Source organism: Eulemur rufifrons, chromosome 17, assembly GCF_041146395.1.
Source record: "Eulemur rufifrons isolate Redbay chromosome 17, OSU_ERuf_1, whole genome shotgun sequence".
Lineage (NCBI taxonomy): Eukaryota > Metazoa > Chordata > Mammalia > Primates > Lemuridae > Eulemur > Eulemur rufifrons.
This window is the reverse complement of record NC_090999.1, coordinates 47,607,830-48,184,545: the sequence shown is the minus strand read 5'-3', so window position 1 is coordinate 48,184,545 and position 576,716 is coordinate 47,607,830. Positions and strand designations below refer to the sequence as shown.

Sequence of the window (576,716 nt, the reverse complement as noted above, 5' to 3'; positions counted from 1 at the left end):
ATCATAATACTCATAAAGAGCAGAGACTTTGTAATGGGTTCCACAGATGTGGACATCCTAATGCCAGAGAGTCTCCCTGCCTAAAAGGGAATTGCAATCAACCAATATGTTTTCCCATCCTCTGGCCTGAGATTGAGTTGTCACGGGGTCCAGACACTGCTCCAGGCACCCCAGATGGTATTGGCTGATACACTCTAAGCACATCATTATGAACACATGCAAACCACATGAGGGTTACCAGCTTCTGGAGACTAAATGCATGCTACTTCCCACCCCCAAGGTCCCTAGGACACTGCCAGGAGGAAAATAGGTAAGTGCTGGGAGGTCTTGGGAAATCTGAGGACCCGTGGGAAACCCAGGACCCGTGGGAAACCTATAGGGAGAGGAAGCCAGGCAGACGTTGGAAAATTCCTCTAACAATGAGTGAATGTGATAGCAAAATATTTTTAAGTTCTGGCACTTTCTTTCCCTTTCTCTTTTAATTCCAACACATTTGTTTAGTTTAGGAAGCATTTTTTGAAATCAGGGTAGAACCATTAACTTTTCATTCTATCAGAGGATTAAAAAAATGATTTTATATATTTATTTTGCCAATGGTATGATGACTTTGTCTAGTAATAAAACAAATGCAAATGCTAATGCTAACTTGGAATGGACAAATTACTTAGATAATTAATTTTCTTTGATCTAATTTATTTCAAAAATCTAAGAACCTTATTAATCAAGACTAGTTTCACTGGCTCTGATTTTGAAAGTCGAGCCTATCAGAATCTGGTTCTAGAAGATGAAAGTCAGCATGTCTGCACCAGGCCAGCACTACCTTGATGCCTTGGTTTGAAGAGGAGCCATTTCCATTATCCCCAAACTCAAAACACAATCAAGAAAAAAAAAAAAAAAAAGAAAGAAACCAAAAGCCCATGCAAAAGTGATTTCAGTAGAGTCAGGACAGTCTCTTACCCCTGTTTCCCCTTCCACTTCCTAGCTGGCCAAGAATTCTACAGTCAGAGCTCAGTTTAAAGTTCTGAATTCCAGTAAGATACAGATAGCAGTAGAATGAGTAGAATGGGGAACGCGTTTAAGGGCCTCCAAAAGTGAAGCATTTTGCCAAGAAGAAAGGGAAAATCACAAAGGCCCAGGGACCCCACAGGGCACCAGTAGAAAAGAAGAGGGCACAGAAGTCTTGAGACAAATGTAGCTGGTTTTTAGGAAGATGTATGACTTTAGGAAAGTTGATGCCTCATAAGAATGAAGTTTATCCATCTGACAGATCACCATAATACCCCACTTCTTATTCTCCCTTCCAAGGCCACTGAGAGAATCGAATGAAATAATAGTTTGCAAGTATTTTGAAAAGTTGAAAGTCTCCTACAATATGAGCTACAGCAGAGGCCAAGGTAATTTCCTTGTTTGGTGTAAGGTAGATCTGACCTTTCGAGGAAGATCAGGTACCAACCAATAAACTGGAAATGAACTGATATGCTTTGAAAAAGAAGACTGTTGTCTATAAACAGCACGTGCATTCTTGGGAAGTCTTATCTTCTTTAAGATACAACAAAACACAGTGGTTAAACTGTCAGATGGTAATCCAGGAAGCTGAAGGGCTGTGATGTTTGCAGTATCAGATGCTTAAGACGAAAGACACTTTATGGTACAACCACAGTAGCCCAAACCAGCTCTAACCCAGTGAGTTATTTTGGTTTATTTGAACCCTGACTTTTATGCTGTCTTAATTGGCTGCCTTTCCAGAACTTCACCATGTGCAAAAACATTTTGTTTGGAATTGTTTATTGAATTATTTAAGGTGTCAGAATCAGAGGGAGACAGCCCTGGAAACGATAAAGATTAGAAAGACAAGTCTTTGAACATGTTAGCCGTTGATTCCTAGAGTTTGTGAAGGTGGGTTTATTAGACTCCAAATCCCCCCAATCAAGCCATGGATTATCTGGACAATTGGAAGACTGGTGGTGAATAGTACAAGAAGCATGTTTAACAGAAAGATGTTTCCACCTGGAAGAATGGCTCAGTTCCAGCCCTATTCCTTGTGGATTTGTTAATTGGATTTGTTCTTACAGTTAAAGCAAATCAGCATATATTCTAGTTAGTGGTTTCAGGCACTGCAAAATTGAAATTCTGCTCCAGGAATGGTGGCCAAGAAATAAAAGCACTTTCTCAAGAGGTTTAGTCCTACTGGACTGAAAGAAAATTTACATGTTAAGCAGAGCCAGAAAGGATAGTGAAAGTTCTATATGTCTAAATTTCACGTTTTAGGATGGAAAATTCAGATGCAATGTATTTAAGCATTTCAACATATTCAAAACATGTTGGGTTAGATGGCCCTTTGGAGAGAGTACATCCATACAAAGTTGTGTGGCTACAAATCCAGCAGCTCGTGTCCCACCTGAACACTATAGTCGCATAATCTTCGTCCATGAATCATAATGCTGTCTGACTTACTAGAAGATGGCGCTACTGGCATTGCCATTAGTGAGTGCAGGTGTGCTAAAAGAGTCCTGTAACCAAGAGTTCTTTTCACACTGGATGTGTGAAGATTGTTCTTCAACTTGCAGCTGCAACTGTTATTGTATGGCAAGTGCAGCTGTTGGAATTAAAGTGTGACTGGGGCTGCATACTACTTGGGAGGAATCACCTGCCCCTCATGGGCCTGACAGGACCTGGGGAAGGTCCAGAACAAGGAGGCATGAAGTAGGCAGCTTAGGTCTGCTGTTCTAGACCAGTGATCATACACTTAAAAGGACACAGGGCTAAATGTAACATACAATCACAGATTGGATCCTAGGAAAGAAAAAATGACTTTTGTGGAAGAAATGATAAAATCCAAATAAAGTCTGCAATTTAGTTAGTAGTATTACACCAGCGTTAATTGCTTATTTTCGGCAAATGCACCATGGTTTTGTAGGATGTAAACATTAGGAGAGCTGTGTAAAGTACATGGAAAATCCCTGAACTATCTTTGCAATTTTTCTGTAAATCTAAAATTACTCTAAAATTTAATTTTTTTTTAAATAGTCTATAGCAGCTAGCATGTAATATGGAGGAATGAATTGGGCCAGCGTGGGGTAGTCATAAAGTGGTCAGCCCTAGACCTGTCTGGCCAGTTGCTGCCATGTGGAAATGCGGGTCCTAGCTTTATAGGTTTTATGACTATTTAAAAGAGTATCTATTAATAAAAATCTCTATGTGTGTGTGATCCAAATTTTAAAACAGTGGCTTGAAAATTTTAAAAAGAGAATATAGCTGCCGTGTGAGTACCAGTGGCTCATGCATATGACTTCTCTTCTGGACACCAGAGCAGCGAGTGTGCAAGAGAATCATCCTAAAAAATGCAGATTCCTAGGTCCCAACCTTAAAGGTTATGATTAGGATCAAACCCAGGATTCTGCATTTTTAATAAGCCTCCTGGCTGATTTTGACTTAAGAGATTCATGAATTCCACGCTAAGAAACACTTCTTTAAAGAGATGAAGTCCTTTTTCCTTGAATTCAACTTCTTATTCTTTCTCTCATCATTAGCAATGCAACTTCAAGGCCAGTGTTAAAATACAGGTCCAGAACTGCACTTTTTGATACAGTAACCACTAGCCACACGTGGCTAGTGAGCAGCTGAAATGTGAGGCCCTAAAGTGTAAAATGCACACAGAATTTCAAAGGCAGCACACATTTTTTTATTATAAAAATTATTTATTTCTGCTCCTTTCGTACATCTTATTACTCAGGAAACAGTCTTATGTGTATCTCTGAAATAAGGTATCATTGCACACTCTGTTTAAAGGCAAAGCACCACAGGTAAAGCTGATCAACTGTCCAGGGTTCTCAGCTTATGGCAACTTGCTTCCTGATTTTACATTAATTTCTGAAAATCAGAAATGTCATCTCTAAAAAATGTTAAAGGGGGAAGATAGTACAAAATTTAAAATGTAAAACATCTTATTAAAAAATCCCAAAGCAACAAATGCTGGCGAGGATGTGGAGAGAGAGGACATTCTCACACTGCTTGTGAGACTGCAAATTAGTGCAACCTCTGTGGAAAAGAATTTGGAGATACCTCAAAGAGCTACAAGTAGAACTACCATTTGATCCAGCAATAGCACTATTAGGCATTTATCCAAAGGAACAAAAGTCATTCTGTAATAAAGACATCTGCACCCGAATGTTTATGGCAGCACAATTCACTATAGCAAGGATGTGGAAACAACCCAAGTGCCCGTCAATACATGAGTGGATTAATAAAATATGGTATTTGTATACAATGGAATACTACTCAATTGTAAAAAAAAATGGTGATCTAGCACCTCTTATATTTTCCTGGATAGAGCTTGAGCCCATCCTCCGAAGTGAGGTATCACAAGAATGGAAGAATAGGCACCACATGTATTTGGCATCAAACTGGCACTGACTGGTCAACACTAAGGTGCTCACACAGTAGAAATGTTCTTTGGGGGTAGGGGGTTGGGGGTGGGTAAATTCACAACTAATGGACATGGTGAGCTTTGTAGTGGGGGACGGGCACATCTCAAATCATGGTTGGGATGTGGCAAAGTCATAACATGTAACCAAATGTTTGTACTCCCATAATTTCCTGAAATAAAGAAAATAAATTAATAAAATCTCTTATTAATAAATATTCAATATTGATTAAATGTTGAATTGGTAATATTTTAGATCTATTGGGTTAAACAAAATATATTATTAAAATTAATTTTACCTACTACTAGGAAATTTAAAGTTACACAAGTGGCTCACATTTGTGACTCACATTATATTCCTATTGGATGGTACTGGTCTAAGAACCTTTGGTGAAGAGGGTTGTTTTCCCTTCAGGCCTTAGCATATAGTAGCAAAAGGAGTGCTTAGTGTTTATAACCACAGTTCTGCCCAAATCACCAGGACCAGGGATTTCACATGCCATTTGGGGAAAACGAACACTTCATGCCTCAGCATTACCCCTAGGGAGACAGCAGCAGGCAGCCGGCTGAGATTTGGGGCCCCCAGGTTTCTGGCTATCTCTGCCTCTGCCATCAGAAGCATGCCTAAAAGACATTCACAGAATTAATATGTCACAAAAGGATAGGACATGTGCAGTTCATCAGAGGTACAGTTTCCAAGAGGTGCAAGGAAAGCTCCAAATCCTTAGTTAGGTATTGAGTGGGCACAGATCAAGGCAATGCCCCTGGTCTAATTTCAGGTTAAGCAATAGTATTTTCAGAAGACAATGAAAGAGGTTTTGGGAAACTATTAAGACTGATGTTAGTGTCATTTGGTGACAAGGAGATAACAAAACATGGACACAGGTATAGGATAGAAATCCTACCTGACAAAGAAAGAGTATGAGACCCCATTAGTGTTTGGGTTGAATAGAATATCTCAAACTCTGTTTTCCATCCCATTCATTTATCAAATTTCCAAATGCATTATACCACTACTTTCTCTTACTTCTTTTTTATTTTTAAATTGTTTATTATATGTATTTAAGGTATACAACATGATGTTTTGATATAATTATCTTCACATACATATACATACTGAAGTGATTTTTATAGTCAAGCAAATTAACATACCTATCATCTCAAATAGCTAGCTTGCTTTCTTTCTTGCTTGCTTGCTTTCTGTCTTGTCTTTCTTTTGTGGTAAGAGTACCTAAAATCCACTGTCTTGGAAAATTCCTGGAATACAATATTATTAAGTATAGTCCTCATGCTGTACATTACTTAGTTCTCTAGATTTATTCATTCTTTATAACTGCAACTTTGTACATTTTGACCTACATCTTCCCATTTCCCCCTACCCATGGTAACTGCCATTTTATTCTCACTTTCTATGTGTTTGATTTTTTTTTTAAGATTCCATATGTAGTAAGATCATACAGTATTTTTCTTTCTGTGTCTAGCTTATTTCACTTAGCATAATGTCTTCTAGATTCATCCATGTTGTTGAAAATGGCAGGATTCCTTTTTTAAGGCTGAATAATATTCCACTGTGTATACACACAGAGAGTTATATACACACACACACTACAACTTTTTTATCCATTCATCCATCAGCAGACACTTATATTGTTTCTGTATCTTGGCTATTGTGAATAATGTTGCAATGAACATGGGAATGCAGATATCTTTATGAGGTTATAACATCATTTTCTTGGGGTATATTCCCAGAAGAGGAATTGCTGGGTCATATGCTAGTTCTATTTTTAATTTCTTTAGGAACTTCCATACTGTTTCCACAATGGCTGCACCAATCTACCTTCCTACCAACGGTGTGCAAAGGCTCCCTCCTCTCCACACATCTGCCAACACCTATTTCTTGTCCTTTTGATAAAGCCATCCTAACAGGTATGAGATGGTATCTAAAAAATCTCATTGTGACTTTGATTTGCATCTTATTGACAATCAGTGGCATTGAGCACCTTTTGACATACTTATTGGACATCTGTGTCTTCTTTGGAGAAGTATCTACTCAGGTCCTTTGCTTATTTTTTAAATCATGTTATTTGGTTTTTTGCTATTGAGTTGTGTGATTGCTTTACATATTTTAGATGTTAACCTCTTGTCAGATACATGGTTCACAAATATTTTCTCCCAATCTATAAGCTTTCTTTTTATTTTGTTGATTGTTTCTTTTATGGTGCAGAAGCTTTTTAGTTCTTTAACATCTATGTGCTTCAAGAGAACTTTTTTCATGTGTTTCTGATTCATCCATACTTAAGTAATCAAAATGTCATTTTGTAAGAACCAGTTGATATTTATTAATATTCCTGATCCCCATTATAATTCTATTTTCTTTCAACCTGAAGGTCCTCTTGTGTCTATACAGAAACCTACATTCAGGTCTAAAGTCAGAACTCATACAGTTCAAGTTGTTTTAAACTTGGGAGGATGAACTTTCAGTTTTAGAGAGCTGTCCCAGAATCTACATCTACTTGCTCATTCTTTTGGGGATCTTTTTCATGGTCTCACCTGTCTGGGTCGTGTGTATTGATCTGTTGATTTTTAAAAATTAATATTTCTATTCAACATCTCCTTTGCTTTAACAATTACTTCTCTCTTCCCTGCTTCAACCTTTTTTCTGCAAGCGTCCAAGCCCCAGCCTCTGCTTTTTGTTTCCAAAGCTCTTGCTATTCTTTGCTCTCCCATACTGTCCACCTCTCATCCAATTCAGCATTCCTTTCGCTTGTAAGCTTCTGCCTTTAATCTAGGGTAAAGGCTTTCCTCTGCCTTGCTTTAATTCCCAAGGTTTTTCAAGTATCTTTCAGGTTGTTCTTCCTTTTTCTCCCTCCACTCTATCTATGTGTAGTTCAGGTATGGAAAATCTACAGAGGCCCCATCTTTCTGACCACTAGTTTCACACCCCTGAAGAAAGAACTGTATGTTCTTAGAAAGAGAGATGGGCTTGGACACTTATCCACTGGGTCCCAATCAGAAGACCGTTTAAGGCTATTCAAAACCAATTGACCTGGCAGCACATTCTGATATAACTATTCATAGCTCTGCCTCTACTTCTGATTTGTTAATGAGTGGGAAACAAAAAACAACATGCCAATAATAAGTATGGCTGTGGTGACATTGAAATACATGGACGTTTCAGCAAATGTCATTTTTATAAGATAGAAGTATGTGTAGTCTATATATTCCAAGTCAGAGATGATGGTTTTAACAGACACAAGATTACAAATTTATCTTCAGGATTCCTGTCTTTTACCACATTGATCCATTCAGTTCCTTGGCCTCCGTACTCAAACAAAAGATTTTCCCAAGATGCTTAGTACTCCTACCACAGCCTGTTACTTGGGCCTAGACTCCTGTGGGAGATCCCAAACCCTGTGAAAACACACACAATTTGCATCTTGGTCTTTTGGGACCTTGCTTTGGAGAGATGAAAGCTACCTGAGCCTAGGAGTCAAGACACAAAGTAGTGGGGCTTAGATGCCTTAGCACACTTCCAAAATTAACACTTTACAAAAGAAGAAAGGTGCATTAGAACCATAAAATAAAGATCAAAATAGGTCAAAAGCTAGAGATTAGAAGGGAGAGGAGATAAACACATCAGAGGCCTAGGTTAAAGAGAATTGCTACAACTGAGCACTAAATTAAACTCTAAGCCTTATGGCAATGAAAGGAAAGGCGAAATATGTTGAGCTTTAGAGTTTTCAGTGTCTGATAAAGGAAGCTTATAAGTTCTTTGCTAGGGACTTGTTTTCTTCTGGCAATAAATTCTTAGAGGTTTTTGTTGGATTGATTTTTATATAAATGACAATAGAGACTAAAAAGTGGCTTACAGAAGACGTAGAAATGATTTTCTTACAGCCATTTCTTACACTGACCTGCAATAAACACTGAGGGCAAGCTGTTTATTAAATCATAACTCAGTGAAGATATTTCTTTGGGGAGTTTAGCTAATCTGGTCCAGACCCACAACTTTCTGGTGATTTATCTTGACGTACAGACAGAGCTCAGAGGGCCTAGAGAAAAGGATGGTTAGCATAACTCAGAGATGCTCGCTCTTGAGAATTCACTGTTGATCCTTCGACAGAAGCTGGAGTCCAGTCCATGTGTTTGAAAGCAAAGTGAGCCATATGCTCTGATTACAGGTGTCAACACTGAGATTTTATCATAAGATGCTGTGGTTTGAATGTGTCCCCTCCAAAATTCAGGTGTCACCAATGTCATAATATTAAGAGGTGGGGGCCTTTTAGAGGTGATTAGGACATGAGAATTCTTTCCCAGTGAATGGAACTGGGTACCCTTATCATGGTGTTTGAAGGGAGTTTGTTCTCTCTTGCCCTTCCACAAGAAGGCCCACAGAAGATGCCTTGATCTTGGACTTCCCAGCTTCCAGAACTTTGAGAAATAAATTTTTGTTCTTTGTAAGTTGCCCAATCTATGTTGTTTTGTTATAGCATCGCAAATGGACTAAGACATGAGATAAACATTTCTTTATCTGGAAGGTAGGACTATCCCACTCTTCCCTAAAAATCCCACATACTTAGATACTTAGGGACAGAATTTACTATGGGTAAATAATTATCTTAATAGTCATCTATTAAAGCTTGAAATTTCCCACAAAGATGAGACAAGTTTGGTCTGGAAAATTTTAAAGGCAGGTATTACCTGTGGGCTGTTGCAATCATAAAATATGTACGTATGGCACACCCAAAGGTAGTATTTTGAGCTGTTATTCCTCTTATAGGATAAAAAATGTACCCTCATTTACTTTTGTTTCTTTTAAATAGAGACCTCTTCAGCAACAGAAATGGTAAACAGTTTCCTGGAGAAAGCCAGGTGAAGATTCTAATCTGCAGGTGGCACTGGTTGGTATTAGCCTGATACAGGGTGTTGGTCACTAGCAACCTCTGCTTCTTGGGCATGGATATGTTGGAGGAGCTTGTCACAGCCCATCAGCACGCTGCACCCCTGGAGTAGTCTCTGACAATGGCAACAATCACCAGGGCTCAGGAGAGAGGTGGCATTATGACCTCATGTCTCCAGTGTGGGACCCTGAATCAGGTTACTTCTCTATGCAGCCCAGGCCAAAAGCCAAATAAGTTGCTGATGCCTAGTGTAGGGAAGTGAATTTATTTGTGGAGTAAATAAATAAATAAAAGGATGAATGCTGCTGAGTGTGAGGTCAGGCAAAGCCCTGGGGCTGGAGCCAGCTATCCCAGCTTGACAGTCACGCTGAGAGGAGGTAGGGTATGACCCATGACTACAGCACATAATAAAATTAGTCTCTGGATTCCTGGCATCTGAGAACCCTGAAATACTCGTGGCAAAAAGAGAGAAGATGAGGAGACCAAATCAGCTGGTGGGACTGTGCGCAGGTCAGGTTTGGTTGAAGCCCTCCTGTTTGTAGGACAGCAGAGGCCAATGGCACTCTCCCTTGCCACCTTCTCTTTCCCCAGAGTGCACGCCTTGTCCACTTTTGGGCATTCCCCCCACCACTCTCATCCACAGGGCAAGTGGACAAAGCAGGCAAGTGGGAGGATCTCCCAGGCCAGCGGTTCTCAAAGCTTTAGGAATATACCGATGCTGAGTCACCCCAGAGATTCAGATTTAATTGAGTGGGAGGACCCCAGGCAAGTTCCCCAGGTGATTTTAAAGAGCACCTGGGCTTGAGAGCCAGCATCCAGGCCAACCTTTAAATCCCCATTCTCCTCCAGCACATATTTACTCTCTCACATGCATAGTTGAGGTGTACTTGAGCTGACTCCTTTCTCTCCTTTGAGGAATCTGAAGGGCTATTTTCTCACTTACTCTACAATCCCCCTTGGTATCCTTGGGGGCTTGGCTCCAGGGCCCCCTGCAGATACCAAAATCCAAGTATATCCAAGTCCCTTATATAAAACGGTATAGTATTTGCATATAACCTATGGATATTCTCCTGTATACTTTAAATCATTTCTACATTATTTATAATGTCTAATACAATACAAATGTTGTTATATTGTATTTTTATTTTTAGTACTTTTCATTGTTGTATTAATATTATTATTTGTTATTGTTTTTAAAACATATTTTCAATTCCCTGTTGTTTGAATCCAAGGATGCAGGCTCTGCAGACACGGAGGGTAGACTGCATTGCAGAGGACTGCTTGTCCAGATTGCCTGAGGTCTGACTTAATTGCTAGCAAGGATATTTCTGGTGTTTAGGTAGCATAACATCAAAAGAACACTATGATTTTATAAAGATGTTTTTACGTAATATTTTTGCATAATTATAAATTAATGCTTTAAACCAGTTATTACTCCACTGGTTGCAAATCATAAGTAACCAAAAACTAAAAATAAAAAAAAAAAAAGCAGTGAAAGCTCATGAATAATCAGTAAGATTGCTTTGACATCAGCATGAACTCAGTCACGAACCGGCTAAACCCGCTGACCTAGCCCATGGATCACACCATCACCGTACACCATGCACCGCTTGGAATCATTCCTCAATTATTTCAATGGCAGGATTCTTTTATAAAATAGTTGATCTTTTAAAAAATCCATTTAGAATCATTTGTTTGTTTGCATACTTTCTGAGATCAGACTGCCAGATCTTACATTGTTTTTCAAGGCAAATTAAAGAAATGAGGAACAGGCTTTTTCTCCGAGTAGTGGCGAGAAGGAGAATTGCGACACTGATCAAGATGTTTTCAGATTTTTTGTGTGTGATTATATTCCCACTGTCTTCATTTTCCCAGAAGTGGACAGTCTTTCCTTAGTCATTTAGTTCATTAAAAACCTTTCATGTGTAATTGTGTCACCCTTGAAGATCGTCACTAAATGTGTCAAAGAGAAGAAGATTGGTGGTAGCATTTCTCAATTAACATTTCCAAACAACAACCAAATTTTAAACATACACCCAGAGCAACAAATGTGTACCTGCATTAGAAACACAAACTCCTCCACAGGATATTTTGGATGAGTTCATTCAAAAGATGTAAGATGGAGAAAACATTTGTCTCCTTTTACAGCTGCAGGACATCTCTGAGTTCCTTGGTGAGATGTTTTTGGATGAGAGGTTTTAGTTCAGAGAAAGAACACAACCTCCCTCAAGTACTTTCAGGAAAAGCTGGTAATCCGCAGCTGGTCCTTTGGCCCTATCTGGCTCACAGCCCTGCGACCCTCTTTGCTCCCCATCAATAGGCACCAGGCAATGACAAGACAGGCTGAATGAGCTAATACCCCCAGCTGGAGCATTCAGTTGCATCACCGGGTAGTGGGCAAACCTTCCTCTTGTGACCAGATTATAATAACCGTGCTTCTGCCTTGCTCCCCATTCTCTGAGCATGGCAGAGACTGGCTAGATGGCTACCAAAACTATTTCTTCTTCCTCCTGGACACATAGCTTGCCGGACACACAGCTAGATTTACTGAGTTAATGTGGTCATGTGATCAATTCCTGACCAGTGGATTTTAGGCGGAAGTGATAAGGGCCCCTTCTGGCCGTGATCCATTAAAAACCTCCCATGTACAATGCCCTATGCTTTCACCCCTCATCAGTGATCTTAAAAGTCACATTTTATGATGGCAGAGTCACAAGATGGAAGGAGTCTGTGTCACTGGATCACTGAGTCTCCACTTGAGGAGAGCCGCTTATTTGATCAAGAGTACCTGGTTTGAAATTTATGTTACATAAATTCTTACTGAGTTGAGTCAGTGTGACTTGGGGTTTATCAATTACAGCAGCAAGAGTTACCCTAACCAATGCATTGAATTCTTTTTTTTATAATCTGCTTGCTTTTTCCAAGTCCCTTTAAGGACTAGGACCCTGCAATACTCTTAGTTGTCCCCACAGATTAGGAGCCCTTCCCTGAACTCCAGCTGGGTGACCTGAGCCTTGACAGCTGCTATGTTGATGCTAAACACCCATCTGGCCTGCAAGAATTTCTTACATTTGTATTCTCTCATCACTGGACTGAGAAGCTTTGGCAGATGTGATAACCCAGTGCGAACTGCTTATATGCCTTCTTTTCAGATTCCCAGCTCAGTCTCACTATCTATAAACCTGACTTCCCCCCTCAACTTGTGTCCCCTCAATCCCTTGATACGTGTGACACCTCCCAGTGTGTTTCATTTGATCACTGTTGGACATCTCCTGCCCAAACTCTAGGCCAGTGGTTCTCAGAGTGTGGTTCCAGGACCAACAGTATTGGTAGAAATTCAAATGCTTGGGTTGCATTCCAAACCTGCTGAACCAGAAACTCCAGGGGTGGGTTCAGTAATCTGTATTTTAACAAGCCCTCCAGGTGATTTTGAAGTGTGCTCAAGTTTGAGAACCACTGCTTTAGAATTTAACATTCTGGAACACGATCCTCAGTCCTGGCCACCAGGGCCAGCATTATAAAGCAGTTGTACTGTAAGTTCTTCCAGCAGGAAAACATGTCTGGAACTTACCCAGATAATCCTGGCTTTTCCATTTGGTAGAGATCTTCAGATAACTCTTTGAAATAAAACTTCAAGTTCATAGCATTAAGATAATGCATTTAAATTAAGTACATGACCATAAATTGAAGTGCTTCCCCAAAATGAAACAAGCAAGGCTTTTCAAATCCTTTTATTGTGTGTTTTCTTTTTAATACAGCCATGAAAATTAGATCACTGCTGGAAAGCCAAGAGCAAGATCCATATTTTCTGGAAGAATATGCTGAGCTTAAATCTCAGTGTGTTGTTGATGAGGTCACCTTTCATTTCTAAAGGGTATTTGATGCTGACTAAATAGTGATGTTTACACTTGCAGAACTGACTCTGAAAACACCAATTCTCCTTTTTAAAATGTTTTGTGAAACAGTGGTCCCTAGGGATAACAATTCAATGATGAACATCTTAGTTCCTTCAAAAAGTCAACATGTAAAATATGTGGTAGGTCGCTTTGCGACTGGTTTCCTCACTTAGGAAGGTGACAACTTGGTGAACAGGAGACACTACAGCATTGTCCTTTTCCTCTCACAGCCCTAATTACTATGGAATGTTTCCTCAGAGTGTTTGCAAAATTAGAGACTCCCTGGAGAAAACGATATTTGAAAGCCAGGTAATCTTTGGAAAGCAAGCTGCAAAGAAACTAAAAATAAATATATTTTTAACTACATGAAAAAATGGACAGTGTCAACATGGAGAAAACGATTTCACACTCGCGCACTCATGACATGCGCCGAGAGTTGAGAGTTTTCAGTTTGTGTTTTCAATACTCGATCGTGATTTTGAAAGATTTCTAAAACTCAACAAGGTGCAAAGCCAATGTTTCTATATCACTTTTGGGTCACAGCTAGGGTTCGAAGCATAACTAGTGCCACCCCATGGAGGGCTTGTTGCAGACCCTAACAAGCCCCAATCTTCCTGAATCCCACCCAGGCTTGGTCACTGCCAAACCACATTGATGGGGAAGGATTTTGCATGCAGGGATTTCAGTTTGGCATTCATTTCCCAGCTCTAACTGTATGACAAGAGCTGAGAAGTAAATCTGTTTAGACCTGAGCACTGGTTTTTTTTGCACATGTTGGAGCGATGATGCAGATTCCCATGAAAAGAAATCAAACAATAAAGGTAAGAGAAGCGAAAGGCCGGGGACATTCACCTTATTTAAGACATGCTCAGCAAATTGCAACCAACCCCTTCAGATTTCTTTTCAGACAGGAGCATGGGGGCCAGTTCTTATTTACATGGTCAGCTTCCAGTCCAGATGTGTTTATTTTCAAAAAATGTTCAGATTCCTTCAAGTGAAAGGTTGAGATCATTGTCATCGGCAGCAGCATTGCCAATCTGTGTGAGATGTTTATGCTCTTTTTTAGTTCAGTTAATCCCCTGGAAAGTGTGACCAAATGCTTTTTTATACTGTGCTTCCATCTGTTCCCAGAAAGCCTTCACCTTCTGGCAGGAGGAACTCCAGCAGCGAAGCCACAGCCTGGGTTCAAAGGCCATCTCAGCATCTGTCCCTGAAGTTCCTGATAAGTTATCACCATCATCATCATCATCAAAATTCATTTTTAACACTGTGTTTACATAGGGAGCTCCGTGCTATGTAACAGACAACCAAATTAGCAGGGAGTTGTATTTTTGAAAATATTAAAACTTGAGATAATCACTCGCAAGGATGGACATTAGAGAAATAGGTACTACCAACCAAACAGTGTTTAGAAATAAATATTAAAAAAGCAAGCATCTAGAGGAAATATTAATATTGTGAACAAGCAAAAGGGTCATCCATGATGTGGTATAAGGAGCAGTGGTGGGTATTACAAGCTTAAGAGGAATATCCTCTCTAACAAACACACACACACACACACACACACATACACACACTTCCTAGTTTCCCAGTTTTAGCACTGCATGGAGAGCCTCCTTCTAGGCAGGTAGGAAGGCGGCTCAAGGTTTTTATATTCTTGCCTACCAGGTTGGCCCTCAGGAATGCATTGCTACCTTTTTTGGTTCAAAGGTCAATCAGAAAGAGCCTCTTTCCAGACAATAAGTATTTAAAGGGCTTCGTCCATGAGCTGAGCTTGAAAATGGCACCAGTCAGAGGATGCTGATTTTCACAAAGACAACCATGAGCCCTCGAGTTAGAGAAACAAAGGGCCACCATATCCCAGAGTGACAGTCACTATTTTGCAGAGCATATTAGAGGGAAGCAGAATCTTCCATAGAAATAAATTCATAAAGATATCATCTTTAAAGCCCACATTTGGACAAATTATAAGCCAAAAAAGTAAAATTTAGTCATAGGGACGCTAAAACAAGAAGCAGACATGTGAACATGGATAAGATGGCTTGAAGCAAGGTCACCAAGGAACATTTGAAAGGATCCGGACCAGAACAGCACAGAGATGGCTCCCACAGCCCCACAGGTCCAGGGTGGCCTCTGGGTCTCAGTGAGAGAAGGGATTCAGGAATGACATGAAGCTCAGAGTGTACCTTTCCATTAATTGCATGCACTTAATATCTGCAAGTTATGTTGGCTCTTTCTGCAGAGTATTGGTCTAATCACTCTCATCAAGCCCTTTTATCATCTTTCATAAAGCCTTAAGATAAAAAAAACTTAAGCCTTAATATAAACCAGGGGTGAAGGACTGTCAGTTTCACTATTTGAATTGTTATATTGAATATGCACCTTCAAAATTCAAATAACTGAAATAAAATGTTTTAATCATAAACAAGGCAAAAAAGGGAGGGAACCTACAGAAATAAATATAAAGAGATTCCAAGGTTGGGGGCCACTTGACTGCTACAGTGAAGTTATGTGTGAGGAATGGAGCAAACCAGATGAATGATCTCCTTACAGACGCCTACCTGGGTGGGCCACAGATTCCATGGTGCACAAATTAGTTTCCTTGCTTCTTGGCTCAAACCTCCACAGAGCGGCTGCCATGTGATTCCTGCTTTATGGGAACTGCCTCCCATCCCCTTGTCTCCTCCATGGCAATCCTGACTTAAATCACATGCCTGCTTCTCCTTTCCTTAGGAAAATGACTCCTCCCCTTCCAGTGAGACCCTGCTCCTTCCTCTTACAAAACTCAAGTAAAGCAATGCCTTCAACATGAAACAAACACACTGTCCATTTGGCAAGTATTGCTCTGCTCGTGTGTCCTAACAGGAGCTTGGTCACCAGGCTTATCTGGCCCAATGAACACAAGCTGTACCGCAAAGAGAGAAATGTAGTAACAGGAAGGGGAAAAGGCATTCTGCACACAGCCACAGGGAAGTTCGGATGTTTGTTCATTCATTCAACAAATATTTATTAAACTTATACTGTGTCAGGTGTTCTGCTAGTCAGTGGGGAAACACAGGGGGAAAAAAATCAGATAAACAACATAGTGCAGATGGAAAGGATCTTTAGGAAAGGGATAGGAAGCCCTTGAGATGGAGAATGTCATCAATATAGCCCAAACAGAGCAATACTTCCTCAGTCCATTAAGGATTGATCAGAAGAAAGGGCTGATGAACAGCAAGAGAGGTTGGGAGATGATCCAAGTGAAGATTGCCTGTGGCTTGACCACTGACTGGTTCTCAGTGCATCTTACCGCATCTTTCTGCTGCAGTAGTCATAACACGTGGCATTCACAATGGGCTGTGTATCCTTATGGATATGACCAGGTACATAATATTTGGAAATCCAAAATAACAATGGCTTAACAAGAATAACCTCTCTACTTCCATGTTGGTCATGATCTCTAGAGTCCAGCTCTCTCCCTAGAGTCCAAGGTTGGAACAAGGCTCCATGGCCATCACTAACACAGAGTCCATCTGTCTCTATACTCCACCGTCCTGGAATGTGACTTCTACCCTAAAGTTGCCTTGTGATCCCAAATTGCTGCTGGAGAACCAGCCATTGCATCCACAGTGTAGGCAACAGGAAGAAGAAATCCAGAGTAAGACCCAGCATCCCTTCCCAGTGAAATCTGCTCCATTAAGCAACCTTTCTGGAAGTGCAGACCATATCCTCTTCTATTTCATTAGCCAGAACTTAGTCACATGGTCATACTTAGATGGAGAAGAGGCTGGGCGCATTGCCACCACAAATGGAACAGAAGTTTTGCTAGGAGAGGAGAGGAGACTGGGGGAGGCACCAGGTCCGCCTCTACCGTACCAGGATTCAACACAATTCCCAGTGCACTACCACCTCCACCTCTTTCTCTCCCCTCTCAGGTAAGTACATGAAGCTGAGAGGATTATTATTATGGGGCCAACCTTGAATCCTCATTTGTGGGCTTTTTAAAACTCATGAACCATTTGCACACTTTGGGGATTTATGTGCTATTATCCAGGCACACCTCAAAAGCCACTGTAATTTACCAAGACATTACGGTATCATGACTGAGAACACTGCCTATATAAAGTAGGTAGCTATGTCAATGAAAATAAAAAATGGGCTGCGAAAAAGTGAAGGAAAAAGTGACAGGACAGATTTTACAGCTAGATGATTTACTTTTAGACATGAAAAGAAATGATAAGTGAAAAATTGCATAGAGTCTTCTTTAGGAGTGTCAGCAATATGGTTGCGTGGCTGTAACGGAGAACCTTTAACCAAATGCTCTTGGCCGCAGCGCCTTTCTCAGGTCGGGAAGGGCATCAGCTATCCTAGTGGCCATGCCCCCTGGAATTCCTGCTTTGGGGTAGCCCTTGCCCTTGAGTCTGGACTGTCCTGAGATCACCTAACCCAGAAGTGAAACTGTGCCAATGGTCAGTCTAGCTTTAAGTCCTAGAAGTTTCTGTTTTGGCTTCTTGGATATCTTGAGCCACCATAAAAGAAGTCTAGCTACCCCACTGAAGAGACCACATGGAGAAGCCACATAGAGAAGGAAAAGTCCCGAGACTATCCAGTAGCCCCAACGTCCAGCCGTGTCCGGACCCCAACCTCCTTGCCAGCTGAACACAGGCATGCAATGGCTGCCAGCAAGTCCTCATTGCACAACCATGAGCAAATAAAATGGCTGCTCTTTTTTAAGCCACTATGTTTTAGGGTGGTTTGTTAGCGAGCAATAAATAACTAAAACACCACTACCCCCCAAAATATCTACAGGCTTATGAGGGGACCCCACCCAATGTGGCCATCACAGCTTGTGCTGCTACTGCTGGGACTGCCAAGACAGCCCCAGTTGTCCTCTGCAACCACAGTCAAGGGAGTCAGTGCCCTCGGGACCCCTCCACTCTCCCACCAGGCCATACCCCCGAAATGCACGTTCCTCCACATCCCTCTTCCTGACTCCAACAGGAGCACGCTTTACCCTGTCCCCCTGCCCAGTCTCCCAGCAGGAACTTGTGCCATCCCTTCCCCATCTTTGGAACACGCCTCTCAAGACTGCCAGTCCAATATATGCACGTGTTGCCAGGTGGGAGAGGGAGTTCCAACCACACGTGGGTCATGTCCTGTCCTGGAGCCATGGCCAGAAAAATGAGCTCCTGGCATCTTCACTTGGAATCTGGAACACATTTTCTCATAAAAGCAATATTATAGATGATTTTAGGTCCTGTAGTACTATTAGAACTATAGTTCAACTATATTGCTAGTTAAATAGACATTTGGGGGCTGGTCTGGGAACACAACTACCCTTTATAACATTGTCCTAATGAGAAACAAGATCCAAATAACTGGCTGAAGAATGAACTTTTGGAAGTAACCTGATTACAAGCCAGAAACTCTCATCCTATACTGCACACCAATTATATAGTAGACACTGTAGGGTAAATAGGAAAAATAAGGTTGAGACTTCTTCCCAAGAAGTTACAGTTTATTTGGAAGACAAAGACACGCAAGAAAAAAAAAAAACAGGCAAGGCAGTATGTAAGCAAGTCTTAAACTGTGTGGGACTGACAATTAAGTGCTTCAGAGTTGCAAAAGCAAGCCCAGAAGTTGTCTTTTCCATTGTTTATTTGCATTGGCTTCCAGGCACCTGTTTTGAGATGTCTTGTGGACACAGTGCTATTCACAATAGCCCAAGTGCTGTTTCATTGTTAATGGGAAATGGGTGGGCAGATATAGGCGGCACCTGTATTCACCTGGCTATAGGGAATAGGTGAGTTCCTGGGCTTAAGTATTAACTATAGGAAGGGAACAGTCAGGTGGCTGTGTAGAAACCAACGGGTCCTTGGAGCTGGCCTCATCAAGGGCCACCAAAGAGGTCCCACCCCTCTATATCTCAACATGTGGTCTGGGAACACTTGTATCAGAATCACACGGGATGCTTACTAAAAATGCTGATTCTTGGGCCCCCTCCAGATATAAGGAACCAGAATATATTGAGGGTGATGCTTGAAAATCCACATTACTGCTAAACTCCCTAGCTGATTCTTATGCTAATTAAAGTCTGAAAACGGCTGTTCCAAGCAAAGCCATCCCAGGAAGAGTCCTGCTAAGACACCCAGGAGTGTTTTCCCCTGGGAAGCTGTCTCACATCAGGATCGCTAGTCCCTTGCAGGCTTCAGTTCTGTGGCCCTTGCTGCTGCCAGCCAAGTTTCTAAGAGAAAACAAATATGTTCAAAGAGCCAGGCAGGGGGAGGCGAAGGCCTTCACATACTCTCCCACCATTTTTTGGCTCTGTTTCCACCCCAGCCCCAGCACCACACTTACACTGAAAACATGTCTCAGGCATCTGGACTGAAACCCAGCATCTGTTGTGAGGAAAATGAGATTTTCGAGCGGAGCCTCTTTAGAGAGGGAGGGTGCCAAGTGGGATGGGGCCTCCCAGGTAGAGGCCATCCCGTGGAAACTTACGAGCAAATTTCCCCAGGACTGGAAAATGTGCTCTGAGCAGGATTCCAGAACTCGTGCGAGAATATGTTCCACTCTTTGCCCGGGGCTTCTGCCTCAAGCTCCTGCCATCGGAATCATCCTGCCCCCTGGGGGGCATCTGGGCCCTTTACCGTGGTGCTGTGCACCGTGCCAGTTTTATCATTCAGGGTCAAATAATTTTAGAAAGAATTTTTAGAATCAGGCATACATGCCAAAGCAGCGGGATAACATTGAGGTAACTGTTGTTCCCACTCTCCCACATCCACCCCCACCTCACAGCAATTTGAGCACCTGGGCCTTTTGTCTCTGTGGGCTCTGGGAAGGGACGCTGCAAGGACGCTGTCACTCAAGCAGGGGTGACAAAGGAACCAAACTCTTGGCTTCTCCCTTTCAGAGGCCTAGGCCCAGGACATAAACACAAGATTTGGATAACTACGTCATTGCTTATAACTATTTTCTGCTCCCTCCAGTGCCATTTTTTACCCATGGACTAGGGGAAAGTTGTCCAGACTGAGAGGAAGGATGGTCAGGGGGAAGGAAGATGCCAGTCCAGCAGGTCACTGTGGGGGGCCCTTCCCCACAACCGGTCAAGTCCCAGCTGAGTTTGGGAATCTCACTGGAGATGGAACCTATGCCCTTGGCCCTGGTAAAACCAGGGAGAAGACAAAAACATGAAGGGCTTTGGCAGCGTCCCCTGTCTCTTTAGCGCCGCCCCGTACTGTGGAAGAACAACAAATATTTCCAGGCACAGGAAATGGCTAAGAAGTGAACTGTTTGGATGGATGTCAGATGTTTGGATGGTACAACATACATCTCAGGGAACGTCAGCCTGCAAAAACAACAGGCAAGGCTCAGATTCATTTCTCCCTCCTCCGATGCCTTAGAACTATGTAAACACCTGGGGCTTAGACACAGCCCTGGGAAAGGAGGTCAGGGGACTTGAAATTGACTGCAATTTGGGGGCTGAAAATGGAAATGAAGTTCAGATAGGTTCCGAAAGTTTTTACATTTCTGGGATATTTATTACTAGCTTTAGAAAATTTCTAAATGGCATTTGAGGGCTATCCTGAAAGTATTCAGCCATGGATACAGTGGATACATGGATACAATGCTCAAATACTTCCCAGACAGCCCTCATATAGGTCATGCTAAAAAGTATGTCTTAGGCTAGGTATGATGGCTCACAACTATAATCCCAAACTCAGGGAGGCCAAGGTGGGAGGATCACTTAAGGCCAAGATTTTGAGACCAGCCTGGGCAACATAGTGAGAACCTGTCTATACAAAAAATAAAAAAAATTAGCCGGGTATGGTGGCATGTACCTGTAGTCCTAGCTACTCAGGAGGTTGAGGCAGGAGGATCACTTGAGCTCAGGAGCTCACTGCAAGGGTGCAGTGAGCTATGACCATGCCACTGCACTCCAGCCTAGGCAAAACAGCAAGACTCCATCTCTAAAAAAAAAAAAATATGTCTTAGTCCATTTAGTGTTGCTATAAAGGAATACCTGAGGCTGAGTGGTTTATAAAGAAAAGAGGTTTATTTGGTTTACAGTTCTGCAGACTGTACAAGAAGCATGGTGCCAGGATCCACTTCTGGTGAGCACTTCAGGCTGCTTCCACTCATGGGGGAAGGTGTAGGAAGCCTGGTCGTGCAGAGATCACATGGCGAGAAAGGAAACAAGAGGTGGGGGGAGGTTAAACAACCAGCTCTTGCAGGAACTCGCAGTGAGAATTCGCTCATTACCTTGAGATTGGCACCAAGCCATTCACAAGGGACCTGCCCCCGTAACCCAAACACCTTCCCTTTGGCCCCACCTCCAACATTGGGGACCAAATTTCAACATAAGGTTTGGAGGTTTCAAATATCCAAACTCTATCAAAGTATACAAGACAAAGTGCTCAGGTTGGAAAACCCTTCCTCCTAGATCCCTTAGGACCTTGTCAGTTCAGAGCCATGACCTGCCTGTTTGGCTTTGAAAGGAGCCAGAGAAGGAGCTGGTATAATCCCTATCAGATTACTCATAATTTGACATCTGGTGGCATGGCTGATTTGCTGAAGAATTTCCTATTGAAATTCAATGTTGTGAACATGATGGTTACAATGAGTCTAAGATTCAAATATGTACATTGTTGAAACACATTCTGGCTAGACGCACGCATTATGAAAATATACTGTTATAGCTCCCATATTAAAAAAAAAAGAAGAGAAGGAAGGAAGGAAGCAAGCAAGCTTTTTCTTAACTCCTCTTCCTCCTCCAGCTTCTGTCCATTTCTTTCCTTACCTTCAAGACAAAGCCCCCCCCAAAGACTTATTTTTGTGCTCTCCAATTCTCTCCACACCCCACCTCTTCTCTCTTAAACTCGGTTCATCAGGCTGGTGTCCATACACAACTCCACCAAAGCTTCACCTGCAGATGACAACAGTGACCTCCACGTCGTGGGCAATGTAGATGCTTGATGGACAGGTCTCAGGAGCACATGATGCAGCAGATGACCTCTCCTCTGCTTGTCACACTTCACTGGCCTGGTTCCAGTACATGGCACCCTCTGGTTTTCCTTCTCTTTTCTGGCTGATTCTTATCAGATTCTTCCTATCTCCCTATTTCTAAACTAGTGGTTCTCAAACTTTAGTAGGCAAAAGAGACACGTGGAGGGCTTCTTAAAACAAGGTATAGGGCCTTGCCCCAGAAGTTTCTGATTCAATAGGTGTAGGTGGGCCTAAGAATTGCATATCTAATAAGCTCCCAGGTGATGCTGGCGCAGTTGATCAGTGGGTCCTAATTTGAGTAGCACTACCTAAACTTTGCTGTCACTATTCACTTCAGTGATGATATTACACACTCTCACGGTTTTAAATACTTTCTACATGCTGAAAACTGTATTTATAGTTATTACATCTCTATGCAAGGCCTTTCCCCTGACTGCAATAGTTGAATATCTGTCTAATTGACTTCCCTCCTTGGATGGCTAATGGGCAACTTATCATCAAGAATCTGGGAGTCATCCAGGATTCTCCTTTTGTTTTTACACCCCACTTCAATCTTTTAAATAATCCTAATGGATTTAACGTGAAAATATATCTGAAATCCAACCACATCTCACCATCTCCATTTCTGCCCCCTTGGTTCAAGCCAGCATCATCTCCCTACTGGACTATTTTAATCATGTCTTAACTGGCCTCTAAGCTTCTATATTCTTTACAATCTATTCTTAATAAAGCAATTGGAATGATCTGGGTGGCTACAAGCCCTTTTGCTCCAGGACGGCATTATCAGATAGATGGTCCTCCTAAAATAATGGGAAGTGCTTCCTGGTGTCACCACTGCTGGAAACATTCATATGTCCTGGCTTAAACTTTGCTGCAACTTATTTGTATACAGTGTTTACTTTTTGAAAAATTTTTAACAAGTGGCCATTACATGGATAATGTATCACATATAAAGAAGTAACAAGCTTTATTGTAAAAAGACCAGCAAAGCATAATTTCTGTATGGGTTTAGAAATACTTTCTTTAGGCTGAGGCTTTACTGTCATAGCGTTTGAACTTGGGCCAAGTAGTTACAAGTGTGTGGTCCACAGACAGACTGGAAGACTTGAATCTTTGTTCTGCTATTACATTGGGCAATTAACTCTAAACTAGTTTCCTCATCTGGTTGCAAGATTGCGAGTTAATTCATATAAAGGACTTAGACCAGTACCTGACACAGTAGACACTGCTCAATTATAGTTATGATGGTTATTTATTGTTCAGTTCAGAATACTGCAGAATGACTTGTGCATCCTTTTGTGTTTACTGTTTGGCAGACCAGAATTTTTTTTCCTCTCTTAATCATAAGGGAAATTTCTAGTTGAGCTTAACCATGAAAATGTCAACTCTCTCAAAAGAGAGAGTTTACAGGGACAATTATTTTTAAATGAATTATTCAGTGGGGAAACAATCTGCCTTCTCTCCCATTATATACCCTTTCCTATGTATTTTTAAAGGGAAATTCTTGATGTTTCAAGGATTTTTTCCTCCGGCAGTTTCTTTCATGCATGTCCTGGTTTCTGTATGTGGAAGGCCATCCTTCTCTCTGAGTGACAGCAGTCACTTTGTACTCTAGACTTCCTGGGCCAAATATTCAAAAAGCCTGTGCAAACAGAGCCAGCACAGTCATGACAGTGTCTACCTGCGTGCACCAAAAAACAAGGGATCCAGCTTTCAAAATGAACTTTGCTGCCTAGATAATGTCTGAGAAGATGTGCTTAGAAAATGTGTGAGCTCACTTTCTCAGATTTATGGAAAACCTGACCCCTTGAAAGCAGGCCCTCAAAGTGTGGGGGCTTTGATGATGCGTGGCTGGTACCTCACCTGGGCTTACTTAGCTTCCAGCAAAAGTTTGATTGACACTTACTACCAAGATGATTCTTATGCAAATGATGTTTATTTTACAGATTAGCAGTTCAAAGTCATTTTGCCTAGTGATGCAGAGTAAAGCTGCAGACAAGAACAAGAGGACACAGAAAAACTTTGCTCAATTCCATGATTACTAGATCTTCATCCTATTGTTGTTTTTTAAGGATGAGTTGAGCTTGAACTGAATTTGGCTGCTGCTGACTTTGGAAAACTCCTTTTTTCCTACCTAAAACATAAGTATTTATCATGCTAAAGCAATTGCAGGCACCTCAGTCGACTCCTCGTTGCCAGGTCAGTGTGAGGCTACACACCCAGTGCTGGGACTGGCCAGCAGCCCTTTCAGAGGCTGAGAGTCACAACCCTCCTAGGACTGAGTATTCCTTTATCATTGCTTCCCCAGAGACCCACATACCCACATCCATAAACATGTCTGCAATATGTAATGTTATATATTCTTATACATAACTTATATTAATTGACTCCCGACTCTGCCTCAGGCGTTGTACAAAGAACTTTATATGTATTATTATTTTTCAGGGCTGGAGTCATAGGTGAGTGCCCAGTGCCTTTACACAGGGTCCCATGCTCGGAAGAGCCCAGCACTTGAGCGTTTAATCTTCTGCATTCCTTTGAAATTCTTACTAATTTTATCTTTAAATTTGTGTTTTTTAAGTGAAGTCCCATGGGACAAAGGTGCATGCACTAGAGTCTGAGAGACTCAGCTCAAACCCCACTCAGCCTCCACTGTCTCCCTGCCCACCTCTGTGCCCCCATATAGCAAGCACCGAGGTCCTCCAGCCCGAGGAGGGACATGGCACAAGGACGGCTGGGGTCAGGCACATGTGCCCCATGGTGTCTGGTAACGCTACGAGCATTCATCAGGTGACTTAGCTGGGGAGAGTTTGTCACCCCTGCCCCCTGATGCAGGTACTGAGTCCCTTTGAAGAGGTTGCAATCCCTTGGGGATCACCTGTCTGCCGTGGGTTGGACAGCAGGCCCACAAGAAGGGGAGCTGCCTGGCCCAAGTACCCTACTTCCACCTGGCTGAGGGGCAACCCAGCAGCCGGTGGGCCACGTTTATGTGCCAAGTCGCAAGGAAGGTACCCAGGTGTCTGTGAGAGTCTGTAGTCGCCCAGCGAGTATTCTGCGCTCAAGAACCACAGAAGAAAAAACAATTTTGATATTTTAATACCTTTAATGGCAAAGGACCCTGTATTTTTATTTTGTATTAATCCCTACAAATTGTGTAGCCAGCCCTGTTCCTTTTAATTTTATAGTAACCCTGTTATGGTGAAGGAAGAGGTCACAAAGCCACAGTGATGGAGGTGGTATTCAAACCCAAATAGACGCACTGAGAACTTGTTAGTGACAACTCTGCTACACCACTCGCAAGTTATGGCCCAGTGGGTTGGACATTAGTCCTCGGTTGTCTATCCCTGTCTCTTTGCACAGCCTGAAGCGTCTTCTCATGTATACACATCATAAAATCTACTCATGTTTCACTTTTAAATGGAGACTGATAGAAGTGAGCAGCTGGCAAGATGGGAAAAGAAGTAAGATCGCATTAAAGCCATAGGAGTTGATAGGAGAATAATCAAAAAGGCACCATGATGTGTGGAAAGCTAGAGAGAAAGCTGTTTGGAACTTGAAGGTCTTTCAAATCGCACCCAAGTGCATTGCCAACTGTCAGCAGCACTGCCTGAGCAGATGGGCAGGTGCAAAATCGTGATGGTGAGGGATGTAACGACGGTACCATGCCAGCCGAATTTTCCTCACAAGGTGTCCTATTCATCTGTCAAATAGCTAAGCACTTTTATTAAGCATTGCAGAGATTTTTTTCCTAAGCTATTGAAGGCATTGAGATTTTACGTCTCTGCACAGATGGCACAAATGGAGGGAATGTGTATGTTATGGGGTATGTGCGGGGAGGGAGGGTGTGGGTGAGGAAGCAGAGGAGGCTGCATAATACTGAGAGCAAGAATGAGAAGGTGCAGCACGGACGGCTGTCCTTTCTTACCCATCCCTTGCTTCGTTATTTGTTATCTGTGTTGTAATTTTCAACTTGGAGAAACTTAACATCTAAAAGTTTGAGCTCTAAATGTGGAATTCCTGAAGATGTTCAAATCCTCGTGATAGAGAAGAACTGCGGTTGGAGACAGGAATCCTTTTACTTCTGGGTGCTCTGCATTCTGTGTCCTTCCCTGGAAAAACATGGGGTAGAGGAAAGATATTAGGCAGGAAGAAGGAACTGTTCAGTCTGTGCTGTCTCATGGCAAGAAGGAAAGGTTGCTGCTTGAGAGATTTTGTAAGCATGGACAAAACCAAGTTGATGGGTAGCATTGAGTTCTCTCAGAATGAATGAATTCAACATGCTTTGGGCTGCTGTTTAATAAGCATTGATTGAGACCCTGTTATGTACTTGGCAAGTGTTAGACACTGGGGAAATAAAACAATAAGATAGCAGCTCTCTTTCCAGTAATGATAAAAGAGTCAATTCATCAGAAGGACACAATGGTCGTAAATATGTATGTTCCTAATAACAGAGTCTTAAAATATGTGGAAAAAAATTTTAGACTTAAAGAGAAAAATTGAAAATTCTGCAGTCATAGTAGATGAGTTTTGCATTCTTCTCTCAGCTATTGCTAGACAACTATATTGTAAAAATCAGTAAAGATATGGATAATCATTGGAACAGCCCCATTAATCCTCCTGATGTAGTTGATATTTATAGAACACTATACCTAACAACTTCAGGAAAGACAATCCTTTTTAAGCCCAAATAATGGTATGAGGTAAATAGGCTGGACCATAAAATAAACCTTGGTAAACTTTTAAAGGATTGAAATGATGCAGAGGATGTACTCTGACCACACCACAATTAAATACAAACCCATAATAAGATTTCCAAGGAAATCCCAAATATTTGGAAAGTAAGCAACATACTTTGAAGTAATCCAAGGATCAAAGAATAAATATCAAGTAAATATTTAAAAATTTTGAACTGAATTATAATAAAATGACACATAGGAAAATTTAACTGTGGAATTTGGTTAAGCAGTGCTTAGAGTGAAATTTCAGCTTATACTAGAAAAGAAAAAAGATCGCAAATCAAAGATCTAAGGTTTTACCTCCAAGATAGAATAATAGAAAAGTAAGTAGAAGTAAGTAAGCAACAGGAAATAGTCCAGGCAAAAGCAGAAATCAATAAAATAGAAAAGAAAAAAAGCATGAAGAAAATCAACAAGGCCACAAAGCTTTGAGAAGATCATTGGTACATCTCTAGATAAAAGAAACAAGAAAAAAAAAAAGAACAAATAAAAGTCGCCAACATCAGGAATGATAGAACAATTATCACTACAAGATGCTATAGGATACTACACATTAAAAATTTAAGAGAGGCTGGGCGCGGTGGCTCAAGCTTGTAATCCTAGCACTGTAGGAGGCCGAGGCAGGTGGATCGTTTGAGCTCAGGAGTTCAAGACCAGCCTGAGCAAAAGCGAGACCCATCTCTACTAAAAAAATACAAAGAAATTATATGGACAACTAAAAATATATATAGAAAAAATTAGCCAGGCATGGTGGTGCATGCCTGTAGTCCCAGCTACCTGGGAGGCTGAGGCAGGAGGATCGCTTGAGCCCAGGAGTTCGAGGTTGCTGTGAGCTAGGCTGACACCACGGCACTCTAGCCCAGGCAAGAGAGTGAGACTCTGTCTCAAAAAAAAAAAAAAAAAAAAAAAAAAAAAGTGTAAGAGAATATTATAAGCAACTTTATGCCAACAAATTCAACAACTTAGATGAAATGGAAAAATAGCTTGAAAAATAGAAGTTATCAAAATTGACATAAGAAGAAACAGAAAATTTGAGTATAGTCATATGTTCCTTAATGACAAAGATACATTCCGAGAAATGTATTCTTAGAGGATTTTGTTGTTGTGTGACCATCGTAGATTGCATTTACACAGATGGTATAGCCTACTACACACCTAGGCTATATGGTGTAGCCTATGGCTTTTAGGCTATAAACCTGTACAGCTTGTTATTGTACTGAATGCTGTAGGAAACCGTAAGACAGTGGTAAGTATTTGTGTACCTAAACATATCAAAACATAGAAAAGGTCCAGTAAAAATGTTATTATAATCTTATGAGGCCACTGTTGCATATGCGGTCTGTCACTGACGGAAACATCTTCGTGTGGTACATGACCGTATTCCTGTATCTGTTAAAAATTTCTGTCATCAAAAGCTTCCCATCAAGAACACTCCAGTCCCAGTTAATTTTCCTGATAAATTCTATCAACCATTCACAAAATAAATAAATGGCATTAATCTTATTCAAACCTTTTCAGAAAATAGAGAAGAGGAAGCACTTCCTAGTTCACTTTATGAGGCAAGCATAACCCTACTATCAAAACTTAACAAAGATATTACAAAAAAGAAAATAACAGACCAATATTTCACATGCTCATAGAGGCAAAAATCTTAATAAAATGTTAAATAAATAAAATAAAATCCAACAATATATGAAAAGGATAATACCTCATAAGCAAGTAGGATTAATCCAAGGAATGCAAGGTTAGTATAACATTAGAAAAGCAATTAATGCAATTCCCTTATTAACAGAATAAAGGAGAAAACAATATAATCATTTAAATAGATACAAAAAAGCATTTGACAAAATTTAGCATTTACTTATATTTAAAATTCTTAAATATTATGAATAGAGGAAAACTTCCTCAATCTTATAAAGGCATTGACAAAAAACCTAGACTTAATATCACACTTAAGAATGACATATTGAATTCTTCCCTCCAAGATCCAGACCAAGGCAAGAATGTTCATCTTTATGACTTCTATTCAACATTGCACTGGAAGATCCTTGCCAATACAAAAGAAATAAAAGACATACCAATCAGAAAGGAAGTAAATCTGCCTTTCTTTGCAAATGATGTTGTTTACATAGAAAATCCTAAGGTATCTACAAAGCAACTACTAGAAATATTAAACAAATTTAACAGATTGCCAGACACAAGATCAAGATGCAAGAATCAATCGTGTTTCTACATAATGGCAGCAAACAAATAGAAAACGAAATTTAAAGAAATTTCATATATGATAGCATCAAAAATTATTTATGTAAAAATTTAACAAAAGGTCTGTACTACTTCTTTATTGAAAACTATAAAACACTGCTACAGAAAATGTTCCCATGGATTGAAAGCCTCAGTAATTTAAGATCAATTTTCTCATGTGATTCTATAGATTCAATGCAATCCAAATAAAAATCCCATAAGACTTTTTGTAAAAGTGGAAATATTCCTTCCAAAATCTATATGGAAGAACAAAATACCTACAATAGCTAAAACAATCTTGAAGATGAAAAACAAAATTGGAGGACTTGCACTGCCTGGTTTGAAGACCTACTATAAAGGTACTGTAATCAAGATATTCTGGTACTGGCGAAGGATAGTTCACTAGATTGATAGAACAGAATAAGGAATTTAGAATTAGACCTGAGTGCATATGGTCAATCAATTTTTTTACACAGTTGCAAAAGCCAGTCCCTGGGGGAAAGTTGAGTTTTTTATAAACAAATAGAACTAGGGAAACTAGATAAATGTATGGAAAAAATTAGTTTTTACCCCTCCCTCATACCACCCGAAAATTAATTCAAGCTGAATCATAGAGCTAAATATAAAGCAGAAGCTATAAAGCTTCTATAAGACAATATAGAATATTTTTGATGGTAAAATATTATGAGGTGAGCAAAGATTTATTAGAGGACTAAAAAAATACTAAACATAAAAGAAAAAACTTGATAAATGAGACATCATTGAAATGAACACTCATATTCATTGAAAACATAACATTTGTGAAATGTTATTATGAAATAAGCTATAGACATGGAGAAGATATTTACAATACACATATCTGACAAAGACATTGTATCTGGACTGCACAAAGACAATAACAAAAAGACAAACAACCCAATATAAAATCGGCAAAGGACTTTAACAGACACTTCGCTAAAGATATTCAAATGACCAATAAGCACATGAAAAAGTTGTCAACATCATTAATCAGGGAAAAACAAATTAAAACCACAGTGTGATACCATTACATACTCACAAAAGTGGCTAACATTAAAAGGACTAACACCAAATGATAGCTAGGATTTGGAATGATCAGGAGTCTTACACATTGCTCGTGGAGGTGTAAAATGATGCAACCACTTTGAAAAACTGTGACTCAATAATTCCACTTGTAAGTATTTTATCCAGGAAAATGAAAATATATGCCAATAACAAGTCTTATATAAGAACGTTCATAGCAGTTTCACTCATGGGCTCCAAACTGGAGGGAAAAAAGCTTAAGTGTTTATTAACAGAAGAGTGAATAAACAAACTATATTTGTACACCAGAATAGTACTGCTGAGTAAGGAAAAGGAATAAACTACTAATACGTAGACAACATGAATGAATTTCAAAGACATTCTGCCGAGAGAAAGAAGCCAGTTACAAAAAGAGTGCATGCTGTATGATCTGATTTATATGAAGTTTTAGAACGGGTAACACTAATATATGTGATAGAAATCCTAACAGTGGTTGCCTCTGTGGGTGGTGGAGGGGGGATTGATTGGGGAGAGACACAAGGACACTTTTTTAATTTCTTTCTCTATTGTGGTAAAATATAACATAAAATTTACCATTTTAACCATTTTTCAGTGTACAGTTCACTGTCATCAAGTACATTCACATTGTTCTGCCACCATCACCACCATCCATCTGCAGTTTTCATCTTCCACAACTGAAGCTCTGTGTCCATTAAAGACTAACTCCCCATTCCTCAACCCCTCAAATCCCTGGCAACCATCATTCTGCTTTTGGTCTCTATGAATTTGACTATTCTAGGTATGAAGAAATTTTCTGGAGTAATGAAAATATTCTATATTTTGGTAGGGGGGTGTGTGTGTTACATGGGAGTATTTATTTGTCAAAGCAGATTAAATTGTACATTTAGGAGCTGCACATTTCACTGTATGTAAATTCTAAGTCATTGAGAAAAACACAACAGTAAGACAAATGACATGTCTTCGAGTTCCTCTCCGCCTGGTGAACGGAGTACCAGCTGTGTGGCTCTTATGGCTTCTCAGCCTTTGGCTAAGATCAAGTGTAGAAGTAGCACCCTATCGACTGCCTCATAAGGAAAGCTTCTCTTCCTGCAGCCCTTAATGGGGGCACAGAGCCCCTTTAGTGAAACCCAACTCGCTCTGCCTGACCACATGGGCGGCCACCCTGCTTATGCCTTATCCTTCAACTGCATGGAGGAGGCAGTTAGTGGGACAGTTAGGGGACAGTTCCATCTAGAGTGTCAAGCTAGCTCAGATCTTCAGGAGCTTTGTGGGCTGTGTTTAGGGACTTGTGCTTTATCTCACATGTGGTCAGTGTGTAGAGGAGCCACTAGGAGATGTTTTTAAAAGTCACAGGTTTTCAGATAATCAGGGAAAGTTCTTTTTTGATCACTTTGATCTCCTCTTGGTCTGCAATCATCCTTTTATCAGTAATGATTGCATCCACCCAATGCTCCAAGTCATGGGTCTAATGACAGGTTTTCCTTAAACAAGTGGGTTCCTAACCCTGCAAGCACAGCCATTAACTGACGAGTGCCTCAGTGCATCTTCTGAACAACTAAAGAGAACCCTTGCCCATACACCAACCCAAGATCTGCTTTCCAAGCTTGCTTTTGTGCAGTGCTACGAAGGTATTGAAGTTCTGAAATTCTGTCCCAGTTGTTCTAGCATTGAAGGGCAAATGGCTTTGAGATTTTGGTTGGGAAAAGTTTTACACGATCACTTGATAATTACCTAATTTATTTGTTCTAGAAAACTCATTCTGGATCCCAAATAGGACATTAATTTGGAGTTGGGTTTGGCTTCAACCAGTGGTCAAATGAAACTCAAGATTCTCTAGTGAATACCCTCTTCACTTTGTTCTCAGTAGAAATAGTCCAAATCAGTCCTAAATTATTTGATTTCAGAAATATCACTGTTAGGCTTTGCTGTGAGAATCAATGAGCAGGAAATGAATATCATGTTAAAGATTCCATTTATTGAGTTAGACATGCACCTATAACATAAAATAATATTTAAAAGAAGGCTTTAGTATCTACCGTGTGCTTAGAAGCAAAATATCACACTCCCAAGGGAAATAAAATTATTTAAAATCCATTAATTTGAATTTCGTCTGCAATGTCATTATGAACTCTTTGTTAGTGTACATGGGAATTGCATCTTTTTGAAAGGCATGTGTTATTTAAAAACATAAAGGGCTCCAACCTCTTCTAGGAAATATGACATATATAATTAACATATATGTGGGAAAGCCAATATATTCAAAGGCAAAATAACTATAAAACTGGCAGCCCTCAATATTAATACTAATTCATTATATAAACGTAAACACAATTAACTTCTTTCCTGATTACAGATATTAGCTCCAGTTTCTTTTGGACCACATAAGAATTTTTTTTAAATGGGTAAAGTTTAGTATTCCATTTATATTGCAATGTGACATACCAAAACTATATTATAACCTGTATCAGGAAAAGTGTGGTTGGAAGCAAACATGGGAGCATAGCTTTTCCTATCTCACTCTGATCTACGTGCTGCTGTAAGGCAGGTAGAAACTCCTGTCCTTCTTGCTGACCCTACTTTGGGCCTAAAAGAGCTTAAGGTGAGCTTCCTTATGCTCAAAGGCTGCTGGACCTAACTCAAGCTGTTAGCTGGGTGGGAGGCCCCTTTCCTGCCACACCACATAGGGAAGACCCAGATGAAAGATTTATTGTCCTAATTCAGGGCTGGTATTTGTCTTTGACAACTTAATTGCATTTGCAGAGAAGTTGGGGGCCTTTTTCTTCCTAAGCCCTCATGGGAAAGTCTCACATCTTGCACCACCAAGAAGTCTCATGGATTCAAGAGCTTGCCAGGGGGTCTTTGCCTCACTCTTGACTGAAGTAGTGAGTATCTCTCCGTAGGTTAGGTGCTGAGGGGGAAGCAGGATCCTAAGATCCTCTTCCCTTGCCTTGCCTTTCCATAATTAAAACCTCAAATTCTCAGATTGTAGGATAAAACTGCATATTTTCTGGAGCGGGGTGGGGGATTGTTTTTAATTACTTAAAGGTTAAATGGTTTGGAGAAATAGAATGTCATGTGTGATTTGAAAAATATTTTCAAGAGGTTTTTATTTTTTGACTTTGTAACTGAGAATGTGTGGGCTCCTTTACTTTTGACTCACGTTTTAGAAGTTCTGTTCACTTCTGGGTCCTTAGATTGCATTCTAGCTTCTGTCTGAAGTCAACAGTGTCTCCTTAAAAACAACGATAATAAGTAAAATTTCTTCCATGAGTGTGGAGTTGGCAGGGGAGCCTGAAAACCAGAGAGCAGTTCTCTTAAAAATGAGGCACATCCAGATTTTCCTGGTTGGAGTCCTTCTGTGGAAATTCTGGCTCCACTCTCTCTGTGCATGTTGGAGGACAATTTATAGCAGTCAGTAAGGCAGCCAGAAAAGACATTCAGGTTTTCTCTTTCCTATCCACACAGCATGATCACTTGGATTAACTGAAGATTGTTTTTTTCCTTTTGGCTAAACTTGAACACATAAGAAAGCCAAACAAATTAAAATTAAAAAATCAGTGACCAAGTCAACAAAGAAAAACAGCCTTCAGGTGGCAGGCTGGCAGCCTGCCTTGTTCCAGGCACCAAAAATGAAGGGGTTGACCAGGTGGCAGTTTCCAGGCTGTTCCCTCAAATGGGACAATCTAAAGAGTATGGTTTTGATCTTAGGCTCTGATTTTCTTTTCTAAGCTGTAGCAGAGGCATAGTCAGGACAAGGCTCTTGGTTCTTTAATGTGTATACATGGAATCAATGCTCAATGCCAAGCCAACTCAGAATGCACTAGCAGAACTGGCACCCAGGTACACTTTTTGTCACATATTCAGCAAAGTTCTTTTGAATATTAAGCAGAAATTCATAAGACCCATTTATGTCATGTGTCACTTTTCCCTTGGACCAGAATGAGAAGTGGTTCTCTTAGAAAATATATTCATCTGAATCAAAGTAAATGATACTTAATTATCCAGGAGCCATTGTCCCACCGCTTGAACTATCTGGCACACTAATACACTAATAAGAACCCTGAAAGAATTGAGAGGAGTTTTCAGTACCTAAATACTCATATTACATAGTACATCCACTCAAATTTATGGTACGAATCATGGACAAGGCCCTTGAACCCTTGCTCAGAGCTTATGTATTCATGTTGTAGATATAATTCTATTTAAGTTTTATTAGTTTGGAAGATGAGAGGAGGACAAGGAAGAGAGAGAAGGCTAAAGAAGACAGGTGGGCATTATCTGCCCAGTGTAAGCTCCATGAGGGCACAGACTTGGTCTGTTTGTTCACTGCCAAAGTCCCAGTACTTAGAATAGTGCTGGGCATGGAGTAGGTGCTAAGTTACATCTGCTGAGTTAATTAATGAGAGCAAAGGAAAGCACTGGCTTTTAGGGACAGTCTGCCAGGACATCACAGAAAGAAGAAAGGGAAGAAGAAAGGAGAGGGAACAGAAAGAGGAGACCTCATCAAGCACATTGGTCTAAGAACCGTTTAAGGTAGCATCACGCAATTTTACCTACTTTGAAAGTTCTTGATAACATCATTTTCTTATAGCTTAGATGATGATGCTGGCTATTATCATGATAATGCTAAATCATCAAGACATCAACCTAAATAGGAATCAAAATGCTTTCATCATCCCCTTTTCAAGGCATAGAAAAATGCAAAACATTTGAAAAGTACTTTCCAAAAATACATTTGTAATTGTTTTAAGTTTTAAATTTTTAAAATGTAACATTTTTACATCCACAAATGTAGAATACAACTTACCCCAACAATAGCAGATAAACAAAGCTAATAGAAAAGTTATTATATCAGCAAAGGCACATATAATATCTGTCACATTATCATCAACTTGTATATAGTGAAAAAGGTCAAATCTTCGGACATGCACACACCCCTGGTATTTTGTAGGTGTGGCTCAACATTATGCGACTGACCTTTGACAGAGGTGAGCAGTGCTATGTCCTGCATGGGACTGAAGGTTTCTCTGAACTTTGCATGTACAGATCAAATTCCTGAATTTCTTTTAGCCAATGTGGGATGTCATGTGGTATCAAAGGCCAGAGGCATAGAATTGGGGAAAATTACCCAAAGTTAAGTCACAGGTTGGGGCTGCTTTTCTATTGCTTTGGGCTTTGCTTTCTCTAAGAAATGCTAATGATACTTGAAAGGAGTTTTGGTAAAAAAATTTTAATGTTAAAAAAAAACTATGAATTATTTTGAATCCCTGGAAAGAATAAGCAGAAGTCAAAATCTAAGAAAAACCAGGGTCTTCCACAGAACACAGAGGGGCAAATATGTATGTATTGCTCAGTTTACCAATCAATCTCAGTTTACTAACAGTTTGGGCATATCTCCTAGGGTCACAGTGCAAAGTGAGGAGAAAAGCAGTATTAAGAGATAAATTTCCTAAATAGCAATTTGATATGAATTTTCTCTATGTATTTACTCGTATCCTAAAAATAGCCTTTGGAAAATCTGAAAAATCAAGCATTTACTGAATTGTCTGAAATTGAAATAGAAGAATGAGCGAGCTAAGAGGACTGTCGTGGGCGAGTAGCCCAGCCTCTCCCCACTTCAGTGTGTCCATGCCAGGGAAAGGAGAGTGGAGACTAACTGTCTAGGAACCTGGGATGCCAGGACAAAAAGACAAAGTGATTGTGGCCACCTTGGAATTGGGATCCTGTCACCTAACTCTGAAAGCGGGGGAGAAAGAGCAGGGCTTTGGTGCCAGGGCATGAGAGTAGCTGAGGAGACTGCAGGTCTCTGTTGCTTTAGTCTGGCCAAAGCTTTCTTCCCTTGGGAGAAGTGTCTCACCCACCCCATATGGCCCTGGAGGGGCTGAACTCAGGTTCAAGGTGTCTTAGGTTGAGATTTCCCAGAAACAGACAGAGACAAGGATTGACGTGCAAGCAGACACTGGAAAAACAATGGAGACCTGAGACAGGAGAGGGAAGGAATCCAGTGAAGGCTGTGTCTGCACGCTGGTTGCCACCGTAGGCACCGAGCTAAAGTTACGACAACCCTGGCGAGCAATGAATGTAAAGCATGAGACTTGGAGTTAGCCCACAGGAGGGGCAAGAGAACTGGGGTTTTCATACATCAGCTCCCTGGCTGAGGGCTGATCCCAGGTACTTCTGGCCTATCTTGCACACAGCTCAGACAAAGCAGAGCCCTCTGGCAAAGAGACGTAGGGGCTAATATTTGGATGTGTAGCAGGTGAGCACGAAAAGAGGAAAAGACAAGGGGATAATATTGGAGTATTGACAGCATCTGCTACACCATCCCTCTTTCCTGCTACAAGCTGGGCCCTTAGAGCACAAACGATTGGGCTGGCCTGGGCACACGGCCCATGCAGTGCCAGTGCAGATCCTGCTCTGATCTCTGGGCATGAAAAACTAGATACTCTCTCTCCACCGTGGTTGCTGAGTGGGACCATGTCAGCCTAGAGTTGCCACTTGGGTACCTCGCTTGGCCCCATGGGAAAGCTTAGTCGCAGGGAGAAAGAATGAGGCTAACAGAAAAAAGAGATGTAAATTTTATATACATATAGAGAGAGATAGAGAGAGAGAGAGAAATCACTACATCATTTTCATTTGAACCCTTGAATCCAGCTTGGCCTGAAGTCAACTTATTTTCTGGACATCCAAAATATGAACCAATACATCTCTTCTGTCTTCTTACTTAAGCCAGTTGTTATTTATAACCAAAAGAGTTTGGCCTGATATAGGGATGGTTGTCTTCTACCATTTTCCGCCCCTATGGCACACACACAAGGAGTCTGGGTAGGTCACTGGGTATAGCCCTGGTAGAAAGCTGAGCTAGTTGTCTCTAACCATGTCATCTGGGAGTGGTTAAACAATGTATCCCAAATTGAAAATGGGGTGGGGGAGACACTGTAACAATGAGTGCCCCAAGCAAGGTAAAGGATGTCCTGGAGAGGAATTGAGAGAACACCAGATTCCGTTCTGTCCCAAAGCATAGCACTCAAGAGCCAAAGCAGGAAAAATAATTAGGGATTCTTTCCAATTCCGTAATTGTTGAGAGAACAGAGCTGACATGGCCAGTAGGAAGGAACTCAGGAAGAGCAGAGCAGGGGTTTGAGTTAGGCAGAAGGGACAGGGCAGGGTAGGGCTGGAAGGACAGGGTGCTTGCTGCATGGCGAGCGCTTTTGCAGGCTGTGGCAATTCAAGGCAGAGCCAGGTGGAGCATGGAACAGCTGAGAGGCTATCCAGGGCCACAGCCCCAGACACTGGCTGGGCATTCAAGGTTGATAACACAGAGGAGGTGCTTGGTCACTGACAGGTGTTTCTGTGCTTGTTGGTGAAGGTCACCATAGTGCAGGGTGGCAGAGAATACAAATAATATGCTTTGGCAGAGCCCTAGACACAGGCTGTAGACTATGGGGAATGCAAGGGGGTGGTCAGGTGTGCTGGGTGTGCTAGAGCCAGGTCTCAGCACCTCCCAAAAGCCAAAATTGTTGAATTTTCATAAATTTTGCAAGATGACTGTTAAACATAGAAATTACTAAAATTAAATCATTAATGAAGTCATTTTAAAAGCAAAGTTAATAAATACTCAAAACTCATTGTTTCCTAATTATTTTACTGTATTTTAGTAAAATTATTACCCACGTTCTTGAGGTTATTTAATTCTTTTGTACCTGCTTGATGGAGGTACTATATAATGGTGTGCTACTGCTCATGTCCTCTCAACTCTGTGTTTAGTGACATTGTTGGTAGTTTGAAACCTGCCAGGATAGGAATGGAGATTGCTAATACCAAAAACCAGGGCTTAACTTTTTGTTTTGTTGGTTGTTTAGAATTAAGAATGTGATAAAAAACAAAATGTTAACAATGCAAATGAAGCTTAAAAGTACGTCATGTCTGTAGCCATTACATTGTGAATGGCACAAGACACTGCAGGAATATTCTTCCAGTATTGGAAAGTCATGATCTGATTCAGCAAAGAGGTCACTCACATCATTAACTGCGGTGATGTTCCACAATGTCTTCGTTGTTTTACTTTCATCATACTCCACACACATGAAGAACAACATTCATGTAGAAACTATACTTACTTGTCAATTGCAAGCAACTGATAAATTGGTTTTATCTGTAGGTTGACTATAAATAAAAGAGTTCAGCAAAAAGCAGAAAGCATTCTGCAAGAATAAATTGGCTATATGGAATTTAGGAAAAAAAGAATATTGAGTATTTTATTGTTCTCAAATTGTGTGCTATATATTCTTTATACCATTTAAATTTAGAATAGACTGTGTACATATGCACGCACATCCATTCTTTGGGGGCAGAGCCAGTCATTAACCAGGTACTAGCTCACCACTGGGTTTGCACACCATACCTTCTCTATCTGGTGCTCCTGGGGGAGCCAGTAAAAGGAAAGGAGTTTGCTCAAAAACGGAGCTCCATTTCTTCCAGCATGGAGTGAGTGCCTTTATAATAAAGAGTAAGGACAGTTAGAATATTTAAAAGGTATATATGAAGACCACGATGGGAGAGAGACCCCTGCAGATGCAGGACTAACTGCAGTGCCGGTTCGCCCCCCACACCTGACATTTGCACATTCCCTGTCCCTTGGATTTTAATTTGTGTTTCTAATTCAAGTCACATGTGTAACTTGAGAACCTATAAATCACAAAGGGTCTTTCAAACAAGGTTAGTATGTAAATATAAAATATAACATTAAGTTCCCATCATTAATATTGAAGAGTAAGTCAATATTTGATAAAAATCGCCTCGGGGGAATGTGCCTTTCTGCCTGGTTTTATGCCTTGCAGACTTATTCAATTATTATTTAATTACCCGGTTAAATGTCATGGCTTACAAAGCAGGGATTATATTAATAATAGCATGAGGTTTATTTTAAACCAGCCCGACATTAGATAGAGCTGATTTTGTTTTACCCTCTCACGGAGCACAGAATTTACATTAGTCCTCTGCACCTGGTTTTGAATGAATTGCTTCTATTTAAGCTTTTTCCCCCTCCTGCTCCTTTTAAAAAAATCATCCTCCTGTATTTGTCATATTTTTCCAGTCTTTCAGCTATTCTCCACCCCACCTCTTCTTCTGCCCTCTGGGAGTCTTAATTCCATAGTAAATCAAATACCTTAACAAAGGATTGTGCCTGAAACCCAGAAACAGAAAATAGATGCTGGGTCACAGGGAACAATCTAGTTTCAAAAGGAGGTGGCGCGCCACGCAGAGCAGTTTCCGAGCCAACACCTTCTGACTGAATGGTTCGCTGTTTAATTCATCTCTATAAAGTCGCTATAGCAACTGCTCTATGGGAAGGATTTATTGGCACCTTAGATGGACTTTATTTCCCTGGCACTCGAAGAGGAGGGCAAAGACACCTAATGAGAGGACCGAGTGACATTAAATCGGTCCCTTTTCAGCTTTATCATATTGGACCAACATTTGGGGTATTTTGAGCATGGCCTTTTGTCAGTCCAGAGTGGCAGAGGTGCTCTCAGGAGGGGAGTGGAGAGGGGGAGAGGAGAGGACCCGGGAGGGCTGGGGAGAAGGCTGGGAGAACAGCTGAAACGTGGTGGGCCACTCAGGCCTTTTGTTCTCCACCATCTGTGTGCTGTGGTTTTGGGAGTGGAGCCAAAGCGACGTTACCTGTATTGTGCTCCCCGGAGCTGGGGCGCCGCTGCAGTCCCGCCTCAGACACAGGGGCCTCACGTATAATGACAGGGCCATAATAGCCGGGCAAATAAACTATTTGAACATTTGGCTTTATGAATATTGAGCAAAATTCTTCAAATAAATTATGAAAATGACTCTAAGTGAATAGACATCTGAATCCCATCGCAAGCCTAGGGCCACTGATTTGTAATGCTAAGTATGATAATAGTTGTATAAATGAGGAATAGTTTTCAGAATAACTGATGAGCTGCAAAAACTGGTGCACTAAAAGGGGTACCACTTACTGATTGCTCTTAAAGAACACCAGAGCCTAGGACGTTTAGCTGTGTAGCTGAATGGAATATATGCAAAATATACATACATACAGTGCCTTTCAAAGTGCTGAAAATAAAAGTCAAATTATGCAGCCTTAAAAATTATAATTTACAAGGTATCATATAGCCTGTCAGGAGGTCAGTTTGGCAAGAGATATCGAAATCTTTAAAATTTTGAATAATCTTTGACTCAGCAGTTCCACCTCTGGTAATTTGTCCTAAGGTAATAATTGTGATATATACAAAGTCTTAGCAAAGAAAATCAGTCACAGCACGCATAATTATTTAACCTTCAGAAATCCTCTAAATGTAAGCCATGGGGAACTGTTTAAAATAAATTATGGAATATCCATGTAACAGAGTATTTTTTAGCCATTAAATATGTTGCTGAAGTATATTTGATAAAATGGAAACATATTAATAATGCAGCACTGAAGAAAAAAAGCAGGTTACTACAGAATATATATGGCTAATCATATTTTTAGGAGCAGATATACATAAAAAAATCTGTTGAGATACAATAAAATATTAATAGCTGTTATCTCCATGCAGGGGAATTAGAGATGATTTTATTTTACTAACTATGCTTGCTTATATATTTTCTGGGTTTTCAACAATGAATTTGTTTTCCTGCTGTATTAAAATTTTGTAGAAGTATTGTACAAAGCAAACTTGCTCTTTTTACATTTCTATCCATCACTTATGTAATTATTATCCAAGTTATTTTAGGAGAAGGAAAATCCTGGCCACATGCTCCAGGCTCATGTGTCCCAATAAGCTCACATCTACTCTGGGAATTAATGGGACACAGATGTCCAGATTTTCTTAAATGCAGGGAGATGAGGTATCAAACCCCTACACTGGTCTTCATTCTGAGATCCATGGTTCAGGGACCCCTCTCTGAATTTGGGAGAATTCTGGGAGAATCAAATTGCTAGAAGCAGTGACCCAGGATGGCAGGGAGAAGGAAAAATGAAGGTGATTCTACAAACAGAGCAGGAAGTATTCTACATGTAGTGCAATTATAAAATAAGAAGATGGGTTTCATAGCTGTCCTGGAGAAAACAGCCTCTCCATTTTATAATCCTATCCAGTACATTATAGAAATAGCCCATGGAACCTCTGCAGAGCCTCACTTTTGGGCAGGAAGACTACCTGGGGGTGACAGCCTTTCCCCTCTCTCTGGCCATCCCCAGGAGTCAGGATACAACAGAGGATGCCGGTGCTCTTCTCTCACCTCCCTCCCACCCCAGCATAGGCAATCACCAACAACCAATCAATCAATCAACTGGAGTTCACATCTGAGTGGGGACCCAGCATCATTGCAAAGGATGATGCTCTAATCTACCAGGCTTGCTCTGCACGATGACAAACAACAATACACAGAACCTGGAACACCTTTACAAATCAGGTATTTTATTATTACTAGAACTCAAAAAAAATGTGGTGCATTCCTTGCATTTATTGTTCTAGGAATAAAACCTCATATATTAATAAGTTTATCCTAACCTCCCCAACCCCTGAATAAAGGGTATTACATACATATATATAAAGAATTTTCAGTGGTTTCTATAGTTTGTTACATGTGTTTATATTAACATTGGCAGCACTTGCATAAACTTATTATATTAATAGAGTTACATGAATTTGATTTTAGAAAAATAATCTATCCTTGGAAGGAAAGTGTCATCACCTCCATGTAAACAATATTCCTCTGCAAACAATGCCCTTTATTTTGGCAGCATGTCTTTCCTGCCATCTGCCTTGCAAAGCACTTGCCAGAGTTGCAATAATAATTGAGTTACAGAGGGAATTAGGTGTAATGGAGGGGAAGGAAATTGATTGCTTAATTTTTATTAACAGAAAGAGAGAAAATTGTGGTGCCCTGCTGTGAACCGAAATGAAACAAAGAGGAAAGATACAGAGAGATGACTCCAGGTGGCAGGAATGTTCCTGCACACACATTAGCAATCCTACAGGGAGATTGAGAAGAGGCCAACGCTAGCCTAGCCGAGCAGAGGAAACTGGAAGGGAAGCAAGAGGGCAAAGGTACAGCACAAAAGGACACAGGCACCTGGAGACCATGCACTTCTGCTGGGAAGAGTAGCTGAGTTTTTACTGCATTCTGCCTGTCTGAAGGTCAAAGATTACATCTCTGCCAGGTTGAAGCTGGAGACTGGGGTGTGTGTGCACATGTGTGTGTAGATTAAGCAACTTCTGATTCTTGCCTCGCAGTGAGGCAGCATTGCCTCTGAGGGAACCGAAAGTCTGTAAAGCATGGGATGGATTCCTGGGGGCATTCGGACTTCACCAGGGCTAGGCTACAACCTCTGAGCAATCGTACACTGGGCTGTGAATTAACACGGAGGCTGCTTGACCTGAGTTGTACCTGCCCCACTCCACCTTCCTGTGAGGTCAGTTACCTTCCTCCCTGGGGCAGCTGCCGACCTGCTAGCCTGTGGCTCCCTGGAACTCACTCTAATCTGGATATCAGTTTCATATGTTTGGTCTGCGGGATGTAGGAAGGAAGTGGACCTCCTGGATGTCGGGTGAGAGGAGCAATCGGCTTAGGGAGAGAGGCTCAGATGATAATATCATAGTATCATCCAGTTCACTTAATACGATTCCACACTGTCAGCTGAACACAGGATGCGGCAGCGTTTGGTTCCTCTGTGAGAGATGCACAGGCCTGGGTGTGGAGAGGAGAGCTGAGACATTGCATCCAGCCCCTGGGGCAGGGGTGGGGAACCTTTTCATGTTGGAAAGCTGCATTTATTTTGCTATAATCAAATAAAGCCATATTCAAGAAGCTTCAATTAGATATACTTTAAAAGGTACATTATTTTGCAAAAATCTAACTACTATATACTTAATAATTTCAAAAAATGAAAACTATTTGTTAATTTTAAAGGTAACTAACCTTTTAATGACTTTATTGTGCCTGCTTTTTGTTGGAGAGTATTTGAATATTTGGTTGCGACATGAAGGTCCACAGTTTCAGTTTATCATCTAGATTAGTAGCCCCCAACCTTTTTGGAACCAGGGACCAGTTTCTTGGAAGACAGTTTTTTCCATGGACTGGAGACAGGGGTAGGGGGGTAGTCTCAGAATGATTCAAGCACATTACATTTATTGTGCAGTCAAACCTCTCTGCTAATGATAATCTGTATTTGCAGCTGCTCCCCAGCACTAGCATCACCACCTCAGCTCCACCTCAGATCATCAGGCATTAGATTCTCCTGAGGAGCATGAGATCTAGATCCCCTGCAGTTTACAGCAGAGTTTGCACTTCTATGAGAATCTAATGCCACCACTGATCTGACAGGAGGCAGGGCTTATATGGTGCTGCAAGTGATGGGGAGTGGCTGTAAATACAGATGAAGCTTCCCTGGCTCACTGGCCACTTATCCCCTGCTGTGTGGCCCAGTTCCTAACAGGGCACAAACTGTACTGATCTGCAGTCCAGGGACTGGGGACTGCAGCTGTAGATGGATATCAGTCATTTGCGATCTTAAGGGCATCTTGATTTGGGTTAGGTAGGAGAATGTAGATTCACAGCAATGAGTGGTTGAAAAGCAAGAAGGCATTTTTCGGGTGTGTTACAGAAGGCATGGGTATTCTACCGCATTTTTCCACATTTCAATTGGATCTTTCTCAGCATCAATGACTTTAAAAGGTCATCTACAGAGAGCTCAATCAATTCCATCTGCAGTTTTTTAGGTGCCTTGGTGGTATCAACTGGGTGAGGCTGAAATGCTAATTTGAGTGTGATGTCATGATTCTCAAAGTCAGTGAACCTTTCGCTGTATTCTCCAATTAATAGATGTATAACAGCTGCATATTGATCAAATGATTTGCATATATCATCCTGCTCATCAGTGACCTTTCCTAACTGGGGAAAATGTTCATCCAACATTTCCTTTTGAAAAAAATAGCTTTTTTTGAAATGCTTGGATTTTTTTTTTTTTTGCCCCATATCACATATAGACTTAGTTTTACCTTGCAAAGAAATATTCAAGTCATTTTGATTTGACATGATATCACACAGAAATGCTGCATTCCTATAGAAGTCTTCTTTCAATAATTCAGATTGCTGATTCTCTTCCTCATAAAATTTATCTATCTGTTCTAGCAGAGAAAAAATTTTGGCTAACACCTGTCCCTGTGATAGCCAATGCACTTTAGAATGATATGGAAAATCCATACTGAATATTTCATTGTTCAACTTTAGCATGTTATGAAACTGAAGATGCTGTGCATTTGCACAAATATAGTTAACAATACTTATAACTTGTTGCAAAGTGTCACTTAAAATAGTAGCTTTAGTATAGAGATTTTGCTGATGCAAGATACAATGAAAAGAAATGAGAGCATCTGGGTCTGTTAATATGTTTTTTTATCTGTGCAATAAACCCTTCATGTTTTCCTGTCATGGAAGGTGCACCGTCTGTACATACATTCATTAAATTTACCAAATTCAGTCCAACTTCACAACATTTATCTTGAAAGTTGTTGAAGATATTTATTTCCTGTGTTATGTTCAGGAGAGTTCCCAAAGTGAGTAACTCTTCAGAGCAAAGAAAATCTTCTGCTATGACCTGAATGAAGTATAAAATCTGCGCCGAGTCAGTAGTATCAGTTGATTCATCCAACGTGTTTGAATAATATATATTTTCCTTTTGAAGTACTGCATGAAGTTGTTCTGTTAAGTTGAAGGCTAATATATGTTGCCAATCAGTTATGGTACTCCTTGAAAGAGACAATTGTTTGCACTTTGAAATGTTATCAGGGTCTAAGCATCCTACAACTTTGACAGTGCATTCTTTCACAATTTCTACAGCACTGGATGGCTTCCCTTTTTTCCCCCGAGTATATAAGCTACTTTATAAGCTGCTTCAGTGGCATTACTTCCAGGTCGTATTGATGCTTGAAAGAATTGTCTTTGCTTTTGCTTTTCATCTTTTAATTTTTGCAACACGTTTTCCTCCTCTCCCTCTAATTTAAAATATTTATGGTCCTTAAGAGTGTTATAATGCTGATGACCATTGAATTTCTTTAATGTTGATATTGCAGTATTACAAAGCAAGCACATCATCTTATCTTTAGCAGAAACAAGATAATATTGCAATTCCCAATCCTCATTAAATAATATGTTTTCTTCCTTCAGTGTTCTCTTGGACTTCTTTGACATGTTGGGCTATTGAGCAGACAGAATTTACAAACATTGTCAAGCTGTTCAACCATGCACAAATTCCACTTTAAACAGAAATGCCGTGCACCGTTGTCAAAAGCTGGTAACAGACTGGCGTGCTCGACCCCTATAAACTCTCACCAGCTACCCTCATGCTATAGTGGTACCAGTTAGGCAGGGCAAGTTAGAACTAAATCATGAGTATAGCAGCTGTCAGTTTAGCCCTTATGGCTGACTAATGTTCTAATTGTACCAGTCAATCTGAGAGGATTATTTCATTGAAACTTATTTTATTCTTTGGTATTCTAAATATGTCCATTTTAAAAATAAAATAAAAATATAAAAGATGAATAAAAATGTACTAATAAAAATAAAAGGATTTGTTCTGTAAAATTTGGATTCAGTCAAAAGGCTGCACTTAAGGACCTAGAAGGCCACGTGTGGCCCCTGCCCTAGGGATTCTACCCTCCTGACCACCCTCCTGCAGGCATCTTGATTCTGGGTAGCAAGTGTGTAGGCTTTTCAACTGAGAACTGTAGTAAGTAGACTCTCACCACAACTGTGAGCAGACATGTTTGCCAAAGAAAAAGCCATTAATCACAATTTACCTCCCTCAGAGAAAACAGGAAAGAAGCATAGAGCTGCATTGTTTACTAACTAATGGGCATCAATTTCATATGTTTAAATTATAATTTGGGGAAACTCTGATAAAGTAGAACCCAGCGATCCAGTAAGATAGAAAAATTACCATCTGTAAAATGGGTTGGGGGGGAAGTGAAATAAATTTGACACATCCATGTGATACATTATTAGATAGACAAAAATAATGCTTTTGATGTCTGTTTAAGTACATGAAAATTTTCATGATGTAAAAGTGAGTTATAAACAGGATTAGAGAAAAGGAAATATAGGTGAGAATAAAGAGGACTGAGACAGTATACAAAATGTTAACAGAGGATAACTGTAGATGATGAGATTACAAGATTAAGGGTGTTTTTTATCTTCCTCTTTATATGTTTCTGATTATCCAATTTTGCTGAAATGATCATGTGTTACCTAAGCACCAGAAAGCAAATTTTAATGCCATTAGGTCGGAGAAATTTTGTACTTATTACCACTTTTTTTGAAAAGATGGGGAGGGCAGTGAGGGAAAGAAAAATTAATTAAATTACAATAACTTGAAATATGTAGTCCTGTTTCAGATAGTCATGTACATGCTTCAGGTAGTTATTAGGCTTCCTGGGGCCTCAGCTGACAGTACTCTTCTCCATGCTCAGGTATTATCAGACTCTCCAGCTCAGTGGGTTTTATCTGGCTTTTCTGAACACGATCAAGTATGTAATTGGATATTTTCCAAAAACTGATGACCTTTAGAATATCCTTTGTTTATGTAGTTCTTACTTATCATCTATTCCATAACTTAAAATATGTAGTTTAAAATGCCGGCCATCCAAGGTTGCCTCCAGCCAAGCCTTCCCAGAAATGTTTACTGCAGAGAATAACACTGGATTTATGGTCACAGAGTTTTACCTCAAAATGTAATCCAAGGACCCCAGGATCCCCATCTTCCAACTGTGTCATGAAATTTGAGTGATCTGGGCCATTAATTATAATGTTCCTAATTGTCTCAAAGACTTCTGGTGGTAACATGGTCTTCCCTGTGGGACAGAGACCAACAGGATTATTGGCCTCCAGAAGACATTGGGCTCCCACGATTTTTTGGTAGCATCTCAGGGCACGAGCTGCCCCATATTTCTTCCCTTCTAGGCTGGATAGCTGTCTGAAACAAAATTGGCACCAGGGGCTTCCTGAGACTCCCTGACTTTACCTGCTAACTCTGAGCATCCAGGTAAGTCCCGCTGCCTCTAGGACAGAGGCAATTTTTCCTGCCTGAGTCCTAATCACTCAGCACCTGCGGTGAGGCTTTACCAAATAATTTCTAAAAGTTAAGACATACAACTACTCCTAATAGCCCCCGAATGGAAACCCCAATGTGCACCAACTGAAGAGTGGATAAATAAAAATTTCTATTTTCACACAATGGACTACTTACTTGATATCCATGAGAATGAATATCTACAACTTTGTGCAACACTACGGGTGAATCTTGCAAACATGATGCTTAGTAGAAGAAATCAGATGTACTAAAACACATATGTATCAGTCTACTTATATATACTTATAGTGTACTTATAAAGTGCAAAACAACCAAAACTGATCTGCAGTGATAGAAGTCAGAACAATGGTCATCTTTGTGGATGCCGAGCAGAATAGGGCTTCTGGGGTGTTATTGATGTTTGGTTTCTCAGGCTGGGTGCTGCTTAGTACAAGTGTGCTCAATTTGTTAAAAGTTCTCAAGCTGCATACTTAGGATATGTGCACTTTTGTGTGTGTGTGCGTGTGTGTGTATACACATACATACTGTACTTCAATAAAAAGTTACTCGAAAGAAAATATTAAGATCTATGGAAAAATCTGAGATTCAGGAAGTAGAGGCTAGAAGGCTAGAACAGAACAGGTGCAAAAAAACTGGGTTACTTCTTCCATGGGGCACTTGGCTCCAGCCCTGTAGGGTTTTCCTACAGCTTGTTTTAGGGACCATTCTGCACGATGAAGGAGTACTTTCTACAGCAGTTTCATCAGCAGGCCCGTCTGTTCTCCAGCACTGGGAGGTGCTTATATCCCCTCAAATTACCTCAAACAGGAGCTTGGTAAGTACTTTCAGGTGACTGAACAAGTGAATCAACAAACACAGCAGGGCACTCTGGCATGCCCTGGGTAAAGACAATAAGTGTCTATAAAACGAGACTCCCCGTGGTTCCCTGGCTGCAGGTTGTCTGTCCTGTAAGCATCAGCTCCCGCCATCAGTACCTTCCCTCTTGGCTTTGGAGCTAGACTCACCCTAATTCAAATTCTGATTTTGCTACCTATGAGCTTTGCATCTTTGAGAAAGGCATTTCTCCAGGCCCTTGGTTTTCTAATCTCTAACACAGTGATCATATTAGGAGTCCTTGACCCATAAAATGTTCAACCTACAATATGCTCAAACAGAAGTGACTCTTAGTACTATTATTATCCCACTTTCTTCCCCCATCAGAAACTGAAATTTCCAGTCTGAAAAGCCCAGTATTTGGCCTACAGGAAAGCTGGCTGTTGGGAGATCAGGAAAATTGGAATGCATCCTCTTTCTGCAGTGAACCATGAGAGAAAAAGACCCAGCCTCTAAAATCTGTGCAGAATTATCCCAGGACATCCCCCTTAAAAACTCAGAATACAGGGAAAGCGGCATTTTGGGACAATGGATGTAGACTTGCAGATGACTGGCTTTCTTCAGCTTCTCCCTTATGTGATAGATTCCTGAGAAATGGTGGCACATGACCACGTGCAGCTCTGAGAGACAACTGCAGGCATTGTCAGGGTGCATGTATCTATGCCGAGGAGAGCAGAACTGAGCCTCCAATGTTTTCAGAGAACAGTTGCGTGATTATACTACAGTTAGAGGCTACCGAAGCCAGCTGTACCTTTGCCTGGAAGGAGAATGGAGAAAGGCCCTTACAGAAAAGAGATCTTGGAGGCAAATGCTCGGCCAGACAGCCATGCCATGAGCTCACTGCCTTTGGCAACCCACAGACACAGGGATCCAAAAACAGCAGCTGCCAGGAAGCTCTGCAGGAAGCAGCACCACCCACAGCATCAGGGAAAAGCCAAGAGGGTCGGGTGGGCCCAGGGCAGGATCCTCAGCCTTGGTACAGTCGAGACGTCTCTGGCTGCTTCCCTGTGCTTCCTTTGGGTCTGAAGATGCCCAGAGCAGTGCTTGACTATCACTTGCTAAGGGGGCAAAACTTGCTTAATAGTGTTTAATTACAAAGAAGAAAGTTCTAACATTAAAATCTCCTCTAATTTAATAAGATTTTAGGGTCACTAGGAGTCATCTTCCTTCTGCAAAAGCGTGAACCCATGGAGAGTCTGCATCAGAAGGGGACTTCAGGGTTGTTCCTGTCTGACCCTGCCTTGGGAATGAGAGCTGGAGAGGTTGTGTGATCAATTGCACCCAGTCACGTGAGTAACAAGGAGGGGACTCAAATCCAAAGTGATGACTGGTTCAGTTTATACTCTATTATCCCCCACTGCCTCTTTCTCACTTAGCAAATAAAACACCTACAATTAAAATGCCAATTTTAGGTATAAAAATTCCTCAGTGCAAGTGGGACCTCCAACTATGGTGGGCTGTAGGAGCAACACAGCTGACTCAGTCAAGCCCTTTCTGTCCCAGTTGGATCACGCTATTTCACTTCTTGGTGCCTCCGCTGGAAAGCAAATATGCCCTTCAACCGTAGGATTAATAAGCTAATGCGGAGGGCGATGAACGAGGCTTCATGGTGTGTGGCTTTGTAAGTGAGCTAAATCAACATCAGCAGGCACTGCAACCGCGGAACATGAACCCTGATGAGATAATTTCCTTCTTCACGGAGAAGGCCCTCCAACCTAATGAAAAGCTATAGATCCCTCCTGGAGACAGCACAGTCCACAAAAATGCTATAGCACGCATAAAATTTGTAATGACTCTATACACATTCACTGAGAACATTCCTTCTCCTCCCCGACCCTGCCCCATTATTCAGAATACTGTCATATTTATTAAGCACTATTATGTGTCAGGCACTGTCCTAAGGGATTTACATGTGTTTTCTCATCTAATCCTCCCAACAGCCCTGTTAGGGAGGTAGTATTTTTATTGCCATTGTACAAATAATAAAATGGAGGTTCAGGAAGCGTAAGCAACCTCCCAAGGTCGCAGAGCTGCTAAGTGATGACCCCCAAATGTGAATCCAGCTCAAGCATGAGCTCCCATCCAGGAGGTTCTGCTGCCTGCTGTCCTGTTCCCTTCCAGCCCCACAGTGGGACGGGATCCAGGTGCCACATTATGCTCCTTACCAAGGCAATGACCACCAGGTAGACAAGCTGAGGCCCCAAATCCAATGGCAGGGGTTCACAAATGGCCTTCAGGCTTTTATATTTTTTAAAAAGCTGGATGAGAGAGCAAGAGGGACGATCAACTTAGTAAAATAATGACAGAACACAAGTACATGGGAGGACGGTACAAAGGGATATAGCTCAGGAGTTTTGACATTCATATCCTGTTTAAAACCAATATACTTCAAGCACATTTCATAGTATTAAAGCCACAGAAAATAAAATCCAATCACTCTTGTGGACAATTGGATGAAATGAATACAAACACAGCATATTCCCTGAACAAACATTCCCCACATGGTGTGGTTCCTGTGGAAACAATAAAAATAATCCAATTTAGTTATGCAGAGTTCACCTTCCCCTGCCTGTAATTAGCGCTGCTACAATGAGGGAAGTGGGAAAGAAAACTGTATAAACTGCCAACGTAGAATTGCATCTGGTCCCCAATGAGGACAAATTCTCTCTCATCTACAATTTCCAACTCCATCTCTTATTATGGATATTTAACCTCCGTTAATTGACTAAGGTCCCTCGCCACTAATCCTGTGATACTTTACGATTTTCATTCCATAGTTTAGTGCTTAAAATTATATTTGTTGATTGATCTGGCCTGTTTTTGTTTGTTTGTTATTTCATAAAAGGACCCTCTGTCCAAGAATAATGGCAAAAGCCTAAAGCTGAAAACAAGAGATTCTAGGTGAAAGTCCTACATTCTAGGGAGAGCTGTTCACAAAGGTAGGCACTTCCCTGAAGGTTTTACTAACAGCTGGCAGAGCAAGCCCTACCATCACCAGTCAAGAATCCCTCCCAACACGTAAAAGAGACTGGGAAGAGAGAGAGTTGCTGGAAACCTAAACTTTCTGGGGTATGAGTGTTTCACAGGGAAATGAATTACTTTCCTTAATTCAAGTGGAGAGTGGGAGAGCCCCAAGACAACTGTTTTTAAAGACTTTGGGGTACCTACAAGAAGAAGTGGCTGGCATTTCGTATCCCAGATGGGACATGTGCTTAGCCAGTGGGCTGGCTGGCCTGCCTTTGTGTCATCACAGCAGAACAAAAAGACTTGGAGAGAGATGGCACGGAGCAGGGGGACCTCAGGGACACAGCAGGAGGGACCTAGACTTGATCTACATGGTTGGTCTCCCTCCTAAGAGGATCGTCTGCCATTCAGGGCATTCCAGCAGCAAAGGGCTGATAAGCTGAAGGAGGTGAAAGTGATCAAGCTAGAGCTAGGTCCTGCATGCCCTAGAAAGGCCTCACAAGCTTCTGTGGGACTCACTGTGCAACTCCCTGACAGAGGCGGCCTTAGACATTGGACATGGAGACAATTGGTGACAAACCAGTTCTTTCACTTCTACCCCAACTGGGGTGCACTGCAATTCAGTTCTGACGTTAACCATCTGGAGTTAGCATAAAAGGGCTTGGTCCCCAACAACACTTCCTTTACTTCAGATGTCAGCCACATGTGGGGTCTCCAGGTCACTCACATTTTTGACCAACTAGCTACAAATTAGAGGGTTCTCACCACTCCTTCAGGTATGATAATTCACTAGAGTGACTCACAGAACTCAAGCAAGCACTCTACTTACCATCACAATTTTAGTAGAAAGGATACCCATAGGGCAAGGTCTGAGAGGGAGTGGAGTCAGCACACATCACCCTCCAGCCACATGGATGTTTACCAACTAGGATGCTCCTCTGAGCACTGGTGTCCAGAGTTTTTATTGGGGCTTCATTGTTTTAGTCATTGACCATGTGATTTAACTCAATCTCCAGCTCCTCTCCCCTCCCTGGAGGTCAGGCAGGCTCAAAGTTCCAATCCCCTAATCATGGGATTGGTCTTTCTGGTGACCAGCCCTTATCCTAACATTATCTAGGAACCCACCAGAGTCACCTCATTAGCATAACAAAGATATTCCTATCACTCAGGAAATTCCAAGGGTTTTTGAGGCAGTGTATTTCACAAACCAGGAACAAGGATCAGGTGTATTCCCCATTATATCATGCTAGTGGTAGCCAGAGAAGTAGCCACATCCAAGCGGAGATGATTCTGACTACACACAGCTAATTAGCATGACTTTTTTTTTTTTAATTCCATCCCTCTTCCCTGCCCCCTAACTAGAACTAGAACCTAGACAGGGGAGGAGAGCTTAGTCTGTAAGGAGCAGACCACGTGCCTCTCCACTCCAATCCCCTTAAGCCACAAGTCTAGTCTAGACTGAAGGAGAAAAAGAGCTCTGAATCAGAGAGAGATTGACATTTTAAATTGAACCAAACTATTAAATATGTTTAATATCTGTAAATCATCTAAAATGTATGGGATTTTCCCCCACTATATCATTAAATGACTAGAAAATAGGATTTAAAAGTATGGTTGAAAGCGGATGCTAGAAAAAACTGCTTCATGTTTAAATCACATTGAGCTTAACACTCATTTATAGCCATTTATAGCTGCTAGAATGGATAATATGGAAAAGATGGAAAATATCAAGTGTTGGCAAGGATGTGGAGCCACCAAAACTCTCATATACTTCTGAGGAGTGTAAATTGTTGAAACCGCTTTGAAAAAATGTTTGGCAGCATTTATTAAAGCTGAATACATGTATACCACATGAGCCAGCCATTCCACCTATAGGGTTGTACCCAATAGACATTCGGTCACATGTTTATCAGAAGATATAATATCCTATAATAGAAGTATATAATATACTACATAATATACTATAATATTCACAGCAGCACTATCCGTAATAACCCCAAACTGGAGATTATCTAAATAGCCACCATCAGTAGAATGGGTTGCATTCACTGTTCTTGACTTCATCATGCTTCCATGTGCATACATTTGAAAAATAGTGCATGTGTCTATAGATAATATTGCAGGAGGATTACTTATGGAGTTGCAAAGACCCCACTTATCAGCGTTCTTTTCTCTGGCCTAGATATGGCCATGTATTTCCTATTTTCTCTGTGTATTAATACTTTAAACCTTTTTTATTGTCAATTACTTTCATCGGTTTATCCTCAGGTGAGGCCTGCACAGCCAGGGTACAATCCACCCCGCCCCCGCACCTGTCACATGGCAACTGCCAGCAAAGGCAACAACATTCACATGTGTTCAGTTGATGATTCACCATAAATCTCGAGGTGTTTCCTCAGCCCCCACTGACTGCTGCTCTGCTGTAAATTTAATTATTCTTTTCTTCACTAACATTGTGTAATTTGTCTTTTTGTTACCTCAGTTTACTGGTTTCAGTCCCTTTCTCTAATCTATCAAACATAAGCTGTATTTAACCTAAGCTTTCACTGCACAGGTTTCTCTTTACAACTCTAGGTAGAAGGGCTCATTAGGTTCTTTTCCCAGTTAATTTAGTGTTATTTGGAATGGCATCTATGGGGCTTCTATAGGCTGCCACTTAATTCTCCACTCCAGTTGACAACAGACCTCTGACTTCTTGCTGATCAACTTTAACACTTTGACGTTCAATCGTCTATTCTTACGTCCTTATGAGAACCCAGAGCCATCCTCACATTTCATGTGATTATCAGTGTACATTTCTGACAGTGGAAAATAGTTGCTGTTTTCCCCAAACCCCTGACTGTTGCTAACCCTTTAGTATTTCCTAACAGCAATATTTCAGATTATTTTTAAGGTGTCTTGCTGGTAACTGAGGTTCTTTTCCATAAATTTGTTTGTTCCAACTATAATTCTACTCTTAAATTTCTTACTATGCAAAAAAGGTAACAGTGTCAGGATGGTGTCTTAGTTTCCTCCCAATAAAATGAATAATTAATCTATTAATAATTACACTTAATATGGACTAGCTTAATGCTTCTGAAATAGTTTTAGGTTGGACATTTTTTTGACTGAGTCAGATAAAAATAATTCTTTTACTTAACAGCTTTTTCCAACAAAAGATAAAAGATTTAATATAATTCTGTGCCTTAGACTTGCCTTATACCCTGTAGGAATTAAATAAATAATGGGTTTATAAAATTAGCTATTATATCTGAGATTCTAGAGTTGATATGACCCTTTCCTTGCCTACCATCCCAGTAGGCTATCAGACTGATGTCTAGTGCACAATCCCCAAACATTTGAAAGTCTCCCCGCAGGAAGTTAACCTAATTAGCTGGTAGGCTTAAGAGACCTGGCTGCAGTGCGTGGTGGGGTTCAGGCAAGCTGAGTCTGAGCTGAGCTCTGGATTCCTGCAGCCAGTGTGCTGTGCTAATTTATACTCAGGGGTAAAAACCAAGTCTAGTCCTTGGTAGCTGGCCAGACTGTTGCACGGGGTAAAAGCTGTGGATGCAGACTGCACAGCTGAAAGTATGCTCTTCCTGTTGATGCTGTGGAAATTGCTTCCGGGGCTTCTCACCTGAACATTTGTCTCAATTGTACTTTTTTGTGACTTTTAGAAGAAGGTACATTCACAAAAATAGGTGTAAGTGGCTATTACGTTTGAGGTCCAAATTAATACACACTTATTTCTCTACTCTATTATACACATTTCAATATCTTTGAGCATCCCATTTCTCTGTGAGGTTAACTTTAACTAAAACCATTAGCTTTCAGGTTAACCCCATGGTACATCGGATTCCATTACAATATACTCAAACTCAAAGTAACCAAGCATCCATTGTGAGAGAATGTGGCAGAATTTTCTTCTCTTATGCTCTCTTGGCTTTTTTCTTGTGTCCATATTTCTAGTGTCCAACACCTTCTGCAATTTTCTCTTTCTCTCCATTGTGCAGCTGAGTTAGAGAAGGGCCCAGAAAGATATCTGTGTTGGAAGGTTCTATGGATGCACAAAGAGCCTCATTAAGTCAGGCCCTGGAAATCTGAATGACTGAAGAGGCTGAGTCATGTACACCAGCATGGTGCTATGCTAACTTCATCATGCTGGGACACTATGACAGTGGCACTGTGCTTCCTTATCTGACTCCTCAGCTGCCAGCCTAAGTGGTTGGAACCTCTTGTCTCATATAGATCATTCTGCAACTCTGGACGACTATGGTGATGACTAAGATAGTCTGGGAGAGCTGACGATGAAAACACCATCCTTGAGATATGACCTGCACACACATCACAAGTTGATAATGACAAAGTACAAATTTGTGTTTCCAGATAGAATAAAGTGTTTAAAATGACAAAAGAATGACCTTGTTTCTCCATCTGGGAACAAATCACCCATCAAAAATATTCCAATTAAATGGATTCAACTCATTTGAAAGAAAATAAAAGAGCATCCAAAGGGCCATTTGATTACTATCTATGATAATGTTCTTGAGAAGTTCTCAGAAATAGAAAAAAGTTAATGAGTAGTGTTAAGTCAATAAATATAAGTACAAAAATTTCTAACCAGCCATGAAAAAGTATATCATTATGTGAAATATAATATAATAGCAAAGGTTGCAGAATGAGGGTTTCATTTCCCATCACTGATGATTTTGAGAAATAGTTAAATAATTTGAATGTCATAGCTCAGGAATTACATCTGGTTTGGAGTACATAATATTTGCTGACTGAATCTAGAATGGAGACGCAAAGAGATGTCTCCAGTTATGACAGCAAATCACAACTTCCGATCTCCTCAGGGTCTAACTTCCATACCAACCTTTTTGACATGCCCCTAGGACTGTGACTGAGAAGGGACCCAAAAGACTGCCCCACAGCTAACATCTGCACAAGGGAGAGTAAGGGGCAATTCAAGAGAATTTTTTGAGGAGCAATAGTGGTAAGGTTTGAACCCAAGAAAGGTCAAGGAGGAGCACAAGTAGAGCAGATAATGTTGTCCTTGTACAGTGGTGGCGTCAGTGAGTCTTGTCTGCATCAGTTTTAGCTGGAAAGAAAGAGATTTGTAACCAAACATTGACTTTAGTTCACGCCAGGAAGGTGAATCCTGGCAAACTCTGGACATAAACTTTTGTTTTTAGCACTGAGTTCTACTAAAATCAATCACATATCAGCTTGGTCTGATGCTATAAGTCATAACTTCATGGTTGTGGCATTCCTATAATACGTGAACCGATTCTAGGATGTAGTTAGTGGCTGCCTTATAGTTATAAAGTTGGACATATTGCATAGCCTTACCCATTTTACTCAAATCAAACTTATAAAGCAAGTATAAATAAGCCAACACTGTTGTAAGATGATACCTTTCTACTTACAATTGTGTTTTTAGTTATTTACTCATAATGATGATGGGTTTTCATAATAATTCAGGTATACTTTTTAATAATAATAATTCAGGTACACTCCTCTTTCTTTATGATAAATGGTCTACTTGTGCAAGGTGGTTGGCTTGATTTAAGTGTATTTTCTGCAGTCATAATATGTGACTGGTCCAATCTCATTAACTTGTCCTCCTTAGGCCAATGTCTTAACCAGCCCAAAACTTGGACCATCAGAACTAATTGCTACCTTATGTCCACCAAAGATTCCAGGCAATAATTAGCCCAGTGAAATATGTAGCTTCTAATACTCAGTGGCTGAGGATAGAACTTGAAGAATTAATTGTCGTAGTTAATTCCATAATTCAATTTTATTTTCAAGGGCCATGTCTTTCAGCAGCTGTATCAACAGCTAAGGTATTTACCAGAAATGTGGCCCACTGTGATTCTCCTGCCCCTCTGCTGCAGGGTCTGTGAATAGCAAGCTGGGAGATCTGGGATGGAGTGGCGGTAAAGTGAAGAATTTGCATTTGGGAATTATTCAAGCCTTGATTGATTCAGAGTTGATTTTTTTATGTAAAGAACATAGAGCAGGACTACTCCATATCTTCCCTAAGAAGGATGCAGTTTTCAACGGCTGTTGCATTCTTCTTCTATTCTTCAGTGAGGATCACACACTCAAAGCCTATGGGTCCAGGCAGGTGATGCGACCTGTGGAAGCAGCTGAGGAGGGGCTGTGGCAAACTAGAGAACCCATATTCCACCTGCACCTCAGCTCCTGCTGGTGGCTGCCATGCAGCTATCCGGTTCGCTGTAACCAGACTTTCTACTGTTGAGAAGCTAGACATCTTAACTTTTTGATTAAATCACCTGACTTTAAAATGCTGGTAGATAATTTTAAAACATTTTAAAGGCTCTCTGGGCCAAATAAAACATAAATGTAGAAGAGATTCAGCCCATAGGCCACTAGCTTGCAGTCTCCACCTTAACATATCCTTGGAATTTGTGTTGACACCCACATTTTGCACTCTTTATTTTCAGAGTTGCCGTAAGTTGTTATTTAGTGTGAAGAAAATGAAATCCATTGTTACCATGGTACCCTCAGCATTTTCAATAATGAATAGAGATGATTTATATTTAAACAATGTGGATATAGAATAATATGGAACTCTATGAGTTAAAAATATATCAAATTACTTTTTTTTTTTTTGGAAAAGCAAGCTATTCTGCTATAATTCTATCCAGCATAGAATCAGCCTTAGAAACATTTTAGATCCAATAAAATCAGAAACCCTATCTGTAAGCATTTCCCCTTTATTTTTAAGCCCTGTGTACATCTGAAGGAAATATAATATATCCATTTCTGGTTCATTTACATTAAATTATTAAAATGTTGCTTTATATAACCCTTTTGATGTCTAAGATGCTTTTGGAAGTCATTCAAAAATGTTCTAATCCTTTTCCCCTGCAGTCACATTTTGACCAAAATAAACAAGTTCACACACCAAAGGATTCTACTTCTAGGCTAGAACCCAAAACTTGCAAATTCTGTGAACTCTACAGAGAAAGAAATGATTCTTTTCCTAATTATCACTATCTCCATTTATTCTATCCCATAGAGATGATAAAATAAATTCATCAAGCAAAGAACTCCCATTTTACAAATGCAAGATGTAGAAATTATCAATTTTAAGTATGACTCTGAGCTAAGGTCAAACTCTTAGATTCTTAAAATAGCATGAAGTTGGTCATACTGCTCAAAGCTACTGCTTGCTGTTCCTCTCAATGTACACATAACCAGGGCTGAAAAGACGTGCCATATGGGAAAGGAATATATATTTATGAGATGATTCTTTATGCAGAGAGGACATGCATTGCTTTATGTTCATATTCAAGCAGACAAAACAGATCTTCTGTAAGAGGTGGAGCTATCCCCACATTACCACGAGCTGTCACTTAAAATACAACTTTGATTAATATCATTTGCAAATTGAATACTGACTGGATTCTTTTCCTTCCAACAGGAAATGCAGATCTGTAGGGATATAGGCAAAGAACATATGTAAACCCTTGGGAATGAACAATGATGAAATGACCCAAAACATGATTATTCCTTGCTACTTCCTGAAATCTGTTCCTCAAATCCCCAAACTAACAGTTCTCTGAATTTATGGTTCGCAAAAGTGTTCAAGGGTTTTCAGACCCCTCGCCTGACTCCACAGAAAGTGCGGAAGGGAGGGATTTCAAAGATGTGCACGAGCAGGTCAGCCAAGGTTCACTCCTTGAGATCTTCCAGATATTTATTGGGAGTTCATAGGAGGGGATGTTCGTTTCTGTAGACACAGGATGGATTTTCCAAAACACAAAGTGCAGGTACTTTTAAGTCTGTGGCTAGACTAAGATAAGCTTGTCTGCTGATGACGGGACTGTTCAAATGTTAGCCTGTCTAGTTTACCCAGAGGCCACCAAGCAAAGCAGGAGGGGCACTGGGAGACATGCCAGGAAGTTTACATTGAAGGGACTTTCCCAGGCTCGAGAGGCAACATCAGGTGAACGCATTGTCTCTATGAGGAGGGCTGTGCTGTCCAAAGTGCCGCCAAGGAAGTGGCCAATCTGAGCCTGGCACCTGGCCCTGCATGCAGGGGCGAAGTCCCTTCTAGGGCAGCTTGTGAAATAAACTGTGCACATTGACGCAGTCAGGCTTGTTTCCTTAAGCTTTAATGGGACCAAGTCTGCTTATAAACACTCAGTCAGAAAATTAGCAAATGTCTCCTGCGTGTATAGAGCACCATGCGAGGCGGTGGGGCTACCCGGGGCAGCCCGCCTAGGGTTGTTTTCTTCGTTTGCCTTTCAACCACCTATCCTGGTACATGCAGGTCTCTCCATAGGTGTCAAGAAAAAGCAAGTGTGTGCTCTTTTCTTTTCCAGACTCCCCTGTTTGTAGCTCTTCTCTAAGTCAGTCAGAGGTGTTCACATTTCTTGGAGAAGAATTAAAACTGTTAATAAAAAGAAAAAAAAGAGAGGCAAGAATGTGATGTTTATCTTTTTAAATTTCCCAAATCTACTCTTTTCTCCTCTTATTATAATAAATTGAGGTGTAACATGCTTACAGTAAGTGCACTGATTTCCAGTGTACGATGCAGTGGATTTTGACAAACGTGTATACCCATGTAACCACCGCCCAGATCAAGATATAAACATTCCCACAAACTCCAGGAGGCTCCCTTGGCCCCTTCCCAATTAACACACAGCCACTCTAAAGAGTAACTTTTATTCTAACATCTATCATCATAGAGTAGTTTGTCTGTTCCTGAACTTCGTATAAATATAATCTTACAGGATGTACTCTTTTTTGTTGGTTTCTTTCACTCAACATAATGTCTTTGAGATTTATCTATGTTGTTTGATGGAGCAGTAGTTCCTTCTTTTTTTTATTGATGTGTAGTGTTTCATTGTATAAATATATCACTATATATCCATTGCACTGTTGATGGATATTCAAGCGATTTCCAGTTACTGACTCTTATGAATAAAGCTTCTGTGGACAACTTTGTGAATGTTTTTGTTGGATGTAAACATTTATTTCTCTTGGGCATATATCTAGGAAAACAATGTATGTTTAGCTTACGTAGATGTTGCCAAGAAGTTTTCCAAGGTGATTGTACCACTTTATACTCCCACCAGCCATGTATGAGAGTTCCACTTGCTCACAACCTTGCCAACACTTGCTTTTGTCATCTTTTTAAAAATTTCAGTGTTCTGTCAAGTGTGTAATGGTATTTCATTGTGGTTTTAATTCATATTATCTTGATGGCTAATAGTGCTAAATACTCTTCTATGTCGTTATTGGCCCTTTATATAGTATCTCTTTTATGTAGTGTGTTTTCAAGTGTCTCTCTGTTTCTTTCTCTCTCTCTCTCTTTAAATTCAATTATTTTTCTTTTTCTTATTGATGCATAGAAATTCTTTATATATCACAGACATTGATGTTTTATCTGACATGTATATTGCAAACATCTTCTTCCAGTCTGTGGCTTTCCTTTTTACTCTCTTACTCATGCCTTTTGGTAAATTTAAGTTCTTAATTTTAATGAAATCCAATTGACTAGCATTTTCTTCCATACCTAGTGCTTTTGGTGTCCTGATTTTTAAAAACTGTTGCCTGTTTCAAGGTCATGAAGATACTCTTCCATGTTTTCTTTTAGAATACTTATTAATTTATTTCACATGTAAGACTATTGTCCATCCTGAATTAATATTTAAGTATAGCGTGAGGTTGGGGTTAATTTTTTTTTCATATAGATATCTAATTGTTCCAACATGACATATAAAAAAAGATCATCCTTTTCTTATTGAATTGTGCCTCTGTCATAAATCAAGTGACTCTATATGTGTGGGTCTGTTTCTGGAAATATCTCTAGAGAGAAATATTTGATGTGCAGTTTTCATCTTCCAAAGTAAGCTCTTGCAGCTTTTACCAGAAATAGTTGTTTTGAAAGCCAACATTTTTTATTTGTTAGAGCCAGGTTTTGTCAAGAGAAGAAAAGCCTTTGAGACCTAAAAGAAAATCGGGCTCTGTGTTAGCCTGGAATGGGAGCGAAGACAGAGGGAGAGCCCTACCCCTAGAGGCTTACGCTGCACTGGGGCGGGAGGAGGGGGGGGGAAGAGGGTTACCGGGGCGCGTGCACCTGGAGACTGGGAGACTGGACTGAAGTCCCATGAAGGGAGGAGAGAGTCAGCACAGAGAGAGATCAGCAGGAACCTCATGGAATCAGGTGCTTGTTTCTAAATCACCATTCACAGGAATAGGACCCACAGCCAGTGCTGAACAGCCACATGAGCAATGCCCATGTGAGGGCTTTGCCCTGACTACAGCTTGCAAATCGCCCACCTATTTACCATCTATCACAAGTGACATCTCAAGCCCCAGGATCTTCTGAAACTCAACTGGACATTCTCCTTTATAGGTACCCAATACATGGAGACAGTGTTGCAAAAGGAATACATCTGTGGAGTTTCAATGCCATTAAGATGGTGACCAAGGGAAAACTTTTAGTCCCTTTACTGGCTCTGAGGAAGAGAATCACCTCCATTGTTAGGCATTTTACAAATCCATGGGAATGTGCTACACAGTGTTTACTGATACTTGGCAAAGTCCTTGCCCTTCTAACCCTATTCCCTTGCATCACAGAGCTGGGTGCCTAGAAACCACATTTCCCAGACCCCTTTGCCAGCAGAGTTCTGGTTCAGATTCAGCCAGTGAAAGGTACTGTCGTGAGATGCCTGCGGAAGAGAGCAGGCATCATTACCTTCCCTCTGGCAGCAGTGGGTGGACTTGTGGAAGATTCGAGTGAGGTTTGCAGTGAGCTCCCATGATCTGCCTGTTTCAGAGCTACTAGAGGCATGACTTCCTCAAAGGCAGGAGAGGTTCTCTGCCTTTTACTTCCCCTGTCCTTCTCATCATTTTAAAGGCTCATAATTCCCTGAATTAAATCCCCTTTCTGTTAAATTATCTAGAATGATTTTCTGATTTTCTGACCAAAACCTGACTGATTTAGGAGGTCACTTTCTTAACAAAAAAGTTTCTTTAAATAGTAAGCTTACCCAATCCGTTATTCAACTTACAACAATTAAATTGTATACAAATGAAGAGGACAACTCTTGGGTGAATAGCTATGTCAGTTTCCTACCCTGAGTCATGTTGTTGGCAGCTACTGTTTCATCACACCCCACAGTATTTTACCTGTTCCAGTACCAAGTCAGCACACAACAAATATTGATTGAACGGATCAATAAAAATTTGAAGCAGCTTGACATGGTAGAAAGAACATAGAATTTGCAGTCAGAAAGCCTGTAATATAAGTATTGACTCTACTATTTAAAAACTCTGTGATTTTAGACAAGTTATTAAAACTTACACATTAGGTAAAAACAAAAACCCCGGTTTTACTTATTTCACAGGATTTAGTGAGATAGTGAAGGCACCACCTTAAAATTGTAACATATGTTACAACTTAGCTAACATAAATGTTATTGTTAATAAACACCTCTTTTAGAAATGATAGTATTTCAACTGTGGTAAGGATCACTGCTGCGGAGTTAATACCTTTTCAGTAATAAAAATGATAATAGCTAACACTTGTTATAGGCCAAGCACTAGTCTAAGTTTTTTACACATATTAAATCATTTAATTCCCACAATAACCTTTTGAGATAAGAACTATTATTATCCACTTTTAATAGAAGAAGAAACTGAGGCACAAAGAAGTTAAGTAATCTGTTCAGCATTATATAGCTCATAAAATGGTAGGGACAGGATTTGGCCACAGAGTCTGTGTTCTCAGCCACTAAGAGAAATTTAGAAATTGGAAGAATAATATAAAAGGAAAAGTTGGGATAGTTCAGCTCCCCCTAATATGTTCCATTCAACGAGAAGACAAAGAGCCAGTCAGTGTCAGCTGTCAGTCCACATTCTCACTCTTGACATTGGCATGGAAAGAGACCATGAAGAATAGGCTGTGACCAGCAGCAGCTGTAGCCTCCCACTTGGGGGTAAAAGGGTGGGAGAAGGAAAGCATGGTCTGGAAAAAGCCAGAAAGCACAGAATGTGCTCCAAGACTTCAACAGAATGTGCTCAGGCCCAAGCCAGGCTGTGAGCAAAATTCCAAGGCAGACATTGCAGCAGCTGCGCTTGGTGACATTGACTGCATTCTTACTGCTCATCTGCATGTGGCCATGCTGACAGGAGACACTTAGCACCTCCAGGAGAGGTACCACACCTCGCACCCTGCTACTCTGGGATGCTGGGAATGTGGGAGCAATGGCTTTAAGCCACTGACCCCATCCCAAAATGGCACCTGGCACTGGAATCCTTGCCCAGTCACCATCTCAGCCAACAGAGATAGGAGCTTCCTTCCTTCAGGGTCTTTCCTGCAGCCACCAACATCTTCTGCTTATCTTTCAGCTTTGTTCCTGCACTCAGAAGAGCAATGAAAGAAATGGAAACACTTCTACCTCAGTAGTAGGGAAGAAGCAAGTTTTTTTGAAAGCCTCCCAGTCCTTTGAAAGATATTTACGAAGTCTCTTATAATAACTGAAATTACAAAATAGAATGACGGGCTGAAATGAACAAGTCTGGAGACAAACCTGGTTTGGGGAGAAGGAAATGAGTGAATCTGGTATGAGACATTGTGCTACTGAGCTTTAGATAAAGGGGGAAGGATTGCTAGGTGTGGTCCCGAGAGTCACATAGCCAAGGTTCAGCAGATATCAAAGCTTGAGAGACAGACTGAACTCCTATATTCATAGGAGTGATAGTTGAAACCATAGATGAAGGTAAAATCTTAAGGGGAAGATTGTAGCTGGTAAAACCAAACAATCAAAGACAAGTTCTAGGTAATTCTTTTTCTAGCTCCCTAAACATTCCAAGGAAAGCCTTCTTTGAAGATGAAGGGTAGGAGGTGGTGCTCAAAGACTTCAACTTGTAATATTCTAGTCTCCCCCTAATTATTTTTCCATAGCTCTCTTGGAATGCTATCTAAATAAAGATTTGGGAAATTGAAATAAACTTGGAATTAAGAACTTTAAGAAAAATACATACTGACGTATTGTATTATTTTATATAATATCCATCTTAATTTTAAAAAATATTATCCCAACAAATGTGGGTTCTCTCTATTAGTGTTCCTAGAGTAGAAGTCTATAAGTACTATAGAATGAACCTTGAAATTTATAACCTCACTGACCTAGACTAAAGAAAATGCTAAAATGAATCTGCATATAACAAGGGTCTTGGCTGGGCTAAAATCTGAGGTTACTAAATATGTATTTGATTGTGAGATGTGCTGGATATCATCGTATGTTTTCCTGCCCCCATTCCAGCCCACCCCAACCCCCAAATCCATTGGCAGCAACAGATTAACATGGGGGTGAGTTGCTACTGGAACAATGTCCTCAATGAGATTCAAATGTGAGCAAACATATTTGGAAAGGTGAGGCGGTGGTGGGTGTGTGGGGAGAGGGGAGAAAGAGTGGGTGCCTCAAGGGAGAATTCACTATCTGGAATAAAAAGATAAAGATGGTCCAGCCAGCCAGATGCAGTGACAGGATCTGTCTACAGTTCATAACGAAGTTGGTATTTCTGGACCACACAGCATGGGGGTATCTGGGTATGGAGCCCTCCTTGTCCCTGCTGCCTGGTGTCATTTGTCCTTTCCTTGAAGAATAGGAGCTGGACATGTAAACTGACAGGTGCTGCAATAAACCTGGTACTAATCCGAGGCCCAAGGAACCATTCTGCACGACTCCCCCATCTGAAAGTGACATAGAGGGAGTGAATGTTTTCCTTTCTAATTTATGAGAGACTGTGAAGCTGTCAGGGTCCCATGGTGACTGATGGCACTGGTGGCCAGGGTGAATTAGCTGAACCTGGGCCAGGCAGAGACCCTCTGGAAAGGGCCTGGGTCACAGGCAGGAATGTGGTTCAGGGAGGGAGGGTCTGTGGGAGACTGCAGCTGCAAACAGCAGGGGCCCACGCAGGTGATGGAGGTCAGGGCCATGGTAGGGTGGGGGCAGCAGGCCCTGGGGCTGAAGGCGGAGAGCAAGGGCAGCAAGGGGTAAGGGCCCTCAGGCAACTCCTGGGTGGATGTAGGCCACTGTTTGGGAAGCTCCAAGTATATGCAGAGGACCATGCTAGGTACTGTATGAACATCTGGGGGCTTGGGGTTTCCAAAACATGGGCAGTAGTAGTCATGTCATTTCATCCAAATCTATAGGCTGATATGTTGAGGATGTTTGAGATAGAAATAAAACGTATGGATCACAGACTGTTGAAAAGCAGTTGTTTCCTTATTTTAGCCTCATACACACACACACACACACACACACACACACACACCCGGTCCCCAACAAAGCATGGCCTGGTGAAATGCATTTGCAATTAATTTTAAATTACTTAAGTATTAATGGATGACTTTAAAATGCTTGAGCACAGTTTGTCCTCAGCATTTTAACATTTAAGCCCACTCCTTACCTCCCTTTAATCTTATTTACACTGTGAATTTGCTTAGCAAATATTCCCTAGCTAATGTCATATTTGTAAGTGCTCCTGAATTATGCAACTGTAAGGACTTAAGCTCTGCTCCAGGGTAAATACCAGACACCTGGAGACCAGAGAAACAGGGCCATGTGGCCTCCTGGAAGTCATAGTTTCTTAGAAAAGACAGGATGTCCATTGTGTTAGTCAGTGCTCTCCAGAGAAACAGACCAAAAATAACTGGAGACTGACTCTCAATCTCTCTCTCTCTCTCTTTCTCCCTCTCCATATATATATTTTTCCAACTGTTCTCTGATCTACACATTTTATTTCTATGTGTGTGTGTACATGTGTATATGAGTGTGTATGTGTTACATGTGTGCGTATATGTATGTATGTATGTTTCTCTCTCTCCCCCATGACCTGCTGTATGCAAGTTGGACACCTAGGAAAGTCGGTGGTGTAATTCGGTTTGAGTCTGAAGGCCTGAGAACAAGGAGAGCAGATGGTGTAAATCCCAGTGTAAGGGCGGGAGAAGATGGAATGGGACGGGATGTCCCCCCTCAAGCAGGCAGGGGAGAAGAAAAGGGGGGTGGATTCATCCTTCCTCCGCCTTTTACTCTATTCAGGCCTTCAGTGGATTGGGTGGTGCCCCCCACACTGGGAAGGGCTGTTTGCCTTACTGAGTCCACTGGTTCAAATGCCGGTCTCACGTGGAAACACCCTCACAGATACACCAAAAATAACATTTATTCTGGGCATGGCCCAGTCAAGTTGACCCATAAGATTAACCATCGCATCCATCCCACGCGGACTGATAAGGCACCTGTTTAAATGAGGCCACAACTCATGCTGGAAAGGAATGAAACCATCCTGACCAGCCAAGAGCCTCTGTAGTTCTCACCCCTGCCCACACATCGGAGTCACTGTGGAGTGTTAATATGTCTGGCTCTATGTCAGGAGTCCTGTGACAATCCTGTCTGGTCACCTGCAAAGTGACAATGTTTCCTCCTTGGTAACCTGCCATCAGCAGCACGTGGCTCTGCCAGGCTTGGAAGAAGGCGAGGCAATGAAATCTTCAGGTGTTCTTCACTGTTTACATCTCACTCTGGTCATGACAATTTTGGCATGCTGGCTGCTTTGTAATATTTCTGCATGTAGAAAGAGGAAGTCTGACTCTCAGTGCCAAATGGGAAGGGAAGAGTTGTGATTGGATTTCATCAATGTCAATCATCTTCATTTTTGATGAAGGAGGCTGGTCACCTTGCAGAGAGAGAAGTTCTGCTAAGGTTGTGTCCGTGGAGCACGGCCTTAAATAGACCTATTTCTCTGAGACCTTTCTTGGGAAGGAGGATTTTCCAGATCTGTTTGGATCTTTGAAATTATTCAAGAAAAGGTATCTCACCAGCAGAAGTTTGAGCAATTTTACCTAATGGTATCTTGAGTAGAAATGTAATCTAAGACAGTTTGTTGAAAATACATTCTGGCCATTTTCTTTTTCTTTGAATTCTGAATCTTGTCACTTGCTACCTAAAAAAAAAGAAGGAAGATTCTTCTCAACAAGGCTGGTTCTTTTGGCCTTTTATGGAACAGAATTGGAAGTAACTGGGGGAAAAAATACGAAAGGCCTGAGAGTTAAGGCTGGCAGAGGAATTGAGGGATGTTTGAACCAAGAAAAGAGAGGGAACAGCTATATATATAAAAAAATGAAGAAAACAAAATATTTGCTTATTTTTTAAAAAAATATTTTTGTACTCTATTATCCCTTTCATGGTGTTTAAGAAATTCAAGTACAGATCTTGAGTACCTTTGGGTGGCTACACTGTGCTTTATTGGCTACAACTCTGCATTAAAACTGATCCATTAGGATGACAGCTTTATAAAAGTTCTTCTAAATATCCACCAGCTAAATAATCTATGCATTCTATAGAGTTCTATGTTTTCCAATCAGTTATTTACTTAGCATTCAAGGAGTTCTTTATATTCAAAAAGTGCAATCAATCAATCAATCATTTCAGATCCCTCTTTCCATGAAAGGAAGGAAGGAAGGAGGAAGGGAGACAGGGAGACAGGCAGAAAAATAAAGCTATGAGATTTTTGACTTCCCTTGAGCCCAGAAACAAGATTGTAGAGCAATCAGCTTTAAATAAGGGTTCTGGAAAAGAATTAAGCTGGAATTCTCAAAAGCATCCATTGTATGTGATGAATTAATTTATCTCCTATGCATTTAGATTGCTACTGTGTATGCATTATAATTCTTTGTCATGGGGGCTGTTCCATACATTGTAGGATGTTCAGCAGCATCTGTGGCCTCTACCTAGTAGATCACCAGATTCCAGTATCTCTCTCTCTCTCTCTCTCTTTCTCTAGCTCTCTCTCTTTCTCTTACACATACACAGAGTCATAACAACCAAAAATATCTCTAGACATTGCCAAATGTTCCCTGGGTAGCAAAATCCCCCCTTGTTGAGAACCACTGGTCTAGATCCTTGCTATTCAATGTATAGCAATACAAGCATCTCCTGGAAGCTTGTTAAAATTGCAGAATCTCGGAGCCCACCTAGACTTTCTGAATCATAACCGGTGTTTTAACAAAATCCCCATGTGATCTACAGACACACAAAAGTCTGAGAGGCACTCCCAATTTTGCGGAGGCCTGCTTAATCAGAGCACTACTCTATCATGAGCATGTTAAAAGACAAAATTACAACAAATTTAGTTTAAAGTTCTCAATTGGATTTTATTTGCAATTCTAGAATCGAGTAACACTATAAAATAGAATGAATGTTCCGATGAGCCGAGCAGAGGAGTTGGGCTTTACAGAAAAAGGCTGAGGAAAGCAGAAACAGACATTAACGAGCAGATTGGTTGTTTCAAAGTTACTTTTCTTACAGGGTTAAAACAGCAGGGACTTCCTGAGTAAGCTGGCTCAGGTGAACTGGGCCTCTTTTGATTGGTTGCTGCAAATCTTCCAGTTGGTTTGTTTGTTTGGTTGTTTGGTTTAGTTTTTTTTTTTGAAAGGTGTCTTGTTTCAGAGTTCAGTTTGATTAGGGGGCACCTAACATGAGTGACTCCTGGTTTGGTCTGGTCTGCTGGAGGGCCTGGTGCAGGACGCTAGTCCGAAACAATGGCCTCCTGTCCATTTTATTTAACAAGCAAGACATCTTGGCTTGCTCTGGGGGTAAACTGATAAATGAAATAGACATAATCCCAGGTCTTGTGAGCAAGCAAACACTTGTTCAGCTAAGCTAAATGTATTATACAATTATTCTCACGAATGTCCTTATAATCAATTAATATGTAACCAAAACTTAGCATGCAGATCTGTATTTATTTACATATATTGATATTCATAACATATCTTGTTAAGTAAAGAAGCAGATTTCAAAATGGTATATACCATACAGTATAATCTGTTTTGCAGTTACAAATTAATTTAAATTATATGCACATAAGAAATCTACCAGACTATATAAACAAAAAAATTTTTAGCATATCTTGGGAAAAGGGATTATTGGTGATTTTTATCTTTTCCCTTAAAATATTTTTAGCATGTTTCTGAATTTTTACAATGAGCACATATTATTCTTATAATTAGAGAAGACAAAAACGCTTTTTCAATTTTGCAAAAGATGACCTTAACAGCTACATCTGCTCTGCCTCACAGTCTGTTCTCACCATGAGGAGGTCCAAGATTCATAAAATATGTCTGCACTATTCCTCTTCTGGCTGAAATTCACACATTCATTCACCCAGAGTCCAGGATCAGTACTAAGAGTAGACATGATTATATTACAGTCCCTCTGCTGGGGGGCCCTTATAAGCTCTAGGGTGGTGTAGCGGGTCAGAGTGCTGTAACATTCAGTGCTTTGGCTAGAGCTGAGGTGGGGCAGAGACCAGATCATGGTTCACCAATCCCATTTCCTCTTCCTGCTGGGCACAGAGCTGGGCTGCATTTCCTAGACTTTTTTATGGTTCAGTTTGTCTCTCGGCTACAGAAATATGAACAGAAGTGGTATGTGATGCTCCATTCCTCCTGGCGCTTTAAAACTTCACAAGGTAACTTGCCACACTCTGTCTTGTGCTGGGTTGATATAGAGGACCGTGTGGGACGGATGGCAGGGCTACAGGTGAAGAACTCAGGGCTCCTGCATCAATATGATGCAGACAGTGCAGACTGCCAATTGAGAGCATATTTTGGACTTCAGATAAGCAAGAAATAATGTACCTTGATCACATTTGAGCCTTTACACATCTTGAGGGCCTGTTTGTTACAGAACATGAATGAAGTAGTGTTGGTATGCAAAGGAACGAGAACAGGAAATAATTAATCTGGGAGTAGTAGCTCTCAGAAAAAAGACTAGTTTGAATAAATTTGATCACTGTTAACTCGAGTCTCATATCTAAGCTTATGAGAGCACTTATTGGCACAGATTATATAAATGGAAAAGGCCAGATATTTGGACCCTGCCCAGTAACTACTGATGAAGAGTGAATTAAAACACACTTTCCCTTCTCTAGGAAGATGGTCTACAGCAGCAATCTAAGTTCACTGGTCACTAGGCAGAGCTATGCTGTCATTAGAGCAGCAAGTTGTGGGCAAAAGGCTGTCAGGCAATTCCATTAGAAGCCTGAGTTCTCTTGCTTGCCTGGACATAATAGCTCATCCGTCTGAAATCGCACCAGGTTCAAACTTGGCAAGAGGCTTGTCAGCCCAGATGTGAAATTTTATTGTCAAACAAACAAAAAAAGTTAAGAAGTTTCCAAGGATCTCAGGTTGTTGTGGTTTAAGGGTTCTTTTATTGAAAATTGAGCCAATAGATAGAAGCTTCAATTTAAAATATAAAATTCTGCAAACAGTTACTACTTAAAAAAAATATGACTCTGTGTATACATTCAAGAGCCTTTGAAATAACAGCCAATAACAAAAGAAAGAATGTGCACATTAATAAACTGTTTGGGTGGGCCTGTGTATGTTCTTTTCCTGTCTTCCCACTAAAAGGAAACCTTGATGTTGAATAAGAAACCTTGACCTGCAAATAATTTCTCTATTTTTCATGGTTTCCTTTCTTGGCTTTTACTAGGCAAGAAAGGAGAACAGTCTGGAGGATATTTTGACAACCAGCACTTCCCTTTGGATGAGAAAAACAACTGTTGTTCTAACAGGAGATGACTTCTGCGCTAACCTTTCTGAACAAAGTCATGCCCAGTTGAAGGCCTGAATTCAGCATTACAGGCTATCGTGTTGGCCAAAAGCCAGGATGAACCAGAGAATCTAACACTTTAGAATAAAGGGCTACCTTGTCAGAACCAGAGGACACTCATGCCGTCTAACACGTTCAATAATTTGGTGTCATAAAATGAGAGAGAGGGTGGACATGGACAATGTCACAGAGGAAACAAGAAGAATGGTGTTAGAATCTGGCAAACCATCAGAAGGCACAGCTTTATGCTTTTGAAGCATGAGCGGGGACAGTGCTATTGAGGAAGCACGACTGCTCCAGGAGACTAAACCACAGGCCCCTGGAAGTCCACTGCAGACCACCAGGGAAGCTGGGACCACCCCTGGAGGACCCCTGGGCTGGCGGGTAACTCTGGGAGCCCAGAGGTAACACTCATTTTATTGCCTGAAAGACACAATGATACTTACAGCCCATTCTGACAGTCTGTAGGGCTCAGTAAGTTCATGTGCATAGGCACCGAGAAGCTTGGATAAAAGACTAAAATTATATTATTCCTGGCTGGGAATGTTCCCTTTAAAATTCTTTCTAATTACAGTGCCACCCTTGTAGACATAGACCACAGTGAGGTCCTGAGCTGTATTATAAACTTATTACCACCTAATAAACCTTCTCTCTTGGCATTTCCCTCCCTGAAGTGTTTTCTTTTACCCCAAAACTTTCTATACCCTGGCCTACCAATTTCAATAGAAGTCTCAGAAGGCTAAAACTGGATGGAGACCAATAGAACTTCAAGTCTAACCACTTTATGTTACAGATGAGGATCTGAGCTCCAGAGGAAGGACACTGCACAGATTTTGAGATGTAAATAGCACTCACTGAGTCACCTGAATGACTCTTAGGCCCAGCCATTTTTCTAGTGCTTTCCAGAACACTGGGCTCCTTCAGAACACTGATGCCTCATGGGCTATGCCTGCCACACAGTTAAATTACAATAACATGGACATTTTTCCATTCTCAATCTCTGTCTCAATTTCTCTCTCTCTCTCTCTCCCCCCCACCCCCCACCCACAGTGCTAATGAGTTGAATTTCCTCAGTTATAAAGAGTTTGTGTGTGTGTGTTTGTCAGCATGTGCTTTAACTCTGTTTTCTGCTAATATTAGTCAGGATGAGACTCCAAGAAGATATATCATTTAGCAATATCATAGTATTTAGTTACTTTAAGTCTAATATATCAATAACTCACGGGTTTTCAGAGCTCACAGGAAGCCAGGCTTCCTGGCCCTCTGCTACCTAAACACATGTGACAAGCTCTGCACGCCTCTGGGCGTTCTCTCCCTGGACTTGGGCTCATAGAGAGAGGTGTTTTGGCTTAACATGAAGGACAGACATTGTGAGACTCAGGACACCTGAGTGCTGCTTCAGGGGCAGGTTCCATGTCATGGGCTTTGGGGCCATTCTCCTGGGCTCTCCATAGAAACCAGCGCCAGCTGAGGCCCTCAGGGCTGGAAGCTGAGAACTGAGAGGCTACACCCTTATTTTTCCAAAAGTCCCCATTAACATCACCAACAGTGTGATTCTCCCCAGCAGCTTCTTACACAGTAGAGGTTGACAAAACAAAAGATAAAAACTGTGGGTATCTATCTCTCATGATGGCTATTGGCTGACTTGCAGGCGTGTTTGAGATCTATGTAAGCTGATCTTCGGAAATTTCAGGAAGTGTTTATGTGTGCATGGGGGAGGTGGGGTAAGGGGTAGTGGTGATTGGCATTACTGAAGGAAAGGCATGCTGAAGAGCCTGCAGACAGGGGCAAAAACAGGCACTTTGGGTTCTTAATGTCAATCATAGCTCATTGGTCGTTGCTGGCTGGGCTGGTGGAACCTGGGACATGTAACATAAAGTTAACATTTTCATCAGAGATCTCATTCTCTTGTTAGCATAAAATAATATCCCAGGGACTGGGAGTGCTACGTTCATCCCCACAGACCCAGCATATTGTAAAGAGTTACCTGAGCTCCAGAAAACTTTAGTCCACCTGATGCACGCAAAAGCAGTATTTTGGTGTATTGGAAAACAATCTGGGTTTGCATCCTGGCTCTTCTTGCTATGTGGTTTGGGCCAAATTACTTAACCTCTTTGATCCTCAATTTGCTATCTGTTAAAGGGGCATAATAATACCAAACCCATAGAATTGATGGGGAGATCATTCATTTTATTTAATCAACAAATACTCACTGAGATCAACAATGGGTCAGGCACTAGAGATAGAACAAAGAGCAAAAAGACACATTTCTTTCACTTTTGGAGAGTATCTTCTGATAGAACATATGAAATAATGTATAAAACCACATTAGCACAATACTTTGAAATAAAGGGTGCTGAATAGACAGCACTTTTGTTACTAATTGCTATAGCTAGTATTACCATTAGAGCTTTCATGCCTATGAGATAGAATCTCCATAATGACAAGAAACTCTATTCATTTTGTGCAGAGCTAAATAGCACACAGTAGGAAATCAAGAAATGTTTGCTAAGCAAGTAAGTCCAAATATTTCTTATCGCTTTTAACAAACTTTTTTAGCTCCTGCCATGAAGAAACACATTTTTAACTGCAAATGCATTCCTCTACACATTAGGCAGGGATGATTTGTTAGTGATATTTGCTTCTGAAATATTTTCCTTAAAATGTTTCTATACACATATACTTATTTACATATCGATACTTAACAACCCAGTTTAGCAATTGCTGAGATATATTTTCCCTGAGCTCTGAGTAAGCTCTACAGCTGGGCAGAGTCCCCAGCACAGACTTGAATGTGTTCTCAGCAGTGACTGTGCCCTCCCCGAGCTCCTGAGTTGAGAGTGTTCTGTGCCGCGTGTCATTCCCTCCACTGCTACCTCTCTCTCAGCCATTCATCTTGTGTTCTGGGGGAAGAGCTTTGATACAAAATCTAGGAAAAAAGATGCACAAGTGCTGGATCCATAGCTGCCAAGTGGAAGCCAGGAGTATTTTACTGGATGATAAAATGCAAGTAGGACCAAGGACCTTCAAGGCAATGGTTGTGGGAGTGGAAAGAAAAGAGCAGAAGGCTGTTGGGGTCTGGCAGAAATCCTTAGACATTTTGCAAAATATCCAAGCAGTTGGGAGGTCTGGTGGATAATTGTAGACCCAGTCTTCAGAGACCATGGCTAGAGGCATGCATGCCTTCAAGAGATTTGAAACAATGGAAGAGCCATTGCTGATGATGAGAAAAGACATCTCCATACAGATGATGTTCTAATGGGCAATGGCGTATGGATGCCTTAGTGCTCCAACCTCCTAGAATGTAACCCCGTGGGTGCATAGGGAGCTGAGAAATGACTCATGCTGGCTTAAACTAGGAAAGAATTTATTTAACAATATTTCCAAAAACCCAAGGGCAAGCATGCAGTGGATCTCAAAATAAACTAGAATCAGAGGGACAAAAGTCATAAAGAATATGAATCTTCTATCTCCCTTCATAATGGATCTGCTTTCTTCTCTCTTTTACATCCTGGCTTCCTCAGCTTCCCTGGACAACATCGCTGAAAATATAGCCAATAATGGTGTCCATCTATCTGGAGAAGACTAACTCTCCCTCCACTTCATTCCATATTCCTAAGAAGACATATTCCTATTGGCCCAACCTGGGCCGAGTGACTATTGCTGGACCTGAGGCCTGGGACTGACTGATATCTTACAAACACGACCATGGTGGGCAATGAGGAGGAAAGTAGTTCCCAGAAAAGGCTGGGGTGAGTTGGGGTGAGTTGCTGGACACATAACCCAGTAGGTTTCCCCCCCCGCCGCCACCCCAGTTCCTGATTTAGGATATATCGACTAGCAGTCTGTAAGCAGGCCACAGGGTCCCAGTTGGATCCAGGCTGAAGTGGCCTTATGGTTGGAGACATGGGTTCTTGTGTCTGCTTTGTGGCCTGAGGCAGGGTCCCCTCTCTGGATGTCCATTTCCTCTTCTGAAAAAACTGAAATTGCATTAGACCAATTCTGCATAGATTTTTATATAAAAGACCTTTTACAAATTCTATTGTTTATAATCCATTGACAACAAGATTGCTTGGATTAAACTTAATTAGAAGTGGTCTTTACCTTTCTCTGAAGTTGTAATAATTGATGTCTTAGATGAGAAGTTATTAATGTTTCTGGATACTAAAAGTAAGGGAGAGTAAATTCATTACTAATTCATAAATGCAATTTTGTTGACAAACTCCTTCAAAATAGAATTCATTCATGGGTGAACATCATAATAACAACAATAATAGCTACCATTTTCAAGCCAATCATAGCATTGACTGTCTGCTAGGCTCTGTATGAAGACTTCATTTGATCTCTCCTTTAGTTGTCATAATAATACTGTAAAGTAGATACATTTTTAATCCCCATTTTACAGATAAAGAAATTGAGCTCTGGCTTAGAACAATAAGAATGTGGCAGAACCAGGTTTCAAACCCACTTCTGTTGTAAAATATTGAAGACTACTGCATTAGCTAATCTATGTCTCTTAAATTAACCTAAATGTGGTAAAATTAATAAATTATAAAATTATACAACATGATGTGTGTATATCATAAACATTCCCTTTCATTTCTGATATTCCACACATTCAATGCATGTGTTAGAAAGGTGTAGGTGTATATAAATGTTTAAATATTACCTATTCCCTTGTCTGAAAGGCATGACAGTGCTTCAATCACAGAGCCGGCGTGTGGGGGATCCTTTGCAAGCACAGGCTCAACTATATGAGGATGCAAAGTTAAGTTTTTATTGGCCTAAGTACGGTGATTCAAGCCTTGATGTTTTATGGCTCGGGCCATGTGGTTTGGGAGGCGCTGTTGTAGGGTGTGTGGGTTTGTGACTGCTCACGTGTGCACACGTGTGTGCATGGTTGGGTGTTTTCCAGAGTGGAACAAGAAGGATTAGCTTTCAGGGTTTGGCTCACCCTAACCTATAGCAGATGGGCACTGGCTTTAAGTTCTCATAAAGTCAACCCCTGGAGACTTGTTAAGTAATTTATCCTCAACTTTGGAAGAGCAAAGGAATAAGGTGATTAAGAAAAATGGAAAGCCACATGATAATGTGCCGTTGATGGAGTGGGGTTGTCTTTCACTGTGGTACATGGTGAACACGGTGGTGAATGGATTTGGAAGGTGGGGGAGAATTGGACTGGTGGGGGGACCCCTTGGAGCAGACAGCTCCTGACTTTATCCCCAGCAGCTGCAGCAGAGAAAGTGAGAAAACCTCCATTCTCTACCCAGGGAATGGCCCCAACTTTAAGACATATTGAACCACGCTAATTTTAAGGCCTCCCAATATAACCATTTTATTTCATCCAGCTGTGGGGCCTGACTTTTGGCTGGAGAGGAGAGCCGGAGAGAGAGGGAGGGCAGAGCTGGAAAAATAAACCCACAGGATGCCTGTCAGTACCTGCTCTTGAGCCGGGGGTGTGGGAGCTGTAGCAAAGTCACATGGGTGATTTAACATAGACCACCCCCTCCTGATGGCTTTAAATGACCTCCTTTCCTGTCCCCCATGCCAGCAGCTGGAGAAGGAAAAGTCCTTCAAGCTTCAAGCATGTCGCTCTCTCTCCCTTTTAATAAGATGCCATGTGCATAGCTCCCTCCTCAAATACCTCCACTGAAACAACTATAAGGAGGTGGGGCTAGTCAGGTGCCGTGGTTGCAAACAACAGAAACTATTTCTACTTAATTTAAGTGAAAAGGAATTTATTGGAAGGGGATTGGATAACTTGCAAAACAAGTGAGAATGCTGCATGGAGAACTTGGGTTGGGCAATGTACAGGTGCCCAGGATGTCTGGGTGCTGGAAACACAGCCAAGGTCATGCCACAGGAGGGTCTGGATGTCACTGTGGCCGTTCCTGAAATCCCTACCCATAAGCAACGCTTAATGTTCTGGTTCTGCCAGAATTAATCCTTAAGTACCCCCTCCCTATTCCCCTGCATCACCTGCTTCAGAATCAGAGTCCAGGGCAGTTGCACCAGTCCCACACACCACCGGCCAGCTTGCTGAGAGGAACCATCTGACCTGCTCCTGCTTCGAGCTAAGAGGAAAGCCTGCCTCCAACATATCCTTGGGGGTTCAGATGCTGAAAGGCAAAATTGCCAGATGTTCACAACAGAGTTTTCCCTAAAATATCCCTTTCCAGAGAGGGATAAAGAATGAGAAGTTCCTCCTTATACGTGGATGATGGGAATGTAAATTAGTACAGCCATCATGGAAAACTCTTCCTTAAAAAATTAAAATAGAGTCACTATGTAATCCAGCAACTCCATTACTGGATTTTTATGCAAAGGAAACAAAATCAATATATAGAAGAGATATCTGCACTCCTATGTTTATTGCAGCACTATTCACAATAGCCAAGATATGGAATCAACCTAAGTTGTCCATTAACAGATGAATGGATAAAGAAAATGTACTGTATACATACACAATGGAATATCATTCAACTATAAAAAAGAATGAAATCTTGTCATTTGCGGCAACACGGATGAACCTAGAGGACATTATGTTAAGTGAAATAAGCCAAGTGCAGAAGGAGAAATACTGCATGATCTCACTCACATGTAGAATCCAAAAAAGTTGATCTCATAAACACGGAGAATAGAATAGTGGTTACCAGAGGTTGAGGAGGATGGAAAAAGGAAGGGATGATGGGGAGAGATTGGTCAATGGGTACAAAATTACAGTTAGACAGGAGAGATAAGTTCTGGTGTTCCATTGCATAGTACAGTGACTATAGTAAAAAATATTATCGTATATATTTTTTAAAAACTAAAAGAGAGGATTCCGAATGTTCTTACCACAAAGAATGGATAAATGTTTGATGTGATTATATGATAAATACCATGATTTGATCATTATACAATGTTATCAAAACATCACATTATTCCCTGTAAATATGTACAATTATTATACATCAATTAAAGACAAAATAATTTAAAAAATTTTTTTTAAAATAAGAAGTTTCCAACATCATAATGGGTCCAAAACCTGATATAGATGCTTTGCAAGAAGTCTAGATTTCTCTGACCTAAGTTCAAAGGAGAATTGCTTTTAAGGTAGGTTGTCCAGGGAAAGTTAATGTCAAGGTTCTGTGACACCGGCAGGTGTGGCCCTTGTTGCTATGACAGCCTTTGAAACAGGAAAGGTAGCAAGAGCTGGAGAAGTTACATGCCATTTATTTTTGTAACCTGAGTGATTTGATCCTATGGGAAAAAACAAAAACAAAAACAAAAACAAGTGTTTGTTTCTTTAAACACCTCACCAGACATGGCACGCATTAGGTTGGCAATTTGCAGACAGAGCCCAGGATGGGGTCTGCTTGGCCTCTCTACTCAGCAAGTGTTGATACCGAATCCACGTCAGCCAAGACGGGCCCCCAGAGCCACTCCTTCCACCACTTTCGGAGAGGAATCATTCCCAGCTCTTTGTCAAGCCCACGTCATTCATTATCATCTGAGAGGTGCCGAGGACACTCCAGAAAGAAAACTGCCCTAGGAATTGGAGACTCGGCCTCAGGTGAGCGAGGTGACCCTGGGCATATCACCAGACCTTTCTAGGCCTTGAATTTAGGGGTGGGAGGAAAGAAAACCCTTGCAGTCTTACAACTCATGGAAGGACTGTGGATTTACAATACAAAGCAGCTTCTGCTGTGGCTAAAAACCTTGGTAGCCCTAACGAGAATCAGGGGTAAAAGTAAACTCTGAGTGTCGCCCTTTTGGGGCCCGTCTCTCGGACAAATACAGACTTGTTCTCAATTGTTGAGGTGTGTCTGACATGGCAAGTGCCCCAGTGCCACTCACCTGAGACTAATTCATTTTGTGGGGGCACTTCTCCCCCAACCAAAGAACGCACATGAGCTAGGACGGCCCTTGTGCTATAAGCATGCCAAATGTGGTCCTGATTAATAACAAAGATGAAAATCCAACAGAGCAAGTAACAAAAAAAAAAGTTCACTGAGACAAGTGAGCTTCGTGTATGACTAAGTGCAGGATGAAGGGGGGGCATCTCTCCTTCCTCACCATCCATTCTGCCCAGTGCCACCCCCAGCACCAGGCCTCCCAAAGTTGGCCCATCAACCTGTTTAAGAATACAGCTGGGGCCGGGCGTGGTGGCTCACGCCTGTAATCCTAGCACTCTGGGAGGCTGAGGTGGGAGGATTGCTCGAGGTCAGGAGTTCGAGACCAGCCTGAGCAAGAGTAAGACCCCCATCTCTACTAAAAATAGAAAGAAATTAGCTCGACAACTAAAAATATATACAAAAAATTAGCTGGGCGTGGATGTGCATGCCTGTAGTCCCAGCTACTCGGGAGGCTGAGGCAGGAGGATCACTTGAGCCCAGGAGTTTGAGGTTGCTGTGAGCTAGGCTGACACCATGGCACTCTAGCCCAGGCAACAGAGTGAGACTCTGTCTCAAAACAACAACAACAAAAAAACATGTTTATGATCTCATTCCTACATCAGAGTCCTCAAGCAGCATAAGGGACCATGGGGTCGGTTTGTAATCTGCCCTCTGATTACAGAAAAAGATGTTGACAAACTTTCAAAATAAAGGTAATTTGTCTTGAGTGACTTCTTTCTTCCCTTTCTGGATTCCCACCTCCCAGCACCCAATGCCACAGAGTGGAGCTGTTTTGATAGGTGGACCATTCTAGGGAAGTAGAGAGGCTAAGGGGGTGGGCAACAGGGGAGTTAAGAGAGAGGAGTGGGGGGCTCATCCCTCTCCCCACCCCACCCAGCTGCCCCCAGCAAAGCCCAGAACCACCCTCCTGTCCAGCTCCTGCAGACCTCCCTCTGGCTGCCCCCAGCGCCTACCTCCAGGAGAACGAGGAGGCAGAGAGGAAGGAAAGTCTCATTACAATGTAATTTGTAAGCAAATTCTTTAAATAAAGCCCTTTAAATCCATTTCAGTGTTCAGGTTTAAATCATCTCTTAAAACTGAATTTAGGTGATAAAATTATCACAGCACCAAGTGCCTTGATTTTTCATAAGGCAATTTCTTGCAGTGTTTCAGGGTTTTAAGTTACAGGATGTTTTCAGCACTGTTTGGAGTTGGAACACAATTTCATTTTACAGCTTGAGAAACATTTCGTATAGTAACTATTCTTCAAAGAAGTCTGTGGAGTGAGTGAATGTTAGAAACAGCAGATGTGGTGGGCAAGGGAAGAGGGAAGTAAAGTCTCTGCAGACCCTTCTGGAAAAAAGAAAACTAGCAGAGCAGGCCCTGGGAGGCTGAGGAGTCACCCTAAAAAGAGAAAAAGTCTTCAGCGGAAAGAAGCAGGCACAGCCCGTGGGACCTGAGGCAAAGTCTTGGGGCAATTCTATGCACACATTGAGTCCATCACTTAGTTTTGCTCTTATTGAACTCAAAGTAGGAGAACAGTGTGAGCAGGAAATAAGAATGAAGAGGGTTTTCTCGGCCAGCGTGGTGGCTCACACCTGTAATCCTAGCACTTTGGGAGGCTGAGGAGGGAGGATGGCTTGAGGTCAGGAGTTTGAGACCAGCCTGAGCAAGAGTGAGACCCCGTCTCTACTAAAAATAGAAGGAAATTAGCTGGACAACTAAAAATATACAGAAAAATTAGCCAAGGATGTGGTGCGTGACTGTAGTCCGAGCTACTCGGGAGGCTGAGGCAGGAGGATCACTTGAACCCAGGAGTTTGAGGTTGCTGTGAGCTATGATGATACCACTGCACTCTAGCCAGGGCAACAGAGCAAGACTCTGTAAAAAAAAAAAAAAAAAAAAAAAGAGGGTTTTCTCTAAAACTCTGAAAAATAAAAGGGCTCAGGCAGCCCTGCTATGAGACCTCGCCAACTGAGTGCTATACAGAATTGACCGTAAGATGACACCCGGTGCCCTGAGTGTGCTTGTGGTGCCCAGGGCATGATCTGGCAGAGGATAATGGTCGTGCCCATCAGGAGATGGCAGAATAGTAACAACACCCAGTGACACAGACCAAAATATTGCAGGAGCACATAACTGAGCCCTTCAAGAACAAGTGAGAGCAAGAGGTGGTGGGATTGGGGTAATAACTGGTCATGGGCCCTTAGGCTGGGGAGGCCTGAGTTACACAGTTAGCTCCAAGCTCCCACACTCAATGCCCTATCCCATTCTCTCCCCCATGGGAAAGAGCTCACACTCAAGCCGACTTTATCAGAGTCACACACACACACGAAGCTTATGAATATACAGATCACACATTTATTCAAACCAAAAACTCTTTGAGGGCATCAAATTAACAATGCCCTTGAGAATAGGGACAGATCCCATCTGTGTAGGGCTCATTGGGTCAACATAACAAGCCGGTGAGGTAAGCACCGAGTGAGAAAGGCTGATGTAAAACCAAACACAAGTACAGCCAGGTAGTTGAAAACCCCTCTGTTCGGGGGCCTCAAGCCCCCACTAACAACTACCAGCCTCTTAGCAGAGCCAGGTCCCACGCCGCCTGTGAGCCAGGCTGACGTGATTGCTTGAGATCGTATCAGTTCTGGAAGGGGAAGAAGTTCAATTCGCGTGGCCTTCTGGAGAGGATCAAGTGTTTTGCCTTCTACCTGGAGATTCCATTCTTCCTGACAGGGGGCTGAACTCACGCGCTAATGTAAGGCACCAGTTCTTACAGACTCGCTGTGTTTGGAATTGCGTTTGTGAGGTTTGTTTTAAGAGGTGTCTACCTGCCACAGTGACATATGCCAGTGTACCAGTGCTGAGGCAGCCCTTTTAAGAACCTTCCTCCCAAAAAGGGCCTGGAAACTTGGTAGTTAACCTTTAGCCCTACATTTGAAGCCACACCTCTCTGTGTGCCTCTAATCCTGCCTCCAGCCACAGTCAGGTAATTTTGTAATGGGAATGACAAGAACCCCCTGGGACAGAATAGAATCCTTTAACCTCAGAAGGCTCCTCAATCCCCTGGGCCTAAACCTCCCCCTTCTGAAGTGAGGGGGGATGGATTCCACAATCTCTAATGTCCCTGCCTCAAACATTAATTCTGTAATCCAGTGGGGCTGGGTCTTTGCTGTGGGACTTCCAGGGAAATGTCCCTTTGGGCAAAGAATGAATGAAATGCCTGAAAGTCTCAGGAAGCCCAGAGATTCTTGCCCGTCTGTGGGAGTCAGAAGAATCTCTTCTTCTACTACAGTCACATTTAGTAAATATCTTTGCCTGTCCATGGGCTATTCTTAGGGACCCATTTTGTGGTTTTTGAGCTCTATTTGTGACTTCAATTCACCGGCTTTGCTGCATCTCTTATCCATTCACTGATACCCATTTCTTTGAGTAACTGTTCCATGCACCAACCACTGTTAACTAAATACTAATATTCCGTGTGTGTTTTTAAGTGGCAGCTACTGTGCTAAGCATTTTACATATGGCATCCCCTACTCCTCCCAACAAGCTATGAGGCAGTTACCATTAATATCCCCTTTTTATAGGGGAGATAAAAGACGCCGAGGGAAGTTGGAAGAAACAGTGAAGCAGGGATCCCACGTTAGACGGTCTGACTCCAGAGACCAAGATCTTGACTAAGACATTATACTGGCTCTGGGGAAATCAAAGGTGAGTCCAAACATGGTCCCTACCCTCATGAGCTCATGCTTTAGAGGGAGAGACAGAATTGTAAAATAAGCGCAGTGAAATATAAATGTAATCCTAGAGGAATGAGTTCTTAAAATAGCATGAAAAGATGGAACCTCTAACCCTGCCTGGTTGGGAGAAATGGGATCTGAGACTACCGGTGATCAAAGAAAACTGAGCTTCCAAGCTGAGATACAGATTTCAATGACTGTCAAACTTTCTCTAACAGAGCCATAAAATCAAGCCCAAACCATTGTCTGTTAACAGACTCATATCCTTTGTAGCACAGGTGAACCCTCATTGGCAAGAGAGACACGAGCTTCTTCCCAGAAACTCGGAAATGAAGGATTTATAAAACCTTGTCTTTGGTGAATTAAAGTATCAGACATAAGAACTCAAATAGAAATACACAATATCCATGTGACTCCGACTCATAGGGCAAGACCTATCTGAAAGTGTTAACAGGGGATAAATAAGGGACACTCAGACCAGAAGGAGGACTGGTCAGCCATATGTGATGATCTCAGACTGAAGGTCAGTGTCCTATCCAGCACTCTTTAGGAGAGTGGGCCCTTTCAGGCCAAAGCCAGGATTCATGTTTACAGGCATCTGGCTATCAATTCCTGATGACATTATAAAATAGGCTTCCCTATTTCTGATTCCATAACTTTGCTTCCCCAGGGGAGAGTGCTTTGGCCAGCTGATTTGTATACCTTGAACTTGACAATAGTATTTCTCAGCATAAAATATTAAGTTATCCTTCTAGCAACACATCAGCCAGGTGAGAAAACCAAGGCACAGAGATATACTACAAATTCTCAGGGATTCTTTCTGTAGAGGCGGGGCGTGGTGGTCCATGCCTCTAATCCTAGCACTCTGGGAGGCCGAGGGGGGAGGATTGCTTGAACTCAGAAGTCTGAGCAAGAGCAAGACTCCGTCTCTGTAAAATAAAAACAAAACAAAACAAAAAGAATTCTCTTTGTAATGCTTCTTAAACTGTCATCATCAAAGACATCATCACAAGCTGCCTCCCCTCGCGCCCCTCCCCCACACTGCTGCCACCATTGCTAGATTTCACAGGGCCCCTATTTACATAAACAATTTTATTTAGAAATATATTTAAAATTCATGGGCTCATGCAATATACTGTGATTTATTAATGGAGATTTGGAGTAATAGATAGAAAAGAGGACTGTATGCATTTGTTTATGGTTCAATAAGTGCAGGTGAAGATTCTTTATAGTGTCCAGACACCATCTCTTCCTGTTCAAGTCCAGGAACTAAGTGATTTCTTTGTGTTCTTTATTGTTAAATGCACTGTTTCTGGCTAATTTCATATCTGCCACCACAAGAAAAAGGTAGCAATGCTGTTATTACTGACAATGCTTCCACTCTTTGGGCCCTGTGTGTATTGAAACAGTATAGACCTGCTTGCCTTTGCAGTTCCCCAGGAATGCTGATTTAAATCAGTTACCTCTTTATTCATGACACTGCATCATCCTTCAAGGTGTTTATAAATATTTAGTGACACTCTCAAATGTTGTTCCTTGGTTTCATTGATGATGACCACAAATGCAAGTCTTGCCCAGAGTATGCAAAAAAATGTGAGCAATAATTCATTTTCTTGTCATGTTAAATTTGCTGTTTTATAGGATAAACACAGAACAGCATATATTACAAGAATGTTGTCTCTTGAACTCTTTAGGCCCTGACTAGTGCCTTCCTAGAATATGACCTCTTTCAATGTTGACCACACACCTCCATCAGTGGAGAGGATGGGAGAGGGTCTTGGGCAGCTAGAAGACTCGTCCATTCAAACAAAGAATTTCCATCATTTATCTGGCAGGGATTAAGACCCATCAGGGAGGGCATGAGGTCAACACATCTCTCTGAGTCAAGAGAGGGTATTGATTGGAAAGGTCTGCTAGCATCATGGAGCAAAGGTCTTGCAAACCCCGTGGAAACAGGTGTGACCACCCCTGGAGGACAACCTGACACATGGCACAGAGCTTGTGGCAGGGAGGGATGACTGCCGGGGACCAGCAGGAAGCCCACTGCCACCCCTGCTACTTTGGGGGGAAATCCTTTTAGACTATGTAGATACCCTGTTTCTCATCAAAACTTTCATTCTCCGGTTTTAGCATCCATTGATAATTTTATAAATGTATAATTTCTTCTATATTAATTAGGTGGCATGCTAGTTAAAAAACTTTCCCTTCTCACCAATTTACTTGCTTATTTATTTATTAATATCAGCATAGAATCAGGATTTTTATTTTATTCATTCAGTTATAATGTACTTCCATCACTTATTTTGATTCTTAAATTGTCCCAGAGTTAAGAAACATGGATTTTAATAACATTTCTGACTCTAAGAAGCTATGTGACCTGGGGCAAGTCACTTTGATTTTTGAGTCCCAATTTCTCATTTTGCATAACAAGGGAGCTACACTAAAAAATCTGTAATTTCTTTTTCTATGTGTAGGTCTAAAGAACCAAGGTACATAATTTGGTCTCTCTTCTTTTTTCAAGGGCCTTTTAAAAAATAGTTGTTTCTGTTTTGAGAGTATTTTTTTTACTCAACTTGAATTTTAAAAAATCATTTCAATAAGCCGTAGTCATTATTAGTCTAAAGCAACAGTTAATTAGTCTAAAGCAACACATGATTAGTTTATTCATTTATTTTTTTTTAGCATAGGGAGAAGGGATAGAGTATGACCCTTTGTATCAAAGGATGCAAAGGATGGAATAATTTGAAGACCCCTGACCCTCAGCAGGTAATATTTGCTGCTTCCTCTGATGATGACAGCTCTTCTCAGATGGGTCATTGTTCTGGGAACTAATGGCCAGAGAGGAAGCAATTCTCACCCACCTTATAATCTTCTCTGATTCCTCCCACCATGTCCCCACCCACTGAGATGCCCAACACCTATTAAATAAAACCCTAAGGTTTTCTTTCCCTTACATGATTTTACAGACTGGATGAATGTGATTGTATTAATGAGAATTGGCAGGGTGATTTGGAGAGGAAGAAGTTGCATGTGAGTTCCATTTTGTGTTCTCCACTGATGCTATGATGGGCAAGCACAACTGTGTGGTTCGGGTGTTCTGTATGTTGTGTGTGTGTGCAAACATCCCCATGCACATACTCTGGAAGAAACATCATTTAATAACTCCAATTTTTCATGTCGGCTTTTCTTTAAAAAAATTAGATACTCTGGAATGTAAGCTGCTATTTAACTGAGCTTTCATTTGACTTTCTTTGGGATGCTGATGAAACCATTAGGAACATTTCTGAATAAGAACTAAGGCCGATGGAACAAAGGTAACAAAAATGAGGAACATTTATATGATCTGTTTAAAAACATTTCATTGGGTCATTTACTGTCAAGGATTTCTGGCTGTTTTTTTCGTTCTCATTATTCGAGCTCACAGCCAGGTCAATAATGGAGCAGACCAAATAGAAAGGGTATGTTCTTTGTTTGTCTGTTTTAAATATTTCTATCAGCTTCCTAGTGCAATATAAATCTCATTGTCACAATAGCTGTCACCTCGTCTTTCCAAAGGTTATGATTTGGGTGGGGAGATTATTTATAGACCCTGAACAATATATCCAGGCAAAATTAAACCCAGTACAAATTTTCCTTCAACCAGATTCGCTGTTGCTTGCAAAATACAGACTTTTTGTGTTTGTCAACATCTCTAGACATTCCTTCCTTTGAGGAATTCCACAGAAAGATTCTATGTTGAACTAAATCAGTGGTACACAAGAGTTTACACTGACTCAACTACAAATCAGAAATGAAACCGTATCTTAATAGGTTAAGAAGAGGGCAAGCGCAGAGGTTGTATTCTGTTCACTTGGCATATTCATGCAGCGGGTCCTCTGGCTTTGCCAGCAATCTGCAGAGGACTTTCTGAATGGAGAAGTTTCTAGAGTCTAATGACTCTGAGGAAATGAGTTATTCTTGTTACCAATCAGAGACAATTGCCATTCATGCTAGAGAAGAAAGCAGATCTACTGCAGGGCATGAAATTAAATTTTCCAGGTAGCAGCAAGTAATTGATACCGTGGGGTGACCTTTGCCCACGGCAAGCAATTTCAGTGTGCAGAGGACAGCAATAGGGCCGGCTACCCTGACTGACCTCCACAAGCTCAGCTTGAAAACAGCACGCCCCTGCAACTTCTGTGTCTTTCTCACAAGTGCGCCCCATTTTCCTTACCTTTGTTCTCTCAGGCTTTGTTCTAATTCAAATGTCCCTGATGGTCTCATACATTTTTTATGAAATTATTAATTCGTCCACCTGAGACACTAAGTGGGAATCAGATTGATCAACTAACTGTGTAGTTCAGGATTTGCATTTTTCATTTTTGTTTTTAGGCACACAACATTATTTTTTCTGGGTTTTCAGGTCTTACCTTTAAAAAGTTAATCATCAGAACAGTTTTTGGAAAACAGAAAAAGGTAAGACCATATATGCAACATCCCCTTTTTCTCACTGACGACTCATTTATATAGTCAAAATTAATTGATTTCTTCTGGATTGAGGCAGAGCAGCTATCACCAAGAATGAGTTTTAGGATGCGTATTGAATTTATTTAAATAACAGGTTAGGATAGGAAAGGCAACCAATAGGAAATAAAGTGCCTGCCTTTTGGAATTGCTCAAAAATTAAATCATTTTGGAAATTCACTCCATAACTTACTCCATAACACTGAGTATGCAAGAACTTCCAAATTAGGATTATTTGGTTCAAAGCTCTAGATATTTCTAAATGCCTTAGGTAAGGAAAATGGACTGAAAGTCCGAATGTAGTAATTTGGGATGTAAATTATGTAACTGCAAAGAGCAGACCAAAAGATCATGGCTCCTTGAGTCAATTTAGATTTTAATCAGGTTTTTCATTCCAACTTTAATTAAAGCTTTTGACTTAGAAAAATGACCATGAGAAAACTGACTGCCAGTAAAGCAAAAAGAGAAAAATTAATTAGAAAAAAATGTACCCTGACTGCTATGAAAATTCATAGCGTATGCTAGGGACGGGAGCAAAGAAGCTAATGAACTAGCATAACATATAGTAGTAGTTCTCTTTCTAGACATATAGAAAAATGTGTGTCATATTTTTCTCCTTTGATGCTGATGTAAGTGAAAATAACAAAAATCCCCTTTTTTAGTTTAAAATCTAGTAATAACCTCTAAATATCAGGCTGTAGCTTATCATTAACTTCTTCTGTCTTGTTTGGACAGGCTAATATCTATAGCTATGAATCAGTCACTAATATCTGTTGGATTTTTACTTGCCCAGGCACTAGGAAGATTATTGAAGAAATATCGCACATGACTACTCATAGAAAGCTTGTAGTCTCATCGAGGGAAAAAATAGGAAAAGCCTAAGACAATCAGATCTCAAGACTGAGAAATTGGGTGGCACATCCTGATGCTAGAAAAGTTGAGCTAAGGGAGCATCTGAACAGGGAAACTGCAGCCTTCTTATTTCAGGATTGTTCTTTTCTAAGCATCCAAGGAGGCAAGAAAAGCTTCATCTTTCTCTGCTGCACCCTTTTAATAAAAGGATTTATTCTGTAAAATTTGGGTTCAGTCAAAAGGCTGCAGTCAAGGACCCAGAAGGGCACAGGTTCCCCACCCCTGCATGGCAGGGTGGATGGACAGCATTTGGATAGGGGCAGGGGAGCCCACAGTTACTGCAGTGGAGGGGACAGTGAAGCGGGCTGAGGCAGGAGCCAGGGAGCCGAGCCAGACCAGAACAGAGTTTGTGTGAGGTAGCAGGACACGGGAGTTAGGCTGAACTGGACCTTGAACACCAGACAAAGGTATTGACGTCAGATATGACATATCTAGCCGGGTGTGTTGGCTCATGCCTGTAATCCTAGCACTCTGGGAGGCCGAGGTGGGAGGATTGCTTGAGGTCAGGAGTTTGAGACCAGCCTGAGCAAGAGTGAGACCTTGTCTCTACCAAAAACAGAAAAAATTAGCCGGGCATGGTGGCACATGCCTGTAGTCCCAGCTACTTGGGAGGCTGAGGCAGTTGGATTGCTTGAGCCCAGGAGTTTGAGGTTGCTGTGAGCTAGGCTGATGCTACGGCACTCTAGCCCAGGCAACAGAGTGAGACACTGTCTCAAAAAAAAAAAAAAAAAAAGATACAACGTATTATGCTATCTTTTCCCTATAGAGAGGGTGATATTTTTAAAGAGCAGCCTGGTGGTTGTATGCCAATTGTATTGTCTGAAGGAGACTGGTGACAAAGAGGCTGAGGTCACTGTCCTGTCCAGGGCAAGAGGGCCATTCTGGGCTGGGATAGATGCAACAATGATGGACACAAAAAGGAGAACCCAAACCACCTTCATTCAGCAAACATTATAGGACATTTTGCATGGGCCAGTCCTGGAGATAAAAAAAGAAAAAAAAAATCAGTATGACTTGACAGAGGAGGGGGAAATTCGGGGTCAGTTCCTATCCAACTAACAAGGACACAATGTCAGGACTCTAGGCAGTGCAGATGGGGGCTCTGTACATCTGGCTTGAGATGGCATGACTGGCATGGCAGTGTGGGCAGATGTGGCAAGAAAGGCTTCACCCAGAAGATCACATTTATCTGGGCTTTGAAGGATTAGTCAAATTCTGCCAGGCAGAAAAGAAAAAAAAAAAAACATAAAAACAGAGGATCAAAATTAATTAAAAACATAGGCCAGCAAATTAAAGACAGAAATTTAAAAATTGAATTAAAGAGCTACCACCATCTTCTTTAATCCTATACATCCTATCTCTGGGATATTCCTAAAGTGGAAAAAAAGAGAAGGGATCACATACTTTGGCAAACACAAAAAAGTTTATAGAGACAAAGAGGAAGACTATTCGGAACTGTCCTGGAATGTTTAGGATGTATCTTAGCAGGTGCTCCCTAAGAAGAAAGCCTGGGCGAGGGTAAGTTCTCTACTGGGAAGTACAATCACAGCAAAACCGCAGTGAGTGAAAAGGAAGTAAAGGAAGGCTGGGAATGGGAAGCCAATACAAGGGCATGCATGGTGACCTTGGCCGCTGGGTCACAATACACCACAAAGTGACACAGCCAGTTGCTTGACAGGTACAGGATGTCTCCAGACAAGAATGAAAACCACACCTCAGAACAATGCATCAGAGGCAGGAATAGAGAGAAAGGCGTGCTGACTCCCTCTCGTGTCCTCATTCCCATGCATCAAAATGTACCCCACGGAAGTCAATCCTCCTGTATTTCTGGGTTGGGTCACGTGGCCCCTTTTGGCAGCAGGCCTCTTTGGGGGAGATCCCGTAACCTATGGAGTGGCATTTTATGGGATTAGAAGTGGAGGAGAAGGCAAAGACAACACAGGGGGAACCACGAGGTCCTAGATGGAGTCTTTCCTTCCATTCAGCGGCTTGTCCAAGGGACAGGTGAGGCCAGGAGAATCTCAGGAGGCCACAGGATGTGTGGTACACTAGATATGTTATTACCACACATAGATCTCATAATTGTGGTCAGTCCTTCTCTTATGCCAAGAAATTTCCAGACCTAATGCTTCTTTGATTTCACCATTCTGTATCCTTATTGTGTCCAATTATTTAGATCTTCTAACAAAGGCAACATGAGGAAAGAAAGAACAAAACTCATGTTGGTTAATGCTGTCACTGACAAGTTCACTGGCAAAACTGGTTAAACAAGATAGAGATGAGTAAGGACAGTTGGCATTAAATTGAAGGATAGGGAGAAGTAGGTTCCTGATCATGTTTGCTTAAGCTTGGTTTTCACAAAAATCTTTCTTTTTTTTTTTTTTCCTCAAATGGGGCGGTGGAGTGGGGGAGATTGTGCTGAGTGTGTCCATTTCCCTGAAACTTGATCCTCTTCTCAGGTGAGGAGCAGGAACAGCAGGTAAGATTGACCAAGAAGAGACACATAGGCAGTGTGAAACACAAATGTTACCATCAGCGTCATTGGGAAACTACGAGCAAGGCTGCCCTGGGATGTATAGAGCTGGAATAACAACTGTTTCTATCGCAGCCTGATCTGATAAATTCATAAATTTGAAAACGACTTTGGGATCAACACTTTGAAACAAAAGAGATTTTTTTAAAAACCCAATGCTTTGAGTTTATATGCATAAATGGTCTAGGTGGCAACCCACCCATGAAAGCAATCACAAGCCTTTCCTGGAAAATTGCTCTTAAACTTGAAAATGATGCTATTATCAGCAATTGACTGGAAGCTTCAGGTCCATCTGAACTGTGGCTCTGCTGGCCCGTTCCTAATTAACCTCTGTCCTGCTGACTGGGTAATTCAGCAAGGGTCTGCAGATGCTCCGCTTTTATGTTAACAGAGCCTGTCTGCTCGTGGAAGCTAATCCTGATAGTGCCTTAGCAAGAATGAAAAGGGAAAGATTAGCTGTACCTGAAGCTACAAATAAGAAGTCTGTGTGGGTGGAAGAAGAGGAACCATTATTTTCCCCTTTTCTCTGTTGGAGCTCTCTATGTTTTAAGCTGTCTGGTGTAACTAATTAGAAGAGAGAATTCTGAATGCACATTTTTGCCATGCTTGTAGTCAAACAACCAATTTGATTATTATAATTTTTTTTGTCTAAACATATTTGGTAACATGTCAAATTTTTACTTGATATTTTATACCTTTTTCCAAAATCCAATTATTTTCATACCACCTATACAATTTTTGCTATGTCTCAGGATCACTTTTAAATTGACTTACTGTGAAGAAAAAAAAAATCTACTCTAGCCTTGTCTAGGTAAAAATATTGTGAAATTACAATTTTGATGTGCTCTGTGTGTGTGTGCTTGTGCATATATCATCTTTAAATTGTACATTCTCATATCATCAAACTTTCTAAAGACTTGAAGAATAATAAATTATGGATGTGGCACTTTTTAATTACAGTATTGAAACAATAAAAGGGAAAGAAAAACAGTATCAGAGACCTTTTACATTCTTGGAAATATGTGGGAGTCTAAACTGGTTTATTTGTTTTTAAAAGGGAAACATTGCCATAGTTGCCACCTGTCATGAATCTTTAATGTTTCTGTATACTAAGAAGCACTCTTTATATAAATCTCTATCTATATTCACATTTATTTTCCTTTTTATGTAAGTTCTTTCTTCTAGTAAGCCTATAAAGTAACCAACCAAAAAATGGTAGTCCTGTACCTTATAAAATCACCCCGTGTTCCACAGTTTGTAACAAAACGTTCAACTGAAATTGGCTGGTTAATTTGGAAGGAGTTGGGGAGAGCTCTTTGATGTGTGGGCTCAGTCCGGTGGGTTTATACCACTGAATTCCCGACCTTACTGCTCCTCATGTGTTAGAAATGCAGTCACTGAGCATGGCACATTGGGGGATTATGTGGATAAATCAGAACAACCTGGGTAGACACGGCACCGCCAGAACTCACATCTCCTTCCACTTTCCTCTGTCAGGAAGTTGGCCCTATTTCATTGTGCTGAGATACTGATGTACAGAAAATCTAGATTTATATCAGGTGGGTAGACAGACTCCTAAACACCAGAGAGTTCATGAAAATAAACTATGCTATATGCCCAGGGTGAGAAAATAAGAGCAGTTCCACTTTGAGAGTATGGAGTGAGAAGCTCCGTGGAACTATTCCCCAGCAAAACAACCATAACTAGTAAAGATTACTTTTTAAAAGCAACTATTTAAAGTCTCTGGAAATTGTCCTTAGAGCATTCAGCAAATTAAGAAACACCTGTTCAAGAAACTCTACTAAATCTTAGTAAGAACAACGAGAGTCTGTGGCACTTGGGCCACAACCTGCTCTCCACCAAAGCGCCACTCTGGGTGGGTGCGGCCAAGAACAAGGGGATCCCTTTTCCCTCCGCTCCAAGGTAAGGGATACAGTATCTCACCAAGAGGGCATGGCCACCAACATCTCTCCATCCTTTTCAGCTCCAAGTTGCAGAGACTAAATTCCTGCCAGGTGTAGCCAAGAGGTTACTCTCTTTTTCCCCACAACCTGCACTCATAAGGCAGAGGTTCTACTTTGGACATGGCAGTCCAAGAATACTGGAGCCCCAATTGCTCTGGCCTCAGCTTGCCCATAGGGTGGATATTCCATGCTAGGACAGGCAAGCCAAGGACACTAAAGGTTACTGCTTCTGTCCAGCACTCTGCTCAGAGGGCAGGGGTGTCACCCTTATCCCAGCTCTGGAGCAGTGGCTCAGAGATTTTACTCAGGAGATAAGGCAGACCACAAGAACAGAGAGCTCTGATGTTCTCCCCGAAGGAACTAACATTATTTGAAGCAGAGTAGGGGGAGGAAGTTCAAGCCTAAGGGTACTTTCAAAAATAATGGAGATTTCAGTGCCAGTCAATTAAGAGGCAGCTGGTAGCTCTGTGACAGCAGCAAGCTAAAATGTAGGCCCACAAGTTTACCAGAGAGAACAAGGGAAAGAGATAGCTAAGAAAAGCCCTCCTAAGGTTAGAACAAACCTCAAAACTGTCCCTGCCAAGGGGACTAGCTTTAATAGGATCAGACTGTGGTATGCCCCAGGCATTATCAAAACCAATAGTGTAATTGGCCATCAATTAGAGGAAACTATCAGCAGGGTGGGATACCAAATGAAGTAGACACCTTGACAGGTAGATCAGGGGGAGAAAAGACAGTCAAAGAGAGCCTTGCTTAAATCACTGTGATCCCAGAGTGACCATGTGCATGACCAAGTCTCCACCCTCTGAGAAATGACATCATAAGCTTCACATTAAGTGGGAAATAGACTTCACTACAATGGACCAACCAAATAAACAAGCAAACAACATAAAAACAAGCCCCAAAGAGGGGAAGCAGATTGGTATCCAGAGTTGCTACAATGTATTACCTAAAAATGTCAAACTTTCAACAAAAAATTATGACAACTGGAAAGAAACAAGAAAGTGTGACCCATATACAAGGAACAAAGCAAGCAACAGAAATAGCATATGAGAGGGCACAGATGTTGGATTTAATAGACAAAGACTACAAAACCCTAAAGGAAACCATGCTTTAGAAAGTAAAGGAAGGTATGATGACAATGACTCATCAAATAGAGAATATTAATGAAGAGATACAAATGATTTAAAAACTATAAATTATTTGGCAAGGAAAATTTGTCTTTTCTCCCTCATTTATTTATTCAATCATTTATTAATATCAATATGGACTCATGAATATTATTTGATACTTGGGTTATGATCCAATACTACTTTTTAATTTTATTGCTCAAATTTTTCCAGCCTTGGCTACTGGGATCTATGTCAGTTGGTTCCTAGGTCCCTGTGATATGTCCCCGTGAGTTTAGGGTTTGGTGAGTTTTGCACCTGTTTTTTTGTTGGTTTTTTAAGCACTACTCTACTTGCTGGCACTACAAGATGCTCTAGGCTGACCCTGTATATTTCCTGCCCAGTCCTAAAATCAGCCATTTTTTCCCAAGGACCCTTGGACCCTTTTATTGGAGAATATTCTTAGAAGCTAAGATCTAGGCATTAGATTTCCTGAAGGATTTCTTTTTAGAGTAATGAAAATGTTGTAAAATTGATTATGGTAATGGTTGTGTAACTGTGAATAGACTACAAAGCATTGAATTTCTCACTTTAAATAGGTAACTATGGTATGTCAATTTCAACAATGTTCTTATTTTTTAAAAAAGGAAAAAAATAAGATGATTCTGAGAGAGTACTCTATTTCATAAAACAAAGGAGAAAGACATAGGCAAAAACTGTACATAATGATACATTTTTTGCCAATTAGACTCAAGCATGTGGCCCTGAGGTGACCATCAGGAAGGAATACACTTGGAATATCATCTACACACCAGGGACTACTGCCTACAAATAAGAAAGTCATAAAAACTTGTGAGCACTTTTTAGAGAAAATTAGGTCATCCCAAATTATTCAAATTATATCTTTTTTAAAGCCTGGGTAGTATTATATGTGGCATTATTTAGTTAGAGCTCTGGAACAATAGGCTAGAAAGAACAACAGATCAAAAACCCCTACATTCCTGGAAATACCTGGGAGTCTAAACTAGTTTATTTGTCTTTGATGGGAAGCATTGCAGTAGTTTCTAGGCAGCTACTGTGAACGTTTAATGCATTCTGGCTGGCAAGGAGCCCCCTCCACCCACTCTCCTGAAACAAAGACCTAGGGCCATATTGTACCTCTAAAGCTGTCAGAAAGCATAAGGCTAAACAGGTGTGAGTGTTGCTTGTTTCCTGAATGTGCTCAGAAGCCCAAGGCTCCCTTATTGCATGTGTGGGGGACTACTTATTGGTGTGGAAAAGGGTGGCAGAAAGGAAAGACGAGAATTCAGACCCAGGTAGTTGTATAGCCACCTCAGGTGTTTATTATCACAGTTCTCCAGGAGATGACCTACTGACCTCCATTTGTGTCCTCACTTTATATTAAACTTTGTTCAAGAGCCAAAGCATGTTCTTAACTGTATGAGCACATGTGTGTATAAGCACAAATATGTATAAAGAATTAGGTAAGGACATACACACGTATATATATGTGTGGTGGTAGACAAATGTAATGGTTAAGGGTGTCTCTCTATAGTTAGACTTAGTAGGTCCAAAATCTGGCTCTGAAATTTACCAGCATAGGACCATGAGTGTTCTACATCTGTGCCTTAGTTTCCTCATCTATAAATAGGGAAGAAAATAATGTCTACTTCTGTGATCATTATAACCATTAAATGAGACCATGAATAAAGTATTTGGCATATAGCAAACACACAATGTTGGCATTATGTATGTCTACTTATCATTGATTGGTGACAAAATTTACAACATCCAATTTTGAGTGTACACACTAGAGAAAAATACTTCCAGCTGAGATGATCTCGTAAATACTTTTCAATATCTTCTATACTTTGGAAAGTATTTTTAAAAATATTTACTTTATTATGAATACAAATCTTTATCCTCAACAAGGATACTTGAAAATAAAAGGATTAAGGAGAACTAAAAATCACCACTATTCCATCAGACAGATGTAGGTAATAAAAATTCACATTTTGATGTTTTTCTTCCTATATTTTTCTGTACATTTTAACCTGCTTGAGATCACACTGTTTATATGTTTGTATGTCCTCCTTATACTATTATAAAATTATCTGTTATTAACATTATTTATAGGCTTCTCATTAAATATGACATACTGACCACATGTGTTTATATCCTCTCCCTTCTAAAACCCATTTAAAATGAGACCGAAGGAATTTAAAACATATACAATTATAGGGACAAAAAGAATGAGAGATACAAGAGCAAATAAGACACTGCAACAAATGTTTGGAAGCTGACAGAGAAGCAATGTGATGGTTTTTCAGAGCAGAGGAGGCTATAGCCCCAAGGTCTGCAGTGGTAGACATCGCAAGAAAGACTATTTCACCCTGCAGAACTCACAGATATCACTAAAGGGAAAAATGTGATGCAGAATCAAAAACAGGAGGATTGATTGAAGTCTTAACATGGAACTGCTGGATTCTCAACCCCCATCTTCTCTCCAACAGGAAATTGGAAGTTTAATCTCTAGAGAGAATCTGGACTCAGGGATACCAGACACAGAAGGAGTGAAGGAGAAAGAAGCATGGGCATAAATTCAGGAGAAATAAGTGAAATTCTGGGTATGAATTGGAAGAACCCTCCCTAGCTCTCTTTTCCCTCTGCTTCAAAAATGCTAACAACCAGGTGTGTACCTCCAAAGAGAAGAGTGGAAGGTTATTCCCTACAAAAACAAAAACAAAAACAAAACAAAAGCACCCACATGTCCCTGGAGAAAAGAGCTTCAGATGCTGATATTTGAGGGTCCCCCAACAAAAAAGCCAGCTTGCTACCACATCGCTTTCGGTTAAGGAATGACATGTCCTGCCTACGCACACAGGGCTTCCAAAAAGTTTTCTGGTGCCTCACTCTTAAAAATGGATGGAGAACCAAAGATCATCTAACACCAAGCAAATCCTCTGTGGAAGAGGCTGCTAATGTTGTCCTCTCTTCCTGGACAGCCCAGTAGATTACACTGTCCTCCTCACATCCACATGCAGGTGTAGTGACTGGCTGTTCCCAGTGGAATGTAAGCAGGGTGGTTGGTGTCACTTCCAGGCCCAGCAGTTTAAAAGCAGATGTGCTTTTTCCACGTCAAGAAGATACAGCATCCAAAAAAAAAAAAAAAAAACCAGGAAATAAGGGAAAAGAACAGAAGGTCTTGGAAATTAGGAATATGAGAGCTGAAATGTGAAATTCAATAGAAGAGTTCTACAATGAAGTCATGAGAATCTCCCAGAAAGTAGAATTAAAAGGTAATCAAATAGAGGACAGAGGAAAGACAAGAAAATTAGAGCATCAATCTAGAAGGTCGAATGCTTAACTAATTGTACTTCCAGAAAGAATAGGAGAACAGAGGGGAGAAAATTTTTGAAGAAATAATGAAAAAAATGCATCCCCAGATTTAAGAGGGTCATAAAATTCCCGGCACAATGAAATCAAACACACCCATACCAAAGCACGTCACTGTGAAATTTGAGAATAGTAGAAATGAAAAGAAAAGCTTCCATAGAGAAGGGGAAAAGATCAGGAATGATATTTACATCAGACTTAACAACATCAACATCTGAAGGTAGACTATATGGAGGAAGGATTTCAAAATCCTGAAAAAAAGTTATTTTCCACATAGAATTCTGTAAGTGTGAGAGTAGAATAGACATTTTCAGACACACATTTCAAGATACTTGCCTGCCACACACCCTTTCTTATGACACTAGTAGACTTGTTCTTCATTAACATGAGGGACTACATGAAGAAAAAGGAAATATGGGATCTAGGGAACTTAGAAACCCAACACAAGGGCCTGGCAAAGGGAAGTCCCAGGCAGGCAGCTGCCCCTCAGGCCGAGAGGGCACTGGATGCAGACAGAGCAGGTGGATGAAGGACAGGGACTTAGGGACGTGGCCTCCCGGGGAAAAATGAACTGATATCTGATGTTTGGGGTGTCTGGAAAATAAAATGATACTTGAAAGATCCATTGGAATTTTATTTTATGAATATCAACAAGCACATAGAAAACAAAGCAAAAGAATGGCAATGCCATAATTAACTCAGAAAAAAAATATTCCACAAATAAGGAAAAGTAATCATAGCTTATTATTTGGCTCACCAATAAATAATATTTCCGTAGTATAATAAAGTAAAATTGTATTTTACTTAAATGAATAATTGTGACATAATAATTCAGGGAATTAAGGAAGAGGACATCATGGGAAAAAATATTAAAGAGAGCTAAATCCTTGTTTAGTGTGAGAGGAAGACAAGAATTAAGCCTAAGATTAATAAACCAAGAGACAGCACTAGCAGGCATAGTATTTAGAAATACGGATGTCTGCTATAAAACAAGCTGCAAAGGTCTGCCCCTGGCGTGGGGTAAACTGCAGTGAGGAAGGACAGGAACCTGCTGAGGTTTGCAGTTTCCTGGAGACTTTTAATGAAATTGAATTTTTAAAATAAGTGTATCTATATCAAATAATTTTAAATTTTAAAAAGTATTCATAAATAAAAATTTAACCACTACATAATATATTTTATCATAGGAATGAACTAACCTATTTTCACATTTCTTTATTGTAACTACAATGCACTTATTATACATACAGCCTTTGTTAAACAGTTTGGATTATTTCCCTTAGAGTTACTACAAGTTGAAAACTGGGGAAAAGAAGTGAACATAGTGAAATATTATTTTATTTTACTTATTTCTTTTTACTTATTTCCTCTACTTGTGTGTTAAATTACTTTGTAAAATCAAGCTGATAATCTTCAGGGACATGAACATGTCCATCTCACTATGCTATTTTAAATACTCTTATTTGTAAAAGTGAATTTAATAAATAGAAAATGGTAACACCTTATTGTCTCAAGTTCCATTACTTTTATTACTACTTAGGTTGCCAATTGTTTATCCTCCTTCGTGAATTTTCTGTTCATCTACTTTGCCTAGTTATTTGGGGGATGTTGATGTTTTTATTATCAAATTGTATGACCCCTCTAAAGAATTTGGTCAAATCTCTAAATCTTTCTTCCAGTTTATTGTATTCATATTGGTGTTCTTTATGCTGTTTTGGCATGAAGATATTTTAACCTTTTTTTTTTTTTTTGCAAGTAAATCTCCACTTTTTTGTGTTGTCTATTGCTTTTAAATTTAGCAATCCACATATTTGCAAATTATTAATATATTTCTTTGTATTTGATATGAGCTGAGTCTCTAAGTTTGGCCACCCTTCCCATAATAGGCGTTCAGTTATTCAGGACTACTTCCTCCCCTGATGGAGTGCAGATGTCACCTTAATCGAATGCTAAACTCCTGATGCACAGGACTCTGTTTCTGGACTATCTCTTGTGGGTCATCAGTCTGTGGCTCTAGTTTTGCATCAGTGCCACACTGCTTTAACAGCTACAGCTCTATGCTATATACGTAACACCTTGCAAGATAAATACTCTCACTTCTTTTTTGAGTTTGGGGGAAGAGAGACTTTGGGTTTAGAGGACTGGGATCACTTTCTTCCACAGTTCACAACACACTATTATTGTTCTGTGCAAGGTCACTCTCTCGTTTTATTTCTTTGTTCCATAGTATCTCTTATTCTCCTGCTCCCCCCATAAACAACAATTTTAATGTATTTGATATCTATACTTTTATTTATATGTACTCTTATAAAATATGTATTCATATTTGATAATCATATTATCTTTTATTATAGAAAATTTTAAAATATACAAAGAAAACAGACTAGCATAATGAATACCCATGTAACAGTCACCCAGCTTCAAATAGTATCAACACTCTACCATCTTAATACCGTTTCTTCCTCTATTCACTCTCCACCTGAATTGGATTATTATTTTTTGAGTTCTTTTGTTTTTTGAGGCAAAATTGATATACATATATTATAATGTACAAACTGTAGCCACACAATTTTGACAAGTGTATACATTCGTATGACTCACACCCCCGCTATCCTATAGAACTGTGGTCCCTAATGCCTGGACTGGTAACAGTCTGTGGCCTGTTAGGAACTGGGTTGCACAGCAGGAGGTGAGCAGTAGGCGAGTGAAGGAGTCTTCATCTGTATTTATAGCCGCTCCCCATCACTTGCATCACTGCCTGAGCTCTGTCTCCTATCAGATCAGTGGCAGCATTAGATTCTCATAGGAGTGCAAACCCTACCTTTGTAAACTGCGCATGTGATGGATCTAGGCTGCAAGCTCCTTATGAGAATCTAATGCCTGATGATCTGAGGTGGAGCTGAGGCACTGATGCTAGCTCTGAGGAGTGGCTGCAAATACAGATTATCATTAGCAGAGAGGTTTGACTGCACAATAACTGTAATGCATGTGAATCATCCCAAAACCATCCCCCCCCCACCCCAGGTCCGTGGAAAAATTGTCTTCCATGAAAACAGTCCCTGGTGCCAAAAAGGTTGGGAACCACTGCTTTAGAACATTTTCACGTCCACAAAATGTTTTTTCTTATCCCTTCCCAGCTCATACCCCCATCCGCTACCCCCATCAGAGAAAACCACTGGGTTTTTTTGTTTCCTGATAAATATATTTAAAGCTGTATATCTAAGACCTGCTTTACCTATGTCCTTTTAAATCCTTAGAAAGAAGTAGCATTATTAGAAGGCAATTTTTAAAATATGAAAATTCACTAAATTTTGCGATATGAAAAGAGGGGAAAAGAACAAATAACCCTTCATCAATTGCTCATTAGGGTTTTTGCTGCCCTGATATTATTATACCAGGACATCAGTACCCTGAGCTGTAAAGCCTGTTTCTATGGCCTTAGGGTAGATAAGAATTTTTTTATTATTATTTCAAAAAACTTGGGGTATACAAGTGTTTTTTGTTATATGGATAAATTGGATCATGCCGAAGTCGGGGCTTTTAGTGTGCCCCTCACCAGAGCAGTGCACATTGTACCAGACAGGTAGATTTCTTTCCTTCTTAGTTTCCGATGTCCATTACACCTCTTTACGACCACATATATTCCTCGTTTAACTCCCACTTATAAGTGAGAACATGTGGTATTTTTTTTTCCATTCCTGAGAAACTTCACTTAGGATAAATGGTCTCTAGTTCCATCCAAGTTGCTGCAAAAGACATTACTTCATTCCTTTTTGTGGCTGAGTAGCACTCCATGGTATGTATATATATACCACATAAATTCTTTATTCACTCATCAGTTCATGGACACTTAGGTTGGTTCCACATCTTTGCAATTGTGAAGGCCAGAGAGGAAAGCAGAACTTTGTTTCTCCAACCTGTCCTGTCCCAACTACCACCGATTGCCCTGTGTCCCGCCTGCAACCATTATCACCTCCCCCAGCCCTCCATGCCCAACACACACACACACACACACACACACACACACACACAGACACATATACACAGTTTTCAGTCCACACAAGTTTGTTTGTTTCATGCTTTCTTCTTACTTCAACAGTTATTCCAGGGTTAATATTGGAGGAGGAAGTAGTAGCCAGGGGACCCTGGTAATCCTCTATCTCGACAGGAGCCAGAAATATTCTTCATTTTCCACATTTTTTAGCTATTCTTTACCCTTTATACCTGCAGATCATCTTAAAAATAATTTTGTCAGTTTCTTCCAAAAACATTTCACTGGGATGTTAATCACACTTTGTCTTGCAACTATAATTTGTGAATAAGTGACATAATTTTGACAGGCAATATTGCCATCTCTAGCATGTGGCTTGAGATACTCAATTATTATTTTACATCTCCCAATAAAGTTTTATCATTTTATTTATATAGGTCTCACACATTTCTTGTGAAGGTTTCCTAGTTATTTTGTATCTTTTACTGCTATTGTGTGGGGATAATTTTCCATTTGATTTTGTAACTAGTTATTGCTGATATACAGAAAAGTTTATTGACATTTGTAGACATTTGTAGAGGATGGCTCTACCATCCTCTCCTATAAATTCTAATAATAAGGGGAAAATGGATTTTAAAATATTCTCTCAAAGACAAGTAAAATTTATTATAATTCACTTTCTTTTCATAGTAAGGAGAGGAAAAGCATATTTGTATTCATTTTGGGGTTTGTAATTTTCTTTCAGAGCGTATGGTCATTATATTTAATCTTTTTCTAATCAAACTGTAATATATACAGTGGAAACTTTTAAAAGTTAATTAGCTAGAGAAGGATCATAGTACCAATGTTTATATTTTTGAGTAAACACACACATATACACACACACACACACACCCCTCAACATATTAGGAGATTGACTTATGTCTGGAAAGTTCTCACAACTAAGTTTCATACATGGCCTGACATGTCCAGTAGTCTTATAGATAGCCAAAATGTGTAATTTTGTGTCTGTTTGTTGAGGCAGTTTGGAAGGCAAGGCTTGAGCTTTCTTGAATTTTAAGGAATATCTCTTGGGGACAAAGGAGCCAGATGTGATAAACTCATCGGGTAACAAAACCTTAGTTAGACAGGACCTGAGTGATGCTGAGTCCAGAATCATGTCCGTCACCCAAATCTGTCCTCAGCCCAGTACCCTGGGTGCATTTTTAGGTCCTATGAAGAGAAAGAGCCATACATTTCCCTACAACTCAGCAGGACGTGGGCACCAGAAACACTGCTCAGAGGCTCTCTAGCAGGGAGCAATCCCAGAGGAGTGTGGCACTCTCCCCTGCCTGCCACATATGACCACATAGGCTGTCCGTGTCCTCCAGGACGCTTAACTGTAGGAGCACATGTGAGACACACTTTGTGGACCCCAAGTAGCACTTAGGGCAACACGGGGGAATTTGGATATCCTAGATAGGGAAAAAAATAGTGCAATTGGAGTTTTTAAATGTTTGTGTGAGGCCTGAGGGGTCTTGGATAACTTGCATGTATTTTTTTACCCTGGAATTTGGATCATACTTTACATATTGATGCATTAACCTATACTTTTAAATATTCTCTAAATACATAGAAAGATTGAAGTAAGACTTTCCTATTTCAAATACTTAGAACTACTTTATCAGTTGTCCAAATAATTTTGAAAGTCATCCCGATATATAATAAAAGGTACTTCAAAATATTATTGATAAAAGTTTATCAGGCCCTTAAAAGCAAAACTTTGCAAGTCAAGGTCTTCAGCTTCTATTTGCTATCCTGTGAATTTTAAAAATTATTTTTGAATGGGAATAACTCCAATTTTACTATCTTATCAAAAAGGGGGAACCTTGGATCTGAGGGGGTCTCACTTTAGACTGCAACCGATAATTGAGGAGGAAGTTCCAATTTCAGCCATCAGATCTACTTATCACTCAGCCCTGTGAGGCTGACAACCACCTCAGTTTTAAAATGATAAGGTCTTCACCGTTTATCCTGTAGCTGGACTTCAAAGAGTTGGTTCTCTCCGATACAAACACACATACTCACAAGTATATATAATATATACAATTCTACCTATACACAATTATAGATCATATACTCACACAAATACACGTGTATACAGTGTATACATTGGGGGCTCAGAGAGAGATAGAGAGAGGTACATTGTGAAGCAGGAATAAAACTCTGTATCCACCATCTAACCTCAGAACCAGACCTTTGTTTTAGCACAGATTTATGTACAGTTGATTCTCATTATTCACAGATTCTTTATTTGCAAATTCATCTACTAGCTATTAATAAAATGTACTTGTTACCCCAAAATCAATACTTAAAGCGCTTTTGCGGTCATTTGCAGACATGCGCAGAGCAGCGGAAAAGTTTATGTCGCCAGTTCCCAGGAAGGCTCCAATGCCCCGCTGGGGTCAAACAAGGTGATGCTCATTCCTGTTGCAGCTCTCACACAGAGAGGACCGGAGGACAGAGACCAGGGCGCGGTGCCGTGCAGTGCAAGAAGCTCGGGCTCGCAGGGACACGTGCGTGGTGCCACACCTGTTAGTGAGGGCCTCAGATAATTCACTTACTTCTGAACCTCATTTTCTCTTTTGTAAGATAGCAGCAGTCCCCAGCCTTTTTGGCACCAGGGACTGGTTTCATGGAAGACAATTTTTCCGTGGTCGGTGGGGTGGAGGAGTGGGGGGCGCTGCGGAGCTCTGTGGGGGTCCCCTAGGGTTTGGGGACTGCAGAGATAAAGAAAACAGAATCTACCAGGAGGAGTTGTTCTTAGAATTTAAGATTATAATCCATGTGTGATATGTATGTATATATAAGTCGTCTCTTGTTATCCATGGGGCGTTGGTTCCAGGATCCCCCTCGGATACCAAAATTCTGCAGATGCTCGAGTCCCTGATATGAAATGGCACAGTACTTGCATATAACCAGCACACGGTACCATAAACTTTAAATCATCCGTGGGTTACTTATAATACCGAATACAATTAAATGCTATGTAAATAGTTGTATTTTTTAATTTGCACTATTTTTTATTGTTGTATTTTTAAAACTATTTTAAATCAGCAGTTGGTCGAATCTGCCGCTGCAGAATCCATGGATGCAGAGGGCGGACTGTATATCTCCATGTGTATAAATGTACGCATGTGTGTATGGATACATATAGATGTGGGTATAGATACAGATTTCCCCTAGGAGCAATGGTTCAATATTTGCTAATTCAGTGTTTGCAGCAACTTTATAGAACATAACCACTACAAATAACCAGAATCTAACTGTATTTTTAAATAAGATATTGTTTTATTTGCTTGATTTGGATTTTAGAAAAACGGCATCATCCTGCATGAAATCTTGTAAAACTTGTTTTTCTCCACTTCACTCACTATTACTTGTGAGACTCTGCATAATGCATGCAGTTCTAATCCAGTCATTTTTCCTGCCGTATAGTACTCCACTGTCACAACTTATTTGTAAATTTGCCTCTTGATGATCTTTTGGATTAATTGGATAGTTTTTTGCTATTACGGTGTGTTACAATCATTCTCATACATGTGCCAGAGTTACGTAGGGGTTGTGTCCAGGAATAGAATTCCTGAATTAGTCAAGAATGTCAAACCATTTTCCAGTATTGCGGAACCAATGCATACACACTCCAGAGCGTACAAGAAATACCTTTTGCTGCATCCTCATCAGCACACGACATTGTCAGGCTTCTCAATTATTGGCCAGTCTAGCAAATGTAAAATAGGATCTCATTTGGGTTTTAATTTGCATTTCCTGCCTATTGATGAAGTTGTATAGATACATTTTTTTCATGTATATATTCATGATTTGTGTCTCCTTTCTCATAAGATGTCTATTTCTGTCATTTACCCAGATTTTCTCTTGGGTTATTTATTTTTCTCATATTGATTTCAAACCTTTATTAATTCTTTATTCTTGATATCAAACTGTTTATTGGCTTATGTGTTAGAAATCTCTTCTCCAAGTTTGGAGTTTATTCTTTATTTTGATGGTCCCAGCACTTTAATATCTATTCGCATTCTGCCAGTTCTGTGGAATTATAGCCCAGAAATGGCAGCACAGGCCAAGACATCTCCCTCCATGGCACTGCCCAGAAACAAGCTTGAAGACAGCCCTCTGGTGGGAGGTCATCACAGCCTCACTGCTCAAGGGGCAAGAAAAACCTACTTGACCCAACTTATGAGAATAATAACAGAAAAATATATTTCGCTTAAAAAAATTTTAAATCAGCTTAGCAAACCCAGCTGTCTGTCTACTTGAAGGACTCCAACCCATCCTGTGTTAATCACTTGCTTCGGCTCCTCCGACTGGCTCCTCATTTGGGGTTCCCCGCCACTTTTTTTGGCCTTTGCACCCACTCCAGCAAATCATTTTCTTAGGACTTTACTGATGAGGAATAAGCTGGTGTATCCAGCTCTTTTCCCTTTTTAAAAAGTTTCTTATCATTGTTATAGCCTTAAGTTTGTCACCATTAAGTTTCCCAGTCCTGAAGAAAAAAAGCAACATTCTTTTTCACACTTATGTAATCCTCATTTCCAGTAATTCTTCATATGTATGTGTTAAGGAAAAAAAAAACGATTATTTTAGCACCTTCTTGAGTTAAGGATTTCCTAGAATTTATGAGCAAGCTGCCCTAAAAGAGAGTACAAAGGAGCTGGGAATTTGGCAGGCCAGAGAGACAGATTCCTCAAAAACAAACAAACAAAAAGCCCGTGTTTATCATATGCCTCTTCCCCTTCACAGCGTGCTGCTTCGCGGGGCAAATGTGAAGCCTGGATTCAGACCACTCCTCACACGTGACACCTCTAGCTTCAGGCAAATGTGAAGCCTGGATTCAGACCATTCCTCACACGTGACACCTCTAGCTTCAGGCAAATGTGAAGCCTGGATTCAGACCATTCCTCACACGTGACACCTCTAGCGCTATCTGCACAGATAAGTGCCGATGAGTGTTACCTTAACCTGAGGTCTTTCAGAATTTCTAGCCTTCGTGGGTTTAAAAACAGCTTTCCACGTAGTACCAGAGATGCTGAGAAAGAAAATAAAGGGGTTCAAAGAACCAGTTCTCACAGAAACCCACCGTCTGAGACGTTGCTCCTCTTCCGGCTGTCCAGGGACCTCGTGTTTCTAGAGGCACAGCTCTTGTTTTCCAGAAGAATGGATTATCCCTAGTCTCCGACTCCTCCAAACTCTGACTTAGGCTCTGATGTGTTGAAACAATAAACATGGGAGAGTGGGGGTGGGTGGGGCCGAGGACAGGAAAGGGGCTTCCCAGCTTTGTGAGAGAGGTGAAAAGGAGGTGGCAGCTTTTGCAGACCGATTCCAGCCCTTTTCTTCCTGCCAGAGTGCAAGTGCCAGCTGAGGCCCGACACCTTGTTTTATTGTGTGAAGACAGGAAAGAGATCTCTCAATTATCTTCAAATTAACTGCCTCTTGCCATTATCTGCTCCCTGAGGACCAATCAGACAGTGTGTTTGAAAAAGCTGGGAGGCAGCCTACCACTTCATCCACTCTCTGGGACCCTTCCCACCCACCCCCTCCCACACACACCCCCCCAGCCAAAATCATCTGTGGCTGCCATTTCTCATGACAAACTTTAATGCTTTAATTAGGAGGCATCTGTGTGTCCACTCTTCACAAACACCATATGGTGCTCAGTAAGAAATATGCTTCATTTTCATGAAGGCAAAGCCTTAGGAAAGGGCAGCGTTTTGAATATCAATTGTTGTTCCCACACTGAGTGAAGAATAAATTCGCTGTGGTTCAAAAGCGACCACGGTGTTGAAAAGAATGAAGGGGGTTTGTTCTCTACCTGGCAAAACTTGGCAGAAAAGATGTCTTATGTTAGAATAAAGCAGAATTCTACTTTTAAGGCTCAGAAATTCAGAACCCTTTAGAAGTGTATTCCAAGAATCCTCTAAACGTTCCAAAGATTTAAGATAAGAGAAATTTTAAACAGAATGGTAAAATAGCCATCTCTTTCGAGATGAATCTTTAGAAAATCTGGGAGCCGGTCTTTGAATGCTGAAAAGGCACCCACTTACCAAAGCATTCTGCCTAGACCTGCTCAGGAGAATGGCTCTTCAAGGGCATGCTTTATGCGGAAAATCAACTACTTTGCTTCTTTGACAGCCATAGACTGACTTGGGAAATATGGCCCGATGGGATACAGTCTTTGGGTTTGTTTTCTTTTCAAATATTGTGTCCTTGAAATAACAAATCTAAGTTTTCCAAAGTTCACATTTCTCTAAAAATCAAGGGCTTAAATGAGGCCAAGTTTCAGGATCTTTTCTCCAGCGAGGAACGAGGGGAGACGCAAGCCGAATTCCGACATGGGCCTTTTCCTGCTTGTATGCAAATCACTCAACATGCAAATGATTAAATAATTAAACCATTATGGTGTTTAAACAAGCCATTTATATTTTCTTCATTGCTCAGGTCAGCTACCACTCTTTTGTTGGAGGCAGTAAGAAAGGGTTAGGAAAAGTCCCTGTGGAGGGTAAGGGATTGGACCAGAAAGGGCTGTAATTAGTCATTTTTGTTTTAAAATAAATAAAGCAGTAATGCTATGAAGTGAACACCAACCCCCAGTCCCCAAATGAGAGGACTGGTTTCTTTCTTCTCATCACCAGGGCCCCTGGTCTTCACTTGGCCCGTGTGTCAGTCACCTCAGTTTTCTCTTAGGCTGGACTACATAATTATGAGCTACCACATGTGGCTTCTGAGACACAACTTTAATTATCCAAACTCTAGCACACAACAGACTCTGAATGGAGTGAACAAAAGCCTATTAGAAGGTGATCCCCTGTGGTCACATTGTAATTATTGTCAGGGGCCACGATGGTTATGGAATCATCTCTGCAATATCTCGCTAACCTTCTATGCTAGAGTCATGTGACTGATGATTTGTGCCATAATCTCATTTCCTTTAATGGTGTGACACTGAAAATAAAGAGGGGGGGACAGTGGGGGAGGAAGTTGCTGCCTGGCTTTGGCCTGAAACTCAATTTAAGAGGCCACCGCAGATGTGCAAACACAGCACATCCAGCAATTATTGCTATCATACCCTCTCTCCTTACACCCAGCAAGCAGGGAGCAGAGGGTGTCACCACTCACAAAGTTGGCAAGTGAGGCACCGAGCAAGAGCAGCAAAAGGCCCCTGGCAAGAAAGATAAACAGGAAACATCCAGTGGAGTGGCTCGGTGTGTCTTTTCCAAAGAAGATTTTCATAAAAGCATCAAGGATTATTCCACTGCAACGAGGAGTTTTGAAATAAAGGACGCTAATGTGATGCTCACAGGCCTTTTGTTTGCTCTAAGAATGCTTTGCCCCCACAAGCTGCTCAGGTTCTATCCTTTGGACTCCTTGAGCAGTACATAATGCAACTCAGCACAGAGTTCTCACTTCTTAAAAAGGGGAAGGAGACCGGTCAGCTTCTGCTCAGAACCCTCAGGTCATCTTGATCATATAACTTTTAATGTAACATATACAGTAAAAGCATTAGGTTCAGAAGCTACTGCTGTTTTAATTGCATACTTAATATCATTGTTTTAATGGCTTTCTTTGCATTTTATTGGCTGGGCAGATAATAATGATTTAATCACAGCATAGCATCCTACATTACAAACATAGGAAAACTCTGATTTGTCATCATAGAACTTAAAGACAAATCATATCATCACATTATCACAAATTCTTTTTTCTTTCCTGCAATTTCAACATTTTTCTTAGACCTATAACATTTTTGGAAGATGTGCTTTGAACAAACCTACCCTCACCCCAAGCCAGCTTCTCCTCATGATTTACCTGTGTCTGTTGTCACTTCCAAGTTAGCAAAAGAAGACATTCAAGGACCTGCGTAACGTGGATCCAGTGTATGAATCTCGTTTATTTTCCCTTACTCGCTCCTACATGCAACATAAGCTATCTACACTAAATTCTTCAAAGTGTTCATTACTTCCCACCCTGCTATGTTAGTTCACTCTGTTTCCTCAGACTGGAATGTCCTTATTTATTTCCCATCCCACCCGCATATTGTGACATCCTATGTATCCTTCCTGGACCATCTCAAGTACCATTACCTCTGCTTGTTTTCCCAGGAGTCACAGTTCTCACCTTCTTTGAGCCTAAACAGCGTTTCCTTTAGCAGGTTCCCCTCTAACAGTACTTACTAGCCCTTTCCACCTGCATTGCAATCCTTCGTGCTTCTCTGTGCCTTTTTCAAGGGTGTAATCTCCTAAAGGCAGTAGTTAGAAATCACTCATTATTTATGCATTCATTCCACCATCTATCCATTCAGTAGTTATTAGTCCGTTATTAGTCCAAGAACATTGATTGAGCACCTATTAAATACTAAGGATTGTTTCAGGCATTGAGCATCTAAGGATGAGAAAGACTGAGTAAGGCGGATTCCTCACAGTCCCTAACAACAAGGAACTCGAGAGTTCAGTCGTGAGAAGCATCCTTAACATCACACACAGTGCTCCCTCAAAGCAAACCCAGCACAGTGCCTGATACAGGACTGTTTCCCATATTTGTTGAATTCACTCAGAAGCCAACTGATTGAGCCCAGTTCCCCCCCCCCACAACTCATTGTTTAATATGAATAGCTTTACCTAAATGTGTAATCCATGACGGTTCCTAAGCTGAACATTTTTAGAAATACACACCTCCCTTCCTATAATTCGAAAGGAAAGTGACCCAACACAAAGTCTTCATGCATAAAACCTTCAGAGGTGCTTTCTGAAAGCACTTTAGGTAACACGTGGGAGGTGGCAAGGCGTGGGGGACGGGAGCTATAATAGTTGCTCCTTGAGAACACTGTGGTCCCATTCTTTCTTTCAGCTGGCATTTGAGTGTCTGTTAAGTACCAGGCAACACAATGCAGAAAGTGTTATAGAGTTTTGTTCTCAATGTGAGCAGCACTGGTGAAAGGCAGGGAAGGCTTCATAGAAGAGGTGCCCTTTGATCTGCATTTTAATGATCACAGTTCATCTAAATGTCCACGCTGGGAAAGTTCCTGGGTCAATAACACCGTTTTGTCTCTGGCTGTCTTTCTTCCTTATGGCTACTCTCTCTACAAGGATAAGGTTCATCAATATTTTTCAACAAAAATGAATAGATGCTTTGAGACTTTTTTTTTTTACACAATTCTTCTGCTGAAATTCAAAGCTACAGAGTGAAAAAAGAAAGCCAATATAAATTTGGAATTGAGTTAATAGTGTTACCAATGTTGATTTATTAGTTTTGACAAATGTATCATAATTACTCATACTTAATGGAAAATTGGGTGAAAGGTACACAGGGATTCTCTGTATTATCTTTGCAACTTTTTTGTAAATCTAAAACTATCCCAAAATAAAAATGTATTTAAACAACACATAAGCAAATATACCTTCACTAAGTAGTCAGTGATAAATAGGAATATCATTTGGAAGCAGAAAACAAATATATTTCACCCTTGCCCATATCAATCTCCATTTATGCTTTTATACATCCTTTCCTCAAGCTGATCTGATGAAACAAAGAATGGACCCATGTCCCCCATCTGTAACCTCTTGAGCTCTTGAACCCTACGAATGCAATTAGAGGTCAAAGTCTTCTTAACTGGATTGGAGAAGGTGGCCCAAGTGACATTTTGCCTTGAGGTGTTAATGGTGACATAGGCTACCCCTGGGGTTCTGACCACAGCTCTGTCATTAGCCGGCTACCATTGTTTTGTTAATCTAATGAATGGTTCCATAGGAAATAAGAGAGTAAAGGCTTATTAAAGGTGAAGGCTTCATCCATTAAAATGTTCTTTGTCCTTAATGAAGGTCAGTGGAAGACTGATTGTAGGAGGAAACCTTGCTTTATGCTCACCCATATGTCTTAATTAATCACCTTGTCAAGCAAGTCCTCACAATGGATTTGTGTTTGCCCTTATTCATTCTTTAAAAGTTGTTGGAGAGGGGATTATAGAAACAATCTCAATGTGCTCTGTCATCAGAGAACTGTGTGTGACATACAACATCCTCCAAAATCCTTATTCAGTTTATTTTCTAAAATAAAATATTTTCAAATATATGTTTTTCTTGTAATCTCTAATCTCACTAAAACTTTTAGATTTGCACTGTCCAATATGGTAGCCACTAGTTACACATGGTTATTGAGCACCTAAAATGTGGATAGTATAACTTGAGATGTGCTGTAAGTGTAAAGTTTGTACACTTTATTTCAAAGACTCAGTACAAAAAAAGGTAAAATATCTCGGAGATAATTTTTGTATTGATTATGTGTTGAAATTATAATATTTTTAATGTATTGGGTTAAATAAAGTGTATTATTAAATTTTATTTTACCTACTTCTTTGTCCTTTTCTTAATGTGGCTAGCAGAAAATTTGGAATTGCATATGTGATTCAAATTACACTTCTGTCGGTTAGTGCTGCCTTAAAGGATTCAGAAAAATATGTTTAGTGACTGCCTGGGCCTACCTTCCCCACAAACTTATTTTGAACCTGACCTCTGGGCAACGGGGACATGATGAAAAGTGTGATTTTCCTTTATCCTCCATGGTATAACAATTTCATCAAATTAGGCCTAGCTTCTCCACTTTGCTCACAACTAAAAACAAAATACATGCAATTAGGAATCTTCACACCACTCAGCTCTACCAAGGAAGGAACTGTCTGCCTCAGGCATTGGAGACATACACACAAGATACCATCTTTGCTCTGTAGGCAATTTGTTCCTTTCTCTGCTTGACCCTTTCTTTCCTCCTACCTCCACTGTTACTTACCACACACTGTGACAGCTTCTTCCCATGTCTTCCCAGATTATCATTTACAAAACAGTCCCTGCAGCTCACCTGGAAGCCTCTTGAGCACAAAGCCCATATCCTAGTAAATGCTCTGTCTTGCTCTTACCTATGGACTAGACACATATTAGCTATGTATCAAAGGAATAATAATAAGGATAATAATAATGGCATCATTTATTGAACACTTATAATGTGTCTGATTTTTTTTTCTAGATACTTTTCCTGTGTTCTCTCATGGATCCCACTCAGCAACCCTATGAGGTAAATACCAAAATGAGCTGTATGTTCCAGCAGAGGAAACTGAGGCACAGAGAGACTACAAAACTTACCAGTTCTCACACAGGTAGCAAGTAATAGAGCTGGATTTAAATCCAGGCAATCTCCTTAAACAGTCAGCATGCTGTGGAGGTGGGCAGAAGGACAATCGATGTGACCCAGCTGGGGATACCATACTCAATCTGAAGTGACAGTATAGAAAGGGTGAAACTGGCTCTGGACTCTCCTTCCAACAGGAGCACTGGTCCCTAGAAACAAAGAAGCCACGTTCCAGCCTTTCCATCTGTTACTCTGATTCTGGAAAGATGGTTGGATGAACACTAATTTATTTTAATTTAGGTAGCAATCTGTCCCACACATCCACACACCAGAAAACACACATCGCTGGCACAATGTGTAGAGCTGCTTAACATGGCGGCCCGTGCTCCTTGGTGAGAACAGGCTGAGGCCTCCGCTCACACTGGTGCCCGGGGTGCTAATTGGCCGGGTCAGCCAGGCAAGCTCAAACCCTCATCAATCATGCTGACTGCAGAGAATCATGCCATTGTTCTCAGAAAGCATTATGACGGGCCGTTCTTTGCAGCTACGAGTTGAGGCTTCCACAGTCCACTTGACAAGCTCGAAAAGAATATTTGGGAAAAAGCCAATGATTACAGACACATGGCATTACAGAAACCCTCCTCCTTTCCTACCGTAAAAAGTTATAGGCAAAGGGTGTGTAGTGGTGAAGGAAGGAGGAGATCGAGGGAGGATCAGTGTGAAAGGACAAGGAGCATCAGCGTGAAATGGCAAAACGCCCACTGAGGGTCACAGGTGACAGTGAATCTCCTTCCGACTCTGATGTTAATTAGCTTTATGACCTTAAACAATTCACCTTACCTTAGGGTCTCAGTTTATTCATTATTAAATGAATAAGGTGATTTTGTCCCTAGAGTTCATCAAACAAAATATATTGGTGTATCAAATGGCATTGCAAACATATTTCCATTTTTTAAAAAAAGGGCAAGTGCATAAATTGAATTCACCTTGGCCAATTCTCTTGCCTATAAATGGTACATGGAGCAAGTTACTACCAGGAAGCACGTTGGAAGTGTAGAACAAGTAGCATATGCATGCTTACACTTCAACCTGCCAACATAAGGCATTAAAACAAAGGTTAGTTCAATTTTCCAAACTGTGGAAATGGTTTCCTGGTTGCTCTTGAGGTAGTGTGTAACAGTCTCCTACATGATTCTGGGTCTCTAAGAAATTGGCTTATCATTCATAGCACATGCTTTTGAAAATTTCTTCCTCCAGTAGCAATAAAATTTTATATTGTGCACCATTTACAAGATATTTTCTTTTCATAGCCAAATCCCCTTAACCACAGAACACAAAAAGACCTTATCTGTCACAAGATCTGAAATAAGAATACAATGCAGCTGTCCCAGACTTTTAAAAAACTTCATGGAAGTGGCATTTATACAATATTTCTCTCCTGTGTACATAAAGTTACATTATGTACTTTCTGGAGAGTGTACATTTCTAGTCTCATGGGAGTAAAGATGAGTTAGGAGGGTACATAATACGAAGCACTACATCTGACCTGTCTGGGATAGTCAGTTCTTTCAAAAAGCGTTGCTATTTATGGATGTTAGCATCTGTCTAATTTTAGACGTGGCTGTCTAATTTTAAATAGTAAGCCCTTTCGCCATCAACCGTGACTAATTGTATGTTTTGAAGGATACTTAGCGCATGGTTGGTGCTCAATAAATGTTAAATAATTGAAAATGTTAACAATAATCGTATCTGTAAGCACATGGAGCAGAGACTGTTCCTAAATATGTTTCAGTGGGGAGCTCAGTGAGGTGTTGGCAGGCAAACAACATGGAATGATAATAACACCAAATGGTCCTCTTGTTTTTTCCAGAAATAAAATGGGAATTTAGTGACACTCAAACTGATTTTAGGGTCTGCAGTAGACAGATAATGGCCTCCCAAAGATGTCTGTGTCTGAATCCGTGGAACCTGTAACTATGTTAGGTTACATGGCAAAGGAGAATTAAGGTTGCAGGTGGAATTAAGGTTGCTAATCAGCTGGCTTTGTGATGGGGAGATTATCCTAGACTTTCCAGGTGGGATTAAAGCAATCACAAGCATCCTTATAAATGAAAGAAGGGGATAGAAGAGTCAGAGTCAAAGAGACATTTGAAGACACTACACTGCTGGCTCTGAAGATGGGGGAGGGGCCATGCACCAAGGAATGCAGGTGGTTTCAAGAAGCTGAGAAATGATTCTCCCGAAGAGTCTGCAGAAGGAATGCAGTCCTGCTGACACCTTGATTTTAGGACTTCCTACCTTCAGAACTATAGGATAAGTCTGTGTTTTTTTAAGCCACTAATTTTGTGATAATATGTTATAGCAGCTATCCAAAACTAACACAAGGTTTTATTAGCATGGAAACATGTGCTGACCATTGGTGTTAGTTGTTTATATGTGCTCTGGATACCACCTGGAATATTATTCAGCATTACCTATAAAAGATAACAGGAAGAAAAAATCGGAACACAAAATCTCTGGGTTTACTAAGACCACCATTATGCAGAAGCATGTATATGATGATAGAAACTTTGGAGGCAACGTGGACAGTTGTTTGTAGTTTGTATAAGGCCCGTAAAGTTGTAATGTTTTTCTTTTTTTGAAATTCCCTTTAATTCTGTTTAACAATAAGTTTTGTAAAAAAAAAAAAAAAAAGGAAAGAAAGAGAAAGAATAAAAGAAAGAAAGAAAGAGCCATTCTTAGAAACAAACAGGTAATGTAGATCAGCGTTTTCAGATAGGTACACGTGCTTTCTGAAGGCTATGTGATCACAAGTAGTAGAGAATTTTTTCCCAGACCTTCAATTTCTGCCTACACTTTCTCCTAAAATTAACCTGGCCTGAGAATTAGAACTTGCCTATGTTCCTAAAAGCCCTGCTTTGGTCTATGTAAAAGAAAAGCAAACTCATTCATCTGATTCTGGTACATAGCAGCAGTGGCAGGACTTTCCATTCTTTGGGTACCAGAAACCCCCAGGGTTCCAGTCTCCCCCAGCCATAGGAGCATTTTGGCCCAAGTCTGGATGTTCTGAATTCAGGTCTGTGATGGAACAGGTGGATGGAATAATGAGCGTTTTTGTCACCTCTCTTCTTCTAATCACCAGCTATTGTCAGTATCACTCTCAAGGAAGGGTCTCAAGACACCAAACCAAAGAGAGCAAAGCAACAGTGAACTCTGAAAACAGCGTTTTCCCCACATATTTATTTTTATTTATTTATTTATTTTTACACACGCGCACACACACACACACACCTCCCCACATATTTAAGTAAAAGTTATAACGTTCAGTTATTCTCAAAGTCTTCCCTGGAATGTGTTACTACCTGGAAAGAAAAGCACAAACAGTCAAAATAGTAGACTTCTAATGTTTAGTCTTTAAAATGTAACTGCAGTATTTTCTGGGATTACTATAATTTGCAAAATATACTAGAAAAAAATCTCTTGAATAAAATTTTTAAATAATTTTTTTCATTTGATGTATATTATCAAGATATCTAAAATCTATTTTATCAAATTATGGCATGAGCTCTATATCCCAGCTATGGTCAATCCTTATCTCATTTCATCTAATAAAATGTTTAATATATTTTCACATCTTATTTTAAAAAAATTAATTATATGATAGCAGCCAAATAATTAGCATTTATTGGTATACACCTTTCTCTTTAAATACAAGAGGGAATGTCTAATGAAATTAATGTCTAATGAAATTAATGGAGTTATTCTTAATTTTTATGCATGATTCTATCTTAATTGTCTCCTAAACCAAAATCCAGAGTTTGGTACACACACAAGCACATAAGCTTACCAAAAACTTACCATGCCAATTACCAAACTACCAATTACCAATATATTTGTTTAACTCCTTACTTTGTGTATAACTTATTATCTTACACATTACCTTGCATTATTATAAATTAGAATGCCATATTCATTTATCATTCTGTCTTTATGACATTATAAAAATGAACTAATTATATTCAATTGTCATCATTTTAATCTTGACCTGACTTGTCTTACAAAATGCATTTGATAATTTATTTCTCTTTAGATCTTACAATATTTCTCAAAACACATATTAACATGTGTATTTCAATTGAAAATTAAAGTCATAGTTTTTCTGACAGGAAGTAATTCTAATTTGTTTGAAAATTAATCTAGGCTTTGCTAGTTATGGTTTATGGCCAACATTTCCCACAATTAAATGAGTTATATCTTCAGCTTCTGAAAAAATATGTGTTTAAAGCATACGATAAGAAAAGAGAATTTAGCAAAAAATAATGTAATGGCAAAGGTATGATAAAATTAGCAATATATTCCGAACTTTATAAAAAATATATCAGGTTAAATAGAGTACCTTTAAGTGAAAAAGTTTAACTGATAATCATTTAATAAGTCTTGGTATGTTTTTGTTATACAGTACTCCCCAGAAATTGAGAACATGAATGACAGTAATGTCCAAATTATTTTGCAAGCCAAGCAATTTCTAACTCTTTGATTTGAACGTAATTAAAGGAGTGTCTAATAAAAGTATCAGCTACATTATCCTTAAATAGAAATTTCGATAATAGATTATTATCTGATTTTTTTGGCTCAGAAGTTCAAAGAATTAACTGAAATGCTGTGACAAAAATTTGCAGTATTTCCTTATTTGTATGAAGAAAATTTCTCAATGCTTCCATCTATAAAATTGAAGAATAGGAATAGAATTGATGTTGAACTCTGTCGCAACCTAGGAATAAGTCATGGAACACATGAAACTCTTTAAAAAAGACACACAAAACACTGCTCCATTTATTTGATTATCAGACTACAAATGTTTAAAATGTTTTTTCTTTGCGTTTAATAATTATTTTTAAAATATTTCATATGTTTAGGTTGTTTTGAGCAGTTGAGTACTTATAATAAGTGTAATAATAAATGAATCTAGAAGACATTTCTAACCTTTAGAGTAGAACGTTCTACTCTAATAGAACGTTCTGCATTGATAGTAATGTTCTCTGTCTGTGCCAATAGAGCAGCCACTGACTAGACACTGTGGCTATTGGGCACTGCAGCTAATATGATGGTGGAACTGAATTTTTAATTTTATTTCGTTTTAGTTAATTTAAATTTAAATAGTCACAGGTAGCTAGTGGCTACCATATTGGATAGTGCAGACGTAGAGCCTTATGAGTACAGAGAATAAAACAAATTTCCATTTCATATGCATATTTTTCTCATATGTATAAAAGAAAAGTATGATAGGATAATAAATACTTTAAATACTTTACTATATTTTTACATAAAAATATATTACATTTGGATAAAGTTCTTTGTGGGTAATAGGATGGAAATATAGCTCCAAGGGGGAAAAAAACATATAAAATTTCCAAATATTGGGGTAGATCTTGCTCACCTATATTTTTCTAACTGGACCGTGGTGGATATTAAACCCTTATAATATTTAGAATCTTTGGATACATTTAAAAGAAGAATATAACAGTTTTTTTTAAATGTCAGTATTTACAATATGTAAGGAATTATATCCTTGATAACATCTGCATTTCAATGAGAGACAGTTTTCTTCACATTTTAACATCACTTGAATTGGGGTATCTCTTACAATGATGGTGGGTCATAGTTTAATTCAGAGTATTTATTCTTTCTTAGATGTACATAATATAATGAAATAAATATGATGCATAATATCTTGCAATCATGGACTCTTTGAACCTTTTCATGTTGGAGGCCACATTAATTCAGGTATAATCAAATAAGGCTACATTTAAGAAACTTCAATTAGATATACTTAAAAATGTACATTATTTTATAAAAATCTAACTACTATTAATATGTACTTAATAATTTAAAAAAATGAAAACTATCTGTTAATTTTAAAATTAACTAACATTTTAATGACTTTATCGTGTCTACTTTTTGTTGGAAAGCATTTGAATATTCGGTTGCAGCATGGAGGTCCACGGTTTCATTTGATCCACTAGATGGGTATCAGTCATTTGTGACTTTAAGGGCGTCTTGGTTTGGGTTAGGTAGGAGAATATAGATTTGCAGCAATTAGTGGATAAAAAGCAAGAATGCATTTTTCTAGCATTTTGCCAAAGGCATGGGTATTCTACTGCATTTTTCCACATTTCAATTAGATCTTTCTTAGCATCAAACAATGACTTGATCAGTTCCATCTGTAGTTCTTTAGGTGCCTTGGTGATATCAACTGGGTGAGGCTGAAATGCCAATTTGAGCGTGATGTCATGATTCTCAAAGTCAGTGAGCCTTTCATTGTATTCTCCAATTAATAGGTCTATAATAGCTGTGTATTCTTCAAATGATTCACATATGTCATCCTGCTCATCAATGACCTTTGCTAACTGAGGAAAATGTTCATCCAAAATTTCCTTTTGAAGAAATGTTTTGAAAAAAAAAATATCTTTTTTGGAAGTGCCTGGATTTTTTGCCACATATTATATATAGACTTAGTTTTACCTTGCTAAGAAATATTCAAATCATTTTGATTTGACATATCACAAAGAAATGCTGCATTCCTCTAGAAATCATCTTTCAATAATTCACATTGCTGATTCTGTTCTTCACGAGATTTAACTATCTGTTCTCACAGAGATAAAATTTTGGCCAACACCTGACCCTGCAATAACCAATGCACTTTAGAATGATATGGCAAAACCACACTGAATAGCTCATCTTTCAACTCTAGCATGTTACGAAACTGACAATGCCGTGTTACATTTGCTCAAATATAGTTAACAATGGTTATAACTAGTTACAAAGTGTCACTTAACATAGTAGCTTTAGCACAGAGATTTTGCTGATGCAAGATATTAATACAATGAAAAGACATGAGAGCATCTGGATCTGTTAATACTTTTTTTATCTGTGCAATAAACCCTTCATGTTTTCCTGTCATGGAAGGTGCATTATCTGTAATACACTCACTAAATTTATCAAATTCAGTCCAACTTCATGATATTTATCTTAAAAGTTGTTGAAGATATCTATTCCCTATTTTGTTTGAAAGAGTGCCCAAAGCAAGTAATTCTTTGTAGCACAGAAAATTTTCTGTTATGATCTGAACAAAGTATAAAACCTACACTGGGTCACTAGTATCAGTTAATTCATCCAAAGCAGTTGAATAATATTTTCTTTTTGAAGTATTGCATGAAGTTGTTCTGTTAAGTTGAAGGCTAATTCATGCTGCTGATCAGTTATGATTTTCCTTCAAAAAGGCACTTGTTTGCACCTTGAAACGTTATCACAGTGTAAGCATCATACAACTTCAACAATGCATTCTTTCAGTTTCTGCATCACTGAATGGCTTCCGTTTTTTCCCAAGTGTACAGCTACTTTATAAGTTGCTTCAGTGGCATTATTTCCAGGTCTTATTGATGCTTGAAAGAATTGTCTTTGCTTTTGCTTTTCATCTTTTAATTTCTGCAGTACAACCTTTCGTGCCTCTCCCTCTAGTTTAAAATATTTGTGGTCCTTACAAGTGTTATGATGTTGATGAACATTGAGTTTCTTTAATGTTGATACTGCAGTATCACAAAGCAAGTAAATCATCTTATCTTTAGCAGAAACAAGATAATATTGCAATTCCCAATCCTCATTAAATAAATCTGTTTTCTTCCTTCAGTGTTCTCTTGGTTTTCTTTGACATCATGGGCTGTTAGGCAGACAGAATTAAAAAATACTGTCGATCTGTGCAACTATTCACAAATTCCACTTCAAAGAGAAACACAGTACACCATTTTCAAAAGCTGATAACACACTGGTGTACTTGGCCCCCACAAACTTTCGCCAACCAACCTCATGCAGCAGTGGTGCCAGGCAGGGGGGTTAGAACTAACCTATGAGCATAGCAGCTGTCATTTCAGCCCTCATGGCTGACTCATGTTCTAATTGTGCTGGTCAGTCTGGGAAAATTATTTCTTTGAAACTTATTTTATTCTTTGGTATTTTAAATACATTCATTTGAAAAATAAAATAAAAATATAAAAGACTAACAAAAATATATTAATAAAAATAAAATTTGGATTCAGTCAAAAGACCACACTTGAGGACCTAGAAGGCCACATGTGGCCTGAGGGCCACAGGGTCCCCACCCCTGGACGATGATATTTAAACTTAAGATTAAAATTTTAGGTTTCAACTTTAAAATGTGTAGGGGTACATAGTTTTTCAAAATTCTGCAACTATGTGAACAAAAACATTTGTCGTAGACCATTTTCTGCTGAAGTTCAGTGTTTTAATCACAGCTTCTTTGCATGCACAGAGCAGAGAGGATTGCTCATGCTAGTCAAAGCAGGGGCTGGGGGTTGGAGAGTGATAGTGTAAGAATCTGGAGATCTCAAAGGAATACAGGCACAATGTGTTCAGCACAGGCTGGTCTCAGGAACAGGAAATTTTCTTTCCTAGGCTTTTCACCATTTCTGATGGGCCATATAGTTTCTCCTCTCTGGTTTTCTGTCATTTCTGTCTCTTAGCAGGAAAGCTTTCTCCATTTCCCCATCAAGGCACTGTGAGTAGACAGGCAGCCGCAAACATATCAGCCAGGGGCAGCAGTTATAATAGCAGACACTGATGTAATTCTTACAGGCACCATGCTAATGGCTTCAAATATATTAACTCATTTAATCCTCAGCACAACCCTAGCTAGGAAGGAGGTATTAATATCCACATTTTACAGATGAGGAAACTGAGGCACAGAGTGCTCAAGTAAATTGCCCAAGGTCACATATTCGATAAACGGCAGAGCCTTGATTCAAACCCATTGAGATAAACTGCCCCAGCAGTTTCGTCTCTTTGTATCTAGGCTTGTGTATGGCAGCAGCGCTAAGCATAGAATGTTCTGTATCAGGAAATAGTAACTAATAGGGAAAATGGTAGCAACCACCATTTATCATGTGACTAAAAGCCATGGGAATTAGAAGGCAAGGAGAAAGAAACAATAGTATTTTTAATATTTACTTTATTCCATGCACTTTGTATACATTATGATAGTTTATATACATTGTAATAGAAAGCAGTATTAAAGTCCCATTTCACTATTGAAAGAAGAAACTGAAGTTCAGAGGATTAACTTGCCCAAGGTCCCAGAGCTATGAGGTAGCAGAGCCAGAGTCCTGACCCAGTGCTGACATCTGGACCTGTGGACTTTCTTCCATGTCTCTCTGCCAGATTAGTGTCAGGACGAATAAGGCGACGTGCAAGATAGAGAATAATTCACTCAATCATGAAACAAACCAAATAAGAGTCAACTTCCTCAAAGCAAAGTTGTTTTTCTAAATTCACTTACAGATGTGTGTTTGATTAGTCTGATTAAATATACTTACTCTCTCTTTCCTTTTGTCCTTTACAAGTATTAATCTAGCTGTCTTTTAACTCTCTGTTGCATTGAAACTCCATGTATTGAAGTTTCTACTGAAACAAGGAAGAGCTCTGGGCAATTCTTTGCCTAAGATACAACTACATGGTAATGTTTATTTTTGCCCTGCCCTTCCTTGTAGTTAATTCTTTGCTGTTGACTTAAAATAAAATTTTAGGGGCTCACAGAATAAGGGGAATTTTAACTCTAAATTCTAAACCCCAAAGGCAGGATCAAATCTTTCTAAAATGTCTTGTTTAATATTGATACACTGCAGGGGGGTTAACAAATGGCAAGCAGATCCAGTTAGGCCATTATGCTGCTAAGACACCATCTTGTCTTTCTCTGCATCTCTTGAGATGAAAAAACCCCATCTTGCCATATTCAGCCGAGTAGTTATAGCAGATAAAACATATCCTCCTTGGATGGAATAAGCACAAACCGTTAAAGCTGGGGGTGCTCCAAAAGCATTTCTCAATTTGCTTACACATTTTTCTTATTTGTTCAATCTTGCATTCGCTCAGCTTATAGTAGACCACCTGCTCGGCTGCCATTGAGATGTCTCACCAATAAAGGAAGGACAGGGATTCATTCGGACACTGGGTTTAAATGTAAAGTCAGAAAGTGTTTGGGCCCATTTGTGAGAAAGAGGCAGAGGAGAGGCGGCTCCCGGCCAGCTGGGCTCTCTCTGAACCAACTGCTTCAATGAAACTGCCCCAAAGTGGGGAAGGACTTCTGTGTACCAGGGCTTCCCATGTGCCAGATGCTGTGCAAGCCTTCACCTGTCACCTCACTGAATACCCCCTCACAGCAACCCTTCAGTGGAGGCCTTAGTGAGCCACGTGTTCCAGATGAAGAAACTGAAGCTAAGAGAAGGTGAGTAAACTGAGCCGGTTACACAGCTAATAAGCTGCTTGGCTGTGAGTCTAAGCCAGTCCTGAACAACTCCAAGAACCACATTCCTCCACTTCACCATGAGACCTCCCACTGATACTACACTAATGGGCTGCCCAGAGTAGCAGGCAACTAAGAATTATTAATCAGCACTTCCTAGAAGAACCTGCTTATGGTGTGTTAAACTGTATTTCATCAGCAGAATTACATCTCATTCCTGGATTCCCTGCCTCCAGGTGCAGATTCACCAACATATCTTATACCAGTCGCCAGAGTGCTCTCCCCAAAATGCCATCAGTATTGTGTTACCCCCCCTACTCAGACCCTATTGCTGATATGATAATATTCTAGGGCCTTACTCTGCATAGCAGAGGAAGGAGATTGAAGAGACTTGAAAAAGAAACCTTGAGAGGACAAGGTTCCATAGAGGACCAAGAAGATTCAAGTCAAAGTTACAGGAGGGAAATTAACCTGAGAAAGGGGAAGGTCACCTCCTTCCTCTGAGATAATGAAGGAAAGATGAGAAAACGAATGTAACGTTAGACTCTTGGAGGTGGAGTAAACTTAGAAGGGAATCTCATACATGAGATAATATATGTGAAAGCCTTTCAAAAAGATCCTCCACAGACATAGGCTCTTTGGGCATCTGCCAAGAGTCATAAAAGAAAATCTGGCTCAAGAGATGAAAGTAACATTCTGTAGTAATGAGAACACACTCCATGCTGGGCTCCTGTAAAACCAAAACCCTCCTTCTGAAGCAATGTTCATGTGGAGGACACTATGATACACCACCCGGATCTCCTTGGAATAATGACTTGTTGCCCAGCTGCTGGGAGTCTGTTGGAGTCTGTCGGTGCACAGCTTTAAGCTGCCAGCCCCTTCCGGGAACTGTCTTGCCCATGGTCACGCCCCTCCTGGGCAGCCCATATGTAGTGACTGAGCCATGACGGAGTAAGACCTCACCATCTGGCTCAACTCGAGAAGGGCCATGCTAGCTCAAGAGCTCCCCATGAGGTTGGCCAGGCTGTCACTGGGCCTGTATCACCTCAACCCAGTCCTCTACCCAGTCCTGCTTCAGTCCCCTCCCTTTCCACAGGCATGGATCCCAGGACGCTCCTTAATAAATATTCTGCACACAAAATACAAGCTCAGAGCCTGCTTCCACGGCAACCCAACCTGCAAACAGTACTACTTAGAGCAAGGGGCCAAGTGCAAAATAGAAAACTGGGGTCCTCTTGTCCTAAACTTATTAAGACTATCCTAAAACAGCACAAAATCACTTATTCTGGGGCTTGGGTAACTGCTTAAGCAGGCTTGTCAGTTAGCTGAGTTATTACCAAAACAGCCTCTCATGGTGCAGTATTCTTATTTTCAAAGAACTCATAATGATTTATTCTTATTCATAAAACTTTGTGAGGTCTGGCAGTTTCACCTTTACACATATTTACTCAACAAAAGACTTATTAAACACCTACCCAGGCACTGTACTAGGGGCGGGGGATACAGAAATGAAAAGTCCCAGCCATTATGGGCTCCCAGGTGAGAGAAAACATGAGCTCCAGAACTCATGAAGAGAGCTACAGTGGAAGCATGAACACGATCTTTTGTGAGTCTACATGATGGTGTAATTGGAGTTTCAAGATGGCAGAAAGGGAAGTGGCCAGAACACACGGAAACTACTGCCTTCATTGCAGGCATTTGACCATAGCAGTAAGGAACACAGACCCTGGAGCCAGACTGTGTGGGTTTGAATCCTGCCTTGTCACTTTGTAGTTCTTACCAGGTAAGCTACTTAACCTCTCTGAGTCTCCATTTTCTCCTCTATAAGACGGTGGTTATATTCGTCAGCTCAGGCTACTGCAACAAAATACCGTAGACTGAGTGGCTGGATAAACTAACATTTGTTTCTCGTGGTTCTGGAGGCTGGAAAATCTGCAATGAAGGTGCTGGTCAATTTGGTGCCCTGTTGAGGGGCTTTCTTCCTGGCTTTCAGATGATTGCCTTCTCACACGGTGCGGGGAGAGAAAGGCAGGGAAGCAGGCTCTCTGGAGTCTCTTCTTATAAAAAGGCCTTAATCCCATCACAAGGGCCCCACCTTCATGGCTTCATCTCAACCTAATCAGCTCCCAAAGGCCCTATCTCCAAATGCTGCCGCATTAGGGCATCAACATATGAATCTGGGCATCGCAATTGGGTCCATAGCAGCGGTACAAATAGTGCTTTCCTCGTGGGATTGCTGAAAGGCTTAAACGAGCCAATACACATAAGGTGCCTAGAACAGTGGCTGCCACATGTTAAATGCTCTATTGGTAAGTGCTAGTTATTATTATTATTGTCACATAAGCTGAGTCAAAAACTGGGTAAGGTCAAGTGTGTCAAGGCTTCCCTTGCTGGGGCACAGTTTCTCCAGGTCAAACTGTTTCTCCGAGGAAGGGGGAAAATGAGCTTATTCTTGGGAATTAAGAATGGGCCTATTTTCATGCAAATACTGGCTTGTAGAGACCCTTGGCAATCAATTATTACTAAGGTGAAAATCTTGAACCTCTTTATTCTCTTTGCTTTCATACCTTCTCTCTCTTTCTCGTCTTTCATTTGTGATCAAATGCCTGACAATCTCAGAAACATGTCCACTTAGGGGATTACTCTTGTTAAAGAGTATTTAGCTTTTAATCCCTCAGGGCAGAAGCAGTTTGAAATATAAGACATCATAGAAAAAGAAGAATTTAGCAGGGTTAATCGAGAGGTGAGAGGTGAAAAGGGGTGAAATGGAATCCAAGGAAAACCCATCTCAGTGAAAATACGAGTTAGTTTTAAGAAGGGCAGACAATGGTCAATTTTTTCAGCCTATCAGTAGCTCTGGCATTATGTACAAAAATAATACATTTTATTTAGCTTTTATACCTTCTTTACCTACTTAGGGCTTCAGTATGTTTTCCACTGGAGGTAGGCTGTTGGATTCTGCATTCAGGAGCTGTGGCATTAATGTCCTTGGTTAAGCAAACAAAAGGAGATTTCAAAATCGTTTAGGCTGGAAGAAATGCGTCCTTCATCCCTTCTTGGAATTCTTAAGTCTCATTCCTTGCTTGTGTTATTTAGGCTGCTGAACTCACTCGCAATTGTTGACAACTTGACTGTTTTGATTGTTGCCATTTTAGACATTTCCATTGTTGTTAGACTGTGAAGTTGACAGCCCAAATCCTAAAATCCCTGGTTGGCCCTTTAAATCTTTCTATCAATTTCCTGCTTTGTCCTCCTCCTTTAAGAAAAATGGAGAAAGATGTTGTAATTAGAATGCTGATGATGAAAAAGTGTAAACATGCACTGTCAACGGAGACAAGAGGGGAACAGCTACTCTCATCTATTCTTTTTTAAATAACAGCTTTATTGAGATAAAATTCACATATCAAAATTCATCATTTTAAAGTATACAATTCCGTGGAGTTTAGCATACTCATGGTTGTGCCAGCATCACCACTATCTCAAGTCAGAACATTTTCATCACACCAAAATGAAACCCTGTGCCCATTAGCAGTCATTCCCTATTCCTTCCCGCCTCCCAGCCCCTGGCAACCATTAATCTATTTCCGTATGGATTGGCCTATTTATTACATAGGAATCATACATAATGTGACTTTCTGTGGCCTGCTGCTTTCGCTTAACATAATATTCTGAAAGTCTCATACATTCTTGATAGGGTGTAAGTTGGCTCAATATTTGGAGGAAAATGTGTCAATATCAATCAGAACTCAAAATGCATGCACTCTGACTCAGAAATTTTACATCCAGGAATTAAGCTTCCAGAAATACTCCCACGCACATAAAGATAGTTATACAAAGACATTTATCGCAGCATTGACAAAGATTGGAAAACATCTAAAGTCCATCAGTTGGGGGCCTAACTGAATACATTATGGTCCCACCATAATAGAGTGCTGTGTATTCACAGAGTGAGTCAGTCCTGCGTGGAACGGTATGGAATGATCTGCAGAATCAATTGATAAGTGAATATGAGGGAACATAGCAAGGTACAGAATAGTATGTAAAGTTGATGTCTATCTGTGTAAAAAAAAGGTATATGCATGTATGTGTATATATGCATTTATACATATTTATATGTGTATGTGTGTGTGTATATATATATATAGAGAGAGAGAGTGTGTGTACAAGAGGAATATCTATTCCTGGTAGGAGATCTAGAAAAGTACTAACAATGATTGTCTCCAGGGAGAGGAAACGGGGATCTAGGGGATGGGGAGGGGAAGAGAGGAGGGCTCACTCCTCACTGTATATCATTTGGTATCGTTTGATTATTTACCAAGTATATATATATATATATATATATATCCAAACAATTTAAATGGAGATCATGTTGATTAAGCAACTACGAGGGCATATTAGGGTCTGGGGACTACACAGGGAATCCCACAGCCTCTGCCCTGCAGCGTTTGGTGGTCAGTCGCAGTTGGGACTGACACCCCAGACAGAGAAGATCAGTTTCAGTGAAGCATAAAGATCTATGATCTGAAGCTCAAAGATTCCTGTTCTTATCTTCCCAGAGGCCTGTTGTCACCTGCACAAAATTTTTACCTGCCAATTAAAGGAGAACACATGCACTTTGATATCAAAGACCGACTGGAAAGGTAACTTTAGAGATGCTCACCTACCCTCCCCCTGTGCACTGTCTCTCTCCTGAATGCTCCTGACCTCTTCGGGCCTTGTGGGAGCAATTCTGAGTCTGCATTTCTACCACTGACCTCCTTCCAGAAGCACTGCCAGCATTCGGTCTGGGATGCAGACCATTATCTTAATGCCCCCCCTTGACCTCTGGTGGAAGCGCTGTCATTTTCTGTCCGGTTTCCTCAGCTTCTCTCTGCATCTGCCTAAACACTGACTCCAAGACAAACACTTCTCTGCAAGCAAGAGAGAAGATACAGTCAAATTCTCTGCCTTAACACTGTGGTTCTCTGCAATCAGTCACTTTCTATTTTGATTCCAACCAGAGCTTATTTCCTCTCACTAGGGTTGGGAGAAAAGTCAAAGATGAAGTGAAATACAGATTGTGTAATTTTTATTTTTAAGGGGGTGTTTAATTATCAAAGGTATGATTAATATTTCGAGACTGCTTATAATGGCTTCATTTATTTTTTTCAACCAATGAGAAGTGAGAAATCCTATCTCCATAGCCAAAATCTGCTATAATTCCTCCCCAGCCATACAAAAGTCTCTCTGTTGTTATCTGGAATAAAAATGTCAAGGCACATCATGTATTAAAATTCACCTATATTTACGTGACACCTCTTAAGCTATCTCCCAAATTGCTTCAGCAACCTCTGGCATCAAGCACTGGTGAGAATGTGTGGAGTTTTCCTTCCTGTCTGAGTAACATCTATTAAGAAAGGTAGCAATTAAATGCAAATTATAATTTTTAAACCTAATGTTAAACATAATTGCAATGTTGCTGAGGATATTCAGTTATTGGGATGTTAGCTAATACGCACACATACTGTTTTTAGTCATAAAACAGCAAACTCCAGTCGACCTTAAAACTCTACCTCTCCCTAAAAAATTCGCACATGTATGTGAAGTGTCATCCTTTCTCTACAGTTGCAGCTCTCTGCCTTGCCGGTGCTGCCGGTGCTGCCCAGCACTAGCTCACAGGACATTTGGAAGGAGGGCAGTTTGCTCCTGCAGCATCATTGCACTCCAAATGTGCTGAGAATGGAAGCAGCCTCCAATGCTACAACGCCAGCTGCAGCTTTCACCAGAGAGATCAACAGAAGCCATTGCCCATTCCTCAGCAAATCTATATGTAGTGCAAGGAAACCCAATAAAGCTAACTGTGTGGGTGTCTTAAGATTAATATCCTTTTCAGAGATCCCATCCCTAAAATATAACTTGGTCCAAATCCTCTTCTCCTTTCTGACTGCCATTGCCCTAGAGGGTAGTGGGCTTATCTCTGGCTGCACATTCTAGAGTCACCTGGGGCAGAGGAAACATACCCATGTCAGGGCTCCATCCCAGAGACTTTAAATTAATTAGTCTGTGTTGTGCCTGGAATTAGTACTTTTTAATACTTCCCTAGGTATTTCTATAGCCAGAGTTGGAAGCCACCAGAGTCCAGCACGAGCCTTCCTCATTTCTTCCCTGCATTATGGCAAATGCCTCTTAAATGCCCTTCATCTTTTGAGCTGGAGGCTAATCAACTTAATGTATTGCAATAATTGATTTATTACTCTTCTATTAATCCATGATTGATGTAGAACAATAAGAAAATATAAATGGGCTGAATTCAAAAAATACTAACTACAAATAATGACACAATATTTTGTTATTTTTTCTCCTAGGTTTTTTAGGTCTATAAAATATGTATTTTCAAAAATGAGATCCTGCTCTAATAGTTCTCCATCATCTTCCATTTTCCTTTAACAATACATTGTGAGCAAATTTCCATGTCAGTAAATACAGATCCGTATTCTTTTTAATGGCTGCATAGGAGTGGGTGGCTGTCCCTTTGTGTTTTTAACTTATCCTTTACTTTAGGGTTAGGCAATTTACATTGTTTCCTTGTGGGGTTTTTGTTCCCCTTGTTATTTTAGGTTTTTTGTTTGCTTTTGTTTTGTTTTGCTATTATGAACAACATTGGAATGAACCATTTGGAAAAAGCATTTTTATGAGTTGACCTATTTCTTTAGAATATATTCCTAAAACTAAATTTGTTGAGTCAGTGTATCCATTCGTTTTTAAAGAATTCTGATACATGTTACAAATTGTTCTTCTAGAACACATATATACAGGTAGTGCTTCAAAGTGTCTGTTCTTCTAGTCCTTCACAAACACTGATATTATTTTTTAAAAAATTCCTTGTTCAATGTGGTAAGTGAAAAATGGTATCTATACCTGTTTTAATTTGTTTAGACTACTCTTGAGTTTTAATATTTTTCATGTGTGGTTTTTTTTTTGACATTTGAATATCTCCTTTTGCAAATGTCTTATGTTCTTTGCCCATTTTCTAGGAGGTATTCTTTTTTTCTTATTTATGAGTAAGAGTAATTAGCATATCAAGACTATTAAATATCCTCTAATTTGTCCAATTTATTTAAAGATTAAGCAATTTTTGTCCTTTTAATTTTAAATAGTGATTTTGTGGTATACTTTTAAATCTTTACATATTCAGATCTGTCAATCTTTTTCTGTATGGTTTTGACTTTTTGATGCTTTACATCGAAAGCTTTTCCCCAAGTTAAAATTGCATACCTACCTATTTTTTCTAGTACTTTTATGTTTTAATTTTTTATATAATTAAATCTTTGTGGCTAATGAACTTTTAAACCACAAATATGATCATGCCACTCCCTTCTTTAAATCCTCCTTGTCTCCCATTGCCTATGTGATTAAATTCAAGTTTCTTCATGCCCCTCACCCTATCTGGTCACCCTTCAGCTTGTATGCCCCTTCATCTTTGACCTCCCTCCATCCCCCGGAATACACTATAGGAGTCCTCTTCTCCCTCTATAGATAGCCTATCATGTCAAGCTTCATGAGAATACAGACCAAGACTGCTCTGATAATCCCACCACCCAGTACAGTGTCTGGAATAAAATACACACCGAACATTTGTTCAAAGAATAAATAAAACACTATCTCCCCTGGGAACCCTCTTCCCATGCAGAGGGTAGAATCTGCAGGGGTACCCTGAAACACATCATTCTGATCACAGTTATAGAGTATTATGTCATTACATTGTATTATAAGTCATTGGACCCATGTCTATCTATTAGTCAGGCTCAACTCACATTTTATCCCTTGCTCCTCTGCAAGAGACAGGCAGCAAAGTACTCAGTACATGCTATTGAATTCAGATGAATGAGTTCCAATGGGCTCTCCCTGGCTTGTAGTTCTGCCTTTGGTGTGCCCTGGCATGTCTTGGTATTTAGAAGTAAAGACCCTGACAGTCTCTAGAAAGATAACTAAATTATTAGGTGATCATGTATGTGCCCAGGTAAAACTTACAGACATTAATATGAGGTCAAAGTAGTGCACTGTGAAAATGGTATCTGAGTCACGGTGCAGCCATGGTAGCAGTGCCTTCTGGCGCCCCCTCCTGGGAAGTATCCATCATGTCATTAAGAGTCAGAGCATCACTGCTGGCCCCAGAGCACTTTTCTCTGGGTAAATTAAAAAACAAAACCAAACAAAGAACTCTGGAATCGTTGGGAAATAATAGTAAGCTAGCCAACTAACTTTTCTCCAAGAATGTTGTACCTAGAATTAACATGCTTCCTTTCAACAGATTATGAGAATTGAGTTACCCATATTGTTCCCCTTGGCTGCTTTTAACTTAGGAGTTTTATAAGGATTTTTCCTGCCCTTGACATTTTTCCCTTTTTTAATATTTTTAATACCTTTATCATATGCCTCCCTTTCATTACAAGCCACCTCAAATCCTTTTAGACAGTGAGGTGTCCATTATAAATAATAAAAAACATTTCCTCTGCCTTAATTCCCTCTGCCTAGAGGGCTCAATGTGGGAACAGCATATACTGAGGCTCTGACTAAGAAATAGGATTTAAGCCCTTTGAGAAAGCTGTATTACAAATTGGTTCCACTTAATAGCTTGGGACAGAATTGGAGTTTTCTTTGGGTAACATCAGTGATCACAATCTCTGACATTTAACTGACCTTGGGCATGTCATTTTACCACTTCAAGGTTCAGTTTTCTTATCTGCAAAGCAACAATGTGGGTGGGTCTATATGATCTCTAAGTTTCCTTCCCACCCCAGAACTGTATCTAATCATCTTTTCCAGGAAGACAAGAACAAAGAGACCACCCAGGCATCACGGGGAGAGGCATCTCTCCTTCTGTCTGGCCCTGTAACCCTACCTTCTGTAGATAAGGGGTAGGAGAGTCAATTCCTGGCCCAGCCACATAAGGCACCAGGCCTGCTGAGGGCCCCGAACGCTGCCATTCACACCGGCTCCCCCGCTCAGAACAGCCAGACTCTGAGCAGACCAAGTGTGTCCTAACTGGTCCCCTGTTTAATGACATTGTGCTTTCATTTGTATGCCCAAGAGGCTACTAACAGTGGGTTAATTTGGTGCTATTACAATGGAAAGCCGTTTGCTTTTCTTTCTAAACTGTATCTTGGGTTTTAATGGTCAGACATGGGGCTTTAAAGCGAAGTGTTTTGGACCTGGGAGCTGTTTACCCTCACCTTACTCAAGGGGCACCGTGGACCCAGGCTAGACCCTGCCAAAGACAGTGTTCTGTACCTATGGGCCAAAGCATACCCTCTTCGTGAGTTCCTGGTTACCCCACAGCTGCCAAAGAGACTGCAAAGAGTGTGCTAGCAGGACTGGGACCCTAGGTCTCCTGGCTTTCCCTAAGCAAGCAGGCATGCTCTCCTCTTTACACTGAGGATACAGCAGGCTTCTCTCCCTTCCACATCTGGCCAACAAAAGCAGCCCAGGTGGGGAAAGAGTGGAAGTGAACGTCCTAGTGGTTCCTCAGCTCACCTTACATCTTCTGGATAAGTCACTGACACATGCCTCAAGGCTCATATCCTACATTCTAGGCCCCTACCTCTGGGAACCAGCCTGCCCCACTGGGCTGTACTCAGGACAAAAGATGTAGCCCAGCAGGTACTTAAGCAGACACAGAAGTTAGCCTCATGGTTAAGAGCACAGGCTGTGGTCCTGGACTGTCTGGTTTTGTCACCTGGTTATATGAACTCGAACAAATTATTTAACCTCTCCCTGCCTCAGTTTCCTCATTAGAGGAATGGGCCTGTTGTAATAATTAAATGAGTACATACAGAGTGTAGAGAACAGTTCCCAGCACAGAATAAGCCCTCTAAAAGTTAATTACTTTATATATCAAATAAGACCATACCACCACTTTTGTCCTCCTAGGTAAAGCTCATAGATTGATTCATACTGATGTTCATGTTTAACACTTTTAAATTTTCTCAGACTTCCTTTCGTAGTGTACATTTGGATGGTATCTGCTGGAATAACAGTGCTGGCAGTTAGTGGGGTTGAAGGCAGTAGAGGAGAGAGGGAGGAGAGATAACAGCCATTAACTGCCTAAGAGAGGTCTCTGAAAGAACATGTAAATATTGAAAAATGATTAGATTTTATCAGCAAAACACATAATAGTGCCTCTTTGCAGCAAGGTTGACTAAAATCATCAAGGCTTGAGAGTGAACTCATAATCCAAAAATAATGCAGACTACTGAGTCGTGTGTGTTTGCTTGTTTTTGCAGATATCTAGCCCAACTTTTGTGTTATTTCAAATGGTGCTAAATTTGCATATGTTTGCAAATTGAATAACATCAACATGCAAAACTGATGCCTTTTTTTTCTAGGGGGAATATAATCTCCCAAAGCAGATCCATTGATGATTCTGACTCAATTTATTTTATTTTAGAGACAGAGTCTCACTCTGTTGCCTGGGCTAGAGTGCCATGGCATCAGCCTAGCTCACAGCAACCTCAAACTCCTGGGCTCAGGCAATCCTTCTGCCTCAGCCTCCCGAGTAGCTGGGACTACAGGCATGTGCCACCATGCCTGGCTCATTTTTTCTATATATTTTTAGTTGTCTTTCTATTTTTAGTAGAGACAGGGTCTCACTCTTGCTCAGGCTGGTCTGGAACTCCTGAGCTCAAACGATGCTCCCACCTCAGCCTCCCAGAGTGCTAGGATTACAGGCATGAGCCACCTCACCCAGCCAATTTTTTTTTTTTTTTAAATCAAGAAATTTGAATAAACAAGTAAGTCGGAAGGGTTGACTACTGCTAAACATAACTCACTTACATTTAACTCTGTCTTGAACCGTGAATGCATGAATTTGAATTCGCAAGCCTTTTTCTCCATAACTAACCAAGTTTAGGGATGTTTTGAAGGAAGGACAAGTAAAATCCTATGCTAATAAGGAGGAAAGGCTTTTACAAGAGGCTGCTGCTTAGTTGATTAACTATTGTAGAGTCTTCATCATATTCAGTTTGCTCTAGAGATTTAGGCCCATTCACACAGACACCTAACACTTTCTCCACCCTAGAGTTGCACTTTCCAAGGGGTATACATGGGTATGGAGCGCTAGAAATGTGGTGAGTGCTACTGATGACTTGAAATTGTAATTCGATTTAATTTTAATTAGCTTAAATTCAAATAGCATATGTAGCTAGTGGCTACTGTATTGCACAGTGCACAGATAAGTATAATACATTTCCACTCAAATCTCCATGATGATATAAAGGGCTGCAATTAATGCTTGATGGCATAAAAGACAAAAATTGCAAATACAACAGGTTGATATTCTCTCCACAAATCTTCATCAGATTTATTTTAAAAAACAGTGAGCATATCAAGATATGTTTGAGTTAACCTTCAACCTCTTCTTCAAGGTCATTAAAATGTTGGGGAAAGAGATAAGCTTAGGAGAGAATTTTTTCTTTATTTTTCAATTTCTTATGATTCTCAGATGTTAGACTGACTTTCTCCAGTGACTGATTTCTAGATCAAAGTATCCAAAAATGAATATGCAAATACATTGTCAACGATTTCAATTCAGGAAGAAGCTGCTACAGGATCTCATTACTCTGAATGACACGGAAGAATCGTGTACACATTGCCCATTTCCTCTCTCTTTGCTGCTGTAAGAACGGCGAATCCCATTAGCAGACTTCCCCTCGGCCCCCTGAACAATCTGTGAGTGACTCACGCTTTCGAACATCTTTGCTGCTGAACTACTTTGCAAGGCAGAAGATGGGATGGTGTCGAGGGTGGGCTGAGGATGAGAGGAATAACCAATATGTGCCTCGTTTGCAACTTTTCATTTCACTAGTTTAAAAAGCAATTAAGGAAAGGAAAGAGAGTCTCCACTAGATAGAATTCAATTCCTCGCTTTTATGAATTCAGAGGATGAGGAGACATAAAGGTAATCCATCACTGCATGACTGCCATCACCAGGGCTGTCTATATTTCAGAAAGCATTTATTTCCTTCACCAGGAGGACAGAGACCCCTCTGCGCTGATTTGAGTGTCAAAAAAATAGAGAAATGATGAAAGTAGGGAATTGAAAGCAGGAACTCTGTAGAACAGAGCTAAAAATGTCTGCTCTGTATTCCGTGGGTCTTTGCTTCTTGTGAGTCCAGACACCTGTCACAAAACTATGTGGCTGTGGGTGGCCCTATTTGTAGGATTTCCAAGCTCATCTGACCTTAGATAAACCTTGGTGCTTTTTAAGAGCCAGCTTAGGTGCTGGACCGAATAGTGAAAAATGGCTTCCTGACTAATTGATGAGCCAGGGTCCTTTGATGTTACAAGTGTGGTTGGAGCTTAATGCAGCTGGATCGGGAGGAACTTTGTATCATCAACGGGATGTGGCAAACCGCTCCTCAACTGCTTACCAAGAGTCAGACCATCAGTAAGGAGATGGTTTTGAAGCTGAGGTTATGAGTCATTAATGTAGATGCCAGGTAGAGCCTGGTACTGGGCCCTCAGTGACACAGATATAAAAAGCATGCTTATGAGCACGTATTTGAGGATAATTCTATAAAATAATAGCAACCATTTATTGAGCCCTGGGTATGCTTTCCGCACATTATTTCTAATCCTCACCACAACCACTTTTGATAGCTTGAAATATTTTTCTTATTTCCCAAAGAACTGAGGCTCAGAGAGGTTAAAAACCTCACCCAAGATCACACAAGTGACAGAGCCAAGAGTCAAACTCAGGTCGTTCTGCTCCCAGAGCCTGGGCTTTTTGTGTTTCACTGTTTTGGCCGGTTGTAGAGAGATGCATGTCTCAGCTCCGTTTTCTGGCATATGCATCCAAAGGGCAAGAGGAAGAATTTCAAGAATATGTCCAGCTTCCATGTCATATAGCCTTTACAGAAAAGTAAGAGAATTGAGGGCCAAAGGTAAAGCCCTGGAGATACCTGCTGTGATGAGTAGCCTTGGGCCCAACTCCGTACCTACTGAGTTCTTAAAAGGAACAGAGCTGGGGTCCTCATTAGTTAGGTGTGTCCTTGGCAAGCCAACTATTATACCATGGTATGAGTATTTACAGTGCTTTATGTCTAGTTTATTCCTCCCAGAAGCAAGGGTGCAGGCTCCTCTAACCCTGACCCACTAGGTCATTGGCTATGGGCTACACCCAGTAGGGTGGGGTTGGGAGAGTGCATAACACGTGTCTCCAGCAAGACAGCACCTGTCAGCCAAGGGCAAGCCTCTCAAGAAAGGCACAGGTATGAGCCTTTAGCAGCCCAAACCTGCAGCAGGTGAGGCCGGGGGTAGGCGCTGTACAAAAGGTATCTGCATGAAGTACCCACAGCAACTGTTGCAGCACTCTGCCTGTGCTAAATTATTTAATTGCCACATCGTTTGAGGTAGGTTGCCATTATTAGAACCCCTATTTTACAGAAGAGGAATCCAAGACACTGGGAGAGCAAGTAACTTGATGAAAGTCCCACAGAACCATGACTTAAACCAGTCTGACATCTGTGCCTAGCCTTCCTATGAACCTGCTCCTTGTGTTGGAAGATTTGAAACAGCATAAATGGGCAAATTCTTTTCCTTACGTACTGAGTCATTTTAGTGAATGGCCACATCCACTCGGGCAAAATGACCACTACACTTCATGAGCAGATATTAACTGTCTTTCATTACTGCAATATAAAGATTGACCAAGACCAATACTTTTGAAAATGGAGGAATAAAGACTTGATGCCAATGTTATTACACCAAAAACCATACATACACATGTGATAATGCATGCTACTTACTCCAGTTCTAATTTTAAAGCACAGCTCATTCTCTCTGTTTTATTAAATCTACATTTTTCATAATCTTCATGAGCATCTTGTTTTTAAAGCCCCAAATAAAAATTGAAGACAGTGGGAAATAAACCCCTCATATCTGTGTTATAACAAGGTTTTGAAACCGTGACTTAGAGCAGACGTTCCTGCCCCACCTGCTGTCTTCATAGTCACGTTTGGCCATTTTATTTCTCCTGACATCTTCAATTTAACATGAAAGATGACATAGAGTTACAAGTTCCAGTGCTCTGGTTGTGTAAATGGTATGGAACAGAACTTGATGTTTAAGAAAATGTTTTAAGAACAGAGATGAATGAACTTCTATGAAAGGTACAGAACACGTTTCTGTCGCTCAAACTAATGACATGCCCTTAAAAAAGCATTAGCATGTGGACCAATGCCAAGGTGAGATTAATAATGCCATAGTACTACCTGAAAATAATACAAAAGCTGAGAAGCAAACACATTTTATCTATTTCTCATGCTTAGTCACAGAGCTACTCCCTCTCAAAGAAAATTTTAGAAAACAAGAGGACTCTTGAAATAAAACCCTAGAGCCTTCTATTCCAGACGGCTTTGTACTCTGTCTGTTTAGCATTATTCTTTGAGATATAGACAACCTCTCTGGGACCCCAGACCATGTGTTTCCTGCGGTGTCTTGGCTGAGCTCAGCAAAGCCTAGGACTTCACTAGGTGTTAGGTAGTGAGATCTACTGTGACGGGGTGGACTTCCCCTTAAGGGATCTATTAGTAGATCGGAATACCTAGCAAGCCGTCCTCAAAGCGGTCCCAGAGGAGCCGGAGAAGGTTAACCCAGAGTCAGGGGGCTGCAAGGGACTAGCTGAGATAAAGCAGCTGAAAGTTCCCGCGGGGCCCTTAGCTTAGATAAGCAAAAGCTAGGAAGGGAAGGAGAGAAATAAGGTCTATTTTCTGACTCTCAGAAGGGAAGGAGGAAGTTGGCTAATTAAATTTGGGATCCAGGTGAAGGAAAAGACTCCTTGATTTGGCTAACCCAGGAAGGAAATAAATTTGCTGGAAAATTAGAATACTGACATTCTAATTTAAACTTTGGTCCTTTTTGAATGCTTGAAAGTGGAGAGAGTGATCTTGGGAAAAAGCAGACACCACCTCTGTATTAGAGAACCGGAGCTGTGTGAGTGCCACCATGCTGTTTGCTTTAGTAAAAGGAGAGTCTTGGTTGGACCCCATCCAAGGCAGTCTCATTGCCAGAACACCCAGAGGACGTCAATTTAAAGTGGTCCTTCCGTCCCATAACTTTCCGGCCCACCCTCTGCTCACCCCCAGACCTGCGGCATCCATCATCTTCTCTCTTTCTTACCTCTTTAATCTTTCCCTCTCCACTGGCTTTTCCCCTTGGCTTCCACACACGCTCAGTCCCCAGATCCTCAAACGACAACAAAACCCTCCCGTGACCTTGTCTCCCTCTCCAGTTACTGTCCCATTTTCTTCCTGTCACCACTCAACATTCGCTTTCTCCACTTCCTCACTCCTACTCATTCCCTGCCTCTGCAGCCTGGATCCTGCCCCACCTTGGAAAGTGTACTCGGGATGGTGTCTGTCCACACAATGGCTTCTCTTTCCTCCCTCTCGGCTTCTATAGAAGTTAACTATGATGAGCCTCTACCCTGCAAAAGTCTCCTCCTTCATTGTCGTTCTGCACATGGCATTCAACCGCCTCTCCACAGTGGCACCTCCCAGACCATTCCCCCTGAGTCTTCCTCGCTGGCTCCTCTTCCACCAACAACCCAAATGTTGACACTCCCTAAGATTCGGTTGCCCACGTCCTTCTCTCCTCACTCTTTATGTGTTCTCGCTGATAAAGTCATGTACTCTCCCTGTTTCCACAATGATTTCCATGTGACACGCTCAAATACAAATGCCCAGTGCCAGACTCTCTACTGAACACGGGCTTGCAAATCAAGCTACTATTAATACATAACTTGCAGGCACCTCAGATTCAACAGGTACAAAATCAAGGTCATGATCTTCTTTGTTAAATCCTCCTTCTCCCTAAAACCCCTTTCTCTTCCACTGCCATCGGTACTCAGGCTCCACTCCCTGGGATCCTCTCTAACTTGTTCCCCTCTCATCTGCCACACGCAATTTAATTTTAAAATCCTGATGATATTCCCTCCACTTTGTCTTTCCTGTCTAAGGCCTTCTTTCTACTCCTACTGGCTAAAGTTAGGCTTCCAGATGACCTCCTTTTCCCTTAAAGAATTTTAAAAAACCTATGGGCCACCTCATCTTCGCAGTCTTCATCACTTCCTCTAATCTGTCTCACACACAGACATGAGGCATCAGGTCATTGAATTGATGACATTCTCCCCATGCTCAAAATCACGTGGGAACCCCTGTCATCTACAGAATAAGCTCAGCCTTTTCAGCCTGAACACTTAGGTCTCTAGAAACCAATGCCCTTCCCCAGCACACACACACACACCCTGGTATTCTTTGGCTTGCTGAATGTATTCTGCATGTTTTCTGACTTTCTAGTATTCTCTCTATGTGAAAACACTTCCCCTAGTTGCTACCTGCTGAAATCCTACCTATACTTCTAGGCTTTGCTTAAATACTACCTCCTCCATGAAGTCACTCCAGATAGAACGCTTCCCCCCCACACAAAAAATTACCCTCTCCCTCTTCTACAAATAACCCCATAACTTTTGTCTTCTATTATAACAGTGTTACTCAAACAGCTAGAAAACAGCAGAGCAGCATCCCTGGGAGTTTCTTAGAAATGTAAGTTCATGGGCTTGATCCTTGACCCTGGATGGGAGGGGATGGGGTCTAGGACTTGTGTTTTAACAAGTTCACCAGATGATTCTGAGACAGGATAGACTGCATGCGTGCCTAGACCCTAGTGCCAACATTGTGTGTTTGAACATGTCTTTCCACCTAGACTGTGAACTTCTCGAGGGCAGGACTTGTCATGTTGGTATGCCATGTTGTAGTCCTATGTAGGAGCTTAACACAAACTTGTTGAGTAGCTGCCAGTGGTATCTTAGTGCAGCCCTGGAGTACTGCTTAAGTACCATGGATCTGTAAAGAATGTGCTACACATCAATAAAAGAATCGACCCTCCGGTTGCAGTTTATATATTTTATTTGTCTTTCTTTGTCTACTAGATTTGATATCAGGGGTGGGAAAATAGAAAAAAAAATTTTTTTAAATAAATGCTCAGAAAGGGTTTCTTGACCAACCATGGACCTCACCTTAGCTTCCTACTTAGTGTTGAGGAAGAAAGTGAGTACCATTGAACGTTTATTACCTACCAGGCACTATGCAATTTTGTTTAATCTTTACAACAACCTATGTAGTATATACTATGCTTATCTACATTTTAATGATGAGTAAACTGAGGCTAAGAGAGGCTAGGAACTTGCCCGTGATCGTGCAGACAGAAGTAACTCAGCTAGGAAATTTGAGGCTATAGGTCCCACTTCGAACTATCACACTAAATCCCCTGTATGGTTTCACGCCTGCTAACTAGGTCTGGACTTTTCCTGGAAGCCTTAGGATTCTCTGCCGGGTCTCATGAGACCATTCACTTTCCCAGCCCAGTTGTTAAACCAGGCTTTACTGCATCTCTACGAGCCCTAGCTCTGCTTCCACTCTTCTCAAGCACTGAAAACTCCGTAGCTGCCATAGCATTTTCTTGCCAGTTTTCAGTAGACTCAAGGTCAAAGTAATTATCACCTGGGCAGAGCCTTCCTCCCCTGGTAGTGAGAGGTAGTGAGATAGTAGTGAAAGGAGATGCTCCTGAAACCTATTAAAATCTGCCTTAGTCGTGACTCTGAGTCATGACCCCTAGGAGTCGAGGAGCTCTCTGAGTTAGAGTTGGCTGCAGGGGCATTGGTTTTCATGGCAATATACTCAGTACTCCTAGGGTTACGTTAATTAGCCTTTTAAGGCCCTAGACTCTAGAAATCACCAGGTTTGGCATGGGAATGGTTATTCACAATTGTCCCCCAGATAGAAGGAGACTGATTTCTGGAAGATTCTTCCTGCCAGAGCACATGCCCAAAGCACCAAGGACACACCCCTGTCTAGATCTCTGGGCCAGGTTTTATAGCCTTGGACTTGAGAGCTGAATAAAAAGAAAAGTCAGACTCACAGTCCTCCTGTGGGCTTTTCTCAGGCACAGGCTTACCAGGGCACCAGGGAGCAGACATGTGTTTGGAACTGGGAGCTCAGAATTCTGGCTTGGACCCCAAACCCAGTCCCAGGTTGCCTTTTATTGTGGGGCAGAGGGGAGAAAAGCTGTCGAGGGGTAGGGGACAGGAGGAATTACTTTGCTTTGGCACATTCTCCCACTTGGTATCTAGAAAGAAAAACTCTACCTGCTGAGCAGGCCAGCTTGTGAGGACTTTTACCACAGCATTTAAAGAGAAAGTTCACAGAAACATCATGTCTTCACTCTTCATTCAACCACCATTTATTCAGCACCCGCTGAGCATTAGGTGTTGTTCTGGGGGCTGAGTTACTAAGAAGACACCGTGGCCCAGCCCTCAAGTCATCCCTAGTCTGACAGGGTACCTGAATTATGTATGCAGTGGCTCTCTGGTCCCTTGGAGTCATTGCACACCTGCAACCCATGACTCACAATCCCCAGAAGTAGGAAGGAAACATCTTCGCAGCCGGGGCCGGAGAGGCTTCTGGCCTCAGTCCCGCACCACGCCAGCAGGCGCAGACACAGCCTCCCCAAGCCTGGCCCCTCTGCCCCTGCCCGGGCCCCTCTGATGTCTCCTCCAGCAGACACAGCCTCCACTAGCCCTGGCTTCTCATCTCTTCCCGAAGACCCCCTCAGTCTTAGCCGAGAGGATCCCTTGCTTTTCCCCAGCTCTCCTGAGACCCCTGCTCTAACTCCATTAGAACCTCTCCTTTCTAGAAAGCTGAAGGGAAAAACATTACCTCCTTGACAGATGTGGTTCTCCATTCCAGATCCCAGTCTTAACCACAGGCTTAAGAGACTAGCAAGTTCAAAAGTGGTTAGGGTCAGTTACATCTTTATTCTGAATCCCTACAGACTTTAAGAACCAGAGAAACAAAAGGATCCCATCGACCTGCCCCTCATGCTGTCATCTCGCCTCTGTGGAAAAACGCGAGTGAGAGGAGCAGAGTGGTGGGGAGCAGAGTGGTGGGGAGCAGAGAAGGGGTGGTGGGGAGCAGCCAGATTGGGGGGGCGGGGGGTGGGCGGGGACGGTGGACCTCAGGCAAAAATGCACCCGGCAACTGCCCTGAGAGGATGCTCTTCTCTCTGCTTATGGCGACTCCCTGTGTAAATGACACAGGTGAGCAAGGTGAGCAGGGGCGGACAGAGGACCCGCAGGCAGGGCACACGGGGTGAGAAGAGGCCGTGAGGCGGGCGCCCCTGCTGGCCCCCTCCGGCACTGCAGATATCTGCCGCCCTCAGCACCTGAGTCCTCCTTGAGCCCCGCCTCCCTGTGGCACCCAGAGCCAGCAGGCGCCGTGCCCTCCCCCTTGCAGGTGAGCGATGGGGTTTCAGGCTGAGGAGGAGACCAGCAGCGGACCCCAAGTTTATGGTCCATGGGGTAATAGCCGTGCACAGGACCGAAAGCCAAAGTGTAACAGACCTGTGCTGTTCCTTCCGCTGGGAAGGGGAGGGAATCCCTTAGAACCCTGCTGTACCGTGGGAGGTGGTGGGGAAAGGAGTCGGTGCCAAGAGCTGTGAGGCCTGGGGTGGGGGTGCGCGGGGGGAAGTAAGATTTCAGTAGAAACAAGAATAATTACCTCTCAAAAATCAGGGGAGGAACAGGAAGGTGGGAGTCAAAACTCCTGCATGCTGGTTCTTCCTTTTTCTAAAACATAGCAGCTGATGACATAGAAACAGTTGTGCTCTCTCTCCTTACTTTTAAGCTAGTTACAATCTGCCCCAATTTTGCTAAGTTTTTCACTTCAAATAAGAAGTTCAGCAGAACTACTTTAAACTACATCTACTTATTACAGATAAAGACGACATCCAATTATTTCCTCCCCTCCCGACAACATGACATCACCTAGTTCATTGAGCTGGTTTTCCTGTCTAATATTCCCTCCCTAGATCCATTCGCCTACTCTTATACTCACCTGACTCTGAGCTAAGGTCGGAGGATCTGACCCTGTGTCCAGCAGCACTGGGACCCATTCCTCTGGCTTTGATTTGTTTGGGGCCATGGGAGTGACCAGGAGGAGACTGGAGGGAAAATGGGCCTTACCTTAAGCTGTGTTCAGAGTCCTAGCAGAGCACACCTTCAGGTTCCGGCCAGGATGCCGTCTGATACACCCACATGCTGTGCGGACGTCCTCTCGCCCCGGCAGCAAGGCCATCCAATGGTTCATCTAGGTTTTTATTAGGTATTTGATAGGAGTTCAGAAAGCTTACATTTGCAAACAAAGAGACTCTGACTAGATTCCACGGGTGGTACCTTTATTTGTATTGAAAGAAGAGGTTTGAAAATATAGCATAGGTGGGGGATGGAGAAGGTCTTCTGTATACAAATAATAATACTTTACAATTTTTTCATATTTTTCATGAAGGCCTCATGTGCTGGATACTGTGCTAGGTCCTGAGGCCACCAAGACATCTAAGGAGCTTACAGTTCAGTGGGGGAAGAAAAAGTGTAAAGAAATAATTATAATAGAGTATGGCAAGAGCCATGTCAGAGATTTGCATGGGTCTGGGACAAATACAGAAGACAGTAGCTAACTAGAGAATTGGGGAAGGCTTCCTGGAGGAGGTGATCTCAAATGTGAGTCTTAGTTGTGAGTGGGATTTAGATAGGAGAGAGATGCATAGAGGGGAAATTTCTAGACAAGGACATTCCGGGCAGGGCTGTATGAGTTACCACATGCTTTCACACTCATCCGCTGGGGTACCAACCTTAGGATTCAGAATCTACCCCAGAGATTCTTACTCTGGAAGCATGCATGCTGGAATCACTTGGGGAGATTTTACAACATATTGATGGCTGAGCACCCCTAGACTTACTCGGAAGCAATAAAATTAACCTTCAGGGTCATTCACTCGCATATAGACTCTTCCCAAGGCTCTGGGATGGAGGAGACCCTAGCAATATGTTCCCAAAGTCACACTTTTGTAAAATTTGCAAGAGTGAGATATCATTTTGTTCTTCTTAACAAGGGTCCTCAAACCGTATGCTCCTCAGGAGCCACAAACCTGGATCTTCCCCTGGCCCTAGGTCGTAGCCCAACCCAATTCAATTAGAATCTCTGGGGATGTGGCCTGGGCATCGGCATGTCTGGAAAGCTGCCCAGCTGAATTTAATGTGTGCCCAGAGTTGAAAACATTACGCATTTTAAGAGCTGGAAGAGATCTCAGAGTCCTAGTAAAATTCTCTCACTTTGAAGCTGAAATAACCAGAGCCCAGAAGGCAGAAGTGGCAGGTTGAAGGTCCCACAGTTCATCACTGGAGAACTAGTGTTCAAACCTAGTTCCCCTAGCTCTAAATCCATGCCCACTCCTGCTTAGACAGCCAGCTATTTCCGGGAACAAGTGCCAGGTACCAAAACACATTTGCCAGGGCTTGCCCCACCTTCCTTCAAAACCTGGGTCTCACAGCCCTGAGTCCGTCAGCAGTTCGTGGAGCTTGCTGGACCCAGGAGCCTAGCCCACGGCAGCGGGGCAGAGAGAGCCCTCAAAGGCTGAAATCGTCAAGGAGTGCCTCTGGCTAATCCACTTGAAAGTCCCCAGGGTCAAAGAGAAAAGGCAGAAAATTATAGCTGTTCTAGCCAGAATATCCCAGGAGAGGCTTTTCCAGAGCTGGTTTTTACCACACTCACAGTCTGTGTAATTATCACCTGGACAGCACCTCCCCTTTTCAGACAACCCTGTATTGTGAGAAGCCCAAGAAACCCACTGAAATATGCCCAAGGGCCCCACTGAGTCATGCAAAATGCTTTACCCTAGATCTGTAGGGCTATTCATTTCATAATAGTGCACTTCCCAATGTATTCATAATTAGTCTTTAAAGGATTCAAAATGCCTTTTAAAAAAGTACTCTTGTACTAAATAAAGATCACTAGGGAATATGGAAATCACGAGGCTATTTGGGGAAACCAGACTAACCCCATTGTGCCTGGGAACGACTGTAGCCCCTGGGCATTTTCAGACCAGGGGACACCAGGAGAGATGGAACTCCAGGCCTGTGTGGTGGAGGAGGTGGCAGCTGGGGCTTGCACCCTTAGGAGCAGGCTGTGTTTAAAAACCCTGTCTATTCATGCAGGAGGTAGAGAAACTTTTGAGTTGCGACAAAAGAGGGGGAATGAGGAGCAGGAATGGCCACACTAAGACACACACTGAAAAGTGTCTCCCACTGTCCTCCAACATGATGGCAGGAAAATGGCAGGATGTGGGGCAATGTCTCTTGGATGCTAATTTACTCTTTAAAAGATATAATTGGTATTACTACTACAATGTTGATGAGACGTGGATACTAGTAGTTACTCCTTTAGACACTTGGAACTTCTGCTTCTTCCCACCCACCACATCCATGCGCCCCTGACTGGTCCTGGCAGTCCTGTGGGTGTTTTGTGCCAGTGCCGGGTTGCTCGGGGCCTGGTCTGTCCATCGTGGACCCAACCTTGGATCTCTCAGCACCCATAGCTTTAGACTCGAGTTCAGGACAGATGCTTGCTTGTGTTCGCGAGGGAAGAGGAAGAGAACCTGCTGCACTCAAGAGACATTTTATAGGGATCTTTTATTCAATGAAAAGTCTACATTTTAAAAAGAGGATCTCGGCCACCGAATGTCATCTGGCCTCCTACCACAGATGACTGATTTAGTATGTGTTTATAGAATTATTGAGCCCAATAATTAAGAAATACAGAATACCTTAGCTTCAGAAAATTATGGTCAGCTGTGCTTCTTGGTGTGTGACTAAAATCAGTCTCGGGGGCATCTAAATTACATGTTTGCTTTGTGACATCCTAATTGGCAAAATATAAGTATAGACTTCAGCGTAGGAGCTACCATACGAAGATTAAGACACAGTTTCTGTTCTTAAGAAACATCCATCTAGACGGAGGGAAAAATAAACTCATGGGTAATACCCGGAGAGCCCCCCAAGCAGCAAACCTGCATAGTATAGGTGAGTTGGGAGAAGAGGAAGATTCACACCCTTTCAGGGATTGAAAAAGGAAGAGAATGAAATGAATTTGGGGAAACACAATCTTCACAAAGTTATGTCTTCACTTTTAAGTTAGTCATTCTGATTTTCTGATAAGAAAGGCATTTACAAATGAATGTCTTCACGTTCATCATATTTCCAAAATAATTCACAACAATCTCTTATTTCTCTTTCTCCTACGATAACTAAGGTCAATTAATGTAAACTGCATTGAATAGAATTAATGTTTATATTTTCAATTCTGTATTTAAAAAATGCAAGTTGGCATAAAATGTTTTAGGGAAGGGATTTCAACCATTCAATGTAGAACATTTAAATTTTAAAGGTGTATCATGTCTTTTGAATAATAACTAAGATTTATAGGAAGCTTGCTGTGTGCCAGGCACTCTAACAAGTATTATCTCTTTTAATCTTCTGCATGCTCCGTTAGGTAGGTGCTGTTATCACCTCTGCCAGAGACACACACACACTTCACAGATGAGAAAACAGGCACCGAGAAGTTAGAAAATCTACCTGTCAGAGGTAGGCTTTGAACCAAGGCTGTCTGATCCCCAAAGGGATCAGATTAACTCTTATGCTGGTGGTAGTTATAGAGATGTATCACCCACATCTCCCTTCAAGGAAGAACACACTTCCAAGCTTGAGGAGTGCAGCCTAACCTCCAGCTCTTAGCACCTCCAGGTGCTGCCTCAGTTTCCTTGAGCCCCTCACCTGAGGTCAGGCCCTTCTTGTGTGTATAAAGAACGGCCATTTCTACCCAGTACCGTGCAACTCTGATGGGTGCTGCTTACCCCAGACTAACAAAGCCTTTGTCAGGTCCAGATCACAGATACCTTTTCCCTCCTCTCATTCCTGCATCCTCACCTTTCCTTTCACAGCTGTTGATCCCTAAGGAACATCTTGCAAACACCATCTCAGTCTCTGCAACTGGAGAACCCAGACTGTGGCAGCGCCATGCTCCCACCCTAAGACTTTAGTGTAGGTGTAGATACACACTCAAAGTCTAGGCATACATGCATGATATCCTGTTTCTCATGTCACAACTTCCCCACTGAATCTCCACACAAGCATTCAATTCAATTTCTCTGGCTACTTAGGGGAGGCAATAGAGATTAAGGCTCAAGACCATTCTTTTGGGATCAAACTTGGCTTGAAATCACAGCCCTGTCATCATTTACGAGAGTAAAATGTGATAATGTGTATAAAGATCTTCAACAGTTTCCAGCCCTTAGTAAGCCTTTAATAATTGGCAGCTACTATTATAGCTATCCAGAGTTTCCAAGACTTTAGTCCAGACCAAACATACATCAAGGAACTATTTCCCCCTCTCACAGTGGGACAATCTCTACCCTCAGCTTCTCCTCCTCCACTCTCTGCTGATCTACAAGGAATAATTCAACACACCCACCCAACAAAATCTCAGTTCAAACTTCCATCATCTTTCCCTTGGACTATTGCAATAGCTTCCATACTGGCATTCCTGCCTCTTGGATTAGATGCTCTATTTCCAATCCATTCTCCACTTACCCAGAGAGTGATGTTTCTTAAATGTAGATGTGGTATCTACTTGAAAACCTTGAATAACTTTCATTTCCTGCAAAGAAAAAGATTATGTAAAATATGGAAGCTACTGAACATGCTCCCTGCCTTCTCTCTGACTGCTCTGTCATCCTAAACTTCAAAAATAACAAAAACACTTGCAGTTTCCTAAACTTGCCATGCTGTCTGTCGTTTTATGGTTCCTGGTCTTTGAATGCTAATCCCTCTACCTTCACACCCCACCATGAATCCCCAGTACTTCTGGGAAAACCCTATTTATTCTTCAAAGTCCTTGCTATGGACTGAATATTTGTGTTCCCCTGAAATTCATATGTTGAAGACCTAATCCCCAATGTGATGCTATTTGGAGGTAGGGCCTTCTGGAAGTAATTAGATTTAGATGAGGTCATGAGAGTGGAGTCTCCATGGTGGAATTAGTGCCCTTATAAGAAGAGATAAAATCCCTCTCTCTCTCTTTCTGCCTCTCTCTCTCTGCCATATGAGGAAACAAGAAGTTGGCCATCTGCAAACCAGGAATACGGCTGTCACTAGACATTGAATATGCCAGCACCTTGATTTTAGACTTTCCGGCCTCCAGAACTGTGAGAAATAAATATTTGTTGTTGAAGTCATCCAGGCTAAGATACTCCTCCTAAGTAATACCTTCGCAATGCCCTTCATTCTTCATTTATTTACTCATTCATTATACCTCAACTGACCATCAAGCATGTAGCAGAATTTTGCTACATTCTAGGAATATAAAATATATCTCTGTCAAAAATTAATTTGAACTTTATGTTAAAATGAAATTAAAATTATTTTATTTTATAATAATTTAGATCACATATATATAATATAGCATTTTTTAAAGAAATTACATTCAGGGTAAAAATTTTCCAAATAAAATTTCTGATAGCATCCATGAGAATGTTGTAATTTTAGGGTGCTATTGTGCCATAAATAGAAGGAATACTTTTGAAAAAATATTTAAAGTTTTGTCATCTTTCACTAGGGTCTCTCTTCATAGTTTGATATGTAACTCATTGCATTTAAGTATGCATTTGGTTAATTTCCCTTCTTTAGTTCATAACTGACCAAAATCTCTCACATCTTTACTTGTCAATGGTTATGTGTGTGTTTGTTTGAACAGTAGCTCAACATCACTTTCATCAATCATAAAATCTTGTATCCTTTGCAAGATACAAAGTTTCACTCTGCCTTTTGTTTAAAATGAATTTTATTTTCTTTTAGGTGTTTTCAACAAAAGGCAATAAGTGGTCCAGCAATGATATTGACCCAGTGGGCATAAATGGACCCAGCGATTTGATGATAAATCTTTAACAAGTTCTCAGAAAAACAAATAGCTCTGATTAAAATGTTGGCCAATTGCCATAGTTTAAATACTCTATTATGGCCAATTCCAAGCTACCAATGTGATGTTGTTGAATTGGGAGTTGGAAAAACTCCCAACTACATGTTGACTCTGAGAGCCCCTACAAGCCAGCTTCAGCACACCACTGGATAGATTTTAGTGTAAAGCTTAGTGTAATGTTTGAGTGGTCATAAACTTCTAAATTGTTCAGTTTTTTGGTCGATATGTACATGCTATGATGACTTTTATTTTCCTACTAAACTTTGTGACCTACAGGATTCAAAAATTAGGAAACTCATGTACATCATTTAAGGCTCCCTAGAGTTGCCTTAACGAAGTAAATAAGGGGAGGGGAATAACACAACCTAATGGGTACTATGAACACTATTTGGGTGATGGGCACACCTATAGCCAGGACTCAAGCATTACAAAAATGATCATGTAACCTAAAACATTTGTACCCCCTTAATATTTTGAAAGTAAAACAAGAAGTAAATAAAACCATAATAAGATTCCATGGTATCTTTAGAGGTAGACCTTGGATTCACTGAAGTCTCCTGTGCCTTGATGAATTCTCTGGTTCCCAGACCCACCACTACTCCTATATTCAGGGGTCAAAATAGCAAGACTCTCATACCTTCTTAGTAATATTCTTCCTAGAAACATCAGGAGAGCTGAAACTAAGCCTGAATTCTATGTTTCCTATCTCTCCAAAAGCACGAGAGCACCCTTATAAATTGTTAGGGACTGAATTGTTCCCCTCCATTCCCCACAAATTCATATGCTGAAGCCCTAATCCCTAATGTGACTGTATTTGAGATAGGGCTTTTAAGGAAGTAATTAAGGTTAAGTGAGTTTATAAGGGTGGGACCTAATTCAACCAGACTGGTGTCCTTAGAAGAAGAGGAAGAGACACCAGGGAGGCGTGCACACAGAGAAAAGGCCACATAAAGACATAGCAAAAGGGTGGCCATCTGCAAGCCAAAAAGAGGGGCCTCAGGAGAAACCAACTCTACCAGCACCTTGAACTTGAACTTCTAGGCTCTGGAACTGCAAGAAAATAAATTTCTGTTGTTGAAGCCACCCAATCTGTGGTATTTTGTTATGACAGCCTGAGCAGACTAATACACGAATGAATCACTGAAATTGCCTTGACCATCTCCTAGTTCTTCATGGCAAATGCACAGACTACAATAATAATGGCCCTGGAATATGTGTGAATATGTTTGTATGCATATATCTGTGTGTTACTCCAACCCTGTAATTTGGTATACAGATTTCTTGTTTAAAGATAGTTGAGAAGTTTGATACTGGACAGTCCGCAGATAATTATAACTTGATCTGCCAAATGAAATATAACTGTCAGTTTCATTGAAAAATATGTGTTCACTTTGAGAATTGCCATCATTAATATAAAACATTCTTGTAATACTGTATTAGATTCAGTGTAATCAAAGACATGTAGGCTATTAAAAAGAACTTTGAAAGTTTGTTGAAGTGAACCTGTCAGATACCCATTCTCTGCTTGTCTGCTTCTGAGGCAGGATGCTGGGGGAAACCAACTAAATTGTAAAGTGCTTTTCCCAATAAAATGGGCCAGAGAATGAGCAGAACTTTATTTTAAATAAGGAGTTTTATTGTCCCAAGCAGACACTAATCTGAGTTTTCTCAGACCTGACCAACACAGCTCTATTTGCCAAAACCCCCCAGCACTTCCACAGGTTGCCAGTAAATCCAGATCGCTGGTTACCACCTGCAAACACACACAGGCAGTCCACTGTTAGAAGGAACTGTGAACAGAGTTTGGTTCTTGGACCTTAATTACACCTCTGCTGTTAACAAAGAGCTTGTTAGTTTATGTTCTGGGTTAGGTAACAGGTTCTTTCTGGCTTTCAGAGCACCTTGGCTTAACTTCCCCACCCCACTTCACCCCTCTTCTTGTCCCACAGCCCCTCTGCACACAGAGCAGAAACAGGAATCTGAGTGCTTGGCCTCTATGCCTTTGGCACGGCCTCAGATCCCGTTAGTACTCCTTCAAACTAATGAAAATATGATAAAGACTATGAACAGTCAATACCACCAAAGAGGAAATACAAATGTCAGATAAAGAATTGAAAGTACATTATATTTCACTGGTCACCAAAAGAATGGTATATTATAAATGATATTTGCCATTTTTAATAAAATGGTAGCCATTGAAGATCAATAACTTTGGGTTCAACAGCTCTGTCATTTATTATCTGATATTACTGAAGAACTATTTGGTAATATGTATTAAAAACTTTTAAAGTATTAATGTGCATCAGCTTCCAGCCAAGATGACATAAAAGGTACTATATTTATTCTCCTACCTGAAATTACCAAAAAGAAAAAGAAAAAATATATTAAACAATGATTTTCAAGACACTAGACCACAGGCAATGAAAGACAATTGCCCCTTGAAAGATAGGAAACAAATGAGGTGAGCCCTTCAATTGCTTAGCTTACTGTCTTGGGAGTTCCAAGCCATGGTGCAGGGAGGAGGAACCCAGGTGGAGCCCAGAGACCTCCCAGAGTTGGGGAGATGAAGCTAAGGTTATCAAGAAATCAAAGCAGCTAAAGTTCTCAAAGCAAAGTACTGCAGGTCTCCCTTGAATATTCAGCTGAGTAGCGATCAGCAAATGCATGTGAGGAAATTATTAAAACCAAAGATTGAGAAAAGAACCACCTAATAGAATTAGAGCAGTGGTCCCCAACCTTTTTGGCACCAGGGACTGGTTTCATGGAAGACAATTTTTCCATGGACTGTGGTGGGTAGGTGAGTAGGGGGGTGTAGGTAGAGCTCAGGCAGTGATGCAAGTATGGGGAGGGGCTTTAAATACAGATGAAGCTTCAAAGCTTCACTCTCTGGCCCGCAGCTCACCTCCTGCTGTACAGCCCAGTTCCTAACTGGCCACAGACTAGTACCAGTCTGCCACCCAAGGGTTGGGGACCACAAGATTAGAGCTCAAAATGCTTGCCACTACACAGGGCTGGAACAGAGCATGTTCCCACAAGGAAGACTAGAAAACTTCACTATTTGTTAGGTAGATACACAGAAAGGTCTTGCCTCAGTAGGGGAAAATAAAAAGCCCTAGACTAGTAGAGTAGTGCTCACACTCCAGTCTTGCTTGGAAAATCTTAAAAACAAGAGTAAAAAGGATCAGGTTGTTTCCAACTAACTTAACCACATCCCAGAACACAGTTTATGAATATTGATAGGAATACAAAAATATCCAATACTCAATATGGTAAAATTTACAATACCTAGAATACCATAAAAAGTTAACAGTCATGCAAAAAAAAAAAACCAAGAAATTATGATCCATAATAAAGATGACAGGCAGTTTTGATTGACAGGCAGATTGATCAAAACTGACCAAGTGTGAAACCATCTGGTCCAGGATTTTTCTTTTTAGGAAGGTTTTTTATTGCTGCTTCAATTTTGGTACTTGATACTAGTCTGTCAGTAATTCCATTTCTTCCTGTTTGAGCCTAAGGAGGCTGTGTGTTTCTAAGAATTTGTCCTTTTCCTCCACGTTTCGAATTTATGTGCATAGAGGTTTTTATAGTACTTACAGATGATATTTTGTATTTTTATGGCATCAGTTGTAATTTCTCCTTTTTCATTCCTGATTGAGCTTATTAGAATTCTTTCTTTTCTGCTTCTCATTAATCTAGCAAGAGGCATGTCAATATTGTTTATTTTTTCAAAGAGCTAATTTTTTGTTTTATTAATCTTCCATATAGTTTTTTGTTATCAATTTCATTTTGGTCTGCTCTGATTTTTGTTATCTTTTTTTCTGCTGGGTTTGGGGTTGGTTTGCTCATTCTTTTCCAGTTCTTTGAGATGATTCATTAGATAGTTGATTTGTGATCTTTTTGTCTTTTGGATGTAGGCATTTGTAGATATAAATTTTCCTCTCAGGACTGCTTTAGCTGTGTCCCACAGATTTTGATAACTTGTAACTTGTATCTCCTTTATCATTTAGTTCAAAGACTCTTTTGATTTTCATCTTAATTTCCTCCTTAACCCAATAATCATTCAGCAGAAGGTTGTAAAAAAAAAAAAAAAAAAAAAACCAAAACTGATCAAGAACTGACATAGATGTTAGAATTATCAGTCAAAGACATGAAAACAGTTATTGTAACTATGTGCCATATGTTCAAAAGTTAGGTAGAGACATAGAAGATTTTTTAAAATCCAAATCATACTTTTAAAGGTAAAATCTATAATATCTGAAATGAAAAATATCCCAGATGGTATTATGACAGATTTTTACATTGCAGAAAAGGAAATTAGTGAATTTTAAGATACAGCAAGAAAAACTATTGAAAGAAAATAATTTTTAAAAAAATTAACAAAAGCATCAGGGAGCTGTGTGACAACTGCAAGTAACCTAATATATGTGTAATCAGAGTCCCCATGGGAGTGGAGGAGTACAAAAAAGTGTTTGAAGAAGTAAAAACCAAAATATTGCTAAATCTAATGAATACTATAATCCCCAAATGCCAAGAAACCCAACAAACCCCAATCACAAGAATCAAATAAGCACAACTAACCAAAACATTGATAAAGAGAAAAATCTTCAAACTAGAAAAAGTAAAAGGATACATTATATGTGAAAAACAAAAATAAGGATAACATCAACATTCTTGTAAGAAAACAGAACAGTGGAGCAATGTCTTTTAAGTACTGAAAGAAAAAAAGCTGCCAACCTAGAATTCTATAACGAGGGAAAATACCTTTGAAAAGCCAAATTAAAATAAATACTTTTTCAGACATACAAAAGCCAAAATAACTCATCACCATCAAACCCCAAATGAAAATATTAAAGGATGTTAGATAGAAGGAAAATGATATTAGATACAGATCTTCACAAATGAAATAAAAGAACCAGAAATGCTACCTACTTGGGTAAACATATAAAATGTTCTTGTTATTAATTAAACATCTTTAAATAATAATTCACTGTTTAAAATAATAATAAAATATGGGGTTTATAACAAACATACAAGTAAACTGTATGCCAACAATATCACAAAGGTTGAAAGAGAAGAAATGGAAGTATATTATTGTCATTTTTATACTATATGTGAAGTCATATGATATCACTTGAAAATAGAGTATGGTAAATTAAAGATGTATACTATACATCCTAAATCAACCACTTAAATAAAAAACAAATAGTTGTAACTACTAAGCCAATAAAGGAGATAAAATAGAATAATTAAAAATAATAAATTAATACAAAATAAGACAATAATGAGGAAAGGGGAAACAAGAACAGATTGGACAAATGCAAAATACCATTATGCTAGATTTCAAAATAACCATATAAATAATCACTTTAAAATAAGTGATATAAACACTTGAATTAAAAGGAAGAGATTGCGAGGTTATGTTAAAAAAAAAAAAAAAAAGACCCCAACTCTGCACTTACAGGAAACACATTTCAAATATAAAAGCACAAATAGGTTAAGAGTAAAAAGATGGAAAAAGATATGCTGTGCCAACACTAATTAAAAGAAAGCTGTGCTGGCTATATTATATTTAAAAAGCAGACTTCAGAGCAAAGAACATTACTAAGGTTCAAGAAAGTCATTGCATAATTACAAAGAAGTCAGTTCATGCAGCGAAATTAACAATCCCCAATAGTTTATGTACCTACTAACAGAGCTTTAAACTACATGAAGCAAAAACTTATAAAACTAAAAGAACTAAAGTCCACAGTTATAGTCAGATATTTTAATATCTCATTCTCAATAATTGATGGAACAAGTGCACTAAAAATCAGTAAGAATACAGAATATTTGAATAATATTGTCAACCAACTTGACATTAACATTTATAGAACACTTCACCTAATAGCATTTCACCTAGCTGTACACAGAACATTTATTAATAATAAATAACATTTATTATTCTGAGTCATAAAACAAGCCTCAATAAATTTAAAATGACAAGTCATACAAAGTATGTGTTCTGACTATGTCAATAGCAGAAAGAGCTCTGGAAAATCCTCATATATTTAGAAACTAAATAACATATTTTAAATGCAAAGTGTGGGGTCCATAACATACAAGTAAGTTGTATGCTTTTACATAACACAACAAAAAAGAAATTAGAAATTATTTTGAATTAAGTAATAAAAATGAAACACATAAAAATTTGTAGGATGTCACTAAAGCAGTACTTGGGAGAAATTTATAGCACTAAATGCCTTTATTAAAAAAGAAGAAAGTTCTTAAATCAATTACCTCAGCTCCCCCTGGGGAAATTAAAAATGGGAGAGATATGAAATCCAAAATAAGTAAAGAAAGGAAATAATAAAGATCAGAGTGGAAACCAATAAAATAGAAAACAGAAAAAAATAGAGAAAGTCAATTAAATGAAAAACTGCTTCTTTGAGAAGATCAATAAAATTGATAAATTGTTAGCCACACTGATCTTAGGAAAAAAAGAAAGAAGACACATATTACCAACATCAGCAATGAGAGAGGTGACATCACTACAGATTCTACAAATATTAAAAGGAAAATAAAGAAACATTATGAACAACTTTATGCCTGTAAACCTGACAACTTGGATAAAACTTTAAAGACACACATGACCAAAACTTAATCATGAAGAAATAAATAATCTGAATAGTCCTGTATCTATTAAATAAATTAAAGTTGTACTTAAATACTATCCCATACTCACACAAAAAAAACCACCTACATTTAGATGGTTTTACTGGTGAATTCCAGCAAACGTTTAATGAAGAAATAATACCATTCCTGCACAAACTCTTCTAGGAAATTAAAGAGAGATGAACTCAATTTTTGAAACCAGCATTACCGTGATACCAAAACCAGACAAAGACATGGCAATACAACTAAGGAACAATATCTCTCATGAATATAAATAAACATAGAGACAAAAATTCTAAACATAATTTTAGCAAGTAGATTCTAACAATATGTAAAGAGGATAATACATCATCACCAAGTGAGGTTTATTCCAGGAATGCATGGTAGGTTTAATTGTTCAAAAATCAAAATTAATTCACCGTATAGTTAATTCAGGTATCAACTTAACTGTGTTAAAGGATAACCAGATAGTTGGTAAAGCATTATTTCTGGGTATGTCTGTGAGTGTGTTTCTGGAAGATTGTCATTTGAATCAGTGGACTGAGTAAGGAAGATCCACCTTCACCCATTGTGGCCAGGCACCATCCAAGAAGTTGAGGGTCCAGATAGAAACGAAAGACAAAAGGAAGGCAAACTCACTCTTTCTTTTGGAGTTTCTTCTGCCTTGGATGTCAGAACTCCAAGTACTCCAGCCTCCGGATCCCGGGACTTGTACCAGTGGCCCTACAGTTTCTCAGGCCTTTAGCCTAGACTGAGAATTATTATATAGGCTCCCTGGCTCCCAGGCCTTTGGACTTGGACTGAGTTACACCACTGGCTTCCCTTGGTCTCCAAGTTTGCAGATGGCCTATAGGGGACTTCTAAGCCTCCATATTTGCATGGGCCAATTCCCATAATACATCCCCTCTCATATATCTATACATGTATATTCTATTGGTTCTGTCTCCCTGGAGAACCCCGACTAATATACCATATTAACAAACTAAAAAATAATAATTTGATCATCTCTATAAATACATTGAAAGCATTTGACAAAATCCAAAAGCCATTCCGAATAAAAACTCTCAGCAAAGTAAGAATAAAAGGAAACGTCCTCAACCTGATAAAGGGCCTCTACAAAATCCCTAGAGCTAAAAATTGTTTTTGTAAAAATTAACAACCTGATTCTCAAATTTGTGTAGCAATACAAAGGACTTAGAACAGTCTAAACAACGTTGACAAAGAACAAAGTTGGAGGACTAACACTACCTGACTTGAAGACTTGTTATAAAATTACACTAATCAACACAATGTGGTATTGGGTCAAGACAGACAATCAAGGGGGCAGAACAGAGAGTCCAGACATAGATACCCACCACCAATTTCCAGCAAAGGTGCAAAGGCAATTCAGTGGAGAAGGGATTGTATTTTCAATAAACACGCTGAAACAATTGGTTATGCACGTGCAAAAAACTAAATCTCCCAGCACATACAAACATTTACTCAAAATACCCAACAGTTGACTCAAAATGGATCCCAGGGGGAGCTAAAGTGAATTAAGGCAGGTAGCTTCTCAGTTATTAATTTGCCCGAGGTGATTTGTTTTGGGTCAGGAGGGCTGAGAGATGCTGTTCTTAAGCACACTAGCTTCCAAAAAGAGATGGGAATCTACGAAGGCATGGGGTAGAGTGCAGGTATCAAAGTCACTTCTGAGCAGGCCATTTAGAGGGCTGGGGAGGCCCTAGCATCTCTTGACACCAGGAATATTTTGCGCACTCAAGGTCCCAGGGGACAGCGTGCTGGGAAGGAAAGCAGGGCTGCTCTCCCAGAGAGCTCCGGGTCCCTTGCAGGGATGACCACGTGACCCCCTCAAGTCTCTGACCAGGGGACATCCCCAGTGCAGAACAGCAGCCGGTGAGTATGTGGGACCCTGAGCTACCTCGGGCTCTCCCAGAGATGACTGGCAGAGAAGTTGGGGCAGCACTGGAGAGTCCACAGTCTTCTAGCAGGGAGGAGTGAGAGAATGTATTAAGTTTTCAAAATGTATGATCCTACAAGTTGGTGAGGCAGAGGGACCTTTGGGTTACAAGGATACCATAGAAAAAAATTGAGAAGAAAATAAATTAATATTATCAGTCATTATCTTTGGATGGGGGAGTTCCAGGTCATTTTATTTTCTCTTTATAATTTCTATATTGTGCGAATGTTTTATAATAAACACATATTATTTTTATAGTCATAAAAAAGCAATACAGCCATTTTTAATTTATTAAAAAATCTCTAAAGCAAAACCAGAATTTAAAAATTTTATAATATGATCCCATTATTGTGAAATACAAACTCATAATAAATGTATAGAAAAGGGGAGGAAATATACCAAGATATTAATGGAACAAAGATTTGAGTGCTAGAATTATGAGTGATTTGTTTTCCATTTGCTGTTCTGTTTTTTTTTTCTCATTTTGCTCCATTGTTTGTTACTTTTAATCAGATTATAAAGTTATTGTAAATATTATTTTTAAAATCTTGTGAATAGAAATGAAGGCTTGCTGGACACATAAATAAATGCATGTGAGTCTATTTGGCTCTCTGGGATCTCACTTTTTCTATCTTATAAAATGAGGAGGTTAGACTAGATAAATTTTAAAGCCAATAAGATTTATTTTCACTTAAAATTTTCAGAGATATATGGAAAATGTTGGTATTCTTATGTTAAAAATAAAAATGCTTTTATAAAAACTTAAAAATACTATTAGAAGAGGTTTTTAATTTCTCCAAAAGCTTTCCCCTTCCTCAGATTGTCCACTTAGCTAGGCATTTTGCCCTAGATTTTCTTCTTTGAAACTGAGTCCCTTATTGGTTGAAAGGAGATTAATTCCAAAGTTCATGATTGCTAGGCCTGCATGTTTATTTATAAGCTCCTTATTGAAGCACATAACTCGTACTTGCTCAAAAACTGATGCAGCCTTTTCCATGCCATACTGCCCATAAATTACCCAAATACCAAGTTTCCAGCTTGATGGTTTTTCCTCCTCTACCCCATTAAATCATCATATTAATCACTCCAACATTTTCCTTCATTGAGGATGTTGATGAATGGGAAGTAAATTAGCTGTCAATTGCATATTCACCAAAATATGTAAGATTATTCCAGACTTCTTAAGAAGTCGCTACCCAGGACTGCTCACTAGGAATACCAGGAGTCTGATTTCTTTTGAGTTACAGCAGCAGATGTGCTGGACTTTCCCTGGAAAGGGCAACGCTCAAGTAATCACATCGGTGCACACGAATCTGATTTTATTAGTTGCCATTATTATTTACGGTTTGCTGAGGAGCAGCCATGCATAGCTTTTTGTGGGCTCGTGTCTTAGCTCACTTACCATGGCAATACTGGGCCCAGGATGTATTTTTCCTCCACAGATACCTACTCCTTAAAGGCATTGGTTCACAAACTCAAAACTGAAAAAACAAATCTGGAACAACTGTAGGATAAGATGCAATGTATTCCTATCGCTCTTACAGCTGTTGACCTCCTTTTGTGGGGTACACATTTTTATTACCTTTTCAATACAGGTACCCTAAAGGCTATTGGTATGTACCACACATTATTGTGGAAGGCACTGTGGCATCATGGTCACAAATACGAGCTTTAGAGTCACATAGATCTGAATTAAATTCTGGCTCTGCTACTCATTGGCTATCATCTTCAAAAAGTTACTCAACTTTTCCAGGCTTCTCTTTGCTCAGCTGTAAAATGGAAATAATAATACTATCTATCCCTTGGGTTACTAGTGAAGATCAAAAGACATAAGGTACTATAGACCCCTTAGGAGAGTGCTTAGAGCACAAATAATATCCAATAAAATTACACAAGTATGATCAAGAAGATAAAGACAGGGTCTACTGCAGAGGTTCATAGTGAATTGCAGTTTTCTGTAATTACCTGTTCCAAAGAGGTTATCTCACTTCCCAGGCAGCTGTTTCAATATTTCCTGTCCACTGGGTTACTTTTTTCCTAGGCAGACCATGTTCATTATTCCCTGTCTTTTCTGCTTTTGTTTGGACAAAGATCTCGTAAGCTCCTTTGTGTTGTGTTTGCACTGCCTGCTTAGTGTTCCTCTATGTTGACACCTTTCTGGACACAGATTTTGGTGGTGACCTAATGACTGAATGATCCAGCTTCACACAATAAGCTCTAATAGCAACTCTTTCCCTTCCAAACATTTTACAGCCCACTTTTTTAAAAGAGACACTAAAAGAAAAAAAAAAAAAAAAAAAGTCTATTTTACCTGTATTGGTGGCAGGGAAAAAAGTCTGAGCACTTTCATGGCTGGGAAGAAAACCACAATGATGATACCTTGCATTTTCCTTTCCAGAGTGTTTCGCAAAAATTATTTCATTTTATTTTTGTAGAAAACCAGGGAGAGGGGCAGAGGTACACATACTTTAAACATGTTTATCAACTAGGAGGTTAATGCAAAAAGATGGTTAAGGAATGTGTTTTCTGTTGCAGCTGGTCAGCTATTCAGAAACCAATAGTCCATGGTACCATGAATCACCTCCTCGTTTAATGTCCTTTGCTCATTTGGGGCAACCAGAGGCTTCTATTTGCAGTTTACTGTAGCTACTCTGATCAACATCATAACAATAATAATAATGATAATGATAATAATGGCTAACATTAGTGAGTCCATATTATATACCAGATGCTGTATTATGTACCAGACCAGTTTTTCACAGCTATTAACTCGCTCAATACTTCAACAACCCTAAGAGGTAGATACAATAATTATTCCCCTTACCAATGGTGAGGAAAATGTACTTATTACAGGGCACACACTGGAGTGCAGTGTAGTGTCATGGTCAAGAGTCTGGGATTGGCAAAGAGAACCCCGATGAGCAGTTCTCCAGACCCTTTGCTTCTCTTTTCACTCGTCCATCTTTCCATTGTGCTGCTCTGCCACTGTGAAGTCTGAGCATGGCGTCATTCCGAAGGCAACTGCTTCAGGGTCCACGACTTGACTAATATTACTTTAAATGAAAGAAACTTTAAAAGAAAGGAGAGTATGGGGCATGGACCCAACCTCAGTGTTCTTTTTCAAACATCTTACCCATAGTCATGGGTGATTAGAAGGAGGAAGGAGCATGAACAAGGCTATGGGCAACTGGAATAATAAAAGAAACAATGTTTTGAGGACTGGCTATTCAATCTAATACAAACTGCACATCGAATACCATCCCCAACAAACCAGACTTTCATGACATATTGAATATTAGAATTTCCTCTGTCCCCATTATCAAATGGACATGTCTACTATCTTCAAGTTGCACAGATATTATCATAACTCTATCGCTCTCCCATCACTAACAGGCGGTCAGCCTTCAACAAATTCATGCCGAGGCAAGAGAGGGGAGAGAATGGCTCTATTTCATTAATAGTCTCAGGTTGGGAGCTGATTAAAATCATGAGTCATTATCAAACCCAAAGCCTGACATACATTTTGGAAATGAAGCTACTCTGAGAAGTGCTCTTATAAGCCTCTCGAGGCAGAAAACATCACGTTCTCACTTGCAAAAATCAAACCTGTAAGTAAAGGATTTGCCTTTGAACAAGTCCCCACATAAATGATGAACTAGTTAATGCTGGGAGCAGGGGGAGAAAGAAATTGGGAGGTTCCTTTGTCTGTAGGCCCACCAGGGGGCTTGCTGGGACCCCAAATCATTTTCGAGCAGGAGAAAAAATAGGTTAGTGGGAGAAGGACCAAGTAGGTGAGAACTTCACCATTAGGAATGTTGCTGTCCACCCGGACCCTCTGGTCCATGGAGATGCTCCACATCAGCCTTGTAACACCTCCCCAGAACATGCATTGTGTAAGATATGAAGGATGTGGAAAGCCAGGCACAGTGACTCACACCTGTAATCGCAGTCACTCAGGAGGCTGAGGTGGGTGGATTGCTTGAGGCCAGGAGTTTGAGACCAGCCTGGCCAACATAGCAAGATCCCATCTCGTATTAAATAAATAAATAAATAAAAACTTTTAAAAGGATGTAGGAAGAATGAAATGATGCTAATGGCTTGACTCCAAAGTTTGCTGAGGATTTGAGTTTCCTTGGGGGAGTCATTCACATATGAGCTCCTGCTCTGTCAAACAGATGGGCTGTTTATGCCGTTCCTCTTCCATGAGGATTCTAAATTCATGTGAGGACATGATGAAGAGAAGATAATAAGTAAAAATATTCCTTAATACCTAAATAAAGTTGTTGGGTAATAGGTGTATCCCACCTCTACAGAAGCAGAATATATTTTGTTCTACAGGAGTCCTGCACCCCAACACTGTCTGGAAGGCCAGCCACTCTGAGAGGTCAAGAAGGGCTCCTCGAGATGGGCGATGTCAGAGTCGGAACAATGGCGGGCAGAGAGAAGACTAGGGCATGGGCCTACCATCCAGGGGCACTTAGTGTTGATTATCATCATTCCTTTACTCACACATTATTAGGTATTCTCCTGGTATCTATTTGTTCATTCAAAACATACTAAGATCCTAATATATAAATGGAAAATTTATAAAAGAAAAAATACAGTAGTTAAAAAATTATAAAATGTCAAGTACCAGAATTTCAAATTAAAACCATAGGAAATCAGCATTTTTCACTTCCAAAATTAGCAACGATGTAATTTATAATGTAATACCCATTTCTTATAAGAATGTATTAAAAAGAACCCTTTCATCATGATGAGGAAGAAGACGAGGACGGTTAGGAGGATGGAGCTGTTAGAGACCTGGGATGTGTTTGGTGCTCCCTGCCCAGCCTCAGTCTGTTTGACTGTCTTAAACCACTCTGAAAGGGACACCTATTCAAAACCGAGCAGGACCACAAATGGAGCAGTTGAGTTTGAGGACCTCCTCCTTGCCTCAGAGAAACAGACGCAGGGCGTGGCTTATACACCTGCAAAGGAGGGTGGGGAAGTTGGGATGGGCACAGCTTGCACACCTGAAAAGGCTTAGAAGCTCCTCTCAGGGGAACTAAACCAGAAGCTTAGTTCATGGGAGGTAGGAAGAAGGTAGGAGTAACAAGGAGGGGGTAGTTTCTGTCCCAAGCACATTCAATAAAAGTGTCATTCTACCTATGGACATAGTAAGATATGAACCTGCATGAAATATATGATTAAATCACCAGTGGGCAGACCATGGGACAGAGAAACTGGAAAACATGGTGCCTTTGTCACGTGCTCTCTCTCACCCACCAACCAAGGTACAAAGCCCCTCACACTCCAGCCCACCGTAGGCAGATGAGTTCCCCAGATGTTAAATCCCACCGAAGCTTCTGTTTGGAAAAGCCTGAAGGATGTTGTCTTTGTTGTTTGACCACTCTGAATGGAAATGTTGTCTATTTGGAGTTAAACGGGTGCTTGAATATGTCCAAAGTAGCAGGAGGAAATCTTCTGCTCCTAAAGCTTTCAGGTCCAGATCTCATTTAGACTAAGCTGTGTGAAACCCAGGCAGAATCTGGGGGAGATCTGGACAATTCTGTCCACTCTGGACACCTGAGAAACAGGAAAGAGGTTGATAGATTAGAGTGAAAAGGGAAAAGAAATAGAGTGATTTATGGAGAAAAATTAAAGCAGTTGAAAGATAGTTTGGCCAAGGCATGATTACAATTGGGACAAAGGTTAAAAAGTTCATAAATATTTGCATCAGGAAAAATTTTCTGACACATATACACACACGCAAACATACCCAAGGGAGGGTTAAAGGTCTTTCCTTTAAGAGCTTTAAAATACACCAGTGGAAGATTTACTGCATACCTGAAAAGGTCTGTTGGCTCCTCTCGGAAGAACTGAACCACAGTATTTAAACCAGAAGTTTAGTTTGGGGAAGACAGAGGGGACTTAGGGGTGAAAAAGGAGTGCACACTCTCCCTAAATGTCATCCTCTTTTGTGAGTGGGGTACACAGCCATGGCAAGGTGTGCAGCATTAGAATCATCTCTCATTACTATGGTTTGGTGCTTTTGGTGCCATAAGACATGGAAAAAGTTAGGAGAAGGAAGACCCTGAGATAACAAATTGTTGTCACTGCCATGTTCCTTGAGATAATGACATATTGGCTGCCATGTTGCTGGCCAGCTACCAGCTGAGGATTTGCTGCGGACTTGATTGCTTCACTTGAGATTTGCAAAAAACTACAAAAAGGCTTCTGGTAACGTTGGTTTCTGCCCTTCTTAGAATACAGTGACTGGTGGCCATTCCTGCTCATAGGTTTACGTCCCTTGGAAAATGGTGTAGCATTCCAAGTACATTCAAGCATCCCAAGATACATGGACTCTCCCCACTCGAGGGGAGTTTAATAAGAGAAGATGAGGCCTGCAACATTGCCCAAATCAGAAGACAAGTGCTTCCCAGAAGTGTCCTAAGGACACTGGCGGAAATCATGACTGGCAGTTTGGACAGGAAGTACACTCTCCAGCCAAGCCAGAGGAGTACTAAGCAAAGCACCACTGCTCCCAACTCTTTGTTTTATCATCCATCTTTCTGAGGAACCACACATTAAATAATAAGATTTTTATTTCAAAAGTAATATGTATTCACGGTGGGGTAAATTAGAAAACACATTTAAGTTGTGGAAGATCACATTATAGTTCCTAAACTTCACCACTTCCTGTATCCACGCCCTTTGCCATGTGACTTTGCAGACCCTTCCACTAGAGATGGGGTCTATTTCCCTCCCGCACTGGTTTAGGCTTGGCCATGTGGGCAGAAGGGACAGTGTGCCAACTTCGAACAAAAACCTTAAGAGACAGCACAGGTTCCCACTTGTCCCCTTGCACTTCTGTCATCACCACAGGAAGAACATTCCCTGGTTAGCCCACTGGTCCACAGGAGATGGGATACATAGAGGAGACCTGGACCCAGCCTGCAGTCTGCAGCCGAGCCTAGCTGAGCTGGGTTCACTGTAGACCCATGGCACATGGTTGTGAGTGAGAAAAAAAATGATTGCTATTGTATGGCACTAAGTTTTGGAGTGGTTTGTTACATAGCATTATTGTGGCAAAAGTTAACTGCTGCAAGTATAAAGAGGAAAATGAAAAACACCCATAATCCTACCATTCAGAAATAACCACCATTTGGTGTGTGTTTTTTCCTATTTATTTGTATATATGTATATGTGTGTTTGTGCTATGTATATGCTAATTTTTATAAAGCAATATATATACTGCTCTGAAACTTGGTGGGGTTTTTCTCACTTAACAGGGAAACTTTCCCAGATCAAAAAGTATATCTTACAATATATTTTAACATATTTAATGACCATACAGTGTTTTACAATGTTGATGTAGCCTATATTGTTTAATTTAATTGCTGAATTTGAGTAGTAGCTGAATATGTTTTCTTTTTTTTGAGCATATTTAAAGTGCATAATTTGAAGGTTTTGACATATGTGTACACTTGTGAAATCACCACAATTTTCTTTATAAACAATACAAAAGTATGTAGACCAAAACATAACTCCTCCTTTAGCAAATGTCCTCCCCAATATACTCCTCCTTCCCCAGAGAGAACAACTGTTAAAAATTTGATTTGTCTTATTCCAGACTTTTTTCTGTGCATTAATATGCATACACAATTAGAACTATACACATGCATAGGATTTGGAAAGTTAATGGTATTATAATGATTTTATGATCTACAACTTTTCTTTTTCACCAAACAGCTTCTTTTGGAGCGTGTTCCATGTCAGTCATGCAGATTTGCCTCATCATGTTAAAGTGTTGAATAACATACCACAGTATGGACATGCCAGTACTTAAACTACTTAAGCACTCTGTCATTAGCAGACACGTGAGTTGTACCCAAGTGTTTGGGATGTTCAGTGAACATACATCTTCATGCCTCTTTGATTGTATATGCCAGTGTTTCCTCAGGATCATTATCTTGGAGTATTAACAATTTTAATTAATACTGTCAAAATGCTCTCCAAAAAGCCTGTGTCAATTTATCATCTACCAACAGCACATGAGGACCCATCCTCACCATCACCCACCAAGGCCTCTGTATATGTTTCCAACTAATTTTGCAGCTTGTCTCAAAACTTCAGCATCCTGAGCTTTAAAATGTCCATGATAATTCTTACTTCATCATGTAATTAAAGGAAAAAGTTTACCACTATCACTCACTATCATTAGTAGCAGCATTGCTTTCATTTTTCTTATTACTGTCTGCTAGCATTTCTCCATGAGAAGCTTTCATTTCATCCATGCCATCGCATCCTCTTTCCTGTCCTGAGCTTCATTCATACATTTCCCTAGACCTCCTCCCCTTCCTACTTCTCAAAACCCAAATTCTCACTGTCTTTCAAGGTCTGTCCTTCGTCACGTGGCTCACTGGCCACTCTTTTGAACTCCCAGACACCTCCTTGCTGTGCCATTTTTGGCTTCACCTAGAATTAGCGGCCATCTAATAACAATGTTAAAATAGCTACTATTTATTGATTCTTAACTCTGTGTGAGCCTCTGTGCCAAATGCTTTTGTAGACATTATCTCACTTGGCATCCCTACACTATTATTATTCTCATTTTACAAAAGAAAATCCAGAGACTCAAAGAGTTTAAACAACCTGCCACACATAAGTGGCAGAGTAGGGATTCAAAGTTCCATTTCATGCTGCAAATCCTATGCCATCACCCACTCCACCATGTGGACCTTACTTACCACTTCAATGCTATTGGTTATTATGGTCCGAATGCTTGTGTCACTCCCCGCCGAATTCATGTGTTGAAACCTAATTCCCAATGCAATAGTATTACGAGGTGGGGCCTTTAGGAGGTGATATGGTCATGAGAGTAGAGCCCTCAAGAATGAGATTAATGCCTTCATTTTATATGGCCTCTTATAGGCCCAAGGGAGTTATTTGTCCTTTCCACCATGTGAAGGCACAGCAAGAAGACACTGTTTATGAGGAACAGGGCCTCACCAGACACTGAATCTGCTAGTGTCTTGATCTTGGACTTCCCAGCCTCCAGAAATGCGAGCAACAAATTCCTGTTGTTTATAAGCCACCCAGTTTATGATATTTTGTTTTGGCAGCCCAAATGGATGAAGCCAATGGGACTAGAAATTCCTGAAGGCAGAGGCAGAATCCTGTCTTTCTTTGCATCCTCCTCACAGCACAACACAGTGTCCTGCATAGGGCAGATACTCAATTATTTAATATTACGTTGATTGGTTGAGTTGCTTCCTTTCCGGGCCCACGTTCTAGGGATGAATAATCATCATTCCTATGTGACATATCCCAGCATCTACATCATAGGAAGAGATCTAAGACTTCATTGAGTACATACTATGTACCCTTCCCACCCTGAGGCAAGAACTATTTGGGCTACACAAGAAATAAATTACACAGCCCCTTGGCTTATGGAACTTCTATTCCATATTTGAAGGATAAAATGAAAACAACTGGAATAAATTTTTATGAATCAAAATGTCCCAAAACACCTACCTAGAAAACAAAGAGCTAAACCACATCAAGAGTCATATGGCATGCAAGAAGTGGACGGGAAGAGAAAACCTCCATAAAGTTGAGGTCCCATGTAGTGGACTTGAAGAGCGGGTGAAATGGCGGGGTAAGGGAGGAGGGCACTGCCACAGTGAGGAATAGCCTGAACGAGGGCACAGGTCCAGGTTTCCAACTCCTCCTTCTTTCCCATGCTCAGGGCTTCCTGCATTTCCCTCTCTATAAAGTGGAATAATAATACAGCACATCATTCATAATTTTAAAAATAATAAAAATGATCTAATTAAGTTATGACTATAAAGCACTTTGAACTCCATTACAGAAGGGAAGTGACTATAGACAGGAAAGTTATCATTAGTGGGAAGGTGGGATAGCCCTTTTTACAAACCAGAGCAAATGTCCTCTCATAACTAATTTCAGCTCTACAAAGCAGTGGCCTTGCAGATTCCTGCATAGAGAACCGTCTCTGGTTCTAGGTTTCAGACAAGAGCATTGGACTGGAAATAAAAATTCTACCCTGAAAATGGGAATAGTCAAAGATAATCAGGCTCTGCTGGTATTAGAATAAGTTAAAAAATCCATATATAGGAAACAAAACAAACTAGGAAGGTGATAAAGATGATTATGAACAAGTGATTCAATTGTAAGCCTGAAACCTGGCCAGTCTGGCCTTGGGCTGCAATGACCAAATCTCATACTTAACGCCCATTAGAACATGTTTGCACAAAACTGTTAAGCAATGCTGGTTGTTTGTGTCCAAAAAACAGTCCACACAGTAAGTGCATTGTTCCCAGCACAATACTAAGACACATCTTCCAAGATTGGAGCATTTTTTCCCAGAAAACAAATTTTGAAAAGGAATAAATTGCCAATTACCTAAACTGTGCTTAGGTGATATCTCCCTCTTGTGGGAGAGGGGAAGGTGGTGCTCCGTGTTGCCAGGAAGGCAGGACTAGGGCAATTTGTAGATTTTGTTAGAGGGTGGCAGATTTCAGATTAACCCAGAGAAAGAATCTGTAGCATTTAGAGCTAGTGGAAAGTGACACAGACTTCATTCTGAGACAGTGAGTGCCCCAGCATTGGAGTTATGAGACAGACTAGAGAAGAGATTCCTGAAACAGAGGACGTGGACCCAGATGGCTTAGGGTTGCCTATTTACGTCTGTGATCAGCATGTTTCTTCATAATCCGAAGTGGTTCTGCTGAATATAACATGAGCCTGGACTCAGGACTGAGGCACAAAATGTTCCCCAGCTGCAAATTATTCGGCATCAACTGCAAGTGTTGAACACAACCCTGACTGCAACATTTTGTAAATGAGGATTAGCAGAGTTTGGGGCTTGGAGATCTTTTTTCCTTTTCCAAAAACTCTTTAAGAAAACAAGTATGCCATGATGTGACAGGAAAGACAGTGTGCCTGCTCGGGGTGGCTTCTGCTCCCAGGATCCTCTCAGTCCTGGCATTAGCATGGCCCAAGGAAGTCAAAGTATGTCCTCAACTAAGACACATAACAAAGCTATAATAATAAAATTAAGAAAAAGAGTAATGACAATAAAAACAAGAACAACGCAACTGCCACGGAGAGTATGCTTACTGAGCTTAATACTGTTCTAACTATATTAATTCATTTAAACCCATTTTGCAGATAAGTGGGATGTAGAGGTAAGCAGTTTGGTTCCAAGTCCAGGCATTTAATCATTACGCCATACTTTTTTTGTTTGTTTGTTTTTTGAGACAGGGTCTTGCTCTGTCGCCCTGGCTAGAGTGCAGTGGTGTCATCATAACTCACTGCAACCTCAAACTCCTGGGCTTAAGCCATCCTCCTGCCTCAGCCTCCTGAGTAGCTGGGACTACAGGCACACGCCACCCTGCCCAACTAATTTTTCTGTTTTTAGTAGAGACAGGGTCTCGCTCTTGCTCAGGCTGGTCTCAAATTCCTGAGCGCAAGCGATCTTCCCATCTTGGCCTCCTAGAGTGCAAGGATTATAGGTGTGAGCACCGCACCCGGCCTACGCCATACTCTTAAAATTTTCAGTTTCTTTTTCTATCTTAATGCTATTTATTTTTTTATGATTGCTTTATGGATCTGAGAATCAATGTTATTTGTTGTATGTGCTGTGTTTCCAGCATCTTCTCTCTGCCCTTTTCAGGGTATATGCTCCTGGAGTCCATACCAGTAGCCCTGGTGACAGGCAGATTGGACCCTGTCATCTCTCATCCCTGTAACTTAACAGCTGTGTAACCCACTTATTCTCACCTAGCCTGCTTCCTAGTCTAGAAAACAGGGGTCAACTATCTACCTCTCCCATTGACTGCGAGGATGAAGAGTGGTCATGTCTGTGCTGGCCCTGCCTGATGGGCAGCACAGAGGGCGCCCTCAGCTCATGGGACGTCTCACCAGGGAGCACCCTGGAATCCTGTGTCATGTGTTTCCAAATGTGAAATTTTTCACAGGGCATTATATTGATGACAGAGGCATTCCAGTCTGTAACTGCAGGTCACTTGCCAACATTCAGGCCTTCAGGATACCAGCCTGGTCTGGGCAGACAGGGCCCACCAGAAACCTATAGTTTGATTGATTCAAGACCCGAGACATGTCAGAGCAGAGGCCAGTCTCCTTGGTGTTTACTACAAAAGCTGCCAAACATGCTCGGCGAGCAGGAATGACTGCCTCCGTCTTTCCACGGCTGGATTCAGGAGCCCGTGGGAAGTCAGAATCAAATGAGATTCCATGAAATCCAGTCGGGATGCTCGCAAGAGGGAGGGTGCTTCTGAAAGTTACACGTTAATTTGGGTAAATTTGGATTTATCTCACGTCTTTTTAAATGGATTGGAATTGGAATAATAGGACACTTCAAAGAGCTCTGATAATCTTCAGGTGTTGGGAATTACTTAGTAAAACCAGGGCCATAGGATAAATCTGCAGATCCAGACTGGTGCTTGCATCTTTATGAACGACAGTTATGCCTGCACCGAAGTGCACAGCAAAGGGAGCATAGAGCAAAAAAGCAGAGATGTACATTTGTTTTGCCAGAATTCAACTGGAATGGGATTGTTTGTTTCCACGTAAGAACCACATGGTTTTAAAGTGTTGTATAAAGAGAAGTTTTGCAAAGAGCTCCATTTCCCGTGGACAAAGATTGTCACTTAGGAGGCTGTTCTTTACCTAACACCTCGCAGTGTATTAGGGTGATCCACTGCCCTAGTTTGCCTAGGACTGAGGGATTTCCCAAAACACAGAATTTTCAGTTTTCAAGCCAGGACAATCACTGGCAAACTGGGTGAGCTGGTCACTCTATAGTGCTCCCTAACTCTTTAGATTAGGGCCCTCTCCTCCCTTCCCTCCTCCTTTCCTATCCAATCTAAAGCAGAAGTTCTCAAGCCTGGCTGCATGTTTAGACCGTGTGGGAGCTTTTGAAACTCCGGATGCCCAGACCACACCTTCAGGTCCCTTACAACACAAGCACAGTGGGGTGGGATGGGGGTACCCAGGCTGCCGGCAGCAGGGTATGGAATCATCGCTCTAAGCTAATTGCACCAAGTTAAAATTGGTGGAGAGGAGGTGGAGAGTGACAAAACACTGTGCTACAGTGGAGGTACCTGGCAGAATTGGGCCTCAGCAAAGCTCTTTGATGTCTAATCCATTAGAAACACAACCAAGCTGGGCAGGGCTAACAGGGGCCTCTCTGCTGCCTGCCCAGGGCACTCGCATTCCCCATGGCCTTTCTCCCTACTCTGAGGATAATTTGTGCAACATTAGTCCCTTTCTCTCTTGCACCGCTCACCATTCAGACAACATTGTGCAGTGGAAGCAGGGCAGGCTTCAGGGCCTGAGCTCAGTTTCTTGTTAGCACTTTTAAGCCTCAATATCTTCATCTGCAAAAGGAAGGTAATAGCCCTCCACAGTGTTTTCTCAGGATTAAACGAGATGATGGTGAGGAACATTGCTCACAACGCCTGATGCACGGCAGGTGCTCATCCTGTCCATCTCTCTTCAGTTGTTTCCAGCCTCCTACGATTACCATGCCCGCCTCGTTAAGCAATCAAACAAGAGCCATGGTTTCTGTCTCCTTTCGTCATTAATATTGGCATTTCTTGACTGTAATATCACAACACATAAGCTGAGAGGCGAGTTGCCAGCAATACAATGGGAAAATGGACAATGGACAGAATGGACAATAAGACGGAGGGTTCTGGAGTCCAGCTGCTTCAGCTCCTTCCTATCAGGGTGCACCACTGACCAGCCTCGTTAAGCAAATGACTTCTAAGCCTCAAGTCCTTCTCCGTAAAAGGGGATCACAGTGCCTACTTTATGAGGTGTTGTGAACACCAAAAAAGGGCTCATATCACAGCACTTAGTAGACTTCCCAGAATATGGTAAATGCTCAGTGAATTTCAGCTGTCATTATTACTATTGCCACTTAGGAAAACTAAAATTTATAGATAATTTAATTTTAAGAAATCAGCCCTAGTTCAAACTTACCCATATAATCGTGTCACTTTTCCTTGCATTCTGAAATACTTCCCTGAGTGAACGAGAAAGGAGCAGAGCCAAAAAGTGCTCTGAATCCTAACAGTGCTCATGGGAGTGTCACACATGTGCATGGCATGCGACATCTGCTGTCCTAACCTAAATATTAATAATAGCTAACACATACATTAATATAGTGTTTATGAGATGCCAGGCATTATTCTAAGTGCTTCACACATATTAACTAATTTCATCCTCACCCGCACTCCGTGAAGTAAGTGCTGTGATTATCACCATTTGGAAATGAGGAAAACTGGGCACAGAGAGGCTAACTGGCTTGCTCAAGACTGCACAGTTATTTAACGTCTGAGTCAGGATTTGAGCCCAAGGAGTCTGGCTCCAAGGTCTACCTTCTATGCTGTACTGGCTAGAAAGAAAAAAGGGTAAAAAACTAGTAATTTTAACATTGTGTCCTTCATTCAAGAACTTCAATTCCGACAACTGACTGCCTAATTGAGCTTTAGAGCACAACTGGTGTATAAAACCAAGATCATTCACACTTTCTGTACTCCATTTGGAATTCTATTTCTGCATTTATTTAATCACATAAATCCCAAATAAAGAATAAGCCTTTTGACCCAACCCTCCCTGGCAGCTGCACCTTGGGGAAGAGCAAGAGCAGAGCAGCCGCTTCCCCATCACCTGTTGTAGGCAGGACTCCAAAATGGCCCCAGCGGGCCACACCCACACGTAATCCCCTCCCCTTCAGGGCATGTGGAACCTGTGACTGGCTTCCAGCCAATAGAGAGTAGGAGAAGGTGATGGACGTCACTCCCATGATCATATCACAGATGAGAGCGTCTCTTGCTGGCCTTGAAGAAGTGAACTGCCAGGTTGTGAGTGGGTCTGAGGACCACAGGGGCTGCCAGATGCTGACAGCAGCCCCCAGCTGACAGCCTGTGATAGACGGGGGCCCTCAGGCCTACAGCTAAAAGGAACTGAAGTCTTCTGACAATCATGTGAGTTTGGAAGAAGATCCCAAACTCCAAAAAGGAACACATGCCACTGATACCCTGACAGCAGCCTTGTGAGACCCTGAGAACAGGATCCAGTTAAGTGGCACCAGGCTCCTGACCTACGAACCCTACGAGATAATAAGCATGTCCTGTTATAAGCTGCTAAGTTTGTGACAATCGGTTATGTTGCAACAGAAAACAAATATGCACTGCTTTTGTCCTCTTGCAGGTGAACATGGATTGACAGGGCTAATACCAGAGGGATTAAAAAACCTTCTGACTAACTAATCTTACTCCTTAACACAAAAGGGTGTTGTCTAGGCATTCAATTAAAAATATAAAAGAAGTATAGGCAGATTCCCTATCTAAGATCATAAATACATCAACAGAGAGGTGTTTCTTCCCTTTGAGTTAATTTTTTTCTTAAATGGGCATTTTTCCTTCTTCTGTGAGTTCGTAGACTGGAAAAGCACAGTGCACCTCCAAAGTCTATCTCCTTCATTTGCCTGGCTTCAGGAAGGGCCCATCTAAATCAACTCTAATAAAGAGGTGTCTCCTCTTACTTAAACTTCTCCCTTGACATTCCAGTGACTTAAAACCTTCAACCTCAGAAAATTCTTTCTGTCCACTCAGAGTTCTCCTTCCTAAGTCTGCCTTCCTGTGGCCCTTTCTCAGAGGGGCTAGAAAGCAGGCTGTCTGCATCTTATGCACAGTAACACTTCATATATTTGAAGGCAGATAAATCCCTCTTAATGCTTGTCTTCCTGAAGCCAAATCCCTTCGCTCCCACCCCATCTCTCCAACTCCCTGATGGCTTCCTGCTACCTGTGTCTTTCCTGCACTAGAGTGCATGAAATCCAGCCACATGGAGTAACAATTCTCTATCAGGATGGGGGGGATCAGCGATCCTTTTTTACCACAATAGAGCTGAAGAGAGCCCCCACGGATTATATGGGGGTAAAAAGATCAGGAACAAGAATCAGGCAAGTATTAAGAAACCAGGAGCTAGTGAAAATTCTTCTTAGGGAATTAGGCAGGTGCTGGCAGATGCAAGTGGGAATTACTCCAGAAAGAAAATTTATCATGGAATTATAAAGAGAAATAGAAGTTGAGACAGAAGGAGATGATCTATTAATTTGATCAGTGGTTCTCAAAGTGTGGTTCCAGGACCATCGACATCAGCATCTCGGTGCATTATGCATTTCCTAGGGCTGCCATAGCAAATTACCACAAACTAGTGACTTAAAACAACAAAAACTTATTCTCTCACAATTCTGGAGGCTGGAAGTCCAAAATCAAAGTGTCAGCAGGGACATGCTGTCTCTGAAGGCACGAGGGGGGATCTGTCCCATGCCTTTCTCTTATGGTGTTGCCAGAAATCACTGGCATCCTTGATTGGTGGCCATATCAATCCCATCTCTGCCTGTCTTGTCACATAGCATTCTCCCCTGCGTCTCTGTCTCTGGGTCTCTGTGTATAAGAATGCCGGTCAGATTGGATTAAAGACCCACCCTATTCCGGTATGGCCTCATCTTCACTAATTATACCTGTAATAATCCTATTCTCAACTAAGTTTCCATTATGAGGTCCCACGAAGGACATGAATTTTGGGGGTGCTATGGTCTGAATGTTTGTATCACCTCAAAATTCACATGTTGAAATCAAAGCCCCCAAGGTGATGGTATTGGGAGGTGGGTGATTAGGTCCTGAGCGTGGGGCCCTACAGAGATCCCAGAGAGATCTCTTGCCCCTTCTGCCATCTGAGGTAACAGTAAGAAGGAGGCCCTCACCAGACACCAAATCTGCTGGCACCTTGATCCTCAACTCCCCCGTCACCAGAACTGTGAGAAAGAAATTTCTGTTGTCTATAAGCCAATCAGTCTATGGTATTTTGTTATGGCATCCCAAAAGATTAAGGCAGGGGAGGTACCATCTAACCCAGTATCTCCAGTAATTAGTTGGGCCTCACCTAAGACCTACTCAATCAGGAGCTTAGGGGAGGAGTCCAGCAAGCCATTTTTAACAAGCCCTCCAGGTGATTCCAATGCTGGAAGTTTTGAGAACCATTGATATTGATGCAACTGAGGCATTTTCCAAAATGTACCGAAATGATCCTGACTCAGAGTTTAGAAATTCCTAGAAACAGGGGCATATCCTCAGCAGTAAGCAAGGTTTCGTGGAGTAAACCTCTGGGCCACTGCATTTGAGAGCAGGTCTGTGAATGGGGAAACATTATTTTGCTATGAGTTCATTTAGAGCGTGCCTTGCACTTACAGACCGGGGGCCTACTATGACTGTTTTTTGTCATCATGCACTCAGGGGCAATTGAGAAAAGCTCTGGGTAGCACAGGATTCTGACCATAGGGCACAGTTCATAAAGTCCCCTCACCGCTGCAGAGGGGAGTCATCCTTAGCCCGTCAGAGTCTGAAAGGTCCTGAGGACAGTAGCCTCCAGAATCCAAATGAATCCCCAGAAAACTGCTCTGAGATCCAGAAGTGGCACAGTCAGAGATCAAGGCAGCCAAGGAGGAAAATACACCAACTCTCAGCCCACAGGAAGAAGAGAAGCCATCCTCAGAGGAAACATTTCCAGCTTCCCCTTCACTGAATAAACACACCTGCCTGGGATGCTAGATGAAGCTCCTGAATTTTAGTACCGTCAGCAGAACTTCCTGGCCGTCTGGGAAGCTTCATGCTATATCCTTCAAACTTGCTGAGTTTTTATTGCAGAGTGTGGCCTGGAGATTTTGACTGTCTCTTGGGGTGCAGTAAATGAAGGGACATGAAAAGAGAGTAAGATAGCATTCAAAAACACCCCTTGCACAGTGTGTAATGGAAAATAATCACACCGCAAATAAATGGCAATGTGTCCTTTGGGGACCCTGCGCTGCTGCCTTGAGCCTGGGTTTCTATTCTTCTGGAAGGAATTACGCAGTGATGGCGGCTCCTGCACAGGCTGCAGGCTCAGGTTTCCCAGACAATATCCTGACTTTGGACACATATGTCTTAGCAAGATATATGTCCATTGGCTTGGGAGAGTGCAATAGCTGCTTGTTGGCTTATTAGAAGAGTGAATATATTAAACAAGACAGCATTTTTTATTTTTAAAATTCAGGCCCTTTTTGACTCAAACATGCCTGGAGGAATAATACTGCTTGCTACCTTGATTTTTACGTGACCTTATTTCTCCTACGAGCCCCTTAAGAGAGAAATTGGGCCTTTTAGATAGGCAAGCAGTGCTCGGATTCTGCGTTTTCTCTTTAATGTGCTTTGAGATTTGGGGAATTCACAAACCTTATGGGCTTTGTATCTAAAACTAACTGGATGCCACCAGTTAGTTGCCACATGTGCAGGCGTGTTTTGGGGGACTTGATTGGGACCTTGCAGTGGCCAGAAGTAGGAGATGAGACAAGACTTCATGTCACTGAGACCTGTCACCCCTCTGCATGCCTTCCTGGGTCCACCTTGCTTGCCTATGTCCACAAAGGAAACTCCCACACATCCGACCCTTCCCCAGCCCCAACGCACTCACCCTTCCTCACTCCCACTCCCTGCCGGTCCCCAAACTACACAAGGAGGGAGCAAGTTTTGTACTCTGCCTTCCCCACGCACCATTTGTGTTTGTACTCTTCCCTCCTGGGCAACATCATTTGAAACAAACAGAGACACAATTTCCGTTTCCAGCAGGTGGGCATACAGAGCACAAGAAGAAAAGGCCACTCTCCCCAACCCACCTTTGACCCTCACTCCTCACAGGAGGGAAAGTTACTTGGTACTACCCCTAGAGCCAAAGAAGGAAACCAAGCCCAGTGGGAGAAATCTCTTCTGGAAAATAAACGAGCCCTTCTGATGAAAGGCTCAAGTTGTTGCACCTTGATATGCCAAGTGTTGACTCCTAGTCCAGCCAATGCTAGGGCTAGTCCCAAAGCAGCTGCATGTTAAAATACAGGAAGTGGTTATCCCATGAAAAAAATCACTAAATCCACAAGAGCTGAGATGCCTAGAAGATATGTTGAAAGATTAGCCATCAATGACCTATGTCGAAGCCAAGCAAAATTGAAAAAAGTTCCCCAAAACAGAACTCAGTGCGTACTGTTCTCTTTAATTTGGGGTTGGGAGTGTGGGCGCTGGTAGATAGCTAGTTTGGAAATGTAGCAGTATTAGGCTATGTCTGTTTTCTAATCAGCTTCATTAATGAGCAGATTTATTTAAATGCCATTAAATTATGGTATAACATAATAAGTATTATGCACACAAAATATGAAGCACCTGAAATCTTCCTGGTAGCACTGTTGAATGCCCTCATAATACTGTCAACAGTACAAAAATGAGGAATGCTCTCATAATGTTAAAGATAAGGGATTCCCCTCCCAGCTACGATACACAGCTTGATTAATCTTTTTAATTAGAAAACTTGAAATATAATGCATAATGTCTCTAAGAAGTTCCTGCCTGAGGCAATATTATGGGTAGATTTTTCTTTTTAAAAGATCCTTTTGAGTCTCACGCTGTTTTTGCTTCTTTTGCAATAATTATTTAACATCTCTTTTTGCTTCAGTCCTTGTGCAAACTTTTTTTTTTTTTTTTTAGTGCTTTTTTTATGGGCTTGTCTCTCTTTCTCGCATTTCCTGTCATGGAGTAGGAGGATACATTTTTATTTTGTAATAAGGTTGCTTAAACCCTTCCTCAGCCTCTCTCTGGAGAACAGAGTTTCAATAAAAACATTTCATGGGCTCTTAGAATGTCTTTCCTTTGTTGCTCGCTGCTTGGGTGTTGGGGAGAAAATGGAAACAATTGTCATAGATCCGGGCCTGGCAGGGAAAGAACATACAGTGCTAGGGAGATTAAGTACAACTCGGGGGGCGAGGGGTGCTCAGCACTTTCAACAGCAGCCCCCATCCCCACCCTCCACCCCCACTCCGGAGCAGACAGGAAAGCCAAGTGGCTGTCCCTGTCAGGTTACCCTTCCACCCTCCCCTGTGGCCCCTGTCTCTGCTCCCAGGGCTCAGCTGTATGCAGAGGGGTTAGTGTTAGAGTAACCGCTTTGATCCCTCTTGAAAATATTTATGGCTAAACATTGAAAATTGCTCTGGGAAGCAGCCCTATAAATTTCCTTGTGACTCCTACCTTTTTCTATCTTGAAATTCAAGATGAATCAATCCTAGAGTGAAAAAGGGAGGAAGAACTTTCCAGGGTGAAATTTGATAGCAATTTCTTATCTTATTGGCAACTCTCAGAGGCTTACCTGAGCCACTTTGGCCCGGGTGACTGATCACTGGCTGGGAAAACACAATTCCTGTAGGGAGGTTCAAAGCCTCCCCGCAGGAACTGGAGACCCCACCCTGGTTTGGCGATGGCGACACCTCATTCTGCAGGGTGACATGCCTGCAAGCCTGGCAGGAAAAGAGGTCACCTTCTCCAAAACTGCTCTGGGGAAAGATATGAACATTTAGAAAAGTACAAGCCGCTGGCTCACTGGGGCTTTGTTGAAGTTCAAATGTGAGACCTCCTTTGTCTTGTGAATGAATTTTAGGAGATTCCCTCTCATCTGACCCAAACTGGGTACTAAATGTCACATGGGGCAAAGAATGCAGCGTAGCATTCAGACAGGACTTAATATCAGAAGCTTCCGAAGCTCAGGGTGCCCCTGAGACTCCTCATCCAGCCTGGTGCGGAGTGAGTTCCAGACGCTGGCTACAGGGTCACACACATCTGCCTTTGCCTTTTGGCTCTGCCTCTAATCAGTTGTGTGAGGCTGGAAAGTTTCTTAAACTATCCGAGCCTCCTTTTCTTCATCTGTAAACTAGAAATCATCATGTCTACTTCATAAAGTAACTGTGAGAATTAAATAAGACAACGTGCATAAATCTCTTGTACGATATCAGGCACAGAGTAAGCCCTAATGAAAAGCTAGTTGTCATTGTCATTGGTATGATGAGGATGTGATGGTTTCCTGGCCACCTCTGGGCTCTTGACAATTTCGGTCTTCCCAGGCTGAGGGAGCTGGTCGGTGCCTACTGCAGAGCCCACCTCTGGTGCCTGGCCCAGGCCAGGGATGGTCCAAATGGCTTGTTAGGAAATTGAGCCCGCCTTGATATGTAAAGTGCTACCGTCTCCCATCAATGCTCTCTTAAAAGAATTTATATCACAGACAGACATCCCTGACATGTAAGTAACACATGCTGAGCACATGAATATCACTTTCTGACTGCAGTCAGGTAACATACAGTTAGTCTCACACTATTCCCGGCCCTTGTTGTGTAGCCCAGGCATGAGACCTAGATGGTAAGAGGCTCATCTACAGCACTGGAATCAGAAATTTCAAGAGATGGTAAAAGTCAGACAATGCTCTCAACATTTCTAAGACTTATATAACCATTTCCCCACTATCTCCAAGGCCAACTGGGCGGGACTTCCCAGGCTCCATTCCTTGTATCTTCCCAGACAGCAAGCTGAATTTCTTTTTACCTTTAAAAGCTTCTCTTGAAGTTCATTTCTACCTGACTGCATACAGAGCTTCTGTGTGTGTGTGTGTGTGTGTGTGTGTGTTGGCGTGGGGGAACTTCATCCCCCCAAGGAAGATCCTGAACATTATCTACTCTCCTCCCTACTCACCCCTAGGCTGTCCCACCTCACCAGAAGGACCAGTGCCTCACACTGCTGTATGCAACTCAAAGGATGTGTAATATTCCCTAATGCCAGTTGCCATGGCCACCAGATTCTGTGGCCACCAGATGTTGTGGCCAGAGTTTTCTACCTGCTTCACAGGCCATCCTTGACCTGCTCAGGTCTCATTTATTCACCTCCAGATTAAGAACTGGTAACAATGTCCCCAAACTCACTGCATTCCTAGGAGGAGATATCCAAGGGGTGAACAGACAGGAAAGCCAGCGAGTTTAGTCACTGGAAGTTAGAAATTGGTGCTGCTCACCTCCCTGGAAGGAAACTTGTCTTGGGCACTGTTGGGGGGGGGGGGGTTCCCATCACAAAGTGAGAATGGAAACCAGCAGCTCAGGAGGCTCACCCTTTTTGTTCCTCAGCTTAAGCCCTCAGCCTGCTAGGCTCTGATTGGTCGTAAATGAATTTAGGTCAATAAATTCCAGGAGATTTTTTTTTCCCCTAATTTCCCATCCCCACCCATGACCAGAAATAAAATCTCTCTCTGGGAACCAGTCCCATTTTGAATGGCATGTGGTTTCTAACACCCTTTCAGTGGAACAACATTGAAAGGCTCTCCGTCATATCCTAAGGTCCTTGAGCCTATAATTAAATCACTTATGATCAAAGAACATTCTCATATTACCACTGAAATATACAATCTTTATATTCCTAGACAGAGCAATCATCGGTTACCACCAAAGTAATGCCCTTAAGCAATTGGGACAATCATTTCCATCTTAGAATTTGGCTTTGGCTTCCTTTAGCTCATATAAAGGCCCTACCCACGGTGTACTCTGTGCTGTGAAGCATTCTAACGCATGGCTGCCAGAGATTTCTGTACAAAATCAGGATGCTTTTAGGAAGCAATAGGGAGGGTGGGATGGATTTTGGGTAGGCAACCAGCAATGTCTACCTTTTATGGGCTTACTCCTCATCACATCCCCATAAATTGGATGAAAATATGGGTGGTTGCTAATTCTATATGGAAATAAACTACATGGAAATGACCTACTATAAATTTCAAGGTAAGAGCATAACAGAGACCAGGATACTGCCTTCTACTGCCCCCTTCCTGCTTTTCCTGAATAAGCCCTCTTTGGATGTAAAACTTCTCTGTGCACCGTCCTATATTAACTGTGCAGCTCTTTTGCCTACACCTCCTCTATCTCACTTTAGAAGGGACTTGATACCAGTAAAAAGGTACACTTCTTTCTCTGTGCTCCCTTGTCATGCAGTTGCTTCTTTAGAGATAGCCAAGATGAAGTTGAAAGGATTGCAGGTAGAAAGGGAAAGCACATTGTATAATAAAAACAGGCTTGTCCCAACACTATGTGGCCAAATGGCTGAAGAGTCAGAGAACTTGGATTTAAAAGGTCATTGAACATTTCTGCCTTCCCTTTTACTCATATCAATTGCAAAGTTCAAATCCTCTTTTGTCTTTCTCCACTCAAGAATGGCTGATCTATAACTGGGAAGAAGTAAAAACCCAACTCAGTTGCCTTAAACCGAAAAGAAGGTTGCTTGGGTCATCTAAGTGAAAATGTAGGGAGACCAGTGACCAGGTGTGGTTCATTCACAGTCCTGGCTCTACACTTGGTGATTCTCTTGGCTATGGATAGGTATGGAAACTCCATACATAGGTTTCATTTGTAAGCTATTATCAATATAGTTACAGGAGTTCTGGACCTTATATCTGTACATGACAACTTCCATCCTAACTTTCCAGGTGAGAGCTCTGAAATTCCTCCTGAGTGGACTACTTTGGTCACAGATGTTTCTCCACAATAGATGACTATAATCAGGGGAATAGAATGCTGATTGTCTTAACTAGGCATAACCCCTGGACCATGGAATATTAGGTTGACCCATATTAAACTGCTAATAGTCACTGATTTTTGACCTTGAAAACAGTAATTTCATATGGTTCAGCCAATACATGAGCTGTGTATGGGAAAGTTGCAAACCAAATGAAAACCCAGGTGGTTAAGAAAGCAGGAAGGGAACCAACATATCCAATGTATAAGCCTCGTGGGGCTGTGGATGGGGCTGGGAATTCTTTCCCGGTTGGCTTCACTGTGTTCTAGCTGTGTGAACTTGGATAAGTCTTTCAATCTGTGTGCCTTGGCTTCCATGTTTACAAAATGGAGATTACAACAGTACCTCCCTCATAGGGTTGTTGTAAAGATTCAATGAGTTCATGCACAAAAATTTTAGAATAGTACCTGTCTCTTGGAACATATAAGCCATTATTGTAATTATTGTTTTGTTGTTATTGCTGGGCAAATGGGCCTCCCTTTGCCATCACCATGGTGCTTCACCCGTACTTGGGTGATATTCGATCTTGTGACTATTATTAGTAGCTGCGCTCCCAGATTGCTAATGTTCTGGGGGGTTATTAAAAATTGGAGTCACCATGCTATTACATCTTATCACAACAAGGCCGTTTTCATTTGTGTGCTCGCTTACCCAGAGGCTCTGCAGTCACCACACTTTCAAAGCCAACTGGAGCCAGTGGATTACCCAAAAATGTAAAAGGAATGAAATTTTTGACATAATTGTTTTCTAGACGCACAGGGTAGTTAGAGAGGCACAGATTCAAGATAACTAGTTTCATGTGCTTCTCATCCCAAGGGAAATGCTGAGCTTGCTCATTCTCCCCGACCCTCTTAAAGAGGGTTTACTTTTTGTTTGTTTGTGCATGCGTGTGTGTGTGTGTGTGTGTGTGTGTGTGTGTGTTTAAAATCCTGGTCCTCAGTGTTACCAGCAGCACCATAGGAAAGTCATCTTGTTTCATCCCTCCCCCTCTAGGAGGAATTGTGTCATAAACATCAGGCTGGATGGGCAGCCACACTAGCCCTGGAGAGCAGCCCAAGCCCTGCAAAAAGCCCACCCCCTCTAATTCCTCTGCTCTGCCTTCAGTGGGAACAGGGGCTGCATCACCTGTGCAGCGGGCAGTGGAGGTGGGGGTGGAGCGTTCAGACAGTGGAAGAACTTCTCTAAAAGATAAGTGACACAAGCCAACCCCTCCCCAGCCACCGCCCCTGCTAGCAATCGCCCCTCTGAGTAGCCTGAGTTGAGGCGAGCAGATTTCTTCATCTATAAAATAAGCTGTTCAGACTTTTATGATCATATTCAGCTCCAAACCTTTAGGACTTGGATTTGGGGGGCTGTGGTGATGTCCCTCCTATTCAGTTCTATTCTAAATTCTTGGGGAAGCCAGGGGTTAACACACTTTCCAGGGGCAGACACAGAATGAGGCTCCAAAAACACAAAACCACATCAGGTCATACCCTACTTTGTACCCCCCAGAGACTCTCCATCAGGAGTGCCTTCACAATACAATTCAACGGTACAATTTGGGACAGATATTGTGATTTATATCAATAATAAGGCCATTGTGTGGGAACCACCTCTAATTCAGTCTTTTGTGTAATGCCAGTTGTCATTGCCACAAAATACTAGCCAAATTTAATGTGTGGAAACTCTGTACCAGGCAACTCTACTGAGCTCTTTTGCCTGTGTTGTCTCATTGAATCCTGCAGTAACCCTTTGGGTTAGGATATAGAAGCACCATCCTATGTATGAAGACACTGAGGTTCAATGAAGTTACGTACTATGCCCAGTGTCATATATGACGTAATGGAGTTGGAAACTGAAACTGGGTGTCTGTTTCCATAGTGAATCCTCTCAATTTTTAAAGTGCCCATGTGGGCACACACAGACCACTTAGATTTCTTTGGGCCCTCTCACAGAGCCCAGCACAGAGCTGTGCACCTACTGGAACCTCATTTGCCCCTTCCCATCTGCCCGTCATTCAGGCAGGAGCCTATAGGTCAGCTGAACTCCACTTTTGACTTCCAACAGCTGCCCTGTCCATTTCTGGCTTTCACCCCATCCTATTATTCTTGTCATAATGTCATCCGTGACTACTGTGTACCAAACAAAAACAAACACTATTAGTTTTGGAAGCTATCACAGGTATGAAATGAATTCAGAAAATTTGGCTCCTAGCCTGCTGAAACTTGAGGATTCAAGCAAGCACATGTTGTCGGTCAAGTTTGGGGATTTTTCTAAAGATGTGTGGCTCCCTTAGCTTTCGTTCCACATTCTTTGGGTGCTTGGCTGGATGTTCAATGTGCAGCATTAAATTTAACTTCCCAGGCTTGATAACATCCCAGGGTTGTTAAATGCACCAAGGTACTTGGTAATTCATCTTACTCAAAATGTTCACAGCTCGGTAAGCATGCATTCATTATCATAGAAATCACTTTAGTGTTTAACAAACATATCTGGCATATTCTCACCATTTACATTTTGCATTTTCACCTAACCTGTCATGCAACATGCTATGCGTATACAAATAAACAATTCACGAAGAGATGATTTTTCATGCGTATAAGGAAAGACCGTCAAGTTTCAGATTCTCGTAGGAAAGAAGTTCCTCATTCCTCAAAAGACTCTGTGTTCTGCCTCTGAGTAGCTATTTCCCCAGCTTGGTGGGTCCTCCTTCCATTTAAGACTCAGTTTAAGGTGCACACCCTGCATGAAGGTTTCCCTGAGTAATACCGTATCTTCTCATTCCCTCTGGATGTATGAATACCGTTTGTGCAACACTCTCGTGCTCCTGTTTATAGTCTATGGTGGCTGTTCCCACCAGGTCACTTGAGTGTGGTGCCTTCCATTAGACTGAAGGGATTTGCTACAGTTTCTTCACTTTCTTTTTTGTTTCTCCTACATTCTTTTGTGTTTCTCACGGTGGTGTGCCCTCTGTTAACACTCTATAAATGGGCGTCAGTGGTGGGTACCAGGATATTATGTTTCCACAAAAATCTACAAAGATCCAACATAGATGGCGAGTCTGCTCTGTTGCCAGCCACAGGGAGGGTACCCTAAAGAACGGGAAAAAATGCAGCCCAATCCTTTCTTTGAGGTTACCTACAATTGGCTTGGAAAGAGAGGATTTTACAGATGAAATATTAATAACAACAATGCAAATTAGTACAGTAGAGACTTGGTGTTCCAATGTTCAATTTCAATGAGTTTCTCCATGGGCCACGATAGAAGATACATACCTGCAACCAGCCAAATCATCCAGGCATACGTGTATAGCTCATCCTTTACATTGTTGGCTCACAGAATATTTAAAAATGTATAAATTGGTTTCCAAGAAATTTGTAAAAATAGGACAGACATACCACCAATGTCCATATTTCTGGCATCTCTTGAAAAATCTCCCAGTGTAACCACTAATGTCCACCTCAAAACTGGACTTTGCTTCCTTTTGTCATGTCCTATGCAGCAATGTTGGAGAAATAATAAAATTTTATTTCTTTGTAAGAAATGGCCCTAAAATGAAAGCCAACCAGCTTTCTAAGTAACTTAAATTTTATTTTTATAGAGTCATTAAGAATTTGAAGGAGTACTTAAACTTTTCTACCATACTTTATTACATTGTATAGAAAATACTATTATGTTGTAATAATATTTGTGATTTGGGGGATTTGCTAAGGGTTTAGGATGTATCTCTGGTGAATTTCAGGAGTCCATTGTGTATAATAAGCTACTAACTGTGTGGCAGAGATCAAAGTGCTACCCTTAAGGAATCAAGAGAGGGACTAAAGTGGGCTAGACCAAATAGCTAATAAACACACAGGCAAACTAAGTTAAAATGATAAATTAATTTTTCAATATCACAGCAACGTATCAATTAATAGTAACCTAGACTTCAGATGTCCTGTAACTTCTCCTGTCTAGAACACTTTGGGGAAACACCAAAAGGACACTAGAATATCCAAAATAGGTCTCATGAAGTTTCAAAGTATATTGAAATGCACATATTTTATTCCTAAGAAAACCTCACTTAGAGACTATTTATTTGTGCTTTACTTAAATGTCCACTAAGACTAGTTACTGGTTTCTTCATCCAAAGTTAAGTATTATAAGAATGACTAGTTTAAGGAGAAATCATAGAAGTACACCTACTGATGGCAGCAAGAAGTTACACCAATAGAACGACAGCAAGGAAGAATACAAAAAATATTCTATCCATCAGAACCAAGAATTCCAAAGGCACTGCTACCCAGAGCCATCTAGTGACAGAACCTGGATAACACTTAGGCAAGTCTTGGACCGGAATAATGATGATGGTTTTTAACAGTCACCCCAACTTGTGGAGAAAAGGTTAACTGTGTTAAGGATCACTGTTGAGGAAGTAAGAGAAATATATTATGCATTTCAATAAGGATTTTCATTTAAATGATTAAAATTAATACATATTCACTCTTAAAGGATATAAGTTTCAGTTATCTGAAAATCCTTATTGTGGAGGACTTAAATCCCTAACAATGCTGGAGAGAGGTGACTGTATTATATCTACACAGGTGAAGGTATGTGTATATGTTCAATTCGTAAAACATAAGAAAACAATCAACATTCTGAGAGATAACCATTCTTTTTTAATTATAATCCATTTGATTCAAACTGTAAATATTGCCATACTTGAACACAGAATGAAATAAACATGCTCAAGGATATTTATCGGCTCACACTGACTCCGTAAGTCAATTTGATTCCAATATGAATTGCCTCCAAAGTACTCCCAACCCCCTTCCTCTAACATACAACACAGGCAGCACTGGACATTACAAGACAGAAAACAGAACAACCAAAGTAAAATGCTCATTAACCACAAGCATATGGAACACTCAAGCATGTTTTAACCAGTGTGGTCCAATTGAACCACAATACTGAGACTCATCATTTCCAGTAAATGGACACTAAATATTTTCCATTAAAGAAGTATCAAGTAACAGTCTCAAAATCAGGCCTTTCTAAATCACTCTTCTGTTCAATAACCTGCCATCTAAAAGGATAGGCATTATATGGTGTTTGATACCCCAGTAGGAAGTAATGCAGATTTGCTTTGCAGTTGGTTCCTCTCCATCATTTTGATGGAGAGAATGGTTCTCCAACTCAAATGTAAGAAGAGTTTGGCCTAAGTGAGCACCTTTTCTCAGGTGTTCCTGGTTAGATCAGGTAACACCATCTGCCCCGGGAGTGGGACAGACAGCAAGGAAAAGAACACGGCTCTGGAGGCAGTATGAAAAAAGAGGAAATGAGCATCTTTTCTGCATCTATGGGTCCACTCTTAGGTCCAGCATCTCAGGAAAACCAGTTTTTGGAGATTATCTGTAGAGCAAAAAGTTAAACATAAAGGAGAAACAAATAAGGTTCCTGAAGTAGAAAACTAAAGCATCCTTTTTCGTTATCCACCCTGACTCTCAAACTCAGCATCAATGTCATCGTCATCATTATGTAACTTATTTTTTCAGTGTTTCATATGAATGAAGCATTTTATAAATGTACATGCTCCTATTTAATTCTATGAGATAGCTATTTTTTCCCATTTTTACTGTTAAGAAAATGGAAGAGTAGATAAAGAGACCTGCTTAAGTGGTACAAAGTGGTAGAATTGGGATTTGAACCCAGGCATCTGACTCCAAAGCCCATTCACTGATCAGTGTTCTTTTGCTCACCAAAGTAACCACATCACCCCTACAACCTCTTCCACGGCGTCAGGCTTAAGGAAACTCTCCCATTTCTGCTTGGAGGAAGCGGCCAAGTCCAAAAGGAATATCAGTATAGAAAGCAAGGGGCTCCAACTCTCTGGGGCTTGCACGGCTGGGCTCAGAGTCTGGTCATTACTACTCTCTGGCCCCCTACACCTCCCAAATAAAGTTTCTAGTCCCCCACTGTCCCCTAGGTCTCGTTTCACTGCCATGCTCAAGTAGTGTGACCACAACCCATCCATGTAGTTATCCCTCAGAGAAGCCAAGAATGATTAAACTGTAGGGAAAAGACTTTCTTCATTGTATTTGTCTTTCAAGAGGCATCAGATCAGTTGTCTAGTCCTAGAGCTGCCAGGTATTAAATAAGCCCTAGGTGAGTTTACACAGCACTTTGTGGTTTCCCATTAGCCACCTGCCAATCATGCCAAATATGTCTACCATGGTCCTTTTTATTTTCCCACAAAGTTGATTAGTTTCTTTCAAACAATCTTTCAGTATCACCTTCCTTAGTTTCCTTGTTCCCAGATCTTCTTTATAAATTTACACCCCTTTAATTAGTGAGCCCATGGAGATGAAGCCAAACACTTGGGCTGGCCAGCAGGAAGAAATATTCCATAAAGAAAGAGTCGACCAAACAGCTTGATCTCCCCTTCTGCACGCCATCTGTGCCATCCCTAGTCACCATTTTTGCTTAGAGAAAGTGGATGACCTAATACATTTTCCTTTGCAGTTAAACGATGAGAATCAGCTTCCTCCTCCTGCCACCTCTCCCAGTAGGTGCATTACCTGCTTGTTTCTTTTGCCTGGTTGATGGTTTCCTCTAGGAACTGTGAAAGTTGTCAGAATAAAAATGGAGTCACTAGTGTTGCGGGGGGAGAAAAACAATCTAACAGAGCCGGGGAAGGCTATGAAGAGAGGGTTCTCATACTTATATGCCTGATAGCAACTATCACAAAAGACTGCAAAAACCACAAAGGCCATCTTCCCCTTACAGAAAAAATACTTTTGCAAGGACATCTGCCCAACAGCTGCCTGTCCAACCTCAGACTGGCGTCACCCTTGTCATTGACCTTTGTAGCCAAGGATAATTATTTCAAAATAATATGTAATCCTCCTCATTTTTTCCTTTAAAAACCTTTGTCTTCCTTTACCTCCCTGAATACACACATAGTTTATTATGGCATTGCAATGCTCTATTCTGAAATAAATGTCTCCTTTAAAAAGGGAGTCTCTCTCTGTTTGTTATTCAGGTTGACAGAACTAATCTGCTGAGTGATTTGCATTTGTGGATAGCCAACAATACTTAATCCCTATATGTTTTTCTTCTTCTCTCCCCATCTACTATCATACCCTTTTATCAGAGCTATCCTTTCCCTGAAACCATAAATAGCCATCAGCTTCTCATGGCCTTTGCCAGAGTTGCCCACTCTCTGAAGAGCTCCTCCTACCCGTGGGAACCACACACAGCTAGCTAACTTTCCCACCTCCTCCGAACTTATCACCAAAACCTTCAAAGCCTGTTGTGTCCCAGCCCACACAATGAGTTGGGGGAAAGGGAGGGAAGTTGGATCAGCTGGAGTCTGGAAGAGAAAAGTGGCCGGTGTGGAAAACCGGGAACTAAGGGAACGCCAAGGTCAGCCCCAGGCTGAGTAGCTGCCCAGGCAGGGCTGGGCCTGAGAGCAGGAGCCAGGAGCCCGGAAGGTTAGATCCAGAGCAAAATACATGGGCCCCGCTGGCAGGGGTGGGGAACCTGCAGCCTCAAGGCCACATGTGGCCCTCCAGATCCCCAAGTGCGGCCCCTCGACTGAATCCAAACTTCACAGAACAAATCCCTTTATTAAAAGGATTTATCTGTGAAATTTGTATTCAGTCAGAAGGCCGCACTCAAAGGATCCAGAAGGCCTCATGTGGCCCCAAGGCCGCACAAGGCGAGAGGTGGGAACCAGGAGAGGGCATGAGTCACACGGAGCAACATAAAGCCTGGGGCCAATCCAACGGAGCAGCCACATCAGAACAAGTCGGGACAGGAGAGGCACAAGTGCGAGGTGAATCCCAGGGCAGGAAGCAGGGAGTGCCGCAGGGAGCAGGGGCAGAGCTACAGGGAGGCGGAGGAGCTGTGTGTTAAGCAACAAGAAGATGGGGAGGGGTGTGGGGTGTGATAACCATGGGCTGAGTCTGACTTCTGCTGCTTAGCAGCCAGCCATCTTCTGTGTCTGCTCATTCCAGAAGCGTATGTCAGTCCACGTGCTGTAAAGCCACCGTGAGTGGTTTCTCGTAGTTTATTCTTCTCTGATCCAAGGCATTGTTTTCATTAAGGACAATTGAGCCCAACTGAGTTCAATTTTGCACTGTAGACTATTCTTTTGCTAATTAGTTAGGTGGCAGACTCAAGTTCCAATTTTGCTAGGTAATAGGAAGTTCAACTATATTGACTCAGTTTTGACCCACAAAAAGGCAATTTCTTATGGTTCAGCCTAATACTGCATCACCTTGGACAGGTTGCATTACTTTTCCAAGCCTCAGTTTTCTTTCCAGTAAAATGGAGATAATAACACCTACCATTTGGTCGTGATTAGATGAAGTCAGGTATTTTAAGGTGTTGGTATAATGTCTTATACCTGATAAATGCTCAATAAATGGTAGATAATATTATCCCTAGTTTGCAGGAATAATAAACATTTTAGAACTGAATTTGACAGTAAAACACTATGAATGTTCCCTAAGCAGGTAGCCTTAGACATACACAACACACTTGGTGTTCTGTAGTGAGCTGTTTTCTCTACCTCTAAACACAACGGAGCATATGCTTAAAACCATGCATGGGCTTTGGAGCCAGTCGAACTTTGGTTGAATCCTAGCTTCACCGCTGAGTGACCTTGAGCAAATTAGTCACCCTCTCTGAGTCTTAGCCTACTCATCTGTAAACTGGAGATCCTAACAGGCCCTGTAGAAATATTGCCAAGGAAGTGCTAGCACAATGCATGGCACATGGTGAGAGCTTGATGAACGGTGGTCCTTATATAGTGACTAGATCTCAATTCTGACCTAGACTTGTCCACAAATTCCAGCTGCAGTATTGAGCCACACCAGCCCTTGTGTAGGAAGGAGAACGTTAAGCACACTCTCCTGTCCTTCGTCTATTTGCCCGTGTCCCACCTCCATGCCAGGGCTTGTCTTGCCCGGAGGTTCTGGATTTACTGTGCTGCCTGCCATTGGCTAGTTTTGTTGGGTGGCTGATTGATTCATTTCAGGTAAATCTGGGAGGCAGTCTGGTATGATTTTGGAACAACGCTTACTTTGCTTGTGGTTTTTGAGTTTCAGTTTGGAAAAAAACTTCTTGGCAGAAAGAAACTTTCTTGTTCAAAATAAAACAGCTTGTTCTAAAAAAAAAAAAAAAAAAAAAAAAAAAAAAAAAAAAAAAGGCTCATGAGGTTTCCGAGACATAAAATGGCTCTTATGAAGGAGAATATTAATTGGTTTCAGAAGAAGAGTCATACAGAAGCAGAGAAAGAACATTTTCTTCTACATGCAGATGGAGTTCAGAACTTGGTGCAAAGAGCCGGCGAGGCACACACTGAGTGCAGTTAAGGCCAAAATATCTGGAGGCGTTTGGCTGAGCCTGGTCCGCCTGCTGCTTTTCCCAGTGGGAAGCTGAGCCGTACCAACAGCATTGCAGCCAGATTGCATGTTGCTACTGGGAAACATGTCATGTCATCTCATAGAAAAATCTGCACAAACATGCCAACTTTCTTTGGTTAAAATCAAAGGCCCATTCCTCTCTTTCATCTTCCGGGCTCTACATCTCCCAGGCTCCCAAGTTGCCCTCATGGCTCGCTCCTTGCACTGGGCTGAACAGAGTTTTTCAGCTCAGCTAGAGTAGAATGAGTAACTCATGCTGCATAAACAAACTGCAGTGGTAACATGGAAGCTGCTAAAGTTGCTAAGTCTACATCATCCCGACATGGGCATGGTGGGGAGAGATAACGAGGGCCATTGGGCAACTTTATTGTGGGGTAAGAGAATGAGATATTGGGACCCTGTAGCACAAGGGGGTGATTCTGTTGGATTTACTGACTTCAGAAAAGATACTGGGTTCAACTAATGAATCGATCAAATTTCTGGTGTCTTCTTTTCTTTTGATATTATATAATCTATGGATTCAAAGTGGTCTTTATGGAGTCTGGGGGAACAAGGCTAAGCCTGGGAAGAAAACTAGCAGTGGATGCAGTTAGCCGCTAATCATCTGAAGAGGTTCAAGGAATCTTTCTGTCTCATTCAGCAACACATCACACCAGGCCCAACAAATTGTGACTGATAATCCACTGGCTGAGAAGACAGGATCAATAGGAATTTCTATGATATCCAAACAGAGACATCCACAAGCCCCTAGTAATGAGAAATGACTCCTTTCTCTCCAAGTCTAGTCTGGGATATATTAATCTTGGCCCAGGAATATGGATCAAAGCCAAATTAGTCTCGTGTCTTAAACTAACAGCCAGCATCACACCCCTCTTGGTTATGTGTAATACACTGGAACAATAAGGTCATATTCCTCCCAAAGTTACCATCTTGCCTGGGAGGCAGCTTTCACCAAAGCAACAGCAGATGCCATTCCCATTTCAGCAGATGCCATTCCCATTTGCTCTGTGGATTTTTGTGGTGACTCTAGCAGAAGTTCCTGAGTGGAAAACCAAAAAACATCAAACTTAAGAAGCATCACTCAAATGATGACAACCTGAAGCTCTCTTCATACCTTCTTCTCTTTATCATCCCTTCCTGAGGGGTAGTGATTAGCCAGCAGCACTTCCCAGGTGAACCACGAAGTTCATGATGCCATGGTGAGAAGAGAAACAGCAAACAGCCAGTGAGCCAGCCAGCTGGTGGTGGCCTAGGAACATGCAACACCATTTTCCCATCTTTGACAATGATCCCATTAGAAAAACCTCTTTCCTTTTCCACTGCGGGAAAGTGGCTTATACCTGTTCTCTTACCTACTTCATGATGATATTGTGAGAATTAGTGAGGGGTCTGAAGTCTACTTCTAACTTCTCAGATAAAAAAACCTCTGTGAATAAGCCATATCAAGGGAGTGGTAGGGACGGTGAATGCCATTATACAAATGAAGTTTTGGAAAGTAAGCCCCAAATAACAGCTATTAATATAATCATGGAAGGTTACTGAGGGTTTGCCATGCATTCTCTAAGAGCTTTACATATAACTCAAAATAACCCTATGAGGTTGTCTTAGTCCGTTTGGGCTGTTATAACAAAGTACCATAAACTGGGTGGCTTATAAACAACAGGAATTTATTTTCTCACAGTTCTGGAGACTGCAAGTCTCAGATCAGGGTGTCAGCATGGTTGGGTGCTGGAGAGGGCTTTCTTCCTGGCTGCAGGTGGCCAACTTCATGTTGTATCCTCACATGGTATAGAGCAGAGAGAGAGATCCCATGTCTCCTCCTCTTTTTATAAGGGCATTCATTAATCCCACCATAAGGGCCCCACCCTCATGACTTCATTTAACCTAATTACCTCCTAAAGGTCCTACCTCCAAATACCATCATGTTGGGAGTCAAGATTTCGACATGAATTTTGAGGAGGTGCAAACATTCAGTCCATAACAAAGGTAGATAATATTATTATCCCCAGCTGATGGATGAAAAATTGAGGCACAGAAAGGTTAAGTAATAACTCAAAGTCATACAAATAGTAAGCAGTAGCACTGGGCTTCAAACCCAGGTAGCCTGACTCTGGAACCTCGGCTCACAACCACCAGTTTGTGCTGCCTTTTATGTTTACTTTAGGTCTGTCAAGGCCCCCAGTTCTACTGCATCTTATTTCACTATTTCTATGAAGTAGAGAAAATGATGTGGATAAATTTCTTTTTCCAAGGCTAGGATTCTCTCTGGCACATTCCAGCTGCTGAATTCCTATCTAATGACTTCTGGATGAACCTTAAACCACTTTTGCCCCCCAACCCTTGCCCCTACTAGCCCCAGTGCCTGGTGGGCATCTTCAGACTGCTCCCCCTGGAGGAGGAGTACTTTGGAACTTCAGTACAAACTCTGTTGAATGGATTGGAGGCAAAATGTCTGCACTGGCAGCATAAACCCTAACCCTGTGCATAAGCAGGGCCAGCAATGAAGCTGTGCTTGCAGGAATTATGCCAGTCATTTCTAGACGCTAATTTGTAACGTGATGTTGCCCAGATGGGTCCATTGGCAGGGTTGTCACTGGCAGTTGTTAGGCTCCACAGTCCCCCAAAGCCCTTTCTTCCTTTGCAGTCAGGGATGGAGCAAAGGGCGGGACGGTTGTGCCCAGTGGGCTGCACGAGGCTGCCAGCCAGGGTGCAGAGCCTCTGGCAATTAGCACAGCTCCCACAGTTCCTTAAACAATGTTGATGGACCCTTGTCTTTCATTAAGCTCCTTGAAAGTCAGTCTCTTGATGGATCCCAGAGGGAAAATCTGGGAGGAAAGAGTTTATTTTCAGACACAGTTTAACAGCAACGAACTCAAGAAGCACCTAAAAAACGATAATTAAATATTTCTCCAAGGAGCAAATTAAGATAAATGCCTTAAGAGGTATTCCACATAGATCTGTTTAGAAAGTGTCCAATTAGGATAATACATACCACATTTTAAGGACCAAAGGGACTGTTTTGCTTTCACTCCTTTTTTGCCGTTGTTGATATTCCAGGTTTCTAAGGAATTTTTTTTTTTAATACATGTTCAGGAGCAGCATACCCTCTCAAGGGAAGGACCGGTAAATAATTCAGCAACACAAGATCTTGTTCCAACCCTGACTTTGTGAGTCAATGGCTTCTTAAGAAGAGTCAAACTGAAGTTAACTTAGACCAATAAATAGAACCTGATTAAAAGGACAAACCTCGTTATCAACCAAATTTTGTGCCTATTGACGTGACTCTTAGGATAGCCTTGTGCTTTCATCTCCCTTTAACAAATAAAATGAGCATCTACTTTTTCTGAAAAAGAAACTAAGGGTTCTCTTCTCCTGTAAATTTTGACTGGGCTTCCAGAAGGCCTCTGTCAATCTGGCTTCCAGATAAATATCTCCTGGAGTAGTTTCTTTCCGAAGGATTTAAAGTACTTGGAGTTGATCCTTGAGTTAAAGTCCTTTATAGGTTTCACTTCATTAATCTTCAGTGCGAGTGTGAGCTTTACTCTTAGACCATTTTATGGATGGGGAAAACTGAAGCACAAGGGTTGTTACCGCACCCGGGAAGGGCCTGCCACCTGTCCTCAGTGACAGCCTCCTCCTACTCACAGCCTCTTGGTCATGCTGTGCCTCAATGGCAAAGCGGTGTCAGCACTCTCCCCAAAACAGATGGTAAATTTCCAAAGGAGGGTGGGTCAGTTTAGCTTCCTGCCTGAGGTTTGCAAACCTCCCACATTGAGCAGGTCAAGGCAGGACCAACCTACTCACAGAATCCATTTTTGCTTGGCTGTCTACAAAGCTAGTGTGTCTAAAGCATATGGGGAAATTTAAGAAAATAACCATCAATGTCTCTGACACATGAAATGCCTACCAGGATCTTTTCTCTCTTTCATTATCAAGGTTAATAGGAAAATATTGCTACAGTGAGCAGAAGAAAAGCAGTGTTTGAACGACTTTTAGTCTCAATGCCGTGCAAATTCCTGCTGTTCAAACGCAGAAGCTGCCTCATCTTCTTTGCTTTTGGCCAGGAAGAAATCATTTATTACCCATCACCAGGAAGAGCATGGCAGAGCCCTCATTATCTCGGATCCATGCTTTCCAAATCAATCAGCTCCCTGCCACACTGCTGGGCTTTTTAATTTAAATGTCAGCTAAAGTTAGAATGTGTTCTCTAAGAGTGTCAGGGCCTCGTTAACTTTGGCTTTGTGTTGGTCCTGTCTTTCAGTTTTCGGTTGGCAATGTTAGGGAAATTATTTTCCTAAGAATGCTTGCACTAAGGCTCCTCTTTGAATTTTGATGATACCCTCCTTGAAAATCTGAATTCTGATTAAAAATCAACATGCTCCAAATTCTTGGTATCTATAAATAGCCGCTTTTCAGAATGTATAAAAGATTTCGAAATGCTTTCTCACCTTTGAATTCACATTGTCAAAAATATTCTAAAAGCTGAAATTGGATGAGGGTTTCTCAATGGGCTTTTGGGGTTTGACAACTTTTTTTGGAACAGGGCCATCCATTGTAGGACCTTTAGATTCCCTGCTTCTCCTGTCCACTAAATGCCAGTAATTCTTCTCAGTTATTGTGATGTTGGGGCTCAGAACATGACACTCCAAAGTATGGCACCTTGGTGTGCTAAGCACTTTAACTGAGGGAGATTGGAAGGGCCTCAGAAGACAGTTCTAACTTTCTGCTATTCTCCCATCTCCAGACCTTCTTCTTCCCTCAAAGCAAGTCATACCAACTAGACTTCCTCTCCCCCAAAGCAAGCCATAAAACCTAGAAAGGTTGCTCTCACCCTTCTCCCTTGAAGACCCTTATTTCAGAGGGATCCTGCCCCATACCCGGCAGGAAGGAATCTACAAGACAGACCAAGAAGAACTCGAACAGGCAGACTGGGTTTCCCCTCAATCTATCACCATTAGATTATACCCTTTTGTCCAATCACATTCCTCCCAGCTGTTCATTCTTCATGGAACTTAAACATGAAAATTGACAGTTTTCCCTAGGTCTCTGGGTCTTCATTTCTGAAGACTCCCGTGTTACATAAAATTTTGATTAAATAAATCTATTATGCTCTTCTTTTGTTAACCTGTCTTTTGTTATAGGAGTGACGCTTACAATGGGTGAAAAAAGGTATCACACCTTTCCATCCTTGCAGTGACAACCAAAAATACCTTTACATATTTCCAAATACCTCCTGGAGGCATTTTTTTGCCTCTGTTGAGACAAAATTAAATGAAAAATTTCAAAATCCTAATGCTGGACAAAAAACAAGCAAAGCACTTGCCAGCCACAAAGTCTCCACACATCTTCACTCTCAGAGCTGTCCCCATGTACCTCAACTCCTAAAACTGTATGTGTGCTTGGGCTGCTCATTCTCTTGTTGGGTTCTACTGGTTTGCAGTGCTGCTTGAACTATGTTGTTCTTTTCTTGCTGATATAGGTCTTAATTGACTCCATAAATGGTGGCCTTGGGGATGGTGGATCCTCTAGAGTAGACATCTTCTCGTGTTCCCATGTCAAGCAGAGTCCTGGGCATGGTAGATGTTCATTACCTTTATCTTGGATGAGTGGGTGATAGACGGATGACAAAGAAGACAATTCTGGACCACTGGCCAATGGCTTAGTAATAAATACATTATACTGTTTCTAGGCTTCTTGTCTTCAAGGCTTTATGGGTGACATGGTATGAATGTTTGTGTCCTCCCAAATTCATATGTTGAAAACCTAATCACCATTGTGATAATATTAGGAGATGTGGGCTTTGGGAGGTGATTAGATCATGAGAGCTCTGCCCTTATAAAAGAAGCCCCAGAGAGCTGCCTTGCCTCTTCTACCATGTGAGGACACAGTTAGAAGTCACCATCAGTGAACAAGGAAATGGGCCTTCACCAGACACTGAGTTTGCCATAGCCTTGATCTTGGACTTCCCAGTGTCCAGAACTGTGAACAATAAATTCATTGTTTATAAGCTTCCCAGGCTGTGGTATTTTGTTACAGCAACCCTAAAGACTAAGACAGTGGAATGGTGGATTGTGTCTAATGCATTGCAGCAACTTGGCAACTGAGTACTTTTGGTCTCATACTAACATATGGAATGACACAATGTAAGGAAAATAGTAAAGTTTATTTGCTAGGGTAGCAAGTATACTGAAGTGACCACAAATAGTGTGTACATATACAAACAGGTATGCACGCATGCATGCGCCCCCCACACACACATATACGCGCGCGCACAAACACACACACACACACACACACACACGCAGAAAGAATGCATGCTAACATTTGTCAACAATAAAATACTTCTCAAAATTTGATGATTTAAGTGGAAAGTAGATATTCCTCTTGAACTAACTCCCTATATAACTCCCTATACTGGCTCTATTTTTATTCATTTGTCTCAAGGTTTCCATTGTTGGTCTTTTACTAAAGCGTTTAATAGATGTCCTTTCAAAGGCATTAAACTTTTGTTGTTTTTTTCTCCCATCCCAATTTCTTTTTCAGTAAACACATTACCCAGAATATACTTTCTCTTTTCTCTATACGTGGTGGAGAGAAAGAAAAGACTGACAGAATTATATTTCAAAAGGTCATTTTTCTTATTAATGACCAGAGATGTAAAAACCAATCACAGTTGATTCAAAAAGCAAATACTACTCTTTACTCTTTTCTATTTCTGTAGCCTCACTAAGTACTTCCCCCAACAAGATAAATAGAGATAATCCTAAATAAGAGGAAAAGTGGAAAATACAACAGATTTAACAGTTAGGTTTAAGGGTGAATGAACTTCAGGTCACATCTGCGAGAGGACAATGCAGAAATGAAGATGCAAACTTGAGTTTTCTCCCCACATGGTGATAAATTCACATTGATCTAATTTGTCCTTCTTTCCTTGTCTCTATGGCTCTCAATAGCACAATTGATAGGTGTCTGATCTTCTCTAAGATGGAAGAGAAGCAGCCTGCAGCCTTCACCTAGTTAAAAAAAGAATAAAAAAAAAAAAAATCTGTCCCATTCATAGACTGAAGTCTTCACAGAACCAGGCTGTAATTAGTGACATGTATGGGCATGCATGGCAAGATCTGGAAAAAGTTATGTCTGGGGGTGCGCGAGACTTGTTAGAGGCATCAGACACAAGCTTTGGTTGAGAATGTGCTCTCTCCCTCTCTCTCTTACACACACACATACACTCCTGACCTCCCAGGCCACTCAATTCTTCATTACATCATCATATTCTGACTCACCCTCCATGGTCTGCAGATGGGAAGAGGCCAAGTTTGGGCCACTAGGACACAGTCCCCCAGGAAACAAAGTACCTCTGTGATGCTTTTTGATTCCCCATTTTCAGACAACCCCACCTCCGCAGCTGCAAGACAAAGCAAAAACCATTATGCTTCAAAAGCTACCAGTTCAAGCAAAATTGCTGCCAACCCAGCAGAAAAGTCTTCAGACATTTTCAAACCATTAACTACTTCCTGCCAACCAGAAGGAGGCAAGGCAGGAACACTCCTCACTGGGGCCACTAAGCAGGACTCAAATGGAACCCAATTTGCTGAACTCAGACCTAAACCTAATATTAATATTTTACTCATGGGAAAAGAGAATACAGTATTTTAAACATCAAAGAATTAGTTCAAACTGAAACAAATATTCTTCAAATTAAACTCAAGCCATATTGATGTTTCATTCACTTTCTAATCTTGAAGGCATTCCCCTGACAATTTCTCCATGGCAGTTGGGCAGCCAGTCTCTCTCTTGGCTACCAATTCACGGATGACAATACTACCAGCAGGTTGGACAACTAATATAGCTCCACTCTGCAAACTTGGCCTCCCTGCCAGGTAGTTTAAAGACCATTTACACAGTCCAGTTTGATTTTTGAGTGTTCAGACAGATGGGTCGTTTGAAGCCGCTGATCCAAGAACATGTTTTTGTATGTTCCCATGCCTCTTATAAATCAGACCAAAAAAGGAAGACTGGATGGCTGCTTGGCCATTACAAGCAATTATTCTGTCTGGCATGGGTGGAAGAGAAAAGAGAGTAGTGTCAGCAGAGTTATCAGCAGTGAGTTTTACTGAAGGAAAGGTTACATCTCCAGTGCCAACACATCTGTCTGTCTGACTGCTTTGTCTCTGATTGTCTCTATTTTTTCTCCTCTCTCACGTACACACATAACCTCTTTAATTACTAACAGAAAACAGTGCGTTCTGCACACTTCACAACATCTGTTCGGGCCTTAATTAATCCAACTCTCACACAGTCTCCATAGCAACGATGCTTAACAGGCTCAGACTCCACATTAGAAAATCTTCGTCTAAGTGAGTGACTCAAAATATGGCCATTACCAAAATAGGTTTACATTAATTCTAGTGTCAGATATAATGAGAACTTTGCACGGAGCGTGCTTGCATGGAAATAGCAAATTATACGATCACATTCAGCATCACCATAGGAAAAACAACTGCCCCAAACTAGGAACAAAAGTTAACACTAATTTTTCAAGCTATTGGGGGAAAAAAAGGAAAAAATAATAAGAAAAAAAATCCCATTATTACCTTTATGTTACAAGCCATTCCTGCACTACACAAGATTCATGGCCACAGTCGCCTTGATGGAGTATACAGTTATTGTTTGTAGGGCAGTTAGAAGAAACGGGAGTGTTTAAAAGAAACTCTTCAGGAGGTGTTTCCTGAGCTTTGGCTCTACAGACCTTAATTAAAAGCCTATTGTCCTTTGCTGGCACCTGCCAGCGTCTCACCCAAATCGGAGCTTGCCAGCAGCGGAGAGGTGGCCCAAGGCTTTCCAAGGAGGCTGTGAAGCTGCCAAGGGAAATGTCAAGCACATTTCCGAGAGCCTGTTTTAGCTCTGTGGCCTGTGCAGATGCTCTCGTCGATGCTGGCTATGTTTGTGTTTATATTCGAAGCTGTTATGTTAGAGATTGTAAAAATAAGCACTGGCAACTATGCAGAAAACCGGCTCAGACATACATGGTGTGTGTGTGGCGGGGCAGGGGGCGCTGGGGCAAGCAGTGGTAAAGAGAGCATGGAGAAATGAAGCCAGGCATTTACCCCCAAATGGCATCTCAGTCCACACCGGCTTCTACCATTAAATGTTTAACTTGGGTCGCTAACAAGAAGTAAACCATTCATCAGAGTTCTAGCTCCTTTCCCCTCACTGCTTTCTTCTGTGAATAGGCAAACAACACAAAACTGGCTGAGGAGAGAGAAGAAAAGAATCTGGACAAGCTCTTGGGCAAGTAAAAGTGCATATTAGTAGACAAATCAGATCCCTTTTATGAAATAAAATGGGGATGTTCAATTGAGCCTCTGAACAAGAAGGGACCCTTTCCAAACTTTCCCCGGTGGCTCTGGGGATGATTTATCCCTGGATTGCCTGGAGACAGAGCCAGGTTGAGCCAGAAGGCTGTGGGGGTCGCCAGGCCTGTGAATAAAAGAGGTATCGCTGGAGGCGGTGGCAATTAGGGCTCTTGTAGAAATAAAGGACAGTTCTCTAATGTAACTATAGAATCTAGTGAGATTAGCGAAGAACATATCATCCTGCTTTCTCACGGAGTTCATTCTTTTTCCTTGGGCAATTGTTACGAGACCCTTGGCTGCTGGTAGTATGTAAAATTTCTCACTTTCTGCTATTCAAAGAGTTTTATTGGTAGGCTAAACTAGGATTCAATTAATGGCATGTCGAAATTTCTCAGCCATGAAGCTTCTACAGAACTACTGAACCATGGTTCCCCTTCAATTTACTTCATTCAAAAGGAAGTTCAATCATCAACTTGAAGTGACTGCTTTGAACTCACCAGCCAGAGGCAAAGAAATGCAATGGATCAGTGTTCTAGTTCTAGTTCCATGGACTGTTTGATCTCAGATTTCCAAGACTCATTCATCTACTCATCCCTTCATTCACAAGTGCCACGAAGCTCTCACTCTGAGCCCAGCATCAGAGCAGGCTTTGACCTTGGGTGTCTCTCAGGACACAAGAAAATGGATTGTGAAAAACTGAAGTAATGATGCCCCACCTGTTTTGATTCTTGAGCATGTCCAAGCCTGCCTTCTTTCCACCTCTATCCCCACTATACAACTGCTATCATTTTTACAGTGCTTACTGTGCGCCATTTACTGTACTGGGATTAATTCATGTCATTCTCACACAGTCCTGCAGGCCATAACTATCATCATTATCATCCCCATTTCATAGAAAAGCAAACTTAGCTCAGAAGTGAGGTTGTAGGATTGTACAGCTCCAGAAGGTTCTACTCACATTGGCTTCCACAGCATGGGTGCTCTGGGGCACGATTTCCTACAATGTAAACAGTGCCCCTGGTATTGTGTAACCCTGTAGCCCTGTAGGAGATTTGTAAGCAGAGCCTGAGTCAGTTTGGCTTTTCCTCAATTTTTTACTGCCTCTCTAACACTGGTAGACGGTGATCTGTGCATGGGAGGCAGTCAAGGAAAGAACACAATAAACTCTTCATGTCAATCATAAGATCATTTTGGAATCTTCTTTCTGTGTGTCCCCCTTTCTTTCCTTTCCCATTCTCCACACAGCCCTAAGTGGTAGATTAAAATGGGGAGCTGGGGGCAGAAGAGCAACGTGAGTCCACCTTTCTCTCTTTCCTTCTCCACCTACAATCCTGTCTTGTGGGTTCTAGGTTTGTTCATCATTGCAGCCTTATTCATCTTTATTTTGTCCCCAGCAGATTGCTTGGCTTTTAGCAGACAGTCAATAAATGCTTATTGAATACGTGAGTTAGGAGGAGATTTAGAGATGCAAATAAATTGAAAGCTAACCTTGTGGAACCTTAGCCCAGTCTTGTGCCTAACAATCTCCAGGCATTCAAATTCCCTATTCACTGTTTCTGGCTATGCAGGAGCAATCTGCCTAAAGACCAAGACCAGGCTGAGCAATTATTAAAAGATTTTTTTAATGATATCATAATAATATCTAGAATATATTGAGTGATCACTATGCCTCAGGCTTTGTTCTAAGCACATGGCATGTATTAACCATTTAATTCTTGCAGCAATTCTATAAAGTGATCATCCCTATTTTATAGATGAGGAAACTGAGATAGAGAGAGGTGAAGTAACATGCCAAGGACACACAGCCAATAAATGGCACAATTGGCTCCAGAATCCATATTTGCAACTGCTGTGCTCTGCTGCCTCTCAATGGGAAAGACAGAGGGGTTGACCATTAATAACCTCAGGCTGGTTCTGAGTTTGAAAGGTGGCCCTAGGTCACAGGAGGGAATACATATTACATATTCCTTTTTACTTGTCATCCCATGATTTCATTATGCTCACATTCTTCCCCTTACATAACTCACACACACACACACACACACACACACCCCTTTGCTGTAAAAACAGCAAGTGTTTTCACCTTTTCTGAATGAACAGGGCTTCATCTATGAGTGGGCTGGAAAGTGCTGCACGATTCCAGCAATTATGCAGTCCTGAGGAAATGCAGACTAGCTCGGACTCTAAATGAGACAACGCATAAACTCATGTAGCTTGGAAGGGACAGAGCAAAAACGTTGCTTTTCTTTCCAGGACAAATCTCTAAAGGACGAGTGATTTTTATAAGTTCTTAACTTGGTGGGAAAAGTAGATCCTTTGAGGTAAACCCATCTATGATCTCGGGAAATAGAGTGGTCTTCTCTTAGGCTACGTACATTTATACTCAAGTCACATAGTGACTCTCTCTTGATATCCGTCCTAATCTGTTTGGGCTACTGCAACACAATACTATAAACTGGATGGCTTCTAAAGAACAGAACTTTATTTCTCAATTTTGGAGACTGGGAAGTCCAAGATCGAAGCAGCAGCAGCTCCGGTGTCTGGTGAGGGCCAACTTCCTGGTTCATAGAAGGTGTCTTCTTGCTGCATCCTCCACACGGTGAAGAGGCAAGCTCTCTGGGGCCTCTTTTGTAAGGGCAGTAATCCCATTCCTGAGGACTCTGCCCTCATGATCTAATCACTTTCCTAAAACCAATGCATTGGTGACTAGGTTTTCAACGTATGAATTTGGGGGGACACAAATGTTCAGACCATAGCAGGATCTGAGCTCATGACATAGTGAGGACAAAGTGAAAGGAAGAAATTATCGAGAAAGCTTTGAAATTTAGTTATGTTCGATTGAAAAGCCATATTAAATAAGAGAATTACCAAGAGGAATCTATGAATACAGGTATCTCAAAAAATGCTCAGGCTTCCCCAGGGGGACTGTGTGAAGACCTCAGATTTGTAGGACTTGAAAATTGGCTGAGCACACATATTTTTAAAGAAACTCGTAAGGATTTTGAACATGTTTACATATTTTCACTATTTCTATATCCACTGTCACGAAAAGAGGGAAGATATTTATAACTATGGGAGCAAGGGTTTAGACTGAAATATCTATATGCTTTTCATACAAGAGATATAGGATTCTGGAATAGATTTTATTAGAGAAAGAGGAAAGACAGAGTTCTCTTTCTAGATGTTTTTAGAGATGGAAGATGCATCTTATAATTTAAGAGTTCAGCTTGGAGATGAAGTGATTGACTAGAATTTTAATAAGTTATATCTATTCTGTGAAAAGATTACTCACTGAACTTTTTAAAGATAATTATGACAAAAATAGACAGAAGCAGCAAGAGTCAGAAAAAGAATGGCCCAGAAAAGGCTTTTTTAAAAACTAAGATTTGACTTTGCCTAAGTGAAAATATAATGTAGATATACAACTTACAAATTCAGTAGAAGAATAAAAAAAAAACACTGGGATCTGGGTGAATTTTTTTCCCTTCCTAGCACATCTCTCTCCCAGTAAATGCTACAATTCTAAATGAATTTACTAGTCCTCCTTTATTTTCACTTTTCATAAGAAGAGATTGTATGTGTGTATGAAATGTTTTATTATGGTCCTATGCTTACTATTAAAGTTACAAAGTAAAATAATGAGGTAAAAGATATTTATTGACACCAAAACATATACAAGTAATTCTGAACAAGATGAAAATATTTCCTAGCTTCTCACGCAGAGACCAATATTACTCTGAAGGTAGGATGTACCAGTTTTCCTTTGCAGAAAAGTGTATCCAGGCAGAAAGCTTCACCAAGAGTGAGCAGTTTTTGTCCTCAAAAACCTGCAGGGAAGAGTTTCTTCCAGTGAGTGGTGGTTGTTGGTGCTCTAGGTGCCAGCGGGGACAAGCCAGCTGACAGGAGTGAGGTCTCTAATGGAGTTTCACTATTTACATCACAATTGACTTGCTGGGGGCTCTGGACGTCTGGACTTCTGGGCTGTGTTGAAATATGATGCTGAACTGCGGATTGACCCCACCACCACCAGCAGCAACAGGACTGAGAAAGCATGTCTGCGAAGCACACAGCTCAGGTCCTAAGTGTGTCCGGACCGTGTCTCTGGCACAGTGGCTGACCAGTCACAACAGGTGCCCAGGCAGGACACCTTGGTTGAATGGTGACTGTAAGAGATGACCCCAAAGGAAATTAGCACATAAAAACTAGCCAAGAAGAGGCCTTTCCCACATCCTCTTCTGCCTTTTTGGACACTAAGGCTGCTCTTGATAAGCAACTGCTGGGACCGTGAAAGGTCATCCGATGTGAATATCACTCCGTAAATCCAAATTGCATCATTGAAATCTTAAAAGACATTTTGAAATCCAGATGATCCAGTAGAAAATGCAATGTGGAATTTTATTGTAGGGTCAAAACAACTTTTTAAAATGCTTCAGCTAATTCAAGTTAGTTTCTCCTCCAGAAGTCTGAAGTTAGGTGTGATAAGTTAAAGATTATACGAACAGGGCTGCTTTCAATAATTTAATTATTAGACTCATGCCCCCAAAATGAACTTGCATGAAATATTAAATATTATTCTTAAAGCAATTTGGACATAGACAATCACACATACATAAGGAATGGAAAAATTTCTCCCAAAAGTGCCAGTGTTTTGTTTTGTTTGGAAAAATGACAATACAATTAGAGGTAAACAATATTTTCTTCAGCTCCATCTCCAATTTCCCCGTCTTGTCTGGTCGTTGTCTGTAGATTTAGCTTTGCTTCTGTTATGAATGTCTGCAGCTGAGGGTGGTGTGAATATGAGTCATCGGGGGTTGGGGACGCAGCCTGGGAGGTGTCCAAATCTGCAAATGACAGACAGCACAGGTTACAGGAGAGTTATGGGACTTGCAGGTAGATGTCTCAGACTCCGAGCTCTGTAAGATTGGGAAATGCATTGCCCATACAGTCAGCCATAGAGAGAACGGCCGAGCCCAGGGAAAAAGGACCACGACTGCTATCCAACATTTTCATCGATATCAATCAAGATGTGTTCAGCTGTGTGCACAAGTGTCTCCTGTGGCTAAAAATTACCTTTACAAAATACTCCCAGAGAAGTGTCAAGTGAATAAAGACCGGTTACCACTCACGAGAGGTTAAATCACTGCTACTGCTGAGAAAGGGGTGCCCATTTAATTTTTAAAATGGGTGGAGGCCTTGGAAATACAGTATATACTCCCGCTCTGTGTAATAAACCATATCTACATCTGCACAGCACCTTCCCTCGGAATATCTCAAAGTCAAGAATTGACCTCAAGACTCAAATAACATATCTGGGACTTTGCAGACGTAGGCAAGGAGTGGGGAGAAAGAAGTTGAAAAATGAAAGAGACCCTCCAGCCTCACCATTATACAAATCTGTTAATACTACACAATGTAAGTACTAAAGCAAGAGTACAGAAAGCAAGAGTAGCCGGGTTCCTAGGGAAAAATCATGCCAATATCGACTATGACCGGATTTGGTTTTTTTTCTGGTTACCTAGCAACAGCAGGGCACTGTGTATTCTCCCCTTTTTCTCATAAAACGTTCTGATATTATGGTTTAAAGGAGAGACAAAGGGGGTTTGATTGAAGAAAGAAAAATACTTGCTGTAAACCATTTTCTCTGCACTTGTTCCACTGACCGTGCTCCCTGAGGCTCAGGCACATAGAAAAATTACAAATAACTAGCTTTTGTTGCAGCAAAATGCAGAGTGGGAGTGGAGGTCCAGGTGCGTAGGCAGGGTGGATAGCCCTGAAGCCCACCTGTTCTTTTCTCAGTCATTAAGGAGAGGCCATGGCAACCCTAGCCACGTTTTATTCAAAGCCTCCATTATTTACACGAATATACATACCGGCTGGCAGGCTAATGACAAAATTGCTCATGAGCTTTGCCCTCCTGACAAGGATCTTGGGTTGCTAGAGAAGGTAGTAAGCAAGGCTTGGCAGGAATGAAGGCAAAACGTTCCTACCAGGCTCCATCTTTGGGGAGGTGGTGGCCTCTGCTACACCTCATGCTTTCTGACAGGAGGCAGGGGAGGGATGGCCAGGGCCAGGGCCACAGGAAGTACACAAAGGTCACCTGGAGGAAGATCTCAAGGGCTGACCTGTGCTCCAAAGCAAAAGAGGACCCTGGGGGAGGGGAGGGTAGGAAGGAGGAGGTGAGGGGTGAGGCTTCACACCAGCTCTGCTCAAAAGCTTAGGCCATCCCTGACCCTTCAGATGCCAATGGGCACACACAAAAAATCCACCACAGTGGGGTGACTGGATTCTACTTACCTTGATTCCAAATCCTGTACCTCAAATACCAGGAACTTGCTAATGACTGAAAACATAGCTCCTGAAGATGCCTCTAACTACCCCCATTTATAGAGTGCTTTCTCTAGGCTCATGGGCTGTCCCAGGTCTTTTATCTTCATCATCTCATTAAGCCTCAAAATGTTATAACCAACAATTTACAGGATGGAAAACTGAGGCTCAGGCTAGTTGAACCCTGCATCATACAGTTAGGAAGTAATGTAGATCTGAACTCAGAGGACCGTTGCCATGCAACTCAGACGCTTTGCTCCTCTGACCAAGATTCTTGGGATACTTATTTCTCACTGTGCCGGAAATGCCTTGACCATCTTTTCTGAATTAAGAGACCCTGCATGTTTAATAATAATTTCCCTTCCTTAAATACTACATCTTGAAGAGTCACACACATACAAAAAAAAAAAAGCAAGCAAAAGTGAAAAAAAGGCATTTTAAGCTTCTCAAAACTGACACAGCAATTGTTACAGAACTAGGAACCTCCCTCATTTAATCAGGCAGACACAAGTATCCCCAGGCAATGATTTCACTATCAGGGCAACACTACAAATCAAGCTAGAATGCTCTCCATCCTATTTTACCACCTTGGAGGACAAAGTATGCCTGTCTGTAGTCACGACACACGTTCACAAATTCAATTCCTTTTCCCAGCCATTGAATGAAGCCACTTTACCTCTAAACACAAATATTTCCAGTTAAACTGTTGATGTTTAATATTACACAACTTTAAAAAATTCTCCAAAAGGTCCATCTAGCTGATGCTGATGGAATGAATAGGTCACCTAAGCCACTACGGTGCTGCCCCCTTGCCAACACAGGGTCCAGCCAGGCACAAGAATTACTACATTGAGAATGAAAAATCATTCATGGAATGAGGCAGCCGGGAGGTGACTGCTGACAAATGGGACAATTCCAGGCACACTGGAAGCCCTTAATCCATGTAAGTTTCCTTCCTCTGGGGTGTGAAACATGAAGCAAAAAATCCAAAACAGTGGTGAGTCTAGGTATCTGGAAAGTCCCCTTAATGACTTCAAAGGAAGATTTGTTCAAAAAGAGCCAAAGAACACAGTGTGTGTCAGAAAGAATTCTTTTAAGTTAAATTGTAGGCTCTAGTTCAGGATGATAGAGAACCAAAAATGAATGGGGGTTAGGGGGTTGGGTATTGTGTGTGTGTGGGTGGGTGTATAGGTGGAGTATAGAGGTTTAATCAGAACTTTTTCAAATGAGAATAAGAATACAGAAAAAAAAAACATTTCTGGGTGACAGCTTGTTGGGCCCTAAGGTGAACAGCCCACATTGTAATTCCAGATGTATTACTGGATATTGCTGTGGTTGTGTGTCACCTGGACGGGAACTCAATTTCCTTCTCCATGTTCCTTCTTGGTTTCTACCTGAACTATGTAGGCAAGGTCAGGCAGTCTGTCTTTGAAATTAGAAACTGTTCTGTGATTTCTGATTTTATTACTACATTTCAACTCTGAAAGAACTCCAGCACAGCAATTGCGTATTTCTCAAGGCCAGCCACCTTTTTCCACACTTTCTACCCTAGAGAGTAGGACCATCATACAGAACCCTAAATTGAAAAATCATTTGTTAAAATTAAGCCTCACTGATTCAGAAAGCAGAATTCTTGGGGAGTCAAATTAATCATCCAATTTCACTTGTGATCAAAATGCCTATAAAATTGATGGTCATAAAATGGAATACCTTATTTTTAACAAGCATAGAAATATTAATACAATCATAATTTGGTCAACTAAAAACCAAATACTATTATAATAAAACAAAACTTCAAACTACAAAGAACCTCTCAACCAGGTGTCTCAACACAACTTTCACTCTTGGCATAAAAGAAATAATTTGATCTTTACCATATCTCTGGAAACTAAACAGAGTGAGTATTACTAACCTTAAAATAAGGAAAAATAAGCTGAAACACATAAAAGACCCAAAGCCTGGCTAACCCAAGTGGAAAAGTAGAATCTTGTTTCAGGTTTTTTTTCTGCTACATAAGTGGGCTCTTGTTCACACACTAAAATGTTAGCCTCCATAAGAAATTTCCATATTCACATTATGAGGACTACTGTGGAGGTCTAAGTTAGTCTTCTAATACAGTTTTTAAAAATTACAGGTATACACATTTTGGCTGGCACCAGTCCTTTTTCTTGTGGGTCTATGGGGCAGAAAATACCCATGCTATTAAGGGACATGCATGCAGGAAGGCAGTTCTCTGAATCTTCCAATCTTTAACCCTGAGTTGCAACCTGTTGGTCGACATTGTCGTTTTATCACTTTCACACGTTGCTCACCCAAAATTGAAATTTCTAACTAACAGTGAAGAGATTCAGCCTTCCCTCCATCAGGAAACCATTTTTATTATTCTTTCGACTAGATAATTGGCTATAAATGGTGTGTAAAATGCAACTATATGTCATATTTAAAGTGAATAAAGTGCTTCCTGAATATGAAGTGGATGAAATCTTTTAAACTACAAGGTGAAATGTAACATTCAGCAAATCATTTTCCCTCTCTGGGCTTCAGTTTGTGAATGATTGAACTGAAATCAACCTTAAGGCCTCTTAAACTTCTTATATTAAATATGAATTTTTACATTTGTGTTTGGATCCAGTGATTCACCAAATAATATTCTAGAGGTACAAAAAATGACAGCATTTTTCAACTGCTTTATACTCAAGAAATGCAATCAAATTCATCACCTGAAGTTGCATTTAAAATTATGTTTTTAAGGTAAGTGTGACACTTGACCCAGCCCTGTAGCTTGAGTCTTCCCAACAACACATATTTGAGGTGAGCCCACACACAATCCTCAAAGGACAGTGTTTGGGAAAGTTAACTAATGACTGGAAGATAACATCCACAGTCAAAATCTGCACTTGGTCCCCCCCTCCGAAGAACAGCAAACTTAGAAGTAACTTGTCATAAAGAACAGGTTTGTGACAAGCAGAAAAGGGTTGTCTGTATTTTTAAAATATTTAATTAATATCATCTTTGCCTTTTTGTGAATTTTTGAATAGAAAAGAATTTTAAATCATGATCATTTTTAAATGAAAGTTTTATTTAAATCTAAAAGCACCAGTATAACTTTCATCATAAACATCAACTGTCAAGGTCTGAATTTAGCTCACCAGCGTACCCAATGGCCAGACACCCAGAGCCCAGAGCTGTGGCAAGCGTGTTTAGTCTGCTGTTGAGATCATTGATGACGCATTGTTCCACCCTCACTGTGTCTTATCCCATTCCATCCTCCCCAACAAAGGTCACAAAACAGAACTTCGTGTCTTCTGAGCCTTGGCTCTGTTCTTGCTTATTTCAATCAAGCGTTCTGACTTGTACTTATTACTATATCCCTTGTGCATGTTCCTAAAATTGAAATTCACACTTTCCTAGAATAACTCTACCTTAAAAAAATGATTTTATCATTAATGTCCCAACTCTGCAAAATCAGTCGTGTATTCCCTATTTAATGATTGACTCATGCTTACACTTTGAAACATTTAAAAAATCGTTTCCTGATGGCATTACTGGCAATCGCTATTTTGTCTCAGGAGCATTAAAGCACAACATTTTCCTTCTAATGGAAAACATTTATTGTACAGAGCTCAAGGAATCCTCAGAGCAAACGAAAATTGGTCTCTGTCCCTAATTTTGCTCAACTCAATTTTCCATAGTGAGCCACAAACAGGATGTGAGCCTCTGGCATGAGTATCAGTCTGGAGTTAACATCTGAAACAAACAATCTAAATTAGTGTTATGATTCCCTTTTCTATTCCTCATGTACCAATCCTGCACCTGAAACAAAATAACTGAAGTGTGCTTTGGGCTGTGCATGTGTGTGCGTGTGTGTGTGTATGTGGTGTGTACATGTATAAATCTGTAAAGAAGCAAATTGTGTTAATTTTTTTAAAGTTGTGAATGTGAGAGTTAGAATTTATTTTCTTAAAAGTATTTAACATATTTAGAGTAGTCTATATTGGCTAGATGAGTAATGCTGAGTAATGCTGAGAAGTAATACTGAGAAGAGACACAGCAATTAAAACAATCAATACAACGAAGATGAGATTATATTAACAGGTGACATGCATGACACGACACATCAGTCCTCTCTGCTCTCTGAACTTTAATTAGCTCTCACACTCTTGCTTCTCCCAAGAAGCATTGTGCCCCTGTTACAGAGCCAGGACCTGCACATCAGCAGGCCCCCCATGAATAAGGGGGAGTCCTTCTACCTTCCCCTCTTCCTTGAGATGCATTTCAAAGTGTGTTCCTGTCATCAGGATTCTAATAGGTATTAATGAAAAACAAATTGCATTGGTCAAATAAGTTGAAACTCTAGATAAATCAAGTTTCTCAACTGACAGGTCTCTCAGAACCTTTAACGGACTCACATGTATTCTAAATCTCTCAGAAGAAGAAACAGTGGGCAGCATCCCCCAAACTCGGGGGGCCTTTTCTCACAGTATACCTCAGAGCGCTGTGCACCATGTAACATACTTTGTAACATACTTTGGAGAATAGCGTGTTAGAGAATCATAAATCTTTTATAGATGAATAAAGAGACAATAAATGACCAAGGTGACAGAACAAATCAGGAGTGAGAAGCTGGAAATAGGTGCCATTTTCCAAATCCATAACTCATAACCCTGTCTGTGATGTCTATAGTGGACCCAGCCAATAATCATCAAGGGCTGCTGAAAGCATTAGGAGAAAAGCTGACAGGAAGCTTTGTAATGGACGGATCAATCTTAATATCACAAAACGAGAAACAGACATTGTGTGCAGGATGGGATGAGATAGGAAATTTACACCATTATCTATGGAGATTTTTTCATGTCAAAAAATAAAGCCTGCATCTAATCAAAGGTCTATTCCCAACTACCAGTTTACAGGAAATATGGGGGCAGAAGAATATGTGAAATGACACCCTGGGAATGCAATCAGCAAAATCCAGAATGTGGGAACGTTTTTGGAAAAATATGACCAGGTTTTTCCAACAAATAAATAACCTAGTCTTTTAAACCAATAGTTCTAAGATTAAAAAAAAAAAAAAGCAGGAGAATTTTAAATTAAAAGAGACTTAAGAGATGTACCAAGTGCAATATGTGAAATTATTTGGATTTCAATTCAACAAACCAAGGGGGAAAAACATTTATGAAACAGAGAAATTCAAGTATTAACAGTATGATTTTAAGTAACAATTGTTAAATATTTTAGGTGTGTTAATGATATTGTGGTTATGTTTTTAAAAAGAGTCCTTATCTTTTCAAGAAAGATATTGAAGTATTTTAGGAAGAAATGATAGAATGTCCTGGATTTTCTTTAAGATAACTCAGTGTGAGAGAAGAGAGAAAAAGCATTGAACTGTGGGTAGACGGGACTGCATTAAACAATTCTCTCCACTTTATGTTTGAAAATTTCCATGGTAACTTTTTTTTTATATCCATAGCTTTCCATATATTTGGACTATAATCTTATAAAGGGCTCTCTGTGGTTCCAACAGCCTAGCTTCTACATATCTGATATAAATGGAACACTGTGGCAATAAATTAGAGGCCTCCTCTGGACGCCAAATATATTTAGGTCAATTTTAATATAACTGTGTGACAAGTCATTGGCTAGTGTATGTATGGGTTTATATCTATTTAGACAGACACACAAATTGTGTGAAACTATGCCATAAAATTGATAAGGTTCATTTGAATTTATAGCTACCCATAAAAAAAATGATACTGATTCAGGTATGGTCTTTGCTCTTGCCTAGAAAAATCTAATAACATCTTCTAGGTAAAATATAACTCAGAAAATATCTCATTTTATACCCTGGTGTATTTGACCTTAGCAATGAATTGACACGGTTCTCTTGGAATTTAGATTCCTATTCTTTAATCTTTTACATTTGAGTTCATTTAAAGCTTAAAAAAAAAAGAGTAACATTTAAGAAATAGGAAATAAAAATAGTGCAGCAAGTCCAACAATAGCAAAGTAAATTTCAGGTCATAATCATAGATTTCAAAATATACCGTTAAATGAATGAATTAGTGAATGTCTAATTTGAAAATTCTATCTACTTTAGCGTCATAGAGAATCACCAATTTGAATTCTTATGTTTCTAAAGGACCTTAAAATTTCATTTAGTCAAATCCTTGTCTTCTTGGCAGAATCAAACTGAAAATATATTCAAGAATAGAATTGCATTACAGAGCTTCTGTTAAGCTCCTACCATTGTTTGACCTTGGGTAATAATCACATCTAGAACTTCTATCTCCTCATTTGTAAACTTCGGCACTTGAACTAGATAGCAGTCAGTCCTTAACTTTTCCCCACCATGACACTCAGGATGATTTTTGCTCCCATAGATTTACCCAAATTATAGAGTGTGACACAGGTCAAAATAGGCTATAAAGAATTAGCAATGCTGGAGCTAACACAGTAACTTTAAGCTCTTCTCTCCATGTAAAAGTATGTCAGAAGGCAAATGAGGAAGAGAATTGGTACTATGAGGACAAACTTGAATTTTCTCTAACTTATAATGATATATATCAAACATTAGTAGTTTACAAACTGTAGTAGTTGCCCTACTATTTCTAATATATTACTTGGGCCACTTCTCAAAACTGATTGAAATAGATGAAGGTACAAAAATTCTTGAACTGAAAGATTTCTCAGGTTTCTTAGAACACTAACCTTTTATATTTTTATCACTTTCTCCCCAAAACGTTCAATATTTACATTTATTTTTAAGGTGTTTCAAGGTGATCTATAAATATAAATAGCCAGGCTGTGGAAAACCTTTAAAATTACAAAAATAACAGAAGGTATGGAGTACTTACTAAATGCCAGGCAGTGTTCTACGTACTATGTACACATCTCATTTAATTCAACCCCACACCAATCCAAGTAGGTTTACTGTGAAATATGAACATGGGAGCCTAAAGTAAACACAGAGACAAACCTAACCTGGAGAAAACAGAACACAACTCAGAAACACACAAAACCGAAGAAAACTTTCAAAAACCATAATTACTGTGTTCAAAGAAATATATAAAAGGTATTTCAGCCCTAAAACAAGACTCCATAAAATAGAAACCATAACAAAGAAAATGTCTTGGAAGTTAAAATTATGCTAGCTAAATTAAAAAAAAAGTCTATGGAATAGTAGGAGGTTAAGGACATAAAAATTATCAGAAAGTTAAAAAAAAAAAAAGAAGAAATGAAAATAGAAGGAAAAAAAAATCAGAGGATCTAAGAGGTCCAACTTCCAACTAGAAACAGTTCCAGTAAGATAAAACTGAAGAGAAGCAATATTTTTTAAAAGAAGAAAAAAAAAATTCCCAGAACTGAAGGAAACATGTCTCTAGATTGAAAAAGCCTAATAAATAACCAGTAAAAATGATTTTAGCAAAAGACCACACTGAGGCATATTATAAAGTTCAGACGAGAGAGGATAAAAAGACAATTCTAAAACCATCCAGAAGGTGAGAACAGGTTACAAAGGATCAGGAATGGGAAAGGCATCAGACTTCTCAACAGCAATTCTGGAAAGTGGAAGAATCAAATCCTTTAAAACTGAGAAGGAAAATAATTTTTTATCTAGAATTCTAGGCCCAAATTATGAAAAACAAGTGTCAGAGTAGAAAAAATAAATAAGTGAAATGAAAACGACATTTCAGCCAATCTAGAAAAAATTTACCTTCATTAGACCTTATGTTAGGGGAGTCCTGGAGATATGTCCCATCAAATAAAGGGATTTATCATACAGGAGGAAGCACGGGGTTGAGGGCACAGAGGACTCAACGCAGGAGAGATGTGAAGGGCTGGCCCAGGGAGTCCATAGGGGAACAGGAGGACAGAGGATCCTAAAAGCAAAACTTCCAGAAAAGAAAAAGCTGACAGATACTGGCTGTATTGAGTGTGTATAAAATAATATTGGTAAGTTATTGAGAGATGTACAGGAGCTTTGGAGGAAAATATAGTGAGAAGTGGGAAAAAAGTATGCAAATGAGAAATCAGGCAGATGGTTAAAGTCTCAGCAGGATGGAACAGTGTAGTCAATAACAACATTTGGAGGACTTTCTGTACTTGTAGTTGCTTTTTCTCCATCTTGAAAGAGTCCAGCTCCCACAAATGTTTTTTTCCAATCTCAAAGTGTCCACATGTACTTGTAAATATGATTTCTCTGAAAATCTCTTAAAGTACAAAATATATTGAGCCCCTTCAAAAAGACTTAACTTGTTTATATAATTAAGAGTGGACATTTTTGAAATTCTAAAATCTGCTGTTAGAAAAAAACTTTTATAAACAGGAAATTCACAGAAGATGAACTCTAGAAAGGCAATAAATGCAAAATGGTCTAAATCTCATTGGTAATCAGAGAAGTATGAATTGAAAGAATGAGTTGCCATTTCATGCCCATAATATTGGCAAAAATTTTAAAAGCCTAACAATACTAAGTGTTGGGTAGGATCTGGAGAAAATGGAATTTTCATATATTGCTGGTGATAGTTACATTGTGCAACAAATTTAGAAAGAAATCAGTCATAACAGGCAAAACTGAAGATATCTTCACCATTTCTAGGTGTTACACTCTAAATAAACTCTCATTCGTGTGCCCAAGGAGATGTGCCTAAAAGGGTGTTTACTGAGCATCATTTGTTATAGGAAAAAATTAGAAACATCCTACATGCACATTAATAGGGTAATGAATATACTGGTATTTATTCATAAAATGGAATAATATACAGCAGTTTAAAAGGAACAATTTGTTCTATGTGTATGCATATGTATGTTGGATGAAAAAAGCAAGTTGCAAAAAGATATATATATGTATATTAAACAGCTATTTACGTAGATGTTAAAAATACAAAATGATGTATCATTGTTTATGGATATATATATGTGGCAATAGCATAAGAACATACTGTGGAAATGATATTCACCAATTTTAGGATTTTGGTTAACTAGGAGTAGGAAACAAAGGAAAAAGGGGGGAGGGACTTTGGCTGTATTTACAACACTTTATTTCTTTGAGAAAGCAAAAAGGCAAAGAGAGATCTGAAGCAAACAGGGCAAAAGGTTAATTTTTGTTAAGTGCATGGCTAATACATATTTTCTATACTTTCCTGTAAGTTTGACATTTTTCATAATTACAACTGTTATATCAAAAAATGTATTGAACTACAACAGAACTGTAATGTGTGGTCTTTATTTGGATCTGAGACAAAAATAACAAATTGGAAAAAGTACACACACACAGGACATTTATGAAAGAATTAGAAATTTAAACATATGACTGTATGTGGATACTATAAAATTACTGTTCATTTTTTCCTAGTTGTCATAATGGTTTTTAAAAGAGAGCTTTACCTTTTAGAGATAAATACTAAAATATTTATGGATGAATAAATATTTTACAGATGATTTTTAGAATTTGCTTCAAAATAATACAGGATGTATTGAGGGGTTAAAGTCTAGATGAAACACAACTGGTCTTAAGTTCCCAATTTTTTGCAGTTGAGTGATGGGTATGTGAGTGGTTGTTATATTTTTTTTAATTTGGTATATGTTTGAAATTGTCCATAATACATTCAGGTAGGCAAAAAATATATATCAAGTTCAATTTTTAAATAATTGAAACAAATTAAGATATTCAAATCTTGGAGTTCCTGTTAAGAAGCAGGGACTTTTTAAGAGCGTGCTGACTTAAATGACATGTAGGTCTCCAGCTACAAGGACAGGGTGGTGTTCTCGTGACACTGAATTCCTCTTAAAGACCTAGAGACCAGGCCACAGCAAAAAAGCCGACTTTCTGGGAACTGCCTGCCCCATGACCCTACCCACACCAAAAGAGTTATGCCTCTCATTTTGCTGAGAGGAGAAGAATCAAATTGATTTCTCTGCCAGCTGAATAAGGCTGGAAATCAACCTAGGAATTTTAATGCTGCATTTATTTCTCACTGGTTCAGTAGAGGGAAAAACAGCTGTTAAAATTCTTAAGCATACAAGATGCAGTGTTTTTCTTTAAGCCAGAGAGAGGCAAGCAATTAAATATAATACACCCAAGCTAATTAGTTCTACCTGCTTCTTAACAATTATGTTATTACCGAGACTTTTTAAAAATTGGCATCCAATTCTTTACTTTAAAGGTCTACAAATGAGTGTTTCTTTCTCTTGATCAACTACAAAATTATGAGATGTCAAAGAACTTACAGGCCTATTCTGTTTTAAGAAATTGGTATTTACAGTTTTCAGGGCAATATAAAGATTTTTCTATCTTTTTAAAAACAAAAAGCATTGATTTTATAATTCTTATTTGTTTGAAATAACATTTGCTAAGAAACCAAACCCTGAAATATCTTTCCCAACTATAGCTTTAAGTTTATGTCACTCAGAAATGATTATAATTTTTAAAGTACAACATAATATACAGAAAATGTTTTGTTCAATGCGGATTTTCATGCTCTTGGATGTTCTTTTTACATTTATGTTTGTTATCATAGTAAAGATCACTCTATTACATTTCTGGAAATTAAACTTGAAATATTTTGGGGAATTTTACGATTGTAAAAGTAGGCAGTTTGTAGAATAGAGGCAAAATTAGGACTTTACCAAAACAGCAATCAAAAGAGAACAAACAGCTAGGCACGGTTTAGCCCCAGCTACTCGGGAGACTGAGGCAGAAGGACCGTTTGAGCTCGGGAGTTGGGGGCCAGCCTGTGCAACATAGCGAGACCTCATCTCAAAACAAAACAAAGCATGTATGTCACAGGATAAACTGCTCTACTCCTTGTAGCCATCTCTCCCTGTAGGAAATGACTTAAAATTGGTATATGGAGCTACTCTAGCTGTCAACATTTGTGCTTCCTGACGACATGTGAGACATGTGACCTGTGACTAAAGAAAGCTAATGTCCTTTACATGTCCACCAGGTGACATGAATCCCCAAGTTTGCATAATAGCCTCCTCTTTGCATATAGATTCTCTTCTGTAAACAACTTTTCTCAAGAAAGAACCACAGCCCTGCTGTAGAATTTAACTTCTCTTTAGTGGAATCAGCCACCAAGAGCAAGGATCATGACGAGTAGCCTTAGCTGCTCTCTCAGTGACCAGCAGCCACAGCTCCTACCAGACTGCTAAGGGCCACTGAGCACGTTGACCCAGACAAGCCTGTTACCCCACAGAGTCGGAAGATGCAGACACAAATAAGTACAATAAAGGCAGGATATCCTGCTAAATGGCTAATGAACACTGTTCACAGGTGGACACCACCTCACAGAGCCTCCAGAGAGGGAGAGCTTGCAGACGGGGTGAGTGAGGCAGGCTTCAGAGAGGACAGAGCATCTGACCTGAGCCTTGAAGGCTGACCAGGATGTCAACAGGTGGAGGCAGCCACGTGTGGGAGCTCTTCCAGGTGAGTCTGTGACCACTGCAAAGGTGAGAAAGTGCTCAATGCCATGAAGAAAGGAGAGGTGTCAAGTTTGCTGAAATAGGGTTCGTGCAGGTAAACCAAGGGGTAGCGGGGCTGAAAAAGTAGGTCTGGGAGGGTCTTGAATGGGAGTGTTGGGAGTTTTAACCGTAGGAAGTGAGCTTGGTGGCTACTGGTGCTCAGGACCCTTCTGTGGCCCATGTCAACCTGTACACCTGACCCGCACCTGCACACACTGTCTCCTGAAACAAGGGAGGCAGGCCCAAAAGCAGGTGAGAAGGGAGCCCTGTTCTCCCTGGTTTTTGCCTGCCTACAATGAACCCACATTTAGCCAATAAAATTTCTATCTCCTTGATGGACAAAACATTCAGTGATGAGTGAGGATGTCAGAATGAAAACTGGTTTGAACTTATTATCCATTCATTCTTCAATAAACACTGAGGGTCTAGTGTGTGCCCTGCGCTGGGCCGGACACCAGGGAAACTGAGCCGAACAAGACCTGGTCTCAGCACCAGGGAAGTCTGTATCAGGACAATGACTGTGAAAGCTGTTTCCCAGTCCTCAGCTGCAATTCTACCCCTAGGTATTTATCCAAGACAAATAAAAACATAGTTCACAAAAAGCCTGCACAAGAATGTTGAATGCAGCTTTATTCTTAATAGCCCCAAATTAGAAACAAGCCAGGCGTCCATCAACACAAGGGCTACGGAGACTGTGCATGTTCCTCAATGGAACATGACTCAGTCATTCAGGGAACCAACCACGGATTCGTGCAACAACATGGCGCTGTCTCCAAAATAGCGTGCTGAGGGAGAAAAGCCGGACACACAGAAAGGTACAGAGTGTCTGATTCCAGCCCAGGCCTTTTTAGAACAAGCAAAATTACTCTGTGGTGATGGAAAGCAGATGACTAGCTGCTCTGGGGGTGGGGGTCGATTGGAAAGGGGTACAAAGGGAGATTTCAGGGGTGACAGAATGTTCTGTGCCTTGATATTCTTTTCACAACACTGACTGGGCAGTAGATTAATATCTGAGCATTTCACCGTATGTAAATTATATCTCAATAAATAAACTGTATAAAGCATTTTAGAGTCTAGAGGGAAAACAAGTGAGAAAAGATTGTGGAAAATAACAAAAGCTTCCACTGGGCTCTACAGGGTCGCACGGGAGAGGCTCCTCCCCCAGACTGAGCGGTCTGCGTAGGCTTCTGGAAGCAAATGGTCCTGGAGCTCAGGCTTGACAGATGAGTAAGAGGGAACCAGGCTGGGAGTAGAGGGTGGAGGACAGGATATTCCCGACAGAGGAAACAGACGTGCGGAAGGTGCCGGGGGTGGGAGGGAAGCCTTTTGCACAACCGAGAGAACTTCACATGGCTGGACCACAGGGTGAGAAAGGAGGGGACAGCCTGAGATGAGGCTGCGAGATTAGAGGCCAGACTGGGCCTCAAGACACAAGCACAGAACCTCCTGTACCTCCTCAGGGATGACTGACTTCCAGCACATGGGGGGCTTGAATAAGCCCTGGAAAGCTGACCCACAAAAGCCCTAAGATCCACAGGCCCAAATGCTGGCCTGGGGGCTCAGCTGAAATCTGTGGGTTTCAAAATATTGCCCATGTGGTAAATCATGCTGGGATATGTCATTTGGATTCCAACTGTTCCGAAGGGAGGAAAAACGTATTTGAAGGGTGTGCCACATGCAAGGAGTTTATTTCAACATCCCCTGACATCGGTGTTTCTCCCAAAGTGTGTTTCCAGGAATCGCAGTCCTGAGAGATGCCGGGGTGGGAGGAGGATGCCGTGTTTATGCAGGCCGGGCAGTGCCACTGCTGGAGACTGACGGTGCTCAGGAGCACAATACACGTTTGGAAAAAGTCACACCAACGCCAAATTATCTGATTATGGGAACTTTTCATCACATATACCTAATAACAGCCAAATTATGGAACATTTTTTGAGACATGTTGACTTGGGCAATACCCAAATGAGGCATAACGAGTATCTCTGGTCGCCAGAGCGACCATTTTAGGAGCAGTCCCGTGGCTCAAGTGACCCAACGCACTTCCTAGTAATTGACTCCTTTCTCACCAGATACAATAGTACCAGTGATTACAATAACTATGTTTGCTGAGTACTCACAAAGGCCTAAGAATTTTACACATACTGTCTTATGTAATCCTCACACCACCTATAAAGTAGGTACTATCAGAAGCCCAGTTTTACAGATGGGGAAACTGAGGCTCACTGAATAAGTTTAAACACCTGCTTAAAATTTCAGATAATAAATGACAGAGTTGGAATCTGAACCCAGGTCAATACCCAAGCTGTCTGTCTTCACCACTGTGCCAGTCTACCATCTCCACTGTTCTATGCTAGTCAAGTGCATCCTCTGTGCACTCATTTACTCATTCCTTCAGATCCCTCACTTAAAAGTGCAGCACTGATCAATCAACACAGGGTTCATTACGTTGGAAAAGGGTGTCTCTAGTCTATTTTTGCTGAAACTTGACTGCAGAGGTTGGGGTTAGATTCTTTATTTTCTCATCTTTGAATGGCAGGGAAAAATCTTATCACCTGTTTTCCTCACAGGAACATGTCTAGTCTGATCCAGTTCTTGGCCAGTCTGGTAATGAAATGATATTGATAAGCAGGTTTCAACCCTACTGCTATTTCTGGGTCAGTGTTGACTCAACCATTTAATGAAGCCCTCATGAAGCACATTCTCTAGAATTTTCCTGAACCATACATCCTCAAAGTTAGCCAGTAGTCTCTCTAATGCAAAACAAAAACTGAAAATACCATCACCATAAGTACTACAAGTTTGTTTGAGAAAATATAAGTTTTACCTTTAAGCCCACCCTGATTTACAAAAGGAGAATTTGTGCCCCTCTCCTGTGGCCGAGGGTGGGTATGGGATATCTTAGCAGGCAAGAGATTGAATCTGAAAAATGTATCTGTCATAGCTATGTATCCACATCGCTTACCTGACAAATATAAAGAGCGTATGTTTTAATTTAGTGGCAGCAGCATTTGAAAAAAATCCTTCTATCTTCTCGCCAGGACGAGTAACTTCTATGAGTAGGATACTTTGAACGTGATTTTTCTCAGTACTTTGTTTGCCCCCAGCTCACCCAGTTCAGCATTAGGCATTTCGCCCTGTGTTCATTAAGGTAACCAACTCATAGCCAGCTCAGAGTAGAGGGGCTCAAAAAGAAAAACTTAGCATTTGCCTTTTCATGATGCCTTGCCTCAGAATGCTTTTTCAGCATGAAATAACTAAATTAAAAAAAAAAAAAAGAACAAGCTATGTAAGTAGTTCAGTGGAGTACCCTAAGAGAAGGCTGAACACCCCCCTTGCAGTATTACCTTTCAAGGTGGATATGGCTCCAGTCCGCAGTCCCAAGAGAGACGTCAACATGCAACTGCACTTTCTCATACTGGAGCCCATGCAAAATACGGCCTCATTACCAGATGCTGACTAACAGACCATCACATTTTGGCCAAACCGCTCGTTGTGTTTATGCCCTCCAATCTACGTGCTATGAAAAGTAGTTTGCACTTGGTGAGTATATTTTGGGGCTCATACTGAACAGAAGCACCAAGCACCTAAAAATATAGAATGAGCTCAACTTGTGTAGAACATGCCAATCTGGATAAATTAACAAGTAATCAAAAATAGTACAACTTTTTGATAGGAATAAATTCATCAAAAGCCAGAAGTTTAACCTACTCATTGGAAGCAAAACAGCTTTGAAAACCTTTAGTTTCTTTAAAGAGGGTTCAATTTTAGGCAGATGGAATATATATTAAGCTTCCATATTCTTGTTATAAGAACATTCCAAAAACAGAACTACATGAAAATGAATAAAGACAACACAATATACATCCACCCAAGGACTTAGGCTTATATAATTTTAAGAATATTTAATAGCTCCATATTTACTATGCTAAAATTAGGGGGAAAAATCCATCATAGCTAAACAGTTAACTGCAAGGGCACATCTGAAATGACAAGAATACAAGCTAAGGATCCTGAACACGCAGATTCAAGAAGCTTTTGGCAGAGCCATGTATGCGAAGTCTCCTTGATGTCTGATGTCACACTATCCCATTTTCTGCCATCTGCCTCTAGCAAATGTCAGTGTATTTTCAGGATGGAAACATGCTTCTTTTCTGAATCATTCCTGCAAAAACTCGCCAAAATATGGTCTCTTATAGTTGAGCATGATTGCCCTGAATTTAGGGGAAAACAAAACCATGGCCTTCTTTCCAAAGAATCAAGAATTCCCACGGTCTAAACAATCAATGTCTAAATTGAATGAGGCTAAAACTTATAGACTCCTATGCTGACAACACAGTAAAGGGTCCAACTGTCTTTGAGAAATGGGAACTTTAAAATTCAGAACCCATAAGAAACTACTAAGGCTTCTGAGGATACATTAGAAAAGAGAACATAAAACCCCCTTCTCATTTGGGGTTTTGCATGAAGAGGTCTTTGAACATGCAATTCCTCCCCCCCCCCTTTTTTTTTTTTTTGTTTCTGGTGGATTTACGAGACCCTTAGAAGGCAATGTCCTTATTGCACTGTTACCACATTCTGTATGATTAATTGATTGCAAATCACTGCACAGGGTGCCAAGATCACTGGTAGGAAGCCGGTCATTAAATAAAATTAAAACCCTGCCAATGTTTTGCTTGTAAATGTTTCTTCCAAAGCCTTACAGCCCCATTCCTAAAAAAATGGCCTCAATTCACCAGAGAAGCATAGTCTCCTGTATTTCTCATGGATGATCCAAATAGTCTATATTTAATGCAAACATCCAGCATGTTATGTTTTAGGAAGAAAAAGCTGTAGTGTAATAAAATTTGCACAAAGAGTGCTATGGAAAAGAGTCACCATGAAAATAATTCCATTTTGAACAGCTTTACTGTGAAATTGTTCAGTGAAAGGCTCAGAATCCTATCCTGTATAACTAGGTCCTTTGGAAGCCTACATTTTTCCTTGGGTAAATCTTCAAACCAAGCATTAACATTTCAAATTAAATTGAATTAATATCTTATCCAGAAGGAGAATGAATACCCTGGCCCCTTATCCAAGGAAACTCAACAGTGATTTATCGCAGCAAATTAACATCTCCACAGATCAAAACTCAGGCCCAGGCTTATTTATCATCTGGCCCAAGGTCTGAGCAGAACAACTCCTCCTCCTGAGCCAGCTGTGTGTCTAAGAAGTGATCCGCTGAGAACACAAGTGTGTTTCAGTCCGTCTGAGGTAAAGCAAAAGAATATCTTTCTTAAGATGCCATTACATGTCATTTTAGGATTGCCATAATAAATGTGATATTTCAGGCAACATTTTAAGGCTGACAAGTAGAAAAGGCCACACCAGGGAAATTGGTTTTATTTAACTAAACAAATACTACTTGTTTTGCCTGGGGAGATACACTGGACTGTTAAATAGGATTTAGCAGAAGAAAAGGGGTTTAAGAAAGTGTTTCATTGATGTTGAGCTAGCCACCCATGCCTAATTTACTGGTATTCAAGCTACTTTGTGGTTGAAAAAGAAATATTCTGGTGAACAGAGAAGCTAATTGTTATTGATATAATAATTAAAAGGTAAATGTGTCATCTTCCTAAAGTGACAGCAATGGATTCATTTTTATAAGTTTAGGCTAACTGAAAGCATTTTATGGGAAAGACATTTTAACTTTTTAAGTTTTCATCTGCTGCACATGGCCATATGGGGGCTATAAGTACAATGTCCTAAACTGGGAAAATAACTCATATAAAGAGATGCTCTCTAGAGTTGTACAAGGAATTCCTACATCAAACTGATAAGTAGTGCTGTACATTGGTAAACCAATTTATCTCAATATTAATGAGGAGGAAAAAAAGTCCATCATTTTTAAAGTCTGTTACCAAGAATGCAGTAAGACATTAAAGGCAAACAATCTTGCAGTTATGTTAACATTTTAAGAATGCCATGTAACACACCCATCTTTTAAAAAAAGTCTTGAAACACTCAATCCAAGTATCCATCCTGAGGCACCCATCAATCCTGCCTGAGTTAACCACCGTCACACCCATAGCTCTGCTGTTTTTTCTCAATGTCTTTCAATGCCTCAATAAACAGTCAATTGGGTGGCTTAGGCTCACAGTTGCTTTCTGTTAGAGTGTGGATCTTGACTACTTCATTCATTTCATAAATGTTTATCAAACGTTCATCATATGCCAAACACTGTGCTTGGTGCTTGTGATAGAGCAATTAACAAAGGAGACATATGTAAGGCTCTCTAGTGGGCAGACAGATATCACATCAATTATTACACACATAATTAATTCAAGTCCTAGGTACTAATAAGAGGTGTTCCCTGGTGATTCTGAACCTTAATTTTTATCTGTTTATCCAGGACTAACAAGGACAAATTGATTCAGGATAACCAAACTCAAAAAGAGATTAAGATCAGAAGCCAGAACAGAATTTTGAAATGGTTTACAGCAGAATACTCCTGGTGGCTGCTTTCAACATATTCTTTCTAGTAGAAGAGCCCACTCAGAGAACCAAAGTACACTTAGAAGTCTTCCTGGGGGCGTATTTAAACAATGTAACCAAGAAGCATTGGATGGTGTATAGTATGGAAGCTCTCCATCCCAAATAGAGATGTTCAGTTTTGTTGTCAGAATACCTTACATTTGGGTGCTTACATTTAGTTCTAAAAACATGGTTGAACGATGTAACTTGCTCCACTATAGAGGCGAACAAAGGAAAGTGAAATTCTGTGCTCTAGGGCTTCCTCCCCAGGACAATTTTGGTGACTGACTAACAAACATCTCCTTTGAGACCAATACAGAGAGATAGAGACCCTTCTAATATACTGCCATTCTGAGCAAAAAATTCCCCAGTTTACAGCTAATTTTTTTTTAAATCACATTTTAAACTATTGGCTTTCTAATGACATTTAGGAAACACTTTCATTTTATTAGCAGGCCACCCCGAATCACAATTAGAATAAATTATTTCCAGAATGTAGGAAGGAAGCTGATGTTCATTGGATCCCCAGGACATGCTAGGCATTTCTGTAAAAATTCTGTTATTAATAACACTTCCTTCCCTTTTGTACAGATGAGGAAACTAAGACTTAGGGATCAGGCGGCAGTAGGAACCAGAGTCGGGTTTGAAGTAAGGTGCTCTAACATCAAGCCCAGTGCTCCAGGCCATCAGTGCAGGGATGCGAGCCAGGCTGGCTGCTGCAGGATCACCTAAGGAGAATGTTAGATACACAAGTTTGCAGGCCCCAGCGAAGCCCTGATTCAAATCAGAATCTCTGAACGGGGGAATCTGCATTTTTACTGTATGCTGCAGGAAGCTCTGATGCGCAGCCAGCTATGGCAATCATGGTTCTAGCAACAAATCCCAACCATGTATCTTCTCATTAGCTTCACAGTTAGAGCATGGCCTTCCCCACACCATCACAGGATTTGGAGAGAAGAGTCTCTCCAAGTTTTAAATCTCTGGCCTTAAATTCCATCCTGTAAATTCAACTATATCTTTCTAAATTTATGTTTTTATAGAGACTGAACAAAAGTGAAAGAGAAAATTGCCACATTTGAAAAAGAGACAGTAACCATCATCTCACAAGACTGTTGTAAGAGCAAATGTGATCATAAATTCAAATGTGCTTTTGAATGACATGAAGTGCTACATAATATTACGTTATTAATTCACCCAAAGGTGAATTAATTTGCGTGAATATTCCAAACAAGAAGAAATGTAATCTTCATCACTCCTCAACTTAAGTAAAGGGAAACAAAGTTTAGATACCAACTTCTGGGGTAGGCAAACTATAACCATCTGTTTTTACAAATAAAGTTTTATTGGAACACAGCTAAGCTCATTCTTTGCATATTGTCTATGGCTGCTTTTAAGCAACAAAGATCTCATGGCCTGCAAAAACTAAAATATTTGCTAGATGACCCTTTAAGTAAAAGTTTGCCACTCCCTAAAACACATGGTAATATTCTTCTTAAGCAAACAAAATAATGGTACTCAGCTGAACACACCACATTTTAAGCAAGCCCTAAAATCAGAATCGCCATGGTTAGGGATGGGGATGGGGTGAGGGAGGAGATAGTCCCCAGATTCCGATACATGGAGAGGGTGATGCTTCCTTTGCTGGTGTTGGATCACTGCCCACGATCCACTGTGACTGACGGGAACAAGTTCTATCCTGCAGGTATGTTTGGTACATAAATGGTTACAAACAGTTTCCCTTCCAAACCCAACCCTTAATCACTTTGAGAATAAAGTCATACCATAGTACAGAGGTCAAACATGCAGCCCACAGACCACATATGGGTGTGTGTATATGTACATGTATATATACATATATATGTGTGTGTGTATATGTATACTTTTTTTTCCCCTTTTTTTTTAAGCTAAGGATGACCCAAGGCCAAGCCTAACCTCTGGAGCCGTTCATACTGAGTAGACTCCCACTTCAGCAGCTTGTCCAAACCAAACTGGAACCCAGGGCGGGGATGAACAGGCAGCCACAGGGCTGGCTGGCTGCCTCTGAATCCACCCACCTGCTGGTTTTGCTCTCCTGCTGTGTACTGGGCTCTGTGCGCTAAGGCGGGATGGCCCTGGCCCAGCTGGCTCACACAGCCAACCTGCCCCCAGAGAAACATGCAGTCAGGAAGTTGGCAGTAAGCACTCGTGGCTCACCAGGCTCTACAAGCATATGTCATGTTTCCTTTTCCTGGTATAAAATCTGCAAAAGGCTAAAGTCAATCATCTACACTTGTCGATGAGAAAAATTAACATTAAGCCTTTGAGCCCCATACCTTATACTTTTGTCATGACGTAGATTACCAAGAGCAAGCAATGTTATGGTTTCCTTTAAAATATTAACATCACCTAAGGTGACAGTCAGGATTCTAGAAGATAAAGAGTTGCCCAATGATTTCCTAATTTTGACTTCTTAAAACTCCTATAGATACATGTGGATAATAATTTGATGCCATAATGAATGTTCTCAATGCTTTGGCTTCAGTTTCATTTAAGCAATCCAAAATACAGGCACCTAAGATCTCTCCCAATCATAGAGAGAGCTCAAAATTTCCAAAGTCCCTTAATTAAGGCCTAGGTTTAGACATATGGCCTAAATTTCGTAATTAGGTATTACCAATAGAAGTAGGAAATGAACCTATAGACTCAATATTTTCTGCCCTAATTTCAATAAATAGGTAATGAAACCATAGATTCAATATTTTCTTCCTTCATTTCTACGTGTTGACATAGGCTTAGTAACACAGATACCTATAAATATAAATATACAGATATATTTACCATAATTTTACTATTATATAATTATTATTATTTATTTTTACAAAGTTCAGTTCACTTCTCTAACCAAGTCAAAAAAACTAACATGCTCTTAAATTATAGTTTAACTTTGGTAAACTTTCTTAAAAATTAAGGCTTTTATGATACCTAAAACTATTATGGGGAGAAAAATAATCATTTTATCCCCCGTTAAGGGCTGAATTGTGTCCTGTCATAATTCACACCTTGAAGTCCTAACTTCCAGTAGCTCAAAATATATTTGGAAATAGAGCCTTTAAAGAGGTTAAGTTAAATGAGGTCCTTAGGGTGGATTCTAGTGCAATTTGCCTAGTGTCCTTAGAAAAAGAGATTGGGACACAGACAGGCACAGGGGGAAGACACAGGGAGAAGACGGCCATCTACAAGCAAGAAGAGAGGCCTCAGAAGAAACCAGCCCTGCTGATGCTTTGAGCTCAGACTTCCAGCCTCCAGAACTGTGAGGAAAGAAATTTCTGTTATTTAAGCCTCCCAGTCTGTGGCACTTTGTTATGGCAGCCCTAGCAAACTAATCATCCCTCCTCTTCAAATACACTTTTGTCACTGAAGTTTATGTTGTCTGATGCCAGCTTCAGTTTTATGGGAAACTGCCTGAAGGTCTTTTGGCAAAGCTGCTCTCCACACAGATTACATAAATAAGGTGTCAACTTCTGAATTATGGAATATTTTTAAAACATAAGAAATTACCATCTTCTCACTTCTTAAAAGACTGTTATTTGAATACTAACTCGCATAGATTTTCATTTGGAAATTTTCTTTTTTCTCGCCTTATGTAAAACATTTGTCATTGAAAGTTTAACACAGCTGTCTGTATTTTTTAAAGAAATATTACCAAGATGACGTACTCTAAATACAATGCTTTGAATTTTGAAAATAGTTTGCTTGGCACAAAATTCTAATATGTAGTAAAACAAAACACTCTTTTGGATCCCAAACTTAATAAAATTACTCTTTTTTATTTAATATCTACATGGTGAACATAAAATTTAGCTCTTGATTAAAATTCTATCATATGTATGACAAAATCATAATTCTTTAAATTTAGGTAACGTACAAATATTGAGGTATATAAAAATACAATAGAAAAGGGAGGCTAAGAAGATTTCATATTTTTATGCCATAAAATGTTTTCTCTGTTGACTAATCAAAAAGGCAACTAAAATTATGGATGCATTCAATATAGAGTTTTAGAATTTTAAAGCTAAGGGAAAAAAATAACAGGGATAATACAGTTTTACTTTTGGGTTTTGGAGTTTGTTTGCTTAGCCTTGAAGAGTAATATTGTTGGGCATCTCATAGGGCCAATTACATGGCAATTGTCCCATAGGGAATTTATTGTTTAAAGAAATTCAAATTTTCTGTAATCTTGTCTGTTGTCCCTCAGAGGAATGCAGATAAAGTTCTTAAACCAACCATCTCTTCTACTGTAAATAAAATCAAATACCAATTTGGATTTAATGCTCAAACATCCAGGAATTTTGTTCATGAAATAACTTCCAAAACTGGAGGGTAAATAAAATTCTTTAAAGTGCTATCTTAAAAAATATTTACAGATAACATGGGGTTATTATTAGGTAACATTAGAGAAACAAAATATCACAAAGAAAATGTGCCTTATGGGGAAAAAAAAGTGAAGCTAAACAGTATTTATGATATTTGAAGATTCTTAGGCCCCATGCAAGAGTTGGCTACAGTAATCTAAAACATTTAGAAATAGCCTCCAAATGCTAATATTCAAAAGGTAAGAAAGGAAGGGAAAATATCAATAAAAACAAAAACCTGGCCCTTAGACATGAATCCTTAGGTAAAACAAAACGATTAATTCTATATCTACACTAGCTTCTTTAGAAAGTACAACTTGAACCAGCTTTCTAGAAATTAACAATTTATAGTGTAATGATTGAGAACATGGACTCCAGGGCCAGTATTCCCAGGGTCAATTCCCGGCTCTGCCATATACTAGCTGTGTGACTTTGGACAAGTCACTCAACCTTTCTGTGTCCCAGTTTGCCCTCTCAAATGGAAATAATAACAGAACCATCTCAGTGCGTGGTTGTATTAAATGAGTTTCATATTTCACACAGTGCCTGAAATATGATAAGTGTCATAATTATTGGTGGCAAGGGTGGGATAGAACAATTCAAAAGCTAATCACAATCAGAGCACAAAGTGCATTACAACGTCTGATGAGGCCTGAGTGAACAAAACAATAAAAATTCCAACCAGGTGACATCTAAACACATTCGAGAATTTTATTTACATACAATGTTTCCCATCCAGAAACTCACATACCAGAAATTCACATTTCCACTGGTCTGAGCTGGTCATACACACACATACACACACACACACACACACACACACACATATCATACTGGACCAGGCAAAAGAGCAAAGCATTCTTTAAGGCATTCCAGCTGACCTTATGGCCTAATAATGAAATAATCAGCACAGCCTTAATGAAATCATGGTGAAATAAACGTTGAGCTAAAATAGCAGCCCAGAACATCACAGGCAAATTGTGTTAGCCAGAACACTGTGGACTACAGGGATCCTCAGCAGTGGTCACCGATGCCCACTCACCGGAAGACTGGGCAGCAAAAAGTGAAAGGAGGGACAACACTGCATTGTTCATGGTTCTGGCACATTGTCCTCACCACCCAGCACATCCTGGAGCCTGCTTCGTCCAGCCCAGGCCCCTCAGTCACTGCCCCCCACGAGCAGGCACGGAGAGCACACAGAGCCTAGCTAAGACCACCACCAGCAGCTGATCTTACGCAACTTTCAATGGTAAGAGCTATGAAGGCTCTGGAGTGGTTTGAACAATTTTATCTGGCCCTGACCACCCTCTGAGAAATATATCCAATTTTTATCCCACTTCCCTATCACCTCCTCTTCTCTTTCTTTTCTTTCCCCCAGAAATTGCTTATCATGCTTAAGTAAACACACACGGTTTTCTGACTAGTTGCAAAACTCCAGTGGTTAACAGTGCACACAGCATTTGTGATCTAATCCCTGCTTATACACACCAGGATGTTCCTGAGAGATTTAGGCCATGGTTGATTTTCCTCGCTCCTGTCAATGTCCTGAGTGTCCTTGGCCTACTCTGGACATACAGTTTCCTAAGCCTAAGTACATTTTCTCAGCATTTCCCTCGGCTGTATCTAATTCCTTACATGTGGATAGACTGGTTTTGTGTATAATCACTGTTTATTTCCTTAGTACATTTTCTATCTACTGCAAGTATGCTGCCAAATGCCTAAAAGCTTTCTACTTTGAAGCACGAATCAGTAGAAAAAGATGGGAGACACACGAAAGGTAAAAGAGAAATACTTCTTTTAAACAAAAGCTGAATGTGGTTTAACTCAAACTGAGTTTTTCAATTATACCAAAGCCAGTATGCAAAACCACACTGACAAAAACATATAAAGCATTGCAAATAGCAAGTTAGTGAATCAACATAGCAAAGCAACATGTGTCTAGAAAAAGCATTCTGCAATGTGGTCTCCATAGCACTGACATTGCACGATAACATTTTACAGGGGTTACATTTTCTAAATTTTGTCTTGTCTTTTATTTTTTTTTTTTTGTCCAAACTATTTCAATGTAACTTTTTCTTTATTTAAAGAACATGTGAAATGATACTTTAAAGAACTATTTCATTCTCTCCTATATGCTGACAAGAAATCAGAATGTTACCACAGTGACTAAGTGATGTAAAGAATTAGCCACTGCTAAGAATCAACATCTTTTGGATTAGTCATAAATCAACTTGCAGGCAGAGTCAGAATTATTATTCTCGAATTGGGAGAAGTTGAAAACCTTCAAAACTTTTTGTTGCTGAAAAATTATCCTCCCAACTGACAAACTAAGAATATATATTAAGCATGGAAACAAATCTGAGTCCAGTACTGAAGACCTCTATACTACTGCTTGTTTTATGTTTCTGAAACATTTTGCTGTCGGTGATTTATTTCACATCCATGTGGCCAGCCATTTGTTTATTCTATTGCCTACCATCTGTTTTTCAGTAGAGAGGTTTCAAGTTCTTCTCATTCCCTACCTCATATCCCACAGAAAACAATTTATAATAGATATAGATTTAAATCACTTGGATTCATGTGGAGTCGGTAACGTGAGCTGCCTTTCATTTATATTTGGCAAATGCTTTAATGGGATTAGCAAATTGCGTTATTACGAGGTACTTATAGAGAGACACCACCTTTTTTTTTTTTTTCAACAATGACAAATGATGTTAACAGTTTCATTTTGGGTGTTTAATAGAAGTACAAAAGATTTTACTAACATTACAGGAAATTCCCCTGATAGACAATAAAGTCCTACCACAAACCCTGCCTGTATCTTTTATTTCTGAGAGTCAATGGGTATGTGTATCAGGACGTGGCAGGGTTTATGATAGTGGGGAATAAATATCAAGTTGCCAATATTTTAAAGGGGATGTTATCATTTAACCTACAGACCAGAAAATTCTGTCTGGTTCTTACATGTTCATGGTATTCCCTAAGCCCTACAACCATGGTCTTGCTTGTCTCGTATTCATAAGTGAAGGCAGTCCCCAGACTTCCCAAAGAACAGTTAATGCCACAAACTCCAGCTCTTCAGACCAATTTATTCCCATTCTATCTCACTTTGATTTGTTCCATAGAAGAGCCAACCATTCAGAGAGACAACTTTCTGCTGAAACTATACAGATACGTTTGAAGAGTGTTAATTACCATTTTTACAAGAATCCTTGCTGCTTTCGTGGAGAGGAGGTATCTGATGACAGGACCCAGGGGCTGTCCACAGTTCATGGTTGACATCTGAGGGCTGGGAAACGTCCATCTTGAGGTCTACTTGATTTTCACTAGTCCTTACCAGATCAGAATTGGACATGTTTGGGGGAGAAGTGGCATCTTGATGGATCCCTGATGGATTCGGTTTGTTGAACGTGTTAAGTGACATTTGTACTAAAGCTTCATTGATGAAGAATGAATTTTCATGACATAAACTCTCAGATCGATTAAGTTCCATTACCTGTATAAAGAAATACAGAAAAAGTAGAATAATTTTTCTAGCAACTTACAAAAGTTTCATGAAATATTTATTCCTAATAGAATCCAGCAATCAAGATTTTAGTAAGAATAAGGTCAGGAAGAATATTACCACTTACTCTCTCCTCCCATCTCCTTTCTAATGAGCTAGTACCAAAAACTTTAATTGGTTATACATAACCTATCTTAAAAACGATAACAGCAACCAAAAAAAAACAACACACACACAAAAAACAAGTAGTATTCTATGACATTACAGTGTTTCCACTTTATTTTAATCAGAGAAAGTAGCATTTTCATTTTTCCTAAATAAAAAAAAGCTGAAGACATGGCCATATACACATGAGGAATTTAGCCAATTTGAAAGAAAAACAGATGCAACATAGATCTTTCTTATAATTGTACCAACTTTTATAACTTTATGCAGTACCAATAAAAGGCATACCTGCACATAGCACAGAAAAATAAACTCTTGGGACCAATGGAATTGTCAAGCATGGTCAGAGAGGATGCACATAAATAAATAACTCTTATTTATGAAAATGGATTTTGAATTTACTGTATCAAATTTACAAAAAGAGAGCTTGGCATAACAGAATAGTATTATTTAGTTATGCTTGCTATACTTGCTAAATTCAGTATCTACAATATATAGTAATAGCTAATCGATCTACTAAAAGGTACATCTACATAGAACTCTTAAGAATAGATGTGATAAAGAGGGTTCTTAAAGTGCTGGGAAAACAGCATGCTCACAGTGAATGCGCCTACAGGGCAAACCCTCACTGGCCTTACTGGGACAACTCGCTTCTGTGTTTCTTCTTAGGTAAGAGTGTCTTGGAGTACAACGATCCAATGATCCGATAGGACCTAGGCCTTTAACTTTTTCATATTTTAAGTCAAGACGCATATGCATGGTCCCTGAAAGGTCCCAGCTTTGGCTACCTACAAACTGAGAAACCCTCACGAGCTCTTACCCAAGAACCAAAAAGGCAGACATTTGGTGAACACCCCAGGAATGGCCAGGACTGGCGCCGTCTCTGAGAGGCGGCCTTACAACACTCCAGAAGATCCGTACCTCCTTGCTGCCCAGAGGAAAGGCTGCGGGGAGGCTCCTCTGGCGGCTGTGCTTCCAGGGGCCCAGCAGGCCCCGCTGGACCCGCACGCTCGCCCTCTCCCTCTCCACCAGCCGCTGGCCCTCCCTCAGCCGCTCCAGGCTGTGCTGGTACTCCTGCAGCTGGTGGTCCAGCTCGCCCCGGCCCCGCAGCAGCAGCTCCTCCTGCGACTGGCACTCCCTCTCCCGCTCCCGCAGCCAGCTCTCCTTGGCCGCCTGCGCCCGCTGCTGCTGGTCACACCTGCGGAGCCAGCGCCGCTGCTCCTGCTGGAGCTGGTGCTGGAGCTGGGGCACGTTGGCCAGCTCCTCGCGCTGCTTGTCCGCGTCGCGGGGCTTCTCCTGGTCCTGAAAGGGGCTGCCTCGGAGGAGAGAGTGGCCGAGGGACAGGCTCTCCTGCTGCTGGAGGACCAGCTTGTGGATCTCAATGTGGCTGTCCTGAATGGTCAAGGCGGCCTGTCAGGGGGACGAGAGGAAGGATGACGAAACACAGGCCTCCATCTTGTTTGCCCTTTTGGTTGGAACTACCTCTAAACACAAACCCATGCTTAAATTATTTTCTGTTAATATTTCTGCCCTTTTTCTAAGTTCCCTCCGAAGACAGACTTTGGCATTGTAAATAGGCTTGTCTACATCTCCCAGTGGTATGACCTGGGAATTTATAGAGAAGAGAAACAAAGTAGAAAAGCCATACTCCTCCCCTCTTGTGGAAACACGGTTTGTTGCTGGTTACTGGGTAACACTTATGCAGTCTTCTGAGTAAGAACTCAGTACATAAACCCACAAGGCCCTGCACTCGTGTTCTACATCTCAGTCTCTTGCTGAGATCTTCCCAGCCAAAAATTCATGAGAATTTAAGAGCCTATATAAACCTAGCAGTATCTTTTCTTTGAGCCCCAAACCAGAAATTACTTGAGCTATACTGCTTCTATGAAGACATAAAAATAAAAGCCAACTATTTGAAGACTTTTGGTAAGTAACCTTTTTACAACACAATACCCAAGGATAGCAGTGAATACCATTTTTAGGAGATATATAAGTGCCTAAAGCTAGTCTCATTACAGTTTTATCTTTATATTATAGCACGAAGGTCACGCATAAAAAAACTAAGCTGAAATTTATTTGTTTAATAGATCACTAACAGGAGGCTGGAATGATTAAGGGAAAATAGATACTCTAAAGCCCAGAGGACATTACCAACCAGATTAAAAAAACATTTTGAGTTACCATATCTGCCTGTGACAAGTTTGGCAGCATCACAGGAAATAATTACCAAGATTTGGAAGGATCCCACAAAACCCAAAAAAAAAAAAAAAATCTCTGTGAATGCCCTTGGAAGCTTTTCATTTTAAAATTTCCCATTTAAAGTGCAAAGAAGGACAGAAGGAACAAATTGAAAATGGACACATACTGGGGATGTGTGTATGTTTTGACTCAATATGAGAAATCATTACTCTCCAAGGGGTAAATTCACATTTTTCCTTCCTAAGAATTTTTTTAAACTTAGCCATGTTACAGATGTTGGGAAGATGGGGATTTGACCATTAGTTCTTTGTGAGATTGGCAGTTTCCTATATTTTTGAAAGTTAAATTCATACTTGTCTTGAAATAAGACTTAGAAATGTGTTCACTGGGGCCTTTTGAAAGAAAGTTCATATTGGTAAATTTGAAAATTAATTTCTGGACGTTCAGACTCACTTGAATATTTGATTAAAGGTTTTTGGCAGTTGTTATGAAGAAAACAATGATTACCATTGAGAACAGGTACTAATTACAGTGATCTTTAAATATGAAATAATTAGCACATAATAATAAACCATTCAGACTCTGCTGACCTGGCTACAGAAAACTATGGACTGTACATCACCACCTAATTCTAAGAAAGCCTAAAGGCATCAGTATGGTAAAAACAAACAACAATACAATATTTTATATGTCAAAACTACCACAGGCAATAACTCTCATGTAACAATTAACAATTAGAACAATTAAGTGCTACCATGAAGTAGTCTTCATGTCTACCTAACGTCTGGGAAAAGATCATTCTCCTCCCTGGCATAGAAGTGGAATTTGAAGATTGAATATTCATTTAAAGTTAAATGAATATCCTGTCTTCACACTTAAAGTTTACATCTATATTTAGGACAGAGAACAGCACTTGTTTTTCAAGTTTAAGGAAATTCCCAACTCACTCTCTCTTAACTTTACTTTGCTAGAATAGTCTGTGTCCTTTCCTTTTGCTCTGCCTATGCCCCATTTCTAATTCTACTCTCCTAATATAGGGATCAAATTTCATTTTCATCTGATTCAAAAATGCTCGTGTAAAAACTTCAATCATGCATAAGAGATTCAGCTTCAAAAGAGATGATTGTGCCATGAACAGAAATCTCTCAGAGCCCCTGGCCTTGGACCAGCTCAAAAGCTTTGGTGAGGTTAAGCGAATCCACTGTAGACTTTGATATTTCTAGTGTTGCTTCAACGCTAATGTGTTGCAAAACTTAGGTCATTTAGGTCACCGGGCTTTTCTAAACCTTGAATCCACACAGGGCTGTATTCAGGGTTGAAAAGAAGAGACATGACCTTGTGAGTGTTTTCATCAGGAACATGAACCAGGATTGCTCAGTGTTTTCATCCTCCAAGAATTAATGGACTATACTCAAACTGTACGCCTTTCTTAGTTGACGTGTAAAAGAAGGAATATTTGTTTTACACTATAAATGGATCTCTAAGAACATCTACCCCAGAACAGCATATCTAATATAAGACTCTGAAGGCATCCTCACTAAATCTTGAACAAGACAAGGAGCTTACTATCACTATCATTTAACACATTTTCAAAAGTTCTAGCCAAAGCAGTAAGCTAAGAAAATGAATTTGATATAATTATTGGAGAATAGCCATAATATCATTATTTTCATATTTTTTTTTCTACCTGGAATACTCCAAAGAATCAATGGAAAAACTATTAAAACAAAAAATAAAATTCAATGAGTTGGCCAGTTACAATATAAATACATAAAAATCAATACCTTTATACCAGCAACAACCATTGGGGAAACATAATGAAAAAAAAATATTCCATTCACAATAGCAAAAAAGAGACATAGGAATAAACTTAGTAAAAAATATAAATGTAGTACCTATGTGAGGACAAGTACAAAGCTTTCTAGCAGAACATAAGAGATGACTGATCCACGTTCTTAGACAAAAGGACTGATTATAGCAAAAGTGCTAATTCTTTCCAATTTAACTTATAAATATAATGAAATTTTAACTTAATGGTGTTGGTAAGAGATAAGAAACTTGACATATTCAAAAGCTCTTGTGGAAGAATATATACATACGTATAGAAAAATAAATAAGAGATTATCCCTGTCACATAGTCAAATGTAACCCAAAGCTGTAATAGGTAAGATAGTAGTACTGCAACAAGAATAATATAACATGAGAGAAAGAAGTCTTGATATAGTCAAGGTATAAATAAGAAAACATCAAAGGTAGCATGACTTTATATTTCTGGTGAAAACTGGAGCTTAATTTTATTTCCTTTTAATGTTCAGCAAGATATGAAGTATGAATTAATAATCAACCAGTAGGGAAAAAATGTTTTCTTTCATCAGTAATCAAAGAAGTGCAAATAAAAATAATCAGGTACCTTGATCCATTTTCAAATTGAGGAGAAAAGAAAGAGGATTAATGGCTTTGATTATTTTGGCAATGTTTGTTAAAAACCTGAAAAAAATAATTCTAGTAATTTATCCTGAAGAAACATTCAGATATAATCAAAGAGATTAGTGTACAAGGATGTCCACTACAGTGTGGTTAATAATACAAAAGTATAAACAACAAGGAATTGAATATATGAATTCCATAGACTTGATTATTATACGATCATTAAAAATCATGCTATAGAATAATAGTTGATGACAGAGAAAGTTACCTGCTACGGAAGAACATACGTAAAATGATTCTAAAATCTGGAGGGACATACCCTAACATGATCATTGTTAGTTCTCTGTCTGCAGAATCAGAAATCATTTTCTTTCATTTACTCATATTCTCAAAATTTTCTACAAATTTTCAACAATTCTAACATTGTGTATATATAATTCCAAAATAATTTTAATCAGTCAATTAAGCAACTGAATGCACTGATCCTCTTTCTTGTGCCTAAGGGATCATCCAACCCTCTAATTCTAACCGTTAGCACAATTTTTATGCCTATTTCTCCTTGAAAGACGGTAAGCCATCTAAGGGTAGACTTCGTGTGCCAGCCCTCAGCATAGCGTCCAGCAGAGGGGGTACAACACAAATGTGGAATGGATGAACAAGCACAAGAGTGAAGAAGGCTATGAGTTATTTAACTGCTCCAAAGGCCTATGGCCACATGTGGAAGTGGAAAAAGTTTAGGTGTGAATTTAAGTTTTCACCAGAAAATGTGAAGTCATGCTACACTCACCTAAGAGTTTCATTGAAAATGTCAAGCCAGATCATACTCATCAATATTTTTTAAAGATATGATGTGTTTTATGATTTCAGAGAACTGCACAAAAGGCAGTGGTGGTACTGCCATGATTACAAAACCAGGTGAAGTTCAACATGTTGCACTTAGGAGGTTGGCATTCTTTTAAGATCATTCACTACCTCTCAAGTGTTCTAATTTTTAAAGTCTGGTAATCATCAAAGTGAATTGCATTAAGAGAAATACTCACAAGGTCAAAGATTAAAGGAGGATAGTTACCTGAAGGCTATATAAGAGGCGGGTTAGATTCTGTATAGCTTGTATAATCTGAAAAATAAGATCATAAGTATCAAATTCTTGAAAAAGCTTTCATCATCCACAAATAAAGAGAGGCTAGTGATATATTTAAGACATGCGTAGCTCACCTCTGACTGTGAAGAACCTGGAAAACTTCTATATTCCACCTAAAATACATAAAAACATAAGAAAATGAATAACCATTTTACTTTTGAAAAGCTGCACTGTAGTGTTCCAAAAGGTATGACCTTAGGTTAATCACTTCACTCTCTCTAAACTCGATTACCTCATCTACCAAGACTCAGTTTCCTCCCAGAAATAAAAGCCTATAGAATGAAACAACTACTTGACAATGAGACCCCCCTTTGTGCAAACTTGGTGTTTGAGATACATGACGATTCTTACCCAAGCACCCCTTAAAGCAACAAGGGATGACAGCATGGAAGTCCCGAAAACTCTAAGTGACAATGTTTACCCTGTGCAAACCACACTGCAAATTGAGCTCTCTGTGCTCAGGTTGAAGGGACTCCTGAGCCAGGCCAACCCCTCACATCCTGGGAGGCCAGATTTGGAAGTTAGGGAGCATCATGCCTGACCTCTAACTCTCTGTCTTGATGTAGGAGATTCATAATGCCAGAATAGCCAGTGGCTGGGGAAAGAAACCCAGACCCAGGGATGGCCCAAAGGGGAGCCCTTAGCTGGGTTCACTGGACCAGTGACTGCCTCAGCAGAGGTACCGTCAGCAGAGGCTGAATGAAGTCACAGGAGACCATCTGCTCCTTAGGGACGGGGACTAGGCCTCCTTCCTCGTCTCTCCCATAGCACACATTAGGGACACATGTGGATAGTGAGGGTTTCCAGTCTCTGGAATTGAACTATACATTTGTTTGTTAATTTACCGTCTGCCTTCTCTCCCTAGAGTACAAGCCAGTGAGTGAGCAAGACTTTATCTGTGTTCCATACCTTACATCTTCAAGCCTGAGAATGATGCCTGGCATATAATGGACACTCCACAAATGAATGACTGTAGGTTGCATTGGATAGCACCCCATTCAATAAATAAATATTAATCACCCACAATAAACTTCACATCTTACCCTATGGGAGAGCATCAAATTCCCTACCCTTTGAGAGCCTACAGTCTCCTGTATGCTGCTTGCTTTTGTCTGAGCAGATATAATTTTAAGTGGTTAAAAAAAGGTTTATTCTGTAAAATTTAGATTCAGTCAAAAGGTCACATTCAAGGACATGGAAGGCCACATGTGGCCCCAAGGCCATAATAGGTTCCCCACCCCTGACTGGTTCTCCTTGCCCGTCAATACTCCACTGCTTTCGTAATAAGAAGACCATGTGGTATAGAGTTTTTATACTCTATAAAAATTAGAACCAGAGAAATGAGTTGGATTGTGCTACCTGTGGTTACTTACGCCACAAGTTTGATACAAGACAGGAAAGTTCACATAATCTTTTTAAATGAAGTTGGTCTGCCACCTCGTGGTGAACTTGCATAGCTGCAGTTGGTCATTCACAACATTTCTAGCATTTGGGTTACAGATCGAACTTTTTTAATTTTCAGAAATTTGTTTTAGCCTTACCTTGTTAAGGAAAGTAATGACAAAATATCCATTCCATACTTTTTTAAAAGTTTGATTTCAAGTGATCCTGCCCTATATCTCAGTTCATTTAGTTTCTCAAAATGCCTTGTTAAGGGCAAATTTTATAGACAGGTTAATCCAACAAAGAACCCGGTCACTTACTCTAACTTACCTACCTGTGACTAAATTATGGGGGGAGAAGTCTTTAGGGGTAGGAGCTGCTAAAACTTTCCACACAAGATTAAACTATCACTGACCAAACTTACTCTTTCTTTTCTAATAATACAAAAGCAGCTGGAAACTACAAACTTGAGACTTAAAGGTGAAGTCAGCATTGAAAAGCAGGAAAAGCAGGAACATCTTAGGAAGAAAGAAGTTAGAAAGCTTACGATTAAAAGAAGTGGAGTAAAATATTGCATTTCTATAATCGCTTTGGCCTGTGAAGTTTAAAAAAGAGTACAAAGTCACAGCTGTCTTCTCTACAGATTTTTTAAAATCCTTAGACTTGGTTTCTCAATCATATGTATTATGATAGATACAAAAAATATGATATATAAAATATGTTAAATATGTAAGAGAAGATTTGACATTTGTCATTTTTCCACATTGACACATATTGGTAGCTGTAACGTACTAATTTGGTTTTGGAGAAAGCCAACCTCCTGAGCCCCAGACAAGCCCGAGGAGGCCAACTAGACACCTGCCAGAATCGTATGCTTATTCCTTTTCTCTGTCTGACGTCTCAGTTTCATTTGAAGTTAACAGACAGTTTTATGCACTTAATTTTTAAAGAGAGCGTTATCACTTACGTATATAGAAGTTAAGTCAAAAAAGAAGCATGTGGAACTGCTCTCCCCAGCAAAAATTCGTGAGGTTAATTAAAAATCTACCACAAAAAGTAGGTGAACTGTGGGTGGTGACAGGAAATCAACTTTGGAAGGAGAGAAAGTTTAAGGAAAGTGACAGAAGAATATTCCAGAAAAAAAGTGTTTCAACTACTTTGGCACCATCTGGTGGCATAGGGGCCATGACGCCCAGGACCACCGCTCAGCCAGAGCTGCCAATACAGCAGGCGAGAAGCAAAGGTTTGCAGGGCGGAAAGCAGGAGAGCGCAGACACACACACACGAGAGTTTTCAATCTGCTTTAATAACTTTCCAATCATTTCTTTGTTTACACCTACACGACATAGGGAGAACAAGCACATTTGGAGAAGGAATAAGAAAGTTTCAGTAGGAATATTTCAATCCATTGAGAAGAATTCAGAAAACACTCTCATCCCAGTCATTCCCACAGGCAGAGCAGGACCCGAGGCTATTGTGTTACACACAGCAACCCGTGCTCGTTACTAACAAATCGGTGCACAATACCTTCTCCCCCGCATCAGAGACCGCCAAGTCGGTTACCACACCCTGGAGCCCGGGGTCCACATCCCAACAGTCTCTTCCTTCTCTCCCTTCTGTGACTAGTGCTGGAAGCACACCATCGAGACAGAAACAAAAAGGACAGTATCAAACATCAGCCAGCCGACTGGGTTCTGCACACAGCCGACACGTGTTTTGAAATAGGAGACATCACAAGATAATACATATTGAACCCTCTTGTATGAGGTGCTAAAACAGCACAGAGCAAAGCACGCAGTCCCTGCCCGCATGGAGCTTACACGCTAAGAGATACCACAGTAACAAACAGCATAAACGGTCACTCCTTTTTTTGTTTTCACTTCTTTCTTGCGCAGACGTGTTCGTGTGTTGTTTATGGTATAGAGGGTAGGTTCTACATCTCGCTTTCACTTTATAGGAAAAGGCCTCCTGGGGAGGGTGAAATTTCAAACAGGCGCTGTAGAACAAAAGCAAGGTCTCTTGGCAGACCCGAGTCTGTAGAAAGGCTCCCTTGTGGCCACTACGAGAGGTTTAGAGGAAGAAGGAGTCCAAAGGCAGGAGGGAGAAGACATCTTTCTAAGGCGGCTGGAGATGGCTAATACTTTATGGTCTCTTAGTCATACAAACGGAGAACCTGTCTCTATCTCTGGGTGATTTACTTTTTAACAATTTCCAAATATCTTTTATTCTCATATTTCTCACTTAATGCTTCACAAATACTATAAAATTCTGTACATTTAACCTATGAAGACACAGAAACCCAGTCCAGAAATATTTTTAAGTACCAAATGCAAATTTCCCTTTGTCCATTAACTCTCCATTGGCAGAATTTTATTTATTTCTTTATCCATGTCAACTTGGTTAAAACATCTACTATACCCACCCTGCATTGATGAAAACTAGACTTTTCAAAGCCCTTTCACACATAGTATTTCATTGGAACCATGTCTACTGAGGACCCTGATAAAATACTCACTCTGTGACACGGTTTATAAAATTTTTTATTCATTGTCTTCTTGAAACTTTATTTCAAATAAAGGAAATGTTTTTAATCCTTTGAATTAATAAAAATACTTATGTCTTTGGAAAATGGAAGTCCTCTAGGACTCCAAAGGCCTCTTCTAATACAAAGAAGTTTCTATCTAAATGGAAACTGCTTCAAATTATATGAGCTAAAAACCAAGTTCGTTCTAAGCTGATCAATACTTATTCACTTATAGCAAAGAGACATTTTATAGAGATTTTTCTGTCATTCAAAAAAAATGGTTCTACTACTGAGTACTATTCTTAACTCTTACAGAAATGCCAAAGGCATTAGCAAAGAATTAGCCTTTCTCTTTCTGCCAAATAAAGGCAGAAAATAGAACACAGAGCTGCCCCTGCATTCAATTCCAGGGTAGGTGAGAGGGTCTCCAATGGACAGAGCTTCCCTGGATGTAGATTCTACTCAGCCATCTGATTAGCCTGTTGAGGACTGACTATAGAGGACTTGCCTTACTGATGGCCTCAGACCTGACATCAGCCTGATTTGGAAGGACCCAGGCCTCAAAGTCAAGCACAGAACTGACTCAGTTATTGACCTTCCTTTAGGAATAATCTTCTGCCCTGAACAACTTTATAAAGAAAATCAAACTCTTATAGCACCATGTTGCAATTCAGCCCAAAAGTGAGGTGGCCTTTAGGGTACAGGACCCCACCAACCTGCCCCTGTACCTCTCTTCTACCTGAATCTCCCTATCTGACCAGTCTGTAAAGAGCCCTCAACGGTTCTAGCAAATGCCACGAGTTTCCCTTTGGAACTCTCCCAAGTCATGGGAGATGCAGATACAGACGGGACAAGCTTCACTGCCTGGCCTACAGGGAGAGAAGGTACGGACGGCCGCACGCTCCAGGCAGCTACAGGAGTGGAGCGGAGCCTCCCCAGCTGTCCCTGGGGTGAGGCTGACAGCAGCAGATCCCTGCATGTATTTTTAGATAGAACTTCCTCAATGGCATAATGAGGTTCTTCTTTTAACAGGAAATCACCCAGGGCAGTACAACTCCCCTGATGAATCTGGGCTGTGCCAAAATGAAAAACATGTGTGCACATTCTGAAAATAGAAACCCAGAATTAGATAAAACAGAACTCGAGAGGGGAAAATAATTATTGGTGCTGGTTAAAAAAAAAAAAAAGTATGGAATTAAAAAGCCATATTGCTCCTATATATCTTAATTAACCAAGGGATGTTGTTAAAGAAGTTCTAAGACAATTTAACCTTCCAATCTCTAGTTACTAAAGACATGTTACCCTCTGCATATAAGGAGTTGGGGAAGTAAAGTTTTTACCACCCATGCACAATGAAAAATATACTCTTTACGCTTGTATCTTAGAAACCTTTATGGAACTAAGCATTTAGCTTACAACCATACATGTAACAGTCTAAGCGGGTTCTGAATCTAAACCAATTCTCTACATTCTATTTTTCTGTATTTAAAATATATTGAAACAGTGTTTTAATAAATGAATTCTGACCTGAAATAAAATGTAGGATGATCAAGAAATTTTCTGGCACTTCTGCCTTTAATTGCAGCACCCAACAGAGTGTGTGTATGCTGTGTGTATGTGTGTGTGTGTGTGTGTGTGTGAGAGAGAGAGAGAGAGAGAGAGGCTTGTGTACATTTCCATTTTGTGGGTTGTTTTCTCAGGTGATGTGTATGAGATTAAGTTTTAAGCACTTACTCTCCAAAAGACTGCAGGGACTTTTAAAAAACAAAAATGTTAAAAAGTTCTTTCAAAACTGTACTCAATAAGTCATGTCAAAATTGAGGCAGGGTAGGGTTTGGGGCAGGTACAACACGCGGCTGGGAAACAGAGCAGCATAACCCACCAATTACTCTTTAGGACCTCCTCCTGGGAACATCAGCGTCATTATTTTATATATAATATTTATTTATGGCTAGCGCATTTATTCTAAAGCTTTTTTTCTAATTTAAAAAAATACATTCAGTCCCCTCCAAATAGGGACAGAAACACTGCCTTCATTTGAGGTGACCACTGTAAGCTCTGGGCACGGGGTGCGGGCCCATCGCCAGGGCCTGCACTTTCACTTACAAGCAGTAGGCGATCCCGGGACATCGTGAGAACCGTGTGTGTCCGTCAAGACAGATTCTCCACAACCATCCTCGGATGACTGACTGACATCGCTCATCTGTGAGGCCTTCACTGCAACTTGTAGGCTCTCAGCTAAGAATAGAAAAATTAAAATAAATTTAAAAAACAGATCTATGTATGCAGTTTAATCTATACCAGGGTTTGGAAAACTGCATTTGCCTATGTCTGTTTTTACTGGCCCAGGAGCTAAAAATGGTTTTTACATTTTTAAAGGACTGTTAAAACACACATATACACAAATATATCCTAGATACTGTGTGATCTGCAAATCCTAAAATATTTACTATCTGGTCCATCACAGAAAAAGTTTACAGACCTACAATCTAGAACAAAACTTGTAGCATCATTTTATGATAGCAAATTAACTCAATAAAAAAGTATAAACTTATTTTATAAAAATATCTCAAATGCAACTTTCACTACATTAATATGCTGAAAAACTTCCCATAGTTCGATGAATTCAAATACAATATCAGACATTAGAATTTTAAAACCTGTTATTCGGAAAAATTAGTTATTCTTCAAAAGACTATTTCCCCAAACTAGCCTTTAAAAATACACATTCCCAATTTTCACTCTAGACTTGCTGGACCTGATTCTCTAGAGGAGAAAAGAAGATTCACATTTTACACAAGCACCAAAGGCTACTCTTAGGATCCCAAGCTTAGCTTAGGTCAGCTTAGGAAACATCATCCCACAGGATGACATTTTTGTTTACAATAAAAGATGTTTGACTAGCAAGTAGAATAGCATAATTTTGAAGACCCTACAAATATTTCTAAAACACCTTGTTTGATGATTCAATTTTGAAAATACTCATGGAACATCTACTCTGTTCTAGGGGCTATTGAGTACTTGGTAACTATTAAGGAGAGTTCACAGATTGGAGAAGGAAAGAGACACAACTAACTATACTACAAAGCAGCATGTGATCAGTTCTTAGTTCTATCCTCTGGTTATTAGAGGATTATAAATCTACAGTAGCGTGGAGGTGCAGGAGAGTTATGCTAGCTAGTAGGATTAGGAAAAAGCTTTTAAAGGAGGTAAAAACTAGGCAGGATCTGGAAGGATGCAGGGAATCCAAGAGGCACAGACAGAAGAATAGAAAGGAGGGAAGAAAAACAGTCTAACAGAGAAAACCGAGGGAGACCATTCAAGGTACATTGCCAAACGCTGTCAGAAGATGATTACCTCACCCTGCTATATCTCTCAGCTGCAGCCCGGGTGTTCGTGGCCAATGACTTAGGGTAGATTACCCAACCCGTGGCTCCTGCAGTGCACCGCCATTGCTCCGGGGCCACCGTTGTGCCCCGGCACCTCTCTCACAGTGGGCCAAAGGAATGGAAGCAGATGGACTTGCAACTCAGCGTAGTGGAAGTTTTGGTGGGGGAGGAAGTTAAAGTCACTGGCTAAAACTGAAAGTGGGTGACTTTTTCCACCAAAGCTTCATCAAGTATAATGAGGTCACTGGTTCTTGTCAGCCCACTTGAAAATACTTCTGGATTTATTTCTAAAATGTACTTTCAATCTGTCTACTTCTCTCTACTTTCATTGCCAATATCCCTGTTCTAGACCAACATCTGTCATCTCAACTTCTATAACTGCTTCCTAACAGGTCTTTAGGCAGACTGAGCTCTTCCCAACCTGGTCTGCATTCAGCAGCCAGCGTTCTTTTTAAGACATAAATGAGACCATGCTACATGCATGATTAAAAGCTTCCAGAGATTTTCCATCACATTTGGAATAACATCCTTTGTGTGTGTGTGTGTGTGTGTGTGTGTGTGTGTAAACCATGGCCTTCCATGACCTGGTCCCAGCTCACCAACCTCATCTCACAACAGTCTCGCCTGACTTCTGCCACCCTGGTCTTCTTACTTTTCTTGAACATGCCAAGCTCACTGCAGCTTCAGCGGCTTTGCACTTATCTCCTCTCTGCCCAGGAATGGTCCTCCCCAGATCTTGAGACAGTTTGCTGCTTCTCATCTCTCAATCCTCATGCCAAAAATCGCCCTCCTCAGAGACGTTGTCCCTGACCTCCCTAAAGCAAAGCCTTCATCTCTTCCCAGTCCCATTATCTTATTTTCGCATGACTTTCTGAAGTTATCTTGTTTCCTTGAGTATTGTCTGTCTTCCCTCATTAGAAGTTTTATGAAAACATTGCTGCTTCCTCAGCACCACCAACACCACACAGGGTTGATGTCAGTGAGTATCTCATGAATGGATGAACGAATGATTCTATCAGGAAACCCCACGTCAGACAACCTCTATGTCCTTCTCAATACCTCAGTTTCCTCAACTGTGACATAAAATGACAGATCCCATGATTTCTAAATTCTCTTCCATAGCTAATATTCTGAGATGCTAAACCAGAGTTTGGCAAACTTATTCCGCAAAGGACCAGATAGTTAATATTTTAGGTTTTGTGGGCTGTACAGTCTCTGTCTAAACTGTTGTCTCTGCCACTGTAGGAAAAAGTAGCCATAGACAACACACAAACAAGTGAGCGTGGCTGTGTTCTAGTAAAACTATATTTACAAAAACAGGTGGTGGGACGCATGTAGTCTGTGGTCTGTAACTGACCAACCCTCCTCCCTGCCACTCTCTCAGGCAGTGGTTGTTCTATCTGCCAAGCCCTTTGTCCCTACTGTCACCTCCAGACCATTATCCCTGTAACTCCTTTCTCCCTTGAAGCGCCTGCTCCCAGATTATACCACTCGCCACCTCTCCCTGCTGTCTTTCATCTGTGGACCCCCAGTGCCTTGCCTGTGTTCCCTGAATGATTTAGCACCTGGCACAATTTCTCCCCCTCCCTCCAATGCTAATCGGGTCAAAATTCTCAGTCATTTCAGTTCTGTGAACTCCGTCCTTCCTCCCCCTGGCCTCTCTCATCTCCAGCGATCTTGGCCCCCACCCTCCCTCAGCCACCACCACCCGCCACTGTTACGCCCTAGCCCTTGTTATTACCAACATCTGCACTTGGCCCCCTTAAGTCTACCCTCCACACAGCAGTCAGTGGGTTCCTTTCAAGCCACAAAGCAGTCACTCCTCCACCCAAAACTCTACCACGCTTCCCTGCCACTCAGGATGAAATGCCAAGTCCGTACCTCGGTCCGTGTGATCTCAGCCCTTGTTAACTCTGAACTCGTCTCCTGCTACCGCCCAGCCCAGTGCTCATGCAGTCTCCCCGCACTGTCCTCCTCGTGTTCCTCAGACAAGTCCCCACTGCTCCCTACGCTTGCAACACACGCCCCCAGACATCACTCGGCTTTCTCACTTCCTTCATGTCTGCTTAAATGTCATTATATCAGAGGCCCCGCCGGTCACCCTATCTAAAATAGAGCTGCCCCAACTCCATCACCCTCTAGTCCCCTTACCTGGCTTATCTTTCTCTGTAGTACTTGATACAACCTGACATATTTATTTCTTTGTATTTTGCTGTTTCTAGAATATAAGTGCCAGGACAGTAAGGACTTTGTCTCGTTCTGCTGTATCCTCAGCACCAAGACCACAGTGCATGGCACATGGTAGGTGTTCAACAAACATTTTCTGAATTTGTCAACCTGAATCCTTTTCAAAGCAATTTACCTTCTTTCAGTGCTGCTGTCAGTAACGAGGCTGCCTGGGGAGGCTCTCCTGGGTCGGGTTTAATGAGGAGGTGGGGCTCTAGATGGACATCCTCAAATCCACTCAATTCTCCAAGCTCAGCATAGATACGCAGCTTCTCCTCCAAATATGTGCAAATTTGTTGGTCTTGGTTAGTGAGTGTTTCTATGAAATAGTAGTTACCATGTGAGGCTATAACTTACACAAATACAACAACTATGAAAATCGAAGTTCTAAGGTAAAGATGTTGCTAATCAGCAAGGAGCAAGATCTAAAAGGTAAAGACCATGTTGTTAGGTGGAAAAGACCCAGGTTCAAATACTGACTATTCCACTTAGTGACTGTGGCTTCCAGCAAGTGACATAGCAACTCTCTGAGCTTCCATTGTCTTTTCTGTAAATACGGTTTCTTTCCCGTTCTCCTAATTCCAGAAAAACTTGCAAAGCTATTCTTTGTTTATTCAGGCTGTTTTCTATTAAGACTAAACATCAAGCTCAGGAATGAAAATTGAGACGGCATTGTCCATGATGAGTGAATACCCACAAGAGAAAACAATGCAAAGGCCTGAAACCACTCAGGCTTCAGCCAGTTTTGGTCAAAACCAAACATGCCGATTTATGTTTTTGTTTCTAAACATCCAATTTGTTTGACCAATCTTTGCATGCATCATTTTCCTCTGATTTCAACATGTTACAGAATTCTTAAAGCTCAAAGGGACTTTCGCATCTAATCCAGGAATTCTCAGTCCTCTCGGTACCTTGGAATCACCTGGGGAGAGTTTAAAATACTGAAGTCGACAGCCAACCTCCCAGACATTCTGTTTTCATGGGTTGAGGGTGGGGCCCAGGCATCAGTAACTTAACGACCTCCCCGCTAAGTGATTCCAATGTCAAGGAAGAGTGGAGAATCGCCAAACTCATTTCTGTACTTCACAGATTTGGAAACAGAGAGCCGGACCTATTGGGTTCCTTGTCCAAAGTCATACAATGATGACATGACAGTGCTGAGACCTAAAATTAAACCATCAATAATTCCAATGCTCAGATGCACCACACTGCTCACATTTACTGTTTCATATATGTCATTTGTATTTTTATGTATATTTTAATCACTAAGGTGGAAGAGGAGAGAAAGTCATCTTATTTGAGTATTTCCAGTGCAAATAAATTTGTGGGAGGAGGATGGTCAGGGTGAACCTTAGGTGTACAGAATTAATGGCTTAGTCATAACCTTCTGTTCATGACACTTGGGCTTTCCCAATACCCGAAAAGAACAGCACACAACCGGGGAGCCAGAAGTGCCTGCACTCTACCTTGACATTGCTGAATTTTGGCCACTCTGGCTTCAGCTTTCTTCCTTTCTTCATCAGATTCACTGGTCCTTCCCCCTTCTTCTTCTGGGCAACTTTAAAAGACAAAAGTCAAGAGACATAACTGAAGCTAAATCCAAGTCTCTGTAGGTTCATTAGAAAAACATGGGAACTTGGCATTAGAATTATTCATAAAGGAGAAAAATTCAACACAGAGAGAATTCATCATGCTCCCTGGCCAAGAGACTTGGTTTTCTTGAGTATGTAAATGACTTTGCATAATATAACATGGCCCTCAAAGTCAACAGTACAGGATGACTCAAATATTCCAACAAACACAAACATATTCTCTCTCTCTCACACACACACACACACACACACACACACAAATACCAACACTGGCATTAAGTACAACTAAAATAAAAAGTTTTGCTTTTTACTACATTTGGGAATTTCAATTCCTAATGGGGCTAGAGTGGGAGGGTTGTAGGGGATAAATGTCAGGTACCAGATCGGATGGGGTGCAGTAGAGGTGGAGGAATTTTCTATAACTTCAAGATCTAACAGATAAAATTATTGTTAAGAATGATCACTCCCACTCTTGCACTCTCATTTATAAAAATTATACTTGCACAAGCTATCAGGAATAAATTGACTTAGAACACTTAGATCCACCACTTTAGCGACATTTATTGAAAGATTCTTCAGTACTAGGAGAAACATAAGACATGGTCCCTGCCCTCAAGGAGCTTCCAATCTAATTAAATAAATATACACACACACACACACACACACACACACTCACACACACACATCAAAAAGGTAATAGCAACAGGGCAGTATATGACAAGTACCAAGTAAATGCTTCAGAGAGCAGGTGTTAAAGGATTTCAGGTAAAGGAGAGACCACTTGGACTGAAGAGGTCTTCACGAAGGAGAGGGGGCTCAAGCTGCACCAAAGCCAGGCGGGGCTCACGCAGGCAGAGGGAGGCGAGGGCGTTACATGCAGGGAGGTGCGGAGGCCAAGGCTGTAGATGGGGGACTATCGCAGGTGGGGGCGGGGGGCAGGGAGCAGACCGCTCTGGCAGAGGAAAGTTTTCATGCAGAGAAGACATGGTTAGAACATTGTTCCCAATTGAGCAAGTCTGTTCCATAGATTATGGACAGAAATGGTACCTTTCTACTGCCTGCTGGATCCGCCTCATCCAGTTGTTTCGTTCCTCCTTGGAATTAGTGTGAATTTCATACATCTCGGGCCCAGCAGATGAAGCACTGATCAGAAACATTCCTCTCTCCTCATTAGCAACTTCTCTAGCAATAAGCTTTTGAAGGGAAATAACTGATGGCTTCTGATCCTGCATAAAACAGAAAAATGTGCAGATGAAACAGCATCCTATCTAAAGTAAGGCTCTCACGAAACATGAGCTAAAGAAAGCAACAGTACTTTTTTCTTTTTTCACTTTCAACCTTTTCAAAAGAGCTGCAGAAGCCAGTAAGATCTCTAATGGAGAGATATGGAGAAGAGAGGAGAGAAAAACAGGATTTAGAGGAATGTTGGTCCTTAAGAATTAGTGGTTTAAACAGGCAACTTTTAAAAAGATAGAATGAGAGAAGAAAAAAATATAGAAATGCCATAGTTAAGGGAGGAGGAATTTTTCTAGGAGGGCATGGAATAGGAAACAGCATATCAAAAATCACACAGAGATTGAGAAGGATGGAGGACCTAAAGAGTCCATTGGATTTGGCAGTTTACAGCAACTCCATTTCAATAAGGTGATAGGAACAGAAGTCCAGAAACCAAAGGTAGATTGTAAAAGCGGAAGGTAAGAATAGGTAGGGCATAGCCAACCTCTTCTGCTATTGTCATGCAGATCGCAGCAACACAGCTTCTAGAGTTCTACCTGCAAAGGCCTCTTCTCACCAACCAGATGAGCCCTTCATGGGTGGGAATGGGTCTAATTCATCTGCATATGCCTAGCACATAGCCTTGCATAGAGTAGGCACTCAAAACATGTCAATAGTTAGAACTACTTTTATATAATTCTACCAGAGGGGAACAGGAAGAAAGGCTACAATCTGGCAGCTAAGCCACGATGAAAGCCCCTCTTCTACCAGTATTTACTGTGATCCTCCTGTGTCTCTTTCTAAGCACGGGGGATTCAAAGATGAACACAACACTGGTAACACTGACTTGCTAGGTGGCAGTAGTTAAAAGAATGGTCGAAAGAATGCCCTCAAGATGAACAGTTTTGTGAGTAATATGCAAAATCTTCTTTGGTTTGTGGCTTCCACCACCATTTATAGAGTTGGTTGCACTGAGTGGTTTTGTGTCTCCCTCATGGACTAAGCGACGCCTTGATCCAGAACATGCCATTCTGTGCTCAAGTGTTGACTCTTTGGTGCTGGCTTGTAGCTTCCCCAGCATTACACAGCTTGAGCACATCTGACGTTGTGTGTCAGGGTATAACCAGAGAACTCCTCATCCCACTCTTCTTGGAGTAGCACCAGAAAAAACACGATGGGACAAGACCACTAGTCTATCCAGTCCTGTGCCCTGCCTCTCAAAACGCAAGCAAAAGCAGCATTGTGGAAGAATTGTTTGCATACTACCCTCTCTAATTAGGGAGATCCTTTGAGCATTATCAATATTCCTTATTCTATTGTGAATCTACTTTCCAAGACCTTATCTCCTTTCCCTGACTCAATGTACAGTTTTAGCTTCCTCTTACAAGGTAAATGGTCTTGGTACATAAAAAGGCAGAGTGGGTTTGACTCACTTAAGGCATGAGCAAGAGTAAAATTATTTGAACACTGGCAGTTGGTCAGTGTTTCCAGGGGAGAGGAAGTGGCAGGATAAGATCTTTTAAAAGTGAAGAATAGGTAACTGGGTAGAAAGTAGCACTCATTCAATCACCATCAGACCAGGAAGCTTCAGAGACGTGTCCATCAGTGTTCATAATAATCATGCACAAACACTAAAGATGAATAAAAATTCAAATGAAATCTCCAGGAAGGGAAGTCACACATCTGTCTGCTTTGGAGACAGATGTCAAACATCCAGCCTGAAGAGATGCTTGTTTGGTGTCATGGTATTTAATAAACAAATTTTTAAAATAAATTCTCAGAATTTAAAAACTGGGCGATTCCACTTTTTAAAAAACACTATATTTCTGGGTTCTTGGGAAAAGCAGAAGATTGCAATTGTGGGCCCATATTCTCATTTAAAAGCCCTGGCTATAGCTGAGTATCCCCTGCTCTCCTTGAGACAGATGTGTACTCACTTTTCACTACCATCCCTACCACTGTATTGTTTCCTTGATACCAACACTGTTTCAGTTGACTCATTTACATTTCCTGCCCAACCCCTACAGGAATTTGGAGTTGAAGACCTCTGATGTAGGGGAAGAGGAATAGAAGCTGCAATCCTCAGCCCTATTATCCATTTGGTGCTGACTTTTTAGTGAGTGATTCCACTGTGATGAAAAGATCTTAGGGTTGCTTCATAGTTTGAACTTGAAGATCTATGTGTTCACTATGTCTACTTTATTGTTTGTTCCTTTTGAAATTACCTTCTTGATGTTCAAGAGATTTTTCCTAGACTCAGTATTCCAGGACTTAGTGAACACACCTACTTTTTCCCATAAATTTTGTAGGTTTGAGTCCTATTCCCATTTCCTACTGAGACCTCTTTAAAACAAAAACAAAACTTTCCGGCCGGGCGCGGTGGCTCACGCCTGTAATCCTAGCACTCTGGGAGGCCGAGGCAGGTGGATCGTTTGAGCTCAGGGGTTTGAGACCAGCCTGAGCAAGAGGAGACCCTGTCTCTACTAAAAGTAGAAAGAAATTATATAGACAGCTAAAAATATATATACAAAAAATTAGCCGGGCATGGTGGCGCATGCCTGTAGTCCCAGCTACTTGGGAGGCTGAGGCGAGAGGATTGCTTGAGCCCAGGAGTTTGAGGTTGCTGTGAGCTAGGCTGACGCCACGGCACTCTAGCCTTGGCAAGAGAGTGAGACTCTGTCTGGAAAAAAAAAAAAAAAAAACTTTCCTATAGGGATGTTACTCCATCCTCTTGGTATCTTATCTTCTGGCTGCTGCTGCTTATCTTCTGGCTATTTCCAAACTTACCATGTTTCCATAACATGTAGCAAGACAAGCAACTACTAAAGAAGTTTTTTCTAAAGGGTATAAGAAGTGGAGAATCTCACCTGTGTGTACTAGGGTGAGGATAATGTTCTAAAATACGAGGGTAGGAACTAGAAAATCCAGATACGTGTGTACCCCTAGCTAATGCTTCATTTCCCCATGATATTACACTGTGTCTAATTCATGATCAATCAGCAGGACACTGGCCTATAATATACCAAGAAGCAGAATTTGCTTCTCTTTCAGGTCTTTGGTGTTGAAGGAACATTGGTTTCTATAAAGATGTGATGTGAATTTTTTTCCTTTGCTAGCATGGCCCTCACCATCCCACAGGTTAAGCAAAATGATGCACACCTTCCCATTATTTTCTCTATGTAGCAAACCAGATAATAGCATAGAGAGGCCACTGGACAGATCAGTCAGTTTTCATGACATTTACAATAGATACAATTCAAATGGATTGGGGACATGTGGACTTGTTTAAGTTTTCTTATCATCCTCTAGTATAGCTCTGTGAAAAAGTCTTTGATGTTTATACAGCTCAGCATCATTGTGCCAATGAGAGGCAATGTGCCCAACAAGATGAAGAAGGTTCTCAAGCCGACCTGACAAGCACAGAAAGGCAGATGTAACCCTGCCCCAGCCTCTTCCCCCAGAATCCCACCACTGGGCAGACTTGCTTCTTTGCTTTAACAGAAGCTTCATTAAGCTTTGAATTTTCAAAACCAGTTGGAAATAATGATATCTGCTAATGGCACCCAAATATCCTATCATCCAATGGATGATAAACACCAGCATTGTAGAGAGCCACCATTATACTGCCCTCATTGGTGTTGTGTCTTGGATTCTTTCCTCTAATAGGGCCTGATTCTCTATGATGCTAACAAGGAGTTCATTGCTGACATCTTCCTTCTCCAAGTAATTTTGGACCACACAGATTCCGTGTAAGAAATGCTATAAAATGCTGGTTTCATTGCTAGTCTAATTCTAACTATGTGCTGGCAGTGAGATTAATCTAACACACCACAAAGATAAGTGTTCCATGGACACCTTCAGTGATTAGTAGCCATTTTGGTAAAAATAAGAAAGAATCTTCTTTAAATTTTAGGTAGCGGGATGGCGTTCTCTTGTTTGGCATAAGGAACACCATGGCAGTTACGAACAGGGATAACAAGCAATACAGCAAGAGCAATGGGGATGGAGATTGCCAGGTGCTGGGAGTGATCCGCTGCACCCAGCATTAACGCTTCAGTTGCTAGATCTGAGGGAGGGGAGTTTGGGGTCAAGGCAAGGGTGGTTCTGGAGGAAAGACTGAGATAGCCAGATGACAAGGGGGTACTTGCAAGGATCAGAGAAGTACCTCTTCACAAACTGGTACCAAAAGGTTCCAATATCTTCACAATTAGTGAAACTGTTAGACCAGCTGACTACCAGCACTGGCTGTGATAAATCAGCATTTATCATACCAATTCGACCCAATTAGAGACTTGTTACTAAATACTGCAACCACAAATAATAACGGGAATATAGCAGAAACATATGTTAATACTTGCCTGTAACCATTTTATTTCACTAGGAATTTCAGGCATTTTTCAAGAAAATGTATTATTAAACCTATTTTTTAAAATGTATCACATGGTCAAATACTTACAACAGCTGCAAAGATGTACTTCTGGTCTTTTTCTTGTAAAAACAGCAGCACATCAGTTAGAAGTAGAGCTAGGATATCTTCAAAGAAAAAACATTACTAGTATTAATGAAGGAAATTACAGTTCAACTGCCTTCATTAAATATTCTGATTTCATACTTGAAATTTAAATAAATTTAATAAAAATAAAATGACTATGAAAGTTTATGAAAACTTTTTATAAAAACACCTGCATTATGATAGCAAAAGATATATGCTATAGGTAACTTAGTAGAAAGCTGTGTTTAAGTGTGTGTGTTTGTGAGTATAACTGCAGGTATATCTAAATCGGCAGCAAAATTTAATACAGTAGCTTTTAAAACAGAAGACAAATATTCAAAAAAGGGAAGTTCTCATAGAATGCAGCAAGCCCTTACCTTTAGGGGGCAAAAGTGTTTAACTGAATATGTAAGAGGGCAGCTTCTGCCTCAACTTATATATGCAAACCTGCTATTTTGTGTCATCTAGATCTGAGTGAGGTTTAAGATTCCACACTTCCTTTACCAATTGCACACAAGAACTCATCTTCACTACACAGTCTAACACACAGTTACCAGACTGATTCTACTAAATGGATAAAGAGAGAATGACTTGGAGCCATAGATCTACAGATTGTGGTTAACATTTTTTCAATACAACATTGTAAGTTGCTGATCAACAAATCCCATTTCAGACACTAGTTGCAACCTCCATCAAAATTTGATCAGCCTCCCAAGGGTAATCTTTGAGTAACTAGAATTTAACCACCTCTCCTTCTCATCGCTTACCTAAGGAAGTTATTAAGATGAAGTGCTAGAAACAGTGGTTCTGACCCTGGCTGCATGGCAGACTCATCTGAAGAGCTTTTCAACAACCCTTGGGCTAGGGCTTCATCCCTACATCAAGAAAATCAGAATCTCTGGGGGAAGACTTGTGCATCAGCAATTTTTTTAAGCTCCAGAGGTGATTCTAGTGTGTGGCCAGGGTGAGAAAGCCTGCATCAGGCAATGTGCCACACAATCAGTCCTTAAGAATTGGAATAAGCTGGTCTAGACTCTAACTAGAATAACAGAGTCGAGTTCATGCCCGTTAACAAACAGTAGCACTGAGGAAAAGTTACACCAGTGTCAGCATGTAAATGGATAAATTCTGTTACTCAGTAACAAAGATGACATTCAGAGTTCTTTTCATTTCTCCCCTCCATGTTCTGACAGCCCCCAGGCTGGCTTGGCATGCAACAGACCCTAAGTGTGTAGGTGTACTGCCTTGCTTTCAACACAACACGTTTGCCAGAATAATACTTCTGTGCCAACAATTAGCAGAACTCTCAGTTCCTTTGATTTTAGACATCATAAACTTGCAAATTCATAAAATATATATAAACGTTTTAGCTTGGGGCAGCAAACTCTCACCAAAGATTTATATTATTGTCTATGCTTAACTATTGAAATTCACAAGGCTTTGTGTGTGTGTGCCTGCACTTCTGAAACATTTTTCTTTTGAAAATCTATCCTCTGTTGAATAACATGTAGGAAAGAAGGAGAAATTGGTCTGGTAGAACCGTAGTACCTTTGAAACGACCTGTGGCAGTTTTCCAGTAAACAAGGCCATCGTATAACAGAGTCCTTTCTTTACTTATCAGTGCCTGCTTCCTAAACACATGGCCATTTTTGAGCTTTGTGCACGTTTTGTTTTCAATTTTATTTAAGATCTCAAGCCATTTTTGGTTTTTCTCATATTCGTTGACTTTTAAATCCACTGTTGCAATCATGTCTTTGATTAAGCAAAGAGCTTTGCATAAGTCTTTATGTTCTTCAGTTCCTTCTGCATGAAAAAAAGAAACAAAGAACACTGTACAATAAGCCAGAGTGCTAAGGAGGAAAATTTTTTCTTTAGTCTTTAAATATACCTAAATGTATCAATACAAATAACAAAATTCCCATAAGAACAATGTTGGAATAAATTCAATTACAATACTATCACTCTGCACCTTCTCCCTCCCTCCCCCCCAAAAAACACACTCCATTAAAATATCTGATTTGCATTATTAAATGTATTTGATTTGCATCGTTAAATGTAAATAAAAGAGTTGCATCATTAAATGTATTTCAGCTGACAATAAGATGTCTGAGTTCTAGGGATGGATCTGACCTTCCCCCTAGAGCAGGGAATGGGTCGTATACTAACTTACGCCTTCCTTCCACCTTCCCAGACATGGGTAATCAAGTCATCCTCACACCGAGTTTCTTAGAACTTAACCCAGCTGCAGGGCCAAGCCAGCAGCCTCTCAGAAACAGAGCCACAGTGTGACTTGAATGGCCCCAAACTCATCTGCCTTTCTGGATCCCTTCCTCCACAAAAATGATATTCAAAATTATATTTTATAACTCCATTAGCATAAATATGAATATATTACTTTTATAATTAAGCCACTTTCCTTGACCTAAAATTTTTCTCTTCTGATTGTAAAAGAAATTAAAATATTTTCTAGGCATTGTGCTAATGGGTAAGTCGTCCATGCTCATGCCAAGAGCAAATAATCATTGATTTCGGTTGTTATTCTTTAAAACATTGGCCACCTGTTCTTATCTCTAGATTAGCTTAAGAAAATACTGTGGAGGAGTTTCTGGAACAGATGGGATGAATTTAGCTATTTTCTCTATTTGATGATAAAGACCACCTAGTTGATGTTTATTGAGATGACTGGAACCGAAAAGTAAAGTTTCAGGAGGTCATAGGTACTAGAAGGAGAGGAAAAAAGAAAAACTGGCAGATAAACCAAAGGTTCCCAGAACGGCAGGAAAAAAACAGTTAGAAATAACAGTCAAGTGGAAAGGGAATGAGTCCTCCAAAGGGGCTAAACATTTCCAGGTTCTAAATGTTGCATGAGGGTTTTATCAGAAAATCTCAAGGAGCAGATCTCGATACCCACCTTTCATATGGAAGACCCTTTCTCACTGCCTGTCAGAGAACACACTCACCACTTCACTCTCCCTCACCCCCACTAAGCCCCTCCCCTCCAAAGAAAGGTTTTCATATCTAAAAACCATATGTCATAGACAGGAAAGCTGAGTAGAGAAAATATCAAAGTTGAGCTTCATGTGACCTGGGCTAAGGCAAGAAAGGGCTCAAAGTCTTTTGACCTTTGGGGGCAAATTACTGTCTTACCATGCCTTGCTCCTCAAAAAGTAGCAGCACTGACCTCACCTGGGAATCTTGTTAGACGTGTTTACCTTGAGCCTCATCCCTGAGCTACTGAATCAGAATCTGATGTAAACCAGATGCCCAGGTGAAGGGCACGGCCAATAAGGTTTGAGGAGCACTGCCCTAAGAGACTGATGTGAACCCATGTCCCCAGAAGCCCAGGGAGTGACTGGCCACTGGTACTGACCAAAGGAGGAGGTGGCCATTCAGCTACCATGCTGATTATGCCCATGGAGCCAAAGTCACACTCGCAGTTTCTGACACCCAGTGCCCAGCAATCGTTAAATTATTCTACCACGAATCTTACATGGGATGACCTTTGGAGTAGCAGATTTTAGTCTTTGAGGTGTTGTGAAAAGAGAATATAAACATATTGCAGATTGAAAAGCTTTAATTTGTTTGCATTCTTTTGCTGAGAACAAGATTTATGAGGCTTTTCTTTTTATACATTTATATTCTCTTGTATATTACATTATAGAGAACAATCAGTATGGGACATACGGAATAGATACTACCATTCCTGCCAGAACTTAGTCCTAAATGTGATTAAAACAATGAAAAGAATAAATCATACATGTCTATTCACCTAGACCCCTTCCAAAAAAAAAAAAAAGAAAAGAAGTTGAGTTTTGTAGCATGGGCATTTAAGACCTCATTACCATTTTAATTATCTCTAAGTCAACTGATAATAATAAAGGCAATAAAAACAGCTCCCACTTATTGAGCACCTTTTTTATACCAGGCTCTACACTGGGCACTGCCTGAGACAATCACATTTAATCCTCAAAACAATTCCATAAGGTTAGGATTATTGTTCTCATTTTGTGGTAGAGAAAACTGAGGCTCATTTAATTAAACTTGCCAAACTAATGAGTGGCAGAGCCAAGTACATACAATGGCAATACACATTTACACCATTCCAACCTAAGCCCCTGTTAACATAACACACTATCACCCTAACAATTATTTTTACTCAAGAGCAATACTCTAGCTTGAGGATTAGACATTTTTATTTATTCATTCATTGCACTAATACATTTTTTATTATTGATAGTCTTCTGCACCAGCCATGGCATTAGATATTGAAGATCCAACTGTGAACCAGAAACAGGCCTTACAGATCTCACAAGGAGCTTATGGTCCAGCCATGTGCTTTAATAGCTTCTTAAAACATGGCCAGATGTTACTCCCTGGAACTTAATGAATGGACAGGACCAAAATAGCTCCTCCATATAATCCTTCTCAATCTAATAATTTATTGCTTTGGAGAGTTGACTTTGGTGATAGGATTGATAGCAACATGTTTCATCAGACTGTTGTGAGGGTAATAGGAAGATGAGGATGGGGAGATACATTAAGGAGGTCCAGATATAGGGAAAATATAGAGAGGAAAGGCAGGGTCAAAGTATGAAGAAGCTGCTTGGCTTGGGCTACTTGTAGAAATTTAGACTATTAGCCAAGCTGTGTTATATTATAAAAGACAATTTTTTTAAATGAATCCAAATTCTAAGGCTTTAATAGTTGAGCCATAATGAAATTGTTTATGACTCAGAGGCCAAAAACATGTATAGCTGTTTGGGACATTAAGCTATGTTTAAAACTAATAAGAGAGTCAAATGTTTATCCAGAAGTCATAACTCACCCTTTGTGTACTGCAATATCCTTTCCACCAAGACAGGGTATTTTGTGATGCGCTGAGTGACCAACAGAATGCACTCTGGAATTCCTCGGCGCCGAGCCAAAAGATTACTATTTCGGAGCTTAAAAATATATATATATACATTTTTATATATACAAATTCTACCTGTGTTTACTTTGTAGGTGTGAATTTAACTATATAAAGAATCTGCAACAGTACAATTCTACTCAGACTTAACATAATATTGTCATTTATTAAAATGATGCATTGTTGTTAATTTAAATTATATGCTTTGTCATTAATTTCAATACCCTAACTCTCCAAGATTTCAAAAAGTTTCAAGTTACTCTGACATGTTTGTAGTAATTCAAACAGTGAGCAAGTTCTAATACTTTTAAGTGCTGGAATTCATGAATAGCAAAAGTTTTTGAAAAATAAGCAGAGATCAAAGTTAGATTTTGAACATGAGTTTGTAGTGTACCATTTCTTTCTTCAACAGGTCATCCCCTACATTTGTTATCATTCATTATAACACTAAAGTTGCCTCTAATCTGAGCAATTTTTTTCTAAAAATCTCAAAGTATTACTTAAGTTTTCAAGTCCTCAACACACACTTATGTGGGAAGAAGAGGGAGTAGAATCCGGTATTATTCTTAAAATGGCAGATAAAAATTCAGAATCCAGGAAACTTTATAGGACAAATTTCTTCAACAAATAAATTGGAAGCGGAGGAAAGGAGGGAGAGCATTCAAATTGAAAGAGATTTTAGAGGTCTAGCTACCATTATACAATATGTGAACCTTCGTCAGATCCTGATTTAAGCAATCTAATTTTATGAGATAATCAGTGAAATTTTGAAGATACCAAGAAATTATTACTAATTTATTTTGTGATAATGTCATTGTAATTTTTTAAGATATATTGTTTGGAGATTAAATATGAAATTTTATGATGTCATGATTGCTTCAAACTAATTCAGTGGAAGTTGGGTGGATTGTTTATTTTTACTTTGGTTTTTCTGATACGTAACTTGTCAGGGCATGAAACAGCTTCCCAGGATATGACCAATATTCTCAGAAGTTTATAGAGCATAATCTCACAAATCTAAGACACAAAAGGAAATGATATAGGAGAAATATTTTACCAACACCGAAAAAGAGACTTTTCCGTCTCCTTTCCCTGAAAAACATCACCTAGATATGAAACTTGTTTAAGTCTTATAAGAAACAAGCAGAAACTATTTCTCCATGCTGGTTTATCACTTTGTAATAAAGTTTTAAAATACTTGCCTTAATAAAATTCTGAAACTTTTTATTCTGCTGGAGTTCCTTAAAGAGGTTAACAGCTTCTTTGTGGTGGCTACAGAATTCTCCATATATTTTCTTCATTTTACTTGCATTTTCTTCCGAAAACTGAGAAGAATAACATTTCAATAATGGCTTATAAATTTAGTACGTTCTAAATGCAGAACAGATCATGCAATTTTTCACATATTTCAAAATGTTCTTTGCAAATAAAGAATAAGCATCATGGGCTTTCTGAACACAATCACTTCTCTTCCCCCAAACACTTTTTAAATTAAAATAAAAGTAGCTGAGTGGTAAGGGTCAACCAAACATGTGAATATTATACTGAACTAATACAACTAGCAAATAGCCAAATGAAAAACATTTGATGTCTTCTATTCTCTCTCACTTGTTTTTTAGCTTTTGTGCAAATATATCATTTCAATTTGTAGTTTTAATACTTTTATAGATTGAAGAAAGGGTATGTGGCAATATTTGGGACCTTCAGGAAGGTCTGGCCTCCCCCAAAAATCACCAGTTGTAGTTGGTATTTACATTGGCTACTGACCAACGTCCATGGACTCAATCCTCAGTAGGGAATTTGATTTTTGTTTGTACATTACAAGTGGATCAAGATGCAGCCTATTGTTAGCTAAGATGAAACCAGAATGTCAATTTATTAACTAATGAAAAGAAGTAGAGACGTGCTCTGGATGTTTCAATAAGCCTGACTTATAGAAAAATATCCTTAGAGAAATCTACACAGAAACCAAGTTAGAATCACAAGGTGGTGTGGAGAGAACTAACGGAATGATTTGAATACCAATTTTTTAGATATGATAGCCTTATATGCACAGATCACATCCACCCTGACCCTTGAAAAGAACTTAGAATTTTATATCACCATCACTAGTCTTTTCATCTTTGCTTACAGTTTTTTATCTATGCTTGGGGTAAATATATCTCAAAAGATGATTCTTATACTACTTACAATCACTCAAAAAAAATTAGGTACGAGTCTATCAAAACATACGCAGGACTTGTATGCTGAAAAGTATACAATGCAGGTGAAAGAAATCAAAGCTCTAAACAAATAGAGAGTTACACAACGTTCATGGGTTGGAAGACTAGAGATAGTAAAGATGTCAATTCTTTCCAAATTAACATACAGGTTTAATGTAATTCTTCTCAAAATCACAGTAAGCTTTTTGTAAATATAGACAAAACTATTCAGACTATTCTTGAATTTATATGAAAAGACAAAGGAACTAGAATAGCTTAAACAATGTAAAAAAAAAGAATAAAGTGGAAGGACTCAATCCTCTAGTTTCAAGATTTATTATCTAGCTACAGTTATTAAGGCTGTATGGAAAGATAGGCACATAGATCAGTGAAACAGAATAGGAATCCAGAATGCCCCCGTGATTTTTGACAAAGGCACAAAAGAATTCAATGGAGGAAGGATAGCCTTTTCAACAAATGGTCCTGGAGCAATTAGACATCCAGACTCCCTCCAACCAAAAAAAGAACCTCAACCTATTTAGTCTCATAGCCTTGTAGAAAAATTAACTCAAAATGGAACATGAACTTAAGTGTCAAATATAAAACTATAAAAATTTTAGAAAAAGAAAAACAAAATCTTTGGGACCTGTGGCTAGACAAAGAGTTCTTAGACTTGAAACCAACAGCATAGTCCTTCAAAGAAAAAACCGACAAACTAGATTTCATCAAAATTAGAGAATGAGAAGACAAGTTACAGACTTGAAGAAAGTATTTGCCAATCACACATCAGACATGTAAAGAAATCTCAACATTCAACAGTAAGAAAACAAAAATCCAATCAGAAAATGGGAAAAAGACATAGACATTTTACCAAAAAGGATATACAGATGGCAAATAAGCACATGAAGAGATGTTCAATATCATTAGCCATTAGGGGAGTGCAATTTGAACCACAATGAGATATCACTTTATATCTCTTAGTATAGCTGCAATAAAAACAACAGTGACAACATCAAATGCTGGTGAGGATGTGGAGAAACTGAATTACTTGTACATTGTTCATGGGAATGTAAAGTGGTATGGCCACTCTGGAAAACAGTTGGCAGTTTCTTACAAAACTAAACACACAATTACCATACAACCCTTCCTGAAATGAGCCAACATAATGTCTTGGAGACATTAGTGAAACCATCACAGGCCCAGTGGGGGAACCACGTTATTGGAGAGCCCAACACATCAAAAAGTCTAAGTAGTCTTTTCCTAAGGGAATTACTTTATGGCTGTGACTCTTGGTGGGGACAGCAACAAGGCCACAGACGATCCACCAAGTCCTGGAACACACAGAGGAGTCAGGCACTGGTTGTTAAAAGCTCTTAGGCATCAGTCCTGAAGACCAATGTCAAATAAAAGAAAACCAAATGCATCTGGAAACAATCACAGTGAAATCAATTCCATTTCTCTGTAAGTTTTTAACATTGTAGAGAGTCTGACAACCTTTAGATTTCTGAGGTCAGGGCCTTTACACGTCTCTTACCTGCTGTACCAGAATATCTCCAATTCGGTTGATCACAAAATTCCTGTCATTGCCAGCACAGGATTCCTGTCTTCGCTCCTTCATGCTGTAGAAGAAATGCCTGTGGATCTCAAGCAACTCATCTAAACAGGGGAAGATTTTATCCACGGTGCTGTGGTCAAGCTGCAGCTCCTCTTTCATGCCCTTCCTGAAGATCTCGGACATGATGAACAGGGTCTGGATGTGATGCATCTCTGTTTGCATTAGCTCTGAAACGTGTGAGTAGAAACATGTGTTACACAAGCTTTAAAAAACAAGTATCCTTGAACCTAAATTAGTAACTCAACACTATAGGTTACACAAATAAAAAAGAAGGAGTATTTAGGAATAACAAGAATATTTCTTCCAATATGAAAGCCAGCATTGACTAAACATTTAAGTTTAAAATACTAAACCATTTTCCTTTTTCCAGATTTTAAGAGGATATATGTATATCAAGTCCAATAGGTAAGAATCTAACATATCTGAAACTCTCGTAATATACGTAGCTAGCATCTTTAGCTACCTTCAGCTAGGAACTAAATGCTCTATGAAATATAACTTAGTCTGCTGGTTTTCTTTCTTTCTGTGGTTTTTGCATTGAGTGGGGGCACAATTAATTTGGTGAATTAAATTGAACTAAACATAATAAAGTTCCTCAATGCAGACAACCATAGGTCCCTTCTATTGCAGGATCTGTCTCCAAAATTCCAGTTTCTCCAGGGGAAAACAATGCATCACAATCAAAGGACACCATCAAGAAATTGAAAAGACAACCCTCAGAGTGGGAGAAAATATTTTCAAATCTTATATCTGATAAGGAACTTCTATCTAGAATATATATGTAAAAAAACCTCTTACAACTCAACAGTAAAAAAAAAAATAACAATTCAAAAATGGACAAAGGATTTGGACAGGTGTTTCTCCAAAGAGATGCACATAAGCCAAATAAGCACATGAGAGATGCTCAACATCACTGGCCATTAGGGAAATACAATCAAAACCAAAACGAGGCACCATACACTCTGATAGTGATAATAAAAAGCTGGACAATAAACAAGTGTTGGTGAAGACATGGAGAAATGAGAACCCACAGACATTCTTGATGGGAATGTAAAATGGTACAGCTGCTTTGGAAAACAGTCTGGCAGTTCCTTAAATTATTAAAATTGCCATATGATACAAAAAGTGGAAAAACCCAAAATAACCATCAACTAATCATTAGATAAACAAAATGGATTATTAGCCATAAAAAGGAATGGATTACCTATATACATTACAACTAGGATGAACCTCAAAAACATTATGCTAAATAACAGAAGGCAGGCACAAAAGATCATCTATTGTACCATTCATGTGAAATGTCCAGAATAGGCAAATCTATAGGGACAGGAAGTAGATCAGTGGTTGCCAGAGGCTGGTGGGAGGGGGAAATGGGAATTGACCTACAATGGCTACAGGATTTCTGTTTGAAGTGATGCAAATGTTCCGAAATCAGACAGTGCTTAACAGTTGCACAACATTGCGAATACACTAAAAACCACTAGGTTACACACTGTAAAGGGTAAGTTTTATGGTGTGTAAATTATATCTCAATTTTAAAAATGCATCATGAGAGAAAATAACAATTCCAAAATTTATGGGCATACCAGAAGCACTGGTTCTACATTAATGGATATTTCCAAACATATTGCATGTTTTGAGAAAGAATCTGAATATCAGCCACAGAAAGTAAATAAGTTAAATATAGTTTTATAATTTTATCATAAACAAAAACTTCTTTCATTCAGAATCCACTAACTTTGAGGTATCATTATTTCCTACAATGATTTTAGTGCCTACTTTGTGCTAAGCCCTTACCCATATCATATCATTTAATCCTTTAATCGATTTATCCATGATGACCCCCCAAATAGGAATTACTTTCCTCATCTTTAAAAGGGAAACAGTGAGGAAGAGAGGGGGAAGGATTTGCCATGGAACACAAGGCTTTCCAACAGCAAAGACCACGCTGTGTGTGATAAGTCATCCCCAATGGGTGAGATTATTTTTAATAACACATGAAACTGTAAAGAAATGAAGAAAAATGACAGTGTAGTATAAATTGCTTGGGAAATGATAAAAGGACAGCATCTTCCTTTCCAGAGTAACTCCCAACTATACAGCCCTCGGCAGATTTCAAAGCATGCTGGCACACCGTCTCGCCTGACCTGCAGAACCACCGCCTGAGGCAGGTGAGAAGGTATCCTCATTGCCCAGGGATATTTTGGCCCATACCTGCATACACAGGATTTGTGAAAACTAAAAGCTGGTCTCATCTTTAAAGTTGGATATCTTCTTGGAACCCCTTTTTAGCATCTACTTTGTACTTGAAATTTTTTAAAACTTCATTTTTTTCCCCTAATTAGTCTATAATTTAACTTTCCCTAATCCAGATTGCCTCCTCCACAAATAGCATGAAATCGTCAAGTCTCATCACAGTTGAAGTCTGTACTCAGGACTGCGGCACACAGGGGAACTCTGCCCTAGCCCGCGCGTGGCTGCTTCCACTGCAGTCTCTATGCATGGCCCCCCGTACATGCAGCCAAACTCTAGGGCCATGTGCAGGAACCCTGTCTACCCCACATTGAAATGTGTGAAAGTTCACTGTGATTCTGATATAGAAGAGGTAAGAAAGTGTAGGTCAAACCTAAGTAAACTTGACAGGGATATGAGAAATAAAATTTGCTCTGTAGCAGGTATATACGATGCTTCATTTAAGCCTCACAACAACGTTCTAAACCTGAGTATTATTATCCCCATTTTACAGATGGAGAAACTGAGCTACAGGCAAGTTAAATAATTTGTCTGATATCAGGTATATAGTAAACAGTAAACTAACACCTCTTGTATTATCCAGGAGCTGGATTATCCAGGAGAATGTACTGGAGCCCATTCTCCTAGGTGAAGTATCATAAGCATGGAAAAATAAACACCACATGTACTCACCATCAAATTGGTATAACTGATCAACACTTACGTGCACATAGGTAAGTATCATTCACTGGGTGTTGGGCAGGTGGGAGGGGGGAAGAGGGGATGGGTATATTCACACCCAATGGGTGTGGTGCACACTGTCTGGGGGATGGGCACGCTTGTAGCTCTGACTCGGGCAGTGCAAAGGCAATATATGTAACCTAAACATTTGTACCCCAGTAATTATTCCAAAAAATAAATGAATGAATGAATGAATGACAAAAATAAAATGGTAGAACTAGGATTTAACCCAGGTCTATATGGTTTCAAATTCCATGCTTCTTTTTTCTATGCCACACAGCTTCAGCCCAAAGAGCATATTTGAAATGCTTACCAAAAATGACATCCTGTCTTTTGATGACATTCTTCTCCTGCCTACTACAAAATGAAGGATCCACCACAAGACTCCAAGATTCTGCTTCAAACTCCTGGGCATCACTGCTGAGGTCACTCCACAGAGAGGAATCCACGACATCTAATATGTGTTTAGAAAAGAAAAGCCCGAAGCAGTTACGCACAGCAGCAACAGACCTCCCTAGGAGCCCGTGTCTCCGGATTCCTCACACTGAATAAACCCGCCATGAACACGGGAGCAACTAGGCCAAAATACGATTGATGTGGAGTTGAAACATCTGAAAACCAGGCTGACAAAATGGTCCAAATCAAGACAGCTTTCGTGAAAGCAGAGAAAAATCAGACATGAAAATAGTGATTGTGTATACGGGCAGGGAAGACATTTGAAGATTCTTTTGTTTGTGTGTTTTGGCTTGCTCTATTTTTGTTTTATTTTTGGTAACCTTCAGAGTCCATAATGTACCTACAGATTCTTGAGCCCACTGATTTCTTCTGCCCCAGGGTATTTGCACTGTTTGCTCAAATCTGAATTTTGTACTTGTCCACTAGATTTGCTCGCAGCTTGGCAAGACATGAAGCAGAGTGTAAAGACTCAAGTTGGAAGAGAGTGCAGATTTTCTTTCAGAATTGCTTATGCACACACACACCCCTTTCATGAAAGCTAGACTGTATTTACCCAAATGGCACTCATTACACAGATTCTAGCTCAGAGCAGTAAAGATGAGATGATAATGAATTTAAAGGCTTAAGATTAAAATTTTAAAAATGGGTTCCTGGGGTAGAGTCCCCACTCCTCTCTCCTGTCACTACTCTCCTTCCATTTGGTTCTCCCTCACTTACTGATGCAGCTTGGATACAAAGACCAATTCCCCAGATCAAGTCCTGTCCTACAAAATACTAATTTAGAAGTGTTCTTATTTTTCCCCTAGAAGTAGCAGGCAAAAGATGAGAATAAGTATCTCAGAGATTCAGGCAAGACTAGTCTTAACTAACTAAAGTCTATGTTTTTAATGTAGGTTTCTATTCCAATTCATCAATAGCTGTAAAACATTTTGTAATGATAAACATACAACATATTTCATTCTCTTCATTATGCTTGTGACATATTCCTTCAGTAATGTGTCCATTTAAAAATTGCCTCTCATTTTCTTGGTCACTATCGGTTGTTTCCTTTAGGGCTAAATTTTCATGCTTTTAAAAAGTAGAATCTATACCAAAGAGACATCATGAAACAGAATTCTTTTAAAAAGAACAAAAGAACATGCTTCAACTTTATATGCTTCATAAAATATTCCTTTTGACAAATGCTCACAGAAATACAAATAAATGCAAATGTGTCTTCTCCTCACCTTCCATTATGAAAGACTCCGTGGAGGGAGAAGAACCCACAGACTGTAGCAGCTCATCCGAATGAGACCTGCTTCTGCAGTTGTTACTGTCACTCTCAGACTCCAAGGATGTCACCGACCTCCTGAAGCTAGGAGGGAGGAAGGGGAGAAAAGTCAACCCCAGCAGCCTCTCTGAGCTGTTAAGATGTAAAAACACACTAAGCCTTACCTTTCCAAGGTAGTGCCCGGAACACTTCTGGACAATGGATGGACCTGCCCTGCAGCTTCCTTCCTTCCCGCTGGCAATCCAATAGGCATGGAAGAAGAAGGGTGCAGAGAGAGGCCAGGCTGTGGGACGTCTCTAAATGAAGAATCTGGAAATCAGAATGGATGCTTCATGTGGTTTCCATAGAGGATAGTAATTACAAGTAAAGGCAGTCACTTAAAAGGCAGAAAGCTAAGCCCTTAAACAACCACTTCTAATGTGTCACATGCCCAGCCTTGAAACGAGTCTCCCTGCTACGGCCTGACACTGGCTGCAAGTGTCCTTCCATTGCACAGCCTCCCGATACTCATGCTGGAGACTGCCAGTGTTTGGGATTGCACACACAAACAAGAAAATGGAATGGGGAAACACTGGGCCAGCTTTCCCATAAATTACTGCTGCACTCCTTCGAGCCAGCTGTAAATAGAGGCAAGGTGTTATTAGCACTATTACTAGAATGCATATGGTGTATATAAATAAGCATACACACACAGAGCATGTCAGTGGAATGGAATGATGCTGGGGAGTCTATTCTTTATGGTATAAGGATCTCAGGCAAATGAAACCTGTAAGCCAAGCTGGGCTGTTCTCACATATGGAAAACTACATAATGCTTCTATGCTTTTCTGGTCGGTTCAAAAATGTCTAGGCATAGATGCATTTACATCTCAGAATGACTGTCAGAAAATATTTCAGTCCCATATTATAGCTGTAGCATATACATTATCAATCAAAAGGGAAAAAGATTTAAATAGATCCTAAGGTGTTACAAAAGACTTTACACTTACATGTATGATTTAATTTTATTCTCATAACTCCCATGTAAAGAGGCCAAATATGTGGTATCTTATCAATTCAAAGATGCTTTTTACTTTCATGCTTAACCCTGAAATAGAGAAGTGCCCTATAACTGATATCTAAGAGACTGCTGGGGTCAAAGCAGAGGAGTAAGCAATGTGACAGATGGGAGGCCTGCACTCACTTTACCTAGAATAACATCACACCCAATAGCATGTGACCATGAATTTGCATACCCAATTGTCCCATGATTGAAGTGGTTTTTAAAATATCAGTCACACTTTGTTACAGCATTGAAATGAAAGTTGCTATGTACTTAAGATTCCTGCCACAGTCAAGCAATGCAACTTGAGGCAGAAGAAATTGCAAAATCTCTCCCAGGAAAGCAAAGAAAGGATTTTCAAACCTAGGAGACAATGGTGTGACCAGTTCTTGCATGCAATGTAAAAAAATTTCAAATGCCACCAATTATTTTCAAGAGTAATTGCTTGAATTTCAGCAATATATGATTCAGGAAAAAACAAGGCCACCAAATTTTAAAATATGTAAACAAAACCCCAGCATGCCTTGACACTTCACTGTCATTCTAAAGATGCTAATGAGATTACAGCCTCCAGCACAGCTAATCAAGGTACTAGGTCACCATGGTACTGGACAACAGGGACTGATAAGAATCTACAGGCTCCAAACTTGAAAATTTTTTCCACCAAACTTTGCGATTCTTAAGAAGAATGTGGTGTATATTTGTATACATAAATATGTGCTACTGCCAGGAAAACATGAAATTATGTCCATTTAGTGGGCTTCTCTTTTCCCCAAAAGATCGTTCGTAAATCAAGAGAGCATATTCTTCTGACAGCATCTTGGAATTGAGGTAATTGGTAATACCTTCTCCTTACAGCCCTCCCTAATACAAAGATCATATGGTCCATACGATGCAAAAGCTCTTAGGCTGGCGGAGAAGTTTATATCCTTCTTGACCTCTTTATAAAACTAAAAATTATGCCAAGCATGTGTTATAAAAGAAATAATTGGGCAAATGAGAAAACAAAAGGAGGTATTTTTACAACGGAAAAATGTGTGGTATGTATTAAATTCTAAAAAGTTCTTGTCGTTTTCCACATCACTTACTTCCAAGGATGGTCTGCGGTTTGTTCTTGTTATATTTCTCTTGGAATTTCTGGTAAAGAATATTAGAAACACATCAAGTAAGATCAAAGCGCCAGTGGACTGCAAGAATGTCCACATAGTTAGACAGAACAGGATTCTTATCTATATCGTTTTTCTTATTTTATTTCAAAGAGGAATTCAAAGAAAAAGACATTAACTGCAATGAGAAACAAAATGTGATGATAATAAAATGTGCAAGTTTTAACGGAGGGGTGACTCATGAATATTCCTGGCCTCATTAAAAGCCTCAGGGTAACTAGAAATCTCCAGCTCGTGTGCGCAGACCAGGCTGAAAGGGGAGTTCCTATCAACGCAGCTTTTCTCCTTCTTGCTTTTTCCTGCTCCTTACTATTCCTCCTGCCTCCAGGAGACAGCTACTTTGAGCACTGAAATGTCACCATCTAGAAAAGCCCTCAGTTCTGCAATCTGACGCAATATGTGTTTGAATCAACACAGAGGTTTGTAGGTTTGTAACTCCAAGTTTCCCTTTGAAGGATCATCATGCTCACTCATGGGCATCTCTGACATCACCGTAGAGTGGAAAAGAAAGGGACAGAATCCTAGATGCCTTCATCTACTCAAGCCCATTGCCAAATACAGAGAACATTCTTCTAGGCCAGTGGTTCTCAAAGTGGGGTCTCAGGACCAGCAGCATCAGCATCGCCCGGGAACCTGTTAGAAACGTACATTCACAGGCTCCACCCCAGAGTCTGATGGAATCAGAAATTCTGGGAGTGGGGCCCAGACACTTGTTTTAACAGGTCCTCTGGTGATTGTGATGTTTGCGATTTATTATTCTAAGCTTCATTTACGTGCACTCAGGGTTTGCGCTGGTAAAACAAGCAGCTCTGTACAGAAAGCCTAACCTACCACACCATATAGCACAAGTGGCCAGACTTGAGCTTTCCTGCTATTCCTAAAAGCGTACAGCTAAGTAACTACACACTGTGAGCATGTGTTATCACTGCAGTGATCACTTTAACAATGAATCTAGACAGCAATAGAAGAGTAAAAGCTCAAACAGATCATATGAAGTAACCAAGCAGGATATACACACGTAATATTCACAGATGACTGAGAGATTACCTTGGTACATGAAGGCGTGGCATCTTTACAACCTTTGTGTACATTTGCATTACAGTCTGAAATAAAGGAAAAAGATACAAAAACATCCATCTTATGTAAGTTAGTGTCAAATCAGTAAGACTACATCATGCTTTTACTGGTCATTATAAAAACAACATATAGACGTTACAAATATTTAGACAATGTAATAAGAAGGAAAAAAAATATTTAAATCACATGTAGCCCCATCACTCAAGCACAAGCACACTGTTGATATTTTAATTTCCTTGGAGATGTTTTTTTCCCCTTCTGCACAGGGTCTTATCAATTAAACCTGAAATCATGCATGAAATACACTTCTGTGACATTTCTGTGTCTGCCTGAAAACTCATTCCCTATTATGTGTGTTATACTGTAAGAGACCCCTGACACCTGGCTGGCAGCAAATCTCCACTCCCATACCAGGTAAAAGGCCTATGACGATGAAAAGAAAGAAAATGAACTCAAAACAATGCTGAAAAAAAAAAATGTATTGTCAGGCTCTGGCAAGAATTCCTACTAACTGGAAGTTTGAAGTAGCCAAATTAAATGAGAAAAGTTAGCCCTGTGCCCATGTTTTATGTCACAAAACAAGGCGCCTCATCTCACTGGAAGAAGGTAAGGGAATACTTTCCCTGTCCCTCTCTGCTGACGGGCACGGAGACCCAGGCTGTCCTCACTGAAGGCTGTGCGGTGTGGGGCTTGCTCCCTGCCAGGGTGTCATCTTCTTGCCCCCGCTCCCCTCTAGCCTCCACACCCCCATCCCCACACACTGTGTCACAGACGGAGGAGCCTGGGAGTGTTAGAAACTTTTGTAGAAGGAAGATCCCGTTTAGGTCCATCAAAGCCACGATGGGTAAGTACCGATGACCCACTGAGACCTGGGCAGGAAGCTGAGCCCTAGAACGGCCTCCAGCTGCAGGTCTGAGGAGGCCGTTTAGCCAACACCCCAGTGGCCAGTGAGCAGAGCCTGAGGCTAATCTACCTACTGGCCCTGCTGGTAAACATCCAAGTTGGATGGCTTTCTCCTCATTCTGGAACAAGTAAATAAAAGGAAAGGGGAAAAGTAGAAGCTACGAGATACCACAGAACAAAGTTACACTGAAAACTCACTGGAAGAGCAAGCTGCTGAATACTAAATCCAGACACAGAAAAGAAAATTTAGACATTAGAAAAGTATTCTCCATAAGAGACAGAAGACAGAGCTTCAATAAAATAGACCAAAAGGCCACAAAGAGAGAACAGGATGTGAATGAAATTAGGCCAATAGGATGAGAGGAAAATGGAGCTTTGTGAGACAAGCAAGGCCTGCAAGGAAGCTAAGGGGCAAAAGCAGAATCTCAACTGAACTGAGAAGAATCAGGGTGAGAAAGACACTAAAGCAGGGCTATGAACTTAAACTTGAAAGATTCCCTCCAGAGTGTGGAGAAGACAGATAGAATTATACAATAGAAGTTGTCAGACAAAGAAGACATATAGCAGAGATCGTACTTAGCCAAGGAAGAAACCACAAAAATTAGATCAGAAGCAATAACAGTCAAAGCTACAACAGACAAGAATTTTAAAAAGCTGAAAAAGCACTCAAAAAGGAAAATCAAAAGGTCTCACTGTTTTCTAAGAAAAATAATCAAATGGCACCTATTCTATAGACACACCCTAACAATATCCATATGTTTAAAAAACTAAAAGTCTTCAAGTATCTAGACAGAAAAAAGGGATTACCAACAAAAGAATAAGTCAAACAGGCCCTAGACTTCTCCACTACAACAGTAAATGCCCAAATATATCAGACCAATGCTAACAGAGTAGTGCAGCGAAAAGATTTTGGCCCGAGAATTTATTTAGCTAGATAAGTTGTTTCTCTTGTGTGAAAGAAGCAATGATATATCCTTAGGTAAACAAGGTTTCAAATCAACAGATCAATCTTATTTTAGGGTACTGAGAGCAGAATCAAAATTAAGGGTTCAAAAATGGATCAGCTATTGTAAAAAAAAAAAAAAGGAGTTAAAGTGAGCAGTAAAACAACTAAACAAAGAATCATATCTAAAAAATTGTACATAGAGACACAGAACTGAATAAAAATGCTAACTTTTTCTTGAAATATAAATTTATCCTGAAAGATTGAACATAAAATATAAAAAGAATAATTTAATAATTAATTCAGTGCATTAACAGAGGCTGGGAGTAAGGGTAAACAGAAGGGAAGTAAAGGAGTATTAAATTACTAGCCTTTCACAGCCTTAAACCAATCATTAGTTGATATTAAAAGATCAGATCTTGCCAAATCCCTGGAGAAGACAAAAGCAAACAACACATGGTCTAAATAGCTAAGTCAGACATTAAGAAAAACAGCAAGGAACTATAAAAGATAGTTAGTAGCAGTAAAATTAAATATAAAATAAAACCCTTGTTATAAAACAAGGTCTTTCAGTTACATTATTACAGAGTACCTTTAGCTAAATTAAAGACACACACCCCAAATCAAAAACACAGAAATAGTTAAGGGAAATATTAATACAATTAATAGGACCAAGAAGAATATTAACTTTAGACAAAGTCAAATTCAATGCAAGAGGCATAATGGCATTAAAAGGGCAATTTTATTTGATTAAAGTTAAATCTGCAATGACAGTGTGATTTGTAAACTTTGGTGCACCAAATAATGTAACACCAAAATATAAGCAGTGAAACTCATTTATAAATAAGGGGAATTTGATAGAAGTACAATTTTGTGGATAATTAGCAATTCAGGCTATAACAGAGGAAAATTTTATTACTCCATGTAAAAAACTTAATATTAATAAGCAAAGTTTAAACCACAAACATTCCCCCTGAAAAAAAACCTGTAAATCAAAGCCCCTTCTCTAAAAAATTGTGGGTTAAAGAGGAATATCAAATGTACGCTTTGACCCACTCACAGTGATACAAGAATTTGATCTGGCCAGGTGAGGTGGCTCACACCTACAATCCAAGCACTTTGTGTGGCCAAGGTGGGAAGATTGCTTGAGGCCAGGAGTTTGAGACCAGCCTGAGCAAGACCCTGTCTCTACAAAAAATAAAAAAAATTAGCCAGACGTGGTGGTGCACACCTGTAGTCCCAGCTACTTGGAAGGCTGAGGCAGGAGGATTGCTTGAGCCCAGGAGTTTGAGGTTACAGTGAGCTATGATGACCCCACTGCACTCTAGCTGGAGAGACAGAGCAACACCCTGTCTCAAAAAAAAAAAAAAAAAAAAAAGAAAGAAAAGAAAAGAATTTAATCTAAGGCAATGATCAAAGATGTGGACAGTGGTACGTAAAAAAGAATGCTCATTGCCACATTATTTATGTTGTGAAAAAATTAGGCAAAACTTAAATGTACAATAAGAAATATATTTGATGTTAGCATAAAATGAAGCATCAGCATTAAAAGCTGATATAATTTTTTTATGGTAAGAAGGGACTCCACCAAAATATTAATAGCAATTTCTTCTAGGTGGTAAAATTTTGAATAATTTTAAGTTTCTCCTTAAACTTTCTATCTTCTATGAATACTATGTTTTTTTAAAAAAAGTAATGACCATTTTAAAGCTAAATATATCCTAGGTACTTTCAGAAATTTCCATCTTCTACTACAACTTCTATCACAATCCACCTAATCAACTCAATATGAACCAATGTATTCTTTACCGTGAACGTTTAACTTTCAGTGGGCCCCCAATCCTGGGCTTTGTCAGCCAACAACCACCCATGAGTGCTGAAGCCAGCTTTGTGAGAGCTGCTGTCGGGGCTACACAAGGGTCATTGTAGGATTATAGTCCTTAAAAAACTTAAAGTCTATTTTAGCAGTTAAAACCCAAAGAGATTGTACATAACCCAGTACTAAAACAGAACAGGATAAATAGATCATAAAAGCGATGGGCAGGAATTTGGGCTACAGTGGTCAGGGAAGACCTCCAAAGAGGAGGTAAAATATTGGATCCACTAGAGGAGTAGGGGAAACTGATAAAGGAGATCACTACAAGCAAAATGGCAGAGGCAGGAAGTCATATGCGGCCGGAAGAAAGGGCAGCTGCCTGACACAGCCTTGGCTTGTACCCTAAAGCTGAAGAGGCAACTGGGGGACTAGTTAGCAGGTCACAGACAAGGGACCTGGACATCCATGGAAAGAACTCAGGCTTAGCCAGGAAACACAAGAGAGAGGAACCCTCACATTTACGTGGGCTGATGAACATGGTGTTTTACAAAGATTAATGCGGTCAAAGTTCTGATCATTCATCGTGTGCGAAAACACCTGGAGAGAGGGAAACCAGCACAGTTCACTCTCAGCAGTCCAGCAGGTGGTGATGAGAACCTCCCAGAGTGGCGAAGTGAGAAGGGAAAGGAGAGAGTGACCAAATGACACTGACTCGGGGGCAGGGGAGGGAAAGGGAAGTATAAGCGACATGTCCAAAGTTGAAGCTTGTGGTGCCATTAACACAAGCAGGAAGGTACACTTTTGCATGTTGATTTTGTAGTCAGCTTCAGACATGTTGGGTCTGGGAGACAGTGAAATCTCTGGGTGTCGATGTCCACATGTAGGTCACCCTGGGAGCCCCTGCGCCTGCAACAGTCTTGGTTCATACCTGTCATTCTACCTTAACTCTCAAAAGTGACCATAAATTACATGGTATTCAGCCTCTAGACAACTGGAAATGCAGAGATTTAAAGTGTGGGATGAAGACATTCATCTGCAAGGAATAGGTGTGAATATGGTACTTTAGAATATAAGACTAGATGACCACACTTAGAAACAATAAAGGGAAAATGAATCAATGCCCAGGAACTAAGTTTGGAGGGCACCCAGAGTTAAGAAAAAGGAGAAAAATCCAGGTGGTAGAACAGCAGAGCAGCGTGCCATGGAAAAGAGGGAAGCACCTGCCTGAAACAAGGGATGTCGACATGAAAACAGGAGAGAGGCCAGTGAGTGATGAGAAAAGACCCCAAGTGTCTGTCAAAAGCAGAGCTTCTGTTAAGCAGTGTGGATAGAAGCCAGAATGCAAATGGTGAATGAAGAAGTGGCAGGGACGGGTATTAAAGCAGGCAATGGAGATTATCCAACCCAAGGAGTCCATCATAAAATAGGGGAGAGAATGTCCTTGGCTGTGGCCAGGGGCACAAGCCAAGGGGTCATGTCCCATAAACAAGGGTGGAGCAACAACTTACGAGACATAAGCTCACTGCACAGATAATCTGTGCTGAAACATAAGGCCACCACACAGATAGCTTGCTCTGGGGTGTGGGCAAGCCAGAGACAAGCCACACACAACACCTAGAGCAAATCTCTAAAAACTGGCAAACTAAACCACATCCGAGCAGCTTGATCCTATTTCAGATCCAGTAAAAAAAAGAAGTCAAGTCTTCCAGGAAAGCAAAATTCAAACATCCCATAAAGTTGGCATAATTAAAGACAGTGTCAACTATAAGAAGAAAATTCTCATGTGCCTTTAATGCCATATGCAGATTATATTTTCATCAGATGTACTATAGACACAATATACTAAAATTTTAATTCAATCATGTTCTAGGAATTTAACTAGGAACTTTACCATCCCCTGCTCTTCTCTTCCCTTTGTGCTCTCATCCCACCTCCCAAATATTCCCCCAATTCTGGTTACCAAAAAATACCATGAAATGTATTTCACCTGCCTGGGCCTGAATTTATTTTCTCTGAATTATTCTTTCATTCAATAAATATTTACTAAGCACCTACTATGTACAGGGCATTGTTCTAGCCACTGTGGACACAGCAGAGAGAAAGTTTTACAGACAAAAATCTAGCCCCTATAGAACTTATGGTGAAGGAGACAGACCACAAAATCAGTATGTAAGATGTATACTAAGTTAGACGGTGGTAATGCAGAACAGCAAAGATGCCAGTGAGGCTGGAGCAGAGGGAGCGAAGGGGAGAAGGCACAGATCATGTGGGGCCTTGCAACTATTGCAAAGGCTCTGCCCTCTCCTTGGGGGAAGGGAGTCGCTGGAAAATTTTGAACGCAGGGGTGTATGCCTTATCAAGCTCACTGTGGCTGATGCTCTGAGAACAGACAAGGAGACCAGTTGGAACACTGTGGAAATGATGGCTTTAGACCAGAGTGGTATCAGTGGAAGCGGTCACAAGTGGCTGGATTTTATATGTTTTTTAAAAAAGAGCCAAGCATATTGCTGATGGACGTAGGATGTGAGGAAAATGGAGGTATAAAGATGTACTCCAAAATTTTTGGCATGAGCATCCGGTTGGAATGATGGAGTCGCTATTAACTGAGAGATCAGCTTTCAGATGAGCACAGGAGGGGGAGATCAGGAGCTGGGTTTTAGACACATGATGTCTGAGATGCTCTTGAGACACTCAAGCAGAGAAATCAAGTAGGCAGTGAGTATACAAGTCTGGGGTTCAGGGAGGCCATCAATTATGGACAAAATGTACTAACAAGTATCGTATGTGTGGCACCAGAAAGAAAGTTTATGTAAATGTATTTAGCAATGACCTCATTCTCGGGAAGCTTACTGTCTGGGGGGACAAAATGCAAAGACAGCACACACTAGACCTGAGAACTTACTGGAACACTGGAATGACTCTTTCCCCGGGAGCGTTTTATCACAAACGGAACACTGGAGAACCCCAGAGAATGTTCCAGGGACAAACTGATGTCGACTCAGTTTCTCTTTGTCTTTGGCATCCTTGCTTTTTGTCTTCAGATCAGCGGCAGCAGCAGGAAAGTGCAGGGAAATGATAAAAGGGAAATGCCGTGAGCCAACCTTCTTACAGAAGTCATACAAGCAAACTCTACGTTTTCTCTCAGAATATAAGGACTGCACACTGGGGAGCACAATGGCACCAAAACGCAATATTTCCCCAGATGTGGTTGTCCTAAATTTCTAATGACTTGGACAATATTCCATAAGAAATTGGTGCACATGAAATCTAAAGTAAGTGATTTTAAGGGGAAAGTGGAAACTCTATTAATTGCTGAGGAACTAAGCCATCTATGTTTTACAGAAAACAGGTGCAGAACCTTAATTACCTTAGATTTATTCCGAGGACTAGTCATCCTGTTCATGAGGAAGCTGAAAGTTCTGCTCACTTTATATTTTTCAGACTCTGATTTTGCAGGTATGATGTATTTATCCCATTCTTCTTCCTGGATTCTACAAAAAAGAATCTGTTATCACAGCTTATAGGACCTAAAAGAGAAAGCAAAGAACAGCACATATATGTGTGTGTGTGTGTGTGTGTGTGTGTGTGTGTGTCTGTGTGTATATATATATATATTTTCAGTTTTTAATGTTTGTTCTAGAGAGAAAGAAACTCTCTGTTAAAAATATACCTTATAGATGGATGGATAGATGAATAGACATGTGATAAGGCAACTATCTCACAATGTTAACAATTGTAGAATCTAGATGGTAGGAAATGAGTATTCAGTACATAAGTCTTTCCAATTTTCTGTATACCTGATACTTTTCATAATCAAAAATTGGGGAAATAAAGAAAATCTTACACTTATAATTTTATGCTGAAAACACTCATCTTCCTCTTTACTATGCTAATAGAAGTTCCCTAGGGCACAGAAAAGCCAAATAACCAATAATTTGAATGTGGATTTTATTTGCTTTTGGAACACAGAGATAATACTCAGTAGACACATATTTCCTTTGTTGATAAAGCCTGAGAAACAGACTGTTTGCCTCCTGGTTCAGTCTCTCTTGCTCAATCAGGCTATTTGCAATCTGAGACTTTCTAGGTTGTAGAGGAAAGAAAGCTGTGGATAATCCCCCAAATAAGAAGCTAGAGGCAACTGTACCCAGTCCATGAATACCCTGAACACCATTTATTTTCTTCTAACCCATATAATCATGGTCTAGAAAAAAAAAAAAAAAAACAACCCAAACTGTGAGTTACATTTCCCCCTAGAGCTCCCTCTGATTATCTCACATTTCTAATATTATTACTGAGAGAGAAAATGTATTAAAAAATCAACCTAAGTGTCATGTCAAACCAGATAATACTTTTGTAGACTGAGTATTTTGATAATGAACATTTCCTAACTAAAGTCTCTCCTATCCCCCAAACTTCTCAGTTTTCAGCTTTAGTGGCTAACATACTTAACTCTGGGAAATATTTAAAAGCAATCATATTATTAATATATACCAAAGTACATACGATTACATTTTATAAAAATGTTCCTTTCAATGACAACTCTCTAGGACTTCAGTTTTTCTCATCTAATCAATGTCAGGCTTAGACTAAATTATTTCGAAAACCCCTTCCCACACTTTAATATTCACTTACCTAGCACATATGATAATAAAACTTTAAGTTATTTAAACTCTATATTAGGTACTTTAGAGTACAAACCCACGAATGCATTTAGAAAAAAATAATCAATGGCTTCAGAGTTGCCTCTTGACCTTGTGAATCTAAAGGCGTAGTCAGGAGAGTGTGTGTCCTGCTACCCAAAGCCTGCACAGTGAATGATATTGGGTTTACTACCTAGAGGAAACATTTGAAAAGTTAGAAGAAAAAGGAAGTGAATAGAATTGAATGTACCCTATGAAGACGGAGAGTACTGAAAGGATCTCAAACCCTCTTAAATTTCTTTTTCCTTTCCTACCACCTCTAGTCATTTTTGCCTAAGATCACTAGACTGGTTAATATAATCTGAAATTTCCCATAGCCTCTGGTTGTTAGGCATCCTAATTTGTAAACCTCATGTCATAACATTCAGTAGGCTCACTTTCGTAATTTGAGAGCTTGGAAGGAATCTTCTCGTGAAATACCTTCTGTGACCCCACCAAATAATACCCAGTGTCTGAGAGAAGTATGGGGAGGAGACCTAAATCTCAGAATTAAAGAATGGTCAGGTCAATGTGGATTTTGAGGTCAAGAAGCCTCTCCCCTACTTTCCAGAAGAAACACAACCAAACTGTCCCAAATAAGAAAATAAGTATTGGTTATCCATCTTTACTCCCAATTCCCCTGCCACAGAAGAGTATATCAAGAACAACAGTTTCTGTTTTGATTAAAAACCTATAAATGCACCACAATTTACCATATATCCTATGTACTTCTGCAAAATGACATAAAACTATATCACTTAACCTTTAAAGCTCAAAGGTGGTTGGTAAGACCAGAAAGATAACAAAGTAAACATAAAAATGCTGTAACATTAAATAATCAAAAATTAGAACCACCACCCAACCTAGCAGAAATATGATCCACTATCAGATTACAAGAACGGGTAACACTGCATAGCCTCTGGGCAAATATAGAAGGTTGATTGATTCCATGTTTCAAATCTAATTTAACTATGTGGTATCCATATATATATATATATATATATAAATTAGGTACTTTAGACAGAAACTGAGAAGAGGATAATCCTCAAATGATTTCACAACAAAATTTAGATAGCTTTCAAATTTGTAAGAATCTGGAAAAATTAATTTTTTTTTCAACATCCCAGAACAAGAAGGTCGAATCTCTATTATTAGTTTGATGAGCAATGGAATCACTCACAATAAAGTTTTACAAGCCCCATTCTTCTCCTGATATTTCCTTTTTGATAGGTAACAGATATTTAAAATATATTAAGAGGCATATGGATCCTCAATATTTTAATCCTTAATCTATTATATCTATAGCCTTCTATTTTTTAAATAACTGAGCATCTAAAGCACTAAAAGAAGTTTCTACCATGCAAATTGAAAATCGACACAGTGGAAGTTTTTTAAACACTGAGATATTCAAATTTAAAAAATACGAGGAGGAGGAGGATATGGATATAATAGACTCAAGGTAGATGGTGACAATAAAATAACTAAGTCATGCCATGCAATCTCTAAGAAATTGGAATGGATGGAGTGTCTACTTAAATGAGGCTGGGGTGAGCCGCCTTTTACCTGGATGTATCATTTTCTAGAAACTCGGTGATTAATATAAATAAGAAAATTTCAAATAAGGCAATTCCCTAGGTAACTATTACAACATGACCAAATGGAAGCACTAAGTATAGCTAGGGATTTTATTGGTATATCCAACAAGATATCAGGAATCAAGTAAGTGAGATGAAAGATCCACTCTACTAGATACACCTAGGGATATGACTGAGAGTCAGATGCTTTTGGATGTAGACCAAGAAAGATTAAAGAATAGAAAAGAAAAAACCCAGGAGGGATAGAAATGAAGAATCAAAGAGAAAGAGATTCCATATACATCCCATCCAAGTTAAAATATCTCATAGGCTACTATTTAACCAAGTGTGACATTGTCTCCTCCAGTCTTAAATCTTTCTCCTAATAGAAAACAAATATTTTTCATTATTTTTTTAAAATCTTTTTAATCAGTCAGTTTCTTCCCCAACTGTGGTTTTGTTTTTTTGAGACAGAGTCTCACTCTGTTGCCCAGGCTAGAGTGCCATGGCTTCAGCCTAGCTCACAGCAATCTCAAACTCCTGGACTTAAGCGATCCTCCTGCCTCAGCCTCCCAAGTAGCTGGGACTACAGGCATGCGCCACCATGCCCAGCTAATTTTTTGTATATATATATATTTTAGTTGGCCAGATAATTTCTTTCTATTTTTAGTAGAGACAGGGTCTCACTCTTGCTCAGGCTGGTCTCGAACTCCTGACCTCGAGAGATCCACCCACCTCGGCCTCCCAGAGTGCTAGGATTACAGGCGTGAGCCACCGCACCCGGCCTCTTCCCCAATTGTTAAAAAGATGGCAGGGAGAAAACTGCTAAGAAAAATAATGACTAAGATGATGATTAAATTCCAGAATTAGGAAGTAAATTGCTTAAATGAAGTAATAAATGTAGGCTGCTTGGAACAGTACAAGGCACAGGCAAACATCCAATAACTGTCATCATTGTCACAATGTCATCATCATCCTTAGTTTAAAGGCATTCTTAGTCTTCATCTGTTTATATTATTTGAAAGTTTCTATTCTAGTTTCAAAAAAAATAGAAATGAACCAAAAGAGGCGATTTTTAATTCATGCTTTTATTCTGAGATTTAAAACAAAAAATCCATCTTGATCTATATATTAAAAGGTTTCAGAGTTTTAGCATTAATATTAGCAAAACTAAATTCCATTTCACTCTTTTTCAGACGTCTCTCAAAACAAACATTTTTGCCATTTCTGGCACTTGTTTTGCACATAACCCCAGGGCTACTTCACAGTGTGACGCATGAACAGTTAGTTATTCATTCAGGACTGAGAGAACCCAACAATCAGGCTTGTACACTATTCTGCTTCCCAACGTTTATTCCAGGAATGATTCTTTACAGGAAAAAGAGAAGCTTAAGTGGCAAGGTTTTAAATCTGCATATCAACCAGGAAACTAATCATGCTTGAAAGTATTCTGCATTGTGTATTCTTTGTTTCAAATTGAACACCACTAAGCAAAAATCCGTAAAGAGAGACTCAGGGGCCTGTTACTGGATTAAGTCCTCTTGTGATGGCAGAACGGACCTAGAGAAAACCTGTTGTTTTTCTAAAGCATGTGATCCTCACACTGCTCCCCTTGGTCCTGTACGTTGGAGGTATCCAGCTTTGAAAATAACCCAAAACAGAGCATCCTGTCCCCAGTCCTGAGGTCTGCATACCTGAGGACTGAAAGGAGAGGGCTGGCAGGTCTACCCTGATACAGATCACACAGGGAGCAAAGGGAAACTACTCACACACTATTAAACAGATATCAAAAACAATGTGCAGACATTTCCAAAGATGGGTCAAGCAATCCCTCAGAAAAATTAGAACAGTTAAAGTACCTTTTTTCTCTCGGTGGCTCCGGTAAGCTGTAAGCTCTTTGCTCTGTAAGACACAGAACAATAAAATGAAAACTAAGGCAGACAAACTAGCAGTCACGTGTTAGTCTGAAATGCACACACTCAACCTTATTTTTCATTATACGCTACACACTACTGGTTAGAAAATAATGAGAAAATAATTTATCTTATTTAAGTAGGGCATTGCTCTGGATATTTTTATTACTTTTTCTAGTTTGGAAATGAGGAGGAGGAGGCCAAAATATGGCAACATTTAATGACTTTAAGAACTAAGTTAGCATCAGCAAGAGACAGCAAACATTTTCAAAATCGCAGATAAGTAGGTCTATCTTTTTGGATACTTTTCACCAGAGCTTCATCCCTTATTCAGACCACTAATCCCCCAACATAAAGAATCAGTAAATATCTTAACTGCTTTTTAGCAAAGCTCAAAGGAAGAGTCCTGAAGGCCAGCATAAGAGAGTCCATTTTAATATAGCTGCAACGCCTTTATAAAATCCTAATGGCAGCCAGTTCAGAGATGCGCTTTGTGGCTCGTGGGAAAGGGAGAACGGCCTTTCCCATTGGGCTTGCGGGCAGGTAGAAGGGCAGGCTCATGCAAGCAGCTTAGCACCATCTGGTTTCCAGAATTGGGGTACTTACTACGGGGATGGAGCAGAGACACTGATCTAGACAGTGAGAGAGACTGAAGGAGGGAACGGCCACTGTGGAGCACACCATCTACAGAGCAGGGACAAATCCTTTACCATTACAATCCACAACAGTGAAGAGGCAAAACTAGGTTCCAAAGGGAAATGGACCAGATATATAAGGAAGAAAACAAATAAATACCCCCTGACATATGTAAATATCAATGCCATACCTAAAACTATCTTGTATGTAATAGAAAATCCACTTTGAAGAACTTGAAGGCTTTATTTTATAGCCATTATTAAATGTTCCTCAAATTAAGTCCTAGGCAGAAATCATTATTCTTATTATCAATAGGCTGAGGTACCAAGAGAATAAGCCACATATCCAGGATAGTCAAGCTATATATAGAACAGACTCAAGCAACTGGTCAGAATCTAATACTATGCTATCCATCAGCTCATAATAACTATGGAAAGCATGTATACTTCACTACTCAAATTCTTAAATGTAGAATGTTTTTAACCATAGGTTGTAATTACATTTTAATATTGACAATGTGTCTTTCTGTCTAAATCCACAACACACCATAAAACTAGATTTTGTTTTATGTATACAAACATTTAATAATAAAGTTGCCACCATTGTACTCTTGGCTCCAAAAAAAAAAAAAAAGGCATGAGAAATGATAGTAACCTTTGGAAGTGACAAAGAAGAAAGAACATCACAAATAAAAAGGACCAAAAAAGCACATTATCTTTGTATATCTGCATTACAGCTCATAAATGCGAGCTGCCCACTGAGGCAAAAGGAAATTTGGACTCTGTTCAAATAGTAAAACTTTTTAAGACTATTGAAAACTCATCAAGAGAGGATTTACAGCAACACAAATGTCAATTTACTTTTTATTAATCTAAGCAAACTAAACAAAGAAGCATTGGAATATATCTTTGAACTAGGCAAGCTTTCACACCTATGCTTTGATTGCATAAACACACTTTAAATTATTCCTTCTTCATCAAGAATCATTCTTCATAGCCCTGTAGTTTTGACTGACCTAAATGGTATCAATCCAAATCTTTGCAACCATACAGTTCTGTCCATTTGAATCTTTGTATATTTAGTGTGTAGCCTCAACGCAAATTGCCAGGTTGTAACTCTTAACTTGTGGATAGTATCAAACTTCATTAAAATAGCACTGTCTTTAAATATATGGTCTAAAGGCAAGGTTTTATTTAATGAAAAATGAAAGGAATTGATATTGGCTTTTTATTCTTTTTAACTCAAATGCAAAGATTTAAGGTTTAAATTTTCTTTTTTTCTTTTTCGCTACAGGATGACTAGTCAAGATTTAAGGTTTATATGTAAGATGAAGATACCCTTCCTTGTTCATTAAAGAATAAATAAATTAGAGCTCTTTTGCTTTATAAATAATCAATATCCTCTCAGTGATCTGGTTAATAATTTCAAACTTTAGAGCCATCTGGCTTCACAAGTAAGGAACACCACAGATACACAGGCAAGGCCATCATTTTACACACTCACTACACAGGAAACTTAAATAAGTTTTCCAAATAGTAACAGTGTAAAGTTAATTCACCAGCTAGGACTATCAGTGAGAAGATAACAAACTGCTATTAAAAGGAATCTCAACCTAAACTAAGGCTGGGGAGACCTGGAGACCCCAGAAAGGCTCACGAAATAAAAAAGAAAAATTCAGAACAAATTCAATTTATCTTCTTTATCCTGTCCTCTCAAGGTAGTTGTATCCTTTCTTACTTTCTCTTAGAACTACTCTCTAACTCCTCACTCCAAAATAAAAACTGACATTTATTATGAATCTTGCTCTCTTCTCCTCTGACAATATATCCCAGAAAAAGAAGAGAAAACATACAGTAGCATTCTTTTGTATTTTATGTATCTGGTCTATCATAGTCACTCAACAAATATTCATTAAACATCTACCATATTTAAGACCTTGTTTAGGATGGCAGTTCCAAGCACAAAGATTATGTTTTCAGTATTGTTGCACATAGAATAAACATACAAAATAATAATAACAATGTAAAAAAGCAAGAATAAGAAAAAAGAGATGGGGGAATAAAATAAATCTCATTTTAATCACTATATATTGAGAAACTGAGAATACCCAAGCACATCTCTTGCTTTCTGAATCTTTTAAGACTGTTTAAGATAATAGACAAGAAAGGCATCTAATGCATTAACAAAAATTTTATTATAATGCTATGCATTATACATCAGCATGAATACTTTCAAATATGCCTTTGTATTTAATTATTACATACTTTTATTATTTCATACTTTTCAATACAAAAAGTATGAAATAATTACATTTTAATAATTACATTTTAAAATATAGTTGAAAATGGGTGCAGCAGCTGAACATGGCTACAGGGGGAGCTCTAAGTTGCACATAATTATTCTATTTATAGAATTCACTTGAAAATCCATCAGCCTGTATGCTTATGATATGCACCCTTTTATATATATACTGTATTTAAATTAAAAATTTATTATATAAGAGTTATATTTCTAATTGCTTACGTTGCCACAAAAAATGTTGAGATATATTTACTTGTGTTGCAAGTACGTTATTTCAACTCTCAAAAGTCCCTTGCTAAATAAAGAAAGAAAAAAATCCATTTTGCAATACTTTGGCTCTGAGGAATTGAATTATTGCATCAATTTATATATAGGACAAAAGTAATTTTTATAATTTACTTACATAAAATCCTATAAAGCCCTCACAATAATGTACGTGGAATCAATTCTAGTTTACACTATCCTTGAGGAAAACATTTTATTTAAAGAATGAAGCAACAGAGAGGTGTGTATATATTTGTAATTTCATCAAACTCAAATCTATAACTTGACTGATATCCAATGAGAATAGAATTTTGCAAGCTTAAAAAAATCAATTATGAAAATAGAATTGAAAATTCTTGCCTTCTGTTCTTGTATATTTTATGTACTTAAACTAACTGAAAATCTGTTCTGGAATAGAATGTTTTCAAAGCAAATGGTAAGTAATGCTCACCTTCACTTGAATTGCACACTGTAAAATCACGCACCAGCTGAGCTTTTCCTAAAGAAATTTTGGGTGATGAGCAGGAGTAAGAGCGTGAACGGACTCCGGAAAGCAATGATTCCTAAAAGTGATCAAAATAAAGTTTAATAAAAATCTACATGAGACTTGAAAGTATGTGTTCACCATGAATGTTACCAAATCACCATCTTTGAAAGAAGATTCAACTTGAACATTTCTGACACGATTTTATTAATCATTGGTTTCTGTTTGCCTCTCCTAACTTTGAAAATGTTATTATCTTTTTAATGCTTTAGTAAACTTGAGTTTTGGGAAATAGTTCCTATATATACATTAGAATTTAATTATAATATTCTAACCAACTTGGTTAAAAATGAAAAACTATGTCAAATGACTTTTTCTCTGCATATTCAACAATGAGTTTGACTTGTTTTTACCTGAGTTGTTGTTATTTTGTTATTTTATACTGTAGCATTCAAATAAGATTCTGTATTAACTGAGAGCTCTACATTTAAGGATTATTAGAAGGTAGAAAAATAGGTACTTACAATTATAAGAGTTTTTTTAAACTTCCAAATACGTATTTAAATTTATAGTGTTAGCTGGAGACTCTAGGGAAAAATATGCCCAATCACTATACAAATCTTTCTGGTCTGTGCTCATTTTTCAATAGAACTTCCATTTGGCACTTCCCAAGGTGATGTATGAATATCACTGATTTGTATATCTTTAATATCATTCCTTTTAAATGACCTGCCATTTTTGTTCCTGTTTTCCGAATTACATATTATTTCTATCATATTGGCAACATACATGAAAAATGGAAGATGGCAAGATCATTAAAACATGGTTTTCTTACATGTTCCAGAAAATTTTAATGAATATGCAACAGAACTGCCTTAAAGCCATTATGGTACCCAACTCCTATCCCATAAAGGTCTTAGGATTGATACTACTCAGGCATTTTTAAGATATCACTTAAGGGCTAAAAGAAAATAATGCAAAATTCTTTACTAAAATTAAGTCTTCAGAAACTGTCCTTCATAAGCACTGGTCTCTTCTGTTCCCCCTAAGTGAAGACACATGGTTACCCTAAGTTCATTGGTTTAGTTAAAGAGCCTAAAGGAAAGTAGAACATGGAAGCCTGACCTTGCTTCAAAGGGCCTTGGGCTGTGGCTCTCGACTGTCTTATCAGGCAGCACTCACTGGGCCTGGATGTCAAGGCCAGCCTGAGCTGTCCTACAGCCCTAACAGTGAGCTGGTCACAAAGGGCCCTGGCCAACGCCATTCTCTCCATTTAAGTCATTTATGGTAATCATTTTTTCATGACAATGGAATGTTGAAAATTGTCCAAAACCCTTTGGCAAAAAGTTATACTAGGTAATTACACAGGCAAGGCAAGATATATTTATAGGACAGATTCTTGTTAAAAGTGAGCAACATGAAACTGTTTCACAAAAACTAAATTATTTTTCATGTCAAATAATGATGTGTGTTTCACAATTCCATTCAAAATGTAAAACTAAGAAGTGTCTACATTAACAACTGTACCCATTTCTTATCATCTAGAGCTATCACATGACCTTGAGGTTGGAAAGATTATGACAGCTCTACAGGCTGAGCGGAAAAGGACCCAGGATCTGTGGTCAGAAGACCTAAATCTGAATTCTGACTTCATCACCAACCTGAGGCCACCTGGACACAACTCTAACCTTTCCAGACCACATCTGCTCAAAATATAAAATAAAAGCACTACTTATGTTCCAGGCAAGTTATGAGAAAATCATATATTTTGTATATTTATAAAACAAATTTTGTATATTGTGGAACATGCTATAAAAAATAAGGCATTATCATAACAACTCTGTATTCATAGTAAAAGAAGTTTTCCCATAGCACACATTGTTTTACAAATAAACTTTTTAGGTTTATTAATTAAATAAACTTAAAAAGAAAACAAATATATAATAACAGAAATAAAATAAAAACATACATTCAAACATAAAAGGGCTTTCCTTGCAAGATTTGAAGAATGTATTTAGTTTAAAAAAAAAAAAAAAGCACAATAAAGTGAAAATCTAAGGTGAAATTGCCAACAGGAGAAAACCTGACTGTTATGGAAAAGCTGTCAAAGTTTATGATGTTCCAGATTAGTTTGCACAGCTAGGAATGCTTAACAAACATCACCTCTACCTTACTAACATGATTTACCTCATCACCTGGAACAAGTAAAAGTTTATGTGAGCAAAACAAGTTTGATCACTTAAACTCATTTAATACTACCAGTTTTTGTCCCTTTGTTTAAGGGATGATGGTAGAAATCATTGTATAAAATGGTAAAATTTGCCAAGTCTGTAAAAGATGGTATGTACTCATGGTAAATTAATGACAACATCAGTCAGCCACTGTAAGGACTATAAAACTTAAAACAGAGTGGGAGAGATTAAAAAAACAGACTCAACCAGATATCATGTGGGTCTCCAAAAAAATAATTCATATGTGTGAATAAAACACAATTTGTCTTTCAGACAGAGAGGGATAGCCTTAACATATTCTCCACATTTAATAATAAACCAAATTAATACCAATGAGAATACCTTTGACTGCAGATTACTTGACAGAGAAAGTGATTCAGCCCTGGAGATATTAAAATCCGGTTCCGCGTTGGCCTCAAAAGAATCCAATTCATCCCCACTAGGAATGCCAGTTCTTGAAGAACTCTGAGACACTGGGGCGTAGCAGATGTGTGACTGCTCGGAATGCCCTTCCCCTTCACTGTCAGCATCCAAAGCATCAAGGCTAGAACTAAAGGACAAAGCAAGCTAGTGAATAAATAAATAATCAACCAAGTAAGCAGACAGTCACTGGTTTCTGTTTCTCTGAATTCAGATTCTCTTATTGCTGTGAGGTGCAATGGGTATTCATTTAATTTCCAAATAATATTTAATTAGTTTTTATTATTTTACCTCCCTCCAAATCTTTTTAAACAAAAACGTTATATTTCCCAAATAAACATTTTTACCTAGCAAAATCCATTTCAATTACCTTAAGAAAGGAAAGCCAGTTTGAGTTAGCACTAACCTCACCATTTCTGTTTTGTAATTATTACAAGTCCCCAATAGTAACCCCTCAAATATTTAAAATGCAGACCAAACAGCCACTGGGGGGATTTGCATGTGAGAATATGCAGCGTGGCATTCTCTCCCGTGTCCCCCAGCTGGGAAGCTCAGGAGGGCAGAGGCACAGGAAGGAGAGACCTGTGAAGGACTCGCCTCAGAGCTGTGTCACAACACAGTTCAGAAAGGAGTCTTGCACAAGGTCCCAAACATGTCATACTAAGCTATCATTTGTAGAGATTTTAAAAAATGGTTCCTGTGAAAAATCCACCTCAGAACCAGGTAGTAATTCTGCTTGACAACAACTTTTCTTTCCTCATTTAACTTTCATAACCATAAAATTAAAAGAAAAGAATCTGACCTTCTGCATTCCAGTTTCATTCTGTAACATTACATTTTAAACCACTCAAACCAACAGCTTTCATGGGCACGTTAACATACAATGCACTTTCAAATGTATTTTTTGTTGGTTGTTAACAGTTCTGGGTTAAAATTTTAATACCAACAATGAAACTATCTTGATTTTGAAATACAAAGAACCAGAAAATGAAACTTTGAATTAACTCATTTGGGTTATTTTTCTTTAAAAGCCATAAGCTACTTAATGGACATAGAATATCAATTTAATAAATTATATGACTCTTGGAACAGAGGTTTTCTTATAGGTGCCTTTAATACAAACACTTAGATCAGTTTCCAATCCATGAACCATTTCATGAGCACTCCTGGGTACCAGAAAACCCTGCAGTAAGTAAAGGCCTCAAGTGGTACCACTATGGATTTCCAAAGTGGGGTTTTCTCCTTCGAGAACTCATGTAGGGTCTTCACTTTGGCAATGAGAAGAAAAGGACAAATTGGAAGTGGGCTTCAAACTTTATCTCATTTGAGCACCCAAATACCTTAGCATTCATTGGATTATGTTGCATTAAAAAACTGAAACTTGTCAAGAAAACCTTCCTGGTAAATGTTGGTGCTTTGAATGTTACAAAAATATAATTACAGATATTTCAAGATGCTATGTGGTTTCTTAATACAACAAAAATCTGAGGGTAGAAGAACACATGGGGGGGGTGGGCAAAGCTTGCTGATGTCTTATCCTTCTGCATTTGTCTTACAACTTGTGATCTCTATACTGATAAAAATTAGTTCTTTAAGTCATTGGTGGCCTACAATAACATCCTATTCTAACACAAGCCTTTCCAGCTATAGACAGCATTTCTCCATCACTGTGAATACAACCTATAAGTACCAGTATTTTATTTTTCATACTACAAAATATTGTTTCCTATTAATCAAATTGGGCTACTACTATTCTTTGTTAGCTAGTAACCTAAAATATTGGCAGCAAACACAATATTCTTCAGGATTACCTCCAGGTTCTCATTTTACAATAGTGTTTTCCTAAATCCCATGAGTGGGATATGAAATCAATTCATTAGGTTATAACCAGAATTTCCTTTTAAAATAATAAAGAATAGGAAATATCGGAATACATTCCACATGTTATTTCATAGAACTTCACTTAAATTCCGTGGGAGTTGGGGGAGAGATTCACAGTGTAACAGGCATCTCTCACTGTGGACTATAGTAAAACAAAGGACTGAAAAACGCAAGTTTTAAAATAAAACAAACACTTGTCTTCTATCACCTAATTTTTTTTGTATAGTATTTCTAAATAGATGTTTTATTGCTTATTTTCCCTTGGTGGCTTCTCAAAACAGTTAGTAAGTTTAAATAATATGTTACATATTGTGTATATTTTCATTTCACCAAAATATTGTTTTAAATCTTAGAAAAGTTAGGACTTAGGTCCAAGTCTGCCTTGTCTTTATATTAATCCCCATTTTTATTGCATGCTCCCAGATTTCTCCTTCATTAGAAGTTCCCAGCCTCCCAGGCTATTATTCACTTATTAACGAATTAGGTGCATGTCACTTTCAGTTCATTATCAATTATGCTACACACTCCCACCATGACATCCACTGAAGGGAGGACCCACAGCCATCTCTGAGCCAAGTGGGGCTTTCGGGGAATCACCACTCCTCTCCCCTCATTCCTACATTTTTCAGAGAGGAGGGAGTGCACAGGAGATGAAATCAGCGTGTGGGACCAGCCAGAGGGTTTTTCTGCAGAATGGTTTCTCCTTCCTCTCCTTATTTCGTCCCTTCCCCCTGAGCTGTGACATCTTTACAGAGGCTTCTAATTATCTTTACTCAGAGTAGATCACTTTTCTTATATTCTAAAGAAGAAAAATTCTATCTGTAGCAATGAAATGTTTAAACTTCCCAAAGCAAGACCTTGATCGGAAAGTATAATTTACATACTCTGTAAATGTCTGCGTAAGTAGAACAGAGAGACCATTTGTGCCTTTTCTGTCCTGTATTCCTAGAGGGCCTCATCTAAAACACGTATTTACTTCTCAAGATTGGGAGTGGGGGTCACACACTTGACAGATCTTAAAGATCCTGCCAGAAGGTACTAATCACACACGGTTCAATCCATTTTTGTAGAACTGTATAGAATCTTGGTCAGCAGCCTCTTGTCCCAAGCAGACATGTGGACAGTTCAAAATAGCCTATCAATTCAATTTATAGTAATGACCACCCAGCATCCACAAAACTGTAATTCACAATATATAAATCTAAAGTAAGTCTTTTATTATTTATGAATGAGACATAACACTTGGTACCAATACCTATTACTTAAAGTTTTACAACCTCCAGTTGTATATCAGTGCAAACTACAGCACAGTGATGGGCACCTACTGATTGCTAGTTCCTCCCCCTTTCTCTCCTTTCTAATAAATTAATTCTTTGCTGAATATTCATTCACCTATGTGCATGTTCATTTAAAGATAAATATTTATATACACACTCACATATATGTATATATTCTATGTTCATTTGATTCATGATTTTATATGTGAAAATGAACATATAATCATGGAGCTAGGACATAGGGGGGAAAACAGACTACTCCCTAAGAAAGTGGTAAGTAGGATTAAATGAAATCAGTGGAAATTAGCCTATTCCCTAAAGAAAATAGACAACAAAGTGGATGGACAAATACAGATATGCAGATATGGAAACACACATTCGTGCACACACACAAATATATGTAATCATATCAAATACATATAAACTATTGTTTTAATGACATTTTTACATATCTAAGAAAATATATGTAAGGTAACAAAGTAAAATAAATATAACTTTTTATTTTTTAATATTTTTATAATATTTTATAATTTTATTTTATAATATAAAATAAATATATAAATAAAACAATCGCCCAGGAGCCCACCCAACTTGAAACTTGAACCTTGGCCATACCATGGAAACTCTTATGGTCCAATCCATTCCTAGTCACCTAATTCCCTCCCTAGATGTAACAGTTATCTTTTTTTTTTTTTTTTGAGACAGAGTCTCACTTCTGTTGCCCGGGCTAGAGTGTCATGGCGTCAGCCTAGCTCACAGCAACCTCAAACTTCTGGGCTCAAGCGATCCTTCTGCCTCAGCCTCCCAAGTAGCTGGGACTACAGGCATGTGCCACCATGCCCGGCTAATTTTTTCTATATATATTTTAGCTGTCCAGATCATTTCTTTCCTTTTTTTTTTTTTTTTTTTTTGTAGAGACAGGGTCTCGCTCTTGCTCAGGCTGGTCTCAAACTCCTGACCTCGAGCAATCCTCCTCCCTCGGCCCCCCAGAGTGCTAGGATTATAGGCGTGAGCCACCACGCCAGGCCCAGTTATCTTGAATTTAGGGATTTTTTTTCCCCTTTCCCCTTCATTTTCTCTTTTATTTTCTTTTTAAAAAATGAAATCTAACTGAACTATTTTGTGGCTTACTTTTTTATACATCTAAGATCCATGTTATTATGCATGTAAATGTAGTTAATTCATTTTCATTACTGTATAGTATTCCATTGTGTAACTATATATAATTTATTTGTTCCATACTTGAGTTATTTTCTGCTGCTATAAATACTCACATATATGTCTTCTACTACACAGGAGAAAAATTCATATTCAACTTTACAGGATAATGTCAAATTATTTTCCAAAGTTGTTATACAATTTTCACTCCTATCAACTGAATATAAGAGTTTCCGCTGTATGCATTCTCCCCAAAATATAGTTTTATTAGACTTTATAATTTTTGCCAGTCTACTAAGTGTAAGCTGGTATCTCAGTGTGGTGTTCCTTTATTATATTTTAGTCGGTTTTAAGTGTCTTTACTTTCAAATCAATGAATATAGGAACCTAAAAGGGGGCATGTTTTGATACAGAAATAAGAGTGATGGGGACAATAAAAAGTTAAAAAATAGACTTTTCCAAGTCTAGCTATGAGGTTCTTTGATTTTTCTACAGTTTTCCTCTAGAATACAGTATCTCACCTTCTTTTCTTTAGATGACTTTGTTCCTTTTCAAATCCATGCAGACCGAAAGAAAGATTCAAGTTGGAAGTGCATGAGCTAGACGGAGACATGAAAGACGGCTGGGCTTCAATCTTCGCTGTGTTTTCACTGTTCTCACTTAGTGGGGACATCCCGGGCCTGGCTTCAGTAGGAAGGACATGCTTGCAGCTCCGAGGCCCCATAGTGGAACCCATGGATTCAGGGCTGGTGTTGGCAGTGATTCCCTCTATATTAATATAGTTGATATCCAAATCACCAACCTAGAAGTTGAAAGAAAAATATTTCCTGAGCAAAAACAGGAAAGATTGGCTTAGCTAAGAATAAAATCTTTACAATTTAAAACCTTCCACTTTATCTTTTTTTTGTTTATTCTTGTTTTGCTTTATGTGAATAGATAATTCTTTCATGATGTGTTTTTGTTCATGTGGCTGCTATCCCATAATTCACAAAAAAGAAGACCAACTGTTTTATAAAGTTGTTCTTTATTACAAAACTATGCCTCCTGACTCAAAATGAGGGGAAATGTTTGAAATACTTGAGAAAAAACCTAAAAGGTACATAGCTTTATTCAAAAAGTAGTTCATAGTCATCCGGGTAACCAAGGTAATAGTGGTCACATAAATCTGAATCTCCAAAAAAGCACCACCAAACAAAAACAACAAATAAAACTACATAAAGTACATGTACATAGCATAATTAGGAGACAGAAAATACCCCAAACTTCAAATTACCTGTAAATAATAAAATAAACATCAAATCCAGCAAGCAACCCCTTGTACTCCTGCCATAAGACTGCAGAGTAAGGGCAGCCTGGGAAAATCTGAATGGCAGAGAGGGGAGGGAGACAGTGCAGAGCCTAAGACTCATTTAAACATCATCACCAGAAAGAGAAAACCCAGCTTGCATGTGTTATTAAGAGTCCTGGTTAATCAAAGCACTTGCTCTAAGAAAGGGGTTTAAAAGTACTCGTGATTTGAGGTGGTGGTCATCAAAAGGCATCCCTTCTGGGGAAGAAGACAGAAGGGAAGAGAATGATGTCATCTGGAAATAGGGCAGTGAAGAGGAAAAGAAGCAAAAGGGGGAAATTTTAAGAACCTAAATCATCAAGCATCATCATAATAATTTACTACAGCAAAAACCATCAATGAATGCTCAAAATAATGGATAAAAGTCTAATGAGTAAGAGGACATTTAGAGAGACTCAAAATATTTCTCAACAAGATACTTAATAATTTTTTAAAAACCAGTACATTTACTAAAAGGAAACTTGGTAGATCAAAGATAAAATCACCATTAATAGGAGCAACTGATGTCATGTGCCTCCTGATATAATGCACTGAGAAGGACACATCATCACTTCTGCAGTATTCTTGCAAAAAATGCATAATCTGAATCCAATTCTGAGGAATTATTAAGACAAACCAAAATTGAAGGACATTCTAGCAAAAACAAAAAAAAACTGGTGTGTATTCTTCAAAAATATCAATGTCAGGGGAATGAATAGAGGTTGAACAATGGGTACAAATATAGAGTTTGATAGAAGAAATAAGGCATACTGTTTGATAACAGTAGGGTGACTATAGTAATAGAAGTAATCTATTACTTATTTCAAAATAACTGAAAGAGAAAAATTCAAGTGTTTCTACCATAAAGACAAATACTTAAAGTGATGGATATCCCCATTACACTGATTTGATCTTTACAAATTATATAAATGTATTAAATTAGCACATGTACCCTGAAAATATGTACATCTATTACATATCAATAAAAAACAAAATTCAAAAAAAGACGAAGACTGAGACACTGTCCCAGATTAAAGAAGACTAAAGAGACATGACAATTAAAGGCAATTCATGTAATGGAATTTTCTTATGTTGCAAAGAACATTATTGAGACAACCGACTAAAGTTGAGTAAGGTAAGGTCTGGAGATAGCTAACAGTATTGTACTAGTGATAAGTTCCTGATTTAGGTAACTATACTGTGCTTATGTGAAAGAATGTCCATGTTTTTAGGAAAATACAGCATGAAAGATTAAAGGGGTAAAGGGGCACTATATTTTCAATTTATTCTCAAATGGTTAAAAATATTTACATACATATTTTAACCATTTGCATGCACATACACATTCTCAGAGAATAATAAAGTAAATATGGTAAAATATTCACATTTGGGTATGGAAATTGGGGCAAAGAATATATATGGAGATTCTTTGTACTGAAATTATGCCCAAATAAAAAGTTTTTTCAAAAGCAGTTTATATGACAGAAATTTTCAAAGTAATTTCCATCATGTGAATTTTCTCATCAGGTAGGTTAATAATCTTGAGAATTAATGAGAAACAACAGAGCATATAAACTAGCTATGTTTTTAGACTTCTGTGCCAGGTTGAGGGAAACAAAGGAAATTAGACAGGATTCTTTCCAGATATTGCTAGAAATTATTTTAAATATACAGAATTTGGGCGCCTCACATTGTCCTTGTTATTCATGCAGACACTCGAATAGTATTAATAAAAGAGACCATATGATACCATACTACACTGATACAAAGAACCTTGTGGTTTCTGTGCAGATTTAGTTTTATTTCTCAGTATTGATTGCACAAATTTGACAATCTTCTACATTTCAGTTTATTGAATTAGCCTGTTTGAGTTCTCTTTAAAGGTATGCTTCCCTTTTTTTTTTTTGCTTCACATTATTAAAGCAATGTATCTCTCTCCTAAAATATTCCCAAAGAGAAATTATATCCTAACCTTATCTTTGGTTTGGTAAAATTTGCATTTTTAATGTATCTTAGAACACATAAAAATGTTAAGTTGTCCCCTTGAGTCATTTATAATTTTAGCTACTTCAGGTAAATGAAAATACTATAGTACTCACTGAGGCTCAGAAGAAAATGAAATAAGGACTCAAGAAGTATTTCATTTAAACTCTTCACAAAATAGGGCAAGAGAGTAAATCCATTAAAGTCAGAATTCTGTATTTTCTATTCTCTCACGTAATAATCAGTACAGAACACGTCTGTGACCAAATGTATGGGAAGGTTTTTCACCCACACACCAAAATACCAAGCCAGCAAGTCCTCAGCTGAGTGTCCTCCAATTCCTTTCAATTCTGCCACTAACTACTTGGAGACGGAGCCAGATCCCACAGGTTGAGGGCTCAGTCCCACAAGACTGCCCCCACTTCGGACAACCATCGCAAGCCCCAGATTGTATTACCTGCGCCTCTGACCCACCAGCTATAAATTTGGGTTTCCCCAATCCCTCTAGTAAATTAATTTACTAGAGCTGCTCAAAACCTCGGGGAAACATGTCTATTAGTTTATTGTAAAGGATATACAGATACAGATGAACAGCCAGAAGGAAGAGATGCATCGGGTGAGGTACGTGGAAAGGGGCATGGAGCTTCCACACCCTCCAGGAACCCTACCTGTTCAGCTCTCTGGAAGCTCTGGAGCCCAGTCCTTTTGGGTTTTTATGGAAGCTTCATTATGTAGGCAAGATTGGTTAAATCACTGGCCATTAGTGATCAACATAACCTTTACCCCTTGTCACCTCCTCCGAGGATGGGGGTGGGTCTGAAAGTCTCAAAGGCTCTAATCATGCCCTGGGCTTTCCTGTGACCAGTCCCCACCCTGAAGCTACCCTAGGGCTGACAGCCACCAGTCATCTCATTAGCATACAAAAAGATACCACTTTGGAGATTTCAGGGATAAATACAGTCATGTCTGACCTAATGATGGGGATATATTCTAAGAAATGTGTCCTTATGTGATTTTGTTATTACATGACCATCACGGAGTGCATTTATACAAACCTACATGGTATAGCCTACAACACACATAGGCTATGTGGTGTAGCCTATTGTTCTTAGGCTACAAACCTATATAGCGTGTTACTGTACTGGATACTGTAGGCAATTGTAACACAACAGTAACTACTTGTTACACAGAAAAAGTATAGTAAAAATAGAGTATTATAATCTCATGGGATCACCACCATATATGCAATCTATCATTGACTAAAACATCATTATGCCATGCGTGACTGTATGTATTTCACAATATCACAGATTTCACACACACGCACATATAAATATTATTAAGCCTTAAAAAATAAGGAAATCTTGCCATTTGCAACAACATGGATTAATCTGGAAAACATTATGCTAAATGAAATAAGCCAAACAGAAATAAGCCAACAGAAAGACAAATACTGCGTGATCTGACTTATATGTAGAATGTAAAAAAGTCAAACTCATAGAAACAGTGAGTAGAACGGTGGTTACCAGGGATTTAGAGGGTGGAGGAAATTGTGAGATGTTGATCAAAAGGTACAAATTTTCAATTATACCATGAATAAGTTCTGATTCCTAATATACAGCATGGTGACTATAGTTCATAATACTTGAAATTTGCTAAGAAAGTAGATATTAAGTATTTTTACCACACACAAAAAAATGAGTAAAATATGTGTGCACTAACAACAACAAAAAAAGCTAAAGTGCCTTATTGCCCAATGAGTGTACATATAGAGCATCTCATATAGAAATTAGATTTTAAAATCAGTGGATAAGGCAGAAATTGTTTATTGTCAAAAAAAAAAAAAAAAAACTCTTGAAAGTCCTTTAAATCTCCCATAAATTAGAGTGTAGAGAAATCTTCAGATCCATAACTATATTTTAATTTTTAAAATTAAAATTTGAGGATCACTGAGCTAGAGAAAAGAACAAAAGATAAGTAGATGCTGACACACTCAAACCATCTGCTTTTATCGGATTTAAGTCACAAGGCTCTATCAGGGAATGGGTGGAAAATCCTAAAACGCTCCACCTTCCTTGTAACATGATACTATTCTGTTTTCATGTTAAAGCTCTATAACCTTGGTACACATTAATTGATGTGTTGTAAGAATTAAACAAGTAATTGATGTGACGGTACCCTATGAAGCTGGGATCAAGCGTTTGCTTGTTACTATTTTTTGGATTTGAATGCAAATATTGCTTACTCGGGTCATACACACACTTTCTGAAAAGCTGTAGAGAAGATATTGGCCACACAGTTGTCATTTCCTACTTTGGCCCCACTGAAGAGCTCACACTCCTCTTACCTGGCAGTGTCTCAAGACCCCTCCCTGCTGGTGCTTCTTGGTAGGGTAAGGTGTGTTGTATTCTGAAGTTAGGACCTAAGTTCAACGCTCGTAGGATGAGACTCCACAGCAGCATCCCCTGTGCTGCTCTCAGGCTGCCATTTTCAAAGGAGCACAACAATGCCGAATATATGTCTCACATGTTCGGGTTCTGGAGAGAGGCACCGATCCCCCTTGTAATGTCAGTCGTGCCTTACCTGATCGATCACCATACAGTTAGCATAGACTTCGTCACCTCCATTCAGCATGTCAGAAAGCCGGCCTGTAGCAAGCAACATTGGGGGATGTTGGGATTTTTTGAGGACATCAAAGGAGCGATCTAGCAGAAAAATAAAAACAGGATAAATAAAGTTAAAGGGATTTATTCTACAGTCGAGCTTTACCTTCTTAGTCAAACCATAAGAAAAAAATCCAGAGTGCATTTTTTAAGGTGGCATTTTGCTGTCTTCACGTTTTAAGATCCACATGCAAGTATCTTCTCTTCTACATCCAAATCTTCTCAGTTACTTAGAACTTTCATGTAGAATAAATAGTGGCAGATAGATAAATATTTGCCCACTTCGAGCACCGTTTTCCCCATCCATAGAGGTCCTTGTAAAATCAATTAGGTATTTGCCTTCAATTTCTAACAGATTAAACTTCATTTCCCTTTATTAATAACTTGGAAGCATTAGTGATTGAACTCAGGTTCCACTGACATGTTCAGACTCAATGACCCTTTACGAAAGGACCCGAGAGTGCAAAGCCCAGCTGTTCTGGCTCAAAACTGCCTGCTGAACATGCAGAATCGTACACAGAGTGTTGCTTGTTTGAATTACAGAAATGTTTCTGCTTGCTTCCATGTTCTCAGCTTTATTCCAAATAGATGAAGTTGCTCAAAGTTGAGTCCCAGAGAGCTGAGATGTCACCATATTTGTAGGGAAGGAAGAGACAATAGTAATAAAACATACTCAAGCTAGAATGCCTGGACTCTTATCATTATGCTTTCCTCCTCATGTGGTTATAAGGATTAAATGAATTCAGACATGTAGAGCACTTGACACATGCCTGGCACTAAGTGCTCAATAATGTTTGTTATTATTATTATGAATACTTATTTTAACCAGGTCCAGTGTGGGGTACAAGGCTATTAATACCAGTCACAGTGTGTTATAATAGATTGTCAATATCCGTAAGTGACTTTGAACAGGGAAGATTCCATGTTACATCCATAACAAATGCCACCCTCATTTACATTTCAGGACATTTTCTTGAGTAGGTACAAAAGAGATGATGTTTGTCACTATTCCATGAGAAATTGCACATGTCCCACTGCCTATCTTATCTATACCAAAGCATAAAATCTGGGAGTGATTTTAGGAAATGAAACAAGATTAATAACTGTTGGGCTGATGTACCATGAACAAAAAATTGTATTCTTTCTTAGAAAGTCCTAGAGCTGTGGTCCCCAATCCATTACTGGTCCGTGGCCTGACAGGAAACAGGCTGCACATTGCCACTTGAGCTCCGCACCGCACCCCCTGTGACACCCGACACCCCCATCCCCAGTTTGTGGAAAAACAGTCTTTCATGAAACTGGCCCCTGGTGCCACAAAGGTTGGGGACTGCTGTCTTAGATGACATTATGAAAGGTCCAAAGATGTATGAATTATATAAGCCACATAGCTCTGGTTTCAGAGACTGCATCTAAATTCACCTCTTACCCACAGAACACTCAAGTGAGATTTTATTAAGCTTCCGGAGGAAATATACAATGAAAAAGGAAAACATTTTCTTCTTATATCCATGATGCATTCTTTTATCAACTTATGTAAATAGCTAGCAATATAATAGACAAAGCCAACAAATACTTCACAAAGATAACCTTTATGATCAATTACTATACAATTTTCATCTAATTACACAAAAGAAAAGCGAGGTTCCAAAGGTTATAAATCAAGAACCTGACAAAACACTTTCAATGAGTTCTGAAGAAAATACTTGTTCACTTGTCATTTTACATAATGTTTTAAAAACAATCATAAATAACTCAACATGGTCCTCTGAAGTGTAATTAATCCAGCTTAACTGCTCTGCAGAGTCCCAGGTCCGCAGACTGTAAAACACCTGGCATTTCTGCCACCACATTTAGGAAGCTGTTCATGCTCCTTTTTAATCACTGCCAAATTAAAAATTCATTGATAATTAGACTAAGAACTAACAAGATACTCAGCAAGACAATTGCAAACAATTGATGGATTTCATTTTAAAAACACAAAATCAAGTGAAATATTACCCCAAATATTAGCAGCAAATGTATTGCCCAGTCACCGAAAGCCATGCTCTTAACTACCAAAAGAGAACTCAGTTCGAGACTGACCATTCGCTGCAAGGAGGAGCAGGACCAGAAACTACTGCTATCTTCCTATACACAGTTATTAATAAAAGGCACTTAGATTCAACTTTCACAAACAAACATGCCAAGGCCCTATATGCAGGTCCGATTCTACATTGAGATCACATCCAAGCAGTAAAATAAACTAAAAGATGGCCAAGTCTGGTTACCTCATCCAAGCTGGGGTCTAATTTGTTTTCTGCATGAGTAATTGATTAGGGTTTTACAAAGTAATGTAATTTAGTTACGAACACAGGTCCACAATCTGTTCGCTGCAATTCTGAAATGTAGAAAGCTCTGAAAATCAAACTTTTTTCCATAAGTTTGGCTTAAAAATATATTTGGTGGCAAAATCTGACCTGAGCTTAATTGGACCACATACAGTCTTTTTTTTTACTGTACTTGGTGTGACTGTTCATATATCTTGCTGCAGAAATATTAACATGCCTGATGATGGCATTGTTCCAGTGTCTCCTATGGGAGTCATATCATACACAGTATTAAGTACACAGTATTCAGATGCCAAAATGATCTGAAAATTCTGAATTCCATAACAAATCTTATCCCAAGAATTTCAAAGAAGAGATGGTATATCTGCACAAAATTACCCATATCATATATTAGACCAACACTTCCCAAACTTTCGTCACTCCTCTGCCAAATTCACTATTTTGTCCTATCTACATATCATCTGTATTATATCCTTTAGTATTCATCTTCAGATTGACCGATCTTTTTTCTTTGAAAAATATTTTTATTTAAGAAATACCTTTAATTTTTTTTATTGGTTTCTCCCTTTCTCTCTCTTTATCCTATTGTCCTATTTCCCTCCACTCGTTTTCCCATCTGTGTGTGTCTCTGGCTTTCCTGCTTCACTGTTTTCTGCCTCTGCTCTTTATGGGTACCCCTGTGAATCCCCGAAATTCTGACACTCATGCCAGACTGGGAGACCACTTGATTCTTGAAATGACAATGGACAATTTCAGCAGATACATATACATGTTTTATAAAATGATGGTTACGTAGGACCTTAAAAAGTTCACCTTAAAATTCATCACGTGTCCTCTGGTCTGGATCACAGAAAGTACTTTGTAGAATCAGTAGAATGAGGGCTAAGCCTTACTATATCCTCTGCGGTGTAACCTCCGACAGCCTGAAAACTCAGGCCCCATTTTATGCGCATTACGCAGCAACTGAGTCTTGTGTTGTGGTAGAAGCCATGGGAAATACTTAAATAATCAGGAGTCAAGATGTGCTTCTTGGGGCAGCTTTAGAAAGTCATCATATAAATTTAATCCCCTCATTTTACAGCTTAAAAAACTGGATGCAGAAAACTGTGATTTGCTCAAGATCCAGTGACCGTTGAGGTCCACCCCCTTGCAGAAAGGTGTGAAGGAAAGAATAAAAGAGAGAGGAAGGGGTGGGGAGGGAGTCATTACTCCTAACGAAGGAGGATTCTGCACCCTTCCTGAAGTTGGGGGAAGTAGAGAAAGTATTTCTGATGTAAAAGAGTATGGGGGCCAAGAGAACATTTCCCCTTTGCCCTTTGATGGTTTGCTGAAAACCAGCTGCCAAAAGGCAGAGGAGAAAAGACATACAAAATTTTATTTTAATGTGCATAGCACAGGGGAATCACAAGACAATGATTACCCCAGAAATACCTTTAATATTAAGAATTACCTTATTCGCACTGTACATAGAAAGCCAGTATCCCCTGTCAAAAGTAGAAGGAAACCATATGTACTAAAACAAGGAAATTAAATTCTGACTAAATACAGTTGCCTATCAAAGCTGAGAGTCTGAGAGGCCTGCTCTCTCTTTGTTATACAGGAAGATTCTGAAGGATTCAAGAAAGAGTAAAAATGCAGGGGTACCACACCAAGTCTCTCCTTCAATTAACAGAAAGATCAAAAGAAAAGTGAAAAGGAAATATTTGCCTGACTCTATTATTCATTGTCATCTAGTGTTATGTTGGCCATCTCCAAGATGGACTGTTCCCAGAGGAATCCACCCTACACTCTGGAAAAGTGGCCTGGCTGTGTGTCACAATCCTGTCATTCAGGTAATGACTCCACTGAGACAGAATCTAGTCACATGGGACAAGACTGCAAGAGCATGACATCGCAGTGAAGGGAGAAAATCTGTCTCCTCTCTAGTTCTGTCACCCAGAACCGGCCATGTAAACTTAGTGGGTCACTTGCTGCTACTATTTATAAAATTGGCACAGAGTCCTTTTGAGTGTTTCTCTGGAGCATCCATAGCCTCCACTTATCAAAGGACACCTCAAGATGATAGGATCTAGAAGCAAACACAGACTGACAAACCAGAAAATGACACAGACGAATAGCACCGTCTCTCCTTTATTAACTTCACCACTGGTCACTGCAAATAATGGGCTTCAAACCAGCAGAATACAACCGATTGTGAAAAGAAAATAGGCCTTAAAGAGTACATTCAAATAAACAGCAGCTATGTATATTAAAGTGGCTAATTGCTCTACTGTGTTTCAGCCCATTCAAAGAAAAAGCTATAATAGCTGCATTTTTTTAAGAAAAAGATTGATCTCAAAATTTTCAAGAAATATGATGTTATTACTTCCATATGTAACTATTTTAGAAGTAAATTAAGTGAAAAATTATTGCCCTCCAAAAATGTTCTTCAGGTCCTTTTTCAAAGACCATATAGAAATAATGCAATAAGAATACCAGCTCTTTGTCTTAAATCAATGCTTTCCTATAAAAAGTTTTTTCTTTGCAAAAAGTTAACTTGACAATTCTGTTGATAGCACTGATTTTTAATATTTGGTAAACTCATATTTCAAAAACACTATTAAAGTAACCAAGGCTCAACTCCCATAAAAATGGCCAGAGATTTTAAATTAGTGAAGAGCAGTACATTGCAATGCTTAAGAGCATGGGCCCTGGAGCCAGATTGCCTGGGTTCAAATCTCTACTCCACCATCTATTAGCTGGGTGACCTTGGGTAAGTTACTTAACCTCTCTGTGCTCCATGTCCTGATCTGTAAAAATAAGGACCAATAACATATGTATCTCATAGGACTGTTACGAGAATTAAGTGAGTTAATATTTTAAGTGATTAGAGAGAAATCAGACACATAGTAAGCACTATGTAAATGCTTGTAATTATTATAAAAGCAAATGAGGTTGTGTAGTTTTGATACTTTCATGTGGTTCTGATTCTTTAAAAAAAAAAAATAATTTCAACCTTGGCTATAACTTTATATGTTTAAAAACAACCCAAGGCCACTGGCACACACAAAACATTCCATTTGCTTCACAACGAGCATTTTAAATGTTGTAACTTTTATTTCAGACTTAGCTCATGTTAAGAAATTTTGAAAAGTCTATCCTGGACATGGTAACTGAAAACATAAAATGTGAAGAGAAAAGAAAAGCTGTTAAACTGCCCATAGGATTTACCTCCAATGACTCAAGGATGAGATCTCATGAAATGAGAGGGATTATAACCACGGAACGAACAAAGAATAAAGTCAGACAATCAGAGACAGCGTTTCTCAAGAACAAAGGGAGGATTTCAGAAACGAAGATGTCCTAACATGACGAAGTGGACGGGGGCCAGCTTCTCACTGCAGAGTGCCTGGAGGATAAACAGTAACTCCGAGGGGATTCCTAGCTCTCCCTTGCCCATGAGTTTCATTGTTCTGTAATGTGATCTAAAGAGCTCCCTAAAGCCAAAATTTTCATCAGCATGTCCTTGCTAGGTGCTCTAGTTGGGTGACAGAGGAGACAACTGAAAGTAAATATATTTCACCTACAGAAAGCAGGGGAATTGGAGCCAGCAAGGGGAAAGGAGAAGGCAGCTGCAACACCTTCCTTCCCTCTGACATTCACAACTACCCTAAATCTAGCAGGAAACAGACCAGCCTAGGACCTCTGCAGCCTGATTTCTAATGCAATCCAGCTCTCTCCCAAGAAGCTAAGGGCCTTGTAGCTAAAGGAAAATGCGGCCTACTTTACTGGTTATGTAAGAGACTCACACCCAAACATAAACAAATCCGGCTAAGGCAGTTTTCTGCAAACCTGCTGCTGACCTGGTTCGGCCCACTCTGTGTGCCAAACTCTCTCCTGCAAAGTCAGGTAAGGGCCTCTCGGTCCAGAAATCTCTTAATCATGGCCAGGCAGACTGGTTTCATTCATTCATCCATCATATATTGTTTTAAATCTAAAACTTTATGAAAACAGCAAAACAATTGATTGCAAATGGCAAACCACAACAAAACGAGTAAGACTTATTTTAGAGTTCAGTTCCCACCATCCGATGAAACAGTGCCCCCCGTGGTCATCGGTGACCCTCCTATGGCAGAACTTAGGCTCAGTCCTCAGTCTCAACGTCTGTGACCCACTGCAGCGTTTCCTACAGCTCATGGCTCTCTTCCTGCCCTTAGCCTCCAGGACATAACTTGCTCTCAGTTCTTCTCCCACCTTACCCGCCTTTCCTTCTCAGTCCCTGAGGCTGGTTCCTCCGCATCTTCCAGATTTGGGCAGGTTGCATTGCTCTGGGGTCAATACTCAAGCCGCCTCTCTCTCTGCACTCATTCTCTGACCACATGGCATCACACACCATCATATGATGGTGACTCCCAAATCTTCATCTCCAGTCTAGACCTCTTCCCTGAGTCACAACTATCTCCCTGACTTCTCCACTCAGTTGTCCGGCAGTCGTGCCAAGCACCACGGATCCAACACTGAACTCTCGATTTCCCCTCCAGATTCAGAATCTGACCTTTTCTCATCACCTCCACTGCCAGCCAAGACAAGCCACCCCAGTCTTCTTCCTAGACTGTGGCAGTGGTCTCATAACTGGTCTCCCTGCTTCCACTCTTGGCCCTCCATGGCCTGTTCTTCACAACACAGACAACGCGACCCTTTTACAAAGGAAATCAAATCATGTCACACCTCTTCAAAATTCTCCAATGGCTTCCCATCTCTTTCTGAGTGAAAGCCAAACTTTACCATGACTTACAGGGCCTCCCATAGCCTGGCCCCTCCTCTGCCCTCACCAAGGCTCTCTGCAGCCCTGCCTACTGCTCTACTCCAGCCACACTGGCCTCCCTACTGTTCTCTGCCTCAGCCCATTTGCACTTGCGGCTGTCTCTACCACCATGGCTCTTCCCCTGCATATCCAGATGCCCTGCATCCTCACTTGTTTAAGGTCTCTGGTCAAATGTTATCTTATCAAAGAGGCTGTCCTTGACCATGATACGTAAAATGTCAACCCCCTAACCCTATTTTCCCTTACGCTACTTATCATCACTGAGCATATTATAGAGTTGCTGATTGTATATGTCTGTTTCCTTCTACTAGAACGTAAGCTCCATGAGAATAGCAACTTTGGATGTCTTGTTCACTCTGCCCCCACGCCTAGAACCATGCCGGGCACAGACAGCTAGCAGATACTCAACAGATATTCACTGAAGGAATGAATAACTTCTCGTTAAGAAAAGAACAGAAACCTCACACGAGGTACAACTAGGAGAAACTCTCTTCAGGTCTGGAATGCTGTCTCAGATCTGGAGGTTTCTTGTGTTAGGCCCTGCTGTTCTTGCTCTATTCCAAGTTTCGATGGGAATGTCACGTTCTTATTTTGTTCTTTCATTCATTCACTCACCCATTCATTCATTCTTTCTTTTCAACATTTACTCAGCATCTACGGATGGCCAGGCACTGTGTGACCTGCTGGACCCAACCTAGGGCCTCAGCTGCCATCAGCGACTCTTAAAAACATCCTCACAGCACAGTCATTACTGTCTGTTCTCCGGGAGGTCCCCTGACACAGCCAAGGGCCTTTCCTTCTTCTGTGAGCTCTTCCTGCCTGTTTCCTCTCCATTTTGTGCTATGTTATCTACCACACTCTGATGATAAAGAGTTTTATTTTGCTCCTCATGGGAGGATAAATAACTTCCTGGTTAGAGTCTAAGCTCCAAACAGATTTTGTAGATGCCAAACACGATGCCAGGCAGTTCCTGTGCCCTCTGGTAGCAGTAGCCCAAGAATATTAGTGTTTAATCCCTTCGTTTAAAACATCAGATAGGCTACTCTTCTGCTAAAGGAATAATGGGGTGATCAGGCAGATCTGCAAAAGAGTCGGCATCTATTGAGCATCTATTGTTATCTATTTGGTAATCATACTGGATACTCCTACTGTGACAACTAACATACATATGGTGTTTAGTATGAACCAGGCACTATAAGATTAACACATATTAATTCCTTTCATCCCCCCAAAACAACCCTTTGACCTGTATTATTTACTATTTCCATTTTACTTCTATTTTTACAGATGAGGAAACTGCAGTGCTATTTAAGTAACTCCCCAAGGTCACACAAATAATAAATGACACTCTGATAGAGTAGTTCAAAGCACTTTATTTAATCATTGGGGTTACCAAGTATCCTATTTTGAACCAAAGAAAATGGTATTTGAGCAATGTCTGGTATTTTTCCATTAAGTAGTCTCATTAATGTGTTACCATGTGACTTGTACCTAGCTAGGTATGTTTGTCTACTTCCTGGGCCTGTGTTATTCACCCCTGGCAATTTGCTGCTGGGATATGACAGTGTGAGACTTGCTGAGAAAACATTCATAAAACAGTAAATACATCATTTCACTTTGTTTAATAACACAACCACCTTCAAGATACTCAAGAGAAAAGAGTGGAAAGACAAACTAAAACGTCAACTGCCATCTCTAGGTGACAGAGTACAGGCAGGTTTTATTTTCAACTCTTTTTACTATCTATAATTCCCAGATTTTTAACAAGAACCACCTTTACATCTAAACCTCAGGAGGAGAAGAGTCGTATTTTTAAAATGTGCCTCCTACGTAAAAGAACAGCTGTGTAATCTTATGCAAAATAGGTTATCAGTAAGTCGACCCTATCAGATAATGTATGTGGAAAGGTATTAACTGGAAATGTTTTACCCAAGAGTACACAGAATTGTTTTTAGCCATCTGCCAATTCTACTCTCCATAATCGCATGCGGTATTATCATATTCATTTTGTAGACAAGAACGCTAACCAGAGAAAGTGACTGACCTGTCCAGGCGATTAGGACTGCACAGAGAGGCAAGCACAGTGCCGGCAGAGCCCACAGCCCGCCGTCCTCACTGCAGGGCCTTATTCCCCGAGTCCCAGATTCAAATGGACCTTTGCCAAGTTCTGGAATTCACAGAAAGCCTTTTTCACCAATGGTCTTAGCGTGACCCAGCAGAAAGAAAAACCTATCCCTGCAGTGAAAGTGAACATTTTCAGAGGTTAACCATCATTCACCTCCTTGCCTATTCCTCCTCTAAGGTTCTCTTAGGATTTTCCTGGCATTAGTCTTAGCCTGGAAAAATCTCTTGGCCTCCCTCTTCTGAGTTGGACCTGAGGTTACAAAGAGGATTCGTCCGAATTCCAAAATTATCCTCAGCTCAGGAATTTCCTGTGGGTCACTTGTAAGCTATAGTAACTCCGTAAATTTTAGTCTGTATGAAAATGTGTCTGATGGAACCCAAGGAACCTTTGGTCACCAAACTAGAGAGTCACTAACATCAATCCAAACCCCCAATTCACCCTCAGAACTTACCTCCCCTTCCTGCGATCTTTTGAAAAGAAGAGTGAGCCCTGGGGACAGATCAGGGCTCTCAGGCCAGTCCTGTTAACCACAATAACAGCAGGACACAGGAGCCAATGGATTCCAGAGGTGCTGGAGTGGAGCTGCTGCTCCAGCCCTCTCCCTTGGAAGAGCACAGTTCAAACCCCCTTCTAAATATCAAGTACAACTGGGTTTCCTAAAACCAGATCCCCAAAAAAGTCCTATTCTGCTGTTTTGAAAGACTTAATTTTCAAAATTATTGAGGAAGAAAATAAGTCTTTTCCCTCATAATACACAAGAAGACACAGAAGGAAGTAAGGACAGGGGAGAAAATATAGTCCTCTGAGAACAAAAACAATTTTCCCCCAAATCTTTCCAAGTCCTCATTCCTAATTGTAGTAGCACAAGGTAGCCTTCGAGAGTATTATGTTCATGTTTGGAAAAGGACTCTCAAATGTGTAAATAACTTTTTTCTGCCCTTGCTTCCTCCAAGCAATCAAGTAGATATTCAGTCATGTGTGGTGTTTGGACTTTGGTGTGATTAGATTTAATCAACAATTCCTTTCTTTTTTTTTTTTTAATGCATTTTTCCAAGGCCTAAAGCAAATTAGTCCACATAAAGGAAAAACTGGCAAACTGAGGGGGAAAAAAACTAACACATCATACAAATACCAGGATAGAACTGAAAAACTTCAAATAAAGTGACAGGACTTTGACGAGACCACTTCAAGTGACTCTAAAAATATAAACAAACTGATGAGGAAGATCCCTCCATACGTCATCATCACAAAGGACTCCATGAATAATTCAAATCCTGCATAATCTTGTGGAAAGATATTGGCACACAAAAATGATCTTGTTCATTTCAAAAGTCATGAGGAGCTCCAATTCTCCAATGCCCATATGTAGAGCCTCATGTTCACCCCCCTAAGTATCCTCAAAAAAGTTCTACTATAAACAAAGCAATATGCCAGCAAAATAGAGAATTGTCCACGGAAATGTAAGTTCTTGCACTTATTTTTTGTGTTCCTCAACAGATACATTTTGAATGAATGAATGATGATGAAAGCCCAGTACTCTGGCATTCCTCCAAGTTGTTCTGGGTTTCCTCTGGTTCAGAAACTCTACTTAATTCCTGAATCCTGTTCCATTATTCTAGGTGATTCTGAGACACCTCTGGTAGGTGGGAATGGATGAGAGTTGGATATGGAATTGGTTAAAACTCATAACCAGGACTTGCCATTGTCAGGGATGCTGGAGATCAAATGGATAAGACAACTGATTGCCCTGCCTGTGGGGACCAGTGTGAGTTAAGTTGGGGGCTCTGAAGATCACTTTGCAGGATCATGAGGATAAGCCCCGCCAAGTGCACTGGGTGGGAGGGCAAAGTCAGGCAGCAGGGCCGGGTGCAGCCTTCCTGGGCTGCTCTCAGTTGCCTGTGGTGACAATGGGATCCCTAAGCCCCCAAGGCCTCTGAGAAGAGCAGGAAGTAGCTGAGTTGAGCACCCATGGCCTGCCACAGGGCCCACCATTGTGCAAAGAAACAGACCCCACGGCAGATGTTTCTAAGGGAAGCATCTGGGCCAGTGGCCAAGGTTTCTGTGATGTAAGAGCCAGGGCAAGGCCAAGTCGAGGTGAGGCCAGGAGAATCGCCAGGTCTTGGCCAACACCAGGATCCCAGCCTTGGTCACAGATGCCAGAACACCCAGTAATAAAACAGGCATGCCTCAGGGAAGCACCGGGTCAGTCAATCAATCCACAGCAGAGCCCAGAAGGACCCAGAAGGCTCTGTGTGGATTCAAGGAGCACGGCTCCCCCAACATCACCCCACTACTGACTGTTCTCCACCCTCGCCAGGAAATCACATTCAGTACCAGCTTGGCACTCTATACCCACTCTATATCTGGATATAGAGTGGGCAAATTTGTGCCACAATACACTTTCAATATTTACTGCCTACTTTCTGTGATCCGGGCGCTGGAGATGTGACGACAGGTCAGCCAGTCTCCATCTTCATGGAATTCAGTGTCTTAGGGTGTAGATGTTAAATAGTAGCTGTGATACAGTAATGAGAGGGGCTATCATAAAAATATACACAGGGCAGAGTGGCACCAAGGGTATAATTCTGAACTCTGAGGGAATTCAGAGAAGGCCTCCTGGAATAGGGACCCTCAAGCTACATTTTGAAGGACAAGTTGGAGATTTCTAGTTGGAAGTGGAAGAAATATTTACCTGAATTTGCTAAAACAAAACTAAGAGGGAGAGAGGAGATTTATCGAAGGCATGTGAGGGCAGCTCATAGAACTAAAAGAATTTAGCATCCACGCCTTGAGAGGTAGGAACCTAGGCAGGATCCTATCCCTCATTTACTTCTCTTTACATGTGTGTAGTTTTTCCTCCTACTACAGACTTATTTCTTCCAATTAACGGTTTCCATTCCAATCTTTCCAGCACTGCCACCCAGGGAGGAAGACATCTCCCTCCATATTCCAGTTTGAAAAATCCCAAGGGAGGATTCTGATTGGCCATGTTTGGATCATGAGCCCATCCTGGACCAATCATTGTAGCCAGGAAGTAGGAGTACTGTGGTTGGCCCCGTCTGGGTGGGGTACCCATCCCACTGCACCCAGGAAGGCAAGGTCACATGGGAAGTGGCCAGAGCAGTGGAGGAGACATCCCTTAAAGAACAAAGGGAAGAAAGATGCTAAGCAGACAAAGCTAACTATTCAGACCAATGCAACACTGGCACCACTCTACATTTCTGTGTCCCCATGAATCTACAGCCCACAAGACTAGGCTATTTTCTGTCACATACATTCTATGTACATCTGACTCTGCCCATTTGCTTGGAAAGGAACCCTGCCTGTTAAAACCCCACCAGCTCACCACAGGCTAGCAAAGTGACATCCCTTTCATGATGCCACCATCTTGAACTGGTGTCTTTGCCTTGAACTTTGACAGTAATTTGTCCTGATCTCTCCTATGGGACATAATCACTTTCTACCTTACTTAATATATCTGAATAAACAACCATTAGTCCCTCCTCTAAACCAGGAGTGGTAGGGAGGAGTCCCTTGAACAAGAAGATAATAAATTTTAATACCATCTCCCACCTACAGAGATTAGTGGAGAAAAATACCTTGCCCAAGTATTTAAGCTAGCCAAAAGTAAAGCAAAAATTACTTTCAAAAATTTGGCAAAGTATTTGTTTAACTAAAAGGAGCCATGAAGGGTATGAAGCTGTGTTGTTTGGCAAAGGATTTGCAATGGGCCTCCTTTCCTCTGCTGACAAAGGTAAAACTCTAGGCAGAGTCTGGAATCAAAACCACTCTGTATGAAGTTAAACACGTATCTTCACTGAGAGCCAAAAACATCTTAGCAGATTATATCACCTGTAGGAAAATGTTTCTCTTCCTTAATAAGGATTTCTATAGTGACTTATTCCTCTTATGATATTAAGGCATTCTTTGGAGAGTTTCTAGACTGTGTGCATGTGTATATTCAATGAAACTTCATGAATGGGAGGAAGGCAATGAGAAAGCCTATGAAATAAAAGTAACTCATCTTTAAAAATTATCATTAAAACTTCTGAAATGTCATCATATCTCTCAAAACGTACTGTGTCAAGGATTATTTTTCAGATTAGGAACCTGCCCTCCAAACATTAAATGAACTCATGAAAAAGGTCAAACCACTGGTGTTGTGATCCTCATCTCCATTCCCAGCACACCCAGTCTCTCTAATTCTACCTTTCTCTGTTTGGGACAAACCTGTGAACTTTCCAGGACACACTGAAAGTTCCCCCACCCCATCCTTTTCTCAGTTTGTCCTGCCTCTTCCTCTCCTAAGCCAACAAACCAGCACTCCAGGCATCTGTGCATCCGTTCCCAAGCCCAACCCAATGATGTGTGCAAGTTCTTTATCTGTGTGTAGTGGGAAGGTATCAAGGAGAAAAAACAACCCTTCCATCTTGCTCCTCCAGAGTCTCCCCTGTCACCTCTCTTCCTAGGAGAGATTCAGGAAAGAGAGGGAGAAGCTAAGATGGCGAGGCACAATGGCACCTTTTGAATCCAAGGTAGATACCTGTCGAAGTTCACCATCCCTTATCCCTACTAAGAGGTGGTAAAACATACCAGGAAGAGCAAAACATCTCAAGTCGAGTGTCCTGGTTCTTGGCCTGGCTCTGCCATTTATTGGCTTCAATCTTGGGCAACTCGTTTCTCCTCCCTGAGCCTCACGTCCCAAACTAATAAATAAAGATGACAATCACATCTAACATACAGGTCTTTTACAGGACAACACATGTGAAAAATACTTTATTCATATGTCATTCTCCTTCCTTATTCTACCAAGGTTACCATTCCCTGCATTTCCCGGTATGGCCGTGGTACTAACTTTAAGACTCTCTAAGCCTCAGTTTCTTCACCTATAAAGCAGAGATAATATCTGTACCACAGAGTTATTTTCAGAATCAGGTATCATATATGTAAAGTACTTACCATAGTAGTAAACAGTAGTTAATAAAGTATCACCTAAATATTTGTAATTTTCACTATGACTACAAAAAATTTGTTGCTAGGCTCTCCAAGGTTGTCAAGTTTTCTGAAATGCATTGCCCCTCCTTCGGCAACTGTAGACTGGTTCTGCACCAGCAAAAAGAAAAAAGGAGGGGAAAAAGTAGTTCTTCACACTATGTGTCACTGGAAAGGCATATGAGATGAGCTGGGGTAGGAGAGAATGAGAGACATTGCATAAGTGGATAAAGGCACAAAGAAAAGAACATTTCAACATTTCCTAGGGCCTGGTTTGTATTAAAGTGTGCATTTTAAAAATTGAATGATTATTATGAGAACCTTAGGTAAGGTCCAGTCCCTATATTTTTAAATCTTCGATTAATAAACATTAAATTTCTTAGTTGAATCTCCTACTGAAAACAACAAAACAAAAATCCAGGCATTCCTGGAGCCCTTGAAGCGGAACGGAAGTGGATTCTGGCCCACTCCAATCATTAACCACTAGGCTCCCAGCACAGCCTGTCCTAGGGCTGTCTAGGAAATGACCAAGCCAACTACTGAGAAGCCCAGAGTATATTTGGGGCAGCTGGGTTTTAACTACTTTCATCACGCTCCCCTCTAGAAACTGGTCATTTCCAAAGTCACTGCTTTAAGTTACATGGTTTTCTCTTCCTTCTGAAGGCAAGAGAATAAGAAAGTACTAGATATACTTTTTAATTGAAATACGGTATTGGTGGGTTTCTGCTAATGCTGTTTTCCTCTTATTATCAAATCCTCCAAATTTTCACATCACTCCCTAAACAAGCCAGTAACGTGTATATGTCTGGGTGTCTATCAAAGAACAGTGAAAACCAAAACAGTAGGAGATATTAAAACAAAGGGAATACTAGCAAGGGGGAGCGGTCAGGACAGGGGAAGAATAAGAGAGAATAAAAGAGAATAGTTCTCACCAATACAAGAGAGGTTTGCCAATAAGCCAGAAATTCCAAGCCCTCAAAACCTCCTTCGTGATTTCCCAGGTGACTTGAGCCTGTATCTGAGAATGATGTTGCTGATGATTAGAAGGAAGGAGAGAGTTCGGAAGAAACTCAAGCCACCTTAGTTCTGAAGACTGACTGAAACACTTATATCATCCTCTAAGAGACAAGAGACCAACGTTCTTCACAAATTGGCCAACAAGCTGAAAAATGAGGTTACTTGGTATTTATTCCACTATATGGGTGGCATATGTCTGGGTCCTGGGAGATCAGTCTCAGTGCTAAGATCCTGTAAGCAGAAACAGCTTCCATCAGGCTCAGCACTTCACCCACCCTCTACGACAGTGCCTGGCACTCTGGAAAGGCTTGTGTTAAACGTGTGAATAATGCCCCGTCACATCACCTCTTTGGGTCCTGTTGCCCTCATCTGTAAAATGAGGTGACTGGACCAGGTGATTTCAATGGCCCCTTTGGCTGTAAGGATCTGTGGTTCTGAGACTCTGTCTGGTTTACATTACAGCATGACCAAACCTGCTCTTCACAAATACGCCACCATCATTTAATAAAGCAAGCAAGCATGGAACATGGTCTAACGATCCCCAACTCTCTGCTACCATCCTTATTTTCACTTGTCTTTTGTTTATTAGCAGCAAATAGTTAATCATTTTCATATCCTGGGTACCTGCTTTCACTTGAATCAAGTTTAATTTATACATAGCTATGTTATGACTTTCTGTTGTAGCTCATACTGGCCGTGCTCCAACTTCGGGTTTAAAACGAGTGGGTGATTAATGCATTCCCTACAGCTGCAATAGACTCTCAAGGTTCTCCACTAGCCTCCTAATCATTAATCCCACATCTCTCCAGGCTGTTAAGCTGCCCAGGCCCCTACAACATAGGCATCCAGGCAGTCAGTTGGATAATACAAAAAGAAATAAAGCAGATTACTCCCCAAATTTAAGTGGATTAAAATTAGCACAAAGATTTGGTAGACTTACAGAAGGGTACCTGCCCTCAAGAAGCTCTCAATATACCAGAACTAATAATATTCACTCCAAAGTAGTAGTCACTTAGTGTATCTCCCCTCTCAGAAATAATTTACAAGTTTTTTTTTTAATTTACTATTTGGGAATAATTTCAAACTTACAGAAAAGCTGAAAGAATAAGAACAGCACAAAGAACACCAGTATATGCCTTTATTTACATATGATTAACCTTTTCTTCCCCTTTCCATTTGTGCACAAGCTTACTTTTACAAGCACATGCTTGTGCTCTCTCGTGTGTATATTCTTCCCCTGAATCATTTAATGGTAAGTTACATATAGCATGGCCCCTTAGTACGTGACTATATCTCCCGGAGAGAAACATACAGTCTTTTGTGTTGAAATTTTTTAAATCTCCAACATCTATAAGATCAATAAAATAGAAAAAATAATTGTCTTAGGCCCAAAATAGGAAGAAATTAATTTTTAAAACAGAATAAAATGTGTTGAATATAAACTATTAAAGTCCCCAGTGATAGAATTTGAAAGATGGCCTGAGCAATGTGAGAAATTTGTTCAGGCTGAGGCTTTATACTAGCCCTAGATGATCAACTCATCTTATTCCTAGGGTTGGCCTTGATCCCAGCCGGACAGCAAACATGCAAACACACACTTCTATTTTATTTAGGAGGAAGGAAGAAGATCCTCAAAGCTAACCACATATGTTGACAACTTCTAGAGCCCGTCCTTCTCTGGGCAAAGCATAGGGTGCTAAGGTAAGTCATTCTATAGAAGAGGTATGCACCCAGGACAATGCTGCCGAGAGAGAACTCATTTTCACAAACACCTTTTCTGCTTGTAAGCTCAAGAAAATGTTCCTTTTCCTCCTTGAATTAAAAGCATAACCACATAAATCCCTGTACAAAACAAGAAATAGAAAGGGTTACTCACTACTTTTCTTATTTTCAAACCTCAGAAGCCAACAATGACCACCTGCTAGGCCCAGCCAAGGACAATGCCACAGGTACTCAGGACACCACCACTGTACCCAACACCAACTTGCCCCTTGGTTTCCATGACCCACACCACAACAAGAGTGGGTTGCAAGTAAGAGGGAATAAGCAATGTAAACCCACTCCATTATTACGCATGCTGCAGATAAATGGCTCTTCCTCCTTTGGCAGTAAATTATTTTTGCATACTTAATTATTTTTAGTAAATGTTATTAATATGACTGCATTCCCTTAAAATATACAGGCTTTTGTGTTGAAATTATTTTTTTAGATTCTTTCTTTATATCCATAAATCAATAAAATAGTAGAAAATAGAAATAGCAATTTGCTTAGGTACAAATTATTTTTTAAAATTAATACACACTTAAAAACTAAAACAAAAGAAGGAGAAACTTGGTTTAAAACACATGCATAGTTCTCTGCAAATCCCACAAAGACTGGACATGTTTAAATCAACAGGACTCTTTATTGTCAAGGTAACTCTGATTAAGTTAACCCAAAACATTTACCTTGTACTAAACTCCCGGTTTTGTTTTTTTTTTTTTTTTTTAAGAGCACCGCATGTACACAGTAACACAAAGGTAGATTCAAAGTGAAGAATGAGTAGTAGGTTTACCTCCAAAATCTATTTCTAAAGTACTATATAATGAGAGTTTTATAAAGACGTGCATAAACACGTACTTCATCAGAAAACAGCCTGGCAAAGAAATGAGGAAAAAGCAAGGTAAGAATATGAAAATGTCTAGTTTGGCTCTGGGGGAAAGAAAAGACACCGTGATCTACCTTGTTTGGATGCCCTGCGCCGAATCTTCATTTTGGGAAAGGAAGGCCACGAGTAGTTAAAAGGTGAGTCGGAGTCAGAATCCATCTTTTTGTTTTGGCGAAATCAGCCGATTAAGGAGACTCAGGAAGCGCTCCGGGGCGTCCCCAGCCAGGAGGCAAGTCTGCCCGTGTGATGTCAAAAGAAGGAATGAGGCTGGATGAAACAGCTCCGAACACCAGGGAGGGAGAGGCAATAAATGTTTTGCTTCCTTCGGGCGTTCAGGCATGTAGACCGACAAGGAGGCTGTAAATATTAAAGCCAAACTGGGGAAGTAAAGGAGGGAGGGGGGGAGCCCAGAGTCTCGCTGAAACATCACAGTCCACTTATTCAAAAGGGCACTGGGAGCAAATGAATCATTAACTCTCCTTTTCGTGTTACTGGAAATGGAAATGAAGGAGGAAAGCAAGTGGGGACTGAAAGGAGCTGCCTGGGATTCAAGAAAAGCCTCCAAGTGCAGCGCTTGTTTTGCTCCGGAGCCAGAGTATCCTTTCTCAGAAAAGCCGCCCTGTGCAGCGTGAGATAAAGGTTGAGGTTTATGCGTGTGGACAGCCAGAAAGCTTCATCCACAGGCAAAGGCAGGCCCTCAGACTCAGGATAGGGCTCTTTCCAGAGCAATCTCTTCTTTCATACGACTGACTGGCAGCTTGGACAGATTTTCGGATCTAAGAGCCAAAACAGCTCCGATAATTCATTTACCAATCCAGGCTCACCGTCCTCTTCAGTCCTAATGTGGTTGGAAGCTTTCACTTTTATAGAGAACTGTACCCATCTCATTAGACTCATGCAAAGTCATCTACTGCTTGTGTTTGGCACAATTGGGCTATTTTCCTAAATTGTCACTAAGTTTGGCCGTCAATCATCAGGATTTTGGCGCCTTTATAGCTCCGATCTAAACTTTTAGTCCATCTCAATAGAGCTAGTGACTAATTTACCACAAACCAACAGTTGTTGCGCAGTCTCCCTGAACAACTCTCCCGTAATTAGCATTCAGTCGAGGCTCATTACTGCCTCCCCATAAATCTTGACACTGCTCAAACTCCCTTCTCTGCTTCCGATAGGCCCACGGATAGCATACCCCAAATAAGCTCAAGCACAGCAGTCGGGATCTGCAGTGTTAGAAAGTTTATCCCACAGAGGAGTCTCTTGAAAGCATTTCTTTCAGTAGGAACAATACCAAGAAGTATTGTGCTTTCTTTTGTGAGTCCTCTGATGCCCATATAAACTAAAGGACATTGGAAATAGTATGAGGATCCATTCGACTCTGCAGATTTGGAACATGACAATATGTGTCTTAATTAACATTCATCTCTTTACTTCAATTTATTTCCCAAAGTGTTGGCACTATTATACCACCCCGTGTAAGAAAATAGCTACATAGCCTGCTCTGTGACAGCTAATCCTGCCTGATTGGGGAAGCGTTGAGTGTGGGTCACAGACAGAAGAGAAAAAAGGAAACAGAACACCTAATTTCAAATTTTAGTAAATCAGAATTACACAAATCACTACTGTGTTTTTATATGGCTTGCCACAGAAACATACAACTAGAACAAAATACAACTAGAGTATAGGTGCAAGCATTGCAACTAAGTGAAAAGAAATATGAATACATATTCTACTTTGTGGCTTTTTATTTGAGGAATAATTACATATTTTTCCTAATCAGTTGGGTACAATTGTAAGAATAAATAACTCTCAACCCTTACATCAGGTAAGAGTTTTAGTCCATATGGATCTTTAATAAGAAAACATACAAAATCTTATGGAAGAATGTTTACATTCAGTCTCAGTTTTAGAGCACAGAATTGTGCCTGGAACATTGAAGGCATTTCTTAAATGAATGAATGATTTACAGTAGTTAGTCTCCTATGAGAATGATCTTCACCCAGTGAATGAAGAATGTTTACATGACAATTATAGTATTTTTAATATCTGCTGTTTAAAAACATATATATCTTGACAAAAAAGCTATAAGAATTTTTATAAAATGTTTAAAAATATATTAGTATTTTATTCATCACAACAGTATCTACATTTGTGAAGAGCAGTACTTCTGGGTGGAGAAAACTCATTGTTCTGAGACTACAAACAATACCAGGAATGTGCAAATGTCCATGGTCCCGTGGCTGCCTCCAGGATGTCTCCAGACCAAAGAAAGGGAATCTCCACTAGTATGGACAATCACCACACTCAAATAAAAGTGTTGGATCAGGAGATGTTGTTATCTTTCTTCAACTATCCACACTATTAAAGAATCCTTTGATATGCAAAATTTCTAAGAAGGTTAGAAATACTAAAGTTCTCATCCTTAATTGGTGGGGGCTGGTTTTGTAGCTCCTTGCTCCACTAAAGGTATGCTTTTATATTTTACCTGTGCTGTGGGAGAGAGGGAGACATGTTTTTTGTTAAATTACAAACAGAACAGAAGTATTAGTAATATGGTCCATAGAGTCTCCCTAACTGGCTGTACTAATTTGGCCAGAAATGTGACAAAGTGTTCAGGAAGCTACACTGCAGAGACAGCAGAGTTGGGGCAGAATTTCTCAGCTGGCATCGGAATGCAGGTGGGAGTGTGTGGGGGGGGCGGCGACTATTCGTTTAAAATGCAGATTATGAGGTTCTCATCCCAGACCAGTTGAATCAGTCTGCGGTGGTCCAGGAACCTGCACTTGCAAGCAGCACCAGCACCCCCCCATCCCAGGCAATTCTCATGGCCCTTAGAGCTACTTAATGAGGAGACAGATAAACCCAGGTTAACTCATCACTGGAGCAGGCTTCTCTCTTGACCAGAAGTGACAGATGAGAAGAACTTCAGGGCAATGTAGACAGAGGGAGAGAGAAAGATGAAAAAAGCATGTCTATTAATTAAGATGCCAAGGAGATTCATCTAAATCTAATTTTCCCAAAAGCATAGTTCTTGTTGACCAATTACATATCAAATGATTATTGATATAGAAATTATTCTGACAATGAAACTACAACTACCCAATACACGTGAGACAACGAACCAATACGTTTGACATACCTCAGATCTCAAGAGACTTCCCATTGTCCACATTTGCTTTACTACTTATCAATATTTTTGTAAAGAATGACATGATCTCCACCAACCAGCCATGCACAGCTAACATATAAAGTGAAGTAGAAAATACTGTCTGCACAGCCCTTTTTATTTTTAGGCCAGCTCACTTCTTTGCTCACCAAAGAATTTCTCCCGAATGTAGGTCATTTATCCTCCTGTTTTCTACAGTAATTGGGTTTTTGGTTTGGAGAGGGGGGGTTTTGTAATTTTGTCAATATAATTGCATTTAAATTAATTCAAGATGTTATTTACATCTCATACATATTCAGTGGCAAATAAGACTGGCTGATTGCAATTGCAGTTGGCAGAATTCAATGATATACCCCCCAGGCCACCTTTTCACCAGATTTCATGCAACTATTACAGTGTAAGAGTATGAATGGTTTCATGGGAGATACCTTCACCTTTAATTAGAAAATCCTTTACTTAGAAAATAACCTCTATGAGGTTATAATCACCCCCGGCAGATGCTGCTGCCTTGAAGTTTCAGCTTTCTGAAAGACTTATATAGAAAAGAAACTTTATTTGATCCTCCTCATTTAGACATGTAACCTGCCTTTCAACCTTTATAAAATTAAATCTATCCAAAGGAGTATTTATATTTTGACTTGAATTATAGTATTTCTACAGTTTTCTTATCTGGCAATGGGCCCCCAAATTCCCTGAGGGCAACAGCTGTGTCTTACTCATATTTTTAAGGAGCCACAAGCTAAAAAAATAAAATCACAGGTTTTGGAGACATATCTGGGCTCAAAGAGTGGCTCTGTCACCTGCTTAGCATCCCTAACCAAGTCACTCATACTTTTTCAGCCTAGTTGGCTCACATAAAATGGGATCATCACATCTATATTTCAGAGGGTTACTGTGAGGATCAATGAGACTATAACAGTAAAAAACTTAATACAAGAGATTTTCAACAAGCTTTAAATATTAAATGTAAATAAAGCTTCCCTTTCATTATATTTCTCTTTTATATTATAGACACTAAAGTATTCTTATCTTGACCTTAGGAATAATAGTTTGATTTTCAAAACTGAGACATGGCAACATGCAAGGAAGTTACAAGATAATCATACTAAGACAGAAAGAGGAGGAAGAGGAGGAGGATTTGCTTTGCTTCTCTGCTCCATCCTTAGGCCACCGCAGACAACAGTTTTTAGCACTACTAGACATCATTCCTGGGAAGTTACAAGAAAATCCAGACACAAGGAGGCAAGGCCCCTGAGGCCAGGACAAGCCTCTCCTGGATGACTTGGGCCAGTGCAGTAACAATTTAAATATATGCTTCTCCATATGCAGCCTTGACTTCTAGCATTAGGTGAAAATCAAGGATGGTCAGACTTCCTCAAAAACCCTGGAAGCCACCATGTCATATCTCAGCAAGTCCAACACAAGCAGTTCTGTTGGAGATAATCATAGTTACTACGGTGAAACGGTGAAATGGTTGGCCTTCACTGGCAGGCCATGTTACAGGGAAAACGAGATCTTTACATGTGTGGTTCTCATCCCTGTGCCAAGATGCTCTCACTCTGAGATGCATGGTGGGAACAGCATACTCACATCTCCAATGTCGCACTCACTCATAGACTTTCTTTTTTTTTTTTTTTTTTTTGAGACAGAGTCTCGCTTTGTTGCCCAGGCTAGAGTGAGTGCCGTGGCGTCAGCCTAGCTCACAGCAACCTCAAACTCCCGGGCTTAAACGATCCTACTGCCTCAGCCTCCCGAGTAGCTGGGACTACAGGCATGCGCCACCATGCCCGGCTAATTTTTTCTATATATATTTTTAGCTGTCCATATAATTCTTTCTATCTTTAGTAGAGATGGGGTCTCGCTCTTGCTCAGGCTGGTCTCGAACTCCTGAGCTCAAACGATCCGCCCACCTCGGCCTCCCAGAGAGCTAGGATTACAGGCGTGAGCCATCGCGCCCGGCCACTCATAGACTTTCTACTCACAGAATGGAATGATGGGTGGAGCCACCCCAAAGTTTAAATTATTATTTTTCTCCCTACCTCCCCTCCTTCCCCTTGGTTCTTTACAGAGCCCATAAAACTGAATTCACATAAAATAGATGTGAATTGGGAGCATGGTGCAACCACTGTTGTCAGAAATCTCACGTTGCCACCATCCATGATACTATCTTACTTAAAAAATAAGAATGTTTTAATTTCTTATCTACCTTTATTACTTTTATTTGAACAAAATAAATACCTGGACCTGCAGAGATTCTGATATACCCCTTTATATCATCCTATTCTCTAAGGAAAAAAATAAATAAATAAATACAACCCAGAAGCCCAACAAGAAGAAATTGCTTGATTTCTGATATGTCTACATGAAATAAGAAAAAATAAAATACTCAAAACACCTCAGGGCAGAAAAATAGTAGATTTCCTGACTGCAGCAATATGTTAAAGAATTATACTGTCAAAACTTCTACCAGTGTTTAATATTGCTACAGATATAAGTTCTATTTAGATCATCCACTTAAGAAAAAAACAAACAAAACATCTTGGTGGATCTCTTTTTGTTTTAAACATTGAGATTTCTGAGCATAACTGAAAGGAAAGAATTAGGACAAACTTGCTAAGTTTTTCTGAAAAATAAATCATGAGGAATTTTGAATTTATCTTGGGAAGCAGCATGGATGGTGGATGTGAGGGGTCCTGGAGGTGAGAGAAGCAAGGATGTGCACCTGAGTGTGGGCAGAGGAAGGGTCGAAGGGTAGGGAAGTATCTTGCTATGGCCTAAGGAGAAAGAAATTCCTCATGATAGAAGAACCCATGGATTTAGAGAGAATGACATCTAAAGTTACATTACAGTTTTTTTCTGATACCAATTTCCCCAAAACTACAAAGAAAGTCTTTTATATGCCATAGACTTATTCACAGACCATTTTTTTGTCAATTTTAAAATTCAAAGTTCAACTTAACGTTCTACAGACTTTTATATTGTCATTCGCATGTAAATAAGTTATCTATGAGGTATGAAATGAGCAAAGAGTTTAAATAATTAATTTTAACATGAACTGTAAACTATTCCATAGTTGTGAGCTAAAATGCACATAAAATATGAATAATACTCGTTTTATTAAAAAGGGCAGGCTCACCTTGTATATGCTACTGGGGTGTTATTGCTTCTAGGCACTCTCAACTGACAGAGCAAGAAAATATATATGTGCATCCTCACCTATGTATATACACATATCTACTAATATTTCTATATGCAACCATGTATATCTCTACTAACTAAACATGAGTGTATATTGATATCTACAACTCTAATCTATTACCACATGGATCATTCTAGCCACTTCCTCTTGCTTCTATGTAAGCTCCCACTCCAATAGTGAGAAATCTGGCACCTACTGGCCATAATTCATTTACTTAACTATTTCATTCCAGTATACATATAGAGTGGCATCAAAATGTTAACTGTACCCCTGTAAGAAAATACTTTATCAGCTAGAGGACAGTGCTTACGTACAGTTTCTTTGCCTTTATTCTTACGGACTTCACTCATTTCCAAAGTTAATAGGTCTATTCCTCCCCTCCCACCCAAAATCCCCCTCAGTAAGGTTGTTTCATACATTTGTAATACAGTTACAACAGTTAGATCATTTTGTCACATTCTGCATTCCATCCTAGGATACCCCAACCCCAAATGCTTTGGTTTGGGGTTTTTTTTGTTTATTTTGGCAGACATTTAAAGTTTATTCTGTGTGTCATGAAGTTCTATAGGTTCTGACAAATGCATAGTGTCACAGAGCCACATTATAAAGAATCACAATTAGAAAAAATAAATACACGTACAATGATGAGGATATGTAAAAAGGATATAACAGCCAACTAAAATAGTTCCCAACTACCAAAGCTAAAACATTTTAACAAATAAAGTAGTACTAGATTATTACCCAAAGTATAAAATAAATATCCATGACTCTATACAGACATAAATAAATGATTGAATAAGTAATTCGAAGAGGGAGGATACAAATCTCTCATGTATAAGAATTCCAGGTAATTTATGGAGATACTCCACCTACAAAAAAGTATACAGATAACTCCTCACTCCTTAAGTGTGGGAGTTATCTGTATATGGTAACTTCCTTCCAAAGAGCACAATATGGAAAGGGTGGTGAGGAAGAGTAACTTACAGTAGAGAAACCAAACACTACCTTAGCCAGATAATCAAGGTCATTATCAACAGTGATAATTAATGTTGATAGGATATACTTTTGATATGGTCTGATGAAAATGATACTTTACCTTTGTGGTCTTCTTCCTAAAACCCATAACCTCAGTTTAATGTTGGAAAAAACATCACAAAAATACCAACTAAGGAACATTCTACAAAATATCTGACCAATACTTATAGTATCTTGAATGAGATCCTGGAACACAAAAAGCAAATTAGGTAAAAAGTAAAGAAATCTAAATAAAGCATGTAAATCTAAAACTGTTCTAAAAATAAAGTTTCTTAAAAAGATTTTAAAAAATGGAAGCAAGAAATATAGAATCTATGTTCACCAAATGTTTGTGGAACTAATGCTAAAAGAATGTTTGCATCCCTTAATCAAATATGTAGAATTCAAGTCAAACATTAGACTCCATTTACTTTTGCTTAAGTTCTCATTAGGTGAAGTTACCACGCAACTCGGAGGGAACTCATTAGACATTAAAATATTATATATAGAAAATAATCCTAATTTATTAGAAACAAGTAATGTCTCTTTGGGGTTAATATGGGCCTAAGAGTAAATCCCTTGAGAAGTTCCCATTTGGCACCTGTTGAGTACTATCTCAGTCAGATCAGCTGAAATTATACTGGCAGACAAATCTCAAGCACTTGGATGAAGCCACCTAAGCTCACTCAAAGTTTTCTTCTCAACTTCTAGGCACCTTCAACCTCACTCTTTATTCTGAATTTTTGTTATTTTCAATATTATGCAGAAACAACAAACTGTTTCCTAGCGGGTCTCATGTATGACCTCTGATTGTGTCCCTTCCTTCTATGCTTTAGCTAAATATCTTCTCAGCAGAATCTTGCACCGTGAAGAATAGATTCTGAGAGTGACAGCTCGGGCATGTGGAGTCACCAGGATGCTCCAGAGGCACTTCAGCCTCCCCTCTGTCATTCAGCCAGCAGTCTCAGTCCCTTTGCAGAGGAACCCTGGTGTTACAGCAGCAGCGTTTAATAAGGAGCTTGATCCTGTACAGAAACTCTCCGTGGACAAGATTAGAGAATACAAATCTAAGTGACAGGCATCTGGAGGACCTGTTGATACTGGCCCAGAGTATCAGCAAGAACTGGAGAGGGAGCTTTTTAAGCTTAAGCAAATGTATGGTAAAGTAGATATGAATACATTCCCTAACTTCAAATGTGAAGATCTGAAATTTAAAACCATCAAAAAACCCTGATCCTAAAGAAATAAAGTAAAATTAATCTGGTAATCTGCCATGGATTAGTTGCATAACTAATCAGAAGTATCAGAATAAGCATACATTTCATAACTGTCAAATGTTCTTTTAATTCTGATTCCAAATAAATTATTTGGTGATGTAACAAAAAAACAAACAGAAAAAAAAAAACAAATTCTGTCAACTTTCTTGTTCATGCCTAAGAGGCCATGTTTCATAAAAAATGTCCTCCAAATTAGCCATTCTTAAAGTTAAAGCAAATTGTCCCAATAAATTGTCAGGGCTTGTACTGCCTGGCATGAAAGCTAACCAGAATCTTAATTGCCCTAAAGTCCTTCCAAGGATTAGCCACTGGATACTCAGTAAAAAAAAAAAACAAGCCTAAACTCACACAAATGCACTTATACTGCAATCAAGCCTTCGGCCCACTGATCCCTCTGTGAGTGTAATCCTTTTGGAACTGCCTGTGCACACAGGTATTCTGAAGTGTGTCAACACAAGAAAAAGGGAAGAAATCCCTGGATGTCATTTTAACTTTCCATAAAATAAATTTTATAAATACCATTTCCAGAATATATTTCATAGTTTTCATTTGTTTCACGTTTTGTAAATAAGTTGTAGTTTCCTTAATAGTTTATACTTGTTTGAAATTCATACTCTAATTATTTTATTTAAACATCAAAATAAAGGGATCTTTAGGGATGGAAACTATGGAATTTACTTATTCACTAAGCCAATTTATTTGGGGATGAGGATCTTATTTTGGAGAAGGAAAAATATAGAGTTCAGAGAAAGTACTGCTATTTTTTCCCTCCCTTATTTACATTTCAGAAATTAAGTTGGCTTGTAACATGAAAGAAAAAGGCAATTTAGAGTGTAATAAAGGTAGGTTATTATAATACTAACGCCAAACATCAGGCATCCTTATAATGCCCTTATGACATTAGTCAAATATCAACCCACCCCCTTCATCCCATTCTGTGCACCTCAAAGTCCCACAAATGGCTCTGTGACAGCAAATTACAGTCACTTGATTCCTTCTTAATGTTTAAAAATAATTAATTTTTAAAGGTTTAATCATCTAATTTAAGTTTAAGTGGTTGGAGAATTTTTCAATACTTTTTTTTAGTTTTCACATTTCCCCCAGATCCATGAAATTGATGGTGATAATCACTGAAAATCTGTGAACCTAATACAAATGGTTGAAATCAGTTGTGATCAGTTGAAATAACAATAGAACCTTATTCTCCAATTCCAAAAATACTGAAAACCCAGTGAGGTAGGAGTGATTTCAGCATTGCAGAGCTCCCTCAAGGATCTCTGAGTGTGGTTCTCAAACTTGGCTGCACCTGGGAATCACCAGGGTCCCTGTAGGAACAGCTAGACGCTCAGGCTACATTCCGGACCAATGAAATCAGCCTTCTCTGGGGGTGGGACTGACCTTCCATATTCTTAAAGCACTAAGGCAATTTCAATGTGTAGGCAGAGTTTAGAACCATGGATAACAGAGTGTTTAGATTAGCAACTCCTAATCTTAACCAATATTCATGTGGCTCTTTTTATGTTACACAGGAAGCACATTAGCCCGTCATTACACCACACAGCATCCTGGACTTAGGACTTATAATTTAACATAGTTTTTTAATTAGAAGAAAAGGCAATAAGATAGACTATATACCTCCAGCAAGGTTTTAGTTTCTTCACATTTCCTAGTCTACATTACACATAAACATAAAAGTCCCAAATATTCTCTTTAATTTATGGGATAAAAGTCTGTCAATAAATACTCCAATGTCTCATTTAAAGAAAAATGCTTCATTTACCTTCCACAAGAAGAATTTTACCCAAATGATGAAGCCACAAATATGAAAGGCTGAACACACTCGATAAGAGAACCAAATTGAGCTGATAACAATCAGAATTCCAATAAGTCAGCAATTTTTCCTACCAAAAACAATTTTTAAAGCCTGAACCACCACAATAAGAAAATTTCTTTGAAGTGAATAAAAAGAATAAAATTTGAGTCAGAATTTATACAAATAACTGCATATCCAATGGTCTTCCTGGGATACTTTACCATCCCCTAGACCTCTTACTTCAAAAACAGATCACTAGTAAGTCTTAGTTTGTGGTAGAGAGATGACTCCCCCCCCAAAAAAAAGAAAAAGAAAAGAGAAAATGGGATTCCACACAAACTTTTGTAGCCTGGAGCACAGAAAGTGAGCTGCCAAAAATTAGGCTTGAAAATGTATTTTTCAGAAGGGTAAAAGCTCTGCTAAGGTGCCCTCTCCTTCCCCCGTTTTCCTTCATGTTTCACGAAATATTCTTGAGGTTTCAACATAGATATATTAAATAACAGCCAATAGAGGATCATCGTCCACTGACCCAGGTTCCAGCTCTTAAGATTCCATGCTTAAGAACCTCTTTGAGGGCTGGGCTCAGTGGCTCACACCTGTAATCCCTGTACTCTGGGAGGCCAAGGTGGAAGGATCACTTGAAGTCAGGGGTTCGAGACCAGCCTAAGCAAGAGTGAGACCCAATCTCTACTAAAAATAGGAAAAATTAGCCACGCATGGTGGAGCATGCCTGTAGTCCCAGAGGCGGAGGCAGGAGGATCTCTTGAACCCAGGAGTTTGAGGTTGCAGTGAGCTATGACGATGCCACTGCACTCTAGCAGAAGCAACAGAGTAAGACTCTGTCTCAAAAAAAAAAAAAAAAAAAAAAAAGAACCTCTTTGAAACCATCTCAAAACTTTATTTTCACAGGCAACTTTAAAGTGCTGTTTTCTAAGTATTTACAGGTCAGTAACATTAATTGCATTTCCAAACTTTTAGTTAATATAATAAGAAAGAGAAACTAACCTAATTAGTTCTATTTATTTGGTTGTCTGCCAAACTAGTAGTATTGACTGTACTGTCTCCATCCAGCTCACAATGGAATCCACAGGCCTGGACCTCTACCAGACATGCCCTCAAATGGAGGTCTTGAAAACCTATTTATAAATCGCCTAACATTTTGTTTTAGACAAGCTATTCCTTTGGACCTTCCAATCATTTACAACCAGTTTCCCTTTGCTGATGTTTTCCTGCACTTCCTGTGGAAGGTCCAGGAGCTTTGTTTCTCTCTCTTGGTCTTATCTATAGTCATGAACGGTCTGTGTCTTCTAGGTTGAGAAATCTGAACCTCACATCCTTCTGTTTGTTTCTGTCTATTTCTGCTTCCTCTTCTTCCCAACTGGGTCTTTTGTTTGTTTGTTTTTTGGGGGGGTTTTTTGTTTGTTTGTTTGGGTTTTTTTGGTATTAAATTAAGTTTCTCTTCACATACAGCTTTGGTTCATCTGTCTCCTGGTCCTAATATCCACCAAGAGGTTTTATTTTCCTCATATTACATATAAGTAATAAGTAACAATAGCAATGAAGTGGCCCCAAGCATTAAAGAATAGCTGTGATTGGAGCCCCATATATACTGATCAGGCTGCTCTATAAAATCAACAGTATGTATTATAAACAAGGAGATTGAGGGTACTAATAAATACTTATGGGGAGGATCTATGCCATTTTCCTTTTCTTCTTACTAAAGTAATCCATGTGCTTTGTACAAAAATATACAGAATCATTTTAAGCCGCTTTCTAAAATGGAACTACTTATGGTATAAAATGTTACATGAAAATGCAGGACAAAAATTCTCGTTTTCATGATCACAACTACATAAAAAATGAACGCAAAGGAAAACTGCTAGTAGGAAATACATACACATGTAACAGTAGCTGCCTCCAGGTGGGAGAATTATAGGAATTTCTTTTCCTATTCTTTCTAAAATTCCCAATTTTTCTACTGTGAACATTTATTAGCTCTATAATTATAAGACTGAATTTTTTTCCCAAGAGGTTTATTTAGCAAGGTATGTTTCAATTCTTCTCCGGCACTCGCGCAAGCCCCCACTTCCCTAACCAGCTAGATCTGGAGCAGCAGACGCAGCACTGCTCCGTGCCCCAGCTTCAAGGTACTGAGACTACCAGGCAAGGAGGAGGATGCCGGCCAATCCAACCCCACCTCCCCTAGCATCTCTCTCTGTCCCCCCTCCACCTCCCCCCCAGAGAAAGGTAAGACATGCTCACATAGTTGTTGTTTTGACATGGCAGTTTCACCAATCCTTCATTTTTCCCACCCAAATAGTCATATGACATCCAGCTTTGGTTCATCTGTCTCCCCAGGGCCCACTCTCCCAGTCCCAACACCCACCAAAGAGTTCTCTTTTCCTTATATGACATATAAGTAATAAGCAATAATAGCAATAAAGTGGCCCAAAGTATTAAAGCATAGCTATGATTGGATATAATCTTTAGTCCAATGCAGGTCTTGGGTGATAAATTATTGGAGGAAAATCAGCCTTGATATGGGCACCACTGCATTTGGTCTGTCACCCCCAACCTCACTCACGCCGTAGAATATCCCTTGCTAAGAGCGTGGGTGCATCACCTTCCAGGACCTTCTGTAACTCCCTTGAGACACTGGCATTCTGACTTCACAGTCCTCAAGCAGGAACTTAACTTTTAAGTAGACATTAATTTCTAATCAAAGCCACACAGTTTTATTTTGTCAAATCTAACCTCTTAAAAGTAGAGTTTTTGAGACAGTGACTCATCAAGCCATTCACAGCTTTGCTGATTCAGTGATGGTTTATGCATCTTTGTTTGCAATTGGGATTCCAATAGTGCACCCATCCCACTGTGTTTCCCACAGGCTGTCGCCTTTTCCTGCTAGATGTGCACTCTCTTTCTCCTCAGCACAGCATTCGCTGCTGCCCACTGTTCATTTTATCTCTGCTTAATATTTTGATCCTATATATTTTTCTTTTTCTTTTTGAGACAGAACCTCGCTCTGTTGCCCAGACTACAGTGCCATGGCATCAGCCTCGCTCACAGCAACCTCAAACTCCTGGGCTCACGCAACCCTCCTCACTCAGGCTTCCAGAGTTCCTGGGACTACAGGTGCGCACCAACATGCCTGGCTAATTTTTTCTATTTTTAGTAGAGATGGGGTCTTGCTCTTGCTCAGGTTGGTCTCAAACTCCTGATCTCAAGAGATCCTCCCACCTTGGCATCCCAGAGTGCTAGGATTACAGGCACGAGCCACCTCGCCCGGCCACTTGATCCTATTTCTTAATCACATTTAGTTCCATTTACTTGCACTAAATGGACCCTTTCTTCCTTCTTAATTTCTGTATTGACCCTTTTCATTTCATCTACCAATTTCATCTACCAATTTCCTCCAAATTCTTTGCCCTCTGTCCCCATTCTACCTGCCTAGAATATGCATATGAAGGAGTCCCACCCTCCACTGTGACAGCAACAGAACCAGATCTCTCAGCCCTTCAGCTGATGACTGTTCCCTTTGAGCAAAAGCCAGGTCCTTACAACATCCACAGAGAGCAGGGCCGTCACTCCTAGACTCAACATAAATGGCATCTTAATGTCAGCTCCTGGCCGAGGTGGTTCTGGGGCGCTGGTTTGGATGCACTTACCAGTTGCTACCCACCCTCGACATTATTCCTCCAGCCAATGGTCATTGTTGGTGTATGAGCTAATGGCCAGTGTGGTTCTTGCTGCTCTGAGGGGTCAGTAAGAACAACATAAAGGAAACACCAGTATGCTCTGTCCAGTACAATAAAATTAAATGAAGTTAAAAACTGAGTTCCTCAGTCACATGTCACATGCTCGAGAGACATAGGTGGCCACTGGCCACTGTACTGGACAGCACAGCTAGAGGACACATCCATCATCACAGAAGGTCCTACTGGAGCAGCACTGATGTAGTGTATGAGGCCACACTAAACTCACATCACGTAATTTTGAACAATACAAGTCAGCAAAGACTTACACCTCTGCCACACGTCATTTACCAGCATTTCCTCAGAGACTGGGCAGAACACGAGCATATGTAAAAAACAAAGGCGTTTTGAAGTGGCTCTGGGGAGAGCCATTTCCTATCCCAGATTCCAGTTCACCAACAGACTATTGCTCACCTCTTGCTGCCCCCTTCTCTCAGAAGGTTCCTTTAAAATCCATTATCATTTCCTTTGCATAAAGTCAGGGGACTTTATTAATCCAAAAAGTTTAAATGAACAAAAAAGCAAATGCTAGCCCAAGAAACACTCATCCACGGATCTTCTCATAAATCACTGGATTAAAGTTGCACACGTTTGTCTCTCTCAAACCCTTTATAGCAATCTTCTTCAGACACAATGATGTTACTGACAAAACACTAGGATTAGGTCGAGCTACTACAATTTCCATAGCACGTCTTCTCACCCAGCAAGTATACCGGTCTGAGATTAGAGTGAGTTTTTAAAGCCTAAAATGAAAATCTTCCTACCATTTAATACTTTTAACAGCCAACCCCCTGCCCCCCACAACAATTTGTCTTGGTAAACATTCTTCAAAGCTAACATTCCTGGGAGCATGATGCAATTTGTAGATGAGACATCCTGTATGTATGAGTAAGAGCTATGTGCCTGGCTTCGGTGGCTCACGACAGTATCTATATGGAGATGTTTGCTTTCCTTTTGCCTTCCTCTTTCCCCCTTCTGGAAGTAAATTATTATTCTTACCTTATATAGCAAAACATTAAGGGCGTACATATTGCTTAGCGTTGGTATAAGTTTCTGTTCCAATTTCAGTAGGACCTCCTGCAGGGAGATCCAGCCAACCACCTCTGGCTCGTGGCCAAGCTACTAGCAACACCGTCAGCCGATATCATGGGTGCTTCCTCCTCGTTCTATTCTGTGCTGTGTGATTTCTGAACAACTGTAACTGCTCTGCCATGTGTCTGCTCAGCATGCCAACCACATGCCCCTCCCCTCCAGTGAGCCCCCTGCACGAGTAGGCTCACGGTGAATCCACAGATCATTTGCCTTTGCTATTAAACTCACCCTGGGCATTGTCTTGGTTTTCCCTGATGTCACATCAGCTTGAGCACTCAGCCACCACCACCACCACCAGCAGCTTGCCCCCTGCAATTCCTAAGGCTGCTCCACCCATGTGTGCTTTCTAGGTGTTTGAGCTGCCTCACCTTCACTGCACCCAAAGAAACCAACTGGGAGGTTTGTATTCTCCTGCTCCCCACCTATCTGCCCTAGAGGGCCTCACAGATTACCCAGGTACCCAAACAAGGCACCTGATGGGAGCCCAGCCTATGTCCTCCAAACCCCATCAGCTTCATTTCGCTCTGCTCACCTTGAAATAACTCAAGGGATGAGTCTGGGATCCAAATTAGCCTTGAATAAATAGAAAATATATGGGAAGGAGATCTAGGGAGGTGTCCTCAAGGCGGTATGAATAAGACTATTTGTGGGCAGATGAGAATTCCCAGGTCCACAGGAGGAAATACCTCCACCTTGCCCAGGGAGCCCCTGCCCCTCCAATAGGACACCCACATCAGAACTGAACCCCAGAACAAGCATCTGCTCTTTCCTGAGCCCAGGGGGTAGTTCACATAGGCTCAGGTCCAAGGGTCCCCCATTGGGTATCAAAATGAGATAATGGTATGCTTGGGGGTTCTGGGGCCAGGCAGAATGAAGTTATGGTCTCACTTCCACCCTCTCTGTACCTGTGGCTCAGGTGCTTCCCTTGAAACTGAAGCTGGAAGTGCCTACTTCATAGAAATAACAGGGGCACACATGACATGGCCCATAAAACTGCCCAGAAAAAGCTTTGATGGCTTTGTTTTGTTTTTTTAGATTGTAAATGTAGTCTCAACCCCTGAAGTCGTGATATTATAACTGATGCTGCAAAGAAAATTTACCTGGCTTCAGAAAACAGACAAGGTTCTCAGGAATGAATATTTCATACTAAAATATATTTTCTTCCTGTCCACCGTCTACCTGGATCTGTGATACTCCTATGAGTGCAGAGAAAAGCAAGATTTTGGACATACCCAAATCTAGGCTGTCCTCGTCTTCATGTTCGTTCAGTTGAACTACCAAGCTTTTGTCACACTGAAAAAGATAAAAGTCGGATGGATTTTTAAAATTACATATATGCTAAGCTAATGTTTATTTTTGTGAACTAGAAAACAACCTGGGAAAGCATCAATAAAAACATGTTACATGTATCACAAATGTAAACAGTAAACTAGTCTTGAACTTAATATTACTGAAGAGCTAAAAATAAAGAAAATATCTGGCCTAAGCTGAAACCCCTGAAAGTTGTCCATAGGTTATTTTACTCTCAGAGAATTCTCTCTCAGATTTATTCTTGCAATTATATTGTTGTCGAATATACACAGACATCAAACTTCAAGTTCAAATTTATTTTGGAAAATGTATGCAGTCATCTCGCATATACAACTAAAACTCAGAGAGATAGCTAGGTTTAGTCATAAAAAGTAGAGATTAAAATGTGATAAAGGAAGCTGAATTTCAAGCTATTCTGAATAGGACTTGGGGCACATCCTCTGTGTGTGTGTGTGTTCCTATTTTTATTATCACTAAATCTTCATTTCTACTTAAATTCTGGAGAGAAATGCAGAGAAGAAAGTAGGGCAAGGAGTCATTACCTTCACATTCTCCTTTTCAGACGATGATCTGCTGGACACCAAATTCTTAATCTCTGCAAAAGTAATAATTCTCATCAGGATCTGCTAATTGGAGCTTTTGTAAAAAAAAAAAAAAAAAAAAAAAAAAAAAAAAAGAAGAAGAAGAAGAAGAAGAAGAAGAAAACTAGACAACAAGCATAAATGAGTTGCCCAGGAGCTGTCTGCACAGAGCAAGGTTTTGAGATTAGGCTTCTTAAAAATCAGACCAGAGTATCCGATAACCTGACTGCCCATGCTCGGGTATTATTTGTGTGGACCAAGAAGTAAACAAGCCCAGGAGTTCTCACAGGAAATCCTGAGAGGAAAAAAGATCATTAAATAAATAAATGCCCTTGATTCCAAAGGAAGGCCGCTCACTACCAAAGCTCTTCAAAATAGCACAGACTGTAAGGACATGACTCGTACCTACCTCACACGTCTATTTCCTCAAATACTACAGATTCTATATGTTTCCAAAAAGCACAATTCATTGTAGAAGAGGTCTGGCTTTTCCTCGCGCATCACTGAAGATGGAGAACACCAGTGCAGCCCTCAGCCAGCCATCGCCAGGCCGAGCAGTCCCCGGCCCTGGGCATGCCGGGTGTCCTCTTTCTGAATAAGGTTTTCCTGGAAACAGTAGTGGTCGGGATGTTCTGGGATGAACAGGAAGGTTCACTTAAGGGGGCATTTTTCTCTGTGGTTTGACTGATTTGTTCTCTTCTCAAATACTCAGTTGCCCATAAACAAGAGCCACTGTTGTCAAAATAATAACCGAGGGCAGGTTTGGACCTGGGAAAATTAAAGTGTTGGACACCCCTCGCAAAGGCAGATAACTAAAAATCTTTACCTCAAATTTGGATTAATATCCAACATTGTGGAGTCCCAGGCCCTTTTCTGGACCCTTGCCCCCCCGCCCCATAGCCCTGCTTGGTGCTGACCCTGGGGACCCCAGAGTTTTCCAGCAGGTTCATTAACTAGCCATTCCCTACTCCACTTTGCCTCTCCTATTTAAGTTACCTAATGCCTCCATCCTCCAGGTAGATTTACTCAAACTCTTTTTACTACTGGACAACAATGCTAGGAGTTTTCATCTATGTTTCTGCTTAGAAAAAGGTCGAGGTATTGATTTATATGGCTCTCCATGACACATGGCTACAAAGATGACAAAGGACAAGGATGGAGCAGAGAAGCCAACAATCCCACTTGTCATGTGTTTTTAAAACATCTGTGTAACAATAACTTTAAATTTGCTTTATGTCAAGTAATACTACATATGTGCTCTATCATAGTATATTGCTCTTGATTTTTCTATAATAAAAAAAAGGCAATAAGTTCAATTTTGTGTGGTTATTGTCAAATGCTGTCAACAGGGAATGAGGACAAAGTCCTAGCTGACACCCAGCCTGTGCATCTGGTGTTTAAGCATCCTTGCCTGTCTTTATATGCACGTCCCACACAAGGCCTCCAGGTGGCAGCAGAGTAACATCTGCGCGAACAGCATCTCCGGTCTAAGAACATCAAAATGGGCCAACTTCACCTTTCAAGAGCTTACTTTTAAGTGCCAAAGTCCTAAACACATGGTTAAAATAAAATTTTCCATCCCACTGTGTAAATGCAGAAAATTTATGTGAAACACCTAACGTGGTATTTGACACATTATATGAACAGAGTAGGGGTTTTGTTTTGAAACTCACATCCTCAAAACCTAAAAATTGAGATAAGTAGGAAAGATTCCACCAAGGTGTTAAAAAAAATAAATAAATAAAAAGAAGGGAAGAATATCCAAAACCAAAGTTTCAACAAGCATATCTGGATAGACATCAAGAGACACATCCATTTATTTTGCCTGTTATAAGATATTCCTTTAAAGCCATCTCTGACCATAAACTCTTAAAAAGTAATTATACTGCATTTCTAAAGAAGTCTGTACATACAGTATTTATCCAGAAGCATGGTACCCATTTTATTCCAGATTTCTAATGGAAAAGGCGATATCATCTGGTAATTCAGTTTGCAATAACAAAAGATGTGTTCACATCTGGTAGTAGGTTCAGGTTCCAGCTTCTTTCCCCCTCTCAAAAGGCCAGTGAGCTAGTTTTTGTACATTGCCATGAGTACATTTTTCCTTATAGTCTAATGACATTTTTTTTTTCATTTTAAAACAAATATCACAAACTATATTAAAATACAAAAGTCTTCATAAAAATTATACTTCATTTAAAAAGTAACTTTCAAATTTATAAAGTCTTTATCTAAAATCATTAAGTAATATTTCCAACAGTGTATAGATTCAGGATAATAATATATCTTTAATTAATCTAGGACTAAACAGAACTATATCTTAGAGCTTTCAAAGAGTCTGGCATTCATTCTACCAGAGTTTAATTAAATTGCTCCAGGAGAGTTTCTGCTACATTAGTAGGATCCTTTTACACTAACCTGCTGTACCACCAATTGCACAGTGCAATCAAACCACTCATTGCTATAGCAACCTTCAACAGATAATGATATCAGTAACTCTACCTATTTTGTTTTAAAGGTCTACTAATCTTGCCTTCAAGGCCCACCCAGAAGTAAGGATTACCCCTTTAAATCAGACTTACCAAACTTGATAAACGTGTTTTTTTCTTGCCAAGCTGTAATGGAACAAGAGATAATCTCTAATACTTATGTTCACTAGCGATACTGCACCAGCAAACGGGGTTTTTAAAACAGGATTAAGTACCTGTAAGAATAATACTAGTGTCTCATTAAGAAGCAGATTCACCTGAAAGATCTCAACTTTGTGTACGAGTCTTACTGTCTTCTTTTGCAAAATGAGACCACAGAGCCTAGACTTTAAGCAAAGAAAAGGTTTCACACCAAAAATACAGGATGCTCAGTATTCTCCTTTAATTACCTTTCGGCTATGCCAGAAGAATCATGATCAGAGCCAGCCAGACCACCAGTGCTGCCCTGTCCCTATCCTCAGGTTTAACTGTCCAGACCAAGGCCACCACTGGCTTGGATCTGCGGGGCAGCATCAAAAGCATAGCTGGAAAACGAGAATCATGCTCTCAGTTTGCTCTGCCTGCCCCACAAACGAAATGCCAAAAAACACCCTGATATAATAGTAGGTGTTTATAAAAGCCCCATGTACCCCTCTGGCAATACATGGGGGGTAGGTCATAGTCTTTGAATGAATCCTTTTCCCCCCACAGGCTGTAAATTCTGGGAGGGCTAGGACCAAATAGATTTTGGCCTAACACTTGTGTCCCCAGTGCCCAAGGGGGTGCTAGGCACACAATAGGTGCCAAATAAATGCTTCTCTCCTCCACCTACATCTGGTAGACCAAAGATGTGGTGGATTGTTAGATGAGCTGATCAGGACAGGGAAGAAAAAGTTGGTTACTTTTTTGAATTTCTAACTGAAACACTTCCAATATTAGTGCCATTTTATCACAACTTCTGAACTGCCAGATTGGTGGACAGATGAACGCTTTTCTCCTTGCTTCCCTCCACCCTTCCAGCTCTGTAAATCCAAAAGCCACCCGCCTTCCTCTCCAGTTATGTATGTATTGGTGTTTCACTACTAACTACTCTGCCTCCATGTTGTTGCTACACTGTTTTATCCTAGTGTACTAATCCAATTCTCAGCTGCCAGAGAATTGAAATGGCAAAGGGAACAAACTTCAGAAACTACCTGTCACTCTAAATTGAAAGTCTATTATAATATAACACTTTGAACTTTTGTTTCAATATCGCACTTACTCCTTTTTTTCCTAAAAGTGGCAATACTACTAAGAACCTTCATTGTGCCTGCCCAGTATAAACATGGACTGGGAGAAACAATGACACATTTATCTATAGAAATATCAAAAGGGGACCTGTTAGTCTGAGAGCCCCAACATTCCGTTCAATTCAACAAGCTGGAAAGGTCCCTACTGAACAGTAGCTGGGGAAGATACCAAGACAAGAAAAAGAAATTCTTGCCTTCAAGCAACTCCAAACTGTGCTTTTTTAGAATATCATTTTTATATTTATATTCTACCTTAGTTCAGAAAGAATTTCAAAACATTTCTTTGAAATACAGTGCTTTTTCATTTAAATTACTTGCAATACTTTTTTTAAGCCACAAAAGTAATTATTTAAGAAAACTTGGAAAGGACTAAGAAAAAATATCAATATAACTACCATTAAATGTTGATATAGGCCCCTCCTTTATGTATAACTTCATTGAAGTATAATTGATATACCACACAATTTAATCATTTAAAGTATACAATTCGATGGGTGTTAATATACTCAGAATTGTACAATCATCACCATAATTTTTTTTAAGAGACAGAGGTCTCACTATCTTGCCCAGGCTAGTCTTGAACTCCTGGCCTCAAGGGATCTTCCCACCTCAGTCTCCCAAGTAGCTGGGATTGTGGGTGCCCAGCACAATCACTTTTAAAACATTTTCATCACCCCAAAAGAAACCCCGCATCCTTTAGCAATCACTCCCCTTTTCTCCCCAACCATCCCATCACCCACCTACTGTACCCACCTCCCACACCCCAGCCCTAGCAACCACTAATCTACTTTCTGTCTCATTGGATTTGCCTGCTCTGTATATTTCATATAAATACAATCCTATAATATGTGTCCTTTGCAATTGGCTTCTTTCATGTAGTATTATATAATGTTTTCAAAGTTCATCTGCGTAGCATGTATCAGTACTTCATTCCTCTTCACTGCCAAATAATATTCCATTGTGCATGTATATATATATAATACATATGCATGTGTATAGATAGATATAGGTATACCACATTTTGTTTATCTATTCCTCAGCTGATGGACCTTTGGGTTGTTTCCACTTTTTGTCTATTATGAATAATGCTGCTATGAACATTCATTCATGTACAAGTTTTTCTGTAGATGTATGTTTGCATTTCCCTTAAGTATATACCTAGGAGTGTAATTGTGGAGTCATATGATAACATTATGTTTATTATATTTTTATAATATAGATTTTTACATCTCCTGTATACCATCATCACCACCCCTACCATAAAATCTCAAAAATAAAGAATTCAGTCATGGGAAAAAAAATATATCCTCAGCCCAAAAATTTAGTTGCACTTATCAATTACACAGAAACTCTAAATCATTATACATTTGACTCTTGAACAACACAGGTTTGAATTGTGCAGGCCCACTGGTATACGTATTGTTTTCAATAAATATATAAAAAATTTTTGGAGATTTGCGACAATTTGAAAAAACTCACAGATGAACCACCACCCCTGAGACAGAAAGACCAACACCTCAGAAGTTATACACTGATTGTCAACTGCATGGGAATCAGTAGCCTAACTCCTGTGTTGCTCGTGGGTCAACTGTATTTCAAATTGAAGTCAGGTCATAATTTTCCTAATTTAACCAATTGCTTAGATAAAATGAAGTAAGTTACATTTCAAAGATATACACAAAATTTAATTTTATCTTAGGACTGCTTTTATGTCCCTAAAACTTCAAACTTAGATTCTACTTCAAGAAAGAAACTAATTCTTTAGCTATATTTTCAAGTTAAGCTCGTTTCAACTCTATTAGAATCCTTAGTTGAGTTTCATACTTGTCTTTCCTCCCTAGCCTGCTAATTTGACCCAGCTAAAACAACACATCCATATCCAATGTGAGCCAAATGTGTTGCACCTAGGTGAGCTCTGAGGAACCTCTGAGTCATGGCTTCAAACATGTGGTGGGTTTGACCAGATGATCTCTAAAGTTCTCTCCAGCGCTAACATGATTCTTTAATTCTGTGATCAACTAGGAAGTGAGGAGGAGAATTTTTATTTATGTGTGAGAAAATATATTATTATATACAGAATTAGCATCATATCGGCTTGATATCTTATCTTTATCCTTGGTCCTTTCATGATGAAAGTTGTTCTTTTCTATGAAAAGGAGAAGAAAGAAAATTGGCAAAGTCAGTCTCTAAAGGAAATAAAATGAAAGAAACAATTACAAATGACTTCCTAAGGCTGGGAGGTACATGCTCTGTGCATGATTTTTAATTATGTTTAAAATGCCAAAATGCCCTACTTCTAGGAAAACAATGTTTATAAAGTCCTTGGATGGATATTCCACGCTAAGGGTTAACATAGAGCTGTGTCTCCAACTGCGTAATCACCCTGCAGAACAGCCTTCCTAACTGCTGTGCTAAATCCCCAACACCTCAGTTCCCACCTGTCCTGGCTTTAAAGGTCTACATCTTGACAAGATATTTGAACCACATGCAACGGTTCTCTTAAAAAGCCCGTAAGTTAGAGTATTTAAAATGAAAAAACCTTGAATGAGGATACTCATTTGGCAAATAAATAAATAAAATGAAAACTGTTGGAAACAAAACTTTATGTGGATAAAAGCTCTGTTTTCCCAATAATGTCTCACAGGAGATATTCAAATAAGGAAAATCCATCACATAACTCCCACTACAATGTCACAAACCCAAAGCACAGAGGGAAGTGATACCCTCATCTATAGAATGTGCAAGGAAAAAAGTCTGCTCACCTCTAGTCACTATAACAGAAATTATTATTTCCTGGTATCTCAAAACATGTATCTTTACCATTAAATCCACTATGGGCATGTGTCATATAACTTGCATTCATAATCAGACATCATTTGCTAAGCATCCACGATGTTAGACACCAGGTGAGGTGCTTTATCTATATATTCTCATTTAAGTTTTACTGTGAAGTATTAAATGACCTCTCACCTCCACCCCTACCCAGCCATCTTCCACAAAAGCAAACACAGCCCAGTAACCTGCACAGTGCTTCAAAGCCAGTTCATGGCCGAGCTGCTTTCATCTGTGTCTGCTTGTTGCTGGCACGTGTCAAGACTTGTCTGTGCATGCAAGTCACAAATCTCTCAGCCATAAGGACTTGAGACAGATCAACCATTTGGAATAAAGTTCATCTCAAGGCAATGGTTCCAGTGTTTGCACTTTTTCTATCACACAAATGCTGGAGAGAACTCTAGATCGTCAGTCCAAACACTAAATATTAAATAGATAGCTCCTCTGTTACATAGGGGTAGTTGGGATTCTGTAGTGTGCTAAGGAAGAGAGTTGACTCTTTGCCCGAGTTCTGACAGCCTGGGCAAGTTGTGTCACCTCAAGTGAGTTACATAACCTCTCTGTGCTGCTGCTTCCGCATGCATGAAACGGGGGAAATTGATTCCTGACTCCCCGAAATAGCCCTCCACATGCCCACGGGCCTGTGTGCTCCATGAGTATACAGACTTCATTCAGCTTGCAGCTGCACACCCGGTGCCTAGAACAGTGCCTGGCACGTAGCAGGCACTAACAAATGCCTAAGTGAACTTAAATGAAAGTAAACTCCTTGAGGGCAGGGCTTTTTCTTTTTGATTTTTTTTTTTTTTTTTTGGTTACTGCAGTGCTGAGAACAGTGCCTGGTATAAAGTGGGCATGCAATACATATTTACTGAATGGATAAGTAAATGAGCATATAGGACTCATGTCCACCTGCCCAGCCTGGGCCTTGTGTTTGGACCTGTGGCCTCTCCTGCCTTCCACACAGGAACACGTGGGGGAAGCCCCTTCGAGCCTGAGAGCTGCTGCCTCTGTCCTAAAAGGAATGATTTTGCCCTCTCTCCTTTGTAATTAGAACTTGTGTTCCAATCCCAACTCCATATTTCCCTGTTAATGAAAACGTGGAAGATAAATTATGGAAAGAACCCAACAAAAGTAACAAACTAGTGACAAGAAGTTGAGACAGTTAAGTTAGCAAACCACACAAAAGGTTTTGGTTTTTGTTTTTTTTAACTACAAAAGAATTAAAAAGAAAATGGATTCATAACAGCGGCAAATGATACTATAGTGGTTCTCAGTTTGCTTATGGCCCAACAGACTCTAGGCAGGCAACAGTCTTCCAAACGACATCAAGAATAGAAGTGGGATGCTGGGGGAGGCACAGATGATCTGGAATATTCAAGATGACCATGAGTGGTTTGAAACGCACCTCCCTTTCCCCTCCCCAGGGTGAGCATTACTGTCCTAATGGAAGATGAGAAACCCAGGGATAGTGAAAATGGCAGAAATAATGTCCAGGCAGTTGGGGGAACTCAGTAGGGTTGAGGAAGAGCAACATTTCCAAAAATACCTTCCACGAGTCACTTCCATGAGAGGTTGAGAACTGGGAAAAGGGATTGTTCTGTGATCAGTTAAATTAGGCAACTGCTAACTTAAACAAGATTACACTTACTAGAACCTATAAAACATCAACTGCATTCTGAATCTCCAACGTGGGGGTTTCATATATGGTAGTCCCCCCTTATCCACAACTTCATGTTCTGCAGTTTCAGTTACCTGTGGTCAACTATGGCCCAAATATGTTAAACAGAAAATTATAGAAATAAACAATTCATATGTTTTAAATTACATGCCATTCTGAGTAGTGTGATGAAATCTCGTGACATCCTGCTCCATCTCACCCAGAAAGTGAGTCATGCCTTTGTCCATCATCTTCATGCTGTCTACACTGCCTGCCTGTTAGTCACTTAGTAGCACTCTCAGTTATCAGGTCAGCTGCCATGGCATGGCAGTGCTTGTGTTCAAATAACCCTTATTTTACTTAATAATGGCCCCAAGGCATGAAAATAATGATGCTGGCATATTGTTATAACTGTTCTATTTCATTATTAGCTATTGTTAATTTCTTACTGTGCCTATTTTATAAATTAAACTTTATCATAAGTACATATAGGAAAAAACATAGTATACACAGGGTTAGGTACCATCTGGGGTTTCAGGCATCTACTAGAGGTCTTGGAACGTATACCCTGGGGATAAGGGGGGAGCTACTGCACAGCATTTTCTACTTATTCAGTCAAAGAATCCTTAGTTTTCAAAACATCTTCTAAGATTGGTGTTCTATACAATGCTTTTTAAGAAATCCTGGCACAGAGAGATCAAATAAGGACAAGAAGGCAAGGGAAAAAATAGAACCAGTTTATGGATTAATAAATATTAATAATTAGCTTATTAATCTAAATATATTAAAAACAAGATGCCTTTTTGGTCATTAAATTTATTTGGAATAACTTCCCATTATTCTGGGAATATGATTATAATCATGAAACTATAGAAACATAATTGGTTCATAGGCAATAATAAAACCATTTATCACACTCACAAAGACAGCAAAGTTAACTTATAGGCTGAAGTTACTTTATATATGGTCTTTTAATTAATGACAGCCACAGACATAAGCTTAGAGTTTCCTCCTCTACCCATTGTCCCAGAAAGAATAGAAAAGCATGATCTCTTAAGAATCTTCAAGTAGATCTCAAAGTTTGCTTTATTTTGTTGTTGTTTTTAAGAGGAAGCTCTCATGGCTCAACATGTTTTGTTCTTCCAGTTGAGTCTCCTCTAGGCTCATGAATGGACAAAAATTAATTGAGTATTTTCACTTTAGTTGAATACTGCCCTTTGCTAGAATGTGCATACAGTTTCTAATATTCCTTCAGGGGTAGACAAATACAAAGGCATTATCTAGAAGGTCTATAAAATACATACGTTATTTGGACTTAGAGAGGGCTTAGGATTCCACCCAAAGTCTTTTGTATGTTGATTAAGAGACTTCAGTCCAGTTGGCAGCCAGGTATATTAACTTGGCTGCCCCACAGCCCCATCAAACTCACCCTGTCTAAAACTGACACACATTTCGTCACAATCCTGCTTCCTGTGTGGCCAATCCCACCCAGGGACCCACCCCGGGAATGGAGGAATCTCCTTCTCCCTCCCCACTGACTCCCAGTCAGACCCCACACCTTCAGGACGGTACTCACCTGCCCCACCGCCCATCGCATCACATCCTCTGCACTGCTCTCGGCAGCCCCCTGGCTGGTCCCTTGTCTTCCACTTGGCCCTTCCAATCTGTTCTCCATACTCCCACCAGAGTGACCTTTCTAAAATAATAATCTAATCTGATTTATTTTAAACACCTCCAAGAGCTATCAGAGTAGAATTCCAGCAACTTGCCTCATGTACAGCCCTGCCAATCTGCCTACCTCTCAAGCCTACATTCCTGCCAACACTACCAACACACACACACACACACACACACACACACATTCTCCAAGACTGCAGAATGACCTGCATTTCCCCCACTGCATCATCTGGTTCAGGGCTCTGTACTGCATGTATGTCTACTGTCTAGAATTCCCTTCTCTCCAGGAGATCACAACTCCAGCCTCACCTCTTCCAGGAAGCTCTCCCTGACCACTCCACTGCCACATTCTGCAGCATGCTAATATGGAGGGCTACTTGCAAATGACTCCTGCAGAACTTACCATGTGTGCTGTGAAAGCTTGCTTTTCTGCCCCAACCCCAAACCGTAAGCCCCTTAAGGACAAGAACTTGGAATTTAAGCACTCATTTAGACCTCATTTTGTTTTAAACTAGTTTGAAGGTAGAGTACGACGGAGGAAGAAATTTACAAGATGATTTTAAACATCAGAATTTGATTTTTAAAAAGAAAAAGGATAGAGGCTTATATAAGAAATAAAGGTAATATAAAAGTGCAGTCAGCCGTACCCTAGGCATTTGCAATCAGCAGCCCGGAAACTTGGCTCCAAGTTTTTTATCAGCCAACTAGAAGAAACCTGATCAGTTACAGTTACGGCAAGCAAAGTGCTCAGGAGGAGCCAGTGTTCCCAACACAAGACCACAAAGAGGTTTCCCCTCCAGGTCTTCGAGGGGAAAGCGTGAAGTAACTCACCACTGTCTTGGGCAGGCGGGGTAAACTGTAACCCCCTCAACACGGCCCAGCTCCACGGGGCCCAGCGTTGTGTAGTTTGTGGGGGAAACTGAGCGGGTCGGGTTTCCCCCAGAACAGATGCAGTGTGGACAGACCACACTGACTTCCAGCCACTCACCAGAACTATTCCTTCTCCAAGGCTACTTTTTAACAAGCATGGGGGTAAAGAGTTTATGATCACAGTACCTGACACATACCTGGAAGCCAGCTATTCTGTGTTGCCAATTAAAAGAAGAGTCAAAGGTATTAATCAGCTGTTCACATTGGTGGCTTAGAAACAAGGATATTGTCCTATTTTTCCTCCCTAACCCCAGCATCTAGCATAGTGGTTGTCAGCCCTAACAGGCCAATGTCCCTCGATGTTAACAGACATGTCATAATGTGCCCTTCACTCTTCTGAAATTAAGTTAATGGATAACATAACTCTACCCCCCATACATAAAAACTTATCTCTACATATAATTTCAAAAAATAAAAATCAAAATAATATCCTAGCTAAAATATGAAGCAAATGGAAAGTAACTAATAATAAGATAATATGTATTTCAAGACATAAAACCTTTGCCCTGACTACCCTGCAAGACACAGTGATGATGTCAGATTTTTGCAAGCACTGGGTTTGTAAAAAATTACAAAATCAGAATCCATTCCAGACAAATATGCAAAAACAGAGTTAAGAATGCTTCCTTGACTAAGAACTCCTATTCATTATTAGGACTTGATAATAGACCAGACTTATTTGTACATGAGAAAGGGGAAATAACCTGACAGGAAGCAAGGACGGTGTGCCCAGATGAACTGCCAAGTGTGAGAGAATAAGGAAGGACGATGCTCCTGCAATAAGGGGGGTGCTATGTACAAGTGTGGCGCCAGACTGATTCCACGTGTGACAGTGTGCCTAGAGTGGGGCACTGTTTTATAAAATAATATATCTCCATGAAGAACTCCCACCATGAGCAGAATCGTACATTCAGTCTCTGAATCAGCATCCGGACTATGAGCAGCTGTGTAGGACAACTCCCGAGTTGTGCAGGGCTGTTCTGTGCCCTGAAGAGCATCTAGCATCCCCAGCCCCTCACCTCCCAGCGCCAGTGATGCTCCCCGACCCTCATGACACGATTCCCAAAGCATACTGGCCCAGCAAGAGTAGGAGCTCCACAAAGCTTGAACACGCTAAAGAGCACATGATTGAAGGACGGAATGAAAGAACAAGTTGAACTCTGGAATGAGAACCATCTCTCAGTGTCAGGAGAGTGCGCTGACGGTCAGACGTGGGAGAGCACCTGGGCCAGTGCCTGGCAGACAGCACTCGGTAAACGCTAGCTGAATAAAAGGTTGAAACAAACGGTACACCTCACTCCACGCTCAGAGGACCCAGCGCTTTGCTGAATCCCACCACCACCCCGATCTTGCCCCTGAGCTGCGCACTTCCCTGCTCCCTACGTGGGAAAGGAGCACGTACCTTCTGCAGTTTCTGCAGCACCAGAGGGCACAGTAGTTCTTTCCTCTGGCCTGGCTTCTTGCTCAAGGGCCTATGGAACAAAAGAAAAAAAAAATTCACTTAAAACCATTTAAGGCTTCAAATACGCAATAAAGAGATGAAAATCACACTCAAGGATCTCAGAGCTGGGGAAGTCGGGAAAGAAAGTGGTGGGTGAAAGCGGCTGGGAGAACACACAGCCAGCGCTCCCGGGCGACGGTGAGAAAAATCAGGGGAAATCCCAAGGCAGGGGCCCAAATCGTCCCTGCTACTAATCCTTTACTGCTTCTGCAGGTCACAACAATCAGAAGGTTCTCAGGAATGTGACGCACGAACCAGAAAGAAGGACTGCTGATTTATGCATCTGCCCACCTGGAGCAACCGCCATCCACCCCAAGACACAGAGATCTCGAAGGACCAGGGGACAGGGTGGGACCACGATCACAGGGAGGATCCAGGATGACCTTAAGCTGCAGATGGGCACATGCTGGTGCAGGCTGTCCTTGGCTGAAACTAAGTTGGTGAGTCTTCCAAAGGCCTTAGAGAAAAGCTAACCTCTGGGGACTGATTTTCTTTTCATACAGATTCCCCAAAGCCAGGGAAAATGAAGAAACACAGAATTTTGTGTTGATGTGCCAAATAGTAAACCAGCCCAAGATTGAGTCAGCGCACATTCCAAAATAAATCATCAGTACACTTGGGCGGGCAACCACACAACTGACAGGGACCCTGAATCCCACTGGCACGTCAGTAAGCCCAGTACACTGAGTGCCTCGCTCTTTGACTATTTTAGAACAACATCCCCAAGCCAGGGCAAAAAGAACAGGAAAGAATACACAATTTACTAAACCAGAAGGGGGCAGGGATCAATAAGTGCCCAGTCACCCATTCTCCATGGGCTGCTAACTCCCCAGCCCTACCTCCGAGTTCTCTCTTCCAGGGCCCACCATGGAATGAGCAGGTCTATGAGGGGAGGCGGCGAGAAGATGGCCCCATGAGCACCTGGGGTTGGAAGAGGGGGAACCACACCGGCTCAAGGCCCAAGACAGCCACCTGCCCCATGTGTCTACTTGGGGTAGCCTTAACCTCAAGCCTCTTGTCTTTCAGCGAGGGGAGTTGCCAAGCCTATGTGAGAACAGGGCATCAGGCAATGCTGGTCTGTGATCCCAGCAAAACTTGAAATAAGGAAATACTATTTTCTTTTGAAATAAGATGTATTAAAACTTAATTTTTATCCTTATGAGTAATTTTGGCTGCACCTCAAAAAACTTAAATTTCCTAGTTGCTTTATTAATTTTAGCCGAGTTCTAGAACAAAATTACCAGCATTCTGATTAACCAAAAAACCTTCATCGGGAGGATATAACTAAAAAAATGATTAAAAGATACAGCTAAGATTTTGCCTATTATTTAATTTCCTAATATCTGTCGTTACAGTTTGGATATTTAGTACCAACTTCCATTTTAACATTTAACATATTTTATAAATTGTCATCCTGCCATCACCAACTGCAACATAGTGTGAAAACATGAAACCTTCAGAGCTCTGAACAAGTACGGCTTCTGAACAGGATCACCTGAAAAGCTCTTGTGTCTGGTTAAAGCAAACTCAGGTTTCTGCAGCAAGGTTTTATTGTCATTGTTCTAGAGGGCTGCAGATAACCGAGCAATGCTCAAACCCTGAGATTAAAGGTTTCTCTCTGGAGAAGGCTGTGTATGGGCTGTGGTTCAGTGAGGCCCACAGTCTCTCAGATCAGTCTCAGATCAAAGTCATTGTCTATAGCTGTCATATAAAAATGGACTTTTAGACAAGATTCAATACAGCATGAATACTTTCTACACAAAATCTACATGTAACCTTATAATACGTTATCCAAAGTTGTAAAGCTTTAGTATGACAACCCATAAAATAATTACCACCTGCTTACATTTAAAATAATATCTAACCAAGTAAGATGTTACCAGAAAAAATTTAAATTCAAGAAAACTGTAGAATCATTTTGTCAGGCAAGTGAGAATGAATGACTTTGGATGTCGTAAAGAACCTCTCAGCCCTTCCCTCCCAGTCTCCCTGCCCACCACCGGCCATGCACCTTGAGGAAGGAAGGAAGGAAAGAGACGGCTGTGGAAACTTGGAACATAAGGCCATTCCACCTGAACTGATTCTTTCACCAAGTGTTCTTCATAAAATGAAAATCTCAGAGAAACTGAAGAGCCACCTCCATTTGGTCTTTGTTATTGTAAAGGCCACTACAGTATATGATTGTGGCTTCCAGATTTAGTCATCATAAATCAATCTTCCCCGAAGGTCACCAGCATTATCTCAAATGAGCGACAAGTCATGAATTCAGCCTCAGAAGTTGGAGGAATTTATAATGAAGCAAATATTCAGTAATTTTTGCTGTACAGAGGGTTTGTTCTATTCTTTTCAGGAGGTCAGTCACCAAGTGTCATGCTGCTACCTGAGTGTCTCTTCTGAGGACAGGCAAGGAACGGAGCGCACCCTGCAAGCCACTGCGCATCAAAGCCGAGCATCTACCCGGCCGGAATAACCGCCGCTTGGTGCTTCGGTGAGAAGCCACAGTGATGGCTGAAGGTTTGAGTATCTTCAAATGACAAGAACCCCTTAAGCAAAACCCTCATTCTGTAAATATGGTACATAATACTGTGTGTCAGAAAATGATACCCCTAATTCCCTAAAACTCAACAAAGAGAGGAAGATCATACTCTGCGGAGCATGTTTCAATTGTTTAAATAAAACTTAAATAGAGTAAGCCAATAATCGTCTTTATTTGATATATAATGTTCTTGGCTAAAATTTAGCTTAATTATATGAAAACACTGTACAAAAGCCAAAACTGTGATAAATGACAGTATCAGTTTTCTAAGCTGACTTTTTACTCTATAAAGCTATATGGTCGTGAAACCTATGTCTTGTTCTTGGAGAACATAGGAGGCCACAGGATCTGGTTTGTGGGTCCATCAGACCCCCAAGCACTGCCAACTAGATTGACTCAAGCCCCCTTACTAACACTTTTCTTAATAATAACTAAAATATGTAAATATTCTTTATATTCTTTCAGAGTCTACAAAATACAATAATAATGAAAGTGAAACATTTTAAACCCCAAGATGGGCATGCTATGATAGTACTCAAAGCTGGGGTTTGGGCCATGATGGGAGGGGGAAAACCTCTTTGGAAAAGAAATAGGTTTTTACCTGTCCGCATTCAAAAAGAATCTGTATGCTGGGACAAATTCTTAACTACATCTAAGCCATAAGAAAGCACAGGAATAGATATTATACGTATAAGATAGCCCTAAAGGCAACTGTTTTAGATAATAATTATAATATAATCAATAAATTAAGAGAAAAAATCCAATATTAAAATATTAAAACCCAACCATGTGTAGGGCTGACTCAGAAAGGAAACAAATATTATACAAACTACTATTTTTCTACTGTGAAAATATAATAATCATCTTCATTCTACTGATCTAACACAGTTTCTAATTTCATATCCCCTAAGGATTCATTTAAAAAAAAGTGCTACCCCCAGAAAACACTGTTCCCATAACAATGAATTGGTGCCTGCACTCTCTCAAGGAGTGTGCATCAATTGTATGCCAGAATAACTGGGCACAAACCTTGACAAGAAAGGCTCTATCCCAAAAGTATTTCCGGAAGAGTTTAATATCTGCCTCCAACAGATGCTCGGCTGTGTGGTTAAGGGTTAAGGTCAGCGTTTCTGATGAATGAACATAATGCAGGGAGGCTTCTTCGTTGAGCTGCACTCGGGAGAAGGCTGGGGACCGCCTGCCCTGAAAACTGAAACACCACAAATCAAAACCCACGCACAAGCTTCGAAGACACCAACTGCAAGATTCCGATACCCACACTACCCCTGACATTAGAAATCCAACTAGCAAAACGATCCTTGAAAGTAACCTACAAGCAATAAATACACAAGATTATGTAAATAGATATTTATAAAGCCATCTTTCTTTTTCCACCTAGAGAGTAGATCTATTGAAAAGCCATTGACAAATACTATATACTTTAAAGGTTTATATAAATAATGAAACAGTACTGACTTTTAAACACAGTACTTTACCTCAGTATTTCATTCTCCCTTTAATCTGAAAAGATGCCTCTCACTTTAATGGGGCCATATGTAGTAGAACAAATCAGCTGGCAGCCAATAGTTTATTAGGTGATTACAGTGGAAAACAGATATGATCTCTAGGGAGCATGATGAGGTTTGGATGTTACAAACAAGTGAGATGTTCATAACACGCCGGTACCACTGTTGTAAATCACTTTCTCATGCAAATTAATATACACATAAATTTGCTCATGTACTTGATCAAAAATGCATTAATGAGTATATTTTTGGATACACTTATAAACAAAGGAACAATATTCCCAAACTAAATTCTTGAGTATAAGCTTATTGTCTGTTCTGTCTTGGCTAAGAACAATTGCATATTTATAAACTATAGGTAGGCTTCATGGTTAGTATCATAATATTCTGGATGGCTTATAAGGTCATGTAATAGCAACAGCAAAACAGCCTCAGGAGGAAAATATTAATGCTTCCAGATTACAGACCACCTCGGTATGTTATCACATTCCAACAGATTGTTCCCAGATTCCTCCCTTCACAGAACTAGCTCTATGCCTCTTTCTCCTCCTAACATGACATTATTTGTTAATGAATGTTTGCTTTACAAAATTATATTTCTAATGAAATATATGTTGTCTCCATCATATGGAGTGGCAACAAGAGATCCATAAAGAGCAACTGTACTCTAAGATTTGGGGAATCTCCCCAAACTCCTGACATGAATTACTGGCAAGGACTCCAGAATCTTCCAAAAAACAACTCTCTGTGCCAGTAGGGTACATGGTCTCTGAGCCTGGGTAATAAGGTCATTGTTATTAATTTAGAATATGGAAGCTCCAGCATTTGGTCAGAATTTATCATACAGTATAAGTCTAATCCCATCCAAGAATGGATTTATCAGACATGTAAGCTTTTAAAATACATAATATCTTCTGGTCTTGAACACAGTAAAAAAAAATACAAAGTTATCAACAGAGGAAGAACTCAGCCTACAGGACCTCAATGGAACACTGAACCACACCAACTGAGTCAAAGGAAACATTTTTGCCTTGCCCATTTTAGGCAAGAAAGTGGGGTCATGTTAAAGCAAATTAAAGTACAATTCCCTTTGAATGGGCTTATCCCTCGGTTGATGCTCATTTGACCAAATGAGAAAAAAAAACAAATAAACAGAAACCTGATTTCTACTCTAACATGCACTTATGAGCCATATAACCATAAGTGAATTACATGGAGTTCCACAAGCCAAATAAGAAAAACCAGCCAAGTAAGACATGCTGTGTTATAATACTCTAACAATATTTAAAATTTATGTAGCACTTTGTAATTTTCAATGCACTTTCCTACTTATATTTTGTTTTGTATACTGCTAAGTTAATAAAATCACTATATATGAATCTTCCTTTCATAAGTTAAAAATAATGACATATCTGAACCATTCTAACAATGTACTTATTTTTTAGAAGCATCAATACCATCATCAATATAGAGTACTTCATAGTTTATAAATTCTTTCCTTTATGTTATTTCACTAGACCCTAATGACCATCACATTGGCCAAATAGTACCATACCATTTGTCTGTTTTTCACTGATTCAATAAAAATTTATGTTCTTTCAATGAATATTATGTGCTAGACACTGTACTAGAATTAGTATAGTCCCAGCCCTCAAATGATTTAGTGGGGAGATATGTATGTATGTGTGCGTATATATATTAGTAGGGAGATATATATGAAACAATCACATATATAATTATAAAATTATTGATATTAAGAATTAATCATGTTAATCATACATAATATTGTGAATTAATCATAATCATAAAAGAGAATAACACAGAAGACCTTTCTGAGGAAGTGACATTTAAGCTGAAACCTCAAAGATGAGTAGGGGCTAGTGATTCCCCTGATTTTTTTTTCATTATTGCCCCCCATGGAGCCTTTTTTCCCCATCTTTCCCCCATGAAATCTTAATACTAAGTATATTTGCATATTCGTTTATGCACTATATGTATATCTGTACTGTATACATAAGAACTAACAGTAAAACATAAGCCAACACTAGCTTATAGTTTGGTTATTTCCATTTTTCCATAATTCTTGGCAGACTTTATAGAAATAGAGTAAGAAAGAGAAACTACCAAGTAGTTAAACTTACTTTTTGATGTCTTCCACCAGCTTGGAGTGTCCACCATGCAAAGCTAAGTCTAATGGTGTGGCACCCTCTTCGTTGGGTAAAGCCAAGGCCTGGACTCCCCCAGGGAGACACAAAAGGAACTGGGAAAGCTTAGCCAGGCCCCATCTCATAGCCAGGTGTAGAAGAGACTCTCTGTGCAGAGATACTGAAGACAAAGAAAAACATATGATATTAGTTCCTCTATTTACAAAGCTAGATTTGTGCATTTTATCAAGGAGACAATGCATTTAGACATAATAAGAGTGTCACAGCTGGAAGGAACCCCCCAAAGCATCTAATACCAACACCTCATTTTACAAATTTGGAGAGGTCAAGTGATTTGTCCAAGGTTGGGTAGCCAGTAGGTGCCAGAGCCAGATCTGGTCAACACTGGAACAGTGTTCTTGCCACCGTGATGCCACACATTCGCATCTTGCACTAAATGTACAGGAAAGCCAACCGGAGAAAACACGTTGCAGGGAAAAAACATCCTTTGGAAACAGACACCTGTTGATTTCCAAAGCATCCTTCAAGGAGGTATTGCTACTTGGGCAGGGCATGCTCTGGAAGGCTAAGACCGTAGAAGAGCCTGTTTCCACCCTTAATCCTCAGAGCTGCTCCTCCCTTGATAAGAAACTACAACAGAAATGGGCTTCATTCATATGTCCAGGAAACTTGAGATTGAGACCATGGTCTTCTCCAAACTTCACAGTAGTGCTTTTGCCCATCTCTGAGATCTCTAAGATTATTTTCATATTACCAATGCCACCCCAATGCTTAGCTTAGAAAGCTAGGCCTGTGCCTTTCCACAGTGTCTGCCCCTGGACAGAGGGCTTTGGTTGGTCTGTGTGCCTTGGTTCCACAGTGTGTTTGCTGCTCTATGTTATGATTATTTCCTGACTGTATTCTCTTATAGGCTGAGGGGTCCTTGAGGTATTTTATTCCTAATACCTAGCATAGCAGCTGGCAAACTAAAGTCATTCAGTATTTGTGGAGTTGAATGACAACTGGCTATTAAAATTTCAATTATTTGTGTATGTTTAAATTGCCTAATTTGTATAGAGTTTATATACCTGTATTCCTACCATAATGGCCCAGTGCCTGGAATACACTTCACCCTTGATAAACATTACACTGTCACTATGGGAAAGAATAAATTTGCCTACGTTAAAAGAGCTAGGCCCATGAACTCCATAAGCATCGAGAGACACCTTAAGATAAACCTAAACATGAAAATCCCAGCACTCAAGATCTGTTGTAATGAGTATGCAGCAGGAATTTGAGCTATACAGGACCTGCAGTGAAGTAATGTTACTGACTGTGCTTGTAACCTGAAGGAGATCTGGACAATGCCATGTCACACTGGAATGAAAGGCCCACAAGGTAGACACCTTGCCTTTTATCCTGTGGTATCCCCAGTCCTAGTGCCTGGCACATGGTATGTGCTCTATAAATATTTGCTTATTGAATGAATGAATAAATGACCAGTAGTTCTTTCCCTGGTGAGTACCTAGGAAAGTCAGCTTTTAGTATATGGCTGCAGCTGTGGAACATCTGTCGTTCTTAGTTCTGCCACAGATAGCTCTTGACTGAAATATAAGAACAGAAACTATGTACTCCCATGCATTATTTGGATACTGAGGACACAATGACCTCCTTCCCCACACAGATTACTGTCCGTGTTAACATGATTTTACTATTCCATTGTCTTCATTACCATTCCAGGCAAATGACTGATTGTTCATTATAAGAACTTCCCTCAAGGTTCATCAAAACTCAACAGGAACCATCAACAGACAGTTTAAACCCTAAAACCATCCTAATCCTAAACTAGATCGTGACCCTGACCCAATCCTCATCAAGCTCCCTCCCTGCCCCCATCCCTCCCATCACCCCCATGAATTAAAAGACCCTTATTGCACCACACTTCCAATTCCCAATAAATTCCCAGCATGCCATTCCCCCTTCAAGACACTGCCAGGGCCGTGTGGAGGTGCTGCTCTCCCTCAGCATGGTAGGAACAGCCCCTCGCTCTGTCCTAGCTGCAGCCTGTGCTGCCGACAACATGTGAGGAGCTGGCATACAACGAAGCTCCAACTTGAAACAACTAGAAGGAAATACCCCCTGCACGTGAACGCAAAAGGAAACGCTAGCTTACATTTTTCGTTGGTTTATACTGCTATTTCTGTATCTAGATCAATGAATGTAAGTAAGGCTTTAGACTTAAAACATGTAAATGAGCTCTTATCACAGTGACAAGCCAAGTTCTCTGCATCAGTTTGCTCCATCATCCATCTGTGTGACACAGCACAGATCCCCCCAGTACAGTAACATCCAAAATACCAAAACATCTAAAAACAGACAAGGCTTTACACCCCTGCCACACATTTGTTTAATATACTTGATATCTTCAGCTGTACGGAAATCGAAAGAGCTGTGCTGGCTATTAAAGACCTTATCTTTGACTATTTTACACTTTGTGTTTTGGACCATTACACTCAGTTGATTAGAAAGTAGGGTTTTTACTCTGAACAGATTCCCAGCTGGGTACGTTGATAATATTTGCATTTTTCTTCCCTTTTCAATAACCAGGAAGAGACTCAGTAAGATCAGGTAACAAAACAAACACACACATGCACACGTATGCTCCCCAACGTAGGACAACCTGTCAGCATGAGATATTAACCGGCCCTGCTAGGACAGAATTGCTAATTCATAGATCCCAATCTGAACATGGTGAGAAATGTTCCATGGTCATACAGGTTGCAATTTTCTTCCAAGAAAAATATGATCAAAAGGGAACATCTAAACCCTTTCTGTTCTCTTTTAGAATTATACCACTAGTAAAGGCGAGCATGGTATCAACCATTTATAATGGTATGTCCCACAGGACCTGGTGCAGTACCCTAACAATACCATTAAACCTGGGGTGTAATTCACTGTATTCAACCTGACCAATGGTTTGAGTGTGGGGAGATGCTCTTTCCTCTATGAGGAGAGTTTTTCAAGCCTGTTCTGCTAGTCCAGCTCCCTGTTCTCTCTTTTCTGCTCCATCCTCACATCTTGTTCAGTGGAATAGAACAGTAAACAGGTAGAACTAAATGGCTCATTGTTGACACTCTCTGTTGCTCTCTCTGAGAATCTATCCACTTCCAGGGAGGAGGGAAGGCAGGCGAAGAGAAGATCTTCTGAGGTTTAAAGAAAACAAACTAAAAATTGACCAAAATGAGAGCTTTCTCATTCAGTATGAAAGTTCAGAGCATAGAGTATGGCAAACATCTTGAAATAGGAAGCATCATGACATATATAAATAATTCTGCTTGTTACACAGTTTCATATTTCTTAACAGCAGCCAGGAAAACAAACTGTGGAAAGAGGTTATACAATTTGGTAGAAGTGGGAGTGTTTCATTAAAATAATTTTTTTGTACCAAATAAATATATCTCTTCCTGTTTGGTTGGGAACAGGAGTTACCTAAACTAATGTAACTAAAAGAGAATTACTAATAATTGCTCCTAATGGCAAACATTAAATGGTATGACTTGTAACATCCTGGGAGCATGATCACCCAGACACAAGAAGGGACTGAACAGGCTGTGCCATTCAGTAACGCTTTCCCATTACGGCATAAGACATTCCCACATAGGGAGAGAAGGTCAATGTCCGTGTTTCTCTATCGAGCAACAGTTTCTTTGCCCATAAGATGAGGCTGTCACAATAAAGATCCAAGGCTCCTAAGGGTATTCAACCCTGTCCTGGCTGTATGGTGAGCAGGGATCTGTGTAAAACAGCACATACCAAGAGAACTTCCAGAGCATCTGAAGCACAAGAAGAGCAGGGATGGCCAGACAGTGTGGGTGTTACTAAAGGAAAGTGGTTTTGTTTGCTAGTCAGTCTGAATACAGAGCCACTGTCATACCTATACGAGGCCTGACCACACCTTTCAATTAGCAGAAAATTCAGCTTGGAAGACCGTAAAAGAAATTAACTTATGGATGTAAGTTCATTGATTCTAAAAAATGTACCACTCTGTGGGGGATGTTGATCATGGGGGAGGCTATGCATGTGTGGAGAGAGGGAGTATTTGGGAAACCTCTACACCTTCCACTCAATTTTGCCATGAACCTAAAACTGCTCTGAAAAAGAGAGCAATAAAATTAATTAACCAACCCCTCAAGAACTCACAATCACTACTAGAGGAAATGTAAATTAGCACAACCACTTTAGAACATACAGTGGCATTATCTGATAAATTTGAAGAAAGTAATGTCTTATAACAAATCCATCCCATAGTAATTCCATTCCTATATATAAACCCTAGCAAAGAAACATGCACAAAAATGTAAACAGTTAAAATTTACAACAGACTAAATTGCAATGTGATTATACAATAGTATTCTAACAAAAATAAAAATGAATTACAAACTAATACAGAAGAAAGTAACAAATATCATGTCAAGAGGAAAAAGATCAAGTCACAAAAGAATACACAGGATATGTTTCAATTAATATGAAGTTCAAAAAGAATAGAAATTAAACATTATTTAGGGATTTATACAAAGATAGTAAAACTATAAAGAAAATCAAGGAAATGGTAACTATAAGAGTCAGCATAATACCTCTTAGGGGATAGAGAAGACTGTGACTGAGAAAGGATTAGGGGTATTGGCACTCCTGTGGTCCACAGGTGTGAGTCTCTGTCACCCTCTCCCTCTTTCTCTCACACACACATATAAACGCACATAGGGGGAAATGTTTTTAAAAATAGACTGGTGTTCAAAGTCCTCCCCAGAAAAATTAAATCAAAATTTCTGGGGTCAGGCCCAGGCATCAATCTTTTCTAAAGAGTCTTCCTCATTAGGATAGTGGTGAGTAAAAAATAAATAAATAAAATTTAAAAATTCTCAAGTGATTCTAATGCAAAGCCAGGGTTGGGATCTGCAAATTTAAATAAGTAAGTGGTTAGCAAAATACATATCTATGTCTCCTTTTTAGAACACTGTCTTCCCAATCAGCTCTCAAGATCTATTAGCTAAAAAATTTCACCAAAGAACAACAACATACAGTTTTCTGTGACTTTTACAAGTTATTTTTAATCCACATTACTTACTGCTAAGCCAGGAAATAGGCTTAAACATTTAGCAAAATAGTAAAGCTAAAATGTGATGGGTACAATAATCTAGAAGCAAATAATATTTTTCAATAGAAGCTAATTCAGAAGTACTTCTATTTTGTAGGGTTTAATCGTGCTTCATCACTCCCAAGTGGAGACATTGAAATGTACACAGCACAATAAATTTTTGGAAGACCAAAATATTTTTTCAATTCACATAAGTCCAGTTCATTAAAATAAGTTCTATTCTGATTCCAAAGCCACATATATATTCATGGAGGTCTCCATTTGTGCATCTAAGTCATTCAGTAGACAAACATTGAATGAGATCACTACTACATGTCAGGTCCTGCAGAAACAAAGACGGGCATGGGCCCTTCACTTGAGAAGTGTACCACTACCTTGCTTTTGTTCAAAATAAAATACAGATGCTCCTCAACTTATGATAGGGTTACATCCTGATAAACCCGTCGTAAAAAGAAAATATTATAAGTCAAAATTGGGCGTTTTACAGACATGATGGGATGTGCAAACACAAAACACAATATCCAAAAACGCTGGCAATGCAATGCACTGTAGAATATTGGTTGTCTACCCTGTGGCAGTGTGGCTGACTGGGAACTGTGGCTTGCTGTCACTGCTCAGCCTTGCAAGAGAGTATCCTATGGCATATAGCTAGCCCAGGAAAAGGTCAAAATTCAAAATCTGATGTAGTTTCTACTGAAGGTACTGCATTCAAACCATCGGCTTTCACGCCATCTTAAAGTCAAAAAGCTATAAATCGAACCATCATAGGTCAAGGACCATCTGTAAACATCTAGGTCATGAAATCACTGTCTGATGAACTACACAGCTCTAGGCTTAGACACAAAGAGTGTAAATAGAAATAAGGAAACTATCTGGCCTATAAGAACACTAATCTGCATGCAGGTTAAATTAATTCAACCTATATATCATGTACAATTTGAAAATGTACAGATATTTATTAAATGCCAAAAATGATAAACAAAAGTAAAGACAATGAAAGAAAAAAATTGCTAAAAAGTTTACATGGAAAGTAGAAGAGAATTTGACATGGGTTCACAAACAATCCCTGAGATGTTTTCGGGATTCTCAATGAGAGAATGGGAGAAGGAGTTGTGCCTTACAGCATCTTCCATTTATATAGTCTACTCAGGGCTCTGGTATGTAGATAAACAAATCAGCCTTCTACACAGGAGATGGGAGGTTGTTGAGTCCAGAGTAGGAATTGCAGATACAAATACACTCATAAGAAAGATATGGAAACAGGACATTCCACAGAGCACAAGACCAACATGGCAAGCGTGGCTGGATCACAAAGCCAAAAGGTAGACGAGGACTGAAACAAGCATAATGACAGTTTTTAGCTCCCTGAAACTTGTTTTCTGCATCTGACACATTTGAGACGCTCAGATTACAACCACTCCCAGATGAAAATAACCTGGGAAAACACCCATCACACATTCATTCCAGAAAACTTGCACTGTGATGTATAACACTGGAATGTACTTTATGGATTTTGCATCTCATTAAAGGCCAGTTATACTTTATCTTAGCTTGTGGAACTGGTGCTAAATCAGTTGTAACTCTAAAAATATCTTTATCAGAACTCCCAGATGGAAACCCAATTTTTGACTTTCATGTTCTAGGGACATTTCCAGACTAAATTATGCTATGTGGCCATCAGTATAAGATATTAAGAAACCACACATAACATTGTGTAGTGCAAAAAAGAGACAGACCAAAATGTTAAGAGATCTGAATTTGACATAAACCCAACCTGTAACTTTGGAGAGACCATTTAATTCTCAAGTTTCAAGGTGCTTGATCTATAAAAGAGAGGTGACATCTGCCCAGCCTACTAGCCAGGATTGTCAGAGGGCAATAATGAAAACAACAGGGCAGGGACCTCAAGAACTATGAAAGCCAGTACTGGGGGGACCTAGCAGTTGTATACATTTGTTTGATCTTTTTAATACAAAAAATACAATAAATAGTCACTAAATAGATATGTGGTGTGTTTGAAAACAGTTTTCCTCTGGTTGTAATTTAAAAGCATAATTGAAGGGAAGGAGCCACCTGCTTACAGACACTGTCACTGCATCAGTGTAGCATACTAGATGTGCCATTAAGACAAATGTGCTGTAAGGCCATGCTGCGGGCAGCAGGAGGTCATCAGGTGTTGTAAGTAGCCATTATGTCACACCTCCTTTCCAGTCTGTGCAATAGGTTTCTCTTTCATTTGTTAATATTTCTTCGAGGCCACCATTCTTTCACTCAATAGATATTTGCTGACTGCCTGCTGTGCACAGGGCACTCCACTGCTCTCCCCTCACACTGCAGGCAAGCTGGAACTCACATACACCCTCTCCATTGTCCCTCTGGGAAATACATAGCTGGTCATTCCTCTGCAAAATGTACCATGCCTCTGGCCTCCTGCTCCACTCTCCTCCCCAGGCCTCTCCCACCCGTCTTCTTCAATCTGGGCCTTTTCACCTCCAAACAAGAGTCGTTTTCAAACCAATGTTTCATTTGGCTTATAAATAAAATAGTACAGAAACAGCCGCTGGCATTCAAATCCTATGAAGAAATCTACAAAAACATCAAGATTTAACTTTTTCTTTCAAAGATTATTAAGAGTTTCCTTGATTACTATCATTTTCAAATTAAATTCTAATCCCTTGTGTACAAGCAAAGACTGCTATGTTCACCCTGCAGGGTCTGAAGCGGAGAGAAGCCCCAGAGGAGGGAGGCCAGAGAGAAGACTTCAAAACCTTCTGCTGCCTGAATCCTTGGGGAAGCGCAGTAGGGAGGGTGTTTGAAAATAAAAGCTTCCATTTACATTATTTTTTCCTTGAAAATTATAATTGAAGGATAGAAAGTGACCTGAATACAACCCTATGTTCTATTTCCCAGATGTGAGAGTAAATGAGCAATTCTCTATTCCAGTCTAAGGGCCATTGTTGCCAAACAAAAGTAGGAAGCTAATTTTTTAAGGAAGAGTTTAAGCTGCTGTTTCTTATTTAAAACATAGTACCTTAAACAAAGAATGTGCAACCAGGAACAGTGGCTCAGGCCTGCAATCCTAGCACTTTGGGAGGCCCAGGTGGGAGGATCCCTTGAGCTCAGGAGTTTGAGACCAGCCTGCACAACAGCGAAACCCCATCTCTACTGAAAATAGAAAAATTAGCCAGGCGCAGTGGCATGTGCCTGTAGTCCCAGCAATTCGGGAGACTGAGGCAGGAGAATTCCTTGAGCCCAGGAGTTTGAGGCTGCAGTAAGCTATGATGACGCCACTGCACTCTACCCAGGACAACTGAGTGAGACTCTGTCTCAAAAAAACAAACAAAGAATGTGCTTAATAAGAGTTTACTGACTTAAACTGAAAAATCCAAATGATTTGGGGCGGGGGTAACTTTTTCTAAGGAATTCAATTCTATATGAAATTCTTTCCTGCCAGAAAATGTAGTCCTTAAAAATGAAAAGCTAAAAAAGAGATGGAAGACAAAACATTTTTAAATTAAGGAATTAAAGCTATACAAATTATACGCATATGTATAGCTAAGTATTGTGAAACAATCCTATCTATTTGCCATAACAATTTGCCATAACAATTTGCCATAAGACCTATTCTAAAGAACATTCTCTCTGCCATTAGTAGTCATCCAGTGGGTTACCTTAGCAACAGAAGGAATATAATACCAGCTTAAAATGTCAGGAAAGGTGTGGCGGTGTTTGTCCCATTAGCTATTATCAGAAGTGATAGAAGGCTAGAAAGCAATTTTGAATGTGTACACCACCACTCCTAGAAAAAGGTCAAGTTTTCCAAGAGAGACACACAAAACTCCAGAATCAGTTGTACCCATAATGGACTAATTTCAAAACTACTTTTTAAAAAACTAAAAAACATAGAGACTTGTATTTTGTAACAAATCCATCCTCTATGGGTTTCCTACCCACTAGTGCTTCAGCTAACGTTATTTCAAACTTGCTATCCAGTATGTGGCTTTGGGGCAGAATAACAAAGCTGACATTTCACACAGTCTGTGGGCCAGCAAGCAAGTCTTATAATTCAACGTGCCCTTTCCTAGTGAGTAAGAACTGGAACACAGTGCGGTCAGGCCAACCAGCGATGCCATGCTTCTTAGCCTGACCCTATTTTCTTTGCATAGCTACAGCCAGCAGACAGTATTCAAGGATAAAAACACAAGCCAAGCTCCATTTCCAGTGTTAAACAAATCTTGCTTCTTATTGGCTACAGATCTCTTTTCTCTATTCAAAGAAAGAGAAACAGATATTTTCCTCTGTCAAACATTGCTGGGCCACACATTCCCTTCTCTTGTTGCCTAGAAAGAAGGTGATGGTGCTGGGTATGTGGCTTAGAGCAAGATGTAAATGTCACATAAAATTGGTAGTTCCCACTGACTCTTTCATCAGGAACTGTTAATTCTCACTTAGCGGCTTTTCCTGCAGATAAAAAGCAATATTGAAACTGAACACTAAACGATCAAGACACATTTTAACAGCTGCTGAGTAACCCTTACTCTTGTAAACTTATAAACTGAAGTCATTTTGGGCCTCTGAATTTCTTTTTCTTTCCCCTCTGTTATTTATAAAGCATAGAAAAACAATCACTCTCCTTCAAAATGTACTAATTTATGAAGACCCTATTAATAGAGCAAAGCATCATCCTAACCACCCTCCTTAGTAATAGCACCACATTATATCATCTATACATTACATGTGTTGTCCATGCCAAGATTTTCTATTAATATTTTCCCTTTAACTCACTATTTATTATGCTGTGACTTGTACAAGCAGATACCTAGACTTGCCCTTACACATATTCTACAACTAATGAATCATTCCTCTAATTTCTGAATTCAAATTTAAATCCTGTTGTGGTTGTTATAACTCTACTGGTATTATCTGCAAGCTAAGGAATAAACTCTTAATTTGATTTTAAGAATAAATAATTAAAATATTAAAATCTTTACGCTACCCTCAGTGGGTCCTACCATTTCCACCAATTGTTCCTCTTTCGTGGAAACAACCGTATATTCACAGAATGAGAAGCTGGCTCCTCAAACTACATCAGCTGTGTTTAACTTTAAGCCCAAGATAGCCTTGAAGAAAAATTGCGAAAGCTCAACTGGCTTATCCTAAAAATTTCTTTCACTCACAGAATCAATTATAAAGGCAAGAGAAAAGTTTAATTCTTTAAATTTGATAAAGCAATCTAACAGATAAAACTTTGTTTCATTAAATATTTTTGCCCTGTAGATTCAATTCATGGTATCACCTTTACAAACCCAGATTGTTATGTTTTTATAATTGGTGTAACAGAGAATCCTATCTCTTCCATTACAAACAGAATTTCTGCCTGTAAGGAGACCTTTGATCGTATGAACTACTTTTACCTAGAGAACTGCAGAAATGTTAAAATTCATTTTTCAAAATAATAGTGATTTACTCTGGCCAAAAAAAATCTTGAATCTGCCAAATTGCTATATATTGGTTTACAAGTATAAACGTATGTGAGAAATACTCTTTAGATAGCTTCTTTTTAAGAAAGAGGGCGTTTTTTTTCTCTTCAATCAGAAAGCTTAACCTTGACAAGCTCTACCTACCCCATAGGTTGGGAGAGAGGCTACTATGTTCACAGGAGCCATCAGGCCTCTTTACCCAAATGGCAGCCCCCTTGCTGGTGGTGGCAAGCTTAGTGCTTGCTTGCCCTGTCAGGATACAGGGAACACAGTGAAGGAAAGTAGTGTGATTGAGCAGGAAGGGGAGGCTTTCAACTCAAAAGTCATCTGAGCATGAACACATAAAACATTAGAATATTTTATCCAACTTTACCTAATTGTCAAAATTATGCCAATCTCTTATGAGATTTCTGTCCAAAAAAACAAACAAGCAAATGACTCAAACATACAAAAAAAAAGATAAATTGTGAAATTCTATTGGATAATGATATTACTATTTAATGTTTTACCCCAAATTTGGGGTTCTGAGACCCTGCAAAAGCTTCTCTCATGAAAGCAATTTCACAGAAGGAATGGGCTTAATTTTATGAAATAGAAATCCAATTTTATTTATGGCCTAAAATTAAATAAAACCTGGGATATTTTCTTCCCTCGAACACATAACGAGCATGCACTGTGACTAGTGATGGGTAAGACACAGGCCCAGAGAAGGCTATGCTTTTCTTTGCAAGACACATGCTCCACCTACACTCTGATCCTTCCCCAGGATCCCAGTTCTCCCCAGTAACTCTCACTGACAGGCAAGGAACAAAAAAGTAGGCAATTTATTATAAAATGCAAGGAAATGCAGTAAGGTTTCACAATAAAGTTTCAGCAGACTATTCCAAGACAAAGCCATTAAAGAAATCATGAAAAAAAATATATATATATCATATATAAATATTGGCAGAGGGGTCAGAAAGGACCTCTTGGCGATATAAATCTGCCTGTTATTGGGATACAAATAAATCAAAGGTCATGACAGCTAGAGGTTTGGTGAGCAAGAATGCTTCTCAAAATAGCAATGAAAATGTCCATAAGAAGACCCTTCACAACCTGGAGTTTATCCTGGCATTCTCTAAATTTTGTTGTTGTTTGAGACAGGATCTCTCTCTGTCACCTGGGCTAGAGTGCAGTTATGTCATCACAGCTCACAGCAACCTCAAATTCCTGGGCTCAAGCAATTCTCCTGCCTCAGCCTCTCAAGTAGCTGAGATTACAGGTACATACCACCACACCTGGCTAATTTTTCTATTTTTAGTAGAGACAGGGATCTTGCTCGTGCTCAGGCTGGTCTCAAACTCCTAGCCTTAAGCAATCCTCCCACCTCATTCTCCCAAAGTGCTAGGATTATAGGCATGAGCTACCATGCCCAGTTCTAAATTTCTTTGATTATGTATCTCTATCAGCAAAAATCACCTTGTGCATGCATGCCCAACATGGAAAATTATACGCATGCATTATTGTCAATTCACAGATTAAATATTAGGAAATATTCATTTATGTCTAAATTTTGGCATGAAAAATAAATCTAGCATGTGGGTAACATGAATTCCATCTTGGAAGCCATTAGTGTAAGCTATTCCTGTGCAGTGATGAAGTTCCATGACCTTCAACAATTTACAATTTTACAGAAGCACAAATTGAACCACTGCAGGCACCAATCTGCTGTGCCAAGGGGGTTGCTAGGCTAAGGAAGGAGCCCCGAGACTGGTCTGCACCTGCTCCTCCAGGAGGCTCTATGCTCTGTACTCATGGGCCTCTGTGCATTGACCAAAGAGAAATCATGAAAGCTTTGCGTCTTTGTCAAATTGTATCCACCTTTCAAAAAATAAACACCATCCAATATTATAGTTAGAAATCTTTTTAAAAATCCAAGAGGCTTAAGAAATGAAGTTCCTTAACCAGAAAATATTGTATATATGATATATATACTATATATACAATATATATAGTATATATAGATATATATTATAAATGATATATAGATATATATTGGATATATATAGACATATACAATATATATCATATATAGGGAGATATATATTACATGATATATATACAATACATATATAACATATATCATAGGCATGTATATATGAGATAGGAAGGGTGTATTCTGAGCTCTTCAAGTATCACTATTGCAATTCCCTCACATATGAGCAAAGGTGTAGCAGATACTAAGCACATAGCAGATACTAAGAAGTACTTGTTGAATGAATGAAGGGCATGTCCCAAGGTCTTTCAAGTATCCTTATTACAATTCCCCCATGTAGCTCATAAGCCTTTGCTGGGTCTTTAGAGATAATAGTGAACAGAACAAACACAACCCACACCCTCAGGAAGACTACTCCTTTATAGGCGATCAGCAGAGTGCTGTGTGCAGGATTCTGGCATGGCTCAATGCTGGACTGGACTTGGGACTTCTCTCATCCAAAGTCTTAAAAAATCAGAAACATCTATAAGTGCCCGGGAAAGTTTTATTAATAGTATAACCTTGATTAAAGGAAAGAAATGGAGATCCTCTCTGATTGTGACGCATGGCCCTATAATTCTGTTTACAAAAATCATACCCCTTCACCTAGAGTAGAGCACTTAATCTTAACCATGATCAAAATTAGGCCAACCTGTAACTTGTAACTAGAGTTTATCAGGAAGCAGAGACTCTTAAAAATAGCATCATTCAACCACAAAGCTAAGGTCATGGGAAGGATACAGAAAAATGGCAATAGTATATGTTGTGTTCATTAAAAGAGCAACATCTCTGTATTTCCAATAAAATTATATCATTTTGTAATCACCATAAAAAGCATCTATTGAGCAATTTAGCTTTGTGCCTAGTATGAGCTTATATACAACATCTATAGGTTTGTTCACACACAGATTCCAAATAATTGGTATTAAAAGTCCATTCAGTCTTTAGTAACTCCAAAAGTTGGTACAAATGCAATACAAATGCTCTCAGTGACACTGATGTTTTTGAGATGTCAACGCATTGGTTACATTTCCCACATGGTCACATTTCCTCTGTTTCACACAGTTGGCAGCATGATCTTCTTTGTCCAATGACCCTACCTATTTGGAAACAGAGCAGCAATGCCCCCTTCTCATGGCAAGAAAATTTGCCAAGCGAAGTGGAGCCACAGCCCAAAGCAGCTGGCTCAAGAGCCTGCCATAAGGAGCTCTTCTTCCATCTACCCTACACCTCCTGGGACACAGTAGCATCAGACTGCCTGGAGTTGAGTGGCTCTGGACCTCAGGGAGTCTAGCCACATCAGAGTGAGTCTCAGACGAGAGGTGGGCAGGAAAATCTACCCAGGGAAAGAGACAAGAAAGTGTAAGTCACATTCTGAACTTGACATAGAGAAGAGAATCTGGATTTTCTGGGGAAGACCCACCTTCAAGTGAAGAATTGCCCAAGACAGTCCACCCCAGAGGCAACTCCAGATGGGTCAGAGCCAGCACGAGCTCCTCATCCAAAGCAGGCAGTGCACCCACGGTCAGGGCAAACGGGGTCAGCAGAGTCTGATGGCTGCAGGCCGTGAGGCGGTCTGCCTGGGTCACCAGCAAACGGGCCAGCCTGCACGCCATGTTGTCCACATAGGTCACCGAGCCAGAGCCCATGGTTACTGGGGAGTAGCCTTCCGAGCAGAGGCACACGGACACCATCACCGTCTCCTGAAGTCCCCGGCCTGGACAACAAGACAGTGAAAAGGTCACCCCAGGGTCTCCAGGAGGTGCTCTCCCCAGGGTCCAACGTGCCAGCTCAGCCACACAAGCAGACCACACGCCCCCGGAGGACAAGGCAGGAAGAAAAGCCGGCCCGTGATCTTTCCACACTGCTAAGCCTGTGGGCAAGTTAAAGCTGACCCTGAGTTCTTTCAAATTTTAAAATCAACCTTTATGAGTGTGGAGCATTTTGCTGTCATTCTCCTATCATTCCCAAACGCTGTTATTCGGCATACCTTCACCTTTTACTTCTACGCCAACCCCTGAATTCATGTTTGGCATCTTAAAGGCCTTTGCTCTTTTCTGCTCTGCCGTTTCCTCCTGAGTCATACTTTTTATATGTTTATTTAGGCAATAGGTCTATAAGATAGCATCACAAAATTACACAAGTTTACCCTAATTCCATAGAGCTCCTTTGAGTGTGAGCTGGGGTGGGTGAATACTACTCAACAGAAAAGAAAAAAAAAAAAAAAAATATATATATATATATATATATATACACACACACACACATATGAATGTGTGGTTGTGGTTGTTCAGTGCTCCCCCTCCTTCCCATACCAGCTTCTCTGTCTTTAGGTGTTCTTAATACTTCTCCAGAGTGGTCACCCAACCCTGCTATCTATTCCTCCCTACACTCCTCCCTCCTCTTTGTTCCACTCTCCCATTTTGCTAAGGTTGATGAATTCCTGCCCAGGTACGTTTTTGTGCCACCCTTGGCAAAATTTCCAGGAATTAGCGACACCAAATCACTATGATTATGATAACCATGGCTGGACAAAGAAGAGTTATTCAGCTACTACCTGTCCGCAGCACTCTCTTGCCCCAGGCCAATGGCTAATGAGTACAAGTCATTCCCCCTCTGCCTTATTCTTCGAAGCCTTTTCCCAAAGGCTGTGTTTCTAGGGCTTCAAGGAACAAGAGCATCCCAAGTTTACTAAAAAAGAACTCTGCATTTTGGCATTGACTCTTTTAAGAGTAGCTCAATAGTACAAGCACAGAGTACACTCACCTTCCACCAGACTAAACGTACCTAATATATAGTACATAAATCTGTTTTATAAATTTCTGAAAGGTTGCCCTGATAAAGCTGTAACCAGAGAAATTTAAGGTTCAGAAATAGAGACTGTCACCTGCCTCTAGGAACTCCATTAAAATAAAGGTAAGAAACTTTACTTTTAAGTAGGCCACAATATAATCAGAAAGATTTCTTTTACAATAAGGAGAAAGAAGGAGGTTTGCCACTAGCTGCAAGTAAAGAAAAAGGCATAAAAAAAGTTTTGAAATTAGAAGTGGCACTTTAGGTATTAGTTTTATCCTTTCACTATAGGAGACTTGATAAAGCAGAAAAACTGAGAAAAGAGGGGAAAACTAAAGGCAGGAAAACCGTAAATGTAAATGCCAGAGCAAAAGGGCAGAGCAAAAGAGACCAACAGCCAAAGTAACTACAAGCCATGAATTAGGTTTGACTGGTTTTTTTTTTTTTTTTTTTTCTTCTAAGGATGAGAGTTACTGAGCCAGAGAGAGAAGTTCTAAAATTGCCCATGGTCTCAGAAATTGTACAATAGGTTAATCTAATGATCAAGACCAGGCAGGGCTGAAAAGTATCCAAATTTCTCTACAATTCTCACTGTGTCTGTGTTGTTCTCACATTTACTGTCTGCCTTCTTTTCACGTGTAGCAGATATACTACAGAAGCACCTGGGAACATATTTCCTTTAAAAATGATCTCAATCTTACCTATAAGAAAAATTGAAGGTTCCCAGTTTGTATCAACAAATTAAGAGGGCCTGACAGACCCCCAGTTAAGAAAAGCCAACCAATCAACCACAAAAAATATCCTCCCTGTCCTGCAGATGACATTTTAATTCCACTTTTACATTAAAGTTTGATGTGTCTTATAAATGCACAACCTACACCCCAATAATCTGAGAAAGGCTACTAGAACATAATAACACATTAACAGGACACACTGATTTGTCACCCATGATCATGGTATCTAAAGAAGACAACAGGGAGAATTGCAGGTTTCAAATTATAAATATTTTGGAGCTGAGGAAAGAAAGTTCTGGAGCCTGAGATCCCACAAAGAAGATTCTAGACAGAGGACCAAGGAAAGAACCGCAGCAACCAAAGGCAGCAAGCAGAGGAAAGGCTGACCTGGGGCTGCCCGGCTGCCCGCAGGGGAACGAGGAAGAGAGAATGAAGACAAACTTTGTGGATGTCAGTTCTGCCTGAGCCAGCCCTGGCAATGGGCCTGAGATTACAGGAGGCGATACTTAATATCCAGTGTTTCCCCCATTTGACTGCATCCAAAGCACACCCAACATTAGGAGCTGGGTGTAGGCAGCCGGGGGAGGCTGCTGGTCTAAGTCCCAGCTCCTGATGAAGCCGCAGACACAGCTGGAAGAAGCTCACATGAGAGATAACACAGGGTGAGTGTTCTTCCTAACATATACACGCTCAGAGACACACGGGCACAGGCATATACACACCCCTGACCTTGAAGCACTGTTTTCTTTTTACTCCTGGTTCTCTTCCTGGCCTATACTCGGGAGGGAAGATGCTTGCAGACAGATTTCCCAGCTGCACGACAAAGAGGGCACCTCACCTGGAACACTGGACTGGAGAACGTTATCCTTGATGCGCTCTGCAATCATGACGTGTCGCTGATGAGATCCATCGTAAATAAAGTAAAACTCAGCATCTTCAGGAAGATAAACATTTTTGTCAAACTTCGCATAGACCGTCATCTGTCCCTGAAAAATGAATGAGTCGGGGCATTGTCACACTTCCTTGTCCTGGTTTTAAGAAACTCCAATAAGAAAGGGCCCAGGCCCAAAACAGTGTCATTTGCTATATTCGTTTCATGTGGCTGAGCTCAAACATCATGAATCCAACAACAACACTTTTGACATCAGGGAAGATGCTTCCTGGTACATTTAGGTATGAGTGTCAAAAGCTGGTTTGTTCTGTTTTTAAAGTTGAACAAGTTCAGGCCATAGGGAAAAATTTTGTTTTAATTTACTAGGTGTGTGAGTATGATACTTCATTGTCTTTTACTTTGTTTGAATCCTACCAGCCAAACACCATTGCTTGTATTAATTTCTATCCTGTACCTGAAAATGCCACTGTTAGCACAAAGGTTCAAGATAATTATTCTTAGCTCTGGCCTTACCCCGTACTAGATCATAGTAGGTTGTAAGAACCTTAAATATTCACAACCATTGCCAAATAAATAAAACTACTCCCTCCCACACTTTCCGGGCCACTTCTATTTGCAATTTGTCTTCTCTGAGGGGTTTCCAAGTCTTCTTTCTCATCCGGCCTGGCCTCGCACTTTCTGTTAAGAGCTACTTTTTGGCACAAAGCCCTGTAAAGTGCCCTGGGCCCAAGGCACACTCTGAAGACACATGTCAAAGAAAGCCGGGCAGCAGGCTAGGGCTCGGGAGTATATTATTACCCAGAGGCTTCGTGGAGGGGCTGCCTCAGCCATGTTCCACCCCAGGGAGCAGCTGCAGCCAAGGCCGAGCCTGCCAGGTCCAGGTTGTCTCAGCACCCTGGAGGCTTCGAGGGATTCGGGATACTCCCCACTCAACACACAATAAGGCAATACAACGCAGGGCCTCCAGGGACAGGGTGCATTCCGCCCGGCCTGTGGGAGTGGCAGGGAAATGGAAACCAGGAGGTGGAAAGGGTCGCCCACTTTGGAGGGCCTCCAGAGCTCGGCCCAGTGTGGAGAGAAGCATCTGGGCTTTTGTGTGCTTGCTCAACCAAAACAAACCCGCTGTCTGCCATATCCTCACCCTGCGACAGGGGAGAACAGCGAACAGAGAGAAGTCTACACGGTCTCCTTCACATCTGTTTGCATTTGAGGAATATCATCCTGTACGATTCTAGAGTTAGTCCAACCAGGATCAAAAATAAAATCAATGCAGGGCTCCTTTTTCCAGTAGATACATAGTTATTTAATCTAAAATTTTTTTAAATAAAAAAAGCTATGTTTTCCTAGTGGTTTGCAACCCATCACACACATATAAAGTTATCCAAAGTCATGAATTGATATAAATACAAATTGTGGAGTTCTGAAAAATCACCAGTTTGCAATTTTGAACTGTCCTCTCTCCGCATGTGAGCCCTCCTGCACGCGTGCACACACATACACAAACGTAATCAATAGAAAGTAACGTGCCAAGAAAAATCTACCATACAATAGCTTCAAAAAAAGTTCAGGAAGGAGATATGAAAAGCAAAAAACAATAACAAATGTCTAACATGACTGAGAGAGGAAACTTAGACAAAATTCCATTTCCTAAAAAAGGAAGAACAGCTTGCTTTAGTCATGTTCCTGGTTGCTAAAGGGACTGTTAACTATCCGCAGACAGAATCTGACCTGACCTGTTCATGATTTTTTTTTTAAATAGAAAACAAATTATATAAATAGAGCAAAGGTTTTCACAGATCACAAGGATATCTAATCTGCATCTATTTAAAAGGATGATCATATTACTGTTTTATTTTACTTGGTTGGGTGAACAAGGACTACAACTTATGAAAGAGTTTAATTACAACCCTTTTCAAAGCAGTACAGTCCCAAACAGTACAGTCTTACGATTCATTATGCCTCCTTTTCAAACCAGGCCATGCCTTACACCGGTAAGAGAAGATAAACAACAATCATGTTAGAAGGAAGACGTGCCCACCCATTCAAGAGGGTACCCAGAAGTCTTAACGCTAAGAATAGTATTCAGCAATAAATGGAATCTCTTATTTGGTAATTACAAAGACACCAGAAAGCCAAGGTTAAAGATGTTATGGGAATAGAAGGGAAGGGGGTGATACGGAGAGGAAGATAGGGAAAGAAAATACGAAGATGAAAAAACAAGAACACTTTCCTTCAGAAACGATAAAGCTCAAAGGAGATATGTACATAAAGCTACTTAGGAGATCAGCAGGAAGAATGGACTTCGGAAAGAATTTGTGGAGGAACAAATGCAGCATAAATAATCAGCCATAGGTGGCAATTTTCTGGGGTAACATTAGGGTCTTTCTAGCCACTGAGGCCACTGAAAATCTGCTACTCCTCTTAAAAGGCCACTAATTTCATATATGGCAAAGATAAATTCCAATTTACAGAATTCTAGCATACTCGTTCACTTCCCCAGCTGGATTCAACTGTATTCTTTGCTTTGGGCAATTGAAAACTATAAACTTTCCTAAATAAATGTGTTGGTATAAATATCAGAATCACTCTGCTTCTACACAGAAGTAATAGAGATGTGTTATCACCATTCTGTCAGCTCAGTATATGCTAAATAAAAAACACTCAAATATTTCATTGTAACTTCTGGAAACCAAAAGAGTCAAGCTAGGCAAAATTATCTCTCCAAATTGATCTACAAGTTTAATACACTCCAATCAAAACCCAAATTGAATTTTTTGAAATGAAACTCAGCAAGCTCATTCTAAAGTTCACGTGGAAGAGTAAATACACAGCCCCAGAAACAAAAGTGTTGAGGGAGAATAATGTTTGAGCTGCGGGGGAAGGGCCAGAGCTTGCCCCACCACAAAGCAAAACATACAATAAAGCCAGGGTCATTTAAGCATGTGATAGTAGCATAGAGACAGACCACAAAAGGGCAGAGTCTGAGACAGACACATGCACCCATGGAAATTATGTAATAAAGATGGTATTTCAGATCAGCAGGAAAAGAATGGCTACTCAAAAATGGTTTTAGAACAACAGCTATCCATTAGGGACAAAAACATGCCTCCTACCAAATAAATTTCCCATTATTTCAACTTCTAACATAAATATCCATAAGAGCACAAAATTAGGAGACTGTTTAAAAGTTTTCATTATTAAACAAATAGCAATTAAAGATATCTAGATTTCATCAACACTGACACCACCCTAAACTATCAACCTTTTTTATTTTTCCTATTCCCTTCCAGGCTTTGTTCATATGCATGGGTAATCATTACACAAAGGTATACTCATGGCATCAATATACATAGTGGTATTTTTCCACATTGTTACAATCTTTGGCACCCTTTTTAATTGCGTTCCATCAAGTGTTTGATGTTCCATAATTCCCTAATTACTTAAATATTATTCCATTCTTTTTTTTTTTTTCCCCAGGACTCTATTATTCCATTCTTATACATTAAGTGTGCTTCTAACTTTTTAACATTATAAACAATACAATAATAAACATTTTCATGTACAATTTTTATGCTGTTACTATTTTAGAATAAAATTCCAGGAATGAGTACATGAATACAAACAAATTGTCACAAATTGACAAACTGCTTTCCAAAAATGTTCTATCAACTTTTATTGCACATGTGCTGGTCAAGAGCAGCGTTTTCATCTCATCCTTGCCAAAACTATCTTTGGAATTATTTCCTGTGTCAACAGATAATAAACAGCTCCTCACTGATGTAATTCATATTTTTTCCATTGCCACTGAAATGTATTGCTCACTTTTATAAAAGCCTATTACTGAATGGTGCAAACATTGTTAGCGGCCAAATCAAATTTCAATTTAAAGAATTCTATTCTTCCTTCTATTTTACATCTGCATTCACCTATAACCTTTGCCTCTGGCAGGTCAAAATTTTCACTTTCCCAAGTGAGCCAGTTGGAATCTGTCAGAATTATTCACTCTCCCCTCTGAATAGTGAAGCTGTATCACCTCTTACCTACTCCTCCCCAAATTAAGAAAAGTCACCAATACTCCTGTAAAACTTCTGCAAGTAACATGGAAAACAGGAATAACAAATGTAGAACAGAAAAGCTGAACTAACTATAATTACACTAAATATACTTCAATATAAACATACACAAAAAAATCAGGTAAATTAAACCAATATTTTTTACCCTCAAGCATCCCTCTATCTAGAGAAATTCTACTTGTAAAACTCATCAATAATTCTCAAAGACCAAGCCTCCTGCTTAAATGCTGTGACATCTGTGCCTTTCTTCCCAAAGAGCCAAAAAGGTATTAGATGTTTTTACCACCTTAAACTGTGTCATCCAACTCTCCTACCCCAATCCAGATGGTTGAAGTGGAAATGGTTGTCAACACTAATTTGCATGTTCTAAAGATTTTTCATTGATTTAGGTCGCTAATAGCCATAGTAACTGAGTGGCTGTATGAGCCTAATTACTGGGTATTTTTATACTAATGTTCTCTCCTCCTTCCTCCCTCTCACCCACTACAGATAATTCTGTATGTAATTATACTTTGTTAATAACAAATGTTATTTTCTGGATAATAACTTTATCTGGTTTTTAAAATATCTGGCATGAGTGGGCAACAAACAAATATCTTATTTTCAAATTATGACAATGGGAATCAAGTGGTACATCTTTGTATAGTGGGGTTTCTTAATCTGGGGCCATGGGAAGAGTCTATAAGTGAATTTCAGTCTGAGGACTTCTTAAAGTTATTAGCAAAACTGTTTTTGTGTGTGTACGTATGTGTTCATTTTCTGAGAAAAAGTTTATGGCTTTCATCATAGTCTTAAAGGTTTACAAAGATTCAAATAAGTTTATGAACTTCAGCTTTTATGGTAACAGGCAAAAATGAGAACTTAAAGTTATTAACTTTTTGATAGTAATGGTCACCTTTTTATATAACATTAAGACATGTTCAACTGTTTTCCAAAGTATTCTAGTATTATACACAGCCTTTACAAGGGGTGATCTAGGGATAAAAGTATAATAAAAGTAAATATTAGTTAACATGTTAAATATCATAACGAAAGTTTAATACATGCCATGAAAACCATTATGCTGCTATAAATATAGTGCTCTAAATGAATTCTCAAATTTGATGCCTTATTTTCAATATTTGAAACTTGTCCTCTTTCCAATAATAAAAAATTCTATGTAGAACACAGTGTATTGAACTTTGTAAGATCTTTAAAAAGTTAAATAAATGCATTATTATTCCATTTTATAGGTAAGTAAATACAAGTACAGGTACTATTAATAGTTAGTACTAATATCTACTAGCTCAGGATCCCAGAGCCAGATGGATGATATTGGGTTTCTCAATTTATTTCTGCCCCAACCTTCAAGTTAGGTTGTCCTCTTTACAATTTCTCAACTACAATATCTGCATGTAGTGCCAAAAAAAGAGCTATGTACATAAAGTTTATTTTATTTTAAATTATTATATTTAACTGAAGTACCTCTTTAAAAGAAAATGTGGAAATGCAAAAAATTATTTCTTACATATGTGTGCACATATATACAGATGTAGATATATACATATCTCTCTATATATACATATACTATCTTCTTTGTGTACAGCACTTTGCAATTTATAAAGTGCTTTCTTGGGTATTTTCTCAAGTTATTCCCACAATAATACTTGGGAAGTATTATTTATGATCCCCATTTATAAAGGAGAACACTGAAAATATCAGATCTAGTGAGCAGCAAAGCCAGAAGTCAAATCTAGATCTTCCTGTGCCAGGCCCAGCACACTTTTCTCCCCACCATGTTAGTGTACAAACAGCAAGCACCCAAATATTAAGTGACTCATCTGTACCTTTCCATTTAACTCCACAGTTATTTTATGTACTTAATATAGGGGTTCTGCTGAAATCCAAGGGTACACATAAACCAAACTCATTTATTTTATGTACTTAATACAGTTCTTATCCTGAAATCCATGGGGAAAGGGAATGGGGAAATGTTCCTTAATCCCCAGAAGCTATATGCAACAGCTTTAAGCATTTACTAGGGATACTGTCTTTTAATCAGAGATTCATAGAAGGGTACACAAGGAGCATTTCTTCACAAAAGGTAAGAACCACTGATTAAGAGGATGTATGAAAGTGTCTGACTTTTGTATTGTTTAAAATATAAAGATTATTGAAACTTATCATCCCAACAGAATTCATATGAATACAAATTGGTTAAATCCAGGGGGTAAATATCAGAATGTCGTTTTTTTTAAGGGAGGTTAACTAAATGACTTAAAAGACTTATAAGACATTTCTTCAGAAATGGCCTTTGGGGTAGGCTTTCATCTCCAGCCAGGACGAAATAGACCACAGCAGGCCAACAGTCCTGTTGATACCAACTAGGAATAAAAAGGAGAGACAGAGTGTTAATCTGTCACCCAGGCTGGAGGGCAGTGGCTCAATCATGGTTCACTGCAGCCTTGAACCCCTAGGCTCAAGCGAACCTCCCACTTCAGCCTTTCCAGTGGGACCACAGGTGCCACATCCGGCTAATTTTTTTTCTTAATCTTTTGTAGACATGGGGTCTCACTATCTTGCTCAAGCTGGTCTCAAATTCCTGGCCTAAAGCAATCCTCCTACCTCTGCCCCCCAAAGTGTGGGATTATAGGTGTGAGCCACTGTGCCTGGCCAAAAAAGTCATTCTTAAAGGTACCAGAGAGCCATGGAAACAATGAGGATAAAATATAATAAAATTCCAGAGAGGAGAACAGCTCAGAGAAGTGGTGTAAGCCCAAAGGCAATGGAATGACATTTTTAAAGGGATGGAAGAAAATTCCATACCTAACAAAATATTCTTTAAAAATGAAGCTGAAATTAAAATGTTTAAGACAAATAGGGAATTCAGTGCCACCAGACCAGCACTAAAAGAATATTACTACTGAAGGAAACTATTCAAGCAGAAATAAGATGATCTCAAATGAAAACATGGAAATGGAGGAGGGAATGAGGAACAGTCAAATGCGTAAATATGTGAGTAAATATAATTAATATCAAATATATAACACAATTTTATAAAATTATATCTTGTAAAATATATAATAAAATGTTTTCTCAAATATTATAATCTCATGGAGTTTGAAATATTTGTAGAATTACAATGTATGACAACAATAATGATCAAAGTATACTATATACCATATTGGGAAAGTGTTGAAATTAATAACTTTATTATATATATAATATGTTAAATATACATGTTTTAACTTGAGAGTAGTCACTAAAAAAAAACAGTAAAAGAATGCATAATTAACAAGTTATAGAGGAGAAAAGGAAATAATAATAGTTGATTAATCAAAAAGAAGACAGGAGATATAAAGAACATAAAACGTGTGCCAAATAGAAAGTAGTTATATGATAGATATTAATATAAATCCAACTATATCAGCAATTATATTAAATGTAAATGGACTAACTGTTCCAAATAGAATGCCAAGACTGTCAGTATAAATTTTTTTAATCCAAAAACAATAACAATATCCATATGCTATTTGGAAGAGACACACTTTAAAAATAACACAGAAAGCTTAAATGTAAGAAGACATACCACACAATACTAATCAAAACCCCCCCCCCGAAACTAGCATAGCCAAAAGAATATCAGACAACATAGATTTTAAAGCAAGACGTATTACTAGAGGAGGAACTTTTCATCATAAAGAGTCAGTTGAACAGATATTAATATCATAATATTAAATCTCTATGCACCCAGTTACATACCTTCAAAAGATGTAAAGGAAAAGTTAAAAATCCAATAGAACAAATAGATAATCCACAATTATAGTAGGAGACTTTAACATGCCTGTTCTCAATAGCTAATAGAACAAGCAGACAAAAAAATGATAAGGATATAAAAGATCTGAATTACACAATTAAAATCATTTATCAAAAGAAATAATTACTATAAACTAAATGTATATATTAATATTTATAAAATACATTCATTATTCAAACTGCACATTAAACTTGTTAATAGCAATTCAAAAACTAACACACACAAATCAAAACATCTCAATGACTTTCATATTTGACGAAATGATTCACCACAATAAAATTGAAATGGCCTCCGTTTCTGTAACACAGAGAATTGAGTAAAAACAATTTATGACACAGGTCAGTAAATGACTCCACATTCCTCACAAGACCAAAAGCAGGCTTTAGCCAAGTGCAGTATAGCTGGGTGGCTGAGCTGAGAGGATTGCTTGAGGCCAGGAGTTCAAGACTAGCCTGGGTGATATAGCAACACTCTGTCTCAAGAACAAAAAACCAAACAAAACCCACAGAAGCAGGCTTTGAAAAGCTCCTTACTGTGTTGCTTTTTCAAATCCCTAAGTACTCACAAATTCCATGAAAACATAGAACTTCTACAAATTGAAAACCAATACCTGATATTAGTGGGAAATGTACTGGGTTGGGTATAAGAAAACTTAAATTAAAAACTCCACTCTTGCATTATCCTGATATTGCTTGAGGAATAAAGGCCTTGCACTCAGTCCCAAAATAATCAATTACATAAATAAAGAATGAAGCAACATGCAGTTTAACAGCAGGACTCAAGCTGAGATTCTAGTTAATAATCGACTAGCATCCTGGAGACAGCAACCCACCCAACCCCGTATTGATGAAAATCTAGGAACTCCATTAAGAACCCAGCTCTGCTCTATACCTGAAAGACACACCTGAGCCATGGAATACTTTATCATAAATACAGACAAAGCTGACAACGCCTTCAGAGGAAAAGAACAAGGATGCCAATGGGACACAAAAACGGTGTTATCACATAAGGAACAATTGAAGGAACTAGGACTGTTTTGTCAAAGGAGAGAAAACTCATGGGTAAATACTAACCACTGCAAATATCTGAGGGTCTATCATGCAGACAAAGCATTAGACACGTTCTGCAGGCCCCAAGGGAAGAGCACAAAACAATACAGGGAAGGACAGGGCACAGAGGTCAGCTCCACAGTGAGAGCCTTCTAAAGATCAGAGATGTCCAAAGATGACAAGGATACCAGCTTAGGAGGAATAAGCACTATGGTGTGTTCTGTTTGTTTGTTTTTCTGTTTTATTTGTTCTGAAAGAGAGAAGGGGGCTAAATAACTTAAAGACCTATCTCGTCTTGGAAGTCTAGAACCTATAATATCTGGTATGTAATTCTAGATTAACTACTTTAATATTTTGAAAATGAGTGAGTCTAGATATGGGGTTTTTTTTTAAGTTCATCTCTCCCCTATACTTTTGCTATGGCTTATTTTTCTAGTTCCTTGGGTTGATGCTTAGTTTATTTTTATTCTCTGTATTAGTGGTTTTCAAACTGAGATCAGGGGAGCCCAAGTTATAATGAAAGGATGTTGGAGTTCACAAACATTCCATTTAAATTTCATTTTGGGCCGCGTGTGGTGGCTCACACCTATAGGCCAAGCACTTTGGGAGGCCAAGGTGGGAGGAGTGCTTGAGCCAGGAGTTCAAGACCAGCCTGGGCAACATAGTAAAATCCCATCTCTACAAACAAACAAACAAAAAATTAGCCAGGCATGGTGGTGCATGCTTGTAGTCCCAGTTACTGGGAAGGCTGAGCCAGGAGGATTGTTTGAGCCTAGAAGTATGAGGTTGCAGTGAGATATGATTGTGCCAATACACTCTAGCCCAGGTGACAGAGCAAGAGCCTGTCTCCTAAAAAAATAAATAAATTTCATTTTGGAAATATGTTTCCAATCAGTTTGAAATCTAAAAAGATTGTCATTCACTTAAATGTATTATTTACTAAATTTTAAGACACTAGAGAAGACCCTGAACTACCAGGCTATTCCACTGTCTATTCCACTGAATAGACAAATGCAATATATGTAAAGAATACATTTATAAATGAGTTTAAATATTAAAGTCCCCCATAATACTTGTTTAGAAAAAAAGATTTCTCCTACCAACAAACAAAAAATGTTCCAAATCACCTGCTTGGGATCTCTAAGGCCCCTCTGACTGTAAGACACCCTCTGCTGTCCTACGGGCAGACAACAAAGTACTATTAATGACCAAAGTCACTAATGGTCTAAAAAAAAACTCCTCCGAGGCCTTTTTATAGTTCACATCATAAACAAGCTTTACAATTGCAACACAGTAAACAGAATTAACTTCATACTCAGGTTGAACCCACGCAGACAGTAACCTCACAGGGCTATTATTTAACACTCTAGGTCTACAGATTTATGGCAAACCAAGTTTTGTCTGCAGGTCAGTGAGGGTCAGCTGACAGCACTGAACATGCCACACTAAAACCAAGACTATCAGGAAAACAAAGATCTCTGAGTCTCCAAGAATTGATCGCACCTGAGCAAAGAACAGTGGCATAACCACCAATTCTTATTTCAAGGTAGACCACTGAGCCCCTGTGTTCCACAGGATGTCCCTCCTCCTTGTACAAGGACATAAAAGAGCAGGGCAGTGCCCTTTGCTCCTCTCATCTGACCAGCATCAGCCAGAACTCTCCCGCCACCCTCTGCCCTTAGCATGCACACACACACATACATACACATACTTACATACACAGAGACACAGCCATTCTTAAACAGGAGCACCGAAGATCCTGCCAAGTAATGCCTATTACAAGATAAAGGAATCAGGGAACCCTCACTAAGAGAAGCATAGACTCAGAAATTTACAAAATACAGAGCTGAAAAAAGCCTTAGAGCTCATCTGGATCAAACCCCTTCCTTTACTGATGAAACTGATGACCAACAGCAATAGGTCACTTGATCTGGTTCCATCACACAGCAGACCTGGGGCCAGAGTCCCGTGGTCACCTTTGTTCCAATACCCTTCCCACTGCCACAAGCTACTAGTCAGGAAGAGCTACGGCCTCTGCCTCCCAAATGAGCCCTCTTCCTGCCCCGTCCCTGGGAAGAGCCTTCACTGAAGCAAGGCAGGATCAGAACCAGTCAACTCTCCCCAAAGTTCCCCAAAACTCACCCCTACAACATCCCCAGCCCTCCAGGGTCTTGTCTCTTCCCCTCCGGGCCCGTCACCTTTGTTAAACTATCGAGCACTTTCAGGTCCTGTCATTCTTCTTACGCTTCTCTTTCTCAAATCAAAGCAAAAGTAGGCAAAAAGCCAGCCCCGTTACAGAATGGAAAACATGAAACCCTGAAAGAGACTAGAGAAGCGGGGAGACAGCAGAGCATCTGGCAGGTGAGACTGGGCTCCAGAAAAGCGAAAGAGCATGTGGGAGGGAAAGAAAGACAGACACAAAGATGCGGCTTGGTGGGGAGGGAAAGCAAAATAAACAAATCCCGCTGTGGCTGAGGAGTGAGGGCAATGGAAGGGGAGAAAGGGCTAGAAAAGCTGAGCAACATGGAACATAACTGAAACTGAAAGATGACAAGAAAGATGAAAAACAAATAGGTAAATGAAAATGAGCAGGAGAGAGACAGAAATAGTCACCCTACCAGGAACTGCATCTAAAAATATTTTTATAAAAAGGAGGAGGAGGGGAAGGGGGCAGGAAAAGGATCTGAATTTTGGCACGGACAAAGGACATTTCACTTGATCCAAAAGAAGGCTAAGGGCAGAAGATGCATCTTGGAATGTGTCTTTTTGTGATGCATCATAAACAGAGGGGGTGCTTTTTCGATCTACTCCCATCCAACTAACCACACATCCCCATTCTGGTAAGCCCATCTTTCCATGCCACATACAATACTGCAGGGTAGGGGGGAGAGCACACTTGGAGGTTCCTTTCTCATTCTCCAGCCCACTGTAGGCAGGATCAGCCACAGCTTTAGAATGCAGGAGCTCATTTTTCTGGCCTTGTCCTTTCTTGCCACTTATTTAGTGTGCTTGCACTTTGCTCTCTCTCCCTCTCTCTCACTCCTCCCAACTCCCAGGTGCTCTGATCAAAACAAACTACCTGCCCTCATGAAACTATTGATCTAGTGGAGAGACACAAGCAATAAACAATTAAATGCCTGAAATGTGAGGGATTCATAAGAGCCAAAAAATATGGTAGGATAAGGAGAGAGATGTTTTAGGTAGTACAACAGGAAAATGTCTCCAATGACATGATGAAACAGAGCCCTGAATAAAGTAAGAGAGTGAGCCACGGGGATATGAAAGAGTATTTCAGGCAGAGGGACCAGCAAGTGCAAAGGCCCTGAGGCAGCATGTATGTGGGTGTTTGAGAAACAGCAAGGAAACCTGATGGCTGGAGCACAAGAGGAGAAAGGTGGGAGGCAAGGTCAGAAATTGAGTAGTAGCTCCACAGTGGGAAGCCACTGCATACTTTTAGGTAGAAAGGTGACAAGACCTGGATTTTGCTTTAAAAGGATCACCCTGGCTGTTTGGTTGAGAATAGACTGTGATAGGGCAAGGTTGAAATCCAGGAGCATAAACCCAGGTAAGAAATGATTGGGCATTCTTTCAAGGCATTTTCTGCCATATCATGGAGGCCCTTAATGTGACATTCTCTCTGCTGAGAAGAGGTAAATGCACCAATTTCCCAGGAGACCATGTCTTTATTGGGCTCTGCTTGTAACTGACCACAGTGGCATGGAGACTTCTGAGAGAATGGCAGACAGTGTATTAGCGCCAGGCTGGGAGTCCTGAGGTGGAGAGCACAGGGCAGGAAGGCAGAATCCAGCTCTTGGAGGGCGTGGAGGACAAGGAGGAGCCCCTGGAGGAGTTCTGAGCAGGGCGGAGACACCATCGGAATTGGCAATTTACAAAGATCAGTCTAGGGGACAGGGGCAGTTACACCAGAAAGGGTGCTATTGAGACTGACGTTTCTTGGAGAACAGTCTCTTTCTCAGTACTCTACTGCTATGGAATTTTTAAAGAGTACCAAAAATAACTTGAAGCTAGAAAAGCACGGGTGTGGGTCGACGCATAGACTAGAGATGCTGGTATGGATATCCATGTACCTCTGGATGCTCTAGGGGAAGGAGGGTAGAAGCTGAGTGTGCAGCCCCTAAAATTAAGTTAGACCTGGACTCCGATCCCATAGCCTCAGCTACCTAAACTATAAAATGGGGATAAAAACAGTGTCTACCTATCTTACAGAATTCTTGGGAGTGCTAAATGGAATAAAATATATTGATACTTAATGAGTGCTTAATAAATTAATATTAATAAATTATAATAATTCATAAATTAGCTACTTCTCAGATGTTACAAAATCAGCATCATCACCCTTGTTTAGTAGTCCTTGTTCACTGAAGAAACACACACTGAATATCTGATGAGAGCCAGTCACTTTCCTCCATTTTTCTCAAAACTGCACAGCAAGCTGGTGGCACAGTTTTGGTGACCTCACTTTACAGAAGAGGCTATTGTGTTCAAAAGGCTCAAATAGTTGACCAAAGTGACAGTGAACCTCCTCAAATCCTCCAAGCCAGCAACAGGATTCAGAGAAATAAAATAAAAAGCTGTAGTAAGCACTACACGCCCATTAAAAACACCAAAATTTTTAAATGAAAGCCCTCTTTACTTCAAAATAGTCTACCCTCTAAACTACAGAAACAATAACTTTAAAAAGGGGGGGAGCATTTTTATTCTGCAGATAGTTCATTCTAATTTGGCAAAGTGACATCAGTTCTTTCCTCTGCATCTGGATGCCACGTACCTGTTTAGGAGATCAACAGAGCCCTTTCATTGCCCAGGATCTTAATCTACTTCAGCTGTGCCCCTGATTTTTTCTGGGTTCAAAAGTGGTACAAGCAATAGCCCATGAGTGCACTGAGAAATATCACTTGTTCTCTAAGCTAAGTCAACACTCCGTACCTCTGTGTGCCCTTTCCAAGGACACACGATCGTCTTCTTTCTACTTTTATGCACAAACTCTGGCAACACATTTGCCTAGAAGTATGTCCCGCTCCTCTGTCTTCCCAAAGACCCTGAAGTGAAATCCCAGGTTTCATACCTCTCAGGAGCAGGGAGCATCCTGCCCTGGCCCTTCTGACCAATGCCAACACCACCTACTCTGTAAGGCCCGGCTCTTCCAGGCAGGTTGCCCTCATGGCCCTCTGAAGTGCAGGTCATCTCACCTCCACCTGTCTCACAGAACTTAGCTGCCCGGCCCAGTGCTCCATCTTTTCCCTTTGCCTACACTGTGGGCCTTCATTTGGCCAATTCATCCTCCTTTCATCCTTATTTTTACCCTATCACATAATAAAGGCAGGAGAGAATGGTGGTTAAGTGCGCAAGACCTGGATCTGGAGTCAGATGGCCTGAATCCCAAGCCTGCCTCCACCACTTATTGCTGTTTAGCTTTAAACAAGTGGCTTAATTTCTCTGTGCCTTAATTTCCTTTTCTTGTCTATAAAATGGGGTTAACACTAGATGGGGCTGGAGTTTGGCCGGGCGCGGTGGCTCACGCCTGTAATCCTAGCACTCTGGGAGGCCGAGGTGGGCGGATCGTTTGAGCTCAGGAGTTCGAGACCAGCCTGAGCAAGAGCGAGACCCCACCTCTACTAAAAATAGAAAGAAATTATATGGACAGCTAAAAATATATATAGAAAAAATTAGCCGGGCATGGTGGCGCATGCCTGTAGTCCCAGCTACTCGGGAGGCTGAGACAGGAGGATCGCTTGAGCTCAGGAGTTTGAGGTTGCTGTGAGCTAGGCTGACGCCACGGCACTCACTCTAGCCTGGGCAACAGAGTGAGACTCTGTCTCAAAAAAAAAAAAAAAAAAAAAACACTAGATGGTGCTTTAGATTTTAGTGAGGGTCAAATGAGGTCATGAATGCCTGTGCCTGGCATAGAATAAGACTCCCCTGTGTTAGTAAGTCTTTTTATTTTTCATTTTTCAACTACCTCAATTTCTTTTAGGAATAATTCGGAGTGTGAAGTAATCATGTCCTCCCAAATTTCTCTCAAATATTCAACAGATTATAGGTCCTATGGGACCTAAAGAGCATCTTATGCACAAAAAGTACTCAGAAAGTTAAATAATTAATTAAAAGAGAAAAACATTTTTGTAAACCAGAAGAATCACTTCCTACTGTTTGTGTGTTTCTACTATGATCTTTCTTATACCACTTTTTCTTAATCCAAAGATATAGTTTCACATATTCATTCATTAACTATTTATGAAGCCCTTAACATCATATGTTCCAAACCTTGTTCTAGGAACAAGGGATGCAGCAGTGAACTGAGCAAATCACTGTTCTTATGGTTTAGAGTGTTCTGTTGGAAGGATACAGTAAACAAGAAAATATCAGATAATGATGAGTACCATACAGAGAATTAAAAATAGAATAACCTTCAGTATTTATGCAAAGGAACTGAAAATTTATGTCCACACAAAAACCGGCAGAGGAATGTTTGTAGCAGCTCTATCCAGAATTGTCAAAACTTGGAAGCAACCAAGATGTCTTTCAGTAGGCAAATGGGTAAACTCTGGTGCATCCAGACAATGAAATATTATTCAGTGTTTTTAAAAAAATGAGCTATCAAGTGATGAAAAGACATGGAGGAACCTTTAATGCATTTTACTAAGTGAGAGATGCCAATCTGAAAAGGCTACGTACTACATGATTCCAACTGACATTCTGGAAAAGGCACAATTGAGACAGTAAAAAGGTTGGTGACTACCTGGAGTTAGTAGGTGGGGGAGGGATGAACAGGTGGAGCACGGAGTATTTTTAGGGCAGTGAAAATACATTGTATGATTCTATAATGATACATACATGTCTTTATACATTTGTCCAAACCCATAGAATGTATAACACCAACAGTGAACCCTAATGTAAACTATGGACTCTGAGTGAGCATGATGTGTCAATGTAGGTTCATCAAATTGTCAAATGTAGGTACTAACAAATTGTTCACCAAACTGTGACATCCGGTGGAGGAGGTTGATAATGGGGGAGGCTACACACACACACACACACACACACACACACCCTTCCCTCTCAATCTCAACAATTTTACCCCAAAGAGTGCCATATGTCCCTTAATTCAGAGGAGCTGGGAGAAAACAACCTCATCAGTAAAGAACTATTTACATAATAAAGGAAACCTGCATAATTTTAAATGCCATGCCTAATAATAAAGGGTACTTCTGACACTGTAGATTAAATTATGCTATCTACCTTGGGTCTCTTGAAATCACCCAAAAGTCTAGCACACCTAGACTTAATGGAAAGCTTCCCAGAGACACATGACTTTATAATTTACCCATCAGAAAGATGGGTGAGACAATTCTCATTCCATGACCACCCTATATCTTCAAAAACAATTCAAAGACTAGTTTGCTGGCTGCGTGGCAACTATGGGTCTCCTCTTGAAATATATTGCAACACAGGAACCCATCAAATATTCTGATGAATGTGCTATACTGTCCCAATTATTTCCTTAAAACCAAATGATTACTAGATATTACACAAGACCCTTTCTCTCTGAATATTCTTTAATAGCCAAGCAAAAGAATGCCTCTAAAACTCACGAGGATTTGAGTTTTTAAAGATACCTGCTGAAGAAATCCTTAAATTATAGTCAGTCCTGATCTCATTCCTAACAGGACAGACACAGACTCATATTTGTTTTTTAACTTCTTATACCCTCCTTCCAAATTACACAACTCCAAACCTTTTGACCACATAAGGAAAGCACACGTAACTCCCTGAGTCAGTGTAAACATGTTCCCAATAATCACAGAAATTAAAGCATTCCCACTGCAACCCAATATGCTAAATTCTGTTGAGAAAGCATAGTTGCTAAAAATGGATTATTTTGCCACAGAAAACATCAAGAGCTTTCTACACTTCTGCATGAGATTTGAGGGGTTTTCTTTTTAAGCTTAAAGTCAGAGAAAAAAAAATTAAAGAATTTTACCTGATCATTGCCAAAAAAAAATCCAGTTCAATATGTACTGTCCCAAAGATTTTTAAGAGATTGGTTTTCAAATGTCTGATTAAAGATTCAGCACAGAGTAAGTGAAAAACCAAAAGACTTTAAACAGCTGCTTAATTATTAGAGTAACCTCAAAAATATATTTTTCTTTTACAAATCTAAAATTTTAAATCATTAAAAACATTAACCTTTAAAGAAATTCCTCCTCATAGCAGATAGTTTTAACCTGTATCGATTGTAGATTGCATACATTGCCAAGTCAGCAGTCTACTGAAATATATTTTCCTTTATTTCCTCTATTTTGCCTTACAGGTACCTAGTGATGCCGGGTAACACTGGAATCCAACAAGGTGAGCAGGGTGTCCCTACTTACCTATCTACCTATCAATCTTCCTGCCTTGCGAGCACAGTGAGAAGATTGTTAACAGGGTGAGAAGCAGTTTTGTCCCAACTACTGCTCTGCGAGTAATAGACATACACAGTATGTCTGCCTGGGACAGTTTACTGTTTAAAATAAACTCTAGATTTGAGGATAAGAGAAGTCGATTTCATTAAATTTCATTTTATAAACTTACGAACAGAACTGTAGGCTATAAACTTAACCACAACACTGCAAGGTGGGTTTTGTTATTCCCATTTTATAAATGAGGAAAATAAGACTCAGTAAAATTAGGTCACAGATGGGATTCAAATTTAAGTCTATGTACCGTCTACTGCTTGCTCCTATTTCAAGATGAAAACAATTGTTAGTGTGTAGATGGTTCATAGGTATTTAAAGTCTCCCAAAAGGTAAGCTCCCAACTCATGAAGTTGCCCTCTCTGAGATTAACAAAAATAGTTCATACAATTTGGGTAAAATTGGCTACTTACTGTACACCTTATCGAGGAAAGGGAAGTACCTGCCTCTATAATATCAGAAAGCAGCAGCCTTCATTAATGTGATCAGTGACTAAATAAACTTGAGAAATTTAACATATTATGTGTATTGAAATAAAGATTGATGCTATGTGAGGAATACAAATAAAAATATGGCAGTCTAAAGGACGTTTAGAAATAGAAAACCTAGAAAATAAGAATTTTTCAATATTTATTCATCATTCTCTTAGAGACAAGACCCAGCCAGCAAATGTGAACATTTCAGTCTGTTTGACGGTGGATACCTAGAGTGGATACTGCAGCTCCCTAAAGCAGTATTTGCAAACAGTCCTCTTTTTTCTTTTAAGAGATGGGGTCTCACTCTGCTCCCCAGGCTAGAGTGCAGTGGCATGATCAAAGCTCACTGAAACCTCGAACTCCTGGGCTCAAGCCCTCCTCCTGTCTCATCCTCCTGATTAGCTGGGACTATAGGCACGCACCACCATGCCCAGCTGATTTTTTTATTTTTTTGGTAGAGACAGGGTCTCACTTTGTTGTCCAGGCTGGTCTTGAACTCCTGACCTCAAGTAATACTCCCACCTCAGCTTCCCAGAGTGCTGGGATTACAGGTGTGAGCCACATAGTGCCCAGCCTAAACAGTCCTACTTTAGCCTGGGGACATGTTCTCAAAAATAAAACCATTACTATACATGGTCATCCTCATGAACAGAACACCACACACTGCCACTCACCAACTTGCCAAGCCTGGTTCTAACTGCTTTCAGTTAATTAGTTGACTCCCACAAAAATCCTTTGAGGTAGGTGTCGATTGTCAAATGGGGAAACCAAGGCAGGGAGCACTTAGAAACTTGCCCAAAGTCCTATAGCTTGTTAGGAGGTGGAGTTAGGCAGTTTCTTAACCTCTCATAGCCTTATAGAGATGCAGCTAGCTACACGCTGGCAATCCTTACATGCTCTTCAAATCCCTTGAAGCCAAGACATGCCGCTCCCCTATACAATTGTGGGTCAGTCCCTCTACGTTGCAATGATACTTACAAGGCCCCTAATAATGTCCAGGGCTTTCTGCCATTTCCTAATTTTCTGCTGATCTTTAGTCTCCATTTCCTTGACTGCACCTTGCAGTGCTATAAAACAGCACCATATTCTTCCTTTGCTTCTTGGGGAAAGTTCACACACCATTGGTCAACTATCCTGCATCAGGACACAAGATAAACGGTGGGAAGAGAGGCCCCAGAAAGCACCATGACGTGCAGAACACACTCAACCCAGATTCGTTTGGCAGCACTCTTGTTGGCTGATCCTGCCAGGGTTCCCCAAGGAGAAACTGCTCCTTGGCCAGACGTTCAGTACTGTGTGTTCAGCACAGGGGCTGCACCAGCTCTCTGTGGCTGAGAATGTTCTTTAGCATCCTGGACAAAAGGGAAAAACATTAGCCTTTCAACTTAACTCTAGGTGACAAGTTCAAAGAGGGTTTTATTATATTATTTTCTGTACTGATATCTGTAATTCCAATATTTCATAGTTTAGAACTGTTTTAAAAAGCAGTTTCCTTGGCCGTGCGCCATGGCTCACGCCTGTAATCCTAGCACTCTGGGAGGCCGAGGCGGGTGGATCGTTTGAGCTCAGGAGTTTGAGACCAGCCTGAGCAAAAGCGAGACCCCATCTCTACTAAAAATAGAAAGAAATTATCTGGACAGCTAAAAATATATATAGAAAAAAAATTAGCCGGGCATGGTGGCGCATGCCTGTAGCCCCAGCTACTCAGGAGGCTAAGGCAGAATGATTGCTTGAGCCCAGGAGTTTGAGATTGCTGTGAGCTAGGCTCACGCCACGGCACTCTAGCCCAGGCAACAGAGTGAGACTCTGTCTCAAAAAAAAGCAGTTTCCATTACTATATTTATTGGAATATTGGTATATTTATATACCACCACACCTGATTTGAAAGAAAAATTGAACATGCTTGAAGCTCTGATTTGGGTGGGGGGGAGGGGAGGACAAGGACAATATACATAACCTAAACTTTTATACCCCCATAATATGCTGAAATAAAAGAAAAAAAGAAAGAAAAATTAAATTTGCATACTTTCAAAGCTAAGGAGTTGATGCAAGATCTGTAGAGGCACTGCAAGGAGAAGCTACCAGTTGTGATCCATGATTTAATCAGCCACTGGCCTGACCATTTCTTTACTACATGGAAATAAAACAAAGAAATAATTGTTTTAAGAATGAGAAGCTTTTCCAAAACAACAAGCAGAGCTCTGTCCTGTTCTACGTGTCTACTAATGACTTCAATGAAGGCATAGATGTCCTTATCGAATTTACCAATGGCAGAAGCAAAGCTGGGAAGGTCAGTTACAATGAATCAAGATTCAAAACTCAACAGGGCCAACGCTAACAAGATGAACTTTGCCGACTATCAAAGAAAGTGCTGCACTGAAGTTAAAGAAAACTCAGCAGCACAATAGAGGATGGAACCATTGACATAGAAAGGACCTAGAGATTTCAGATGGCAGTAAGCTCAGGATGGTTGCCCAAAATGAGCTCACACTGCCTGAGACTGCAGGACAGTATGCAGAAACAGGGGAAGTAATAGACGCATTGTTTTCTGCGTTAGGCAGAGCCTGCTGGGGGATTCCTTCCAATTAGGGGCACGCATTTTCACCGGATATTGAGGGCAACCACACATCATGTGAAGAAAGGCTGTTGAAAATTGAGGTTTATTCTGGCAAAGAGAATATTTAGTGAGCAGGTATGAAAGCTGTTCTCAAACTTTTGAAGGATTATGTCCAAGAAAGAGCAGAGTTACTACATAAAGTCTCAGGAGACAGAAATAGAACGAATGAAGAGAATTACCAGAGGCAGACTTTAGACCACAATTAAAAATTATTTTATAATGAGTAGAACTACCCAAATATGGACTCTCTTCCTTTTGGAGTAAAGAGGGTTCTCTCTACCATTAGAAATGCTTAAGGAGAATAGATGGTCATCTGTTCCTGTTGGCAGAGGGAATTCCTACACATAAGATTCCAGGATGAAAACAGCTCAAACTCACACTGCACTTGTAGGGCTTTTCCCTCTTGCTGATATTCAGAGCATCACAAAAGCACAAAGTGAAAGTGGTCACAAAAGATTATTTCATACTTTCCCCCTAGGTCTGAGCAAAGACACAAACTGCCCATGATGATTACTTTAAAAATTTTTCCTTATATGTTTCCAAGAGGAGATTTTTCCATCTTCTTAGTATTCCCATAGTCCTGGCTTCTTAGGAAGTTCTTCCTGATGTCTAATCCAAATTTCTCCTACTCCAATTATGCCAATTCACATGGATACCAAAATGGGCTCCGTAATGATCATGACAGGAAGAAAAATGACATGAAGACAGATAATAAGGAAAAATATTTGCAGGGGAAAATATTAAGCAATGGATTTTTAAAAGCTTCCAATTCCTAATGCCAAATCTCATTCAGAGCAGTTATAAAAACCTTTAGAAGACTAGTTTACATACTTTGATTTCTAAGTGCAAACACTGACCTCCATGTATAAGAGCTCTGCTTTTATTTTCAGACCCAGCTTTCTATCTCTGCAGAAAGAACAAGACAGAAACTTAATGTGTTTAGATGAAAACCACTCAAAACTAAAGGGAAACTATAGTTGGGCAGCAGGAATATGAGACAGCTTTAAAAGGCTGGTGACAACACTAAGTGCTTAAAAATGCCTAGTTCACTTAAAAGGTACCAAAATACAAACTATATAAAACATGCTGCTGTCTCATTTCTTTAAGAACTAGATAAGCTGCCAAAGTACAAAGCCACCTTGAAACACTGCTTAGCATAGAATTCTGGCTGGCCTTATTCCTAGCAACTTATACTGTGCTTAGTAAATTGATCGCTTACCAGATTGATACACTCCTGCACCAAACTAATTTACCTACTAGTGGACCAATGAATTTTCCATTAAAACTCCTTATTTCCCAGTTAACTAGATAGAATATTCTAGATTCTCTTTAAATGCTTTCCTAACAAATATAAAACCAAAGCCAAGTTCCAAATCGATTTTTTTTAAAGAAATTATTTTTTGTAACTGCTGCAGCTTAGTTTTAGATATTATATGTCAAGGAGCAAGACAGCAAACTTGAATTTAGTTTACAGTTTGGCTAGTCATATCTAGCAGACAGGGAGTTCAAAGCCCAAAGTTTCAAAGGACTTCCTTTACATTCTCAAGACTGAACCTGGCTAGAAAAAGTCCAAAGAGCCGAAAATGAAAGAAAGAAAAGAGAAAAGAAAGAAAAAGAGAGAGAGAGAGGGAGGGAGGAAGGGAGGGAAAGAGAAAAAAAGACTGAACCACAGGCAATTCTGTTCTGGGCTAGTAGCGAGTCTTCACTGAGAAGTGTGTGTGCACACACATACACAGACACACACGTATGCATACACACTTTCAACCCTGGTTTGAACTTTGAGGGCTTAGTCTTTGCAATCAAGCTCAGGCCAACAGGGAAAATAGCTCATAGTACACAAGTCAGTCACCTTGATTACTAGCTTAACAATTGACTCAGAGAGGCATTTTACTTGTAATGCTTTCTTAATTGAGAAATATATGTTTTGAAGTTGAGGCCTGGACAAAGAAAGGGTTGATGCTTAGGGAAAGAAAGGGTTGCCAGCATCCAACATTGTAGCCAAGTCTTTAAACTTGCCTCCGATTCTTTTTCTACTCTTCTTCATCGCCCAGCCAAATGTTGTTAGCCTCTTCCGCAGAGAATCAGGAAAACAGATCTGACATGCTTAGGGCTTTCCAAACCAGGCATGTGAAATAAACATACCACACCCCAATGAACATCCCTAGTTTTCCCAAATACCAATAAAAATATCAAACTCATTGACTCTCTCAGTACAGAGAGCTCGCTTGAGTCAGTAATGCAGATAGAACATAAAAAAATATCTTTAATTATTACCTGGTTATTTAATATATAATAGTCTCTAACCTTAATTTCACTTAAGAAGATTAGTACAAATTCTTTTATGAAAATGAAGAACAATAATACTCTTACAGTCACCATTCAAAGAACTGTTGAGAGCTACTGAGTTTATCCAAGGGAAAAAATAATGCCCAGTGAACCAAAATTCTATTCATACCCATAAAAGCCTCAAACCTAAAGGGCATATCTGCACAAGGCAATTGGCCATATTAGTTCCAACTGTTGCTCCTAAATGAATTCACATAATAGAGGACTGTGCAAATATGATTAGGCATGTACAAACAGCTACAGCCAAGGAACTCTGCGTTCCTCTGCACAAAAATATCTCCTATAGCAGTATGCCATGGCTCATGGTACTTCTATCATTAAATTTACTTTTTGGATATTATGAAGTCATTAAAAGTTATGATAAATAGTATTTAATAATACAGAAAAATATTTGTGAAGTAAAAAATAGGTCACAAAACGATAGGTAAATATCAACCACTTTTGTTAAAGTAATTGTGCAGATGCCAAGATGAAAATGAAAGATATATAGGATTAGGAGGTTGTTTTTACCTTCTTGATATTTTTAGATATTTTTCAAGCTTTCTACAATAGATATGCATCACTTTTACAATTAAAAAATAATAAAATCTAAAATAAATTCAACAATCACCCTTTGATAAACATACACTTACCATATGACCCAGCAATTCTACTCCTGGGTGTTTATCTAGGTATGATGTAAACTTATATTCACACAAAACCTGTGTATAAAAGCTTATAGCAGCTCTATTCATAATCAACAAAAACTGAAAACATTTCAAATATCCTTTAATGAATAAACTGTGGTACCGACACACAATGCAATACTACTCAGCAAAACAAAGGAACAAAGTATTAAAACGTACAACAAATGGATCTCAAACAGATCATGCTGAATGATAAAAACCATACTTGAGTGACTACAGAATATATAATTCCAGTTCTATGGCATCCTGGAAAAGTTACCTGTTACAACTATAAGGAGGAGAACAGAAGTTGTCAGGGATTGGGGTTGGAGGTGACACTGGCTACAACAAAGGGCAGCACAGGGAATTTGGGGAGCAATGGAAATGTTCTATATTTGGATTGCAGTGCTGATTATCAGATTGTATACATTTGTCAACACTCACAGAACTGTACAGTAAAAAGGGTAAATTTTACTACATGCACATTTTACCTAAATAAATCTTCCCTTAAAAAAAAAAAAATCACGCTTTTAGAACTGAAAGTCTATTCATGTCCAGATTAGGTTCTCTGCAATTCTTTCTCCAAAATGCACCTATATATCTCCTGGGCAAGGGGGAAGAGGTTGATTTGTAAGATTAAATAATTATTATCTAGTAGGCACAGAATTCTGAAGGAACGACACACACGAATGAGAATTTTTATATAGGCATGTGTGGACTGAAATAAGGTTGAGGACACTCAAGCCTGCCCGTGATGCCCCAGCAGAGACACCTCTGTGGGCCACTGGACAATCACCAAGGGATTCCACAGAGCTGGAGAGAAGGTACCTAAAAGGGAACGGGGTCGGAAGGTAACATTTTCTAGCCTGATACTTTCAGGAATCGCCCCCAAATGCAAACCCTAGAATTCATTTCAGAGAGCCAGGGCGTTGGTTGTAGTTGAACACTTCTAATTTTCCCCATGTCCATGCCAGATCGTTTCTAGATCAGTTAATGCATGACTGAGTAATCACCAGGCCAATTTGGTTTGCTCAATTTAGGGCTTAGAATGGCCTCCACACCTTGATATTAGAAAAGTATGTCTGAGAGGTGATGAAGGAGATTTAGAATGGCTTATCCTCCTAAAAGGATTTGGGAACAAGAAACTTCCTCTTGAGCATAATGGGGGAAGCGGTTTTTTGCTTTGTTCTTTTTTTTCTTCATTTAGAAGTGCATAGAAATAAACCTTAACTGATTCTTGCTGAGGATTATAAGGGCATAATTAGACTAGAGATGTAAAAACTGATTTTTATAAAGAAATTGCTTTTCTTAAGAAATATTCTTTTTCTCCATGATGCCCATCTCCTATGGAGAATGTATGAGAGAAGAGTGGCCTAGAACAAGAACAGGAATAATCACTGGACAATAATTAATCTCACTCCTAGACACTTTGAAAATGATGTAAAACTTTCTTAAATTAGAATGCAGACTAAAATATTTCTTCATACTATATAAGAAAGGGTTACTAGCAAACTATTAATAATATTCTCAAAAGAGAATGCTTTGGCTAATTAAGATATAAAATTATTTTTAAGGCCTTCATATGACTGTCTAATTTTTTTAAAAGGTACAGTACTATACTGACCTGTTCATTAAACCAGATCACAAAAGAATGGCTACTTTAAAACTTAGCCTTATTGATAAATATATATGGAGATGGAGATATATGTACACATTCATCTTTTTCCTCTTCATTGCCTCTGAAATTCTGAATAAGGATTTACCATAAAATAGATATCCATCTGCTTATTTCTCATCAGAGCTTTACCAGAGATCAAACTCCCATCAGGAGTAGTACTTTAAAGTTTAAATCAATAACCAAAGGCCCAAAAATAAATAGGAGCAAGAATATCCACACCCATTATTTTCATGTCCTATTCAAAGCAAAGTGGGTCTTCCTAAAAGGTATACAAAGTATTACATATTTTGAAACATATATGGTGAGATGAAAGACAAATAATAATGTGGAAACTTGGTTGGGCTGCAGGCCATTTCATTCTATGCTATTCATCCACACCACGAACATTTATTGCATTCTTACACTTTGATAGTTCCAGGGTATCTACTAAATAGCTGTGCAACTTTAGACATATCATTTATAATCTGAGCCTTAGAGAGGGGAAAGTCACACACTGGGTAAGCCATGGTAATTAGATAAAAGGTTTATAAAACAACCAGTGTGGTGTCTAGTATGTCCTGGATGTTCAAGAACATTAATTATCTCCTTCTCTCTCCCTTCCTTCTAAAAAGCTATTGTTACATATTCGCAGTGAATCTTTTTGCTTACTCTCTCCTAAACAGTTTAGCACAGAAGCAAGCTTTTCTATCTCTAGGCCACATGTGTCAGATATATCTGTGTGCTACTGCTTATTTATTTTTCAATTAGTAGTGAACGGCAGTAAAAGACCATAATTGACAGGCTCCCAGGCATACTCATTAGACATTGCCTGTGCGCCTAAGTCTGCAGAGAAATTTCCAGGTTAGGGCAGAGCCAACACCCGGCTCACAACAGAACTAACTGCTGCTAAGCCCTTTATACAAAGAGCATCTCTAACAAAGGGAATACATCCAGATGGGAGCAAAATTCCTAAATAGTTCCCATGTCAAGGACAGAGGACTGACAACTACTAGCTATGTAGTCAAAAAAAAATACAAGAACACCATTAATTTAAAAAATAAATAAAATCTCTAAGTAAGGCAATTCTAAATCAAAAGCAGCTAGCCTGATAAGCCAAATTCAAGTTCATTTTAAACAAAGGCCTGACAATGCTCAAATCAAAAGCAGCTTCAGTGGGACAGTATGCCTAAATCCATGGAGCAGTGGACCAAACCACAGGCACTGTGGAGAGTCTCGATTTTTCCCTCTCTGCGCATTCAGTAGGTCTAAGCAATGCTTCTGCTTTACTTCTTAAGGGTTTCACTAGAGGGTTCATGTAGGCAGTGACTCAAGAAGATGATAAAAGTGATAAGGTTGGAGGTGGAAGCTAATAGGTGTCCACAAAACCCTAAAGAAGGTCCTACTACGGAGAGTCCCCATGGGCACCAGGGCAGGGCAATGCACCCCACCTTCTACTCCAGGACGCCCATCCTTTCTTGCGCATGGTGGAGAAAAGCCTTGGTGGCTTCCTTTGCTCTCCCAGGCCAAAAGGGGCAAGAAAAAGAAAAAAATAAAGGAAAGAGAAGTGCAGAATCAAGAGTTTCCTGTCCTTTCCAGATTCTCAAAACAAAGACGGTAGTGAGAATTAAAAATAATGAATTTCTCTAATTTCTATTTTAAAACTAATGAGTGGAATAAGCGTGAACCTTTCTTGCTATGAAGAAATTTGAAAAGCAGCAGATTTTATATAAAGCCACTTTTTTTTTTTTTGGAGACAGGGTCTTGCTCTGTTGCCCAGGCTGGAGTACAGTGGTGCAATCACAGCTCACTGCAACCTCAAACTCCTGGGCTCAAGTGATCCTCCCACCTTGGTCTCCCAAAGTTCTGGGATTACAAGCATGAGCCACCACACCCAGCCTAAAGTCACTATTTTGAATCGGCATGGACCTTTCAAATTCTCCTGAAGGTTTTTCAGATCCTAACAGTCAGCAAAATGACTAAGTATATATTCCTTTGATTTTGTCATAGTTGGCACTTTAGAGGGTTTTTTTTTTTTTTTATGTCAATCTTGAGATGCACTTGTTTACATGCTACTTGTAAGGAGCAGCTGGTCAGTAAGAAGAAAAATGAATAGGGCTGGAAGACCTAGATCTACAGCCCTGGTCCATCCAAGCCCATAATCCCCCTTCACGCCTTTCTTCAAGGCTCAGAGGACATTTCTCTTCTCTTCAAACTTCATCTGTGTACTGGGTCTCACCTTATCGGATTCTGTCATCCCCCTTCCTCCTCTAGCATTTTCTCCATCTCCCTTTCTAACCTAGCACACTCTGGCTGACATCCCACCTCTGAAACCTCTTGACCAAAGCCACCACTGAGGTCTTAGAGACTGAATCCAATCTCCCCTGAGCTCTCTTAGTCTGCTAATTTTGAGGACTACTCGCTTCTTGAAATTCTCCCCTGCCCTCCTTCCAACCACCGCTTTTTTCTCCCCCCTCCTCTTTTCAACTGTCTCTTAGTTTTCCAAGAGAAAGATGTGCTGTCATTCATTCATTCAAAGAGAAAGACGTGCTGCCTCCAGGGACCACTTTTATGTCTATTCATACGGTCATTTACTCTTCTCATCTGTAAATTACAATGATTGTTAAATGATCTCCATAATCTAAAGTGACACAACTGGAAATGTACATATTATTTTAAATATTCATACCTAATATTTCATAAGGCAATTGCCATATTTAAAGCATCTTAATATATTAATTTGTTGGTATTTTACAACTCATTTTTATTTTAACCATTTGTCTGTGAGGCAACTGATGGTCCAACAGGCAGGATTAGTATTGGAGACTGTACCTGCCCACTCTTTGGCCTGTAGTTTTTCTTCAGTGCATGGTGTTCTGTAGCTTTCCTTTAACGACATCTGGCAGCTAGTCATATCCAGTACTTAGGAATATAATCCCCAGGAACTATTTTGTTCCTATGTAAGAGTACAGTCTGCCATATCTTGATAATGCAATTTCCATTATAGGGGCAAAACAGAGGGTTTGCCTCTAGGAACTTGTGTCTGCTATGGAATGGACAGCATTCACCTTGGACATATTTACATACTTCAGTATATAGGTACCTAAAATCACACTGCTATGCACATATTTTCAAATTTGCACAGAAGAAACTGATTTACAAGCTACTGATATCTACTAGTAATACCATAATTTTTGAAAATATATTTCAAAATATATATATTTGAAATATAATTATTGAAAAATAGTGATGTGCATATTTTTTCTTCTCATTTTGGGTATGGGATCTTTCCCTTGTCAGCCTGAAGCATCCACCTGCCTTAGGGTTCTTGGGACTAGAAGGAAGAATTGGGGACATTTTTGCACAGTTACAGCAAAAAGGAAAAGAGAAACATCAGCTTCTGACATCTCAAATATGTTTTTACAGCAAGACAACAGGCTGGAAATGCAGGCTATATCAAGAACAGAATTTGAAAAATTCTAATCATGATCTCTTTTACAGAAGACAAAGCTTCTTATTAAGGCTAGGGATGAGGCATGCTGCCTTAGGACAGAAGAAGGAAAGAACCTACAGAGGGGAGAGCCCAGCATTCACTCCCTTCTAGGACCAGAGAATTGTTAATAAAGGACAGGCAGGAGGTAAAGCATCGGAGTCCTGATCTCCCTTCTCTGGGTCTTGGCCCCAGAGGTGGAAAAGGGTGTCAGGTAAATTATGGCCCGCTCCATGCATGAGTGGCATCTGACCCACCGTACCCTGGGGAAGCTGCTCTTCCATCAGCCCAGGGGACGGGCAGAGCATACACAGTAAACACAGCGACATGGAGTGGCTGGGCTGAGGGAAGGACAGTGTTTAGCTTTGCCTGGCCAGTTTCAGTTCTGGTGTGGTGTGGACGGGACCAGAAGTTCCTGTGCACCCTGAGGAGGATGAAGATGGTAATGAGTTGGGAGGCAGCAGGCCTAGCCTGTTGAGAAGATGTCCCCCAGGACTGTGGAGATTACAGGGGTGACATCCGAGGCTATGGGTTAGATGGAGAATGTAATGGTGACATGGAGGGGTCCAGAAGAGCGTCAGCAAGAACTGAGAGGAAGCAGACTCAAGGTCAGCTCAGGAACACAGCTGGGCCCAGCATGGCTGAGAGACACGTGCAAGCCAGACACCCACAGATGGTGAGTCCACTGAGCGCTGGCCGGAAGCCAGGGAATCCCCAGTCCCCAACACTCCCCTCCCCATACGGAAACCATCCTGGAAAGGAACAGAGGAGGACACCGAATACCAGAGACTGAATATTTTATCTAAATAAATGAGCACACAAAACCTAAAGGAAGTGTTTATATCATTGCAGCAGACTACATTACTGGGGTGGAGTCATTTTGTTGTCTCCTGCTACCCAGCAGACAGGCGATCAGGAGGATCAAATCATTCTCAGAAAGAAATGAGGAAACTACATTTCTTCTGCATACCTGAGTATAGATTTAGGAGAGCTATAATCCTGCTCACTAGTATACACAAGACAAGTTCCATATTAATAAATACTATTTTCAGTACAATAGCATAATTTCCGTGAGCAATAGCAACAGTTCTGCCTTGATTGATATAACAATAAACTTACATGAGACTCGTTCAAAGGTTTACACACTGTAATTATGATTTATCTTTCCACTACCCCTCCTATGAGCTCTCTTCTTTTTATTTTCAGCACTTAGGGCAATACCTAACATGTAGTTGGCACTCAATAAATTTTACTGAAAGAATTAAAATGGTAATGAATGAACATTCAATGATAAAAACACAACCAGTTTCTAATTATTGGTGGTATGTCATATTGCAGATCACCTAAATTATTGTCATCATTTCAGCTTTCCCAAGTATTATGTAGATATTATACAAAGGGATTTCCCAGAAAGAACTAGCTACAGGGAAGAGAGCTGGGGGATTAGCCACAATGTGAAGAGGATAGGTTGAAGAGAGATATAAAGGAGTTTAATGATCAAATTGACATGAACAGTTTAATAGGCAGATGCCCAAGAAGACAGTCATGTGATCAAGAAAGGAGGAGAGAAGGAAGGGCAAATTAGGCCTCGGGCTGGGGTCTATAATGGGAGCAAACCAAACATACTAAATAATTTGTTTTGTTAGTATAGCAACAGGCCTGCCTTTACAAAGTTGAATATAGCTATGAACTATAACTATGGAATTATGGAGTCCCATCATGTCAATTAACATGAACTATATAAGCATTTGTTTGGGTGGATTTTTCAGGATTTTTAAAATTTATTCTGGATCGTCTGTCTCAATAAATGCTCAAAGTCCACCAACTATTCAAATAAAGAATACAATTCAAGTATGTAAACACGTCACTCCTAACAGCAGCAGTGTCCTTTTTACAGTAGGAAATCAGTGGAAATTCTGAGCACAGGAAACATACAGCATGGTTTAGTCATGAGTTTTACATACTAAACATGAATTTATAATATTCACAAAGCCTTAGAATTCACAGTTTTTCTTTCCCACTATTTAGTTTAATTAACTGTTTTTAAAACAAATTCATGTAGCTGAAACAGACATATTCTCCAAGCCATCAGATAGTCCTTCAAATTACCTTCGTCACTGAGCACAGACAGAACCATGGACAAGGCTGAAAAACATACACTCTGGAAAAGTCTACCAAAGGTAACTAAGAACCAGCAGCAGCTGGGGTTGGCCAGGTAGGATAGAAGTGGTGTATCCATAACAAAAGAAAGCAAACTGAACCGCACCTAAGCCCAAGCTCAGGTGCTCCGACTCCCACCAGGCTGAGCGAGCTCCTTCGGCCACGGAGCTCGCCAGCAAGTACCGGTTGAACAGGACCCCACTGCTCTCAGTGGGGCAACTGGTTACACCAGCAATAAGCATTATCTTCCCCGGAATTTACTCAAGTCAAAACAAAAACAAGCAAAATCCAGGCCACAACAGGCTAGATAATGGATATACAATCTTACCACAAACAAATAACATGGGTCAAAAGCATATGACGTCTCAAAACAGACCCTCAGCATTCAAAATACTGTATACTGGCATGAATGCTATGTAGAACTTTTATCTACTTCTCAAGGCTTGCCATTAAAACACAGAAAGCTGGGGTCAATGCCCACATTCTCTACACAAAAGAAAGGAAGAAATAAAAAAGAAAGAAAGAAAGAAAGAAAGAAAGAAAGAAAGAAAGAAAGAAAGGAAGGAAAAAAAAGAAAAGAAAAGAAAAGAAAAGAAAAGAAAAGAAAAGAAAAGAAAAGAAAGTAATCATTCTTAGCTAAGAGAGTCCTGACTGTTTAGGTGATGACATTAATTTAGGAAATAAAGGTGCTTGGTACATTAAAGCTTATCTTAAAAAAAAAAAAAAAAAATCAGTCTTCCTGTATAGTAGTTTTTACCTTAAGGACAAGTGAATCTAATTGATTGGTCTTCATTCCAAAATAAGTTTATATCAGAAGAGATTACCTTCCTCCCCCTTTGTAATAAATTAAACTGATATAACCATACAAGTGCATGAAGAGGAAACACTGATAAGCACATGCCACTTCTCAATCACAGGACAATTAAGACTTTTTTGCAATGCCAGCATATTTTTTGCAAAAGAGATTCACAGAAATGATAATTAAATAATTTTATTTGAAAACTCCAGGCACTATTCCTAAGAGATGAGTGTCAGGAACTCCACAAATGGCTCGATATGCAAGTGAGTAACAGCATATGGAGACACAGGACTTTGTCCCACAGGTACATGAATCTGCTCCCCAATACATAATCAAATTTTGGATGTGCTATGACCTGTAGATAAAATCTATTTTTGCAGCAAATAAGGGCTTTGAAATAATATTAAAATAGCAATAATAAAATAACATGAACAATAAATGAAACTTTATAGATGCTGTGGACATTTGCCTTTTGGATTGTTTTGTTTTTGTTTCTTTTTCTGTCTGAACAGCATCCCAACCTCCTTCCTATTTTTAGGGAATCACCCATTGTGTGAGTTTTAGTGGCAGGAGAGACCCTACCTTACAATACGGAAGTGGACATTTCCTCTCTTGGTCCTTAGCAGTCGTATGACCGAGGGTCAGCTCTTATGTCCCCTCCCAGGCTTTGAATTTGCAGGGAGTGACACAAAGACCCAGAGTCCTTAGAGATTATTCATGGTAGCAGCAGGGGCCACCACAAAGTGAGTCAGTAACGCAGTTCAGCTGTAGCAACAGCCAGAGCCACAGTCCACCTGGGACAGACAAGACTTCGGTTCCCGTGGTCAGGCCTCCTGTTGTTCCTACCTCTTTTCTGAGCTTGGGTTTCCAGCCATCTCCCAATTATTTTATTTTTTTGCCTAAGTCAGTGCTCTGCGGCTTTCAAATAAGAGCTCTGGTTCACATAAGGGGAGAAGTGTTTTCACACAAGTGGTAAGAAATGAATAAAGCTCATGAATTAGCATTCATTTTGTATTAAGGAGTGATAATAGGTTTGTTGGTAAAGATCATGTAATCTGAGATCTCACTTTATTTTTTTTTTCTAAGCTAAACATTTTTGTCTTGCTGAAGTTTTACCTTTCAACACTAACATGTTAGGGGAAAAACTGTTCAAATCTTTTACGTGCATGATACTAATCTCTGATGATAGAAGTCTAAACAGTGTTTCCCTTTGGGAAGGACAATGACTGGTAGAGGGCACAAGGCAGCCCTCGGGTGCTGGAAATGTTCTATATCTTGATCTAGGTGATAGTGACACGCGTGTACCTATTTATAAAAACTTATTACGTGTACTCTTAAGATTTGTGCATGTGACTGCATAGAAGTTTAAATAAATAAATACACATACACACACACATACAGAGTCATACAGCTAGAGACACAGAAATATGGCCCAGAACGTGTGTTGATATAGATATAATCACACTGATGAAAAAGCAAACACAAAGATGTCCTCGCATAATCTTCATTTTTATATACTGTTTCATTTGACCTTGAGCTTTCCTGGGCATTCTATTCTGAAGATAGAAAATTTACCATTCGAACCATTTCAACACCCAGTGATATTCTTCAGTGCCTCCTGGGGATGGACATGTGATTAGCTCTAGTTTCATTTTTCTTCACACCTTCAACCTTTTAATCAAAAAACTCAGCAGAGTTCCAGCAGAGAGAGCTTCAGTGCTGCATTCTCCTCCTCAATGTATCTTAATCCTCAAACCTAGAGACTGATTCCTTTGTTCTTTAAATCCTGCCCTCATACTTCCTTTTCTTTTCATGTGAGCTTGATTCCCGCTCCCAGTCTGGTCCCAGAGGTGACAGTAATGATTAACTATTTGCCACTCACTGATCCAGGCACTTTGCATGGCCCAGTGCTACAGCCACCCTTACTCTACACATGAGAAAACAGAGAAAATAGAGGTTAAATGAAGTCCCCAAGGCTAAAGTACTAACACAGGGGAACCAGCTTGGCCTGTCTCTCCCAGCTCATCCCCCTTACATAGGTCTAAAATCCAAGGAATGCTCAGCCTCCTCCTTTCCCTCATTTTCCCTGATGATGAACTACTGATGTCTGTTTAAAGCCATCAATTTGCCACTTCTAATTTTTCCCTCCCTCCCCCCTCCCTCTTTCCCTCTCTCTGAAAAACATCAATAATGCCAAATAAGAGAGGAAGGGATACTTCAGCCCAGAAGCTACATATATTATTAATCCCTATTTCTTCCTTCAAGATGAGAATGAATAACATTTGACTTGTCATACAGAACTCTGTGGTCATTTCCAAGTTTAGCAAGTTCACCTTACAAACAGGTATTCAGAATGATCAACTCTTGGCTGTCCCTCCCCTCTCCCCACAAAATCACCATCATGTTTCCCTGTCTCCAGATGTCTGAGTGGTGGTGAGACTCACACACACGTCAAGGTCACATCTCCAATATTAGTAGTTCTGCTAGAAACTTCTATTTGTTCAGAATTGAAGTCAACAGGCCTAGAAAGATGTTAATGGCCCAATTCCCTCTTCCTGTTCTCTTACCCTGCCCCTCTTCCCATCAGGTTAACCCCTCACCTATCCCAAGAGGCAAAGGTAAATTGTGTCAGAAAACTACATCATCCTGAATTTAACACTTAGCCCTGAATTCTCAGTATCGGCTCAATAGCCTGGGAAGGGAGAGAGGAGGAGAGAAGAAGGAAGGGAGACATAATAAAAACAAAGAACAAAGTTTAAAAAGAATTGTGGAAAAAGCAAGAGAGAGAGAAATCCTGGGAGAATAGCTGGATTATTTGAAGATATATGTCGCTGGAGTTGATGCCCTGGAGGTTGTTTGGGAATGGCTTTCACCATTCTGGCCCCAGGCAAGTAGGTTTTCCACACTGACTTAAAGAAAGCCTTTGTGTGGAGGTTCAGAATATTTTTCACAACTGTAATAACTGCCTTGTCAAATACTGCATTCTCATAAAAATTTGGTCTTCAAACAGTATTTTATTTCATTTCCTTAGGGTTGTTGCATTTTCCTCATCTGCAAGTGAAAGAAAAAGGAAATATATTGGGGGAAACTACAATAAATAGTGAATAAAGAAATACCTCTCAGTAAATGCTCATTGTATTTATATTTAAATAATTTTATTCAGTAGGTTGATAAAGTAATGATCTCCAATACCAGAACAGTAATATTATCACAAAACTTACTTATTTCCTGCCATTTTTCCTCCAACAGAGATTGAAAGAAAGGCAATTCCTGAACTAGGTTAAGAGCCTGGAATGCAAGTAGTGCCTCTGTTCCATTAGTTTAATGAGGACTTTTCTATTGTTCTGTGTATAATAGAAGCATGCTGATAATTTCAAGGGAAAAGTTCAGTGAACTTTGTGCCAGTTCCAAATACTTATTATTTTCTATTCCTCCTCCCCCACTGGCTAACATGCATGTAAAATTCTATGCAAATCGGATGCAAGTTTGCTGGAACCTTTAAACACTGCCATTTGGAGAAGCCTGGCACATCTCTAGCAGCAAGATGTACACCTGCACGGGTGTGCGCGCTGTAGGTACCAAGCTCTTATGAAGGAGAAGAAAGCATCCATCACACCAAGAGGTAGAGAAAGAGATCTACATTTTCACCTCAATCAAAAAGGTAGCCTATCTGTAGTATCAAACTATTTTTATCATTTTATTCTGTTACATTTCATAAGCACAAAGAGTTCCTAGTCTATTTACATGGAATCTATTTCTTCAAATGAAAATAGAATAACACTAGCAGCAAAACCTGACAAAGATTTTACAAAAAAAGAAAACTACAGACCAGTATTCCTCCTGAACATAGACACAAAACTCCTTGGCAAAATATTAGCAAATTAAATCTAGCAATATATAAAAAAAATCATCACAATTGGTGGGGTTCATCTCAGGAATTTAAGGCTGGTTTAACATTCAAATATTAATCAATGCAATTCACCATATTAACAGACTAAGGAAGAAAAACCATACCATCTCAATAGATGCAGAAAAAGCATTTTACAAAATCAACATTCATTCATGATTTAAAAATAAAACTTAGTGGGGTACAGTGGCTCACATTTGTAATCCTAGCACTTTGGGAGGCCAAGGCAGGAGGATTGCTTCAGGCCAGGAGTTCTACACCAGCCTGGACAACATAGTGAGACCCCCGTCCCCAACAAAAAAATAGAAAAATTAGCTGGGCACAGTGGTACACACCTGTAGTCCCAGCTGCTCAGGAGGCTTAGGCAGGAGAATCCCTTGAGCCCAGGAGTTTGAGGTTGCAGTGAGTTATGATGATGCCACTGCACTCTAGCCTGGGTGACTGAGACCCCATCTCAAAAAAAATTTACAAATAAATTAATAGAAATCTGTGAGCTTGCCTCTGCACACTAGTCAGTGGCGGTTAAATTAAACTGAACATATGGCTCTACTCAAGAATACATATGATAATAATGTACATATGTGTATCTGGGAATTCCCCAGTTTCTGCTCAGATTCAGTACTAAAAGATCATTTATAAGCCTGGTCATTGGAACTCCCCAACCAGCCCATTCTGTCAAGCTCTTCTCCTATTTTGGTACCTAGATAGAAATGCCATTTCCTAGACAGAGGCACATATTAATCCCTACCAAACTTTGAGTGGCCAAACCATAGCCACCCACTTATTATCGACTACTATTTCCTTACACACTTTACCTACATACACCATCACTATTGCCACAAAGCAAAAGCACCATCCAAATACTCCAAACCTCTAGATTTGCCTCTCTGCTCCAGTCATGGGCAGCTACGAGATGAGACCAGCCAGGAAGGGCCAGGACCAGGGGACACTGACTGTAAGGTCCAACTCCACCAGCTGCTCATGTAGGATAGAGCACGTGATGCTGCACCTCTGGGGGCAAGGTGAGCAACCACACGTTCCAAAGAGAGGACCTGGGCTCTACAGGGAGGCCAGACCCAGGTGGAGCAGAAGGCAGCAGGTTTCACGTGGCCAGGCCAGGATCCTAATTCCATCACTCTTGGCCCTGCAGAGCCCAAGCCGTGCAGGATCAGCGCTGCGGATCTGAGGACAAGGTGGAGCACCCTGTTCAGGTAACAGCCCCTCAAGTTAAGAGCTCAGGTCATGTGTTACTCACACATATTGCCAGATAACCATCCTTGCCGGTGCTAAGGCAGACGAAGGAAGGGAGGAGAGTGGAAAGAGGAAGTTGTTTTACCCCTCTGGCAGCATCTCGACTTCCACTAAGTAATCACTTCTGGTCTCATCCAGGGTACACACTGGGATTTCTCCCCCCAATTTTCTTAGTTGACCTACAGCTTCCTTAAAAGTCAGGATTTGTAAATAAAAGTCATTTTCCTTCATGTAAGCTTCATTCATTCACTCAATAAATACTTACTGAGCACCTACCCCGTGCCAGACACAGTACCCAAGACTCGGCGGGGAAAAGGAGATGCAAATTTGCTACTCTCACAGAGCTCACATTCAAGTTGAAAAAATAGACTAATTGTGACATAAGAACTTTAATAAACTCTTTTTAAAAAAATATTGTATGTTTCTCCTTGGGACTTTTGACTTTGACACAGAGAAATCAAAGTCATTCTCAATGTTGTTTTGTTTCTTGGTTGGTTGGTTGATTTTTAATGGCCTTCACTTGAATGGCCTACCTCAGAGGCTAAGGACAACAAACTAGATTTCACCTGTTTCCTCTCCAGGCTATGTCTGTCCCTCAGGCCAAAGAGCCCTTCTGAAGGAGTGTGGCCCAAGGGTGTGGAAACACAAGCCCCTTCCCTGGCTCATCTCCACTCAGAGCTTTGAGGGCTGCTGGACCTTCTGCCCAAGCATCCTGAGTAAACAGTTTGTTCCACCTGAGTTAAGCTAAGTTCACCACCATAATAAAGCAGTAGTTGCTAACCACCACCACATGCCCAGCACCCCTGAAACCTGGATCTAAGCAGACAGTAGACAGGCAGTCACTGGTTTGCACTCACCTGTGTGCCAATAAGCCACTTAATTCACTGCCATTGGAGGTCAACATGGTCCATAAAAACACATCCTTCAAACACCTAAAAGGGTCCAGGAAATCACAATCTCTGGAAATTCTGGCCAGAGATTGGATTTCCCCTGCCCCCCTAGCAAGCCCTCTAAAACTAGGACTCCCTTCAGCAGGCTGCCCTAATCCCCAAATGGCCAGAGCTTCTTCCAGAGGCAATGTATACAGTGGCCACCAGGTGGTTTTAATTTACGGAAAAATTGAGAAGGATGGTGCTAATCACAGTATTTATGATTAGTCCAGTCAATAAACATTTATTGAGCGCCTACTAAGTGCCAGGTGCCACTTGGTGCTCACATCAAATGTCACATAGTTTAAACTTTAAAAAGCTGGAAGGAGAGAGACATTAGGCAGAAGGTGTAAAGTTGGTAGGTGTCAACAGAGAAGGTGAGAGCAATAGTTGAATAAAGAAAGTTGTAATCAAGCCAGAACAGAGGGAGGAAGGGCATAACTCAAAGAGGGGGCAGTGGAGCATGTATTTTTAAGGTTTTTTTAAAGCCTGACTCAGTGGTTGCTTCCCTTGGTTGCTTCTGCCCCCACATGTAAAGGGCTTTCAATGGATAAGAGATCCTTCACCTGTGTTTTAAATGCTTTTTAGGCAGACAAAGCAATTCTTGGAGTTAATTGCCACCTACAGAAAAAAAAAAAAAAAAAAAATCACAGACCACAAGTAGAAACGCCTTAGTTCTGAAATGTCTAAGTGCTTCAGTTCCCAAAATGTTAAATCCTTCAACGTGCGCGTGAAACTGTTCCATCTACCCTCCCAAAATGTATGTGAACCTCCTGGTCCCTCCGTCCTGCCTCTGTCCAACACTGACAGTGCAGAGACCCAAGGCATCGCGATGCACCAGGATGCCTTCCCAGTGAGCCCAAGCGCCCTGACTATTCTGGGACTTCTTCCACCCAGATGGGATGACACTGTGGTGTCAAAGGAGCCAATCATAAACCCCAACCAAAGGGACTTAACAGCTATCTGACGAGGTGAAATGTGGCCTTCCTGAAGATACTTTTCTGTGTTTTCTTAACTATCAGAAGCTCTTCAAGGGGCTATACCTCTTAGTGACCCTGTGTGGTCGTCGGCTCTCTCTCAGGATTTGTAATTTGTGGTTATACCATGATTCCCTCATAGTTTCTAAATTATTTTCACATCCAGTACTTCATTGTAAAAGCCTTTAATTTATAAAAAAAAATAATAATAATAATAATAACAATAATAGGCTGAGCAGGGTGGCTCATGCCTGTAATCCCAGCACTTTGGGAGACCAAGGCAGGAGGATCACTTGAGCTCAGGAGTTCAGGGCTGTAGTGAGCTATGACTATACCACTGTACTCCAGCCTGGTGACAAAGTGAGACCCTGTGTCTAAAGAAAAGAAAAGGGAAGGGAAGGGAAAGGGGAAGGGGAAGGGGAAGGGGAAGGGGGGAAGGGGAAGGGGAAGGGGAAGGGGAACGGGAAGGGGAAGGGAAAGGGAAAGGGGATGGGAAGGGGAGGGCTATTTGGGCTTTTCCATACAGCAACATATAAAGGGAAGGAGATTGAAGCAGTTCCTTTCTAACAAGTAGATGATGTCCTTTAAGTATTTCCAGAAAATTCACTTACTTACTGTGGGTCAATGGGAAGATTCCCCCATGCCCTTCACCATCATGAGACCTACATGGTAACATTCGTTAGTCTACTTTGGGAGAAGCACAGATCTCCCAGCAACTCTCTTTAGTCAAATCAGGAAATGTCCTAAATGCCATTCTCCCATTCCCTCCTACACACACCCCCAAACCAAGTTACTCTTTTTATTTTAAAAAAATTATCTTTTAAAACCAGATGATTGCGGAAAGTGAGAGTGACATTTACATATACCTCTATACAGTGATAGGCAATACTCATAACACACACGATTTTGGAAAGGATAAGACTTTTAGAGACTTTCAAATCATTGAATTAAAGAGTAAAAGGGAAAGAGGCGAGGTCCATAACCCTCCCTCTTAACCTGCTTGAAGATTACAGGTGAGCACAATAGACATTTATTTATTTTATTGATATATAATAATTGTACATATTTATGGAGAACATGTGATATTTTGATACATACATGCAATGTGCAATGATCAAATCAGGGTATTTAGGATATTAGTTAATGACTCCTGTGGGCCACCTGAGCTCACCTCCTTCCCTGGAACTCCTGAGGCTGGCAAGGCCTGGGGCCTGAGTGCCACTGGAGTGCCAGGCCCCTGGGGGCCCTATTTCCACAGGAAACTCCCAAGGGAAATCAGGTTCTCCCCTATTTTTTCACGCTTCTCAAGCACTTGCCTTCTAGGAATCAAAGTAGATAATCAGAGAACCCCAAAATTCATCTGGATTTAGATTTGCAAGGCATTAAGAAAATTTACTATCTTTAGCACCATTTAGGCAATTTGACCAAAATGTCACTAATTTAACTATAAAACATAGTTGCATAAACTGACTGGTTGAGCTTTCCCTGCTACGTTGTCTGTGTGTCAAATGACATTAAAATAGAGATATCACTTCCACTCTCTAAACTTTCACTCTCTGAACTCTGGCTTTCCAGCTGGATTCAGGTAACTTTTCAGATTAATCTATTGTTATCTGATCTCTCACTTTTCCTACCCAAAGAGATTTAGATAGAGTATATTTTGCTGACTCGCCATATAAACTCTTGCTATCTCAACTCAGGATCCAAATATATTCAAATAGTGGGGAATGCCTATAATTTCAGAGTGGTACATAAACTAACTTTACTCTCCCCCTGAAGTAAGGTGAAGATTAGCTGCAATTTGAAAGGTTTGAGAGGACCCTACCTAATCAGAAATTCCTACTCCAGGCATGGCTACATAATCATTTCAAACGTGTTTACCAAAATCTATACCAGACCACTTCACATCTATTAGGATGGCTATCACTTAAAAAAAGAGGAAGAAGAAAAAGAAGCCAAAAACAGAAAAATAACAGGAATTGGTGAGAATGTGGAGAACTTAGAACATTCGTGAATTGCTGGTGGGAATATAATGTAACATGGCGCAGCCACTGTGGAAAACAGTTTGGCAATGCCTCAAAAAGTTAAACATAGTATTACCATATGATCCAGCAATTCCACTTCTAGGTATTTACCTAAAGAAATTGAAAGTAGGGACCAGATACTTGCACACCAATGTTCCTAGTGAAATAAAATTTATAGAGACAAAAAAGTAGAATGATGTTTGTCAGGGACTGGAGGGGAAGGAGGGATGAGGACCTATTGCTCAGGGGGTACAGAGTTTCAGTTGGAAAAGATGAAAAAATGTTAGAGATGCACAGTAGCAATGGTTGCACAACAGTGTAAACATACTAATGCCACTGAACTGTATACTTAAAAAGCAGATTAAATAACAGAATTTACGTATATTTTACCAGAATAAAAAGAAAAAATCTATACCAGAGACCATAATGAGACCACTATTACTCTTACTAGAACACCTATGAAATAGAATAAAAAATAGTGGCAATGCCAAATACAAGAAGAAATGGGATCTCCTGTACAATGCTGGTGGGGATGTAAAATGATACAGTCACTCTGGAAAGTAGTTTGGCAATTCCTTTAAAAACTAAACATGTGCTTGCCATACAACCCAGCAATCACACTCCTGGACATTTATCAGAGACAAGTCCACACAAAAACCTATACACAATTGTTCATGGCAGTTTTATTTATCATAACCAAAACCTGGAAGCAACCAAAATGTCCTACAATAGGTGAATGGTTAAACAAATTGTGGACACCCATACCATGGAATACTCCTCATCAACAAAAACGAAGGAAATGAACCATTGATAAAAGCAACAAATTGGCTTGTTCTTAAAGGCATTATGCTGAATGATAAAAAGGCAATCTCAAAAGATCACAAGCTGTATGACTCCATGTATACAACATTCTCAAAATGACAAAATTATAGAGATGAAAAGATTAGTGATTGCCTCGGGTTAGGGATGGTGGGGGAAAGGGAGAGTGAGTATATGTATGTATCATTATTTATCTACTCACGGATGGAAGCTGAAGATACTGCAATTTCCTACCATCAAAAATGCTTCAAAAATTATTCTCCATCCCCATTTTTAACCAAGGACCGCATGCAATTTAATGGCTAATTTCCCCTTCCCATTATCCCAACTTCCACCGAAAGCACAATGACAGTTAACCAGTAGAAATTCCACTGGCAACTTTCATGCATCAACTAATAATCATCGCCATTTGGTCTAATTTCTTCCCCGTTTTGCCTAGGGGAAAACTTCCTATTGAGTTCAAGCAGAAGTTTTGACATAATATCATTTATTTTCATGTTTAATCCTCTACCACCTATGCATATATATCTTTTTAAAATTCAAAAACACAAAGATATACAAGGTGCTTCTACTTCAAACAAATCTAGTATATAAAAATCTGAATTCAAACGTACAACTTAGTGTGTTTATCAAACATGTTCACCATTGGGTTTTATTAAAGAGGGCACTCTCCTGCTAAAACATGATTTTATTTATAGATAGCTTTTCTAAAACACCTTTATTACTTAATGAAGAATTCAGTAAAAGTTTAAAGAACCATAAAAGTCACAATTCAAAATAAACAAAAACAGACAACTGCATTATTATGAAAGCCAATGTTGGATTTCCCACAAAAAAAGTCATTTAACTCATTTTGTTCCACTAGCCTTTGGGATATTTTTACATTCCAATTTGTGTGAAGTGTTTTCAATTTCTAACCAAAATATGCACTACTCCTTTCACACATTTTACGATGACTATTTTTAAAATTAATTTATTTTTAATTGATATGTTATAATTGCACATATTTATGGTGTACAATTTGATGTTTTGATACCTATATGTTGTATAATGAGCCAATCAGAGTAGTTAGTGTATCTAAATACCTGATGCATTTATCATTTCTTTGTGATGAGAATATTATTCAAAAGGCTCTCTTATAGCTACTTGGTAATGCACAATACTTTACTACTAATCTTAGTCCCCCTACTGTGCAACAGTAAATGGACTAATACAATGATTTTTTCAAAGACTTGGATTATAATAATGATAAGTACTGGGAGATACTAATAATGCTAAAGCAAAGAGTAAAAAGAGAGCAGAGTATGTTCATGTAAAATGGCTCACAGATAATCTTTCCTGAGTTAGGAAATTCCTTTTTTTTTTTTTTTTTTTGAGACAGAGTCTCGCTTTGTTGCCCGGGCTAGAGTGAGTGCCATGGCGTCAGCCTAGCTCACAGCAACCTCAAACTCCTGGGCTTAAGCGATCCTACTGCCTCAGCCTCCCAGGTAGCTGGGACTACAGGCATGCGCCACCATGCCCGGCTAATTTTTTCTATATATATTTTAGTTGGCCAGATAATTTCTTTCTATTTATAGTAGAGACGGGGTCTCGCTCTTGCTCAGGCTGGTCTCGAACTCCTGACCTTGAGCGATCCACCCGCCTCGGCCTCCCAGAGTGCTAGGATTACAGGCGTGAGCCACCGCGCCTGGCTCTGAGTTAGGAAATTCTTCAGGAATCTTCTTGTTAGATAAGGTGAGCTTTTCATTCCCTACAATTTTAATAGAACTGCCTCACTGTTAAATTCTGGTTCTCAGCTAGGAATTATCTACCTCGCAAAAATGCCTTCAGTTTTTTATTGCATAATTTTTACATATTCCATATAGTAACTTAAAAATTTAGTTAAGTCTCAAACTCTGGGACGTGTTCCTCCCAAACCCCCCAAATTTCCTGACCATTATGATAGCTCCCTCCTGCTTGACCTTCTGTCTCTTTGTGTACCTAGAGTACAAAAAAACTAAAATCACAGCCCCAAGCCCAAAATAGTGATGGGCACATACCTACTAAGAAAACTCACAGTACAGAAATAAGTAAACAACAAAATTGAAGAGTGCCCCAGGATGAAATTCAACCACTGTTTATTAAATGGAACAAAATTAGAACTGTGTATTCATTCAACAAATATTTATTAAGGATGTGACATGTGCCAGGCAGTGAACTAGTTATTGGAAAATCAGCGGACAAAAAAAAAATTTTTTTATCTCCGTCTTAATGCTTACATTTTTATTGTAATAGAAGAGACACTGAACAGAATAATAACAACAAAACTCCTTTAAAATGTAAAATGTCAAGTGGAGTGTCCAGAGGACTATATTGAAGGTGTGACATTTGAACTGAAACCTGCATAGTAAGAATTTAATTGTACAGAGGGGGAAGGGGCAAGAGGGTGCCAGGTACAGAGAACAGCATATACAAAGGTCTGGGGTAATGAGAGATGTGGCACTCATGAGGAAAGGAGACAAGGAGAGTATGGCTGGAGCTTATGATGTGAAAGATTTCTATAATCCCACATATATGACCAAAAATCATTTTTCATTATCAACCATTTCGTTAACTGGACCCTCCCCAATGACCATGCTGCTGTCTGGAACACTCCTGTAAAGGGTCCGAGAGCAAGTATGCCTGAACGCTTGTCCAGGAATTCATAAGCAAACATTTACTGAAAGGCTGCAGTGTCAGACACTGCGATATAATGAAGGGTAACAATCTGTGTTCATAAGACAGTTGTCGTCAAGAACACCCTGGACTGAGAATCAGGAGAACTGGGGTCCAGATGCAAGTACCATAATTCAGCTAGGTGGCCATATCTCACTCGGCTCTGTGCCAATCACAGTTCCTGGCCAAGAGGAAATAAATGCAAAGGAAGGAACACCAACCCTGCTCCGCTGAACCTCAGTTTCCTTCTCTGTAAATGGAGGATAATTCCTACCTCATAGAGTTTTGTGAAAATTAAATGAGAACCCATTAAAGAGTATACTGTAGAGCATTTGACACATGACAGGTATATTTAAAATGTTTATTTTTGGCCGGGCGTGGTGGCTCACGCCTGTAATCCTAGCACTCTGGGAGGCCGAGGCGGGTGGATCGCTCAAGGTCAGGCATTCGAGACCAGCCTGAGCAAGAGCGAGACCCCATCTCTACTAAAAATAGAAAGAAATTATATGGACAACTAAAAATACATATAGAAAAATTAGCCGGGCATGGTGGTGCATGCCTGTAGTCCCAGCTACTCGGGAGGCTGAGGCAGTAGGATCGCTTAAGCCCAGGAGTTTGAGGTTGCTGTGAGCTAGGCTGACGCCATGGCACTCACTCTAGCCAGGGCAACAAAGCGACACTCTGTCTCAAAAAAAAAAATAAAATAAAATAAATAAAATGTTTATTTTTTAAAGCTATTTCACTGGACTCGAGTTTCTATTTTGCTGCAAATAATTTGCCCTACCTAAATGTGAATACTAATAGTATTAATTTTTTAATTTTTCTAATTCATTTTTTAAAGCAGGGAGCTGTTATTCTCTTTAAATCGGCTTTGCCTTTGGAAAGCCCAGCCCTTCAGATCATAGGCTGTGTCCAAGGCACTAGGAGTGGCGAAATATTCTGACTGCTGCTAAGGTACCCAAGAGATAGGAAGCAGCTTCCAAATGCTAACCTAACCAATACAGTGGAAACAAGCATTAGAAAACTGCCAGAAGATACCAAATACATGGCTGTCCAGGGTCATAACCTAGATACAACATTATATCCCATTCCTACCTTAGGGATAGTTATACATATAGAATTAGAACAGTTTGGGCAAAGTTCTAGAAATAAGAGAGTGAAGAAAGCCCTCTAGGTTAGAAAGAGGACTTGTCTGATTAGAACAGAGAAATGATATGGCTGCAAATTGAGAAATGAATGCAGGGAAATAATCAATATTCAAGAAGAATAAAGTATTCACAAAGTCCAAAAAAAAATGGCAACTGTGAAGCAGCTAAAGGCAAGAGTCCAAAGGTGACTTAGGACAGTGGCAGAGGAGAGAAAAGGCACAGCCATGATCATCAGCTGGCTTCGATGACTGACCAACTACAGAGGAAAAAGGACAAAGGAATTATAAAAACTCAGACTTATAGTGGGACGTCTGGGAGAACGGCAGTATGGGAATACAAATCAGGAAGTTGGAAAGAGGGGTTGCTTAGAAGAGAACTTGAAAAGCTTTTTTAAAAAATATAACTGTCTGGATTTGAAGTCAAGGCTGGATAACTGAGTGGTAATAGCAAACAGGCCAGCAGGAAGTAAAAGATGAGGCCTGGGTAGAGGTCAGGACAAGAGGGCCCACGCGTGGGAGCCTTCTGGGAGGAGTCGTGGTTTAAGTACCCAGAATAGATGAGCTCGCCCAGAGAGGAGAAAGGAGTGGCCCTGGGAAAACCCCACCTAAATGAGGAGAAGAAAGTACAATAGACAGAGAGGTAACTTGAAGGAGAACCAGCAGAGTTCATGGACACGAAAAGTACACTCTTTAAATATAAATAAAATCACACAACTCCCCTGCCAATTTCTCATGGCTGGACCCAGCCCCACCCGCCTCCGACCTGTCTCCTCTCCTCTCCCTCCCAGAGCACCAGCCTCACTGGCCTTTTCTTGTCCCTCAAATGTATGAAGTTCCTTTCCACTGCAGGGCCTTTGTGCTCTCTGATCCCTCTGCTAGAACCTCTCCAGGGAATCCTGGAGAGAATAGTCACACACACACACACACACACACACACACCATTCTCTACCAAATCATAGAGTTGTACTGTCCTAATACATACCACCACCTGAAACTCTTATTTTTTAATTTGTTCACCTACTTATTGTCTGTTCCCCACTTGGGAGAGCAGGGATCTGGGCCTTATTTTTCATTCTCTATTACAGTGCATGACACTAAATGGGAACTTAAAAAAAGTACAGCCTAGGTTAAGCAACAGCAAAATTAGCATGACCTTCATAAGATCAGTTTTGGTAACAACAGTAGGTTTAAAGCCAGACTATGTCAAGTTATGGAGAGGAAAAGGAGGCAGGAGCTAGAGACACTTATTTAAAACATGCACACCCTCAGAAGTGAGAGGGAGGAATTGTTGAAAGGCAATATCGCTGTATTCACACCTTCAGTAAAGGCTGCCTTTCTAGAATATGTAAATAAAACATTCTAATTGGATCACATCTTATTTTTCCTACTGAGGGTTCTCCCAGAGAAAAACCCTGACCCATATCTGTCATGCCTAAAATCCTTGCTTAGATGGGAACACATTTTTAAAAACCAAATAGAACAAAAATGTCAGTTACTTCAAGTTCTTTATTAAAAATACAGGCTGCACATTACTCAAAATTGTGAGAGCTGTCACTGAAATATAGGAAGTGAGACAATATCAGACTTTAAGAACACTTGATACTTATTTACCCATGGCCCTCAAGCCCATACCTGCAAAGAAATTCCTTCAAAGACAGGTGCTGGGACTAACTCTTCCTGCAGTTTCCTGTGGTTGTGCGTCTCACCTTCAGGCCTATCACCTATCAGCTGTACGGATATATTTCAAAAGACACCTCACCTATACCTTACTGTGGCATCCACCACAGTGACAGCAGAGGGGCGAACATGATAAAGAGCCACTGTGCTGAGAGGAAAGGACACTGGTTCTTGTAGAATCTGGACGGGGTGAAGCTAATGGACGATTTACATAATGTTTCTAAGTCAAAGGTTTTGCTCAAGTCTGCAAGCCATCTCTCGGGGCCGCTGAGGAGCTCAGCGCTTTACAGAAATTACCATCTGTGGCTGCTGGCCAGGCAGGGAAGAATAGTTACCATGGTCCTCTTTGCTCTATGACTAGAAAATGCTGCTTTGGAATTTGTTTGCCCCTCAGAAGGAAAACAGGAGAAAAGGCAACGAGATAAAAGCAAGGCCAAGCAGAGAGGGTAGGAAAAGGTTGAATGGAGTTAGTAGAAAACAAGAGCCAGCAGAGAGAGCGAGCTGACCTCAGTGAGCACAGCTTAAATGACAAGAAACCACCCAATGAGTGACAATCAGTTGAGATGCACATACTACTATGTTTAAGTCAAGACACAGGTAATGTTAATATAACTTGCTAAAAACAAATTTGCATAAAGTAAATGTGTGATCTAGAAGTTGATGTCAGGCAAAAGCCCTTCCTGATTCTGCTTGCTAAGCTAGAATGAGCTGTACTGATATATGTCAAACGACACCCCCACCGACACCCTCCAACATCTGAGCCAATGAAATTTCTGTTAACTTGAGCTGGGGAGCTCAATGGAACAAATGACCACCAATTATTGGGCCTGGCTTTTGTGAGCAAAGGAGCTTTAGAAGGTCAGAGCTTGCCTAGACTTAGTTACCAGCAGCATCCTCTAGTGGGACAGAAAAAAAGAAGTGCAAAAAGTGAGACACTTTAAGGTCCGGGAAATGGCACCATTCTTCATGGCAGAAGCTCAGGGGCAACTGCAGGGCAAACGAGGACAAAATGTCGTCCCTGAGTACCCGGCCCATGAGAGAACTGAGACGTGGTGACAGCAGCAAGGAGATCACGGTGAAGGGGGGAACCCCAGGCTTACTGTGGCATCTCCCACTAACAAACTTTCTGAACACAACAATTATTTTATGATTCTAATATAACATTTAAAAATCCGGAGTGTCAAACCAGCTGAATTAACTGAGTCAAGTACGTCACTCTCCCTCATAGGAGTGGCCAGGAAAAGGTCCCTGAGGTGCCTTCACAGACTAACATTCCGAGTTGAGGGGCGAGAAAGGCCAGTCGCGGGTGGCCCCTGGGGGCTGCAGAGCCACCAAGGAAGAAGGACAGTGTCTGGAGGACAGGATTTCCTTCAACAGGAACCAGAAGCCAGAGGGAATCTGTGGGAATCCGGAAGGAGGCATCTACCAGGTGAGCACAGAACAAAGCCACCAAGTCGCTTACTGCCTCGATAGGAAGCTGCTTCCTGGGCTAGAAAGCAGCCCTGGGACTCAAAGAATCCACCCAGACAGCTTGGGACCTGTCCTCCGGGTCTCCCCCTCTGGAAGGCTGGATCCAAGAGGAGTATGCTCCAACAAGTATTCAAGGCTGACACACCAAGACCCAGAAATTAGAGAAGGCTGAAGACGAGAGAGCTTAGCTGGGCTACCTGAAGCGTGGGTCAGGTCTCTGCACTTGAGATTACACCCTCAGCTCACACGCCGTGAGCCCAGCAGCAGCCAACACACTTGGGATCAAACACAGCAGGAGGCTGTGACTCAGAATAAAAGAATAATATAAACATAAAATGCTAAGGGACTAGGGAAGCAGATTAGATCCAGCTGGCGACGAGCTACTGAAGCAAAAACTTCACTGCCCAAACAGTTATACAATTTGCAGCCTCCAGAGAAAGAAATGATTATTCTTAGTCAGTTGCTATGATTGACACGTCTGCACAATATGTCGGAAGGGTGGAAGAGAGCAAGAGCCCACATGCACAGGCTCACATAGGCACCCTCTGCACATGTTATAAAAATCTCCACAGATTGGATGCTCATATTAGCCAGAATTTGAGAAATGGCAAAATAGGAAGATTAAAACAAGCAAGTGAATATTTTTAACCTTTTGTAAACTTAATCAATGTACAAAATTTAACACACTACCTTTCTTTGCACGATGAAAATGAGAACATCTCTAATTTCATAATTATCCGTTATTAAAACTAAATAGACATTAAATATTTCTGAAAGTTGCTAAATAAAATGTGCATTATTACATCTCATTTGCAAAGCAATCCATTAAAATTTTAAATGTGAACACACTTCATCCAGCAATTTCACTCCTAGGAATCTATCCCATAGAGATGAAAGTAGCGACGTATAAGGACATAGGGACAAGGATGGCTGGTGAATTCACTAAAACAGAGTGAATGCCCTTCAACTGGGAAGGGCTTGACCCACACCCATTCATTAAAAAGAATGAATTAGAGTATGCCTGATGACTTGGAGGAGTTTCTACAAAGCACTGCTGAGTTGGAAAAGATACAAAAGCCCCACGTAATATGATCCAGGCTTTTAAAAAGTATTCTATTAAAGCTTGTATATGTAAAAGCATAAAGTAAAGAAAAGCATAGAAGTGTTTGCACTAAGTCGGTGGTTCTCAAACTTTAACACACATCAGAATCACTTGAAGGTTTTGTTAAAACACAGATTGCTGGGCCCCACCCACACAGTGTCTGATTCAGGAGGCCTGAGAATTTGCATTTCTAGCAAGTTCCCAGGGATGCGGATGCTGCTGAGAACCACTGCAGAAGGTAAAGTGGGTAACGCAAAGAGCTACCTCGGAGTCTAGGAAGAAGAGTATAAAATGGGGGTTACATTTATGGAACATTGTCTGTGTGTGTGTGTGCGTGTGTGTACATTTGCAAAAACAAATTCTTGAAAGGACAGTCACCAAAATACTAATGAATTTCTCTCAGAAGTAGAATTTCAAATGATCTTCACTTTCTTCTTTATAATTTCATTTATTATTATATTCTTTATAATGAACAAGTGTTATTTAAAGAATTACTTAAAATGAAGCTGTTTTTATTGAGAAAAAAGGGAAAAAACTTTGGAACCAACAATTTCTCAAGGAAGAGCTTTTCTGTTTTAGTCATAGTGCTAGACTGATATTTTAGAAAGGCCAACATTAATTATACCTTATATGTAAAAATAAAAACATGATTAGTGTAAAAAAGGAAGTTCTTGGATTAAAAAAATAAATCAGTAAGTGGAACATGAATTTGTTTCATAACCCTCTTTGATTCACAAAAATTTAGGAAAAAACAATATAAAAAGTAATCAAAACACATTCATCAATAAAAACACACAGTTGGCTTGTAAATGCAAAATCTCTTACTCTCTCAAAATTCAATTAAATACCTAGTAAGCAAAATCTCTCCTCTTAAGCTGTCCTTGCATTGCTTCCTATCTCTTTTTATGTAGAAACTAGAAAATAATAAAAATAAGACTAAAAGCAATAAGCAGAAAGCAAACAAAATAAAAATAACTTTATGACTTTCAGGACAGGACTTATTCCAGAGTGGTATCAAGGAGTTTTAAGCCAAAAAAATAAACATCTTAGATTGGTTACACTGATTCTAATGGTTACACTTTTCCAGGCTTTTACACTTCTCATTAGCTTCACCACCACAACTCTTTGCTAGCTTAAAACACCTCTTAATACCATTTTACCATTCAATCTAAAAATGAAGCCTAGACCTCATGCCAGACTGTAAGCCTCTGCTATTTTTTCTACTGGGCACAAACAGCCCAGAGCTGTTCCTTCAGTGTTCCCTCAAGCACAAATGCAGGAAGCTGCTCAGAGCTAAAAATTGGATTTGCAATGTTCATATCCCTAAGTTCTGCAAATCGATATTATAAAGCTGTTGTTTGCTAGTCTTGCCAACTCCTGCTTCTTCTCTGATCTTATTATGGAGCACTGTTTCTCTTCTCCTGCAGTGGCAACTCAGTGGGCCACCATGGTTTATTTTAAAAATTGGACTGAGTCTGTGGCTGAGTTCAGTAATATCCCTGCTTCCCCAAGATGAAGATAAGAGTCTCCTTCCTAAAGATAAGCAAGACTGTACCTCCTTCTGAAACACACTGCTGGGGAAGTACAGAAAAAAAAAATTAAATTCTTGCTTTGTGCTCACAATAAAATATAGAAGATTACCTTTATAAAATTATGTGGGAACAAGAAGGCCAAGATTTGAAAATGCTGCATAGAAACTAAAAGTAATAGAATCTAAAAGTCTGCTGGCAAGCAGGAAAAAAAAAAAACTTGACACTACAAAAAACTTAACAGAAATAAAAACATGCATCCAAAATTCAACACCCCCCAAAAAAAGGCAAAATGACCCTTGAATATTAGTTGTTCTAGAAAGGGAAAACAACAGTGGAAGACACAAAAGAAGAAATCTTTAAAAATAAAATTTAAAGTTTTCTTCATGAATCCAAATAAAATGCATGGAAAATAAAGATTTGCATCCATAGATTTTCTATAGGTATAAAAACATCTCTATCATCTTTAGGAAGCATTTTCTGTGGTGACCAAAAAAATAGAGACAAAGAGGCATTTTAACTATAAGAAGGTTACAAGAATTCAGTCAAAACAGGTTAAAATCAAAGGACTAAACAATCAACTTAGGAGATCCCTCAGCCTCTGAATGAGGTGCCCTTTCCTTTTTTTTTTTTTGAGAAGGTGGGTAGAAGTTGGGGAATAATTTCAGTTAATTTTTTTCTTTCCTGATCATTGCTCCATTTATGTAACCTAATTCTCCTTGAGATAAATCTTGTTAATTTATATATTTTTAAAAGCCTGTTGTAATGAGATTTTTTTTCTAGGACATTAGCATACAAATATGCATAGTATTATTTTATAATTTTAATATAGTATCCCAATATGTTATGAACTGTTCACAGCTTCCTATTAGGGGGAGAGTATCTTACTTATACACTTGCTAGAGTTATTTTACTTTATTTTTCCAAAAGAACCAGTTATAACAACTAAGAAGTACACACATAAACGCACCAAAGTAAGAGATCTAATACATCACAATCAGTCAAATGAGAAACACAATATCATCTAAGTAAACACCAAACGACCCTTGATAGAACTTAACACAGACACAGATAAACCTCTGGAAGAATATATATTAAAATGTCAACAGTGCATGTTAATTCATGATAGTTTCAATTTTTTCTTTACACATTTCTAATTTTTATAATAAATAAGCATACAAAATATAACACATACATGAATAAGAGAAAATATTAAGGGTTTATAAACCAAAATATAGGAAACTGGGAGAAACTAGAAGCACATATTTATCAAACCTCTAATGATAGAAGGGCAGAGAGATACAAGATACAGAAACAAGTTGCAGTATAGCTTTTGTGTCTGCTCTGTATGCATATCACTCATTTGGTAGAATTTGGATTAAGACTTGTTTTCATTATAATACATCCCTACTGACCTCTTACTGGAGAGGCCAAATGGCCAGATTAGAATAAGTCAGTACGTTATAATATCGACAAAAAATGTTAAGTGAAAAAAATAAGACACAACCCATATATAGTAAGAGTCAGTTACATTAAATATATTTAATGTATTTTGGCTAAAATACCATCACTTATAATATGTATTTTATATTCCACTAAAAAAGAAACAAATGACAATTATGATGTAATGTTTATTTACCTAGAATTTTATTTTATACTTATCAAAAGATGACTTCTAAATTCATTTATGTAGAGATTTTTTTTTAAGATAAGGTCTCACTGTCATTCAGGCTGGAGTACAGTGGCATGATCATAGCTCACTGCCTCCTTAAACTCCTAGGGTCAAGGGATCCTCCTGCCTCAGCCTCCCACGTAGTTGGGACTGTAGGCATGCACCACCATACTCGGCTATTTTTTTTAAGTTTTTTTGTAGAGATGAGGTCTCACTATGTTGCACAGGCTGATCTTGAACTTCTGGCCTCAAGGGATCCTCCACCTCAGCTTCCCAAAGTGCGAGGATTACAGGTATGAGCCACCACGCTTGGCATATACATAGATTTTTTTCATGTATCATGCTGCTGTTTTCATGACTTTCTTTGTACACAGTAACTTGGCCTTTTAATGCCAAATCACAGTGAAATAATTTTGAAAGCAATTAATTTATGTAGTACGATTGAGGCATACAAGTAAACTGATATGAAAATATGAACCACTCTGAACAAAGTCACACATGTATAGGTAATGACATATGCAAAGATGCACAGTGAATGTAAGAGCATCTCAATTTCAGAGATGCTAAAATGAGAAAAAATATATACCTTACAATTGATAAAATATTAATATTTTAATATAGTAACATTTTCTTTGAGGCTGAGATTGTGATTTATTTTTCTTAACATGTTTCTGTACTTTCCATTTTACTCTTATCAGTATATTTTTTAATAATTAGAAAAACTTTTTTTGCTTTTATTTGGTTCATTTAAATCTCTTCTCTCCTTAAGCAGTGCATGTTGGCTCTTCCCCTAGTCTAGTCATAATCTAGTAGGTCTGTGTTCAAAATAGCTACAACTAGCACGCTGTCAACTGCAAGGTTTTCTATCATGATTGAGTTGGTGGATTTGTCTGTATGTTTGGAGGAAGGGGAACAGGATTGTAGGAGTATAGCTAAGGAGGAGAAAGGCACAAAAAAACAACAGTAAGACTTAGGAGTACTTTGAAATTTAGCCTTGGACCAGTCTTTTTTTATCTTTAATTATGGCTGGGCTGAGCCCAACTGTCTACAGACACATTTTATAGCCTGCAAATCACAACCTAGAGAGAACACCATAGACCATTGAGTAACCCAAGAGGCAGCTTTTTTTTTATTCTGAAGCCCATTTATTTTATGATTTTGTCTTCCTCCAGAGAATAAAGTAGTATGTGTACTGTGTGGGAGGGAGGTGGGGAGGGAGAGTAGGCACTCTGGCTGAGTAGTGAAGTGTGGGAAGTAGATGAATGTATTTTCATCCATTGAGGATTCTGATTAAATTTGTTCCAGTTCCTTGATATTTCCATTGTAAACTGCAATTCCCTTACTCATCCATGCCCACCTGGCCAGGCCCATCTCCCACCAACACAGTTCCTTCCTTGGGAAGGAAGTTTTGCCTGAAATCAGAAGGCAGGAAGAAAGATGAAGCCAGCTGCCATTTTATGTGTGCAGTTACAACCAGAACTGAGAAACAGAATCCTCCCTCAACCCAGAAGGCCTATCTGACTAGGCATCTCTTTGGGCATTTCTGTCCCCCAATCTCTCCCCACTTCTGTATATGTTCCAGAACTATCCCCTTGAAGTCCCACTTCATACTTTTAGCCAAAACAATTATCACCAAAACTTCCCCCCAAAAGACACACAGAAAAATTCTTTACTATTACCAGGATATTATCATATGTTCAAAAATAACTCAGATGAGTGAACTGAGTGTTTCTGAGTCCAGAAATTAAACAGTTAAAAAAATGACTGAAGGAAACATAATTAAAACCCAGACTTTGAAAACAGGAGCCAACCAGTTTTTTAAAAGGCTCCATGCAAATACTTGAACTAAACAGTTATACTCAGTGTGCTGTCCTTAAAAAGCCTTGACTCAATTGCAAGCAAAACATTTCTTCCCACTCCAGTCACATGGTACCGAGTTAAGAAAGGGCCACTTGGACCTGAAGCCCAACACTTAGCAACTTACATAAAGAGGTACTTCGCTGCAGCTCAACTCCATGGCTTCCGCATCTGCAACGAAAATAATAAACAAGGGCAGTTACTGCAGGAGTCCCCAAGTAACACACCAGCAGAGCTCTGCATCCCACCCTGACATTATCAGCATTGTGGAGATAGGGGTCAAGGAGTAATCTCTGATTAGATAGGAAAACTGCACAGACAAAATTATAAAATAAAGAAATGAGATGCTATTTACATAAAATACCCTCCCCCAGAAAAACAGTGTGATGAACCCTCAAAAAATTAAACATAGAATTACCATATGATTCAACAATTCTACGTCCACATTTATACCCAAAAGAATTAAAATGAGGTACTCAAACAGGTATCTGTACACCCAAGTTCATAGCAGCATTATTCACAATAGCCAAAAGGGGGAAACAACCCAAACGTTCATCGATGGATGAATAGATAATCAAAATGTGGTACATACATGGAATGGAATATTATTCAGCCTTTAAAAGAGTAAAATTCTGACACATGCTGCAACATGGATAACCTTTGACAACATTATCCTAAGTGAAATAAGCCAGACAGAAAGGACAAATACTGTATGATTCCAGTTATATGAGGAATCTAAAGTAGTCAAACTCACAGAAGCAGAAAGTAGAATGGTGGCTGCCGGGGTGGGGAAGACGGGGGTGGGGACTTACTGTTTATTGGATAGAGTTTCAGCTCTGCGAGATGAAAGTGTCCTAGAGATGGACGGTGGTGATGGTTTCACAACCATGTGAATGGACTTAACATTACTGATCTGTACACTTAAAAATGGTTAAGATGGTAAATTTTATGTATATTTTTCCACAATTAAAAATGAAAAATAGCCAGGCACAGTGGCTCATGCCTGTAATTCTAGCACTTCGGGAGGCCAAGGCAGGAGGATTGCTTGAGGTCAGGAGTTTGAGACCAGCCTGAGCAAGAGTGAGGTCCTGTCTCTATAAAAAAGTTGTAAAAGTTAGCTGGGCATAGTGGTGCGCATCTGTAGTCCCAACTACTTGGGAAGCTGAGGCAAGAGGATCACTTGAGCCCAGTAGCTGGAGGTTGCAGTGAGCTATGATGACACCACTGCACTCTAGCCCAGATAACAGAGCAAGACCCTGTCTCAATAAATAAATAAATAAATAAATAAATAAAAGACCCAGCATCACTCATTGCATACCAACCATGAGCCAGGCATTACACAAAGATGACCAGAAAGTGGTCCAGCCCTCAAAGAGCTCCCAAGTGAACAAATGAAAGCTAAAGATGGGAAGACAGTGAAGAGCAGATGCCTAAGAATTCTGAATGGGACAAACAAAGAGACTCAAGGGCCCCCTCACCTTTAGCCCCTCCCCCTCTACGCCTGAGGCTGGGGACCTACTCATCAGGCCCAGCCAGGCTCTGGTTCCCAGGCCACAGCCCCACTGCAGTACTTTGGGGACATCTCCTAAGAAGACAGGCATATGGCAACCTGAATTGTGACATTTAGTACAGTGATCCCTAAGGATGTACTTGGCAAGAAAGAGAATATGAAAAGTTCTATTTTTATATTTTTATAAAAGGATTTAAATTAAGTTTTACTAATACTTCACGCACATCCTGGCAGTAGCACCCTTGTGGGTCACAAGTTACATTCCTTGAGTCATCCTGGGTGATGACCAAGGGTGCTACGAGGTGGAGGTTTGACAATCCGGCCCTTCTCAGCCCTAGTTTTCAAAATATTATGCCCTGTGGCAGTGCATGTGGGCCCATTTACCTAGGCTCATAGACTATCATCATCAATATTTAATGAAACTAACTTTACAAACTGAACCAATAGCTTATAGAGTCTGGGAAAGAAACTTCAGATTAAAAATGATACTAACAACAAGAATATGACAGAACCGAGACTCCCATTCCTAATATGAGTTGTTCACAGGTCACACTACAAAATGAAAATAATTACCAACTCAAGAACACCAAGTTGATATTCTCAAAATTCTAAATTATCAAGAAGACTTTTAAAATATGAATTTCTATCCACGAGCATATGCCATGACCTCAGGATATTAGCAGTTTGTCATCTATGTTTATAGTCACGCCATACACAATTCCAGTCTCTTAAAAAATTTCCTTAACTTGATGATAAAATTAGAAGACTCTTCCAAGATTTGCACTAAATAGCAAAAGAAATGTATTACTATAGTAAATGCAGTAGTAAAAACAAATAGCTGAAATAATACAGAGAAATAAAGCAACAAACTACATTGCATTCCTTTATGAGTAAAACTGTTGAAAACTCCTGAATATTTTAAGAAACAAGTCTATTGGAATGAATTAAATTGTGCAAGAAGTTTGTTATACACCTAGATAAAAGTACAGATGTTTCTCACAACTCAGCTTGTGGTGTTTGCTAGATTTTGTCTGACAATAAAATACACAAAACCACCATTTTTGGTGAGACTATAAAGACATATTCCAAAGAATAAATTATTTCTTTAATTAAAAAAAAAACATCCTATAGGTGAACTGTTTAAGTACAATCACTGGTAAGGTATTTGCTCTGATAAGAATTTTAAAAAGCACCACACAGGAGATTCATTCACTTTGCCATTCATGGGTAAGTTACTGCAAAAAGAACTTGAGAGCAAAATCACACAGAGTTCTATAGGACATTAATCAATCAACCTCGTTAATTTTATAGAAATAAGAACTTCAATATGGTCAAATCTTTACAATTTCTGTAATGAGATAGGAATTAAATATGAAAATCTTTGCCACATTGAAGTGTGTTGCTTATATTGTGACAAAGTACTTTAAAAAGTTGTCAAACTCGAACATATACTATATAATTTTCTCTTACAAAAATAAAAGTGTTATAAACTTGCTGGGCTTTCTGAGATGAAAAGAGGTTGTTTATAGATTTTTTTTAAGTAATAAATATATATTTGTTCAAATAATTAACCCGTTCCTTCAAGAAAGGGGTGATATTTTAATAAGTGAAAAAGAAAATCCATTTCGAAAGAAACAGGTTATTAATCAATATATATGCCACAGTAAGAACATTTTGAAAGAGTATTTGTACATTTTCATTGTTTTGTGATTTTGTAGTAAAAATTTAAAGTTTGCCACCTATGGAAATCCCTCACATCTGTATTCTATAAATTTTTGGAAAAAGAGCTAACTTATTTTTTAAATCTTTCAAAGGGAGTATTTCATGGGTTTTATATTTTTTAAAATGCAACAACTTCTGATTAGTTTGCAGAAGGACTAATAGACATCAGCGAAGATGAAGATTTATTTACTATAATAGCTAAAATTAAGCAACAAATCTTTGCATAAGGGATGTGTAGAACTGAAACACAAGCCTCTCATTTATAAGCGCAGCCAACAATGCTCTTCTTCTATTAGAATCTGTGTCATAGTGAGATCTCTTTTTTAGCTACTACACTTTAAAACCAATTTCAAGTTAAACAGTAATTAGAGCCAGACATTCAAACTGAAGTGTTACAAAGTATTAAAAGTATTAAACCAGGGCTTTCAAAAATAATGGCACATATACATGATGTTACTTTCACTGACATGTTATATATTGATGATTTTGCTGAGAAAAGGACTTTTAATAGAAAATTTTTACTATATTTAATCTTCATAGCTTTTAAAATTTTTGTGTCTTAGAATAAACACTGTTACAGTAGTATGATTTATAAATAAATGCATTAAATAAAATACATGCTAAATTTTTTTTTAACTTAATAAGGGCACATGACAACACTATGATCTGCTCCTAAAAAGTAAGCCTTTTTCCGCACTTGTCAGGCTGTACGTACTTATCCAGTAGTTTTCTTCCAGGCTTAGTAGAATTAGGCACCACCTGTTGAGTGTGGTGAGCTCACAGGAGCCTGTGTAGTTCTGAATTTATACTGAGAAGGTGCCTGTGAGCTGGACTACTGTGCAAAATCCAACACCACACAGCCTCACGGAGGGGCCAGTTTCTCCACACTTTTCACTTTTCAGTCAATATGAGGCCAACTGCACCAAAGGCCTGCCTCAATTTTGGATTATACCATGATCTCAGCGAAAAGGTGAAACATCAAGGGCTAGAAAACATGTTATTTATGTTTCACCTTGTATTTAATAACTCATATTTCATTCCTACCGACTCTACCTTTTGCCATTTTTCAGTACAGAAATTTAAAAATCATTTTGAGCAGTAATTATTTTGTTTTTCAGAGAAGTCACTTTTCATTTCTTGAAAAAAATAAACTAAAACCGAAGTCCCCAGGGTTTTCAACTTCAGTCCCAATCTGTCTAAAACTCCTGTCAGAATTTCCTAGATGAATTGTAGAGAAAAGAATTGGGAGCAAATATACACTTGATAAAACCATCAAACTTCAAACTGAAATATATTTTAAAATTTTATATTCTCATTTGGATTTTCTCAAAACTATCAATGACTCCTCTTGCACAGTAAAGAGCAGTAAGTTCTGTGCTCACTTGCTGAGTCGCATGGCTAAACCATGCTGTGCCTCCTTTTATATGAAGTTTAATAATAAAACAAGTTTGTATTTGCTAGGCAAGTTCCAACTGATTAAGTTCTTCACGTGGTGTAGGTTTTCGTTACATAAATGTCATGCTCCATACTTCCTTTTATTTCCTGAAGCTTGAGTTCTCCATGTGCAATTTCTAAATTTTTCACATTCAAGTACTTTTTAAAAAAATTGTACTACATTTTCCAAAAATGTTTCTTGGGAAAGACAAGCCAAAGTATTTCCAAAGTCTTACTGGGCAGATACCAGGGAACAATTTGGGGCCTTAGAACACAGCCACAATGTTATTAAAAGAACACAAAGATACAAAAGATATAATATCTTAGACTTATGAGGAATACATAACATCCTAATATCTTTGATTGCTAGTTAACGCTAAAGAAAAGTATTAGACCATGTAAACTAAAAATTATTTTTAGTTAAAGAGGAAAATAAATATACCATTCAACTTACATAGAAAAAAAAATCAGTTGACTTTATGAAATTCTGGATCTCTCTTGTTTCTGCATCTAAATAAAACATTCTAAGACAGAATGAACATAAAACTTACAACCTTAATTTTGTCTTTGAACATGCTTACATGCCTTTTGCAAAAACAATTAACAAGTAATGGTCAGGCACTGTGCTATATAGTCTACAACCATGATCCTCACAGCAGCCTTGAGAGGAATATATAGGAAGTCCTTGTTACCTGAATATTTCTTTCCAAGTCCCTGCCATTACAAGGTTACACCAAGAAGCAAAAGCTACCTAAACATAAAAATATTCAAACAATGAACTGATGGCTTATAAAATTAAACCCAAACAGCAATTGCATCCCTATTCATTCTCTGCCTCCTCCCTCTACTCCATCTGACACTAGCATCTATGCTGGAGCCATCCCCTCTTCATAGAGAAACAGATTTGTTTTTTTCTTAATCACTAGATAACCAGTGGATTTTTGTGTAGTTTGTTTGCTTAGATCTTGGTGTGGTTACCAAATTTTGTAAATAAAATACAAATCAATTTAAAATAAAATTAGAACTCTACTTAAAAGCATAAAAATTTTCATATTGTTAAGAAAAGGATCATTGGAGAAATACTGAAATTATATATGATGCTGTTGGTCAATGAGAATGTGGCAGAGACCTATTCAAAAGTAAAAAAGAGAAAAATCATGACAAGACAGTGGCTTCAAAGATAATATTTGAATATTAAAGGAATAAGAGCACTTCCCCCCCATGAGAAAATAGAAGATCTTGGGTATTTCTAATAAAAATGACCCTCATAATCATGCTCTGAAAAATCAAATGTGACAGCGTGGATGTTACGTGGGCAATCACTGTTGTCAGAAAAATTCATGCTCCCCCCAATTAACCGTACACATGCACACACAGAGACATGATTCACTTTTTGTTCATTCTTAGAATTAGCACAAAATTGAACATTATAATTTGCATAAGATTACATAGTGAGGGCAGAGCTGGTACTGAAACACATTCTGCTCCAGAGCCTGTATTCCTAACTGTGATCCTATGCTCCCTTTTAGCCAAGGAAACAAAATATAAATTTTGTAAATATATTTATTTTCATACTTTTAGTTTCATTTTCAAAAAATAGAACCCCAGGAAAATCTTTTTTCTAATACTGTTTCCTATGAAATTTTGGCCCCATTTCAAGGAGATTCGCTTTAAGGAATGTTCCCTGACACCTGCTAGGTAGAAAAAACAGTTTCTCCTCCTATACTCTACAACACCTCTGACACCAGACATGTGGGGTTCCTCCCACCCCACATCAACCAAGCAATCAGTTCTGCCATGGACACAAATCCAACCCAGTTCGATTCCCATACTATCTCCACAGGTTGAGGGTTCAGTCCCACAAAACTGTCCCCCACTTCTGATGCCACTTGAATGCCCTTGGTTGTTTTACCTGTGCCCTGACCAACTGGCTATAAGTCAGAGTTCCCATGCCCTCCTAGTTGGGTTCAATTAATTTGCTAGTGTGGCTCATAGAACTCAAGGAAAAACACACTTACTGGTTTATTACAGATTATTGCAAAGGGTATAGATGAAGAGATGCACAGAGTGAGGTATGTGGGGAGGGGTATGGAGCTACCATGCCCTCTTGGAGTGTGCCAACCTGCAGGAACTTCCACGAGTTCAGCTATTTGGAACCTGCAACCCAGTCCTTTTGGGTTTTTAGTGGAAGCCTCATTACATAGGCATGACTGATTACCTCATTGGCCATTGGTGATCAATACAACTTTCAGTCCTTCTCTCCTCCCTGGAGGTCAGGGGTGGGGCTGAAAGTCCTAATCCTCTAATCTTGCCTTGGTCTTTTCTGTGACCAGCCCCCACCCTGAAGCCATCTAGGGACCCCCAGCTACCAGTCACCTCATTAGCATACCAATCGACATCACTTGAGGGATTCCAGGGATTTTTTTTTTAGGAATTATATGCCTGAAAACTGGAAGAAGACCAAATACTGTATATATTTCACAGTATCACACCCACTATCCTCAGGTGAGAGGACCTTCCATGCTCCTGTGCCCATTTGACATGTGAGGAAAGAAAAGCTCAGCAAAGTTATGCCACTTTAATGAGGTTGAGCAGCTTGAAGTGGCTGAGCAGGATGTAAATGCAGCCTGTCTGACCCCTGCCCCATGTTCTCAGCACAAAGTCCTTTTGTAACATACGTATGGTCTGAAAGACAGTGACTTGCTTAGCTAAAAGGCAGCAAAGGTGTTGCGGTTAGGAGCACGGGTTTGGGAACCAGCTACATTGAATATCAGCTGTGCCGGGTTCTAACTGCATGACTTTAAGTCCACTCTTTCACCTCTCTGGGCCAGTTTCTCATCTGTCAAGTAGAACTAGTCATAGTACCTACCTCATAAGGTATTGTGAGGATTAAGAGATTTGATAGAGTAAAAAGAGAGAACACTTAATGCCTATCAGAAGCGCTCATGAAATGCTAGCTGCAACTACGCTTATTATCATTATTATTATGTGTTAAGCATATACAAAGGGTTTTTAAGGCATTTGAATTTTTATTTCAAATAAAATCACCTAGAATCATTCAATATTAGACTGATCAAAATGATTCAGCAGTAATTGGGTTGTGAAATGGGCCTACCCTGCTCAGCCTCAACTAGACAGCCTGGAGGAATCTACAGGAATCAAATAAATATCAGACTGTAAAGCTCCATAGAATTTTAATTGATTTTATAGAGCTAAATGGTGCCCCTACAGTTTGAAAATTCAAAGGGCAGAGTAGCAACTATTAAGGCAAATCTATTGCCACCTCGGTTTGAAACCTTCTGCATTTAGAAGGAAACGTTGAGCCACAGCTCCTCAAACTAACCTAGGAATGCAGAATTACAATTGTGTTTCATAACTCCTATAGTAACTGGAGAAGAAGGAATGAACAGCAAACAGCTGGGAGGTAAGGCCAAGCCGAAGTAAAATCCTTCAATGCCAACATGATGGAAATGGGTAAGCAGAGAGCATTGTAGAAATAAACCTATTATTGAATATACAATGGTGTCCACAGACCTGTTTCAGACTAGAGTTATGCAGGTCTAAGCAGCTTTAAGTGAAAGAGTTGAATTATTTGGCAAACTCAGTAGGGAGATGTCTGAAGATTAGAAAGAAAACACCACAATAACTATTCAATAGGATCTCATTAATTCAAACTAATGGGGGTTGGGAGGGAGGAAAGAGGAGAGCCAGTCAGTCTGAAATGGTGCAGCCTAAATTAGAGGATGTTTATAAAGTACAAAAAGGAGCATGAGCTAGCTACTAACAAAATGTTCTGCTAAGCCTGTCACACTCACTTGTACATTGTCAACGCAAAGCTCCATCGTCACTCAAGCATCTTGGGCAAGATACAACCTACCAAGGCATCAATTTCCTCATTAGCAATAGATCTCCAAAGTCCCTCTTTCATGTCCAAAAGTCAATTTATTGTCACTTACTATGTGCAAAGCACCATTCAGGCTGTCTTGGGAGGGATATTAAAATATATAGAATGTTGCCCCTCTCATTGGTGAGCTCCCAGTCTGGTTGGGATGCTAACATATACATCCACGAGAAGCTGGAGGATACAAGGAGGAAGACCACTGGAAGGGCAGAACATGATAGTGTGAGGCAAGCGTGAAGAGATAAAAGAGTTCTCCAAATGGAATGAAGGGTCAGCGTGAACACAGACATGGACACTGTTATTTTTCAGTAAACACAAGGAAGTTTGATAAGTTGAAGCAACAGGTTTGTGAGCCAGAGGGAGCAAATGCCATTGGTCTCCTACATCTGTAAATAATCCATCCTTAAAACACATATACTGTATCTGTGATGAAAATGTGCAGACTTATACAGGCCGAGGGTCTTCTGTCAGAGAGCTAACAATAACACTCCTAATTTCACATTTCCCTTTAGCCAGAACGTTCAGCAACATCTATTCCAGCTTTTCCTCCATGTGCTTTACTTCTCTTTTCCCCTTATCATGAAATACGTGATCAAGTTCGATGAATGCCCAACTGATACTGACGACTCTCTGCTTGGGCGCAGCTAATGATGGAATCAGACTTAGCAGACTTATGCTTATTTGTCAACATTTCATTTCTATTTTCTTACTTTCCACTCATTTTTATAAAGTTAGAGCAAGAAAAATAATACACCACACAGACAAGAGAGTCGTGCTGCTAAAACTGAAATAACTGACAGGTGTGAATGCCCAGAAGTTTACTCATTTGCTGATGCCCAAAAGTCTGAGTTCAGTATAAGAAAGATTGTTTTTTGTGGTGTAGCTGTTCAACCTACAAAAGCGTAAAGGAGCAATCTGGCAATGTCTCCCAGAGAAGTCAAGGAATGTATTACTGAGAAAAGAGCACTTGAGTGAAGCCCTAGGTAAGGCCTGCCTAAGAAGCTTGCTCTTACTTTGTAAGCTATGAGGTTTCCCACTTTTTCGTTTGATAAGGAAAGGGTAACTCTCACTGGAGTAGTTTGTGGGATTGCTGGAATTCATAAAATATGGTCCATCGATTGACTTTTTACAGTCCATGAACTCCATGAAATTAGATGCAAAATTTTGTGTACATGGACATTTTTCCCACAAGAGTTTATAGTTTTCATCAGATTCTCAAGGGCCCATTCATTAGACCTGAAAAAACCTAATAAGAACTATTTTTTAAATTATGCTAGACATCAAATTTTTTTGCTCAGTGAAAGTCCATGTGAGAAGGATGAAAAGACATGCTACAGATTGGAAGAAAATATTTGCAAGCCATATATCCAACAAAGGACTAGTATCTAAAATACATAAAGAACTCTCCAACAATCCACTTAGAAAATGGACAAAGGACATGAACAAACATTTCACCAAAGAGGATATATGGGTGGCTAATAAACACATGAAAAGATGTTCAACATCATTGGCCATTAGGGAAATGCTAATTAAAATCACAATGAGCTGTTAGTACATACCATTCATAATGGCTAAAATAAAAAATAGTGGAATCAGCAAATGCTTGAGAAGATATGGAAAACCGGATTACTCATACATTGCTGGTGGGAATACAAACTGATATAGCCACTCTGGAAAGCACTTTGGTAGTTTCTTAAAAACTAAACATGCAACTGCCACCTGCAATTGCACTAAAGGTCATTTTCCCCCTGGAGAAATAAAAATTTATGTTCACACAAAAACCTGTACCCGATTGTTCATAGCAGTCTTATTTGTAATAGGCAAAAACTAAAATCAGCCCAAATGTCCATCAAAAGGGTAATGGTTAAACTCTGGTGCATACAGACAGACCACAGCAATGTACACTACTTATCAATATAAAGAAGCAAACTATTGATACATATAAAAACATGGATGAAACTTCAGCAAATTGTGCTGAGTGATAAAAGCCAATCCCACAGGTTACAGACTGTATAATTCCATTATATAACATTTTTGAAATGAAAAATTATAGGATTGGAGGAGAGATTAGTGGTTGCCAGGTGTTAGAAACAGCACTGGGGAGAGGAAGGTGGTTGTGATTACAAAAGGGCAACCCGAGAGATCTTTGTGGTTTTGGAACTATTCAGTATCTTGGCTGTGGTTGTAGATATACGTGAACCGCACTGTCTGGGGAATGGACACACCTGAAGCTCTGACTCGGGGGGGGGGGGGGGGGGGGGGGGGGCATGGGCAATATACATAACCTAAACTTTTGTACCCCCATAATATGCTGAAATTAAAAAAATGTAAAAAATAAAATAAAATAAAAACACATGTACAAGAATATAATTAAAATTGGGGAAACCTGAATAAGATGGATAAAATGTATCAATGTCTATCCTGGTTGTGATAGTAAGGCTATAGTTTTGTAAAATGTTACCACTGTGGGAAACTGAGCAGAGTATACAAAGTATCTCTGTATTGTTTACAAAGTATCTCTGTATATCCATTACATGTGGATATATAATTATGTTAATAAATATTTCAGTTTTAAAATTCATGCTAGGATTTATGCATCCTAATTAGTTTTCTTTCCTTTGTGGTAGCTACCATAGGTCTTTTTTCTTTTTCTTTTTTTCCTTTTATATTTTCCAATGATGTTGCCGTTACTTAAAACATTTTTAGAATTTCTTTCACAGCTTGTGACATGTTGTTTTGATTAATTTGTATGACAGGAAGGCTTTATCCTTTAAGAATGAATTCGAATTTTAAAAATATCAAAAGAAATTAAGACCCACCCTAGAAAATAAAGTAAGTGAACAAGGTAGGAAATACAATTTATGGGAAAAAACAGGCCGGGCGCGGTGGCTCACGCCTGTAATCCTAGCACTCTGGGAGGCCGAGGTGGGCGGATCGTTTGAGCTCAGGAGTTCGAGACCAGCCTGAGCAAGAGCGAGACCCCCATCTCTACTAAAAATAGAAAGAAATTATATGGACAGCTAAAAATATATAGAGAAAAAATTAGCCGGGCATGGTGGTGCATGCCTGTAGTCCCGGCTACTCGGGAGGCTGAGACAGGAGGATCGCTTGAGCTCAGGAGTTTGAGGTTGCTGTGAGCTAGGCTGACGCCACGGCACTCACTCTAGCCTGGGCAACAGCAGAGTGAGACTCTGTCTCAAAAAAAAAACAAAAAAAACAAACAAACAAAAAAAAAAAAATCCCTTCATTTGTAAATAAAGATGAAATTTATACGAAAAGGAATGTACAACAGAAAGGTTTGGAAAACTCTCAGCCTGACCATGTAAGGAATAAAAAAGCCAGTTGGGAGAGAACACTAAGGGTGTGGCCAATCCACTGTTTGCTCAAGAGATTAATATGTATAGAAGGAAGTCAGGTTCTATTAATCAAGACAATAGGAGAATGACCCAGAAGGCAATTTGGAGATTACTGGTGCCACTCCCTCCCATCAGGGGCCCACAATGCCAAGGCCTGGAGGAAGGACATATGTCAAAAGACAGGCCTGGGCACACTTGGAACCTCAGGGTGTGCTGCCCAGGGCCATCCTCAATCACTGCTTGGTTACCCCAGGTGTGGCTCACCTGTGGGACTTTGGAAGCTGCAAGCAGCAAATCCTGGTGGCATCCGCATGGTAGTAATGCTACAGGAACACAGAATGCAAGAGTTGTGGGGCCATGGCAGCTTCCACCTAGATTTTAAAGGGTCTCACAGACAGTCACAGAGACTGTCACAGGAGGGGAGCCACAACAGAATGTCCCCACTGGAGTAATGCCTAGGGAAGCCATAGGACTGGGGCAGTCCCTGAAACCCCAGAACTGTAAGGCAACCAGAGTACAACTCCAGCCTGGGAGAGCTGCAGGCAAGAGACTCCAACTTTTGAGAGCTGCTGGGTGGGCTGAACACAGTGAAGCCACAGGGATAGAGCTGCTTGAAGCTTTAGAGGCCCAAACCCCATCCTAATGTAGCCAACATGTAGGACATGGAGTCAAAAGAGATTATTTTCCAGCTTTAGGACTTAGTGTTATTTCCCTGTTGGGTTTTGGACTTACTCAGAAGCAGTTACCCCTCTTTTCTTGCCTATATCTCCCTTTTAGAATGGGAATATCTATTCTATGCCTGTCCCACCATTGTAATTTGGAAGTATATAAGTTGTTTTGATTTCACAGGCTCACAGCTGGAGAGAATTAGCCTCAGGATGAATATACCTTAAGTCTCACCCATATCTAATTTAGATGAGACTCTGGACTTTGAACTTTTGAGTTGATGCTGAAACAAGTTAAGACTTTTGAGGCTCCTGGGATAGAATGAATGTATTTTGCATTGTGATGGGACAGGAATTTGGGAGACCAGAGGCAGAACGCTATGGTTTGACTGTGTCCTCCATAAAGCCTGTGTTGGAAACTTAATCCCCAATGCAACAGTGTTGAGAGATGAAACTTTAAGAAGGCTCTGCCCTCATGAATGGATTAATGGCATTATTGTGGGAGTGTGTTCATTATCACAAGAGCGGGTTTGTTATAAAAGCAAGTTCAGCCCCCTCTTGCTCTCTCATGTGCTCTTGTCCTTTCACTTTGACCTTCCACCATGGCAGGGTGCAGCACAAGGGCCCTCACCAGATGCAGCCCCTCAGTCTTGGACTTCTTAGCCTCCAGAACTGTGAGCCAAATACATTTCTTTTCTTTATAAATTACCCAGGCTGTGGTATTCTATTACAGCAGCACAAAATAGACTAAAACAGTGGCAGTAGGGCAGAAAGTTTGAAACTTTTCCTGCGCCTCAATGATATGTCAAACTAAGTAATGTGAACTTCAAGCCAGTGAGTGGCTTTTAAAGTGGGGGAGGGACGTGATGCAAATTGTGTTTTAAAGGAGTCACAGTGACGGCAGATGAAGGATGGAGGGTGGATCGGAAGGGGAGAGAGACCAAAGTCAGGGAAACCAGATAAGAGACCACAGCTATCCTTCTACTGTGTTTCACATTACTGCTTTTCCCTTTGCTAAGCTTAACAGGTATTGCATTTTTTTTTTTTTACAAATTGAAGGTTTGTGGCAATCCTGCATCGAGCAAGTCTATCAGTGCCATTTTTCCAACAGCAGGTGCTCACTTCATGTTTGTGTCCTATTTTCAAAATTCTCACAGTATTCCAAACTTTTTCATTATTATCATAAGTGTTATGATAATCTATAACCAGTGATCTTTGATGTTACTATTGTAATTGTTTTAGGGCACCACAAATTGCACCCGCCAAAGATGGCCAACTTAATAATAAATGTTGTGTGTGTTCTGACTGCTCTACCTACTGGCTGTTCCCGTCTCTCCTTGGGCCTCCCTGAGACTCAATAATATTGAGATTAGGCCAATCAATAACCCTACAATGGCCTCTAAGTGCTTAAATAAAAAGAGCCCACATCTCTCACTTTATATCAACAGCTAGAAATGATTAAGTTTAGTGAGGAAGGCATGTTGAAAGCTGAGGTTGGCCAAAAGCTAGGCCTCTTGCCCAGTTAGCCAAGTTGGCAATGCAAAGGAAAAGTTCTTGAAGGAAATTAAAAGTGCTACTCCAGTGAACACACAAATAATAAGAAAGTGAAACATCCTCATTGATGATATGGAGAAAGTCTTAGTGGTCTGGATGGAAGACCAAACCAGCTACAATATTCCCTTAAGCCAAAGCCTAATTCACAGTAAAGCTCTAACTCTTCTTCAATTCTATGAAGGCTGAGAGAGGTGACGAAGCTGCAGAAGAAGAGTCTGAGGCTAGACGAGGTTGGTTCATGAGCTTTAAGGAAGAAAGCCATCTCCATAACATAAAAGTGCAAGGTGAAGCACCAGTGCTGATGGAGAAGCTGCAGTAAGTTATCCAGAAGATCTAGCTAAGATCATTGATGAAGGAAACTACACTAAAACAGCAGATTTTCAATGTAGACAAAATAGGATTATATTGGAAGGTAACATGTACGACTTTCATAGATAGAGAGGAGAAGTCAATGCCTGGCTTCCGAGGTTCAAAGGACAGGCCAGGCACAGTGGCTCACGCCTGTAATCCTAGCACTCTAGGAGGTCGAGGCGGGAGGATTGCTCTATGTCAGGAGTTCCAGACCAGCCTGAGCAAGAGCGAAGCCCCATCTCTACTAAAAATAGAAAGAAATGATCTGGACAGCTAAAAAATATATATAGAAAAAAAATTAGCCGGGCATGGTGGCACATGCCTGTAGTCCCAGCTACTCGAGAGGCTGAGACAGAAGGATCACTCAAGCCCAGGAGTTTGAGGTTCCTGTGAGCTAGGCTGACGCCACGGCACTCTAGCCTGGGCAACAGAGCGAGACTCTGTCTCAAAAAAAATAAATAAAAATAAATAAATAAATAAAAGACAGACTGACTTTCTAGTTGGGGCTAATGTAGCTGGTAACTTTAAGGTGAAGTTCATTTATTATTCCAAAAATCCTAAGGCCTTTAAGAGTTATGCTAAATCTATTCTGCCTGTGCTCTACAAATGAAACAACAAAGCACATGTGTTATAGCATGGTTTACTGGATATTTTAAGCCCAGTATTAAGACCTACTGCTCAGAAAAAAAAGATTCCTTTCAAAATATTACTGCTCATTGACAATGTACCTGGTCACCCAAGAGCCCTGATGGAGATATTCAAGGAGATTAATGCTGTTTTCACGTCTGCTAACACAACATCCATTCTTCAGCATATGGATCAAAGAGTAATTTCAACATTCAAGTCTTATTATTTAATAAACATATTTCATAAAGCTAAAGCTGCCATAGTGATTCCTCTGATGGATCTGGGCAAAGTAAATCGAAGATATTCTGGAAAGAATTCACTGTTCTAGATACCATAGAGAATATTTATGATTCATGGGAGGAGATCAAGCTATCAATATTAACAGGAATTTGGAAAAAGGTGATTACAACTATCATGGATGACTTTGAGGGTTTCAAGACTACCGTGGAGGAAGCAATTGCAGATGTGGTGGAAACTGCAAGAGAGCTAGAATTAGAAGTGGAGCCTGAAGATGTGACTGAATTGCTACCATCTCATGATAAAATTTGAACAGATGAGGAATTGCTTCTTATAGATGAGCAAAGAAAGTGGTTTGTTGAGATGAAATCTACTCCTAGTTGAAGATGTTGTAAACACGGTTGAAATGACAACAAAAGATTTAGAATATTTGATAAACTTAGTGGATAAAGCATTGGCAAGGTTTGAAACAACTGACTCCAATTTTGAAAGAAGTTCTATTGTGGGTAAAATGCTGTCAAACAGCACTGCATACTACAGAAAAATTTTTCATGAAAGGAAGAGTCAATCAATGCAGAAAACTTCATTGTTGTCTTATTTAAGAAGTTGCCACAGCCACCCCAACCTTCAGCAACCACCACCCTGATCAGTCAGCGGCCATCAACATCAGGACAAGACCCTTCCCCAGCAAAAAGATTATGACTTGCTAGTGGTTCAGATGATCATTAGCATTTTGTAGTGATAAAATACTTTTAACTAAGGTATATACATCGTTTTTTAGACACACTGCTATGGCACACTTAACAGACTACAGTATACTGTAAACATAACTTCAATATGCACTGTAAAACCAAAAATTTCATGTGACTCACTTTATTGCAATATTTGCTTTATTGCAAAACCGAACCTGCCATATCTCCAAGGTATGCCTATATATGTTAGGTGCTTAATCAGTACTTCTCATCACATTAATAGAACCTTAAGTTCATTGCAACCCCACTCCTCATGTACATACAAACACATAAATTTTACCTATCTTGTCTCCTAATTCTTTAAGTCCTTATTCTCTACTAGGTGATAGTTAATTGAATGATATAGCCCACGTTAATGTAACAATGGGTAGTAATGAGTATAAAATTTTGATCTTCCCTACCAGCAGACCACACCTTGATTCAAAACACTGACTCAAAAATGGGAACACAGAAGGAAAGCAGGATGGACAGTTTGAGACAGGCAGGCCTAGTAGCCAAATTACAGAAAATACGCGGTTCCCTGCCCGGGTGTATGTATGCACCACAGACCTGTCTAGGTGTGTGGCCTATAAATTTAGATTACATGTTTGTGGGGAAAACCTCATTTCAGATGAGAGCACACAGAGGATTTAATAATATACAGACCCTACGCAAAATTCCCTGGGTGTGGAATGTGCCCAGTAACACTCGATTACAACGAGTGATTTATTGCTAGGTAGTCCAGAACACGAGTGCCAGACTATGTCCGCTGTGTGTGTTTCAGTTTCACCTTCATAACTACACCAAATTTTTTAAAAAGAAGCAGTCACTCTTTCAGTTTTTATCCATCCTTAAGATGCCACCTCACTCTGAACAGAAGGTGTTGTTCCCTACTCTGAAATCAGTATCTTTATCAACTGGTCATAGCTTAGGCCTTTGGAACTCTTACTTTCTGGCTCTGCATCTGCTCCCTCAGCCATCTCTCTCCCTTATTAAAGTAAGCTCTCCTCCTGTGACCGGGATCCCATCTGTTCCTAACAGCTGAGGGACTCTGCACCCACAGTAGTCTCTTCCCTGGTGCGCTCAAACCCTCCTTTTCCAGTGTTCCCATCTCTTCGGCCCTGTGCTCAGCACTGTAAATTCTAAGGTGATAGGCCAGGTCCCCACCCTCAGGAATTCCTGGTCTATGGGAAGAGGCACAGGATTAAACAGCCAATGCCACGCAGTGAACATCAGAGTGAAGAGAAGCACTGGGTGGGAGCAGAGAGCACAGGAGAGGCAGTGGTCTTGCTGGGAATGGGCACAGTAAACTTGCAGGATGAGTTGATAAGGTTAAATTTTTTTTTAAATGGACTTTCTTTCTGCCCAAATGACAGACTGAATAACCTGAGAACATTGCTCAAAGCATTAGGTACTACGTTTAAGAATTACTTAATTGCATAGTTGAACTCCCCCAAGAAAATATGGAGCTCTCCAAAAGTCATAAAATGAAGACTCACTGAAAAACAGAGTGAAGATCTACTAAGAACCTTTGCTCTGGAGAGTTTTGCTGGTCTCAGCAGCCCAGAAGATTGGGCTTAATGGCCAGTGAGGGCAAGAGACAACGTCTTGACCCATGTGTGGTAGGAAGATAGAACCCTAAGGGCTACACCTTTATTCAAATACTAGCAATAGAAAAACATGATCACTAGCAAAAGGAAAAGACAAGGAATTTTTCTGTCCCAGCCTGTGTTTGATGGGGATTGTGCTGGGGGAGTGTTCCCTGGAGCCCTTTAACTGAAAAATTAGCATATAACATGGTTCCAGACTGGTAATGCATTTGGGGTTAACTCAGAATTACAAGACTCTTGCAGTTACAGTCTCACTGGACATAGGCTCACAATTCAATATTATAAAACACACAAAAAAATTATCCATCAGTACAAACACAAAAGTTAGACCCTACAGAACTTCAAGTAATAGATGAACCAAATATTTTGTAAAATAACTATGTTTAAATAAAGACATTTTTAAGAAAAACTGAAAACATAAAGGATACTATCCAAAAAGACCAGGCCAACTTGACAAAGAACCAACTGGAACTTTTGAAAATAAAAGGTATAGTGTTTGAAATTTCATCAGATAAGTTAAATAGCAAAGAAGAAAAGTGAAGAGCTAATTAGTATACTGGAATTTGGATCTTAAAAAAAAATTACCTAGAATATAGCAGAGAGCTAGAGAAGGTCAAAAATATAAAAGAGATGTTAAGAAAGATGAAATATGAAATTAAAGGGTCCAATATATTTTTATAGGAGCAGCAAGGAGGCCAATATGTCTGGAGCATAGTGAGGAGGAGAGTAAGAAAAGATGAGGACACAGAGAAAAACAAAGGGCCTTATCACATACGGCCTTAATGGTCACCACAGGACTTTGATTTTTTCTTCTGAGTATGAAGAGAATCCATTTGAGGGTTCTGAGCTGAGGAGTGACATAATCTGTCATGTGCACTAATGGGATCGTTCTGACTGCTATGCCGCAGGCAGATGGAGAAGGACCGAGGGCAGACACAGGGGACTCGTTTGGACGCCATCACAATAACCCAGGCAAGAGGTGATGATGGCCAAGACCAGAGGGTAGGAAAGGAGGTGAATATATTCTGAAGGGAGAGTAGATAGGATGTCCTGACAAATTGGAAATGGGACATGAGAGAAAGAGAGACAGATGTCTCCCAAGTTTGAAGTCTAAGAAAAGGATGAAACTGCCCTTAGCATAGATGGAGAACGGTGTAGAGATGGTAGTACAGATTTGGGAAAGGAAACCAGGAATTCATTTCTGGATACAGTGAGTATACAATGTCCACACACAGCAAGCTGTCCCCCAGATAGTGAGATATACAAGTCTGGGCTTTATTCTGCCCACCAAATCCTTTCACTGATTTGCTCTTTTATCAAAGCACTAGTGGGAAAATGAAAAGAGGTCAAAAGGAGAGAGAACAGAGACTGTTCCTGCCCTTAAGGATGTTGACATCTAAGGGGGGAAGGAAGGCTTTTCTGCCACCTGTTGCAGAGCCTGAGCTGGAAGAGCAGATGCTTAGTCTTCCAACACTTGGAAAGGCATCAACAGCGAAATGAGATGGGAACATTCGAAAAGTGGTTTTTAGAAACAAAACCATGCTGTTAGGCTGGCCATCTGGCTTCCGGCTACAGCAGACAAAATGCATGGGGACAACACAAGAAAACGAAACCACATCAATCATTTTACAAGAAAACCACCCCTGAACGTTTCCCTTTGACAGTCTTCTGGGTAGAGTTTGACCTACAGGGCTATTTTCCTTGGAAATCATTATTATTTTCCAAAGAAAAATGAGTTCCAGTTTTCTAATGGTCAAGGAAGAGGACAAGACTAAGAACTGGGCAGCCCCACTTGCCCCAGGTGCCTGTCCACAGACCCACCCTCCTCTCCCTCGTGACTTAGTTTCTCAATGTGTAAATAATACAGCAGGGAAGAAATATTTTCCGCTGCCTACACACAGTGCTTTTTTGGAGGGTTAATGAATTAATATGCATAAAACACTAGGAGCTACTCAAATAAAGGACAATGAAACTTCTATTTGTAAGTTTTTGAAGTCAAGACAGAGCAATTGTTAACTCTCTTCTTACAAACCCCACTGAGAATTAGACTAAGATGTCAGGAGTTATCTTGCATGGGCCCATAGAGACAAAATGCGATATTGTGTTACAGTTCTCTGTAGAGTATACTTACAACATAAATATTTCTAGAAATAATCTCTCAAGATAAAAATACATTATTAAACAAGTCCAAAATCATTAAAAACAAACTAACAAGAAGCTGTCCCTCTAGTAAGGCTCCACATGGGAGTTAAACATGTTGACCTGTGAACCACAGTTAGGCCACATTCCTAGTTGCACAAGCTAGAAGCATGACAATCCCTGGGAGAAAATATAGACTTTTGTGCAAGAGCCATAGAATCGAGCACATTGTAAGAGCCATCCATGAAAAGAGCTTTGTTGAAGGCATTATCCCTCCTTTTCTAAATGCTGTCCAACTCCACTCGAACAGTGACAATTAACATGGAAGTGAATAGGCCACTGTACAGATTCTGTCCATAATCCAAATAGATGGTTTTCCTTGCTCAATATGATTTTACATTACTATTCAAACACCTTTCATTTTGTCTCTCTGCTGGCTCAGAACATGCCACAGCCCAGATGAACACACCATCTGGAAGCGAAATCTCTCCCTGACAGAGCAAGGATGTGCTCAGATGACTGTGAACGCCAGGTTCTCACTCACACACCTCAACTTTTCGTTTCAGAAGAAAAAGGAAGGGTAGCTGGAAAATTATCAGACACACAAAGGATAGAAATGAGCAATAAGCTAAAGACGACACCAGGACAAACCTAAATCTGGACCAAAGATTTTAGCGAGTTTATTCCAACAGCACTTCACTGAGTGGCCAGCGTAACTATCCAGCTGTGGACACCTGAGGCAAGAGAAGTCTGACAACTTCCCCAAGGTCAGTGAGTTCCAATCCCTCATCTGCTAATGACTCATGGTAAATTCCAGGTTTCCAGCTTTGTGTTTGCCGCACAGGGACACTAATCTCCCAGCCGGTCCCCACTTTCAGCCCCAGCTCTCCCTAGTCCATGCAGCCCATGACTGAAGATTCGACTTCAGAAAATATGTTCTGGGTGGCCAGCCCCCTCCCCTACTCTAAATCCCTCGTGGCTCCCCGCTGCCTGGAGAGCAAAGGCCTTGCTCTGTACCTGCGCGACAGCCCTGTCCCTGCCAGGGCCTCAGGCCATGCTTCCTTCCTTTCTTCTCTAGAACAGTTATTTGTGGGGTTCTGGTAGTCTGGCATTCTTCCCTCTTTTCTGTTAACACCCGGATCTCCCCTCTGGGGAATCCCACATGGTGGACAGCTTTGATAGGAAGTAAGATCCCATGGTCCTACAGAAGCCAATGGGATTTCATTGTCCTTCTCCCTGCCCCAGTGCAGCCAGAGGTTGGGTACATCACTAGGATGCTTAAGCAGGGGTCCACTCATGAGCACATAATGGCCTGGGGGCAGTCAGGGTCATACTTAGGCTCCAAAGTCTATTTCTGTTCTTTCCACCCAAGAACTACCACTGGGGCACTTAGCAGTTTATTTTTCTTAACAACTTTCCTATGCAAACCAGTCATTCTACCCAGGGTGGCCAATTCAGTATCCCCTGAATACAATGTATACTTCCACCCTGGGCCATCTTCCTGGAGAATACAGGGCAAAGTGCCCTGAAGGGGTAAGCAGAAGTCAGGAACACAGAACCGAGTCCAGGAGCTGGGCAGGAGCAGCAGGGCAATCCCAGAGAAGACTGGACACTGCGCTGAGTCTTAAAGGATGAACACAAGTTAGATAGACTAAAAAGAAGGCACATTCCAGTATATGCAACTGAGGACAGAGAACATGTTATACTTATGTGCAGGATTTAAAATTCCTTCCATATAGCTGTGTGCAAGATACAAGGCGGCAAGGGCTGAGACCCGAGACTCAAGCAAGGGCCCACTCACTTGGCACCTTGCACGCCATGCTAATGATTTGAGTCTCCACCCTGAAGTTAAAGGGGGCTTAGAAGTATAAGCATAGATCCTCAAGTCCTAAGGGATCAAAATTCTCTTTTCCCTGATTAGCTTTTTGAAGTTTAAAGCATTCACTCTTAATATATACACTCAACTCCATAAAATACCACATAATATTAAGCCAAGACACTAGCTTTAGTTAAACTCATTCCAAAATAATTTAATTTTGTACATACAGCACCAGATAATCAGTAGAATTAGCTGCAGTTCGTCCAAGTGTCAGGTTGTGGAAAGAACCAAGGCAAGAAAGAGTTATATGTCCTTGGATTAGGGCTTCCAACTCTGCTTCTAACTGGATATATGATTTGGGGCAAGTTATTTAACCTCTTTGAGCCTCAACTTTTTTTATCTGTAAAATGGATCTATTCATGATAACAGCTACGAGACCGATGGGATGATAATATCAAACATATACAAAGCACTTGGCACACATTAACTATGTGGACGCCATCCCTTTCTCTCCAAGAAGCAATTCCCCTAACAGGACACTTTGTACCCTGAGGCATCACTGAAAAACCAGTGGGCCAGGGATGAGGAGATGTGGGTTCCTACATCTGCCCACTTCCTAACTGTGTGCTGCTGAAAGTTCACTCAACCAACTGGGAGCTCAATTTCCCCATCTGTAAAGTGGGGATAATAATCATTGCCCACTCCCGGACACATAAGGATTAAACGAGATTCACGGAAGCTTTAAAGGATTCCAAATACATAAAATATTATTATTACCAAGTATTTGCGTACTTACAAATGACCTTCTTGGAGAGATATTTCTGACACCACCTTTGAATTTCCAGTTCAACCACTTTCCTCATGTCATTCATAAACCTACAAAGACTCTTTATTGCTTATTATGCCTCTCAAATTGTTTGGCTTGCAGCCTTCTTGAACGTGGCCCCGCCCTGCCTGGCTACCTACTGCTATTTCCTTCTGCCCCCAGATGTGCATACTGACCCCCTCATGGCCCACACTCATCCCCACCCCTGCGCTCTCGCTCATCCCACAGTGCTCCTGCCTAGAATCCCTTGCACCCTCCATCTCTCTAGACGGGTAAATCCTCAAATCCACCTCCCTTCACCTCCTCCATGAAGCCCTCCCTGTGACTCCAGCAATAACAATTCTCTCCTAGTTCTGAACTCCTAACCAGACTTCCAGTTGGTATTATAGGGCTTGACTAAATTTTCTAATTATTCTCCTCAAGTAGATAATAAACTTCTCGAGGAAAAACATCATATCGTCTTTTACGTCTACCACTCCCTAGCATTTCAGAATAGTTAATACAACAAAGGAGGAGAACATGGACTAGAGGTTCTAAAACCTCTTTGCAAGCCCAAAACTTTTATCCTCAATTTATCTCTACAAACCTTTAACAAGCACCTACTCTGTACTTGAGGCCAAAGGGAACCCAAGTGAGTAGGGCAAGTTCCTCGTCTTACAGGCTTGAGAGACAGACAGGTCAACAACAAACAACAGAGCATGGTAGCTGGGCCCATGATGGTTGTAGCAAAAGATTCTATCTCAGACTTTCCATTTACAACCATAGTTAAAACATAACATTGCCTCTTCCCTTGTAGGAATTGAACCACAAATTCAGACAAAGATGCACTTTGCAAGTTATGAGATGAGAAAAATGTTAGAAATAACCTAAAAGTTCCACATTGAGAATAGTACAGTAATAGAAAATTTTATATAGTCACTGAAAAGGATCATTTTTGAAGGATTTTTGATAGCATAAAAGCATTAGTAATATAAAAAGTGAAAAAGATGTTCAGTGTATACACTAGGCGATCTCAATTGTGTTAACATGAAATAACAAGCTGTCATTGACTGCAGGTTTACTATAAACCAGGCTCTATATGCTACCACTTTAAAAAGTGACAGCAACAAGGGTAGCTTTGCTAAAACCACTAACGTGTACCATAATCTCTATCAGCTTCACCCAAATAATAAAATATAAGTAAAACAATATGTTTGGTTTCAAACCAAAACCTCTTATTCTAGTGAAATTGCTTTCCCTCCATTATTGCTATGTAGAAAATCTTTTACTATTACTAAAGTGGGAAATGTTACTATTCCCATTTTATGGATGAGAAAATAGAATAGAGCCAAAAGTCACCAGCTAAAACATGGTCAAGCTGGGAATTAAATCCAAGTCTACCTCGTCCCAGAGCCTGCTTCCTGGACCATACCACCAAGAGCATTTTCCATCCCCTTCTCAGGCCCAGCCAAACTTAGTGACTGTGAAAGCCCCATATATGTAACCAGGCTAGGGCTGAGCTCTCCTAAATGTCTTAGATCTAATTGTAGCGTTTGTCTTTTCAAAATATTTTGGTCTGTACTATGAATTCTCCTTAGTGCTAGTTACCAAGACACGTTTACACAGACAAGGTTTCATTTGGATATTGCAGAAGCCTATATAAACCGGTAGTTGCCAGCATTAGAACATATTTCTCAGGTTATGAATGGGCCAGATCCCAACACTTGTAAGTGGATTACTTGCAGCTCCAAAACAACTCTATACACCATGGGAGACTGGCTTACAAGAGCCATTTTGATGCACATACTGACCCTTGAGTATTGCGCTAAGCATCATGTTCAGCCGTGTTTCACAGGAGAATCAGAGTCCTGTTTAGAATTTCAAGAACATACTTCCTCCTGATACAACCCTGGTGGTGGGATTACACCGTTCTTCCTCTTCCCACAGACACTGAGCCATGGAAACCAGGACACTCCAACTCAAGTGAGAACAGGGCCTGGGTATGGCCTTGACAGGTGGGGATAAAAGGCTCCCCTACCAGCCCCCTCTCCCTGCCCCCACCCACGGAGCCAGCCCCATCTTTTCTCTCTCCCTGGACAGCTGAGCCACAGATTCCTGTCCCAGTTTCTCTGCTACCCTGCTATTCTTCCTCAAGCAAGCACATACTCCCTTCTGATACTACCTAGGCGATTTTTCTACTAGTACAAGTAGAAACGTACCATAGAAATAATGAGAGTTGGTTACAAAGTTCTAAAAGGTCACACTAAAACAGTATAGCTAAATGCAATTAACTTGGAACCACAGAACAGCTTCAAGTATGCAGTCCTCACTTTATTTTACTCACAAGGACATGCGCTCAGGCAAGTAATGTCATATCTCTGAGCTCCAATTTCCTGACCGATAGAACAAGAAGGTTGAACTACCTTATGGCTATAGCTGTAACAGTGAAAGTTCCCCCAATACTCAGAATATAAATGCATCTGATATTTCTGGCTCCTCCTTACTCTACCAACAAGTCATCCTTGTTCCAAAAAGCCTCATCCAAACCCTCCTTGACTCTTTCTATTCTGGATCAGGTGCTCCAAGGCCCCACCCCACCCCATCTCATCCCTTTCCCAATCCCACCGCCACCACTACAAATACATATATATATACGTATATCAATTTTTTAAAGGCCCATAAGTAATATTTAGGAGACAGGACCATATAATGGTTTAAAAGCCCAAGATTTAAATTCAGATATGGGTGTCAATCTAGTTTAGCAACTCATTAGCTTGTGACTCCAGGCAAGCCACTTAATCTAAGTCTGTTTCTTCTACACAATGGGGGTTATAATAATGCCTGTTTCGTAAGACAGTTGTCAGGATAAATGAGTAACACACATAAAGCCCTTAGCAAGAGCCCGGCACACGCACACATTTTAACATCAACATCAGGTGGTGGTGGTGCTAGTGACTGCTGTAAATATTATTTTCCTGAAGGATGCCATGGCCTGATTAAAGTGAGATTCTTCCCCAGAATATGGCCAACCTAGGAAACCCAGTCAAAGAGTCAGTCATGGGAAGGAGAAGAGAAGCTTCTGTTGGCAGGGGAGAATGAGAGATGGGATGAGGAGCAAGGAAGGCTGTTGATGGAAAGGAGGCGGCGGCAGCACAGTCCTGTGCCCTTATCCTTCCTCTCACCCCTCATCTCACTGCTCTCCATTCTTGAGAGAGAAAGCCCACGGACATCTCAGGGGCCAGCCCAGGAAGGCATTCCTTCAGCCACCTGACTGCAAGGATGCGAGACAGGCATGTGAGAGCTAGGACCAGCCTGTAACTTCCAGAATTCAACTTGTTTAGGGAACACCCAGCCCTCGTTTCATTTAATGAGAAGCTGCATTCATGTCTCATTTAATTCCAGGAATCATTGATATGTTTTGCTGACTTGTGATCTTCTGGTAATACTGTGTTTCATAGGTAAAATATTATCGTCTGTCTCTGACGGTAATGGATTTACAATAATATTTCCTGGAAATGGCATATTTCCAAAGGACAGAGCAGGAACTCTCAATGCAAAGGTTCCACACAAACAGCTCCATGCTGTTCTTTCACAGTGCAGAGGTACCCTCCACAGAAGCAAAATTCAATATTTCTGGGAAAATATATGAATTTTCTGGACACCTGGACATATTATTTTCCAAAATATTATTTGTGGAACCAGTGACCTGCCATCATCTTAGAATGTGAATGTCAACCAAAAGTATTTCTGAATGTGAGTTAATGGCAAGTTTACCAAATAGAATCAAAGTAAATCCATCCTCCTAAAAACCATATTACAACTTTTAATGCATAAGAGGGAGTCATAACATTTGACTAAGAACACAAACATTTGAGCAATTTTATGAAATCCCCATTCAATCATTTCATTCTTTCACTCAATTTATATTTATCAGATAATTAAATGTGCCAAATGCTAGACAAAGATCTCAAGGAAAGATGACTCAATCTTTGCCCTTGAGATGGTCAATCTAATGGGAATGACAGACTAAAACAGCTAATTATATACACAACATACCACGGGCAACACAAAGTAGTAGGATCAAATTGGTATAGGTGAGAGCAGAGACTGGTTAAATGAGATTTGACAGAGACTGCCACTTGACCCTTGATATCCATTCTCCCTTCTTTATTTTAGCAGTAGGATCCTTCAACTTTAGCTGGGTACATGGCCCACCAGCTAAAGCTGCACTGTCCAATATGGTAGCCACTAGCCACATGTGGCTATTGAGTACTTGAAATGTGGCTAGTTCTACATGTGGAAATAATATTTTAGATATGTGGGGTTAAATACACTGGGTTCATTTTATGTATTACTTTTTACATTTTAATATGGTTATTAGAAAATTTTAAATTACATATGTGGCTCACATTATACCCAGCCTTCCCTGAAGTTAGGTGTGGGCATATGGTGTTTTGGCTAATAAGGATGTGAATGGGACTAATACAGATTGAGTATCCTTTATCCAAAATGTTCAGGACCAGAAGTATTTCAGATTTGGGATTTTTTTTTCTTCATATTTGGGAACATTTGCATATACATAATGAAATCTCTTGAGGATGGGACCCAAGTCTAAACACAAAATTCATTTGTTTCATATATACCTTATACACATAGCCTGAAGGTAATTCTATACAATGTTTTTCATAATTTTGTGCTTGAAATAAAATTTTGATGGTGACTCTTCACGAAGTCAGGTGTGGAATTTTCCACTTGTAGTGTCATGTCAGTGCTCAAAAAGTTTCAGATTTTGGAGCATTTCAGATTTTTGGATTAGGAATGCTCAACCTATATATACAATGCCTGAGTGGGCCTCTTCAAAGGAAGGATATGCCCTCCATAACTCCTTTCCCTGTTCTCGCTGGCTGGATGTAGATGAGTGGTGATGAGCCAGCTCCAACCAGGCCAATAAGGATAATAATGCCCTAGGGATGGGAACAACAACACAAAAGGAACATGGTCCCTGGATGACCTCACAGAGTGAGCCACTATACTCTCCAGACCAGCAAGCGTCCTGGCTTAGACTTTTACATAAGAGAGATGCTCTTGTCTTATTTAAATATATTCTAGCTAACACAGGAACATATAAAAGAAATGCTCCTAAAGGAGATGATACCTTTAAAGACATCATGAAGAGCAGGAGATAGCCAGGGAAAGGAAAGTGGTATATGGGCCATAAGGGCCAGGAGCCAGAAGAAGGGTGTTTGAGGAAAAGGAGACAATAGAGCAAAGGCAGAAGGGCAAGGACCTGTGGAGTATGTACAGTGAGCACTCCACAGGAGCATCATCGTGGAGACAGGGAGCACGGGAAGACAGGGAAAGAGCAACACAGGATGATTCTGCATCGCCTCATGGCCTTTTGGCCAAGATAAAATGTAGGATGGGGCTGCAAAAGCAGGTCAAATCCTAGAAAGCACTGAATGATGGGTTGAGAACCTTGAACTTTCTTCATGTAGGAATGGGGAGAGACTGAATATCCTACTCAAGGAAGGAACAATCAATTCTGTTTTCCGATGGATCATGCTGGTGCCAGTGAAGAAAATGGATTTTCAGGAGGCCAAATCAAAGTCAGGGAGAATAGCAGCAATCTGGATACGATATGATCAGGGTCTTAGCAGTAGCAGTATGGAGAGGATGCAGCAGAATTAAGGCCTATTCAAAAGGTAAAATCATCCCCAGGGAGTAAAGAAGAGAGGGAAGAAAAAACAGACTGCCGGCATCTGGCTTAGTGGAGGGGCCAACAACTAGGGCAGGGGAGGCAGGAGGAGGAGTCACTTAGGACAGAGCAGGGAAGTGAGAGTTTGGTGATGTCAGCATTTGTGCTGAATCATGTCATTAAACAGCTTCCCCTTGCCCAGTGCTTAAACACGGTACCAGCATCAAATTAAAGATGTAGATTTCAAACCAGCATTTATGTAGCTACTCAGTATTCACAGACATCCACAGCCAAACTAGGGGAAGGTATATGCCAGGAGGGAGGAGAGGAAAGGGAAGGGAGGGAAAATTAATCAAAATCAGAGGAATGTAAGACACTGCTGAAACTCTCCAGGCTCTTCTTGAGAAAAAAAAAGGCAGGAAAATAAAAATGCACAAGACCTCTGGGGGAAAGTGAAGAATAAAAAAAGAGTCAAAGGTATTACAAGAACCTAAAACTTTTGTTCAAAATGGCTCTTTCTTAACCTCTACATTAGTTTTGCTAGTAACAGCACATCCCAAATGGCTTAGAATACTTCGTTTTCTCTAGTTCATTATGTCTTCTGAGGAAGGATCACACATATAAAGATAAAATTCCATTTAAGTTCTGTTCAAAATTAAAATTAGTCAAAATGAGATTGAAATTCATAGTAAGTATAATTTCTTTTCACTACTCTAAACTATTGGAGTATGCTATTTTTACAGAACTTGCATATTCATTTTGCCTATTTTTTAGGAAACAGTCTGAGAAGAAATTTCATAACTTCTGAATTTTGAAAAAATTGGGAATCCTAAAAACCTAATTATGTAAATACCTTTTAAAAACATGGCCCTGAGAAGTGGGGTACAGTGGGGCACGCCTACACTCCCAGAAACTCAGAAGGCTGAGGCAAGAGGAATTTGAGCTCAGGAGTTCAAAATCAGTGAGACATAAAAAATTAAACAAAAATTTTTTAAAAATATGACCCTGAGAAAGTTGCTTAAATGCTCTGAGCTCTAGTCTCCACATCTTTAAAATGAGGATAAAATCTGACCCACCTTCCTACCTCCCAGAATTGTTGAGGATTAAATGAGATGTTAATGGGCGCTTTCTATAAACCATAAAAGGATATACAAATTTTATTTTCTTACACAGAAGAAACTCTGCAAGACTACTAAAATCTCTTTCTTGCATGGAGCAGCAAGGTAATGGATAAAGCAAAAACAATGGCAATAATCAACCATGATTTTCAAAAAAAGCTTCCTAGGCAAAAAATAATCTATACCAGTAGAGTTTAATGCAGATTCCCAGGTCCCACCCACCAGAAATCCTAACTCAGGTGGTCTCAGTGCTCAGAGATTTGTAATTAAAAGATATCTCCAGGCGGTTCTAATGACTCTCTACATTTGGGACTCACTACTCTGTTTAAGCAGAAAAGACCATTCCAAATCACAGACCCCTTCACAACACACTGTCACTCAGATGGCTGAGATCTGTGGCTGTTGGTCTATCCATTCATGCAGCATTTATTGAGAACACACAGTCTGCACAAGACACTGGGCTAGATGCTAGGAGCAGAGAGGCCTGTCGTCTAGCAGGGGGAGATACATAGCAATACCTACGCCCATGCTGACAGCACGGGACAGTCAGTGCCACGATGGAAGTGGGCCGATGGTACCCATGATGGCACTTGCGGAGCTCCTGGGACAGGCCACAGGCAGTAGCTGACTCAGGCTCTAGGAGTCCTGAAGAACAGGAGCTAGCCAGGTTTTTGCAGGGAGAAGGGAGTGAAGAGAAAAAAGAATGATGAGCCAAGGAAGAAGTAAGTGCAAAGGCAGAAGAGCAAGCAGCAAGGTGTGTTCAAGGCGGTCTCGAACTCATGGCCCTCAAGCAATCCTCCCACCTCGGCCAAGTCACTGGGATTACAAGTGTGAACCACTGAGCCTGGCTCTGTTTATGGTCTTTACCATCACTGTACTATCATTGCTTATTTCAAACCTTCTGTCTAAGTGTACTGTTAAATAATACTACAGAGATCAGATACACAAAGTGGACCCAAGGTGAGCATGACCACCACCAAACCTCCGTGAATTTACTGTCAGAACAAATGTACACAGCATGTGTGCGGCCCAACTATATAACTGGAAGTTGTCAGACTTAGATTCCATGGCAAACACAATGTGTATTAAAGGGTAAGTCATTAAAATGTGCTAATTTGAAGTTTACATAGACATTTTATTAAGAGGCAACAGTGACTAGAGCAATTGTTTAGAACTTAAGCCACCAGAAGATTTTTTTCCAGGGAGCAGTAACATAAACAGATATTGTTTGAATTGCTGGAGCATGGTGATAGTAAAAACCAACTGACTAAAATAAGTTTTAAAAGAGTTTTTTAATTCTCTGTAGGAAAGGTACCCCTTACTGTCTGTACCCCGGGGCTAGGAGGAGGGGAGCAAGCCCACTGTCCTTGGGATGCCACTGGAAACTTAAAAGACCCAAGGAAACAGAATCAAGGTCATTAAAGAACAAGTGCAGGGTGGTAGAGAGTGGAACAAAACAAACAGGATAAATCCTCGGGAGTGACTCAATCCGAAGTCACCCTCAAGTTCAAAACAACACATTGAAAATGCAAACAGACTCTTGGAAGGCATTGAAAATGCTGGGAACAGGTATTGAGAGGTCAGAACTCTGGGTCTAGAGTATTGTGTCTAGTCTGAAGCTTTTCCTCTAAAAAATAGCCAGGAACTTCGAGAAGTTATAATAGACCAACCAAATAACCAATTAGACTCTGGGAAGAAAGTTCAAAAAAAACCTTCTGTTTTTCATCTTGGAAAGATTTAATATGACAAACCATGCAATTCAGAACCACAAACACAGACATGTATCTGACACAGATTGCGAAAAGTATAAAAAGATGAGGCATTTAATTTCACTATGAAGATAAATCTGAAAACGTCAAGGCAGTGGGAACCTTTTGGACCAGTTAAGTAGGGTATAACATCTTCTGGTCTCCTCTATGTGTGGACAAGCTGGATTCCCTTCCAAGCCTTCTAAAGAGACACCATGGGAAAGTAAGGCGAGAAAGGGCTCTAGAGTCTCACAGACCAGGGATCAATACACAAGCTTTGGGGCCTGGAGCGGTTGCTTAATCCCTCAGCTCCCTAAGGTCCCTCATGTGGAAAACAGGGACAGTAAGGTTGTTGTAGGAGGTAGAGATTAGCAGCCATGAGGCTTCAAGCACCTGCCTAACAAAGGGAAAACAACTGACAAATGGTCATAATCATCTTCATTATTAACATCAAACTCTGGAACTGCAAACCAAATTTACAAAGTGTTCTTTCTATAGCTGATGAAAATGTCACCAGATACTCCCTATAACAGGGCCCTTGAATGCTACAGGGCCTGCTTAGATGGCTGGCTAAACCTGCTAAGATTCATTTTTACAACTGCACATAGATGTTCACAGGCTAGGTTAACTATTAGAGATCCCATCTTCTGCAATAGGAATACCATGCACTCATGGAAGACAAGATCCAAATAGGACAATTTTTTTTTACTAAATGTATTAAAGAGCCAGATCCTTCCCAGGGAGGCAAAGAAAACTCAAGACTCCAAGATAATCAAAATGTACTTAGACCCTAAATAATTCCTATATGGAGAAGCAACTAATTTTTTTAAGTGTGTTATTGTTACAATTTAGTATAACTCCAAACACAGATGAAATAAGCAAAAAAAAAAAAAAGTTCTTTACCCTGCCGTCACCTTTTCGTTATGCCCACCAATCCAAGAGAGAAGAGTCTTTCAGTCACCAGGTTTGAAGGATTAGAGGAGACTAATACTTAGGGACCCTGAAACCATCTATTTCTTAATGGAAGAAGGAGGCAAGCATTTACAAACCATATATTCCAACCAATATATGAGAGAAGTACCCACAGAAATCTCTTTGGTGGTAACTTACTTTTCCTGAAAGGGGCATTTGTGGTCTAATAAAATGCCTCACTAATGCTTTTTTTTAATACTGTAGCTAAACAATGCAAGAAAATAACAACAGTGTCTTTGTGACCATGAGTATAAAATCAGGGATTCCTACCAGAACATGACCACTCATTAGTCCCTTTTCTTACACGACAGGCCTCTGAGGCTTTCTTCCCTGAATCTGAATTGGCTCCACATTTTTCTTACACGTTACTAAATGCAGAAGTGCTAAATTAACAAAGAGACTTTGGAACTGGCACAGTACCAACTGATTACATTCACTGCTTTTCCAAATAGATATTTACAGCAATAGTAAATCTATGCCACAAATAACTTTCTGCAAATGGAGCTATAGTGTTTCCAAAGATAAGTGCTATAACTTCATTTGATTGGCAGTTTTATCAAAACAGCTGGTATTATTCCCATTTTGTGGGTGATGAAACACTCATCTAAATTTAAACTAGGTTTGCACCCCCAATCTAAAGTTTAGTTTTGAGGTCCTAAGTGAGAATAACTGCATTTTAAGGAAAAGTAACCTGTTAACAAATCCTTAGCTGGGTGACTTGTAGAGAAAATAATTTCTTCTTTTTTCTTGTTTTACTTTTGTTAACATTAGTAATACAGAAGAAATTTCTGCTTAAACAGAGTATATGATCATTTGACCTCCGCTAGCTGAAATTTTCTTTGGCACTATAAATACCAAAGCTCTGCCAAACTGGTAGTTAAATGGCATTCTGATGCAAGACACATGAAATATATTTAATAAGACTGTTTAACTTTCTTAGGGCTTTTCATATTGTATATGCAACCATTTGTATATTGGTCATAGAATCACAGAAGGTGACAGGTGAGGAAGCTGAGGACTGGGGTACCAGTATCACTTGTGGGCTGGTAGCCAGGTACCTGTCTGATCTCTTCAAGAGGAAGGCCGAGAAGAATCCAAGGAAGAGAGATGGGACGAAGAGCAGGAGCCTAGAACTGAAGTGTCCATGCCAGGCCAAGCTCACCACCGTCTACTCTCTTCTCCCGGTCACCTGCTATACTACTAAGGGCCCAGACTTGCCACTTTCAAGAACACTAGCTATTTCCTATATTTGTCTCACCTTAACCATATTCTGGTTTTGTCATTCTTCTCTGTTAAGAATATAATACAAAAAGAAACACTTCAGCATTGACATTTATTAAGGTATTGATTGATTTGCCAGCATAGTGTTCTTTTTTAATACAATTTGTTATTCCTAAATAAGAAAATGAAAAGCACACATGTGAAAAACATACCATAGAAAGCTAGTTTCTTAAGCACAATTAAAAGCTTATACTGATGTGAGTAGCAGGACTGCCTCTAATTGCATAAATGTCAACCCCTACAAACATGTCTTCTTAAAATGTATTTATGGTCTTCAGTGTCACATGCGATACACTATAAAGTTATATGCCTTTAAATGTCTAGTGATGTAAGGCTCACTATACCATGTAATCCTACATTACAAGAAAAGGAAGACTTCTGTCAGAAGAAGCCATTGTCATTTTTCATTAGAAGAATTGTCTGCTGTGTACTTGTACTTAAAATGCAGTAATTTTATATTCAATAAAGAAATTTAGGGTAATCATAAGTTTATTCTACCAAAGAAGGAAAGTAGTTAATAAATCACCAGATTTAAGTCACATATAAAAATATAAGACAAACTATAAAATAAAAGGCAATGGCTGATAACTCACTGATAAAATCAATAGAACTTACAAAGTGTTATTATTGTCATAAAAATTTACATAAATTTACAGTTATGGTATATATATGTGTGTATATATATATATATATATACACACACATACATATATACTTTTTTTTTTTTTTTTTTTTTTGAGACAGAGTCTCACTCTGTTGCCCAGGCTAGAGTGAGTGCCGTGGCATCAGCCTAGCTCACAGCAACCTCAAACTCCTGAGCTCAAGCGATCCTCCTGTCTCAGCCTCCCGAGTAGCTGGGACTACAGGCATGCACCACCATGCCCGGCTAATTTTTTCTATATATATTTTTAGCTGTCCATATAATTTCTTTTCTATTTTTAGTAGAGGTGGGGTCTCGCTCTTGCTCAGGCTGGTCTCGAACTCCTGAGCTCAAACGATCCGCCCACCTCGGCCTCCCAGAGTGCTAGGATTACAGGCGTGAGCCACCGCGCCCGGCCATATATACTTTTTTACTAGTCAAAAATATACTGACCCAAATATCAAAAATAAATACATGAATGTTCCCAACAGCTGCATAAGTTACTGAACTAGTAATAATTACAAATGCCTCTTTGTACACATCCATGTAATTTCGTCATTTAGAAAAAGGTGATTTCTAATTTGTTTCATTTCAAGGTAGCTCCTGCCCACTGTAAAGAAAAAATTTGTTTAATTATATGTATATAAATAACAGAGAATTTAAATCCTCCCTAATTCGCCATAGATGATTGAATGAACGATACTTTGTGTAGGTTTGGGTTTAGATGTGGTCTGTCAGCAGGCACATTTTAAAATCTACTTCATAAAATCCTACATGCTGAAGCCATGAAAATCCACTTGCCAGACAAAGGCATCCTGGCTGGACATCATCAGTCTCCAAAATAGCTGCTCATTCTCGCTTCCCTATTTTAAGCCTTAGATTCACATACAAATAAACAAAGAAATGTGCACTAGATACTCTAAAGAAGGGAAAAAAGAACCGTGAAAGTGTATCAGTGGGGAAACCAACCACATATTTGGAATTCTATAGGAATAAGTTAACAATAAGAAGAAAACAGGCACCTGGCAGGAAAAAATTTTAAGGAAATTATTGAGACGTGATACACTTCCTGTCAAAACAACACATGAAGTGGTGATTCATTCAATTAGTATCTTCTAAATATTGTGCAACTTTAAATACTCCATAAGTTTAGTGATATTCAACTGTGACACAGAAGGATTTTATTTTTTTAAGTTCTAAGCCATTCAAATTACCCTGTGCCCCAAAATAAATAAAAACCGGCATGTACTTACTGTTTTCACAATACTCTTCAATGTCACTAAGGCAAGATAATGTGCTATAATTTAGCTTCGGTAGTTTAGTTTTGGCTTAAGCTATGGCCTTCAATGTAGTTCAAAGTTGTAGGGTGCTTAGCCCTACACTGGAGAGCTGGCCCCCAACAATGGAAACATTAGAAATCAGTTTGCTGTTGACATGCCAAGAAGAACACTAAGACCTTTACCAAACATTTCCAGAATGTTGTAAAATTGTTTCAATTCTCAAGTGTCCATGATTACAAAATATATACATGAAACTAAGTTTTTCCATACGAATTTAAGATGTGAAGTCTTTATGAGCATGTTGCCAAAATAAAACAAATTAGAATAATCTTTTCTGTTTGATAATATTCAAGCTTCCCTCTGCCACTCCAAATAGTTACTATAAATGTTTAATTTATTTACAAGCCCAACTTTGCAAGGGCTTTTATTTATTAGCAACAAGTAAGTATGTATGTCCAAAAAATAAAAGTTTTAAAGCAAGTACAAGAGTCTGTGGTTAAATTCTAACATCAGAAAGATATTCACTCCAATTACAGTTATGAACTAAGATCAAGTATACAGATTTTCATTAAAATATTTCAAAATTTCTCAAATTCACTTCTGTTTTTATAGCATCACTGAAACAGATACATATTGACAATATAGATTACATTTAGAACACCATAACAGGAAAAAAAAAAACTAAACAATACTATGATCCCTGTTATACTAGGCATAGTTTCTAGAAAAATGCGTTCGCTCAGGCTGCTGAGAGTGCCTGGCCCACACCATCTCCACATCACAATATACTCACTGGATTTCATGGTGGCTGATTCGGCAGCACTGAGAGGTCTTCAAGACCTACTTCTAAGCTTCTTATCTCTGAACCTTCAAGCATCCAGGATATGTCTGCCTCATGGTAATTACTAGCCAAACTCAAGTCAATGGAGGCTCAGAAATCAAATAGAACTCCTAAAACTCCCTAGAGCAGAAAAGCACTGGAAAGAACCCCTGGATGGTAACCGGGTTCAGAGCCCCTACACACAGCAAGTAAAATCCCAAATAGAACAACGCCCAACGTCCAAATCACCAATATGGGAGGCACACAAAGGCCCTGGACCTTCTGCATTCATGGTAAAAAAAAAAAATAAAATAAAAATAAAATAAAAATAAAATCACCAATATGATAGAATATCTTTATCTTGAGGCTCTGTGAGAGATGGAGGGATGTCTTGCCTTAAAATGTCACCTTCTGATAAGCACAAGTGTGTTTTCTTTAATATTACTAGTCAGAAACTACATGAAATGCTAAAAGTTTTAGAGATCTGCTCTACCTTTTTGAAAAAAAAAAAAGTTGTGAGATCAAACAGAAGGAAAATCACTAAGTTTCTTCAAAGAGTGGAAGAGATAGGGAAAGAGAGAGGAAGAGAGAGAAGGAGGGAGAGAGGAAGGGAATGAACCATTATAAATGTTCTTATTTTAGCTGAAAATTGACATTTATGAAAAATGCCATACACTTCAGGGCATGTTCTCCACCCAGCCTAAATGGAGTGAGGTACATTAAGTTCTGCTAAAATGAAATTAATACACATTTCAGTCACCCCAGAATTCAATTAAAAATAATTACTAGATTATTACTGACTGATTCCACCTCACTGCTCATGAAGTATTCTGACAACAATAACATGAGCTGCCACGACAGGGTAATCTCAAAGTATTTGCAAACATTTCTCCCTGTAAAGATGCAACACTCCAGTACCATCTTCAAACCTAACCTCCTAAACAATCTAGATGTTGTCAGTCAAGTGCCTGAAAGTGCTCAGGGAGCCAGGTGTTATGCTAGTAATCCAAGGAAGGCTTGGGACACCATCCTTACCTGCACAGAAACACAGAACTTGAGAGATGGAACACACCATGGAGGTGGGCTGGCCCTGACACCTTGAGCTTCAGATGAGATCACCAGGGCCCAGAGAGGTGACATGACCCACCCAATCTATCAGTGGCAATGCTAAGATTTCAACCCAAATTCCACTTTCTGGTCCAACCTTTGCTACACTCAGGCTGAGAATCTTTTTAAAACCTTTCTCTTGCATGCACTCTACTATTCTACTACAATGAATGGTACAAATTACCAGCAATCAAGTGTAACTCATGCAAAAAAAAAAAAAACCTGCTTTTAAATTCATTGAAATCCAGACATCTCCTCTACTTCTACTAATTTCTGCTGTTTGTCCACAAAGGTGCAATAACAACTAAAGATAAAGCTTCCTACCATGAATGTGAAAGGAAAAAAAAATTCTTAATCTTTTTTAATACAAAAAAAAAAAAAAAAAAAACTCTTCTGGTAAACCAATATCCAAATTACACTTAGTGTTCTTGTCAAGATGAGATTCTCCTTAAACTGTTCATGGTAAAGTTGAGTTTTCCCTAGCTCAGCCCTATTCTTGTAAGAAAAGTAAGCAAAGTCTTTCTGGAGATATTAAGAAAATCTAGAGGGTTCATTTTTATTGTAAAACAACTAAGACATCTATAGGTGAAATCTTAAGCACCTTTCTACATAAGATTTTAAAACATTTTTATAAGAAAGTGAAAAATCAAAGGATATGAGACCTATATCTCAGAATAAACAAATTTCTGTCCAAATTGGAACCTTTCTAACTAAACATCAAGGATTCCTTGACACCGTTTTATTGTCAGTGAACAAGCTATCAATATTTCTGGTGAGGATCAAATGGGAGAAGAAACAATGTATACATATTTTATATAGTAACTTAGTATGACAAGAAATATACAACTTAAGAGAAATACTTCTATTTTACTCCCCCTAAGAATCCATCAGGTAAAACCTTATTAAAGCATCTGTAATAGGTTTTGTACATTGTTCTTTATCTCCAAGTATAGGGAGTGACCAGCAGGAAAGCTGCCAACTTTCTATGGGCTATGATAGTTGGCATAAAAGCAACTTCCAGAAATCCACCCCTAAGAACTTTTGACAAGTTGCAAAGTTGGCAACTCCGTGAAACACAAAACTTAAGTTAGGTGAGCTGCTTCTTATACATAAAGGTGGCTTTCTGATAATAGGGAGACATTTTATTCTTACATACCTGATAAGCCTGGACTTAGTCCCCCACCATGCTACCCTATCCAAATTCCACCTCCACCAAACTTTATTAACAGTCAATGAATATCACAAAAGAAATCACCACAGTTCATTGAAATGACCAAAGACCTCCCATCTGGAAAGCATATTGATTCTATGGAGATACAGAGAGATCATTACTGTCAATGAGCTCAAGACTAAAGCCAGGCCTCCGGATTCCTAGGTGTGAGCTGTTTTCCACTCACACAAATGATAAAAATGGCCTTTTTTTGTACTCTCCTCCCTGGCCTTTTCAAGAACAAATATGAGGGAGTCCTTCTCTTAAGAGTTTCATCGAACAGACTAACACAAATAATCTTAGGTTTTATAAAAAGCTAAGGATAATAAGATTTTTATTTCAATTTATTTCTTAAGCCAAAACATCAAGGAAAGGATAGACAGCTCTGCTTGGGGCTGAGAGTGTAGAAGACTGATAAAGAAGTGAGGAGAACCCCTCTATGTCTACTTGAATTTTTTCCTCTTAAAAGGGAATGATTTTCCAATTACAGAGAAGAGAAAGAACATCTCTCAGTGGGAAGGTCGAGTGCAAGACAGCACCAAGCTGCTCTGAATAAGTTCCAGGCTGCTGGACATGCCAGGATAGGAAATAATCCTAACCATAATCCATCAGGAACTGTGGAGAATGAGAGGGATTCAACACAGGAGACAGGCACATGTCATTACAATTTTCAAAAAGGTAGATTCTACAAATTATAGACAGAAGCTGTCTCATGTTGATCTTCGGTGAGATGCTAGAGCAGATTATTAACGGGCTGGTATATGAATACCTTGAAGAGGAAGCAGTGGTTTCTTGGAGCCAGTGCTAGTTCCCCCAAGAATAAGTCACTTGAGAATAACCCCACTTCATTATGTGGTGACAAATTACTAGACTGGTAGATAAAGAGATATAATATTAATAGATGTAGTGTACATCCTTATGACAAGATGGAGAATTAAGAATCAGATGCTGGGTAGGGCACAGTGGCTCATACCTGTAATTCCAGCACTTTGGGAGGCTGAGTTGGGAGGATCACTTTAGACCAGGAGTTTAAGACCAGGCTGGCAACATAGCAAGACCCTGTCTCTACAAAAAAATTTTAAAAATTAACTGGGCATGGTGGTGCATGCCTGTAGTCCTAGCTACTTGGGAGGCTGAAACAGGAGGATTGCTTGAGCCCAGGAGTTTGAGATTACAGTGAGCTATGATCGCACCACTGCACTCCAGCCTGGGAAACAAAGCAAGACCTTGTCTCTTAAAAAAAAAAAAAAAAAAAAATCAATAAATAAAAGGGGAAAAAAAGGATCAGATGCTGGTACAAATAAGTGGTAATTGATTGAACAACTCTACCTGAAATTGATAAACATTAATCTCAATTGAAGTTTGTATAGACACATCAAACTGCTCTGCCCTATATTTCAGCCTAGATAATATTTTTATTATTTCCTTACACATTAAAGAAATGCATATCAAACCTGTGGGTAACTTGAAGCTTAAAGGGGTAGTGAATATGATAAATTTATAAACACTCTAAAAGACTTTGAAAGGCTAGAACAAATGGTTAAATACAGAAAACTGACAGAGATAAATATTGACTTCTATTCATGGGATTACAACACCATTGCACAAGTCCATGCCTGAGGAGATGTGGCTCAGCAGCAGTATGTGTAGAAAGAAACTATAATTTTGAGCTGACTGTGAATATGGAACATCAATAGTGCTGTTTAGTGGTGCCATAGTTTTAAAGCTATTGTTTATGGAAGAATTATTCTATCTTAGGTTCTGTGCTAAGCACTTTATGTAGACTATCTTATTGAGTCCTTATAACAATGTTATGAGAGAAATAGACAAAAACTGAGGCCAAACATTTAGGTGACTTATCCAAGACAAGCCAGAGTGGCAGGGCTGTAAGTCTCCCCAAGCCTCTCTAATTTGAAGCTGCTAATCTGAACCATGAGGCGTCACTGCTTCCCTAGAACAAGGGAGGTCTCGGCACTCTCCGACAGGGCTCTACACTGTCAGGTGGCATCTGGAAGAACTACACTTTAAGGAGAACACAGCAAACTGGAACACGCTCAGTATTCGGAGTGCTGAAAGCCTTCAAAATCATGTCAGTTAACAAGGGCTGAAGAAACAGATTTTTCTTTTCCAACTTCAATAAAAAAAGGCTTGAAGGTAGGATATATAATTAATTTCCAAAAATCTAAGGAGCTGTTATGTAACAAAAATTGTTCAGAATGTCCTCCAAGTAGCAGAACTATGACAAAGGTAGGATAAGGGAGATTTGTTTTTAAAAGCCTAAGCTTTTCAAACCTAGACTGGAGTATCTTTACGGTTATGAGTTCCTCGGCACTGAAAGTATTCAAGGACAGACCGGTCAACCATTTGGAGGTATGTTACACAGGGGAGTGTGCATCTGCTAGAGACTAGAGAAAAATTTTCAGGTTTCTTTCAATCCAAAGACTCAAATTCTAATCAAGAATTTCATTCATTTCCCCACACAGAATGATACAATTTCTTCAGGGAGGTCCACGGAGTCTCCCATTTACATCTGGGTAGGATCAGCCATCTGCTTCCTTAGCGATCTTTACCTTCCTGTCCCTGCATCCCAGTATTTTCCAATGCAATCCACACCTGATACACAGGAACACACCACCACTAGTCTTTGCAGTGATACTGCAGAAGGACTTGAGATGACAGTAAGCAAAATAACTAATTAACCAGCCAATATATGCATATTCTGCTTTGAGCATCCTACAAAGTAGCCTAAAACAGGGTCCCTTCCATAGGTGGGCTTACAGTCAGGTTGGAAAATTGAGATTTACACACAGGAACACACAATGAACCAAGGGCCGATGGCAGGTGGTAAATGAGAGGTACCAGAAATAAGGTAATAGGAGTTCAGAAGGGAAAGAAGCTCAGTTGCTACTAAGTTAGTCAAAGGTTTCAGAGAGAAAGTGGTTTGACCTGGGCTTTGAGGACTGTGATAGATTTTAGCTAAGGAGGAAAAGGGACCTACCACGAACAAAGTCAAAGAAGTTAGAAACGCAGGCCGGGCGTGGTGGCTCACGCCTGTAATCCTAGCACTCTGGGAGGCCGAGGCGGGTGGATCGCTCGAGGTCAGGAGTTCGAGACCAGCCTGAGCAAGAGCGAGACCCCGTCTCTACTAAAAATAGAAAGAAATTATACGGACAACTAAAAATATATATAGAAAAAAATTAGCCGGGCATGGTGGCACATGCCTGTAGTCCCAGCTACTCAGGAGGCTGAGGCAGTAGGATTGCTTAAGCCCAGAAGTTTGAGGTTGCTGTGAGCTAGGCTGACGCCACGGCACTCACTCTAGCCCAGGCAACAGAGCGAGACTCTGTCTTAAAAAAAAAAAAAAAAAAAAAAGTTAGAAACGCAGTATGTTCCATCGGCAGTTACTAGTCCTGGCTAACGGAAATGAAGTGTTGACAAGGGGAGACAGCAAGGGACAGGTGACACACCCATAGCATAAAAGCAACACATGAGAAATGGCAGGCATTACCCTTTCCCTGGACCCTGTGGATATAGAATGCAAGAAACACCAAAGGTTAGGAAAGTCACTATCAAATCCAGCTGTATCTTGGAATTACCTCTTTAGAAAATGATGTCAGGTCCACCTGCGAGATTCTGAACCCAGGTGGTTCCAATGAACAACCAGGCTTGAAATCCTGGGTTAGAAGATCTAAGTAAATAATCAATAGTCTCATTAATCACTGAACACCCCCTGCCTTCTGAAACTAATACTGCAAACCAGGAAATTATTTTTACCATGAAATTAAGAAATAATCAACCCCCTTATCTTTCCTCTGTCCAGAGCTACACCACTCCTCTTCCACATGGGGACCCTTCAGAAGAAAAGGACCAGGGTAGCCATATGACCCACAGTGGGTGGGATCTGAACTTTCATGTCTGAAATCTCTCTGCACTAAGTCCAGAGAGCTAACTCCAAGTCATTTCAACCTGATGATGTCTGGTAATCAAGGAGAGATAAGGTAGTAAGAGCGATAGCTCATCGTCTATTCAAATGTCTGCGGCAGGCACTGACTGACCTTGTGGACAGAACATTCCTGGCAGTGTTGGCCAAGACAAGAAAGGCACGTGGGCAAACTCCCTGCACACTTTCAAGTCCCATGACCATATAGAATGTTAGACCTGGAAGATTCTTAGAGACCACCAAATCTAACTCTTTCCATCTTACTAGATGAGAAAGGTGGTGTCAGAAAGGGTCCTTATTCACCCAGCGTCACACAGCTGGGAAATCACGGCGACTCTATCCCTGCCTCCTACTCACAGCCTAGGGTATTTCCCCTCCAGTCAGGCTGACGTCTGTCTTCTGAAAGCTGGAACACCTGCTCCCGGCTACCATTCTTTAAATGCGCATTTTCCGTTTGCTATAAAGATAACCACCAACAGTTTCTGGCACTTACTGGTTGTCAGGCACCACTAGAAAGGCTCTCTATAAATTAAGTCATTGAATCTTCAATCTGACAAAGCAGGTTACTATAATTATCCCCATTTTACAAAGAGCAAACCTGCTGGGTGCGGTGCTCACACCTGTAATCCGAGCACTCTGGGAGGCTGAGGCAGAAGGATCCCTTGAGCTCAGGGGTTTGAGACCAGTCTGAGAAAGAGCAACACTCCCACCTCTACTGAAAATAGAAAAAATTAGCCAGGCATGATGGTGCGCACCTGTATTCCCAGCTACTCAGGAGGCTGAGGCAGGAGGATCGCTTGAGCCTAGGAGTTTGAGGTTGCAGTAAGCTACGATGATGCCACTGCACTCTACGCGGGGAGACAGAGTGAGACTCTTGTCTCAAAACAAAGAGAAAACTTGAGGTAGTGAGGTCACATAGTCAGGACAAAGTCAGGGCTGTCTAACCCAGACAGTCTGGCTCCAAAGTCCACTACTTTGTTAGAGTTTATGAAATATAATTTCTTTAAATTATAAAATGATGGAAGAAAGAGAGTGAGCCTTAAGCACAAAAGGCATGGTCACCAGTGTTTGATAATGAATTTAAGAACCCATAAATTTCATTAATATATGCAATACATCTCTTGATCATCTACTTATTAAGGGAATGTCTATGTGTATATTAGAAGGATATTAACACTTTAAGCACATATTTTTTAAAAAGCAAAATGATTACACGCACAGAAGTCAAACAAAGCTTGCCACTTGAAATAGGCAGAGTGTTATTTGCATGCTGATTTTGGAAGAGCCTCTTCTGGACACACTGCTGTGGAAAGCAAAGATACCATTGCTGATCTGTCTGTGCTACCCCCACTCAGATACATCTTCTTCTGCTCTTAAAGAGCAGAATGTTAAATTCTATGTTAACCTTCTATAGAAATCATCCTTGAAATATTAATAATTGAGGAAAGATCAAACAAGAATATTTAAAATACATTTTTGATAAAAGTGTTCAAAACCAACATCCCTGGAACAAATACCCACTATTTAATTATATACTTTTTTGTTTTCCCTCATTAAAAATGATGTCAAATCTCATTATCTTTGTTATCCAGGAGAAGAAGTCCAGGAGCAATAATGGTACAAATAAGCAAATTACAATTATGCCTGAGATCAAATTTCAAGGGAAAAATTGAAGTCAATTAAGTAGATGCACTATCAATAAAAAAAAAGTTACATGACTTATTTTGCCAGCCAAATGTCTTAGTGTGGAGTGGGCAAAAATCTGCTCTGAAAATGCAACAGATCCTAAAAACTCTAAAACCAGAAGTGTCACCTTAGACATGAAATCCACAGCCCAGAGAAATAAAGCAAAGAACAGCACTGGACACATAGTAGGCCCTTGAGAAATATTTGTTGATTGAATGTAAATGAAGAATATATTCACAGAAAGAGAAGTGCATGATAGAGGCTGCCAAAATGGCAAAACAGCAGAGTGATGCTGCTTTAAGCTTTAAAAAAAAGAATTAGGCGTCATAGAAACTGGACAAAATGACAGAGTACCATCAAGTCAGGGCAAAATGCTCTGTGATACAGGACCCCATTTACACTTCTTAAGCAAGAAAAATGTCTCTAAGTCCAGTTTTGCTTAAGTAAGACCTGGACTCAAGCTCGACAGAGAGGCATAATATTTACAGTACAACTCTAGCATGGCAAAAGTCCCTGAATTTGGTGCATTTCAAATGTAACACTGTTTTTAATTTAGCACCCTCAGCAGGAGTTGCCCAGCTTGACCCACTCTTCATAACAAATCTTATTTAAGGTCACAGTAGGAAAAATCTTACAGCTACTCTGCTCCACTAAAAGCAACATAAATACAAATGCAATTAGATAGAACCTACGTAAACCAGATCTGTCATATCTGATCAGTAAAGCATAATAAAATTATAGTCAGCCTGGGAGTTTGAGAGTAATTTAGGCTTTGTTCAGTACCATCCTAGCCATGCCCTAGTAATAGTGTTTTCCAACATTGATATCATGAATCTTTCTTTCTTGGGAGTCAGCATTTGGTCATAAACTCTAGCAAGACTTGAAGTTAGAACTTAAGTACCAATATAGTAGTGACCAATTTTGTATAGAATGTTTAATATAAAAGTAATAGTACTAATATATTTCTCTATTTGTTTTAATACCTGTTTAAAACACGTTTCCTTTTCACACGCAGCATACTAAGAGGTCATATATCAGAGCTCACCTGAAATTCCTGCCCAATTTAAGGTTTAGCCACAAGAGTGGTTTTTTATAAGAACACAAGGAAATATACCAAACTCTTCTATAGTACTCAAATGATTCCTTTTCTAAAACGCGAAACCCAAGTAGGGCCCCTGATGAAATTTCATAGAACCTTAGTTACAAACTACTGTTCTCTTCTTTACCTTTAAGTGTTTCTAAACTGCTTAAAGCATAGACAGGTACTTCAGAGGAAAGTCTAATGACACACCTGTTACATAACCTGTTTTTGGTTGGCCAGATTATGTGGTTTTGATAAGTAAGAAAACAATCAAAAGCAGCACACACACTGATTCTCTGTTCTCCATTCTCTCATTAGCCAGGACACTCGTCTGAGTCACACACTCAATGGCTAGCTCTGTGCCTCAGTTTCCCTAACCATTAAATATAAAGTCTAATGGTATCCGAATTCCTATTTGATCAAAGTTAATCAGCACAATTACATAGAAATACTATGTGGTATTAAAATTTTCAGAGGCTTTTACAGTATTCATCCTTTTCTCCAAATATTCCAAAAGGGTTAGTTTGGCTTTAATCAAGATTTGGCAAATACCTAATGTGATTTAAGAACATGTATATAAAAACCCAGGACAGACATAGAAATCCTTTCCAGATGAAGTTATCACTCTGCTTGGATTGTCATGTGCAAAGCGGATGCCTCAAAACCTAACAAGGGCAGGTCTTTGATTTGTTTTTACTGCGAAAACAGGATTTCACTTAGCCTGACAGCTTCAGGGCCTAGGAACACAAGATGACAACGCTTCAGAAAACCAGGGGCCCCATGGAACCCCAAGTGATCAGTTCTTTATAAACGTCTAACTTTTTGTTGCCCGCATTTCTTGCCCGTGCGGGTCCCATGGTAAACCTCCGTAAGCCCAGGTGTGGGGAGATTTGTGGAGACTCACGCAAGGGTCAGGGAGGGAGAAGCTGTCCAAACACAGATGTTGCCGCCATCCCTTGACCCACCCAGCTGTAACCAATAAGGGGACGCTGTGGGCTCCTAGAGATGGATTCTCTCTTGGAAACCTAACTGGTGTCTGGGAAACCAGAGCTGGGTTTCCAGGGCGGCCTGAGCACCCGGTTTCCATACAGCCATCGACAGACGAGGATGTCTTCTCGCAGCCTGTCATTATGACCCTTAGGAAACCCTAAGCACGGGAAGGTTATGGTGCCACCACACACACCGCAGGTATTCAAGGGGGAAACAAATCCATAGAATAAACTAAGGCGTCCTAGCCAACCGCCTTTCCCAACAAAGATAACTGCAAATGCCTTTCAAAACCCAGCAAATGTTTCCACACGAAATAAATGTTAGTACGTGAATCCTGAGCTTGAGCTTGGTCTGCACTCCGGGGTCCTGGCCCTGCCAAGCACGCTCAACCCCTGGGCAGAAGCAGATGGGAAGGGGGGACCCCAGCTCTCGAGGCTCTCCCTTCTCTGGAGGAGTGCCATTTATTTACCTGGTTCCCAAAGGACACTGGCCGGGCTTCACCCGCCCATCCCCCGTCCCCGGTGCGCAGCCGGCGAGGCCAAGAAGGGCCACCGCAGCCTTCTCGGTGCGCTCCTGGCCGCGCCGCCCAAGCGACCCCGCGCTCCGCAGCTGCCGCCGCCCGCCGGGCACTCCAGCCCTCTCCGCTTGTTGCCATTCCCGAGGGACCAGGAGGCGGCGCCCATCCCTCACGCCGCCGAGCGCGCAGCAGCTCCCCCTTTCCATGTCTGCTGACCCCCGCGTCCCCGGGGACCCTGGAGAAAGTGGCCCCGAGGATGTGAACTCAGGTGGACAAACTTTTCCGCCCAAGGCTGCGGGGAAACGCGGAGGACGGAGTCCCAAAGAGCATTTACCTGGAGCTGTGGCCCCGCAGCCTCCAGAGCCCAGGCGAGGCGCTGCCCCCCGCGCCCTGCCCAAGGGCGCCCCAGATCGCGCCCCGGCCAGCCGCCGCCCGGAGCCCGGAAGGCTCTCCCGGGAGATGCCAACGCCTGGCGGCGGCACTGCTGAAACAAGGGCGGAGGGGGCGGAGTCGCGGCCGCGCTCCCGGACCCGGCTGGCTGCGCCCGCCGCTGGTGCCGCCCCGTTCCCCTCGCGCCTCCCCGCTGCCACTGGATGCCCCGCCTGCCCACCTCCCGGCCCCACTCGCAGCGGCCGCATCACATGGCGAAGCCCGCCCGCCGGCCGCGCCCGACACCGGCTCCAGGAGGAAACCTGAAGCTGCCCGGGCTGCGCTGTCTCCGCCAGCCCCCGCCCGCCGCGGGGCGGCGGCCGGTCGCCTGGGCTTCCCTCCCCCGGCACCCAGCAGATGCGCGGAGGCTGGCGCGGACCTGCCGGATCAGAGGAGGGCCAGGTTGCGCCCTGGTGGCGGCGCCCGCGAGCCCCGGAGACCCCTACTCCTTGACGCCTCCCGAAGAAGGAGCTGGCCTGCCCGCTCGGGACATTTGTTGTGCCAGGCGCGAGGGAGGCTCAGACTGTCCTCAGCCAAAAGCCACCACACCCGTGACATAATACGGCCCAGGTCGATCACAATGGGCAGTATTATTTTAAAAACAGCAGACGCCCTTTTATTTGATGAGGCTCGTGTTCCTCTGGTCCAGAGCTTTGCATTTATGTATGTAAGTAGCTAAAAGTCATAATAATTCCAAAACTCTTACGAAAACCATAACCACTTTTGCAATGAACACTCATGTGAAGGGAACTCCCCTATCCTCCAGTGCACTTTTCCACTTAGAACTGATCACAACCCCCAAGTGCAGAAGCTTCTCCATCAGCCAGGCCTTCATCTAACAGACTTAAGACCTTTATTGCAGCTTTAGAGGTAAAATTGACGATCTGACTTCTCTGTAATTACCTTGAGTCTCTGCTTTGCTTTTCCTGTGAAGACCGGCTGCCCGCAGAACCAACAGGGGTGTGGCCCGAGTAAGCTGGCCACCAAGGTACCAAGCCAGAAAGGAGCACCCCACCCTGGCTGCCACCTTCACTTCTCCAGTGTCTTGGCCATTTCTGCCTCCCTTCCAGCCTCCACCCTCCCCAGCCAACCGTCCTGATATGGATCCTGAGGAAGAAGGACTGAGGTTAGCAAGAAAAGACCATCCTGTGTCTGGAGCCCTTGGCCCTGTTCCAAGGCAAAGGTTGTCTTTCAGCCTTGATAAAGGGTCCCAACATGGGCATTGCCCTCCTGACCTGGGCCGTCATCCCAGCTGATTCTACCCCACAGCCCCACCCAAGCCTGGCCTCAGGCACTGCCATAAAGAAAAAGAAGTTCCTGCCCATTGCCAGGATGTCAAAGTATGCAAGATAAAAACAAAAGCAATAATATTCTTTTCAAAAATAAATAATATTTCAACCCTAAAATGTCTACTGGAGCCTGGGTGTGGTGGCTCACAACTGTAATCCCAGCAATTTGGGAGGCCAAGGCAGGAGGATTGCTTGAGGCCAGGAAATTGAGACCAGCCAGGGCAACAACATAGCAAAACCCTGTCTCTACAAAAAAAATAAATAAATAAATAAGAAAAATTAGCTGGGCATGGTTGTACTCACCTGTAGTCCCATCTACTTGGGAGGCTTAGGAAGGACGATCGCTTAAGTCCAGGAGTTAGAGGTTGCAGTGAGCTGTGATTGCACTATCACACTCTAACCTGGGTGGCAGAGCAAGAACCTGTCTCTAAAAATAATAAAAAATAAATAAAATATCTGCTGGAGATTAACTGAGTCAACACACCAGACAAAAATGGTTTTCAAATACTGGCGAGCAAAGATTTTAACATATTGTCCTTTTCTATATCACTAGTGTTAAATTTACTTTTCTTTCTCTTTTCCTTTTTTTCCAACCCATTAATTCTATCAGGTATGTAGATAGGGAAAAACAAGAAAATGTGAGAAGAGGAACAAATATTATAAGAAATTACCCCAAAACCCCTTCCCCACTAAAAAGAAACAAACCAGCAAAACTAGTAATTGAGAAACTCTCACCAGCGAGGACATATAATCATGCTAGCCGCAGTTTTCTTGCCTTCTCTCCCTGAGCTTGATCAATATTTAAATAAGTACTTGGCTTTCAACTTCTCTAGGTTCAAATATTAAGCCAAGTGTGCTCCAGCAACCTTAAAAGAAGCCATGAATGTCTGAGGCAGGAAGCTATCAGTTGTGTGAACAACCCTTTGCTTCTGATTGATTTCACTCCTCCAGATATAGGTCACTCAGGACATTGATAGCACTAAGTTGGCTGGAACAGTGTTTCTTTAGAATTCAGACAAAGACTACGAATTCTCAGCCCACAGACAGGGGACATTCAGCCAGCAAGAAAACCAGGCTGGCAATTCAGTCGGGGAAATTCTAACTTCCTAGTGAGTATCACACCAGTTTCCCAGCTCAGCTCTGTCTTTTCTAGAGATTCAATCTCCATTCATGCTTATAGACTTCACTCCAGACAGACCTCCTCCACAAATCCTTTCTTCATTGTCCTGGTTTCTGCTCCCCGCTGGACTTTGACAAAACATAATGGCCTCACCACACAGTGTAGCACCTGACTATATTCGCCGTCATATGTTGGACAATTACAGGTTCTTATCCTCTCTTCAACTTGCCATTTCAAGGACAAAGACTGTTCCTTATCCCTGTAATCTCCACAGTCCTAACATACGGCACCTCTGAAGTATTTAATGTTTGTTTTTTAATTGAACTATCACATCAGTTATGTAGGAAGGGAAATGCATGTCACAATTTTTAAACTTTTCTTTAATAGATTATAATCACTCCAAATTCTATTATCTATTTAATTCTTTCCTGTCCTTTATTCTATTTCCTTTATCAATAATTCTCAAAAATTGAATAATTATAAATCTGATGTTTGGCTATCTGAGTTAGGAAATGACTAGTGTTTCTTAAGTGAAAGCTTGACATTAGAAGACAGTAGATTTAGTGGGGGGTAGAGCAAACTTTGGAATTAGAAATAGCTTGACCTTGGGAAGATCCAACCTTTCTAAACCTTCCTTTCCTCATCCGTAAAATGGGCATAATAGTATCTACTATCATTGTGAGGATTAAATAACTAAAAGCAATTATAGGACACATAATAAGGATGCAGAAAATGGTGGCAGTTAATATTTTAGAGTATGGATGTATTAGGAGAACACTTCAGAGCTTTGAGATAATTAATAGAGCATGTCAGACTCCAAGGCAAGGAATTAGTTCTGAATTATACACTTGGTTTCCCAGCCTAAGAAGGCTGGGGAACACAGAGAAAAGTGAGCAAAACCAGGGGACAGATCTCCTGAGGAAATGCCCCCAGTAGTTCGCATTCTGGCTGCATACATTAATAGCACCACCTGGGAAGCTTTAAAAAACAAACAAAACTTGATTTCCAGAATCTCGCACCAGATCCATCATTTCAAAATCTCTTGGGATATGGGGTCCAGACATTGGTAGTTTTTGAAGCTCCCCAGGTGATTCCAATGTTCAGCCATAGTTGAGAACAACTGGACTAAAGAAACTGAATTTATTGCCACTGGAGAAAAGTAAGGACTATCCTCAATTACATGAGGTTAAGAGACTCAGCTCTTCCATTTCTACTAATGTTGAACCATCGGGTGTAAACTGCAGGTGAGCAGGACTTCAGTGTAACGTGCATATGAATCACCTGGCAATCTCATTAAAACGCAAATTCTGATTTAGTAGCAGATGGAGCCTGGTACTCTGCATTTCTGCCAAGCTCCAGGTACTGCCTAGCCCCTGGTCTGAGGAATATACTCTAAGTAGCAGAACAATAGGGAGATTCACAGAGAAATATTCATATTTGTTACAAGAGAAGTCTTAACATCTCTGAATATTTTTAATCAACTAATATTTATTGATCACCAACCATGAAAAAATACATATTCTGTAATTTTTGAAGAAAAGAATAGGCCATTTTTAGCCAGTTTTAAATATGAATTCTTCCCTAAAGGGCCAGAAGGTATAGCAGGCTCAGTGCCTAGGGACCATAATACCTATAGAAACCCACAAAAAATGTTTTAATTTCTTTTAAAATCAGAAGAGAAATATGAACTTTTAGGTCAAAGAAAATGTTTTAGTATGTAATATTAATCTATTTGTCTTTATAACAATGCAATAGTAAAATATAATTTTTATTTTTTATCTATTTAGTTTTTACTTTTCTGGAGGAAAGGGCTTACACAGGCAAAAGTGCCCAGAGCCCACCAAAGTCGTAATACAGCTGTGTGCTCAAAATCCGTATTCGTCCCAGGTATTTTTAGGAAAGTATACAAACCTCACTGTGGCTGATATTTTCATGTTGATATTTACATGAACAACAGCAAGATAACGGGGAAATTATAAAAATGCCACTTGAGGATAGCCAGCCCTGTAAATATAGAGTTCAACACTTCCCACCCGTACAGTTTGAGAAACACCAGGAATGCTCCACTGACAAAAAGTTGTCCCTCTTTAGCTGATCCCTGACAGTCTAAAATTCTATCCTTAGAGATTTATTCCACCTCCAGAGCCAGTCTTTAGAGATTCACACTATCAAGAGACCCTTCTTTTATAATGTAAACCTTCCTTTGAGACCCGATTTTTTTACCCTCTGGACCCAGGACACATCTCGAGAACTTCTCAGGCAATTCATTCTGAAAAGAAGACAATATAATGACAAGATTCTATTTCGTAGGAAACACCAATTCTATTCAGTTCCTGAAAATTGAAACAAGGCCATTCATAGCTAAAGAACGTGGCCGTCACCACTGCTCAATACAGTAACCCTAACAAAAATTACCGATTTATTCATCTGCTACAATGTTAGCCATGTGTGGCTATTTAAATTTAAATTAATTAAAATGAAAAATTCAGTTCTCATTGCAGTAGCCACACACTGAGTGCTCAAGAGCCACATATTCCTGTTGGACAGCACAGATAGAGAACGTTCTACCATCACGGAAAGTTCTATCATGTAGTGCTGTTTCAAAGGGCTTTGAGTGAGAGGGGCCCAGCCTTCCTTGACATCTGAAATGCAAGCATAGTTTGGGAAGTATTGAAACTCCAGCTCAGGCGTATTTTTTCTTTCCACTTGTCAACTGATCTATAACAACATAGACAATCAATTACTCCACTCTTTTTTAAACTTCCCTAACCAAAATTTCTAGGAAACCAACTTTTTAAAAAAATTATTATGGGGACATAATAGTTATACATCTTTATAGGGTATATGTGATGTTTTGATACAGGCATTCAATGTGAATTACTCAATTCAGGGTAATTGGGGTGTCCATCACTTCAGGCATTTATCATTTCTGTGTGTTAGTAACATTTCAATTCCACTCTTATAGTTACTTTTAAAGTATACCCTAACTTATTGTTGATTATAGTCACTTTGTTGTGCTATCAAATGTTGTTCATTATATTCTTTGGTAACTATTAACTATATTTTGGTACCCATGAACCATCCCCACTTTATCCTCCCTCCCTACTATCCTTCCCAGCCTCTGGTAACCATCTTTCTACTCTCTGTCTCCATGAGATCAATTGTCTTAACATTTAGCTAAGAAACCAACTTTTGATTGACACCCCCTGCCCTTCAAGGGAGCCAGATCTTTTTGATTTGTGAAAAGCCAGAAAATCCTATCTTTGATCTACCCAAGGAGTTTTTCTTAGGATCTAGAATGGTCTTCATCTCCGAAAGTGATTATTTGCATCACTACTCTTTTTCCCCTTGCCAAAATGGCTCCAGGTACTCTCAGGTTGTGGCCAACTTCTTACATTTTAAATCAACTCAAAGGCCCCTTTTTGATCTCCAGGGCGTAACTGTACAAGGCAGGCCGGCTGGATAATGCCCCAGATGCATAATGTGTCCATAAATCTTCCATCAGTCAGCAGTTTTGTTTCTAAGAGCACCACTGGAGTGCTCAGGTGTGGAGTCTGTGCAGAGCAACTCAATAGCTAACATTTTTCCAATCCCCTAACACCTGCTGAACACTGACACGAACATGTTAAATCCCTGCCCAGAGCAAGTTTTCATAGGTATAGAAGAAGAGCTCTTAAAAAACACAGGTGATAATTGAGGTGCTAATCCCATTTTAATTAGGATGGTGCAACTAGTCACTGATAATACATGTGGGAAATAATGGGTGTGCAACTGTCACGTGGACTGTGATTATATTTAAGACTTCTGGTGACAGGACAGATGGTGAGAATGAAGCTGTGGTGTTCTGTACATGATGTCATTTGGAAGCTGCAAAGTGCACGTATAGCTTTGGGCAGCTATTACTCATTAAAGAGGATCAAGATCCTGTTTTCTCGTTTACAAAGGGCAGGCAGAGGAAGGGAAAAGACAGGAAAATCTATAAATAAAATTGTTATGAATCATTTTCCCTCTCCCCACAAAATAACTTCATAAAAATATTTTAACTAAGCTTTTAATAATTAATTCAGATACATTTGATTGATCATAACATACAACCCAAGAACTAAGTCTGGAATATTGTCAGTGAAGGGTCCAATAATTTTTTAACAGACTAAGTTAAACACCCTGCAAATTCTGAATCCAACTCAAAAGACCTAGATAGTCAATGCTAAGTGCAATCTCTGGGCACTGTTTTGTTGCTGTTGTTCTCCATTCTGAAAAGACCCCATTTCCACTCTCTCCTGAAGCTGGATATTTGGGTAGAGATTTTCTTCTAAGGAGGTATGTAGTGCAGGTAGTTTACAGAGACCCTGATACTCCAACTCAACTGAAGAAACTTAAGAATCATCCTTAATGTACAGAGGAAAAGTGAAAGACTTGAAAAACATGCAGTTTTTAAACAATGTATCCTTGTTTTTAAAAGAAAGTGTCCTGCCCAGAGCCCTGCCATAAAAGGTAGTTAATTCTCTCCCATCAAAGAAAATCTCTTTTCTTTTTTTCAGGTTTTTTTTTTTTTTATTATTTCAGCACATTATGGGGGTACAAAAGTTTAGGTTACATATATTGCTCTTGCCTCCCCCCAGATCAGAGCTTCAAGCGTGCAAAGAAAATCTCTTTAATAAAATTTTCACACTCTGGTACTATTTCATAGTGCAAATAATTCGTTGTTTTTCATTTTGAAAAATAATTTCAGCCACATGGAACAAATGAGCATGGGACACAGCTGCGGACAAACTCGTAGCTTGCAGGGCCTTCACCTCCCCCCTACACCAGGGGGCGCCATGCTTCCTCTGTGAAGGCCCAGCTGGTAAATACTGGCCTTGGTGGACTGCACCATCTTGGTCACATTCACTCAACTCTGCCCTTGTAGTACAAGCACTGCTATAGACTGTACAGAAATAAATGAGCTTGTCTGTGTTTCAAAAAGTTTTGTTTACAGAAATAGGCAGTGAACTGGATTTGACCCACAGGTCATGCTTTGCCTATTCCCTGCTCTAGACCATTGGAATAACCTGGGGAACTTTAAAAACCACTGATACCTGGATACTCCTTCTAAGATAGACAACCAGTCATGTGGAAAGCCACAACATGGCAAGAAGAGTCCAAAATTAAGCCAAAGTATGAAGCCATAGAGAAAAGAAAACAGAGGTAGTACAGGGGAAAAAAGAGAACTTTGCAGAAATGTTCATTAACATACTCCAGAGGTTGACAAGAAAATAATGTATCTATGAAACAAGAACAAGGCACTATGACAAGGGAACAATCAGGGATCAAGAAAGTGTACTTGGACATTAAAAGTATGAGAAATTTAAAAAATTCAACAGAACTCACCAGAAAATTGGTTTCCCTGATCATCACCTAAATACAAATCTGGGAACGACACCAATTGGATATCAGACTGAGGTGGGGGGTGGGGGAGGGGATGGGGGTATGCCTACACAATAAAAATAAAAAAAAAGAAAAAAAAAAAGAAAAAAAAAATTCAACAGAGAGTTGAAGATAAAGTTGAGGAAATATCCCAGAACATTTTTAAAAAGACATATTCACAGAAAACATGAAATCAAAAGTGAAAACTTTCAAGAGTAATCTCAATATCCAACATCCCACTAAAAAGAGTTCCAGCAGAAAAGAGAAAAAACAGTGAAAGAAATGATTAAAGATATAATTTTTTTTTTGAGCTCAGAATTCAAGGAAACATAAGTCTGCTTCTAAGAATTTAACTTGAAGCTATATATAAGGGCATGAAGATACATACACAACTATGTTCAATGAGACATTTTTGTAATAGTGAAAATTGAAAACAACCTAATTGTTCATATGGTTATTTGATTAGATAAACTACGGAACACATATACTCTCTAGTTCTTTAAAAAATAATGTGGCTTTATATGTACTAACATGGAAAGATGTCCAGGATAGACCACTAAATGAGAAAATCAAGTTGCAGAACAGAACTGGGAGTCAATTTTTATGTAAAAAATAAACAAATAAAAAAGAAAATGTTTAAATATCAATATATGTTTGCAAATGCATTGTAGCAAGTCCAGAAACCTACTCAAAAAGCTGTCAATGGTGGTTGTCTCAGGAGAAGAATAGGATGGGAGATTTAGTGAATAGCCCTTTAACTTTGCATTCACATATATCTGTATTGTTGATTTTTTTTAATAATGTGCATGTGTTTCTTCTGTAATTTTTAAAAATTAAAGGCAATAAGGAAATTATATACAATATTATGGAGTGGAAAAAAAAAGGTTTTCCCTTCACAATATCTCCGGGAAACAGCAGCAGAAGTTTATCAGGGGTCAGATGATCAGGATGAAAAGAAAATGAAATTCCTGATTAGAAAAAGACCATGAACCCAGCTAAGGAATACAAGCAGCAAAAGACATTGCCCTGCCCTTCAGGAGCTTACAGTGGAGTTGGAAAGGCAGACTCACATGGGTAGCCAACAGTGACCAGTACTCAGTGATATAGTCTTCTGCCAAATTGTGCAGTATGTTAAGGCCTGGTAGTTCAGAGGAGAGAGACCAATGAAGGCTGGAGTAGCCAAAGATGCTTCATGGAAGAGGTAAGCCTTGAAGGATGGCAAGGCTTTACAAAGGCAGCAGGGAGAACATTATAAGCCAGATAACCAGCAAGAGTGAAGGCACTGATTCTAATGAGCATGCAACATTCATGCAAAGGTGAGGAGAGTAGCCCATCTATATTAGAGGAATCATGTTAGTTAGGATTGGGTATGGCTGCATACAACAGAAAACTAGCAATGCTTTCAACAGATAAAGATTTAATTTTCTTTCATGTCAAAGGAATCCAGAGGTAGGCAGTCGTGAGCTATGTCCATAGCATCATTATCATCAAGGCCTCAAGTTCCTTCTACATTCCTACTTCACCATCTTTAGTACTGTCTTCCATCTTCAAGTTAACTTCATAATTGCAAGATAGCTACTATAGCACCAGCCATCATATCTATGCTCCACACAGCAGGAAGAAGGAAAAAGCAATGAAAAAGAGGCATGCCTCCCAGTCCAGTCAGCCTCCCTTAAAGAGTTTCCTTAAAATCCTTTCCCAACAACTTCTACTTACATCTTGTTGGCTACCCCTGTCCAATACAGGGGTCTAGAAATGTAGATGTTTAAGCTGGGTGCATTGCTGCTCCTATGAATACAGGGTGTCTGGGAGTAGAGAAGGACTATTCACCATATTTCCCTAATAATTAGGTTAGACTATGAAGGTTTTTAAAAATAAGGCAGACTAAAGATTTTATGTTTAAAAGAAGAAAAAGAAATTAGCAAATTACTTATCATCCATAAAGAAATAGGTAGAGAAATGAATAAACTATAAACTTAGAGTTTAAAAAGCATAGAAGAGGCCGGGCGCGGTGGCTCACGCCTGCAATCCTAGCACTCTGGGAGGCCGAGGTGGGCGGATCGTTTGAGCTCAGGAGTTCGAGACCAGCCTGAGCAAGAGCGAGACCCCATCTCTACTAAAAATAGAAAGAAATTATATGGACAGCTAAAAATATATATAGAAAAAATTAGCCGGGCATGGTGGTGCATGCCTGTAGTCCCAGCTACTCGGGAGGCGGAGACAGGAGGATCGCTCGAGCTCAGGAGTTTGAGGTTGCTGTGAGCTAGGCTGATGCCACGGCACTCACTCTAGCCTGGGCAACAGAGTGAGACTCTGTCTCAAAAAAAAAAAAAAGCATAGAAGAAATAAGATTGAAAAATAAATGAGAAAAACACTAATAGCTACTTACTTCTAAAAGTAGCTAATTGATTGGCCCTCTCCATTCATTCATGTTCAACCTTCTACAATTTTCTAGAGATGTATTAACATTCACCTATGTGCTCCTTATGTTCCAACTATGTGCCAATGCAGGGCAGCCTTCCAGTCTGCATATGGCAAGAGAAACAGCCTTTCCCCCTTCTCATCCATATGCCCACAGTGGTTTGAAGATATTATTATCATAGTAGTTATCACACGTGCTTTAGCTTGTTTACTGTTTGCTGGTTGAGAGGCAAAGTGGGCTGGGCATGGTGGCTCATGCCTATAATCCTAGTGCTCTGGGAGGCTGAGGCAGGAAGATTGCTTGAGCTCAGGAGATCAAGACCAGCCTAAGCAACAACAAGACCCCGTCTCTACTAAAAGCAGAAAAAATTAGCCAGGCGTCGAGGCACAAGCCTGTAGTCCCAGCTACTCAGGAGGCTGAGACAGTAAGATTGCTTGAGTCCAGGAGTTTGAGGTTGCAGCAAGCTATGATGACACCACTGTACTCTAGCCGGGGCGACAGAGCAAGACTCAGTCTCAAAAAAAAAAAAAAAAAAGAAAGGCAAATTGATTGAGCAGAGAGGGCAACATGGACTTTGTCATCAGACAGACCTGACTTTCTACTTGCTGACTTGACGATATTTCTTCAGCAAGTTACTTTAATCCTCTAAGACATACTTTCCTCACCCTGAAAACCAAGAACATCACATGAATCTTACAGGCATTTCCAAAGTTGTGCTGAGGATTGGAGCCAGTGCTCAGCAGTAGCTCAGGAAATGGTAGCCTTTGTTATCATTTCATCTTCCTGCTGGAGTGTAAGGTCATTAAGGACCGGGGCATGTCTGACTTATCTTTGTATGAACCCCCAGTGTCCAACCCAATACTGAGTGCCCTGGCAAGAGTCATTTCTGCCAACAGAAGGTCACCTGGCAGCCCTCACCTGGAGAACTCTAAAAGACAGCAGCACGAAGGCCAGCTCGCACTGGTGGAATAAATGTCACCGGCCTAGTGCATTACCCCAGAGCCAGGTGGGAAGCTACAGCAACTAAACCACCCCCCGAGACAGCAAGTGACATTGTAGAATTCTCCTTGTGGGACAGTTGAAATTCTGAGATTTGAGACAACTAACAACTGTTGCTTCTTTTCTTTTTTCATGTTTCATAGCTTAACCAATATATTTTATGTTTACAAAGCTTCCTTTAGGTACACTGTGGCCAGAGTGCTTGTTTTAGAGTGTTTCCTGGAAAACACCCATATGGGACAGTCACTTTCAGCACCAGATGTGGAAATGCACTCAGGCCTGGCCAGTCCCATCTCGTGTCCCCCTCTTGGGAGTCCACCTGCATCTAACCATGCCAGTCATTGTCTTCTGTGGTGCTGAGAGGCCCCTCAGCCCACCTCTTGCTTTCCCTAAGTCCACTTTCTAAGCACAGGGCATTCTCCCCTAACCCCTTTCACACCTAAAAGCTCTTCTGCTGCTCCTATATTTTTATCTTTTGCCTCTTCTTATCTCTTGACATTTGCACATTGGAGCATTAAACTACAAAGTGGAAAGGAAGATGATTTCTTCTGTTTGTTCAGGAAAAACTACACAGCGCATGTTGTACCCAGCATGCATCTGTGTTGAATGAGTTCCCTGTCCGGTTTTTATCCCAAGGTTAGGCAGAGTCAGTGGTGTTCCGCAGGCCAGAAGCCTGGGCAGACTATCACTGGGAGCCTTTTCCCATTACTCATGCCTGGGCCTCACCCCTGCAGGTACTGACTCAGCAGTTCTAGGATAAATCCTGGACAATGCTCCGCATTTAATTCTGTTAGTCTCTGCCTGACTCTGCCCTTGTGAAACAGCAGTGTAACCTATACTCCCTTCGGAAGGGCTACTTTTGGCAATGGCTTCTAGAGAGCCACTTTCTCATTGGCCACTGGTCTCAGTCCCCCTGTCCCCCAGGGAACTGCACTGTGGATCACAGCGTCAGAATCACAATAATGGCAACTAACAGGTACACTTAACATATACCAGGCACTGGTCTAAGCTCTTTATTTATTTAATCCTTATAACAACACTATGAGATACTACTGGTGTCTCCTTTTTACCAAGAAAAAAACCAATAAGTAGTAAAGCTCAGATTTAAAACTAGGCCATACTCTTAACCAATATCCTATACGGGCTCATGCAGTGAGTTTCAGAAGATCTCATCATCACATATTTCTTTATTGTCACGCTAACCCAAATCGCCATGCTGACTGCGGCTACCTTGATTCATCCGGCTTCAGCACCAACCCCAGCTCTCCCATCTCCTTGGTCTGCTCAGCCACATACATTCTGAAAACAATATTGCAGATCTCACTGTTTTCCAACTGATGGTCCCCTAAGCCTTTGCTCAAGCTTTCCTTCCAGAAAACTTCCCCAACACTCCCACCATCCATGCCAAGCTGGGTTAGGTGCCTTTATCTACACTCCCCTCCTACTCTGTGCATTTCTCGGTCATCAGACTTACCATGTGGCAATCTGATAGTCTGCTTCTGCGTCCGTCTCCCTCAGCTGAGGGTTCACGAAGGTCAGGAATGTATTTCAGTCACCTTTATTCCCCAGTGCCCAGAGCAAGATCTTGCAGAAGGGACATGGTAACTGTTGAATAAACAGCGTTGGTTTTAATGATACCTTGCCTTACAGGAAAGGCTTATGAATTCATCTCTGGGGTCTGGGGCAAGAAGGGACATCTCCCAACAGTCCCTTATTAAGACTTTATCTCTAGAAACTACAGACTCACAATCATTGAATCTTTTCCTGTTTTCCAACCCCATTCTCCAATATACTTATATTCTTTTTCTACAGCTGAGGAGCCAGGAACACAACAGTCTTACTTAATATGGAAAAGATATGCTCCCATTCAAACTCTCACTTTTCTAATGGGAAAGTCCTCTTTATTATCTTTCAGTTCTCTTTTCTCCACCCTACCTAGACTCATTAGTGGGAGACCGACTGTAACAGGTGAAATGGGGTCCCTGAGAGTTCTAGCTGGAGACAGACATATGACGTATCACAACCTTTCATAGTCATCTTCAACATAAAAGTTGCAGATATAAACTTTCTTGTCTTGATATTTTAAATTTTAAGGTCTTCAGAGTTAGTTGTACTTTGTGAAGTGCAAGGAGATACAGAAAAAATGAGGTGAGCGGGAATTGACAATGGAATCACAATGAGTGATCAGAGGAATAAATAAGCCAAGTGAGAAGAAACGCAAATGGCATTTGCCCTTGGCAATTTCTCTGCAAGACTTTGCGTGTGGTGTTATAGATAACAAATATTCTCTTAGAATTTCCATTAACACTTCGATAAATAATTTCTATTAATCTCCCAGAACACTCATGATACACTCCAACATTACTAAATATATTATAACTAAATCTCACTCTCACATTTTATCACACTTATGTTGCTCAGTATCTGTTTGTTTTGCCACTCATTTTGGTTAAAATGTGCCACTAAAATGACCTAGATAACAAATATGAGATTATAAAACATTGCATTCCTCTTGCATACAATATAAGCTGCATTAAGAAACCGGTTAAAAGTGTTTAAGAAAGAATGGAAATGATACTCTATAAAACCCTTTACCTACTACAGTTTAACTTTCACCTTTGATACCGACTGCATGACAAATTGTATAAACCATAATAAGTAAACATCACACTGCAAGATTAAAGCCCCAAGTGAGAAAGTATCATTAATCATACCAAACATGTATTTGCTTTTCTGTTGGCATCAAAATGTAATTGTTTCTCTCTAAGTTAAACATACCCCATGGTACAATGCTGATCTAAATCTGCGCACTTGGCAACAGAAGAGGGAAACTTGCCGTCTTTCATCCACTGTATGGGCATGTTTTTCTCCATCTAAAATGATCAACTTGAATGAAAGTTTATTCTGTCCTCCTCCGCAAATGTTGCCAAGCCCAGCACTTCACTTCTGAGTAAGTGAAAAAGAATGATCTGTTTGTCCACTAGGCTCCATTAAAGCATTAAGGGCTCGGGAGGAGGAAGAGTGCAGGCACAAACTCATTTGAGAATCTTAAAAAAGCTCAGGACTTCACCCCAAAATAATGCACATCCACTCACATTCACCAAGTTGAGGGTTTACTTTTCAGGGAGTTCTGGGTCACCCCAAAGCCAATCACTTGCGTTTTGTGGTAGCAATAGCACACATAAGTATGGCAACCACTTAATTCTTATAAATGGAATAATTTGTCTTCTTTATTATTAGCATCACATGACCTAAGATTAAAAGATGATAATGTTCTCAAGTAGGAATCAGTAATAAATCACTGTTTTTAGAAAGGGGCTTTGCTGATCCTTCCCCCACCTGACCCAACTTGTCCATAGCACCCCTGTCAGGCAGCTCACTCTGTACACCTCAGATACCATGAATCACATGTCTTCTGGGGTCTGTTTCCTAACTTCCTAACTGGAGACCTTGGCTCACTCCTGTGTTTTGAGCATAATAGGTATTTAAATTGGCTATTTGTTGTGTTTTTTTCTCTGCCTAACTTCTTTTGTGTTTTTTGGTTTGTTTGGAGACAGAGTCTTGTTCTATTGCCCAGGCTAGAGTGTAGTGGCATCATCGTATCTCACTGCAACCTCAAATTCCTGGGTTCAAATGATCCTCCTGCTTCAGCCTCCTACGGAGCTGGGACTATGGGCACCTGCCACCACTCTTGGCTAATTTTTCTATTTTTCTGTAGAGATGGGGTCTTGCTATGTTGCCCAGGCTGGTCTCGAACTCCTGGCCTCAAGTGATCCTCCCACCTTGGCTCCCAAAATGCTGGGATTATAGGTATGAGCCACTGCACTTGGCACCCCCTTTTGGACAAGCTTCCTATATTTGGAAATTTCCCACCTTTGAGTTTCACTTTCTCAGTGGAAGTAAAAGCCAGAAACTCACCTTCCCAGACTCCTTGCAGCTGGAGGCTGGCATATGACCTAGTTCTTCCAATAAGATACACCCACTTAAGGATTTCATTTTGAAGAGAATGAGGCAAAAGATAGTGACTTTTGGGATCAATTCTGGCAAGGGCAGTAGAGACATCATCTATGAGAACTCCCTAAGATTTCAGAAGTGGCATAGACAGGGTCCTAGTGCCCAGCATCCAGTGCAGGCTGCAGAACCTATGCCATTCCTCAAAAAACTAAAAGTAGAACTACCACAGGATTTAGCAATACTGCTGTTGGCCATTTATCCAAAGGAAAAGAAATTAGTATATCAAAGGGATACCTGCATTCCCAAGTTTATGGCAGCACTATTCATAGTAGCAAAGATATGCAATCAACCTAAGTATCCAACAACAGATGAATGGATAAAGAAAAGCTGGTATATGTACACAAAGGGATACTATTTCGCCATAAAAAAGAATGAAATCATGTCATTTGCAGCAACATGAATAAAACTGAAGGTCATTCTTTTAAGCGAACTAAGCCAGGCACAGAAAGGTAAACATCACAAGTTCTCACTCGATCTCATGGAACAAAGTAGAATGATAGGTACCGGAGGATGGGATGGGATGGGTGTGTGGGAAAGGGGCGATGAAGAAAGATTGGTTAATGGGAACTCACACACAGTCAGATAGAAGGAATAAGTTCTAATGTTTGATAGTTGAGGGTGACTATAGTTCAGAACAGTGTATTGTATGTTTCAAAATAACTAGAAAACAGGACTTGAAATGGTCCCAACACATAGAAATGATAAATACTTGAGGTGATGTGTACCCAAATACCGTGACTTGATCATTAAACATTCTATGCATGTAACAAAATATCACACGTACCCCATAAAGATATACAAATAAATATCAACAAAAAAAAGATATACAACCTTGGTTAGATTTTTTCCCATATTTCTGGTTAGTATTTATTAATAATTACAGCTGAATGCTGAAACTACTTTGTCAACATAGCAATAACCAAATATCTCGGGTTTTTTTCTGAGAGACTTCTCATTACTCCCTGGCAACACCAATTCAATTCAGGGAAGGTGGGGGGCGGGGGGTGGAAAGGAGGCTTTTGGTGGTTTTCAAAATAATACTGCCACCTTGTGGGCTAATGGTGAATTGAGGCAGGTTGTCCTAATGCACGATTTCAATTTCACTTAATTAAAATTCTCAATGGGCAGTAAGGGCAGCTTCCAGAAACATCTTAGGTTTGAGTTGTGTGTCAGGGAAAAATGATATTATAATAATTTCATCTTGTGCATAGTAACCAAACTGCTGTTTTCATATAAATTGCCAAGCTGGATCCAATAAGAATTCATTTGTTCATTCATTCATTCAGCACATATTTACGACATATCAGCTATATACTATGGATGAAGTCAAAGATATAAAGGTGAGCAAGGATGTACTCAGTGTTCATAGACCAGAAGATGCTGTTCCTGTAATGGTTGAGAATATGTACCCTTGAAGCAGACTGCCTGAGTTCAAACCCTAGACGTCACTAACCACCTATGTGATTTTGGACAAGTCACGTAAATGTTCTGTGTCTCCTCAGTGTCATCATGTGCAGAGTCAGAATAATGACAGCGGCTGCCTAAGACAGTTACCAGGGACTCTGTACAGTGTTCAGCACTGTGTATGCATGGGAAGGTCTTCAGGGTGGACAGCGTCCCTGAGACGCAGATGAGCAGCAGGGATGAGGTGTTACCAAAGACTTGCTCTCCAGAATCAAAGTAATCCATATGGGCTTATCCTAATGTATAGGCCTCAAAACGCACACAAACTTAGGCAAAACTTACTCAGTGCAGAATTACTTATAACTGCAAAAGACTGACAACTACCTCAATGTCCATGAATAGGGGACTGGTTAAATTGATTGTGGCACAGCTATACAGTCATATGGGAAGCTGGCATAAAAAAAGAATGAAGTAGAGCTATCCGTACTGAGATGGAGCAATCTCTAATACACAATAAGAGGAAAAGCTGAAATGCAGAGCAGCAAGTATAGTGTGCTCCATGGGCGGAATATTTGGAGAAAAGTATTGTGTGGATTGGCTCCCTTACCCTCTGCTCCATCCTGCTTCTGGGATGCCTTCAGACCTGCACACCTGGAAGCTAAAGGCCACATTTCGCAGATTCCTTTGCAGATAATGCTCTGGACGCAATTTTGGGCTCTTCCAATTAGATGCACTCACACATGATTTGAAAGGCAGGAGTGAGGGAAAGGCCAGCTTCCTACATGTCATTGTCAACAAGCAAGTCTAGGAGACGAGGATTGAGAGGTGATCATGGTGAGGTGACCCACATGCTCGTGGTGGCAGCAGTAGTGGCTTTTTGCTCTCTGGAGCTGTTCTCTTGAACAGTGGCTCCATTTGCAGCAATCCCTCCTCACTATTCCTTCTCTTCTAACCCTTCCAATGATTCATAAGGACCTAGTTCCCTGTATTAAATCCTTGTCTGCATTAGCATCCTAGAATGATTTCTGTTTCCTGCACTGAACTTGGAGTATTACAGTCATGTAAGACACTGATAATTGTCCTGTGATGGTTAAACTAGGTGTCAACTTGACGGGGCTAAGCTGATAAAACATTATTCTGGGTGTGTCTGTGTGGGTGTTTCTGGAAGAGATTAACATCTGAATCAGTGGACTGAGTAAAGAAGATCCACCCTCACCAATGTGGGCATGGATGGGACAAAAGGTGGAGGAAAGGCAAATTCATTCTGTCTTCTTGAGCTGGGACATCCATCTTCTCGGGTCCTCAGACACTGGAGCTCCTGGTTCTGGGCCTTCACATCTGGAACTTATACCTATGGGCCCCCTGAGTTCTCAGACCTTCAGACTCAGACTGAATTACACCATTTACACCACCTGCTGTCGTGGCTCTCAGGCCTTTCAACGTGGACTAAATTACACCACCAGCTTCCCTGGGTCTCCACTTTGCAGACGACAGATCATGGGATTCCTCGGCCTCCATAATCTCACACAATGTACTGGTCTGTCTCTCTGAAGAACCCTAATACAAGTCCTTATCTTAGAAGAAAGTGGGCAGAGATCTAGGAGGAATAGAATTTTTTTGCTCCATTATATATCCCTTTGTACTGTCAGAACATTTTTGCTATGTGTGTATTTTGTAAGAGGCAGCTCTATGTGTAACTGATATGGAACTATAGCTATGGTATGTTGTTACTTTAAAAGAAAAAAAGCAATGTGAACAGCATTATATATAGTAGGCTTCCATTGCCATCAGAGAAAATATATGGTTATAAATGTCTCTAGAGAGGGTAACTGGATAGCTAGGAAGCCACTGGGAATGGTTCCATAGTCCCAACTGCACTGGTCCCTACTCAATCTCCCCCAAATTTAAGACCCCTCTTGGGGAAAGTCTCAAGCTTTTCATCCCAATCTCTCTTCCATCCTCTCTCCCTGCCAAGGCAAAGGAAATTATCAAAAGCAGGTTTACATTCAGTGTTGGGCTTTTAAATAAACACTGTTGAGATTCAAAAGCAGAAACTCTCTTCCCACCTCCCAACTCTCTCTTACCTGTTCATGTCAAAGACAAAGTCCACCATTAGTCACAGCGCTTAAATTTCAAAACACTGACTAAAACATAGACACACGGTAATAGAAGTAACTCAGAGGATTTTCTCTTTTGATTAGTGAAGGAAGGAGAAGGGAGAAGGGGCTTGATGATTCTGAAAGCATTAGGTACTCCTCCAAAGGGGAAGTGGGCGGCCACACAGGGCAGTGGGTGCCAGCAAGGAGGCTGAGGAAAAGAGAAAGTCAGTAAGGCCCGAGTTGCCTAGAACTCACCCTGTTGTTTCATTGTATCTTGTCGAGAGACTCTCAATCTCAATGGGAAGCTGCCTGCACTCTACTCAGAGAGGATGTTAGTTAAGTATTTCTAGCTATGGAAGAGAGCGTGAGAGGATGGGTATGGCTGTCTTCAACACGAGAAACCTTGAGAATCCAGAAGGGCCAGGCACGGTGCTCACGTGTGTAATCCTAGCACTTTGGTAGGCCGAGGCAGGAGGATCACTTGAGGCCAGGAGTTCTAGACCAGTCTGAGCTAGAGAGACCTTGTCTCTACAAAAGTAGAAAAATTAGCCAGATGTAGTGGAGCACACCTGTGATCCCAGCTGTTTGGGAGGCTGAGGCAGGAGGATCACTTGAGCCCAGGAGTTTGAGGTTGCAGTAAGCTGTGATGACACCACTGCACTCTAGTCCCAGACGACAGAGTAAGACTCTGTTGCAAAAAAAAAAAAAAAAAAAAAAGAGCCCAGAGGGCTGCCTCATGCACCAATGTCATCACAGCCCAAGGACCTCAGGCACACAGCTTGTCATCTAGAAATAGCTGTTAAATGAATAAACAGAAGAATGCTAATGTCTGCATGTGAGCTACAATGCTGCCTGAGCATCACCCAAGGCTCTGCCAAGGAGGACAGGGGTCCTCCAGCCTGGCCAGGGGAGGCAGAGCATGGAGCGGTAGTCCTGGGGGACCTTTCCTCAAGCCTGCGGTTCATGAGCTGCTGGAGAAAATACCTGGAGAGCCGGTGCCAAGCGGAAGGCCTGAAGAATCAAGCCCATGGGAAGAGTTTCTGAGGAAGCATCAGTGAGAGGAAGAAAATCCAAGGGCAGACCTGGGGCATTTGGGGCCAGGGAACTGGGTAAGGAGCAGGCAGGCTGCTGGATCAAGTGGCTGTCAAGTGAATGCTTCAGATCAAATCAAGGAAGTGGACTTGGGCCCCACACAGGAAGAGACTGCATTCTCCAAGGACCAGAGGCTATCTGATAGAAACTTCTGCAAAGATGGAAATGTTCTATTAGATCATTAAATATGAAATGTCTGACTTAGAATCAAAAGTTTATTATATCTCAAACAAGAAGCAGTACAATTAATCAAAGCATGCACCTAAACTATCGACACAGTTTTGCCATCCTAACGGTAGCTTGTTTATGCCAGCAGTGAAAAGCCTGGAGAGTGAATGGCGATGAAATTGCAAAAGGCATTTTCCACAGCTTGTTGAGAATTGAATATTTTTCCTTGCAATAAGCAGTCCAAAGCCTGGAAGAAATGGTAGTCAGTTGGTGCAAGGTCTGGTGAATACGGTGGATGATGGAGTTTCCAAGTCCAGCCTATGTAGTTTGTGCAGCATTGTTTATGGGACATGTGGTCGAGCGTTGTCTTGCAAGAGGATTGGCCTGTCTCTATTGACCAATCTCAGCTGCTTAATCACAAGCATCTTCATCATTTCGTCCAATTGGCTGCAGTAGACATCCGCTGTAATCAATTGATCAGGTTTCATGAAGCTGTAGTGGATAATACCAGCACTGGACCACCAAACAGACACCATTAGCTTTTCCTGATGAATATTCAGTTTGGGGCTGTGTTTCTGCCCTTCATATTTATCTAACCATTGTGCTGAATGCTTGCAATTGTCAAAAAGAATCCATTTTTCATCACATGTATCAATACAGTGTAGAAATGGTTCGCCTTTATGTCGTGACAGCAAAGAAAGGCAAGTTTTGAGATGATTTCTCTTCTGACGCTTGTTTAATTCATGTGGTGCCCATCTGTCCAGCTTCTTTACCTTGCCCATTCATTTCAAATGATCCAATACTGTTGGAATAGTAAAGTCAAACCTTGCTGCTAATTCATGCATACGTTGAAACAGATTTGCTTCCACTATAGCTTTCAGCTTATCATTATCCACCTTGGTCTCAGCTCACTCAGGTGACTCATTTTCAAGATTAAAATCACCAGAACTTCTCTAACCATCGATGTACTGTGCGTCCATTAGCCACATCCTTCCCAAACACTTTGTTGATATTTCGAGCTGTCTGTGCTGCATTGGTTCCATGACAGAACCCACATTCGAAAATAACATGAACTTTTGACTTATCCATGGTTTCACAAAAATTGCTCTAAAAAAAATTTGAAAGGTAATCACAAGCCAAACCATGCATTTGAAAGAATAGCGATGTACTGTCACAATAAAAATAAAACAAGAAGTGTCAAAGTGAAATGTCAGAGATACCAACTAACTTAGCATTAATACTTAAGGAAATCAGATATTTATTTCATACTTAATGACCTAATATATCTGTGCTATCCAATGTGGCTATGGAGCACTCAAAATGTGGCAAGTGTAACTGAGGAACTGAATTTTTAATTTTAATTAAATGTAAAAGCCACAAGTGTCTAGTGGCTACTGTATAGGACAGCACAAGTAGAGGCTAGAAAACATTTGGTTCCAGGTGGGGAGGACTCTGGAAAACCTTAGGAGGCCGAGGCATCGCTCAAGACTTTAATCCTGTGCAAGCTCAGTGACCTGCCCATGCCGTGGTGCACCCCAGCAGGATCCTGGCTCCGAGCTGTCCCGGGTCAGGATGGAGAGTGGCTGGATGTTTGAACTGCGTGAACAGAAGTCACGAAGGAAACGGAATGAAGTAAACACCATGGAGGAAGAAATATCCACAGAAAAGAGAAGTGGAGAAAGGCTCTGGACCAGAATCGAGCTCTTTGAAAAACAAATTTCTAACTGAGGGAAACATCATCAGTATCCCAAGCCAAAGAGCCTTCCAGTGGAAGCGGCCTGGGCGGGAAGATTTGGTCATTTCACCTCCAACATCACCTCCATTCAGTTATCATGTCCCCTCAAGTCCCCCTGTGCTGTCTTACCCTGACTACCTCAAGGATGGGATGAGATCAAGCGTGTTTCTGAAGACCACTGCAGCCGTGATGTGGACGGTGGATTGGAGGATGCCGAGCTGGAGGAGCTATAAGGCTGGCTGCAGCCGTCCTCCAAAGTAGTTAGGGCCACGAAGACAGTGGCTAGGTATGGAGAAATGAAAGGACAGCCAGAAGGCTGAGGGGTGTATGGAGGACTGCTTGAATATGGGAGGAAGAGAGGGAGATGAACCACCATGAGGCAGTCTCACCTGGTGGTAAATAATCCAGGTAGTGAAGCCACACTGCCTTGATCTGAATCTTCGTTTTTTCACTTACAAACTAGGTGACTTTGAGTGAACTTAATCTGTTTTCCTGTTTCTCTAGAAATAATTGCCCCCCTCCACCCTCCACAGTACCCATGCAGCAGGTGTGAAGCAGCACACCCAGAACTTGACCAGCTCCTGGGAGGATCTCGCTTATCTTCCCCCCCACACACACACACAGCATCTACCTGAAGGTCGGGGCTAATGTCATGATGTCCCTAGCCCTCTGTATGCCAGTTATGATAAGAAGCCAGGAGCCCTAGGTCATGCCTTATCTCCTAAGATCTATACATCCTCTTTTCGTCCTTCTCCACTCCTGAAACTCTTTGGCTCTGCCCTCTGGGTCTCAGTCAGTCATCAGCAATATCTCTCACATCCTCAACCTTTTCTCTAAGGCCATTCTCTTCAAGTCCTTGATCTAGCTGAACCTTGGTTCTCTGCTGAGCACACCGCTGCTTCTACAGCTCTCTCAAGTGCTGCTGTCGTCATTCCCACAGCTCTCTTACAACTGCCCTAACAGTTGGCCAGGTGATCCTCAATGCTGTTTCCAGACCACTCTCCCTTCCTCCCTCCCAAGAAAGCCTCACTGTTGACTCTCATGTCATCTGACTATATCCCTAATACCCGACCCTTGTTAGTCACCACACATCACCAGGCCACTCCTCTTCGTTTTTTTGACATTTTAGCTCCTGGCTTGCCATCACTCTCTCAAACACCACTGTTGTCATAAATGCTTGATTCTCTCATTGACACCTTTCATGTCTCTAGCTCACTACTTCTAGGAGGCAAACCACAATTCTTCAACCACACACAGACCAACAGTCCGCTGATCCAGCTCTTTTCACTGTGCTTGATCCCTTGTGACCTCATTTCCTTATTTACCCAGCTTAGATTCCATGGTCTACCATTGTAATCACTCCTTTGCATAAATCTCAACACCACCTTTGTCTCTTCTCAATTATTTTGCATTCACCTATAAAAACCCCAATACTGGTTAAGTCCACATCTCAGCCTATTCCACATCTGCATCATCATAGCTGAATGTGAGTAAAGAAAAACACACAATCATGCTGACTGGTCTCACTGCAGATCCACGACACTAACTTCACATGGCCCTTGGTGCTGCTGGTAATCCTATTTCTCTCTCTCCATCCCTTCCCTGAATCGTAATAATAGCTAACAACAGGTACTCTACAGATGTTAACCCAATTCTCATAACCATCCTAAGTGATTTTGTCTGTCTGATTCACGGATGAAGAAAATGAGATACAAAATGGTAAAATAACTTTCTCCAAATCACACAGCTAGTGAGTGGTCAAGTCAAGATTCAAATTCAGGCACATGGCTTCAAAGTCTGATCTTGACCTTTCTAGGACTATTCCATATCTTCTGTTTTCTCTTCAAACATTCAGCATCTCCTCCTTCTCCTCTAAAACCTGTTTCAGCTGGTTATCTTCTTGTTTTTTTTCCAATGAAGGTACCCAGTAAAGAACTTCCACAACCCCCCACTATCATAACTGCCCACCTAATTACATCTGTGCCTATATTCTGCCTTCCCTCCTGCACCATGCCCAAATTATTCATTCCCAGAACTCCTATCTAAGCCAACCCTTCTACTTGGACCCCTGGCCCCATCCCCCCTCCCAAAGACATTACTTCTGCAATTACCACCTCCTGCCATTATCATCAGTTTTTCCCTCTCTACAGGAATATCCCTATCAACATACATTCATTTTGTCATTGCTCCCAATTTAAATCTCAAATGAATTATGAATCTTAAAATAATTATGCTAAGAGACAGAAACCAGACCCCCCCAATCCTAAATTCTGATTCCATTTTGTAAAATTCTAGAAAATGAACACTGAACTACTAATCTATGGTGACAGAGAGTAGATCAGTAGTTGTCTGAGGGGAAGGGGCCCAGGGAGGGAGTACAGAGGGGCAGGAGGAAACTTCGGAGGGTATCAAACATGTTCATTATCTTGGTTGTGGTGGTTTCATGGGTGTATACATGTCAAAACACATCAAATGGAACACTTTAAATATGAGTAGTTTGTGGTTTATCAATTATACCTCATTAATTTAAAAAAAAAAACTCAACCTTTTGACCCCATATCCCTCTAGTCATTGCCCAATTTTCCTGCTCCCCTTTATGGTAAAACTCCCTAAAGAGCTGTCTAAATGCACTGTCTCCAGTTTCAACCCCATTGTCTACCTTACCACTCTCCCCTACTTTGCTTCATGCCAACTAAATTGGCCACTTCCCATCTCCTAACTCCCAGGTATGCTTCTGCCTCTAATGTTTGCACTCTGCCCCTAGATATCAATGAGGATGCTTCACTTCCTGAAGAACTTTGCTCCACCATCACCCCAGTGAGTCTTTCCCTAACTACTCTATTTAAAACTGCAGCCCACCTATCACCCCTAACATTTCCATCTCACTCCCTTGCCTGATGTTCTCCTATCATCTAGCACTATCTGACCCACTGCATACCTTGTTTACTGAATATCACCCCCAACTAGAAGCATAGTTTCAAGAGAGCAGGGATTTTGTCTATTTTATTCATTGCTATAATCCCTCTTCCCTGACCTTTCATGTGTCTCAATAAATAACAGGATCAGTGGATTAGTGTCTTTGGAGTCATTTGGTACTAAGTAAGAGAAACACTCACCTAAGCAAAAAAGCATTAGAGAGATTCCAAAGAATCTCATGGATGCCTTGGGGAGGAAGTATTAGCAGAACAAGGGAAACAGAAAATCATCAGGAACTAAGATGGTTTATCTCTTCTCTAGTCTAATCTGCTGAAGCAAGATAATCTCTTTATTTTCTTTGCACTTAGGTTTCATTCTCCTTTCTCTCTGCAGACCAACTTTCTCTGCTGATGACCCAGACTCAGAATTTCCAGCCTCCCACATCTTCCCAGATCAAGAATTTCATTATAAATCCCAATTACAGATCCCTGTTTAGAGAAGGCTTGAGTCAGTTTTACCATCCCTGGTCCAACTATGAAAAGGCATGTAGCCACTTAACGTACCAAAATAAAAGTGTTTTTTTTTAGCATATAAGAGGGCATGTTGTTCATAGAAAAGACTATTTACAGTCATTTGTTAAACATTTAAAAATTTTCCTTAAGCTTTTAAGTTTAACATATGAATATTCCAGTTAGAAAACTACTTCATTCTAATAATCACATCAAGGGAGACTTTAATTAATGTTTAGTAGAATTCATTTAAGTTGGATAGACTTTTAACAGTCCCATTTACAATTCAAATTCCTTCAAGCAACTTAATGGCATTTATACATTCAAGAAATTTAATTCTCTTTTAAACAGAACTTCAAATGCATGACCCAATAAGCAAAACCTTTCCAAGTCCTTAACTCTTACAAATATAATAAGTTAAATATATAGTGACTTTCCAAGTTCTCTGAAACATTTCAGTAGCTTTGAAGACTTACTAATACCTTCCAGCTAAAGTCACAAGTCTAAAAATCTGTCAGACATTTTAAATTAGAACCTTAAGGCCAGTATCACATACCATACTATGCCAATTAATATAGCAAATACTACAGTTTGTCTCAATGAATATAAAAACTACTCCTGAACTTAACACAAAAGTATTGATGACCAAGGGAAGTGTTTCCCAACCTTTTTGAAAATTTGTAATCATTACATATTTCATTTGAGAACTGCAGCACTCAGTGAAGTTTTCTTAAAGAGAAATGAGTATTCTAGGCCCTAGCAGGCAAACCAGTTCACAGTGCTGGGGATGATGAGGAACTCAAGCTTGGGGACTTTAAGAGTGAATCAACTACTTTAGTGAATTCAATGTTAAGTGAGAATGTTACCATCTTTGGTGGTTGTGGTGAAAATCAAACAATATAACATGGGAAAACCCTTGTCACATGTTAAAAATTTGGTGGCAGCTACAGATTTAGGTAGAATTCAACTTGTTTATACTAGTATGCAAATTATCAGAATACTTATGAAGTTAACTTTTTAAAAAATCTTTTAAATAGAAATTTTATTTAAATAAATTAACTCATCTCAACCTGAAAACACAGCTTCTGATCTTGACGAATCCCCTAATTACTTAGGGAAGCAAACTCCTGGTTTCTTACAAGCCATTGTGCTGTATGACTGCTTAAATCAATTTACAAAAGGAGAACTAGACCATATTTTTGAGCATATGTCCTTAAAAGAACATGTTAAGTATCCCACTTTTTTCTGCTTTAAAAAAAATCTTGGGGGCCGGGCACAGTGGCTCACACCTATAATCCTAACACTCTAGGAGGACGAGGCAGGAGGACTGCTTGAGCCCAGGAGTTCAAGACTACAGTGAGCTATGATCGCGCCACTGTACTCTACTGAGGGCAACAAAACAAGACCCTGTCTCAAAAAAGAAAAAAAAAAAAAATCTGAATTTTCAGAACTGAAATTATGAGAAAAATTCCCATGACAAAACCTTCCTCTAAGGGTTCTTCTAGCTCAAAACACTTTTCCCTACAGATTATTACCTACTTGACTTGGGGTAAGAATTGGGGGAAGGTGAGAGAGGTAGTAATTGTGAAATCAGTGTACTAGGAGTCACTAGCCATCCATTATCCATCAGGAATAGATACATCTCAGAAAATGAAGAAGAAAATAAGCATCTCTATTAAAAAAATAGTGCTTTACATTGAACTTTCAAAAATAACTATTTTTCAAACCACATTGCTCTGGTTTGGGGTTCTGAAACACAAAATGATTGTGAAAAATAGAGAAAAAATTCTAAATACAAATTAAATAGCTTTCAGAGGGTTAGGTAGCTACAAGATAAGCTCAACGTAGTAAGATAGGCTGAAAGGCTATTTATTACAAGAAAAATGACAAATTTTATCATTCCCCTGATCTGGTAAAGGTAAAAACTTTGCAGAAAGGCTACACATTGAAGGGGGGAAAAAGTGGTCCAATACGGTCTATCTGTATAGTCAAGATTAAAGAAATAAAAAGAGCTTGGGATAGACAGCACACTTTTCAGGTATCAAATCTGCCTTATCACACTCTGAATACATATGTAGCTAGTGTCAACTATTTAGAGCAGACTGTTGATTTGCCACATTGGAACAGATGCAGTCCTATCACTAGCTGAAGCAGAGAATGCGATCTAAGACAAGTGACAATATCAACAAAGGGGGAGGCAAGCTAAGTAAGGGCCTGGAAATCCCAAAGGCACTGATTAGAGTGAAGAAAGAGTTTTTTGTTGTCATTTTTTGTTGTTGTTTTCCAGGATAGAAGTAAAAAAACAAGGCTCCATTCCTTTGGCAGGATTCCTAGTTGGAATGCTCTCCAGAGAAGGTTCATTATTTGAACTCCTATCTCAATGCCCACCTAAATATTGACAGAACTTTGCTATATAAAATGAGTATCAACTCATGCAAGGCAGACATACCCTGTAACCAAGACAACTGAGATCGTCTAGCTGAAGATGCCACAAAATAACTCAAAATATTATGTGGAAAACCATTTCTTAAAACAGGTACTTATTTTCTAATCATAATTATTCCAGTCTCTTCCATAGAAATGCTTCTGTAAATGCTTTTTTTTAATGTATCAAAGAGATTCTTTTTCCAACAGTTAGTAGAGTTAAATCTATTCCAAGTTAGGAGTTCTTGTATGTCTTACTAAGCGAACACTATGATTCTATCTTCTTGTTCTCTAGAAATCCATCAGATGTATGCTCCAACACAGAAGTGCTTTCTTTCCTTCTCATGGTAGCAAAAAGCATATCCATCATCCCCATGGTTTCTAGTAGTTCTTTTTGGTAATCAATCTCTTTTTCTACAAGTCCTTGAAGTACCAAAAACTTTTTATCAACTACAGGGGACTGACCAATCACAGGCAGATATATATCTAAAAAAAGAGAAAGAAAACACATTAACTAAAAACATCTTTCTATGAAATAGTTTAAAAAAGCATAAAAATATTAAACATAAGCTGGGTGTGGTGGCTCACGCTTGTAACCCCAGCACTTAGGGAGGCTGTGGGAGGATGGCTTGAGGCCAGGAGTTCCAGACCAGCCTGAGTGTTAGCAAGACCCCGTCACCACAAAAAAATAGAAAAATTGGCTGGGCATGGTGGGGTGTGCCTGTAGTCCCAGCTACTTGGGATGCTGAGGCAGAAGGATCACCTGAGCCCAGGAGTTTGAGATTGCAGTGAGCTATGATGATGCCACTGTACTCTAGCCCCAGCAATAGAGCGAGACTCTGTCTTAAAAAATAAATAAATACATAAAAATAAATTTAAAAAAACACCCAAGACATTTTGATCTACTTGATTTCCAAATCTGACTTTATTATTTGACATCTCTACTTGTCCAAGCATGTTAGGATTTTCAAGTTTTAACAACTACTTACCAATTATTATTTCAGCAGCATTGATCAAAACAGGGGCAAATCTTGGCTGAGAAAGATTCCTACAAAGTAAAAATTCTGTTTAATGAAACTTGTAAACTTTTAAAAAAATCCTTAAAACAGATTTAATTATTCCATCACTTCTTCAAAGATCCCCAACAAAATGTTTCTCACTTGGAGACAAAAAAGGATTTCAAATGCAAAATGTAAGTACTGCACAGACATAAAACATACCTTATCAAAAAATTAAGAACATGACTGATTTCCTTTTCATCCCGACCTGCAAGGGCATTTGCAAGGACTCCTCTTCGATTTAGCTCTTTTATGATGGAAACTGTAACCTCAGGTGTCTTTATTGTACAAGTGGGCTAGGAAAATTTTCAGAGTCAACATGAGTAGACAAAACAGCACAAGAAAAAAATTATTGTCTTTCACTAAACTACCAAATTTGAATAGGTTTTGATCTTCACAGTTCCAAGTCATGGTAATATGCAAGGCAAGTAATAAAATGATTCTTTTCGAAATGCTCCTCACTCACCTCAAGAACTCTGTCAAGTGCCTTAGAGATCCGAAAATGTTTCAGATCTCTGTCATACAATTCTAGGTGTTTCTTTGCTGGCCTATTGATCAAAATGTCATCCTGCATTGAAAAATAAATTTACAGAGGAGAAAAATTACTACTTGCATATAGACACATCAAATATAAACCTTTTCATAATGAAGTGGTACCCCTGAACTATATCACAAATAATGCCCATATGATCATAATGCAGATTAAATAAAAATGAAATAATTTGCCGCATCACTGTGTTCTTACTCTCTTACAGTTTTAACTTACAACACACACAACAGCCTCAATTTGGGGCAAAATTCTCATTTTAATTCACTTTACATGGCAGGCAGTGTGATTTAGTAGAAAGAGAAAGAAAACAAAAATCAGAGATATTAAGATCTAACCTCAACAACTCTAGATTCCAGTAATGAAATCCTGGATCAATCACAAATTCTTTGTATCTCAATCTTCTCAAATGTCAAATGGGAATATTATCAGTTCTACTATTTCTAAGGGTTATTTAGAAGATCAAATCAGATAGTATGTGAAAACCATTATTTTGAATGTGGTAAAGCACTCTAATATTATGTTATGATTTAGAGTACTAAAATAAAGTAGTTCTTATTCCCTATTACTCATCAATAATGCCCTCAACCTAGCAATCTGGATATAATTCTTTTTTTTTTTTTTTTTTTTGAGACAGAGTCCCACTCTGTTGCCCAGGCTAGAGTGAGTGCCGTGGCGTCAGCCTAGCTCACAGCAACCTCAAACTCCTGAGCTCAAGCGATCCTCCTGTCTCAGCCTCCCGAGTAGCTGGGACTACAGGCATGCACCACCATGCCCGGCTAATTTTTTTTTTTTTCTATATATAGTTTTAGCTGTCCATATAATTTCTTTCTATTTTTAGTAGAGATGGGGTCTCGCTCTTGCTCAGGCTGGTCTCGAACTCCTGAGCTCAAACGATCTGCCCACCTCGGCCTCCCAGAGTGCTAGGATTACAGGCGTGAGCCACCGCGCCCGGCCTGGATATAATTCTGATGCAAAAAAATATAGTTAAATGCCATGTGAACTATGCTTTTCACAGTAATGTACAGTAATAGAGTTGGCTACTCTAACAGATTTCACCTTTTAAACAAATATGGGAAATACACAAATACCTGTTGTTTCATGTAATTTTTTCCTTTAATAAAGGTTCGATATGTGGGCCGCCTTCTCCTGGGAAGAGAATCCTTCTTCACTTCAGATTTTCGATGTTTAACACTTAGTATTCCATTGGTCATTCCTACAACTATTGTCTCATCTTGATGCTAATAAGAGCAATCAGAAAAATAAGATAAGCTATTCCTAACTCATAATTTATAGTGCTTTTACTTCAAAAAACACTTATAATGTGTTTGCTGCTCATCCATACATTCACCAACAGTTCCATTTAGACACAGATACTCTGCCTAAAAATGATCTATACAAAAAGAGCAAAATCATTTCTTCCCCTAGGATACCATTACATTGACAAAACTTATACTCATAAAATATCACTGGCAAAGTTTGTATAATAATACACAGTTAATGGCATCAAGCATTACATGGTGGCATGACTTTCTACAATCTTACCCAAAAAAGCCATTTTTTAATAAGCTTTTCCTCTCCCAATTCAGACTTCTATATAATATATTCAAATGCCTTCCTGCCCAAATGTGGCTCCTCATGAAACCTGATAATATTCATTTCAAAAAGAGTAAGCAACAAAAAAAGGAGACATTTCATTGTGTTGCACCCTTTTCCTTCACCTTTTTTTCTGCTCAGAGTCAACTCACTTTTCTAGAGTATTATAACACTCTTGAGTTAAATGAGTTAAGAGACACTTACCAACCCACTTCCCACGTCCCTTAGTGTTAACAATGCCTATAGCACTGTATTTAGTTTGAAGTTATGCCGTGAGCAGAACCTAAATCTAAATTCATGCTAAGTTACTTGGACAAGTCATATATTCTAGCAATTATCTTAAATCAAATATCTAACGTGCCAAGAAGACATAATCAAATCCAAAGATAGCCCCTTTGTGTTTCATTTAACAGGCAGGGTTAGTGACAGCTTTAAAAAGACGTAAAAGTACTTACTGCAAGGGCAAGACTCAAAATTGAAGCTGCATAATCAAAACTGTGGACTACTTTGTAAGAAGCTGTGCTATATACTTTCACCTTCCTAATAAAAAAGAAAAGCTTGTCACAAATCATCTTGGAAATGATCATAAAATGCAAACTTTCTATTTTTGACAACTTCAAGTATGAATATTAAAATTTATATAATCAGAGAAGAAAAACAATGATTAGTAATGTTAATTATAAACTAATTTGTCACTGAATCCCTTAAAAAATGAACTGTGTATAAGCACTAACCATATGTTTGTACAAAGACTTTGAATAGCTACTTAAAAAAGAAATAGAAGGATAGACCGTGAGCCACTGTCACCTGAAGATAAAACTTGGGAGTAAAGAAAAACTATCAGTGAAAAAACATTTGAAGTCAAAAGAACACGGTTTTTCAACCACAGCATCACTGCCATTTTGGACCATAGAATTCTTTGTTGCAGGGACTGTGCTATGCAATGCAGGACGTTTAGCGGCCTCCCTGGCCTCTATCCCCTGTTTGGCAATAGCATCAGGACCTGAAGTTGTGACAAAAACCAAAAATTTCTCCAGATATTATCAAACATTCCCTGGGGAATAAAAATCACTCTTAGTTGACAACCACTGCAAATGGAGCCAGCTTACACTTAGCTTTTTATGAACATCTAAAATTCAAGTTCCAAATTGCCTATTAACACCATTTTAGAGAATCTGCCATGTTTACATAACAAATTCCTTTGTATTAAAAATATTTTCTAGCTTTTAAAATATGTACAGTCGACCGTCTGTAATGAGGGTTCTGTATCTGTAGATTCAACCAACTGTGGATTGAAAATATCTGAATAAAAATTAACAATAATAAAAACTACAAATTTAAAAAGCAAACCAGTATAACAATGATTTACAAAGCACTTACATTGTATTTAGTATTATAAGTTATCTAAAGATGATTTAAAGTACACAGGAGGGCACGCATAGATTACATGCAAATGCTACATCATTTTAGAGAAGTGACCTCAGCACCCACAATCAATCCCCCACAGATACCAAAGGATGACTGTACACATTTTAATAAATGTACTAAAAACTCAGGCTTTTCATAACAGAAAAATGGAAATATGGAAATAAAATGACCAAGATGAAAAGAAAATTCTAAAACTGTACCATAGTTCTAGCCACATGTGGTTACTGACCATGTGAAGTGTGGCTAGTGCAAATGAAAAACTGAATTTTTAATTTTATTTAATTTTTAATTTAATTTAAATTTAAAACTGAGGCAGTGATTGTTATAAAATTTATTATTGTATCATTGTGCAAATGTTTATGATAATGCATATGTTTAGATGCTTGTTTCTAGTATCTCAATAATTCTTATATTGATTACATGTTAACATTCTATTTTATGTTATATATTTTTATTTATATTAGATATTGGACTAAATAAAATACATTAAAATTATTTTATCTAATTTTTAAAAAACTTTTTAAATATGGCTACTGAACATTTAAAATTACATTATGTGGCTCATATTATATTTCTATTAGACAGTACTATTCTGGAACATTAACTAATGGAATATTAAGCACCTGTAAAATAGTAGTATTTGGACCACATTAATGTGTAGAAATGTCCATGTGAAGCTTTAAATTTTAAAGAATATAAACTAGAATATATACATATATTCATTAAAAAATTTCAAAATATATGAATGTACAATGGTTTTAAGAGATAGTTTATAGAATAACATCATTTAAAAGGTTATCATTCAAATGGTTTAATAATATTGCTTAAAGTTAAAACAAATTACATCAAAGGAGAAAATAAGTGGCTATATGTAAACAAAAGGTCAAAACTATTTTCAACTCAACAGATTTTTTTTTTCATGGAAATCATATCAGAATTATTTATCACAAATATTGCTGAAATTTCTTCAAGTGGTAAACACATGTACAATAATAATAAACAAAGCAAATTAAAATGCTTACCTATCCAGTGAACCAGAAAGTAACCTCTGTCCAGAGCTGCTTAGACATAAACATGTCACAGTTTTGTGATGATTTTTCAAAGACACTAGCAACTGTCCTCCTTTTAACATGTCCCAGACTTTAACATAACGACCTCCTACAGAAAGAAATAATCATTAATTTGATATTCTTCCCATATATTCAAAATGTTAAAGATGTGAAAAGCATTCTTTACTGGACACTCCACACAGCATGGAGGTTGATGAGCTATTCTAGAGCCAGACTGCCTGGTTTAAGCCCTGGCTCTACCACTTACTGGGTGTGACTGACAATAACAGTTCCTACCTCACAAAACTGTTATGACAATTAAATAATTTCACATTTGTGAAGTGTACAGAATTGCCTGGCAAAATAAAAGGGGTAACTGAAAAAGAGTTCATTTTAAGAAAACTATAGAAAAATCATTCTTTATTTTTTTTTTTTTTGAGACAGAGTCTCACTCTGTTGCCCAGGCTAGAGTGAGTGCCGTGGCGTCAGCCTAGCTCACAGCAACCTCAAACTCCTGAGCTCAAGCGATCCTCCTGTCTCAGCCTCCCGAGTAGCTGGGACTACAGGCATGCGCCACCATGCCCGGCTAATTTTTTCTATATATATTTTTAGCTGTCCATATAATTCCTTTCTATTTTTTTTTTTAGTAGAGGTGGGGTCTCGCTCTTGCTCAGGCTGGTCTCGAACTCCTGAGCTCAAACGATCCGCCCACCTCAGCCTCCCAGAGTGCTAGGATTACAGGCGTGAGCCACCACGCCCGGCCGAAAAATCATTCTTTAAAAGAAATTCTGTATAACCATGGAAATGAATAATGTAGATTTTCAACAAAATATCTATCAAGCGAAAGACTAGTATGGAAAACAGAAAAAGAGGTGGGAGGGTGGAGTGAAGTACTTATCTACCCTAATTGGGGAACAGGGACTGGAATCCAACCCACAGTCCCCATCACCCCACTGGCATATGGCACCTCATAAGAGGGATCCCAGTTTGAAACAACTGATCTAGTCCAACCTCTCATTTTCAAGGTCTAGAGCCCGGAAGGGATTACCCAAGATCACACAATTAGCTAGTGGCACAGTGATTAGCATACAGATTTCCATTCTCCTTACTCAACTTGATCTTTTTTCCATTTCTCAAAATAACAGCCAAAAAAAAAGCAACTACATCTGACAACATTATCAACTTATTTTTAAACCAAATAGTACTGGGGATAATTTCTACCTGGAATTTAGAAGTAAAAAAAAAAAAAGGCTACACACACCCCCATATAAATGCTGTCAAGTATACATACTACCTATACATTCTTCTAATGTCAATACATTAATTTTTACTTTATGGACAAATGAAAAAAGCCAATTTACTTCTTCCATTATAACCATGAAAATGCATTATGCTCAACATGACAAAAAAAATCCTCAGTTTTTACTGTTGAAAAATGTATCAAGGCTCCTTTTGACTCTACGTTATATCTTCTTCTAGCATTATCAGCTACTTGCTGGGTACAGACATTTCAATCAAGAGAGTCATATAAAAAGAGATTAGTCTGATTCTAGATATGAAAGCACCAGTTTTCAAAACCTGCCACTATCTTTTAGATACGAACAACAGGAGTATGACCTAGATTTCTGGGGTCAAAGGTGACATAGGGTTAAATACATAATGCAGGCTCCCAAGTTCTGTGATTTCATATCTGCCACTTACCACTTTGCCTTGGAAAAATTAGATAAAACTTTTATTTACCTCTTTAGTTGTAAAACAGGGAAAAAACAAACTACCTTGTAGAATCGTCTAGAACATTAGAGATGACAGCACAGTACCTGGCTCATGTTAGGTACACAATAAATAATACCTGCTTGCCTATCCCACTTATCAATTGTTTGAGCACAAACTTATAAATGCAATTCAAGTGCACACTGATTATAAACAGCAATTGATAAAAAAAAAAATCTGAAGACTGACAACATTGGTGAAAGCTATTTTTAAAAGAAATACCTGCTGACACCAGAAGACCTCCAGAGGGGAAAAGCAGGACACTCTCCACTGGCTGCCCATGCTCAACAGAGAGAACACTCTTATTTGTTCGTGCATCAAACATCTTCACAGTATGATCATATGATCCTAAAATGTCAATTTTTGCATTATGTAAGTTTTGCTGTTTAAAACAATAAAAACTATATGTGTTTGTGTATATCCAGACATAAATTTTAAAACAGAAAAAAAGCTTAGAGGGGATATTAAAAAGACATATACATAAATTCATGAAGACACAGTACCTCCAATCCCTCTACCACTGAGTGTTTCTGAAGAAGCACGATACAATACTACACAGAATCTAACTTGCTCTCATCTTAAATTACTCCTATCTTCAGACTCCTGTCACTACCGAATCATCTGGAAATCTTTGTAAAGGCACCCACAAAGGCTAAACTGCACTGTATTTGTTCCTTGGCTACTGCAGGCTCTCTGAAAACCAGAGTACTAGCCATCGCAGTTTTGATGGTCATTTATGTTTTCAAAGCAGCCTAATGTTTCCAAACACATTTGAAGGACAAGAACAACCACAAAAAGAAGAAAATAAAATAAAAAACAATTGGAGAATGAATCAGAAACATATTCCTTTATGAAAAAGTCTTAAACCCCTCCATCCCAACAGTCCCATGGCAACATTAAAGTATATCCCAGTAAGATTATCTACTTCAGGAGGGAAAAGAGTTTACCAACCTGTTATAAAGAGGTCCGAGTTAAGTTTGCTAGCACATCCACACCTCACATAATCAGAATGTTCTTTAAAAGTCAAAATTTCTTTGGAGTTTGGAATATCCCATAATTTAACTGTATAGTCATCAGCCCCAGAGACTACATGGTATTTGTCAGCTGTAAAATCTACCATGTGAACTGCTCTGAAAGATCAAGGATCAGTATTAAAAAGCAAGAAAAAAATTATTTTTCTGGCACCTTCCTACATATAATGCTTTTTCCCAGATAACAAAAAAAGCAACTCAATTTCAGAGAGTATTTTTATACAGCGAAATCATGAGAGAAAAAGAAACCTTTACAACAAGTGTTTGCCTCCAAGCCAATTAAAAAATGTAAATACCCTTACACTATTAAGTTAATAAAAATATTAGACAATAGTCTTAAAATTATATTTTCTAATATGTTAACAATTCTACTTAGCTGCTTAATGAAAGTGAATGTTCTAAATGCTGGAGCAAAGACACTTTAATCTTAAAAATCTCAAAAAGTTCTTGAAAAAACTAAAAAGACTTGACAGTAAATAGAATCATGTTAAGTGAATTTCTGTTATATTTCAAATATTCCACTGACGGGGCAAGACCATCTTGACAATATACAACAAAAAACACTTGAGATTTTAAATCAATCACAAATTTCAGCAATGACATTGGTGATGGTGAAAACAGAGTTATAATATAAAATTGTGATGGCCATTCACTTTATCAAGGGGCAAAATACTACAAATTCAATAAGAAATGAAAATTCACCTTCCAACTTGACTTCAACATGAGAGCATCTAAGACAGTACAGGCCTGTAGAGCTCTATAGTTGTAAGGTTGCCTTTAGGTCAGTAATTCATAACCTCAACTGGTTCACAGACACTACTGAGAAGTTAGCGAAAGCTACAGAATATCTCCCTAGATAAACATACATTTCCTAAAATGTCATATACAATTCTGGGCAATACATGAGCCCCATGAAACCGGACCATGGGAACCAAAGTTAAGCATTCTGTCTCAGAACAACCAGGAGATATGGTACATGGAGGTACATAATCTTCATAGAACTGCTCTCTATGTTTTTAATCAAAGCCCAGAGAAAGAACAGAGCTTACAATAAAATAAAATAAAACAACAGCACACAAAACGAACTGTCTCTTACTTTGTATGGCCTTCAAACTGCCTGAGGGGAGCCCTACCACTTATATCAAAAAGCTGAACTCCACCATCTTCACTGCCAGCCACAAGCAATTTACCATCCTGTCGAAAAGTCGCACAGTATGCTGTGTCTTTAAATCGAGAAAAGGTTTTTATAGGTTCTTGAGAGTATCGGCCATAAATGTGAATCTACAAGATAAAAAACAGTATTTCACCAGATGGCTCAAGATCAGTAGTAAACTATACACAAGAAAAATAAAGAAATTTAATGTTATACTTACCCTTGAGGAAGCTGTGACAGCATAATTATATGGAGGCTGAGGAGAAAAGTCTACTTTTGACACGGCACCAAATTCCTTAATCTGAACAGGGGTCTTAATGAAAATTAATAGAGTATTAACAGAGTTACAACTGGTAAGACCTATTTAAGCATTATATAACTTCTTACAGACCATTTATTTTTGTTTTTAGTAACACATATTAGGTTGTGTTTAATAGAGAATTATGAAGAAAGCAAAAAAGTCCAAATCCCATCACCCAGACTATCCCTGTTGCCACTGAAGTAAATAAACATATGGTTAGAAAGATACAACCCACTGTCTCTTTAGCTGTTGAGTTTACTGTGATTCCTACCAGAAAAAAAAAAAAAAGGTATGGCTATATCAGCATACATTTAACCATGTATTTTTAAAATGACAAAAAGAAGATTATACTGTGCAGGTTGTTTTACACCTTGCTTCTTTTTACTTAATAACACATCTCAGCTAACTTTTCATATAAGCAATAGATTTACCATCCATTATAAGGATACACTATAATTTACTATACCAATCCACTACTAATGAACATAGGTTCTTCAAGATTTCCATTGTTACAAATAATACTTCAACTAACATCTTTATATACATATCTTAGCAAACTTTTGGGAGTATGCCATTGAGTATGTTCCAAGTTGTTAGAGTACCAGGTCAAAAAGTATGTGCATTTAAAAAATCATGACAGATACTGCCAAATTGCTCTCCAGAAAGTTTGCACCAATTTCCCTCTCTCAAGTAACAATGATGATCAAAATTTTTCATTTGTACCAATATAACAGATAAAAAAACAGTACCTGAATTACTGTCTTAACTTGCATTTCTTTATTTATGAGTGAAGCTGAGGCTCTTTTAATATATTTATTGACCATTTATGTTTCTTTTTCCACAAACCTTCCAATCCCAAGCTTTGTCCATTTTTCTATTTTGTTGTTCAGTTTTATTTTTTTAAAATCATCTGTGTAAGCCTTTTCAGATGGTATAGAAGAACTAATTTCACACCACTTCTTCCATAGATTAAGAAAGGCAAGAAGGCCAGGAGCAGTAGCTTACACCTATAATCCTAGCTGAAGGAGGATAAAGCGGGGGGGACTGTTTGAGGCCAGGAGTTCAAGACCAGCCTGAGCAAGAGCAAGACTCTTGTCTCTACAAAATACAGAAAAATTAGCTGGGCACGGTGATGTGCACCTGTAGTTCCAGCTACTCTGGAGGCTGAGGCAGAAGGATCACTTGAGCCTAGGAGTTGTTGCAGTGAGCTATGATGATGCCACCACTGCACTCTAGCCTGGTGACCAAAAAAAAAAGAAGGCAAGAAAATATCTTCTTGCATATGAGATTCAGATTCTAAAATTTAATTCATTTGGCACTGATTGATCATCTATTCTGTGCTAGGCATTTGTATAGTTAAACTGATTAAGCAGTATGAACTTTCATATAAAACTCCAAGAAAAAAATTGATATCAAATTATCTACCCAATGGATTGCTGATAGATTTTTCAGTTAACAGGTCTCTGTTAGAGTTTCTGAAGTACAACACATGGAGGAGAAACTGGCATAAACACAAATCCCTCCTTCCTCATTATCTCCCATACTCACCTTATAGTTGTTCCAGTATAGCGTATCTTGGGTGATTTTTTCACCAAGTATAGGATATGTCTGAATAGCTACAGGCTTGTACCCAGACATAATTTCATATAATTGCACTGTCGTCCAAGGGACAATAGTTTGGAATCGATATTAGAAATAATTACAGTGTCTCTGCCTTAAGTCTGAAAAAGAAAATATTTTATATCCATATCATCCATAAGCTTGTATATATCATTTTCATCCTGCCTTCTTTCAAAAGGCTGTGTGGAAGTTTATAGATTAGGGACCAATAAACCATTTAACTGTAATCCAGAAAAGACAATCTAAAGGTAGCAGGAATAATACAAATAAGGGCTACCAAACTGCACCATCTACTCAGCTGTACACAGAGGCTGTACCCAAACGTTCTCACACCTAACCAACTGTTTTGCAGTACTTGGGAATAAATCTGACTCAGCCTTCCAGTAGCTAAATCAAAAAGAAGCACACTGGATTAGTGTTCATTGTTGACAACAGGAAGCATTAAGGTGAAACTGCAAATCCAAAGTTTCCGGAAACTAAGTTTAGGGTGACATTTAATCTGTAAGAACACAGTCTGGGTACCTGACTTCCTGAAAGCTTAAAAATGTCAAGAAAAAAGAAAAACAAAGCTACTATTCTCATGTAGAAGCTTAAAGTTAAATTTAAAAGCTTAAAATAATATTAAAGAGTAATTTTCTGATAGTGAAACTTAAAATTAAATTAATTTTAAAAGGTTTAAACAAGGCCGGGCGCGGTGGCTCACGCCTGTAATCCTAGCACTCTGGGAGGCCGAGGCGGGTGGATCGCTCAAGGTCAGGAGTTCAAGACCAGCCTGAGCAAGAGCGAGACCCCGTCTCTACTAAAAATAGAAAGAAATTATATGGACAACTAAAATATATATAGAAAAAATTAGCCGGGCATGGTGGCGCATGCCTGTAGTCCCAGCTACTCGGGAGGCTGAGGCAGTAGGATCGCTTGAGACCAGGAGTTTGAGGTTGCTGTGAGCTAGGCTGACGCCATGGCACTCACTCTAGCCCGGGCAACAAAGTGAGACTCTGTCTCAAAAAAAAAAAGGTTTAAACAGTAGCAAAAAAACGTAATAAAGCACTTTTGAAATTAAATTCTAAATTAAAATGACAGAATAGGATAAAAATAAAACTGTTAAATAACACGTAATTAATCCAAAATATCTTTCTAGAACTATTTGATAGCAAAAGATAAATGCTATCAGGTGAATGATTCCAATGGTGCTATTCTGAAAAGCCTGAAAACATGATTTCAATAATACCACAATAAATAGCTATGACAGCTGGGCACTGTGTCTCATGCCTGTAATCCCAACACTTTGGGAGGTCGAGGCATGAGGATCACCTGAGGCTAGGAGTTTGAGACCAGGCTGAGCAACATAGAGAGACCCCGGTCTTCAAAAAATGAAAAGATTAGGCGGGCGTGGCGGTATGTGCCTGTAGTCCCAGCTACTGGGGAGGCTGAGGCAGGAGGATCGCTTGAGCCCAGGAGTTTGAGGTTGCAGTGAGCCATGATCCGCTGCACTCCAACCAGAACGACAGCAAGACTCAGCCTCAAAAAAAAAAAAAAGGAAAGGAAAGGAAAGAAAAAATATGTGCCCTATTTTTTAAAGGCTGTTTTGAAGAAACACAACCACCAATGATTAAAGAGGAAACACTTTTCTGTTCATTCACGTACCTACCAACGTGCAGGACACTGTTCTAGGCACGGGAGATACAATGGTGAACGAGAAATACATGGTCTGTGCGCTCTCACATACTCCCAGTATTCTCCATTTTGGCTCGTGATTGGCACCAGCTATTAATCTAGACTCAGCCTGACATGTCCTTCTTCCTCACTCCTAACATCCAAATAGTTAACGAGATCTAATTGTATTCCCAAATCTTTCTAAATTTCATTATGTCCTCTTCGCCCCTGAGGGAATCTTACAAGCAAAGCAGAGATTGGAAATCTGTCCACTGGCTTAGAGAGGTGCTGATTACTCCGGGAACTCTAAACTGCAGAGAACCTAAGAGGCGGGTTAAAGAACTTTGCCGTTCTCTTATGGAGCCTAGGAAGCGCCAGAGGAGCATGCCAGATACCAAGAAGCCTGGATGTGAGTCTAAGCTACCCTCAATGTAAGCCGCCTGCACCTACCTCCGCTGGGACCCAAGGCTCCGCCGAGACACCCCGGCTCCAAGGACAATTAATTGGATTCTGTCAGCTCCCTAACCGGGACCGTTCTGGGTCACTCGCACAAAATCACGCGGACCCTCAAGCAGCCGCCGGCACACACGGTGAAGGGAACGTCGCGTGAAGATGACGTAATAGCGCAGCCTGGATGACGCCAGGCGGGTCAATGGACGGGGCGATCGGGAGGAGGTGGCGTGGCCGAAGGAAGAGACTAGGGTTTGGCTCCTGTGATCCACCGCCGTCAACTGAAATGACTCTGTCTCCGGCATGATGGACAAAGAAACGTAAAAGCGGCAAAAAAAAAAAAAAAAAGAGAGAGAAAGAAAAGAAAAGAAAACCCGGAAGTGCTCTCAGCTGCACTGATGAGGAACGTTTTTTGGCCAGAAAGCGAAAGAAGAAATCGGAAGTGACGTCGCGGCCAAAACAAGCCCGGGCTTCGGGGCTTGCACCGAGTCTGTGGCCACAGATGGAAAAACCTGACTCGCTCTCTGCTGTCTAAGGTGGTCGGCAGGCCCTGCACTCCCACCCGGTGGGCCTCTGGCCTCTGGCCCCGAGATCCGCTCGCCGCGCTTAAGCGACTGTTTCCGCCTGGGACTTTGCGGGTACAGCTGGCCGGTGGCGACAGAGCGGACTTCCTTCCCTACCAGTCTGCCATCCAGCGGGCTCCTGTCCTGGGACGCCGGGACACCTGTCGCCTGTGAGGCATCATTCATTTTCATAGCACCTTCCTCTCCCCTTTCAGGACAGTTCTAGGATCAGGAAAAACCGTGGGGACTGCTGTTATTAGCATCCACTAGGGACTAGCACAGTTGCCCACTTTATCTTGTTAGGCCCCCTCTCCCTTCATCCCTGGGCTCTGACAGATCTAGGTGATCCTAGCTATCCATTGCCTTACCTCTTTCTCACCGTCTCCTCTTTTCGGTCATATTTTTTTCCTCCCTCTCCTGTTCTTCAAAATTTTGGCTTACCAGTCAACTTTGCATCTCCTCTCTAGTGCTGAGATAAGCATTATGTTTCCACACACACCCCTGCCTCAGCAAAAGCACATTTGCTGTTCTCCCCTCAAAGACTGGTAATTCCATCTGTAAACCCTGATTTATAGCAGCTATTTAGAGGTGGCGAGAATAGTAGAGATGACTATTTCAACACCTTTATTTTATAGATGGAGTAACTCTCAGAAAACTTACATGATTTATTTGTCCAGAATTGCACAGCTAGTTTTTAAGCGATGCTGGGAATGGAAAGCCAGATCTAATCAGCAAATGTTAGAAATAGAAAATGATATCAAAAATTGTTAAAGTTCAGATCAGAAAACATTATGGAGCACCTGGTAGGACCTAGTACTGCTTTGTGTGCAAAGATTAATAAAAGTGGTCCCCATCCTAGAGGAGTTTTCAGTTTAGTAGAAGTTTAAATGGAAATTCTCAAGATAGTGGTAAATGCTAAAATAGAGACATATACAGGGTACTGAGAGAGCTTGGGAGGTAGCACGTAGGCCACCCCTGGGTAGGAGAATGAGGGAGATAGTTCTTCCCTTAGGAAACACAGTTCATGTTGTGCAATCCCTTGTGGACCCATGGATTTCTGTATTACACATCCATCTCCATTTGAATCACTGAACCAAGTTTGTGTTCTGGTTTCCTTCTTTCCTTTTGCTAAAGTGTATTAACTTTGTTACTTGTTGCTTTTTTTTTTTTTCTTACTACGTATCATTTATTTAACTCTCTCCTGTGGAAATTTTGGATTAGTTTAATACTGCTGCTTATTTTAAATGGTCAAGGTCGTGGAGTTAGAAGAGCTGGATAAGTCCCTTATAATTTATGAGCTTTTTTTTTCTCCTTAAGTGGACATAATGTTAATAACTACCTGAAATGCCCACTCAAAAGATTGTTATAAGGATCGTCTTTGAAAATGGTTTTAAAACTGTAAAAAGTGGTTATCTCTAAATTTATCGTTTGCCAACCCCTGCTCCACTGTGACCCTAATGCTTTTCTCGCTTTTAATTCCAGTTAATTCCAATTTTAAAACACCCTGCACCCTCTCAAAATTTTTAAGAGGCAGTAAACCCTAACATGAAAAAGTGAACTGGATGTTATTAATTTTTTCCTGTCTTAAGTGATAATATTTCTGGAGCAATTATATATTTTGGAAAGCCAATGCATAATCTACATATTTTATTTTTCATAAAAACCTACATTAAGTTACGAGTGCTTGATCTGAACAAAAACTGATAAATATACCTTCAATTCATCAAAGCCAAAGCTTTGTAAACCTTTTCATGGTCTAGGAATCACAGGTGTTATAGATAACAATGCCAATAAACTTGGGTACAACATGAGTTATATCTTTTCTTTTTTTTTTATTTTTTTTTGGTTTTTTTTTTGTTTTTTTTTGTTTTTTGCAAGTTGAGTTATATTTTTTCTTAAATTCAAACTGAGAGCCACTTTTATAAACAGCATATTAAAAAAATGAACTTCAGGTAAGAGGTTAAAGTTTTAATGCGAAGGTTTATTTTCATTGTTAGCTTTATAATTTATCCATTTGGCAATATTCAGGTAGGGGAAAGGGGAGAAACAGTAACTAAAATTTGTTGGAACAAAGCGATGGAGATGAGAACGTTATTGTACAGTATTTCATTTGATCTTTACCAGGGTCCTGTAAGGTAAATGGTGGTATCCCTATTTTACAAATGAGACAGGCTCAGAGAAGTTGAGTAACTTATACAGGTCACACAGCTAATAAATGGTGAAGCTTGGATTCATACCCAGGTTTCTGTACCTCTGAACACTGTATGCTTTCTATTATGTGCTTATAAGAGCATTGTTTGTATATTTGATTGAAAATGATGATTTTGTATATTTTTACCTAAGGTGATATAATACTTTTAATTTTCTAATTTTTTCTTTCAGATTTTTTAATATCCAGATTCTAAGAATACACTGGAAACCACTCACATAAAACCAAGAAGAAATCATGAAGAAATGTTTTAATTATTGAAACTACAGTTGAAATCATGGCTACATCAGCAAATCTGGATATTGGAGCCCAGCTGATAGTGGAAGAATGTCCCAGCAGCTATAGTCTAACTGGCATGCCAGACATTAAAATAGAACATCCATTGGACCCCAATTCAGAAGAAGGATCAGCTCAGGGTGTTGCCATGGGAATGAAATTCATATTGCCTAACCGATTTGATATGAATGTGTGTTCTCGATTTGTGAAGTCATTAAATGAAGAGGATAGTAAAAATATTCAAGATCAGGTTAACTCTGACCTGGAGGTGGCATCTGTCCTATTTAAAGGTTGAAAGTTATGGTATAAATATCTGCATTTGTTTTTGTTTATTTGGGTGGTTTTTTTTTTTTTTCCTGGTCATGAGATTTTGAGTTTGGGAGAAGAGTTTGGAAGCCATTTTTTAATATGATGTTCTAGAATCTCACAGAAACCAAAATTAAATAATTTCACATTATATAATGTCTATTTTAAAGGAAGTACATGTTGATTTTTTTTTAATTTCTTGCCTAACCATTGTTTATTTATAAATTATCTAATGAATCTTTTAAAATCTTTTAAAATCATAGGAAAAAAATTCCTTGTGCCTTTTAGAAATGAACTACCTTAATATTTCCTGTTCCATGGATATTTAATTTGTATTAGCTTCCTGTGCTTTAATGTAGTAGAATCTGTCTTCATGCTGTAGATTTACTTTTATAATGATCTATTGAATAATAAAACTAATCTCATAGAATAAAATTGCTCAAGATTAATACATTTTTTTTCTGGAACTTTCACTATGGGTAGTATATACTTTTTGTGATAAATAATATCAGTTGATAAACAGTTGAATTAAAGCTGTTATATGTCATGTATTTCTTTTGTAGACTTTGACATAGAACTCTTACTGAAATGCTTTGTCATTAAAACATTGTTTTAATGTGTTTAAATTTATTTTTTACTTAGCCGAATGCAATATTCATACATCTCCTTCTCCGGGAATTCAAGTAAGGCATGTCTATACTCCCTCTACCACAAAGCATTTCTCACCCATAAAACAGTCAACTACTTTAACCAACAAACACAGAGGAAATGAGGTCTCTACTACACCTCTGTTAGCAAATTGTAAGTATTTGCTACTGATGTATTAAAATATTCTTATTACTAATATAGTAGTTTCAAGAGTTTGACTTTAAAACATTATTTCCATTAAATGCATATTCTCTGGATAAAGAAAATGTGGTATATATACACAATGGAATATTATTCAACCTTTAAAAAGAAGTAATTTTTATCATTTGCAACAGCATGGATAAACCTGGAGGACATTATGCTACGTGAAATAAGCCAGGCACAGAAAGGCAAATGCCACATAATCTCAATTATATGTGGAATCTGAAAAAGTAGAACTCATAAAAGTAGAGAATAGAATGATAGTTACCAGGGGTCAGGGAAGGGTGTCGTTGGGGAAAGGGGAGATACTGATCAAAGGGTACAGAGTTTCAGCTAGACAGGCAGAAGGAACAAGCTTTAATGACCTATTGCACAAAATGGACTATTATAAATAATGCACTATATAGTTCAAAATTGCTAAAAGAATAGATTTTAAATGTTTTCACCATGAAAAATGGTAAGTATGTGAGGTGATAGATTTTTGTTAATTAGCTTAATTATTACACAATGTAAACATAAAACATCACATTGTACTCCATAAATATATACAGTTATTACTTGGCAATTAAAAATGAAGTTAAATGCATATTTCCTTTTTGAAGGCTTAAGTTATATCCTAATAGTTTTAGTAATAAAACTTTTTTATGTATTATTTCATTTTTAAATATTTCATGTGTTTCTCTGTTGAGAGCAAATACAGATTGAAATATTAATGACTAAAACCTTTATAGCTTTACTGTAAAATCAGTGAATTGTTCTGAGCCCTGAAGTTAATGTATCAGTATTTTCATGTTCTTAGAGTGCAAGGCTTCACTTACTTATAAACTAGATCACAGATCAACAAATGATGTTGTGGTTAAAGCTGAGTGATTTGTGCTATAATTTTGAATGTGAATATAACATGAATATGAAACCACATTTTTTAAAACTTTGAATCAACTTTTTTTTTTTGAGATGGGTCTCACTATGTTGCCCAGGCTGGACTCCTGGGATTAAACCATCCTCCCACCTCAGCTTCCCGAGTAGGCACAATTTTTTAAAATGTAGAATCATTCTAGAGGAAATAAAACGAATTGAAGTTTTTCTATTTAAACTAGAAAATATTCCATACACTATGAGTATGTTAATGAGAGAAAACTAGTTAGGACCTGTATTTATGTTAGTAACTGAGAATATAATGTAAATGCATCTATATTCTAAAGCATGATGAAATTTCTATCTTTACCTTGGAAACACTAAATTCCTCCTGATTTCTAAGTCACATACTCTAGCAATTGAGCCAAGAAAAGTCTTCCTCTAGGACTCTCAACCCACCTATTGGTCATTTTTGGTTTACTTAGAAAAATTTGCAAATGTCTCCCAATTGCTTTCCTTTCTGTATTAAGGCCATCCAATTATATCACTGAACTCAATGATCAGGTGCTTCTTATATTTAAGGAGAACTCTCATAGAACAATACCTATTTGGTGTTGTTTTAAAATAAAGTGATTGTCTTAAAATAGTCCAACTATACAATTTTTGAGCTGAAAATAAATACCTAGAGATCATCTGGTTCATATCCCTCACGTTACAGATAAAAATGTTTAATTGATTATCCAAGATCACACAGCTAATTAGCCACACCTACACCCATACTCAAGAATTTACTCTTGGGCCGGGCGCGGTGGCTCACGCCTGTAATCCTAGCACTCTGGGAGGCCGAGGTGGGCGGATCGTTTGAGCTCAGGAGTTCGAGACCAGCCTGAGCAAGAGCGAGACCCCATCTCTACTAAAAATAGAAAGAAATTATATGGACAGCTAAAAATATATATAGAAAAAATTAGCCGGGCATGGTGGCGCATGCCTGTAGTCCCAGCTACTCGGGAGGCTGAGACAGGAGGATCGCTTGAGCCCAGGAGTTTGAGGTTGCTGTGAGCTAGGCTGACGCCACGGCACTCACTCTAGCCTGGGCAACAGAGTGAGACTCTGTCTCAAAAAAAAAAAAAAAAAAAAAAAAAAAAAAAGAATTTACTCTTAAGGCCAGTTTTCCACTTCTGACTTCACTCTTCCTAATGTTAAGAAAAACCCATGGAGTCTTGAAAAAAAAATATTTAGGAATTCAATGGAGTCAGTAAAAAGTCAAGGAGTGTCTTTGTGTCCTTTAGACCTGGCTTCCTCATAAATTTGCATACAGAGATAGCATTTGAAAAGTTAAGTATCTAAACCATTTCTTCAGAATAAATGTCATCGATAATGACAATTTGCAGATATTGGTATTACCTTAAATAAACGCCTAAGGGTCAATTCTCAGATACAGAATGGGTACTTGTAATGTTAGGAAATACTTTAAGTTTTTTAAAGCAATAAAATGATGTTTTTGTTTTGGAAAAGAAAACTGGCACAAACATGGGATGATAAAAGTGCACCCTATAGATATAGATGAAGCATTTTCTGGTATTGTTTCAGCTTTGTCTGTTCACCAATTGGCTGCTCAAGGAGAGATGCTCTATTTGGCTACTCGTATTGAACAAGGTAATAGCCTATTTTTAAATATATATTTAAAACAAATTCAACAGGATTTATTAGATTTGTTATTGTTTTGTTTTATTTTAACGTAGGAAAGTATAAAGATAAAAACAAATAGTTGCATAATCTTACCAGGCAGGTAACCCAATGGATAACAACCAAAAAAGTAATATAAAGTATAAAAGTTCCTTTATCACCCTAGTCTTTTCCCCAAAAGAAAACATTATAAGTTTCTTATATTTTTAGAAAATTTTTCCAGAAAACATTTAGATTTATATTTTGGGTCATGTGTAGGAATATGTATGTTCTTGTTACTTACATAAGAGGGAAAATATTATACATACTATATTACACCTTTTTTCACTTAATATTTTGGAGATCTTTCCATATAAGCACATAAAGATCTATTTTATTCTTTTTATAGTTCCATAATTTTGCATTGTATTTCATGTATATATACTATGTTTTTTATTCTTTAACTGTCCTGGTGGTGGTAGTTGATTCCAGTTTGTTGCTATTGACTAATAGTCTTGTTGGCATTGTTTTAATGTATATCCATAGGATAAATTCCCACAAGTAGATTTGCTGAGTCAAAGGGTATATGCATTTTTATTTTGATATATACTGCCAGATATTTGTCTTTACACCAGAGCTAGAGTTTCTGTTTCCTCATATCCTCACTGACACAGGATACTATCAGACTCTAATTTTTGCTAAACTGATAGGTGAAAAATGGTATCTCATAGTGGTTTCACTTATATTTCTAAAATTAGGATCTATTTGAATTTCTTCTTGTGTGAACTGCCTGCTATACATTAGTATATGAACTCCATTGAAATTAAGGAAATTAGCTCTTTGTTGTTTATGTTGTGTATAGTTTTCCCCAGCTTGTCATTTTTCTTTTGACTTCCTTTATGATGTTCTCAAACAAAGGCTTAACATTTTTAAGTGGTGAATTTATTTTTTTCTTTGTGACTTCTGCTTAGAAAGGATTTCCCATTCCAAGATTATAAATAAATTCTCCCATTCCTTATCTAGAACTTACGTGGTTTCCCTTTTATATTTCAATCTTTGACTCATATAGAATATGTTTTGGTATAATGAGGTAAAGATTGAGCTTTACTTTTATTTTCATTTTTTAGAAAGTTAGCCAGTTGTCCCAACTTTGTTTATTGAATACAGGAGGCATGATCAAAGAGTTTTGTTTTTCTTAAACATGTCATTCTCTTACAAGAAAAACTTACTTAAACACTGTTTCTGTTTGTTTATAAATATTTGGAGGTTTCATTCTCAATCTAAATAAATTTAGGGGAAAGGCTACAGACTTTATAACTAGTAGACTAAATCTAGAGAATAAAATGGTGGACCTGCATGGTACTGTATTTCATATTATTTACTCTTCATTCACATTATATTGTATTAGAGAAACACAAAAATGAGAGAAATTCACAGGCAGCGATGTTAGCTATAGGAAGATAGCTTTAATAAGATGTTAAGAGTTTTATATGTATGAGTGCAATGTGCACTGTCTAGGGGATGGACACGTTTGAAGCTCTGACTGGGGGCGGGGGACGGGGGACCAAGGGCAACCTAAACTTTTGTACCCTGACAATATGCTGAAATAAGAATGAAAAAAAAGAGTTTTTATAATAATACATATTTATATAATGCTAAGGGCTAGCATATAAGTTCATTTTTATTGTGATCCTTCGAACTACATATTGAGCTAAGCAAGGTATTATTCTGTGCATTGAAGAAATTAAGTGACTTGCCCAGGGTCACATTGCTAAAAAGTGACACAGCCGAGATTCAAACTCTGGTCTCCTGATTCTGAGACCAATATTCTGTTGACTGCCTTGTGCATTTTGTCATGTTTGGTAGTTCATACTTTAAATGATATGCTATATGAACTCAGCTATGTACATTGAGGCACATTTTAATACATTCAAACTGCAATTACAACACGTAATAGAACTTCAGTGAACAAAAGTCCACGCAAAGTGAACTTTATTGAGTAATATAATCAACTCTTTGGAATGCCAGTATTTTCAGAGTGATATTAATATGTGGTTGTTAAATTAGATCACAAAAATTGCTTTTCTTTTAAATAGAAAATGTTATCAATCACACGGATGAAGAAGGATTTACTCCTCTGATGTGGGCTGCAGCACACGGGCAAATAGCTGTGGTAGAGTTTCTACTTCAGAATGTAAGGAAAATGCCTCAGAAAATGTATATGTACAGTTACTTAAGTTCAGTTAAGTCTTCAGTAAAGTTTTTGTATCTCCAATCAGCTAGATATAATGGTAGAGGATACAAAAAAAATTTAATGCTTTTCATATTCTTGTGGAACTTCAATCTAATTGGAAAGGCCAGACCAATCGTACATGAAACAGCGAGAAATAATTTAATGCCCAGCCCCCTCTAAGTGCAAGGAGAACGAGAGTACTGTCAGCTCTGTAGGAGAAGGCTTCATGGAGGAGCTGTGACTTGATTCCAGACTGAAAGGATAGTTAGGATTAAGATCAACAGACGAGGAAGGAAGGCAGGCATCCAGACAATCTTGATAACAGGAGCATCCATGAATCAAAGCTTCCATTATTTCTTTATTAACCCTAGAACATTACCTGACTTAGTGTTGAACTGTAATTATTATTGACAGAAATGAAAATGTTCTTATTTAAATTAATCAAAAAGTCTTTTATCTCCACTTCCCACTCCAGGGTGCTGATCCCCAGCTTTTAGGGAAAGGTCGAGAAAGTGCACTGTCATTGGCCTGCAGTAAAGGCTATACAGATATTGTCAAAATGCTGCTTGACTGTGGAGTTGATGTAAATGAATATGATTGGGTGAGTCTGTGATACTGAATTTTAAATTACTGTAACAAATTCTAGAATTTATTTGGTTTGGGGAGACATAATAAATTTTATTATAAAATAAATCTAGAAGAATAATTAATTGACAAACTAAATACCTACAAGAAAAAGTTAATGTCATAAACTCAATTAGTAGTTCTGATTGAAGTATTTGTCACAAAATACTAAAATTTCCTTAAACTGTTACATGTCTAATTCTTAGCAAAGCTTCTCACAGCAGCATTAAATTATTTGAATCTTGCTCACCCTGAAAAACTCTGAATTACATTTTCCTTTTGCAGAATGGAGGAACACCTTTGCTTTACGCTGTACATGGAAATCATGTGAAATGTGTAAAGATGCTCTTAGGTAAGCAGATAAAAATGAAAATTACTTAGAAAATGCCATGTGAGGACTTTTATTTTTTCAACCTGGTCTCCCCTGGTATTTACTCAGAAGCATTAATTGTTGTTAAATACATTAATCTTGCTGCTGTTCACTCCTGGAGCACCTGCCACCATGGAGTTGGCCACGTGAGAAGCAGCTCCATCACACTCCATGCCTGCACTTGGACCTTTTGCGTTTGTTGCTTTCATTTGGGGGTCACATTTGAATCCACTGTTGTTTTCTTTGTCTGCAATGTCTTTATGCTCAAGCTTTGTCTTTAGTTGTTTATGAGTTTCAGCTGTTCTAGAGGATGCCTGTTTGAAGTGTCTTCCCTCCAGTCCACCAAAGTAAATTCTGTGTACCCTGTATACTCTGTACTTTGTCAGACCGTCCTGAAAATGTTCTCCAAATTTGCTGAAAATCTCTCTAGCACATGAGCCAATAATAGACAAAGAGAACCACATTTTCATTTGATTTATGTAGATTTTTCTATTTTGGTATAGAAAATGGAGCTGACCCAACAATTGAAACTGACTCTGGATATAACTCTATGGATTTAGCTGTAGCCCTGGGCTACAGAAGTGGTGAGTATTTTAGAACTCCTGGGTTTCATCTCTGTAAATAGTATAAGCCAGTGGTCCAAGCCATTTTCATCACTTGTAGTCATAAAATATGTTATCCTAACTTCTGACATATACTTTGAACAATGGGAAAAGTCAACAGATCCTACAAAGTCTAGAAATGATTTTGATATTATACTTTTCACCAACTCAAATAATTAGTTACTGGAGGATACATGCACCCCTATATATAAGATTTATTTAATATTTTGATAGCAAACCTATTTATAAGACTTAATATTTTGATAGCAAACTTTTTATAGAACAACCTTAGAACAACCTTGTACTCTGAACTCTCCTTCAGTCTCAAATATAGAAAGCAAGACACAGAAAGTCCAGTAATTTGGGCAATTACTAAGGCAGTGACAGACTAAGTTTTAAGTTTTTAAAGTGTTCTCTTGTATTATCTCCTTCAGACTATGAGGCAATAATAAAGTTATTAGAAATAACTTTATTTTAGGAAAGAATTGGGGATGTTAAGTTGAATTTGATCGTTTTTTAAAAATTTTATAATCAATATGCTATGATATTGATTACCTATCTGTTCTAGTTCAACAGGTTATTGAGTCACATTTGTTGAAGCTGCTTCAGAATATCAAGGAGTAGACATAGTCATCAGAAAATGTTATCTGCCCTTTCGTTTACCTTTTGGTCCTTATAAATGATAGTTTTGTTTACTTATAAATTTTTACCTCAGTTGCAATATTTACTGATTTTTAGTAAGTTTTAATAAATATTTCTCTGAGTAATTCACTGGTTTATAATAGATTTAATGTTAATACTTTTTTTATAAATGTGTTTTACTGTATATTTAAAATTATAAATTAATGTTTCATGCATGTAAATTTTTATGGTACAGATAGTTATCTGTCTTTGTATCAAGTGCTGTAATTTGACATTTTCAGAGCTTATTCTACCCTATTCATCTTCACTCTTGTATTATTAACTCATTGACTTTATATAGGGTTTGATATAAATTCCTAGAAAAAAATTTTTGTTATTGTTGAATTAAAAAGTGCACAGTGTGATTGTTTACAAAATGATATTATAAATAAAGTACTTTTTCTGTCAGTTTGCATGCTAGTTTTTCAATTATGTAAGATTATTAGAGATTTCTTTACGATTTTTAATTTAACCCTTCTGTCCTGCCATGACACTTCATTAGACCAAATAATATACATAATTAAAATAAATTGAATGCAAGTCAATCAACAAAGACTTATTGATTGTCCTTTCTAGAAGTATATTTAGAATATTTTTCTCTTATAAATAAGTTTTTCAGTGGGAAAAGTCCTCTGTGAAAGAGAAGTCAATTTTTCAGTGCAAGTAAGATGCTCTTCATTGCCACTAGAGGAGCACTATAAACTGGTGTTTCACTGAAGTCTAGAAGAGAGAGCCATGGGCTAAAACATTCATTTGACCATTGAGTTATAGGACCTGACTTAACTCACTTCATCTGAAAAGTAGGTGTTTTGTCAGTTATGATACTTTGGTTGTCAGCCACATAAACTTGGTCTGGCTAATTTAAGCAAAAGCGAATTAATGGAAAGATACAGAATGGAAGGAAAACTGAAGAAGCAGACAGTCCCAAAGAATGAAAGTAGACTAGGGATCTCAGTCAGGAAATCATGGTCAGTCATTTTGGAAACTGCTATTATAATGTTTAGCTTTAAGCCGCTTGTTTATCTTTCTGCTCAGGATTTAAATTCCCAGGAGGCAGAAATCTGTTTAGCATGGCATGTAAATGTTCTGCTATACACAGTTGGAGGGAGGAGGGGGTGACTGATGAACATTGTCCACCATTGCCCCCAGATCATGTGGAATGTGGAAGGCAAAGGCCATCTGAAAGAAAATTAGGGGGTGAAAGAAAAACAATAGATGTTTACTCCAAATGCAATCTAAATACTATGTGAAAATAGTACTAGTGTCTCACCCATTACAAGACATAGACTTTAAAATTATTTTCTAGCACTATTGGTGAATTTGTAACACCTAAAACCATTTACCCTTCCATTTGGTTCCTTTTTTTAAATTAATGGTACTTATCCATGAAGTGTTAGTTCTTGTTTATATCGAATGGTAACAAAATCCAATGATCCATTTGGGCATGTCACTCCAAGTATTGCTTGCAAGTGCTTTCCCCAGTGAAGAGCATCCAAACAACCTATGCTAGGACTGAATCTAGAATAACCACTTCATCCCTAGTCAGACTCTTAAGGTTGACAATCAACAAATCTCAGAGAATATTTTGAAAAACATTCCCCTTCCCAATGCTACCATCTTTTAGCCTCAGTGTCCCTCATAACCCTAGAAAAATCCCTGAAGAAATAGACAATCATAAAAGTTAATTAAAAGAACAAGAGTGACATTAAGGGCCAGTTATATAAAGTTCCTCTTTTAAAAATAAGATACGTTTTAGGTAGTGTTTATTGATTACACAAGTATTTGTTCAATTTATATGCCAGACACTGTGCTTGGTGCATGGATAGAATACTAAGCAAAACCAGACATGGTCTTGCCATCAAGACACTCACTGCCTAGTATTGGGACTCATTACCAGCACAGTGAGAAATACATTGATAAAGAATAACTTCCGAAAGGTTAAAAACCATTATTCTCGTGTAAATATAAAACAAACACCTATCAAAGATTTTCTTCACACAATTAGTGAGGAAACCAGTATGACATCAAAACTAATTCCAAGAGCATTCACAAAGCTAAGTATTTAGGCAATGCTATTAATAGTATAAGATTGCTGAGTTAGGCTGGCGAGGTGGCTCACGCCTGTCATCCTAGCATAGCACATTGAAAGGACAGGAGTCCGACACCAGCCTGGACAATTGTGATAACCACACACTGCCCCTGCCCCCAGGAGTTTGAGGTTACAATGAGCTATAATGACACCACTGCACTCTAACCCAGGCAATAGAGTGAGACTTTGTCTCAAAAAAAAAAAAAAAAAATTACTGACCTAGATGCAAATCTGGTTACTGTCCAACAGAGGTATCAACTGTGGGCTTTGAAGTTATCTTTTCCATTGGACAGAAATTTGCATCACTAGAGGAAAGAAATCTGCAAGATAATATATGACTTCACTAAGTCTGGGACCTTTAATCACTAGTAAACAGTGAGTTGAACTAAGTACTTTCCCCTAGATTAATGGTTCTCAAATCTGAGTGCACATCAGAATCATCTGGAGGGCTTGCTAAAATTCAGACTGCTGGACCCGCCCCCAGAGTCAGTCAGTCTGTGGTATGATCCAAGAATTTTCAAATCTAACAAGTTTCAGGTGATGCTGCTGCTGCTGGTCCAGGAACCTCATTTTGAGAATTGCCATCCTAGAGTATCTTTGGATGGCCTCTCAGTATGACCTTGAAAGGATGTGCCTCTAGCAACGTCATACTGGGGGAGACACTGCAAAGAAACAATAAAAGATTGTTTCTTTATTTCCAAGTTTCAGTTAATTTTTCTGACAGTCTCCTGGAATCATAAATAACATTCAAAGATTATTCTTAATCACAAAGAAAACTGGTCTTGTTAGAATCGGCCTGATAATTTAGATACATGCAGCAATTTAACTCTATAGGCCTCAAGTTTTATTTGCAAATCTAGAGCCTTAAATTATTGAGCAAGTACTCAGGACAAAAAAATTACCTTCTGAGAAATTTTCATAATGAATCTCAGACTTTTAAAAGCCTCTATTGTTTGATCGTCTAACCCAAGACTAGGGGCCTAAGCCCAAGAAACTCTTTCTACTAGATTTCACCTACAGTATCAATCACTGATAAATTCCTCCTTTCTTGAGGTCTGAAAATTTTGCTAAGGGCCCTGGCTCTTCAGAAAGTGACCTTCCTCACTACCAGTAAGCCTGGCCAGTTTGCCAGTTTGCCAGGGAGGGTTTTGTAGGCATTGGCTCCATATATAAAGTCAACCCCTTGTTCTTTAATATAAACTTCTTACACCTGATTAACAGCACCCTTCTCAAATATGGCATTGGTTGAACAATCTATTTAACCAATTATATCTTGGTAAAAAGGACAGATTCTTATAGAACCTATGCAAATAAACTATTTGTCATGAAAAGTATGGAGACTCCAAAGTATTTGTTTCTGAATTCTGAGGACATCAGTGAGAATGAGACACCATTTAGAATGTTTCAATTCTGTTTACGTATGCACAGTCTATTTAATTGAAGGTTAGGGATAGCTTAAGAAGAAAGAGAAAGGGCTTCCTCCTATACCCATTAAAAAATCAAAAATAGTACAACAGTATTCCACACAATATAACCATAACAAAAATTTCCCTTATTAGTTCATTCAGTCTTGTGTAATTAATTAATTCTTATTTCCCAGGATCTTGCATCAAGAAGTGAGCTAGCTATGGGAGGCTGAAGCAGGAGGAGGCTGAGGCAGGAGGATCGCTTGAGCCCAGGAGTTGAGGTTACAGTGAGCTATGATGATGCCACTGCACTCTAGCCTAGGGCAACAGAGTGGGACCCTGTCTCAAAAAAAAAAAAAAAGTCTTGGAAATTATGTTTAAGCTGACAAACTATAAAATAAAAGTAATTACTGCTGAAGTTAGAAATTTGTCAAAATCATGATCCAATTTAGTTGAATACAAATTTACACATTTATAATCTTAAACATGAGGTTGTAGTATTTTATCTTACTTGATCAGTAAACCTGTATAAAAAGTTTAGGAAATTCAGATAGTCTTTTACTGAGATAACAAATCCAAATTTTAATTTAAACAATTAAATGTATGCTTATATCACACTTTGCATTGATAAACTCAGGGTAAAGACATATAGCTATTATTTTTAAAAATAAAATTGTTAACTGAGGCTAATTTGTTCATAGACTCATCTTTATTATGTGAATTTTGGTTCTTAAAATGTTTCTGAGCTAATAGTTTCTATAAGAACAATTTTTTTAAGTCTAGTATATTTAAAGTATTGGGGTTCAGTTTCTTTGTTTTTCTGGGATTCAGAGAATATTTGACTGTTCTAAGTGATTATCTCTATAAGCCAATCAGAACAATGCTCTTTTAATTTAAGAGACATTAAAATCTAGCTTATGAATAGCTTCCAGAGTTAGAAAAATATTTCATATTTATACAACGAGAGGTAGAGACTTTTCTCAATTATAGACATGCAGACACACAGATAGGGAGTTTATATTAATAGCTTGAGCTCTACAACTTTACCACAGGTCAAAAAACTCAGAGTTATTTTCCTGTCCGCTGAGCATGTGTGATGGTTAATTTTAGGTGTAACTTGACTGGACTGAGAGATGCCTGGGTGGCTGGTGAAGCATTGTTCTGGGTGTGTCTGTGAGGCTGTTTGCCAAGGACATGGGCCTATGTGAGTCTTTGAATTGGGAGAGGAAGATCCGCCCGCAATGTGTGCGGCCACCATCCCATCGGCGGGGGACTGTTTGGAACAAACTGTCAGAAGGACCAATCCTACTCTCTGCTTCCTCTCTCCTTTCTGTAAAGCGAACATAATAACCACTACACTACGGAAACTTGAACCCTCTCTTCTTTCTGGAGCAGGAGGCTTTTTCTCTACAGCCTTTGGACTGTGAGACTTGCACCAGTGGCCTCTCAGGGGCTCTGGGGCCTGACTGGGGCCGCACTGTCGGCCTCCCTGGTTCTGAGGTTTGGGACTGGGACTGAGCCAGGCTGCCGGCTTCTCTGGTCCCCAGCTTGCAGCCTATGGTGGGACTTACGTGCTTTTGTGATCACGTGAGCCAATTCCCCCTAATAAATCTTCCGTACATGCTACTGGTTCTGACTCTCTGGAGAAGCCTGACTAAAATAGCATGTGATTGCTTTGAGGTTGCATATAGACAAACAGACCAAAATAACAAAACAAAAACAGACTAAACCACCTTTCACCCAACAGAGAATAGGTCATCTCTCGCTCAACGGAGAACGGGTCTCCAGTACTGACAACAGAAATCACCACACAGACCATTAAAGCAAATCCCAAATCACTGGTGTTATCGTTAATAATAGGGAATAACTTTTTGAAGGTGCGCAAACCAGGAACAAAAACAAATACATAAAATCGGTAGAAAAGGGAAAATAATAAGAGCGTTGGAAATGCTAAATTCACTGAGGCCAAGAGAGGATGGGCAGGCAAATCAGTTTATCTGGCTCCATCGGGTTAATCCCCTCAAACATCTCAGTGCATGATCTTCAAATCTGATCAAATATAATTTTCAAAAGGGTACAAGACATGACTCTCTCATGCAAACAAAACAAACACACGACAAAGATTTTATTCAACTCAATTAATGACAAAACCAGTAAGAGATGAAAACTGGCTCCAAGAGCATTTGAGAAGCTGGGTCATCTTTGGCAACAGTCGGGTAAGATTGCTGGGTTGTATACAAATGTAGCTAAAGTGCAGCAGGGACATAAATTGCCATTTGGGGGATCTTTTCCACAAAGCAGAAATTATTGGCTTCTTTGCCAGACAAAAATCTCCAAATTAACATGTAATGTCTCTATGTCTGGAACCTTTAATAAATGGTTAAGACTCAATCAAATTACATTTTTCTAGATAGTCTTTGGGTGGCCTTTGTCCCTTATGACATTGAAAGGACATGTCACCGTGACGTTTTAGCACTTCAGTGAAAGCCAGGCTTGGGTTAAGATCATCTCTCTTGTGATTAATCTCCTTTCTTTCATCAACCGAAAGGTAAACTAATATCAGTGACCTGAAGTGTTGATGACAACACTTTTCTTCCATCCTCCTACTGACTAGACAACGCAGTTCACTCCAGAGTTACCCGTGGCGAAAGGAGCTGCAAACTGGAGATCTGAGTGAAACAGGTGATTATTTTGAATGTTCTCGATCTTTGCAAAAACATTGCCAATAGCTTAGATAAATGTGTCTGCTTTTAAGTAAAATGTAATGGATGATTTTAACCATAAAACTATAAATATTTTTAAAGTTTGTAGCTCTGAAATTTTCTTTGAGATGTCAGATTAGCCTCCTGATCTTTAGAAAACACTCTATAAGATTTCACTACTGTACCTTTTTATCTTTACAGATACAAAAAGTTAAAACTTGAAATTCTTTTGTTAGAATGAACTGGCTATATACATACATTATATATATATATATAGATATAGATGTTTAGTGCAGGTTATATCATTGAATATTTATATTTCCAGTCAGTGGCATTGAATGTATTAATAGGTAAATGATTTGTTGTGTGAAGACTAAAATGTTTGCAAATCTAAGAGTCATAAACTAAATAAAAATAGAATGAAAGGCAGGAAAAACTCTATTATAAAATTCTTCAATTAAGTGTTCTTCCTCTTTAATATTTAATTTTTTCTGTGACAGGACTTCTCATATTTACGCACCTAATGAGAGCTACAAAGGTTTACTTCACTCTTTTGTTTCAGATACCACAGATAAAATTCAAAATGGTAGCAGTAACTTTTCACATTTTTTATTGTTTAGAACTTTTAAAATGTGTATATTGGTTTTATAGTAAAAAATAACAAAGACATGAAAAAAAGGATTGTAACACAATTGAAATGATTTTTAGGTGTGCATTTAGACAGGAAGTATAACCATTTAAGAAAAGATGTACAATCCAAAGAGAATTGTGTAAATAGTCTTTGATTAAAGTAAACTTCAAAGGCTTATTCTGTCTTTTGTATACATTTTCCTCTTCAGATGCTAGAGCCCATTCTGCTAGAGTAAAAGCCATATGACACCACCTGTGTACACAGGAACACATCCACCTGCACCATCACCATTTCAGTGCCTGGAAGCAAGACATTTTACTATTGGTGATTTTATGCCCTATGGAGTTGACATGAGAATTGGATACATACTGATTACACCGGGAATAGACCATTGCACACTCATTGCCCACTCAGTTCTCCTCTCTGTGAAATGGAGTTCAGGCCACTGCATGATACGTTTGCCCCATGTTTTATTTTTTATTCATAAATTCAGTGACATTGTTCTCCATTTGACAGATTTCAAATGTCAATTGTTCTCCAAAGTGCCAGATTCGCTCATGTTGCCTTATAAGCCTGGGAAATACCTTAAATGTTTAGGTGTTTCTGTTATTTCTCCTCTTCACATCCACAGAGGATGGGTTCTAGCCAGATGCATTACATCTCCCAGCATCAGTTTGTGGAAAGCATCATAAATACCTTCTTGGTGCTCAGTTGATCTTCTGTTCACCATGTCTTCTACAAAGGTTAAATGTGGAAAACAGGAAGTTTCCCCTAAAAGTCATCCAAACCTTCAACACACACTTATGGAGTGCATGCTCGGTGCTAGAGACTGGGCTGGGCCCTGGAGGTACGGGGGACACCAGCACAGCGGGGTTCCTGCCCTGCTCAGAACAATCTCCCTTCACCCTGTACATTCTAAGGACAAGTTAAAAATGTCCTGTGTTAGCCAAGGTAAGCTTGCAGCTCAAATACGCCTATTACTGGGTTTCTCATATGCTAATCATTACTGTATCGCCAATATCAGTCCTCCTCATTGACCCAACAGAAGCCTCTGTCCCCCGAGAATGAGAGGACTGAAGAGCTCACAGTGGTGGAAGAAAGTTCCACTCCAAGGGCAATTGGTTTTCAGCCTACCATGCACAGTAGAATCATCTGGAGAGGTTTGAAGATGCTGAGGCCTGGGTCTCACCCCCAGGGGGTCTCACTGAATTAGCCTGGGCTGCTACTTGGGGACTTACAATGGCTTCCCGGGTGGCTCTAATGTACAGTCAAGGCCGGGAATCGCTGCTCTAGGTGAAATTAGCTCCTGGCAGGTGGAACCAGTACAGTCCAAATCACATTCTAACATTTGCCTCGCCAATTGTGAGGTCTGTCTACGAAAGAACCTAACAAAAGAACCTACTCATTTATCCTTTTTCTCTGGCCTGTTGGTACCTGCTACAATTCTTTTGTAAAGATTGAGCAGGTTCCTTTTTAAGCCTATGTGACAAAGAATTTTGAAACATTAATCTCACATTTTGTGAGTGAATAATTCACCTTTTGTTTGCTCAATGAGTTTGTTGTGATTGAACATCCTTTATTAATCTGTGTCTGAAAAAGAGCTTTCTTCAGATGCCACATGACTGTTTGCTTCCTTTGCTTACCTTTTGGATAAAAAGGAGTCCTGAACATCCAGTACAGCAAGTTGTACCGACAAATGTTTTCAAATCTTGTCTTGTTCTTTCTTTGTTCTAGGGTTTCCTAGAACACGGGACACAGTGTTGACTGAAGCTCTGGCCCTCCAGGACTCATGCCAGCTCACAGGGTTTATCCACAAGGCCAGGTAACCTCCGCCATCAGGCACGTCTCTTATGGAATCTTCTCTCTCTTACTTGGATGTCCTGGTGTTTGTCCCTCTGCCAAGGAGACTGCCAAGAACAATGAGGTCAATTGCTTGTGTGCCCTCTCAGTGAGCCCCTGCCTCAGAGGTCCCTTGGCTACTTCAGGAACAGGTGGTCAGTATTCAGGGAAGAGCCTGCCCACCAATTGTACCAGAGTTTGGCCTCACTGCCCTCCAAAAACAATAAGCCACTCTCTTTGTGCCATTCTAGATTCTTCTTTGAAAGATAATGTTGCCTTGCCTACCCTGATAAGATGCTACAGGGCCCTCTCAGAGAGAGCACTGTGCACTTGGTCAGCTTTCACACAGCAACCTACTTGGGGAGAAATTCAATATGTCCATCAGTGTCTTATGTGAAAACGTCTGTCCAGGTGTGGTTGCATTTCTCAGTCTCTTCTGTGATAGAGATACTGAAATTTCAGGGAGCAGATAGAAGGTAATTGTGTTCTCTTTGGCAAGTCCAGTCTTAGAGTAGATAAGGGGATATCGGAGTACAGCCTCTTCCAGCATGTGCTGACCTTCAGGGGCCTTTAATTTAAAATATCAGCATACCAGGGTGCCATATATTGGGGTGAAACTCCCTGAGCTCCTTCACTATTTTTTACTGTTCCATATAATATTGTAAGGAACTCTCATGCACATATGTCTGTGCACTTGTGGGAATTTTTCTGTGGGATACATTTCTAGAAGTAGAATTGCCTGATCAAAGGTTGCATTTACCTAACATCTTGATAGATATTGAGAATCGCCCTCTAATTTATTAGCCCCAGCCGCCAACCCCAGCGCTCAGTGTACATGTTTGCCTATGGCTCATCAACACCGTATGATATCTCACTTTTTGATCTTCATCAGTCTAATTATTAAGAACAGTAACTCATTTTCATTTTAATTTATAATTATTTAATCTCAGACAACATCGAACACCTTTTCACATACTTAGAAGCCACTTCTTTTGTGTTCTTATTTACTTTTCTATTAGGTTATTGTTCTTTCTCTCAGTTTAAAAAATTCTTTATATACCAAGGAAATTATACACTAAAGAATACTTTTTGTACCAAGGAATACTTTAACACTTTATGTACTAAGATATTAAGGAATACTTCGTTGCAAGTATTTTTTCCAGTCTATCAATTAGAAATTATTCTGTTATAAGAGATAGAACTTAACTTATTTAAATAATAAAGGACATTAATAGAAGAACATTTATTGGCTCACATAATTGAGAAGTTCCTGAGTAGTCACAACCTTAGCTGAAGCCTGATCCAGCAGCTAACAGATCTCACTTTTATTTCCCTTTTTCCCTTTCTTTTGCCTCCATTCATTGGCTCCAGCAGTTCCTAGACCTCACACCCTTGCTCTATGCTTTCCAGAGGGAGAGAGCTTTTTCCTCCTGGCTAAGTCTTAGGGATATTCTCTCTCTCCTTCCCCCTCACACACACACTCATTGACTTGCTCATATGCCCATCCCTGATCCAATTAGTTTACTTAAAATGGGGGTATGCTAATTAGTTTCAGTCAATTAGGATCCACTCCCTACCCAAAGTATAATATATAGATGCAAATGGGGAATGAAATATTCCCCCAAAGAAGGACTAATTAAATTATAGTGGTTTTTTTGTTGTTGTTGTCATTGTTCTTTGTCTTTTTGTACAGATGGGGTCTCACTATGTTGCCCAGGCTGGTCTTGAACTCCTGGACTCAAGGGATCCTCCCGCCTCAGCCTCCCAAAGTGCTGGGATTATAGGTGTGAGCCAACACACCTGGCCAAAAATTATGGTATTTTAATTCAACAGAAAACTCTGTATCCAATTAAAGGATGCCATATAGCCATTAAAAAAATTCCCCAAAGGTAGATCAGCCTGTATGAATAACTTCAGAAGAAGAGGGTTATGGGTACCCATTATATAGGAGCAGAATAGTATGGCCTCTGAGTCTCTTACTGATTTTTCAAATCATAGATTTTCTTAAGCTCTGCCTGAACTTTTGGACTCAGTTCTAGCAAATGAAATTCTATGGCTTAAAAAAGCAAGCCCTACTGATTGCAGCCAATAGAGAAAAGAACTGCTGATGTCGGCACAAGAGATGCTAGCAATAAGTTTTAAAATTTTAGATAAATCTGGAGACTGAAACATTTATAAGAATGCAATCTTGATTTATATTTAGTAACCATAAAATTCCCTTGTGAGGTTGTCTGTAGAAAGTCCTCTTCTTAGATACTCAGCTTTCAGAGTTTGATGTAATTCCTGTGAAATACAGATTTTAATCTCTAAAAACTTTGAATGTTGACTGGTAGTCTTGGATAACTGTATTCAAACTAAGATTTGTAATTCTAGAAGGTATAAATTACCATTCTCCTTTGTTAGAAACAATCCTCCTAGAACTCCCTCTTTCTCTCTTCTCCTTTTGTACATTAAGCTAAGTAAACAGACAACTGGTTGATTCATCTTAAAACAATGTGTTCCAGGAAGTTTATTCTGACAGCCAATTTGTCTTTGGGCTTTATGTTAATTTTTTCAGGGCAGGCGTTTTTTTCTTTTTGTGTTGTTAAATTTACCATTACCCCGGTGCTCCCAAAACAATGTCTCAAATTGCCAAAGCAGTGTAGATTTCCTTCAGAAAACCACTGGGTCCCGGGCAGGAAAATAGTGGACAATTACCGGTCTGTTTGACTGTCCACCTCCCTTTAAGAAGCCAATGAGTCCATAGGCTCCCTCCCCAGCAACCCCCTTCCAGCCTCCCTTGCAGCTAGAGTGCACCTATGTGATCTAGGCTTTACCCCCAGTCAGACACACCAGCCCCAGATTTTTTAATTGGTAGCTGCTGACCTGAACCAGTAAGAACAGTGGGGGCACTAGCAGTGATTTTAGCAATATCCAGTTTCTGGGAGCAGCAGATGCCACATAAAATGTGACAGTCACATCCTCACTGCAAGATTTTGGCTGTCTGGTCTCCCTTGTCCCTGGCCCTTCTTCCAGCCTGCTTCTAAAGGCCTACTGGTGTTTTTGTGAACCAGTAGCTCTTCGGTCAGTTCTTTTTCTGTTTATCCAGAATTGGCTCCTGATGCTAAAGATTTTGACAGTTATGAGGAAATACGGAGAACATTGCTCTCCTAGACCCTGGGTCCTGCTTTGCCACCTGAGCACCAGGAGTCCTTCATGAAGACAGTTCCTTTAGTCCTGGCCATGCTTGCTTTCTCCACCCCTCCTCCGCCTCCTCTCCGAGCGCTCAGCATCAGACATTCTCTGCAAACCTTCCCTGAGAAGAGCTGCCACCCCATACAACACTGCTTCTATAAATAGGCCCCGGGGGCCCCCATTCCTCCAGTCTAACTGCCAGGCTAGGACACAACTGTGCCTAGCTCAGAAACCACTAAATACTGAGAAGTGGGTTACTTTGGGAAATGCTTTGCTCTTTTCCTAAAAAGATTCTTCTAGATTATCTTTGGCAGGGCTAAATTATTCCAGCTGAGCCTGACACCTGCTTCCTGCAGGTTTCCTGTCAATTTCCTTCTTCCCTCCCTGACATCTTCCTTCCTCCCTCCTCACTCCCTTACTTCCACTGCACAAGCATTCGCTGAGCACCTCCTAAGAATGAGACAAGATGATAGTCTCAGCTCAACCCTCTGCCATAGAAGTCTCACTCTAGCAAGGCATACTTACTCCGGTATGTTCTGTGACTCTAAATGAGTCACTGTGCTTCAGGGTAGTCAAGGTTGTTCCTTCTCTTGTAGGTGACAGAAGTCTCTTCTCTGTCCACTGCAAACGAAATGCCTTCAGATCTGAATCATAAAAAAGGTAACATTTCTGCTTTTTTCAGAAATAAAAATGCCCTGCCAAGCAGGAATCCTTTAGTCATGTCCCAAGAGCCATCCGATAACAACTTCTCTCTGCAGGAGCCAATGGCTTAAAGGCACCTAGAGTATCAGTAATGTTTTCCTAGACTCCAGCTCCTGGGAAGCTTTACCTGGAGGACAGTTGCAGGTAAATTCCACCTGACCAAGTACATGGGGGTAAAACCTGCTGCCTGTGTCACACTTAGTCCTTTGGGGTTCCCAAGAACCAAAGATTATGGAGGAGAACAGCATTCGTATTACTGCCAGTCACTTCCAATAACCAATTTCCCATAAATGTCAACCTGTATATGCTGACATTTATGTAACACATACCCACACACACATCTTTATAACGGCTTCCTTACAAAGACATATTTTAGTGAAATTATTGGCATACTTAAACAGATAACATCTCCAATTAAAATAAATATATAAACTGTTGTTAATTTTTGACCCATAAGTTATAAATAGGCTAAGCCATTCACAAAATGATAAAAATCCAGCAGTCATCTTCATTCCTGCTGAATTCCACTTTCTGTGACATTTACCTGAGCAAATTTTTCACAGGCCACAGGACAGGAGGTCAGATTTCCTGCATTTTCAGGTGCCGGGATCACACCAATTTATAATCCTTCTGGTAGAGATTTAGTTGGGACCTGGGAAAGATGATTCCAAATTGAGTCCATCAAGAGGAAGAGGGGAGAAGAATTCCTGGGTGACACCCTCACACAATAGTTCGAGGGAGCCTCTGTCTTCTCCTGCTCTGCACAGACCTGAGTTTGCTGTCTCCAAAGCAAGAGCTCCCCTTCAGCCTCTGGAAGCATCCATTTTGGAAACTACTGAGGGCTCTGAGGTTTGGCTGTCTGAAGTTCTGAGAGGGATACTGGCTCCAGCTCAGGAGGGTTCCACATACCTGCCAAGTAAACAAGCACCTAGGAGAAAGTTGAGGCTGCTCTTGGGTCCCCCAGTGTTGATGTCCCAGTAGCCTGTACACCAAACTGTGCCCCTGAGCCCACCCTCTAAGCAGGAGTTTAAAGTCCTCACCAGTGGCCTGATGGCAGTCCCTTAGGATAACAATTTGTCATTAATTTTGAACACCAAAAATAGACTAAATTCTTCACACTACACAGATTTAAATCTAACTTTTTTAGGCTGGGTGCAGTGGCTCCTCACACCTGTAATCCCAGGACTTTGAGAGGCTGAGGCAGGAGGTTCATGTGAGCCCAGGAGTTCAAGGTAACAGTGAGCTATGATAGCACCACGCAATCCAGCCTGGGCGACAGAGCGAAACTCTGTCTCTTAAAAAAAAAAAAAAAAAAAAAAAAAAATACAACCTTTTGGTGTTATTCTAAATATTTTTTAAAGTAATAAAAGAAATTAACTGAAAATATTTGTTTCAACTACCACAGGCACTTGCCAAAACACTCCCCAAATATTATTTCGGGGATTCTCATTATACAATTGTATAGAACCTTTAATAGTTAACAAAATGCTTCCGTTCATGGCCTCATTGGTTTCACCCAGAAGTCCCTCAGAGTTGTCAGGGCTTGGAAGGATTGATTTGACAAGCAAGGAAACCAAGACCCAAGGGGTCATAAGACTTGCACAGCTAGTAAATAATAGTAAAGGACCCAAGCCTCCCAGGCTTGCTCTCTGTTCATCCTCAAAAGAGAAACAAATAGAAGACTATATCTTGGCATTTCCCAAGTTGGAAATACTGAGGTATGGGAAAAAAAACTATTAAGGCTATCTTATAAGATCTTCTATTTTTTTATTTGTAAGAGAAGATGCTAACTATAAATAATTTTTGTCTATCTACATTTTCCAAAAGGAAAGAAAAAAAAGAACATCAAAACTAAATGTATGTCCTGACATATGAACCTTCTCTCTTAGCAGGTTAAAAGAGGGCAAAATGTGCTGCTCCTACAGGATGAACTGCACAGTTGTCACTGTCTTTGTGCAACAGTGATATTTCATCAACATTGTATATCAACAGGGACTTATTAAGTCAAATTATATTTTAAAGAACTGGGATCATTAAGTGCCTACTATGGAAACTTTATGTAAAATAGAAACTAAGTCCCTAATTTTTCTTTTGTGCAAATATGCCCTATTTCAAAATTCTCAAGTGCATGTTTTTCTCATTTTAACCACCCTCAAATCATGATGCATGTCTGAAACAGGATGCACTCAAAGCTGTCATACAATAACTGTCCACCAGGTGGCAGTCACGATGTAGTGAAAAATCATCCTTTGATACCTGCTAGGATCAAGAAATCGTCAACCTCAAAGCATCTTAGATTTTATGAAATGCATAACAACTTGCTTGAAGCAAAGTACAACGGAAACAAGAGTTGATTTTACGTGAGGATTAGACAATAATGAGAACGACAAACCAAACTGAAAGTAACAATCAAGATTTTATTCAGTTACTGCAACAGTGTAAGCAAGAGGCCAAAAGAAGCACTGACTCCCTAGTGTTCCATCTTCACCACTGAATGGCAGAGAGCAAACGGGGAAATCACCTCCCTCCCGGGAGTCATGAACAGAAGGCTCCTGCCTCTTCATGGACCTGTGAGCTTGGTTGAGTTGTGGGGAGGGAAAAGAGAAGTGGCCACGAGTAAAAAGATACTGAATCAGTGGAGAAAAGGGCCTCATCCAAGGCCCCCAGTATGGAGCTCTCTGAATGGAGGCTTCTGGGCAAGGAAGGCAGAGAGCCTGTGAGCAGGGCCGGCTGGGGAGGGGTGGGTTCCAGAGTCTTTGGGTGCAACTCCCTCCAGGAAAATGCAATGCACTGGCTGAGCATCAAGTCTGGTGTGGGGAGGGGACATCCCCCCATGAGACCTGCAAGGCAAAACCTTGTCTGGATTCTTTAAAAGCTAGTCTGAGGCCAAGCATGATGGCTCACGCCTGTAATCCTAGCACTCTGGAAGGCCAAAGAAGGAGGATTACTTGAGGCCAGGAGTTCAAGATCACTCTGAGCAAGAACAAGACCCTGTCTCTACAAAAAATAGAAAAATTAGCTGGGTGTGGTGAACGCCTATTGTCCTAGCTATTCCAGAGGCTGAGGCAGGAGGATTGCTTGAGCCTGGGAGTCCGAGGTTGCAGTGAGCTGTGATGATGCCACTGCCCTCTAGCCAGGGCAATAGAGCAAGAATCTGTCTCAACAACAACAACAAAAAAGCTAGTCTTAGATTAAATCAGATAACTACAAAGCTAAGCAGCTGATTACATCCCATTAGCACCATTCTCCTACCAAAACCCTTGTTTGCTGAATTTTGCATTGTCCTAATGCCCAGCAGGGGGCGAGGTGGTGTGTAAGACAGTCCACTGGAATGATCATTGTATTGACTATAAAGATGCTGTTGAGTCCATTGTTCCCATTACACGTACCCTCTCTTTGAGGACAAGGAGAGTTCCTCTCTGGTCTCATTACCAGAAAAGCAGTTGGTTTGTTTTTATGCTATGGGCCTTATGATTACATAACTAATCAGGTTTCTCTCCTTGTGTTGGCTAATGAGTCTCAGAGCAAATTTGTGGCCCATTTCATCAGTTAGATAGGAATTCTTTGCGTGCATTTTGTGTGTACTAATCTCACTCTTAGTTCCTCTTAGTTTCCCATTTTTATTTTCTCTTTGTGGTGATTTCCTTGCTTGTTTTTAATTTATTTTATTTTGTTGTGTTTGTGTGTGTCTTTTTATTCTGCCTAAAATTCTTCATGGATTAATACAGTAGTATGTAAACAAACACATTTGACATACAGAAATCACATCTGTGATGTAGATTTGGGTAACTCATCAACTTATTGAACGGCTCAGAAAGACACATATTTACCTCCTACTTGTAATTATCCTTGGTGAGAATGTTGTAGCTCTGACACTTTCTCCACAGAATTATACAATTGGAAACAGCCAAGCCCATTTCCAATGCTTGCATCAGAGTGCTGAGCTGGAGGAAGAGGGGTGGAGGGCAAACAACTCACTAGGTCCTCTTTAAAGTGTTTTGAATGTTCACTTTTCAAGAACCCAGTTCTGGTAAAGGGGAATAAGTTCACTGAGAAACAATTAGATTTTAAAAAGGGCCGTGCCTCATTCCACAGGGATACCCGAGGCTGCACTCTGATGAAAGGGAAGGACAAAGGACCAAGAGAGTGGGAATTAATTTGGCTTTTAATCAAAATGATGTGCAGAGTTTTAAAAGTCAAATTATGCAAAGCTTAAAACAAAAAAACAGTAGTCTTCTTCCCCCTTCTCATCTCACTATCCTGCTTCACATAGGCAACAACTTTTAATTCTACTTTTTCTGATGTGTCCTTCTGTATGTTTAAACAGCATGATTAAGTTGCTATTTTTATTTATCAGTTTTACACATAATCCATGGAGTGCTTATGAGAGATAAGATTTTAGCTCTTCTACATCCCAGCACTCTTCACTTCCTGCCAACTTTCCTGATCATTTTGATTAATCAACATTTCCTGCTTACATTATTACAACTGCAAATATTATTTCCTACTGGCCCAATAAGTGAACTTAATTACATTTATTTTTTTGCTTATACTGAATTTAATAATTGCCTAATTTTTTATTTGCTTGGCTAAATGCTGTTCCTAAGCCTTCTAGCCCCTTTCACACTCTCTCAATACAATTTCCCTATAGTTGAGCCAAAGAAATACTTAATTTCATTTTCCCTGGAGACCCCCCTCCCAGAGCACAGTCTCCTATTTTTCTGAAACAGAGTGCTTACTACACTCTAGACCTGATGCTCAGCTATCACCCTGGGAATCCCTTTCATATTTCTCTCGTGTTGCAGTTCCTCTTAACTGTCTGCCATGTCTTCCTCTTGGGTTTCTCCTTCATTCCAGTGGAACACATGCTCCAGTCTGAGCTGAGGCTGCACTGAGAAAGGGTGCAGGGAGGTCATTGTTTTTTTCTTGAGATGCTGCATATCTGAAAATGTCTTTATTCTACCCTTCTGCTTAATTGATAGGCTGTTTAGGTTTAAATTCTAGGTTGGAAGTCATTTTCCTTCATCATTTGAAGACATTTTTCCATTGCCTTTTCACTTACAATGTGGCTGTTGAGAAGTCAGCTGACCTTCTTATTTCTGACCCTTTGTGTGTGACCTCTTACCCTGCCCGATCCCATTCCAGAAAGTCTTGGTATCTTCTCTTTATCCATAGTGTTCTGAAATTTTGTGGGTGTCTTCTTCTTCTTATGGTTTAGCTATTAGTGGGTGCTTTAAATCTAGAAACTTAAGCCCCCAGTTCTGGGAAATTTTTCTGTATTACTTCTTTGATATTTTCTTTCCCACAATTTTCTCTTTCCCCTTTTTCTCATTTTTACCTGATAGAAGATGGGCATTGAATTAATTCCCTGATTTCCTTGTGTTTTCATTCCTAAATTCTATCTTTCTATCTCTTTGTTCTACTTTCTGATAGAATTCTTCAACTTTATTTTCCCATAGTTTGACTTTTTAATCTCAGCTTTCATATTTTACTTTCTTGTTCTCTAAGAATCCCTTTTATAATAGCATCATGTTCATATTTCATAGACACATTTCTTCTCATGTCTCTCAAAAAACATTAAATTATAATTTATCCTACATTTTGTCCTGGTACCTGAATTTACTTTTTCCTCCTCTGAGCACATTCTTCTCTTGGTTTGTCTTTCACATTGGATTGTCCCCAAATGTCTGGTGATCCCTGGCTATCATTCATATTTAAGAAGGAGGCACCAAAAAATCTGGGGAGCTATATCTGCACAAGTAGGGGTTTGGGGGCCTCCAACCATCAGACGTGTAGGACAGCTCAGTTTCTACACGGAAGGATTCTCTGGCATCCTAACTGGGAGGCAGCTTCTTGTTTTCTGCATTCTGCCTCACCCCACACTCCAATGTGCCTGGTACCTTTGGGCCCAGAGCCTCTCAGGTCCAGTTGCTCAGAAAATAATCCCCCCTCTTTTGGGGATAGAGAAGACTCAGTTGTCTGGCTGTCCAGAGTGGGGTGAGGACCTGATGTCTAACTGCTTTTCAGAGACTTTCAACCAATGCCCCCTGGTGGGTCCCACTCCTCCCCTGCCTTCTGCATTACCCAGCACCTCTGATTCTCAAGGCTTCCCAAAGTCCTGAAGTTGTCCTGCCTCTCATCATATCCCCCTGAAGATCCTTAGCCTTCACCATACTCCACTCTGCCAGGTCAGCTGTCTCTCCTTCATCCACTTTCCATCTTCATACTTTGTGACAGGGGTTTGTGCATGCCACCCAGTTCATTAAAGATGGAGTCACACTTCTGTGTCTCCTTCTCCTTGTTGTTCATGCTAATATCTAAAAAAGGGGAACAGAAAAGTCTTTACTTGGCCTTCTTAAAATCAGAACTGATCCATTTTTCTGGAGTTGATTGTCAAAACAAACAAAGGTGGAAACACTTAAACTTATTTGCTACATTACTTTAAATAGTTCACACTATTATTTCTTGATCTTTTGTAGTCTGTGGCATACCTAGAAACTAGTACAAACCTTGCACTAGGCAGATAATTATTTCCTTCTCTCTCACTCCAGCCTTCTGTCCAAATGTCCACACTGCATTTTATAAGCACACAAATCAGCACGATAAAAACATTCCTAAAAAAGGCAGCCAATCTTCAAAGAAGCTAATAGGACATGGCCTATTTCATGGAGAAAGAAAGAGGCGGGAGAGAAGTTCCAAAGCAACTGAAATGTCAACATGGTTTGAAAGAGGCTGATTAGCAAAACAGACATAAAAATGTTGTACTGGTGATAAGCTTGATTAAGAGAACAATGAAGCCTATTAGAAAAATTTTAATAAAACATTCTGGTGTTGAAAGCTGTTCGTTGATGGGCTGGAGAAGCAAGAAAAATAATCCTGAGCCATTTCCCAGTTTAGAAAGATTTTGTTTATCCTTCTTTGCTAGAGTTGGAGCCAACAGTTCTGATGGTTTAGATTAGCTTTTAATATTTCTAGCCATTCGGGTGTTCAAATCAACGGTGCATTTCTGGGAACAGGCTGTGCCTCAGCGGACAGCAGGCTGTGGAAGGAAGGCCCTCCACAGCGGGGCACGAGCACACCCTCTCCTTTCACCACCTTGACCGGTGGCCTTCAGTCGCTCAGTAACTCCAGGGCATCACACACCAAGGAGGTCTGTGCAATACACCTTCAGTTATCCTTGGTCCCCAGGGTTTCCAAGACCCCAATTGTCCACTGAGCTAACACTTAGAGTCAAGCAACCTTCCTGTTACGCATCTCAGCCATGTTTTTAAAAAATCTATAGTAGCGAGATTGAGGCAGTGTGGATAAGAAACTCATAATTCTTAAGAATTGTTGGGGACAAAAAGTCCTTTCATCTGGAAACCTATTTTAGACTTGAAATAAAGTTCATGTGTTCATTTATTCATTCGCTTTACAAATTCATTTACCAACTGCTATGTGTAAGATTTATGCCATAGTGAAAAGAACTGGAGTCTTAGGATCAAACAGACCTGGACTTAACTCCTGATTTTGACAAGGCCTTTTCTTTTTTCCTTCATGCTACCTTGTCTAAGATGACAAGACTTTTCCTGAGCTTTAGTTTCCTCATCTATAAATTTAAAATGATAGCACCATCTCTGCAGGATTGTTCCAAGGATTTGAAATAATGTGTATAAAATTACTGGCATGTGGTAAGTACATAAAAAATGAAAGCTATAATCATTACTATTTTATTATTATTACATTACCTCCATCAAGCAACACAAGCCCTCAGTTCACTCCTCCATATTTATCTAAGGGCGGTTCTTCTTGTCAACTAGCATCTTAGCTTGACAGAAAGAAATTCACATTAATGCTAGCTTTTTATTAACTCCTCTTGACGAAGACTTCTTCCTTGTCCACACTTTGGGCAGGCTTCCCTGAGCCCTCTGTGCCTCTGCTGTGGCCTGCCACCCTTGACGTCTGCCTGCTGAACCCAGTTGTAGCAAACAATCCTGCCAAGCCAGTTTACAGAGAATCCATCTTCCCTTGGTCTCTAATCAAGTTCCTCTTCATAATTTTCCATCCACTGACCCCCTCACTCTGCTTGTTGGCTATAAATCTGCAGCTGTCTTTGCTGTATTCAAAGTTGAGTTCTGTCTTTCTTTCCTATTGCAATAGTTTCTCCCCTATTGCAGCAGTCTTGAATGAAGTCTTCCCCATCATTTTGACAAGTGTCAGAATAATTTTTCTTTAACACCCCTCATGTCTATATGTTTATTTCTGACTGGATGGTGTCACTGCCTGTAAAGACAGAGAGCAGAACTTGGCCTCCCATAGACTTAGGATGTGTGATCAGGAAAGTCCCATTGATTTCCCTAAAGCTGGGCCACCTACATGTCACACTGGACAAGGATCCATCCTCTGACATGGAGCCACAGAGCCAGCTCCACTGGAAGCCTGAAGGAAGTGCAGGTGACTTCATCCCAGGCTCAGCCTCTTGGGATGCTTAACCCTGGTCTCCCAGGAGCCAGGCTGCTGCTCCTTGGCACCCCCACGCCAATGGTCTTTGCTCTCCTTGTGGGCCTGCCCTCACCCTCATGCTGCACCATTAATTCCTCTGACTAACACTCACCCATCTGGTTTCCCCAGTCCCTCAGAGCCTGCGGGGTGACTCCCTAACAAATCTGGCGATGCTATTGTTAAGTGTGAATGACTGATTCTCATATTCATACTGCAGTGTATCCAGAGCTTTTACTGATTCAGAAGTTTAGAGCCCACTCACGTAGCCATGTGTTTTCCCAATGACAACAGTATGCCAGAACACTTGTTAAATACAGATGACCAGCTGTCTCTCCTGGGTAGGCCAAATTTGGGTTGGGGCCCAGAAATATAAATTTTTAATAAACATTCCAAGGGATTCTCATCTTCAAGGAAGATTGGAAAACTCTGAAATTCCACTGTAACCCTGGTCATTTTACAGCAAAGGAAATGGAAGTCTGAAGAGGACCAATGGCGTGCCCAGCACCACCCAGCTCTTCCCTGGCCGAGCCAAGTCCAGTGTCAGGTTTGTCAACCCCCAGTGCAGTGGCTGCCCTTCAGGCTTGCCAACCCCCAGTGCAGTGGCTGTCCTTCAGGTTTGTCAACCCCCAGTGCAGTGGCTGCCCTTCAGGTTTGCCAACCCCCAGTGCAGTGGCTGCCCTTCAGGTTTGCCAACCCCCAGTGCAGTGGCTGCCCTTCAGGTTTGCCAACCCCCAGTGCAGTGACTGCCCTTCAGGTTTGCCAACCCCCAGTGCAGTGACTGCCCTTCAGGTTTGCCAACCCCCAGTGCAGTGGCTGCCCTTCAGGTTTGCCAACCCCCAGTGCAGTGGCTGTCCTTCACCATGCAGTCTCTGCTCAGGGAAGAGGGAGGCTCTGATGCTGGGCGTGTTGGCCCCATGTCGGCCAGTGCATGAGGAGCCCACGGCACCAGTAATTACTCCTCTTGTAACACCTTACAGCCATGCAGTCTAGTCTTCCTCCCATTTTTGGAACATGAAATTAGCAAGCCTGTGGGAAACAGTGAGTGCCACTTCCCTGTACTCTTTCTGCACATCTGTGCACCAGGCATGGGGTCAGGAGAGCCACTTCCAGTCTCCAGTGACCTTGAGCTAGAGTCGATTTATCCTTTTGGGACCCAGTTCCCTCACATGTAAAATATGGCCATTGAACTAGATTAAGGTCACAAAACATTTCCCAAGAAGGAGAATCCCCTGAGGAGCCCAGGAGCTGAGTGTGGCGTCACATTTACAGAAGCATTGAAGCTGATATTGCTGCAGAGGAAAAAGGAGGCAAAGGAACCAGTGAGCAGCTCTCCGAGGGGAGACGTGCTGGAGTGCCAGAAGATAAGGCAGGGACCTCTGCTTTCGGTTCCTCAAACCCAAGTCACGACTGGACGCCTGTGTCTTCTTGAAAGTTTGTTGCAGGCCCCTGACTCTCACCGTGCTGCAATCATTTTTATTTTTACTATATTATTTCAATATGTACAATCATGAAGCAATGTATAACTCCATGATTATATTATAGATTACAGTCTCAGTCCATTTGGGCTGCTGTAAGAAAATACCACAGATTGGGTCATTTGTAAGTAATAGTAATTTATTTATAATACCATTAAATAGTATTTAAATTAGTATTTATAAATAACTATTATTTACAACTGTATCAAAATACAGTTCTGGGGGCTGGAGATCCAAGATCAAGGCACCAGCAGATTCAGCATCTCGTGAAGGCTTGCTCTCTGCTTCCAAGGATCTTTCTTGCTGTGTCCTTACACGCAGAAAGAGTGGAAGAGCGAGGCAGCTCTGTGAAGCCTCTTTCATAAGGGTGTTAATCTTGTTCACAAGGGTGGGGCCTTCATGACCTAATCACCTCCCAGAGGCCCCACCTTCTAAACTATCACGTTGGAGATACTTGGACACGGGTATCTCCTGGGCCTTGCGGTCCCCGGGCCGTGAGGCTCCTAGCGAGTAACCAGGGGGTGGGTCTCGGCTCGCGAGCTAAAGGGCCGCACGTTGAATCAGGGCCGTTCCTTGCTCTCTGCTGCCCTCTTGAGTACAGACATTGGCCTTGCATGGGGCGGGGGCTCGGCAGCAAACGGGGAAAGGCAGCGCAGGCGGGGACATGATGGCCTTCTGGGCACTTCCGCTCAACATCTCTGTGCGTGCGCGTGTGCCTCTGCCCCTGCCAAAAGACTGGTGAGTGAGAACGTGCACTCAGAGTCCTCCCCGTTTCCCAGCCCCAGTCCTACCTCAAGACCTCATTGTCCCAGCCTAGCCCTTCAGGCCTGGCACAAGCTCCTCATCACTTGGAAGGAGCTGGTTTGCACAACCCTTTCTCTCTCTTGGTTGTTAATGGCTTAGTTAAGACGTATTTCAGAGACCCCACAACGTTTTCTCATGTCTGCTGACCTGCAATGAAATGGTTTTCCAATTACACGATAGCCACGAGGGTAATAAAGACACGGGCTATAGTTTGAATGCATCCCCAAAACTTCACGTGTTGAAAACTTCATCCCAAATTCATATGCTGATGTATTTAGAGGTGGGGCCTGCAGGAGGTAATTAGGATTAGATAAAGTCCAAGCAAGTGGTTGATTGAAACTTGGAATGTCTGGATCCCAAGGCCATGGTCTGCATTTCTTTTTTGGTATAGGTCTATAGTTCTCACACTTTGGTATGCTTAAAAGTGACCTGAGGTGTTCTCAAAATGTGCAGATGGCCTGCCAGCCACCTAGAGGGTCTGATTCTATGGATCTGGGTTGGGGACCAGGAATCTGTATTTCCTTCAGTGAGTCTGATGTAGGCAGCCTGAAATCTAGGTTTGGGGAAACACTGACATAGTAGAAGTAGCCTTACTAGATAGGGACCGGAAGACTGGGGTTTGAGATAAAGTATTTCCAGTTATATTAGCATAAACCCAAGAAATCACTTCACGTCAATTGGCCCTGTTTCTTCATTGTAAAGCTTCATTTTCACAACTAGGGGAGTAGTACTCATTCATCATGAGGCTAGTTGCCCAAAATATTGAATTTGAAACTGTAGACTGGAAGAGCACCACTATCACTAAAAGCATACATTTAAGGTTCTATAATTTTGGCTTCTGCCTTCACACTGAGAAAACCTGGAAAACACCTGGTTAGGCAACACTCTATCCCCAACATGAGCCTCTGCCCTGTGATGAAGACTTGTTCTCTTTTGTGTTGTGTGTTTTGGTGTGACAGGTCACAGCTGGCCTCCCACCAGGCAGTGTCTTCTGATTTCCTGCATCGCATTCCTTGTGCTTGGAGTTACTGCTTCTGGGATTGCTGTTGGCATCACTTTTGGAATGCCTGTAAAACCTGCAAGTATGTGGTACCCCACAGGGTGACCAATCTGTCAATAATTCACTAACAAGAGTATATTTGTACTCCATATATTTCCAAAACAAGTGAGTCTACTAATAGCAGGGTGGTTGGCATCTGGTGTGTAGCAGCCATTGCTCTGGACGTTTCACACATCTCATCTTTATTTTATTCTTCTTAGCAAACTTGCAAGGTATTATCACCAATATGGCAGGGACTCAGGATGGTTAAGCAACTTGCCTGAGATCATGTAGCTAATAAGTTAAAAAGCCAGGTTTCTGGCCCAGGTCAGCCTGACTCTGAAGCTTACTCAGGAGATGATTTCCACCTTCCAGGGGCGTCCCCTGTAATCAGGGAGATTAGTGACACAGTGGGGAACAATACAGAACAGCATTCAATTAGGATTTAGCTTAGGTTGGATGAGATGATAAATATTTTCAGTAACTGGGGAGAAGTCAGCTGGGACTGGTGCTGGAGGGTCACAGTAATGAAGGAGCTGGGGCTGGAAGTGAACCTTGTGGGGCGTTCAGACTTAGATGAAGGTTTTGGAAGTGATTTGCCAGAGGTGGAAACTGCCTATTCTCTTATGGGACATAAAGGATAAGGACTTTGCCCTGGATCACATTTGAGGTATGTGAGGAAGAGAAGTGAAAATTACACTGATTAGTTAAGGGATGGGGGTTGGATGAAAAATAAGGGAGGATGCTGGTCTAGCAGCACTGAATGGTGAGCACTTGCTCCCACACGCATCCGCAGTCACACCGTGCTCCCTCTCACCGCGCCCGGCATCTGCTCTTCCCTCTGACATGATGCCCTTTTCCCCTCCCTCATCTGGCTGACTCAGAAAGGTTTAAGGCTAATCTCAAGTGTCCCCAGACCAAGAAAGGTGTGCCACCTCTGGGCTTCCACAAACCCTGCACAAACTTCTACCCACTTCTTAAGCACGCTGTACGGTTATTTTCTGTTCTGGAGTATGTCCTGAAGGCACGCGCCGTTCGTCTAACCCCAGCCCTGGTACATGCATCTTGGATAAAGGCCTTCAGTAATGCACATTGAATAAAGAACTGAGGCTTGATGCTGCCAGAAATGGAGCCATGGAAGGCTTTTGAGCAGGGAGATGATAAAAGCAGCAATGCTTGTGTGGTTTCAATGAAGGAAATGGGGTGGAAAGTGATAGATTTGAGGGATGGGAAACAAACTGACTCATCAAATTGTCATGGAAGAAATGAGACTTGGGGATGTTGGTCTCCTGATTAGACCATTTTTGGACTTAATCCTTGTCAGCCTTGGGAGTTAGTATATGGATAGAAGGATGCTACACAACAGAAGGACATAGGGGTAGGATCTGGATTCTCATCTTATTTTTCTATTATATAACCTGAGACAAACCTCTTTTAACCTCAATACTTCAAAACTATGTATGGCTAATGATATATTAGCACAGGTATGGAAGGATATGACTTCAATGTGTCCTACATTTCTGTAGCATTAAGAGCCAAAGTTTAGAAATGATCTAGTGTCATTAAGGGAAATGGTTAAACAAATTAGGGCATCTTCATACAATAGAATAATAGAAGGATATTATATGGCCTTAAGAAAGTATATATAAGGCAGCCCTTTAAGTACTGATATTGAATGATTTCCAAATTTTCAGAATAGCGAGTAAAGAATACCCTACCATTTGTCGGGGGGGGGGGGGGGCGGTGTGCATGTGCATGTAAAATGTTTGTAGAATATCTCTGGAAGGATAGGCACACACATATCCTGTTGAAGTTGAAGTTGAAGATGGGTTCCCAGGAAGCAGATTCTGAGAAACAGATTTGTGTTCAGGAAGTTTATTGGGGAGTTCCTGGGGCCAACCACTACGAAGACCTCAGTCACCCACAGGGAGTCCTCAAGCTGGGCAGGCCCTACAGAGTTGTCCCCAATGAAAATGACTGGGTTAGACCTTCATAATTTGTGACTGACCAATCACTGAATGTGGGTTGCCTGGGCAATGAATATGACCTTGGGTAGGTGCCTCTCTTCAGCCAAGGGGTATTCCCCCTTTGGCTACATCTGGCCCATTTGCTTCCTAAATAGTCTCACCCTTTAAATGGACCATACATGTCTCTGCTTCTTAGTCTAGAACTAGCGTGCTAATTTGCTCAAGGTCAGTAAATGACTAAAATCAGTATTTTAGGCAACTACTATATTGATGTTAAGGATCATTCTAGCCTATGATTTTCTTTAAAAAAATCCCCAGAGGATCACATTGTCATCACCCTGTTTCTATTCTCAATTACTATAACTGTTTGTAGAATTTTTCCCCCATGATAACCACAATAGGCTTATTGTCACCACTATCCTTGTTTTCTGTGGATGTGAATTAGGCATAAAAATAAGCATCCAATTCAAATAAGCATTTCTTGAACACATATTATATGCCAAATACTCTGCTAAGCATTAGGGCTACAGAGATGAATTAGGCTCAAGCTTAGTGCCCTATAGGTGTTTTGAATATGCAACTTTAGGGACTACGGCAGCATGGAAGTGCCCCTGTCAGATCTCCTTCAAGAGAACCTGCTGCAAGGAGCTCAATTAACTGACAGCCCCAGCTGCCACCTGTCTGGACCGACCACCACGCTCATGCCAAGACTACACTTCCCAAGGAGGCCCCAGCCAATAACTAAGCACTGTGGGGCTACTAGTGCCAGCCCGCCGTGTGTGCAACTCTGCTCATGTGTGGCTGTGTCTCAGGGACTCCATGTTGACCTGTCTGAAGCTTTCTTAGAACTGTGCTGTAGTCTGAAACTCTCCGTACCCAAACCTTCATCCCCCCTTTCCTTTCGCAGGTATTAGGAGCTGGGTTCCCTTGCCTACTCTTGCTTCCTCCCCTTATCCTTAATAGGTGTTTCCCCCAAGCCCCAAACTATAATCCCCCCAAATCAGATTCACATCTAATCTTATCTTGGCATTTAATTTCTCAGAGGACCCAAAGTGACACAGGGTCCTTCAGATTATCGGAGCATAACAGCTTCTTGTCTCTAAAACCACAATGCCAAGCACCTCTTGGATTTATATCAGGGATATAAACCGTGATGTTATCTGTCTCTTAATTATCAACTTAGTCTCAAGTACAAAATATTCAAAATGTAAAATGCACTTTTGCCAAGCCCTTACTAACTCTAAACCAGGTAAGTAAAATATTTCCAGCCTATTTAACACTCCGTACACGAATCTGGAATTTTCTGGGGATACATTATTTAGGCACAAATATGTCCTGAGATACAAGTGTTACCAATCCACTATTTACATCTTAACTTCCATCAAATTTTTATAGTATTTGAAATGTTAAAAAAAATATATTGTTCACATATTTGACTCCCTCCCATTCATTTGTTGAATGGGCAGATTGATTGCATTTACACAATAACCTCAATTTAACTCCAGTAGCCCCATGAAGTTGGTGTAAGGGGTTATCCGTTTCCATTTCTAGCTAAGAAGATAATGCAGAGGGCTACATAACCAACCCATGGCAGAGCTCGAACCAGAGCCCAGGCCTGTGGTGACTCTCTCCCAGGCACCTCCTATTGCTTCTCAGGCAGGAGTCAGTCTATGCTTGTTTGCCCAAAGGCCAGTGGTATTATGAGAAAGAAGGAGAGAGCATAAGAAAGAAATGGAAGAGGGGAAATAATGGGGAAAAGAGTAATGGCAAGAAGCAGAAGGTGGGAGAGGAGGCACATTAGTATGTCATTAAAGCTGATGTTTGTGGTCAGGAATGCATGCATGTGTCAAGATCCACTAGTTGTCTTATAAATCTTCCAGATTTATCGTATCGACAATGTAGAACAGCCTCACAGCACCCGGGCTTCTTGTGTGAGGACCTCACTACTTGCTTGCCACCCTCCCTGCTTTGTGATGGCAAACTGGACTGCAGGCATGGAGAAGATGAATTTGCTTCCTACTGTGGTGAGGTGGACAAATAATCAAAATTTAAAAATAATCACCAGTAACTACTAATTACAATTCAGAATTATAATGCCTTTGTCTAATATAGGCCAAATGCCCAACAGTCTCCCACAAAACTTGATATTCAAGTGTCCCAACCAGAAGACTTGGACATACATGGACAAGGTGTGTGACACAAGAAATGACTGTGGTGACTGCTCAGATGAATCAGGTAAAAATGAAAATATATAATTAATTTTTTAACAGCTGCTTGGAGATGGTACTCTTACACTTCAATTACATAAATTAACTAATACTTAGTAACCTCCCTTAGGGACATTACATCCATGATTAAGCAATTCTATCATTTCTTGTATTTTGTGTATATTTAAAATAGATGAAACCTCTAGCTAAGAGGTTAAAAAAAAAGTCAGGTTTCCAAGGATTAAGAAAGGAAATAATCTTGACAGCTCTTGTTAGCTATCAAATTCCTTTTGGATTTCTTTAAAAATTTTGGTGAAGATCAAAGGAAAGTTTGTTGAATGCCTTTGTTCTCAAAAAAAATTTTTGTTTAAACTTCGGCATTTTCTTGCGCTTCCTCTCTCAGTTTCCTCCTTGGCCCCCCCACCCTATGTTCCCTATGGTGGTTTAGACCTGAGCATCACCTCTGATTACCCTACAATCTGGTAAGGCTGGATTATTCTAAAACCATGGCAGTAGATACAATTCCAATATCTCATGGCCCCAATCAGTACATAAAAGACTTATCAGAAATGCACCAAATAGGTAACTTCTTTCCATTTGTCTTGTTACCATGGAGGGTAAACATAGAAATGCTTCCTAGGAGTTACAGATAACAATGCTTTGACAACTAAAGGCTACATGTATAAAGAGGTCTTTTTCTTCTTGCTAGCTATCGACTAGCAAATACTGATTCTTTCCCCTTATTGAACATACAAACTCATATGGAACCTTCCTTGTCTGTGTATCAGTATTTTTTATTATTAGGCTGATGGGGAGAGGCAGTACTCATCTTGGCTTTTCAAAGTGCAATTTTTTTTCACTCAAACATGTAGAATCTTTAATAAACATCTGCAATTTTCCTGCTGGGCAGTTTTCATTAATATTTTTAAGGTCCAAGGGGCTATTTCTTTTCCAATAGCATCTTTTCTCCACCTTGACATTTTAACAGTTATGGTTTTAAAAATAAATAAAATTGTCCAGTTTTACAGTGCCCAAAGTGTTCAGGCTGGAGATGTGATACTGTTTTCTTTGCCGACTGTGCCTGCATTCCCAGAACTCGCTGCAAAAATGGCATTCAAGACTGTGCTGATTGGAGTGATGAAAACTTGTGTGAATAGAAGACTTTTTTAATCATTGTTTCGGAAAAGCGGAAAACTGTTATTGGCTGCCTTAACAATTCTCTCAAAAAAGTAACATATGTATATGTATGTATCTTACTGGGGAGGCAAAGGGAGAGAAGAGCTACTAACAAACATGAATAGTGTTAATGGAGAAATTAGTAAAAACTTTAGTTACCTTCAGCTCATTTCTGAATGTTTCCAAATTTTATTAATAGAATGTAGCTTTCTGCCCAGTGCACGCATGGTTATTATGGGGATGACATAAGTGTACTTTAGCTCAATTATTTCAACAAATAAAGGGTTTTAATCCTAACAACCCTCAGATCAAAATGATGTCTACCTCTTCATTAGTGTAGCCTTGGTTCAGATCCAGCTGAAACTAGTTTGGTCCAGAGCTTAAAAGTACTGAACAACAGCCAAAAGAATCAACCAGATCAGAATCTTCTGCTCGTCTAGTGCCAGGGCCTAAAATTCTTTCCAGTATGTAGTGAGCTCGAAAGAGCAGACCTGGGCTTGAATCATCATCCTTCCACTTAAGGGCCTGTGTGACCCGAGACAAGTAATTTCACCACTTGAAGATGGTTTTATCTGTACAATAAAGCTCTTTTTGGGGGTTATAAGTAAGAAGACACAAAACAAGTGCTAACATGCTTTTAAGATATAATAGCAGCTATAGGGATTGAAGACAAAGAAAATTGCAAGGATATAGTACATTGTATAATTGTTCAAAAATATCTGCTCCCCCACTCTGAGGGAGGATTATGCTTCCCCAATCCCACGGCTGTCAGACTTGACTATGTATGTAACTTGCTCTGGCTGATGAACTTTGATCATTAATAATGTGCATCACTTCCCAGCATAAATTTGAAGAGCCAGTTGGTTGTCTGCCATCTTTTCCCTGCCATGAGACTGGCAATCTTCCAATTAGAGGCTGCTACTGGAGTAAAGTGGGGCTTAGCCATAGGCATACACAGACACCAAGTATGACAAACAATCCTTTGTAGGAACTAAAATTTTTGGTCATTTATAAATGTAGCATAACCCTATCTTGATATTGAAGAGGTTACAAAAACCTTTCCTATTAATCCATAACCACCAAGGCAAACAATGGAAAGGAGTAACAATTTTATTTTATTATTTTTTTTGAGACAGAGTCTCACTTTGTTGCCCGGGCTAGAGTGAGTGCCGTGGCGTCAGCCTAGCTCACAGCAACCTCAAACTCCTGGGCTTAAGCAATCCTACTGCCTCAGCCTCCCGAGTAGCTGGGACTACAGGCATGCGCCACCATGCCCGGCTAATTTTTTGTATATATATATTTTAGTTGTCCATATAATTTCTATTTTTTTTAGTAGAGACGGGGTCTCACTCTTGCTCAGGCTGGTCTTGAACTCCTGACCTCGAGTGATCCACCCGCCTCGGCCTCCCAGAGTGCTAGGATTACAGGCGTGAGCCACCGCGCCCGGCCAGGAGTAACAATTTTAGAGATTGTTGGGAAAAGGTGGCTGAGTACAGTTCTAACAGGCTTAACCTTGGCCAGCATTTGTACAATAAGAAAGTTGCACTGGGACAGGCCTGCCTGGAAATCTGCTCTTGTTTAGCCTATTTCCTGTAGATCTAGGTCAAAGAATTGGAAAGATATTCAAATAGTGGCATTCTCCACAGACTTGTTAGCCTGTCACTGTCACCACGATAGCTATTGGGATGAAAAGGCTTCTAATCATGCTTCTCAAAGCACAGCCAGTGGACCTGCGGCCCCAGCACCACCTGGGAGCTCATCAGTAACCCGTATCCTCAGCTCCCACTCCACTACCCTCCAGCTCAGCCATTCCACTTGCTTCCGTCAGGGTCAGTCATATGTAAGAAGTGACATTTGTAACAGCCTAAGAGGCAGTATGACCCACCATATTCTCTGCCAGGAAGCTGGGAGTGTCCCAGGTGGGGGTTGCCCATCACTGTGGGACCTGCAGTGAATACGCAGGACAGCCCGCACCAACCTGACCCACAACAGTCTGGGAATGTGCACTTAAGTTTTTGTAGTTGTTACCCACTGAGACTTCAGGATCTTTGTTACTGTAGCAGCGTACTGCAACAGGACTGATATTTTTTTCCTTTGAATAATACAATGTAAATATGTGCAAATATTGTTTACACAGCACTTCATTTGGGTACAGTTTAGTGACTTTTAGATACAGTTGTGTACTACTTTTAAAAAGTACTTGGCAAATTGCTATAAAAATGTGAATGAATTCTTATTGCAAATAGAAAACAATTTTCTTCCTCAATGGCCTAGCTACAGATTATACAATTATTTTAATTGCAATTTGTAAACTTTTTATAAGTAACCCTATGGCAAGGGAGTTTTCTGGGGTGACAGAACTGTTTACTAACCTGGTTATGGTGGCAGTTACATGTTACATGTTAAAATTCTTACAACTGTATACATACACTCAATATTACTGTATGTTAACAAAAAAAGGTAACCCTATTTGTGTTAACATTTAAGAAAACGACAAAGTGACCCAGGAGCCATTCCCACTTCAACAGTATTTTTTTTCAAGATACCTTATAGAATATCCTACAAGAAGGGATCTGGAGATAAACCACTTTCACTTTTTTGAAGTTCTAAACCTCAGGTTACATCTACAAAATGGAGCTACTAGTTCCTACACCTCATAAACTGAGGAATAAATGAGGTAAAACTGCGGTAATACAAACAAGGCACTTAACATATGCTTACAATATAGACAGCAACAGAAGCAAATGCCCCTGTTCACCCACTAATATTCTATTCTCATAATGTATTTACACTCACTACAAAACCCTGAGGATTCCTGAAGGAAAGTTGTCAAACATGAGAACATTACAGCACCTATGTTACACTACATTGTGATTTTAAATCTTTAAATTTCAAAGGTTATATTGCCATGATTAGCTTTCTAGAAACAACTTTGTCTACTGTGTATAGGTGTAAATGAAATAAAAAATAAAACTGTATACTACGCAAAGAACTTTATTAACCTTTTTTTCAAACTTTATTCCCAGGCTTCTTCAGCTTAATTAGCTGCAAAGAATGAATTGTGTGTAAGCAAAAACTGAAAAGAGCTGCAGTGTCCAAGGGGCTTGGGCTTAAAAATATTAGAGATCTAGATTTTATCAGATCATAAACAAAACAATTTTAAAAAGCAGTCATAATATAAAATAGCAGCTCCCAATAACTTCTTCAAGTTTTATCTTCTTCAGAAGTTGACTCAATTCAGTTTGCCTCATTCTTGGAAGCTTCATCAAAGTTCTCCACCAGATCTAAGGGGAAAAAAGGTAGAAATTCTAAGAAAGAAGCCAAATCTACAAGTAATTAAAAGATCTTAAAAGGAGATGAAGGAAGAACAGTAATTTACCAACGATAAAAACACTGTGTCTAAAGAATATACACACACACACACACACACACACAGGCACACACGCACACTCACATACACCCTCACCATTCCCATCGCACTACAAGAATTAAACAATATAGTACGCTGGTCAATATGGGGGAGCAGAACCAAAGAATACCATGACACACAATGCTGACATTTTCCTGGGTTCCTAAGGATACCTGCCTAAGCACAGTGGAAATGTTTGAGTCTACTGATACTCCTACCCAATAAGTATTTGTCTTACAACAAAGTAAGTTATCCAATAATGGAGGGGTAAGTGAAAAACGTCTCATGATTGCCAAAGGAGTTATTCTGCTACAGATTTTAGAATGGTTATATCCCAAGATACCTGAACAACTTCTCCACACCTTCTCTTAAATTCATGAATTTCAAAGTAGGAAACAAGGGTCATTAGTGACCTGCAGGTAGTTATATTTAGACTGCAATATACACATTTATTTAATTCAATATATATAATTTAAGGTTAGATACCTACACATCCTTAGGATCCCAAACAGACATAAGCCAAGTCTATAAACATAACTTCCAGTTAAATAGCACTGCATCACTTTTCTAAGTGAGGTCCATGCCCCCCTTTAACTTATACTCAAACTGCTCCCCCACACCTCCCCAGTAGTTTTTCCTGTAAAGATTCTTGATTCTCCCTTGCTAAGATTCTTTAGGCTAACCACAAGTGAAGGTTCCTACCTGGAACTTCGTCATCATCATCCTCTCCAGTAGCAAGTGGTGCTTTTCCATCCACAGCTATGAAAGGGAAATACAAATGTCACTCACATATTTGTCTAAGTTTTCAATAAACATCAGACAAAGAAGAACAGATGAAATGCTAAGTATTGTTACAACTTATATTCATTATGACAAGTGACATTTGGGATTTTATCTATAATACTATCAAATAGTGTGATATTCTGTTGTCTACGAATGGGTTAAAATACTAGGAACGGCCAACAAACCAAATTCCATTCCCATCCTTTAATTCCTCTAGCCCTCTATAGGCCCTGGGGTACTGAGTCTAAGAGCAGCAGGGAGCCCTTTGGGTGCAGGTAAAACCTACACACTAAATTATGGTAAGACTTATTTTGGGAGACAAATGAAGAGGCCATTTTCCCAACTATTCTTTTGTTTGTGCGTGGCATAAGGGAGATACTTAACATTTACTGAAATGAAAATGATAAAAAACTTAAAGTGAGTGGTAAGCATCTACTTTCCTTTATTACACTAGAACGTGAACTACACATGAGAATATGTACTACTCTCATACAGGCATCAGAGGGATACTTCAAAAGCCTACTTCAGCTCTGAACACCTGAGACAGTCTAGAACCTGGTATACATCAACATGACAATAAAAATATAAATTGAGGCAGAGTGAGTCAACACCTGGAAAAGCTTCATTATAAATAATAAATCATACAATAAGTCTCTGATATGCTCCTGTATTCCCATTCTTTAACATTTTAAGCAGTGGACCTCAGCATAAGTTGTCACACCGCCAGATATACACCTATTCAACTCTGCTGTTTTCTGCCCTCAACAAAATCCCTATCATACTGTAATTAAAAACACCAGAATATTGGCAGGCCATTTCTTAAAAATTATTGGTGATACTGATTGTATATATAAACTGAAGAACTTTGGTAATTTATACTAATATATCTTTTAATCAATTCTAAACAATAAAGTAATTACCAGTTAGCAAAGTCCAAAACTGACATTTTAATCATTTCTAGCTAATAAAGTAAAAAATTTTCAAGTCTCTGACCCACAGTAGAAAAACAAATTCCACTAAACCAACTACAAGGATCACAGCAAACCAGGTAAATTATTGTAAACATCAAGAACACTAAAATCAGTTAAAAATTTGTTGTTTTTAAAATACATTTTAAAATACACTTAAATACATTTTAAAATCGACATTTCCAAATTTAAAGATATGCATATCCACTACAAGCCCCGTGACTACAGAAATCTGCTGCTACATGAGTAACCCCCCAGTTAACCCACTGCCAGGAAACTCACATTGTTTGGGCAGAGCTTCAGCCAGTCTCCTTAAACTAGTCAGACTGTCTGCACCAAGCTGGTTTAAGATGCTGGGTAGCATTTCTGTGAGCTGCTTTGTCTCAGCATGGCCCGTAATGGTGAAAGTGTTTGCTGCCAGAGATGCCTGAACTTTAGGGTTGTTAAAGTGGATCACTGTTCCTTGGTTTGTAAACATATTCACCTATAAAGAAAAAAAAAAAATTAAATTTGCAACACTGACCAAAGTCTCTTTAAAACCAAATATGCTTTATTAAACAAAAACTGAAATCTGACTAACTAAATTTTGCCTGGAAGGGAACATGCAATCTAATAGCTTTCAGACTTGACACTCTCCCCAGTATTTGTTAATAGGGTAGAAACATGTCTTAGGGACTTTAAAAGTCCAGTGGGATATGAAATAATTTGTTGGGAGCAGACTGAAAAATATCATTTAATGTATGAACATTAAAACTTTTTCCAGCCAAATCTTTTTTAATGAAACAAAATTTGACATTTACCTCTTCAATACCAGAGATATTGTTTACTCCTAATTTCTTTAAGGAGAACTGAAGTTTTTTATCATCTGCTGTAGCTGTTCTATGAACCACCTTCTTCTTTCTGCGAGCAGTTCCCTTAAAGTGGAAAGGAAAGAAAACAGCACATTTTTACCATAACAGACATTTCCAAATGGGAACAGTTTCTAATTCATTTCTCATCTTTGGCTCTGTATAAGGAAATTATCATAACCACAACTTCTATGCAGTGAGTAGGCAGGCTAAGGCAAAGATAGAAGCAAAAAGAGGGAAACAAAAAGAACTATCTACCAATCATTAATAACTTCTAAACTTCTAGTTTTGTCAGATATAAAAGAATGATCTTTTGAAAGTCCTACTTTTTACATTATTTGCTCTAAAAGTGATCAAAGAGGTGGCATGTGTCAACCTAAACTAAGCCCCATTTAGAAAAGCTAGAATTAACAGCATTTTCTGTTTTCACATTAAAAATCAACATTCACATTAATACTCACAGGTAAGATAGTGTATGAAACATTCAAATCAGTCTGTACATATCACCCAAGAGTAAAATCTCAAGCTCTTCCCTTAATCTACAAGGCCCCTACACCATCCAGCCTGCCTCTAATATGCCACTCTTGACCACTATCTCCTACCACTCATACACTCATCTTCAGCCAAATAAACCTCTTTACTGGTCTCTGAACAGGCCAAGCAGGCTATGATCTTAGGGCCTTTGCATATTCTGTTCCTCTCTTCCCCTAGCATTTGCATGGCTCCCTCACTGCAGATCTCTGCTCTTCTGTCACCATATCAGAGTGGTTTTTCTCAACCATCCAATGTAAAATATCAACCCCCACACTCAGTCATGTCCTTTTTATCCTGTTTCATTTTTCTTCATAACACTTATCACTATAAGAGACCAAATACATTTTACTGTCTGTCTCCTCTCACTGGAAGAATATAGGCTCCTTGAGGGCTTCTATTCTGTTTACCGCTATAAGCGCACTATCCAGAACAGCCTCTGGCTCATTGAAGACACACAAGGAAAGGCTACCCAACTACCTGCCTGTCCCTCAACCTCCTTCCCATTTCTATTCATCCTTTAAAATCTTGTTCAAGTCATTACTTCTGTGCCTTTCCATAACTCTGCAACTACCCGCCCCATGCCAAATCATTCCCATCTCTATATTTTGAAAATATTTCTATTGCACTACATAATTATACCATTAAAATAGATTTAAAAAAAAAAAAAAGATACCTATCTCCACTGCTAGGCTTAAAGCCCCTCTAGGGACTTTAAACTTCTTAAATTTTATATTTTCAGGAGTCAACATAGTAAAGGCTGAAACGAATCATGTAACTGAAGAGATTAACAATACCTACAAGAAAAATACTGGTTACCAACCCTTCCCCCAAAACTTTTATGAACAAAAATTACCTCAAAGTGGTTATGTATACAACCGGTTTCCAAAGAATCCTAAGAAATTATAAGGAATTCCTAAGATTCTAAAAACAAATCCAGCACATCTTCTATAAGTTCCATATACTTCACATATATAGTTCAATTTTTACTTAATAATTATTATCAATGCTGTGATTAGATACTGATATAAAGGGCTTTTATAACATTTACCTACAAGTACCTAACACTTGCAGTTTTCTCTAAGACAAAACTAACTTACCTAATTTCACATCCCAAGTAGGTTTCTTAAATAGTGTTGAAAATATTTCCATATTACAATGACTACAGAAATATTTCCTGTATTAGCTATATGTAAGTATTAAGATGTTAGGATACAGTTTAGTCCTGTATCAGCTTTAAATATCCTAGAAAACCTCAAGACTTTCCTTTACCCTACAGTTACGCCTCTGAAAAGTTAAACCCTAATAATCAGAGTAACAACAAAAAGACTGGACAGAAGCACATTATTCAAATTAATCCTTCTGAAAGCGCATTGAAAAGAACAGTGGTTAAAAACACGAACAGAAGAATATCCAAACACTGACCCACAAAGAATATGAGTTTTTCTGGCACTGAAAAGCCACAGTCTGATAACATTTGTTAAAAAGGACAAGAAACATCTAATGTTGCTCACACACAGGTGTGGGTCTTGAAGACCACCAGCATCAGCCAGGGGGGAAAAAAAATTCAAGATAAATTCACTGCTGGCAATGTTTAGTAAGTTAACAAAACTGCATCTTATTAAGTCTAAGAGCAACTTTTGGCTATCTCACAGTAGACTCTACTTGAAGGTAAATGCTTAAAGTTGGGAAAAAACTAATAGTAAGTAATAAACGTGTACTATGGAAGCTTTACAGGTTTTCCCAAGTAAAGACATGATCTGTTTCAACAAGCCACCACACCTTGTTAAACAGTAGGAATGTGCCAACAATACAAAATACAACTGAGCAGACCTCTGCCTAGAGTGGACTTCTTATTTAAGTAAATTACTTAGCAATCTAAAAACCAAGTTCAAAAAAGAATCCTCTAGAAGAGAATCCATATCAGCCAGGAAAAACCAATTAACCAAAAAGTGATCATTTAAAAATCAGTCACTTGCATTCCCTCAGTTTTATAATACAAAGTTAGAACAGAAAATATAGCTGCTTAGGTAATATTTTCATATCTAATAGTCACTGCTCTTATATTCCAAAACATACCTATAAGAAAGATATCTTTAAATATCCTTGAAAACATACAACTGCCTTAAACGGCTTTTAGTTCAGAAAGCATTACAGAAAGGTCTTAATTTGTGAGAAACAAACTCCAAAGTTTAACAGGAGAAAATTACCAACCAATTCAGAGTTAGATTAAAAAAAAAAAAAAAAAAAAGGCACCAACTTTATACAACTTAAGCTAAAACAAGTGAAGAGCATGATGCACACAACAGTCTAACTGAAATAACACATTTTTCTTACTAATTAGGAAACACTGTTCTATTTATACATCGTAACAATGAAAATACAAACATTTACATAAAAGCAATGTTTCTAGTTAACGTGTTTCTTTCTTCTCGATTCACTACCTTCCCTCCCCCCTTTTAATACCCAACCTGCATGTCTCGCTGTCGTATACCTAACCCCCTGCCTCTGCCTCCCCCTCCCTCTAGATTTGCTAGCTCTGTGAATTTCCCTCGATAGGCGAAGCCTCGATAGGCGAAGTGACAAACCAACATCAGAAAAGCAAAAGGAGTATTTTAAGAACCCCTAAACCTTAAAAGCCCCAAACTATTAAAACTTACTTTCCCACCAATGCGCACTTGTGCCTGCAGTTTGGCGAGTTTCTCTTGATTCATGATAGTTTCTTTCATCTAGAAAGAGAGGAAATCCTCAGCAAGGAAACGTCTAGCTCACTCTAGCATATCACACTCGATATTTCCCAAGACACCAGCAGGAGAATAAATGTCCTCCACAGGCCGAAACCTGGACCCCAAATCCACCCCGCAAAGCTCCAAATTTCGGTTTTGAGGGAGCCCAAAGAGTACCCGCCTCTCCCACCACTCCCCCACAGCTCCCCGCTCTTTGCAGCCCGAAACAAGGGCTCTAACCCACACCTGGCCAGCACCCCCCACCCCTGGCCCTGGCCTGGCCTGGGCCTAGCCAGGGCCTTCCCGGCCCGGCCACTCTCCGCAAGCCTCGCGGTACCTGAGGCTCCTGTCCTCGGGTTCCGCCGCGAGGTGGAGGAAGAGATAGCGTCGCCTCGCCCCCAGGGCAGCCGCCCCTGGCTCGACCTCGCCCCCGAGAGTCAGCCTGAGCGGGTGCGCCTGTCCGTCGCATCGCCTTCCTCTCCTCTGCCCTGTCCCTCCCTGTCTCGCTCCTTCCGGGAACTTCCCGCCCCCGCTCCCGTCCTCCTCCCACGCCGGCGTCCAGAGCCTTTTTGTACCTTGTCGGAGCGTAAAAGGGGCCGCGCGGGGGACTAGGGTTGGCGCTCAGAGGGTCTCGGGAAGACCAGCTGAGTTTAGGCGCACACACGCGGGGACGCAAGATGGCAGCTAGAGGGAGGCCGGAAGTGACACAACCCCACTTCCTCCAAAAGTCAGGAAACGGTCTTCGCTGCGAGCTTGGCGCCTCGCTGCGCACGCGCCGCGGCGCCTGGGAAGGTCCCCCGGGCCCCTCCTCTACTCATCCCGAGGCGGCCGGCTAGAAGCCCCACGAGAGACGCGGGGCTGGGGCGCTGCCCTTAGTCTTGGAAAAAGCCAAAGAGGGGTCAGAGAGCCTGGTTCTTTGCACAATTAGGGTTGAGTAAGTCTGCCCAGTGTCCATTGGGCCCTGATCCTGAAGTTCTTTACCCGCAGAAGAAAGGGCCTGTTCGCGTTTCCCGGAAAGGCTCGGGGCGCCCAGTTCGTGCTTGCCTGTTAGCTACTCTCCCCTCGCTGGATGGTGTAGATTGGAGAAATGTAGACTTTTCCCCTCGGCCCGAAGAAGCTTTTACCAAAACATTTTGTCGAAAAACAATGCAGCTGATTTTGCTTTCCAAGGTTAGATGGTTTGGTAGATTGCGAGGCCCTGGTTCAGAATTTCTGGGGAGCGTGTTCAGATGCATCTCCTAGCTCCACCCCTCAAAATGCAATTGAGTAGGAGTAGGAGTGGGACGGGGTAATTTGCATTTCAGCAAATTTAGCAGATGGCTTGCCACCTTAGGCCGGTCTATGGGATTACCTTATCTTGTTTCTTTCTTTACCAGGCAGAAAGTTGACTCCTTGATAACGAATTGGCATGGATTTGACAACTAGCGTTTCCGTTTAACAAACCTTACCTTTCACAACTGATTCAATTGAGGAAGAATTTGTGCCTCCTGTGTTGGGAAGAGACTAGCGTGGGTGGGAGTTAAAATTTGCTAAATGCCTAAAACCTTTGAGGCAATCTTAAAACCATTGATGTTAAAAATGGCAATTTAAATAAAAATGCTCTCTGATCAGCCTTTTTTGTGGTCGTACCAGTAAAGTGTTCTTTGCATATTCCGAAGTGAGTCCAGAATCTTAGCTGGAGAGAATGCAATTTATATAACATGAAAACTTGTGTAAGTGTAGACTCCTCTGAAATTAAGATCGATTATTTTTTGTTTTCGAATAGTTTTCATGTATAAGTTTGTTAAGAAAATAACCGGTGAGGACAGCTGTATTATTTTTTTAGGATAGTTGTAACAGTTGTTATTTTTTTAAAAAACAATGTTGCTTTATTAAATATGAGTGAAGTTTAGTACAGAAAAAGGTGTACTGTTAGGCAGTGTGGGTCACTGTCCTAATGATAAAGGTCAAAATGACTGTGCCAATAGTATTCGGTGGTATAGAAATATTACAAAATATATAGAAATATTCCCCTTTTAGAAAGGAATGTGTGTCTTTGTTTAGGAACATTTTTTTCCCTTTCCTCATGTTATAGTGAGGGTATTTGAAATTTCCTAGTCATGTGATGTTTTCTGAGGTTTTACATAAACAAGATTCTGCATGTATAACCTGCCACCTGACTCACCTTTTATATACCTGTTTTTAGGAAATGTTGTGAGTTATTTTTTATTTTCTCTTAGTTCCCACTTTTCTTAATCTTTTATAATTTTAAAGATTTGCACCAGGTTGAAAATCATCAAAGATTCTTAATAGTAAGAAAAGAAAATTTTTTTTTTTTACTCCAGCTGCTTCTGCTTGTTTTGTGATTGGTCAGGAAATTCTTATTCTGCTAATGTATTTATATGCCAGTCTTTTCAAAAATAACTGAAGGGATTTTTTTTAATCCCCCAAAAAGTTACCATGTGGTGATCTTCACTCGGGGATTCCAAAAGAGTAACTCATGTGCCGATGGGGGAGCCATTTCCAGTGTGCTCCCAATGTCTATGGCAAATGTGGATAATTGACTCCAACACTTCACTGCTGAGCTTGAACAAGCCTGAGAATCATTTACTCAGCACTCAAGATGGCATATGTTAATAGAGAAGGTAAAAAAGGTGAAACCTGTTTGCCCTCCTTGCTTTATAGTTTATGGTCTAATCAAAGTCCGTGAGTTGTTTTCATGTCTCAGCTGGACTTAAGTCAGCTTCAGCAAGAGCCAAAATATCCACTTTATATTATGTTTATTTCTTAAGGGCCATTGAGCCCTATTCTGACCCACAGGAGGTTTTAGGAAATCACTTAGGATGAATATTCCCATGCTTTTAGTTCTTTCATGATCTGGCCCTTCCTGGTAGTCACAGTGGTTGTTGTTTTTAAGTTTCTAAACCTCCTTGAACTCTTCTTCTATCACCCCCACTTTTGTCAAGTTAGTGCCTATACATCATTTAGCTCTCAGTTTACATATCTCAGGAAATCCTGCTCAACAGCTATGATAGATGTAACCTCTTTAAGTTATAACCATCATAGTTATTTTTAGTTGTATTTTATTAAATGCAAAATGAGAGATTGATAAATTTATTTCAGTAATGGAGAATTAAACGAGGAGTCTAAGTAACAATTTCCCATTAGTTATTAGTTTTAATTTATTTATTTTTTCTGGGGGGACAAGGTCTCACTCTATCACCCAGGCTAAAGTGCAGTGGCATCATAACTTGCTGCAACGTCAAACTCCTGGGCTCAAGTGATCCTCCTGCCTTAGCCTCCCAAAGTTCTAGGATTGCAGGCATGAGTCCACTGCACCCAGCCCCATTAGGTTAATAGTGAGTGCTTTCTTTTTGATCATTTGATCCTCACAGAGACCTTATAGGTATTTCCTGTTTTACTGGTGGAGGAACTGAGGCTTAGAGGGTTAAAGGTATGAAAATAGATTTTTTCCCTCTACCAAATCTATCCATCTATATGTATCTGAACCTATAAATACCGCCTTCACTCCTGATACACATGGAAGAATATTCCCTCTACTCATACTTTTGCTTACTGCATTCAGGACCTTGATTCTGTTAGTGACTTCCTTCTGTATCTGTTTTACATGTTCACCTACGTCATTCTACCAGTATACTAATATGCCTTAGTATCAAGTATCTTTAAAGAGGACAAAACAAAAAAAGTTTCTTTTGACCTGTGTTCTCCTCCAGCCAGTATTTAATTTTTTTTCTCCCCTTTATATTAATAGCAAAATTTCTCCAAAGAATTGTCTGAACCTCCAACCTGACCGATCCAAAAGATCAATTCTCCTTTTAGCCTTTGAGCAGCATTTGACACACTTGGCCACATCCACATTTTTGAAACATTTTCTTCTTCAGGCCTCTAAAACATCTCATTTTCCTGATTTTCCTTTTACCTTCCTGGCCTCCATCTACTTCAGTGTATTTTCCCCTTCTGACTTTGAAATATTAAGAGGTGCTCACTTTTTAGTCCCCTGTCCTCTTTTCTTTCTCCGTAGGTGGTATCATCCAGTCCCATGGCTTCAAATATCTTTATTTTGATGCCTCCCAAAATTATAATTCTAACACTAACTTCTTTTGAACTCTAGACTTAATATTCTTTTTACATTATTATGGAAAACCTCAGATACATAAAAGTAAGAAGAATAAAGAACTCCCATAGGCCCTTCATCAGCCATGAAAAATTATCAAATTAATACATAGGCTCAATATTCTTAATAGATGGTAGTGTTTCCCCCTTTTTTCATTTTTGAGGTTGATATATTTGTAGACATTCTATATGCCTTTTAGGTTTTGTTCAATTTTAAAATTTTGATTGGGATTTTGTAGATTAATTTGGGAAGCTATTATATCTTTACTAATTATTGTATGAGTCTGCATTAGTTGCAGGGAATCGATCTGGCTGTTTTTATTACATAGGGATTTAATATAGGGAATTGGTGCTTAAAAAATTACTTGAAGGACTGGAGGTGTGGGCTTTAGCTTGGGCTTACAGAAATGAATCCCAGGATAATACAGGTTGAGTATTCCTAATCTGAAAATTTGAAATCCATAATGCTCCAAAATGCAATATGCAACTATTATATATCTATAATAATTAAATTTTTTTTAAAAAACCCAAATTCTCGGCCGGGCGCGGTGGCTCACGCCTGTAATCCTAGCTCTCTGGGAGGCCGAGGTGGGCGGATTGTTTGAGCTCAGGAGTTCGAGACCAGCCTGAGCAAGAGCGAGACCCCATCTCTACTAAAAATAGAAAGAAATTATATGGACAGCTAAAAATATATATATAGAAAAAATTAGCCGGGCATGGTGGTGCATGCCTGTAGTCCCAGCTACTCGGGAGGCTGAGACAGGAGGATCGCTTGAGCTCAGGAGTTTGAGGTTGCTGTGAGCTAGGCTGACGCCACGGCACTCACTCTAGCCTGGGCAACAGAGTGAGACTCTGTCTCAAAAAAAAAAAAAAAAAAAAAAAAAAAACCCAAATTCTCCAAAATCTAAAACTTTCTGAATACCAACTAGACACTCAAAGAAAATGCTCATTGGACCATCTCAGATTTTGGATTTTTGGATTAGAAGGGCTCAACCAGAAAATATATAATGCAGATATTTCAAAATCTAAAAAAAAAAAAAATCCAAAACACTGTGGTCCCAACCATTTCAGACAAGGGATACTCAACCTGTACTGCAGAACTGGGCTGTCAAAGGAGCTGCTACCACTTGAAAATAAGGACCACACAACTGGAATTATTGATGTTAAGAATACACCACTGGCCAGGCATGGTGGCTCACGCCTGTAATCCTAGCACTCTGGGAGGCTGAGGCGGGTGGATCATTTGAGCTCAGGAGTTCAAGACCAGCCTGAGCAAAAGCGAGACCCCGTCTCTACTAAAAATAGAAAGAAATTAGCTGGACAACTAAAAATATATAGACAAAATTAGCCAGGCATGGTGGTGCATGCCTGTACTCCCAGCTACTCGGGAGGCTGAGACAGAAGGATTGCTTGAGCCCAGGAGTTTGAGGTTGCTGTGAGCTAGGTTGATGCCACAGCACTCTAGCCCAGGCAACAGAGTGAGACTCTGTCTCAAAAAAAAAAAAAAAAAAATACACCACTGTAGCTACAATTCAGGAATCAAGAAGATACGGTACCATGTACTACTCAACAGCCACATGCTAATTACTGGGCTCTGGAAAGCTGCTGCAGAAAATACTGGTATCTTCATGAGCATGCTTGCCAGCAAAACACAGCAGGAAGAGGCTTTACTCACTTCCACCTTCCAACTGTTACTTAAATGTACCTCACTGGCAGAAATAATTCACCTCTAGAACCCTAATTGCAAGGAAGTCTGGAAAGTGTAGTTTTTAGCCTTCTAGATTTATAGTACAATGAGGCAATCTTGAAAAAAATTGGAATGAATGCTGAGTACCAACCTTATCCACCCAAATTTTCACCTCCATGAACATAGTGCATCTAGTTTTTTTTTTTTTTTTTTTTTTTTGTTGAGACAGAGTCTCACTTTGTTGCCCAGGCTAGAGTGAGTGCCGTGGCGTCAGCTTAGCTCACAGCAACCTCAGACTCCTGGGCTTAAGCGATCCTACTGCCTCAGCCTCCCGAGTAGCTGGACTCGGGGACTACAGGCATGCGCCACTATGCCCAGCTAATTTTTTCTATATAGATTTTTAGTTGTCCATATAATGTCTTTCTATTTTTAGTAGAGACGGGGTCTCGCTCTTGCTCAGGCTGGTCTCGAACTCCTGACCTCGAGCAATCCACCCGCCTCGGCCTCCCAGAGTGCTAGGATTACAGGCGTGAGCCACCGCGCCCGGCCGTGCATCTAGTTTTTTAAATCTTTTATGTACTTTAGTAGAGTTTTTAAAACTTTCTGAAATTCTTGTGCATTCTTTGTTAAATGGATTCCCAGATGTTATAATTTTTATTCTTCATCTCTTTCCTATTTTAGGTATTGCAAATATCTTCTAGTCTGTTAAATCTGTCACACTCTTACTGAACAGAAACACAAATTTTTGACTCCAAGGTAATTTAGCTATCAATTTACAGAATATACAAAGGACAGAAAAACGTGTTAAATTATTCTACAGAATGTAATCAATAAAATTCAGATTATAAGAAACAATAAGACAATCTGGTTCCTTCAACAAATAAACTTCAAGGAAAAAAAGAAAAAAAAGAAGGCTAAGGGGTCTTTGGATTAAAAGAGACCTAAGAAACATATCAAACAAAAAAAAAAAACCAAAGGAAAAACAGGAAAAACTATAGTGTTTAGGGATGAAGGCTTAGGTGATAAAACTGAAGAGAAAAGAAATTATCATGAAAGAATAGTGGTTATTCTTGGGGGGAAAGGGTTATAATGGGGAGAAGGCACATAGGTTTCTAGGGTGGAGAGTAAGGGTCTGTCTCCTGACTTGCATAGTGTATATGGTTCTGTGTATTGAACAATAAAAGTTTCTTAAAAGGAAAAGCACACATAACATGATATATGCTACAAAGATAAATGCATATTTAAGATCATATTTCAACAATGCAGTGGATACCTTTATGGTGAAGGAGAACAGGAGTGAAGATCAGAGAAGAAAAATCAATGAGACTGCCTTGCATGGCTGAAAATGACAGTGCTAATGATGGCTAATGTATATGTAGCCTTTAATATACTCTTTTTAGGGCTTTATATATATTAATTCATTTGATCTTGTGCAGTAAGCACTATTGCTCCCATTTTCCAGAATCAGAAATCTGAGGCACAGAGAGGTTAAGTAACTTACCTAAGGCCACAGTGCTGGTAAGTGGCAAAGCTAAAACATGAACCTAGGCAGTCTGCTTCACAGTCTGTGCTCATAACTTATGCTATTCTGCTGACTACTAAGGAATATGATTATCTGAACTCTGCACCTGTTACTCAGTAAAAATCCACTCAAGTGCTCACTGAATATCTGCTCAGATAACCAACACCTCGAATATACTATGTCTAAGTTAGAACAGTATTCCCACCATCCACCATTAACTCAAAACACTCAAGAGTCAACTCTTTCTTCCTATAACTTTCCACATTAAATCTATCAGCAAACCTTGGTCCTACCTCCAAAATATATTCAAATTCTACCACTTGACTACATTTACTGTTGCCACCCTAATCCAAACCACTGTCATCCCTCACCCAGGCTACTCTCACAGTCTCCTAACTTACCTCCCTGCTTCCAATTTGCCTCCTGCAGCTCATGCTCTACACAACAGTTTGCTTTTTAAAAAAACAAATATCCCTTGCATATAGCATTCCAATGGCTGTCCATTGCATTTAGAATAAAATTCACTGTTTACTGTGACTACAAAACCACACATAGTCTGTTCCTGTCTTCTCAAAATTTGTCTCCTACCACTCTTCCCCTAGTTCTTAAGCATCTTACATACTTGAGCTGTGCAGAACACACAAATAAAAAATATTTTCCTTAATGATTTTTATAATAAAAAGATAAGAATATGGTCAAAATATCAGAAGTGATGAATTTATCTCAGTCTGGGGCAGTACTTAATGTAAACTAGTTTGAACTGACCATTCCACAACCTGAGTTGTAATCAAGTTCTTTAGCTCTAAACTGACCCAGGAAATGGCCATCAAAATCACTGGAGAATGTGAGTATTCACAGGAGCAAAGACCACAGGGGACAAACTAGGAGACAGAAAGAAGCAACAGAGTAGGGGTGCCTCACCTTTATATTGGGGACAGTTTGGATGTATTGTTCAGCAAATATCCATTCACTCTTTGACTATTTGCAGAAGATAATTCTCTGCTCATTGCTTTTGGGTTCATTCAAGTGACTTGCTTTCACCAATGGAGTATTAGCAAATGCGAGATATGCGGAGACCTTAAATGTGCTGTATGGTTTCTCATGACCCTTCTTTGGTGATCACTATGAGAAGATGCCTCAGGTAGCCATAGCCCCTTGAGTCTGGGCCCCAGAACCAACATATGGAGAAAACCTAAACCCTGTCTGCAGGCCACCTGGCCAAGCCCATATAATTGATTTATGGACCCGTGAGCATGAAAATAAATGCTTTTCATTATAAGCCACTGAGTGAGAGGTACTTTCTTACATAGCACTATTGTCACAATAGTTGGTTAATACAAATGGCAACAATTAGTGCTATCTGCTGTCTATCCTGGTCTCTTACCATTACCTCTCAGTGGACCTACAACTGTTCTCTCTATGTATAAAGTGAAATAGTTGAACAAATTCAAATTGTGTATATTCTCCAAAGCATTAGAGTACTATGTGATAAAGAACAACATATGGAATATGCTTCCTTTTGTGTAAGAGAACAGAAAAATAGAAGAGAGATTGGTTTGGGGGGAGAAAAAAAGGAAGAAACCAGAATCTTAAAAAAAAATTACAGGTTGTGACAGGAAACAAAGTGGAAGGAATAGGGAAGGAAGCAATACTTCTCAGAGTATACCTTTTCAGTTAGTTTTTACTTTTGAACCTTTTGTATATTAAAAGATGAAATCAATGTGAGAAGAAAACAGCAAACGCTAAAATTGGAAATAAAGGAAGCTAACTATCAAATTGTGAAAATTGACACCTAAAGAATGATTTCAAATGACTTTTGAACATAATATGCAGATTTTAATGGAATAAATTAAAGGAAATAAACTGGAAAAAAATATTAAACCTTACTCAATAATTGTGATGATTACTTTTATGTATTGACTGGGCCATGGGGTCCCTAAATATTTGGTCAAACATTATTCTAAATAAGTTGTGTCTGGGTGAGATTAACATTTGAGTCAGTAAGACTGAGGAAAACAGATTGCCCTTTCCAATATGGACAGGACCTATCCAATCCATTGAGGGCCTGAATAGAACAAAATGCTGACAAAGAAAGAATTTGTGCTGGGACATCACTTTTCTCCTGCCTTTGGACTCAGAGTCAGGCTGAAATTTACACCTTTGGGTCTCCTTGTTCTCAAGCCTTCAAACTAGTGTTGGAACTATACTATTAGCTTTCCTCGGTCTGCAGCTTGCAGAGTTTTGGACTTCTCAGCCTCCATAATTGTGAATTGTGTGAGCTAATTCCTTATAATCTCTCTCTCTCTCTCTAAATAAATATATATATATGCACATATATATGTGTGTACATATATATAATTTCTCTGTAGGATAAAGCAAATGAGTAAATAAGTAAATGTTTTAATGTTTATAAAAACTGAGAATTTCAGTTTAAGAGAAAAGATACAATTTATTATTTTGTAATTTTATGGTTAGTACTTTTTCTTCCTGTTTAGGAAATATATATTCACTCCCTGAAGATATTCCTCTTTGTTTCTTATAGTTCTAGCTTTCATATTTATCTCTGATCCATCTCTAATTTTTTCTGTGATGTAAGGTAGGGGTCAAGGTTGTTTGTTTGTTTTCCCCCACATGGATTCTAGAAAGACTCTATAAAAGACCAGGAGGAAAAGTTTTGAATTGGACTCTGGCCCTAGCTCAGCACAAACAAGTGGTTGAAACCTCTCTGCACAAAGATTATATAAATCAGTATCATAACATGGGTTATTACATCTTAGAGAATTTTATTGAACCTGATACAGGATTAAATTAGTAAGTGAGATATTCATAATCCTTCCAGCTTTCCCATATTCTCTAATGTGGTAGGGTTTTATTCAAATTCATCTGCAAAAATAACATTGTTAAGTCAAAATCTAAACTAGCACCAAGGTCTGGGCTATAACATCTGTTTTTCCTTAATACTCTCTAATCTTTGGGTAGTGCTTATAGGATAATACATATTTTTCTATATAATGTAAATCAGGTGGTAGAAAGTAATATTTTTTGATCTTCTGTAGTTTTATATAATTCAAAATTTAAATGTCCTCATTATTTTCTTGAAAAGTACTGTCTGTTTTGAGTACAAATCTGAACACAGGAAGAGAATGACATTGGCGTTCAACCCATGTTAAATTGTAACCACAATCTGTGACTTTTAAGTATCATAGCTAATTTTCAGACTTCATCCTTCAACCAATTGAAGGATTCAAAATAAGTTGTTTCTTCAAACAAATGAAGAGTAGATGGGTTTGTATGTTTATTGTACTGACTAGAACAGAATTAAAGCTTTATATTTCTATCATAAGTAGTCTTCTCATGCATACTATTAAGACTGAACTAAAAATCTTTACAAATGATGCTGAACTATCCCAGTTTTACTTCCACTTAAGTCATGTTGGACAAATAGATTAACCTCTTTGAACCTGTTTTCTCACCTGAAAAGGTTTTCAAACTTTGGTATGTATCGCAATCACCAGTAGAGCTAATAAATTATAGAGTCCCAAGCTCACTGAAACAGGATGAGAATAGGGCCTGAATCTCTGTATTTTTATCAAATTTCCGCAGATAATTCTGATTACATATCAAAATTTGGGAACTTTTGTCTTAGTACGCTTCTACTGATAGATTGATCCATTCATGCACTTATTTATTTATGCATGTTAGTAGCAGTAAACATGTACTGAGTGACTAGGTGAAGTCATATAGTGCTGAGGTCTTAGAAATGAAAGGGACCGAATTTTTGTGTCCCGCCCCCAAAATTCATATGTTGAAACTCTAACCCCTAATATGACCATATTAGGAAGTAGGACCTGTGAGGAAGTGATAAAAGTTAAAGTCATAAGGGTGGGGCCCTAACATGATAGGGATAGTGCTCTTATAAGAAGAGGAAGAGAAACTAGAGCTCTGTCTCTTTCTGCCACGTGAGGACAAAGCAAGAGGGTAGCCGTCTACAAGTCAGGAAGAGAACCCTCACTGGGAACTGAATTAGCTGGCACTTTGATCTTGGAATTCCCAATCTCTGGAACTGTGAGAAATAAATTTCTGTTGTTTAAGTCACCGAGTCTATGGTATTTTGTTATGGCAGCCTGAGCAGACTAATACACTACCCTAAAAAAGGGTCTCAGTTTAGTGGAGGAAACACACAAATAACTGATAAACGCAGTATAGTATTGTGTGCTCTGATATGAGCAGACAAAGTAGCATGGAAGCATTTTGTTATCAGGAGTGGTTCTAGAGGAACAGAATTTTAAGGATGAGTTTTCTGAATTGATCTGGGGGTTTATGGAATTGGCACTCTACGCTGATTAAATTTAGAGATACTGATGACTCTATTTAATGACTCTCTTTCTAGTGCTAAAGAGAGCACTGATAGTTCATGGTATGATCTGGCAATAGAGATACACAAAATATCTGCATTGGATACTTCTCAACTGCGCTCATAAGAAGCAAGGTGCTAAGTGACTGTTTAGATGATCTTTTTGAATATTTTTAGAAAACTAATGCATGTAATAAGATTGTCTGGTTGCTCCTAATGTTGCTGGAGAAAATAATGAAAGAAAAGGATGAACTCAGGAATTTGAATTCCCAGCTCAAGCAGTGTGCACATGACCTGAAGGCTTCTTTGTGTGCCCTGAGGGAGACTGTATCCTGCAGGCTGACATTGCTGAAAGTCAGATGCAGGATTGCTTCCTGATACTGTCTGAATTAAAACACAAGTTGAACTCTTAACCTTCTCTAGTGGCTACTGTTAAAGCGAGGGATTGAGTGGGAAAGAATGGGATCCTGTAAATTGTGATGGGGACATTTTGGAAGACCCTGATAAAGCTGGGGATACTGAGCCCTAAATTCTTATGAATCTTTTTTGCCAATGGAAGAGGTCTCCTCATGGCCAGTGGAAGTGGTCTCTCTACCCTCTTCTGAGAGAACTAACCCTGCATTGCCTGTGGAAACTGTAAATTAGGCCTCCCCTGAGGTCGTGATCATGTAAGACAATGCTGATTCTCCTCAGGACCCACCCCCACCCCTCTTTGCTTCTAGACCTATAACCAGACTGGAGTCCCAGCAGGCCCCCATGGGTGAGGCACACAGTATGACCCATGAGGAGATGTGCTACTTCAAAAGAACTACTTGGGTTTTCTAATTTATATGGCCAAAATTTAATTAATCACTTAATATATATCAGCATAATAAATGTAAATGTTACTGGAATAGCAAAATGTTATAAAAATGCAAAATGTGGTCCTTTTCAAGCCCATAATACATAAAGCATTTTATCATGTTGATCGTGTTAACATATGCTAACAATGTAACATCAAACACTGAGTCATTCGGCAGCACAATTTGGGGAGAAAAAAGCACTTGCTACTGATATTCTCTGTAATGAAGGCAAAAGGGTGTTTTTGACTTGAATTATTTGGACATTTGGCCCAATCCTTTACTCAGTGAAAATAGACATGGCTTAAGAGAGTTAATTCATACCATTTGGAGGCTGAAGCAGTTATAAAGCTGCCTTGGAATGTCCTAAATTGTGCCTAAGAGACCTGTTATTGACAGATGTGTTCATGTAGTCCAGTCAATCGGCATATGGAATTTTTATGCACAAGCCACTGCAAAAGTTTCAACATGTAACATTTATTAGCACTCCTACTGGCATGGAGAGACAGATGGTATGCACATTATGTGCAGAAGCAAGCTTTGCAGTTGGCTTCACAGGCCTGATTTTGCTGTTACCCAGGTCTCTTAACTGCACCCTTCTCTCGCCCCCACCGTCCCCCACCACATGTCCATGAGAGGCCAAATGCCCAACCCTCTTTCCTGCCCCAGAGTCCACTATGGGAATCTCCCTTCACTCCCAGTTGCTTGACTTAGGATTTCTTTTCTTTCGTGCCCCTTCTTTGGCTCAGATCCCTACCTCCTCTGGCTTTTCACATCCTCCACCTGGTCCAGGGTGAGCTCCAGGGGCTGAGGTAGGAAAGAATACTTCCCCACAGCTGTTCTCAGTCCCAGCTGTTCTTGGTCCCCGCCCGCCCCTAATGTCAGTCGTCAGTCTCCGCAGCATCCATCCCACTTCCTCACATTTACCCCAAACTCCTCCTCTCTTCAGGTCTCACCCCCAGAAATGAAATGCTCATGTCAACAAGAAGTGCAGATAAATATTCTGTCCCAGATAGTCCCAAAGAAAAACCAGGGATGGGAGTAAGGGGGATATCTTCCCTTCTTCTCTGTAACATCTACATGAAACAGCAGAAGAAGGGAGCAGAGGGTGGAACCTTTTTGCTTTTTCAGTCCCTGCCCCTTTCTCTGCTGCCATTAGCAGTACAA

At 39.9% G+C, this 576,716-nt stretch overlaps 4 protein-coding genes and 1 pseudogene across 10 annotated transcripts; 2 read left to right on the top strand and 3 right to left on the bottom strand.

The window, feature by feature from the left end:
- Positions 1-203,781: 203,781 nt before the first annotated feature.
- On the bottom strand, positions 203,782-471,623 carry ARHGEF28 (Rho guanine nucleotide exchange factor 28). 2 transcript variants are annotated; one of them, XM_069492767.1, is made up of 35 exons: positions 471,497-471,623; positions 424,744-424,787; positions 369,906-370,053; positions 366,964-367,257; positions 352,889-353,072; positions 350,251-350,431; positions 346,587-346,656; positions 334,293-334,345; positions 333,672-333,732; positions 299,135-299,256; positions 293,763-294,043; positions 288,848-289,055; positions 286,242-286,353; positions 282,536-282,578; positions 277,788-277,911; positions 277,323-277,455; positions 270,729-270,784; positions 269,604-269,652; positions 267,639-267,783; positions 267,431-267,558; positions 266,062-266,202; positions 262,695-262,942; positions 260,162-260,284; positions 258,876-258,993; positions 255,599-255,853; positions 254,015-254,091; positions 249,391-249,569; positions 248,218-248,309; positions 246,888-247,070; positions 243,243-243,374; positions 240,140-240,240; positions 237,304-237,342; positions 237,158-237,205; positions 232,384-232,872; positions 230,792-231,288 (listed from the first exon to the last, which is right to left on the bottom strand). In XM_069492767.1, exons 2-35 carry the CDS (start codon positions 424,774-424,776, stop codon positions 230,980-230,982), a joined length of 4,959 nt encoding a protein of 1,652 aa, XP_069348868.1. In that variant the 5' UTR covers positions 424,777-424,787; positions 471,497-471,623; the 3' UTR covers positions 230,792-230,979. The 2 variants fall into 2 exon arrangements, with proteins under 2 accessions (XP_069348869.1, XP_069348868.1); XM_069492768.1 differs by lacking the exons at positions 333,672-333,732; positions 334,293-334,345; positions 346,587-346,656; ... (4 more) ...; positions 424,744-424,787; positions 471,497-471,623 and adding exons at positions 203,782-203,945; positions 317,201-317,285 and having other exon boundaries at positions 230,988-231,288.
- LOC138398381 (ATP synthase-coupling factor 6, mitochondrial-like) lies at positions 325,419-325,736 on the top strand (annotated as a pseudogene).
- Positions 471,624-498,608: 26,985 nt separating the features above from the next.
- UTP15 (UTP15 small subunit processome component) lies at positions 498,609-512,960 on the bottom strand. The gene is made up of 13 exons (XM_069492236.1): positions 512,845-512,960; positions 510,670-510,842; positions 509,041-509,133; positions 508,764-508,948; positions 507,588-507,766; positions 506,859-506,984; positions 504,840-504,975; positions 502,845-502,929; positions 501,885-502,034; positions 500,713-500,814; positions 500,409-500,542; positions 500,178-500,236; positions 498,609-499,674 (listed from the first exon to the last, which is right to left on the bottom strand). The coding sequence occupies exons 2-13, from the start codon at positions 510,757-510,759 to the stop codon at positions 499,457-499,459; spliced, it is 1,557 nt and encodes a 518-aa protein (XP_069348337.1). The 5' UTR covers positions 510,760-510,842; positions 512,845-512,960; the 3' UTR covers positions 498,609-499,456.
- Positions 512,961-513,101: 141 nt separating this feature from the next.
- On the top strand, positions 513,102-524,630 carry ANKRA2 (ankyrin repeat family A member 2). Of its 3 annotated transcripts, none has more exons than XM_069492185.1 (9): positions 513,102-513,577; positions 515,790-516,182; positions 516,841-516,999; positions 519,493-519,558; positions 521,664-521,761; positions 522,276-522,401; positions 522,710-522,776; positions 523,298-523,378; positions 523,965-524,630. In XM_069492185.1, the coding sequence occupies exons 2-9, from the start codon at positions 515,894-515,896 to the stop codon at positions 524,018-524,020; spliced, it is 942 nt and encodes a 313-aa protein (XP_069348286.1). In that variant the 5' UTR covers positions 513,102-513,577; positions 515,790-515,893; the 3' UTR covers positions 524,021-524,630. The 3 variants fall into 3 exon arrangements, with proteins under 3 accessions (XP_069348286.1, XP_069348287.1, XP_069348288.1); XM_069492186.1 differs by having other exon boundaries at positions 513,126-513,577; positions 523,973-524,016; XM_069492187.1 differs by lacking the exon at positions 513,102-513,577 and having other exon boundaries at positions 516,053-516,195; positions 523,965-524,128.
- Positions 524,631-556,595: 31,965 nt separating this feature from the next.
- On the bottom strand, positions 556,596-563,726 carry BTF3 (basic transcription factor 3). 4 transcript variants are annotated; one of them, XM_069492080.1, is made up of 6 exons: positions 563,372-563,726; positions 562,969-563,037; positions 559,730-559,843; positions 559,212-559,413; positions 557,881-557,937; positions 556,596-557,053 (listed from the first exon to the last, which is right to left on the bottom strand). In XM_069492080.1, exons 1-6 carry the CDS (start codon positions 563,501-563,503, stop codon positions 557,007-557,009), a joined length of 621 nt encoding a protein of 206 aa, XP_069348181.1. In that variant the 5' UTR covers positions 563,504-563,726; the 3' UTR covers positions 556,596-557,006. The 4 variants fall into 4 exon arrangements, with proteins under 4 accessions (XP_069348181.1, XP_069348183.1, XP_069348182.1 ...); XM_069492082.1 differs by having other exon boundaries at positions 563,610-563,726; XM_069492081.1 differs by lacking the exon at positions 557,881-557,937.
- Between the last annotated feature and the right edge of the window lie 12,990 nt (positions 563,727-576,716).

Coding starts and splice junctions, on each gene's coding strand:
- UTP15 (XM_069492236.1), bottom strand. CDS start 510,759: ATGTCTGGGTACAAGCCTGTAGCTATTCAGACATATCCTATACTTGGT. Junction 504,976..506,858: donor AGGTCTTCTGGTGTCAGCAG/GTATTTCTTTTA, acceptor TTCTTTCTGTAG/GAGGTCGTTATGTTAAAGTC. Junction 500,237..500,408: donor GTTCTTAATTTTTTGATAAG/GTATGTTTTATG, acceptor TTTACTTTGTAG/GAATCTTTCTCAGCCAAGAT.
- BTF3 (XM_069492080.1), bottom strand. CDS start 563,503: ATGCGACGGACAGGCGCACCCGCTCAGGCTGACTCTCGGGGGCGAGGT. Junction 563,038..563,371: donor CCCGAGGACAGGAGCCTCAG/GTACCGCGAGGC, acceptor CTCTCTTTCTAG/ATGAAAGAAACTATCATGAA. Junction 557,054..557,880: donor TGATGATGACGAAGTTCCAG/GTAGGAACCTTC, acceptor TTTTCCCCTTAG/ATCTGGTGGAGAACTTTGAT.
- ARHGEF28 (XM_069492767.1), bottom strand. CDS start 424,776: ATGGAGTTGAGCTGCAGCGAAGTACCTCTTTAT. Junction 277,456..277,787: donor GTCCTCGGAATAAATCTAAG/GTAATTAAGGTT, acceptor GCTGATCTGAAG/ACAAAAAGCAAGGATGCCAA. Junction 232,873..237,157: donor GCCTCTTATATAGCCTTCAG/GTAACTATCCTC, acceptor TCCCCCTGACAG/GCCGCCTTGACCATTCAGGA.
- ANKRA2 (XM_069492185.1), top strand. CDS start 515,894: ATGGCTACATCAGCAAATCTGGATATTGGAGCCCAGCTGATAGTGGAA. Junction 522,402..522,709: donor ATGTAAATGAATATGATTGG/GTGAGTCTGTGA, acceptor TTCCTTTTGCAG/AATGGAGGAACACCTTTGCT. Junction 523,379..523,964: donor AGCCCTGGGCTACAGAAGTG/GTGAGTATTTTA, acceptor TATCTGTTCTAG/TTCAACAGGTTATTGAGTCA.